Consider the following 576,716-nt stretch of genomic DNA (forward strand, 5'->3'; position numbering starts at 1 on the left):
TGCCTACATCATATAGACAATGAATACCATCACAACACGTAGAAAAACCCACAATACAAGTGTGACAATGGGGAAACAACGCAGGCCAGCATCAGACATAGACAATGAAGATGACAATTCTGAGGACCAGATAATGACTGAACAACTAATCAACCTCTCAGATAAGGACTTTAGACTAGCAATATGGAAGGTGCTCAACAGACTCCAAGAAACCATGGATCGAGTTGAACAGAACACTAATAAGAACCAAGAAAATATGAAGGCAGAAATGACAAAACTCCAAACTGAAATAACATGTCAACTAACAGGACTGAAAAAGTCAGTAAACGAAGTGAATGACAAAATGGATAAGCTCTGGGACAGGGTATCAGAAGCTGAGAATAGACTTGGTGCTGTGGAAGATGAGATACATAACAATTCCATACAGCAGGAGAGATTGGACAAAAAACTTAAAGCAAATGAGCAGACAATGGAAAAATTAGTCAAAGAATGGGAACAGACGAAAATAGAAGTCTATGATAAGATCAACAGAAACAACTTAAGAATCATTGGAGTCCCAGAGACCCAGGAAGAAAATTTCCAGGAAGAATCAATGGTCAAGAACATCATTAAAGAAAAACTTCCAGAGCTAAAGAATATATGTGATCAAATCCTGCATGCCCGAAGAGTACCAACCAAAAGAGACCCCAGAAAAACCACCCCAAGACACATCCTAGTCACAATGACAAATCCCACAGATAGAGACAGAATTCTGAAAACAGCAAGATCAAAAGGGGAAATCATGTTCAAGCAAGCTTCCCTGAGATTTACAGCAGACCTGTCACCAGAAACGCTCAATGCCAGAAAGCAGTGGTGGGATATTGTGACAAGACTGAATGAAATGAATGCTTCACCCAGAATACTATACCCAGCAAAACTCACTTTCCAGTTTGATGGAAGAATACATGGTTTCACAGACAAAAAACAGCTCAGAAACTTCACAGACACAAAACCAGTCTTAAGAGAAAAACTGAAAGACCTAATCTAAGACAAGACTACCCAAAAGACACACCAAATTTTGAAATAAAGATGGCGTTAAATCCCAGGACAATTCTTTCTCTCAACGTCAATGGACTAAATGCACCAGTTAAGAGACACAGAGTGGCTAAATGGATCAAAAAACTCAATCCAACCTTCTGCTGCCTACAAGAAACGCACCTGAATAGTCAGAACAAACATAGACTCAAAATAAAAGGCTGGAGAAAAGTTATCCAAGCAAACAACACCCATAAAAAAACTGGAGTGGCCATACTAATATCAGATAATGCAAACTTTATACTCAGGAAGGTTGTAAGGGACAAAGACGGACATTTTATATTAATCAAGGGGTACGTAGAGCAGGAAGAATTCACTCTCCTAAACATATATGCACCGAATGAGGGGCCAGCAAAATATTTAATACAACTGTTGACAAATCTGAAAAATAATATCAACAACAACACAATAATTGTGGGGGACCTTAACACGGCTTTGTCAACACTGGACAGGTCAACCAGACTGAAACCCAACAAGAATATACTAGACCTGAGGAGAGAAATGGAAGAAAGAGGCCTAGTGGATATATATAGGACACTCCATCCCCAGAAACCTGGATACACATTCTTCTCCAATGTACATGGGACATTCTCCAGGATAGACTACATGCTGGCACATAAAACATACCTCCATAAGATCAAGAGGATAGAAATTTTGCAGACTACCTTTGCTGACCACAAGGCTCTGAAATTATTTGTGAACTCCAAAGGGACTCAGAAGAAACACTTTAACACCTGGAAGTTAAACAGCCTCATGCTCAATAACCAGTGGGTCCGAGATGAAATCAAGAAAGAAATAAAAAGGTTCCTGGAAACAAATGACAATAAAGACACAAACTCTCAGAACCTATGGGACACAGCAAAAGCAGTACTGAGAGGAAAATTTATAGCTTTGGAAGCACACATCAGGAAGGAAGAAGGAGCTTACCTGAGTAGCTTAATGACACAGCTAATAGAACTAGAAAATGCTCAACAAAAGGACCCAAGAATAGGAAGACAGAAGGAAATAACAAAGCTGAGAGCAGAAATCAACGAAGTGGAAACTCAAAAAACAATCCGAAAGATCAACGAAAGCAGAAGTTGGTTCTTTGAAAAAATAAACAAGATTGATAGACCACTGGCAAACCTAACAAAGAAAGAGAGAGAGAGAAACTTGATAACTCGTATCAGGAATGAAAAAGGAGAGATCACTACTGATATGACAGAGATTCAAAGGGTAATCAGAAACTACTTTGAAAAACTCTACGCCACTAAAAATGAGAACCTGGAAGAAATGGATAAATTCTTGGACTCTTATAATCTTCCACGGTTGAAGGAAGAGGATGTAGCATATCTAAACACCCCCATCACCATTGATGAAATTAAAACAGTAATCAAATGTCTGCCGAAAAACAAAAGCCCAGGTCCAGATGGATTCACTAATGAATTCTATCAAACTTTCCAAGAGGAACTACTGCCAATCTTGGCAAGACTCTTTCATGAAATTGAACAAACAGAAACACTTCCAAATAGCTTTTATGAAGCCAACATCACCTTGATACCTAAACCAGACAGAGACGCTACCAAAAAAGAAAATTACAGACCAATATCACTGATGAATGCAGATGCAAAGATCCTCAACAAAATCCTGGCAAATAGGATTCAATGCCTCGTTAAGAAGATCATCTACTACGATCAAGTAGGTTTCATCCCAGGAATGCAAGGCTGGTTTAACATCCGTAAATCTATCAACATAATACACAACATCAATAACAAGAAAAATAAAAACCACATGATCATATCAATAGATGCAGAGAAAGCATTTGATAAGGTCCAACACCCATTCTTGATCAAAACTCTCAGCAAGATGGGAATGGAGGGAACCTTTCTCAATATAGTGAAGGCCATCTACCACAAGCCAGTGGCAAATATTATCCTCAATGGAGAAAAACTGAAAGCCTTCCCTCTAAATTCTGGCACAAGACAAGGCTGTCCTCTCTCACCACTCCTATTCAACATAGCACTGGAAGTACTTGCTATAGCAATTAGGCAAGAAAAGGATATCAAGGGAATCCAGATAGGAAAGGAAGAAGTCAAGCTCTCACTGTTTGCAGATGACATGATACTCTACTTAGAAAACCCTAAAGACTCTATCAAAAAGCTTCTAGAAACAATAGACTCATATAGCAAGGTGGCAGGCTACAAAATTAACACACAAAAATCAATGGCCTTTCTATATACCAATAGTAATAAGGATGAAATGGACATTAAGAAAACAACCCCATTCACAATAGTACCACACAAACTCAAATATCTTGGAATCAACTTGACTAAATATGTGAAGGACCTATACAAAGAAAACTATAAAACTCTGCTCCAAGAAATAAGAGAGGACACACGGAAATGGAAACACATACCCTGCTCATGGATTGGCAGGATTAACATCATCAAAATGTCAATACTCCCCAAGGCATTATACAGATTTAATGCCATCCCTCTAAATATACCCATGACATTCTTCAAAGAAGTGGATCAGACACTTTTGAAATTCATTTGGAACAATAAACACCCTCGAATAGCTAAAGCAATCATTGGGAAAAAGAATATGGGAGGAATTACTTTTCCCAACTTTAAACTGTACTACAAAGCAACAGTTATCAAAACAGCATGGTATTGGAATAAAGATAGGTCCTCAGATCAGTGGAATAGGCTTGAATACTCAGAAAATGTTCCCCAGAGATACAACCATCTAATTTTTGATAAAGGAGCAGGAAATCCTAAATGGAGCAGGGAAAGCCTCTTCAACAAGTGGTGTTGGCACAATTGGATAGCCACTTGCAAAAAATTAAACTTAGACCCCCAGCTAACATCATGTACAAAGGTAAAATCCAAATGGATTAAAGACCTCGATATCAGCCCCAAAACCATAAGATATATAGAACAGCACATAGGCAAAACACTACAGGACATTACAGGCATCTTCAAGGAGGAAACTGCACTCTCCAAGCAAGTGAAAGCAGAGATTAACAGATGGGAATATATTAAGCTGAGAAGCTTCTGCACCTCAAAGGAAATAGTGCCCAGGATACAAGAGCCACCCACTGAGTGGGAGAAACTATTCACCCAATACCCATCAGATAAGGGGCTAATCTCCAAAATATACAAGGCACTGACAGAACTTTACAAGAAAAAAACATCTAACCCCATCAAAAAATGGGGAGAAGAAATGAACAGACACTTTGACAAAGAAGAAATACGCATGGCCAAAAGACACATGAAAAAATGTTCCACATCACTAATCATCAGGGAGATGCAAATCAAAACAACGATGAGATACCACCTCACACCCCAGAGAATGGCACACATCACAAAGAATGAGAATAAACAGTGTTGGCGGGGATGTGGAGAGAAAGGAACTCTTATCCACTGCTGGTGGGAATGCTGTCTAGTTCAACCTTTATGGAAAGCGATATGGAGATTCCTCCAAAAACTGGAAATCGAGCTCCCATACGATCCAGCTATACCACTCCTAGGAATATACCCTAGGAACACAAAAATACAATACAAAAACCCCTTCCTTACACCTATATTCATTGCAGCTCTATTTACCATAGGAAGACTCTGGAAACAACCAAGATGCCCTTCAACAGACGAATGGCTAAAGAAACTGTGGTACATATACACAATGGAATATTATGCAGCTGTCAGGAGAGATGAAGTCATGAAATTTTCCTATACATGGATGTACATGGAATCTATTATGCTGAGTGAAATAAGTCAGAGAGAGAGAGAAAAACGCAGAATGGTCTCACTCATCTATGGGTTTTAAGAAAAATGAAAGACACCCTGGTAATAATAATTTTCAGACACAAAAGAGAAAAGAGCTGGAAGTTCCAGCTCACCTCAGGAAGCTCACCACAAAGAGTGATGAGTTTAGTTAGAGAAATAACTACATTTTGAACTGTCCTAATATTGAGAATGTATGAGGGAAATGTAGAGCCTGTTTAGGGTACAGGCGGGAGTTGGGTGGGGAGGAGGGAGATTTGGGACTTGGGTGATGGGAATGTTGCACTGGTGATGGGTGGTGTTCCTTTTATGACTGAAACCCAAACACAATCATGTATGTAATCAAGGTGTTTAAATAAAAAAAATTATGCATTAAAAAAAATAAACAGAATTAGTATAAAAAAAAAAATCAGGTCCCGGAACCTTCATCCAATCCCAACAAGAGGGGTTTATGCTAATTGCTATCTAAAGAGTAATAACTTTTATTCTAATATGTAGCTCAGAAGAAGTGATGCCAGCTTCAAATTAAATTCGAAAGCAAGAGTATAGTTGTTCTTCCTCCCAGCTTATTTTTCCCTTTATTATAGAGGCACAAATGAGAGGTTTGGAGTATGAGTTCGCATATTTAGAAGTGGCAAAAATCTGTTTTTGTAAACAGTTTCCAATCTTTGAGGGAACAAAGTGGCATCATTGCTAAGCAGAAACAGTGGATAAATTTTCCCCAGAGTTCCAGGTTAGCACTGGGCTAGCTCAACCTACCCACCCAAATGAATCCAGAGTTGCTAGTAATACAATATGAGCTTTAGATACTTAAGCATTTTTTATTTGTTTACCATCTCTGGTGGTAAAACTGCTTGTAAACCCTGTTATCTACTCAGCACATGCATGTTTAATTTTGGATAACAAAGTTAGATAATTGTATTTAGTGAGAAAAGTAGAATAATATGTGGGAGACATGTAGCTTCATGGCCTAAGGCTGAAAAATATTTTTGACAAACACTCTGAACAGACTCTTTAGATAGCATAACAGGAGATCTGACAAAATATAAAAGTCACTGTTGGGGCCGAAGCAGTGGCGCAGCAGTAGGATATTTGCCTTGCAAGCGCTGACCTAGGATGGACTGCAGTTCAATCCCTGAGCCTCCCATTTGGTTCCCCAAGCCAAGAGCGATTTCTGAGCACATAGCCAGGAATAACCCCTGAGGGTCAGTGGGTGTGGCCCAAACTCCCCCCCCAAAAAAAAGTCATTGTTAAGAAAAGAGTAATGTGAGAAAAATTTAATATTTATTGAACAATATTGAGATATGATGCATAAGATACAAAACTAAGCAAACTAAAATAGTTGTTATTAAAGGCTGTTATTAACTCAAATATTTGATTGGGAAAATAAAAGAACAAAAGAAAAATTATCTGGGAAATAAATATGCACTCATATACACTCTATAGACATATACACATGGATACATATAGACTTACACAAATTCTAAATAAACACATCCTACTATATACATATTTTAGCTAAATTTTTTAAAATCCATTTGTTTTGGGCTATGACCATTAGTACTCAAGGCTTATTTCTGGTTCTGTACTTAGGGATCACTCCTGGCAGGGCTCAGGGGACCACTTGGTGTGCCAGGGTTTCTGCCCTTTACTTTTAAACTTTTAGTTGGTATATTTCTTTACTTTAAGAAGAAAAATGGGCCCTTTAAGAATTTCATGTTAAAAAAAAAGAGAGAATCTCATGTTTTCTGGTTCTTCACCATATTATCAGGCCCATACTATATCTCCTGAATCTTTGCTGCTCCACCCATTCAAGTGAGATTAATCTCCCACTGACATCACCACTCAGAACAGATGGCAGCTAGGTTTCAGAACCCCCCCACAACTTACCACCACCATATGAATAGATCTGTGCCACATCTGAAGTGCTAGGTTGCATATGCAGCTGCACAATAGATTTACTCAGCAAATTTTACACTGCTCACAATTTTGCTTCCTGTGACCTGTAAAAAGAAGCAGAGAAGGAGAAGAACAACCTCCAGCCTAATATTTCAGAGTGTCCCAGAAGGTCTAACTACAACAAATCACCCTTGACGAGAACACTGGAAAACCAATGGAGAAAACCTTTAGGAGCCTACCTAGTTCAATGAGCAAAAAAGTAACATGGAAAGCACAAACAACATCAACCAGTTTTGTACATTCTCAGAAAATGACTTTAGTGATAGCATGGTGAGGATGTTTAATGAGGTCAAAGAAAAATGCCATAGTTAACATAGTTAACTAATGGCATAGTAAAAGAAACATATGAAAGCTTAAGTGAGAAAACTATAAGCATAAATGATAGAAATAAAGAGTATGGTGAGTGAACTAAAAATCTCTTTAGAAGTTCTGAGAAGCAGAATATTAGTAACTGAGGAAAAGATTGAGGACCTCCAAGCTGAGATGGAGGAACTTCCTAGAAAATAAACAGGAAGTGGAAAGAAATACAGAAAAGAACATAATTTTTTTAAAGAACTTTGAAATGTGCTCAAGAGGAACAATAAAAGAATCATTGGTATTGGGATTGTGGAGAGAAAGGAACTCTCATTCATGGCTCATGGGAATGCTGTCTAGTACAGTGTTTCCAGAAAACAATATGAGATTCTCAAAAAATTAGAAATTGAGCTCCCATTTGATACAGCAATACTATCCCTAGGGCCATACCCTAAAAACAAAAAAGCACAATACAAAAATGCCCTCTGCACTCCTATGTTCATTGCAGTTCTATTTACAATAGCCAGAATCTGGAAACAGTCCAGATGTCTGACAACAGAGGAGTGGCTAAAAATGTGGTACATCTATTCAATGGAATACTATGAAGCTGCCAGAAAAAATGAAGTCATGAAATTTTTCTAGACATGAATGAACATAGAAACTGTTATGCTGAGTAAAATGAGTCAGAGGGAGAGAGATTGACATAGAATAGTCTCACCTATCTCAGGAATTTAAGTAAAATAAAAGACAGTAATAATGGTAGTAATAGACAGATATAATAGAGATGAGGTTTGGAAGGGCCAGCCCATGATATGACGCTTACCACAAAGATACTTGTGAGTGCAGTTAGAGAAATAACTACACCAACAACTATCATGATAATGGTAGTGAGTGAGAAAATAGAATGCTTGTCTCGAAGACAGTAAGGGGGTGGTGGAGAATGGAGATGGGGACCATTGGTGGTGAAAAGTTTGCACTGGTGAAAGGGGCATACTTTTTATGACTGAAAGCCAACTACAAACATGTTTGTCACCATGTTGCCTAAATAAAGATATTAATAAATAAATAAAATTTTAAAGAGTTAATACAAGAATAATTGGTGTCTCTAAAGATCAAAAAGGTGACTATCATGTAGAACCAATAGCAAAAAATAATAGTTAACAATTTCCCAGAGCTGAGAAATATAGGCATGTAAATTTAAAAGGCCCAAAGGGTACCAGTGAAAATAGACTCAACTAGGAAAGCTCCAGGACATACTGTGCTCATTGTGACTAAAGCAAAGGACAAGAATCAGAAAAGCTATTTTCACCCCGGTCAGTATGCCTTGAGAAGAGTGTGGCTACTAGGTAGACAAAGACTGACTGTGGGCTCCTCTTTGAATCAAAAGAGCCATTTTCACCATAGGGTAGAACTTCCTCAAAGAGCATAGCCTGAGGCAGACAGAAAGATCTCCCAAAGCTTTGTACAGGTTTAATGTAATCCTTATAAGGATACCTGTGACATTTTCAAATAAATAGACCAAACAATCTTGAAATTAATATTGAATAATAAGCATCTGTGAATAGCTAAAATGCAGTCCTTGGGGGAAAGATGGGAGGAGTCACTTTCCCCAACTTCAAATTGTACTAGAAAGCAATAGTCATTTAATAAGCATGATACTGGATTAAAGACAGATCCTCAAATCACTGGAATAGACTTGAATATTGTTGGACTGACCCTCATGTGTAAGAGAAATTAATCTTTGATAAATGACAAAAAATACAAAGTGGAACAAGGAATACCTCTTCAACAAGTGGTGTTAGAAAAACCAGTCAACTACTGCAAAAAAGTGCACTCAGACCTTAATGCCATCCAAATCAATCTTTAATGTTAACCTTTAATGCCAATCCAAATCAAAATGGATTAAAGACCTTGATATTTCCTCTATTTACCTTTAAACCATAATGTTCATAGAGGAAAAGGTATGCAGGGCATTCTATATTATTGAAACTAAAGAAATCTTCAAGGATGAAATACCACTGGCCAAACAAGTGAAAGCAAGGATGAACAAATGGGACTAGATTAAATTAAGAAACATGCGCACCTCAGAGGAAACAGTAACTGGAATACAAAAACTGCCCATGGAATGGGAGAAACTATTTAACTATTTTCCATCTGATAAAATATTAATATCCAAGATATACAAGGCAATGGTAGAGCTTAGCAGGAACAAAACCAACTTCATCCAATAATGGGAAGAAGAAATGAATAGACATTTCCTCAAAGAAAGACAGATGGCCAAAAGGCACATTAAAAATAAATGCTCCCCATATCACATAATCCACATATTCATCAGGAAGATGCAAATCGAACTAAGATACTATCTTACAACACTGAAATGAGAGCACACATCATAAAGAACAAGAACAACCAGTGCTGGTGTGGTTGTGGGGAGAAACGGACTCTCATTCACTGCTGGTGATAATATCAACTGGAACAGCCATTTTTGGAAAACAGTATGGTTTTCCCTCAAGAATACTAGAAATTGAGCTTCTGAATGAATCAGCAATACCATTCCTAGGTATATATCCTAAGAGCCTCACAAAATGCAACGCAGAAAAAAAATCTCAGCATTCATTGCAGCACTATTCCCATTACTCAGAGTCTGGAAATAAGCCCAAGTGCCTAAGAACAGATGAGTGGATAAAGAAACTAATACATCTATACAATGAAAAATTATGCAATTATTAGGAAAAGTGAAGTCATGAAATCTGCAATATTGCAAACCACAGTGTCTTAGAGAGAGGGGGCATGAGGGAGGGAGAGAGGGAGAGAGAGAGTGTGTGTGAGTGAGAGAGATGTCTGCCTCAGTGGCAGAGAAGGTGAGAGGAAATTTGGATACATTGGTGGCAGGAAATATATATATATGCACTAAGAAGGGTGTTGGATATTGTATAAAACTTATGAAAACTTTGTAACTGTGGATAAAGAATTAACTGCACTATAAACAACCTGGCAAGCTTGCATCCATGGTATCTGAGTAAAGTAATTAAAAAATGAACAACAACAATAACAAAATAAATACCCACAAAAGACAGATGGAATATTAAAAGCATCAAGATATAAAAGTAACTTAAAGAAAAAGCCCACGTGCATCCCATAAAATCTATCAAATGAGACTCTATGAGTCAGTAGAAAATGGGGATATTAGTACAAAAACACAATAAAATAAACACCTTGTCAAGGATATCCTATCTAGTTAAATTTGTACAGAGCCTCTTAGACAAGCAATAGTTGCGGAATTCAGCCTTGAAACCAGGTTATAAGAAACATTAAAGGAGCTTTATTAAAGAACAGGACAAACTATCCAACATGTCGCACCAAGAATGGCACTCATCGGACCTCTACTAGATTAAGAAATGTATGTTCCGAAGGCCTCCCAAGTCTTACCACAGGCTGTGTTCTTTATAATGACTTTATACTGACTGTATAGAAAGAGGACATACAGTAAATGCATCCCATATACACCTCAACCTAGGCCCTTTGCCTAGTCTGTATTGTGAATTGGGGGACAAAAAAAAAAAAAAAAAAAAGAAAGAAAGAAATGTATGTTCCGGGCTGGAGAGATAGTACAGTGGTAGGGCATTTGCCTTGCACACAGGCAATACAGGACAGTTGGTGCTTAAAAATCCTGGCATCCCATATGGTCCCCTGTATCTGCCAAGAATTATTTCTGGACTTCTGAGTACAGAGAGCCAGGAGTAACCCCTGAGCACAGCCAGGTGTGACCCCCCCCCCCCGCCACACAAAAAAATAAATGTATGTTCACTTCTAACTTTTTAAGACATTTTATAAAATTAAAATCTCATATATTTGGATATTCTGTGCTTGATCATTTTATATCTGTGCTTGATCATTTTATATCTGAGATCTTTTTTTTTTTTTTTGGTTTTTGGGCCACACCCAGCGATGCTCAGGGGTTACTCCTGGCTATCTGCTCAGAAATAGCTTCTGGCAGGCACAGAGGACCATATGGGACGTCGGGATTTGAACTAACCACCTTAAGTCCTGGGTCAGCTGCTTGCAAGGAAAACGCCGCTGTGCTATGTCTCCGGTCACCATATCTGAGATCTTTATTATCTTTTTTAATTAATAAATACACTTAAGCAATAACTATTATATAATATATAAATAACATATAAAGCCAATATCATTTTTCTTTGTTCTTTTGTATACCTATATAGATTTGCTCCTTAGAATTCTCTTAGTTCTTTCACTCTTTTTTTTTTTTTTTTGGGTCACACCCGGCAGTGCTCAGGGTTTTTTCCTGGCTCTGTGCTCAGAAACTGCTCCTGGCAGGCACGGGGGACCATATGGGACGCCGGGATTCGAACCGATGACCTTCTGCATGAAAGGTAAACGCCTTACCTCCATGCCATCTCTCGGGCCCAGTTCTTTCACTCTTAAATCTCACATTGGTGCTACTTAACTATTTCATATAAACTCTATAGTGTAGCAGCACAGAATTATCTAGAGTAGTAATTCTTAAAATCTTTATGCCTCCAAAAATTCATTTTTAAAAGAATAATTTATAGATTTCTATTTATATATTAATTGTATATATTTATATTCTATTATATATAAATTATAAGTTATAATTTATAATTTTGTGTAATTTTAGATTAGCTCTTTTTATTTAATATGTAGGCATTATCACCTCTACCAAAAGAAAAAAAAAAGAGCTGTCTTTGATATTAGGGATAACAAAGAAACATAGTGAAAGAACTGCAAATAGTCATCAGAACCCAAGATTTTATCTAACTAAAAATTTTGTCTATTGAACTGAACTTACACACAGAGGAGGTTATTGGGATTGTTTAGAAAGTTGCCTTGGGACACTGGTGGAAAGAAGTGGGCATTCTGGTGATGTTTATGGTTTTGGAATGATATGTGCATGGAAAGCCTCATGATCAGTATTGTAAATCCCAGTGCTTCAATAAAATGGCTTTAAAAAAAAAGAATTTATATTTTTTTTATTTTTTTATACTTACATTTTTGTATAATATTTCAATCTTTATCATTTTTACTTAAAGTTTTTTGCTTAGGAGCAATGAAGTCCTCTCCATATCCTTTCCCAAATCAATTTTCACTTAATTTATAAGAAAATTTATAATATATTACCTGTTGCTTCAATAGATGTAAACATCAGGTGAAATTAAAAGATGTTTAAAAATAATTCTTTTTAGTATCCCTCCATTTTTATTGATGTACCATCATTTATAATACTGTTAATGATAATTTCATGTACACATTATGCCAACATCCCTCTTTCATCCCATCCCATTAAGCTCAATCCTGTAACCCATCTCCCCAGTTCTACTGTGTATTGATCATTTGTTGCTCCCTTACTGTGCTTTTTTTTATCTCCTACATATGAGGGATCATTTTGTATCTGTCCTCTTCATCTGAATTAAAAAAAATAATTCTTTATCAAAAGAAGTTTAGTTAAAGTCTAAAGAGTACAAAAATCTTCAAAGCAAATATCTGGTTTGTGCATCTTACAGGGGTCTTCAAACTTTTTAAAGATGGGGCCAGTTCACTGTCGTTCAGATTATTGGAGGGCCAGATTATAGTAAAAATAAAAATTATGAACAAATTTCTATGCACACTGCATATATCTTATTTAGAAGTGAAGAAACAAAATGGGAATAAATACAATATGTGGCCTGCGAGCCATAGTTTGAAGACCCCTGACAGACTATATATGTTGTGTCCGTTCTTTGTTCTTGAAATAGAAGATCCTGATTATGATTTTTATTTTAATAGATAAGGGTTTCCTTTTCTTTGTTCATTATTTACTTTTGGGTCACACAGAGGCATGTTCAAAGGTTATTCCTGGCTCTTGCTCAAGAATCATTCCTGGTGGTACTCAGGGAATATATGCTATGTCCAGTATGGAACAGAGATTGGTATTATGCAAGGCAAGCACCTCAACCCATGTATTTTTACTTTGGCCTTATTTTTTTCATTGTCTTTTGCAATTCAGTGTGCCACTGTGATGAGTTCTTTTTAGTGAAGATGAGGAAATGTCTAGCACAGATTCATCTAGAGAAAATATGACAATTGGGACTCAAGTGATCAACTTGAATCATGAAAAGAAATATCTAGGGCAGGAGATAGGTCAGCAGAGACAGCCCAGCTCCGTCATAATTGTGGAACGCTCATGACAATCCTGGATTTCTCTACATCATGCTTTTTTTTTTAAACTTTATTTAAAATAAACGCATCACATAATTGGCATAGTTGACCATAATGCATTTGTTTCCAAATAATTGAAGCAAAATTATTTTACAAAATAGAAAGAAAAAATAAAAAAGGAAAAGGAAGAGAAGTTAAAAAATAAAAATTAAATAAAAAGTACAATAGTAGCAAATTTATGAAAACTATTATATTTCCAATGAAGTCAGTCATACAATGACAGAAGGTTTATTAAACTCTTGTTAGCTATTCATTTTGTGAAATTTGAGTGATTCTATATGGATGACAGAATCAAACAAATGAAGTTATTCATAAATTCAAGGCACTATGACTTGCCACTTTCAGGGACATGTACAGAACGGCCAGGCCTCCTGGAAGAAGGAAAATATGGAGGTGGGGGGAGAGGTGCTGCATTTGCTGTTAGAAGCCCTGATGGTATCAGCTCAAAGATTGGCAAACTGGAATTTTGGTCAGATTGGTGTCCCCAAAGGGAACTGTAGGCCTATACAGTTCTGAATGGGGCAGAGCCATTGGGAAAAAATGTACCCGAAGTTTTATCAGATTGGTGTTCTCAAAAGTAACCATAGTTGAAAGATAAGGAATGGCCATTGGGAAAATGATGATTCTGGGTGATCTACAGTATACTTCTTTAGAAAAAAAGAGAAATGAGTATTTTAAAGTTATCTTTATTATGTATTTTCTCTCAATATTGAACCTTTTCCTAAGCTTTCTCTCTTCTTTTCATCCTTTTCCTCTGACTAAACTACTGAAATTTGGGGGGCAAGTTTAGGTTTCTCAGTTTTGACACTATTCACATTTTATTTTAATGTTTGTTTGCTTTTGTTTTTGGGCCACACACAGAGGTGCCCAGGGGTTATTCCTGGCTCTGCTCTCAGAAATCACTCCTGGCAGGTTCAGGGGACCAAATGGGATGCCAATGGTTGAACCTGGGTTAGCAGCGTGAAAGACAAACACCCTACCCACTGTGCTACTACTCCAACCCTATCCATATTTTAAATTGAGTTGTTCTAAATATTTTTGGACATCACCAAGTGTCCTCTAATGGGGATAAGGTAGAGAATAGACCCCAATATTTCCAGAAGACTAGTTTAAACAGAGTTGCTTTTTAACTAACTTGGGAATTATTGGGGCCGGAGCAGTGGTGCAAGAAGTAAGGCATCTGCCTTGCCCGCACTAGCCTAGGATGGACCATGGTTCGATCCCCGGCATTCCACATGGTCCCCCAAGCCAGGAGCAATTTCTGAGAGCTTAGGAGTAACCCCTGAGCATCACCGGGTGTGGCCCAAAAACCAAAAAAAAAAAAAAAAAAAAAAAAGGAAATATGGTAGAATCTGGGTCTTCAGTCCCTCATACCATCTCTGAGGAAACATTGGAATGCAACAGATACCTGAAGACAGTTTTGCTACATAAGTCACTTCCCTTGTAATTTGATTTTCTTTCATTAACATTTTTAAATCTGTATAACAGTGGGAAGGAAATTGGGGACACTGATGGTGAGAAATGTGCATTGGTGTAGAGATGAATGTTGGAACATTGTCTGACTAAAACTCAATCATGAACAACTTTGTAACTGTGTAGCTCAAGGTGAATTAATTAAAAGTAAATTATTTAAATTGATTTAAATGCATAACTTTTATTGATTAAGGGGATTTAAAAATATTGTTTTGGATAAGTAATATCAAAACCTCACAAGATTAGCCAATAAGTTTGACTCTTCCCAGAGTATGTTAATTTGGAATGACTTTCTTTCCTTGTTTCTAATTTAAGCTCCTTGAAAACAAGAGTGTTTCTTAAATACGGAGCACTAGTGCCAAGTACTAAAACATATCCTGTAAATGGTCATGGGATGAATAAAAGAGTGTCAGTCAATGAACTACCATTTCTATGATTGTATTTCATATCTTCACTATATTTTCCAGTAATCTTAAAATATTTTTGACCTTTTTCATTTCAAATTTAACCTCACACAAAGATTGATTTTGATCTCATAGAAAAACTTCATAAACAGCAAAAAGAATTATCACATAGACTATACACAGATACCTATTTTTATTATAATTGTTTCACATTTGCTTATCTCTCTACTTTACCGATTTTATTTTTATGAACCAAAGTATTTGAGAACAAATGTCATGCCCCTTTATATTTAAATACTTCAGTGTACATTTTGTACAAAGAAGATTCTAGTTCAAAAATCTAAGTAGGACACAATGTCTAGGGTAGTTGGCTTGATCCTTGGCACTATTATAGTCTCCTGAACACATAACCAGGTGTAAACTCAAAACACTGGAGTGTGATCTCCCTAAGACTTCAAAATAAGTAAGTTAAAACATCACAAACTTAAATATTGACTTGCTTTTCTTTAAAAGCAATTCATATTTCTTTATAACTTCTTATTTATTAATGCATGTATTGTTTAAGTATTAAATAAATATATACTTTTCTTGAGAAAAGATTTAAGAAATATATGAGTCACAGGTTGGGAGATAACTCAGGGTACAGTACATGACTGGTTTATACAAAACTTTGAGTTTGAACCCCAGCACCACATGGTTTCTGAGTACCACTTGGTTCAGTTCCTCTGCCTAAATACTGTCGGGTCCAAGGACCAAACCAACAGGCCTCCAGTGTTGACTTAGTCTTGACAAGGATCTCAAAACTCCCTCTATGCCAATACTACTGCCTGGAACTTTATTTTTCATAGTCAAAATTGACTATGAACTCAATTTTCAAAATTCTCTATTATTCTCAATAGTTACTACCGATTTGTTGCATTGCAGCACCGAACTCTTCAGTGGCCAAATCCTAATATGTAAGAAGTGTGTACATAAAGAAATAAAATCATTAAAAGAAAATTGTAATTAATACTTAAAATTTTAACCTTTTTTAAATAAATATATTATAAATAAATTGTTTTATTGAAACATTATGGGATACACCGTTATAAAAGTTGCTCATGATTGATTTTCAGTCATACAATGCTCAACACCCTTTACCAGTGCACATATTTTCTGCTATTAATGGCCCCAGTTTTCTTCTTGCCCTACCCTCCTGTCCTTTTCCCTCCCTGTCTCTGTGGCAGCTATTTTTCTTCTTTCTCTCTTCTTTTCTTTTTTTTTTTTCCTTTTTTTTGGTGACCCCGAAGTGATATGAACACTTTCTCTCTTCTTTTCAGTTTAGACACTGTGGTTTGCCATATTGTTCCAGAATGGGCATCATGCATATTTAAAGTGAAAACTTTTAGAATAATATCTTCTAGGACAAACTGTTATAGATTTTTAATAAACTATAAATTATGTATTCTATTTTGAGAGCCTACTCTTAAGCTATTCTTAGGTGGCCCGGGAACCTCTCCAGGTAATATTTGGTTACAGGGCCAGTTGGTTCAATGCTCAGGCCTGCACATGCAATGCTGCTCATTTTAGAGGAGCTGAGGGACCACAAGAACCACATCAAGCAGTGCTTCAGGAGCCTCCAGGGACACACAGTGTTGCTAGTGGTGGCATGTAGGCAGGTATTATTGAAATTTAGGACCTTGAGAATATAGGAGAGTGTTACAGTACTTTGAACGATCTCACCACTTTTTGTGTTCTCTTTTTTAAAATTTGATCATAAATTTTCTTTGTGTTAGGTTGAACACATGATTCATTCTTTAATCAGCTATAACATTTAGTCTCTCTCTCTCTCTCTCTCTCTCTCTCTCTCTAATTTTGATGTCTGCACTCTAGGTTGGGCTAGGCCACATCTAAATGTAAGCTAACAGTGGTATAGAACAGCATAAGTATGTTGTTTTTGAATTTTTAACTTTCTCTCTTGATCCCTATGACTTGTACTTTTCTAGAAGATGGCAAACTTTCTTTGAAAAGATATCGATCATTTTGGGTCGGTCTAATATTTTCTCATTATTTGATTTAGATTTTCCCTCTTTGTTTGACCTACACTGTTCCTCTACCAGAGGTCCTCAAAATTTTTAAACAGGGGGCCAGTTCACTGTCCCTCAGACCATTGGAGGGTCTGACTATAGTAAAAACAAAATTTATGAATGAATTCTTATGCACACACTGCATATATCTTATTTTGCAATGAAGAAACAAAACAAATACAAATACAATATGTGGCCTACGGGCCATAGTTTGAGGACCACTGCTACACTTTCTTTGGATGCAAGTGAAAATTATGGTCATTCTTTGCTATGACTACAAGATTGCTATCAGTTTTATCAAGTATATATTTATGATACTTATTCCTTTTTAAAATCAACAATCAAAGAGGATACCCCAACTTCAGCATTCCCTTAACATGTATATCTGTTCTGGGAATTCTGGAAACAGCGTTTTTTCTCCTGATGTATTTTTATCTATTTATTTTTTAAATAATATTTATTGAGACCAATGTGAATTACAAGTCTTTCACAGTTATATTTAAGGTTCATACTGACAGTGAACTAGGACCATTCTCACCATCAGTGTTGTCCTCCCTCCACCCCTGTTCCAAGCATGCATTTTTATTAGGAACTAACACATTTCTATTTTCAACTGTACCATACCAGTACTCCCACTATTGCTAATTAATAGCCTTGACTATTATTATTATTATTTGGGCTACACCCAGTAACGCTTAGGGGCTACTCCTGGATATGTGTTCAGAAATTGCTTCTGGTTCAAGGGACCATATGGGACTGCTGGGGATCGAACCCTGTCCATCTTGTGTTAGCCGTGTGCAAGGCTACTGCTGCGCCATCTCTCCAGCCCCTAGTCTTGATTATTTTGAGGCCTAAATTGTCTTAGATTTTATTCTTTTGACCTTATCTATTTAGCACCTGTGTCCTCAGAATTTTTTTTTTATTTTAGCACTTTATTTCTAGTATAAGATATTCTAAGATTTTTTTTTTGGTCACACCCAGGGTCTCATGGTTTAATGCTGGCTCTGCAGTCAGAATCACACCTGGCAGAGTCAGGGGGCCATATGGAATGCTGGGGATTGAACCTAGGATGCCCTACTCATTATATTATCTCTCCAGTCCTCTAAGATCATCTTGTATATCTTCTCTGTTCTGAAAGCACCGTTTACTATAGGATCCTGGTTTATTTGGTATTCCTTAGACTTAAAACTCCAATAATGATTATACTTAAGTGTAGATATTGTGGTAGTGTGTTGTTAATAATCTGTGCTTTGTTGTTTGCTTGATTAAAAAAATGAGCACATATGTAATTGTATTCTTAAAAATATAAAGTGATTAGGAAAGCAGCAGCAAACACTTATTCATGAATGGCTAGTTAAAATTTTTGAATATCCATGTTTTTCCTTCCCTCTTCTAATTTTCTTCCTTATTGTGCACAGGAAAAAATAATTCATATCAGGCTCCAACTAAAGAAACTCAGACAGGAGCTTTGGAGGGAGGTTGAGAGTTCACACATTGTAAACATAAACTTATGAAGTCTCAAAGTAAAATATAAAGTGAGGCTTTACCCTTTCTCAGAGTGGGAGTGGGGATTCCTATTGACATTATTATGCAGAAGCTAACTTTTCAGCAGTTAGCAAAAGAAAAAGGCAGCTTCTCACTCAAGAGCTGAGAGCCCCTTCCCCACTGAAATCCCAGGACCGAGAACAAAACTCAGTTAAAGGTCCCTCTAAGTTGGAGTAAATTAACTGCATTAAGTGGAAGTGGTGAGTGTAGGTATCTTTTTTTCCCTTGATCTTTAAAGAAAAAGTTTAATTTTTTCACTTTGAACATAATGTTAACACAAGTAGTTTTCATATATAAATTATATGTTCCTCCAAGAGTAGAATGTTATTATTTATTACTTTAGAATTCTTTTTAGGGTCTAACAACTCTAAAGCAATTTTTCATATATGTTGATATAACAGTAATTTTAGATTACCAAATAGCCCAACAAATTATATTTTTTCAACAGTGAAGGAAAATAAAGCCCTTTATTAGATGCATATATTTGGTCTATATTGTAGTATATTGAGAGTTTTTATCATAAGATACAAAATCTTATGCACATTTGGTTACATTGTGGAAAAATTAAAACATTTTTTCCTCATCAAGGAAACTAATTTTCATGTATTGAGTTATCTCCAGTATACTTAGGAATAAATACCACTAAGTCAAGTAGTGCGGTCACTTTAGTGTGCTATTCAATTTATTTTCTTAAGGATTTCAAAACTTTATATATTTAATTTTACATTTAAACTTGAATAATATTCAACATATAATTCTACTGTTTACTTTCTTGCAGTATAATTATCTGACTAACATCATAGTTTTGCCGGCCTCATATGCCAATACAAGAAATATTTCTTTGCCTTGTATTTTTGAAAAAAAAATTGGAAAGGTTTGACATTTTTTTTTCTTATTGACAAATGTGGTAGAATTACCAGTGAAGCTATCTGGTTTCAGGATTTTCTTTGATAGAATTTGACATATAATTCTCTTGACTTAAGGTGGCAATTCTTAGTTCTGGTGAAAAAGAGTCAAAGTTTTATTGAGAAGACACTTCTGAAGAGATGTAGACAGATAAATGTGTGTATCTAAAGTAACAGTTTGTTGGGGACTGTGACTTGTTTGAGGTTATTTTGCTATACTTTCTGCCTTAGTTCAGCCTTTCACCTAAAGGCTACATGCAGTCTTGCTGTAAGTTCTTGGGCCAAAGAGAAAGGAATGTGCAGCTGCAAAGTATAATTAATCTTGTAGCCCGGAGGAGAGCAACACGGCCCGGTACCATTCCCAGAAATGAGGTCTTACTCCCTCAACTACATTCCGGAGTCAACAAGGCAGTTATTATGTGTATATGTTACATTGTCTGTACAAAATTATTTCTGTAAGAACATTGCCCCCACCTTATATCTGTTAAAAGTTTAGAAATGCAGCTAGAAGGTCACAAGATGTTTCCATGGATACTGCAAGAAGTATTGCCCACTTGCCTTATTTGGAATAATGAAGTAATTTTCATGCCAAAAGAATGATTGACATTGCCTTTTGCCTGCCTCCTTCACCTTCCCTATATAAAGAGGTGCTGGACCTCAATAAACGCCTTTGAACAGAGTTTATGTCTTGGGCCATTTATTATTAACCTCTCTCAGATTTTTTACAGGTGTGGTTGTTCTTCTACTCAGCAAAATAGAAGTGCGGTTGTCTGAGAAGCCTTCCCAGCTAATTCCTGCTGGCCGGGCCCCCCTGGGGGGCTTCAGGACCCCGCAACAGTTAATTTTCAGGACCTATTTCCAGAAATTTATTTCGAATCTGAATTTCTTAGAACTTTATAGGTTTTGGGAGATTTATCAACATTGTCCCTCTTCCAATCGAGTTTATGGAAATAGGATTTTTCATATCTCAGTTTCCTGAAAAAGTTGAAAGTTAGATAATAATAATTATAGCTTCTACTATTAGAATATTTACTATGTTCCTGATATAGTTAAATTTCTCTATTTATATTGATTTCTCAATGCTCTATCAACATTTTTTAAGGAAAGTGTTCTATTTTAAATAATAGGAAACAGAGAGAGTGGATCTTATTTGCCTTGAGTTATCCAGCTTGTGACTGAGTCCGAAATTAAAGTCAGATGTTATGACTTCCAAACCTGTATGCTCTCTTGCTTCTCAGATTGCTTGGGGGACCCTATGAAAAACTACAGCTTCAGAGGAATCAGTTTGCAATGTCTGAAGAAGTTGGACTTAGATTTTTAATATTTCCTCAACTTTTGTAACTAGTCTAGAAGGCACAAATTTTCTGTACTGGAGGTGATACTTCCTGCTCAGCCTAGATGAGGCATTTGTTTCATCTAGGGGCAGGCCTGATACAAGGAGGCAAAACTTAAAAATAAAGTTAGCCCTGTTCCTTTGATCTGACAGAGTTTACTAAGACCCAGGAAAGATTCAGGATAGAAAGTTTCCTTCAGTAAAATTAAATTAGTAGGAAGAAAGATTAGGGATTATTTGTGGACAAGACCATGGAATTTAGAGCCAAAGGCCAATAGATATTTTATGCCTGATACTTTGAGGTATGAGACTTTCTTTCTTTTTTTTTTGGCATTAAATTTTTTAATGTGTGGTCTTAAGTATTTTTAATTTTAGAGGATTAAAACCATTAAAATAATTTCCACTTCTGGGCTGGAGAGATAGTACATTGGGGAGAGCTCTTGCTTTAGCTTCGATCTGTGGTATCTCACATGGTCCTCAGCACCCCACCAGAAGTCATACCTGAGTGCACAGGCAAGAGTAAACCCTAAGAACACCTGGGTGTGACTAAAATAAGGATTTCCAATTCTGAGGCATAAATTTGAATCCTAGCCATCGATGAACTGCCACAATTATTGCAGAATAGTAAATAAGCCTAATTCAGTTCTTAACATTTGCTTCTCAGTACAGTTTAATTCTTCTTTACATGTTGCAGGCATTACAAAAAAAGAGTGTGGGGCTGGAGAGATAGCATGGAGGTAAGGCATTTGCCTTTCATGCAGCAGGTCATTGGTTCAAATCCCGGCAACCCATCTGTGAGATTTTTTAATCAGCTACTTGAAATCTGAGTTTTTGTTGTTTTATTGGCAACAAGCTTTGGCAATAATTACTTGCTGTGCTAGCTATAATGATCTAATGAAGCCATATTTATAAAATAATTAAAATTGTTTTATGAATAATAGCTGTCGTCAACATCATCATCAATGATGATGAGTACTTAAGGGAAACTTAAGTGACTCTCTCTTTCCCATGTATTTGGCAGAAAGTAAATGCAGACTCAGAAGATTACCAAGGTGATCTATCTATCTATCTATCTATCTATCTATCTATCTATCTATCAATCATCTATCTATCGATCTTATTTATCATCTATCTATCTATCTATCTATCTATCTATCTATCTATCTATCTATCTATCTATCTATCTATCTATCTATCTATCTATCTATCATCTCTCTATCTCTATCTCTCTCTATCTATCATCTCTATCTATCTATCTATCATCTCTATCTATCTATCTATCTATCTATCTATCTATCTATCTATCTATCTATCTATCTATCATCTATCTATCTACCTACCTACCTACCTATCTATCTATCTATCTATCTATCTATCTATCTATCTATCTATCTATCTATCATCTCTCTATCTCTATCTCTATCTCTATCTATCATCTCTATCTATCTATCTATCTATCTATCTATCTATCTATCTATCTATCTATCTATCTATCTATCTATCTATCTATCTATCTATCTATCTATCTATCTATCTATCTATCTATCTATCCATCCATCCATCTATCTATCTATCTATCTATCTATCTATCTATCTATCTATCTATCTATCTATCTATCTATCTATCTATCTATCTATCTATCTATCTATCTATCTATCTATCTATCTATCTATCTATCTCTATCTATCATCACTCTCTATCTATCTCTCTCTATCATCTATCTATCTACCTACCTATCTATCATCTATCTATCTATCTATCTATCATCTATCTATCTATCTACCTATCTACCTATCTACCTATCTATCTATCTATCTATCTATCTATCTATCTATCTATCTATCTATCTATCTATCTATCTATCTATCTATCTATCTAAAACTATGCCTGAAAGTGTAATCACAAACTTTCATGCATACATCCCTCCTGCTCTATCTCAGGGCTCTATTGCATACAGGTATCTCTTATTTTCCCTGGGCTCTGTATGCTATATAAATTCTCCTGCCATGCCAAGATGAGGTTAATCCCAGACCAGTCTGCCACCCCTGAACCCACTTGTTTTTGTGACTAAATGATTGTTAAACCATGTATCTAACCACTGGCTCTCCAAGTACTTCTTTGGAACTGCTAAACATTATGTGCAAGCTCTCAGATTTCTAAGTATATAGCAGTACACATTTATTTGTTATTTTTATTGTTTGGGCCATATTTATCAGTGCTCAGGACTTACCAATGGCTCTGCACTTAGAGGTCACTTCTAGTGGGTATCAGATATGGTTCTGAGTATCAGTCCCTGGTGGGTTTAGTGAAACGAAAGCTCCCAAATAAGTTTTAAATTGGGAATAGTGAGTCACCTTGTCTTAGAATCCTGACTCTTTGTACTTTCTCTCGACATTTATTAATCACTTAAAATTTTATGCTAGACCTTGGAAAAAGAGAAAAAGAAAAATTTTTTAACAATGTCTTATGACATTTTTATATGTGACATTATATATGTGTCATGTATAAAAGTATAGTCATACTGAGTGGTAGGTATCATTGAAAGGGTCGAATAAGAAAGCCTAGAAATAGCAAATAATGAAAATTGCTTTCAACTGGCTCGTCACAAAACTGATTTAATAGTTGGGACACTGAGGTCAAAGGGGAGTCTTGTTTTGCAAATGGCTGCCCTCTTTTTTTATGGTGGAGTTAGTTACTGGTGCCCTGAATATCTCATCTCTGGCTCCTTCTGTATTGCTTTTATTCTTAGGTAACTCCCATCTACTGGGTTAGGAACATTTGTCAAGAGGTAAGTTCTATTACTAAAAACTAAAACTAAAAACCATTACTAAAAACAACAATGCTCCATTATTCACTGACTGAATTTGGTGTATATCATTCCTAAGTGAATCACTGTGAACCTTTCTGATACTGAGCAACTATCTCATCTATTCTTTGAAAGAAGTACCCAGTCACTTTTGATAAGGGAGAATGGGCACTAAAAAAAGACAACAGATTTATGCCTCTGGAATAGCAGAAAGCAGACACAAGAGCAATGTCCGAAGCATAAAAGGGTATTTCACTGTGAAAACTAAACAGAAAGGAAAACGCCAGCATGTAGTGGAGGGGGTAGTGGTAAGAAGATATAAATGTAAAGGTTAATAGTATAGTCAAAAAATGTTATTATTTACAGTAGAGCTGTCTTTGGATCACCTGACTGAGAGAGTCAATTTCAGTTTCTCTTCTAAAATTGTCACAAGATATTTGTTCTAGAAGATTTAAGCTCAGCTTCTATTTTTGCTAGGTTCAGAGAACTATACTCACTCTTAATGGCTTCTTTTAGTATCTTCTGATTAAAAAGAAATAACTTTTTTCAATAAGATCTCTGGTTTACTTATGTAGGCGTGTTAACTGTCCTGTAGGGGTCTTGACTGATGTAATAGTATATACACCTATGGAATAAAGTGAAGTAGAATTAACAACAACAAAAACACATGTTTCTCGAGGCAGTTCCCTACCTCCTCTTTTACTATTATATATAAAGCAGCCATCAAATGACAGAGACATGAAATTTGAAGCACACTGCTAGCTAACAAGCTAGTACAAAGTCATCAGGAGAAAGAATAGAGTTGCAGGCTATTTGTCACCAACAGGCTATCCAATCAAGCCTTTTTACTGATTTCTAATCCAAAGTAGTTCTTAACAGGAAATATTTTTTATGCTTCCTCATTCTCTCTTCCTAATGCAGTTTAGTTTGCAAAATTTTTTCTTCCTTCCTTCCTTCCTTCCTTCCTTCCTTCCTTCCTTCCTTCCTTCCTTCCTTCCTTCCTTCCTTCCTTCCTTCCTTCCTTCCTTCCTTCCTTCCTTCTTTCTTTCTTCTTTCTTTCTTTTCTTTCTTTCTTTCTTTTCTTTCTTTCTTTCTTCTTTCTTCTTTCTTTTTCTTCTTTCTTTCTTTCTTTCTTTCTCTTCTTTCTTTCTTTCTTTCTTCTTTCTTTCTTTTTCTTTCTTTCTTTCTTTCTTTCTTCTTTCTTTCTTTCTTCTTTCTTTCTTTCTTTCTTTCTTTCTTTCTTTTCTTTCTTTCTTTCTTTTCTTCTTTCTTTCTTTCTTTCTTTCTTTCTTTCTTTCTTTCTTCTTTCTTTCTTCTTTCTTTCTTTCTTTCTTTCTTTCTTTCTTCTTCTTTCTTTCTTTCTTTCTTTCTTTCTTTCTTTCTTTCTTTCTTTCTTTCTTTCTTTCTTTCTTTCTTTCTTTCTTTCTTTCTTTCTTTATTTCTTTCTTTCTTTCTTTTCTTTCTTTCTTTCTTCTCTTCCTCCCTCCCTCCTTCTCCCCCCTTTATTTTTGGCAACTGTGTGCTCCTGTTGACATTTTGTGAGAAGTGACTCCAAACTTCCTCATTTTTGTGACCCTATAAAAAGATATTTTTAAATTAATTTTTTATTTAAGCACCATGATTACATACATAATTGCAGTTGGGTTACAGTCATAAAAAGAATACCCCCATTCACAAATGCAACCTTCCCACCACCAATACCCCCACCTCTCTGCTTCCCCACCCCTTGCCTGTATTTCAGACAGGCATTTTAGTTAGTATAGTCATCTCTCTAACTAAACTCACCACTTAAAGTTTCACACAGAGAGCCAGTCCTTCCAGCCCTCATCTTTGTTGTCTCTGGGCATTATTACAATAATGTCTATGAAAAGAAAATTTGAAATCCTGTGAGAACTAAATGAGAACTGAGTCATATCCCAAGAAGTTGAATAAATGATTCTACCTCCATAAATGCTAATACGTTGTTTTCTAACAGTAATATTCTGACATCACTGATTTGTTCTATTTGTTCTTTTGTCTGTACAACCATTTAACCATATATATACACACATTGAGTGGCAAGAATAACTTGTAGGAAAAATGACATTTGATCAGTTTACAGTCTGATACTCACAAAGGGATACAGGTCTTAGTTATTGATTTTGACAACTTGCTGGAATCTTATGTAGCAGAAAGTATAAAGGATTTGAAAAAAGATGAAGTACCACTATGTCATTTTTGTTGGGAGCCACACTCATTGATATTCAGGGATTATTCCTGGCTTTGTATCTGGTGGTGCTCAGGGAACCATATGGATCAAACCTGGATCAACTGTGTGCAAAACCAATGCCCTGCCTGCTGTACTATTTACTATAGTAAAATCATATGTGATATTTAAATATATATTTCAAGTTCTTTGTAGTCCCATATGCAAAATATTATGGGAACTAGGGCCAACATTTAATAGAGCCTTGGTTTAATATTCTCCTGTCACCAATTTGAAAGTATAATTTATTGTTGAGCAATGAGTCTTGAGATTTGCTCTAGCATTGTGCCTCCAAATCCTGTAACCAGTCTTGTCTTACCCAATGTCTGGCACAGAGTAGGTACTTCATATGCCTATTAAAAGAAGGGATCAATTCTTAGCATGCAGTGTATTATCAATAAGTACAATAAAAATGGGAATATCAGGAGAAATCGCTATTCTTATATTTTCAGGTGCAAAAACAAAGAAGCTACAAAAGGTTCTTGCTTTGTGACCTTACCCTTCCTTTTGCTTACCAACCTCCAGTCTTTATATCCTCTAGGCCTCTGATAAGGTGTGGGTAGACTTATTTATTTTGAGTTGCTATTTATTTTTCTCTTTCTGTGACTTGGAAAAATCTTGGCATCAAGCAGCCTCAGGGAAACACTATTTTTATTTCCCCAGAAGAATAATTAAATTTAGGCTAAAGTGTTTTTTATCACAGTAGAGCAACTATAGGCAAAAAAAAGGGGGGGGGGGGATTTAAAGGTTCTGCAGAAGGCTAGGTTAGTTTCTAGAGAGATGAAGAAATTGATCCTGATCACATTTATTATGGACATACATGAGGGAGAGTTATCTTTTTGCAAAAAAAAAAAAAAACCCAGTCAACTAGACTTCTCTGTTAAAACAATCCTGTCTTAGAATCTTGGATCTGGATGGATTTGAAGAATATGTACACAAGAAGAATCAAATTTAATTTGAAACCAAATATTATCTACCACTGATATTGTAAGTAAGGTTTACTAAAACCCAGCTATGAATATTCATTGTTTATTGTATATTACTGCTTTCATGATACAAACAAGTTGAACTTTTGTGACCAAGATCATATGCTCTTCAACTATTTATCATTTGATAAATATTTATCATTTAATCTTTCTAGAGCACTGATATAGACAAAAGACTTTCAAAGCATGTTTTGTGGATATTGTTAGTTTTGCAAGATGCTCTTTCAAGCAAAATAAAAATTTTGTAGTCAAATATATTTGGAATATGGGGAAAACTGTCCTCCTCCTGTTTAGAGTTTTACAAACTTAGTTACCCTTTTATATCAGAGTATGTTCCTGTAGAATCATGAAGGTCTAGCTCTACTGTCCCTTAAGAGGATCAATCAAGCAAGAGTCAAGATTATGAGAAGAGAAAGAGAATTATTAACACCAAGCCAACAGGTTGATTGGTAGTTGACTCTTCATAGCTTTGAAAACCATCATGCTTGCACTGTTATAAAACACAGATTACACAGGAATAGAATAGGGGAGTTACAGTTTGGTAGTATCAGGATGGGTAATTAGTATCATTATGACACAATTCCCTAATACATGCTCTATTGTTAATTTAAGATATTTCTAATTAAAGATTATGATAACAAACGTCACTTTAAAGCAATTTAGGGGAATAAAAGATAAGGAAGGGGAACATTCTTTATATACTCCAAAGTTAATACTGTCAGAAATGTGTAATCATTCTAGATCCTATGTTTTCTTGTGCCCTTTACTCAACATGTTTTCCTTGACTGCTGTGCAAAGTTTTAGTCATATTACTGCAAATGAGTTGGGTGAGACTTCTACCATTCTTTAAATCTAATTAAGCTTTGCAGTAATTTTCGATTCACTTCCCACCTTTTCCATTGATTATAAATCCCTTATTATATTCAGTTTTGAGTTCCATATTGTTCCCTAATTGTACTTGTTTAAAGTCAAGTCTTCTTTATCTCTTTTACCAGGAGTTAAACCTATTCTAAGTTGAAAATAAATTAATCAAAAGAATTGATAGATAACTGTCTCTTGTTTCATTCCACCATTCATCTTCTACTTGCTTCTTAAATACATGGAACCATAATCATTTCTTGTTAGTATCACTCATATTAAAAAAATATCTTCATTTAAGCACTATGATTACAAATATGATTCTCTTTGGATTTCAGTCATAAAATGAACACACACCCCCTTCACCAGTGCAACATTCCCACCACCAATACCCTCATCTCATTCCTTCCCCACCCCTTGCCTGTATTTGAGACAGGCATCTGATTTCTCTCACTCACTTCCATTGTCATGATAGTTTTTAGTGTAATTATTTCCCTAATTATACTCACCACTCTTTGTGGTAAGCTTCATATTGTGGTCTGTCCTTCTAGCCCTCAAATCTTACTTTCATATATATGCAGCTTCTCGGAAGAAATAGACATTTAAGCTCTTCTTTAAGAATTTATGATTCTAAATTATGTCCCAAAGTATTATAGAAAAAAATAAATTATTACTTGTCATATTTTCCAAGACATGTATAATGCTTTTTGAGTGCTTACAACATTTAAAATACTGTTCTCAGATGTTAAGAGAGAAGTATTACCAATTTGAATTAATATGTCTATGCTCTATACTACCCCCCAGACCACTCCCCCTCCAAAACAAAAACAAAAGGCACAGCATCTAATGAAAACTTAAGCGCAGGAAGTTTATAAGAAGGAAATTCTGGGAAACTTAACTGAGGAACTTTGAAAACCAAGAAGAGGACAAATGGCAATAAAAAGTATTTTATTGCAGCAATGCTTGATCTAAGGGCAGGTTGCCCTACCCCAATGGTGAGATGAAATCAGAAGACTGCCCTAGAATCTGTACAAAAACTACTATATCTAGTTATAAAAGGCTGTCTATAACAACTGCAACTAAGCAGAACTTTTCATGGGACCACAAAGAAAAATTTTTTCCTAGTCTTCATCCTAGGACCTATACAAAAACCAAGATTTCTAACTGCAGAAGACTGACTTTGTCCATTGTGACTGAGCAGAATTTTTCTGGGACCATAAAGAGAGACATTAGGGTTGGACAACCAACATGCCAGGATCCTATAGTTGGTCTTTTGACAGTATACTTCATAGGCAAAGATACCCTGTATCTCTTAAGCCAAAACATTTCTAATTTCCCAACATTTGATGTGCCTATGAAAATAAAAAAAAAAAGAGGTCAAATCTAAATACCCAAGCCGAAGTCAATGAAGCAGAATTAAGAGACCCAAACTATAGTCAAATTATAACAAGTTAAACACAAAATTGACCTGTTACAATAGTAGTCTAGGAAGTTAGAGGTGGAAGTTTGGGATGCATACTGGGAACTATGATGGAAAGAGGTCAACACTGATGGTGAAAGTGGTTCTAATTCACTGTCACTAAACAACTGTGAAAGACTTGCAATTCACAATGGCCTCACCAAAATTTTTTTAAAAATATATATTTATAAGCAAAATTATTTGTATACATGAAAGACATTTTCTGTGAAAATCATGTTTCATTTTCTCATAATAAAAGCTAAAGTGTTTCATTCTTGCCCCCAAAAAAGTAAATTTTCTTCTAAAAAAAAAAGTATGTTATTGTATATATTACCATTCTGGACAATTGGAGTTGTCTTTTTTGGTTACCCTAAGGCATATATATAATCATTGTATAGAAGCTGGAGAATTGGCTCTAATATACATCCTCTTAATTGAAAATTGCAATTAGGGCCTTTAACATGTTTATCTTGCCTGCAACAGGGAAAGTCCTTAAAACTTTAGAGAGGAAATACATGAAGTAAAAAGCTGTTAGTATGCTAAAATAGCCATATGGCTGTTGTTGTTTTTTTTTTGGGGGGGGTCACACCCGGCAATGCTCAGGGGTTACTCCTGGCTCCATGCTCAGAAATCGCTCCTGGCAGGCACAGGGGACCATATGGAATGCCAGGATTTGAACCAATGACCTTCTGCATGAAAGGCAAATGCCTTACCTCCATGCTATCTCTCTACCCCACCATATGGCTATTTTAATATGACTCTAAGTGAACCCAGTTTGTGCTGAGAGGATATGGGCAGGTCATCATCATCATCTGCTACAAGGTGACATTAAAAATACATAGATTGAAAGGAATAAGCACTGACCAGCCAGATGCTGATGGAACATCTAGAATGGACATGCCAATGAGTACAATCAGTCCTTTGGAAGATACAAATATGAATAAGAACCAAGCTAATATTCTCCATGGGAAACTTCCAATGAGAAAGAATCCTTTGGGAACTTGCTCTTCTAGAGCTTTTGCAGTAGCTCAGAATCAGTTCAGAAGAGTAGAAATAAAGAACACAGATAATATCATAATCAAGGTGATTGTATGTGTATAGCGTCAGGGCATAGGCAAAACTCTCTCATTTCTCTCAGTCCAACCACCTATTATTAGCTTCATTCCATTCATTCCAAATGATCCAGGAGTCAAGAAATCCCAGTTCATACATGCTTGCAGATTAGAAGTCATTTTCATTCTTTACATCTTCTTTCTCCTTTCCTCACTTCAGAAAAACAGAGGTAAAGGAAGGTTTACTATGGATAAATCAGAAATGATGAGTTTGTATTGTCAAGTGAGTTAATGTCTTCACCATTCATTCACACCAGCTTTACAGGGAAAATCCAAACTCTTTTTGAAGACCAGAATGTCAGAGAAATCGAAGCTCCTTTAGAAACTTCCTCATGGTTTTCTTTTTCTCTCTTTTAATTTTATTATTGATTTTTATTAAGCCCTTCAGAGGAGAGGCCTCAATCTACAGCTTTCTTTTCCTTTCAAGAGAGAGATTTTTTTTGAGCAAGCAGCTAGTTCCAGTCCTTTACAGGCCATTAGAGATGCAGCAGCCCTACAATCTACTAAATAAGCCCTTGTGCTGATTTTCAACTCTTCTCGATCTCTGGGTGAACGGTTTAAAGATTTCCCAGGATTAACCTGCCCCTTTGTGAGCTGCAAATCTGTTTGAGGTCAAAGTATACCCTTAAGGTAAAAAAAGGACAAGAATATGGAATGAGAAGTAGATGAGGCTAGTAAAGTTACTTTGAATACAGAGAATGTCACTGGATTTTGAAGCAGCTTGATTATATAAATAAAAAATGTGTCTTGGAAAAAAAATGACAGAGCTGGTTGTGGGTCAAAAATACATAAGAAACTGAAGGAATTGGGTGAGTTCCCCTAATAATTACTGCCTGGTGAGTGGCTCTGCATTCCTCTGTTGACATGGATTGTCCACTCATAGGGACATTCTGAACAATAGGGATGCTTCATTCTCTCTCTGTGTGTGTGTGTGTGTGTGTGTGTGTTTTTATAAATTCCCATAAAAGGTTTTTTCCATTCCTTATATGCTAGTTCTAGGCTTAACTGAAGTGAAAGAAATCTTTTTTTTTTTTTTTTTTTTTTTTTTGGTTTTTGGGCCACACCCGGCGGTGCTCAGGGATCACTCCTGGCTGTCTGCTCAGAAATAGCTCCTGGCAGGCACGGGGGACCATATGGGACACCGGGATTCGAACCAACCACCTTTGGTCCTGGATCGGCTGCTTGCAAGGCAAACGCCGCTGTGCTATCTCTCCGGGCCCAAGTGAAAGAAATCTTAAACAGATTTTCACCTTCATTTCTTAAATTATGCGGTCTTAAAATCATTATTATCAACGATGCTTTATTCTATTTTATTTTTGTCACAGCTGGTTATGCCCAGGGCCTAATCTAGGCTCACAGAGCTTGAATGATGCAATAGGAAGAATAGAACCTGGGTCTTCTACATGAAAAGACATATCTTCTATTGAGCTATTTCTACCATTAACAATGTTTTAACTGGCACTCTCTGCCACCAAATTCTAATTTCTCCCTCATCTTCTACAGAAAAATTAAACAAGTGTTTTATTTTCTTGAGCATTGTAATTATTTTTATGCATATATAAATAAATATATATTTCTAATGGGGTGGTAGAAATCTCTGGAGGAATGAATCCAGGACCTAATACATGTAAAGAAATACAAGAATATGTGTGTGTGTGTGTGTGTGTGTGTGTGTGTGTGTGTGTGTATCTAGGATATATACATTTCTAGACAAAAACATTTTATCTTGTTTTTTTAACCCATTGTATTTGAGGTTGCATTTATTTTGCTTATTTGCTCATGTAATATGAATCAATGCTATATATTAGGCATTATGTATCTTATTCAAGATATAGTGCTTGTTTTAAAAAAGTTTTAACAGGCAGGAGGTGGGGGAGGAGGGAGATGGAGGGCACTGGTGCTGGGAAGGTTGCAATGGTGAAAGGGGTTGCTCTTTTGTGTAATTGAAATCCAACTACAAAGATGTTTGTAATTATGGTGCTTAAACAAAAATATTATTAAAATTTTTTACTTATAGGCCAGTATATGATCACATAAAATTTGTCTTAGATGAAACTTTCAACATACAAGAAAATTAAAAACAAAAACAAAAAAAATACAAGAAAATTATCAATGTGTTTTTAATCTAAAAATCTATGGAAAATTATCAGGTTTTCTCTTTTTGTTTGTTTTTATTTTTTGGATCACAGCCAGTGGCACTCAGGGGTTATTCCTGGCCCTGCACTCAGAAATCGTTCCTGGCAGCTCAAGGGACAATGTGGGATGCCAGGATTCAAACCATCATCTGTCCTGGATCAGCTGCATACAAAGCAAACACCCTACCACTGTGCTATCTCTCTGGCCCCATCAGGTTTTCTTCTTACTCTTTCCCTTACATTTCTCTCTCTCCCCCTATCATATTCCCTCTCAGACTTTTTGTGAGCTGGCGTTTAGCCTTCTGAGTATCAGACTTATGCCACAGACTGCTAAGATCAAAAAACAGCAAAGGTGAGTAAGAGATTCAGGTGTTTAATGACTAAAGTTGTCCATATGTTCATTGGTATCTTTTAAATTTTTTCAAAATTAATGGCTTTTACAAAGCCATTGCAAAGTAGAAAGGTGTATGAGAGGCTATCTGGTCTCAATGGTGCATTTTCACAAAAAAAGAAGGAAGCTGGAACCCAGAAAAGAAGGAGCAGAGATAAAGGCAGGAGCAGAAAACATATTTCTAACCTCAACATCAGCATTGTTGTGACTTTTTGCGTCTCTGGAAGACATTCTCCTCTTCCATCAACCTCCCTTTCCTTCTATGGCCTCCTTTCTTCTATTTGTATTTTCTTCAAAGAAAAGTAGAATTATGATACAGATATATAAATATTTTTTAAAGGAATCATTTCTAAAAGTCTTAGATGAGGAAAAAAATCTTATTACTTCTCCCACCCCACCCCTCCTTAGCTCTTCTTGATTCCTTTAGATTCTGGAAATAAAAAGAGCCATTGCTGTGGCAATTGTTTTCTCTTTGCATTTGTTTTCTCTTCTTCCTCCTTATTTTGAGCAACGATCTTCAATTACTAGGCACAATCCTTAAATAATGCCATTCTATTTGGTAGTGTTACATCATCTTGTGCTATTACAGAAATTCCACAAAGCACACTTCGGTTGTTTTAACCCTGGGTTCTTGTCTACCGATTGTGTCTATGTGACCCTTAATAAGTCACATAACGTTGCTAAATTTATTTTTTTGTCAACTAGAGAAAAATATCAACACTTTACTATTATTAAGTAAATTAAGTAAAAGACCATATGTTAATATTAAAATATAGTATCTCTTCTATTATAGGTTATTAATAAAACACTGATGGTAGCGATTTGTCTAGAATTAAACAAAGACAAAGTAGAATGGAGGTGATGAATAATTTTAGGAAAATAGGCTCCACTCACAATCACAGACTTACATTGGAGCAACATGAGAGTCCTTCAGAAAAAGCAAAGAGCTTTTCAGAGTCACATAGCTGGTTATGAACTAGAGTCTGGGTGCTCTATCAGGCTGACTTTCTTAGGGATGTGGTCTGAGTTTAAACAAGAGAGATAAAGGCCAAAAATAATTTGTGATTACTTATATCAAACTTATGAAGAAACTTCAGTATTCACTATTCATGCACTTAGAATTGGAAATATAGTGCAGAAAACTAGCAATAAAATATAATTTTTCTCTATGGAATAGAAAGCATGCTGCGATCCAGTTTTATACCTTTTCACTTTTTAAATTTTTTTCAATTTCTGAATCATGGCTTTTAAAAAGAACGAAAAGTAAAATGTACCCTATGAGAAAAGGAGACAGACAAACCATATCCTTCAGATCCGGGTCTCAGAACAGAGACATAGTGCAGTGGGTAAGAAACTTGTCTTGAATACAGCTGTCCCACATTAGATCTCCTGCAACACACATGGCCCCCTGAACACAGCCAGAAGTGATTCCCTAGACAACAGCCAGGAGCCTCACCAGGTGTGACCCAAAACCAAAGCAAAACCCAGAAATGAGCTTGCTGGTTTTGTCTCTTTTTATCTGTGGGTTTGCAGCCCTTGACAAATCAGTAGTGTGCTCTCTTCAAGAGCTTTTTATTAATTTTACCAGTACCAAGGGGCAGCTCATGAACAGGAGCCTGTTGATTTTCTTCTAGTCTTTTCCCCATTTCTTAAAGAAGGACTATTTAAAGCACATGCCCTGATCTCATACTTGGACCCAGTTTTAGACACTAAAATAAAGAAAATTAGGGGTTCTAGGACTCAGTATATTTCTGTCATGCTCAGCAAATTGCAAGGGTGCTCACAGCTCTTGAATAGGAATATCTTAACTATATTTAATCACAGAAAACCTCAGGAAAACTCAGGTTAACTCCTTTTAAAATTTTAAGGAAAATCCACCACTTTTTTTGTGTGTGTGAAATGATGACTCTTCTCAAACTTGTCTGTGCAGACACTCACATCAATGAGATCGTGGTATTGGCTGGCGCAACTTCTGTGCTTGTGGGATCTTTTTCTTCACTGTAATTTCATGTATGTGCATTCTCTGTGCCATCCTTAGGATACAAACAGGTGAAGGTCAAAGAAAAGCCTTCTCTACCTGCTTATCCCACCTCTGTTTTGTTGGATTCTTTTATGGCATTGCCATTATTATGTAAATTGTGCCTAAATAAGGAAACCCAAAAGAGCAAAAGAAATGAGATTATTTCATCTAGGTACTCGCTGAGTCCATACTTGAAGAACAAGTTTCCTTTGTCGATAATATATTCTCCAGTTTTTCCTTTCCTTCTTTGAGAATCTGTCCACATACTCGGCAAGAAGCCAGATCCTAAAGTCCCTGCTGATAGGATGTGTGATAGTATGTGTGTTTTGCCTTCCTGATTGTAGACAGAAGTAGTCTCAACTCAAAAAAAAAGACAATCAAATTCTCTCTCTTGGGGAATTGAATTTCATGTTATTCATGAATAGCATTCATGACATGCAATTGAGTGTGGAGCATTTAAAAAGAGAAGTTGGGGGCAGGAGCAATAGCACAGTGTGGGTAGTGTTTGCCTTGCATGTGACCAATGTGGATTCCATCCCTGGTATTCCATATGGTCCTCTGAGCCTGCCAAGAGTAATTTCTTAGTGCAAAGCCAGGAGTAACCCCTGAGCGCCACCAGGTGTGGCCCAAAAAATGAAAGAGAGAGAGAGAGAGAGAGAGAGAGAGAGAGAGAGAGAGAGAGAGAGAGAGAGAGGTTGAGTCAGCAGTAGTAACAATGTAGGAAGAACGTGTAAAGAGATGGAAAAAGACAAAAATTAAAAGAGAGATAGAGATGGGATAGATAAAGTAATGAGAGAGAGAAATAGAGAATCAGTGAGAAAAGAAAGTAAGAGAGGCAGAGATACATAGAGGACAAGAGGAGACAGTGAAAGAGGAGGGAGGGGGAAAGATTATCTGAAAGTGCAGAATAATGGCAACATGAGAAGTAGGGGTAAAAGATGATGGAGCCTGACGCTCTCACCCCCAAATGCACCAGCAATATAATATAGCGCCATTTATTCTTGCAAAGGCATACTCAAAGGGAAATTTTATGTATAGAAACAAGTTCTTATCTACTAGGGATAAGAACTCATACATTTTACAGTACAAGGGCATCTCCCACCTTGAACATATGTCATGTGCACCCAATTTAGACTCCAGGTGATTAGACAGCGACCGTCCAACCCTGAATTCTAGATCCCAGACATAGAACTGACACAGTTCTCCGCAACAGTTCCAGGAACCAAACTCCATCTGGGATATTCTTTTTTTTTTAATTAATCTTTATTTAAACACCTTGATTATAAATATGATTGTAGTTGGGTTTTAGTCATGTAAAGAACACGTGCCTTCACCAGTGCAACATTCGTAATACTGCTCTGACACCAACATGGGCCAGTTTTGATATGAGATCTTGACAATGAGGAAATGCCAACAACTTGATCTAAGAGCAGTTGTCTAACCTCACCACCTAACTATAAGATAAAATCAGAAGACACGTCATCCTTTGATCTGTGCAAAAACTAAGATCACTACAGAAGACTGACTGTGACAACCATGACTGGGCAGAACTTCTCCTGGGACCAATAAAAAAAGACCCTAGTCTAGGCTAGGATTTCTAATTTCTAGACTAAGATTTCTAATTCCAGAGGCCTGACTGTGAAAACTGCAACTGAGCAGATCTTCTGGAAACATAATAAAAGACTCTATCGTAAGTTTTTTTCTAGGATTGGTGCAAAAACAAGACCACCAACTATAGAAGACTGATTAAAACAACAGTGATGGGGGCCGGCGAGTGGCGCTAGAGGTAAGGTGTCTGCCTTGTAAGCGCTAGCCAAGGATCAGGACCGTGGTTCAATCCCCCGGCGTCCCATATGGTCCCCCCAAGCCAGGGGCAATTTCTGAGCGCTTAGCCAGGAGTAAGCCCTGAGCATCAAACGGGTGTGGCCCAAAAAAAACAAAAAACAAAACAAAACAAACAAACAAACAAACAAAAAAAACAACAGTGATGGAACAGAACTTCTAGAACCATAAAGAAAGACTGCATCCTAGGTTCCATCCTTTGACCTGTGCAAGAATCAAGATCTCTAGCTACAAAAGCCTGATTTTTATCATCCACGATGGATCAAAAAGTTTCCAGCTGACACAAAGGGACCTAGGGGAGAATAAGAGAACATGTACAGAACCTGTAGTTATTCCCATGACAGTATACTTCAAGGGTGGAGAAACCCTGTATCTCTTAGGCCAAGGGAATTCCCTTTCTAATCTCCTCAATATTTACTGTGCCTATGCAAAAAAAAGAAGCACAAATTAATTTTTTTGTTTTGTTAATGTTGTTTGTTTGCTTGTTTTTTTATCTTTTCTTTTTCTTTTTTTCTTTCTTTCTTTTTTCTTTTCCTTTTTTTTCCAGGACCGTGGTTATTGTATAGTTGTTTTCTTTATTACTGTGGTTTTTTTCGTTTTTTTTTTTGTATTGTTGTTATGTTTTTCTTCCTTTCCCCCCTTCTTCTCTTAAATTGATATTTATAGCCTCTAGAATTCTGCCCATTTTTTGCTTGTTTTATTTTCCCCCCATTTTATTTTTTTTCTTTCCTTCAAACAGAACCACATAACTTGAACCATCTTGTTCCACCTTGCAAATTGAGGGGGAAATAATGGAGGATACCAAGACCAAACAGTTGTATGAATATTAAATAGAAACAAAAAATGATCAGACTTAAACACCAAATCCAAAGTCAACGACAACAGAATCGAAACCCAATCTACAACCAGCTAGACACAGAAGGGACTACTTATAGTAGCAGCCCAAGGGGTAAAGGAGGAGGATATGAGATGCATGCTGGGAACAGGGGTGGAGGGAGGACAACATTGGTGGTGGGAATGCTCCTGACTCAATGTCAATATGTACCTAAAATACTACTGTGAAGGATTTGTAATTCACTTTGGTCAAAATAAAAATTATTATAAAAAAGAAAACAATTCATTTAAAAAAAAAAAACCAAAAACCTGTGACTTTACCTTCTATGTGTTACCATCACTGCATTCTCTGTACTTACCTTTCATTCGATGCTTCTTTCCCTTGGAGGTAAATACAACACTTACCCTTTTCTCTTGTGTGTTTGTGTTTATGTATGGGTTTTGAATGAACTTTATTTTTTTGTAACCAATGAATCCAAATGTATTTATTTGCTCTCATTGTCTTACCAATGATGACTAGAAATATTCTCAGGATGGTACCTTGAGGTAAGAACCAAATTTAAGGTCCTGAAAATAGAATAAGAAGTGAAGCTTTTGACATCCAGTGTTTCAGCATCATGTTCATTAATATATCTGCTAGTGATGTTTCACGTGCTTTTGCTCAGTTTTCATTCTTTGCATGAGACTAAAATAGATTCTATAATTGATACCCTCCCAGAGAAATCTGACTTTCCATCTGGGATAGATTTTAAAAAATTCTCAGTGGCAGTCCAGAGAAATGGAATGCTTCCAAGCTTCCATGGCTAGGATCTCTTTTATTTCCTTCTCTGAAAGGTGTGAATTTGACCTTCTCACTGGTCACCAAGATTGCCATATTCAGCTACTTGTGACTAAGATACAAAGGACTTGAAGGAGACCAGCCCACAGAGTTCTATTTGAGGAATGCCAAATGGTTCTCCAGGACCCAGCTGGTACTACTTTCTAGCACAGTGCCTGAAATGTGTTCATATCTATTTTTATTGAGTTATAATATTATTGCTCACAAAGAAGTCTAATATTAAAACAAAAACAATGCCCACAAAAAGGGTAGAAAACTCTTAAAAACTGCTGGTTGCGTGACAGGAAAATAAAACCCTTTGAGTTTCAGCTTTCTCAACTATAAAAAGTAATAATAATAATAATAATACCTTTTCTAGGGTTTGTTAAAAGATGATGAAGTGTTATGTGTAAAACCTCTAAAATAACCATTAATGTTACTCATATAAAAGTTTACAGTATGAAACCTGTGCTTGCCAAGAAATAATTAAAAAAGAAAATTAAAGAATGGAAACCTTTTCTTCCATTCAATTCTAAACAAAGAAAACATTTCGAAAATTGGGACAAAAATTTTTTTGCTTTATTTTAGTTAATAAACATATTTAAAAATCTTTTAAATTATTTTAAACACTATGGTTTATAATGTTGTTCATAATACAGTTGGTTTTTTTTTCACATTAAAAAGCTGTTCATCCAGGGAAGCCATCCATGAAACATCCAGGCTGGTCTATAACATCACCTGGAAACAATCCTCTACCACGGAAGACCCTACACTGCTCAGACATCGACCTGCTCAAAAGAGACTTCCCTTAACACTGAGAAGACTTAACAACAACAACGACCTGCTTACAGGACAGGGCTCCCTGCATTGCCCTTTGATTGTGAGGTGAAACGAGAGGACGCTCCACATCCTGACTTCAATGTAGGATATGCAGATTCCAGGATCTTTAATACAGAAACATGATACCAACAACAGAGACTGTGAAAAATAAAAGTGTGTTGGCACTACAGACAATGTCTTGGATTGGACGATCTAGCTTGCCTGGAGCCTAGAGTTGGTCTTGTGCCAGGAAACTTCAGGGGTCGGGTCTCTTTGTATTTAGGCCAAGGTTATTTCTTTCCATGTCCCTCATATTTTGGTGGGCCTATGCAAACAACAATTGCCACTCTAACACCATTTTTACTGTGCTCCTTTGACTCTAATCCTTAAAAAGAACCCACTTAAAATTTGAGGTTAACTTAAGCTAATATGCATGTATATGGAAATGTAAAAAAATACTATGCCTGTAATGTTTAAGGAGTTACGTAAGTTTTATGGCTTTAGATTGCCTTGTGTGCTGTTAAGAAATATTATAATGTGTTACAATCTGGGGACTTGAGGGACAAAGTAATTGTATATGGATTCTGTCTTATTTACTTATTTGGCTGAAATTTCTTTTTTTTTTTTTTTTTTTGGTTTTTGGGCCACACCCGTTTGACGCTCAGGGGTTACTCCTGGCTATGTGCTCAGAAATCGCCCCTGGCTTGGGTGGACCATATGGGATGCCGGGGGATCGAACCGAGGTCCTTCCTTGGCTAGCGCTTGCAAGGCAGACACCTTACCTCCAGCGCCACCTACCCGGCCCCCTTGAAATTTCAAAGTTAAGATATCAGCAAGGGGACTTCTGAGAATTATGTTATGGGTGATTGTCCTTCCACTATAACTTTACCTTGTCCTCTTTCTTTGCATCCTTGTTCTCATAATTAAAAAAAAAAATAAAAAAAAAAAAGCTGTTCATGATTGGGTTTCAAACATGGCCATGTACATACAACACCAAGTACAACAATATTCACCAGTGCACATTTTCAATCACCAATGTCTTCAGTTTATCTTCTGCTTTTTCCCCTGCCCTTTCCCAAGCCTATCTCTATGTAAGATATTTTCCTTCTCTTTTTTTCTCTTTTTCTTCATTATTTTTCTTTGCGACACTGTGTTGGCTTACAATATTGTTAGTGAATGCATATCATGTATATCACTTTATCTACTTTCAGCACCTAGTTCTTGTGTAGAGTCATCACTTCCAGTTATCTTTGTCATAATGGTCTTTTCTCTACCCTAAATGGCTTCCCCTGCTCTTGGTGGCAAGCATCCTAGTATAGACTGGTTCTCCTGGACTTTATCTCTATTGTCTCTGAATATTATTACCTAAATATCTTTTTTGACATGCCAAAAATGAGTGTGATCATTCTGTCTACTCCTCTCCCTCTGATTCATGTCACTCAGCATAATACTCTTCATTTTCATTCATATATAAGCATATTTCACAGCTTCATTTTCTTAACATCTTCATTTTCTTAACAGCTGCATTGTATTCAACTGTGTAAATGTAACACAGTTTCTTTATCCATTCTTCTGTTCTTAGGCACTTAGGCTGTTTCTAGATTCTGACTATTTTGGCTATTTTGAATAGTGCTGCAATGAATATAGGGATTTAGTGTGTTTTTGCATATTGTGTTTTTTTTTGCATTCTACAAATAGTTGCTTGTAAGACCACACCCAGCTATTAAACCAAAGAAAGGCATCTTTCAACTTCCTCCTTTCTTCAAACCTATTCTTTTATTATGTAAAGGCCCACCTGGATCTCACTCTACCCTCCCCTTCCTGGTGGAATTTGTACTAGGAGACTAAAGAAAGGTCAGTTTGGCTCTGTGTGCTTAGAGAAACGACAAGGGAGAAGTGACTGACTCCATGACTCAATGCTGACTGGTTTGATGTATTAATCCTTTGTGGCTAACTACATCATACCCATCTTCCTGGGGGTGGAAATATATGTGTAGGGTGATTTCACAACATGAGATTTAGTTTATAGTTCCTGGGTCATATGGAATCTTAATTTCTGATTTTTTGAGGAATATCTATATTCTCAAAAAGACTGGACTACTCTACATTCCCACAGCAATGAAAGAGAGTCACTTTCTCCCTGCATCTGCACCAGCACTGGTTGTTTTTATTCTTTGTGATGTGCTCCAGTCTTTCTGTGGTGTGAGATGATATCTCATTGTTGTTTTGATTTGCATCTTACTGATGACTAGTGATGTGGAGGAGCATTTTTTTCATGTGCTTTTGGACATCAGTATTTGGGGGGGGGGGTTTGGGTCACACCCAGCAGTGCTCAAGGTTTACTCCTAGCTCTATGCTCAGAAATTGCTGCTGGCAGGCTCTGAGGATCATATGGGATGCCCAGATTCGAACTACCATCCTTCTGCACTCAAGGCAAACGCCTTACCTCCATGCTATCTTGCCAGTTCCTGGACATCTGTATTTTTGAGAAAATGTCTGATGGGGTTAATAATTTTTTCTGTTAAGTTTTGCCAAAATAGATATTAGGTTTTAATTCCTTACTAGATGTGTATTGGGTGGATAGTTCCTTCCATTCTGTGGACAGTCTTTGTATCATAGTCACTCTTTCCTTTGAGATGTAGAAGCTTCTGAGTTTAATATAGTTCCATTTTTTAATTTTTACTTTGACTTGCTTGTTCAGTGGGATTTCATCATTGAAGATGCCTTTAGCTTTAATGTTATGGAGACTTATTCCTATTCTTTTCTCTGTGCACTTTATGGTGTTAGGTTTAATATCAAGGTCATTGATCAATTTTTATTTAACTTTTGTAAATGGTGGTAAAGAGAAGTCTGAGGGCACTGTTTTGTATGTAGTTGAACAGATTTTCCAACAACACAAAGAAGCTTTCTTTGCTCCACTTTGTATATCTTGCCCCTTTATAAAGATCAGTTTATCATATATCTGAGTCAGCCTCAGAATATTCAAGTCTGTTCCATTGATCTTGTTGCTTGTAGTATTCTATCTCTGTCTAGGTTTTTCATCATTGTGACTAAGATGTGCCTTATGGTTATTGTTATTTGGGTCTTTTTAGCTGGCAATCTTCAGATATCTAGAATGTGGGTCCTAGCACACATCTACTCTGAGAACTTTTCAACAATAATGTCTATAATTCTATATGTTCTATAATTCTATATGTTTTAATATATAATTTTAATTATATATAATATATATTTATATTATATTATATTATATAGTATATATAATTAAATATAATTAATATAATAAATATAATTTATTTATAAATTTATAAAATAGAAAAATATAATAAATATAATTAAATATAATATAATTAAATGTTTAATATATAATTCTATATGTTTTATTTTTCCTGGCTCTCTAGGATCCCAATGATTCTTATGTTGTTTCTGTTGAATTTATTTTAAAGTTCTATTATCTGTTTATTTTTAGGATTTTTCCTTTATTCTCTTCATCTAATTCAAGACTCTTTTTCATCTTCTTCTGCTGTCTGGAAGTGTAATGCAGCTCATCTTTGAGCTCTTTGATTCTGTCTTCAGAAACTGTTACTCTGCTGGTTAGTCTTTCCAGTAAGATTTTTATTTTTATTTATTTTTTTCAGTTCTGTCATTCCTATTTGAAGTTTTCTCATTTCAATTCTCATATCCTCTTGAGTCTTATTGAACATATGTTCCTTGGTTTATTTGAAGTCCTTGAACATCCTCAACATTTCCTCTCTAAAGTTCTTATTAGAGTGGCTATCTAGGTGGCTGATGCTACTTGAGTCTTTAGAGCTACCATCTTTATTCACTAACATTGATGGGGTTTTGTGCTACTTTTTCATTGTTACTTCTGTGGTGTGCTGGTATTTTTATGTGTTGTATGGGACTCATTCACTAGAGGAATTATGCAGCTGCAGAGTGAAACAGAACTGTTTTCTCTCTTCTTGAGGTGCACTAACATGGGGTGAAAATGACTCTTGTGAGTCAAAGAGACTATCAGACTAAGGCTGGAAAGCTCTCCCTTAGAAGGTATTTCTTTTTTCTTTTTTTTTTTTAATATGGAACGCTTCACTAATTTGTGTGTCATCCTTGCACAGGGGCCATGCTAATCATCTCTGTATCCTTCCAATTTTAGTATATGTGCTGCCGAAGCGAGCACAGAAGGTATTTCTTAACATATCTTTTGATGTGAGGTTTACAGTATTGGACTCAGAAAAAAAAGAGAAAAAAGCAAAGAATTTGGGAAGTTACAAAAAATTAACAGTGAATAAGCCCGTGAAAGTCCCTCAAAGGCTCAGCTATCAATATGGTTTGTGTATATATACAATCATAAAATATATAATTGCATATGTATATATATATAATTTAAATTTGGAGAAACCAGTATGACTATGTAGTATGTGAATCCTTGGGATGTGATTACCTTTATATCATATTATTAAGGAGTTTTTGATAAAATTATGCTCAGAAATTACAAAAAATGTTAGTGATGTTTGAGAATTTTAAGAAATATTTATTTATGTATAATTAGCATAAAGTATAAAATCATTTTTAGCATACAATTTTAAGTGCTTGGTAAATGCTTATAGAAATATAACTAGCGGGCCCGGCGAGGTGGTGCTAGAGGTAAGGTGTCTGCCTTGCAAGCGCTAGCCAAGGAAAGATCGCTACCTTGGTTCGATCCCCCGGCATCCCATATGGTTCCCCCAAGCCAGGGGCAATTTCTGAGTGCTTAGCCAGGAGTAACCCCTGAGCATCAAATGGGTGTGGCCAGGAAAACAGACAAACAAACAAACAAAAGAAACAACTACCAGCATAGTCAAAATATAATTTTCATCCACCTTGAAGATTTCTTCATGTGCATTTGTGAATAAATTTACTTCCTAATCACAACTCTGAGAAATACTGATCTAATTTAATTTCTTCCTTGTATATTTCTGTCTTTTATAGAAAGTCAGTGAAATATTTGTAACATTTGGACTCATGTCATTTGATAAATTGTTTTAGCATCCTTTCTCTTTATCACAATTAATTCTATTTTTATATGGCTGATAGACCTATTGCTCAGTGCCTATCTCTCGGATTAAATTTCTGTTGGCATGTCTGAAGGCAAAGATTTTTTTGGCTTGTTACTGTATGCACAGCAGTCCTCTCAACTCAATACTAAAATCCTGTTGAGAGGATTGTGGCCTCCTCAATAGTGAGTGCAAGTAAGGCACTTTTTTAGTGTCAGTGTGTTGACAAATCTGGTTCTATCTCTGGCATTACATAGAGTAACCAGTCCATGGTCAGAATGATTACGAAGCAATGCAGTGTGTGCCCCCAAAACAAAAACTAAAACTAGAAACAAAACAAACAAAACCCAGTAATATTGAATTAAAGGAATTATTGACTTATGAGCTCAAAAAGTGCTTATATCAGTGCTGATGCCATAAAGCAATTTGTATTCAGTGGTATCAAAACCATCATATTGTATAGCACAGGGAGATAATATTTTTGAGGATATACATATATGTGTAGAGTTACATTGAATCTGAATACTAGCAAATAAGACCAACCTAGTCAATTCTAGGTGCATGTTCAGTATATTTAATTGATTGAAAATAAAATGGTAAAATCTTGACTCATGTGTCACTGTTTTATTACTATTTTTTTATTATTATTTTATGCATACTACATTCAAAAACTGTTTATTTCGTAACTTTTGCACTCCATATATTTGGTAGCAAATCTGACATGACAGTGATGCTTAAGAGCAAAATCATGAAATCCTCAAAATCAAGCTTATTTTCTGTGTTCTCATCAAGTTCTGAAAGAAGGTCTTTGTAGTTTGATTTGGTTTCTTGTCCCTGTGTGAATAAAGAAGGCGATTGAAAATCCATTTCATTCTTTTACAGATAACAGGCAATAATATATAAGTTATTGTTAACAACAACTAGCATTTGAAGTCATTACCAGTGCTCTGACTGAGAACAGTGTTAAATCTTTTCTTGAGTAACTTCACTGAATTCCCACAAAGACCTTACTAAATAGGTACTGTGATTATTACAACTTATAGAATAAAAGTGGGGACTCGGTGAGAGTTTAGTAACTTTCCTCAAGCATGACAGTCACATGTGTAGAGGTGTGATTAACTTCATTCCAGAGCCCATATTAAAGCACTAAACTAGTCTGCCTCTTTACACACTCCAATTTTGTATATTTTTAGGTTTTAAAATTATGATCTCTGTTATGAAGTTATCCATTAGATATTTTGTTGAGCAATAGGTTTATTTAGAAATATGAAACAAAACAGGTTAAGAGAAAATATGTACTATGTATGGGGCAGGAGCAATAGTGCAATAGATAGGGTCCTTGCTTTTCATGCAGCTAACTCAGATTTGATCCCCATATGGTTCTCCAAACTCTACCAGGAGTGATTCCTGAGCATAGACCCAGAAAGAAGACCCTGAGCACCACCAGACCAAAAATAAATCCAGAAAAATGTTTTGCAGAAGATTGTATAATTCGATCGTAAATCATATCCAAGTTCACGGTTTTCCTAAACAGATTGAAAGAAAACATATGAAGAATACTTAAATGGAGATACATTTCTTTTTCAGCCACAGCTTCTAAGAGGCATCACAATGTTACTTGACTCACAAACTACTGGAGTGTTTTTATGTTTAATTCAACCCCTAATGGTCACATATGTGCCAGCTGAAAAAATTCCTCACAGTAATGATGAAGGCAATCAGAAGTAAAAATAAATTGTTTTACATTCTCCTTTTCATATATTCTGTAAATGCCACATCAGCCTTCCTCCAAGAGAGTGGAAAGGACAAGATTTCTGTATAGTGCAAGAATTGACTACCTCATTAGTATAAAGCTCACTGATTAAAAAGAGAGAGAGTAATACGTATCATCTCTTTTCTATTTGACAGCATATGCTAAGAACATGAAGCTGACTTAGGCCTAGCACTCTAAGAACCTGACTAAAGAGCTTGCTATTATGTGTACAAATAGGACCAGAGTGATAGTAAAGCTGTCATTTGTTTTGCACATTGCCAATCCTGGCACCTCATATGGTCCCCGCAACTCACCAGGAGAGACCCCTCAATGCATAGCCGGGAGAAAAACCTGAGCATTGCTGGGTATACGTCCCCCAAACCAAAAGAAAGTTAGGTGTACAATTTTCATGTGACTACAGAGTGCAAAGATTTCCCCAAACAGACCTATCATACCAAATAGGGATATTCTCCTGAGAACCTTGGCTGCAACCAAAATGTCAAGTTTGTTTACCACAATGCTCTCCATAGGAATATTTTGGGAGAGCCCATTTAATAATTAAGGGGCTGCTCTTTATTTCCAGTCACTCTGGAACCCATATCTTCCTTAAGGAAACACTCAAGGCCATATGGTTGGTTTAACAAAACATTCTTTCAATTCATGCTCACCCAATAAGGTTATGTAAACCAATGAAATGGAGATAACATCGGGTAAATTACCCTTTAGTTTTTGCAAAACACAATTTCTACCTTACAAAGCCTCTAATCCCCAGCAAAGAGAAGAGAGCCCTAAGGTGGCCTGGAGGTATATGCCTTGTAAGCATCTGTCTCAATTGATTTCCTAGAGTTACAGACTCCTTCTAGAGAGCTTCACAGAGAGGCACCCAATTACTTCCTAGGGGACCTGGCTGATTTCCCTGCACCACAGGACCAAGCAAAACTGATTCCTTTGACTCACATTTGAAAGTGCTTGTTTAGATGACCGATTGTATTGTATGTATTATTTTTTCCTCTTATATATCCTATGTTTATTTTGGGTTCACATCTAGAAGATTTTAATGCTTAATCTTATCTCTTAGATCAGGGTTTACTCTTGGTAGGGCTCAAGGGATTATATGGGGTGGCAGGGAGAGAGCCTCAATTGGCCACATGCAAGGAAGCCTTACTTTACTATATTTTTGACCCTTTTGCACGCTTTATAAAAATCTAATTGTTGAGCAACTGGCAAATAATATTGTAATATTTAACTTGTCAAGGGCATGATTTTATTTACATATACAGTGGGGGAGGCTTATTATGATCATGCTAATCAACCCATACAACTCCTCCCTGAATCTAAGTGTTTTTTTTTAATTTATTGTGCTAGCAACTTCGATATCCAAAGCACTATTTTGTTAATTGCTGTCAACATGATATGTTGAAAATGAAATATGAACGATAAAATTAAAATATATTAATCATGCTTCTGCTTCCGTGAATCATGCTTATTTAAAGTTTTACTAGAACCCCAAAGCCTGAACAATGGACAGAACATACCAGGACAGCTCAAGCTTACAAACCTGAGCAAAGGGCAGAGCCTAGACATCTAAGAATGTCTTACCTTTGTCATTTATTAAACTAGGCATTGTCCTTAAGACAAACATGAAAATATGTTAAAGGGACAATACGCTGAAGGACATAGAATGCAGGTGGGATAGGAGAGGATGCTTGTAGTTAAATTTTGAAAGAATTACTGTTTCAAAATTGCTGTGTGATGACTTATTGAATGCAATGTTTCAGAAACCTCATAAGGGTTGTAAGTAACTGGCACTTAGAGTCTGCAGATCAGCCTACTTCATCAGGAAACTGTTGGACCCCTGGGACAACCAAGTGTTAATAAAATCCCGATGTTACTGGCATCACTGATTGTCATCTGGATTTTGGGGCAATGGGCAATACTTTGGTTTTTCTGACTCTAACAGTTATGCATTAGTTCTTCAGAATTGATTCATGTAACTAGAAATATGTATCCTTTGACATAATCACATAACTTTTCTCTGTACCTTCTGGCAACTGATGTTCTATTTTTTATTTCTTTTTTTTTTTTTAAACTTGATTGATTGATTTGTTTTTGGGCCATCGGCATTCAGGGGCCACTCCTGGCTCTGCACTCAGCAATCGCCCCTGGCAGGCTGGGGGTCCATATGGGATGCCAGGAATTGAACCGGGTCCCTCCTGGGTTGGCAGCATGCAAGGCAAATGCCCTACTGCTATGCCATTTCTCCAGTCCTCCTCTATGTTTCTTCTATGAAATTATTTTCTTTTTGGGGTGGAGCCATACTTTGAAGAGCTCATGATTTACTCTTGAATCAATGCCCAGAGATCACTCCTGGTGATGTTCAGGGAACCATATAGTATGACAGGGATTGAACCCAGGGTGGTTGAATGTAACGCAAATGTCCTACTGGCTGTACCATTGCTCTGGCCCCAAGTTAGCTTCTCTTAGAGAAATAATATTCACATGTTCTTTATAAAAATTAATTAATTTCAAGTATACCATTTTTGAAACATTCTCAAATGATATAACCTATGAACCAGCTTCAACCTGTGGACCCTTTCTATAAGAGCACTATGCTAAAACTATGTATGAAGAATATATCTATAGTTTCTATATTTGATGGAATCATACTAATCTTTTGTATTATCTGAGAACACCATAAAGACTTGTTTTTTTTATTTTATATTCTCTGCCTAGCAATAAATATTGTTAATTTAGGCTCTGCACAAGCCACTTGTTTTTCTTTATATACACTTTCCCTAAGCCAGAATTTTCCAAAATTATGAGCATTTACTGCTGAGAGAAATGAGTGCAATTTTTGGTGAATTAAGAACAAATATTAAATAAAAATTAATAGTCACCCACTTTTTCCCATCAAATTATATTTTGTATAGTGATAAAGATTTCTTAAACAATAAATTTAATAGAGGAAAACATAAAAATATTCTATTTAAAATTATAATACAGGTCATAGCATATGAAGAAAAAGTATTGAAGTTTAGTTTTAAATTATTATTTTTTTTTGGTTTTTGGGCCAAACTCCTAGGTCTATGCTCAGAAATCACTCTGGCAGGCTTAGGGGACCATATGGGATGCTAGGATTTGAACCACTGTCCTTCGGCATACAAGGCAAACACCTTACCTCCATGCTATCTCTCCGGCCCAGTTTTAAATTGTTCAAGCTTGTTCATGTAGGTAACTTTTATCACTCCATTGGGTCAATGATTATACATTGCTACATCTTATTTCTAAGATACTGAACACTATTTTTACCCACCCCCTACACTGTGTTGATTTTTGAGTTGCTCCACTAGAATATTTCATTTTGATATATCTTAATGAAACTCATCATATCCTCAAATTCCATTGTTCCCATGGTATCTGCTGACTCTCTGGTTTTTTCTTTCTTCAGGAATGGGACCACTGTGCACAGTTAGAAACTGGACTATCATTATTTGCTCCTTTTTCAACCTTCACTGCTAAACAAAGATTAGATCCTATTCATCCCACCTTCCAAATGCTTCTCACTCATATTGACCATTCTGGTTCAAACCCTCATGTTCCTCTGGAATATTTGGAATTTGTCTATATAGTTACTCTCATTTTTTTTCTTTTTTCTCTAGTCCTTAGAGTAAAATTTTATTGAAATCCTTAGGTAGAAACAATTTACTCTGTGTTGCTTTATTTTTTTTAATTTCTATCACTTCTTTTTTAAACATTTTATTGTGGCCAAAGTGAGTTACAAAACTTTCACAGTAATATTTATGGTACACAGTGATAATAAGGGGAATTCCCACCACCAGTGTTGTCCTCCTTCCACCCCTTTTCCCAGCATGCATCCCACTTCTCCTTTCTTTACCCCACCCCCCAGGATGCTATTGTAACTGGTTCCCACTTGTAAAGCTTGTTGTAGATTGGGTATTAATTCTGTTGTCATTGACTTTGGGTTTGGTGTTCAAGTTTGATCAATTTTTATTTTCCCTAAATGGTCATATTACTGACTAGTCCTGGTACCATTCATTTTCTTAAACTTACCCACAACTCTCATTGTAAGTTTGCAACTCCACAGTAGCAGGTCTCATTTCTTTTTTTTTGTTTTGTTTTTGTTTGCTTTTTGGGCCACACCTGTTTGACGCTCAGGGGTTACTCCTGACTATGCGCTCAGAAATTGTCCCTGGCTTGGGGGGACCATCTGGGATACCAGGGGATTGAACCACGGTCTGTCCTACGCTAGTGCTTGCAAGGCAGATACCTTACCTCTAGCGCCACCTTCCTGGCCCCGCAAGTTTAATTTCTTAGTCCTAGGCTCAGAGGTTTTTTCCTAATTTTCTTTTAACTTCAGTCTAAAACATATTTTTTGATTCTCCCTACCTCCTAATCTTTATTTCTCATTGCATCCTATTTCTATATTGACAAAAACCTATTGCCCTCTTCAGCCTAGCCTAATAGGCTGGCCTTTGATGTGCTACTCTGGTTGAAATGCTATTATTATCCTTGCTTTGATAAACTTCCTTCCTTCCTTCCTTCCTTCCTTCCTTCCTTCCTTCCTTCCTTCCTTCCTTCCTTCCTTCCTTCCTTCCTTCCTTCCTTCCTTCCTTCCTTCCTTCCTTCCTTCCTTCCTTCCTTCCTTTCTTCCCTCCCTCCCTCCCTCCCTCCCTCCTTCCCTCCCTCCCTCCTTCCCTCCCTCTCTCCCTCCCTCCTTCCTTCCTTCCTTCCTTCCTTTCTTCCCTCCCTCCCTCCCTCCCTCCCTCCTTCCCTCCCTCCCTCCCTCCCTCCTTCCCTCCCTCTCTCCCTCCCTCCTTCCTTCCTTCCTTCCTTCCTTCCTTCCTTCCTTCCTTCCTTCCTTCCTTCCTTCCTTCCTTCCTTCCTTCCTTCCTTCCTTCCTTCCTTCCTTCCTTCCTTCCTTCCTTCCTTCCTTCCTTTTTTTGGTCGAGGATGGGAAAATTACAGCTGGTGATGCTCAGGGCTTATTACTGACTCCGTGCACAGGGACCATTGCTGCTATAGACTGGGAGGGGGCAGAAAAAGGAACAAGCGGTGAAGAATATCAAACTCAGATTACCCAAATACAAATCATGTGACTTACCCTCTGCATTATTTCTCCAGTGTCTGTCTTGCTTCTCATTTTTTCTCTCTTTGCTATACTTTAGATATGTAGGAAATCTATCTTTTGACAACCTGACCCCAGATAATCTCTCTGGTTTACTCTTTCATACTGCCTTGTGCATTTATAATTACTTTTCTTAAGCATAACTGTCTGCTCTGGTCACCTCACAGCATATAGGTGCTCAATAAACTTAAAAAAAAACATGACACAATATAATGATGGCATTGAGCTGATTGGTGAACTCTGGGGTCATTTAGGATGGTGTACTTTGTGTTTCTTTGTCCTTGTTAGTTCTCTTACCTCTATAAAATTCCTAAATTGGGTTTGTAGCAGATATTTGGCAGTAGCTTTTTCAAGTTTACCATCAGAATCAGATGAGTTTCTGAAAATCAGAGCTGTGGTGGCAATGGCTTTTTCCAGATCTGAGCCTTTCTTAAGAGCTGTGAAAATGTAATATATAATGTTACAGCCTATATTAGGAAAAAATCCATCCGCAGAGATTGGGCTATGTCTTCTGAGGTAACTGTGGGGACATTTTTGAAGGTGTATGTTATCATGGCTTTTTTTCCCTTTAACTGGGAGTGGTGATTAATGAGGGACTCTGACTTTCATCTTTAAACAGTGGAGAATATAAGTTCCTTGTTAGTAACAAAAATGAATAGGATAAGTATGAGATTTTTTCCATATGCTTATAAAGTGAACTTGGGAAAAATCCTACATCTTCCCAGCTCTTGGTTTTCTGTGCAATAATTGAATTCAATTATGTGCTGTATTTTCTTAATGGTGCACTTAATATTTGATAGACTCAATCCACATCATTGAGGATATATTTTTGAGATAAATAGATTATTGCTTTTGTGTAGCTAATATTTTGACTGATAAGGAAGTGGTAAATTTGAGTGAACCTGCAAATAATGACAGACATCTTGTTTACTATGTACCAGGTGCCTCTCAAATATAATTGTATTGAATTCTTAGCAAAACTCTGAATGTGGATACTATTTGTGTCTCCATTTTACATATTGAAAGTCAACAGTTGGGGAGATTAAAAATCTTATGTCACATCACTTAGAAATGACAGTGGAAAGATTTAAAAGTTTGCCTGACTTCAAAGACCAAAAAGATGTCTATATCTTTGGAACTCTAATCTTATTTTACTTTCTAGTTGTGTGTTTGTGTGCACACACATACATGCTTATTGGAATCCATATGAAGACCTTCCATGTATGTGATATATATCCTACTGCTGAGTGAGATCAGTCACCTTGGAATATCTTTCTGTAAATAAGGGCCTCCCTGTGGAAGCTGTGAAATGCAGACATTATACAACTCTCTCATGAAATTGAGAGAGGCTTGATTGGACTAACAATCTTCTCTTCTTTTGACTGTATTCTCTGAAATTCAGTATAGGCTTTCTCCAGCTCTAAAATAGCATATGCTTATGATAAGAGTAGGTTTAGAAAACTATTAAGAAGTAACAAGAGACCAGTTATCATAGCCACAAGGATGAAACTTTGCTAGATATTTTGTTTTTATGGTTGAGTTCTTCTCTTATTAAACTCAGCATGTTGCCTCTTGATTTCTGCCATGACTGCTTCACAGAGTTGTGAGTGAATATGGAAAAGCATATTGTAAAGGCTAAGTGCTGTTAAAAATGCAGAGTATTGACATTTCTCCTTCTGTGTTTTTAATGGGCTCTTTAGTGTCTGAAGTGGGAGGTGTGGAGTAGTAGTTAAATCAAGCCACTCCATGTCAACCCCTCTTGATACTTCCTACCTCATTTTTTAATAATTAAAAAAAGTACTAATCTGGAAAGACTTTTTATTCACACAAAAAACATAGTTCTGGAGATAGTATAGTGAATAATCATAAGATATCATTCCTGGACAGTTAGGTCCTCATGTATAATGGAAATGGATGATGAACAATTGTAGAACTTCTATTCTATACCAATCACTCCTCCATGCAATAAATATGATTCAACTCATTTAACTCTTACACTGGCCCACTGAAATAGGTTGCAATATCATTCTACTTTGAGATGAAGAAACTAAGGCACAGAGAGGTTAGATGGTTTGTTTAAAATCACACAGTCTAAATCTTACCCATAATACACACTGCCTTTAGATGCTATTTTTCAGCAGTATATTCTGTTGGACGTTTTTCAAAAGTTCCCAGTTTGGAATATATGCCCTTATATGCTTCTCTACTTCAATAAACATAAATGCTTCAAAACGCACTCTGAAACACGTTTATGTGTTTATATTCCTTCTGTGACTATACTAAAAATATGTGACACAAGTCACAATCAATACAATTTTATTTTAGTCGTATTTAAAAACTAAAATGAAATATTGTTTTCCTCTGGGGTAGGGGGAATTCATGCTGACTTTCATCTCACTGTGCTCAAGGTTTACTCCTGGCTCTGTATTCAGCTCTCACTGTTGGTGATACTTGTGGGGCTGTATAGGGATGGTATCAGGGATGGAACTAGAATCGTCTGGATGCAAAACAAAAGCCTTAATCCCTGTACTATCTCTCTGGATCTAAAATTATTTGTTTGTTGTCTTGGTTTTAGTATTTTTGGCCATGCCTAATGGTTCTCAGTAGTTTAACTCCTGACTTTGTTCTCAGGGACCACTCCTGCCATGGTTTGAGGGATGATGAGAAGTGCTGGGATTGAAAGCGAGTTGACTGCATACAGTGCAAATACCATACCTACTGTACTATCACTATGACCCTAAAATTATTTTTAAATTAAATATTTATTTTTAATATATAAATCTGTATTTAAGCACCATGATTACAAGCATGTTTGTAGTTGGGTTTCAGTCATGAACAGAATACCCCCCTCACCAGTGCAACATTCCCACCACCATGCCTTTTACAACAAATCAAACACACATTTCAATATATGCTTAATATAAAACATAATTGAGATGCTATAATAATGATTACAATACACCATTTGCACTTAGAGCATATTTACATTCCACTTATTCTCCAAGTATTCAATATGCATCTGTGACTAGTGCCTGTTGTAGTGAACAGAGCTGTAGAGTATGTCCTCTGGGACACACACTACATCTTATTTAATCTTTCAATTAATTACCAGACCCTGGCAGTTTGTAGATTACAGTATATTTGTGTTCCCAAATTTTTAATAGAGGACATCATGAATATTTAAAGATTTATTCACAAGTTACCTTACACATTGTAATATACTTTGATGTACTATTATTTTTAACTCATTAAATCTTACCTTTATAGAATGGAAATATATACATCCCAGAACTTACCTTCTATTGAAGCCAGCTGTTTGGATATGGAAATGCTGCCAAATAAAAGAAGCATAATGATTCTGGGAGTTTGGGTTTTGATATCTGCATATAAAGTAAAGCAATATGATCTTTAAAATTAATATGTCTAAAATAAACACTCCCTAAGCATCCAACTATCTTTCAAAATTCTTTCTCATCTCGGCTGATGCTAAAGAAGTGCTTGATCGGTCCAGAGAGATAGCAAGGAGGTAGGGCATTTGCCTTTCATGCAGAAGGACGGTGGTTCGAATCCCAGCATCTTAAATGGTCCCCCGAGCCTGCTAGGAGCGATTTCTGAGTGTAGAACCAGGAATAACTCTTTAGTGCTGCCGGGTGTGACCCAAAAACAAAAACAAACAAACAAACAAAAGAAGTGCTTGATCATCTAGATGACCAATTACCTCTCAGATCCTTATCTTTCTTGTTATTTGACCATATTGCTAAAATTCTTTCAACTGAGAAAGAGCAGAAAAAGAGTGATAACGTTCCATATAGACTATTCCATAGTCTTTCTTATTTTCAGCTAATGTAAAGAAATCATCCAGGGCTGGAGTGATAGTGCAGCACTAGGGCGTTTGCATTTCATGTGGCTGACCCAGGAGGGATCTTGCTTTGATTCCCAGCGTTCCATATAGTCCCCCAAGCCAGGAGTGATTTCTGATCGCATAGCCAAGAGTGATGACAAATAAGGCTACAGTCCTAGGGCAGAACAATAGTGCACAAAGCTTTGGAAATGTGCTAAGTTATTATTGTAAAGAATGAAAAAAGTGATGTTGTGATCAGATTATTATGCAAAAAAGCAAATAAATGTTTGCTTGGTAACTTGTTCATGAACGGCTTAGGCAATTTTTAGAAAATAAAAGCAATAGTACATGGCCATATTTCAACAGTTCTTTAAAGAGAAATTGGGATTTGAGCCTTGTTTCATTTTATTTTATGGTTTTGGGACTATATTCAGTGATACTTAGGGTTTACTCCTGGCTTTATACTCAGAGATCTTTCCCTGGGGGGCACAGGGTTCCTATGGGATCCCAGGAATAGAACTTGATTTGGCTGCATACAAGGCAAACAACTTCCCTGTTGTACTATTTCTCCAGCCTGAAAACTTTGGTCTAAGATTTGCTTTAGTGGGGAGAGGGGTTCATTTTATTTGTTAGTAAAAGAACTCTAAGAAACCTCAGACCATTTGTGATCTTCTTAATTTTCTACAAGTTCTGCATGACTGTTACCTCCTTGATAGAATAAACATAAGCAATATTTTCATTTTGCACATTCACTTCCAACATGGCTTCTGGCATTTTCCATTAATTCCATTAGTGTGAGTGAACCTTGAGAGTAAGAACTATGCAGTTATCTTAGTTTCTTCTGCTCCCAATATATTAAATATCAATTACTTGATAAATACTTTAAAAAAGTTTTTGAAATTAAGTTGGCATCTAATGGGAAATTTATGAGAAAGTATATTTTCACTTACTAAGCTAATTTTACATAGTTAAATGGTATGAAATATTTTATCTTAATCATGAATAATTTGAAAAAAATATGCTATATTGTAGAGATCATCTCCAATTTTGATTTATAATTTTTTTCTCAAGAGCAATGTAAGATGCTTGTGTACCATAATTTCAGTTTTAAATGAAAGCTGCAAGTTCTGCTTTTCTTAAATTAAGCTTTAATGAATTGTGATTGATAATAAGCACCAAACCTATATTTTGGCTATCAAGTTATTGACAGTAACTCTTTAGAAATATACACACAAGCTTAAATAAAACACAATAAAGGAGATCCAAATATCACTGACCTTTTTGGCATTTTCTTAGATGCTAAGGCGGATGACAAAGCTGCAAAATCTTTGGGCTTCCCTTCCAAGTGAAGTGCTTGGTCCTGGGCACTGTGCGCACAGCCACACATGCTCTGATCTCCTGTTGTGTGTGTCTGTCCTTCCTAAGCAACAGTTACTTGCCCACTGTTGCTGTTGTCCTTCACTCCATGACACTTATGGAATAGCAGGTTTAGAAAGACTTTTCTCTAGTGTTGTTAAATGTAGATAGAAAATCATTTATGAATTCAGCAATAAGTAAATATCTCAAAGGCGATGTGGACACATCAGTGAGTAAAATTATTCAACCATCTTTATCTCAAAGGTAAATATTTAGTTAGAGACAAATAGTAACAAAGAACCACATAAGAAGTCACACCTGAGAATAGTACCCTGTGAGAGAGATGCATAAACTGTTAGTCAAAGGTGGAGAGAAGAGCATTCCAAGAAGACGGTAGAAGTGAGGAATAGGAACTAAGTAGGTGAAAGAACATGACAGACAGAAGATCCTGAGAAACACAGTCTCCATGTCTGCATTTGGCTAGCTCCTTAGACTCACTCTGTTCTCAAAACATTAAAAAATGGAGCTGTGAAAAATTATGGGTACACAGCCATGTAGCTGAAAGCTGGCAATCATGGGAGGAGACAGTGGGCTAAGTCTCCACCATGTAGAAGCTATGTCTGTTGCACCCACAACCCACAATCACTGCTTTGTCTATGGCCTTGCTTTACCACTACTTTCTGCAGATAAAATAATATGCAGGTATTTGAACTGACAACAACACATCTCTGTTTTTGTTTTTGCTTTTATTACTGCGACTGTACTCTCAGAAATCACTCCTGGCATGCTCGGGGACGATAAGGGATGCCAGCAATTGAAGCTGGGTCTGCCACGTGCAAAGCAAATGCCCTACTCACTGTGCTATTGCTCTGGTCCCAGGACTTTTCTTAAGTGAGTGCAGGCACCTTTCTCCCAACTTCTCATACTTTAATAAGTCATGGTAGCAGCAAGTCTCAGCAATAGTGCTTGAAATTCCTGAACTGCATGACAACTCCAATTTTTTAATACTGTCATCTCTGTAGGAGCACACAAATTTACTTGCCAGTGTGTATCTGAAAACCACCTCATATTCAGAAATGAAAGAACTAACCGAATGATTAATTAGCAACACGAGCTTACTAAACCTTCTGACAATGACTTAATGACATTATTGTGAGATACAACAATTTTCACAATTTATAATTTTGCTGTACTTTTTTTCTCTCCTCATTTTTTTTTGTTTTTGGGCCACACCTGGTAGCACCCACGATTTACTCCTGGCTCTATGTTCAAAAATCACTCCTGGCAGGCACGGAGAATTATATGGGATGCTGGGATTTGCACTAACATCAGTCTGGGTCAGCCCCTTACAATGCAAACAAACACCCCACTGCTATGCTATCTCTCTGGCCCCTCTTTCCTCTTTTTCTTTCATTTTTATTCTCCTTTGTCTCTTTTCATTATTTAAATCCCACTTTCTTGAAAACAAACGTGTTATGTTAAACTATGTCAACTAGGTGAGACAGGATCTTTAAATAGAATAATTTATATTAAAAAAAAAGAGGGGCCAGAGCAGTGGCACAAGTGTTAAGGCATCTGCTTTGCCTGTGCTAGCCTAGGACTGACCACAGTTTGACCCCCAGCATCCCATATGGTACCCCAAGCCAGGAGTGATTTCTGAGCACATAGCCAGGAGTAACCCCTGAGTGTCACCGGGTATGCCCCAAAACAAAACAAAAGAAAAGAAACAAAAAAATAAAAGGAAGAAGATTTTTTTGTTAAATCCAACAGTAGAAGACAGTATGGCTATCAAAAGGGACCAGAGAAGGCTGGTGTGGCTATACAATTGGTTGACACTGGTTGATTGTCTAGTTGAATCTAGTTGATAAAGAGGAAAGTATGTCAAGAACTTGCACAGCAAATGGAATTTTCATTTTACTAAAAGCATAGAAAACTATTCATGAATTTTAAACAAGAAAGCTAAAATTTTAAAATTTCAGATGGGAGGGACCAGAGATATAGCACCGCAGCTAAGGAGCTTGCCTTGGAAGTAACTTATCTAGGTTTGATCCCCAGCACCACATCTGGGTACCCGAGCTCAATGAGGAGTGATCCCTGAGCTTAGAGTCAGGAAATGGACCAAATGCTTTTCAAAAAATTAGATGGGTAAAATTACTGTGACTTCAAATATAATGGTTTAAAGAAGTGAAGGAAGTAAATGCAAGAGACTACTGGGGGAGTCTATTTCATTTGTATTTTTTATATAAAAAAAGTTTGTAAATTCAGTCAAATAATTTTTATTCATGAAAAACATGATCAACAATTACTTAGATCAGTTGTGTCTTGCAGAGAGAGTAGACAGAGCTCAAGAGAAGCTAAGAGTAATCATGTTTCCAGGCTTCAAGCTGTCTTTAAGGATTCTGCCACCTTATAGCCACACCATTAGTCACTAATTTATCATCAGTTTGACTTTGTCACTGTCTCATTGTTTGATTTTCCTTAGGTCTTTTCTTGAGAACTTTTGGGAGGTGCTAGCAGGGGAGAGCAGATACTCATATACCCTTGACCAAAAAAATTGGGTCTTCCTCTATTTGGGTAAGACTGTCTTCCTCAACATACCATATATCTTTGGGAGAGATGCATGTGAAGTGGTGAAGGAAGAAGGGGGCATCTGCTTAGCTAGCGAGATCAGCTGAATCAACCTTGGAGATCAATAGGGTGACAGATTTTGCAGCCAGATGGCCTTCAGATCCTTTATGTGTTTTCTTTTCTCATCTCTCATGACCAATTTTCTCAGAAGTTTTCATTTAAATTGGGAAAGAACAGAAAGTTTGATTGATCTCCCTAAGCACTATTGGCCTAATGACTCAGAGTTTTTAAGTAAGTTCAATTTTAAGTCATTGTAAATCAGCCTATGCAAGGTTTAACCTCACATTGGGTGATGAGCCTGAGCAATCTCATGTTCAATTTAAAGCCTAAAATTATTTCTTCAGTAGATCTTTAGTTAGGCTTGAGCCTGCATTTAACAATGCCTCCAGATAATCATGACATGGACTCTACGAAGCTTGTTGGTAGTCTGTAAAGGGACTCTAGAGTTTCAAATTCTAACTATTACTTACAAGTTGTGTAGCTGAATCTGTAAGCAAGTTCAATTTCTCATCTGTGAAAGAATAATTTCCTCATGGAGTCATTACAAAGGTGGGTGAGTCTATATTTAGGAAGTTCTCAGTACAGAGTATGATCTATGAGGAACAATAAATAAACAAACATCAGAGGGAAGTTAATTTTAAAGATGACAGTGTCCTTAGGTCCTGACAGGACATGGAATCCGATTCAGTTCCCACCAGAGACACCCTAAAAGGGTTTCTCACTGTAATTAGGAGACTTTCCTAAGAAACTAATCATGGTACTTGAGATAATGTATGAAAATATGTCTCAAAGAGAAAAAGAAGTTGCATAATATTACTCAGTGGGAGTTGACTTCTTGAAGATAAATCCACTTGCTCAACTGAGGATGAAGGCTAGCAACTAAAGTAAAAAATTAGGCATAATGGAGAGGGAATGAGGGAGAAATAAAACATGCCCTGATCTCAAATTGTACCTTCCATTGACTAAACCCGTATGAAAGGAATATGAGAAGTTTTAAATGTAGGAATCAGTGTCCTATGACATAAAGAAGGATAAATAATGGAATAAGAAGAAGAGAAAAACAAATGGACCAGAAAATGCTATGATGTGAACGATGGATACAAGAAGCACCTGAAATAAGGTTACACTGATAATCTCATCAAAATTAAATCAAAACTAGTTAGTATTCAATGGCTAATCATCAGATGTCACGTTATCCTATATCAGAATATAATTCTATCATGGAGTATTGGTGCTCTTCAGACATAGTATTAACACTAACTAGAAACAAAATTTGTTGTTGTTGTTTCTTGGGGGATCACACTCAGTGGCGGCACTCAGGGGTTACTCCTGGCTTTGTGCTCAGAAATTGCCCCTGGCTTGGGATGCTGGGGATTGAATTTGCTTCTATACCTGGACAGCTGCATGGAAGGCAAATGCCCTACCTCTGTGCTATCACTCTAGCCTTGAAAACCATTTTTAAAAAACCTTATCGCCTGACATTTGAAAATGTGAGTGACCCTGTGAGATAGGTACATTTGGGGAAAGAAAACCTGTGAATGGCAAGAAGGTATTCTGACAAATAACTATACTTGGACTTATTGTCAAGTCAGTTTAACAGGCTGTAGGGAGAACTAGATAAGCATCTTTTTAAAAGTGGTTAAGGCATATTTGCATAAGAAAATATTTGAATAATACCATCACAGATAAAATATGTTTTTTTTTTTTCATAATCAAGTTTGCTCACAGGTTGGTTTATTGCCTAGTTTCCTGTTCTGTCAAAATTCAGTATCAAGAGACCTGCCTTTGATTCGTTTATGTTGTTTTAGTGATTAATTATTCTGAGTTTATTACTGTGGCCCTTGGATTTTCTGTAGCTCAATAAATTGAACTTTTGTAAGTTTTAGGACCAATTAAAGTATGCAACAACAATAAACAAAATTTCTGTATCTGCACATTTTGTCTTGTGCAGAAAGGGCTGCTTAATTTGTTAAGTGTCCTATAAGTATAATAAGTCATTTCTGTCGGTACATAAAATTAGGCTGGGCATAATATTACCTTTTATTTCAAAAATTCTGTTGTATCCCAAGGAAAGTAGCAAGTGTGAACATTTAGTTTTCCTTAACATGATTGTTGAAATCCATGTAATAACTGGTTTTGTGTTAGGTCTTCAACAACTTATCTTTTCTCAATTGTTTGAAATATCAATTATCACATACAAACATTGAAAGTAAAGATTGAAGGGTTAAATTACTTATCCAGAATTCTCTGGTTAATAAATGCATGAGCACAAATTTAAACCTAAGTTCTAAGGTTCCAAACTTTGTGTTCTTTTGATTACATATTGTTGCATCTTATTTCTGTATTTAATAATGAAAATTAGAGTTGTTGCTCTTGTTTTCTAAGTTGACACATATTCTATAAGATTTTTAGATGAAATCTTACCAGAATTTTCTGGTCCCAATTCACTTCTTTTTTTTTTTCCAAAGCATTCTCCACACAATGAATTTTAATTCCATTTTAACATTTTTAATAATCCTCTTGTAATTAGGTATGGTTTGCTTTTGCTCCTCACTACTGAACACATTATAATGATACCAATAATGATACTGACTAATATTACTTTAAAACTTTCTAAGTTGGAGACACTGTTTACAATTCCTATACAACCTCATATTCAGTTCTTAGAATATTCTTTAGGTAACACTGCTATGATGGATCACTTGCACTGTGCAGAATGCCAAATACAGATTAGGAAATCAGGATTTTCCCAAAGGCATACAGCTAATAAGATCTGGATTCAAACAGAGCACTTTCAGACTTCAACTATTAATCTCTTAACCAATATCTTCTCAGTGGAGACTATATTGTACTTATCTTTGTAGCTTTCTTGCAAGGTCAAGGGTTAAATACTTGAGTGTGCTGTACATATGAGGGAAAGTCGGGCATATATTTAGTATTGGGAGATAGTGTTTAATGGCACTGATTCCCACATTTACAACCTCTTTTGTTCTCAAACTGAGAACATAATGGAATCATTAAGAAGAGGGTGTATTGGGGCCAGAGAGATAGCATGGAGGTGGGGCGTTTGCCTTTCATGCAGAAGGTCATTGGTTCAAATCCCAGCATCCCATATGGTCCCCCGTGCCTGCCGGGTGCAAGCCCCCCAAAAAAGAAGAGGGTGTATTGAAAACTTAGGAAAAATAATAAAGATGAAAATTGTAATTTTTGCATTATAGACCAAAAAAGTAACTATTTCAATGCACTTTTCTCTTTGTAATAATAATTTTCCTGTTGATTGTGTTACACAGTTCTGATTCATTAAAATTAAAGCTGCTGTTAACATTTTCCTACAATGTTTTGTAAAATTTTTCTTGGGCTTATATCTGGGAGTGATATTGATAAGTTATTAGGAATAAAATTTTAATTTTCTTACACTGTAAAATATTTTTCTAAAGAAATTATTTTTATTTTATACTCACACCATGCACACCAATAATGTATGTATGTTTCCTACACCATCACTTGGTATCTTTAGTCTTTTTAAAGTCTTATTCGTTCAATACTATTGTTTTGAATTTATATTTTATGTCTGATGGTAAGCATTGTTTCATATACCTAACAGCTCTTTCTAATACGGCTCACCAAAGAAAAAGAACAAACTATAAAAATATCTAATACGGGGCTGGAGAGATAGCATGGAGGTAAGGCATTTGCCTTGCATGAAGAAAGGTCGGTGGTTCGAATCCCAGCATCCCATCTGGTCCCCTGAGCCTGCCAGGAGCGATTTCTGAGCAGAGCCAGGAGTAACCCCTGAGCGCTGTGACCCAAAACCCAAATATACATATATATAATACATTAATATATGGCAAAATATGTTGGATAAAGAATCCAGTCACACAAGAACTATGTATGATTTCCTCTCTCTTAGTGAAAAAAAATTCTTATGATGACCAAATTTAAAGTTAAATAATGATTATTTTTTATAGGACATAATTGTGTAGCAACAAAGAAGAGTTAAGTGGATAATGAAAATGTGTAGCTTTGCTGGGAGGTTTATAACATGGGTGTTTATAAACAAAATTTACTTCAGTTATATTACACTGAAAAACATCAGTATTTACTGTCAAATGGGGAAGCATCGAGCTCACACAGGGTCTAAAATGCTTGATTTGCTTAAGGACAACGTTGGTTCTATTCTTGGAATCATGTATCATTTGCCATGTACTGCCAGGAATGACCCTCAAGCATAGAGCCAGATGTAATATGTGAGCAGGTGTGGCCCCCAAACAAATAAAAATACCTCAAACAAAAATTTGGCAAACAGACTTACTTCATGACAAGCAGTAATGAAGTTGAAGATTAGATTACCTGTTTGAGGAACCTATGAAGAAAGATATTGACTATAATATACCTGATCCCCCCCCCCCACTTGCTTCAATTCCTCTTTCCCTCCCATGAACCACTATAGTCAACTAAAGAAAATACCATTCTACACACTGACTCCTCAGTGTTATGTTTTGGGACATCATCCTTTCTTCCACTAGGCAAGGAAACCCTGTAGTTTTAGAAACTTCTCCAACTAAATATGCCTTCAATTCTGTTAGTAATGATATTCTTTTTCTTTCCAATGGGAATTTGATAGGAATAATTTAGTTTGCTGAGTTCTTTAATTTTGTTGCCTCAAACTCTGCTGGATAAATTACAAAGTTGGGCTTCAGGCAGTGGGATTACTGGTATTGATTTTCTTCTTTAAGGACTGATGTAATCCTTTTATTCTATAGCCATCTCTGGTCCTTTTCTGCAGTAAAGGAGCTAGAAATATTTTATTCATTGCTGAGGCAGTAGCATATGTAAATAAGCATAAGCAATCTAACATTTATGTTAGTGTCATTGAAATCATTAGCATCAGTCTTTTACTTCTACTCCCCTTTTACATGATTGATCTTGCCAGTGTGCAAAAGAACACTTATATGATGAGAACCTCTTTTCTGAGTCATTATAAGCAAGAGATACAAGATTATTCTGGAACAATTTTCCATTCTGCCTGTACCATGTCAGTTAACTAGTGCCCACTATGTTGTTGAAAAATTATGATGAAATGCACACAACTTAAGATGACATCTTGAGCTAGAAAGATAATGAGGTGGATAGGGTGCTTGCCTTATAAATGACTGACATACGTTTGGTCATGGCTGCCAAGATTGGTCCCTGTCCAGAAAGCAAGAAATAATCTTGAGCACAGCTATATGTATTCCTAAATTAAAAAAAATTTTCTATCTTAATAAATTTTTAATATTCAGTGACATTAACTATGTTCACTTTGTTGCACATACCTTACTTTTGCTCTATAAGACACACCGGACCAAAAGATGTACATAGTTTTTAGACAAGGTAAACAAGAAAAAAATATTCTAAAGCAAATTATGTACTAAAGTAATAAATAAACATAAAACGAGATGCCATTAGGAGTTGGAGGCTGGGAACAACCAGCCTGCAAAGCCAAAGTATATTTATAACACACCGTTCACAGCTGGTTAAAAACATTTACCCAACTCTTTATTTACATCAGAAAATAAAAGCACATTTTTAAAATACTATTTTGTTAATATAAAAAAATAAAAATTGCAGCAGTGATCAAATAGTCTTAAATGAAAGCTCTATATGCTACCATGAAGGTATGTTAACCTGATTGCTCGCCCTGTGTGGTATGTCTGCACAATAAAAGGGGTGTAACACTGCGGATGTCAAGTGGATCTCCTTCCCTACACTTAGGCTTCAGCTCCAGGAGGCATTCGGGCCACAGATGTACAGACTTCTTGAGGGGGTTGGGGGGGAAGTGTGTCTTATGGTACAAAAAATATGGTACATCACCACCATCTGTGGGGGACTGATTTCCCCGGGGAATGCTGCCTGCAGTCTGCAGTTTGCACTTTTTGCTGTGTTCATGTTCATGCTGATCCTGGAATAGATGAATCAGTTACATAGGAATAGGGATATCACACAAGAAATAGATGAAGTCACAGAGAGACGATGCATAAGGACTAGGGGGTTGAACAACATCTTAGATCTTACTGATCCAGCCAAGCCAAGCTGAGCTTTCCCTGCCCCTTTTATTAGCCAGAGTTTAAGAGAACAAAGGTAAATCACTTAACTGAGTCCCTAACTAGCCTGGGTAGGTTTATATAACTCAAAAATGGTGTGAGGAGGAAAAGAAAAGCAGGGAATAATTTAAGAATCAAATACAGTTGTCTACAACCATCCATCTCAAGAACTTTATTATCCTATTTTTATTTAGGCACTATTACTTGCAGTACTATTTTAAATAGAGTTTTATGCATATAATATTCCAAAACACATCCACCACCACAGTGTCAATATCTCTCCATAAATATCTGAAGATTCTTCAAGCATCCCCCACTCTCATCCCACTTCTTGGAAGACACTACTGCTTCTTAATATTCTACATATGAGAGAGATCATTTTGTATTTGTTCCTCACTTTCTTGCTGACTTCACCTAGCATGATCACATCTAGTTCTATCTATATTTCAGTAAATTTTATGTTTTTCTTATTTTCTTGTTTCCTCTTCTTACTGCTTAGTAGTATTCCATGGATTTGTATTCCATTGTATTACTAATTGGTATTCCATTGCGAAAAATTTAATTTTTGTTTTTGTTTGGGAGCCACAACGGCAGATACTCAAGGATTACTCCTGGATCTGCTCTCAGGAATCACGCCTGGCAGTGCTTGAGATAACAAAAATGGTTCCAGGAATTGAACCCAAGTTTGCCATGTTCACAGCAAGTACCTGACCTGTTGTACTATCACCCTGGTTCCTATATATCAACTTATATTTGTATGCATGTATGTGTTCTTGGACACTTGAATTGTTTTTATATTTGGTTATTGTAACTAGTGCTATAATTTAAACACATACATGGAGAGGCAAAGGAACAGATATAGAATGATTGAACTCATAGCAAGGTTTAAAAAAAAACCTAAGTATTACTTATATCAAATACAATGGAAATGATGGGGACAAGTAGAGTTAGGACTGAGAAGGAACCACTATAATAATAATAGTTGAAAATGATTACTCTGAACAAGAATTGAGAACTAAAAGGAAGTAAATTAATTACCATGACACCCCTTCAGTAAAAGTATTGAAAATCACAATATCTGGAAGGATAAAAGGAGAAAAAAAGAGAAGAAAGTCAATTATGTGCCATAAAGGCAAGTTGGATTTGAAGGAAAAGGGATGAGAGAATAATTGGGGAGATTGGTAGCAGGTAAGAACACTGGTGAAGGAAAGGGTATTGGAACATTGTATGACTGAAACTCATCTATTGATAGCTTTTTAACTCTGTATTGTTCAATGATTTAATTAAAAATTATTTTGATTTTTTAAAAATTAAAAAAAACATATACATGCAAATATCTTTTGGGAAGATGCCTAAATGTGAAATTTCTGAGTTATATGGAAGGCCACTTTTATTTATTTATTTATTTATTTATTTATTTATTTATTTATTTATTTATTTATTTATTTTTTGGTTTTTGGGCCACACCCGGCGTTGCTCAGGGGTTACTCCTGGCTGTCTGCTCAGAAATAGCTCCTGGCAGGCATGGGGGACCATATGGGACACCGGGATTCAAACCAACCACCTTTGGTCCTGGGTCAGCTGCTTGCAAGGCAAACACCGCTGTCCTATCTCTCCGGGCCCCAATTTTAAATTTTTGAGATGTTTCCTACTTCTTTCCATAGAGGCAGAACTGATAATATTTAAACCAACTATTCGTACTTCCACACATCCACAACACTGGTTGTTTCTACTCATTTTTATGTGTGCCAAATTCACTTGTGTGAATTGATATTTCATAGTTATTTTTACTTGCATTTCTTTGATGATGAGTGTTAAAGAGCACTTTTTCATATATCTGCTGGCCATATTGTATCTGTTTTTAGGGAATGTCTGGTCAACCCTTTTCTCCGTTTTTGATGGAGTTTCTAAATAACTGCTTTATATATCTTGAACATTAACTTTTTGTCAGATATATGATGCACAAATAATTTCTCCTAATCCATTGGATGTCTTTTTATTCTAGTCATTTTTATTTTGCAGAAACATCTTAAATCATAATTTCCAGTTGTTTATTTTTGCTTCTATTTATTTGACCAGTGGCATTGGGTTATTAAAAATATCTTCAGATATCATGCTATGTAAATGAGTCAGAGGGAAATGGATAAATATAGAATGATTTTATTATTTGTGCAATATAGAAAAAACAAAGAGAGTATGATAAGAATACCAAAAGACAATTGAGATAAAGACCAGGAGGACTAGTCCATGGTAGGAAGCTTACCACAAAGAGGGGATATTGCAGTTAGGGCAGAGAAGGGACCATTATGACTATTATAGTTGGAAATCATTATTCTGAACAAGAACTGTGTACTGAAAAGAGGTAAAGTATATGTATTTATGCTTTATATATATTGCTTTATATAAATACTTTATGTATATAAACATATGAAAGAGGTGAAAAATGTCCGTTATAGAGGTAGGCAGAGAAGGAGGGACAGAAAGGATGGGGGTAGGTTGGGATGTTGGGAAAAAAAACTAAGGACATTGGTGGTGAGAAATAAACACTGGTAAGCGGATGGGTGTTGGAACATTGTATAAATGAAACTCAATCATGAAAAATGCTGTGTGTATTTTATGATAATTCAATTAAAATCTTTATTAATTAAAAATGATTCTAGAGAGGCCAGAGTGATAGCACAGTGGTAAGGCATTTACCTTGCATGTGGCTGACCCTGGATGAGCTAAGTTTCGATCCCAGGCATCCCATATGGTCCCCCAAGCTGTCAGAAGCGATTTCTGAGTACAGAGCCATACTATTTTTATATACCACAAATGAGTGTGATCATTCTATGTCGACCCTTCTCCCTCACATTTCATTCAACATAATAATGTCCATAACTACCCATATATAAGAAAATATCATAACTTCATTTATTTTTATGGACAATGCAGAGAATTCACTTGCTCAATATTTCCCTTATTATGTATTGGTTTTGGGACCATATCCGGCAAAGCTCAGTGGTTACTCCTGGCTCTGCACTTAGAAATAACTCCTGGGAGACTCAGAAAACCATATGGGATGCTGGGGATTGAACACAGGTTGGCCACATGCAAGGCAAATGCCCTCCCTGTTGTGCTATTGCTCCAACTCCTATTTCCCATATTTTTGATAGGAGATTAGCAAAGCCACTTGGAAACAATGACTTTGTCATGGACGCACCTGGTCAAGTTGTTAGCAGCCTCTAGTATGATGTAGTGGAAATTAATATTTTTTTAAATTAAAATTTTTGAAGAAAAATGCTCAAGAATGTATTGGTCTGTGCCTTAATTATTTTATGTTGGGATGGGAAAAGTTAACATTTTTAATTTTATATCAGTGGTTGTCACTATACAGACTTTTCTAATACTTATTTCAGAGAGAAAAACTGGTTCCAATGATCACTGGAACAGTATAAGGCTTCTCATGAATAAAATATGACATGTAATTGCAGTGAAGCAATGAACACACATATATGTAAAGTTAATGCTTATTATCCCACCAATTAACACAGAATATTAAACAAGACTAAAGCTATTATTGCTGTAATCCAATACTCACTAAGAGAGACTGAATTCTGTTTAATCCCTGGGTTCTTAATTTAGAATTTTATTTTACAGAGAGGAAAGAAATCAGTGGTAAAGCTCAGCAACACAAAAATACACTTGTAGATTTGAAGTGAAATATGAAGGGTTTGCTTACCTGTCAAAAATTTTAACCAGTATAAAATAAATAGCGGGGAGGGTGTGCAATGATGGTGTACTTAAACCTTAATTCTGACTCTATGCTAAGGAACAATGGGATGGTAGTGAGGTTGAACTTAGTTGACTTTAGTCAGATGCATTCAAGACAAGTGAAAGTAAATGCCATACCCCATGTATTGTCTTTCTGATTATCATCACTAAATTCTTATTAAAATTTTATTGCATGAGAGGAAAAGATTTATTTTCAAAGTCATCTGAAAGGGGTTGATTATATTCAAAATTTTAATTATTTTGAATACATATTTCACGCTTTAATCAAACTCCTTACGTAAGAGGTATAGTGAAAAAAAAGTCTCTTTTTTCTTCCCTTGGTTATAAACTCTTTAGTCTGAATTAACTGTCAAGTCTGAAACTTTTTCCTCAAGAAAAATCTTATGTAGAATTGTAACAAGCAAGGCCCTTGACTTGGGTTTGATACTTGGCATTTCATATAACTTTAAATATCTTTAGGGCTGTTTCTTGAGCACTTAATCAGTAAGCCCTTATAATAGCCAGATGTGGCACCACAACCAAACTCCCCCTAAAATTAGAAAATGGAAAATCCCATGCAAGATTGTCATTTGGAATACTTTTAGAAACAAAATAAAATGAAAACAGACATCCCTGCCTAAAAAATTATGCATCTAGGAAAGGCAAGATACAATGGTGTCTCTTTTCTTTCTCCACGCTGTGTCTCTGAGACAGCGTTCCTGTTGCTAAATTTCTAAAGAGCTACTACTCTTCAGAGAGAAGTAGAAAAGGAAATAACCAAATTGCTTAGCTGGATAATTAGGAGTGATTGTAGGCTTCACTATTATTCTGGTAGAGTTGCAGACTTTTTCTCTTTCGGCCTGAGAATTAGCCCTTTCCACACTGCTGTTTTATTTGCTTTTATCTTCTTCTGACTTTCCTGGGAACTGTGTGCTCAACCTTGACTCATACCTCTAGTTTTTTCTATATATGTTTCCAACACATAACTTTTCAAACCCAGTGGAGGTGTTTTCTATGCTGGTGCAGATTTCAAACTAATATGCTTTGAGGGAGTAAGATATAATATAAAATCCCACTGGTTCCTCTATGTTGAGAGCCATATGATTTAACCTGGAGATGTGTGAATCCCAAGAATACTAGAAATATTTACTTTTCAAAAGTACTTTTGCTTTATTCTATTTTATATCTTTCACCATAGGTGCACATGTGATTTTAGAAAAATATCATGTGGATAGAACTGTCCTTCTAGAACGCAAAATAACTGGTAATAAGTCTTCTGAGTGTCATATTTTAAATTGGACAGATACAAATAAGATTTGTAAACAGAATTATTCAATCTTGAGTCCAGCAGTAAAATTCACACACTGAATGATCTATTTTGAGGATTCTTATTTCCCTAACTAAATATATTACCTCCTGAGTTTTGACTGCAGACTAGTGGTATAAACATATTACTTTGAACTTTTGATCATCTGTCATGATGATATATTGTTACATGCCATGTCTGTTTGAGAAATTGCCAAATCCTTTGTGTATTACAGGGAGTTCAAAAATACAAAAAGACTAGCAGATGCCCTATTATCTCTATCAAGTCATTACTGATATTATTAAAAAGAATTCTATCATTTTATATAATTTGAGATTTCTTTTCAAATATCTAATTTAAAACAAATGTTACTCTTGAAAGTAACACAGAAGAACACATTTTGGAAAAAATTTAGTTGTTTCATAAATTAGAATAGATTATTGCTTTTAGTATATGTTCATTCATCTTTGTGACAATTGGACATTGAATTGAACACTTACTGGATTTCCACTGACCAGTTATCATGTCAAAGGCTTCAATTTATGATAGTATCCATAACCTTATGGTGCTTAACATTAGTAGACTGTAAAGGCAACAGACAAACATGAAAATTAAATATTTTTGACAATGTAATCTAACACATTATGGATTAGTATGGAATGAAAGATTAAGGTAGGACATAGCTTTAGGTCCGGGAGTGAAATGGTGTCTCTGAGGACACTGGAGCTGAGTTCTGTGTTCTGTGTGTTAGCCTTGTGTAGAACTGAGGAAAAGCTTTCAAAACAGAGGAAACAGAAGATGATGTTTTGAGGTGATAAAAAGAGGCTCTTGGGACTGGAACAGAGTGTTTGAGAAGCTGAAGTCTGGCCTTCTCTATCATGCTTGAATGATGAATATTTACCTTTGGACAATGGGGAATTGTAGAAAGTTTTCTAAGAATTAAGAAAGTGGAGAATGGACTACAGTGAAGAATAGATCACGGTAGTGTCAGAATTGTTGGGAAATAGATCATAATAAGATAATAGTTCATGATAAAGAGAAAAAATAGGGATATTGTTCCAGGGATGATGAGAACATAGTAGAATAAGGAAACAAATTTAATACCTTTCAGGAAAATAGTTTATGATAAGTGGCTGTCTTTACTATAAAGAAACTAAGATAACTCATAGAATGGTTACTGAACTAGCTGTGGAAATTTTAGAGATTCCCTGTTAAAGCAATTATTTTTGGAATTTCAATTATATTTGGAATATAATTTTGGTATCTTGGAACTACAAGAAAAGACAAGATCATTCAATTTGCTGCCGATGTGGATGGACCTGTAGTTTATGCTAAGTGTTTAATCATAAAAAAGGGACAGATATAAATGATCTCTCTTATATGTGGAATATAAAGAAACATAAGAAAAAAATGGCCAAAGGCAATAAAACCAAATAAATATATAGTTAATATATGATTAATAAATTATATGTTGCTTAAAATTATATTTTAGTTTATTGTTTTTGAACTAACAAGTTACAACAGGGTTGCTGTTTATACCTTTTTAGAGGCAATTCCACAGGAGTAATAGACTTGATAAGACATTGGAAAAAGAAGAATAGAGACCGAGGAAGTAGAGACAAATCTTTGGCTGGGTGAAACATTGGACTGATGATTGACAATTTAAGAACTATTGATGAAGGGGTTGTTTTGACTTCATTCTTTGCTTAATCAGTTGAGAAATCGAGATCTTATATTCAGTTAAATTCATTAAATATAGGCATGGATTACCAAATAAAAGGGACACTGGAGTCCCATAATTCACTTCCTCATATGATAAATAATTACATACTGTCTACTCAAAAGTGTTCTTTGTGAACAATTGAGAATCTGGAGCTGGAGAGATAACATAGAGGCAAGGCATTTGCCTTTCATGCAGGACAGTGGTTCGAATCCCGGAATCCCATATGGTCCCCTGAGCTTTCCAGGAGCAATTTCTGAGTGTAGAGCCAGAAGTAACCCCTGAGCAGGGCCGGGTGTGACCCAACAACCAAAAATAAACAAACAAACAAACAAACAAAAAAACCATTGAATATCTGCACAATCTCTAGGATGCCTTATTTGAGTTGCATTGTTCAATATGGGAGCTTCTAGTCTTATATGATTTTATATTTTGATTACAATGAACTGGACTCAACTAAAAGTAAAATTTCCAGTCCTTAATCATAGTGGTCAGATTTTAATTACTTAATATACACATGCGGCTGGTGGATATTTATTGAACAATGGAGATATGAATACTTATTATTGCAAAAATTTCTATCAAACAACACCACACAAGATTTTTAATTCTATATGGATGGAAAATTTGTCATATTTGCTAATTGTTGTATTTTGGGTATACGCTAAGAGCATGCAGGTGCTTAATAAACATAAATTGATTTATTGCTTAATGGGTTGAAATACTGTTCTGTAAGAGAGCATGCTCCATTAAAATATAAGGATATATATCTATGTGTAGACACAAACCAATTTGAAAAGCTATATTGGACGAGTCTTTTTAAAAGCTAATTCTATACAATCTTATTTCAATTTAATATAAGATGAAATGGTTGGAGGATTAAATAGATTCTGTATTTACTTAGCAGTCCCTACTCTGAATGATTTTATGTTCCAGAATTTCTAAATAATTGTGACTTAGGTAGTTGAGACATGCTCAGGTTAGGATGCTGTCACCCTTAAAACTTTGCAGCAATGAAAAAATATATAGTTCTTCATTCAGCAAATAAAAAATGATTAATCAACATATATATTATTATAAGGGAAATAGATTAAGTATTTAAGAAGTTTAATCAAAAAAATCTGAACCGTATGCATGCCTTCATTATTTTGAACTGATACAATACCCTCTTGAGTTTTCAACATTACACTATGGATACTATTTTCTTTCTTCTTCTTTTTTTTTTTTTTTTTTTTGCTGTGTGATTCTCCCTACCAACTTATCCTAACGTGGACTGTTGCTTGATACCAGACTGAGCCCTAAAAGGACTCCCATTGCAAGAACTTTACACAAGACCCCCCCCCCAAATCTTTTACCAATCTCAGGAAGGGCAGGGTGTGCAATGAAAAGGTGCCTGGGAACCCACATCCCACAAAAAAATCTCAAAAGGCAATGGGGAAACATATACTTCCATCATAAGTATAAGACCTGTATAACACTAGCTCTTTATTTTTTATTTCATTTTACTTACAATCATTTTTAACTATACATATGTGAGCAAATATATATTTTTTATTTCTATTTTTATGTTTTTTTTGGGTGTGTGATTTGTTTCTCTGTTCTTTTCACCCCCAAATGCACCGGCAATATAGTGAAACATCATTTCTTCCTGCAAAGGCACACTAAAAAGGGGGAAATCCCACGTATATAAACAAGCTCTTATCTACTAGGGATAAAAACTAATACTTACTTACAATACAGGGGAATCTCCCACCTTGAAAATATGTCATGTGGATCCATCTTAGACGCCAGAAGATTATACACCGACTATTCAGACTTCAATCCTGAACCCCAGACATAGAATCGACACAGTTCTTCACAACAGCTGCAGGAACCAAAGCCCACCTGGGACATCCTGAATACTACTCGATCTCCAACATGTGCCAGTTCTAATATGAGGTACTGACAACGAGGAAATTGGGAACAAATGGACATAAGAACAGGTTATCCTACCTTACCAACTAACGATAAAACAAAATTGGAAGACTTACCACACTATGGGCTGTGCAAAAGCCAAGAATGTGATCTACAGATGACTGGCTGATAGAACCATGACCGGGCAGTATGTATTCTGGGACCAACAAGAAAGCCCTAGTCTAGAGTCTGGTCTACGTCCTGCATAACAAACATGACCTCCAATGCCAGAGTCCTGACTGAGGCAATTGCAACTGAACGGGTCTTCTGGAATCATAACGAAAGACGATATCCCAGACTCCATCCGAGCTTCAGCACAGGGCCAAGACCACTAACCACAGAAGACAGGTTAAAATGACATCGAGGAAACAGAACTTCTAAAATCACAAAGAAAGTCATCATCATAAGTTCCACTCCTTGACCTGTACACAGACTGAGACCCCTAGATTTAGAGGTCTGTCTTTATCATCCAGATCGGAGCAGAAGTCTTCCATACTGCACAAAAACACCAAGGGGAGAGTAAGTGAACATGAAAGGAGTCTATACATAATCCCATGACAATATATTCCAAGGGTACGGAAACCCTGTATCTCTTAGGCCAAGGGGATTCCCATTTCAGATGACCCCAACATTTACTGTGCCTATGCAGGGGAGGGGGGAAGAGACAAAAAACACTAAATAATCCTTTTTTTTAAACTTTTTTATTTTTTATTATTTTTTATCTAGTTTTGATCGAATTCTTTGTTTTGGGGTAAATATTAAAGTAGTTGTCCACTTTTTAATTATATATTTACTTTTTCTTTCTTCTTTTCTCTTCTTCCTCCTTGCGCCTTGTCATATTTCCTATCTCAAGACCATGGCAACTATGTGGTGCATATTTTTATGGCTGCAGAGCTCACTGAATATCTTATTTGATTCCTCTTTTAGAACTGCTGTGGTGTTTCACCTTCTTCTTTTCCCCATCGTCCCTCAAACCAAGGATGAGAGCCTCTAGAATGACTCCACTCATAGTCGGGGTAGTCGATTTTTACCCCATTATATTACCTTTCTCTTCCTCAAACAAATCCACATAACTTGATCTTTCTAGTCCCGCCTCCCAACTAGAGGGGGCAATAATGGAGGCACCAAGACCAAACAGTTATAAGCCCACTAAGTAATTAACTAGACACAAAGGGGACCACACATTCTAGCAGCCCCTGGGGGGAAGAGTGGAGGATATGGGAGGCAGGATGGGAGCGGTTGTGGGAGGACAATTTGGTGGTGGGAATTCCCCTGATTCAATGTAAATATATACCTGGAATATTACTGTGAACTATAGGTAAGCCACTACAATTAAAATAAAAATTATGTTAAAAAAAGTAAATTGAAGCATACAGAAGTTGAATGACTCCCGAGCAGACATGGTTAAAAAGTGTGGTAGAACCAAGACCATCAACTACAGAAGATTGATTAAAGCAACAGTGATGGAACAGAACTTCCAGAATCGTAAAGAAAGACTCCATCCTAGGCTCTATCATTTGACCTGTGCAAATACCAAGATCTCTAGCTACAGAGGCCTGATTTAGTCATCAACAACTGAGCAAGTTTCCAGACACCACAAAAAGACCTAGGGGAGAGTAAAAGAACATGTACAGAGCCTGTAGTTATTCCCATGACAGTATACTTCAAGGGCGGAGGCCTGTATCTCTTAGGCCAAGGAACTTTACTTTCTAATCTCCCCAATATTTACTGTGTCTATGCAAAAAAAAAAATGAAGCAGCACAAATTAATTTGGGGGGGTTGTTATTGTTTGTGGTTTTTTTTTTTCGTTTTTTCTCTTTTTTGTGTGTGTGCTTTGTTTTGTTTTTCATTTCAGGACTATGATTATTGTGTGGTTGTCTTTATTGCTGTGGTGCTTTTGGGTTTTTGTTTGACTTTTTGTTTGTATTGTTATGTTTTTTTTCTTTTTCCCTTTCTTCTCTTAAATTGATATGTATAGCCTCTACAAGAACTTTGCCCATTTTTTGTTTGTTTGATTTTTTCCCCCATTTTATTTTTTTCTTTCCTTTAAACAGAACCACATAACTTGAACCATCTTGTTCTGCCTCACAAATTAAGGGGGAAATAATAGAGGGTACCAAAACAATCGTATGAACATTAAGTAGAAATCAAAAATGATCAGACTTAAACACAAAATCCAAAGCCAACAACAGAATTGAAACCCAATCTACAACAAGCTAGACACAGAGGGGACCACTTACACTAGCAGCCTGGGGTGGGGGATATGGGATGCATGCTGGGAACAGAGGTGGAGGGAAGACAACATTGGTGGTGGGAATCCCCCTGATTCAATGCCACTATGTACCTACAATATTATTGTGAAAGATTTGTAATCCACTTTGGTCAAAATAAAAATTATTAAAATATTAAAAAAAGGAAGTGTGATAGAACTGTCATTTAGCCCAAGACAGAGCTTCCGACTTCCAGGATATGACTATGATCTTTATGAATTTATGCATCTTTTTTGAGTCTGTTTTTTTAAATAAATTAAAATAACACTATCTAGCCCACATAATTGTTAAAAGGACAATCTTTTGCACAGTACATGCTAATTCCAGTTGTATTTGTTTACTTTTTCATTTTATTTGTTTAATAACGGTGCTGTTACCACTGATAGAATTCAGAGCCTGCACATGCTATGCATATAGTCTACTACCTGATCTATTGTCCTGATCCTGGATTTGTTCACACTAATAAAAGGCATTTATTATAAATATTTAAAAACCCACAAAACTATGAATCCTATCTTAAAACAAGTGGCAAGGCTATATATAGGTTTTATAATAAAACTGCTAAAAATCAAAGGGGGTTAGAAAACAAAATACTTTCCTGGTGAGAGTAAACATGAGTTAGAACTTTTAAGGAAGGGATTAGCAATATCTATATTAAAATATGCATATAGTTGGAACCAAGAAACACATCCCCAAGAATGTACATTTTAGATAATTTTGCTAATGTTCTCAAAAAAAGTGTGCTCAAAAATATTCATTGCTTACTATTTGATATACCAGAAAAATGATCTTAGGTTCAACCTAAATTCTTCAGTAGAAAAGTCACGATATTAGGGCTCAACATACTTATTTTTATTAAGAGCCAGATAATATTTATAAGTCAAAAAAGTTACAGACATGTAACTTAAAAATAGGTGCCTGGGGCCCGGAGAGATAGCCCAGCAGTGTTTGCCTTGCAAGCAGCCGATCCAGGACCAAAGGTGGTTGGTTCGAATCCCGGTGTCCCATATGGTCCCCCGTGCCTGCCAGGAGCTGTTTCTGAGCAGACAGCCAGGAGTAACCCCTGAGTACTGCCGGGTGTAACCCAGAAACCAAAAAAAAAAAAAAAAATAGGTGCCTGACAATTTGATTTGTGGGCTATCATTTGCTCACTCCTGTTCTAAATAAACTCTGGTACAGCCATACAAGACAGCAGAATGAAGTGATTAGAAAAAAAATGACAAATGTATACACCAAGCAAAAATAAAACATTTTGAGTTTAAGACCAATTAGTGGTTACTGGAAGGGAAATTCAGAAAGGAGTGAGAAAATAAGGAAAATGGGGTCAATTGTCTAGTGATGGATAGAATTGGACTTTTAGTGGTAAATTTAGCAGTGTGTATATATGAGAGAGAACAACTATTCTAAGTGATTTACTAATTAGATAATTAGTATTCATTATCTGAAGAACCACCTTCTGTTATTACCTCTATTTTACAGATGAGAAGGCCAAGCACTGGGTTACATTAAATTACTTGGTCAAATTCCTACTGTTCCTAGCTGGTGGGCCCTTGATTCCAACCATGATTTGAAACACAAGACTTTGCCCTTAGCCTACCACCAGGACAGCATGTTACCATTCATAAGTACAAAAAAGTGTGGCATCACATCAGTGTTTCTCAATCCATCTTTCACTAACATTTTCTCTAAATAAATGTTTTAGATATTTTTGTCCTACTGAAAATTTAATGCCACAGATAGAGGTTTTTGTGCTTTATTAGCTATGCATTATGCATGAAGACAAAGATTACTTTTCCCTTTTCTCACCTCTTGAAACAATTTTTAATGATACTGTCCTTACTTTGAGTGAGTGGATGATGTGGCATGTTCATGGACCTATTTTTTTTTTGGGGGGGGGTCATACCCAGCAGTGCTCAGGACTTACTCCTGGCTCTGTGTTCAGGAGTTACTCCTGGCAGTACTCAGGGGACCATGTGGAATGCTGGGACTTGAACCTGGGTAGACAGTGTGCAAGGCAAATGCCCTACCCACTGTGTTATCACTCCAGCCCTAGACTTTTCTGAAAGAATCTATGAGGAAAAAAGCACAATAATTGCTTCTTGGGGGTACTAATTGGAAGGCTCAGAAATGGTAGGCCTCTGATGTTACTTTTTATAAATAAAGAAGGTGTAGAAAATAAAGTCCTTCGAGTGATGAAAATAAATAACCAGGTTGAAAAGGATAGAGCTAATCTTCATGGAGTATCTCCTGAGTTTCCCTCATTTGTTGGCTCAGGACACTAGTGAGGCCTGAGTCTCCAGGAAGTCTTTGTTGGAGGAGGGCTGCCATTTTTCACTTCTAATGGAAGAGTTTGTTTGCATATGTTCACTGGTTCCATTATTAGCTCCTTACCTTTTCTACACAAGAGGCTTTCAAGATTTTCTGTTCCCCACAAACAACTCAACATTAGAAGAAAGATATATTTGTTAGTGACAAATAAGTAACCCCTTATGAGACTGTACCTATCACTTCTTTTTCCTGGTTCCCCGAAATCCCCTCTAAGATCATTACATTGCAATATGCTTTTTATTTAGTCTTTGTTTCCTACCCAATGAAGATGCCACTAGATCCAACAGTGCATTTGAGAAAAAAAAATAATGATAACAACAAGAATACTTAGAACCAGGATGAGATTTTCTTTACAGATTTTAACTTTTCTTTTTTTTTTTTTTTGGTTCTTGGGCCACACCCGGCATTGCTTAGGGATTATTCCTGGCTATCTGCTCAGAAATAGCTCCTGGCAGGCACGGGGGACCCTATGGGACACCGGGATTCGAACCAAACACCTTTGGTCCTGGATCGGCTGCTTGCAAGGCAAACGCCGCTGTGCTATCTCTCCAGGCCCCAGATTTTAACTTTTCTTCGTTTACTAAATAGGCTATATTGTTCATGTAGTGTCAAAATTGTGAGCATGTGATGGAGAACTGACCCCATTAGTGACACAAGCTCACACCATTCAGTATGGGAGCAGAAAATAGCATTTAAAAAAATTAAACAATGGGATGAAAAAGAATGAAAGTGAGAGAAATGGTATATCCCAAGTAGCAAAGGTAAAACTTGTTCTGTGAAATACTGAAGTTAGAGTTCAAAGTATACTGGGGAGTCTTCAAAATGCACTTGTCATCATAGTATTTTTTACCATAAATAAATGACCCTTGAACTTTGATTGGGCCATTGTGACTACCTGTAGCTTCTATATTTAACTGAGATATAACCGTTCTCTATATTTTTATAACCTTCATATATGTAATTGTCTAAACTTTGCTTATTTATTACAAATTGAGGGCAAGGATATGTGGGGGCATATTCTTTGAATACAAAGGATAATCCTTAAAATTATGTATAGATATAGATTTCAGTTGGTTTCTGTGTGGTACCAGAAAGAGTGTGCAACCAGGCTAACAAGAAGAGTACATTGAAAATGAGTCACTGAAGGTCAAGTTTACAGACCTCACATTATAGAAACCTTTTCTGTAAGTACAATGTGAACTTTTTGTACACATATTGGAAAATTTTCAAAGAAGGTTTAAAGTATCCTTTTCATGTCTAAATACGCTATATCCTCCCTTTCCTAATAGTTGCCATATTTTATAAAAATTATAATGCAATAGCCTGTAAGATGTAACACAGTGCATTTGTTCAACAAAATAGATATTAAGTATATAGTATATTCCGGGCATTGTTCCAGGTGCTACAGGTGCAGAATCCACATGCATAATCCACAAAGATTCCAATCCTTCATTAACTTCATATTCAAGTTGGAAAGATACGAAGAAGTATACAAATTAACATAGATACTACCTTCAGATCTATAGGTAATCTCTCCCATGTGAGCATAATAATATTATGGCAAGCACTTAATTTGTCATGATAATTCTCCAGTTTATGCTGAAACAATTGAATGTTACCTCAAGGATTCCATCTGTAAACAATGCATTATAATTTACTAAGAGATGTCAGTGGGACTGTGATAAATATTGGTTATTTGACTGAGTTTATTGCCTAAAATTGTGTTTCCAAATGTGATGATTGAAAAGCCATCAGTTATCACACATTAATGCTATTCTGGCAGTTTTCTAACAGAGAAGATAAAGCTGTTGATTGGAGCAACCATTAACTTCAATCATCATTATCAGATACAGAGCACTTGACTATGCAAATCTGCTAAGAAATTTACCTGCATTATATACTTTCACCCTTTGTGAGTAGGAAAGCATAGTGGTAGAATAAAATTATCTATCCTTTAAAAGATTGCCTCATTGCAACCTCCAGAATTTATGGCTATGTTCAGTTAGGTGACTAGTGGTGTTAAGGGGTAGCTAAAATTGCTGGTGATGGGAATGTTGCACTGATGATGGGTGGTGTTCTTTACATTACTGAAACCCAAACACAATCATGTATGTAATCAAGGTGTTTGAATAAAATAAAAAAAAAGAAAAGAAAATAAGATTACTAGTCAATTGACCTGAAAATCAAAATTTTATCTTGGACTTTCTGGGTTGGCCCAATGTTATCAAAGATATTCTTTTTTTTTTTTTTTTTTTTTTTTGGTTTTTGGGCCACACCCGGTAACGCTCAGGGGTTACTCCTGGCTATGCGCTCAGAAGTCGCTCCTGGCTTGGGGGACCATATGGGACGCCGGGGGATCGAACCGCGGTCCGTCTCCTAGGCTAGCGCAGGTAAGGCAGGCACCTTACCTCCAGCGCCACCGCCCGGCCCCCCAAAGATATTCTTAAAACAGAAGAAAGGCAGAAGAGGAGTTCAGAGAGATGGTAAGGAGAAAGAACCTGACCCATTGTTGTGGGTTTTGAAGAATGTGAGAGCTACCAACCATGCAATAAAGGTCACTCCAAAGAGTTAGAAGTGATAAGAAAATAGATTCTCCCCTAGAGTCACAAGATTGGACTATCTTGATTGTAGCCCAGTGTAAACTATATTGAACTGTAGGCAATACACTTATATTGTATAAGCCACTAAACTGTTTTAGCAATCAGAAAAAATTGATAGAGATAAATATGATTATTTACCATTACATAGGTAAGATAGTTGAGAGTCAGAAATGTTGAGAAACTTTTATAGTATTATGTAGTCTAGTTTTAATCATGAAAGCAAGATTTGAATCCAAGCTCATCTGGCTACAAACTACTGCTCATACTTTGCTGCTAGAAATTTATATCACCAAAGCTGTTGTCAATATCTACTAAAACCTGAAGATGTGACTTAGTTCCTAATACATAGATCTAGACCTCAGATCTCTTTGATATTTAGACTGAAAAATGCATTCCTCTTGAAGTATGTGAAGCATCATACCATTAGGTTCCATGGAAGTACATATTATTATTTATATATTAAAATCATAGAAAATCTAGAAACTACTGTAAGGGAACAAGATTAAAAAAATCTTAGAAAGAGTGATAATGTTGGGGTAACATGCTGGCTATAGAACGTAGCAAATGCTAAGTCATATGACAATGGAGATAAAGCAAAATTGACATTTCTCTCCAAAAAGACCATACTGGAAAATATCCAGGAGAAATTCCAGTTCATTGCAGCAAAGCAAGAAAACCATTGGAAATAAACAAAAACAGTTAAGCTTATATACTGCTTTCCTTGTTTTCACCAAAATGACATAAAAGCAGATAATATGCCACAAAGATTTTTTTCTAGTAGGCAGGAGATGACTTTAAATTCACATAAGCCAGTGAAACTAGTTCATAGCACAGGCTAATTAGACACACTTAAGTTACAAGAGGTCAGCCTAGCAAAATATGAATATAATAGCAGTGGTGTCAAGGCAAACTCATTCTCAGATCCCATGAACTATTAATGTTTTCAATCTCCCTCAAGTTTTATTCAATAAAGCAGGACACAGGTATTGTAGACTATCCATCTACTTAATAAAAATTCTTAACTAGACTTAGAATGTTTTTCACACCACATAACATAGTTCTGAAGATTTTTGAGTACCACCATCATCCCCCTTAGCATCACTGGGTAGCCTGGGGTTAACTAACAATTTGTGGGCTGTAGAACAAGGCATTGCTGTTCTGTACATTGAACCATCCAGTTTCTTTTTTTTTTTTTTTCTTTCTTTTTTTTTTTTTTTTGGTTTTTGGGCCACACCCGTTTGACGCTCAGGGGTTACTCCTGGCTATGTGCTCAGAAATCGCCCCTGGCTTGGGGGGACCATATGGGACGCCGGGGGATCGAACCGCGGTCCTTCCTTGGCTAGCGCTTGCAAGGCAGACACCTTACCTCCAGCGCCACCTACCCGGCCCCTGAACCATCCAGTTTCTTTGGCCAACTCATTGCCAGTTGCTCCAGAGGCTCCTGAACTTGGAATTAAGGGAGAATCTTCCCTCCCTTAACCATATCCTTCCCCTCCAGAAACACAAACTTGTTCTACTGCTCTCACCGTGGCCTTTAAATATCCAGTATACATTATTCATGGAGGTAGGTTCCAATAGAGGCTCAAGATGTCGAGTCCATTCTTGGGAGTAATTACTGCCCACAGATTTTTGAAGCTCTTTTAGTCAAGCCTTAAAATCCAGCGAAGCCTTCTGACTCTAAATCAAGCGTGTTAAGAGATCATTCTTAGTTCAATTGGATCTTTAGCAGTCTTAATGACCTCATTAACTTATTCAGTGAGTTGGGTAGGAATTTATTCAGGATGGCAAATGCTTCTGAGCAAAGTTATCTTTTCCACTGTGAGGTACTCAGCATCCCTAGAGAAGAGGCAATGAAGTGGTTGGTAGTCTGAGTGGATTGTTACTCTAGTCAGGCAGACAAAATGCATTAGTTTTAAAATACATCAGAACAGTGACATAGCACAGTTATGGTAGCAAAGTGGTTCAGGGCAAGGAATTTTTGATATGGAGAGACTCTGCCCACCCCAGCAGCAACTCTCAATTACTTGTATTGTATAAATCTGAGTTTTTTCATTTGATTAAGGGATCATAAGGAGGTACAGTAAATGAACCCCATATACACCTCAATGCAGGCCCTTTGCCTGGCCTGTATTGTGAACTGTGGGACAAAATAAAAAATAATGATTAAGGGATCTAATGCAACATTTCTTGTGAGCATTAAAGAAGTATTTCTTGTATTTCTTGTAAGCATTAAAGAAGAAAATTGATGTAAAGTGGTTACCATAGTTCTCAGTGTAGAGTAAATGCTTAAAAGATAGTAGCAATTAAGAACTATTTTATTAGTAAAGATGATCATAAGGATTATGGCATTATTTAATTTTTCTAAACCTTGTCCTCTAAACCAACATTTTAAAAACTCTTTTACATTTGCAGAATGGCTGATGGCTAAAATGAGACAAAGTCCACTATAGATAGAATTTTGTTTATTTAATTCAATGGTAAGAAATCATAACTTTTAACTATTGCAACATCTGCTGCTTAGATATTTTGTGCAGACCTTCAAGAATTCTCTGCAGACTGACTGATGAACAGGGTTCTAAATTTATAGAGGAGTAATATACTATATATCCGTGCTATTGTAGTTAAATGCCAAGTGCATAGCTCAGTAGTTGATACACTGTATGTGTTCAATGAAGTTGGTTAATACTTTACAGGTGATGTTTGAAATTGTTATGATAGGACAAGGAGTTCAAGTAAAATGGCACATTGAGATTAAAATTCAAATTTTTTGTACTGTGTTGTCAAGGAATTAATGACAAATAGTTTTCTAGAGTTAAAAGGGACTTCTATCTGGGTCTTTATCTAGGCATTAAGTTGAAATTTTTCAAGACAGCTATACCTCAATATGTCAGACACTTTTGTGAACTGCCATTTCATGATCTCATTGTGGTACACACACTAATTTAATAAATCCCAACTTCTAACACCAGCTGCATTGCCAGAACCTTCTCTGCTACAGGTTTATGGTTCATATACCAGGCAGCCTAGAAGACTTAGAGAATGATTAATATTCAACATCTACCATTCAAAAATTGACTGGATTTGGAGGATTACCAGCATAATTTTTTGTTCTTCATTGAAGGTACTTTGAGATATAGCTCAGTGTCTCAAGTTTCACCTGGGATTAGCCCCAATTTGTCACAGATATAATTTTCTCCACAATTTATACCAGATTTATTGGATCTCCTCTTTTCTTTGATTCATTTTTCTACTCCCTGCTTGAACTTATGACTGATAATAATCTCAGAGTCTACTTCTTGAAGAACCTACTTTAGAACTGGCTTTTGTATCTGGCCAATGGCACCTCTCTTTCACTAGATTGAGGATCAAATGAAATCTTAGACACTACTAAGATTAAAATCCTTAAGTGCGGACTTTTTATTCTTCCACCAGGATTGGATAATTTCCTACACAGCTATTTATGACCTAAGAACAAGCTTAAACTGGTTTTGAACACCAATGGAGTCTTCAGGCTACTCATGACATGGACTCTGGTATCTTACATTCTGTCCATTTTTTTTTCTTTTAACCTTTTCCTCTTTTTCATGTCATCCTATTTTATTTCCTCCTTTGTACATATCAGTGCTTAAATTTATGTTGTTTCTTCATCTTTATGCACATTTTTGGAACCAGTCTTGGTCCCAAACTCTGCAAGCAGGTATAATGTCTATCTTCTTCAAATCTGTAGTCCCACACCTAGAGTAGAGCTTGACTTCTCACTTATTTTAGAGAAAAATCTGTTTTATATGTTGTGCAAGAAAAGTTCTGACATGAGTCCCTGCTCTTCATTCATTATGTCCCTAGCAGTATTCTCTTTGATCCTTTGTCCAGTCTTCTAAGATGTAGGGGTACTTCCCACCATATATGTTTATGTATAGTACTGACTTCATAGCCCTAAATGGTCTACCCACACACAAATGATTCCTTCCTATTTTTTCAGCATATGCTTAGATGTCAACTCATTGGTACTTTTGCTAAAGATGTCACTTTATCTATTTCACTCTTTTCATTCTTTATCTCATTTATTTTCTACATAGTATTAATCAAAATTTATGTGATTAATAATAATTTTTAATGTATTAAAATAAACTTCATTGAATAAGTAGCATAAACTGATGGTTGTAATATGTGGTTTTGATATTCTATGTTGTTTTCTTTTGTCCATTCTCTGATTTCAGTGAAAAATGTAAGAAAAAGATCCTCTTTGTAAAAACGACAGTCACCCTTGTCCTGCCTGCACCTTGAAGTCTCCTGTTTTATTCTTCTTCCAGGTTACTGGCCCTAGATGGGGAAGGCCTAGACAATGTTAACACACTTTCAGTTCCCACCCCCATGCACTGCCAAATAGATGTCAAAACTCAATGGTGATTCTGCTGAAAATCACAGGAGTTTTCTTAGTCCACATAGAGTGCTGCCTGCAAATGTGGGGGAGAGCTACCAGCCCTATGAGCTACTCACAAACCAATGCTGACTGGAGGTGGGTGAAAACTCAGGTTTCCATTCCTTAACAAATGTTGAAGCCATTCTGACTTCTATTTAGAGATTCTGACAGGTCTGAGCTCCTTCAGTTTTTCCCAGCAAGTCCACAAATACACCGATTTATTGTTTTTCCTCCATCTTTGTGTCATTTTTTTTTTTTTTTTGCCCAAACCCTTGACCTCCATTTTGCTGTAATCATCTTTGAGGGGAACCCAAGTTGTGTGTGTCAAAAGTCATGGACAAAGAGATCCGATTCTTTTGCTTAGTCCTCACTGCACTTCCCCATGACTTTAAAAGATCACATCTCCTGCTCTTTTTCTTGAAGTTAGAAGGAATAAAACCTGCTAAGTAAAAGCCCTGTGGGATTACAGCAGCATTTTATTGTGAAGCAGCAGTAGACTACAAAAGCAAGCCTATCTCTCCTTGCTTCCCCTCTCCTCTCTTCTCTCCTTTCTCCATTTCCCTCCACTTTTTTCTCTCCTTTCTCCTCCTCTCCTCTTCCCCCATCTTCTCCCCTCTCCTCCCCTCTCTTATCTCCTCCCCTACCCTACTGTCTCCTCTTCTCCCCTCCCCCCTCCTCTAATGTCCCCCCTTCTCCTCTTCTTTTCTCTCCTCTCCTCCTCTTCCATCTTCCCCTCATTTCTTCTCTTTTCTTTCCCTCCCCTCCTCTCCCTTCTCAACTCCCCACTCCCCTCCATTCTCTCCTCTTCTCTTTCCTCCCCTCCTCTCTCCCCTCCTGTTTCTTGGTCCTCTCTTCTCTTATTTCTTCCCCTCCCTTCCCCACACTCTTTTCTCCCCTCTCCCTTCCCCTCTCCTCTCTTCTCCTCTCTCTCCTCTCCTCCCTTCCACTTTCCTCTCCCCTCCATTTCATTTCTCTCTTCTCTTTCTTTTCTTCTTTCAATATCAGAAGGTGATGTTTTTTTGTTTTTGTTTGTTTTTTAATCAGAGCCACCTTGTGCTTTGGAACTGCTTAAACCGATCAAAATAAACTACTGTGGTAAGGATTTCTCTCATTTGAAGATTTACCCGGTGGTATTGAAGTTGGAACCTCTCTCTCTTCCTGGACTCTGTTAAAGGAAGAAATCAAACCCAATTACTATAGCAGGAAACCAGAGGGCGAGTACAGAGACAAGAAACATCTCCTGGCCTGACCGGAGTGATGGTGCAATGGTAAGGCTTTTGCCTTGCACGAGGCTGATCCAGGACGGACCAGGTTGGATGCCCAAGCCAGGAGCTATTTATGAGCTCATAGCCAGGAGTAACCCCTGAGCATCACCGGATATGGCCCCAAAACAAAACAAAACAAGACAAAAAACAAAAAAAACGCCTTCTCCATTCACTCCCATTTTATTGCTAAAGAGTGTTAGGATTCCAGGCTATTTCTTAGCCCCAAGAATTCCTCTACTCTAGTCCTCCTTCAATCCACCCTGTACCCATAAACAACAAATCCTGTTGTGCCCTTCTTCATTTTAAAAAGCTTCAATGCTTCTCTTTTGTCATTTAAAATAAAGACAGAGTTCCTGACCTTGCCCTCCAAGCAAGCATCTGCCAAACACCCTCAGTAGCCTGGCCTCTCATAAAGTCTCTCACTCCAGGTTCATTACACTGCAACAAGGAAACAAATCTATCCTGCCTCAGTCAGAGCTTTGCAAAATCTGTTCCCTGCAGAAGCACTCAATCCTTGTAAAACCTTGTACCTACTTCAGGATTTAAACTCCTGGACCTCAATTTAGAACAAGTCTCTATGATTAATGTTCTTATGAAATCCTGTGCTATTGTCACACATGGTATAATTGAGGAATGGTTTATATCCTATAGTGGAATGTACACTTTAAAAGGTAGGCAGTGCTTCTGTATCTGGTAACTCGAGTATCTCCAGTGCCCTGCATGGATGGTGGCTTTGAAAAGGGAAGTCAATCCCGCCTCCACCAACCTTGGCGGATGCCCCGCCCTTAAGGAAGTCATCACTACCTCGGCCCCACCAATAACTCGTGCCCCACCAATAACTCGTTTACCTTGGCGGATGTCCCGCCCTTAAGGAAGTTCCGCCTTTACCCCTACCTCACCAATGATTTGTGTTACCGTAGCGGAAGTCCAGCCCTCAAGGACTCTCCTTCCCCTCCCACTTCCCATCTTATATAAGGAAGGACCAACGGGCCCATGAGGTCTTTGTCCCTGTCCTATTCTGGGCACACATTGGCCCTGGCCATTCCGAATGGTCAGTAATAAAGCACTTTTTAGAGCATTTGCTGGGACCTCAGCCTCTTCATTTCTCTGCGTCGGGCAGCTAGATTAGGATGCCCGGACCTTTCAGCTGCATACGTGGTTCTAGATGGCAAAATGAATAAACGATCTTTGGCTCAAGAAGCAAAGACATGGAGAGAAAGCAGAAATATGGAGAATTGACTTCTTCATTGTTAAAGCAACACGTTTCTGTTGTCATTCTACATTGTCTAAGCACGTTTTATGCAATAACTTTATTAAGATTAAAGAAACATCACAATACAGATTTATTCAATAAGATCCAGAAACTGGTTATAGACATCATCTACAACACAGATAAGTACTTTCAACATGATAGATAACATAATGAATGAGTTTATATATCAGTGACTTTTATCTGGAAATACAGAGGCTCAGATTTCTCTTCTTGTTGGGCCCTGGTGTTTCAATTGAATTAAAACAAAGCAGTGAAGATTGGCATTTTCTTAATAATGAATATATTCTGGGGAATATATCTCATAAGCACCTGCTTTGGGATACAGACTTATTCGTGTAAGTCATTTTTAATATATGGGTAACATTCCTATCAGAATTGGTAATTAGTAAGTTGAGCTGTGACTTGAGAATTTTTAATTGCTTAATCAAGGAGTGAATTGACTTTATAAGTAAATAATGTTTTAAATTTAGTTTGCAGTGTAGGTTATGTATATGTATCCCTATAAACTAATAATATAATTATTGTTTTAAGTGTCCATTACAAGTTAATAATTTAATATGATACTGTTTTGACATGGTGTCTGATATCTGTATAACTATTGTTTTTTAAAAAAAAAAAACCAAACTCTACAAATACAATTTTAAATATGTTTTTCATAGACTATAGATAGCATAAGAGCCACAAAACACCATATAAAGTTACAAGAATGTAAATTTATCTAAGTAAATAGAATAAATTTTGGGCAATTATAAGTAGAACACTGAATATCTTCTAAAGGGGAAAAAAATCCCCAAACCTCAGTTACAATGCATTCACGACTGGATAAAGCCAGAGAGACATTTTGCAAGTGTACAAAGTAGTGAATATATATATATATATTTTCAAACATTCATTTAACAAAGTCATGATGCAAACTGGAAAATTTTCATAAATAGAGTTCAAATACTCATTTTGTGAGAAAATTCTCATTCATGCACTAAATCATAAGAGCACTGATTCATTAGATTAAAAAATAATCACAGGATTATTGTGGAAATAATTACCTTGACTCATAGTCCTTTAGGACCTGCATCTAAAAACAATAAACATGCAAGTTGTGATACACCAAATTGTCTTATAGAAATCGTTTAAACATCTTTTGCATCAAAATGCATAGGAAAATCCAATGCTATTTAATTTTCACATGTTACATACTAGAGATTTTAAGCTACAAAATGCTTCCACTACTCAATACACATACAAAACAACAAAAAATTATCTATATGTAACAAAGAACCCTCCATTAGCCATTTGTGATAAATAATATCTTCTCACATCATTTCATCATTTAGTACCATTTATCATGACCCAGGCTTTTCTGCTATAATGAGAACCACAGATCTCTGATTTACATCAAACACCTCTGCTTTAATAATTGATTGAAACTCTTAAAAAATTCTTTGCCACTGAAATGGAAAGTGGTGAGACTATTGGTAGAAGAATGAAAATACTACCCAGTTAAATCTGATTAGTTAAGGAAGCAGGGCCACTGGATTGTTGCCCAAACTCATCAGTGGATGGGCCCAAACTAGCCTGTTGGCTGTACCCACCACTTGATCCATAACTCTCTTGGTTGTATCCTCCTTGATTATAGCTGCTTGCGCGCTTCTCTATTGGGTCTGAGATATATCGCTGCCCTGAAGAGTGCCAACCAGTCTCCTTGAAAACAAACCAGATGTTGCCAGCCCAGAGGATAAAGTTCAAGAATCCAAAGACCTGAAGATTTAAGACATACAGGTTGATAACCAAAACAATTCCTGTTCCCCACTGCTAAGAAATAAAAATCTCAAAAAAAAAAAAAAAAAAAAACACCTTCATAATACAAAAGTCCATTTTTGATATTAAGGTTGAAACCTCTTCCCATGTTTCATCTGGAAACATCATCTCACTTAAAATGTCTGACTTCTATTGAATATTTGCTGCGCATAAACGATAATGGGTTTTATGCATATATATATACTTAGTCTAAGAAACTGTGGCTATCATTTTATTCATACAAAAGATGTGAAAACTAAGATTTAGCATGAATTAAAATATATATCAAGGTCACTTGATTTCATAAGTGGCAGACTTAGGATTCAAATCTTGTACTGTCTGAGACCTTACATAGCTAACTCTTTACCTTCCTGAAGCAACCATTAACTCCCCAAATGAACTAATTGGAAAGGGGGCTCATTTTTTTTTTCATTTTAATAATGGTACATTAATTTAGAAGCTTGACTACTTTTAGCTATTAATATTATTTTTCTTTATTTTTTTGTATTGATAATAGAGAAAATTACATCAACTAGAGCAGTGGTGGGCAAACCTTTTTTTTTTTTTCAACTGAGCCAAATCTTGTCAAAACCACGATTGAAATTTATTTTGAGAGCAACACAGGGCCTGCACTGACACAGGCTAGGAGCAGAGTCCTGACTCCTAGAGCGGCCACCTGGCACACAGAAGAGCCACATTAAAAAGTGTAAAGAGTCTCATTGACTCTCGAGCTGACCACTGGTAGAGAGACAAAATGGCATAAGCAATGGAGATAAACAAGTGGTGTAAGTGGAATGAAGATAAGTGTATGCTTGGCAGTGAACATAGAGATTTCTATTTAAATATATGAACTTCCCATGCTTCTTTGACATTCTGAGGTGAATTTGAAATCAGACTACATATAAAGCAGATTCCATAAATATGAAATATTTTCCAAGAACTGAATGTGAGAAACTTCCTGATGGAATTTTTTTGTATTCTCTAGAAGGGCATTCTTGGTGAATCACAGGACCAAACATTTCTACCCTTGGGCCTAAGCTGTTGATGAAAGTAAAACTGGTTGCTCTCGCAAGAGATCAAACAGAATAATTGTTGTGCAGTCTTATTCAGAGTAGATTGGTTGACCTATTCATCTAACAACTCCTCCCTTGGAGATAGAAAATTAAAGTATGAGCTGAAACTGTGATGGCACCAAATAATGTTTAAAAGTAATTATATTAAGACACCAAGAAATAAAAAAGAACGTAGTGCCATAATAGCTCTGGAGTTGGACTTGCAAGTTCCTTGCAAGGCAAATTTTATCCTTTGGTTCCTGCATAGCTGAATAGTCCAATGTTCTAGGACTGGAAGAAAGCATATGTACACAAGATAATGGGCCTTGGGCCCTTAGACCTAGGGATGTTACCAAAGTTTTGCATTATTTTAGCAGGAGGTAGATCAGGGCACACAAACTACTAGCTTTGGACTCAACCCCTCTTGCTCTGAAATTAGAGTGACTGAGTTCTTGCTTTATAACCTTGCATACCTCAATTAGCTTTTGGACCACAGCTCTGCTTATTCCTCACATGGAATAAAGATAATTAATTTTTCTTTGGGGGATAGTTGTAAGGAGTAAAGACGATGCTCACGAAGCACCTAGTAGTGCTAGGTATTAGTAAATGCTCATTGACTAGCAAACTATCCCTAATCAATTTCGAAATGATTTCAACTATTCAATCAACTTTACTTCCTTTGTTCTTTCCATTCCTCCTTCCTTCCTTCCTTCCTTCCTTCCTTCCTTCCTTCCTTCCTTCCTTCCTTCCTTCCTTCCTTCCTTCCTTCCTTCCTTCCATCCTTCCTTCCTTCCTTCCTTCCCCTCCCTCCCTCCCTTCCTTCCTTCCTTCCTTCCCTTCCCTCCCTCCCTCTCTCCCTTCCTTCCTTCCTTCCTTCCTTCCTTCCTTCCTTCCTTCCTCCCTTCCTTCCTTCCTTCCTTCCTTCCTTCCTTCCTTCCTTCCTTCCTTCCTTCCTTCTTTCCTCCCTCCCTTCCTTCCTTCCTCCTTCCCTTCTTCCTTCCTCTCTCCCTCCCTCCTTCCTTCCTCTCTCCCTCCTTCCTTCCTTCCTTCCTCTCCCTTCCTTCCTTCCTTCCTTCCTTCCTTCCTTCCTTCCTTCCTTCCTTCCTTCCTTCCTTCCTCTCCCTTCCTCCCTTCCTTTCTCCCTCCCTCCCTCCCTTCCTTCCTCTCCCTCTCTCCCTTCCTTCCTCCCTCCCTTCCTTCCTTTCTTCCTTTCTCCTTCCTTCCTTCCTTCCTTCCTTCCTTCCTTCCTTCCTTCCTTCCTTCCTTCCTTCCTTCCTTCTTTCCTTCCTTCCTTCCTCCCTTCCTTCCTCTCTCCCTCCTCCCTTCCTTCCTTCTTACTTTTCTTCCTTTCCCTCCCTTCCTTCCTCCCTCTCTTACTCTCTCCCTTCTCCCTTCCTTCCTTCTTTCCTTCCTCTCCCTCCCTTTCTTCTTCCCTCTCTCCCTCCTCTCTTCCTCCCTCCCTCCCTTCCTTCCATCTTTCCTTCTTCTCTTTCTCCCTTCCTTCATTTCTTCCTCCCTCCCTCCCTCTCTCCCTCCTCCCTCCCTTTGTTCCTCCCTCCCTTCCCCTTCCTTCCTTTCTTCCTCCATTCCTTCCTTCATTTCTTTCTTCCTTCTTTCCTCCCCCTCCCCCTCCCCCTTTTTTTTTTACAGAGAGAAACTATAGTCAAGTGGCTTGAACTCTATCGAAACAGAATCATAACCAAAGTCAAGAAAACTTCCCGTTAATAGAAAATCAAAAAACTATTCTTTTATATTGATATCTAAAACACTGGCTCTGTTCTCAATTCCACCTGTTGTTGATGTTCAGGTCTCATTATTTTTATGTGCTACTCCTTAATTTTCAGATTTTTCTCCTGATGAAGTTATAAGAGTTTATACGATTTTTAACTAATATGTCTTAAACACATAGACCATGGAGCCAGAGGTAGAATGAATATGAAGATTGCTCTCTTTTAGCCAGTTTAAATTGAGTTTTATGTCACTACTAACTGAAAGAACCTTAATTAATAAAAAGCCATAATGACAATAGCATTTGAGCTGTCCTTTCACACACATTCACATCACATTAGTGTGTGTGTGTGTGTGTGTGTGTGTATGTGTGTGTGTGTGTGTGTGTGTGTATACATAGTTCTAGAGATAGAATTTAGGGCCTCATGCATGTAAGACATATATTCAGCCACTGAGCCATATTCCTGGCCCATAATGTCTGGTTTTCATTCTTTTTTCTATTTGACTTTAAGACATGTTACATTATTTCTTCTTCAAAATTTCTATCTTATAGTCTAAAATTTATTAGAGACATAGTGATAAAATTAAATAAACTCATTCCTTACTTATTATATTAAACTAAAAAACATTATTTTTTTTCAAACATATAATTTTATTTTTGCTCTCTTAGATTGTGAGTTTGGGGTTATAATGTTCATCAAGCATTGCCTATAAACAAACCAGAAAAGTAGAATAGATTTTAATATATATCTCAAATTTTTCATTTATAGATAAAGCCAGATATAAAATGAATGCGGCTAAAAGCCTAATCAGAGTTTCTTTACATGTTTATTTTCTTCCCAAGGCAAGATGCACAATCAGCTCACCAGGAGCTAGTTAACCACCTTTTCCCCTTATAAATGCCTTATCAGATTAAATTTTAGAAAGCTGTAGAAACATAAGTTAATCTCAAAGCAAATATAATTATTTTAGAAGTGGCTAAAGAATGTTTTTTCCCTCAGATTGCTTTGTGTACTGCTAAGACATGTTATAATGTACTACAATCTGGGGTCTTGAGGGACAAAGTAATTGTACATGGGTTCTGTTTTATTTTTCTTAATGTTCTTTGACTGTAAATTCAACATTAAGGTGTCAGCAGGGGGCTTTCTTCTGAAAACTCTGTTTTTGGGTGATTGTCCTTCTACTGTAACTTTATCTTGTCCTCTTTGCATCATTGTTCACATATTAAAAAAAGAATTCTGTAATTTGCACCACTAGACATTATGAATTCTGACAATAGAAAACTTGAAGGCCAAAGGATCATCTTGTACATGGAATGAAAATTCATCATTCAAGTTGATCTCGTTTTGGAGGTAGAAATTTCCAAGGTAATATCTGTAACTTTTTTTCCTTTTACGTGTTATTGTCAAAGATTGGAAGGAAAAAATATAGAGGAAAACATACCACAGAAGTGTTTAAGCTGGACATGACGGGGCTGTGGACAGCCATGCATTTGTTGGAAGGCAGTTTGCAAGCTGACATCAGTAACAATACTTCCTTGGGATCCGTTGAGACCTTGACATCAGACAGTCCTTTCGCCCAAGCTGAAGAACCCACCAACCACAAGAACGAAAAGACTACAGTAACGATGAAATCCTACAGAACAAACAAATAAAATAGTAAAAGAAATGTGAATTAAATTAGTGTATAAAGCTATTAAATCAGTGCATAAAACTATTATATTAGTGTAAGAAATTATTTGAGTTTTCAGCATTCTAAAATTCTGTAAATTCTGGACCAAATAAAATTCTGGACCAGAAAAACATGCTATTAAACAAAAGAAAGTTAACTTTATATAATAATAATAATAATAATAATAATAATAATATGTATTCAAGTATTTTTTGTACCAAGGATGATTCTAAATCCTCAAAGTTCTCATAAAAATTTTCTACAACATCTATTTTCTATTTTTATCCATGGTTACATATAGTAATATTAAGAACTAGAATACTTTTAAAAAATATCTTTATTTAAGCACCATGATTACAAACATGTTTATATGGTATTCAGTCATAAAAAGAATACCCCCAACATGCCCACCACCACTGCCCCTCATTTCCCTCCTCCCGCACCCCTACATTAGCTACATTAAGAAGTAGGCATTCAACTTCTCTCACTCATTACCATTGTCATGATGGTTAGTGTAGTTATTACTCTAACTGCACTATATGGGTCTTAAGAAAAATAAATGACATTATTAAAATAATGCCCAGATACAATAGAATGGTTTTCAATGAATAAGAAAAAATTATGAGCATCATCATAGTATCAAACCTAGTCAAACTTGCTCCTATGTACAGGATCTGAACCAATGTCTTATTATGATTTCAAACATTTAAGAGATTTTCTGATCATTAAAGGCTTCCAGATGGCAATAATTTTTCAGTCAATATTTGTTCAATAACAGAACTATGAGTTATATACACTGTATGCCCAGGAATGTGTTCAGTGGGAGACAATAATGGCTGTAATATTTTGAGTGTCTTTCACAGGAAATATTTATGTGAAATTATGTGAAAAATTTTCTAAAAATATTATATTAGACAGTATTTCTTATGCTCATTTTTTTGTCTTTTGGGCCATAACTGGCAATACACAGTGATTACTCTTGGGTCTGCACTCAGGAATCACAGGGTTGGGGGACCATATGGGATGCTGGGAATTGAACTTATATTGGCCACATAGAAGGCACATGCTTTACCCACTGTTCTATGGCTCTGTCCCCTCAAGTGCCTGTTTTAAAGATGCAGAAGAGTAAACTGGACCCAGATATTAAAAAGAAACAATTTTCTCTAAGGGTAAAAAAATTCCTTTATATATCAAAATATTATGCTATCAAGGGAATAAATATTTTCCCCTTTACTACTCTTTACTGTTGTCATCTTGATGACAAGGATGGCACACACAATTGGTTGTGTCAACATACTCAACCATGGTGCTTACCAGTTACACACATGGCTCCCACCTGGGTGAGTGCTTCAGAGACTGTACACTGTTGTGGTGCCTGAGGTTCCAAAGAGTAGAATTATGATCTCTCTAGGATCAAACTCTTGGCCTCAGGTTTTCAGGACAGGAAATCAGGCTCCCAAGTCTAAATAAAGAAACATTACCAAGCTTCTGATACTGAGAGTGCGGCTTCTCTCCCTTAAAACTCAGAGGGGCCTGAGTGATAGCACAGTGGTAGGGCATTTGCCTTGCATGTTCACGACATGGGTCAAACCTGGATTCAATCCTTGGCATCCCATACAAGTCCCCTGAGTCTGCCATGAGCGATTTCTGAGCACAGAGCCAGGAGTAACCTCTGAGCGCTGTCAGATGTGGCCCCCAAACCAATAAGGCCCCCCCAAACCCAAAAACCTAAAAAAAACAACCCAAAACCCAATCAACCAAACAAATAAAAAACCCCAAAAACTCAAAAGGATTTAGGGAGCTGGGATCACTGTCCAAGATGCAAGCCAACTTTAACTAGGGCAATTTATTTTTCATTTTTACCAATTTACTGTAATTATACATATATAAAATATTGATTTCCTAGAGTTAAAAATACATTATTGAAAAGGAAATGCATGTTAACAGAAATATACTTCTTTCTTATTTCTCACTTGGTATAAGCCAAAAGGCCAGGAAGTAACTTATTCTAAATGGTAAGTCCTTCAAATAGAGAACTTTACATGTGTCTCCTATTTAGTCATATATGATTCCATTCACCTACTTAGACTCATCTTCTCTCAGGATGTGACTGATTCATCAAGATTCCATTAGCTACATTATGAAAACTCTTACATTCTAAATATGTAAGATATTGCTTGTCTTTGCAATTGGCTGACCTTGGTTCTAACCATATTACCAAGTATGGTCCCAGGAGCACCACCTGAAGTGATTATCCTAGCAGAGCCAGGAGTGCAGCTGGATGTGGCCCAATAACAACAACATCAAAAACAACAACAGTTGTGACTGGGAAGACTCGACTGCTGTGAAGAATATTCTTGAGTGGCTAGGAGTGGCTGAATCTTCTATTAAATCGATCTTTTATGCATGTCTACTCACCAGTAGACCATTATAATATTGGGTGTTTAAAATGCAGGGTCAATTTGTAATTCATTTTTAATGACACTTTTTATGGCACAGCCACTATAGCATATATGTTTCTAACTTATATACTCATTCTCTTTTTCCTTTTCAAAATTTTTAATTCTTTCATTCTATCTTGTGGTTTTTAAAAAATTATTAGGCACTGTGATTTACAAAAGTTATTTATAGCTGAGTTTCAGGAATATAATGTTCTAACAACAATACTGCCACCATTGTCAACTTTCCTCCACCAATGACCCTGTTTTATTAATTACATCTTGAATTTTCTATATCCTTGCAAGTCACCTTGAGTCAGTTCTAAAATGAAGTGAAGATATGAGACAACAAGTTAACAAATAGACTATCTACAGCTACTTCAACATCAGCAAAAATATTGGTTCTTGTGTGAACATTAAGAATTATCATTATTCTGACTTAGTGATAACTCCTAGCAGGGTCAGGGACATCATATGGGATGCTGGAAATCAAACCTGGGTTGATTGTGAGCAAGTCAAAGGCCTTACCCACTGTACTATCTCTCTGGCTTCAGATGCCCCTCCTGTTACTTTGGGTCATTGATGTAAAATTTTTCTTCGTAATTGATGACCTTGGTAACTATGCCTAAGTTTACCTTTTACAAATTCAGCATGCCTTTTTTTTTTTTTTATCTCTGGTGCATGTAGGCTCCCATATGATATGATAATTCAGTGCAATATCATCATGAGTCTGGTGGAAGTTTGAAGGTAAATCAATTTCACCATATAGAGAATTAGGAAGTACATAGAAGCAGTGTTTCCATGCTAACTAAAACTTTATTTTAGACTGATGAGAAAGACTGAGCTGCCCACTATTCCCTCAGAACTCGTATCAGATGGTAGCTGATACAGTCCCATTTTACAGATGAGGTCAATTGTTGCAGTTCAGCTTGAGAGATGTATTTAGTATTTGAACAGAAAATATGGCTTCAGAACATGTGTTATTAAAATGTGTTCACAAAATTAAATGTGAATATCATTATTTAAGACTATCATTTGTGAAACGATCACTTACAATAGTGTACCTTATAATAATTCTTTTAAATGGCTGTCGTTGAGCCCTATGTACAGATGAGAAACTTAATGTTTAGAACTATGAATTCCATTGCTGGTGATCTCAGAGTCACCAGGTTGCTAAATTTTGGTTGTAATCAGAGTTTGCTGACCTTTAAAGTCTTTCAGTAGAAGGTGAAAGTTAACATATCTCAAACCAGCTTTAATGTGATCAGCACACATCAAACATGGTGTTAGAGAATTTTACATATTTTACCCCAATTCTTCCTCAGCACACCTACTAATTAGTGATATTATCTATTTCACAGAAGAAAAAATGACACTTTACCAAATTAAGTTGATGAGTTGGGCACTAAACTCTTATCTGTTTGACTCCAAATCCCATAGATTATTGGTTCTTTTTGTTGTTGCTTTGTGCTTGTTTTTGTTTTGGCGGGGGATCGCACCCAGCGGCGCTCAGGGGTTACTCCTGGCTCTAATTTTAGAAATCGCTCCTGGAAGGCTCGGGAGACCATAAAGAATGCCAGGATTTGAATCACAGTCCTTCTGCATGCAAAGCAAACACCCTGCCTCTGTGCTGTCTCTTTGGCCCAGATTATGGGTTCTTTCCCCCAATCTTGTGTCCAATATTATCTCCCAACAATAGGCTATAAAAGTAGCAGTTCTCAAAATGGAGTAGGGGCCATCTGATACCAGCCTCAAATCTTTTTTCAGTCACCAGGTGGTTTATATTCCTTTCTCTGCACTGTCTAGCTTCTTTTATTTACTGCTGAAAAATACACTACTGTCACACTGTCATTAATCAGGACTTTGCAAAATGAGAGATGCAGGCGATACTGACATTTTTTTGTTAAAAGACCTGGGTAAAAAAATATCTATCATTATGTTTCATCTGCGAGGATGACTCTGGAGTCAATGTAGGATTTTGTTTCTGCTCTTAAATTTGATTTTGATTGACACACTGCATTTTTTTCTTCACTTCTGTTCTAAGAGAACTTTATCCATTTATTTGTAGGTGCTAGCAGTAGATGGGAAGTTTCTTGTTTCTTATTTTTAACTTTTCCAATGAAAAGAAACCTTTAAAATGTTCTCTACATCTTTCTCTATAGCAGAGACTCCGTAGTAGAGACATAGACAATTGATTAATATTGTTAGTGCTAAGGTTTTTAATATTCTTTCTTTCTTTTTATTTAAACAATGTGGTTTACAAAGTTGTTCACAATACATTTACTTTTGGCCTTCAGTGTTTCAACACAATTCCTACCATCAAGTTTAACATTCCTTCCACCATTGTCTCCACTTTAGCCCCCTCCACCAAGACTGCCCTTATGGTTGATACAAATAATTTTGTTTGCTACAATGGATGGTAATAGAATTATTAAAAACACCTAAAAATGTGTAAAACATTTCCTTTTGGTTTTTGGGTCAGCCAGCTATGAATATATACTGTTTATTGTTATTACTACTTTCATGATAAAAAAAGAGTTTAACTTTTTTTTTTCTTTTTGGGCCACACCCTCTGACGCTCAGGGGTTACTCCTAGCTCTGTGTTCAGAAATCACTCCTGGATGGCTCTGGGGGCCAGGATTCAAAGCACTGACCATCCTGGCTTGGCTGTGTGCAAGGCAAATGCCCTATCACTGTACTACCTCTCTGGGCCTGTGTAAAACTTTTTTTTACAACATTTCCTTTTTGTTTTAAATTATATAGATAATGGTTTTGGGGCCACACCTGGCAGCACTCAGGGATTACTCCTGGCTCTGTGCTCAGAAATCACTCCTGGAAGGTTTAGGGGACCATATGAAATGATAAGGCTCAAACCCAGGCCTGTCTTGGGTTGACTGTATGCTAGGAAAATGCCCTAGTATTATGCTATCACTCTGGCCCCTAATTATATTTATTTTAAATTGCAGTTATTCACCTTAAAATATACTTGATATAATTATTTTTGTATAAGAAAACATCGTGGGTATATATTAAAAAATACAAGTCTATACTAGTTAGAATTGCGATTTATTTGGGTTATTCTGCTAGCAAAAGGAGATTTAATAAATCTATATTTATTGGGAATTTTGGTGACTCACACAACTGCTAAGGTATTAGTTCTCTGCATTTTTTTTTTCAATTGAAACCTACTCCCTCTTAGAAAACTAAGCAATTAAGTGGGTCCAAGCAGAACAGAGATCTTAGCTGGATCTATTTATATACCCAAATACTGACAGAAAAGTATTCATGCCTTTCTGGACCCTTACATGCAAGAAGTCTACAAATGTAGGAAACAACCAGTTTTAAACCAGTGTTTAGTGTTTCCAGGTAAATTGTTAGCTTATAGAGAAAATAACATTTTTTTTTACATAGTTGGTTATTGGTTTTGTTACATCCACAATTTAGGCAGGCATAGAAACCAGTAAGTTGTCAAAAATCTTGTACCCAAGAAGCAAGGCAATCAGTTTGTATATCTTAAACATAAATATGAAAATGCACACTTGTAGTTTTGTCAGTAATAAATAAGAAAATGTGGAAATAAATTTGAAAATGTTTGTTGAACATAATATCAATTATTTTCATTTATAAATATACATATATATTTTACACTTCCCACAAATTGGGAAACTAGTGAAAATGAACTAGATTAAAATCAATTAAATGAAAGTGCCAAGATTTAGGCAATTATCCATCAGCTTTTTCAACTTGACATGAAACATCTGGGTATTGTAAACATCTGGAGAATATCAGCTGTGTTAGGCAGTGTATAGATAAATCAGTAGAAAACTTGAAGTCAGAGCAGTAAGAATATAAATTCAATTCTTTGTTTGCTTGTGTATTTTTGTTTTTTTGTTTTTTTGTTTTTATTTTTTTATTTATTTATTTTTTTATTTAAACACCTTGATTACATACATGATTGTGTTTGGGTTTCAGTCATGTAAAGAACGCCACCCATCACCAGTGCAACATTCCCACCACCAATGTCCCAAGTCTCCCTCCTCCCCACCTAACCCCTGCCTGTACTCTAAACAGGCTCTCCATTTCCCTCATACATTCTCATTATTAGGAAAGTTCAGAATGTAGTTATTTCTCTAGTTAAACTCATCACTCTTTGTGGTGAGCTTCCTGTGGTGAGCTGGAACTTCCAGCTCTTTTCTCTTTTGTGTCTAAAAATTATTATTGCAAGAATGTCTTTCATTTTTCTTAAAACCCATAGATGAGTGAGACCATTCTGTGTTTTTCTCTCTCTCTCTGGCTTATTTCACTCAGCATAATAGATTCCGTGTACATCCATGTATAGGAAAATTTCATGACTTCATCTCTCCTGACAGCTGCATAATATTCCATTGTGTATATGTACCACAGTTTCTTTAGCCATTCATCTGTTGAAGGGCATCTTGGTTGTTTCCAGAGTCTTGCTATGGTAAATAGTGCTGCAATGAATATGGGTGTAAGGAAGGGGTTTTTGTACTGTATTTTTGTGTTCTTAGGGTATATTCCTAGGAGTGGTATAGCTGGATCATATGGGAGCTCGATTTCAAGTTTTTGGAGGAATCTCCATATCGCTTTCCATAAAGGTTGAACTAGACGGCATTCCCACCAGCAGTGGATAAGAGTTCCTTTCTCTCCACATCCCCGCCAACACTGTTTATTCTCATTCTTTGTGATGTGTGCCATTCTCTGTGGTGTGAGGTGGTATCTCATCGTTGTTTTGATTTGCATCTCCCTGATGATTAATGATGTGGAGCACTTTTTCATGTGTCTTTTGGCCATTTGTATTTCTTTTTTGTCAAAGTGTCTGTTCATTTCTTCTCCCCATTTTTTGATGGGATTAGATGTTTTTTTCTTGTAAAGTTCTGTCAGTGCCTTGTATATTTTGGAGATTAGCCCCTTATCTGATGGGTATTGGGTGAATAGTTTCTCCCACTCAGTGGGTGGCTCTTGTATCCTGGGCACTATTTCCTTTGAGGTGCAGAAGCTTCTCAGCTTAATATATTCCCATCTGTTAATCTCTGCTTTCACTTGCTTGGAGAGTGCAGTTTCCTCCTTGAAGATGCCTGTAATGTCCTGGAGTGTCTTGCCTATGTGCTGTTCTATATATCTTATGGTTTTGGGGCTGATATCGAGGTCTTTAATCCATTTGGATTTTACCTTCGTACATGATGATAGCTGGGGGTCTAAGTTTAATTTTTTGCAAGTGGCTATCCAATTGTGCCAACACCACTTGTTGAAGAGGCTTTCCCTGCTCCATTTAGGGTTTCCTGCTCCTTTATCAAAAATTAGTTGATTGTATGTCTGGGGAAAATTTTCTGAGTATTCAAGCCTATTCCACTGATCTGAGGGTCTGTCCTTATTCCAATACCATGCTGTTTTGATAACTATTGCTTTGTAGTACAGTTTAAAGTTGGGGAAAGTAATTCCTCCCATATTCTTTTTCCCAATGATTGCTTTGGCTATTCGAGGGTGTTTATTGTTCCAAATGAATTTCAAAAGTGTCTGATCCACTTCTTTGAAGAATGTCATGGGTATCTTTAGAGGGATAGCATTAAATCTGTATAATGCCTTGGGGAGTATTGCCATTTTGATGATGTTAATCCTGCCAATCCACGAGCAGGGTATGCATTTCCATTTCCACGTGTCCTCTTTTATTTCTTGGAGCAGAGTTTTATAGTTTTCTCTGTATAGGTCCTTCACATTTTTAGTCAAGTTGATTCCAAGATATTTGAGTTTGTGTGGCACTATTTTGAATGGGGTTGTTTTCTTAATGTCCATTTCTTCCTTATTACTGTTGGTGTATAGAAAGGCCATTGATTTTTGTGTGTTAATTTTGTAGCCTGCCACCTTGCTATATGAGTCTATTGTTTCTAGAAGCTTTTTGGTAGAGTCTTTAGGGTTTTCTAAGTAGAGTATCATGTCATCTGCAAACAGTGAGAGCTTGACTTCTTCCTTTCCTATCTGGATTCCCTTGATATCTTTTTCTTGCCTAATCGCTATAGCAAGTACTTCCAGTGCTATGTTGAATAGGAGTGGTGAGAGAGGACAGCCTTGTCTTGTACCAGAATTTAGAGGGAAGGCTTTTAGTTTTTCTCCATTGAGGATAATATTTGCCATTGGCTTGTGGTAGATGGCTTCAACTAGATTGAGAAAGGTTCCTTCCATTCCCATCTTGCTGAGAGTTTTGATCAAGAATGGGTGTTGGACCTTATCAAATGCTTTCTCTGCATCTATTGATATGATCATGTGGTTTTTATTTTTCTTGTTATTGATGTTGTGTATGATGTTGATAGATTTACGGATGTTAAACCAGCCTTGCATTCCTGGGATGAAACCTACTTGATCATAGTGGATGATCTTCTTAATGAGGCATTGAATCCTATTTGCCAGGATTTTGTTGAGGATCTTTGCATCTGCATTCATCAGCGATATTGGTCTGTAATTTTCTTTTTTTGTAGCATCTCTGTCTGGTTTAGGTATCAAGGTGATGTTGGCTTCATAAAAGCTATTTGGAAGTGTTTCCGTTTGTTCAATTTCATGAAAGAGTCTTGCCAGGATTGGTAGTAGTTCCTCTTGGAAAGTTTGAAAGAATTCATTAGTGAATCCATCTGGGCCTGGGCTTTTGTTTTTCGGCAGACCTTTGATTACCATTCTAATTTCATCTATGGTGATGGGGGTGTTTAGATGTGTATTTTTGTTTTTATAGCCCACATCTGGTGATGAATAGGGGTTAATCTCCAGCTCTGCTCTCAGGATTCTCTCTTGGCAGTTCTCCGAGGACCATATGAGATACTGAAGATTGAACCTAGGTTGGCCATGTGCATAGCAAATGCTTGCTTATTGTGCTTTTGCTCTGACCCTGTAGATTCATTTCTTAGATGGATGTGATGTGTCTATTTTGTCAACAAAATGGTTTTTGTCATATATATAAATATAAAGGGAATATAAAATAGGAGTTGTGTATGCAATATCCTTGTCTTTCTCTTGCACACACTTCAATTATTTAAGTCTTATGAATAATTATTAGCTTGTTATTAGTTAGAAGTAAAAATATTTATTAGGATATTTATTTTTAGGGGGATCACATCTCATAGTACTGGGGCAGGGGCCTGGGCAGGATTGGGCAGAGCTCGGCAGGGCTTGACACGCTTGAAAAACCCACATTTGTTCTTTCCCTCAATGGAAAGAAGTAGAGGCTTGAAAAATATCAGATAATCCAAAGCTCTCTTTTAATTCCCCTAGATATTTTAAGCTGCCCTCACAATCAAATAATATTTTAAAAATAAAAACATTTATAAGAAAAGAAAATAAGTGGATGGAACCCAAGGGCAAAGTGGTCTCAGGAGCATTAAGTTAAAAAAATAAAGGTCAAATCTAAATACCCAAATTAAAGTCAATGACAATAGACTCAAGAGACCCAAACTTTAACAAGCTATACACAAAATGGATCTGTTATACTAGCAGTCAGGGGGCTAAAGGTGGTAGTAGGGGATGCATGCTGGGAACTATGGTGGAGGGAGGTCAACATTGGTGGTGGGAGTGGTACTAATACTAATTCACTGTCACTATATGCCTGAAATACAACAATGAAGGATTTATAAGTTACTATTGTCTCAATAAAATTTTAAAAGGGCAAAATATAGAAAAATACACTTATTGTGAGGTCATCGTTCAAGTAAGATATGCTGAGAAATTATGTCTCAAAATGCTGTCAAATCTTTTCAGGTGTTGTCTTCAGACCAAGTATGCTTCACTTTGAACACATTCTGTGTTTTCTTGGCTTCACCTTTACTGAAATTTGGAGTGGGGAGGGGGAAAGGAGAGCACTTCTTCCACCTCCAGAATTATGTAATAGTAGAGTGGGAAGGAACTGCTGAGATAAAGCCAAGCTGTCAAATACTCCTTTGAAAACATAATCCTATTATTAACTTACTATTCTACACTAGTGATATCTCCTAGATAGAACATGGAAGAATTGACAGATATGGCTGGAAATAATGTAATGGAGTCAAACTGATTATGGATTTAAGATTTTTTTTCTTGCTTCATTGTGCACTACTGTAACATGCTATAGGACTGCCTACTCCTAGGTTGTTATGATTAAAACCAAATAAAAGTAGTTAGAGGAGACTGGACTAATTTTCTTTTTATACTAATAGTTGTAATACTGATAGTTGTAAAAATGATATGATCTTCCAGTGACATGCTTTGTTATGAACAAGAATATTTCACCGGGCCGGAGAGATAGCATGGAGGTAAGGCATTTGCCTTTCATGCAGGAGGTCATCGGTTCGAATCCCGGCGCCCCATATGGTCCCCCGTGCCTGCCAGGAGCAATTTCTGAGCCTGGAGCCAGGAATAACCCCTGAGCACTGCCGGGTGTGACCCAAAAACCACAAAAAAAAAAAAAAAAAGAATATTTCACCAAGAATTCAGATTGTAATTCTCCAAGATTTTGTTTCAACACACATTCTGATGTTATTTTGAGAATAGTGTCATTTTTCTGAGGTTAACTAAATGTGGCCAAAATCTTGCTTATCCAGTCTAAAACTGAGTCAGGCATGCTTTATGAGTCAGCAACAATTCTATTTTTTACAGAAGTGTGTGTGTGTGTGTGTGTGTGTGTGTGTGTGTGTGTGTGTGTGAGAGAGAGAGAGAGAGAGAGAGAGAGAGAGAGAGAGAGAGAGAGAGAGAGAGAGAGAGAGAGCATGTGTGAATGTTTCGTTTGGTTGTAATACATGATTGGAAAAGAACTAGGATAATTGTGTTGAGTTGTAAAGTCATCGAAGATGTTCTGCCAGGGTGAACAAACCACTTTTTTGATGAATGAAACCCTTGATTTCTATAGTCTCAGCATTTAATATTATTTAATTCTGTTCACATGCTGTTCTCTTTCACTGGATGGCAAGGATTTTGGAGATGATATTGCCTTAAACTCATTTGAGAAGATTTGGGGAAAATTTTTCAGTACAAGTTCCTAGTGCCCACCAAATATCTGGCGATATGATTGTGTATGTGTTCCCATAAAATGCAAGTAGAGACTTTATATTTGACAGAGTAACTTGAAGTAAAAAAAATACTTGAATTGAAAAACATTTCTATTTTCCCTAATAATTTCAAAGTCATAAAAAACTTATCACATTGTCTTATGATAAAAATAAAGCGTTTTCTTATTTTTATTTATATATGACTTCCTTCCTTGTATGTCCTTTTAAATGGCTAGATTTGAAAACCTAAGCATAATTTTAGAACAGGCATAATATGTTGGATTTGACCTTTGGCAATTGTGAGAAACTTTCTGTTTAGGGGAATCATTATGATTATACTTCACACTTTCCACCCACATTTTTTTTTTGCAAGTGAGCAAGCAGTGTTAGCAGAGTTAGGTTCATGAAAAGAGCTGCTATTTTTCAAGCATTCCTTATGCCTTTCTAGAATTGAAGACCCATTATTCTGTCATATATCAACCCATCTGTCAGCCAGCAACAGATGGTTAGGATGAAGAACTTCTGAAATACCAAGGAGGAAATTATACTGCACTTCACCATCCACCGCTGAAATTCAGTCAAACTTCAGCGATTTCTTTTTCCACTTTCCCACTCGGTGTACAAAGTAAAAATGAGGGAAAATATTGCGTTGTAGTTACAAATGAGAAGCCATTCCTCTTAAAAGATGTTGGCTTGACTCTGGTAGAGATGATAGACATGGGTTTGAGAATTAGTTAAATTGCTACTTCCCCAACTTTGGTAATTTATTTGCACTTGTTATCCTTTATCTCTTTAACTGAGATAGCAGAGAATTAATAATCTGCTTTACAGTTATAGAACAAGAATGAAAAAAAAAGAATGTGTGATCTTGTGCAATTTGATACTGATGTATATACTGATGAGATGTAATTTTGGAGGGGTTGTTTATTTGGGGATAAGGCACACTTGGCAATACTTAGGAGCTACTCCTGGCTTGGTGCTCATCTGTTGCAAATGGCAATGTTTAGGAAATTATATAGTATCAGGGATTAAAGTTAAGCCTCCTGGACATGAAGCACATGTTCCAGCCCATTTAATTTCTCTGGCTTAGTAGAATCATTATTTCACCATCAATTTTTCTATTTTTACCCCTTTCTTATCTATTCATTTATTCCAGAACAAAATACTCTGTGCCAAAGCTTGAGAGATAACTGAGCTATTAATGGGTACCTTCACTGGCACCAAGCACCCAGAACCACCAGGAGTAGCCCCAGTATCTTCAGTTCCGCTAGCACATTGTAGGTCTGTTCACTCTCTTGTGCCTGATTACCTCAGAAATGGCCTCTTGTCCCTGGAGTATATTGCTTGGGAAGTTCCCTAGCTATTAGTCTTTGCAAGATTTAGGCTGATGCTTAAGAATAGAAAGAATAGAAAGAAGCTAGACATGAAAATGCTGTGGATGAAGCCAGGTGTGTGACTGACCATCAGTAATGTCTATTGTGCAAGAGTGTAATTTACACTGTGTGGAGTGCTATGTGATGTTTGGTGTGTATGAAAAGAATGAATTGGGGGCCCGGAGAGATAGCAGAGCGGCGTTTGCCTTGCAAGCAGCCGATCCAGGACCAAGGTGGTTGGTTCGAATCCCGGTGTCCCATATGGTCCCTCGTCTGCCAGGAGCTATCTCTGAGCAGACAGCCAGGAGTAACCCCTGAGCACCGCTGGGTGGCCCAAAAACCAAAAAAACAAAAACAAAAAACAAACCCCCCCCAAAACAAAACAAAACAAACACAAAAAGAAAAGAAAAGAATGAATTGGGAGACAAAAGGGACTAAAATCATTGTTCTCTAGGGAGAGGCCTCTTTTTTCTAAGACTGGCTGGACTGAAGTCTGTTACTTGAGATCGCCAAAAGAGTGATAATATGTTTTCTGGGTTCTTCTTTTCAGTCTGAATTAGAAAATTATTTGTGATATTTTTAACAGTTCTGTCTGGACATCAATATTAATTGAGTTAGAACTTATGTTTTGTTTGCTTGAGTTTGCTGAGGCCACTTATTTTTGTTAGTTCTAACAGAATTTTGATTTACAACTGTTAGATTTTAACATTCATAGTTAATTTTTTTCTAAGAAAAAAAAAAAGAAATCTTGAGGGAGTGTAGTCTTCTCCCCAGGGGCATTGTTTAAAAGAGTTGGTATAGGAGATAATGGTGAACCTGAAAATTTTGAAAGTCACAAAGTAACTTTCCACTCTAGTTATTAATCATGAGTCATTTAATCATGGGTCGGCCAACTGGTACAGATTAGCCCACAGCTATGACAAGGTTGAAAACCCTGTTGCTAGAACTGAACATTGGCAAAACATTTCCTGCTCATCCAGTGGAAATGCAGATCCTGAAGTAGGCAATTCTGAAGTAGCTCTAAGAGTCTGAGTTTTTCATAAGCTTCCAGCAGGGTCAAGTTGACAGGGGCACATTGAGAAACAAGATCCTAGCCTAGAGAGAATTTTTTTCTATATAAATTTTCTAGTCTTCTCCAGCATCTACTTCTCTCAGGGGTTTGAGAGGGTTTACCCCTCTTAAAAAGTTTTCCCACGCACTTCTGCATATATATATTCTGTCTAACTTTCTAATAGGTAGGTCTTTGCCTACCAATTCAATTCTAAGATAATCCTCCCCCCCATTTGAAACATTGAATTATTTCTACACATTAGGTATTGTACTGAGCACTAACCGCCTTTATACTCATTGTAAAGTAGGTGCTATTAATACCATTAATTAATAGATGAAATTAAAGAGGCACAGAAAGGTGAAGTAAATTGTCCATGGCTATCCAGTTAGAAAGTGGTAAAACCAGGACACAAACATAATTTGAACTGCACCAAAGCTTTGTTGAGATTATTCCTTGATAGAATTGTGACAAATATATTTTATGGTTGCAGTGGCAAACATGCTAGTGTTTCATCTAATAGTAAAAATAGAGAGAGAGACAGACAGACAGATAGACAGAGTGTAAAAACTCTCATCAAGTAAAGAAGAAACACATAAATGCTTTTTTTCTTTCTTTTGTCCAAATTGCCTGGCTGATTAAACCTGTGACTGCATATGCAAGGATTATGACCAAAATGATTAAAACACTTAATTCAACTGAATCTTGCCAGAATCTGATTATTGCATAGTTACGCTATGTGGGCACCACTTGACCTGTGCCTATAAAATCTGTTTTAATGTAATATCATTATGTGCCATAATGTATCCTGTTGATAAGAAATGAGCTATTAAAAAAGTGAAGGCTCCTTGTAAGTTATTCTTAGTCACAGAGACCCCAATTCCATACAATGTGAAAGAAAATAGCTGAAAACGTAATAATCTTGTACTAGCTTGTAGAAATACCTCTTTTAAATGTCACTTATAAAACCAATGCTTAAAACAGTATTTCCATTATTTCACAAATAAAACCTAATTGAAAGTGTGACTTGTTAGCATTAAGAGACTTGTATCTGGAGGTTGAGAAAGCCAAATCTTATTTATTTGATTTAGGAAATTATTCCCATTTTATCTGTGATCCATAGCAAACAGTATTGAATCTGTTGGTATAAACTTGAGAAAAAAGAATTTTGGAAGTACTGCAGTGCTTTGATGAATTTTGGGAATGTAAAGGTAGCCCTATAATATCTGCTTAGGTAATCGTGTGTAGCAGAAGTTTAAAAGAAATCCACACCTGCAATAACAATAACCTTTTAAAACGTGTTGGAAACATAGAGACAATCACACACAGGGAGATCTGTTATGAAGTCTTTCTGTAATGAGAAAATTGCCAAGAGGTGAACAAATCTTCAAGAAGCCTTTCAAGTCTCTCCGAGAGAGGTATTCTTGCCTTTTATCTTCTTGTGCACACACAAAATTGTAGGCTTGTTATTTAGTGGCTGTGTAGGAAAAATTCCAGTACCTTTGAAGACTGGAATTACTTCAGTTCAGGGAGTTTCTCACTGCAAAATCACACAGGAGCTGCGAGAGCACATACTGCTGTGTTGATGCTTTTTGATAGGACAGCAGACAGACTGCCCGCAGAGTGGAAAATTTGGTTCTTGTCTCTCATTTTATTTATGTGGGTGTGTGTGTGATTTCTTAGCTTTCTGGTAAACACATATCATCAAGTGATCATATGTCAAATGCACACACAGTGTGTTCCACTATGTTGTTGGTATGCAACAGTTTGAGTTTATCTTATTTTGTTTTAGAAGCAGCCGCCTCTTCACTTATTCTGATTTTCAAATAATGTCCCCCTTCTGTCTCTTTTAACTAGGGTTCTCTTGTGTCATTTTATGAAGTATCAATTTGAAAAAAGACACTTAAGGCTCAGATAAATCCTTTATATATCTTAATACATAGCTTCTTGCCCATTCTCAGGAGAGTGGAAGAAATATATCTCTTAGAGTTCCCATCTCTTTTCCCCCCATTTTTGGTGATGGTGGTTGGGAAAGGCACAGTCAGCAGTGCAATACTTACTCCTGGCTCTGTGCTCAGGAGTTATATCTGGTAGAACTTGAGAGACCATATGGGATATTGGGGTTCGAATCTTGACCATATGCAAGGCAAAAGCCCTACCTGCAATACTATTGCTCCAATTCCTCCCTTTTATTTTTAAAGAACTTCAAACCCTCTCAGTCTCAGTTTCCTTCTCTTTAGGAAGATAATTAGGAAGATAATACTTATTTCACAAACTTTGTGAGGACTGAGTGAGATATTATTATATATATATAAAACAGTCCTTCCAGGATCAAAATCTTGTCAGCATTATTTACAGGTGTACTGGACATGGGCCAGAATTGTTTAACCAAGTGACTAATGTGTCAAAAGTAATTTTCAAAGCAAGTTTCCGAAGAGGTGAGGCCTTTCTGGAAAGTATAGATGCTGTATATCAACTCATTTTCCTAAAATGAGAACACTCCACTTGGTTTCAGGACTAGAAATGAAGTTAAACTAGTTATGACACTCTTTAATAAAAGTTGACATTTAGGTTAATGCTTTGGTTTCTTGGAAGCTAAACAACAGCTGCCTGGTCAAATTTCTTTCAGTGTGATACCTTGTACCTGGCTTTTGTTGGCATTTCTTTCTACTTTATTCTGAGAATGATACGACTATTTAAATCCCCTTGTGACTTAGTGTTTGTCTTGCTCTGAGCAAAGAATTGTCACTAGAATGTTTTTCTATAATATTTTCCATCCATTTTTATTGTTCCAGGTCATTTAATTTTGATGTATTTGGTTAAGAAATCCAATCTTTTCTACAGATACTACCATGTTTGCCAAATCACTTGCATTTCTCAATGTACACACAGTTTCTCTAGACAATCAGAACTTTCTCAAAATTGTGAATTCTAATCTGAAGACATTTTAATGAGCTTTGCTCATAAAAAGAAATTAGAGAACTTTATTTCTAATATATACTTAAAAATTTTAAGTGCAAAAATGAATGAGAACTAATTTCACCTTAGCCATTAGAGAGCTCTATTTATAAGCATGCATGGAAAGACTTTTTAAATGGAAATTCATAATGCATTTTTAATAATTAAAATTAGAAGTGTCATTACCCGACCATAGGTTTCATATTAAAAACTAAGAAATATCAGAGAGTATTCTTCCTTAACCCGATAGACCATATTTTTTTGTTTATTCCTAAATAAGTGGAACCAACCTCAGAAAGAATTTGAAATTACTTCTGTGTTTCTTCTCAGAAATGATAAATCAGTCAGATATTACAGGACAATAAAAATTGTAAAAGGAGCACAAAATCAGTAGGCACTATTCATCATTTTCTTTCTTTCTTTCTTTCTTTCTTTCTTTCTTTCTTTCTTTCTTTCTTTCTTTCTTTCTTTCTTTCTTTCTTTCTTTCTTTCTTTCTTTCTTTCTCTTTCTTTCTTTCTTTCTTTCTTTCTTTCTTTCTTTCTTTCTTTCTTTCTTTCTTTCCTTTCTTTCTTTCTTTTCTTTCTTTTTCTTTCTTTCTTTTCTTTTTTTTTTTTGGTTTTTTTTTTTTTTTTTGATTTTTGGGCCACACCCGTCTGACGCTCAGGGGTTACTCCTGGCTATGTGCTCAGAAATTGCCCCTGGCTTGGGGGGACCATATGGGACGCCGGGGGATCGAACCGTGGTCCTTCCTTGGCTAGCGCTTGCAAGGCAGACACCTTACCTCCAGCGCCACCTACCCGGCCCCTCTTTCTTTCTTTTTTTCTCATTCCATGCCATCTATTTATTAACTAAACTTCAAGACACTGGGAAAATAGTGAATGAAAGCCTCCAAAACTCTCTTGTTCCTTTAGAATAATTTTTTTGTTTAGGAGATATACAGGGAACAAGGAAAATAAGTATGAAGTGGTTTGGACAACGATACAATGGGCAAAAAATAGTGCAGAAACAAAGGGTATTAAATGACAAGATGGGAAAGTGACTGTTGAAGTGATAGTGGAGTTAAAAATGGGTGGTGAAATATGAGGTGAAGTGGCCAGGGAAATCTTATTGAGAAGAGATCACCTGTGGAAAATAAACAAGTCAGTTATGTGAATGTCTAGGTGAAGTCTTCCAGGCAGAGGAAGGGTAATTTGTGCTCTAAGATGGGAGTAATTTAGAATAACAATGTTGGTTTTTTCTGTAATAACTGAATGGCAGGTTTTACCATTTGAATTGGAGACCCTTTAAAAGGCATGTTAATTGTACATTTTCTATTTTAGGTCAACTGAATTCAGAGAAAGATAATTTTTGGATTTAGGGGCCGGAGTGGTAAGTGGTAAGGCATCTGCATTGCCCGCACTAGCCTAGGACAGACCGAAGTTTGATCCCCCAGCTTCCCATATGGTCCCCCAAGCCAGGAGATTTTTTCTGAGCACATAGATAGATAATGGAGTTCGGTAGGAAATATAGTCACACTTTCAACAACACAAGAGTCTGGTTCAGGAAAATGGATTCAAGGAATTCAAAATGGATTTCTCCTTAAAGGTTGTGCACACAATGATTTTTCAATAACGGTTGTTGAATTCAATTAGGAAGATTTCCGTTTCTAAGATAGAAAGATAAACATGCAGACAGCATTAAAGCATTGCATTTAACAAGCCACCTGCTGCTCCCTAGTTCACAGTTTACCTTACAACTGAGTGCGAGAATTCTATTTGCATAACCATCTGTTTTATAAATTGCCAACAGGCCCAGATTTGCCCAGCAATTGCATTAATACACCATACTTTTTAGTTCTTCATACTGAGCCCTTGTAATAGGATCTGTCTCTGACAGTTTAGAGCAGAGATTTAAAACAAGTTCAACCAGTTTGACAATCTGTAAAAAAAATAAAATTGCCATTTAGAAGTAGAGTCAACATAGAAATGAGCTGTCAATAGTGGTGGGTTTCTGAGTTCCACCTTTGCCCTGGTGGGTATGCTCTTAATAATTGGGAAAATGCAAATAATATGTTTCTTTTGTGTGCCGGAGATTCTGTGGTCTGGCCTGACATACTGTTAGAGTCTAACAGTTAGACAGAATGATGCCATAATTTTAAGTACATCAGGCAGTTGTCTTTGAAACATGGAAAGTCATTCCAACTGAGACTTCCTTCCTAACTTTGGGGGAGGGAAATGGCCAACAACTTTCTAAAATTAACACCAATTCCTTTATGCTTATACCAATTACCATCTGGTGTTGGTTGTACATACTCATAGAAAGCCAACTGGAATAGAGTTCATCATTTTATTCTGTGACATTTTATTCTGAAAGGTCTGCTTATTATCAAGCTCACATCCAGAGTTGTGAAATCTCTAAGTCTCTGCAGGGGTGAAGAATGCTGTTGACCTTTTGGGATGGAAGACCTGCTTAATCTATCTCGAAAAATATTGTTGGGAGATTTCTCCGTAGAAGCAGCATGTTTCATGGGACTATGGAAAAAGAAAGTTATTTCACCTAAAGTTAATGACCTAAAGTTACTCTATTATTTTTTGTTTGTTTGTTTGTTTATTTTTTGGACCAGACCTGGTGACGCTCAGGGGTTACTCCTGACTATGTGCTCAGAAAAAATCTCCTGGCTTGGGGGACCATATGGGAAGCTGGGGGATCAAACTTCGGTCTGTCCTAGGCTAGTGCGGGCAATGCAGATGCCTTACCACTTACCACTCCGGCCCCTAAATCCAAAAATTGCTTAAAATAAAACCATGATGCTTTTGATCATAAAAAATACATTTTTACTTTCACAATAACTGCACAGAAGTCTATTTTGTTTTTAACTGAAATGGAGTTATTTGAAGGAAGAAAAATGAAAAGTTAACCTGAAGCCTGAGTGACTTTTTCAATGTGTATACCTGAAGAAGTCACAAACTGTACTTTTATTATTTACTTAACATTTTATCAACTCAACTTGCTTTCAGCCTTCTGATGCTTCCAACAAAGTAAGTAATCTTGCTTTTGAAGATCATTCTACCTATTCAAAGAATAAGGAGCCTACAACTTTCACTTAATTTCCATGATTTTCTTTGAGTAACCTGCTAAAAGGTCTGAATATTATTTCTTCTGCAAAGCTTTTTCCTACTCTCCTAGGAAAGATGTATTTTATCTTTCTCTAAAATCATGACATTGTGGAAACCTCAACTATAGCTTGGAAAAACCTCAGAACTATTTTCTGAAAAAGATTTTTTTTTTCTTTTACAATTTTTAGCTGGTCCCTCAGCAGGGAGAGCCTAAAGATGTCTGAACAAGACTGACAGGCCAAGAATACAACCTGGAGAAATCAACATTTTGGTTGTAAAATCAGGGGGTAGGGGGCCTTGAATAAAGAATAATCTGGAAGGCTGAAAAAATTAATGAGAATGAGGGTTACTTAAGAAGCTAAAGAACTTCTGGGTACAGGGTACTTGGTAGAGTATGAGTATGGAGTGGGGGCATAGAACTAGGAATACTGTATTTTTCTTATTTGACATACAGTGCACATATCTTAATCTCCCCATAAATTTTTCTCTGCATTTAGTTCTGAGATCACTTATTGGATGGTGAATTCCATGAAATGTTCCTTTCTTTGCAGTGGCCACTAAGTAATGTGTGTACCATAAATATGCCCTGATATCATGGTTAAACTTATTAAAGGCTTCTCTACCTGTTGCATTATCTTCTTTATTTGTAAGTTGTTTCATTTTCAAAAGTTTCATTTGAGGGTAATGAATAAGTGGATCACACAAATAGCCCTTTTCTGTCTATACTTTGAAGACTTGGCACACTTTATCTCTAAATTGCCTATATTACTATCCCACTCGAGTAATCATAGGTTAATTGGGGCTCTTCATGAGACTAGAGAGATAGTACAGCAGGTAAGAAGCTTGCTTTGCATGCATTTTGGCTTGGTTTGATTCCCTGACATGGTATATGAACCCCTGAGTAGCACCAGCAGTGATAGTGGACCACAGAGCCAAGAGAAAATTTTGAACACAGCTGTGTATAGACCCTGCAACAAAACAAAATAAAACAACTCATCTTCTTTAATTTATTCAATAATATATATGAAATTGTGTTATGGTTGTTAAGTAATGGGAAGTAATGAAATATAAGAAATGATCACTGTGGGGCCGGTGAGGTAGTGCTAGAGGTAAGGTGTCTGCCTTGCAAGCACTAGCCAAGGAAAGGACTACGGTTCGATTCCCGGTGTCCCAAGTATCACTGGGTATAGACCCAAAGAAAAACAAAAGGGTCGTTTTCAATAATTTAGTCAACAATATACACTAAATTTTGATGTATTTATGTAATAGTTTATAATTTAATATTATAAATGATGACTATACTCAAGGATTTTTCAAGATGGTAGAGTAGGTCAATAAATACCAAATAATTAGGAGTTGGTCAAAAGGTTCCTTCCACCTTGGCATTATAGATATTTTATGTTGGATTATTCTATGTCCTGTGTATCCTATTGTTATTTTGCATCAGGCTTCATTTCTAATGCTACATATCTCTAGGACCCTGTCCAGAGGTGGTAATCTACAGTATTCCCTAATTACTTTTCCAGATTTCATTCTTCTTTTCTCTTTACCCCTACTAGTTCAATTTAAATAAGATTCAAGTTATCATGGGAGAGGCACCAGGGCAAAGCCTTATTAATTATTCATTCTTTTTTTTTTTTTTTTGGTTTGGGGGTCACACCCAGCAGTGCTCAGGGGTTACTTCTGGCTCTATGCTCAGAAATCGCTCCTGGCAGGCTCGGGGGACCATATAGGATGCCGTGATTTGAACCACCGTCCTTCTGCATGCAAGGCAAATGCCTTACCTCCATGCTATCTTGCCAGCCCCCAATTCTTCATTCTTAATTCTTAGTCAATGCTTAATAAATGCTTCATAAATAAATTAAATGGACAATATGCTATCCTTTAGCATTCTTGAAACAAAGCCTAATAAGCTAAAAGGAAGCTGAAGTTTGATGCTACATAAATAATTTGGCCAATGAATTTCCCTTTGAATCACTGGCCCCAAAATATTTTTTCAGAAACATCTTGTATAACCCGAAGAGATTTTCTCCCTAAATATCACAGCACAGATTTTTAAGCTGTTATTTTCCTGTTAATAAACACAGATTGTCAAGAACTTTGGCAAATATCAGGTGCATAAGATGCTAAACAGTCATTATAAAGCCACATAAATATTTTAGATTTCATCATCCACAGCAGGAAAGAAAAAAGCCAAGATTCTAAAGTGGAATAAAGAAAAGCTCTGACATTCACAACTAATGGCTTTATCAACTAATTGATGAGCCCACATGGTCGCTCAAAACTCTGCAAAGCTTAGAAGTAAATACTCCTGACAAAGTATAGTTATAACTGTCCCAATTCTGGCAGAAGCATCTGGTTCTTCAGTTAGCTACTGTTTTGATGTAAATGAGAACAAAGTAATTCACAAATAAGCCATATATATTCCTGTCACAAAGTCCTGACCATGCTGTCATGGAATAATGGGACAGCAGGGTTGACAGCAGGAAAGATATGCCTGATGCACTGTTGGCCTTTCTTCCTGGTCTGGTCTTGGTTATGCTGACCAACCAGGGAAGTTTCTGTGAAGAAGCAGTGTGACCTTGGACAAGTGGCTTCTCTGGGTCTCTCTTGTTAAGGGCTTCTATTCTTGGGTCCTAAAAGTCAGAGTTTAAATATGTTAATAGTTATTTAATCTCTTTTTACATCCCTCAAAGTTCATGGGATTGAGAGAAGCACAGGATTTTTATTTGGGAGGTGGAACAATAAATAATCGGCCTTTTCAACAGTGCCTGCATAATTGCTTCACAGATATGATGTATCCTCACAGAGCAGAGTCCTGAAGTAACATCTATGGAGTAAAAATGGGGTGATTATGTTCTCAGTGTGAGGTTATTTCCAGTTCTCTCCATATCTAGCTGGTCTGTGTAACATTTCACCCATTAGACACCAGACAGCATTTCCAATAGTGGACACTATTTCTCCCAAGGAGGATGGAAGCAGTCCAATGAACCAGAGCATAATTTTGGTCTTGGGTGAGATTTGGGAATTCTTTCTGTTTATTTGCTATAAAAAAGAACGTTTTCCTGTGGGGTGCAATTTAGTGATATTTTTTGAGAAAGGACAGTAAGCCAAATATGTCTGTGCACTAGAACATGATCCAATTGGTAGTCCCAGGCTACCAATACTGAGTCTTCTGTGAATTTCCAGAAACTCAATAATATTTCCAAAATAGATATTTCTATCAACTGTCCAAAACCCCCACTGATATTGCAATTAGTAACACAAGTTTCTCCTTGATGGATCATTTGTCCCCATAAGTGTCAAACCATAATTTTTTTGCTCACTCTCAGATCTGCATTTTACTTCTATATTCTTGAATCTCAGACACAAAACAAAGAGAAAAGCCAAATCTCCATTATAATGTTGCTGCTACTCTTGAAAAAGATCTCCCTCCTTCAATTCCTTCAGGAAGTGCCCCATTCTCAATACTTATTAGAAATGTATGAGCAGTCTTAGGAGGCTTTGGGAGGTCTAAGTTCAAAAAGTGAATATGCATAAAGGCAGAATAATATAAATTTTTTATAATGACACCTTTTATGCATACCATTCTTGGAGTGAAAGTTACTTTAATTTGGGCTCATTTAATATAACTTTTCTAATTTAAATATAACCTTTCATTTGTACTTAGCAGTTGTTTCATTTTAGATAGAAAAAATGGCTTTTACTGCTTACTTTCACAAACCAATAATATTCAGCGTTTCTAAACAAAAGTTTTAAGAGAACATTTAATTTCTGAATTTTCCCCCTAATTCAAGAGCTTTAGAAAAGCAAAGTATTTCTGTTATGGAGAGATAAACTCTTAAATGAGAGGGCAAGAGAAGATGGAAAGTTGCAGTCTTAAGTGACAATGCCTAGCATAATGAAAGCTTACTGAAAGTCAGCATACATCAATTTCAGTTATGAAATAATGCTTATAAAGGAGTGTAGACTTTGGATAATCTCATAGCAAAAGAGGTAGTTAAGAAGCCATACACAAAATTGCATAGTTAGAAGTGGAAAGTGATAAAACAAGAAGACCTTTAGAGCAATTCTGTTGAAGACATACTAAGAAATAAGCAAAGAGATTTTGAGTGCAATTATCTTTATTGAAAGAACTACTTGATTTGTTATCCAAGACCATAGAGTAGCAAGAAGAACTATCAAGCAGTGTATGACTGGTTTAAGTAGATGAGGAGATTGGTGTTCTAGTGAAAGAGCCATGCACATAGAAATTAGATCTTGGGGTCCAATCCTTTAATAAAAACAAACTGAACTCCTGCTCTGTGTTGGACACCATCTTATGTCTACTTACTGGTTCTTCAGATAAAACAGAGACAGTTCTACCAACATGCATTTAGGTTTTCAATGTAGAAAACTCAAATATAAACAGAAAACAAAAAAATACAGTTTTTGCCTCAGATTCTATGTCTGGGCCAAGTTACCAGGAATTCATTTTTCTTTCTTTTGTTTTAGAGAAATAGGTTAAAATAACTTCCATTCAACCCAGGTTTATTAATATAAGAAAGCATGCAACCTCTATAAAGTAGCTTTATTTTATTAGACATAATAGAAAAGAGGCTTCTTTTAATAAGCCTTTGAAAATGATCTTGATTTTGAAAATAGAGTACCACCAAATCACACTTCTCTCTAAGGAAAGTCACACAAAAGCTTTTAAGAGGAACATTTCTATTCAATAGTAATTATTAGGGCTGGGGGATGTGGCTCAGTGGCAGAGTATTTGCTTCCTAAGGATGAGGAATTGTTTGGATTTATCTATTGATGCAAAATAAACAAATACAAAATGTCCCACTTCTGAACTAAAAGAAAAATTATATTTTATATATATTTGTTATATATTTTAATTTGCTTATTACACTTTTATAAATAACTTCCCTATAGCAGAAATGATCTAATAAGCATCAGGTGTCCATTAAATTATGTGTGGAAAATGTATAAATAATAAATTGCACTGTCATGAAGCGAAATTATGTGAATGATATGAAATAAAGTCAGATTTCACATTCTTAAAAGATAAGAGCAGAGAATATGGAAATAATGAGTATACTATATTTGGATTCAGTTTGTCTTAGAAAGTTATTCATCAGAAACAAGGTATACAAAAGGTTCTTTTAAGTCCTTTTAAATCTATAGTTTGGGCAGATGTTCTGTACATTGTAGTTAACATATACAAAGAATTGAGATCTAACAGTTTTAATAACAAACTCAAGGTTATTTTTTTAGTTAAGGCAATGTCTTAAAAACAATGATGCACACTAGAATTTTCAAAATCCTGATGTCTGTGGCCAGAGTGATAGCACAGTGAGTAGGGCATATGCCTTGCACGTGACCAACCCTGTTTCAATCCCCTACATCCCAGAAGGTCCTGTAAGCCTGCTCTAAGTAATTTCTGAGCACAGAACCAGGAATAATCCTGAGCACAATATGGTGTGGTCCAAATAAGGTAAATAAAAACAAAACAATCAAAATCCTGATGCTTAAAATGTAGTTCTATAGAATTTCATCAACATTGATAGACTCAGATATAAACAACACATATTTTATACTTTTAATGTTCTTTCTATGTTTCTCTTACAATTTATTGGCTATGTGTAAATAGTCCTAATTATGGTTTCTGAAACACAATAGGAACTTAATAATTGTATATTGAATAAATGATTATAATAGACTTTATAGACCTTGAAGACTAGTCAGTGATTTTTGACTTAGGAAAACTGTGTTAGAAATACTTCCTTTTTTTTTTAATAGGGAACACTTCACAAATTTGCATCATTTTTGCACAAGGGCCATGCTAATCTTCTCTGTAAAGTTCCAATTTTATTATATGTGCTGCTGAAGCGAGCACAGAAATACTTCTAATTTTTCAGATTTTTATTTTTTATTGGTAATCAGACAAAACCACAGTTAATTAAAGTAAAAAGCTGTGAAGTTTGAAGGTTGGAAAAGGGAGATCACATATATATTTATGAATAAAGATATAGAATTTAGGGAGAGGAATGTTTCTTAAAATGGACTTTTGTAAATGTTTATTATTTCCTTTTCTTTTTTTATTTAAACAGCATGATTACAAACATGACTGTAGTTGAGTTTTGGTCACAAAAAGAACACCCCCTTCACCAGTGCAACATTCCCACCACCAAATTCACCCCATATCCCTCCACCCACACCCCCTGCCTGTATTCTACAAAGGCATCTACTTCTCTCACTCATTAACATTGTCATGGTAGTTGTTAGTGTTCTAACTGCATTCACCCCTTCTTGAGGTGAGTTTCATATTGAGAGTCAGTCCTTCTGGTCCTCATCTCTGGGCATTATTACAATAGTGTCTTTTATTTTTCTTAAAACCCATTGATAAGTGAGACTATTCTGTGTCTCTCTCCCTCTGACTTACTCACTTAGCATAATAGATTCCATGTACATTCATGTATAGGAAAATTTCATGACTTCATCTCTCCTGACAGCTGCATAATATCCCATTGTGTTTACGTAGCACAGTTTCTTTAGCCATTCATCTGTTGAAGGGCATCTTGGTTGTTTCCAGAGTCTGGCTATTGTAAATAGTGCTGCTATGAATATAGGTGTAAGAAAGGGATTTTTTGTATTGTATTTTTGTGTTCCTGGGGTATATTCCTAGGAGTGGTATAGCTGGATTATATAGGAGCTCAATTTCCAGTTTTTTTTTTTTTTAAGGAGTCTCCCTATTGTTTTCCATAAGGTCTGGACTAGGCAGTATTCCCATTAGCAGTGAATAAGAGTTCCTTTCTCCCACATCCTTGCCAGCACTTATTGTTCATGGTCTTTGTCATGTGTGCTAGTCTCCGTGGCATGAGGTGGTACCCCATAGTTGTTTTGATTTGCATTTCCCAAATAATTAGTAATGTAGAGCATTTTTTATGTGCCTTTTGGCCATTTGTAATTCTTCTTTGAGAAATTGCCTGTTCATTTCTTCTCTTTATTTTTTGATGGGGTTAGATTTTTTTCTTACTAAATTCTGGGTATCTAAGGATACCCATGACATTCTCCAAAGACTTGGATCAAACTCCTGAAATTCATCTGGAACAATAAACACCTAAGAATAGCTAGAGCAACCCTTGGGAAAAGGAATATGGAGACATCACTTTTCCCAACTTTAAATTGTATTACAAAGCAATAGTCATTAAAACAGCAGGGTATTGGAATAAAGACAGACCCTCAGATCAGTGGAATAGACGAGTATTCAGAGAATGTGTCCCAGCAATACAATCAATTAGCCTTTGATAAAGTGTCAAAAAATGCAAAATGGAGCAAGGAAAGCCTCTTTAACAAGTGGTGTTGGAGCAACTGGTCAGCCGCTTGCATAAAAGCAAACTCAGACCTCCATCTAACACCATACACAAAGGTCAAATCCAAATGGGTTAAAGACCTGGATAGCAGACCCAAAACCATAAGGTATATTGAACAACACGTAGGTAAAATACTCCATGACATTAAGACTAAAGGCATCTTCAAGGCAGAAACAGCACTCTCCATACAAGTGAAAACAGAAATAAACAGATGGGACTATATTAAGCTGAGAAGCTTCTGCACCTCAAAGGAAATAGTACTTATGATACAAAAGCCAGCCACAAATTGGGAGAAACTATTTATCCAATACCTGTCAGACAAGGGACTAATATCTAAGATACATAAATTACTGACAAAACTTAAGAAGGGCCTTTGAAGAACAGAATAATGTGTACTAAATGGAATAGTGAAATGAGGAGGCCTGGTAGCACATAGAGATTAAACAGCTAAGCAAAAATTAGAACATACTCAGTTTGCTTAGGGAAGTAAAAATTGTTCAGTCTGGCTAAAACAAAGAGTGTAGGAACTGATGGAGATGCCTCCAAAGAACTGTTGACGTCTTATTGCTTAAGAAGGCTTTAAATGCTTGAGTAAGCTTTTTATTATTTTGTCTATTAGCTAGAAAAGTCCTTTAATACAGCTTAAATACAGCTCTATTTGGAGTAATAGTTGGAAGGATAATAAGAGATAGGAACCACCTTTTTAGAGTTGCCATAAATATAATCTAATATGAACCAATTCCCTTCATTTCCATCATCTGAAAAATTCTTTGTAACTATGGCCAATCGTTAAATCATGGGTATTTCTTAAAACATATAGTGGATACCATGACAGCTGAATCTTCTAATAAGGAGCAGCAATCCCATTTAATTTGCTCTTTCTTTTCTTTTCTTTTCTTTTTAGTTATGTACAACAAGCTAAATTTTAAGTACAGAAAATCAACTAACTAAATGTTAAGTTACTAACTTAATTTGAAGTTTAAATGAAGCCACTAGGTTTATGAATAAGTTCTTTGGAGGTAATTCCAGAAGGTCAGGTGAAAAATGATATGTCCTGATCTTGTTTTCTCACCAGCTGCAGTTTTGTCACAAACAGAACTGCAGGCATCACCCAGGATGAAATTTATAAAGCACTCCATTATTTTGAAAGAGTCATGTGGAATTTTTCTTCAGTCTGTGACCAGAGAAGCAGCAACTGGTTTTAAATTTCACTCACAGAGGGCCAGTAAAAAAGAAAGTCACCAAGACAAAAGGCATGCAGAGCACAGTGCCAAGCTAAAGTCCTGTTGCCATACAGCTTATTGATCATCATGGGAATGTTTCCTTAGAAGTGAAAATCTGAGCTTCTAATATTTAAATGTAACTTGAATTTAATTTCTGAAATACACTTTCAAAGGAAATTTGAAAATACGATGAGTGAGATTTCCTTGTAACAAGTTTGTCATCAATTTATTCTTTGAAAAGAAATAAGATTATTGGGTTGGGAAAGTGTTAAGAGGTGGAAACTTATTTTGTTTGATACACGTTGGCTCTCAAATCTGAATAGATCTTGTTTTATAGAGACTGGGAAAATTCTGAGATATTATCTCTTCCACTAGTCATTCTTTCTCTTTCTAATCATTCTATTATTTGGAACTTATTTCTTTATGTTATCTTACAATCACTTCCATTCTTTTACTGAGATTTTTTTATCCTCTCACCTCATTTTTGATGTTGGCTTGATTTTGTCTTCAAGTTCTCTGATGTGGTTCTTCAAATCTTCAAATTCTGTTACTGTGACTTGCTATAATATTCTTTATTTTCTTCAATTCCATTTGTATAGTAGACCCCTTCACACCCAGAATCAATTCTCCTTTGAATTGATTTTATTCTCTTCTAATGATAGCTTTACATTGCCAGTGATTACATAATTTTCATTGCCTTTGAATGGAGTGTAGATTTGGGGTCCTCCTCAACCAGACTCAAGAAATCTATTCTTGCTAGAAGATTTCCCTGCTTAGATAGTCTTCATTTTTTGAGTCAGAGTGTGAGGGATAAATATAAAATAATCTCACTCATTACTGGGATATAAGGAAAATAAAAGACAGTGTGGGGATAATATTCAGAGACAATAGAGATGAAAATCAGGAGGACCATTCCATGGTAAGTAACTTCCCACAAAGAGTGGAGAGTGCAGTTAGAGTAGAAAAGGTCTAATATGAAAAGGACATTTATGGCACCCCTTCATTTATGATAGTACAAACCAAAATGTTACAAAAGAAGAGAGAGAATTAATGTCTTCCCCATACATTGTATGACTATAACTCAAACATGAACAACTTTATCTGTGAAAAAAAATACTGTATTCTGAACAACCTTATAACCATGGTGTTTAAATAAAAAATAAAAAAGAAAGAAACTTCATTTCTAATCATCTAGTTTAAGATACTATGATTTACAATAATACTGTTAATGGTGAGGTTTCATGTATAAAATATTCCAGCACTAAACCCTTCACAAGATCCTCTACTACTATCCCAGTGCTTCTTAAGACTAAGCTTTGGGTACCCAAGGCAATAAATAGCTCATGATCTATCCTGATGATTTTTAGACAAATCTTCATCTGGGGGGGTTTGGGCCACACCCGGTGATGCTCAGAGGTTCCTCCTGGCTATGCACTCAGAAATAACTCTAAGCTTGGGGGATCATATGAGATGCCAGGGGATCAAACCGCAGTCCATCCTAGGTTAGCACATGCAAGGCAAACACTCTACCACTTGCGCCACCGCTCTGGCCCCAAAATCTTTCTTTTTAAATAAAGCTAGGAGCCAATAGTCTTTGAGAGTACTATAAGACAAATTATTATTACAATATTGTGGATGGCTATTAGTTGAACGGGAAGATATTTTTGTCTCCTACTTGCTCTTACTTTATTCTAAATGAGTGAAAGGACAGTTTCAATGAACATGTATTAAAGCCCTGAATTTAATTTTAGGAATATTCAGATGAACTCAGATCTCATAGTCAGGAGACTGTATGAAAGCATTCAAAGTCTTCTGAGGAAATATAAGAAAACTTTGAAAAAATACCAAGAACATGGGTAAAGAATTGTAACTAGCACCATTTTCTTCTCTGGTAAATCAGCTAAATCAGAAGAAGAGGGTTTGGAGGTAACTTAGAGAGGAGTGAGGTCCCCTCATTAAAATAAATGATCACGGGCCCGGAGAGATAGCACAGCGGCGTTTGTCTTGCAAGCAGCCAATCCAGGACCAAAGGTGGTTGGTTCGAATCCCCGTGTCCCATATGGTGGTCCTCTGTGCCTGCCAGGAGCTATTTCTGAGCAGACAGCCAGGAGTAACCCCTGAGCAACGCCAGGTGTGGCCCAAAAACCAAAAAATATAAATAAATAAAAATGATCACAGTGACAAGTGAGTATAGTTCTCTGAGTGAAATAATTCAGATTAAATTGAAGGAATCTTTGAGTTGAATTCAGATAGATCTTGATTGCTTCCGGAACAAGTAATCTACAAGGCTCTTAAAAATTTTCAATCTCCGTTTCTGTATCTCATGCATAGAAATTATAAGGTACAACTCGAGAAGTTAGTTTAATATTTAAATTGAAGACAAGTGAAAAGTACTATTGACTGTTGATATCAAGGTCACTCCATCTCAGCATGCCTGACATTTTAAACTGATTATTTCTTAATTGTAAAGCTGTCCCCCAAACTGTAGGGTGCTTACACTCACTAGATACCAGCAGTATCAGAACTATTACAACCGTTGAAAAGTGCCTCCCCCATCCCACCCTGCACATATACATAGTTGAAAGCCACTTTGGGAAGTTCTGGGAAGAATATGTGCATTTCATTATTTTCTGTTGCTTTAACTACAAAGAAAATATATCATCAGGGCTTTGCCAAATTTCAACTAGGAACTGATTTTTCTAATCCTATAATGTAAAGAAATTCGATCAAAATAGGTATTTGAGTAACATTCACTGTAGCTTCTAAAAATTCTTCCTTAACAAAGACTGAGAAGAGTTCTGGGAGCCTGAAGAATTGCATGAATCCTATATGCAGTCCTCTACCTTTATTAAAGGCTACTGGGCTCATCTCTCTTTTGTTCATTAATTGAAAGATCATGCTACCACATACAGAGGGAATTAACCCTCGTTTAAATTGTAATTAAGAACCTCGAATCACAAGAGGCTGTGAAAGAGCTGAGTATATATCATCTGATTGTGTGTGTGAATGCTATATTGAGGCATTTTAAATAGATTAATTTATTTGTATTCATCTGTGCTGCTAAATCTGGAAGACATATTTGTTGATGTAAAATGTATGAATTTAGAGAAAAGTTCATTTAAGGTTAGTTCCACATATTCTTTTATAATATCAACTCTTTCTTTTGTTTTGTTTTTTGTTTTTGGACCACACCTGGGGGTGCTCAGGTATTATTCCTGGCTCTGCACTCATAAATCACTCCTAGCTTGGGAGAATATTGGGGTTGCTGGGGATCAAACCTGTGTTTGTCCTGGGTCAGCCGTATTCAAATCAAACACCTTATTGCCCTGTAACCACTCTGGCCCCATATGAAGTCAACTCTTGTCTTAAACAGTAAGGAGGTAGAAATTAGACACACACACACATATAAACACAATTCAGACCATCAGATTCTGAAAGCCAAGTCTAACACTAATAAATTACAAGATGTATAGTGGGGGGTGTTTAAATGAACTTTTACTAGCTTAATAATAAATAATAATAAAAAGTTAGGACTAAGGAGGGAGATTTGGGACATTGGTGTGCAAAGGTTGCGCTGGTCAAGGATGGTGTTCTTTACATGACTGAAATCCAACCACACTCATGTTTGTAATCAAGGTGTTTAAATAAAGATATTAATAAAAAGTTAAAATAATAATATTTACAGAAATATGCCTTATAGAAGTTTAATAAATATTTTATTATATTAATAAATGAAAAATGGGGTTGGGGGACAGAATGGTGGCACAAGCCATAAGGTGTCTGCCTTGCAGGCCCTAGCCTAGGACGTACTGCAGTTCGATCCTCTGATGTCCCATATGGTCCCCCAAGCCAAGAGCAATTTCTGAGCACATAGTCAGGAGCCCTGATCGTCACTAGGTGTGTCCCAACCCCCCCCAAAAAAGGAAAATGGGTTCTTCTTCCGGAAACTCATCATAGACCCAGCTTTCAAAGAATCAAACACTGTTTCTGATCTGTCACCCATATCTGTGCTGCTCTGTAATGCGAGATGGACGTCAAATTTTGTAATCTGAGCTGAGTTGTGGAAATGTTGAGGAAAACTTTATTTTTCTCTTGTTCTTTTTTCCCTCTTATATTTTTCCCTTCTCTCTTTCCTACTTTCTTTTCTCATGCCTTTTATTATATGGGTTTTATTTCACATCTAAGTATTCTTCATTATTTTAAGCAATAAGTATCTCCCACAAGTCAAGCAAAGTGAGTGTATATTGTGGATGAATTAAAAACATCTTTCAGGGGCTGGTGAGGTGGTGCTAGAGGTAAGGTGTCTGCCTTGCAAGCAGTAGCCAAGGAAGGACCATGGTTTGATTCCCCAGTGTCCCATATGGTCCCCCCAAGCCAGGGGCGATTTCTGCGTGCTTAGCCAGGAGTAACCCCTGAACATCAAATGGGTGTGGCCCGAAAAACCAAAAAAAAAAATCTTTCAGATAAGAAAGATAGTTTAATAATTATAACTCGCCTAAAAAAATTACCTACTAGGGGCCAGAGAGATAGCACGGAGGTAAGGTGTTTGCCTTTCATGCAGAAAGATGGTGGTTCGAATCCCGGCATCTCATATGGTCCCCTGTGCCTGCTAGGCATGATTTCTGAGCATAGAGCTAGGAGTAACCCGAGCAATGCCGGGTAAGTCCCAAAAACCAAAAAAAAAAAAAAAAGATACATTAAAAAAATTACCTACTAGAGGCATGGAAGTGGTCTTTAGAGGAAAAAATGTCACTGCCTAAAAGTCAGAAATCTCCTTTCCCGGGTGGCATTAAAGAAAAACCAAATGCATTTGGCAGAGTAGAAAAAAATGAAAAAGATATATTTTAATGAGCCTAAAGAATGATTAAAAATAATGACAAAATAGTGTTATAATTATATATCATATATTTATTACAGATTGTGTACCTTTTTTCAGGGCAAATCACTTTGTAGGCATTCACTGTACCTCTCCTTTAAGAAACTATGTGATATATTTATATTTATTAACTTTATTCTACAGAAGTATCAGGTGTCCAAGTTTTAAATATTAGGCCATACAAGGGAATAAGGTCTGGGACTTATTGGTTTAGTCACTACATTTAGTCACTACACTTAGTCACTACATTGGATTTAGAGTTTGAGTCTGAGCTACCATTAATCAATTATTTGATAACAAGGAAGAATATCTCAGGGATTATGAAAGGAACATTCATAGCACCCCTTCATTAGTGGTAGTGCAAACCACAATGTCAAAAAGAAGAGGGAGAGAAAAAGAGAGTAAAGTAAAATGTTTGTCACAGAAGCAGGTTGGAAAGGGTGGGTCAGGTGGGTTAAAGGGAAAGTGGTGACATTGTTGGTGGGAAATGTGCACTGGTGAAGGTTGTTATTATATGTTGTATGACTGTAACTCAATCATGAATAATTTTATCTGTGAAAAAGAAAAAAACTGTAGAAGGAACAACCTTTAAGCATGGTATTTAAATAAACATCTTTTAAAGAAAAGAATAAAATCAAATACATAGAGTGGAACTGATGAGAATTGCATTGAGGGATGTGGTAAAAATAAAAAATTTTGGAAAGCAATAGGCATAAAACAAATTTGTGCCCTAAAACATGTACATTCAGTGGATGGATGTATACTTAGTCCCATAAACCAATTTTGGTCAGTCTGATTTCTTTTATTGTCCTTTCACAAAAATCTCAAGGTAAGCATTGCTTCTTCTTAACATCTAGAACAGTTACGTTAAATCCAACTTCTTTGGTGGTGGGAATTACCCTGATTCAATATCAATATGTACCTAAAATATTACTCTGAAAGATGTGTAATCCACTTTGGTCAAAATAAAAATTATTATTATAAAAAATTGTTTTTGTTTTGGGGCCACACCTGGTGGTGTTCAGGAGTTACTCCTGGCTCTGCACTCAGGAGTCATTCCTGGTGCTCAGGGGACCACATGTGATATTGGGGATTGAACTGGCTGTGTGCAAGGCAAATGCCCTACCTGTTTTGTGGCCCTAAATCCCACTTCTTATAACAAATATTTATCAAAATGTGGACTGTTATTCATTGTATACTTGTTCTTAGTCTCTATGTCATCTCAATAAGTTAAATTTTAATATCTTATTTTTTAATGAAAAATGAAATCTACTGTATCAGAAAGAGGCTCAGAATATTTGCCACAAATATTAAGGCTGGAGATCTACTTTCAAATGGCACACGAAGGACTATGGCAAATGATATAACCAGATGTGACATTTCAATTCCACAATCATGCACCATTCAAATGGTCATTTCTGCTTTCTGAGAACTGAAGAACTGAACTTTCATCTATATAAGAAGGCACTTACTATAGTGATGTGAACTAGCTGGTTGATGCATTTACCTCCATTTTTTTCTCACAATTTGTGTTAATAAGCACCATGAAATAACTTCTAAAACCATTGATATCTCATTTTTACTTTAAGGTGTGCAACCTTGCCTAGCATATTCAGTCAAAAATATTAAAGTATCTATTGATAAACTTGCCTGTAGTCTGTCAAAATTATTAACAACTGCTTGCAAATGTAAAGAAATAATTATAATAAACATTTATGATAAACATTGATCCTTGGCATTTTTAAAGCTTGTTTTCTATCTTCCATAAGCAGCAGAAATCAATCGCATTAAAGACAGAACATCCAGTTGTTCTACACATGAATCAGTGATCAATTCTTAATTTCAAATGGACTTAGAAGGCAAATAAAAATGCTTTGTATGGAAGTAAAATGATCAGAAAGGTGTGAAATTTATTAGGTTGCATTTATTTCCAAGGTAAGGCAATGTAGATATTATTCTCATAGTATAATTAATTTCTTACCCAGTTGGCACTCCTCTAATTTCATATATATAGCCTATTAGAATCTTGGAAACTCTACCTTCTGATTATCAATGATGTAACCTGGTTGTCTGCAACCTGAGCTTTCCTTACCTCAACTAGAATTTTTGATGATAAAATAAATTACAATTGTTGCAGCATTAAATAAACTCTGAAAAAGTTAGAGTCCCAATCAATTTCAGTTTAGACCATTGTTATTACCAATACCATTACCAATAAATATCTATTAATTTTTACATTTATGATATTCAAATACAGGGTCTAATGCTATGTACTCTAGGTTTATAGAAATAAAAACATTATTTTTTGGGTGTATAACAGCCTTAGAAATGGGGCCGGAGCAGTGGTGCAATTAGTAAGGTGTTTGCCTTGCACGAGGCTAACCTAGGACGGACTGTGGTTCGATCCTCAGGTGTTCCATATGGTCCCCCAAGCCAGGAGTGATTCCTGAGTGCATATCCAGGAATAAGCCCTGAGTGTCACCGGGTGTGGCCCAAAAACAAAAACAATAGCAAAAAAGTAAAGAAAAATGCCTGGCTTCTTTAGAAAACTTGAATTAGTTCATGTCAGTATAATCCTAATCTTGCTAATTTTTTCAGGTTAAAAGTTGGGGAGGACGGGGCTCGGAGAGATAGCACAGCGGCGTTTGCCTTGCAAGCAGCCGATCCAGGACCAAAGGTGGTTGGTTCGAATCCCGGTGTCCATTATGGTCCTCTGTGCCTGCCAGGAGCTATTTCTGAGCAGACAGCCAGGAGTAGCCCCTGAGCACCGCCGGGTGTGACCCAAAAACAAAACAAAAAGTTGGGGAGGAGGGAGATTTGGGACATTGGTGATGGGAATGTTGCACTGTTGATGGGTGGTGTTCTTTACATGACTGAAACCCAAATACAATCATGTATGTAATAAAGTTGGTTAAATAAAAAATAAAATAATAAAAAGTTTATTTCAGTGAGAGACTCCCAAATTATGGAACAAGGCAAAGTGTTTCAGGAAAAAAAAAACAACAGAATTAGAATTAGAACAAATACTTGGTAAGAAGAACATAATCTTCCAACTAATGATGATCAGTTATAATCATTTTTTTTGCGGGGATGGTGGTTTTGGGCCTCACATGGAGATGCTCAAAGGTTACTCCTGGATCACCATTCAAGAATATTTCTGACAGTACTTGAGGGGCCATATAGGATACTGAGGACCTGGGATAAGAGTTCGTATGGCAACATAGTACCCTCTGTACTATTTCTCTAGAACCAATTATGTTTTTAAAACTAATAAAATGACTGCTTATGAACAAATACTTTTGAATACTTAAAAATACTTCTTAGGTATGAGCCATCTTCTTGAACTCTTGTTCACACTTTGGAATTTCTTGTTTTTTTTTTTTTTTTTTTTTTTTTTTTGTGGTTTTTGGGTCACACCCGGCAGTGCTCAGGGGTTATTCCTGGCTCCAGGCTCAGAAATTGCTCCTGGCAGGCACGGGGGACCATATGGGGCGCTGGGATTCGAACCGATGACCTCCTGCATGAAAGGCAAATGCCTTACCTCCATGCTATCTCTCCGGCCCCACTTTGGAATTTCTTAAAGAAACTCTTCACAGTTAAGAGGACAGTTATAAGAACTTCCCCTCCCATCTTCCTCCTCTCTCCCATCATTGACTCCTTGCGGTGCAATTTGAATTAACTAAGCTTGCTCTATCTAGCTACATGGCATTCTGCCAATCCTGTACATTCATTGTGCTTTTGTGACTCTTAGAGCTCAGGGATCATTCTAAAATTAACTTTTATCTGCTAACTAATGAGTACATCAATTTTTAATATCACAGAAGCTTCATTGAGGAGTCTTTACTTTTTTATTACTAGAATTATGCCTTCTCCCCTTCTTATTTGATACAATAAAACAAAACCTATCTAGTACAGTATGTGATAAAGGATTTTATTGTATTCTGTATGATAGGAAAGACTAATTACATAGTTAAAATATAGGTGCCCTCAATCGATTATTTCACATAAGATGAAAGTAGCTCTATAATGTGAAATAGACTTTAAGGGTAAATTAGCTGAGTCAGGCCTTTTCATGAAGCTGGTATTTTCCCTCTCAAAAATTTTTATGAAAGCATTTCTGTGCATCTAGGAAAGAATAAGTGCATGTTGGATTTTTGGAATCAATACAGTAATCCATTTTTTTTGTATCTACCTGCATTGCATAGGAGAGAAGAGTCCAAGTTAGGTGGTTGTTAAATAATTTTAAATTCATTTTGAGAAATGAAGAATATGTCTATAGGCTTAATATGTCTATAGGCTTCTTACTCTTATTTTTCCAATATACTATACAGAGATGCTGAAACCTGACTTTTAAACTAACCTTTTCAAGCTTAAATTCTAAAATAGTTCTTGTTATAAGTTACACTTCAGAATGTGTTTAAGATTCAGGTTTCTAAAATCAGATTAGGTTACAGATCTGTAAAACTTTCTTTATTCATATAAACTTTAAAGAACTTCTAAAACCTGTGCCTATTTGCATAATATTTACATATCATTTTGTTTATACTAAAAGTTTAAATCGTTTAAAAGAAAACAATTTCTGGCATAACTGTCAATATTTTAAACATACTCATATACATATTAAAATTAATCAAATGGAATATTTTGATGCCATCATCCATTATAAATTCATGTATAAATTAAAAAATTAACTTAAACTATTGAAAATTTACCTATTTTATTCATTCTATTTGAGTTTAAATATTATTTATACTTTCATCACATAAATATAATCTAATATGATTTTTTTTTATTTTTAAGCCTCCTGACAGTGCTCATGCATTACTCCTGGCTCTTTCCTCAGAAATCACACCTGGCAGACTTGTGGGACCATACGGGTTGTCAGGAATCAAACTCAAATCAGCCCCACATAAGACAAATACCTTACCCTCTGCACTATCACGCCAGCTCCAAATATGATTTTTCATACTAGAAAGTATTTTTGATCATGTTATTATATTTTGCTGTGTTAATATCAAATGTACAAATTGAGATTACTTTATCTATGACTTAAATGCTTTAAGTATCAAAGAGTTTTCTTTTGAGTTGGGTATATTACTAGTATGATTAATAAAAAACTGTCCAAAATAACATAATGGACTATAAATTTCTTTAATCATTAAATTAAAATTAAAATTGACATGTATTAAATTGTTTTGACTTTGTATGTATATTTTTGGGAATATATTATTTCTTCAATGGAACATTGATTCAGCACAAGTTCTATTCTATTTGTTGTTTTAGAGTTGTGTTAAGAAATATTGTTCCTCGTCAGGATATCATGTTAGAGCTGGTCCTTGTTGGTGGCCCCACAGTATTAAGGCTGTCCCGGCTGGGATTTGTTTCTTGTAGCTGTTGTGAGGAACTGTGCTGTTTCTATGTCTGGGGTCCAGGGTTCAAGGCTGGATGAATGGTATCTAATCACCTGAAGTCTAAGTTGATTCCACATGACATATTTTCAGGGTAGGAGATATCCCTGTATTGTAAACAACTATGAGTTCTTATCTCTAGTAGACAAGAGCTCTTTTTTTTTATGTAAGATTTCCCCTTTATTTAGTGTGCCTTTGCAGGGAGAAATGGTGCTACCTTATATTGTCGGTGTATTTGGGGGTGGACAGAGGGGATAACAGAAACAGGTCACATACCCAAAAATGATAAAAAAAAAAGGAATAAAAATGTATCAGCTCACAAATGTATATGTAGGACAGACATTTAAAAAAATAACTTAATTAATTTAAAAAAAGAAAAGAAAAGAAAAGAATGTGAATAACTTGACCTTAGAACAGATTAGCCTACCTTACCAGCCAATGACAAGACAAAACCAGAAGACTTGTCACCCTTTGGTAGGTCCAAAAGCCAAGATCGTGAGTTATAGATGACTGGCTGCTAGAACCATGACCAGACTATATATATCTTGGGACCAATAAAAAAGCCCTAGTTTAGGGTTTGAACTATGACCTGCACAATACTTATGATCCCCAGTTCCAAAGGTCTGGCAGAGACAATTGTAATGGAATGGGGCTTCGGGAAGCACAAAGAAAGACGCTATCCTAGGCGCCATCCCAGGTTCAACACAAAGACCAAGATCTCCAACCACAGAAGATGGATTAAAATGACACTGAGGGAACGGAACCTCAAGAACCACAAAGAATGACTTCATCATAAGTCCCACCTCAGGATCCGTGCAGATACAGAGACCTCTAGACACAGAGGTCTGATTGTATCACACAGGACAGGGCAGAAGTCTTCCACACACCACAAAAGCACCACCGGGAAAATAAATGATCCTGAGCAGAGTCTATAGTTGATCCCATGACAATATACTCCAAGGACGGAGAAACCCCATATTTCTTAGGCCAAGTGAATTCCTCTTTGAATGACCCCAATATTTACTGTGCCAGGGCAGGAGGGAAAAAACAAAAATACAAAAAGTACAAAACCTCGGTTATTTTTTATATATATTATTTTTTTATCTTCATTTATTATTATTATTATTATTTTTATTTACCTACCTATCTTTGGTAGATTTCTCTGTTTGGGTGTGATTATTGAAATTGTTGTCCCCAGTTATACTTATTTTTTTTCTCTTCTTTTCTTTCCTTTCTTTATGTGCTATGCCATGTTTCTTATTTCAAGACCATAGCGGTTTTCGTTTTGATTTGTTTTTGTTTGTTTCTTTTTTGTTTTTGTTTGTCTGTTTTTATTTGTTTTGGTTTTTTTTTTTTCGTTTGCTTGTTTTTTTTGTGGTGCTAATCGATATAGCTGGAATCCTCACTGGATATTTGACACTTCTTTTGGTACGGGGGGTGTTTCACCTTCTTTATCTCCTTCATCTCTCAAAGCGTTGATGAGAGCCCCTAGAAGGATTCCGCACATTTTCGGCATATTAGTCTCTTACCCCAGCTTATTTCTTTTCTCTTTTTCAAACAAAACCATCCATCTTGAACTAACTAGTCCTACCTCCAGTTAGAGGGGGAAATAAGGGAGACATCAAGACCAAACAGGTGCAAGACTACTAGGTAGTGGGTCAGATACAGAGGGGACCACATATTCTAGCCGCCCTGAGGGTGAGGGAAGAGGAAATGGGAGGGAGGACAAAAATGGAGGTATAGGTAAAGACAATCTGGTGATGGGAATCCCCCTTGCTTTTAAGTAAATATGTACCTAAAATAATATTGTCAACAATATGTAAGCCACGATGATCAAAATAAAAATCATATTAAAAAATAGTTGCAAAACAAACAAACAAAAAAAAAGAAATATTGTTCCAGGGCTGGAGCAATAGCACAGAGGTAGGGCGTTTGCCTTGCATGCAGCTGAACCAAGACCAGTGGTGGTTCAAATCCTGGCATCCCAAATGATCTTTCGTGCCTGCCAGGAGCGACTCCTGAGCACAGAGCCAGGTGCAGCCCCTGGGTGCCGCCGGGTGTGACCCAAAACAAACCAAACCAAAAAAAGTATGTTGCAATGAATAGACAAAAACAAATAAAACTTTGTTGGTTTCATTAACATCTTTGAGTTACTTCTAAATTATGTGTCTTAGATCACATAAATACATGTCAAAATAATTTAATGATATATCAGCTGATAAATAGGATTTAGATATTTTGAAAGAAAAAAATAATGCTTTGTTACTTTTCTTCTTTTTTTCTTCTTTCCCCTTTCTTCTTCCAAAGGGCTCCTGTCAGCACCTACACGGACTCCTCCCATATCCCTTTTTATATCTTTAATCGAGTCACATTACTGGAATAATCTTGATCAGCATCATAATTGGAGGGAGGAAAATAGATGGTACCAAGAACAGACAGTCATATGTCCATTTGGTGGAAATAAACAAAATTATCTGACTTGAACACAAAATCCAAAGTCAACAACAACAGAGATGATACCCAATCTACATCAAGCTGTACAAGGGGGAACAGTTGCACTAGCAACTAGTGGGATGCATGCTAGGAACAGGAGTGGAGGGAGGACAACATTGGTGATGGGTATGCCCTTCATTCATTATTACTATGTGCCTTAAATATTACTGTGAAAGATTTGTAATTCACTTTGCCCACAATAAAAAAAAAAGAATCAGGCTCTGAAGAAGTCATTACTTAGGCACTAGAATAACTCACTTTTTGCAGCACCAATACTAGTAGATTGTAAAATCGCCCCATGTGCCATATCTCCAACCCTAGGTGAATGAGTTTGAAATTAGGGTAGCACATGATATAATCCAAACCAGGCTGAAGGTGAAACACGTGTAGACTGGCAGTCTTCTACCTAGTATGGAGAGTCAGCTGCCTGCCAGAACTGTTATTTTTATTGAATGCAGAGACCACCCCCGGGTGGGGTAGTAAGTACAGAAAGCTCAGACTATCCTGAGCCAGTTCCCCCTAGGTTCATAAGTAAGACAATATCTGTTTTAGGGTAAATCCAAGTTGCAAACAAACATGCAAAGGAACCAGGAATGATCTTTGTTTTAGGTTAAATAAGGTGTAACCTAACAGTAGGTCATTCACATAGTCTAACCCGCCACTTTTTCTGTAAACACCAAAAAGAATTTTCATACTAGTTATGAACAATATGGTTATATTTAGGATTGGGGATGCTTTAATTTTTTTCTTTTTGGAATTGGGGTCACCCCAGTGATGCTCAGTGGTTATTCCTGGCTATGAGCTCAGAAATTGCTCCTGGCTTGGGGGACCATCTGGGATACCCCGGGATCGAACCACAGTCCATCCTGGGTTAGCCTGTGCAAGGGAATCACCCTACCACTGCTCCATCGCTCCAGCCCCTAAAGATGCTTTTATTTACAAAATAAAAAAGAGGCTGAGTGCTTGCAAAGCATGTTTTGTATATATAAGATCTGAATTTGATTCCTTATACCACATGGGAGCCAGTAGCAATCCCCCCCCCCTCGCCCCCCGTGCAGCACAGAGTTGGGAGTAACCCTTGAGCAGTTCTGGGTGTGATCTAAACTTTAAATAGTAATATTTATAACTATTATTTATAAATATAGTAAATATTGTTAACAAACTTTACCAATCAAAGTTTAAAAGATGCCTGTCAAATCTCATGGTTGGGTGGTGTATTATGAAAAGGGACCTGGGAAGATTGGTGAAGAGAAGTTGACTCTGGTGGTGGGATTGATATTAGAACACTGTACATTTAAAACTCAACTATGAATAACTTTGTAAATCACAATAATTTTTTGAATGTTAACAATAAAATAATGACAAAAGTTTATAAAAATAAGGTCAGATCTAGGGTCTTTCCAATAAGATTAATTTTAGGTGAATGTACACATGAGGATTGAGACATTCAAATTTTATTTCCCTAATTTTTCATAACTCCATTATCTACATGTTAATATCTATATATCTTTTATATATACATAAGAGGTTTTGTATCTAACTAGGCATGTACCTCTCAATGTGCCAACTCATCTATATTTACCCCTTCAGAATGCATTGGGAAAGGAAAATCTTGGTGGAGGGTTCAGGCATGGTGGTGTAGACACAGAAAGAAAGCTAGAAAAAGATAATCCAGATGAGGAAATCTATCCCTAAATAGTTCCATTTCAAGTCAGTCACATACAATAGAACTAGTACACTTCAAATGAATACACTTTCTAAATAATTGGTGGATGAATGGTTAGATTGACTCCATACTGCTTGCAATATAAATAAGTCCGTGGAATTTTTTTTTGATCTCCTAAATTTTTTTTATTTAAAATTATTTTAAACACCGTTGGTTTACAAGATTGTCCGTAATATTTTCCCCCACAGTTACACAATTGTTAATGATTGAGTATCAGACATATGATGTAGATGTACAACACCCTTCTTCACCAGTGCACATTTTCTGCCACCATTTTCCCCAGTTTCTCTCTCACTCTCTCCCCTGCACTTTGCCCTGCCTAGATGTACAACACCCTTCTTCACCAGTGCACATTTTTTGCCACCAATTTCCCCAGTTTCTCTCTCACTCTCCCCTGCACTTTGTCCTGCCTCCTTCGGTGGCAAACATTTTTCTTCTCTCTCTCTCTCTCTCTCTCTCTCTCTCTCTCTCTCTCTCTCTCTCTCTCTCTCTCTCTTTCTTCTCTCTCTCTCTTTCTCTCTCTCCCCCCCATCTTTTTTTTCTTTTTTGACAATGTGGATTGCAATACTGTCACTGAAGGGTATCAATAATTTATCTCCATTCAGCACCCAATTTTTGTCTAGAGTGAAAAAAATAATAATAATTAATTATTATAATTTTTAATTATTTTTAATTATATTAATTTTTAATTATTGTCATAGTAGTCTTTTTTCTGCCCTAAATCCCCTACTATTTGTGGCAAGCTTCCTACCACCATCTTATGAAATTTCTAGCCATTGATTTCTGTGGAGTTTCTAGCAATTCTTGTGATAGCTTTCTGCCACAGGAGTACAAAGAATCTCAAAATCTGTTTTTAATTTAGAAGTGAGAGTTACTCTGAAAAAAAAAAAGTAATTTCTTTTAAAAAGCTTCCTCAAGGGCAGGGGTCACTTCAAATCCCTGTAAGGATTGAAAAATAAAATCAGAGGCGCCCAAAAGAGTTATCTAAGAAAGCAAACAACTTACAATGAGTGGACCTCGGTTATTTTCCCGATACTTGTTCTGGAAGAAAATGTAAACGACAGTAGCAGCCAAAGAGTAGAGGAAGGCGAAGACAGCCACCGTGACAAAAAATTCTGCTGAAGATGAGGAGTCGCCAATTAGTGCCAGCTTCTGCCGTCCCTTTCCTTCACACGTAGGTACCTCAAAGGTCACCTGGTGCAACCTATAGAATCAGATGTAAGGAAAAAATTTTTAAAATACAATGAAACTGAAACTGGATGTCACAAAAAAAAAAAAAAAAAAAAAAAAACACCAAAAACCCAACAACTATATTTCTAAAGTGAAGTGGAGATAGAGGAGCTTTATGTTATTCTATCTTGTTCATCTTTACTGCATGGTAGTTTATTAAAGAAATTATAGGGGGGCGGGCGGAGAAATTGCATGGAGGTAAGGCGTTTGCCTTTCATGCAGAAGGTCATTGGTTCGAATCCCAGCATCCTATATATCCCCAAGCCTGCCAGGAGCGATTTCTGAGCGTGGAGCCAGGAAGAACCCTGAACGCTGCTGGGTGTGACCCAAAAGCAAACAAACAAACAAACAAACAAACAAACAAAAGAAATTATAGGGATCATAATTTGAAATATAGACACACATGATGCAGTAACATCATTTTATTTGGGTTCACAATGCCTAGTCATTCTAAAGAGAGTAGAGAAAGGGACTTTGTCCTCAAACCTAACACATTAATGTCTGCAATAAATCTTAAATGGGGTCTCTAATGTCATAGACCTGTTCTATATCTTTTATTTTACTAATTCTTCTCTTTTTAGTAAATCACCTTGTGTTCTCATTCTGCCCATGTCTGGCTTTTTGGAATTCTTGTGTAATCTCAAGTAACATCTTCTGTGAGAACATTTTCTAATCCCTGTTCTAAAGTGGCTATTCTCCTTTATATATTTCCTATTATACAACATTATTTGATGTCATTCACAGTTCATCACTACATACACTATCTTCATTATGTATTTGATTATTTGTTGTTCCCCCCCCCCCATTTTCATTGCTCTCTCTATGACAATAATTTTGCTCTGGTAAGCATAAGCCAAAATTTTCTGGGCACTCAGTGAATAATAACTGGATATATGAAAGAATAGGTATCAGAAGCAAATAATTTTATTGTTGTTTTGTTTGTTTTAGGGAGCCAACAGGGCTCACAGTGAGGCTTGAGAGCTGCTTCTGGATTGGTGCTTTAGGGGTTGTTCTCTGTAGTATTCTGGACATCATGTGTGGTGCCAAGCATGAAACATGGGCCTCCTGCATGTGAACCTTGTCCTCCAACTCTAGCTATTAAGTGTTTTTATTTTTTTAAGTAAATGTAGATTTTATTTTAAAATTCTGAAGGGGAGAAAATAGAGACAGAGAGAAATAATACTCTCAAGAGAGAACACTGGCTCCCCAAAGGTAGAGAGAGTCCCTGTACAGATCCTAGCATTAAATTATGAAAGCACACATCTAAAAAAGGGTCATGCAGGTGACATGTGCTTGGGCAGCACATGTGCAAAACAGTGACACATGGGCCCAGGAAACACACATGTCATCTGAACATACTTGATTTTGTAAAATGACATTAATTCTAATTTGACTGAACTTTCAGAGCTGTTTTTATAGAGTAAATCCTATCAGTAAAGCATCCAGATTGAATAGACAAAACAGAGACCTATTGCTCAACAAATAACACCTAAGGAAAATGCATTAGATCTAGAACAACAAATCACACTGTGAAGCAGGGGAAAGACTACATTTCAAATTTGGAGCCAATATTCTATTCCCTTACAAATGAGCCAATTATTCCACAAATATAAGGGAAGCACTCTAAAATAGACACAAAAGAGGCTTAGGGATGTCAACAATGTCCTATGAAAAATTAACAATGATGGTAAAGTCATTAAAGTAATCTTCCAACTTATGATAAGAGAAAGGTATTTCTCTTATCAAGAAAAACTATATTTTTTAAAATAGATTTATTCTCCAATATTCTCTTATAATGTATATAATATGATAATAATAAAATTATTGCTAATTAACATATTAGCAACTAACATATGGGAGTATTTCTTGCATTAATTTAATTTAATGCTCTTGGTTACTCTCTAATGTAAACTAATGTCTCCATTCCATTTAAAGATGAAAATAAAATGGTTTAGAAAGATGAAGGTACTTATCTTAAATCACACAACTAGCACTGTGAAGTCCATGGGCCATAGGTCTAGAATTACCATGGGTCTTGATTATAAAGTATATATCTTAGGGCCTTGTACAAAACCTGATTGAAATGAAAACTTTTAAGGGTATAGTCTAGTTTACAAACCAAAGTAGAAAGTTCATTTTCCTTAAGCTTCTTATTTTTCAGAAGTAATTTGTTTTTTCCCTTACAAAGTAATTTGAGAGATATTTTAGAATTCACTTCACTTTATTTGTGAAAAATGAGATGCCTTCTTGTTTTTCTTAAACAAAATATGTAACTTAATTAATGTTCAGGAAAGTAAGAGCATTCATTGTAGTTTTATTATGGTGATTCTTTCCTTTCTTGCCAGAAATACTAAAATATTTATCAGTAGCTTGATCTGTAAGGATGGTAAAAATATGTTTAACAAATTATCATACTGATTTGGCTATAGGTTATTTTCCAATAAGGTACATTGTTTTCTCATATGATAATATTTATTCAACAAAATTTTTTTTTTTTTGTGGTTTTTTTGGGTCACACCCGGCAGTGCTCAGGGGTTATTCCTGGCTCCAGGCTCAGAAATTGCTCCTGGCAGGCACGGGGGAACCATATGGGACGCCGGGATTCGAACCAATGACCTCCTGCATGAAAGGCATACACCTTACCTCCATGCTATCTCTCCGGCCCCATCAACAAAATTTTTAACAAGAAGATCTGTAATTTATACATTGGCTAGATACTGAGGACAGAATGGGGAAACATTCCACCACAGAAAAAATAGATATTGTATAAGTAGTTTAGATCCAGTCTGAGGTTGTTGAGGTCAAGGTAAGATTCCACAAGAAAGTTATTTTATATTTAGTACTTAAAAAAGAAGTAGAGATTGCCAACAGGAGAAATAAAAATATAATAATAAGACTTTACACCCACTTGAGTGGATCTAATAAAAAAGACAGTAAGATTGTAATAACAAATTTTTGTGAGACTATATTTAAATAACAAGGTAATATTAAAATAACAAGTTCTAATTAGAAAAATTAGAATTTTCATACATTGTTGAAGGAAATGTAAAATAGTGCAGCTGCTTTGGGAAATGGTCTGGAGATTTTTAAGTGATTAATTATGGAGTTATAATATGATTTAGCAATTCCACTCTGAGGCCCAAGAGAAATTATAACAATAGTCTGTCCTATATGAAAACCTCTATTGAAATGTTCAGATTTGCATTATTCATAGTATACTAAGGGGAAGCAACCCACAAGTCCATCAAATGATGAATAAAGAAATAAAATACTGCATATCCATACAAATTAATATTCCTCATCCATAGGAAAAGTACTGATATGCACTACAACATAAAGAACTACAACACAAAGAAAACTCCTTTAACATATTTTATTTTGAGGGTAGGCATTTCAGAACCAAACCTGGCATTGCTTCGGGATTATTCCTGGCTCTAACATCAGGGATTACTTTTGGCAGTGCTTAAAGAATCATTTGGTTGCTGAATATTGAACCAGGCCAGCCACATGCAAGGCAAGTGTTTTACCTACTATATTTTGTCTCCAGCCCCCCAAATTTTAAAACACTATTTATGCAAGGGAGATAGCTCCAAGTGCTAGAGTATATGATAGTGTGTTTGAAACTCTGGATTTGATCCCAAACACCATATCCTTATTCAAAAAGAAACAAGCTAGTGATCATCAACAATAGTCATGATTTGTAAACAGCCCAAGTGCCCAACAAGAAATGAATGCAATAAGAAATTGTGCAATAAGATATGTCTTAATAATGGAATATTAATTAATAATGGAATTAATTAATTAATAATGAAATATTAAGCTATAAAATAAATCTGAAAGCTGGAGAAGAGATAAAGAGATATTTCCTCAAAGAAGAAATACAGATGACCAAAAGGCACCTGAAAAAAAGCTTTACATTAATCATCAGGGAGATGCAAATCAAAACTACAGTGAGCTTCAGCCTCATAATTTGAGGGGGGAAATGGATGCTACCAGGCAGGACCAGACAGTCATATGAACATTTAGTGGAAATAAAAATGATCAGACTTGAATACCAAACCCACAACAGAATCGATACCCAATCTACAACAAGCGGTACATGTGGGGACCAGTTATGCTAGCATCCTGGGGAGTAAAGGAGGGAGAAGTGGGATGCATGCTGGGAAAAAGGGGTGGAGGGAGGACAACACTGGTGGTGGGAAATGCTTCTTATTCATTGTCACTATGTACCTTAAATATTACTGTGAAAGATTTGTAACTCAGTTTGGCCACAATAAAAATTAAAAAAAGAAACACAAAAAACTACAGTGGGCTAACACCTCACATCACAAAGACTGGCACATATCAAGAAGAACAAGAAAAACCTGTGTGGGGAAAAAGACATTCTCATTTACTGTTGCTGGGAATGAGTGGTCCAGCCATTTTGGGAAACAATAAGGATTTTCCTCAAAAATCTAAAATATAAATTCCAATATGACTCATAATACTGCTCCTGGGAATATAATCTAGGGACCCAAAATCACAAAGCAGGAAAAACATTTGCACTTCTATGTTAATTATAACACTACCACAATATCCAGAATCTGGAAACAACCCAAGTCTGAGAGCAGATGAGTGATATATTCTACACAATGTCTCAGCTGTTAGGAAAAACAAAGTCATGAAATTTACTTATAAATGGTTGGATAGAGAGAGTACTATGTTGAAAAAATGAGTCAGAGGGACAGGTATAGACACTCATTTGTGGGATATAAAAATAGTCTGATAATATCCAAAGATAAGAGAAATGAGGACAAGGAAGACTAGTCCATGGTATGAAGCTTACCACAAAGAACAAGGAGTGCAGTTAGGGCAAGAGGGGACCATAATGACAACAATAATTAGAAATGATTAATCTGGACAAGAACTGTACTGAAAGGAAAGAAAGAGATATACATTATGCTCCTTCAGTAAAAATGTTTCAAACCAGTGTTTAAAAGACAATGAGATACACACAAAACATACAGAGGAGAGAGGAGACAGGAGAAGGAGCGAAGTCCCATAGAGAGAGAGAATGATCTGAGAGAGGGTGGGAAGTAAACTGGGGACACTGTGGTGGAATGGGTGTTAGATATTGTATAAATGAAAATCATGAACAGCTTCATAACTGTGTTCCAAAGTAATTCAAAATAAAATGAAATCTTCCACTTCAATATAATTTGGATGTTAAATGGAATAAGAAGAATAACTTCACTCACATATTGAATATAAAGAAAAAATCAAAGTCAAAGACTGAGGAAAACAACAGAACTTAGTCTACTACATTAGGAGGATGAGGAGTGGTCGAGTATAGATCTATGACAGCAGTGGAGGAATACCAGCCCTCTGATGGTGCATATTATGTGATAACATTATACTTCCAAAGCTTTCACATTAATACTTTTTCCCCCAGGCCCCAATAATTTTTTAAATTAAGAGATCATTATTTTAGAAAAACCAAGCTAAGTAAAGAAAACATGTCACAGGGTACTACACATTTTATAATTGTATTTATAGAAACTGCTCAGAAAAATGAAAATTTGGAGATAAAAATAGCATGTTAGCTTTTGTACAAGACTGGATTGGCAACAGGAGACTTGAAAGTGATTGGAAGTAATAATACAGGATTTCTTTTAGGAATAAAAAAAAAATGTTCTCAAATGGACCGTGGTTATCAATCTACAAATTCAGTAACTATATTAAAGCTATTTGTTTGTAGAGTTAAAGTGAGCTATTTTCATGATATATAAGCTATGTATCAGTAAAATTATCTAAATATATGCAGGAAAAAGCATAACCAGGATCCTACATAGGCAGGAAGCATAGCGGAGAAACATAACATGATCTTGAAACTAGATGACGGCAGAAAGGGTGAGGAAAGGTCAGGATGAGAAGCCAGGATTGTAGAGTTTTGGGGGCCATCTCACAGAGTTTTGTCTTTAAGATAAATATTGAAATGATTCTCTTACAATAAGTACCAAATAAAAACAAAAATAATAGGAAGGGCCATGTCACCGAATACAATTGCATACTCACTTTGAGTAGGTTAGCCATGATTTTCACACAAAGCACTTCTTACAACAAGAACATAAAGCATCGATCTCTAGTTTGTGTGCAAAGAGCCAGAGAGAGAAAGAGAGCCAAATAATTGTTTTTTTTTCTGTGCAATTAACTAAATGTCAGCATTTTCCCTGTTGCTGACTTCTTGTGTTAATTGTGCTATCTGTAAAGGTAAATAATAATGAAAAATCCTCTGTGCTTATTAAAACCAATGATTTATGACTTGGTATTTAGACTACCAGCCACACTGGAATAAAAATCAAGAGAAAAAAAAGAAATGGAAATGGAGCTGTGACCTAGGATCTCTATTTCTTCAAACGGAGGGGATCATCTTTAAAGGAAGAACAAGTCATCTCAAAATAGTCTGAATATATTATTTTCTATCACTAGAAATATAAATGGTATATCCACATAGCATCTGAATGATGTGATTTTGAACATATACTGATGTAATGAATCTTTTAAGCAGTAAAGATACATTACTTTGAAGGGAAGTTATATAGCTAGGATGTATTTAGCAGTTAGTTGTAATAAATTAGAAAGTCAATTCCGTTTATTTAGAGCTAAACAAGAAAAAAACAGATTTCTGTATGAACATTGTATGTCAGTTGATGAAATATAGAAGCCACCAAGGCCACCTCTGATCATGTGAGGGACTAGTCAGGGAGCAATTGTTAAGTTGGTAAAGGGACCAAATCCAATTTGTGGATTTCAAAAGTATAATTCTTTTCTTGGCTGGCCAGACTCAATCAAGATGTAATTGCATTTTGTTGGGTTTTACTGCATTGTGTCTACCAACAAAGAAATCTGCATGTTAGAGTAGTTATGTGGAATAAAGATATTTTTAATGAAAGCTTAAATATAAAACTTTGAACACTTTAGTATTCATAAAACTAAAGGAATTGCTGGCATTCATATTTTTTGTTCTGTTTGGAGATCTGGAAATATAAGCAAATTAATTAAGCAAATTGGTGTTGCTTGATTAATAAAAACATAATAAATGCTGCAAATATTATCAACTTCCAGGTATCATGCTAGGTGTATTATTGACTTGCATCTCATTGATGCTCATACAACTTCTCAGGTGCTCTGACTATCAACATTGGTACAGGTGCAGAAAATGCAGTTAGAAAAATGGCTACACTAAGAACTATCATGACAATGTTGATGAGTGAGAGAAGTAGAATGTCAGTCTCAAATATAGGCAGGGCTTGAGGAAAGTGGGAGAAGAGAGGCATTGGTGGTGGGAATGTTGCACTGGTGAATGGGAGTGTTCTTTCTATGACTGAGGCCCAATTACAAACTTGTTTGTCATCATGGTGCTTAAATAAATATATAAAAAATTAAAAAAATAAAAGCTGAAACAGAAAAAAGAAAAAAAGGAAAAAATAAAGAAAATTAAATTGTGAAAGGGTAAAGAGCTTGACAGAGGCCAAATTCTTAAAGATAATAAGGATGATTTTGGAACAAAATTTGATTAGAAAGAACTTGATTAGAAAGAGCTTGCCCTTATACTTAGACAATATTTCTGTCTTTGTTTTTGAAAAGTTACTATATAATGTATAAATAACCAAACCAGCTTTCCCACACAAATCTAACAATGGTTGACTGACAGATTTATACTGAATAGAATTCTAATCAGCATATGCTACAATTATACCTTGAAGTACGTAAATTAAACATTGTACAAGAAGCTTGTGGATAAAAATTTAGACTGATAATTTAATCAACAGGTATTTTTTGAAGCTTCCTACTTTCCAAATTTTGTCCTGTATTATTCCAACATTTGTCTAAGATGCGAGTAGACAACAAATGACCTGATTGCATTATGTACTGAAATCTTAATGTTTGCAGTCTGTGTTGTTTACAGAACAGCATTGGTCAATGTACAGGTAGAACAGTACCAAGAAGACTTGAAATTATCAAAAAATTCTTTTACTAAGTATAGATGATAACAACATTAATGCTTTAAGTAATATTTCTGGGGATGATTCACTGATCAACAGTGATGGCGTGGCACAAGAGTAGTGATCCTGCCCCCAAAGTAAATATAGAAAACTTTAGTGGCAGTGAACAAAGCTTTATACCACCGAATTTCTGAGAAATAGAATTAGAGTGGTCAATAGAAGAACGGGACAACTGGAAAACTGTAGTTCTGAATATATTTCTCTCTATTTTCTAACAGTTCTTGTTTTAAAAAGAAGTCTTCTTTTAATCAGTTGATAGAGATTTCAATCCTCTTGCTCTGTTGTTTTCCTACCTACTATTTAATATCAACATTGTTTAATTTTAGATAAAATTTTCCTTTGCTGGCCCTCTCTAAGTAATAAGCTTTTTTGTGTATGTATGTACACACTTTCATACCTCTACTTGTTCAACTCATTATGATTCACAACACAATTCACTACAAAATCCCTGTGATTTCACACTTATACATACTGTATTTTACTTTATTTACCAGGCAACCTTCCCTCTAACTTTGCAGATCTTAAAGTTGGAGTTCAGCACTTTTAAAAGAATAGCCAAAAAATATTTTGTTATCTCTAGCAATCTAGGGGGCTAAAGAGAGTGGTTATAGTATAAATATGTGGGAAATCTAGATTGTTTTAATAATTCTTTATTAATGATGATTTAAGGTTGGTTTTCGACATACGAATATTAATCAGGGCAACTCTTTTGCTTATGCCACCAGCCCTTCACAATACATGTTTTATTTAATGTAAAGGTCAAAATCTCGATAGTGTGACTTCACAAGAATTTATGGTTAGAATCTACTTAGGATAGAAAAGGCACAAGATGAAATTAAAATGGAAACTAAGAGATTTTTGCTGCTGAATTCAGTTGTAAAAGACAAAAGCAACTTTGTCATTATTAGCCGAGAGAGGAATATGCCTGAGATGCAGGGCTTACTGACAAGAAGTTACAAAGATTAATATACCTCAAATGCCTCTATTAAAAAATGGTCATTATTAGCTTCTGGCAAATATAAAATATATGAAAATTTAAAACAATCTAGTTTATAAACATTGTTCGAGGATTGTATTAAGGATTCAGGAATTTCCAGAAATGTCAATGGACGCTGAGATGTCCTGAACTCCGTGTACCTAAACTTCATCTGTTAAGAGATGATCTTTACCTTTCCTTCCATTGTATCTGTGAAACTATTTGAGTAGATAGACTTATGTTTCCAAACATTTCTGTTCTAATATTGCTTAAATCATAATCAATTTTAACTCCTTAATTTTAACACCATAATTTTTGGGAATTATTTATAAATTTAATAAAAATAATTACCCGGGGTAAAATACCCTGAACAAAATTTTGAAAGGCAAATGCTGTGCTTCTGATTTTGAAAACAAATAAACCCTTTCTCCTAATACAACTTTCTATTAAATGTATTTTGTTTATATTTTGGCCCATACCTGGGACACTCAGGGGATACTCCTAGTTCTTCACTCAGAAATCACTCCTGGTAGGCTTAAGGGACCATATGTGATACTGGGAATCGAATCTGGGTCTATACGAGGTTGGCTGGGTGCAAGGCAAATGCCCTACAGCACTGTGCTATCGTTTCAGCCCCAATGTATTACATTTTATTGTTTTTATAGAAGACATTTTCAATTACTTTTTGTGTTTTCTACTTTCCCATCACATTAAAGCTAGGCCTGGGAAAAGGCAATCAAGGTTAGTTCAAGCAACTCTCTTTTCTCCAAAATTCATTGTATTTGCACACAGGAAGTGAAAGCTGGAAAAGGACTGCCCCTTCCAGCATGTATTTCAACAAGGTTATTTATCTAATTTATTCAGAGCATAGTAGGAAGAATTCTTTTCAAACTTCACCACCCCCACTCCTCCACAAGTTGCTAAATTTAAGTAGATAAAATTTCAAAGTGAAAAGGATGGTAGAGACCAGAGCATGGCCTGGAATGATGATGAGAGAAGGAAAGTCTCTGAAACCCATATAAAGGCTTGCAAAGAGGCATTTCTGTTCTCATTAAGCTATGATTTATTAATTTTAGCTTCTTCAAATAGAATTTGAGTCATGGAAACTCAGACTGCTTCTACATTGTCAAATTAAAATAGATAATAAGATCATTATCTGTATATTTCAGGGAAAATTCTTATTTCTTCTTTTGCTTGTCTTCCTAAAATAAGCGATCATTATCAAAGGATTTATGAAACACACATTCCAAGAGTTAATTATTTAAAATTTGATGTCCAAATAACTGCCTATTTGTCCACTGTATTTGGTTAGTATAGAAATGTTTCATGAGTAACAAATTGCAGGATTTGATTAAAAGATATTTGTAACACTCAACACACACATAAATATAGCATGGGAGAGCTAGCAGAAATATGTCTGGGGTGCTTTTTTAAAAAAATCATTCATAATTTATTTAATTGATTAAATATAATATGCTATTTATAAAAGTAAATCAATAACAAATGTTTAAGGGGGAAAATATCAGGTTGCTGACATTTTTATCACAACATTAACAACTGTAATAAATGAAAACTAAACAAATTTTATTCTGCTGTATATGACCTAGACAAATGTATTCTTTAATAGTCATACAAGATATTCAAAGTATACGCAAATTATCATATTGTTAGAATATGCTATAGTTACATAGTATATGCTATACAATAATGACACCTTGTTGCATATTCTACTCCTTCCTTCACTCCCTTTCTCCCTTCCTCTCTCCCTCCCTTCTTTCCTTCCTCCCTCCTTTCCTTTTTTCTTCCCTCTCTCCCCTCCTTTCCTTCCTTCCCTCCTCTCTTGCTTCCTTCCTCCTTCCATTCCTTCTTTCCTCTTTCTTTCCTTCCTTCTTTCCTCTCTTCCTCCATCCCCTCCTTTCCTTCCTTCCCTTCTCTCTTCCTTCCTCCTTCCATTCCTTCCTTCCTCCTTCCTTCCTCCTTCCTTTCTCCTTCCTTTCTTCCTTCCTCTTTCTTTCTTTCCTCCCTCCCTCCCTCTCTCCCACTCTCTCTCTCCCTCCCACTCTCCCTCTCTCCCTCTCTGCCTTCCTTCCTTCCTTCCTTCCTTCCTTCCTTCCTTCCTTCCTTCCTTCCTTCCTTCCTTCCTTCCTTCCTTCCTTCCTTCCTTCCTTCCTTCCTTCCTTCCTTCCTTCCTTCCTTCCTTCCTTCCTTCCTTCCTTCCTTCCTTCCTTCCATCCCTTCTTCCCCTCTCCCTAGAGGTACATAGTGTTTACTCCTAGCTCTGTGTGAAGGGATGACTCCTGGAATTCCTCAGAGAGCCATATCTGGTTCCATATCTGGATCAAAACAGTCAGTTGCATGCAAGGCAAGTGCCCTGCATATTGTACTCTTTATATTTATAATACAACACAGTCTTGAACATGCACCTTTTGATATTTGCATGGTAATTTTATTTTAATAAATTTCTGGCAGAACTTCTGAGAAAGGAATGTATTAGTCAGGGCTCATAAAAGAAAGAGAACTAAAAGGATATTTCTTTGAAGAACTTATTTTAAGGAATTGACTCATATGATTATGGGGGCTGGCAAGTCTGAAATGCACAAGTTGAAGATCCAGGTAATAGATAATGTTTCACCTTGAGTCCAATTCATGGATAGCCATCCACTGTTGCAATCTGAAAGGAGAATTTCTCCTTTGACAGTTTTTGCTCATAAAACTAGATTGGATGAATCGAAGCCCATCTTCCTAATGGAGGGTAAAATGTTTCTTTTAAACTTAACTGGTAGCAAATGCTAATCTTTTAATGCTAATTTTTTTAAAAGTCTTAATTTCTAATTTGGAAGATGACTAGAATCATCTAGTTTAGTGTTTGGCAACCCTTTCTCTCACCATGCCTCTTTCTGAACTTGTTTCCTTCCTGTGGCCCCTGTCCTACTGTTTGACTTCCTATTCTTGTGCTAAGACCCCCACAACCCATTTATGTTATTTTTTCTCTTACAGCATCTTTGGAATAAGCTGGGAACCTGTTGGGTGGTTTTTTTTTTTAAATCTAAGAGCTAGATTGATGCTACCCAAAGAGAGCTGAATCATTCCTGGGAGGTGCAGGGGGCTGTAGTAATCTCTAGTTCAGTTGTGGGGAGGCACAGAAAAGCTGCTCCCAACTGTATCAGGGGTAAATTTACAGATTTTATTTTTCTGCAAAAAAGTGATGAAAAAAATAAGTTTAGGAGCCTATGATATACATGAGAATTTGACCAACCTTCTATAATTTATGAGTAGACATATTAATTAACCTTCATATGAGGAATAAATCTATCATATATTAAGGTTTTCCATTAAGATTGCCAAAGCTTCCACCAATGTGCTATAGAGTTTTGTATTTGTATGAATAATAAAAGAGCATTGTTTCTTTTGTTAATTTTATATCAAATCCTTACTATAATGGCTGGAGAATAGTACAGTAATTAGAGCACATACCCATAATGTGTTCAACTTGGGTTTCATCTTCAAGTCAAACCATTGGGCAACAACAGAGTCCGCTGTATACATAGTGCCTATGTATAACTGGAGGTCCATTTAGCACTACTTGGTGTGACTCTAGTGACTCACCAATGGGTGACCTTGGTACATAGAGCCTGTACATAGCCCTTGTATTGATTAGGTGAGACTCAGTGGTGACTCCAAGATCTCCTGAGCAATGCTAAAGAGTACCTACCCCAAATAATAAAAATTGAAACTTTCACGATACAAAATTTTATATCTACACCAGTGGTCCTCAAACTATGGCCCAAGGGCCACAGTAAACTGGCCCCCCTGTTAAAAAAGTCTGAGGACCACTGATTTACACAAAGAAGAAACTTTTGTGCCAATATATTCCTTTTTTTTTTATTTTTGGGTTTTTGGGTTTTTGGGCCACACCCGGCGATGCTCAGGGGTTACTCCTGGCTGTCTGCTCAGAAATAGCTCCTGGCAGGCACAGGGGACCATATGGGACACCGGGATTTGAACCAACCACCTTTGGTCCTGGATCGGCTATTTGCAAGGCAAACGCCGCTGTGCTATCTCTCCGGGCCCGTGCCAATATATTCCAATACATCTGAACCCAAGAGCTAATAGTCACCAACTCATGGCCAATCATTTTATTTTAGTTAACATAATAATGATAGGTTTTCATGAATAAAATATTCCAACATAATATTCTCTATTATTTCATATTCCTTTACTAATTGCTTCGGCATCCCCAAACTCAATTCCATTTGCTCCTGTTAAACTCATTTCAGTAGATCTGTTCTCAGGTTTTGTTATTCCCTTATCAGGCTATTTCTTCCTTTTCTCTTAATCATTTTTTACTGAAGTACTGGAACTTACAATATGATTAACTGTACTTTTCATACAAATATCTTTCCAAATCAAACCCAACAGCAAAAATCCTGCTTCCTTCCAACAGTGTCCCAAGAGTTCCTCCCAGTTGTCTTTTTTCAATGTAAGTTCAATTCTATAGATAACATCCTCAGTTCCAATGACTTTGGCCATTTGTTCTCTTACTATCATTTTTTTTAATAAAACACATACTAGAGATCTTTAAACATGTTTATTTATTATAAAGAGGGGTGACATATACACATATATAGGATTAAAGTTAAATTGAAATTCAAAAAAATCATTAGCTAATGGCTAAAATTTTTGAAAGGCTAGGTTATCATTCTGATTTGAAGAGACAATATGGAGCTCTGTGGTCAGCCAACAGTTTAGGAAATAATAGCCTTGAAGCAGGTTTTTCAAGAAACGTTCAAGGAACTTTAAGAGATGAGACAAACTTCAGCTTTTTGAGATTCAGAATAGCATTCACTCATGGTGTTTATGGTTGTCCTTTACAAAATTAAGAAATGTCTGGCTATGCTTAGCTTCAAAGAGATTTTGTCTTTCTTAATAAAAAATTAATTTTTAATTTATATTGGATGTTCTATATATATTAGATGACTTTGTTGCATCTATATATATTTAGTCACAATCTTTTAATTATTAATATATATTCAAGCATTATCTATAATAAATATTGTCTAAAATAAAGCCTATATTTAATTTTCAGAATAAAATACATTTTATACTTTTATAATTTTTAACATTATTGATATCTTTAAATTTACATACCTACAAAAAAGATACAGTATATGAGATTTTTAAAAAAAATTCCCTTACTTAACTATTTTATTTTATCTCATGTCCCTCTGTATCTTCTACCTTTGCTCCAAAATAAATTATTTTGAAACAAATTTCACCTATCATATAATTTCACCACAAATATTCAGAAGGTATTTTTTGATTTGTAGCCCACACCCAACTGTGGGTCATTCCTAACAGTGCTTGAGGAACTATCTGATGCCAAGAATCAAATCATAGGTTTAAGTCATGCAAGAGAAAACTATAAAGTGCATTGAGGAAACATAAGTAGAACATTCAAAGACTTGGATTTCAAAGGTGTTTTCAATAATCTGATAACATTGTCAAAGGTAATAAAATAACAAACAAATGGGACTACAACAAATTAAAGAGTTTCTGCATGGCAAAATAAACAGCCTAATCCTAAAAGACAGCTGACTGAAGGGGCCAAAATATTCACATTCAACACATCATACAAAAGCTTTATATCCAGAATGTTTAAAATACTCACAAAGATCAACATAAAAAATTCAAAAGTCCTATCAAAAAATGGAGAGAGGAAACAAAAAGACACTTCTCAAAGGAAGACAAGAAGATTGCCAGCAGTTACAAAGTGCTTAGCATCACTTATCATTAGAAAAATCAAAGTCAAGAAAACAATGAGATATCATCTTACACTAGTGAGAATGGCACATATCAAAAATAGTAGGAAAACGTTGTGCTGGAAGGGATGTGGTGAAAAAGAAACTTTTGCTCATTGCTGCTGGAAATGTTGTCTAGTTCAACCCATGTAGAAAATGAATGGAGAGTCCTCACTAAACTTATAATTGAGCTGCTCTATGACCCCGCAATTCCACTTTTGGGTATCTATACCCAGGACTTAACTTTTATTCAAAAGGATATATGCACACCATTATTCATTCCTGCATTTAGTACAGTAGCTAAAGTATGGAATCAACTTAGGTATCCAATCACAGATGAATGGATTATGAAGATATGGTTTACATTCACAATGAAATACTACACAGCTACAAGGAATGATAAAACCATGTAATTTTCTGCAACCTGGATGGAACTGAAAAATATAATACTGTATGAAATAAATCAGAAGAAGAATGACAAACACAGGCTAATCTCATTTACATATGGTATATAGAAAAACTAGATGAGAAAATATAATCTAGTAAATGGGGATACCAAGATCACTAGTGACCCCAGAGCTTAGTGAGAAGAACAGAGAAGAGAAATCAAGGATAGAAGGAAAAATATGAGAAAGGGAAATAATGGGTGAATAGGGCCCAAATAAGTAATATAACCATGAATCCAAAGCATAAAGCTATATATCCAACACTGAAAGCATGAGCTCCAAGCTGCAACCATTAAACTTGTCAATGTGCTAGGCAGTAGGTGAGGTGGGGCTGAGTTGAGGGGTGGGGGATAATGGGTGGACAATAGGAACATTGGTGATGGGACTGGTGTTGAAATATTCTCTGCCTAACACTCAACTGTGAATAACTTTATGTATCACAGTTCCTTAACAAAATAAAAATTATTTAAAAAAATATAAAGTTAATTTTCTGTATGTTTGCACCACAGCTAGGTGGAAGTTGAGCAGTCCTAGAAAAGCATGACTGCAAATGTAGTCACTACCAGACTTTTACATTTCTTCCATCTGCCCAATTTTCAGTAGAAATTTGGAACCAGAGAGAACAAACTGTTCTGTAGCTTATTTATTAAAGAGAGAATATAAAACAATTATCATTATTGATAACATTTCATAAGATAGGACAAATACTAACATCTCAGAAGTAAAAGGTAAAACTTCCAGAATGAGAGCCAGTCATTTTAAATATAATAGTTCCCAGACTGTAGTCCACATATAAATCTGGGAACTAAAAGTGAGTGGACTTTAAATTTTTTTTTCTATTTTTGTGCAAAATTTTCTGCATAACATTTCTTAATGTAATGGCAGTTGGACTTGGACATGTCCTTTGGATAACCGAACTGTAATGTTAGTTGGACCTGGACATGCCCCCTGGACACATCTTTAGACATTCCACCTTCATGCCAGGTATAAAAAAAGAAAAACTGCCACTGATGAAGGGGAGCCCAGGATAATGACCAGAGCAGTGCTTGCTAGTCCTTGGGGGCTGGAGATAAAGCATTGGTGAGATGCTGCCTGCTTTGTATCTATTCCTATATCTATCTCTATTGAACCAAGGACTAGCCCTCTCCCCCCCTCCCCTACATCTGGCACCTCTGGCAGGTGAATTTCCATCTCTGCCTCTCCTGGGCTGCAGTGCATGCTCCAGGAGGAGGAATAAAAAAAGTATTCAAAGTATTCTCTCTCTCTCTCTCTCTCTCTCTCTCTCTCTCTCTCTCTCTCTCTCTCTCTCTCTCTCTCTCTCTCTCTCTCTCTCTATCTCTCTCTCTCTCTCCTTCCTTTCTTTGTGTGAGCACTTAGTCCCTCATGGCAGCTGGGTCCCCATGGGTCCCAGTGAACCTTGCAGCACTCAGCTCTGGCGAAGTAGGGCCCCTGCAGTTTATAGTCCTTCACCCTTGCAGCCGAGCATCAGCTGAGCAGCAGGCGGACTTACAGCTTATTGCAGCAACAACCAGGCAAACTTGTAGATAACCGCTGTAACCCAGGAAACTACGACAGTGATTTAACTATGACCAAAATAAATTTTTTTTTTAAATTGATAAGCAGGCACTAATAGGTTTATTTTTTTTTTAATTTTTTTTTATTTAAACACCTTGATTACATACATGATTGTGTTTGGGTTTCAGTCATAAAAGGAACACCACCCATCACCAGTGCAACATTCCCATCACCCAAGTCCCAAATCTCCCTCCTCCCCCCCCAACCCCCGCCTGTACCCTAAACAGGCTCTACATTTCCCTCATACATTCTCAATATTAGGACAGTTCAAAATGTAGTTATTTCTCTAACTAAACTCATCACTCTTTGTGGTGAGCTTCCTGAGGTGAGCTGGAACTTCCAGCTCTTTTCTCTTTTGTGTCTGAAAATTATTATTACAAGGGTGTCTTTCATTTTTCTTAAAACCCATAGATGAGTGAGACCATTCTGCGTTTTTCTCTCTCTCTGACTTATTTCACTCAGCATAATAGATTCCATGTACATCCATGTATAGGAAAATTTTATGACTTCATCTCTCCTGACAGCTGCATAATATTCCATTGTGTATATGTACCACAGTTTCTTTAGCCATTCGTCTGTTGAAGGGCATCTTGGTTGTTTCCAGAGTCTTGCTATGGTAAATAGAGCTGCAATGAATATAGGTGTAAGGAAGGGGTTTTTGTATTGTATTTTTGTGTTCCTAGGGTATATTCCTAGGAGTGGTATAGCTGGATCGTATGGGAGCTCGATTTCCAGTTTTTGGAGGAATCTCCATATCGCTTTCCATAAAGGTTGAACTAGACAGCATTCCCACCAGCAGTGGATAAGAGTTCCTTTCTCTCCACATCCCCGCCAACACTGTTGATTCTCATTCTTTGTGATGTGTGCCATTCTCTGGGGTGTGAGGTGGTATCTCATCGTTGTTTTGATTTGCATCTCCCTGATGATTAGTGATGTGGAACATTTTTTCATGTGTCTTTTGGCCATGCGTATTTCTTCTTTGTCAAAGTGTCTGTTCATTTCTTCTCCCCATTTTTTGATGGGGTTAGATGTTTTTTTCTTGTAAAGTTCTGTCAGTGCCTTGTATATTTTGGAGATTAGCCCCTTATCTGATGGGTATTGGGTGAATAGTTTCTCCCACTCAGTGGGTGGCGCTTGTATCCTGGGCACTATTTCCTTTGAGGTGCAGAAGCTTCTCAGCTTAATATATTCCCATCTGTTAATCTCTGCTTTCACTTGCTTGGAGAGTGCAGTTTCCTCCTTGAAGATGCCTGTAATGTCCTGGAGTGTTTTGCCTATGTGCTGTTCTATATATCTTATGGTTTTGGGGCTGATATCGAGGTCTTTAATCCATTTGGATTTTACCTTTGTACATGATGTTAGCTGGGGGTCTAAGTTTAATTTTTTGCAAGTGGCTATCCAATTGTGCCAACACCACTTGTTGAAGAGGCTTTCCCTGCTCCATTTAGGATTTCCTGCTCCTTTATCAAAAATTAGATGGTTGTATCTCTGGGGAACATTTTCTGAGTATTCAAGCCTATTCCACTGATCTGAGGACCTATCCTTATTCCAATACCATGCTGTTTTGATAATTGTTGCTTTGTAGTACAGTTTAAAGTTGGGAAAAGTAATTCCTCCCATATTCTTTTTCCCAATGATTGCTTTAGCTATTCGAGGGTGTTTATTGTTCCAAATGAATTCCAAAAGTGTCTGATCCACTTCTTTGAAGAATGTCATGGGTATCTTTAGAGGGATGGCATTAAATCTGTATAATGCCTTGGGGAGTATTGCCATTTTGATGATGTTAATCCTGCCAATCCATGAGCAGGGTATGTGTTTCCATTTCCGTGTGTCCTCTCTTATTTCTTGGAGCAGAGTTTTATAGTTTTCTTTGTATAGGTCCTTCACATATTTAGTCAAGTTGATTCCAAGATATTTGAGTTTGTGTGGTACTATTGTGAATGGGGTTGTTTTCTTAATGTCCATTTCATCCTTATTACTATTGGTATATAGAAAGGCCATTGATTTTTGTGTGTTAATTTTGTAGCCTGCCACCTTGCTATATGAGTCTATTGTTTCTAGAAGCTTTTTGATAGAGTCTTTAGGGTTTTCTAAGTAGAGTATCATGTCATCTGCAAACAGTGAGAGCTTGACTTCTTCCTTTCCTATCTGGATTACCTTGATATCCTTTTCTTGCCTAATCGCTATAGCAAGTACTTCCAGTGCTATGTTGAATAGGAGTGGTGAGAGAGGACAACCTTGTCTTGTGCCAGAATTTAGAGGGAAGGCTTTCAGTTTTTCTCCATTGAGGATAATATTTGCCACTGGCTTGTGGTAGATGGCCTTCACTATATTGAGAAAGGTTCCTTCCATTCCCATCTTGCTGAGAGTTTTGATCAAGAATGGGTGTTGGACCTTATCAAATGCTTTCTCTGCATCTATTGATATGATCATGTGGTTTTTATTTTTCTTGTTATTGATGTTGTGTATTATGTTGATAGATTTACGGATGTTAAACCAGCCTTGCATTCCTGGGATGAAACCTACTTGATCGTAGTGGATGATCTTCTTAACGAGGCATTGAATCCTATTTGTCAGGATTTTGTTGAGGATCTTTGCATCTGCATTCATCAGTGATATTGGTCTGTAATTTTCTTTTTTGGTAGCGTCTCTGTCTGGTTTAGGTATCAAGGTGATGTTGGCTTCATAAAAACTATTTGGAAGTGTTTCTGTTTGTTCAATTTCATGAAAGAGTCTTGCCAAGATTGGCAGTAGTTCCTCTTGGAAAGTTTGATAGAATTCATTAGTGAATCCATCTGGACCTGGGCTTTTGTTTTTCGGCAGACATTTGATTACTGTTTTAATTTCATCAATGGTGATGGGGGTGTTTAGATATGCTACATCCTCTTCCTTCAACCGTGGAAGATTATAAGAGTCCAAGAATTTATCCATTTCTTCCAGGTTCTCATTTTTAGTGGCGTAGAGTTTTTCAAAGTAGTTTCTGATTACCCTTTGAATCTCTGTCATATCAGTAGTGATCTCTCCTTTTTCATTCCTGATACGAGTTATCAAGTTTCTCTCTCTCTCTTTCTTTGTTAGGTTTGCCAGTGGTCTATCAATCTTGTTTATTTTTTCAAAGAACCAACTTCTGCTTTCGTTGATCTTTCGGATTGCTTTTTGAGTTTCCACTTCGTTGATTTCTGCTCTCAGCTTTGTTATTTCCTTCTGTCTTCCTATTCTTGGGTCCTTTTGTTGAGCATTTTCTAGTTCTATTAGCTGTGTCATTAAGCTACTCAGGTAAGCTCCTTCTTCCTTCCTGATGTGTGCTTGCAAAGCTATAAATTTTCCTCTCAGTACTGCTTTTGCTGTGTCCCATAAGTTCTGAGAGTTTGTGTCTTTATTGTCATTTGTTTCCAGGAACCTTTTTATTTCCTCCTTGATTTCATCTTGGACCCACTGGTTATTGAGCATGAGGCTGTTTAACTTCCAGGTGTTAAAGTGTTTCTTCTGAGTCCCTTTGGAGTTCACAAATAATTTCAGAGCCTTGTGGTCAGTGAAGGTAGTCTGCAAAATTTCTATCCTCTTGATCTTATGGAGGTATGTTTTATGTGCCAGCATGTAGTCTATCCTGGAGAATGTCCCATGTACATTGGAGAAGAATGTGTATCCAGGTTTCTGGGGATGGAGTGTCCTATATATATCCACTAGGCCTCTTTCTTCCATTTCTCTCCTCAGGTCTAGTATATTCTTGTTGGGTTTCAGTCTGGTTGACCTGTCCAGTGTTGACAAAGCCGTGTTAAGGTCCCCCACAATTATTGTGTTGTTGTTGATATTATTTTTCAGATTTGTCAACAGTTGTATTAAATATTTTGCTGGCCCCTCATTCGGTGCATATATGTTTAGGAGAGTGAATTCTTCCTGCTCTACGTACCGCTTGATTAATATAAAATGTCCGTCTTTGTCCCTTACAACCTTCCTGAGTATAAAGTTTGCATTATCTGATATTAGTATGGCCACTCCAGCTTTTTTATGGGTGTTGTTTGCTTGGATAACTTTTCTCCAGCCTTTTATTTTGAGTCTATGTTTGTTCTGACTATTCAGGTGCGTTTCTTGTAGGCAGCAGAAGGTTGGATTGAGTTTTTTGATCCATTTAGCCACTCTGTGTCTCTTAACTGGTGCATTTAGTCCATTGACGTTGAGAGAAAGAATTGTCCTGGGATTTAACGCCATCTTTATTTCAAAATTTGGTGTGTCTTTTGGGTAGTCTTGTCTTAGATTAGGTCTTTCAGTTTTTCTCTTAAGACTGGTTTTGTGTCTGTGAAGTTTCTGAGCTGTTTTTTGTCTGTGAAACCATGTATTCTTCCATCAAACCGGAAAGTGAGTTTTGCTGGGTATAGTATTCTGGGTGAAGCATTCATTTCATTCAGTCTTGTCACAATATCCCACCACTGCTTTCTGGCATTGAGCGTTTCTGGTGACAGGTCTGCTGTAAATCTCAGGGAAGCTTGCTTGAACATGATTTCCCCTTTTGATCTTGCTGTTTTCAGAATTCTGTCTCTATCTGTGGGATTTGTCATTGTGACTAGGATGTGTCTTGGGGTGGTTTTTCTGGGGTCTCTTTTGGTTGGTACTCTTCGGGCATGCAGGATTTGATCACATATATTCTTTAGCTCTGGAAGTTTCTCTTTAATGATGTTCTTGACCATTGATTCTTCCTGGAAATTTTCTTCCTGGGTCTCTGGGACTCCAATGATTCTTAAGTTGTTTCTGTTGATCTTATCATAGACTTCTATTTTCGTCTGTTCCCATTCTTTGACTAATTTTTCCATTGTCTGCTCATTTGCTTTAAGTTTTTTGTCCAATCTCTCCTGCTGTATGGAATTGTTATGTATCTCATCTTCCACAGCACCAAGTCTATTCTCAGCTTCTGATACCCTGTCCCAGAGCTTATCCATTTTGTCATTCACTTCGTTTACTGACTTTTTCAGTCCTGTTAGTTGACATGTTATTTCAGTTTGGAGTTTTGTCATTTCTGCCTTCATATTTTCTTGGTTCTTATTAGTGTTCTGTTCAACTCGATCCATGGTTTCTTGGAGTCTGTTGAGCACCTTCCATATTGCTAGTCTGAAGTCCTTATCTGAGAGGTTGATTAGTTGTTCAGTCATTATCTGGTCCTCAGAATTGTCATCTTCATTCTCTATGTCTGATGCTGGCCTGCGTTGTTTCCCCATTGTCACACTTGTATTGTGGGTTTTTCTACGTGTTGTAGTGGTATTCATTGTCTATATGATGTAGGCAGCACACTCCTCTGGCTCCTCCCTTTCTGGATGGGCTGACTTGCCTCTAAGGGAGGGGAGTCCTCCGTGGATGAAGCCTCACACTGGGACAAATCTTAGGCCCGAGCATGCAACAGAGAAGACAGTCCAGAGAGAAATGTTTGCTTCTGTGATATAGCGCCGTTCTTAGTGTGATTTTTCCTTCTTGTTGCAATGGAGTTCTTTCCTTAGAAAGAGTGCACGGCCGCGTAGCGAAGCGGAGCGGCCGTGCTACTCTGAGCCTCTTTTTGCCCCACTCGCAAGAGTTTCACGCAAGAGGACAGTAGACAGACATAGACAGGTCACACTCACAGTCTTTCACAGCTGAGCCCCACTGGGTCGGTGTACTTTCGCGGATTTTCCCCGCCTGGTGTCACACACAGGGAGCCGGGTTTTGCAAAGCTTAGCCGGTTTTTATGCTCTGAAGTCCCTCCCTGAAAATGGCTTCTGGGCGAGCGAGGTTTCTGGAGGCTCTTTTTGCCCCACTCGCAAGAGTTTCACGCAAGAGGACAGTAGACAGACATAGACAGGTCACACTCACAGTCTTTCACAGCTGAGCCCCACTGGGCCGGTGTACTTTCGCGGATTTTCCCCGCCTGGTGTCACACACAGGGAGCCGGGTTTTGCAAAGCTTAGCCGGTTTTTATGCTCTGAAGTCCCTCCCTGAAAATGGCGTCTGGGCGAGCGAGGTTTCTGGAGGCTCTTTTTGCCCCACTCGCAAGAGTTTCACGCAAGAGGACAGTAGACAGACATAGACAGGTCACACTCACAGTCTTTCACAGCTGAGCCCCACTGGGCCGGTGTACTTTTGCGGATTTTCCCCGCCTGGTGTCACACACAGGGAGCCAGCTTTTGCAAAGGTTAGCCGGTTTTCCTGACCAAAATAAATTTTTAGTCTGGGTCCAAGTATTCTTACAATTAACATGAGATATACCATTTGTAAGATTAAAATATAATGTAAAATATAGCATGTGTAAAATTATTTGGTTAAGTTCTTGGTACCATATGATCCCTGACACCGCTGAATGTGACACTGGTGGTCCCTTGAGTCACTAGGTTCTGCACTAAACCATGAGGTCCACATCATTAGAAGTAATCCTAAACATCCAAATATCATTTCAGAACTAATGGTTGTGACTCACTTTATAAAAATAAATAATCAAGCAAATAAAATAAAGTAAGAGACTAATGTAGATTTTTATGAGGTCCATGGATGAACTTGAAGAGTTATGAAAAAATTTGGAAAACTTCCTATTTGTTAAAAATAAATACTGGCATCTCAATAAGTTTACAAGTTCAGAAAAATAAAGATCAACTAAACTGATCATTTTGATAGCCTAGTGCTGAAAATGGAAATAAAATCAGACACTAAAGTTTTCAGTTACTCTATTTTGTGGGTCTACATTTTATCCAACAACCAATCAGTGACAAACCTTCACTCCACCCACTATTTTTCTTATCTACTTTCATAGCTGGATGCTACATGAAGAATCTTTGAATATTAGTTCAGACAATGAGATTTAACTATCAATACACCAGTCCCAGCCCAAGCTTTCTTCCTATTTTTCTCCTTTTGGGTGCAACTTAGAATTTAATTTTCATAGACTTTCTTTCTCATTTAAAAGTAAGAGAAAGTAATGCAGCAACCTTTATTTTTGTGAGCTTGGACAAGCCTTGTGCCTTTCTGGCCCTCAATTTTCTCATCTGCCAAATGGAAGCAAAAAAGCATCTATATTTTATAAAGGCTTTTGAGACTCTCAAAAGGATCATGGACTATATGGCACTTATGTAATGCTTTTAATAAGCAATTACAGTTATAATTGACAGGTAAATTATCAAGTACTTTCAATTTAAACTTCAAGATCAAAATTTAATTCTTAAGCAATTTTACAAAATCCATTCATCTATAAAAGTAGATTTAAATGACCTGGGAAACATGGCATATTCTATTACTATAATAGTGTGGGAAAAACCCACCCTGTCAAGCAGCTATTTGGTCTTTTTCTGTTGTTGTTTGCTGTCATTTCATTCTTCACATAATAACTGACTTCACTGAGTGTTCAGGTTAAGAAACCTAACAGAGTCCTTGCTGAGTGGGAAATTCAATATATCTACCAATTTGTAATGAAATAAATAGTAATCACTTATACATATAGAACAAAATGCCATCTCCTTTAAACCATTGAAAAGCAATTGTCCTGTCAAGTGACTATGGAATTGCAAATTACCAATTCTGCAGTTATTAATATCACCACAATCACAGAAATCATTTTTTAAAAATGTGTAACATACAAAGCAATTTTGTTCATTTTAGTTAACTGAAAACTCTTGAATATATTTATCAGCTTGGAATGAAAATGTAATCTTTACTGTCTACAAATATAATGTAACCCATGTTTGAATGCTTTGCCAAAAGCTGGGGAAATAATCATACCGCTTTCAAGTTGCATTTGGAATATGACATCTAAGACTTCATTTTCTACATAGCAACTGGAAATATTAAAAAATATTTATTATTAGATAATGTGAATTCCAGATCTTTCCCTATCCACTTTGGGCTATATCCAATCCATTACCATATCCCAGAGAGACAATCATTCCCTGGGTCTTGCCCACTTGCCTTGTCCACATGCTTGTGTGGCTATATGCTGACTATGCCAAGAAGTTGGGCCTATTCTCTTAGTTTAAGTTTTATTCAGCAACCTGAGGAAGGGATGAGAGACTTGCTTCAGGCCCAGAGACGAGAAAATGAAAGAACTGTTTTCTCTTAAGCAGAAACAACACTGCCACACTCATTTCTATCATAGCTAGTAGATATTGATCCTTGCCTTTTTACAGCCATCAGGCTAAGTTCCACATGCTGTATTTCCTTTATTGAAGCTCTGAGAACTATACTCATTAGTATTCTTATTTAATAAGTGATGAGATGAGGTTAAGTATATAGAAAGCCAATTGAATACAGTTTGACTGCTGAGAGACTCCTGTTGCACAGTGGGTGTTTTTGTTTATTTGCTTGTTTTCTCCCTTGTGCCTCCTCTGTGCATGTGTTATGCTTTTCTGGCAGACTTAGCTTTACCTTAGCTATTTTGGGCTCATCTAAGTTCATTCTCTGTATACCTGTAGGGGGAGAGGGAGCTATAAAAAATTTCAGAATGGTTGGTACAGAGGAAACTATTTGTTTCAAATCAATTGAAAAATGAATATCCTTTAACATTGTCATGCTAGTTGTTAGTGTAGTTATTTTCCTAACAGCTTTCACCACTCTTTGTGGTGAGCTTCATATTGTGAGCAGGCCCTGTTAAAAAATGAGAGAAGTAGAATGTCTGTCTCGAATACAGGCAGGGTTGTGCGAAGAGGGAGGCTTGCATTGGTGGTGGGAATGTTGCACAGGGGCTGTTCTGTTTATGACTGAAACCCAACTACAATCATGCTTGTAATCATGGTGCTTAAATAAAGATTAAAAAAGAAGAAAAGTCAATATCCAAATAATTAATCCAAAATCATCAAAGTATTTTTAATAGTGTTTCTTTTGCCACAGTGGCTGAGGTTGAATTTTCTCTTTAATTTTAAAGCAATATAGAAGGCAAATGCTTTACCCATTGTGTGCTATCACTCCAGCTCTCATACTGAATTTTTGGGGAGGGGGTCAAACCCAGCAGTGCTCAGGGGATACTCCTGGCTCTATGCTCAGAAATTGCTCCTGGCAGGCTCGGGGGACCATATGGGATGCTGGGATTAGAGCCACCGACCTGCATGCAAGGCAAATGCCTTGCCTCCATGCTATCTCTCTGGCCCCTCATAATGAATTTTTAATGTCGTCAAAAGCACCAACTTATTCATAGAACAGACAAGTAGCCTTGAAAAGGAAAATAATTGTATAAATATTAGAAAGACCTCCAAAATTCTTTTTCTTTCTTTCTTTCTTTCTTTCTTTCTTTCTTTCTTTCTTTCTTTCTTTCTTTCTTTCTTTCTTTCTTTCTTTCTTTCTTTCTTTCTTTCTTTCTTTCTTTCTTTCTTTCTTCTTCCTCATTCTTTCCTTCTTCCTTTCCTTTCTTTCTTTCCTTCTCCTTTCTTTCCCTTCTTCCTTTCCTTCTTCCTTACTTTCTTTCTCTTTCTTTCTTTCCTTTCTTTCTTCTTTTCTCTTTTCCTCTTTTTCTTCTTTTCCTCTTTCTTTTTCTTTCTTTCTTTCTTTTTTCTTTCTTTCTTTCTTCTTCTTTCTTTCTTTCTTTCTTTCTTTCTTTCTTTTTCTTTCTTTTTTCTTTCTTTCTTCTTTCTTTCTTTTCTTCTTTCTTTTCTTTCTTTCTTTCTTTCTTTCCTTTTCTTTCTTTCTTTCTTTCTTTTCTTTCTTTTCTTTCTTTCTTTCTTTCTTTTTCTTTCTTTCTTTCTTTCTTTCTTTCTTTCTTTCTTTTTTCTCTTTCTTTCTTTCTTCTTTCTTTTCTCTCTTTCTTTCTCTCTCTCTTTCTTCTCTCTTCTTTCTCTTCTTCTCTTCTCTCTTTCTTCTTTCTTTCTTTCTTCTTTCTTTCTTTCTTTCTTTCTTTCTTTCTTTTTCTTTCTTTCTTTCTTCTTTTCTTCTTCTTTCTTTCTTTCTTTCTTTCTTTCTTTTCTTTCTTTCTTTCTTTCTTTCTTTCTTTCTTTCTTTCTTTCTTTCTTTCTTTCTTTCTTTCTTTCTTTCTTTCTTTCTTTCTTTCTTTGTCTTCTCATTCCCTTCACCAGTCTCCCGAGTTTCCCACCCACCACCAAACCCTGTCTCCATGCAGGCACAAACATGAATATTTCATATTACCTGTACAGCACAAAGGCAACGGGAATTATCAAAACTTATATCAACACAGGCCAATTTAAAATGATTGTTATCTCTCATCATGGCGTTATTAAAGTCTATAGTTGGTGTTACTTGAGCCTTCTGTGTTACTATTTAGGCTCATCAAATTTGGTTCAAAATATTATATAATTTTCCCACAAGGTTACTTGTGATACTACTGGGCCAGAAATACTATAAGATATTGAATTCAGATGGCCATGTGTGGCTGCACAGTCCAGGATTAATCGATTAAAACCACATCTGGTGGCTTGAAACTTTTATAGGGGTAAGTAGCTAGCAGAGCTGGGACATATCTTTCAGAGATCTGGGATGGTGCTTGGCTACTGCGTAGTTGATGCAGAAAGGAGAATCTGTCTCTCTTCCAACCCCACACCCCATGTCTGAGAATGACATAGAGGTATCAGCAAACTGGTCTACCTTGGAAATATTGTTAACCATTATTTTATCTCAATGACTAATATTTTGTTGGTAATTATAGTCATTTTTGGATTACTAATGGAATGCATACTTCATACTTTGGCATTTTATACACATCTCAGGTTTGCTTTCTATTATAATAAATGTTCGTAGACACAACCCTTAGTCGGTAATTTAGGACTAAAACCTTTAGGCTAAAGTTTTAGTCCTTACTCAGTTAAATGTTAATGAAAATTAACATTTGTGAGTTACTACCCTAGTAATGTCTTTCTGTTCATTCTCACCATTTATTTATTTATTTTCATATTTGTATATTAGGAGGGACGATATTTCCAAACAGTTGCTCAAGAGACCTGGTGACCCATTCTGGAAATTTCTTTCTTTTTTTTTTTTTTTGGTTTTTGGGCCACACCCGGTGACGCTCAGGGGTTACTCCTGGCTATGCGCTCAGAAGTTGCTCCTGGCTTGGGGGACCATATGGGACACCGGGGGATCGAACCGCGGTCCGTCCTAGGCTAGCGCAGGCAAGGCAGGCACCTTACCTCTAGCGCCACCGCCCGGCCCCCCATTCTGGAAATTTCTAACAAGACTGGTGGCTCAATGTGAAGATCCAAGGATCTTCAGCTCGAACCCTGCAGCACTAGGGATTATCCAGGCTACCCTGATGATTTTGAGGGGCTCAGAAATACACAATGGGTAGCTATCAGAACCTAAAGATTAGCACCAGGCAGTGCTCAGGGACAATATGGCTGGCTACTAGCAAGTCACGAGCCTGAACTGCCATTCAAGCAATAGGCGCATACATGACAAGATTCACTATTTTATAAGGCTATCCTTTAATTCACAGATATTAACTGTACCTTTTACATGTAAATCTTCATACAAAAAAATAGCTTTGATTTATTTTGGGGGGCCACACCTGGTTGTGCTGTACACAGGGTTTCAAGGGACTAGGAATAGAAATGAGTTTGGCCAAATGCAAAGCCAGCAAGCACCTTACCTGTTGTACTAGTGTTCTGTCCCTAAAGAAATAATTTTTATTGACATAAGCTAAAACATCTATCAGTTATATGATCACTCAATATACTGAATAAAAGATGTTTGTCTCCATATTGTAGAAATTCTCTGTCCAAATGATTATTTATAACTGGTCAGAAAAACAATCAATTCTATATCTTAGGTTATGAGTTTTCCTGGTCTTTGCCATTTCACTTCTCAAGTTCTCTCAGATTAGAGATTGGAAAGAGGAATCAAACTTTTATGATCCACTGTGGTGATTATCCAGTGTAATTATCATCTCTCATCTCATCCTAAAAGGAGTCATAGACAGACATCTAGTGATGGAGATATTTGTAACAGGGAAACAAATGTTATTTATCTTATTAAATAAATAAGTAAATAAAATAAATTAAAATAAATGAATGTTATTTATTTGAATGTGATGAACTTATATTGTTTTCTTATCAGCACCTATTCTTCCTTTACTAAATAGTTTCTAATTTTTCAAGTTGAAATAAAATTTAGGCCTCCACAACTGTCTTGTTTTATTCTTGAGTCAAAAGTTCTGATAGGTATGGGTCCTGGATCTGGATGATGAAATCTCTACATTAAAACATGTGGAGAAAAATATTTTAGTTCCTTAGTATGTCCTTTGTACCTGTTACAGTGCCTCACACAAAGCAGGAACACTAAAATTATTAATTAAATTGACTGTAAGATAGCTTGTTATTAAAGCCTAAAGAAACTTAGTTTAAGACAGAGACTCCAATTTCTTTATTATGAATAAGCATCAGGGGCAAAAGTATACCACAGCAGTAGAGTGTTTGCTTTACACACAGCCAACCTGGGGCAGACCCAGTTTTGATCCTGGGCATCCCATATGGTTGGTTCCCTGAGCCTTCCAGGAGCTATTTCTGAGCTAGAGCCAAAAGTAACTCCCAGAGCTGCAGGATGTGTCCTAACCCATCCCCACCTCCAAATGAATAAACTATAAGCTGCAGAAAGACTCACTGGCACATTCAGGATTAAAACATCCATTTCCTTTCTCTTATTCTTCTATAAGTTACCAGTTCGCTAGCTTTTAAAATTTCATTCAAATTCCCTCTTGAGAAGAGATTTGTTTTTATATCAGAACATCTGAATATTGTGTGATTTAAAATATTCTTTTCTTTTTAATTTTTATTGAGACCAATGTGCATTACAAGTCTTCCACAGTTATATTTAAGGTACATAGTGAGAGTGAGTTAGAGCAATTCCCATCAGCTCCCTCCACCACTGTTCCCACCAAGCATCCCATACCTCCATCCTTAGCCCCCTGGACTGCTAGTGTAACAGGTCCCTTTTGTGTATAACTTGTTGTAGTTTGAGTCTCTTGATTCTATTGTCATTAACTTTGAGTTGGGTATTTAACTCCATCCTTTGATCTGTGCAAAAAACAAGATCAGTAAATACAGAAGACTGACTACAACAACCATGACTGAGCAGGACTTCTGGAACCATAAAGAAAGATTGTGCTAAATTTCATCCTACTATCTGTGCAAAAACCAAGATCTCCAGTTACAAAGAACTGACTTTGAAAAACACAATTGAGCAGAACATTTCCTGGCACCATAAAGAAAGACTTTGAGGTTCGACAACAAAAAGGTCCGGAGCCTGTAGTAAGGCACATGACAGTGTGCTTCAATGGTGGAGACATCCAGTATCTCTTAGGCCAAGGAAATTTCCTTTCTATTTTCACAATACTTGATGTGCCTATGAAAAACAACAACAACAACAACAACAACAAAACAAAACAAGACAATAAAAAAACCTCAGCTTACCAGACCCCTTTTTTATTCTTTCTTTTTTAAATTCGTATTACAGCTTCTAACAGGGGCTCCAGCCTGCTTTCTTTTTTTATAAAAATTAGAACCATAGAACATGAATCATCATGTTCTGCCTCATATTTCTATGTCTTCCTAAAAACTGAGGGGGAAAAAAGTGGATGGTACTAGAGCAAAGCAGTCTAATGAGTGAACATTGAGTGAAAATAAAATATTCTTTTCTAAATGTATTTAACAGGTGGCTTAGTTTTAGTTTGATTCCCAGCATCATATATGGACCCAAAGCACTATTGGGAAGAATCACTGAGCACAGTGCCAGCGGTCAAGGAATAAACCCTGGACACACTCAAGTGTAAGCTATATCATTTACTTCCCCCATAAAGAGAAAAAATGCAAAGGCAAAGGAAAACAAATACGTGGACTATGACCATGAAATTGAAGATTCTAGAAAGAGGAGAAAAGAGATTCACTAGATTATGTTGAAGAATATTGGTGTGTAGGTCATGAGTATTGTGCAATACATATTTGTAAGAGCAGGTGAAATTGTACCCCTAAATATATAGTCATATAAAACAACATGACTATAACTAGAATAAAAAAATCAAAAACCAAAAATTCATTTCTATATTTTAATCTAAAATTTTTATAGTTTTAGCTTTTACATGTTCTAAAATGCATTTGTAGTTAAGTTTTGTATGAGGTGTGAGGTAGGAACCCAATTTCATTCTTTTGAACACAGACATTCTGTTATTCTTAAACCAATTGTAATTACTCTTTCATCATTGTTGCACATGGCATACTTGCCCAAAACCAATTGATTATATAAATGGTAAGGTTTTATTTATAGACTCTCAATTCTATTCCTTAGGATTATAAGTTTGCCTTTATGCAAATACTACATTTTCTTATATACTATATTAATGCCAAAGAAAAATATTGTACAGCTGTTTTCAATAAGTTATTTGAGTCAAATGGATCCAAGATCAAAGTAATCAATTATTCTTTTCATGAATATATTCTAAAGACAACAACTTAAAACCATTTCAGAGTTGATTGATATCATTATAATGTCTATTTAAAAACCCCTTTGTACTGTTGGATACTTTGCTATCCCATAGAAATTTTCCTTGAAGTCACATTTTTTAGAGTTTCATTATAAATTACCAACTAAATTTGCTTTGTAAATATAGGTAACTTACATGTTTCACAAAATAAATTATAAAGTTATAACCAAGGTAGTAATTTTCTATATGAATACATATAAATTCATTTTCCATATCAGTATTTTTATATTATACTTTATCCTGCCAATTGTGGTGAAATTGTATAATTTCTTCCACACATACTAATAGTAAGAATACTAATATTGAGAATACCTACTTTTCTTGAAGTGAAAGAGTTTGGGCCATACTCAATGGTGTTTAGCATATCATATGGGATGCCAGAGATTAAACATGGATTGGCAGCATGCAAGGCAAATTCCCTACCTACTGTACCATTGTTCCAGTCTCTCTTATTGAATTTTTATAAATATCAATGATTAATGTAAGTAAAAGTCTTAGCAGAGTGTGTTATAGACAGAAGCACTTGAACTCTTAGACTATTGGAATTAGTAGGAAATATATAACATATCTGGCAATACAATGTCATTTTTATGTGTGACTAGTGAGGAACCGGAACTATGTAATTATTTTCTATTTTGCTAAATAAATTCAGTGTCTATTTCTCTTAGATGCAACTTCCTTATATACCACATGAAAAAGAACAGTTAACAGAATTCCAATTAACTCTGTTCATTAACTATAAATTTCAATTTGTCATTATTTAAGGACTTTCTGCATTACTTATTTTTTCATCATCTTATAATAAAGATAATCCTTTTAGAAATGTAACAAGATTTTAAAAAAATAGAACAACTCCTGAAATAGGCCAAAGAGAGAACAGGGACTAAAGTATGTGCTTTGCACATGATTCAACTTGACTTGCTCCCCAGCAACACATGGTCTCTTAAGCATCACCAAGACAGTGCTGGAGGCCAATATCCCTGCTCAATACCTTTGCTTGCTGCCTTGGAGGTTCCCAGGCTGACCCATGTAATCATCTGAACCACAGAGCAGGGCCACTCACGTCCTTACATTAAACCTTTGCCTGCATTACAATTCAAATGTGCTGTACTTAAAAATATAACCTATTTAATAAACAAAATTTGTGCCTTCTTTTCCATTAGCCATAAGAAAGCTTTATTCCCCAAAGTAGTCTTGTTATTTGTATATTCTCTAAAATAAATTGTAGTGGACATGAGGCATGTTTTGTTTGCCAAAAACTTCTTTTTATTCTTTTGTTAATAGCACCTTGATTTCCTTCTGGGAAATCACATCTCATAGATTGCACCCCAGCTCAGGAAAGGAAATTCTTGAGTTGAAAATTGAGTGCATTATGGTCTAATTTAATACACCTAGATTGTTTTCTGGTTTTTGTAACTTGAGTAGTTAAATTTAAGGACTGATAAGATGAGAGTAATGCATAGACTAAATTACAAATTGAAACTATGACTGTTTCTGTAGTATTGTACTTTGAGATACACTGCTCACTGGTTTTCTTTTTGAGTAAAGTTCCTTCACCTTTCCTTTTATTATGAAAACTTCCTCTTTTGCAGTTTTTTTCACTTGAAGCATTAGGAATTATAAGTGAAACATGCCTGCCTTTCTACCTGAGCAAGCTCAGTTTTTCAAAAGAAACAGACCTAATTAAGGTAAGTTTCCATATATTTATGTTTATGGACCTCTTTAATCTCCCTAAGAGCTCATTCATAAATTCTAAAAATTATATTCCTTTTGCATCTGGAATCTCACAACTGTCCCAAATTCTCCTTCAAAGGTTTTTATTAAAATCTCATATGATAGAAAAAAGTTGCATTTCATAATAATAAAGCAAACCATAAAATATTTCTTCCACTTTTGTCCTTTGGTTCTTTCAAAAACATATAATAAGGACATAACATATCTTGTCCTAAAAACTAGAACATTAAAAAAGTAACTAGGAAAAAGGCTTGGTGACTAGGGGAGATAAGACAGAAATAACAGTAATGCCACTGAGACTATGATAAGAGCTATAATTGAGGCACAGATCAAGAGCTATAGGAATACAAAGGAGAGGAGATTATTCAGGCTGGAAGGATTGGGAAAGATTTCAGGGGAGAAGAAATTTCAAGCCAACTAATCCTCCTGTAACTGCCCAGTGGCCAATTATCTCCAGGAAATGGAGTTTGCAAAATTAAGCCTGACCTGTACAGGAGAGTTTATTTTCTCTTAGCATGGTATATTAGTTTCCTAGGTTTATGCCTTCTTGGGCAATGTACTAAATTGCTTAAGACAGGATTGAAAAAAATAAGGATGTCTGCACCTAATATGTCTGGTGCTTAGTGTTTGCATCTTTTTAGTAGGTGGGCTAAGGAACAAATGACTGTGGCCTGGATTGGGGCCAATGTTTTTCTTAGCAGTCTTTAAATATAACTTAAAATCAACTACCATCTCCAGCTAACTACTTGGATTTATTTTCTCCAAATGAAAATGATAGCAAAGATAATCTGCAACTTGTTCTATAGTTACCTTAAAAATAGATACTCATTTCATATTCTTTTATTTTTATAATATGTCTTCTGCCCATATAGTATAGCTAACTCTTTTTTTTTATTTTAGCAAATAAAAGATGCTCTGAATTAATCTGGAAAGGACAGTCAGTTTGGCATAACCAACTTAAAATCCTTATCACTTTTCATGGCCATATTTGCAAAGGTTTTTTTATGAAATGCTCTTTTTGTGCTGGTAATATCTAAGATATTAGGAAGCAGAGTTATTGAAAATACAAAATGTTGAGCACCCAGGTGACAATAGATCTATCTAGCCAGAGAACTAGGGATTGAAAGGAGAAAGACAGCCACTTATTCTTTTTTTATTAAAACTCCAATTCCCAACCAATAGCATCATTTAATTTGATAAATTAAGTGGCCTTCCTTGACCCCTGCACATACTTAGAAATCACATTCTGGGCTATATTTACATCAGTCTTCCATTGGACAGAAACAAAAAGAAAGAATAGAAAGCCACTGTCTTTTATGAAATCTCAGGCAAAAATCATTGCAAATCTTGGGGCCGGTGAGGTGGCGCTAGAGGTAAGGTATCTGCCTTACAAGCACTGGTCCCCCCAAGACAGGGGCAATTTTTGAGCACTTAGCCAGGAATAACCCCTGAGCATCAAACGGGTGTGGCCCGAAAAAAAAATCATTGCAAATCCTTTTTTTTTTTTTGAGTCCTGCTATAATAAATACAAATGGGAAGAACAAGATGAGGGTCATATTCCCAGAAGTTCCTTGGGAATGTCATCACATTCCTACAGAAGCAGAGAGAACAAGAAGTGAAGACATCAGTGGAAATTCTAATGCTGCCCTCTATTTTCCAAATATTAGTCCTAAATTTATTTTAAATCCAGAGACTCTCAAATGATTAAAGATCCTTTGGAAATGTAGAAAAGAATCAATGTATAAAAAGCAAAGTGTGTTCAGATCAGTGGTCTTTATTTTATTTGTTTCAAGTATTAACATTGAAATGTATTTTCTAGTAGAATATATAGGAGACGACTTATTCCAAATAAGCATACATAATTATAAACTAAATTGTATTCTTCCAAAAGTAACATGTAGAATTTTCAATGCCTAGTACCATAGAACAAGACCTTATTTGGAATTAGGGTCATTGTAGATGAGTTTAGATATGATGAAATCTGACTGGAGTATGATAGTTCCTAATCCAATATCATCTGTGTTCTCATATGAAATCACCCATATCAATATAATTACACTGAGAAAATGACATGTGAAGAGATAGAGACTAGAGTTATGCTTATGTAAACCAAAGAATGCCAAAAGTTAGCCAAACAACAGCAGACATTAGGAAGAGGCAAGGAATGATTTTCCTATAGCTTTCAGAATAAAGCCCTGGTGTAATTTAATCTCAAACTTCCAAAATCTATACTCAGAATAATATATGTTTGTGTTTAAAGACTCTCAGACTATGGCACTTTGTTTCAGCCTCTTTGGGAAAATGATTACTTCTTAAATTCCACTATATTATATTGTTATTGTTATCCTTGCCCTAAAAATCCACTTTCAAAACCACCAGATACATACCACTTCTTCTTCACATTAAGCGCTATGAGATCTGGAGGACTCTGAAAAACTCAGATTATCATTTTCTACCAATATGAATATTTTTCTTTCCTAGTGTAGCCAGACCCATTCCATCAGGCCCATTCAACCTCTTATTCTTCTTTCAAAATCTGCTCAAAATGAAAACTTGCTCATAGCCTGGTGAGATAGCATAACTCTGTTCTTCAGTATGGTTCTGTGAGCCAGGATCTTGACTGTCATTTAGTTAATTGAGCACACGATTAGTTTATCTTGCTGTATTACAATCTTTAATAAAATCTGAGAAGCTATTGCTATTTCTGAGAAACTTACTTCCCCAAGAGTATCCATTAAACTAGGGAAGCTACAGAACCTCGATCTTCATCCAATACCTTGTGAACCAAAATCTGCATTGTAATGAACTCCTATGAAACTGTATGCACAGTAAAATTGGAGAAGCATCCATAATAGACATTGAAATGCCAGAAATTAATTAATGAATACAGGCTTTTGAGATTTTGCCAAATATTTTTACTTACATATTATTCTAAATTGGGCATGTTAACATTTTAAACTACTCTGCAGGGGTAATAGCAAAATATTTCATTATGTACGTGGGATAAATGGATGACTCTGAATTGGAAATTCTTGGGAAGTCTTTCTATTTCTTCCTTAGGAATACAACCCCTATTTAAAAGCTATAAGGTCATAGTGGATTTTTTTCCTGGTCACAGTAGAAAGAGGAAATTGCACATAAAAGTGGCTTTTGGGGGACAAATAAGTGCACTCATTGCAGGGATATGTGTCCTTAGCTTGTTTGACACTCAGATAATGAGCTCATGTCTCTACCTTCTAAAAGGGTTCCATGGAAACACTACCATTGGGATATGTTATGAATCAAACAGCCAATTTGAATACTAGTAGAGCAGACCTATTGAAGCTTAATTACATGACCTCTGTAACTATATCTACTTAATGTTGTTGAGATCACTTTTCCCTAAGTTTATTTGATTCTCAAAATTAGGTTTCATAATGGCCATTAATATTCATACTCTGTGAAATACATTTTGGTTTAAAATGAGATGTTAATGGCCAATGGAGTTCAGGAGGGAGATTTACTTTGTAGATTTTTTTAAAAATAAACATAAATAAAACTTATTTTGAGGCATCTAAGCAGTATTTAGAGAATTAGGGGGCCGGCGAGGTGGCACTAGAGGCAAGGTGTCTGCCTTGCAAGTGCTAGCCAAGGAAAGGACCACGGTTCGATCCCCCGGCATCCCATATGGTCCCCCCAAGCCAGGGGCAATTTCTGAGAGCTTAGCCAGGAATAACCCCTGAGCATCAAATGGGTGTGGCCCGAAAAACCAAAAAAAAAATATTAGAGAATTAGAAGCCCCTCCTGGTAAAATATAGACTATAACTAGAAGAGTCTGTGCTCAGGCTAGCAGTGTTAGAAGCTATTAGGAATACCCTAGAGGTGCAAAAGGGGGAGAAAGCAGAACCAGAGATTCAACTAAGAGCCTAGACACAGAAGGCATATGCTCTAGTCCTTCATTTGAGCTATTTGCTAAATCAAAGATTGTGTGCTGATTGAGAGAGGGAGGGACAGAGAAATATATATAGGGAAGACATAGAGATAGATAGATAGATAGATAGATAGATAGATAGATAGATAGATAGATAGATAAAGAGAGAAAGAGTTAGAGAGATAAACAGAATTGAGATTATATTAGTGGGAAGTTCTGCAAAATATTAGCATGTGGGATAAGAGAAGGACCACTGGGAACTTCTAAATCACTGGAAAGAATGGTTCATTTATCCTTGCATTGTTTAATATAATAATATTATATGTTGACTCAAACCTTTGGAAAAATCAAGCAGGTCATTAACTATGAAGCACATTAATAAAGTCACATTTAGTTATATCAACTTGAAAAATGGACTGCAATGTTGTGAAAGTAATACATGGGAAGAACTTTATTAAAAAATAGCAGGATATGGGCATGTAAAGAACATTAGTTACTAATCAGATGGTTACTGGGGACAGAGCAGAGAGGTTTATGGACATGGATATCTGTGAGTAATCTTTTATTTAGGAACACAAGTCCCTTTGAGATGTAGGATTGTACCAAGAATCTTTTGGCTTGGGTTTATTCTTGAGAACTCCGTAAATTTATTTGTATTCCCTGTGCTTAAGAAGACAAGGTTCTTAGTTTAAATCAAAATCAGGAATCATTTAAAGGTCACAATTCTTTAATAAAATGAAATGAATAAACTGCAGATAAAACAGAAAAGAGAGAATGAATCATTCAATATCACCAACTAAGAGAAGAAAAAAGTATAATAAAAATCCAGATCTCCTGACCCTAATTTGTATTGTAAAGGCCTCTATAGGCCTGAATGTCATCCTTCTAAGATACATGTCTATATCCCAATATCCACAAAATGAAAGTTAGTTTGAGAAAAATTTTAATTATTATTGTTATTATTATTATTATTAATTTTGGGGGGGGGTTTGGGCCACACCCGGTGACTCTCAGGGGTTACTCCTGCTATGAGCTCAGAAATCGCTCCTGGCTTGGGGACCATATGGGTCGCCGGGGATTGTACCAAGGTCCGTCCTGGGTCAGCTGCACACAAGGAAAACACTCTATCACTGTGCTACCCTAGTTCAGCCCCTAGTTCAAAAAAAAATTTCTTTGCAAATGTAATAAAAACTTTGGGATACTTTTAGCATCTAAAAACTTTACTATAGTAAAAGTAGTATATTTATAGTGGTGTGCAATTTATGGTCTTGGTGCAAATTATCTCCCCAACATTAAAATGCCCTGGAACTCCTTATCAGTGCTTCTATTTCACATTCTGTCTTTCTACTACCCCCAATATAGTGTTCTCTGTTGTTGTTTTGTTTTATTTTGTTTTTGTTTTTTTTTGGGCCATACCCAGTGGCTTTCAGGGCTTTTCAGGTTCTGCACTCAGAAATCACTCCTGGCAGGCTATTTGGGATGTCAGGAATTGAACCTGGGTCCATCTCGGGTCAGCTGCGAGCAAGGTAAACACCTTACTGCTGTGCTATCACTCCAAGTTCTCTGTTTTTATTCCAGTAAATATTCTTATCAATTTATGTTATCTATTCCCAAACCATCTTCTCTCCCCCCCCCCTATATACCACAAGTGAGTGTGATCACTTGGTGTTTGTCTTTTAGGTAAGTATTTTTGTGTTTTGTGGGAGATAGATGCTGGGTCATGTTAAAATTCTATTCTTTTTGTTTTGGGGCTATACCTAGCAGTGCTTAGAGCCCAATCTTTGCTTTACATTCAGGGATAATTCCTGGGTTGCCAATGCTTAAGACAAGAACTCTACTTGCTGAAAAATCTCTTCAGTGCCATAATCTTAGTTTTAGAGACTTCTCAAACCCTTTCCCTTAGAGGATGAAGCAGGCCAAGTTCCAATTAGCAGCAAATGAAAATTATTATTATTTTTTTTTACTATATTTGCCCCCACCAGCACTGACATCCCCACAGAATCTTTTTTAATGTTGTCTATTCTTACTGGTATGAGATGATTAATTTTTCTGATAAGTGACTATCAAACTTTGATATGCTTATTGACAATCCCTATGTTCTTTAAAGGTTTTAGAGGTTTTATGTACATAAAGAAAAAATGAAGATTTGAAGTTGTATATTTGGAAGCAAAGATGTTTTTCTTTTTTTTCTTTCTTTTCTTTTCTCTTTTCTTTTCTTTTCTTTTCTTTTCTTTTTTTCTTTTCTTTTCTTTTCTTTTCATGTTTTCGGCCACATCCGGCAGTGCTCAGGGGTTACTCTTGGTTCTATGCTCAGAAATCGCTACTGGCAGGCTGGGGTAACCATATAGGATGCCGGGATTTGAACCACCATCCTTCTGCATGCAAGGCAAATGCCATACCTCTGTGCTATCTCTCCTGCTTCCAAAGATGTGTTGCTGAAGCTCCCTTTTTCAAGACATTATCAAGTGACTCTGTGGAGCAAATCATCTGAGACAATTTTTGGGCAAATTTAAGTAGTAAATTCCACAAAGAAAAAAATCAGGCAAGTCTAAAGTGCTACATTAGTTTTTTTCCATTTGCATCATACAAGTTTTTTTTCCTCAAATGGTTTGTATTTTCCTGTATTTGTTGCAAATATTCTGGGTAGCAGTGTTTCCATTATCTCCTCTGTCTGGGATGGCTTAATCCTTATTTCTGCCTATTTATAGTGCTGGGAAACTTTTTCTGTTCTGAGTGAGTTACCTGTTTGCCCTTAGGTAGAAAATAATGCTCTCTATGACCAGTCTAGATTTTCCTTACAGCTTTGATCACATGGATTTCTATTGCCTGACTGTCTCACAGGTCTACGTTCTGAAAATAAGATTGGATTCTAAATCACACTTAGTCCCAGTAAATGCCAGCTAAATTGGACCTCAATATTGTTACTGGGAAAGGAAACTTTTATTATTCTGAATTTTGGATGTCTAAATGATACTTCAGGCTTGTACTTCTGTCTTTGTTTCCTAATCATTTTCTAGATCATTTTTCCCATATGTTAGTCATCTTATCACTCTCAGGAGTTATATCATTTATGAACTGCTTATATTTATACTTATATAATTTTCTTCAAATAAAATACCTTTTTAATTACAGAAACTCATGTAAGAAAACCATTTATCTTTAATTAGAAATCTAGTATCACTGGACCTTAATAGATAGTAAACATGTTTATAAATTCAATTAGGATAAAATCTTATTAAATCCATTCATTCAAAAATATTTATGAAGTGTCTGTTTGCTACCAGGTACTGGCTTTAGGTGTTGAGTTCATGCTATTGAACAACATAATGCAGGTTCTCTTTGGGCTTTATACTCAATTGGGGAGACAAAAAATAAACTGCATTCTACAAAGCAAATTAGGCAGAACAATAAGACAAAGGAATTAGGTCATTCTTTAGATAATGAGGTCAAAGAGGGACCTTCTGAGAAGGTGATATATGAGCAAAAATCAAATTGTGCAATGCCCCAAAGACAGCAGTTTACAGGCTCAAGGAACAACATACATGGTAGTGAAAATGAAAGGACTCCTAGATTTATTTCAAGATGTGTATGGTGGAAGTGTGGTTGGAGGTCACTTGAGAATAAAGAGGAAATTTTAAGAAAGAGGTTAGAAGCAAAAAAAAAAAAAAAAGAGAGAGAGAGCATATCAAACGTCATGGACTGAAACACTGACTGGATCATATTTTTAATGAGATGCAATTCTAGAAAATGCTGTTGGGTTTTGGGAAATAACTGCACTGACATAAGAAGATGCTTATTTCGTCTTAGAACATCCCTCAGCTTGATGGATACAACTTTTCAATCCTTTTGTATGAAAAGGTAATAGCATGCAGACAGCCCAAAATGATCAATTACCTGGTTCTCTCCATTCTGAGCTCATCTGGACATTGTGTAGATTTAGCGAACATGCAAAACAACCTTTCACAATATGATGAAAATATACATGGCTTTATTTCTTACATTGTGTTTCTTCATTTTGGTTCAGACTAATTCTATTCCCCATTCTCCATACAAGGAAATATCATCAGCAGTGGTGACTGTCCTGGCTTCCTCCTAAAGCATTGGTTCTCCATTGAAATTATCCACCAGAGCCATTTGAGAACTTGATAAAATACTATTTCTATTTAAGCTCAATTGCAGGGATTCACAAGATAAGGTATGAATACCTATGTATGCACAAACTCTATAGATTATTCTGATATAAACCAAACTAAAAACCACTGCTTGAAGGTAAGTCTACTTTTCCCCTTTCTAAATTTAGAGAAAAAGAAATCAAGAGTTTCAGTGTTTTAGGGGCCAGAGTAGATGCTAGCCCTGTGGTTCTATCCCCCCGCATTCCATATGGTCCCCCAAGCCAGGAGCGATTTCTGAGTGCATAGCAAGGAATAACCCCTGAGTATCACCGATGTGGCTCCCCCCCCAAAAAAAAAAATAAAGAGTTTCAGAATTTCTAAAATCACACAAAACTGTTACTTTTCACATGCTATGTCTAAATGAATGGTTATAAAATAAAAATATACCAGAGGTGAATTTAAATAAGAAAAAAGGCAAGGATGTTGAGTGATTACTGTATATGTGAGTGGCCAGGGAAGAGGTGCAGGAATTGAGCATAAATGAGTAGTGAGAGAGTATCACTGCACCAGAAAAACAAAATTTTTTCAAGAGGAGTTGGTTGAACAGAGATATAAAATACAAAATAGAATCAGCCAAGCAAAGATCTTAGAAATACCACTGACTTTGACTTTTTTTGTTTGTTTGTTTGTTTGGTTTTGGTGTCACAGCCAATTGCTTTTGACTCTGTGCCTTTGACTCAGTTTGCTTTTGACTCTGTGCACCGGAATCACTACTAATGTGCTTGTGGGGGGTGGGGGGGACTATATGGGATGCTGGGTAGTGAATAAGAGTCAACTGTGTGCATCTCTGGCACCTACTGTGAAGTCTTTGGTGTCGAAACCAATGCCTTTCAGAAAGAATTGAAAAAAGATTACCAGAAATTGGCCTTGAAGTACCATCCTGATAGGAATCCAAATGAAGGAAAGAGGTTCAAATAGATTTATGAAGATTATGAAGTGCTCTCTGATGAAAAAAAAAAGAAGGATTTGTGTGATAATTGAGAATAGGCAATTATAGAAGGTGGAGCAGGTGGTGGGTTTGGCTCCCTCACAGACATCTTTGATGTTTTTTTTGGTAGAGGAGAAAAGTATGCAGAAAGAAAGGAGAGGTAAAAATTTGAGGACCAACTTTCTTTAACCTTAGAAGATTTATAAAATGGTGTGACAGGAAATCTAAATCTGCAGAAGAATTCTATCTATGAGAAACATGAAATCTGTGAGAAATGTAAGAGAGGATCAGTAGTGTGTTATGCCAATTGCTGAGATACTAGAATTTAAATAAGAAGCCATCAGATAGGCCTTACAATATTTCAGCAAATTCAGTCTATGTACATGGAATACTCGGGGGATGAGAAACAGATCAGTCCTAGAGATGGATGTAACAGCTACAATGGAAGATAGTCTGAGAGAAGAAGATTCTAGAAATTACTATTAACCAAAGTATGGAAGATGGTCATAAGAAAACATTCCATAATGAAGGAGTACAAGAACTAGGACTAAAGCTAGGAAACATTAGCATTGTTTTAGATCAGAAGGAAGATGCTGTTGTTACTAGGAAAGGAGAATATAGATATATAGTTGGTTGAAGTATTATGTGACTCCCAAAAGCCAGTATCTACTTGACAAACGAACTATAGCAATCACCTCTCATCTAGTTCTGATTGTGAAGCATGGAGATAACAGGTGTGGCAAAAGAAGGCATGCCAACTTAGAAGAGGCCAAATGAAAATGTTGCCTAATTATTAAATTTAAGAGAAGCTTTTTTTTTCTGGTTTTGGGGTCACAACCAGAAGGGCTCAGGGGTTACTCCTAGCTCTATGCTCAGAAATAGTTCCTGATAGGCTCAGGGGACCATATGGGAACTACTGACCTTCTGCATGCAAGGCAAATGCCTTACCTCCATGCTATCTCTCCGGCCCCCAAGGCAAGCTTTTTTACAAATGGCTTTCTCTCTTCTGAAAAATTCTCTTTCTCTCAGGAAGTAGTAGAATAATGAAACAGATCAGGTAGAACATAAGTTTAGTGGACTTTCATCCAAATTATAAAAGACACACCATTACAACAAAGAAGCTTATGAAGATAATGGGCATCATCTCAGATGGAAGGGGGCCACTGCGTTATACATATTGCTCGCATTCCATGAGCAGTATGAGCAGAATGAGTGAAGGACTACCATTAATGTACTAACTACTTGCAATTTTTAAAGAATAGTCAACATTGTAATGTTTTAAAAGACCATTGAAGAATAGCATCAAATATGCAAGCTCAAAATATAATAAACCTTTTTAAAGTCTCTATGATCCTCCAAATCTATTCAAAATATCTTACCACCATACTCTAGTTCACAGAGGTAGAGTTTACTATACCTCTCAAAGCTTTAGTCATGTATCACCTAATAACAGTGGTATATTTTGAGAAATGTGTCATCAAAAAATTTTATCCTATGACTATCATGTAAGGATAAGTATCATATAGTATAATAATATGGCATGGTTTTATAGTCAACCTATATATGGTAGAACTTCTTATGTTGCAATTAATTAAAACTAAATTTATGATATAAGTATGTCATCATAGCACTTTTTTACAATAAAAATAAGAGTAAGTGCTGTATATTTTATTTCTACAGTAGGGGAGTTATTTCTTATTTTCCTTTTAGGCATTTTTGGTATTGTTTTATTTTATTTTGAGCCACACCTAGTGATGTTCAAGGCTACTCTTGCCTCTGCACTCAGGAATTACTCCTGAAAGTTCTTGGGGGAATCAAATAGGATTCTAGGAATCAAATTGGGTCAGCCACGTTCAAATTAAAAACCCTACGCAGATGTCTATTTTGGGGGGTAGGGGTTTGGGTCACACCCAGCAGTGCTCAGGAGTTACTCCTGGCTCTACGCTCAGAAACCACTCCTGGCAGACTTAGGGGACTATATAGGATGCTGGGGTTTGAAACACTGACCTTCTGCATGCAAGGCAAACACCTCACCTCCATGCTATCTCTCCGGCCCCATGTCTATCTATTTTAATATCATTCCAACCCTCCTTTATTCTTTAGGCTTTTCGTCACAGATTAATTTAATTCATTCATTATATTGTCAGCTCTTTAAAATATCTTTTCCTCCATGCCAGCTTCTAAAATTGAATATATGTTCCAAGTGATCCATACACTGAAAGTATTTTTATTTTGTTTATTAGGATTCTCCAAGTAAATATTAATATCCCCCATTTGACAAAAAACAAAGCAGATTTAAGGTAGGTTCTTTTGTAAAATTAATATCTTTATTTAAGCGTCATGATTATAAACATGTTTGTAGTTTGGTTTCAGTTATTAAAAAATAACACCCCCCCCTCAGCATTGCAAGATTATTATTTTGTTTATAATTCTATTAATTTTATATAAGTTTTATTGAGACCAATGTTAATTACAAGTCTTTCATAGTTATATTTAAGGAACATAGTGACAGTGAATTAGGGCCATTCCCACCACCAGTGTTGACCTCCCTCAGCCCCTGTTCCCAGCATGCATCCCATATATAATAAACTCTTAGCTTCCTGGACTGATAATGTAACAGTTGATTCCTTTTGTGTATAGCTTGTTGTAGTTTGGGTCTCTTGATTCTAATTCTATATTTGTATTATCTTTGCCAGAGTTCTCAGTCTATGATTATAAATTTGTGAAATTTCATTTGCAAAACTTGTCATTCTACAGATGGTATGGTCATCCTAAGTATTCTGTCAATATTCATTTAGATTGATCAATCAGAGGCCCTCATGTTATGTTCCCTTTGAATCAAAATGTTAACTTCTCTGCACAAACATGTTTAGCTTTTATAAATGGACTTTGAAGATAGGTTACGTGACAACTCGTATATAATACTATTCAAAGCCCTCATGAATATATATTACATTTTCAGGTAAAGATATAATAATACTAATATACCAGTGATTCTAATAAGATCTTGAAGTACATATAAAACAAGAAAAGGTTGTTTCTAATATATAAAAAGCAAATGCATGGAAAAAGGGTATCTACAAAATTAATAAAATTTGACATAAAATAAATAGAGTTAGGTTATATGCAGACTCATCATGACTTTTGGAATTCTGCACTAAGAAATTAAACTGCAAACTGATTTATAGAGAGAAGAAAAGGGCCACATTTTTTTTGCACTAGGACTAGGTAGACTTAAATTTAAATCTAGTTCAACTATAAAATAATATGAGACAACCTGTCAAATAAGATTGTCAAGACAATATTAGTATTGCATAAGCAAATATATTAATATTAATATAATATTAATCCATATTAATATTCTCTCTTTTTATCACTTCTATTCTAATTGAGCATAAAACCAGAATAATTGTTTCAGGTAGCAAGTTATTTACATATTTTTGTTCTGGGGCCACACTCAGGTTCTAGGCCTAGGAATCATTTTTGGTCATGCATTTTGGCAATGATCAAAGCTGTGTGCAAGGCAACTGCTTAATCAGCTGTACTCTTTCTGGCTCTGAGAAAGCTCTCTGAAGATTTTTTTAAACAACTAATTTCTTTTCTTTATATTGTAATAATTTTTATTGTGACCAAAGAGTGAATAACAAATCTTTCACAGTAGTATTTAAGGTACATAGTGACAATGAATCAGGGCCATTCCCACCACCAGGGTTGTCCTCCTCCCTCCACCCCTTTTCCCAGCATGTGTCCCATATCTCCCCTTTGTCCCCCCCACACTGGGGTGCTAGTGAAACTGTTCTCTTCTGTGAGTAGCTTGTTGTAGATAGTGTATCATTTCTGTAAACAACGAATTTCTAAGGGTTGCAGAATTGAGATAATGAGACATAAGGAGCTTGGGGGAGCTTTTTAGAATCCCTCCAAGGATCCATTCATCTATTTAGAAAATATGTCCATCAAGAAATCAGACCAATTCTGTGTTAGAGCCTAAGGAAATCAGAAGAAAGGAGACTCCCTGACCAGCTACATCCTATTGTAACCCAAACCAGAATTCATAATATGAGTTAAATTTATAAGCTGGTGTCTTTCTGAAAATAAATAAATGTTCACTTTAACAACTTTAAACCAACAAATCTAATATCAAAAATTTTAATTGAAAAAATTAATTCGTTTTTAAAAGAAACTATTTTGGCACTGTTTATACTAACTGAATTTATTGTTGATTGGAAACAAATATGTTGATCACCCAGGGGACTAGTTAAATAAATTGTTATTCATCATGTAGTAGGGGACTAAGTGGTCATTAATGATATGCCAAGCATTCAATTTAAATGTCCATTGTGTGCTATTTTTAAGATATAAATTAGAAAATATTGTTCTAGAAAATGTTATGTTCAGGTTACCATTTTATATGTATAGAATTTATTAATACAAATATAAAGTATTCATATTAATATATTTTAATTAATATAATATTTGCACATACATACAAATGCAAACTGAAGGTGAAAACACAAGTGATATTTTTAATTTGTATACTTTTCTGAATTATTCGAATTTTCACACCGAATGACGTTTTTCTGTTAATTTAAACAGAAGTGTTTTTTTCTCTTTTTTTCCAAAAATAAATCTCAAAGACCCTGGATTTACATGATACTCTTTGTCTCTTCTTAAGCTTTTTGGCTCCCTTTTCTAGACTCATGGATACACCTCAACAGTTACTAATTGATGTATTGGGGAAATGAATTCTTCTATATTTTAAGATTTTCACTCACAGTAGAACTGTTTTCATCATACTATCCGACTAGGAGAGAGAAAACCATTAGAGAGATGTTTATGATGATGTAAAACTTCAAGATAATAATTATAACAATCCTACTTAGTACTGGGAAAGCTACCAGAGTCTTAAAAGTGGTCTCAGATATTAACTAATTAAGCAAAGTGAGGACAATGACAAGAGTGGGAGATTTTAATCTAAAAAGCATGAGGGGGCCTTTAGATGCTGAGGAGATAAAACCAGCAAACACAGGGGTTAGGAAGTAGAACAGTCAAATAACGAGAAATTCAGGGCAGAATTAGAGATAGCATAAGCTAATAGGCATTTTGAAGACTGAAAGTAAAAAACATAATTTGAAAAGATAGGTGGGCAGAGTGTAGAGGGGGCCAGGAAATTGCTGAAAATAGTATAAAAGGAGGAAAGGGCAGCTTATAGAAACGTTAACAAAATCACACTGATTATAGATTTCATATTATTAACACATTTAATTATGCTTTGTAAATATTTGAAAGTGGAACAAATCCCGTGACCCTAAAATTCACATAATTTTGAATGCCATAGACAGTGTCCCTGCCAATCAGAATTACTGACAACATTTATCTCTGCAGCAGAGGGAAAGCATTAAATATACATCACAGATGTGTATTCTTGGGAAAGCCTTAGAGGACTGCCCGCTCACATCCCATGATCAAATTTACATTCACTAAGAAAACATGAACATCAGACACTAGCTGAAAAGATAGTCTTAGGCATCTGTAGAGTAGTAGCTTCTCTATCAGGAGTTCTGAGAAAAAGCTAACATTATTGTAAATGTGGATTTTGGAGCCAGCTGTTTTTGATCGATCCAGTTTTGACCGCTTTACTTCTCCACTCAATTACCAACCCAAATGGTCTCCATTTACAATGCATGTTAATCATTTTAATTTGGTAATATCTGCCTTCAAGTTGTTCTGAGGATAGAAAGAGATGGGGGTGGGGTTTTCCATGGTTTTTGAAGATAAAACATCTATTGAGTTGAGGGAAGAAAGGTCCAAGAGGGCATGGTAGGAGCCAAAGCCATTTATTGTGCCAGGAAGCTGAAATACTTGTCTCCTATCGATGAAAACGATAAAGATTTCTTTGAGTTACTCTGTTTCTATGACTTTAAGGATACGTCTTTTCCAATATGCTTAGAAGAAATATGCATCTATTCATCTGTTCTTCCCCCAACTCCCTCTTCTAAGCTTCTGAATGCACTACTCTGTAGTTGAAATACCTCTGTCAATTTCTAAGTATGTGTTTCTGAATCACTGGTGATTTGCATACCAGATAAAAATGCAAAAAACATACCAGTATATTTTGATCAAAGCTGCATGCACTTTTTCCTCTTTTACTGAGACTCATAGAAATCATATTTCTAGTGATCTGCTAGACTAATAATTATATCTCTAGTATATTTTATTGAAGCAGTGATGAATGGGAAGATGGTTAGGTGTATCGCAGTAGTGAATACTAAGAACATTATGAGCATTTTCAGTGATGTTTATGAATTAAGCAATAAGGGTTTAATTTTAGCAAGATGTTCTACAGGATATTCAAATTATTTGTTATAAGTATATTTGACTTTGTCTTTCTTCCTCCCTCTCATCCTTCCTATATTTGCTCATTTTAACTTGTTGCTATTAAGCACAATCCTTAAGGTTCTTGTTGTAGATCAGTTGGGAGAGATATTCTTCCCAGGCCTTCATTTTTCTCTGCTACTTGGTTCATATTTGGTCTGTGTCTCCTCCATACATAGCTTGTCTCTGGAGTGTAAACTAATTCTGTCAGTTGGTTAAGTAAAATAGAACTAGAAAATAAGAATTTCAGAGCTCATTCACAAGAAATGTAAATTATGTGCTGCATGGTTTTTATGACCGGACATACCAATTCTTTTCCCAGATGATTGGGAATTGGCCACAAGCCAAATGAAGTGCAGGAGAATCAGCTTTCAAAAACTGATGAATTAATTTCCAAGGTCTGCAAATCCAAATGATCGCAAACTAGTTGGCTTAAAAAGAGACAAATTTATTATGGCACAATTCTTGAAGTCACAAGTCAACTTGTCAACAGTATTGGTTCCTTCTAGACTCCAAGGAATAATCCATCCCATGATTTTTCTAGCTCCTGATAATTGTTGGTATTCTCAGCATTTCTTGGTTTATGGTACATCACTTCATTCTGTCTTAATTTTCCCTTGCCTTATTGTGTCTGTATATTAATATTGTTTATATTTTATTTTGATAATTTCCATTAAATTTAGGGTCATCTATTAAATTCAGCATAATATCATCTTAAGGTATTTAAATTAATAACATCTAAAATCTATTTGTAATTCAGTATACATCTACAAGTACTTGAATATATTTTGATAAGTCACTATTCAGTTCATTATGTCTTGTTCTATTAACAATCAATAGCCAATTCTGAGCAAAATAAACAAAAACAAAAATACCAAATAACATAGCACATGGTATATAAAGAGATATATTAAAGAATAAAATCTTTGAAGCAAAGATTTGCAACTAATATATCAATCAAAAAGAGTTACAGTTAAACAGATTTGGTTCATTTACTCTATACTAGACAGATAGTAAAAAGAACTATAGCTATTATGGATTATAAATTATAAACATATGGATTTTAAATTATAAACATTTGGGCTAGCTTCAGCAGCACATATACTAAAATACTACAGAGATAGTAAAAAGAACTATAGCTATTATGGATTATAAATTATAAACATTCGTGCTCACTTCAGCAGCACATATACTAAAATTGGAATGATACAGAGAAGATTAGCATGGCCCCTGCACAAGGATGACACACAAATTCGTAAGGTGTCCCATATTTTTCAAAAAAAAATTATACACATTTATTAAACACAAGGGTCTGGTCACCATGTCTGCACATGACCAACTCCATGGTCTTACTCTCAAAAGAGATATGAATCAAGCTGTAAAAAATCATGGACACACTAACTTCGAAGATGAAATCTGGCAATCTTGGGAGGAGAAGGAGGGCCAAGTCCTCACCCTGCTGAAGCCAATCATGCTGCACCCATCAGCCATAATTACTGCTTTTGCCTATGGCCTTGCTTCACCATTTCTCTTTGACTCTCTTCAAAGACACCAATCTGACCAAAATTCCAGGTATGCCAGTATTTAGGCCGATATCACCAGGGCAATTTTGGAGTGAGTGTAGACATCCTACCTGGCCCCCCACTTTGCCTTTTCATAATTCTGGAAGACCTGGCAGTAGAAAGCATTCCTCACAGAAGCAGTAGTATCAGCAATGGTACTTTAATTTTCTATACCATGCAACTGTGACAATTTCATTTATATTTAATACCATCATCCCTGTAGGAACACAATTTATAACTTTCTAACCCAGATAGCTTGGAAGTAGCTCCTGACAGGCTGAGAACTGAAGGGGCATCCCTAATTCCCTCCCAAAATCTGGGGTAAATCCAGATCTATAATCAGCTGTTCTTCCTAACACACAGAGATAAGCCTACCCAGGGTGAAAAATGAGGTTGGAAAATGAGTAGTGACAAGATACAGAGAAAAGAGAAAAAAGAGAAACTTACCTATTGGAATCCCTGAATTCCATTTCTGAAACTGCTATATACAGTAAATTTAAGAGAAATAGATTAATTCTATTTAAAAATTTTCTAAATGAGCTTCTCTAAGTTATAAATTAAAGACTTCTAAACCTCTAACATGTGTTGTATGTGCATATAACACATGTGTTTAATATATTTATAAAACAATAAAATACTAGCAGATAATAGGACTGAAATAGCTTGTTTGGGCTTCTATTCATTTTTATTTCTTAAATTTGTATGATCGAATGTTATAGGATGAACATGTATTACTTTTGTAATTTTTAAAATAAAAATAATGGAATGAAAGAAATAGGTTCAGAATCCATAATGTTTCTTTTCATTTGAGAATCTTAAATAGTATATGATTCCAGTCTACTCAAGAGCCCATAATTACAACATGCCCCTAGACCTCAGATAACATGTTTTATTCTTTATAAAAAGCTATTTATATGGGACCACGGATGATAAAAGGTTTAGGTTGGGACAGACAAAGAAGTTGCTGTCTCATCTTTGTAGGCATGACATGTTCCTTAGGTCACTTGGTAAATTTTAAAAGCGCCAATATGTCCTAGTTTTCTTTTTTGCCTCTTAGAGAAATTTGCACATTATAGAAATCCAAGTTAAAAAGAAAAAGAAACAACTGACTTTTGTCATTTCCCTTAGCAAAACAAAGAGACAAAAGCAGCCTTGACTGCAACTGCATTAGCAAGTTGGAACAGAACAGTTTGCTAAAATGTCACAATTAAGAGCTCTGAAGAATTTTCCTGCTGGACTCTGCACAGAGGGATGCTGAAAGCACCATCCACCCCCTTGTCTTTTCTTCAGTTCAAATTTTATAAGAGAAGCAACCAATTTTTGGGGGGTTAGCACAAACTTACTTTCTTAGTAGAGACCTCTGAGCTCTGCTACCAGTATAGTGAGGCATCAGAATTCCTTTGAGGTGCCAGGGCCAGAGGTTTTCAACACCTAATGAGCTCTTAGAAACATTAGAGAGCATCCAAAATTTCAGATTTCCGGTCCCAAGGATTTCCATCTGAACACCGGAAGACAGGTCCCCGAAAGACCTGGTCTTCAAACAGTTTGTATAATTACACAAGGCAAACAATAGAACTGTGTATTGAGCACTCCTGCGCATGACCCAAAACACACTCTCTTGTCATACCTCTTGTCTTGTAACCTGTTAAAAGTTCTGAAAAGCAGAAGTGTGGGATTGTTTATATAGTTATTGCAGTTGTCATTCTTTTATTCATATCCTAGAGTAAAAATAAATGGGATTGGAAGGCCATTTATGAGTAATTATCTTTACTCAGAGGTTTAAAAAAAACAAGCAATAAAAGAAAGCTCATATTCTATTACAAGGAGAGAAGAACAATTCATAATGCTCTAGAGAAAAGTAATCGATTTTTAAAACATGTTAAGTTTCCCTGGCTGGAAGTAATCATTCAAATTTTGAGGAAAGAGAAAAACATCAAGCCTTATTGATCAAACATTTCTGGCTACATGTCAAGTAACTGCTATAAATTAGTTGTATACTTTCAAACTGTTGTGTTTTCTGCTGAGATATCTTTTGCCTCGCTTGGTAGCTTATTCATATTGCTGCATTGATTAGTTAGAGGTCTTGTTGTTTAAATTGTTCTTTCCTTTAAAGTGGAAGATCCGTGACTGAACTAGCCTCCATGCTTCAATTCAGTAATAATTTACAGGAGAGGATTTGTGGGAGGAGGGATAAGGTGGGGGCACTCTTCTACTATTCCTTCCATTCAAAACTATGCTAAAAGGAGCCAGAAAACATCCACAGGACATCTGGGTTTGAATTTGGTTCCTGCCTTTTTCAGCTTTCCCATCCCTAGCATAAGTGAGTCATTTTCTCTCATTCTCTCCCCACAGACCTAAGGTTGTGTCAGTCACTTCCTCTTGAGAATGGGAGGTCCTAGAAATTTGAATTGACAATTCTATAGAGAACAAAGCCTGAACATGGAAACAATTCTGAGTGATAAAGGATAGATTCCTTTATGAACTAAGTTCTTAAAATATGGTTGCTGTGGGGTTATGTAACTAAATATGGAGGCTGAAATCTATTTGACAACATTTAAAGGTTTCTGAAGTGCAATAACCAAAAAATAATAAAAAATTAAAATCAGAAGTGTTTTTGGCAGCACAAACCTGTGTTGTATTTTTGGACAAAAAAAGGTGGTGGGAGTCTTTGCATCCTGGTTGCCATTTTATTTGAGGAATAAAAGTTTCTTAGTTTAATGTAGATCTTTTTGCTCATTTATTGTTTCCATTTGCTTTGTCATCCTTGATGCCTTTAGTTTCAATGTCATGGAGCATTCTGCCTATGTTTCCCTCTATATACCTTATGGTTTTCTCACTAATATCAAGGTTTTTAATCCATTTTGATTTGACTTTTGTGCAGAAAACCCAGGCTGGAGCAGTGGTGCGAGTTGTAGGGCATTTGCCTTGTATGTACTAACCTAGGATGGACATACGGTCATATGGTCCCCCAAGCCAGGAACAATTACTGTATGCATAGCCAGGTACAGTAAACCCAGAGCATCACTGGGTGTGGCCCAAAAAGAAAAGAAAGAAAGAAAAGAAAAAGAAAGCTAAATTCATGAAACTTGCTTATACACGAATAAATATGGAGAGTATTATGCTGAGCAAAATGAGAGACTACAGATAGATATAGGATGATGGCAATCATTTGTGTGATATTGAAAATGAAAGATTTTCTTGGACAACTTTGTAACTGTATCTCTTGGTGATTAATTTAAACATTTGTTTAGAAAGGGGGTTAGGGAGTGCCAACAAATTTTTAAAAGTCCGAGTCTATATCAGGAAAGAATATAATCATCATAGAAGAAGCATTAATAAGAAGCATAAAGAATGTCTTGATGGGGGTGGGGCAGACTGGTCAATATGGTGACTATTGAGAATTTGTTAAGTGGCCAGCTTGGGGTTAGATTTTGAAGAGTTAGGATGAAAAAGAACAGTATGATTATAATTTATATATTTATTTAGTGTTTTTTTTTGGGGGGGGGCTACACCTGGTGACTTTCAGGGGTTTTTCCTGCTGGGGGATTGAACCATGCAGGGCAAATGCCCTACCACTTGAGCCACCACTCAAGCCCCATATTTAGTATTTTTGATATAATAGTTTTGTTTGTTTGTTTTGGGGTCACACCTGGTGGTGCACAGGGCTTTTTTTGGGTCACACCTGGCAGCGCTCGGAAGGTGCTCCTGGCTCTATGCTCGAAGGTCGCCCCTGGCGGGCACGGGGAACCAGGTGGGATTTGAGCCAACGTCCTTCTGCAGGAAGGACAGACGCCTTGCCTCCATACTATATCTCCAGCCCCACTTTATTCCTTTAATTATGTCTTTATTTTTTTTAAAAGAAACTTTTTTCTTTAGATATGTGTGAGCATATATATTTTTATTTTTTGTCGTGTGTCTGTTTTCTTCTCTCTCCACCCCCAAATCCACCAACAATACAATGTAGCACCACTTTTTCCTGCAAAGGCATATTTAAAAAAAGGGGAAATTTTACGTGTATAGTCCATGGAAAAGACATAACCAAATAAAATATGTCACCTGTAAAACAGCATTTTCCTTTCACTTCCCTCAGAGGCAGACACACAAATGGATTGAGAAAATATATCTGAAGTAGCCCTGAAATTATTGGTATTTATTTTTATGAAATACTTCTAAAAACAATAGCTATTCCTCCTCTATTTTATTTTTTGTTTTATATATCATGTTTGTACATGTACACATCCCATTTATTTATTAATGATTTAAGTTTCCATTTCTTGTCTATGTTAAATACTGTTGCAGTGAGCATGTGGATGCAGAAGATAACTATCTCTTTGTGAGAGTATAAATATCTCTTATGTAAAGCCTTTCATGGGACTAATATTTCTCAAATATTTCAGAAAGTACTGGTCTAGCATCTACTAAATGGAAACAATTTTTTCCCTAAGAAAAGGCATTAGGGAGACTTTGTGGTATATTCATTTATATTTACTATGCTTGGATGAAGGTCACATTACTGAGAAATAATTAAAAATTGCTAAAAATATATATCTCCATTAGCCACTCCAACTCTCTATTTCTATTTCTTTAGGAGAACAATCATATTCCATTAGTTCAATAAGAACTTTTTCTCATAAACTTACTCGACAATACTGACTTTTTAAAAAAAATAATAAAATGCAGGGAAGATAAAAGAAGGGCAGGAGAAATGAATGAGGAAGGGAGGAAGGAATAGAAAGAGGGAGTAAGGGAAGGGGGAAGGGAGGGAGGTAGGGAATAACAGAAGGAAGGGAGGAATTAAGAAAGTGAGGGAGAAGGGAGAAAGGAAAGGAAGAAGAGAGAGAAAAGGAGGAAGGAATGGAGAAAATGAGGAAAAGAAGGAGGAAAAATATGAGAAAGAAAAGGATAAAGGGAGGAGGAAGAAGAGTCAGGCTTAAGTTTTTGGGCAGTAATATGTACAGAAATCTTATCTGTGCTGCTCTACTATCCATAGAGAATAACATATAAGCCATGAAAATAATACACAAATATATTAATGGTGGGCAGAGATTTCAATTCAGAAATGAAATTTCCAGGAATCAGAAAATATAAAAATCAATGAGGGTCTACAAAGAAGACCTTTCATTATAAATTTATGTCATCAATTGGACTCATGTCACTGTCATAATGTGGTTGATTGAAATATAGAGCAAGTTGAAATAGATTGATATGCATAAAGAAGTTACCTATCAATATTTGATAAACCATGTTTATTTAAGATGAGAGAAGATTAAAATGTCTATTATGTCTCTAAATTGTATTACATGATAAATATTACTAATCTATAGTAAAGGGTTTCATTACATGAATTAACTTTTAACAATAATTTATAAAATATAACATATTTAATACAGACCAACTTTAAGCAATAAACAGTAGACTTTGTACAATTCAACCTTACAGTCATACTTACCTGTCTAATATAATTTATTCCAAATTATATTTTCTATCCCCTCCAATTATTATACATCCAAGTGTGAAGCTGTAGAGAAAGAACTAGTGTTTTGGAAAGTAGCATAACTGCACCTGTACATTCATCCAAAATTCACCAGTCCTTAGGCAAGGTTTAACAACATTTAACAAGATTTAACAACATGAAACTGAAAACACTTAACTGGTTTTGTTATATAAGAACAGCAATCTCATATGATTCAATACCTAAAGTCTTTAGATTAGCTTTTATTTTGAAACACAAATCATTTTTAATTTAGAGGAAAGTACATGGGTAAAAACATTTGGAACAAAGGAGAATGGTTCTGCTGACAGAAGTGCAGAAACAATGTGGTTTCATTTGTTTGATTTCATGAATTATAAATCTTAAGCTAGAGAAAGTTGATTTTTAGTTCCTGTTATTGAAAGCTATTTTGGGAACTCAGAAATTTTATGGAATGTTTATAAAATTACAATAAAATCAATTCCTCTCTACTCCTACCTGACAAAAGTTCTTGTAGCGTTTTCAAAAACTCCAATATGCAGACTATGCACAAAACAAACATGTAGAAGCAGGAAATTTGCAGTGTATGAATACAACCTTTTGTAAACTATTTTTATTTCCACAGGAAAAATATTGTTCACATAAATAATATTGAAAGTTCATTTATAAATACATTATCCTATTATATATCTATCAGCTTCTTGATGAAGATCATGAAATGGACATTTTAGATGATGCATTTTTAGTATGTTCAACATAGTAAAGATTTACAGTGTACATATGGCTTGGCATAATAAAATTACTGAAAGTAATACTCATTTACATGAGTCAAAATATTGTTGATAACTAAATAAACTGATTATTTTTAACTCATCGCTGTTATTAGTCCATACACTACTTTAATGTTATATATATCATATGATGCAATATGTGCTTGCTATTTTTTTTTTAGAATTTTGAACATTGTCCTTTCAGTACTCTTAGTTAAAATGGAAATCTAGGCTTTTTTGTTATAAGATAATACATTTTAAATACAGTTTAATAAACAATTAAACTGAAATGAGATGGCCCACTCCTTTGAAGTTTTAGATTGTTACAAAATAATACATTTAGAAAGTGACTTCAACAAACAAAAATAGTATTGAAAACAAAAGAGACACACATAAATCAATGAAATAAAATTCAGAGTACAGAACTAAATCCTCACATACAAAGACAGTTAATAAATATAAAGGAGCCAGGACTGTAAAATGGAGTCAGGAAAGTCTTTTCAATAAATGGTGGTGGGAATAATTTATTACTATGTGAGAAGAATGAAGTTGATGAAACTGGATTGCTAATTTACCTTGTACACTATAGTCAACTGAAAATACAGAGTTGGATGTTAGATCCTAAATCATAACATAAACTAAGAAAGTATAGGAAAAAACACTCCATGATACTGGCTTTCATATGGATTCTTGAATTTTATTCCATTGGTAAGAAAAACAAAGCAAAAATAAATAGGTTGGATCACATCAAACATAAAAAAATTCTGCACAGCTAAGAAAGTGACACTAAAACAGAAATACATCCCACTGAATGGGAAAAACTATTTAGGTCTAATATCTAAGACATATAAGGAACTCATAAAGTTTAATTGAAAGCAAATATTACAAAATTGACTGACTGGAAGGCTTGACAAGAAGATATAAATGGTCAGCATGCACAAAAATGTGTTCTTTATTACTAGTTACCAGAGAAATACAAATAAAAATGAAAAAGAGGTCAAGAGTCGAAATAGTTTCTATAAAAATGTCAAGAACTATACTGTTGAAAGGGTGATGGAGATAGGAGTCCTCATATACTTTTGTTGGGAATATAAATTGGTGAAGTCTTATGGAAAGTATCCTGGACAAGTGGCAAAATATTAAAAAGATATCAATATTATGGTCTAGGACCCAAGGAATACTGAAATGCTAAGTTGAAAATTATCTGTGCACACCCATGTTTATTGCAGTAGTAGTTCCTATTGCCAAAATATGAAACAATCCAAGTACTCAATGACAGATGTGGAGATAGAGATAATGTGGCTATTGTAGTATGTATGTGTACATGTAATTATGTATACATGTATGTATTATCTATAGAACCAATATAATGCCAGTAAATTTTGGAAAAATAAAATCCTTCTATTTGAGGGGGCAGTTAGGGGCTCTTCCCACAAATGGCAGTTTAGCAACTGCCATATTTGTTTTCAGGATTCACTCTTGTGGTGCTCAAGAGTCTACATGGTGCTAGGGATATAACCCAGGTTTCCAGCATGCAAAACATGCACTTAGTCCAGAAGTATTCAGGTTACTTAATCTGGAAGAGATCATATTAGAGTGAAATAAATCAAAAGGAAAAGACAGGGACCTGAGTCATAAGCAGGATATAAAGAAGTATAGCAATGGAATTGACAGTTCAATAAAAAACAAAACAAAAACTTCACAAAAACCCCTTGCCTTAAAATCATACACATTAGTTATTGTGAATATGTAACTTGAATTACAAAACTAAGCAAAAAATATTTAAAGTTAAATAAAGACATGAGACTAAATCTTTGTAGTTCTGTGTTTATCAGAAAGGAAAATAAAGAAGAGAAGACAAAGCTTCTAGTAGATGGCATATAGGTATTTTATTGGGCAATTGTGGTTGGTGGTAGCATATACTTTAGAGATGTATAGAATATATAGTGCCCTTCAAATACAAATATATAATCCAATGCTATCTCCAAAAAATTAAAAAAAAGTTTCTCAGTTTTAATATTAAAAAGTCCATTATGATATTGCATAATTTTAGAATGATATCACACCACAATATTTTGTCAATATTTGAACTACAATATAGTTCAGTTCTTTTTCACCAACCTGAAAGTCTGTCATTGTTCCAATACCATTTAGTTTTTATTATTATAGCTTTGTTTTAAAGGTTAAAGTCTGGGAATTTTTAAATGGTTCAGATTAGCATTAGCATTAACAGGATTTTATATATATATATATATATATATATATATATATATATATATGCACTCAGTCCAGATGTATTCAGGTTATTTAATAGGGAAGAGATCATATTAAGTGAAATAAGAAAAAAAAAAAGACAGTAAATTATCTCACTCATAGCAGTTCATAAAGAAACCCAGAAAGTGAATTGACAAAGTTAAATGAAAAACAAAACCAAAACCTTACAAAAAACCCTTGCCTTAAAATATATATAATATGATAACCTTCAATCAATGTAATAATAATAAATATTATTATTATTTATTATTTAGTTAGTTTACTTTGGGTAGGCTACTATGTTAAACAATTAGTTCTCTTTTATTTGCATTTATAAAGAAAATTGCAAACTACAGATTAACAGTTCAATTAACAGATTCGGAAATAGATTTAGAATGCTTAATTAACTTCAGAAAAAACGAACTCAGTGAAACATTTGCTAATGTCATACTACATGAAATAGTATATAGTCTATTTATAATTTAACAAAGAATGCGGATTCTCTAGGGACTCTGCTATACACTTGGGGAGACAAGGCTTCCTTGGTAGAAATAATTGGAAATTACTTTGAGCTCAGTCCAATTCTGTCGTTCTTATAATAAGTAAGAGGAACTGTGAGACGTAGAAAATTTTGTAACATCTTTGAAAAGAAAAGATTCCTTTGATTTTTAAATCTCAGCATTTTCAATTGTTCAAGTGGTATTCATATTATATATACACACTATAACCCTTAATTTATAATTTCAAATAAGCATTGCCTTTTTAGGAGCACATTTTATTTTTCAAAATATTTGGCTTATTTCATCTGTTCAATTACATTATAAGGTAGTTAGTGAAGTTATATCATCATTTTTATTGAAAAAAAAAATTCTTCCATGACTACCCAGTAACTCCTGGTAAATGATTGAAGTCTACAGCTAAATCTAAAACTAAGAATTCTTGTCTTTACATCAGTGTATCCAAGAATATTTATAATAAAAATTTTAACTTTTGAATCTATTTTTATGTTTATTTTTATAGATAGTAGAATATATGGTCATAAAAACAGACTATTATTTGAAGTGTTATTATTTCTTAGACATTTTCTTGGAAATTTAATGTATTATTTAAAATGTTACTTCCCAAATTTTGATCATTTTTTTTCCGCCATCTATACACAGTAACTCAACTGGTATTTAGTGCCAGGTATCAAACTCAGGTCACTCACATGCAATGACTGCAATCCCTTTGTCAGTTTCCAAGCACTCTCTAGCCTCCATTAGTACTTATTTAAAATCAGTTTGTAACTTATGCACACACTTGAGCTTCATTCTAAGCAATAACACTTAACTTCTATCAATGAAAGTGTCTGTTTTCCTGATGGACACACATGGACCAAACCTAGAGAGTAAGAGGCAGTTTTCGTGGCACTTGTGCTTCTTTCAAGACAGACAAGCCATTTAGACAAGCATTGCAATGTTATCTCAGAATGTCAATATTTGCCTCAATTATTCTCCTTTCAATTTGCTTCAGGACCAACTTCTTATAATGTTGGTTATAATGTTGGTTATAATGTTGCTCCTTAATATTTTCTTTAATTATTAAATTGCTGTGAGATACAGTTAAAAAGTTGCTGATAGTTGGGTTTTGATCATATAATGTTCCACACTTATCCCTTCACCAGTGTCACTTCCTCTCCCCAGTTTCCCCAGTTATCCTCTAGTCATTTCACCTCCACCCTGGATTTGACTCTTCCTTGTTTGAGATCTAATATATTTTATACACTGTTTTTAATTTATTTCCTGCAAATTTCCACAGAAAGAAATCAGATGCATGTGCCATAGTTTCCTACAGTATTCCTTTTTAAATGTGTTTCACTAAAAATAAATCTATTGGATCTAATGAGCATCTGTAATCTAGAACCATTGACTAATGTCCTACCAAACTCACATACATAATCAGTAACCCAGACTGAGCTCCAAACTGAATTACTTTTGAATATACCTTTATGTATATATATATATATATATATATATATATATACACATACATATCAGAAATGTTTCCAATTTTATCATTTCTCTCTTTATTTTCCTTTGTTATTGACATAATTGTTGAGGTGTCTGGTGTTTCTTTCTTGGTTGCAGTGCTCATTCAGTATCAAGCCCTTAGGTGTGTGCCTAGAATACTATCTCTGTTGCAATACCCAGAACATAAGCGCCATATTTGGGTACTCCACTAATTGGGGTAGTCCAAATACTTATAGATGTGGAGTAATGCCAGGAAGCAAATTGATAACCTCATGTAAATAAGGCTTATTTGATCCTCTACTACAGAATTATATCCCGAACTGCAACTTTATCACATTTATTTGTTTGCATTTTGATGTATGTGTTTCTTTTCTTTATACCCCACTCTTTTTTTTTTTTTTTTGCCACCCTTATAGGGCTCAGGTCTTATTTATGGCTTTGCACTCAGGCATCACTGCTGGCAGTGCTTGGAGGAATATATCTGATGTTGGGGATTAAACCTGGGTCAGTCTCCTGTAAGGGAAACTCCCTGCCTACTGTAATTTCTTTCCAGTTCCAGCAGTATTACCTTTATAACCTTAGAATTCCATTTATTTCATCATTTATTTTTATCTAGGTTAGCTATTATAGCCTTTTACCTGAAACGATGAAAAATGTTTTCTTCTCATACAACAAAACATTCTTAAAATAAATAAATCAGATTATATTGGTTCGTTAGACCTCAAAATGATTCTGACTGTAGCTGTAATATAAGTCAAAGACCTTACAAGACCCATGAGTCTCTATCTGCTTTTGTGTACTTCCTGACCAATGGCACCCTCTCTTCTTATCTATACTCTCCTTAGGACACTTTTCAATCTATTTCTCTTCAGCACCAAGTTTCTTTTCACCTTTTCACTTGTTAATCATAAGCATAATTCTCTTCTCTATAATATTGCATGCTTCATCTTTTCATTAGTCAGACAAAATATCAACTCATAATGACTTCTTAGCTCACCCTTTTCCTTTATTTTCCATCCCATTATACTTTCTATTTCAACATTTTTTCTGTTGTTATATGATGCAATGTTAATCCTTTGCTTTTTGATGGTTCTTTCCTTTATTCCTTCCCCTTGCAATTTTTCAAAATTTAGAACAAGAAGGTTTATTGTTCTTCACTGAATCTCCGGCACCAAGAATGGTTCCTTGGATAGAGCAAGCATTAAAAATTTGTACTACAATAGCCAAGTGGGAAGAACAAATAAGTTGATAAAATAACTGTATATATAAACAATGAAATATGACTTAGCTGTAATAATAAATTGGGGCCCGAAGAGATAGCACAGTGGCATTTGCCTTGCAAGCAGCCGATCCAGGACCAAAGGTGGTTGGTTCGAATCCCGGTGTCCCATATGGTCCCCCGTGCCTGGCAGGAGCTATTTCTGAGCAGACAGCCATGAGTAACCCCTGAGCACCTTCGGATGTGGCCCAAAAGCCAAATAAATAAATAAATTAATTAATTAATATATGCAATTTGCTTATGTGGATAGGACAAGGCAGTGTCATCAGAGTAGTTAGAAGGAGAAATATAAACACTGAATTATTTTTCTTTTATGTAAAATAAAAATAAACATAATATGAGAAAAATAAATGGCTTATGATATTAGATCATGAAATCTGGTCTACAAAATAGAGTTTAACAAAAGATAAAAGGGTACCTTGAAGCATTGGTGGATGGATACTGAAACTCTGGTGGTAGGGGTGGTGCTGGAACACAGCATGACTAAAACTTTATTATTACATATTATAAATCATGGTGCCTAAAATAAAAATTTAAAAATATTGTACTAAATGAATGAATCTCTGTCAGAACAACTACTCATAGGTTGTTAATCAACAAGCTAATTGCTATATCTCCATCATTCAATTAACTAAGATAGTTGGGTTCCTAGCACCCAAATATGGATGATTGTGAGCTAAGACTGTACCAAGGACTAAGCACTCTATACTTATCTGGTTATATTTGCTGATCAGTTGAGTAAAGAGATAAGTTAAAAAGTTCAAGTTCCTGAGTTTTGGCAAAGCACATTAAGAGTCTGAAATAATATGTTTACTTTTTATACATATTGTCTGTATTTGTCTTCTAGAATACTATTTATTTGATGAGTGTCATTTGGTGGAAAATTGAAGTAATTTTTAAAAACAATAAAGTACAGTCATCTAAGCAATAGTGAGGAACCAAGGTTTAAATATTTCACATTATATTCTCATTTGGTCTTTTGCAACATAGGGCATTTACATTCATTTTCTCTGATGGTACTGTTTCAATATGCTATATTTATTTTTTATTGGCATAAAGGAAACTTGAAAGTTTGTCATTCTTTAGAGAACATCATTTTGCAAAAAGATTGATTCCATCTCTAAAGACCATGGTTATCAGAATAGTGATTTTAGGTCAGAAAATGGTAAGTCCATGCCAGTCTAAAATGCAGACTTGTGGCTCTAGAGATTAATTGAGTGGGTAAGGTGTTTACTTTGCATGCTGCTTTGATTGCCTCTACCACATATGACTCCTCAAACCCCAATAGGAGTGATCCCCAAGTACAGAGCCAGGAGTAAGCAGTAAGCACCATGTGGTATGGCCCTAAAACTAACTGGATAAAATTCTGCTTTAAACTGATTAAAAACATCATATTTCATGGTGCATTTTTCGCACTTTCTCTCTCTTTTACAGTTGCCTGTAGTGACCTGTAATAAATTCAGAAAAAAACACTTTCTTCTCATTTTGACAATCAATAAACAAAACATAAAGATGAATAACATACATTTATGAAAATAGTAGAGGACAATTTGATGAGCTTTTGTATCTGTGAAGGAGCAGGTTTGGTAAACAAGTTCTTTGCCACCACTATAAAGAGACTGTTTCAATGCTAGCACTTAGTGAGGGTTTGTTTAATTAATATATACATTCTTAAAAACTATTACATGTGTAAATACTAATTTGTTGATTTTGTTAAATGGCTATAGAACTCCTTGTCATTAACGATGATTAATGGGGTCTTAATTCTAAGTAATGCACCATAGCTGCGTGACAGTCATGCTGGGCAAACATTTTAGGAACATTAGTGAAAATTCTTGCATAATCGAAGACATGCTGTGAGGCCTAGAGAAAACACTTAATCTCTTTGTATTGAAGTTGAGTATTCTTTAAAATGGTCAAACTGTGTTAAAAAAAAAAGAAACTATTCACTTTTCATTTTAACTTTCCATCATTGTCAGGGACAGTGCCTGGTACCATAATGAATGTCTGTTGCATCAACCAGTAAATCTCATAGCAGTTTGTCGAAGAATATTTGATAAACCAATAATGGTGAGGCTAGGGATAAGATCCCTAGAAGGAAAAGGGGGCATATCATTTTTTAAAAAGTTTTACTTGGGTCTTGGGTGATAGTACAGCAGGTTGACTGCTTGTCTTGCACAAGCTGATCAGGGTTCAACCTCAAGTACACTATATCATCCCTGCACCCTGCTAAGAGTAATTCCCAAATGCAGTGAAGTGCACTACCATGTGTGGTCCAAATTTTTTTTTTTGATTTTTAAAAATAAAAAATTAAAAGTTGGACTATGGGCCGGAGAGATAGCACAATGGTAAGGCATTTGCCTTAGGCGCAGAAGGACAGTGATTCGAATCCTGGCATCCCATATGGTCCCCGAGCCTGCCAGGAGCGATTTCTCAGCATGGAGCCAGGAGTAACCCCTGAGTGCTGCCGGGTGTGACCCAAAAACCAAAATAAATAAATAAATAAATAAAAATAAATAAAAGTTGAACTATGAGCAAGAATGTTAAATTATATAAATATAATTATATAACAATATATTATGTAACAATTTATTGCTCTTTATTTTATTGATCTTTACTAATTAATATTTACTAATATTAAATCTTTACTAATATTTAAATCTGTGCATTTGTAACATTCAATGTTGAAAAGACTATGGAGAACCAGAGACCTTCATTTCCTCCTGATGGGCAAATATATTGCTTTCTAGGAAGAAATTTGGGAAAAACTATGAAGCTTAAGGCTTTTATACCTTTTTTCTAATCAGAACCTTATTTTAAAAATACTATAAGGTGGGGCTGGAGCAGTGGCGCAAGCCTAAGATAGACAGCAGTTTGATTCCTGGAGTCCCATATGGTCCCCCAAGCTAGGAGGGATTCCTGAACGCATAGCCAGGAGTAAACCCTGAACATCACTGGGTGTGGCCCAAAAATAAAAAAAAATGCCATAAACTTATGTTAATTTTGGCATGGTTCATATTAACAGAAAACTGAGACAATCTGATAGATATTTTCCATTAAAAGGAGATTGGCTTAATAAATTATGGGAGATAGTCTCATGGACTATACCAATACTTTGCATGAAAAATTCCAGGATTCAAACACAGTACCACATTGTTTTCCTACCTCTCACTTGGGATGACCCCCTAGAACAGATAAAGCCCCCACAAAAATCCAACATAATATTATGAATAGTTATGCAATATATTATGGTATAGCTTGATTGATATAAAATAGATTTAAAGATAAAGATTAATTACAAAGTAGTAGTTGCACTAGAAACAATTTCATAACAATGAATGAATGCAAAGGAAAAAATTAAATTTATCTTTGAGAAGTTGCATTGAGGAAACCTGATTCTTCATACTGAAGTATGATGAATAATCTACTTCATTCCTGTTCGCATTGAATTTTCGAAAGGAAAAGAAGTGTTCCTTTTTCCTAATCAAATCTATTTTGAAACGTGCTTTTAAACATCAGAAAGTAGTTTTTAAATTACACTATGTATGTTGATGAGTAGTATGCCTTATAGGCATAATAAAATGAAATATATATAAAGTAGTTGGTGAGCATAATTTTCAGCTAACTTCTAAGGATTGTAAGACCTAATCAAGTACACCTCAGAAAATTCCCCACCTCCATTTAGTGTTATTCTGCACTTTTCAATTCTTGGGTATCTCAGTGCAAGAAAGAAATGTTCTAACTTCAAGCTTCTTCATTGTAATCAAAGATGTGCAACTCCCCTGATTAGAATTGAGGGTCTCTGACCTTTCAACTTCCTTGTATATTCATTCACTTCCTTGTACATCTTGCCTTCTGCTGCTAGAGAAATGAAAATCTTCATACTGGTAAACCTTTTGGAAAAACTATCTTAAAAACCCTGCCATTTATATGACTCCTTAATATGTAGTCTCTATGGGACAGCTACTTTGACTTGGATTTTTCTTATGGTTTTGGAAGCTCAGTCAGCAGTGCTCAGGATTTACTCCTGACTGTACCGTTGGTAGTGCCAGAGATTAAACCTGGGTCAGATGCATGCAAGGCAAGGGCCCTACCAACTGTGCTATCTCTCCAGTCCTGATATAGAATTTTTCAAAATAAAAAGTCAAAAATCTTCAAACTATCAGCAACAGCTCATTTAATTTAAATTCTTGCCAGCTGCAAAAGGAAGAAGGGTGATTATTATAGCTCTAGCATAGATGCCTTTTTTCTTCTTTACAGTTCATTCCTGTACTTATGAAATCAACTGGAAAATAAATGCCAGTAATTTTGAGTCCCAAGGAACAATATGTCCTCATAATTCATTCTCTAAATGCCCTATTGCCTACCCAGTTTGCCTGTCAGTAGAAAGTAGACTAGCCTAGGAGAGAGGAAAGTATTTCTTAAGAGTGAAAATCTTTCTGATGAAAGATGTCGTTGCTGTCTTTATACAGCTTTGCTGAAGAATCTAGTCTTGGAGAAAAGCCAAATCCTGACACTTAAAGTCATGTGTTGCCACTTATCAGCTGTTGATACTTAAACAAGTCATTAAACCTTAAAGACCCTCAGTTTCATGTTTGTCAAATATAGTTCATTGAAATCGTCTTATAGGGCTTTTTTTTATCTCAAAGAGATAACTTATTGATGAACTTAGTGCAGTAACTCATTTATGGTAAATCATCAGTATATAATGACATTATTATCTTTATCATCAGCATCATACATTAATTCTAAAGTGGTAGTAAGGAACTTCATTGGTACCCACTGACGTTAGAAGATTTGGTAAGGTTTCAAAATTTGGTATGTACTAGCTATGTGACCTCAAATAAAGTTTGTTCCAAAAATATATACATATATAGACATATATGTGTGCTCATATATGTATATACGCATAGAAATGAAATAACATATCCATTCCACTTTCTGACTTCTATATTTATTTCTACTTATCCTAAAGGGCAGAGGAAACAAGACAAGAATGTCAAGTTTTGTTGGGAAGGCATTCTCAAATCACTATGTGTGTATGAGAATGATATAGTTCTACTTTCCTCGTTACCACTAAATTTAAACTATCACCTTCAGTTCGTCAGACTTGTTTTTCATTCTAAGTACAAGTGTACTATAAAAAGAAAAATTGGAAATAAAAGAAAACAGACATTCATTTGCGTATTCATGATACTTCCTTTTGCACATTATAATAGATAATATAAGTCAAAGTATAATTACAAGGGAAACATTACCCATTTCTTTGTCTTTGATGTTTAAAATTATTTAGGGTATTATGTAAGTAGCAAGCCAGCTACTTCTCATAGGAAGTAATGCTGTTTAAGTAGGTTGGGGTGGATCTAAGAATCTATATTTCTTTTTTCTTTCTCTTTTCTTTTCTTTTCTTTTTTTTAAATAAAAGGAGGATGGCATGCTCAGCAATAGTCAAGAACTACCAGTTCTATGTTCCATGGGTACTTAGACCAGGTCTCCTACATACAAAGCATGCACTCCATTGGGCCCTTTGAGTCATCTCATAGTCTTGGAATCTCCATTTCTCATAAACTTTCTATATAGTACATATGTATGTAGCATCCACGAATCTCACTAAGTGAGGGAGTCTGAAATCTTGATCCAGTTTCAAGTCTCCGAATTCCCACAGCAGGCTCTTTGCAGAGAAATTAGGAATGATACTGCAGTCTCATATGTGTTAGATTGAAAGAGGACTGGTCTCTACTACTCAAGTGATATTTGCTTGACATCCAAAAACACTTTTAGTGGCTCTTAGGTACCTACTTGACATTTTTAGAACATGCAAAAAAATTCCCAATACTTTTCTAGTGCCAGAAGAAAAAGAAGCAGAGATGGGAGCAGAAACATAATGTTTTCATAGGATAAGTCATACATAATAGAGATAAGTTGGATGTTTGCTTTGATAGTGGGCTGTTACTATTGCTGAATTTCTTTTTCCAATCTCAAGTAACTTAACGTCTGTGATTCTCTACTATCTCACCACATCTTAGAAAAGAAAACAGACAGAAGAGAAAAATAGGGACTTATTTTTATAACTTGAAAAAAAAAAACCATGTTTGTGTTCTTCTAGGGTTTATAGCTTCTCCTAGGTAATGAGGCTCTGCCCACCACACTCCCCCATGCGTACTCTGTAAAATCACACACAAGGAGCCCAAGAACAGACATAAAAGGCTCACTCAGCATACGCTGATTTAATCGCTGCTGCCTGTCATCTCCCTAAGAAAGCTCAACAGAAACTACAGCCTTGATTACATAACCTACAATCATTTTCAATTACTGTCCAAATCCTGGTCTTTAAAGTCTGTTAGTATTTACCTGAATAGGACAACTAACAAGCCAATCCCCAAGGCTGAAATAAAGAGATGAGGATAAAGTTATTTAGTTGGCTTCTTGCTTTTCCTTTTATGTTCTCTGAAGCAGCAGAGGGCTGAGAGCACTGCAAGGATAAGGTAGGTCAAGAGCAGCTGTGACCCTGAAAAGAAGTGATGTGTATCGATTTTTAAAGAATCTGAAGTCTACTTCTCTTTTTTTCTTTGTTTTGATTTTGGGGCCACTCCTGACCAAAGTCATGTCTGACTTCAGGCTCAATGCTAAGGACTGGCTGGGCTCAGGGAACAATATGAGGTGTACAGGATCAAACAGGCTGGCTATGTGCATAGCAAGTACCCTACCTGCTATACTTTCTCTGACCCCATTATTTATTTAATCTGTCACCATCAGGTTTTTTATTTATTAAAAATAATATCTTTATTCAAATACCATGATTACAAACATGATTGTAGTTGGGTTCAGACATAAAAAGAACACCCACCCCTTCACCAGTGCAACATTCCCACTACCAATGCCCCCCAAACAGCACTCACAATTTGTAACCTTGATAAAAACAGGTAGTGGGTTAGCTGTGCTTGAGTCAGGGGCTCTATTTAGATAAATCTTTAATTTTACAAGGAATTGTGGCTTTCTATAGGTGACCACTTTGGGATAGTTTAATTTAGTTTTCTTTAGTTTCCTTTCTGATCATCCAAGCTATGTGTTCTCAGTGTCCTACATTTACTCTTTTATAAACTTTAATAAAAATGCATCACATAGTTGACATATTTGACCATAATATATTTTTTCCAGAAAAGTGAGAACAAGGGTATTTAAAATAGAATGGAAAAAGTAAATGGAAAAGAAAAGGAAGAAAAGAAAGAAAATTTAAAAAAGAAAGAGACAAAAGTACATTTGCAATCTAATTTTTGTTTTGTCTTTCAGCCACATCAGGTGATCCTCAGGGGTTACCCTTGGCTATGTGCTCAGAAATCGTTTCTGGCTTGGAGGACCATATTGGACGCCAGAGGATTGAACCACTTGGGCTAAAACAAGCAAGGCAAATGCCTTACCACTTGTGCCACCTCACTGGCCCTTGCAATCTAACTTTTAAAAATTTTGGAATCTAAATTGATGTATTCCTATAGAGATGACAGCATCAAACAATTGAAGTTGTTTAGGAATTCAAATTATTATTACTGATACTGTGGCTTTTGTGGAGCATGTTCTCAGCTGCCTGGTCTCTCAGTTGCCAGGCAACTTCTTCCAGCAGAAGAAGAAGAATGTAGGGGGAGGGTCCCTGAACCCACTTCAAAACAAACAAACAAACAAAACCCGATGATATCAGCCAAAAAATATATGCACATAAAGTTTGATCAGAATGGTATCTCCAAAGAGAATTGTAGAGGATTTTTGATGACTATGGTTATGAAGCACGCATAGCTTGGCCCACCCTCTCCTCACAAGATTGACATCTTTCACATGCGTGGCTGGTATACTCATGATTTTTCATAGCTTGGTTTACATCTCTTTCTAGATGTAATCTTGATGAATGAATGTATAAAGATGATTTTGAGATGAATCTAAGAAGCTGGTCCACTGGATGTGGCCCCTAAAACAAAACAAACCAGGAAACCTCTAAAATAAAACAAAACAAAACAAATAAAATTGCTTAAAAAACATAAAAAGGTAACAAGAGACAGGTATGACCATTATATAGTGATAAGGTTGTTATATCATTATCAATAAATATTATCAATAAATAAAATACTTATTAAATATTCATCAAAAAAGAGGCAGGCTGGTGGGGGGTTCTGGAGAAAAACTGGGGCTACTGATGGTGGGAATTACATACTGGTGAAGGGATGGATGTTGAAATATTGAGATGAAATGTAAGTGTTAAAATGAAGAAGTGGGTACCAACCCATGTGTTAAGGTCCTGGGATAGGGAAGTTGCCTTGGGAGCATTCTCATTCTATGCTTGTCCACAATGGAGTCCTCCCAAATGTGGGGACAAGTGGAGGAGAGAGGTACTTTTTTTGGAATGTGTCAGGGAAGCCACCTGGCAGCACAGAGACAGAGGCAGACACTGAGGCTAAGGCTGGAGGTCTCAGGCAGAGTTTTGAAGTGCTGTTAATCAGAGCTGTCTGGCCCAAATATCAGTAGTACCTTTAAGAGTATGTGCCCAGACTAACTTCCTAGTAAGAAAGGATCAGTTAAGGCAATAAGGAGGAGGGAGCCAGCAGTTCAACACTGAACTGCTTAAGGTGTAGGCGTGAGCTCCAGAAGAGAACCTAGGATCAGACTTTCCCAGAAATTGCCAGCATACATTCAGAGCATTCTCTGGAATCCTTAACAGAAGTGGGCCTACAAAACAGAAGAAGTTTGGTCATTGTTTATTCTTTTTGTGATACTCTTAGTAGGTTATTGCATAATTAATTTCTTTACCTACTTTATTCAAGCACACATGGATGCATTTAAGATGCCTGTCAGTATGTGCCCATCAGCAGGGATGGGAGACAAGAAACCTCAAGGAAAGTCAAGGATTTGACTCAGGTCCATATAAAGAGAAGGGAATGTGGGGTCCTGAGTTTGGAACAAGGAGGGATGCCATTCTGTAAAGGCTACATGTCAGGCTTCACCTAGGTTCTGAACAAGGAGGTACGCCATTTTATTAGGACCATATGTTGTAGGCCACATACTAGGCATTCTCAAGCCTATTTCCATTAACAACGCCCCAAGCTACTTGGACATAACAGGTAGCCTATCTGGAAAGGACAGTAGAAAACAGCCAATCATTTTTAAGATTGTCAGAATCTAGAAAATCCCTATATCCCCTCCCTCTATAATCCGATTCATGACCTTGGGGCAGAGTTCTCCTGTGAGAAACAACCCTGACTGGTCAGTTTGAAATTGTTGGTAAAAGGATTAAAGTTTTGTTTAGCTTTACAAAAAAAAAAAAAAAGGAAGAAAAGAAAATCAATCAGAAGCAACTTTGATTCATTTACAAAATGAATAAAATCCTTGAGCTTTTTTGAATGAACCCTGACTGATATAGTCGGACGTGTTATGTAAGATCATATTTGATGAATTATGATCAGCTACACACATTCTTAGTGTTTTAAAAATATTGTGAATTTGAATCCACAAATTTGCTGCAATGAATCAGATAAGTTCCTGTTCAACTTCAATGAGCTACATTTAGGAACAGCTTATGAACAATATCGAATAGTAACTGATTATATTTCAGTTCAGTTGATTCAAACACTGATAACCATTTATTAACTTTTATTGGCTATTCTTTATTCTCCATTTACCACCTCTTTAATTACTGGTACTTCCTTCTTCCTTTCTTCTATCCTTCCAAGAAAACTGTAAATATGTGTCTCAGGGTTGTGTTTCATAGGGAACCCAAATCGAGACAGACTTGTACTCAATTTCCTATCACCAATATCACATAGGTAAAAAGTTGAACAAACGATCCATTTTTTTTTTTTGAGGGGGGTCACACCCGGTAGTGCTCAGGGGCTACTCCTGGCTTTATGCTCAGAAATCGCTCCTGGCAGGCTCGGGGAACCATATAGGATGCCGGGATTCAAACCACTGATCTTCTGCATGCAAGAAAAATGCCTTACTTCCATACTATCTCTCTGGCCCCAAATGACCCATTTTTTATAGTAATACAGATGCTTAAGAAAAAAAATGGAGTTTAGGCACAGTAGATTAAATTTTTATTTACTTAATTTATTTTGGTTTTGGTTTTTTGGGCTACACCCTGTGAAGCTCAGGGGTTACTCATGGCTATGTGCTCAGAAATTGCTTCTTGGCTTGGGGAACCATATGGGATGCCGAGGATCTAACCCAGGCCACATTCAAGGCAAACACCCTATCACTGTGCTATTGCTCTGACACCATCTATTATTTACTTACCTTTTAACTTAAAACTTTTATTTAGTTATCCAGAAGTTAGTATGCATATTTTCAGTGCTCTATACAGACATTCCCTAACATGGCAAGTTTTTTTTCTTTTTTTTCCTTTTCTCTTCTTTTTTATTTCTTTTTTTGTTTGGTTTTCCCAATAGTGAAATAAGAAAAAAAATAGACTTGATAATACTTTCAAGGCCAACTAAATAAGCATTATTATACAATTCAATTTATGGGACACAATAAAATATGTATACAACTTTTAAATGTTTGCATATTGGGAGAGAAGGGGTTAGGACAAATTCCCATTGTGGGAAAAGTAAAACATAATAAAAGGGTCTTAGTTTGGCCTTGAAGGTAATTTTTCTAATTAACTAGTAATTTTTTCCTATTTAGTTCTCTATTTTTAATTACTTTCTTGATTATGAAAGTGAGAAAAATATACTGACGAAGAATTTAGTGATTATCAGAGTTTACTTAATCACTTTGAACATCTGATTTTTTTTCTTTTATTTTTGTTTGTTTTGGGGCCATATCTGGCAATGCTCAGGGCTTACTCCTGGTTCTGTATTCAGGGATCATTCCCTGCAGGCTCAGGGGACCATAGGGTTGTTGGGAATTGAGACCATGATAGTCATGTTCAAAGCAGGTGCCCTACCTGCTGTATGATTGCTCAGACCCCAGTAAGCATTTTCTTAACATTTGTTAACATAAAAATATTGCAGATAAAAAATAGGAAAGGGACATTTGAATCCAATCAGTCTGCTTCTAGAGTTCAATCTGCACTATATTGCCTCAGTAAATTTTGCTGTGACTTTTTAATATTTACTGTAGGAATTAAAAATGTTGTAAGCATGGAAATATCTTGTTCACTCATAATCTTACTACCTGTAAAATGAAAATGTTGATCCACTAATAATGACATGATCTCTGAGTACAATTTAATTTCTGTTGTTTGGGTACCTATGATAAAATTTCTATGACTAATCATAAATGGGTTATATTATTGCCTCGAAGATAATTTTTTCTAATAACTAGAATAAATATCCTTTTTAAGCTATTTTTAATTACTTTATTTTAAATGGGGAGCCTACCCCAGTGGAGCTCAGAACTTTCTCCTTGCCCTTTGCTCAGAGGACCAGAGGTGGTGCTAGAACCAACTGGGGTTGGTTGCATGCAAGGCAAATACCTAAACCTCTGTGCTAAGTAGGATATAAGACCAGGATAAAGTTAATCAGTATAGAACAAACCAAAATTGGAATAATCACATATGTACTCTATTATTCTGCTGTCACCTAAGACAGGAAACATTTCATGAATCTTAAATGTTATTTGAGAAAAATGACTTTAAATGGTTCCCTACCATTTTATTTTATAGCATACCATTATTAATTTTACCAATTACATATTTTACCTAATAAAAGTTCCCTAATTTTGTCGCAATTTAAACAGAAGAACAATAAATACCTATGTTTACATTTTTTCCCACATCTAGTTTTCTCTATAATGAATCAAGCATTGTTGCAAATTATCTAAAATGAACACTGATTGCTAATCCCATTTTTACTAGAATGTGTGACAGTAACAGAAAACATATTTTTAACTAGATGGAATTTGTGACATAGAAACGGCGCAATAACATATTTTGTCATTATGAAGCTTCAATCATTCTATCTAATTGTTTTAAATGACAAAAGATTTATATCTACAAGAAATATAAACATTTTCTGATTACTGCTTCCTTTAAAAAAATAAGAGAAACCAAGCATTCTCCAGAAAGCTACCTTCTTTCCCCAAAAACAACAACCACAAATACCATAAGTGCATTAAAGCTACTAATGAGGCCATCTTGGATCCTTGGGTGAATTAGAAAGTATCATTCACTTTGAATAACTTTGCGAGACATTAATCTAGTACTAGCATGGACTAAGATGGCGGAGTCATTAGTTTTGTATATATTTTTTTAAGGGAGTACATACAAAATTCTATTTACCATTCTCTAAAAGTCTGACACATTTTTTTCCCTATAGAAATATCTTAGAAGCATCCATAATAACCACCGTTAGGTATTTCTAAAGGCCTTTTCTTTAGCTTTTTCTCCTTTGCCTTTTAAAAATACTAAGTAGCACCACCCAGAGTGAATAGTAGCATGCATGAAGCTTTCTTTTCCTTTGAAATCTATTTTGTCCTAGTTATGCCATTACATTTCATTTAGCGTCTTTGGTCTCCCCTGGTCACTAGGCATTCCTGCTCTTAATTTATTTAGCATAGTAATTTCCCAAGGTTTAACCCTATGAATCCGTTCTGCTAGCTATTTGACTGATCTCTCTTTTTCCAAACTACAATTTTATCCCAGGTTTCCTTTTCCAAAATTTTCTCTCATTTTACACAGAATTTACTATACATGACCTAATGAAAAACACCTCAAATTCTGCTGATCAAATTCAAATCTAGATTCTTAACTTCAAAGGGGTTTTCTTCATTATTTTTCTTTTGATCATTTTTGACTTATATGTTTTCAAATGTTTGGGAATTCAAGCTTTTCTAAAATCTTGTCTAAAACCACTTTTACTTATCCCCTTTCTTCATCAGAATTTTTATTCCTCTTAACATATTTCGATCATCTATATATCATTTTTTCATTATATATCAAATAAGTACAGTTAATTAAATATATAGCAGAGTAAATAAAATAAAAATATTTTATGTGAAAATCTAATTTCAGTAATCTAAGAATAATAATTACCTCCTTCATGAAGTTTATTTAGGATGATTATATAATACAAAATAGCTGAAGATGTCTAGTCAATATTTTACATACTATAGGATTGCAGTATTTACCTATCTAGTCATTCATTTAAAATTATCTATTCCTTGAAACCTAGTCTTTCCATAAATATTTTTAAAATCATAATCCTTCTCTTCTCCTGTTCTACTTTATCTCTCATTTGACAAGCTTTATATATTAATGTTTGGCAGTTGGCATTTCCACAAGTGGGTTTTCTTCAAATATATTAAATTCTTCAAAATAAGAAGAACACTAAGTCTATATCTCCTCAAATTTTCAAATGACTTAATAGCAAATTCACACATTATAAACAATACTACTGTTCATTTTTACCACAAATCAAAATATTAGGTAATAAAAGTTTAATTCTCAGGGCCTTGCATGTGGCTGACATGTGTTTCATCTCTAGCATCCAATATAGTCTCTTAAGCCTTTTAGGAGTAACTTTTGAGTGAAGACCAGGAGTAACCCCTGTGCTTCACAGAATATGGCTCAAAAGTAAAAAAAAAAATGTATTGTTCTCATAGTAAAATGACACATTGTTATATGTAAATTCCTTCTGCTCCAAGTAAAAATAAATAATTGTGCTATTGTAAAATACTAACACATTTCCGTATTTATTACAAGTACATAAATATTTTAGAAATTACAAATTTTAAATTGGCATCTCACTCATAGTTGATAATCTGGTAACTTTGATCTGTTGCTTACAGGATAATTGCTTTTGTTCAATTTAACTTGGCAATAGAGTTTTATTGTCTTGTGTTTATTGTCTATAAGTGGAATAGAAGCTACTGACTGCTCTTATTTTATTTCTAAGATTATCATCAAATCATTGGCACTGACTGTGACATTTTAAGAGAAATGACTTCTTAAAGATTTCCATCACCAAAATCTTGCTAACTCAACTTGTTCTGAAATAAGACTTCAAAACAATCTATAGAAATTCTAGATGTTCTCATGGAGATAATACTATAACATTTTAAAGCATTAAAATGTGCCATGGAAACTGCAGCACTAGCATAATTGAGATGGTGTCCCTTTCTCTAAAGTGCTCATGATTGTGACAAAAGTGTATTATGCAGCCATCAGGAGAGATGAAATCATGAAATTTTCCTATACATGGATGTCCATGGAATCTATTATGCTGAGTGAAATAAGTCAGAGAGAGAGAGAGAAAAAGATGCAGAATGGTCTCACTCATCAATGGGTTTTAAGAAAAGTGAAAGACATTCTTGCAATAATTTTCAGAGACAAAAGAGAGGAGGGCTGGAAGTTACAGCTCACTTTATGAAGCTCACCACAAAGAGTGATGAGTTTAGTTAGAGAAATAACTACATTAAGAACTATCCTAAAAATGAGAATGTATGAGAAAAATAGAGAGCCTGTCTAGAGTACAGGCTGGGGTGGGGTGAGGAGGAGGGAGATTTGGGACATTGGTGATGGGAATGTTGCACTGGTGATAGGGGGTGTTCTTTACATGACTGAAACCCAACCACATATTTGTAATCAAGGTGTTTAAATAAAGTATTATTTTACAAAAAGTGTAAGACATTTGGTGTGCGGATACAAACTTATCCTGATTCCTTTTTGGAAAAAAGTAAATGTTGTACTGATGTGATAAAAACAGAGTAGCAAAATCTTTCTTGCTCTGCTCTAGAATAGTGTTTTTGTTTTTTAGAATAGTGTTTTTTAAATTGTTTCTGGGAGACTCAAACTTTTTAGGAGACTATAGCAAGGGCAGGCAATATGTATAGTAGGGTGAGTGTTGAACAAAAACATCTGGTAGTTCAGACATTTTTCCCCAAGTTTCACCATTTCAGTGATTTATGTTTCCTATATGGACTTTAGGATCAAACTAACTCTTGGAAGTAAAATTCTGTTACTTAATTTTACTACAATGATCGATAACCTTTGTTTAAGAACCCAAATTAAAATCTGTAAAATGAATGTGCAACTGTATAATGGTCAATAAGCATTATTATCCAATTTCTCTAGTTGCCTTTAGTTGAATTAGTAATGTCTTCAGAAGAAAACGATGAAGCCAAATTCTGTAATTTGAGGGGCTTCTCAAATTACAGTTAGCAATGGATTATGTAAAATAAAATATTACCCAATATCTACCCAATCCATTGCTTTGTCTTCTAGTCTTGTTACTCTCTTTCAGTTTAGGAGAGAAGAATGTTTTCAATGTTTAGAAATCTGTTGCTGCTTACATCTGAAAGTCATCTACTCCTATGTCCCTTGGTCCCAGTGAGTGAAGTAGGTAAATGGAACTTACAATCTGAGAGAATGTGAGAGATCTTGTGGCTAAATATGCAAATAGGAAAAAATAATTCAATAATTGGCATCTGTATTGATATTTTCCCCATAATAGGTCACTTGCAGCATTTTCCTTGTTGGAGGAGAGTTAATCATCATTTGAAAATATTCTCTCAGGGTACAAGGTGAGGTGTTAGATGTTCATATTAGTTTCTTGGCTATTTTTTGGAGACTGACAGAATTCTTTCCATATATTTAGAACTCCATAGAAGATTCTATTTTCTTAAAAAATAATAATAAAAGAAAACCAGTAAAAGAAGTCCCTTTCTCATTGTATCAATGCCAGCTCTGTAACTATGTATTTCACAGTGATTCAGTTAAAAATTTTTATAGAATAAAACTGAGAAGTAAATAAATGCTTTCTTTAAGTTTAATAAGCACAAACTCATTTCTTACCTGAATGGGTAGGCAAACGCTACATCAATGCTGAGGTTACTTTCCGTCTTGTTGACACAATCCACACTCAGCCGCAGGGCTCCAGAATAGCCACCGCATGTTGCAAATGCAAAGATTGCAAAAAGCTGTGGAGAACAAGGACATACAAGAGCAGACGGTTAGTTAGATGCTATTGACTGCATCAGTAAGAACTTATTAGAGTTTAATATCGAAAACATGAGATCCAAACAACAACAGCCAAACTTTAAATATTCTGTCAATGTGACTGGCTGGGAAGGGTTTGGGGGAACTGGAGAGAAGTTGAGAACCTCTTTGGAAGGAAATTGACACTGGATTGGTGCAAAACATTATCTAAAACTCATCTATTAAAAAGATAAAACTCATCGATCAATAACATTTTAAAGCATAGTTCATATTTAAAATGAAAACTAAAATTGTAAAGAGCTTACTGTCTAGATAGTGAAGTTATTATTCTTCTGAAATCTGGTGTCATATTTTGGTAAAACTAGAAAATGAAAGTCAGGATGATGATGGGGACTAGGGAGAGTTTGTCTGAAAAAAAATTTAGCAGACTGGGATGGATGGGCATAAAGAAAAATTAAACCTAAGATCAAAATAACTTCGTTATGTTTGTAAAGAGCTGTCACACGTTGCAGAATAGAAACATAATCTTATTTCAAGGGAATTCAAAAGCAATGATCTAAGAGATTAACAACAGATATTTCCAGGTTGAAAAAATTTGGGGTACCTCCTTCATTTCTTCTTTTTTTTTTTTTTTTACTACTATGCTCTGCAAGAAATGTGTTTCATCTTTTAAAATAATAAACTTGTTGGTTTATTTTTGGGCTATATCCAGTGGTGTTCAAGGGTTACTCCTGGCTATGCACTCAAATATCACTCCTGGCATGTTTGATGGACCATATGTGATGGTGGGAATCAAACCCTGGTCAGTTGCATGCAAGGCAAAGATTCTACCCGCTGTGATATTGCTCGAGCCTCCAAAATAATATATATATATATATATATATATATATATATATATATATATATATATATATATTTGGTTTTAGGGTCACACCCGGCAGTGCTCAGAGGTTACTCCTGGCTGTCTGCTCAGAAATAGCTCCTGGCAGGCACAGGGGACCATATGGGACACTGGGATTTGAAACAACCACCTTTGGTCCTGGATCAGCTGCTTGCAAGGCAAACGCCACTGTGCTATCTCTCTGGGCCCAATAAAGCATATTTTTAAGATGGTGTTATATAATGTTTGTAGAGCTCAACAGTTGAAGGGTATGTTAGAAAATCTAAGAGGTACTATTTTAGAGCCCAAGAACTCAGTATTTGTCAACTTCAAACCTTTCTTTGGAGCACAAGATCTCAGAATTATTGTTAAAAATTACCTGTTTAGAAGTTAATGTCTTTTTTGTACTGTTTTTCACTTTTTGGTAATAATTCTAGTGTTATTACAAAGCACTGGTTAGCATTTTGTACATTACTCATCCTGCTATAGAATACAAATCTCTAAGACCAGGTATAGATAATTAGAAGCAGGAACTCAAAGAAATTTGTAAGGAAGAACAAATATCATGGTGGGTGTGGAAGAACAACAACGGAAAGTAAACTAATCTGAAAATTTACATCTTTGTTTTGACTAAATTCAATAGCACTTGAAATTAATTACCAAAGACAGTCAACCAAATGTGCTTACTTGTGCAGACATACTTGTTCAATTTACTTATTTTCATTTTATAACTCAATTTCTTGCAGTAGCTTAGGCTCCTTGCTACGAATACTGTTCTACTAAGCAAAGCAAGAGATGTTAGGATATGGCCTCTGAAGGTGACCATGGGAAGGAAAGTGGTTTAAAATTCTCAAGTCCTTTGTATCATTTTTCTATTTCTGAGGTGAGGTGAAGTGTCTGTATAAAGCAAACTCCTAATGGAGGTGACAACATCAGTAAGTCTAGTCAGAAAGTTTAGAAATCATTATTTTTATTATTCATAACACTTGTCATCACAACAGTGGTGGAAGAAGCCCGTCATTGATGTACTACTCATCTTTAACGAGAACAACTGATTAATGATTAAATATTTAAAAGGAATATTTTGTGAATTAGTTGTGTGCTTGTGTGTAAATTTTAAGTTATTAGCTTTAAAATAACTGTTTAAAATGTTAATAACTTTAACAAAAGATACAGCGGGTCTTTATCAAAAAATACATTTACATGTGTTAGAGAGTGTGAAACATTTAGAATATATTTTAGCACAGAATAAGTACACAATAAATGTTAGTAGTAACACAGCCCTTATGATGGGCTTGGATGATGGTGGATGGTGATGGAGGGACCTTTCTCTGCCATCCCAGGAGTCTGCAATCCCCTTCAGCAGGCGGGTATCTGGGTCCAGGAGAGCGACAAGTATAGAACTCACTCACAGGCAGGCTTCCAGAGAGATAACATCTTTATTTGCCCTGGCCAACATTGTGCCTATATCATAAACCTATTTAAGCCTTGACATTCTTAGCTTGCCCTGCCTCTTAACTCCTTTCAGCCATCTTTTCTTCTCTGACCTCTATCCAGGTAAATCTCATCTCCTTGCCCTTCTGGTCGAAGGCTTATCTAATCTTCCCAAAACCCCTTCCAGGAATGGGAGGGTCTTGCAGGTAAGATCAAGTTACACAGGAAGAATGGGGTTACAAATGTTAACAAATATTATTACTGTAAATAGATGTGAATGAGGTCCATGGTAAGATACCATAAGTCTTAATGTAGTAAATTTATATTTAATTTATAACTGAATCTTTATGATCACCAACCCCACTAAACTAACAGCTAATACAAAAAGATGATCTTTTTGATTTATTTTTATTCTAGTTTGTTTAGAACACACACAATGCCAGAATGGAAGGGAACCAAAAATGAACTATTTCGTGTAGATTTACTCATTTCTCAACAAAGTATGTTCTTTCTGTTAGCTCTCAGCAATGGTAATAATAAGATGTTAGTACTTTTCATTGCTCAATGCTTAAAAATATGAGTTTCTTTATATTATACAGGCTGTCTCAGTCCTTGTACCCTCATTGGGCATATCTTGGCAATGTCTTTAAAAATATATCTTTCAGAAGAATAGAGTGATAGCTCTGTACTGGAACTTTGCAGACCCCCTTTCCAAAACAAAGCATCCTTATTTTCAGAATAGAGATATTCTCTTTAGCTGAACAACTGAGAAAGTTTAATCATATGGAGAATGTATTTTGTACAGTGCCCTCCAAATTAAAGCAGATGTGTTTTGTATTTCACATGTGAGCTTTCCTGTGGAATCAACTCTTGGAAATATGAAGAATAGGGGCATTTCATAATGACCACTATTAGAGGCCTAACCTAGACCAGTTATTTATATTACCATATATTCTCTTGACATCATGGTATGTATGTATTTGTGTGTGCATCTGCATGTGTTATGTGTGTGAGAGTGTGTAAGAGAGGGAGGGAGAGAGAAAATTAAGTTTAATACCCCTTTAATGAAGTAGTGGTGTAATGACTTAAAATATTTTAAAAGAATCAAGTTAGATTTGAAGGACATAAAGGCCAGCATGATTATTTTATTCTTAATGTATATAATGTATCCTTGCTTTTCATTTTTATCTCATATTAAAAGAAATTTTACCATATAATAAATTTAAGATAAAAGATAATTATGTACTTAGCTAGTTCAAAATGTTAGCTGCAGGGAAGAAGATTAGATCACACAGGTTACTACTTTTTCTTTAACTTCCATTGAGTTCTGAAAACATAAGACATTGTTCTTCAGTTACATATGATTCCTATGGGTTTTCTAGTTTCATTTCTCTCTTCCCCACAGTCCCCACTGATTAAAGGAAAATCATACTGTGTGACTGACATCAAATTCACATGGGTTTGGTGAGGATTAAATAGATAATGTCTGTATTACACTAAAAGAGTAAGATCCTGCTGAGTTCATAGCTTATTATAGGAATAAATGATGCCATATATGGAGAAGTGGAATAAAATCATTCACAGCATATTATTCAGGAAATAGTCTCATATTGAGAACTGAACACTCATTGGCAAGGATTGAAATTCTCTTGGTGTTGTACAGAAGTATAAAGTGAGGTGAAAACTTAGACATATGTCCATACTTTCTTTATCAGAGGTTTAGAGAGACACTTGTAATGTGTCAATTGGTGGAGAACAGAAAAATAAAAAGCCTGAGAAAAGATGAAGGTCCCTTCCCACAATTGAGCTTAAAGTTGGAGAGAGAAAGAGTAAGAGGGTGTATAAATAAACTAACTATAAATTGAGTAATTGGTTTGTTACAGACAGTTCCATCTGAGGTTGTCACATGTAATATTAACCTTTGAGGATGAATGAAAAAATGTCACATCAAGGGGCCGGGCGGTGGCGCTAGAGGTAAGATGCCTGCCTTGCCTGCGCTAGCCTAGGATGGACCGCGGTTCGATCCCCCGGCGTCCCATATGGTCCCCCAAGCCAGGAGCGACTTCTGAGCGCATAGCCAGGAGTAACCCCTGAGCATCACCAGGTGTGGCCCAAAAAAAACAAAACAAAACAAAAAAATGTCACATCAAAAGCACTCTGCTCAAGAGCAGATCGCTCCGCATCTAATGAAACGAGAGGATGCTCCACATCATCCTGACTTCGATGAAAGAAATGCATAGAATCCAGAATCTTTAAATATAGAAACCTAATACCAACAACAGCTAAACTGTGAAAAAGTTTCACCGGGACCACGGAGAATGACTCGGGTTGAACAGACTGGTATGTCTGGAGCCCAGAGTTGGTCTTATGCCAATAAACTTCTGGGTTGAGGCCTTCTTGTAATCAGGCCAAGGATTTTTTTTCCCGTTTTCCCCATATTTTTCTGGGCCTATGCAAACAACGGCGATTGCCACTGTCACACCTTTACTAATTTTTTTTAACACTTATCCTTTAAGAAAAAAATATCAGTTTACAGATCTTAAAAACAAATCACTGTAGTAGAATGCCTGTCTCGAATACAGGCAGGGGATGGAAAGGGGGAAGAGGGGCATAGGGAGGGGGAAATGTTACACTGGTAAAGAGGGATGTTCTGTTTGTTACTGTAACCCAACTATAATCATGTTTGTAATTATGGTACTTAAATAAAATAAAAAATAAAACTACTCTGCTCAGAGATAATCAATGAAAGAAATATTTGCCAAGTTTTGAGTCAATAGAAGGCCAACATTGGATGGGAATAGAGAGTATTTGTCACAAATGATTCTGTGTACATGAGCATATGAACTAAGAACATATGTAAAGCATTAGTAAAGTCTTTGTTTTCTTCTTTCCACCTCTTCTTCCTTTACTTATTCCATCTCCAAGTCCATGTCCACTTTTTATTTCTCCCTTTCCTCCTTTATATTCTCATATTATTGCTACTAAGCTAGGGAAGGAGGAAAATTCATTTGTTCATAATAGCTAGATCATTGCTGCAACAAAAATCTCCTTTCTTGGATATTTGCAGACTTGCTATTCATTGCAGCACTCATACAATTGCAGACTTAGAATAAAACTAGATGTCCAAAACAGACAAGTGGATCATGAAGATGTGTTATATCTATACAATGAAATAGCTGTATTGAATGATGCAATCATGAAATTTGCTGCAACATACATGGAACTAGAAGATATTATATTAAATGAAGTAAACCAGAAGAAGGAGGATACATTTAGACTGATATCACTTATATGTGGTATTTAGAATAACTGTATGGAGAAATGTAATGGTTTAGATGAGAGTTTTCTGAACACTCTTAACCCCAGAGAGGAAAGAAGTATAGTGGAGGAGAAGAAACACAAATATGAAATAGTGAGGGCCAGGGGCCAAGTGGTCTCAGGTACAATGATGTTAAAAAAGAGAATTAAATATCCAAGCCAAAGTCTAGAACAATGAGATCATGAGACCCAAAGTTCAAACATTAAAACTTAAAATGAATCTGTTATGCAGGAGGTTTAGGCATGGTATACACTCTGGGAATATTGGTGGAAGGAAGTCAACACTGGTGTTCCATTGGCTCTGATACATTGCATGCCTGAAGCCCAATTATGAAGAACTTTGAAAGCAACAATGGTTTCAATAAAATATCTCAAAAAGAAAAACAATCAAATGAACAAAATAAGAAGCATTCTTAGATACAGGGAAAAGAAACTCTTTTTTATAAATTCCTCTAGTTAGTGTTCTTTTTCTCTTCTGTAGTACAATAGGATAAACTTCTTTCTGGGGGCACCACTTGGGTAAATACTGTCAACTGTCAAAGGGCCAGTCTTACTTTTCTAGGAATATGTCATGGTGAGTTAATACTCTGAACTCATTCAAGTTTATCTTGTGTGTCTCATAAACGCACTCATTGCAAGTTCATTTAACCAACCTTCCCCTCTTTCTTTTATTCCATTCCCTTTCTTCCCCTTACTTCCCCTCCCATTTTCTTCACCTTCTATATAACTGTAGCATTAATCAGATGGAAAAAATTTTAAAGGTTCTGGGAAGAAGTTGTTAAGAGTTATAATTACTCTAGCTTTACAATTTTGATCATTAATATTAGCAAAAGGAAGGGTTATATGTCTGATCAATGCTTAGCCCAGCAAGACTAATGGTGAGTCCTAGACAGACAATAAATCTCACCTTCTGGGAAATGGAAAAGATGAGGAAGCATTCTTTATGAAGCTATTATGGAATAAGAACTGATGTGGGTCCTAAAATAACCTGTAGGAAACAGTGTGTGGGGAGTGGAGAAATTAAAAAATAATTAAAAATTTCTTTATTTAGGGTGAACCCTTTATTAACTAAAAGCAACTTGATGATGAGAAATGGTATTTGTGTGTATATATTAATATTTTATTCAAACTCTGGACTCTCTTCTCCCTCAGTTATCCCTGTTTTTTTCCCCTGATAATTTCGTGTTCTTATTCATCTTCCTATATTGAAGGCAAAAGCACTAACTAAGCCCTAGTAAAACTCTGAAACATCTTTGCTTCCATTTTTTCTCAACAATCAAATTTTAATCAAATCTGACACATTATCTTTCCATCTTTCCATCATAGTCTAAGACAACCATAAGCAATATAATAGCCACTGGTTCAATTATTGTCTGCCCTTGAGTTCATAAGACCAAAGTAAAACCTACAATAAAATATCATTTTACTGCTGTCTTGTTTGATCTACAACTGTGTTTCTAGCAACAAAATATTAATTTCTAGTGAGAAAAACTAGACAGCAAATAAAAAAGATAAGAATAATTGCATTGAATTCTCGGAACAAATGAGCATTCTGAAACCATAATTGGCACTTAATGATTTCAAAGATTTTCCCCAGAAAAAGAGCAAGCAGTTTCCTTTTTAAAATTAATGAACTATACAAGGAATATCAATGATATTTTTGTATTAATCCTTCTGATTAATTTGCAAGGAATAGTTGAAATCTATGTTAATAGTATAGGAATGAAAATGAAGCTCAGATGTGTCTGACACTGAGGTCTGTCTTTCTGATTGAAGTTAGAGACATCTTCCAAAACCTGGTAAACAAGCCTATGCATGAAGGATGCCCGCAGGCCGTTTGCAGCCCTCCGTACAACATTTTGTGGCTCTTCCCTAGAGGAATCTTATTTTGTTTTGTTTTGTTTTAGTTGTTTGGGTCATTCCCCCTCCCCCCCCAATGTTCAAGGCTTACTTCTGACTTTGCACTCAAGGATCACCCTGACTTTGCCTCCTTCGGCCCCCAAATAAATTGAGTTTGAGACTCCTGCAATTTGAAATTGGAATCAAGTATTGTATTAGCGTCAATATATATGTGGTAACAAGCAGATCTACAGAAGATTTAACTTAGATTTATCATATATGCCCATTTCCGTAGTGTTCCTATTATAGTCAATTCCAAAATACCAAATAATATATCTAAAACTTGACTGGGAAAAGAGTGGCACAGTCAACTGTGCTCCAGAGTCTTTGATACCATGGGATTGTACTGAGGCAAAAATATGTTGATTTGTTCCTCTTATTTGTCTGTTGATTTGTTCCTCTTATTTTATTGTTCCTTTTATTTCATCTTACTGCTATTTGGCTTATTTTATTGACTTTTCAACTTCCAACAACTTCCATTATTGATTTTTGTCATTTGTTTAACCATTTAAAAGCTTAATTACTTAGTTATTGTAGTAGAAGCAAGTGGTATTCTGCATTATCTACCTAATTTACCCAGGAGGCCACCCACAGTTTCAAAGAGGTGCTTGCATATACCAAAGGCTTCCAACTCAAACATCTGAAATTCTTTGCTGAAAACTTTCATGGGCTGCAGATATGAGCTCTGTCTGTCTCGGAGACATCTTAAAATTTCCTGGGAACTAATTTTTCCATCTCTGCCAACAAATATGAAATGGGATTTGGTGAATAAAATTGATCAGTGTCTTTGCCCCACTGTTGGGAAATTTTGAGGTGTGCTCATATGTTACATAGAGGATGCCCCTTGAAACTGAGTCTTAAACACACCCATAGCAACACTTGATCATTAGCACATCATTGGCTAGATTTTCTTCTTTCTGAGATTTATTTCCATCATGATTCCTGGTATGGCCTCTCAAGTTACTTTTTTTTGTCAAATTAGTGTCTCATGATCTTCTGTTGAGAAATTCACTTAGGACAGTTATTTAACATTGATGATGTACCTGTTTTCAGGCTCTCTGTTCCTTTGTTTATATTCATAAAGATAATGGGGACTGAAGAAATAGTACAGTGAATGAGGCATATGCATTATACACAGCACCCCACCCCATATGGTCTCTGGACCTGCCAGTAATGATTCCTGAACACAAAGTTTGAAGTAAGCTCTGAGCGCAGACAGGTACAGCACTCAAATCAAAATAATAATACTGATGATGATTTAACACTTCATAGCCTTTAGCATTTCTCACTCATTTTTTTTTGTTTTTGGCTCACACTCCAGTGCTCAGGGGTTACTCCTGGCTCAGAAATCTCTCCTGGCAGGCTCTGGAGACCATATGGGATGCCAGGATTTGAACCACTGACCTTCTGCAAGTAAGTCAAATGCCTTACCTCCAGGCTATCTTTCCAGCCTGGCTCTTCTCAATCATTTTATCTCTCTTGCACTAGCTCTTCAAACTAAGTCCTTAAAAGTAGGAAGTAAAGACTATTTACAAGTAGTTTTCTTTGACTAGCCCATTTAACGTTGTCCTCCTGGAATCCAGAGCAATAGGAGGTGGGGCACTTGCCTTGCACATGGTTGACCCGGATTTAATTATTGGCATTCTATATGGTCCCTGAATACAACCAGCAGAAACCCCTGAGCATCGCTGGGTGTGGCCCCCAAACATAATATATAAATAAATAAAATTGGTGTCCTTGTTGTAAACCACCTCACCATTGTCCACATCATTCCTTGTTTTTCTTTTGAATAAAACAAGATATTTAAGAATCTTTATTTGTTATTCTTGATTCAATTATTTATGTTTTGTTGGACCATTTTTTTCTTATTACTCATTCTCTACCACCTGACCCAGTTCTTAACATGAAGCAGATTCTTTTAAATACTTGATGGCTCAATAAATATAGTTCCTTCTCATCTCCAGAGGATTTTCTGTTTGTAAAAACAAAACAAAACAAAACAAAAAAACAACAAGAAAATAAAATACGCACTGTGACAATGTTTTATATTGTTATAGTAGTAAATGGGACATATTAAACAAATTATTATACATACTTGCAGAGTGGAAGGAAGATAAGGAATAGCTGTTGAAAGAGAAACTTAAGTAGAACCAGAAAAGTATGGAAGTTTGATTGAGGGAAGAGCAAAAGAGTGCTCTATGAAGAGAAAATGGAAATTCAAGATATTCAATCAAGTTGTGGTGTATCAGGGCTATGCAGTTGGTAATCCTGGAGAAGATATTGTCAGGTTGGAAAATGGGAATGCCTTTTCCAAGATAAAATCAGGATATGACTTTGGTAGGCTTTAACAGGGTTTCAAAAAGTACAGTCCCTAGTCCATATTTAGAGCACACCTTTACATTTAAGCAGTACATGAGTGCATAAATGAATGCAGTGAAAGTGCAGACATGTACTGTTTTCACTGTAAGGGTTCTAACAACAGAGATAATATGGTTCACAAACCAAACATTTACCGTTTGTTCCTTATAGAAACAGTCTACAAGGGCAAGAGAGCCAATTCTGGGGTAATACAGGGCTAGTAAAGGATCTAGTACACTGACTTTCCATGTGGACAACCCTGGTTTGAACTCTGGCATTATATATGGTTCCCCAAGCAACATCAAGGGCGATCTTTGAACATGAAGCAGGAATAATCCTAAGCCCCACTTGGTATGTACCCATAATTTTTTTATTAGAAAAAGAAAGTTTAGGGGTTGGAGTGATAGCATAGCGGTAGGACATTTGCCTTTCAAGCAGCTGACCCAGAACAGACCTGGGTTCGATTCCCAGCATACCATGAGTTCCCCTGAGCCTGCCAGGATTGATTTCTGAGTGCAGACTCAGGAGTGACCCCTGAGCGATGCCGGATATGCCTCCTCACCACTACAAAAAAGAAAGAAAAAGTTTACCATTGTGAAGAGAACGTAATTTATGAAAAATTGGGGTTTCAGTAGAAGAGGTGCATGTCAAAACTGCATTTCAGAAAAGTCACACTCGTTACTGTAAGCAGTAACTATAATTAAAATGTAAGAAAGGCTGGGATTGGTGTCAAAGAGTGAACAGAATCCACTTCCCTAGTCAGCAAACCCTTTGCCAACCGACCATCTCAGTCACTTTTTTAGCTCTTATTGTATGAAAAAAAGTTATTGACAGTTCATTATTTGATCAATTCAATGAGTATATCAGTGAATAGAGAAAAAAGATGAGAGAATGAAGTTCTTGATAGAGGTTATTTTGGCACTAAGGAACAGAAAACTAAACAATACAATGATTATAAAAACAGTAATAATAAAACAACTAAAATCGGTTCATTGTGTACGTTTCTTTAGGAACTACATAATGCAATGCTCTAATAAACAAATCTCTGGAGTAGAAACATAATTCATTTATTTGCAGCTTAGAAAACATGTTAAACTGCATGACAACATCACATAGTTTTCTTCGCATGGTATATGAAGTAATTGTGGCTGATATCAGCTGTGCCTTTCTCTTCTCAACTCATCTAGAGTTGGGATAAGCTTCTTAAGGTTTTCTGTCACATCAGTGCACAGAAGGCCAGGTGACAAGCAAACGAAGCATTCATAAGAGAAAGCCCTGGTTATCCAAACATCAAATTGTGTAGTTTAGCTCAGCAACCCAATCTTTCACTGTGCAGCTTCACTAAACATCTGGGAACATTTGAAATGCTGGATTCCAATTTAACTTCTGAAGTTCACTCTCCTTATTATGAACCACTTGTAGCTTATGGATCAGAGAGAGCTCCCTCTTAACACTTACCTTTTATGATTCTCTTGTACCAAAGAGCCATTTGCTCTCAGTATCCAAGAAAGAACATTTATGGAAACACAATTGCTTGTAATTATCTTAATATTATTCCTGAAAAAGGGAGAAATACAAACTGCCAGGATATTTCCTTGTGCTGAGTATTTGATGAACTGTGGATTTCCTCATACCTTACTTGCTACTAGAGATATCCCAAAATACAGATAAATGCTTCTAAATTTTAGTGTTCTATTTCTACTTGTTATTGTCTAATTTTACTTTTCTTTATAGTGTTTCTTCTGCTGAAATTGGATTTTTCCAAGGAAATTGATCAATCACCTCCTTAAACATCAATTTATGGTTATTGCAATACTCTAATCTAGAAGGCTTTTTGGACGAACGCTTGGAAATCTCCTCTGGGACATTCTTGTGAAGATAAAATTTGTAACTGGTTCCTGGAAGACAATACAATTGTTAGAGAACAAAATCCTATTATCAAATGGCTCCTGCAACCCCAAGCTGTAAGCCTCACTATTTTTGTTGTAGATAGCTTAGCTGTGTGTGTGTGTGTGTGTGTGTGTGTATGTGTGTTTATCCAGGTTCAGTATTTCCCATGATGGCTTCTATTTGATGCTATCTTTCAAAAAATTGAATATTGTGTCCACATAGCTGCTCATCAATTTGTATGAAATTCTATGAGGCAAAAGTAATCTAAGAGAATTGATACTTCATATTATTTTCTGAAGAATTCTGGCCTATAGAAAAACTCCAAATTATACAACAAAATAAGCTTCTGTCTTCATTTTCTTAGAACTATATAATGGAAACTTGATCAATAAATAAGTAAAGTATTTGGTCACAGAAAGATTGACCTAGAATATTTTAAACAAATACAAGCTTGTTTTCCATATATAGAGAGAAGTTCAGAATAGCATGGCTGTTGGTATTGATGATGACTGGAAGAGTAGCTTTAATTATTATTAACTTTGCATCAAAGTCACTTAATAATTGCTAACTCCATGGAGACTATACAGTGGGAATATACAGTGAATATGCAGCTTTTTGGGGCTTCATAATATGTTGAGGTCCAAGACTGTGAACGGTTGCCCAGTCAGATTGTTTCCATTGCCTACCATAGAAGTTTAAGGGAAAAGGAAGAAAAAAAATCAATATCCAATTCACTTTATAAAGGTATGATAGCATAGTCAATCCAATCAGCATCTAAACATTTCCTTTTCTCTAAACAGTTCATAAAAAGTCTTGTGCATTATGTGAAATGAACTATATTTGATAACTATTCATAAATCGAAATGGACTTTTAATTTCAATTTAACTTCCTGTCTTTTAAACTAAAAACACACAGTGCAATAGAAAAAATAAAAGCAATCCTTGCCTCAATAAAATGGAAATATTTGTGCTACCTCTTAGGGCTATTTCATCACGCTGAAATGCATTATTTTAAGAAGTAGAAAATAAATGGAATATATCAATTATCTACCATGGCTCTTTAATTTAAGAGCACTGCTATTAAGTGAAAAAGACTAAAAGAAAGTTTATTTTTATAAAATTGTTTATCTAATAGTGAAGTAAAGAACTATTTTATTACCATTTTACATTTTGTGAACCTTTTCATATACATTTTATGAAACTTTTATTGATCAAATTCATATGTTGATCCCTACCCCATGTGGTTATATCTGGAAATATTTCCCATAAACAATTAATTAGGGCTAAATGGAGTCATAAGGCAAAATGGGAACTGGATTTCATAGAAGTAATGTCCCTGTAACAGAGAAACTAGGCTCTCTAGCTCTGTCTCCTTCTCCTTATGCATACTCAGCAAAGAGATACAGGTGAGCAGATAATGACTTTGTAGTTCTTATCTCCAAGAAAAGATAAGAACCACCAGAAGGTACCTTGTTGGCACTTTGGTTTTCAACTGCTCAGCCTTTGGAATTATAGAATACATTTCTCCTATTTAAGCCACTAAATTTGTTGTACATTGTTAATGTGTCTTGAGCCAAGTAAGGCACAGTCCTTAATGAATTAATAGAAGCTAATTGCTGATGACTTAAAAAAAGAGAGAAATTGGTAGGAGAGAGGGAGAGAAGCTATGTACACTAATGAAAAAAGATGTGACCAGTTTGAAATATTATTTTGTTTTGATTTTGGTTTTTGAGCACCTTGCTCTACTCCTGGCTTACTCCTGGCTTTATGTTCAGGGATCACTCTAATCACTCTTAGGGGACATATGTAGGGCTTTGGATTGTACTCGGGTTGTTAAAGTTCAAAAAAACATCTTATCTGATGTTTATAATTCAAGCCCAATTTTAAATTTTTTATTTTTTTTATTTTTGAGCCATACCCATTTGTGATCAAAACTTACTCCTGGCTCTGCACTCAGAGATCAGACCTGGTGATGCTCAGGGACCACATGGGATGCCAAGGATCAACTGGTTTGATTGTGTTCAGGCAAGCACCCTATCCACTGTACTATTGCATTGGCTCAAATTTTGCAATATTCTTGATAAAAATATATAAAACATTATACCAAAATTGGATCAGGGATCTTTGTTCCACTGTCAATTTACAAAATATCTGAAGGAAATAAGCATGTCTATGCAAAATAATGTCCCAGGGGTAAAATTAGGCACATAGAAACATCGAGAAACTTGAATTTATTCAAGAAACACAACAGATTGCTTAAATATATGGAACAAAGATAGGAAACGGGAAAGCTGAAAGATAGGAGTATATAGAATGAAATCTTATCATTAAATTATTTGTTTTGCCTTAAATTACAGTGTAAAAGTGAATCAGATTACTGAGATATTTGAAAATTTATAGATTACAGGTGCCATGAATAATTTTTCAAATTAAAATACATGTTATGAAACTGAGACTTTAAAAACATTTAAAAAATACATTCCAATTTATTCATGAGACAAATGATCCAATGCTTAGAGAAACACTGAGAATAGGAATATAAATTGAACAACAGTGAATACTGTTTGTAGTTGGAACTAAGCAATGAGAATATAGAGGTAAGTTCTTGTATTTTTCTTTATATTCATATTCTTAATTTCCTTTTTTTGGTTTTTCAGGCCACACCCGTTTGATGCTCAGAGGTTACTCCTGACTAAGCGCTCAGAGATTGCCCCTGGCTTGGGGGGACCATATGGGACGCCGAGGATTGAACCGTGGTCCTTCCTTGGCTAGCGCTTGTAAGGCAGACACCTTACTTCTAGCGCCACCTCGCCTGCCCCTAAATTTCTATTTTTAAGTTTATTTTTTAAATGCAGGGATACTCCCAAGCTGTATTCAGGGCATTCTGAGGGCCCCTTCTGGTTATTATCAGTCAACTGGACTAATGGCTCAATGTGAGCACCAAAGATGTGATGCTGCTCAAGCTCTATAATATTGGTATTTATCTGGGCCAACATAGCAGTGTTTCAGGACTTAAATGACCAGACTCAGTGTGGTACTCAAGGCACTACTTGGGGCTGAGGATCCAACTGGTTTGGTCACAGGCAAGGCACGTGCTGAAAACACATGCATTAGCTCTCTAGCCCTGTAGTTAAGTTTCTCAATACTAGCATTATATTGTAAACCAATCTGAATAAGAATATATGAATTGACACAATCAATCATTTTAATTTTAACATGCACAATTTTATGGGCATTAAGAAAAGAACTGCTTTAGTAATCATAATCAAAATGTTTGAAGGGAATGCATTTTTTATGGAGCAACATTAAATTATTATGGAAGATTTATGTATGCATTATAGAAAATGAACTTGTGTTTTGGGTAGGGAGATAGCTCAAAAGAAAGAAATTCATGTATTTCCAGTGTTAGACCCTGAGTGCCATTCCTCATGCTGCATGGCCCACCCCAAAACATGACTATAATATGGCTCTGTTAGACACTGATAAATGCCACAATGACTACAGAGGCTCCCCATTATTGCAGGAAAAGAAGCATGATATCACATGGTTTGAGCACTTAATTCATGAGATCCACACTTGTGCCTCTGTTCACTGAGCACTAACTGAGTGATCCCTTCCCACAGATGCACATAAACTATATTAGAGGAACACACAAAAACACCTTACTCAGTTGCTGCGGAACTTAAAAGAAAATACATTTCCTTTCTAGAACAAAAGTTTTCTTTCTTAATAATCTTTTATTGATTGTCCTAAGTACCCATTTAGTTCTGCCTTATTATGAGAGAGCAGTTTTATCTTATTATCTTTTAATGAGATGAAAGATCAGCCCAGCCTAAAGAATCATACATTCCATGTTAAAGACATTATTTCCTAGATAATAAGATAAAAATCACCATCATCATTCAGTAATATTTTTCTATTGATTAGATTCAAGAGGTAATAAAATATATTAAATTACCTAAAATTTAATTTATTGATTTTAGTTTCTGAAAATTTCTAAAACTCTGAACCTTAATTTTTAAGATGAATTGATACAGACCACACTGAAAACATAAATATAAATATTGTAAACTTGAGCACTTTAGAAAATTCATAATAAAGAGCCATATAGTGAATCTGTAACTAAAAGACAGAATGAACTTTTATTTAAAAAATAACTCGTCACTTCTTGTTCCTAAATTATACTTATTCCACTTATAAACACATTCAGCAAAGTTAAAATATTGTCATAGTTACCTGTTTATTAATGGGAGTCAAATGTAATTATGCAAAAGTGACATAATTCTGAAAGATGGAATTTGCATGGGCTAGAGAAAGTTTTAAAATGTGGGAAGAAAAATGTAAGAGGGAAGTAACTTGCCAACTGTAGTTGCCAATTTATTTTAAATAAATGTGAGAAATAATTATTCTTGGAAGAGACTAAAAGTAATGTTGGGGCTCTAGGACTACAAAAGAGGGAAACTGAATGGGCCTTATTCTTATCAAGTAATGAATAGAGGTGACAAAATTACAGGGAAAAGCTGGAGTATCCACTTAGAAAAATATTTTAAATGACACCATCAAGAATAACAAATATTTCTTAAAATAAAACAGTAGGGGCCAGAGCTATGGCAAAGCGGTAGGGCATTTACCTTGCCCACAGTTGACCTAGGACGGACCATGGTTTGATCCCCTGGAGTCCCATATAGTCTCCCAAGCCAGGGGTAATTTCTAAGTGCAGAGCCAGGAGTAACCCCTGAGCATCACCGGGTGTGGTCCAAAAACCAAAAACTAAAATAAAAATAAACAGTTTAGAATGTTTTTTTTTTCTTTTCTTTCGTTTTTTTTTTTTTAATTACTTTTATTTAAGAAAGAGGACAGGGTAAAGTTAAAGTGGAAGCCCAATCACCCATAAACAGGATTCTCAGTAGTCCCATCGATGATATCCCAACCTTGATCTTTCAGCCAAAGAAAATTAAGAAAAACAAAACTGAACCCATGTACAATACAATTAATTTGTCCCTCAAATCCCCAGTTGTATTACATACTATTTCTTAGCAGCACACAATATAATCCAAAGAGATTAGACTTATGTAACTCCTTAAACATTGAGGGCAAAGTACATTTATCTAGTTCCATGCACATGCTTACTAGTTTAAGTTAACCTCAAAAGTTTTAGTGGGTTGTTTTTCTTAAGGATTGGAGTCAAGGGAAAATAGTAAAAAATGGTGTTAGAGTGGCATTTGTTTGCATAGGCCCACCAAAATATAAGGGACATGGAAAGAAAAATTATGGTCTAAATACACGGAGACCCTACCCCTGAAGTTTCCTGGCACAGGACTGACTCTAGGCTCCAGGCAAACTAGTTTGTCCAATTCAAGTCATCGTCTGTAGTGGCAATACACCTCCATTCCTCACATAGTCTCTGTTGTTGGTATCATGCTTCTGTATTAAAGGTCCTGGAGTCTGCATAACCCATATTGCAGTCAGGATGGTGCAGAGCATCCTCTCGTTTCACCTCACACTTAAGGGGCACTAGAGAGAACCATGTCCTGTAGAGCAGGTCATTGCTGTTGTTTTAATGTTTTAAATAATGTTTTAAATAAAACAATCAGAGATAGTACACTGAACTATTAACAGAATAGACACTTGACTTGCATAGAGATGACATCCATTTTATCCCTGGTATGGTTACTGCTATTTGTGATCCCTGAACATAGAACCAGGAACGAACCCTGAACATTGCTGGGTGTGAAACCAAAACAAACAAAAGCAAACAAGACAAATGATGCCCCATTACCAAAAAAATAAAATAAAATAAAAAGACAAAATTCACAATTCCATTACATTAGTTTCTTTGCACAATTGGAAGTTCTTTGAGGAAAATTACTTTCCTGAGTGTCTCCACATTCCCCAACTGTGGTGATGATTTCATCATATCTTTAAATAAAATCTTCATTGAATACAAGCACACCTCTAGTCAATCAATAAAACAATCTAATCTAATCAATAGAATAATCCTCCATTACCAAAGTTACACAGGCCAAATATATGCTAAAATGCAGGAGAAACTGTCAGAAAAAGAAATAAAAAGAAGGCAAACAAATATCAACATGTCGGAATTATTATGAGGATACACCTATTGCCTAGTAGAAACCAAATATTAATTTGCTAAAAAAATAAAACTCAAATAGATCCGAATCCCACAATAGAAACTACTTTTGAGGAAGCACCTTCATTTGTTTAAGTAGGCAAAAGAATAATAAAAAGTTAAGGTAGGAGATATCAATATGAAATTTGTTTAAAACTACTAAAAAAGAAAGCATAAAATTATGATAAAATTAGATTAAAATTTAAAGTGATAGAAATGATTATATTCCAAGATGTTGGAATTTGTGTTTGGGAAAAGAAGAATTCATCTTCAGAGGCAAACTTGCCAGAGGTCATGTATGGAAGTATGATGAGATCATTTGGGAAATATATGTGGGCGAGAGGTTTTTGTTTTTGTTTTCATTTTTTTTTTTTTTGGATTTTGGACCACACCCTGTGATGCTCAGGGGTTACTCCTGACTATGTGCTCAGAAATCGCTCCTGGTTTGGAGGACCATATGGGTCATTGGGAATCAAACCAGGTCTATCCTTGGTCAGCCACGTAAAAGGAAAATGCTCTAATGCTGCGCTATTGCTCCAACCCCGAGGGGTCAGTTTTAGTTTTAGTTTTCAACTAAAACTTTGAGAAGATACCAATGGTGTATGGACTCACTACACAAAAAATTCTGATCTCCACATACATTTAAAGTTTCATAAATGAATGCAAACATATATGGTGCAATGGAATCAGAGATCAAACTCAGTGATTCAAGCATCTCAGACTAAAAATTAGTTTCCTTAAAGTGAATTAGAAGCATCCATGTTTCATTCTAAGGTCTGTCTCATTTTCATAAATAACTTTTGTAATATTTTAGTAATTCATAAATTTAGTAATTGATAAATTATTTTTTTTTTTGGTTTTTGTTTTTGAGCCACACCTTTTGAAGCTCAGTGGTTACTCCTGCCTATGCACTCAGAAATTACTCCTGGCTTGGGGGATCATATGGAACGCTGGGGAATCAAACGGCCATCAGTCTGAGGCTAACACGTGCAAGGCAGACACCCTACCTCCTTTGCCATTGCTCTGGCCCTTATAAATTACTATTTCTAAAGCATTTTCAAAATTTAACCCCACTGCCCACAACTAGCCAACTTAGATTTATGATTCCATTCTTTATAATTATCTTCAATATTCCATAACTTCATTGACATTTTTAAAAATGTCACTATTTCACGTGTATTAAAAATTCTAATAATGGGGCCAGAGCATAGCACAGCGGTAGAGCATTTGCTTTGCACACAGCTGCTTAGAATGAACCTGGGTTGGATCCCAGACATCCCATAAGTCCCCTGACCCTGGAGCAATTTCTGAGTGCATAGCCGGGAGTAACCCCTGAGCATCACTGGGTTGTGGCTCAAGAAAAGACAGGAAAGAAAGAAAGAAAAAAAAAGAAAGAAAGAAAGAAAGAAAGAAAGAAAGAAAGAAAGAAAGAAAGAAAGAAAGAAAGAAAGAAAGAAAGAAAGAAAGAAAGAAAGAAAGAAAGAAAGAAAGAAAGAAAGAAAGAAAGAAAGAAAGAAAGAAAGAAAGAAGGAAAGAAAGAAAGAAAGAAAGAAGACAGAGAGAAAGAAAGAAAGAAAGAAAGAAAGAAAGAAAGAAAGAAAGAAAGAAAGAAAGAAAGAAAGAAAGAAAGAAAGAAAGAAAGAAAGAAAGAAAGAAAGAAAGAAAGAAAGAAAGAAACTCTAATATCAAAATAAAGTTTCTGAAATTTTTGGATCTGTTTGCTTCATACAAGGGGGTTAATTTGACTAAAATCATTTCACTAGAAAAATAAATTAAAAGTTGCTTGACTGTTAAAGATAAAGTGAGTGGTGGGTGAGTGACTTTATCTTATTCTTTCAACTGTAGAAAAAAGTGGAAGAATTCTTTTGGGAAACCTAATTTTCAAAAATCCTTTTGGGAAATCACAATGAAAAACCTCAATAATTTAAGTGTGACCTTGAATCAATTTCTAACAGAAAAATCTGGTCTCTGAAATACGGATAATGGCGACCAATACTGCTGAACTTGTATGCCTCTGGAGCAAAGGAATCCTCTAGGACTAGGAGAATCCAATCTCTACACATTTCCCAGATTGTCTGGTTTGTATGCTCTCCAGTACACTTTCCTTTACTAGAAACTAAAAGGCATGCCCAAAAGGCTGCTTTGAAAGATAAAAACCTTATAGTGGTTTAAATTCCTTAGCAGAGATTGGTTGGAAATGCATATTTTAATGGATGCACTCTGAAGTATGCAAAGAACAATTTTCCTGACTAATATTTTCATCTTTCCCCAGTCATAATAGATATGAAAGAATAGTATTATATAAAAATAGATAAGTTTCAGCTCATTTATATCAAAGCACAATTTGGGAAAGGCACCTTTTCTGACCTCTGTTATCAAGGGCTTGAGGAATCTGACACCCTATATTCTGAAATAAAGTTTAACTCAGAAAGTTAATTTTAAGGTTAATGAGTTTAAGTTCAAACCATTAATTCAAAGTTTTATTATGTATATGGATCTTTCTGGAATAGTCTTATTCAGTTTAACACTATGAAAGTGTTTCCTTAATACAAAATATGAGTCTGTCCTAGATAAAAATTTTTGTAATGTGTGTATTTACAAATATATTACATACAATACTCATATATATTTAATGTAAATATAGATGATGCTCTCAAACTTAAATTGCAGTGGAAGCAAAGGCAATTAATGACTAACTAGCTATAAAGATATTTATAAAATATAAAGATAATTAGTATAATCAATATTGTAAAATCAATATTGTAGAGAAATACAGTAAGACCTTTGAAAATAGGTGAAATGGTATGGTTTCTTTGTAGGCAGAACACTAAAGCTAAGAAGACTGAAAAACATCTTGGAAAGTTAGAGAAGGATGGTCAGAGAACCCCAGAAAAGATTCTGGAAGAAACAAAAATTTTTGACATATTTGAGGTAATGAAAGGAAGTTACTGCAGGTGCAATGACCAAGAACATTATGAAATTAGCCTGAATGAAATTATATAAATGCATTATCTTGAAGCATCTTTAAAATTTGCTTGCTATATAGTCTTACAATTTTACATGTGGGAAACAAGTAATAGTACTTTAACATCATACAAAAAATAGATGATCGGTTCAGTTTATATCAAAATATTGATACCAACTTTCATTTGAATTTCATTTACATCCCCAAACATTCAAAAGTAAACAGAATACGAATTTGTATCAGAATTTGAGGGTATGTGGATTTCATTAGATCCCACTCAGCCTTACCATTTCATTTGTCAATTGCTGGAATGGTGTCCAAATTTTAAAGAAAACTGGTTGTCTGTGAGGAGAGGATTAGAGACTATGCTTTTACACAAGTCCAGAAAAAGGCCAAAACAAAGAGATAAGATGATTTCAGATTTGTTTAAGAAAAAAAGGTAGGAAATTGTTGTATTTGAGTTTTATTGTTTTCTGTGTTTATGCTGCCTGCAACAAGCTGATGGACAAATGTTAGAGGGCAGTTGAAAAATCTGGGTAATGTAGACCTTGATGCCTAGAAATCTTCTTAATGTTTGTGATTATTATAATGTTGTAATTTATTAATTTTGCAAGTCCAATAAAAAACCCATTTACCTGGGCAGGAAATTAGAAAATCAAGTTAAATGATCATCTAAAAGCTGTGTTATTTTAAGTGTGGCTCCTAGAAACCAATATCAAATTGAAAAATACCAGAGTTATCCAAAGCAGTCTGGACAAGTCTACATTCTCTGTGGTGTGAGGTGATATATCATTGTTGTTTTGATTTGTAGCTCTCTGATGATTAGTGATGGGGACCATTTTTTCATGTGCATTTCAGTCTTTTTGGAAAACAATATGGACAATTCTCAAAAAACTAGAAATTGAGCTCCTATATTATTCAAAAATATCACTCCTAGAAATATAATGTAGGAGCCCAAAACACAATGCAGAGAAGCCCTCTGTGTTCCTATGTTCATCATAGCACTATTTACAGAAAAAGAATAATTGGGAAAAAGCCCAAGTGCCCAAGAACAGATTAGTGCCTTAAGAAACTGTGGTATATCTACACAATGAAATACTATGCAACTGTAATGAAAAATGAAGTCATGAAATTTGATTATACAAGGATGGAGACGGAGATTATTATGATAGTGAAATGAATCAGAGGGAGAGGATAGATAGAATAATTTTCTCATTTGTGGTATATAAGAAAGATAAAAGATAGTATGGAAATAATATCCAGAGACAATAGAGATGAGGGCCAGAAAGACCAGTCCTTTGTAGGAAGCTTGCCAAAAAGTGGAGAGTGCAGTTAGGGTAGAGATGTGTTCACTATGACTATGAGAGTTAGAACTGATCACTTTAGACAAGAACTGAGGGATAAAGTGATTTGTGTGGTGCCCTTCACTAACAATAATGCAAACCAGAGTATCAAAAAGGAAAGACAGGACCTCCGACCAGTGGGTTAGAACAGAATTTCCAGACATAAACACCCAGATATACAGTCAACTAATATTTGACAAAAGAGCCAAGAACTTCCGGTTCCTTGATCCTGGAGGTCAGCTCTTCCCAGGTATGGGGTTAAGGGACACCCCATTCCAGAGGCCTACTCCCTAGTTTGGGGGGTGATGGGAGGCTTTGCAGGCCCCCAGACATTCTCCTATTTCTCCCCTGGACTCTAGGCCTGGCCTGAGTGCCACCTCAGGTGGCTTGCTGTGGGTTCCAGGTGGACTCTATTAGGGGTTTCCAGACTTCTCTCCTCCCTACTCTAGGGGGGGGAGGAGCAGAGGGAGGAGCCGGGAAGATAGCTGGCTTCCAGTTCCTTGATCCTGGAGGCCAGCTCTTCCCAGATATGGGATTAGGGGACACCCTATTCTGGAGGCCTACTCCAAGCTTGGGGGGTGCTGCAAGGCTTGGCAGGCCACCAGCCTTTCCCCTATTTCTCCCCTACTCCAGGCCTTCCCTGGTTGCTGGCCCAGGTGGACTCTATAGTGGTCCTCAGGCTTTCCCCCTTTCTCTCCATACACTAAGGGGGGACACATGGGGTAGATGGTGGGCCGATGCAGAACTGGTGTATGTCGGGACATTATGTCGTGACATTCACTTTTTTTCTTCTTCTCATTGGTCTCCATTTGAAAAACCATGCGTGGGGGGGGCGCTGTACCATAAATATTTAAAATAAAAATGGAAGGATGGACTCTCAAGCTGGGAAGAGACCAGTTCAGGTGGGGGTACCATATATTTTCAAAATAAAAATGAGAGGATGGACTCTCAGGCTGGAAAGAGGCCAGTATTCTTTACCTACTTGTTTACTATCAGTGGCCTCTTGGCCTCTTTCTTCTTTCATTGTGTAACTGTGGTTGCTACTATACTAGATTTCTGATTAGTTCACACAAATGGTGACAATTGAGTCCACTGTCTTAAGTTAGATTGTTTATTTTCCCCACTTTTTATTTTTTCTCCCCTTTGTGAACTGTTCAATAAGGTATTTTGGTGAAAGATTCCCTCTTTATCTTTCCTTCCCTTTGTTATTTGTTAAATAAGGAAGTTTGTAGAAGTGTCCCTCCATTTAACGTTTATATAAGAACCAAGTCAATATAGGCACCAATCTCGCCATATGATACTGTTCTTCAATTTGTCTACTTTCCCCACTTTTTATCTTTTTTTCTCTTTGTGAACTGTTCAATAAGGAATTTTGGTGAAAGAGTCCCTCAGTTTAATGCATATGTTTGAACCAGGTCACGGGGAATGTTGGACTTGTTCTTGTGGCCCCCTTATGCACTGATAATGCCACATGGCATTATTACTTGTTTGCATAGGCACATTAAAATGAAAAATACTATACATACAAATAAGTTCTTATCTAATAGAGATGGGAAACACAAATCTTGTGGTGCAATGGGACCTTACTCCCTGAACATTGACATGATGACCTGGCACAGGCCTCAGAATTTTGGGCATTCACCATTCACTCCTGAACCAGGGAAGCCATCTATAAAACATCCAAAGTTGTCTATGACATCACCTGGAAGCAATCCTCTACCAGGGAAGACCCTACTGCTGCTCTGACATCGATTTACTCAAAAGAATCTTCCCTTAACACTGAGAAGATTTAAACAACAACAATGACCTGCATACTGGACAGGGCTTTCTGCATTGCCCTTCAATTGTGAGTTGAAATTAGATGCCGCTCTGCACCATCCTGACTTCAATGTAGGAATACAAATTCCAGGATCTTCAATACAGAAATATGATACTAACAACAGAGATTGTGTGAAAAATAAAACTGTTGTCATTCTTTGTGATGTGTGCCATTCTCTGTGGTGTGAGGTGGTATCTCATTATTGTTTTGATTTGCATCTCCCTGATGATTAGTGATGTGGAGCATTTCTTCATGTGTCTTTTGGCCATTTGTATTTCTTCTTTGTCAAAGTGTCTGTTCATTTCTTCTCCCCATTTTTTGATGGGATTAGATGTTTTTTTCTTGTAAATTTCTGTCAGTGCCTTGTATATTTTAGAGATTAGCCCCTTATCTGATGGGTATTGGGTGAATAGTTTCTCCCACTCAGTGGGTGGCTCGTGTATCCTGGGCACTATTTCCTTTGAGGTGCAGAAGCTTCTCAACTTAATATATTCCCATCTGTTAATCTCTGCTTTCACTTGCTTGGAGAGTGCAGTTTCCTCCTTGAAGATGCCTGTAGTCTCAATGTCCTGGAGAGTTTTGCCTATGTGTTGTTCTATATATCTTATGGTTTGGGGTCTGATATCGAGGTCTTTAATCCATTTGGATTTTACCTTCGTACATGATGTTAGCTGGGGGTCTAAGTTTAATTTTTTGCAAGTGGCTAGCCAGTTGTGCCAACACCACTTGTTGAAGAGGCTTTCTTTGATCCATTTAGGATTTCCTGCTCCTTTATCAAAAATTAGGTGATTGTATGTCTGGGGAACATTTTTTGAGTATTCAAGCCTATTCCACTGATCTGAGGGTCTGTCCTTATTCCAATATCATGCTGTTTTGATAACTATTGCTTTGTAGTAAAGTTTAAAGTTGGAGAAAGTAATTCCTCCCATATTCTTTTTCCCAATGACTGCTTTATCTATTCTAGGGTGTTTATTGTTCCAAACAAATTTCAAAAGTGCCTGATCCACTTCTTTGAAGAATGTCATGGGTATCTTTAGAGGGATAGCGTTGAATCTGTATAATGCCTTGGGGAGTATTGCCATTTTGATGATGTTAATCTTGCCAATCCATGAGCAGGGTATGTGTTTCCATTTCCGCGTGTCCTCTCTTATTTCTTGGAGCAGAGTTTTATAGTTTTCTTTGTATAGGTCCTTCACATTTTTAGTCAAGTTGATTCAAAGATATTTGAGTTTGTGTGGCACTCTTGTGAATGGGGTTGTTTTCTTAATGTCCATTTCTTCCTTATTACTATTGGTGTATAGAAAGGCCATTGATTTTTGTGTGTTGATTTTGTAGCCTGCCACCTTGCAATATGAGTCTATTGTTTCTAGGAGCTTTTTTGGTAGAGTCTTTAGGGTTTTCTAAGTAGAGCATCATGTCATCTGCAAACAGTGAGAGCTTGACTTCTTCCTTTCCTATCTGGATTCCCTTGATATCTTTTTCTTGCCTAATCGCTATAGCAACAGTGCTGGCGGGGATGTGGAGAGAAAGGAACCCTTATCCACTGCTGGTGGGAATGCCGTCTAGTTCAACCTTTATGGAAAGCGATATGGAGATTCCTCCAAAAACTAGAAATTGAGCTCCCATACGATCCAGTTATACCACTCCTAGGAATATACCCTAAGAACACAAAAATACAATACAAAAATTCCTTCCTTACACCTATATTCATTGCAGCACTATTTACCATAGCAAGACTCTGGAAACAACCAAGATGCCCTTCAACAGACGAATGGCTAAAGAAACTGTGGTACATATACACAATGGAATATTATGCAGCTGTCAGGAGAGATGAAGTCATGAAATTTTCCTATACATGGATGTACACAGAATCTATTATGCTGAGTGAAATAAGTCAGAGAGAGAGAAAAAACGCAGAATGGTCTCACTCATCTATGGGTTTTAAGAAAAATGAAAGACATTCTTGCAATAATAAATTTCAGACACAAAAGAGAAAAGCGCTGGAAATTCCAGCTCACCTCAGGAAGCTCACCACAAAGAGTGATGAGTTTAGTTAGAGAAATAACTACATTTTGAACTGTCCTAATATTGAGAATGTATGAGGGAAATGCAGAGCCTGTTTAGAGTACAGGCAGGGATCGGGTGGGGAGGAGGGAGATTTGGGACATGGGTGATGGGAATGTTGCACTGGTGATGGGTGGTGTTCCTTTTATGACTGAAACCCAAACACAATCATGTATGTAATCAAGGTGTTTAAATAAAAAAAAAAGAAAAAAAACTGTATTGGCACTACAGACAATGACCCAGATTGGACAAACTAGTTTGCCTAGAGCCTAGAATTGGTCTTATGTCAGGAATCTTCAGGGGTAGGGTCTCCTTGTATTTAGGTCAAGGTTTTTCCTTTCCATGTGGGCCTATGCAAACAATAATTGCCACTTTAACACCATTTTTACTGTGCTCCTTTGTCTCTAAACCTTTAAAAACAAACCCACTTAAACTTTTGAGATTGACTTGAACTAATATGCAAGTGCATAGAAATGTAAAAAACTACTATGTCTTCAAGTTTAAGGAGTTACATAAATTTTTTGGCTTTAGATTGCTTTGTGTAACTCTAGGAAAATTTATAATGTACTGCAATCTGGGGTCTTGTGGGACAAAGTAATTGTACATGGGTTCAGTTTTATCGTTCTTTCATTGTAAGTTTAAAATTGAGGTATCAGCAGGGGGATTTCTTCTAATAAAATAAAAGATAAAAAATAAAATAAAAATTATTAAAATTAAAAAATAGTGTCACACCAGGTGACGCTCAGGGGTCCTGGCTAAGTGCTCCTGGCTTAGGGGACCATCTGGGATGCCAGGGATCAAACAATGGTCTGTGGTATGATAGCTTTAAACTAAAAAGAAAAGATAAAAATAATAGTTTGTGTATTTATATTATAAGCCAAAGCCTTGACAGTGCTTCATCTCTTGGAACTTTAAAACTTCAATGACAGTGAGTTCAGTCTAGACTACTAATAGGAGAGAATAGTTCATTAATCTCTGTTTTCTGACGAGTAGTGATCTCTAGAGTCACCTTTTGAAATAATTAACTGATCATAGATATCTGAATGAACCTAATCAAGATCAACTCAGTTAAAAGGCTAAACCAGAGACTCAATGAGGTACATATATGCTTTAAGTCATCACTTTTCAGGATGATTTATAATACAGTAAAAAAACAAACAGAAAGCTATCTCCAAAGATAGCTCTCCAGCAAGAAAATAAGACAGTTAATTGCATAAATTTGTTGAGCCTAAATTCATGGAACAAATAATCCTTACGTAAGTTTTATGATATGTACTAATGCAGAATTTAATCACCTTATTACGCATCAAAACCAAAGTTTCAAGACACTGTTTAGCACAAAAAGTAAATGTATAGCTTGAATCAGGAGGGGATGAAGTAAAACGGAAATCAAAATGGACAATTTAAAACAAAGACTGATTCATAATAGGCAGCTTGGAAATTTTGACATTTAGAATGAGAATGACAAGAGGAGTATATTATGGCAAATTTATCACTTTCAATGTTATCAGTGATGTCCAAACCAACACCCATCTGCACAGTGATTATGTAATCTTCTAGGTACAAGACAAGAGTCCATTCAAGTAATCGTAACTTCTCCTGGACATGTTATTTTCAGCAGTTCAGGCGCCCATCATATGAATGAGATCTGTGAACCTATATAATTCTTCAGGAGAAATTTACCCTCCTTCAAAGGTTAAAAAAATGTAAATTAGAATTTGTGCCACTGAGACTCTTTATTAAGTACAGGAGTTTAATGATTTTCTTTTCTTGCAAATTCCTTTTACTTCATCCTATTTTCTAGATAATCACATACCTTTGTTAGACGTTAAAACACTTGAAGTTTTCTTCAATCTTATTCTGACCTAATTTACTTTAGCAGATTCAAGAAACATCACCAAACAGCTCATTAAAATTTTCCTCCTATCCTTGCTGTGCTTTGACTATTGGTGAAAATGAGTTGTCCTAAGTTCCAAAGGGAAGAATTCTGTTAGAAATTGTTTTCCAGAGAGAAGAAACCTTAGATCTTATTAGGCTCTAAGAAAGAAAAATAATAATAAAAAAGCCCATCAGTTGAAATATCAATTCAATAGCAAAGACATAGTAAATAAAAAACCCTCAGTGATTGTAAGTGAGAAAGTGCCCCCCAAATTTTTCTTAAGGAGAAGCTAGAATGGTTCACCAGAAGCCTTATTTCTACCTAAGGGAGAGGGAAATTAAAGGAGATATATGGAGTGTTGAATATTGCCTCAGAAAATTCTCAAAGAGGCAAGTTTGAGAAGACTTTCCTAACTGCTAGAGTCAAAACCCCAAGTCAGAAGAGACAAGCAGAAGCCAGACAACTTTAGACAACTCTAAAGCCGGGGTCCTCAAGCTCCAGTTCTTGGGCCACATGCAGTTTGCCAACTACATTTATCTGTCTCAGCAGATGTTTTTGCAGCCAATGTTTGTTCTGCTTAGCAGCCAACTCATCCCAGTCCCACAGTGCGCATGTGTGGGATGTGCGCCATAATTTCTGACTTCCATTCTTATTTGCCTTACTTGTCTCTGGACTCCTCTCAGTTTCAGGCAGGGGTTCTCAAACTATGGCATACCAAAAGCAGGCCCATAGTACCCATTGAAATACTAGTAAGTTTGTTGATTTAGCTTGTTCTTCATTTTAAATATTACATTGGTTCCCATTTCTTTTACTTCAAAATAAAATATGTGCACTATGCATAGGGATTTATTCATAGTTTTTTTTAAACTTTAGTGCTGCCCTCCAAAGATCTGAGGGACAGTGAACTGGTCACCTATATAAAATGTTTGAGGACCCCTGTTATAAAGAATTCCTCCTCAACACAAGTGTGTATGTTTGTGTGTGTGTGTGTGTGTGTGTGTGTGTGTGTGTGTGTGTGTACAGGGTATTTCACTGTGTTTAATATCTCTTGAAGAAAATATAAGGCAGGTTTTGAAAATATTTTATTTATTTATTTTTTGTTTTTTTGGAGGGTCCACACCTGGTGATGCTCAGGGGTTACTCCTGGCTCTGTGCTCAAATATTGCTCCTGACTTGGGGGACCATATGTGACGCTGGGATTCGAACCACTGTTTGTCCTGGCTCAGGGGCATGCAAGGCAAATGCCCTACTGCTGTGCTATTGCTCCAGCCCCTTAAAATATTTTTTAAATCATTGCTCTTCAATTGAAAATAGAGACTCTAATTTCTTTCAATGATAAATCTTTTATTTAACATTTTTAAGTAAATGCTCTAGGTAAAGATATTTCAATATAAGGGGAAAAGACTAGCAGGTACAATTTTACATTTTACTGGATAATGTAATTAACAATAATTCCAAAATAAAGAAGCAAGGATGGAGGCTGACTCATAGGATGATCTTCTGGGGATAGAAATAGCCTGTTAGTTGTTGGTGCTGAACCCTCAGAACCGAGAGTGCAGGTACAGAAGGCTACAGTGGTTTCTGATTGGATAAAGTAAAGCTTATAGTTGCCTTCCTCCACTCTCACAGCTGATGTCCTTTTCACCTCTCAAATAAAATTAAAAAGGATGGGGGGATTTCATGATGAATGAGAAGGAAAGTATCCAGGACAAAAAGGGAGACCATCTTTTCCCCCCCCCCCTCCTGTGCAACCCCCCACCTACACATACACTTAAGTACACAAGAGATGATCCCAGGAAGAAAAAATTTTAGTTGGAGGAGGATAACTGAGGATGGAAAAGTGGCAAGGACTCACAAAAGAAGTCTTTCTCATGAGGAAGATCTACTCCCCAGCAAACAGTGTGGGTTATGAAAATAAGCCGAGGTCTATATTTCAGGATGACCTGAGGGTAAATGTTGGACTATTATTGCCTATTGGTGTTTAAATCCTTGAACATTTCTCAAGCCTTGAAGAACCTTATAATTTCTCCTGGGTAAGAGGAGGGCTGTTGTGAAAATTTGATATTTTAGATACATTTTGCAGTCTGCTTAGTACCAGGTCCATAGTAAGGTAACACATACATACATACACACAAACTCCCAAATTATTAATTTTTACTTTTTTCTTAATCTCAGATCCTGTGGACCAATTTTATTTACTTTTATCTGGCAAGTTAACCAGGTCTCTTAAAGGTGCTGTTACAACAGAATATTCTTTTCTGGGGGACGGGAGTGTTAGCACAGTGGGCATGGGCGATCCTTTTCGATCCTTAGCATCCCATTTGACCCCCTAAACCTGAAGGAACGATTTCTAAGTGCAAAGTCATGAGTAACCCCTGAAAGCGACCCACCGTGGCTCAAAAATCAAACCAAACAAAAACAAAACATATATTCTTTCTGGAAAAGTAACTTATACTCCATTCAATAAGCATTTCCTGCTGAGCCATGCCCTAGAAATTAAATAGTAACAATAAAAAGACAATAGGAAAATGATCTTAATATTTGAACTGTATTTCAAATAAACAAATATTGCATCACGATAAATAAAATAATTGACATTTGGTATCGCATGCAAATGAGCACACACACACACACACACACACACACACACACACACACACACACACGACGACGACAACCACCACCACCACCAAACCACCACCACTACCATGACCACATACAAAAATGACTGGGGTAGATTTTTTTTGAGGCTTAATGAATCTGCATAGATATGTGAATCAACTCATAGATATAGTTAGGTTTAGCGGTATCAGTTCAACATGCAGTGTGTTCTATAGTTTGCTTTAAAAATAAAGAATAGTGATTAATAATAATAATAATAACAATAATAATAGTGACTACAGAATAGTGATTAATCCAACAACTGCAGTGAATAGGGTTTTGAAAAAAAACTTTTGATGTTTTTAAATGATAAAATTTAAATTGTCAGGGCCTGCACTAGCCTTAAACGGACCGCGGTTCGATCCCCCGGCGTCTCATATGGTCCCCCCAAGCCAGGAGCGACTTCTGAGTACACAGCGAGGAGTAACCCCTGAGCGTCACCGGATGTGGCCCAAAAACCAAAAAAAAAAAAAATTTAAATTGTCATTAGATTTCTTTATCCTGTTCTGAAATTGTAGAAAAAATACTTAACATGAGAGCTATCTTCTTAACAGTTTTAAAATGAACAAAATATCACCCTTGACTGTAGGCACAATGTTTCTATCACTCTAAAACTATTCATTTTGCTTGACTGAAGCTTAACATTCAGGCTCTTTTATTCTTATTTCAAGCTTCAATATTCTTCACCTGGCAGATACCAATTGGAAATCTGTCTTAAACTATAACTCTCAGCTTTGAGGATCTGGAAGAAAAGCTAAAGAAAGACATTTTCAGAATGTTTCTGTTTTAGAAGTTATAATTTAGGAGAATACCTGGTTTATATTATTTATAAATTTGTATTCACTAGAATCAGATTATTCTTTAATGCTTTAGCTGCTACAGTTTTTTATTTTTTATTTATTTTTCTTTTTTTTAGCTACTACATTTCTATATAAACATTTGCTCTTTCAGAATTTGGGGGCTACATACGATTGAACAGTTTTTCCTATTGTCAGTTTTATATTCCAAATTAAGTTGGGTTGAAAAGTGCAGTTGTGTGTGTGTGTGTGTGTGTGTGTGTGTGTGTGTTATATCTGTGTATCTGCTTGGCCAATTATAGTATTAAAAATATCATTATAATTTCTATAATAAAATAATGTCAGGCAGAGTGTGAACAGAGCAATGTGAATATTAACTTCAGTATAATAAGATGAAAAAAATTAATAAAGCTATTCTAAAATCCAGGTGTGGACACAGTAGAATTGGTGTCAATTGTTCTAATTGGGCTTGGAGAATAAACACAATAATTAGGTAAAATTTCAATACTTTTATTCTCGTTAACATATTGCCTGAATATTTTATGATTAGATTATAACATTGCCGACTAGTAAGATAATGAGAAGAGTATTTAGTCCGCAATGTACATTTGGATATTTAGCTAATAGAAAATACTAAGATATAATTTCAATTTTGAGCCACTAAGAATGAAATTGTTTCTAACTTTTAATCAGAAGATATTAAAAAGAGTAAAATAATTTTTTAAAAGTTTATTCTAGGTGCTGGAGAGATAGTACAAAAAAATTAAAAGGACCTACCTTGCATATGTAAGACCCGGGTTGGATCCTGGTATCCCATATTGTGCCCGGATCACTACCTGGAGTAATTCCAGAGTGCAGAAGTGGGAATAAACCCTAAGCATTGTAGGGTGTGAATGCCTGCCTCCTCCCCAAAGTTCATTCTAAATCTTAATCTTAAGTTGAGTTTGGATTAGTCGAAAGTTTTTTAAAAAATGGATCATACCGGGGCCGGGCGGTGGCGCTAGAGGTAAGGTGCCTGCCTTGCCTGCGCTAGCCTTGGATGGACCGCGGTTTGATCCCCCGGTTTCCCATATGGTCCCCCAAGCCAGGAGCGACTTCTGAGCGCATAGCCAGGAGTAACCCCTGAGCGTCACCGGGTGTGGCCCCCCCAAAAAATGGATCATACCACATTTTTGATATATATCAAACACTTATGGAAGTTGATGTGTCATCTCTCATAAATTCTATTTTATAATATATTACTTTCTGTTTCACCGTTAACACCATCATATTTAGATAATAGTTGTAGTCTAAACCTAAAATAATTTCATCCCTCACAATATAGAACAACAACACATAGTGAAAACCACCATATTGAAACTCTAATTCTTATATAGAAATATTTAGAAATCAAGACTAAGGAGTTCTGTTGTAATGTCTGTATTGAACTCAAGGAAGGAAGAACTATGTCTTTCTGTAACTAATCTCTGGTCATTTAAAATGTCTTTTCTGAGTCATAGTTTTGGTACTTCATGATAACCTTATTGTGCAATTAATCTGTTTGTTTCTAGCTAGATGTCATTATTAGCATTATACAGAAGAGGTACCTGTCTTTGTCAACTATTAAGAAAGAGAAACTATGATTGTCAAACATTCTGTGGTAAAATAAAGATGGTAGTATTAACCATGAGAATTTGTGTCAATTAAAAGATTTCAAATAGGATTCTTCAATTTAAAATATTTTTTTCATTTTATGGGCTGGAATAATAGCACAGTGGTAGTGTGTTTGACTTGCAAGCAGCAGATCCAGGACCAACGGTGGTTCAAATTCCGGCATCTCATATGGTCTCACATGCCTGCCAGGAGTGATTTCTGAGCAGAGAGCCAGGAGTAACCCTGAACGTCACCAGGTGGCAAACAAATATTAAAATATTAAAATATTTTTTCAATTTAATGAAAAACTTAAAGAAAAAGTTTTTTTTTAATGGATGACTAAGGATGAAAACAAGGCATTTAAACTTCTAAAACATTTTGATTATCAGATTTTCCCTGATAAATTTACTAGTTAACATACTTAGGAAGTTAGGAAATATTTAGATTATAAGTCAATAAAAGTGATTTTTAAATACAAGTTTTAAAGAAGAGAGCTCAACCTTTCCTTTTGTTTCAGATTTATATTTTCCCAAAGCTCTTACCACTACCTGACATTTTCTATTATTTATTTACTCTCCTCCATCTTAATCTCTGCAAGTAAATTATAACACTAGAGCATTCTCAGTGCCTGGGTAAATTTCTGGTACTTCAAAGAGTGTTAAAGTTTGTTGAACGAATTAGCCAATGAGTGAATGAAATGAAATGATTCATTTGCTAATGAAATTAAAATCAGTTTGAAAGGATGCAAAAAGATTTCTAATTATAGCAACTAATCTCTAATTTAACATTTTTAATAATAATATAGATCAATTAATAGTTATGATTTTGCAAACATTCACTGTTAAAAATATATATATATAATGGGGCTGAAGAGATATAGTGCAGGAATAAGGCACTTATTTACCTTGCCTGAGTCTGACCTGGGTTCCCTCCCTGGAATCCCATATGTTCTCTCAGTTTTGTCAGAAGTAAGCCCTGAAAGCCCTGAGTATGGGGCCACAAATAAGCAAACAAGAGTGTGTAATAACATAAGCCATCTCCTTAGGTTAAACTATTGAGAAACTCACAACCTCTCCTCTCACAATGCAATTTTTCCCCCCATTTTGCCCTTGGAGGGTATGGATTCCAAAAAAGATCATATGACTAGTAAGGAATGGGAGACAGAACTTGAAACAAGCTTTGGATAGATCCACAGTGACATTTTCTTCCAGAAAGAGATTAATTCAATTTTTAAATTAAATGTTATTTAAGTTTGTCTGATAGTATGTTTTTGCATTCTTGGTTTTGATTGACTCCTTTGGAAGATAATCCAATTCTACTCTAAAAGTCATGTTCGGGCCCGGAGAGATAGCACAGCGGTGTTTGCCTTGCAAGCAGCCGATCCAGGACCAAAGGTGGTTGGTTCGAATCCCGGTGTCCCATATGATCCCCCGTGCCTGCCAGGAGCTATTTCTGAGCAGACAGCCAGGAGTAACCCCTGAGCACTGCCGGGTGTGACCCAAAAACAAAAAAAACAAAAAACAAACAAATAAAAGTCATGTTCATTTTAGATGCCTTTGTTTGTTTGGGGGCCATGCCCTGTGGTGTCCAGGGTTTCTCCTGGTTGGGTCAGCTTTGTGCAAGGCTGTTACCGTACCCATTTTAGTATTAATTTCTGGCTCTTATCTAAACACCATTTAAAAGAAAAATCTCTGGTTACTAAAATGTAGAGGCTTCATAGACTACATTAGAAGAAACTGACTCTGAAGTTAAAAGGTGCTTCTAAGTACTTTTTTGTCCTCAAAACTCAAGAGTTCACAGTGGCCAGAGAAAGTACCTCTGATTCTAATACATGAGGAGCTTGATTGCCACCGTCTTCAGAGCAGAACACAGAAACCAGACAAGTTCAGCCAGTTGGTCAGTTAGCATCATGGGCCTGAACTGGAGTCCAATTTGTCGACATTTTCTAGAGCTGAGCTTCTGAAGCAACATTGTGTATATGAAGTGACTTTCAGTAGAGAACTGCAGTGGAACCAAAACCTACAATTCTACTTCATTCCCAGGTGACACGGATGCTGCTAGCGTTCAAATAGAAAGCTATCAAAGTTGATTGAACACCTCTGAAATACAGTTATACATTTACAAGTTAAAAATTCAGCACAAACATACCATTTCATTTCAAGAAGCTCATTGTAGTCGTACTCACATTTATGTTAACAAATGATCTTTCTTAGGATCAGGGATGTAGCTCAGCAGTAAAGCACATGTCTTGTATAAATAAGACCTGTTTGATCCCTGGCGTTACAAGAAAAAACAATTTCTGTTTTTTAATTACTTATGCTATGAATTAACTTTTCAAAAGGCTAATGTGGTACATCACAGAATGAATGTGGGACCAAAATACCTAAGCTATAGCCTCAGAGAAATTAAATACAAATTGTGTGCTTTTCCCAACAATATATTCTGTGTATTTACCCTAAATTAAAAAGAAGGGCTCAGAAAAGTTTAAAAGCATTAAAGTCACTTGCCTTGCATGCCGCTGACTCAGGTTCCATCCCTAGCATGACATATGATTCCTTAAGGCCCACCAGACCTAATCCCTAAAGAGAGAGCCAGGAATAAACCTAGAGCACCACAAATTGTGACACCTATACCCTAATCATAATAATTGTTTGTGATAATGCAATACATTTTATCTTATTATTTATAATAGTATTGCAATATTATATATATCTATATCTATCTATCTATCTATCTATCTATCTATCTATCTATCTATCTATCTATCTATCTATCTATCTATATATACATACTTAAATTACTTTTCAGCCACACCTGGTGATACACAAAGTTTACTCCTGGCTCTGCACTCAGGAATTACTCTCAGTGGTGCTGGGGGAACATATGGGATGCTGAAAATTGATCTCAGGTTGGCCTCATGCAAAGCTTCAGCCTGTACTATCACTTCAGCCCATGTATTTTATATTTATACCACTACTCTCAAAATCCATTCACCAGAATCTCAACATCCCTCATTGTCCAATCCTTCTTTTCTCCCACTCTCCCACTATAGCCACTTCACTTTAAGTTCTATTAATAATGTTTTAAGATTTGCTTCCATGGGAGACTATAAAATTCATTTCTGTGTTTCTTTGTTTTCCACATCTGACAAGATCATTCAGTATTTGTGTTTTACATTCTGACTGACTTTACCTAGGGCTATATTCTCTAATGCCATAAAGGAATGCAACTTTTGGTAAAGTCAGCATCATGGTGTGTAGAGTGTAAGCTATGTGCCCCTATGCTTGAAATCACCAGAGACACTATATATGTATATATTAACTATATATTAAGCACTATGCCTATACATGTGTGATCCGTTGTCATCACAATAATATTATCAACAATAAAATGAAGAGTAGCAATATTTCAAAAAAGTAAATAGTGAATCTTTATTAAACATTAAAATTAGAAATTTTCTTTTAAAATTAATATAATAATAATAGTAATCCCTTACTATGTCATTGTAGAGATTCAGTTCCACTAAGGTGAGGAGTAGTGTAAGAAACAAAGTAAATGTTGCATCTTAGTTTTGTGAGTCTTCAGAATCTTGTTCTAGTCTCTGACCTTAATTCCAATGTTTCTAAACTTACCAACTGACATCATGCCCTTCATAATTTTATAATCTCCAATCCTTTCCTCTCCCAACTCCTTCAAAGAGCAGTAATAATGATTAATTAGTTCAATATGCATGAATACTTGGGGTTGGTTATGTCTATCAGATAATTAATATAAGAGGAAGCTTAGCTTTCATTTTAGCTTTTATTCAACTATAACTAAATCACCTCTGAGGAAATTTTAATTGGACTCTCACCCCCTTACTAAGACTGGAAATTATCTATCTATCTCTCTATCTATCATCTATCTATCTATCTATCTATCTATCTATCTATCTATCTATCTATCTATCTATCTATCTATCTATCATCTGTCACCTCTGTACTCCAAATCTTATTACAAAACTAGACATACAGAGTTCATTAAAGATAGAATAAATAAGTGAATAAATTCATTTCATGACTGGATGATTGAATGAAAGAATGAATAAAAAACATGGCTTTCCTGTGATATCCATTGGGGAAATGATCCTGGAGTGCAGATCCCACTGAGTGCAGTGGGAAGGTAGAAATTCTATTCAGAACTGGTTTGGATATGGAGCCCTCCTATTTTCTCAAAGGCTAAGTGTTTATAAAAAAAAAAAAACAGTGAAAAGTTCAGTTCAGGGTAAGGAATCTTTGAGAGAACCATTATCAGATTATAGTATTTCAAAATTTATGGCCTTATAAAAATAGCAATTTTAAAAACATGGCATGTGTCCTGTGCTTTGAGGTAGAATATTTATGAGAAATTATAAACCTTTGGGTTTTCTACATCACAAAACAATTAGAAACTCAAGGCAGGTGATAAGAGGATTTCCTTGAGTTTTCACTTTCAGGTAGGAAAAATTCAGAATTGGTCAATTCTCCTGAGAAGTTTTCTGAGATCATATAGTGAGAGCACTGTACTGAAGATATGGTGCTACACCTCATCTGTGAGCACTTACAATCTTGTCCAGTTCTTTGATTTTCATTCCTGTGTTCCTAGATTTACTGAAAGACCCTATGCCCCCCAGGATTTTATGGTTCAAATCTCCTTTTCTTCTTACTCTTACCAATAACTGTTATAAATATTAAGAATCCAATATGCACAAGTAGTTGGAGTTCAGGCTTAGGGTTCACGGTATTAAAACTTGTTCAGACCCAGTGAGAGGCTGTCAGTCTCCTCCCTGGCCACAAATAGATTGTAACTGAACAGATGTGCAAGAAATGGCTCCAAAGGAAGTAAAAAGAAAGATGAGAGGCATTCCTGATCTGAGAATAGGGAATTGCTTTTTTCCTATTATATTGGGTTCATTATAGTGATGTCAGTGAAGATACTTTGTTCTGCAATTTATAATATAAACATATATTTCCCTTGAGATAAAATTACCCATCAAAGCATGCCCCAAACTACTTTATATTTATCCTATAACTACAGTCATTTTTTCTTGGTACACCAGAGAAACATTTTCCCTAACCTCATGAACTTATCTTGGGCACAGAATAAAAAGTGAGAACAGAATAAACTTTGACTACAAAGGAAAGGAAAAATATTACTATTGTGTAGATATGCATGGTCTCAAAAGATTTTTCCCAAACTATTTTGGAGAGCAAATCTCTCTTTAACTTTTAGAAGGAGCCTGGTTATTTTCCTTTACATATGAAAAGAATGGAACCCAGAGAGGGCAAATGAATCATTTAAGACCATGCATATTCATAAGTGGCAGAACAAGAATTTGGTCGATTCCTTTCTTTCCAGATTGAGTTCTGAGAGTTCATGAGGATAAGAGCTTTCGTTTCTTTTCTCCTCTTCTATCTCCTCTCCTCTCACCTCTGCTCCACCTCTTCTTTCCCTTCCCCTTCCTCCCCTGTTCTCTCCAAGTCTTTTCTTAACTTTCTTTTTAATTTCCAGTACACATCCAGCTTTTCTCATTACTTCTACTTCTGCTCTTTGTAACTCCAGTGTACCTTAGGGGCTCAGGGGACCATATAAGGTGCCATACGTCAAACCCAGGCTGCCAAGTATCCTACCCATGGTACTGTCACTATGACCAATAACGGTGGTTTTTATGATCAGCAGTCAGCTAGAATAAACACTTAAAAATCTTTTATAGTGAATACTGTACTAAGGATCTTAAATTATAAGCATCACCAAACAACTCATTAAATACTTAAGAATATATACCCAGGAGCATGTGTGTTAAATGCCAGGCAAATCACTACCACTTGCCCTTAATATATATTTTATGCTCTACCATTCTTCTACCATCATCCTACAAGGAGTCACACGTCTCTGTAGTCTTTACTAAGGTTTAAATATGGTTAAACTAACACTGGAGATCATTGAGTATGCAGGATTAAAAAACAAGAGATATACATTAAACACCTTAACACCTGATAATAACTCAGAATGTGTACATTTCTGGTATATGTTATATCTAAGTTTCTCTTCAAATAACTTCTCGTTGGGCTTGAAGAATATTGACTATTACATCTCTACCAAATTCACCAATAATCATGGAGAAATTCCACTTCTTATTTGGAATTTCAATATTTTGACTTAAAATCCATTTTTAAAGGTTTTACTCTTACCAGTAAGAGATCAGGTGATGAGAATGTCACGTTTCATTCATTCCCTAAGTCCATTTGACTTTAAAACCTCCATTATTTCCACACAGCTAGGCTGATTTCCAAGGTCTCCTGTGGTTTTTGTAATGCATCACTTACAGTCCATGAACTATTGAGGGAATTCTAAGTGCAACAGTGGATGGTCCAAAACCATCCAGCTAATACATCCTGAGAAATAAACTTCTAATGCCCTGGCCTACACACAAACTGCAGTGCTGCATTTATTTCCAAAACAATCTCAAAAAAAGAAAATAGGAGTTTTAAATATTTACCTTTCTTGTCATAAAATACTATAACATGTGAGGATATGTAAACCTGGAAAACAGGTTTTATCCTGTAGTAATAGCAAGAATGTGTACAGGTGACTCAGATAAATATATAATTCACATCTGCTTAAAGGCTATAATATTTATTGGGCATATAGCTCAATTGTACAGCACATACATAACATTTTTGGGTGCTGAGTTTGATCCTGATACCGCAATAAAGACAAAGAAGCAAGCGCAATACCACTTTAATGTTACCTACATTTTTTGATGACTGGAGATAAAAATAACATGTCAAATAAGTGAAGTAGAGTGTTATAGGTAAGGATAATAACAACCAAAAAAACACTTTTAGATGCCTTTCCTTTTCTACTTAATCAAGTTTTATCTCTGATAAGAACATTTGACAAAACAAACTTTAAATATTGTGCTATTAAATATGTAGCAGAAAGATTTATATATAAATCTACATTATATGTGTATTATATATAAAATGAACCTGGAAAGGAACATCTAGAGAAATCTCAAGACTATAAATTAGACCTAATTTAGATTACTTGTAAAAGTACTCGTTCCTTTATTCTTTGTTCATTCTTATATCTTATTTTGCTTTGAGTCCAGTGATCAAAAGCAGATTTGTTTGCAAGACAATATTTTACTATTGTTTTATTCCTGGTTCCAACTTATTTTTAATGCTTCATTCAGTGATGTACCTTCCTTTTTTTTTCTTTCTTAACATAGGCAAGAATGAGATAACTTTTCAAGTATGAGAATGCCCATAAAGCAACAATGCAAGCACCACAAAATTTCTTCTAGTTCCCTCTCAAATCACCCCATTGTAGCCAATCAGAAATCAGTGGATTTTTAACATTTTAAACAGTTTATTTTTAACATCAGCAAATAAATGGAATCACTTGTGTTTCTTCACTCATTATGAATAGAAAAGGCCCAAAGGATATATTCCCTAAAAGTGTCTTACTATAATAGGTCAGTTATAATTTAAATACACACATTCTGGGACATGAAGCAGAAATTTGTTTTGGGTGAGAAAATAGATAATAAAGTGGTTTAGTCCTGAGAATGCATATATTATCTTTCATCATAGATTTCATCTGTTCACTATATATAGAGTAATGACTTGGCAATGAGTAGGCATCCTTAAATATTAGTTGAGTAAAAGGTTAACCTAATGAACTTAGTGGCTAAATACTTCCTCAAAGCATTCTCCAATAAAAGAAAATTGTGTTTTTGTCTCAATAATGGAAAGTTCAAATGAATAACTTTTGAAAACTATATATAATATCCTACTTTATGGAGTGCCAAAGCCAAGTAGAAAAGTATGGGTTAATCACTGAGAGGCTAGTGTTAATATGGTGGCTTAAAATAAGAGTCCTTCCATTTAAATTGGACATAAGCATTCCTGGAGCCACATTTTACAGAAATAAAATAAGCCTAAATTTTTTGTCATATCTTTGCCAGAAGACTAACACTGAGAAAAAGTGTGATAATTTGGGATGATTTAAAGATTCCATAAGTAAGACTAAAGAAACTGTAGTAGAACATGTTCAGAGCTCTTAATTAATTTTTTCCTTTATATGTGTATATATATATTGTCTTGTTTTTTTTTTTTTTTCTCCTCCTTAACTTCATCTGTTTTGGTTCTGTTTGGTATAAAAAATTACAAGAAAAAGTTTTGCCTGGGATAAAGGCTCAGGTCAAAACCAGGGCACAGTGGTTATGGAGCTTGACACTCTCACCCCCAAATGCACCAGCAATATAATATAGCACCATTTCTTTTTTTGCTCAGACATACTAAAAAGGGGAAAATTTTACATAAAGAAACAAGCTCTTATCCACTAGGAATAAGAACTCATACATTTTACAATACAGGGGCACCTCCCACCTTGAACATATGTCATATGGTCCCAACTTAGATTCCATGTGATTAGACACCACCATCAAACCCTGAACCCTGGATCTCAGACATAGAACTGACACAGTTCTTTGCAACAACTCCAGGAAGCAAACTCCCCTTGGGACATTCTTAATACTGCTCTGACACCAACAAGAGCAGTTTTGATATGACATCCTGACAATGATGAAATGGCAACAACTTGGTCTAAGAGCAGGTTATCTTACCTCACCACCTAATGATAAGAAGAAATCAGAAAACTTGTCATCGTTTGATCTGTGCAAAAGCCAAATCATTAACTAGAGAAATTGACTGTGACAACAATAACTGGGCAGAACCTATCCTGGGACCAATAAAAATGACCCTAGTCTAGGTTTTGGCCTACAACCTGTACAACAACCAAGATCTCTAATTCCAGAGGTCTGACTGAGACAACTGCAACTAAGCAGAACTTCTGGAAACAGAATGAAAGACTCTAGGCTTCACACTAGGATCAATGCAAAAACCAATACCATCAATTCTAGAAGACTGATTAAAACAACAGTGATGGAACAGAACTTCTAGAACCATAAACAAAGACTCCATTCTAGGCTCCATCCTATGACCTGTGAAAATACTAAGACCTCTAGTTACAGAGGCCTGATTTTATCCCCCATGACTAAGCAGAAAGTTTCCAGACATCACAAAAGGACCTAGGGGAGAGAATAAGAGGATGTACAAAGCCTGTAGTTATTCCCAAGACAGTATACTTCAAGGGTGGAGAAACCCTGTATCTCTTAGGCCAAGGGTATTACCTTTCTAATATCCCCAATATTTACTGTGCCTATGCAAAAAAAAAAAAAGCACACATTAAATTTTTTGTTATTGTTGTTGTTGCTTGTTTGTGTGTGTGTGTGTGTTTTGAATGTGTTTTTTTTTTTTTATCTTGGGACTGTGGTATTGTTTGGCTGTTGTTTTTATTGCTGTAGTGCTTATTGCTGTGGTGCTTTTCACATTTTTTGCTTGATTTTTTTTTGTATTCTTGCTATGTTTTTCTTCCTTTTTTTTCTTCTCTTAAATTGATATTTATAGCCTCTAGAAGGACTCCCCCCATTTTTTGTTTGTTTGATTTTTTTTGCCTCCCCTCTTTATTTTTTTTCCTTCTAACAGAACCACATAACTTAAACCATCTTGTTCTGCCTCACAAATTGAGGAAGAAATAATGAAGGGTACCAAAACCAAACAGTCATATGAACATCGAGTAGAAATAAAAAAATGATCAGACTTAAACAAAAAATCCAAAGCCAATGACAACAGAACCAATACCTAATCTACAACAAGCTAGACACAGAGGGGACGACTTATATTAGCATCCCAGGGGGTGGGGCAAAAGAGGGGAATATGGGATGCATGCTGGGAAAAGGAGTGCAGGGAGGACAACATTGGTGGTGGGAATGCCCTGATTCAATGTCACTTTGTACCTAAAATATTACTGTGAAAGATTTGTAATCCTCTGTATTCAAAATAAAAATTATTTTAAAAAATAATCACAATAAAAAAGAATGTATTCATAGTAGCCCAGAACAATTTTCTGTTAGACCAATGGTCTAGAATCTGTATTTTCAAGTTATCTTTAAAATGGATTAATTAAGTACATCATAGTTTATAGAGTTGAGTTACTAAGGTGTTTCCATTTTCAACTCATCCCTAATCTTACAAAATTTAAAGACACATAGAAGAGCTTTTTTCTAGAGGAAAAGTATCTTGTATTACTCATTACAAGCTCAAATTTCTCATTAATTATAATTTTCTAATAAAAAATATAGCTGGATCACCAGCTCTATTTGTGCATCAACTTAGAATTCAACTCATCCCTAATCTTACAAAATTTAAAGACACATAGAAGAGCTTTTTTTCTAGAGGAAAAGTATCTTGTATTACTCATTACTAGCTCAAATTTCTCATTAATTATAATTTTCTAATAAAAAATATAGCTGGATCACCAGCTCTATTTGTGCATCAACTTAGAATGGCTGTTGACAAATCCACCACTAATCTAACAGTTATGTTTCATTATTAGCTGCTTATTAATATTTAATAGATTATTTAAAAGTCCTTTAATAATAAGCATGTTTTAATACATATATCCATAGCCAATAGCCAAAGAAATGTCTGGAAGTATCATACAAAAGCTCCTGCTACTTATTTTAGGTATGATAACTTTACTGAAAAAAATATATTTTATTGATGGAGACCAAAATAGCTTAAACTTTACAATACTTTCATGAGGTTTAGTTTTATTTGGGGGTTGGGGGTTAGGCACTCAGTGATGCTTGAAGTCTAATCCCAGTCCTATGCTTTGGGGGTATTAGGAGGACCATGAATTGGAAGTTGAACCAGGGCTGGTTGCATTTAAGGTATGTGTTTTAATGTCCATATTATATGTCTGATTTCCTAAGTTTATTTTTAAGGGATAACCTGTATGTGATGAGCAACAGGGCAAAACAGCACATTTTATAAAGAATGAGTGCATATTTGATGGATCTCCTATTTAGAACCTTCATTAAGGCAACTGAGATAGAAAATACTAATTTAAATTTCTTTAACTTGATGAATTCCAGTACTACACCTTTTTTTTTTAAATTAAACTACTCAATTAGTTCTAAGGAAGCATTAGAAATGTAATAGTGGGCCTGGAAAGATAGCACAGTGGCGTTTGCCTTGCAAGCAGCCAATCCAGGACAAAAGGTGGTTGGTTCAAATCTCGGTGTCCCATATGGTCCCTGGTGCCTGCCAGGAGCTATTTCTGAGCAGACAGCCAGGAGTAACCCCTGAGCACTGCCGGGTGTGGACCCCCCCAAAAAAAAACAACAACAAAAAAAACAACAAAAAGAAATGTTAATAAATAAAATAAAATAAAATGTTAATAAATAAAATAAAATAGTGAATCACTATTATTAAGCTTGCTTTTTGACAGAAGGGTTTACCATTTTGGAAATATTTTATTGTGCATGGCATTCTGAACTCTTTTTGTTTCTGTTTTTGTTTATTTGTTTGTTTTGGAGCCATACCTGGCAGTGCAGTGTTTACTCTTAACTCTGCACTCAGGGGTCATTCCTAGAGGGTTTAGGAAACTATATGGAATGCCTGGGATTTAACCCAGATCAGCTGCATTCAAGGCAACCAACATTCCTACTCTACTAATGCTCTAACCTCTACTTTTAACTGAGAGCTTCGATGAAAAAAATGCCTCAAAAGTCATTGCATATTAGAAGATGACACATCATACCAAGAAGTCAATATGGTGTCAATACGTCAGAACTTGACTTCCAATGCTTCTGATTTGTGACAGGTTGCTTGTTCATTCATTTAAAAAAGTTTTTGACTTTTTTTTTTTTGCTAAACCCTTGAAAGAGCTCCTAATCTGACTTTTGCATTCACATAACTCTTAATCCCTTCTCTTTCTATCTGTGAACAAAAATCCAATATTTCAAATCATCTCATGCATAACATGCTCCTTTCTCTAGTCTAAAAATTACAAGTTCAGGAAAAATTTCAAATATATTGATCTAAGTCAGTTGCATTTTCCTTTTATTTATCTGAATTTCTTTGTCTTCAAAAGATTTCAAATGAGAACTTAGCACTCAGGTGCAAAACTAATGCATCTGGTAACTCTGAATTTCAACTTTGTCATGCTTCTGAGTATGCTTATCGGCAGCTGCGCTCATTTTTTCATTACCCAGGTGATGTAAATGCTTTGCAGTATTCTACCTCAAGTGCCATTTCAGCCCTTTCCAGCTAGCCAAAGAGTGACAGAAAATCATGCTGGATCTAAATAAAAGGTGAGACTATTACAATGTTTTCCACAAATATCAGCAATGTGACAACTACTTTTTTGCATTAGTGGTAAACCAAATAACTTGAGCTATTGATATTAACAAGTTATCATGGCATCACAATTTTGATTCCATGCTCATGGTAGATATTTTTGATTAATAAAACAAACTGTTTTAATTTTAGACTTTACTTCGATCATTCCTTAGTCAGATTCCCCTTTGACACCTCTTTATAGTTCTACAAGTTGAGTGGAATTAAAACACACTCTCCAGTTTTTAATCCCATAGTTTGGAGTCACAAAAGGAATGCCTGTGAAAAATGAGGTTAGATTGTGTCAGTGGGGAGGGGAAACAATAACAAAAATACAGTTATATTTATATTTGCCTGTGAAAAGCATTCCTAAAGAGAAGTTGGTATAGAGTCTACCAAAAAGGAGAGATGGACAACCTAATTCTAGTGTGTGATGGCCTGGTTCTGAGTTTCATGAATAACTGCTTGACATGTGTTGCCTCATATGTGATCTGTTTCTGCCTTTTCTTATCTATAAAGTGAGAGCATACTTTTATATCCCTCATAAAATAGTTTTGAATATAAAACAAAATAAGTCATGTAGAATATTGGGCAACTAGGACCAGGCACATTGGTAATAAATAGTAACAACTATTGCATTCTAAGCTATGCTGAAATAAATACATGTAGATAAAATAATTCCACTGTGAAAATTCCCTTTATTACACTTCCTAATAGTGTACAGAACAGATCACAAAATTTTGGGGGTCACATGCTGTACCTTTGAAAAGTGACACCTTTAAAGAGTGCATATTGCATGCTAACTTTAAGTCAAACACAGGGCACATTCACTTCAATATATACCTGTCCTTTGTTCCCCTTTTGTCAGTAGCTGAAACAGGCTTGGTGTTGCATCAACACTTGAACCCTTAACTATTTGGTCTGCTAGCAATCTGGAGACCAAGAAAGACACTTGCACCTGGAGAGTGCTGTCCCTGCACATCTTCACAAATTTGTGTTACTGAATCGCTTCACAAGATGATAGTCTCCATTACAACTAACGACTTTATACTTAAAGTGTCACAACAGCTGTGGAGAGAATGAGAGCAAACACTCTCCTCAAGTTGGAGGCTGGGGAATTTGGGAAGAGAAATGTGCATTTAGCAGTAATTGCAAATAACCCGAGGATAACAGTAACCCAAGGATAACAGTTTGGTTTTTTGAGCAATAGAGAACACTTGATTCTAGAGATTCATGACACCTGAGGCTGTTATTAGTATCAGCTTTATTGTGACCAGTAATAAATCAGTATAATAAATATACATAACTTTAGATTGTTTGTTTTTGAAGCTAAATAAGATTAATCTAACTGTAAAATTCAATTTATTAAAATGAATAGGTTTATTCCAGCATGCAGGGGGTCTTTACAAGGTGGGGTGACCCAATAGAAGTAGACAGGAGGGAAAGTGTATTCTCAGCCACTTATTACTATTTCCATAAGCTGTCCTCGGGCTATAAAATAAATGCTATCATGAAAAAGATTCTATACCTAGGAGATCGAGGCATATGCAACTTTCTGACTTTATTTTTAAAAATAAAAATAACTAGGCATCCTTTTGCTTTTTAGTCCACTAGGTCCTTAATTTACATGAGCAATAGATTCCCTAGTTCATTTCACCCTAAAATGATGTATGCAGATTTGTTGATTGTGTAACAAAAGATTAAAGCATCAGTTTGTTTCCATCAGAGCAATTACTTAATCATCTTATCATCACTGACTAGAATAATTATATTAATAGATTTTTCTCCCAGACTTCTGAATTAACAACAAAGAATTCAGACCCTTAATACTCTCTGAGAAAAAAAAAGATCGAGATATAGTGCTTAACAAGCATGACTGGCTGTAATGATCAGATAGTAATTTTGCACTATTTTTTTTTATTTAGTAACAGCAACTTTTTCTTCATCAACCTCAGCGATACAAGCATAAGTCTGGGCATTTAACAGATGGTGGCACAAATACATAGGACAGAGCAAGACAGAAGAGAAGCAACAGTCACTTGTGATTCCATCTTTTCAAGGAATGCTAGAGATTTACTTCAATGATCTAAATACTTGTTAATAAATTCCATTCTCTCAAAGGTATATGCACCCAGTGTTAGAGAAAGTCCTCTCATTCACTTCGTCTTAGTATCATACCTTCTAGAATAGGAACACCCCTTTTGGCACAGCATAAAATATTCAGGAACTATTTATGGAGTTTAAGAAATTCTTGCTTTGACACCGATTATGAAACTTTAATTAAAATCGTAAGCAGGCTATAGAGCACATTGAATCTATTCAGGACATTGCATACTTCTGAGTGGAGTAGAATAATATTCCATTTTACAAAGCCAAATATAAGTTTACTTTGATAGTTTTTTTTTCCACTAGATTAAAAGAAACCTGGTGCATTATGCTATTGCACAACCGTCTCTTTCGATTAAACATATAACTCCAAAAGAGCATAAAGCAATGTTACCATCAGAAATTTCTAAAATGATATTAGAAAGAAAAGCGCAGCCCAAGTCAACACGAATGAACACACACATCCGGACACACAGAGCTAGCGCAAAATCAAGATCAAGAGAAACTTACCGGAGCAAATATCACCATACACATTTACAAAAGAATTGATAATCCAACTTCCCTCTCCTGAAAGAAAATAGAGGTTGTCTCATACTAAAAATAAAGCTCTTCTGTCCACAGCACAGCCACTTGCCTCTCTTTTTATGAAGCAAAGGAGGAGAAGAAAATCAATGAGGAGGGAAAGTAAGATGTTATACCAATCAGGTAGCAGCTTCTGTCTTATTTGCAGAGAGATGGCAAAACGGTCATATTATTAGATAGTGACAACCCACAGCTCAAGTACCGCAACCTGATACTTCCCTCTGGTGAAAGGCTGCCTGCTTTGTGGGGAGGTGCTTACCACCATGGGGAGCCCCCACACTTGGCTCTGCTGCTCACAAGTGCAAGTGCACGACTGCTTTGCGCAAGCTGGCTGCATCGTAGAGACAGAGCCATCTCCCCTTTGACTCCGAGAGCCCCTCCTCCCTCCACACAATGCTTAAAAGCAAATTAGGAAAGCAAAAGGAAGCTGGAGATTTTGTGTTTGGGGGAGTGTATGGTAATTTCTATTAAAATTTTGCATAGATTTGCATAGATTAGGTAAAAGTTTGTATGTTCCTAAAAATTAATTGCTCTCTTTTTCTGGAAATGTCTGGATGAAACTCATCTTAGAATAGTGGTAGACTACCCATACATAATCATTAAGGAAATGCTGCTGAAAGACAGGTTTGGGGGGGCTCTGAGGATTGTGGAAAGAACTCATTTTAACTAGGTTGCTTATTTTTCAAAGTAGTATTACTTAAAGCTCAGTGTTACTAAAATCTTAACATTGCCAAGCTTTCAGAGATTGCAGTAGGATGTCAGTTTGTGTTTGCAACAGCCCCCACAGAAAACAGTTGAGCTTGACTCCTTCATCAGCCAAAATCAAGGCTTCCTTAAAGTAGGGTGGGGGGCACATTTGACACCAATTTCCTAGAAAGGGTGCCACCCCCTGACTGCCATCCTTACACTGGCTTCCTGACTCTTGGTGGCCTGGAAATCAGTAATTCAGACAGAACAGAGTGCTCTACTTAGAGTTTCTTCTTCAAATCTTACTCTATAGAGGAATAGCATTAGGTGGACTGAGGTCGTTATGCTATTAGTAATAACCCAACCCGAGTGAATCTTGACTGGATATATATTATGTTTTGTTGTGTGTGTTTGTCTCTTTCTTAATTCAGTATTTGTCTGCCTTTCTTTGGGTTCCATTCTCTCATACACACTCTCACACACACACATACACACACACACACATCTCCACACATATTGTTTTTTTTGTTTTTGGCCCACACCCAGTGATTCTCAGGGGTTACTCCTGGCTATGCACTCAGAAATCCTGGTTTGGGAGACCATATGGGATGCCAGGAACCTAACCATCCCAGGCTAGTGTGTGCAAGGCAGATGCCTTACCACCTGCACCACTGCTCCAGCCCCTCATCTTCACACCTTTAAGAAATCATTCCTAGAATGTCCTTTACATCTTTTTTTTCTCATATATTATTTTAACTTATGGTGGACAGACTACTGGGTGATCAAATTAGAATAAACAGATGATGGGTGTGAAATGAATCCTCCCAGGTTCTAGTCCCAAATGTCCACTTAACTAGTCATATAACTTGGATATCCTGTAAGGTCTTTAAGTCTAAGTTTGTCCTCTGTAATATGTCCATAAAACAGGATAGTGCTATTGGTGAGGGTTGGGAAGGGGGAAGGTCTGTAAAAGAAAACAAACAAACACAAAAAAGGTTTAAGCTGGGGCTAGAGGGATAGCATGAAGATAGGGTTTTTGCCTTGCATGTAGAAGGACGGTGGTTCGAATCCAGGCATCCCATATGGTCCCTGGAGCCTGACAGAAGCAATTTCTGAGCATAGAGCCAGGAGTAACCCCTGAGCGCTGCCAGGTGTGTCCCCAAAAAACAAAAACAAAACAAACAAATAAACAAAAGGTTTAGGCAGTGGTAGAACAATAACTAGTAGGGTTGAAGTACCGTCTACAAGCAGGGCCTGCAGGGCCCTTGCACTGCATTGTCCCTCATGTACTTCCAGGAGTCACGTTCAAGCACTGATCCAGGAATAGCTATTGAGGACCATGAACAAATAAACAAATGAAAAATGGACATGTCTGGGCTTTTAAATTTATACTACCTACTTGCAACAAAGGCTCAGGATACTATATTGATCCTCTATTAATCTTCTTGTTTCTTACTCTTAACCATCCTTACTATTAAACTTCAAAATTATATACATTTGTGGCCTATTTGTATTTGTTTTCTTTTGTTTGGGGCCACACCAGAGGTGCTCAAGACTTACTCCTGGCTCTGTGCTCAAGGATCACTCCTGGTCAGACTTTGGGGACTCCAGAGATTAAGCTTGGATCATATGTGTGTGAGGTAAGTGTCTTAGCTATTGTACTATCTCTCAGACCCATACCTGTATCCCTTTGAACATTTTCATAGGATCATTATTCCTCTCTACCCCTTCCACTGTTGCCCCGCACCTGCCAATGAAATCTTAACTGAAATCTAAGAAGGGAAGCTAATAAGGGTAGTAAAAAAGTTAAATCCCCCCACATTAGCACAAGCAATGTTGAAAACCACCAAGCATTTTAGTATTTGTTGATAAATGAATGAAGGATGGATCAAGGAACAATATACCTGCATTGAAAACTATGTACTCCTTATTAGGAGGCCAATAAAGAACAGTGTAAGAAGGTCCAGTCAGACAACTGCCACAGGGAAGAAACATACTTAGTAGTTTCACTATAGGATGGCAGACTATTCATCACTGGATGTGAATATTAAGGATACCATTTTAGGTAAAAAAAATTCCTTTTCTTTCATATAATAATATTACATATTATTTATGGGCATCATAGTTTAATGATATAATGTCATAATATTACATATTACGATACACAATATATCCTCATACTATTTGTTGAGTATTTGTTCTGTTCAGGTACTAATCTAAGTGTTGATGTGTAAGTGTAACTATACTACCATATGTGAACCTCAAAATGCCAAAGAATTATGCTATGGAACCAGAGCAATAATAGTACAACAGATAGGGTGCCTGCCTTGCGAGCAGCAGGTACCTGGTTTTGAACTCTGGCATTTCATATGGTCTCCTGAGTCTGCCAGGAGTTATCTCTGAAAACAGAGCCAAGGGTAATCCCTGAGCGGCTCCAGTTGTGGTCCCATAACAAACCAAACAAATAAACAGAACATTATGTCTTCTGATGCCAGTTACTGAAGATGAAATCAAAAACTAGAAATTAAATCAATTCATCTGAAAGTGCAAAGACTCTAAATGGTAAAGTTTAGCTTTGAATTTAGCCAGATGCAAGCTCTGAGCTCCAGAGATATCATAGTACTTATGCTCCCATTTAGTCAACCTACACAGTATGAATAATCCATAGATAGATACACAGACCCTGAAATTCCACAACTTATCCCCTATATTAATATCAGACACTATGAAACCCTGGTGTAGAAAAGCCTGTTGTTCTGATGAAGCCCATGTTCCAGGCATTATGACAGTCCATAAAACTTGGGCTCATTGTTAAAACAAGCTTGCAGTTAGGAGGTACAAACCTCACTCTTGGGATTGCTGGTAATCTTTTCAATGACTCCGAACGTATCTGCAATTTGATCATGTTTCAGTTTTTCTCATATTCCAATCCTAGGGTTTCTGTTGGATGTTCTTTCAAAAATTTTCTAGGTCAGTTTTTATTTGTTAAGGTTCTCAGATTTACAGCTTGATTAAAAGCTGCTGGTTGTGAATTTTTTCCCCCGTGTCAGATTTCTTCAGATAAAATTTAGCATTCTGGGACTGGAGAGATAGTACAGCTGGCATCGTCTTGTCCTCCATGTGGTTGACCAGCAATAGATTTTCAGCACCTCAGATTTTTCCAGAGCACTAATAGGAGTAATCCCTGAGCACAAAGCCAGGAGAAATTCCTGAGCACAGCTGGGGGTGGCTCCAAAACAACAGAAAACAAACAAACAAAAAAAATAATACCATTAGCTTCTGCAAAACTTGCCTGCTATCAACATTTCTTACCTGGAAATCAGCAACAGTTTTCCAGCAGTTCTTTTTATATTTATTCTCAATCTTATAAAGCCTTTGTGACCAGGTTCTTAGTTAACTTGTTGTTCCAATCTAATTCCACCCGGCAGTTGTCCTACTTTTCAACATCCTGTCCTTCTAAGTTTTGCATTTGCTATCATTTTGTCTGAAACATTTATTCCTCAGATGATTGCCAGATCTCTCTTCCTTTATTATTCAATCTTTATTTCTATTGTCTGTTCTTTAGAGGCTCCTTCTTCTTTGATAACAGACCTAAAAATAATTTTTTTCTCTCCAGGCATTCCCTTTCACATTATCTTGCAATTTATTAAATTTGTTGCTGTATGCTGGGTGTTTCTGTCTTTTCTTTCATACTTCCTATATGTTCCTGTCTATTTCTTATTTATTTAATTATTATTTCCTGTCACTAAGTGATAACCTCTATGAAAGTAAGAAGCAAGTTTGTTCTTGCAAAATACGATATCCTGTTCTTGGTACAAAGCAAATGCTTAATTGTAGCTCATGAATGAATGAAGTAGCTAACACAAAAACAACTGAGGTTTAAGACAGTCATAGAAATCTAAGTTTTGAATGTTTCTCAGTTGTGAAATATCGGGTAGTTGATCAAAGGTCACTGATTTATTCATACTTGTAAATGCATTTACACCTGTAAGAAATTCATACTTGTAAATTCATACTTATTTCAGAGAGCTCGAAATTAAGTAGATTTTAGTATCACATTGATTTAAATAATGGACATGCCAAGGACAATGGAGTCTTGCAAATTATACTGATCACTCAAGAAGTCTGAGTTTCTTCAGTTTATACTAGTTTATATACAGTCACATAATTTATAGAAGTTTAAGTTTCCTCAGTTTGCATAAGCCCAGGTTAGAGAGACAGTATAGTAGGTAAGGTAAGACGTCTGCCTTCCATGTGGCCAATCCTGGTTCAATCTCCAGGACTATATACATTTCTTGAGCACCTCATAGAGAAATCACTGAGCACAGAATCAAAAGTAAGCCCTCGAAGTTGCTGGGTGCAGACAAAAAAAATCAATCAATCAAACAAACAAATAAAACAAAAAACAGCTTACATAGGTGTATTAAGAATAGCAATCATTGGATACCTGGCTGTAGATTTGTCCTTAGAGAGCAAATATTCCTTTCAGCTTGGGCACATAGACTGTGCTTTTCCTTTTACTTTACTAGCAGTGCAGACAGTTGGCTACCACTCTCCAGTATGCCACTAAAAGTGACAAAAATAAAGCAAATATGACATTATTTGATGGGCTTTGTTTAAAAAATAATATTAGCTTTTGTTGTTACTGACTTTAAAATAACACCTGTCCATTATTGGACTTTTAAAAATAGTAGTAACAGAGCTTTCTATGTTGGGTATTTATAGAGAAGGCTAAGAAGATTGAAAATAAACTGTGAGCCTCTGAAAACCTCATTAGCAATGCTAATTTCCAATATGGTCAGATTTTCAACTCTGATCTTTCAACTGAGCACGGACTTCAGACAACTTCAAACAAATTTTGTTTTTCTTTCTTTGAACCAAAAAGCTTGTCTACCCTCTGGTGGACACACCGTCTGGTAAATTCAACAGTTCTTTTCTCAAACATCTGGATTCACATAAGGATGCCTTTTAGGCTGCTCTACTTCAAGATCGGATAGTGGAAAGCTTAGCTTTCTAAATACTTAGCAAATAGTGAGAGGAAAATTCCATCATCATAAGGATCTCTTTTTGGCTGAGGAAAAGAAAAGTGATCAACAACACACTGGCCATATTAATAAATGAGTAGACAAGAGAGAAAGCTAAGTTTTTGTTCATTTTGCCCCCTAAACAAGTGTATGTCATTCAAGCTACAGGAATGAAATCACCTACTATCATTTTGTTTTTCGAATAATCTTGAAATCTTTCGTTGAAATAAAAACAGGCATTATTTAGAGTACAGAGGGATGTAAGAAAGTGAGAATAACAGAAAAAGAAAGACAGACAGAGAGAGAGAGAGAGAGAGAGAGAGAGAGAGAGAGAGAGAGAGAGAGAGAGAGAGAGAGAGAGAGAGAGAGAGAGAGAGAGAAGAGATCATGGGTTTCTCCAGAGTGGAAAGAGTCCCAGTAAATATCTGAACATTAAAGTAGAAAAGACACTTTTCAAGAGGGGAAATGTGAGTGACATGTGCAAAGGAAGACAACAGATGCACTTGAGAGACACATGTATTCAAGCAGCATATGTGAATCAATCTTGAAATGTTTATATTAAGATTAGTCCTATAGGGGCCGGGCTGTGGTGCTAGAGGTAAGGTGCCTGCCTTGCCTGCACTAGCCTTGGACGGACCGTGGTTTGATCCCCCAGCGTCCCATATGATCCCCCAAGCCAGAAGCAACTTCTGAGCACATAGCCAGGAGTAATCCCTGAGTGTTGCTGGGTGTGGCCCAAAAACTAACTAAATAAATAAATAAATAAAAAATAAATAGATAAGTCCTATAGCTTTTTTTATTCAGTGTTAATAATTTATTTAAGCACCATGGTTACAAATACGTTGGGCTTCAGTCATAAATACACACCCTCCTTTATTAATACAACTTTCCTGCCACAAATTCCCCCATGCCTCCATTTCCTAACTCCCCTTGCTCACTGCCTGTGTTTGAGACAGGCATTGTATTTCTGTCATTGTCTTGGTAGTTGATAGTGTAGTTATTTCTCTAACTGCACTTACCACTTTTTTTGATAAGCTTGTTATCAAGGGCTGGTTCTTCCAGCACTCATCTCTTTTGTCTCTGGGTACTATTATTATACTTGTCTTACATTTTTCTTAAATCCCACATTAGAGTGAGACTATTTAGTGCTTATCTTTTCCTCTCTGACTTATTTCACTCAACTTTTTAAATATATTTTATTTAAACACCTTGATTACATACATGATTGTGTTTGGGTTTCAGTCATGTAAAGAACACCACACATCACCAGTGCAACATTCCCATCACCAATGTCCCAAAACTTCCTCCCCCCACCCAACCCCCATCTGTACTCTAGACAGGCTTTCTATAACCCTCATATGTTCTCATTATTAGGATAGTTCAAAATGTAGTTATTTCTCTAACTAAACTCATCCCTGTTTGTGGTGAGCTTCATGAGGTGAGCTGTAACTTCCAGCCCTTCTCTCTTTTGTGTCTGAAAATTATTATTGCAAGAATGTCTTTCATTTTTCTTAAAACCCATAGATGAGTGAGGCCATTCTGAGTTTTTTTCTCTCTCTCTGACTTATTTCACTCAGTATAATAGATTCCATGTACATCCATGTATAGAAAACTTTTATGACTTCATCTCTCCTGACAGCTGCATAATATTCCATTGTGTATAAGTACCACATTTTCTTTAGCCATTCGTCTTTTGAAGGGCATCTTGGTTGTTTCCATAGTCTTGCTATGGTAAATAGTGCTGCAATGATTATAGGTGTAAGGAAGGGATTTTTATATTGTATTTTTGTGTTCCTAGGGTATATTCCTAGGAGTGGTATAGCTGGATCGTATGGGAGCTCAATTTCCAGTTTTTGGAGGAATCTCCATTTGCTTTCCATAAAGGTTGAACTAAAGGCATTCCCACCAGCAGTGGATAAGAGTTCCTTTCTCTCCACATCCCCGACAACACTGTTTATTCTCATTTTTGTGATGTGTGCCAATCTCTGTGATGTGAGGTGGTACCTCATAGTTGTTTTGATTTGCATCTCCCTGATGATTAGTGATGTGGAGCATTTTTTATGTGTCTTTTGGCCACTTGTATTTCATCTTTATCAAAGTGGCTGTCCATTTCTTCTCCCCATTTCTTGATGGGATTAGAATTATTTTTCTTATAAAGTTTTGTCAGTGCCTTGTATATTTTGGAGATTAGCCCCTTATCTGATGGGTATTGGGTGAATAGTTTCTCCCACTCAGTGGGTGGCTCTTGTATCCTGGGCACTATTTCCTTTGAGGTGCAGAAGCTTCTCAGCTTAATATATTCCCATCTGTTATTCTCTGCTTTCACTTGCTTGGAGAGTGCAGTTTCCTCCTTGAACATGCCTGAAGTCTCAATATCCTAGAGTGTTTTGCCTATGTGTTGTTCTATATAACCTATGGTTTCAGGTCTGATATCGAGGTCTTTAATCCATTTGGATTTTACCTTTGTACATGATGTTAACTGGGGGTCTAAGTTCAATTTCTTGCAAGTGGCTATCCAATTGTGCCAAAACCACTTGTTGAAGAGGCTTTCTTTGCTCCATTTAGGATTTCTTGCTCCTTTATCAAAAATTAAATGATTATATGTCTGGGGAACATTCTCTGAGTATTCAAGTTTATTCCACTGATCTGAGGGACTGTCTTTATTTCAATATCATGCTGTTTTGATAACTATTGCTTTGTAATAAAGTTTAAAGTTGGGGAAAGTAAATCCTCCCATATTCTTTTTCCCAATGATTGCTTTAGCTTCTCTAGGGTGTTTATTATTCCAAATAAATTTCAGAAGTGCCTGATCCACTTTGAAGAATGTCTTGGGTACTTTTGGAGGGATCGCATTAAATCTCTACAATGCTTTGGGGAGTATTGCCATTTTGATGATGTTAATCCTGCCAATTCAGGAGCAGGGTATGTGCTTCCATTTCCACGTATCCTCTCTTATTTTTGGACCAGAGTTTTATAGTTTTCTTTGTGTAGGTCCTTCATTTTTAGTCAAGCTGATTCCAAGATATTTGAGTTTGTGTGGCACTATTGTGAATGGGGTTGTTTTCTTAATGTCCACATTCCTGTTTCTATTGATGTATAGAAAGGCCATTAATTTTGTGTGTTAATTTTGTAGCCTGCCACTTGCTACATGAATCTATTGTTTTTAGAAGCTTTTTGGTAGAGTCTTTAGGGTTTTCTAAATAGAGTATTATGTCATCTGCAAACAGTGAGAGCTTGACTTCTTCTTTTCCTATCTGGATTTCCTTGATATCTTTTTCTTGTCTAATCGCTATAGCGAGTACTTCCAGTGCTATGTTGAATAGGAGTGGTGAGAGAGGACATCCTTGTCTTATGCCAGAATTTAGAAAAAGGCTTTTAGTTTTTCTTCATTGGCTTGTGGTAGATGGCCTTAACTATATTGAAAAAGGTTCCTTTTGTTCCCATCTTGCTAAGAGTTTTGATCAAGAATGAGTGTTGGACCTTATCAAATGCTTTCTCTGCATCTATTGATATGATCATGTGATTTTTATTTTTCTTGTTGTTGATGTTGTGTATTATGTTGATATATTTATGGATGTTAAACCATCCTTGTATTCCTGGGATGAAAATTACTTGATCATAGTGGATGGTCTTCTTAATGAGGCATTGAATTCTATTTGCCAGGATTTTGTTGAGGATCAATGCATCTGCATTCATCAGCAATATTGGTCTGTAATTTTCTTTTTTCATAGCATCTCTGTCTGGTTTAAGTATCAAGGTGATATTGGCTTCATAAAAGCTATTTGGAAGTGTTCCCATTTTCACAATTTCATGAAAGAGTCTTGCCAGGATTGGTAGTAGTTCCTCTTGGAAAGTTTGAAAGAATTCATTAGTGAATCCATCTGGGCCTGGGCTCCTGTTTGGGGCAGATATTTGATAACCAATTTAATTTTATCAATAGTGATGGTGGTGTTTAGATATGCTACATCCTCTTCATTCAACCATGGGACTATAAGAATCCAATAATTTATTCATTTCTTCCTGGTTCTCAATTTTAGTGGCATAGAGTTTCTCAAAGTAGTTTCTGATTACCCTTTGAATCTCTGCCATATCAGTAGTGTTCTCTCCTTTTTCATTCCTAATACTAGTTATCAAATTACTCTCTCTTTCTTTGTTAGTTTTGCCAGTGGTCTATCAATCCTGTTTATTTTTTCGAAGAACAAACTTCTGCTTTCGTTGATCTTTTGGAGTGTTTATTGGGTTTCTACTTCATTGATTTCTGCTCTCAGCTTTGTTATTTTCTTCTGTCTGCCTATTTTTGGGTTTTTTAGTTGAGCACTTTATAATCTATGAGCTGCGTCATTAAGCTATTTAGGTAGGCCCCTTCTTCTTTCCTGTTGTGTGCTTGCAAAGCTATAAATTTTTCTCTCAGTACTGCTTTTGCTGTGTCCCATAAGTTCTGATAGTCTGTGTCTTTATTATCATATTTTTCCAGGAAAGTTTTGATTTTCTCTTTGATTTCATTTCAGACCCATTGGTTATTCATTATGAGGCTGTTTAACTTCTAGGTGTTAAAGTTTTTCTTCTGTGTCCCTTTGGAATTTACATATAATTTTAGAACCTTGTGGTCAGCTAAGGTAGCCTGCAAACTTTCTATCTTCTTGATATTATGGAGGTATGTTTTATGTGCCAGCATGTAGTCTATCCTGGAGAATGTCCCATGTACATTGGAGAAAAATGTGTATCCAGGTTTCTTGGTATGGACTGTCCTATATATAAATACTAGGCCTCTTTCTTCCATTTCTCTTCTCAGGTCTAGTATATTCTTGTTGGGTTTCAGTCTGGTTGACCTATCCAGTGTTGACAAAGACATGTTGAGGTCCCCCACAATTATTGTGTTGTTATTGATATTATTTTTCAGATTTGTCAACAATTGTATTAAATATCTTGCTGGCCCCTCATTCTGTGCTGTACATATCCCTTGATTAATACAAAATATCCATCTTTGATATCTTATAACGTTTCTGAGTATAAAGTTTGCATCATCTGATATTAGTATGGCCACCCCAGTCTTTTTATGGGTGTTGTTTGCTTGAATAATTTTCCTCTAGCCTTTTATTTTGAGTCTATGCTTGTTCTGACTATTCAGGTGCATTTCTTGTAGGCAGCAGAAGGTTGGAATGAGTTTTTTGATCCATTTAGCCACTCTGTGTCTCTTAACTGGTGCATTTAGTCCATTGATGTTGAGAGAAAGAATTGTCCTAGGATTTAATGCCATCTTTATATTGAAATTTGGTGTGTTTTTTGGTCAGTCTTGTCTTAAATTGGGTCTTTCTAGTTTTTCTCTTAAGACTGGTTTTGAGTCTGTAAAGTTTCTGAGCTATTGTTTGTCTGTGAAACCATGTATTTTTCTGTCAAACCTGAAAGTGAGTTTTGCTGGATAAAGTATTCTAGGAGAAGCATTTATTTCATTGAGTTTTGCCACTATGTCCCACCACTGCTTTCTGGCCTTGAGTGTTTCTGATGACAGGTCTGCCGTAAATCTCAAGGATGTTCCCTTGAATGTATTTTCCCTTTTTGATCTTGCTGCTTTCAGAATTCTGTCTCTATCTGTGGAATTTGTCGTTGTGACTAGGATGTGTCTTAGGGTATTTTTCTGGGGTCTCTTTTGATTGGTAATCTTCATGCATGCAGGATTTGCTCACATATATTCTTTAGCTCTGGAAGTTTCTCTTTAATGATGTTCTGGACTGTTGATTCTTCCTGGAAATTTTCTTCCTGGGTCTCTGGGACTCCAATGATTCTTAAGTTCTTTCTGTTGAGCTTATCATAGACTTCTATTTGTATCTGTTCCCATTCTTTGACTAATTTTTCCATTGTCTGTTCATTTGCTTTTAGTTTTTTTCCCCAATCTCTCCCGTTGTATGGAGTTGTTATTTATCTCATCTTCCATAGCACAAATTCTATTCTCAGCTTCTCTTAGCCTGTTGGAGAGCGTATCCATTTTGTCATTCAATTCATTTACTGATTTTTTCAGGCCTGTTATTTGTCCTGTTATTTCAATTTGGAGTTTTGTGGTTTCTGTCTTCATATTTTCTTGGTTCTTATTAGTGTTCTGTTTAACTCGATCCATGGTTTCTTTGAGTTCTTTGAGCATCTTCCATATTTCTTGTCTAAACTCCTTATCTGAAAGATTTATTAGTGCTTGGCCGTTTTTTGGTCATCAGAATTGTCATCTTCATTCTCTATGTCTGATGCTGGCCCTCTTTGTTTCCTCATTGTCACACTTGTATTGTGTGTTTTTCTATGTGTCGTGGTGGTATTCATTGGCTAAATGATGTGCGTGGCCACGCTCCTATGGCTCTGCCCTTTCTGAGTGGGTCGACTTGCCTCCAAGGAAGGGGAGCCCTCCCTGGATGAAGCCTCACACAGGATCAAATCTTAAGCATGAGCACACAGCAGAGAAGACAGTCCAGGGAGAGATGCTGGACTTCAGTGATTCAGCTCAGTTCTTAGTGTGATATTTTTTTTCTTGTGGCATTCTTTCCTTAGAAAGAGCGCAGAGCCACATAGCAAAGTGAGATAAGGGCTCTTCTGGAGCCTCTAGGAGAGTGAATTTTCTGGGCCCTTTCGGCCCACTCCCAAGAGGTTTAGGAGACAGGACAGGAGACAAACACACACAGGCAGCACTCACAGTTTCTCACAGTTGGGCCCCACTGGGTCAGCATAGATTTTCCCAGCCTGACATCACAAACAGGGGACTTGCCTTCTGTGAAGTACTGCTTATAGCTGGTTTTCACTTTAGGAAGCAGTCCCTTGGTGTTCCGGCCCCTTGAATAAGCCTCTGGGAGAGCAAATTTTATGGGCCCTTTTTGGCCCACTCCCAAGAGGTTTAGGAGACAGGACAGGAGACAAACACACACAGGCAGCACTCACAGTTTCTCACAGTCAGGCCCCACTGGGCCGGTGTCTATTTCACTCAACTTAATAGTCTTCAATTATATCCACATAAAATCAAACGTTGTGACTTTACTTTTTCTAAGAACTTCATAGTATTCCTTTGTATAGATATACCACAGTTTCTTTAGCCACTCATTTGTTGTTGGGAATCTGGGTTGTTTCCAGATTCTGGCTATTGTAAATAGTGCTGCTAGAAACATAGAGTGCAGAGGGCATTATTGTATTGTGTTTTTGGTCTAGGGTATATCCTTAGTATGGCTAGACCATATATGGGAGGTCAATGTCCATTTTTTTAAGGAATATACATATTGCTTTTCCAAAAGGCTGAACTAGACAGCATTTCTAATAGCAGTGAATATAAGTTCCATTCTCCCCACATACACACCAGCAGTGGTAGTTGTTGTTCTTTGTGATGTGTGCCAGTCTCTGTGGCATACACATTATATATCATTAGTAACAATGATTTCTCATTATTGTTTTGATTTACATCTCCCTCATGATTAGTGATGTGGAGCATTTTTCATGTGCCTTTTGTCTATCTGTATTTCTTCTTTGACAAATATCTGTTTTTACTTCTCCCCATTTCTTTTGATGGGGTAAGATGATTTTTTTTCTTGTTAGGTTCTTGTATATTTTAGTTATAGCTTTTTATCTGATGGGTGTTGTGTGAATAGTTTCTCCCATTTTGTGGGTGAGCCTTTTACCTAGTCACTATTTCCTTTGAAATGCAGAACCTTCTCAGTTTAACATAATCCCATTTGTTTATTTCCGCTTCCACTTGTTTGGCCAATGGTGTTTTCTCCTAGAAGATGTCTTTTGTTTCAATGTAATAGAGTGCTTTGCCTACATTTTCTTCTATATACCTTATAGTTTAAGGTCTGATATTAATTTTGATATGACTTCAGCCTTGAAAACTTTAATGGTGTTTTACTTCTCTGCTTAAACTCAACAACTTGTTCGAATAAAATATAATTTATTTTGATGTAAGTCTCTAGAACCAGAGAATACATTTCTATATCTCTTGGGGTTTTTTTTTATGTTTCCTGGAAGATAAAGTATTTCTCCTCATATTCAATCCTTTTTTTCTGAATACCTAAATGTCATGGTCACTTGAACTTTTATCAATAGTCATAATTTTCCTTAGAAGACTTCAAGCTAAGCAACATTGTATATAGAAAGAAGTCATGCTATATAATCAGAAGAAGAGGGATGGATACAGATGATCTTCACATGTGGAAATAAAGAAAATTAGTAGGAATTATAAAATGAACAAAGGTAACAGGATCTGAGTACTGGTTTATAAAACTGAATTTCCCACTGTGGGGGTTATTAAGGATGGAAGCAGAGGTTGGCACATTGAATGCCTGAATCCTATCTTTAACAGTACTGTAAGTCATGGTGCCTTTTAAACTCAAGTTAAATGGAAAGATAAAATATAAGAAACATAAGAAATCCAATGTAGCAATATTTGGAAATGTTAAGATATTTGGGTAGAAATAAAGCTCTGCATATGAGACAAAATAGCAATTAGGATAGCTAACATAAATTGTTCAAGACACTTTGTTTGAAGATTATGAGTCCATTACCTATAAGGATAGGATATTATCTGATAAATTTTCATATTTCATCAAAGAGGTAGAGCCTGGCATAGAGTCAAGTAAAAGCAATTTAATGTAAGAAAGATGAATAGAATCATTTGGTGGCAGAATGTGGAGGATGAAGTGCATCCTTTTTTAAGTAGGCATTATAGTCAGGTTTTTTTTCATTCCAACAGATCCCAAGTATACCAATTCTATCAATGAGCTGCCTTTTCCTAGATTTCTCAAGAAAAATCATTTAAAAAACATGCAAGAAATGGGAAAAGTTGTCAGGAAAACAAAAGTTGAGGCCTGACTTGGTTAGGTAGCTTTATCAGAGACACAGGTTCTGTAAAATTGCCTTTAACATATAGTTTTTCTGTGTAAGAAAATTGACCTCCTCCCATAAAAACTGAGGTCTGGGATGGTAATAGCTGCACTCAGAAGGACTCAGAACTCTTCCTAAGATACTATACATGCAACATTTCAATTCATTTTACTTTAGCCAGGGCTGTCCCTTTTAAATCTGGCAACTTTATCTCACCTCAATTGCTTAGTTTGAGGGGTTTGAGATTGGGGGGGTCATACAACTAGGAATGTTCATGATTTCCTTTCAATATTTCTCTGACCCTGTGTTGGTATTGCTGAACATTGCTAGATATAAAAAGTATGTGGTAAGTAGTTGGTTTGGGTTAGTGTTTTCAGCCTAGAGAGTAGGTTTGTATGGAGAAAATCCTTTATGACACTTGGTAGAGATCTGCTTATGGATGCCTGGATATCCAAGCATGATTTCTTGGACCTTGAACAATAAATCTAGAGTTAGTATGTGCTGGTTTTTCTTGTGCTTTTATTTTGAATTCTAACTCTAATTAAATATTTTAAAGCCAATGGATTGAATCACTGGAGAAACTCTCACTGTATCTTAATGACTCCGAAGAGAAAAACATGCAGGTTTGATGTGTTTCAGTAAAGCCATCTTTGTGGCTCATGTTCTTAATAAAGAACAATTTTCAAATCCCTGGGAACTATATTACCCTTATCAAGTAAAAAGACCAAGAGTCATTGTCTAAAATTAAATTTCAGGTTCCTCCTGCAATTCTCCTGGAATTGTGGGAGTTGTGTCTTCTCCTTTGGCTGATGTGAGAAGCCAAAGAATAATAGTAAGAAAGACAGTGGTTAGAGGTCTCATTCTATATAAAGGTAACTTTATGCTGACCACCCCCACTAACAACTGTTGTTTGTTGTTGTTCTTGTTTATTTTGGAGCCATAATTAATTCTGCACTCAGGCATTACTCCTGGCAGTGCTCAGGAGTAAGCATCCATATGGGATGCTTGCAATTGAACCTGGGTCATCCATGTGCAAAGCAAATAAATTCCTTACCTGCTGTACTATCTCTCCAGCCCTAACCATTAACAACAATTATATTGTTTAAACATTAACACTATTGTAACCATGTTTCCTAAATTATAAAAAGAATTAATACATTAAAAAGAATCTTAATATCTGTATTGTGAATTGGGGACAAAAAATAGAAAAAAATAAAAGAATCTTAGTAAACAGTGTCATAAAAAAGAAATCCTATTATATGGATGATATATTTAAATAACCAAATTATCTCAGTTTGCTATATAATGATATTTTTATACAACAGTTTTGAAGACGAACTCCTAGAACTCATAAAAATTATTTTGATATAAAACAGAAGTAAAATAATGACACAAGAATATCAACATGCCTTCTGTTATTCAATCATCTCTCTCTCCTTTTTTTTTTTTTTGCTATTCTTTAAGACAGACTTCTATTATATGATTGTTCTGAACAAAAGCTTGACATCTTAAAAAAGTATAAAGGACCACAGACCTAATGGAATGATGTACAATTGCCATATCCTCTAATGGAACTATCTTATTAAAATAATGATGTCAATACCCATTCTGGGTGTTATCCAAAGTACTGTTCATTCATGTTCTTATGTTATTCATGTTCTTATCTAATTATTTATCCCCAAACCCAAAATATAATAACTTCGTTTGACAGAGAAGTCAGCTATGGTTTAGTGAAGCTTGTAATTTGTCCACATCTGGACAGCTAACAAGTGTTAATTGTAAGGTTTGTCCCAGGCTTGCTAATGTGTGCAAGTTTCACACTTAGAAAGTGACATCTGGACATTGTCTTTCTTATGAATTTATATTTATTGGGAAGAAAAGTAATGATGTATTTTAATTCTATAGCTTTTGGAAATTTCAAGTACTATTTTAGTGTAAGGGGTTAAAAGCAGTCTTTTAAAAATTCTGGGTAGTGGAGTCATCCTTCTTACTTTTTTTTTCAAGGCGACTAAAACAGCTTTATACATAATAGGAATGATAAACATATTTGTTAGTAATTAAATAAAATAAAATAAATGATGCTTATTATGTCCATAATATTAATTCTAATCAGAAACACAAATACACATCTCTCTGTTTTCTTCCAATCATTAGTTCTTATAGCAGAGAGAGCTCTATTTGCAAAAGGATGTTGTACAACTTTGGCTGTTTCTGGAATATATTTCTTAAAGCCTGGTAATAGAACTAGAAGATGAATTGTTGTTGCTATGATTAAGGATTAAGACTTTATATCAGAAAGAATCCCAGAGGTCCATTTTTTCAACATGAATCTTGTTAGTACTGTAATAAGAGTGAAGAAGAAAAACATGAAGACAATTTTCAATAACCCTGCCCAGTACACTGAGAGATGAATAATAAATTAGATTATGAACATGACATTTTACTGACAATTTTTCCATGAAGCAATGTGTCATAGCCAATTATGTAAGTTATGTCTTTGTAAACTAGTTCTTCACCTGTAAAATGGGAATAATAATGATAAGTTATATAAGAAGCCTCCTGTAGTTATAATTACAAGTATGGTACAGTCTTTCTTCCTGCTAAAACTTAAGACAAGTTAGATTTAAGATTCAAGTGCTTGTAAAATGTCTTTCTGGTTTCTCTCCTTCCCAAAAAATTGAGTAAAAATCCCTCTTTTAAAACAATTCATGCTTCCAAAATCCAGACCAAATTACAGTGCTTAATAAAAAAGTTTAAGTAGAAAAAAAAAGAAAACCTGTCTCCTCCAATATTTTGCTTTCAAAGTATAGAATTTATTATTTGTATTTTTTAGATTTTTAAAAAATTACTTTATTTAAACACTTTATTTAAACACCACTAACCAAGCAAAGACAAACAAATAAAAATATATTAAATTAAGAAGCTACTGAACCTCAAGGAAAATAAGATAAAAAGACTACTCGTGGAATGGGAGAAACTACCCAAAATCCATCTGATAATATCTATGATAAGAGGTTAACATCTGTGATAATATTTATGATATAAGGCACAAGCAGAGCTTAATAAGAAAAATATTGAACCCCATCCAAAAGTGCGAAGGGATGAAGATACATTTCCTCAAAGAAGAATTTATGATTATTACATGTTTTTATGGAACTCTGAGGATGCTGATAATCACGATTTATTTATGATTTCTTGAGAACATGTTCCCTCCTAAATCTGCTTCCACCCATTTCCCCAATTTGTATATGGTTTGATATGAACTTAGTAAAAGGGATCTGGGACTTTATTTTAATTCGACTATTTAGGAAATATGTGTAAAGATCTCTTTTGTCTGAGTACCCTAGAGATGGCTCTGGATTTCTATGAAAGGCAATCCATTCGGTCAACAACATCTCTTACAGTTTTAAAAACAAAAATTAATCCCTCCTATATAAGTAATGCTTTATGAATTCTTATTTTGCAATTTCCCCAGACCCTTAGACTTAAGGCTGCAAGGAGACATCTTTCAGGCTTGGTTAGACCATAGGACAGCTGTGAAGCCAACAGGAGTCAGCTCCTGTGAAAGTACTTTCAGAAATGATATTTTCAATACTAAATAGAATCTTCTAGTGTCTGTGCTCAATTTCTTCCTCATTAAACCCGAGACACAACTCTTCTTCTGATCATTGCTTATTTATTATTGCAGGCCTGCTTGAAACAGTTGAAAATGCCATGTGCACTCACACAGAGAGAAGTCAGTTTTCTTCTTCAGCTGTGCATCTATTTTTAAAAAGAGTGCTTTACCAATGTCTTCCTTAAAATGTTAGTTCCTTCTTAGACCAAGTTGTTAAATGATACAAATTAAGAGACTGAATCTGAAGAACAGGACATACTGATATTTCCAGAATGTCACAATCTCAACTCCAAAAGCACCCCTTTTCCTCTCATCACCATGAAAGTGCAGAGACAAAAACTCCTTTTCAAAGTCTATAATATGACTTATTCAGAACATTACTTGCAGCATTAGTTTCAGGTTCTCCTCAAAAGAAAAGTTTCATGTATTGTGTTATGACATCACAGTGCTCTGTAATGTGAACCTTGGGGATTGAGGCCTGTAAGTATTGTGCTTCTTTAACCTGGCATCACATCTGAGTAATTTGGCAATGGATAAGAAAACTGAGTTATCAGTTCCAAACTCAGAATCCTGATTCATAAAACCAAAAAATATCTGATTTCCTCTTACCAAAGTGAATTTGAGACAGATTAAGGATCCCATAAAAGTATATAAATCGGTGCTTTCATTAAGTTAGAGTCAACAAGGCCACATCAGAGTGTCATAAAAGTTGAGTTCCACATTGACATGATGACCTGGCACAGGCCTCAGAGGTTTGGGCATTTTCCAGTCACCCCTGAACCAGGGAAGCCATCTACGAAACATCCAAAGTTGTCTATGAGATCATCTGGAAGCAATCCTCTACCAGGGAAGACCCTACTGTTGCTCTGACATCAAAAAGAGTCTTCCCTTAACACTGAGAAGATTTAAACAACAACGACCTGCATACTGGACAGGGCTTTCTGCATTGCCCTTTAATTGTGAGTTGAAATTAGACGCCGCTCCGCACCCTCCTAACTTCAATATAGGATATATATATATATATATATATATATATATATATATATATATATATATATATATATATATATATATATATATATATATATATTCCAGGACATTCAATACAGAAACATGATACCAACAACAAAGACTGTGAAAAATTTAACTGTATGGGCACTACAGACAATGACTGGGATTGGACAAACTAGTTAGAAATGGTCTTATGTCGGGAAACTTCAGGGGTAGGGTCTCCTTGTACTTAGGCCAAAATTTTTCCTTTCCATGACCCCCATACTTTGGTGGGCCCATGCAAACAATAATTGCCACTCTATCATTGTTTTTACAGTGCTTCTTTGACTCTAAATCTTTAAACCACTAGTAAAAATATCTGGAACTGCAAAAAAAAATGGTTTATATTAGTGTTAACATATATGCTTTTAGTTACACTAGCATTCTGGGGGATAAAGCAGGGAAATAAGGGATATATGCTTGGGAACAGGGATTAAGGGAGGACAACACTGGTGGTGGAAAGGTCCTCATTTATTGTCACTGTGTACCTTCAATATCACTGTGTAATATTTGTAATTCACTTTGGCCTCAATAAAAATTAAAAAATAAAGTTGAGTTCCATAGCCCATAGAGGCTGTCATAGAAGAGACATCTCATCTACACGAAGAAAGGTTCCCTTGAGGAATCTGTGTTTTAATGAGCCTTCATATTCACTCTCTTCTTCAATTTGTTTTATGAATTCAGAATTCCGTTTTGTTTTCAGTAAATATCTTCTCACTCACCAAGCAAGAATTGAAACAAAAATAACCATAAATTCAAGACAGGTCCCATTTGAAGGATTTTATATGAATTAACTCACTGAATTCCACTTCAGTCTTGAAACCCCATTCAATATTAAATCTTGAAAAATGAAACAGAGGAATTCCTCCTTATATCATTTCTAGAATCAGCTTGAATTTTGATCTTTGACTTCAAACCAGCCCCCACCCTTTCTAGGTCAGTATTTTAATTCTGCTATCCTAGATATCAAACATAGACCTCTGGTTACCTTGTCCAGCAAGATTAACTTTCTCCTCCTGACCCAAGAGGATAACTGCAAGTAGCTTATTTGAACAGTGATTACAGTATAGAAAAGAAGAACTGAGAAAGGAAAGCACATGTAAAGGAAGCTAATGAAGGATGAGTTAATGAGTAGGAAATAATGTTATTACATGAACAGTTGAGGAAAATAATTTTGTCTCCTAACTCCCTTTCCTCTCTGAATGCATCACATTAAATTTCCTGTGGAGATAATTAATAAGATGATATATTATATATGGTAATATATGTTCTAAAATACATCCTAATATATGTATATTATATATAACAATATATTAAATATATTATATTATTATAATATAATATTTTGGGGGGGCTACTGATGCTCAGGGGTTACTCCTGGCTATGCACTCAGAAGTTGCTCCTGGCTTGGGGACCATATGGGACCCTGGGGGATTGAATTGCGGTCCTTCTAAATCAGCTGCGTGCAAGGCAAATGTCCTACCACTGAGCCACTGAGCCACTGCTTCAGCCCCTATAATATAATTCTTGATAAGATAATAAACTTGCTTATTCCATAGCACAGTTTAGAGCCCTTGGCAAAGTAACTGTGTTGATCACAGATGCTTGAGCTGAAAATGTTGCCTTTGCAGTCACTGCTATAATGCTGACAAGAACCTGAGTCACAAGAAGGGATAGAAGGCAATTTGCTTTTTTAATCTCAAGGCTCGTGGAAAGTTTTTATTGGTTCTGTTTTTTTTATTCTGAGTTATTTCCCTTTGTATTTATTTATGTAATTAATGATCTTGGTTATATATATGATATATATATATATATATATATATATATATATATATATATATATATATATGATAGACTTGACTTTCTTTTCAGGTATTATTTAAAGCCTGTTTCTTTCCATAAACTGTTCCTCTTTGCACAGAAAAATTTCACTTTACTTTGATTAGATCTTCATAACCCTATTTGCCATTTAACTCTGTCTGGGTCATAGTTAGCCATTTTTATGTTTGTCTCCCCTTGTTACTTCATTTAATCTTGTTCTTTTTTTTTTTAGAGATGCTTGGAGATTCAGTGCCACTTAAACAATACTCAGCCTGGTGGAGGAGGCCTACTGGTGTAGTACTCTGCTCTGGCATTTATTGTGTTAAACTGGGTCCAGTTATTCTTAGGGGGCTTGGGCATGCAAGGAATATCTCCCTCACCCTTTTGAGTAATATCCTCAGCCCCATTATATTTCTGTTATTTATCTTTTCATTGTGAGGGTCGTGCCCAGTGGTGGTTAAGGACACCCACAATCAAGATCGGTGGTGTTTGAGAACTATGCCGTGCTGTTACACAATGCAAATTTCTCTAAGAAATTATATAACCAAATTCTAGACCTTCTCTTTCTTTTTGAAACAAGTCTTTTGTGAGTATGACATACTCAATAAACATTGATTGGATGGATCTAGAAATTTAAACTTTCTTTCATAGAATTTAACTTTAGACCTTGGATATAGTTCTGAAGATGAAATAACTTATTCCCCCATATATATTTCTAAAAAACTGTGAATTCATTCAATTTTACTGATTTCTAATATTTTCATGGCTATCACATATAAATACTATATTAATCATAAATAGTTTTCTTTTATTAATACAATGGTAAACATAAGTTGACAAATATATCAGATGAGTAGAATAGAAACACTGAAGGCAAAGAAATATAGAGAAACTTTGTTGGGGCTACAATTTCACAAATAATTTTTTTTAAAAAAACAGTCATAGTTAGTTGAAAGTCTCTTTCCTTTAGCTAGATATTTGTTTTTTGGTTTATGGATTCCTACTCACTTTACAAAAGCCAGTTTATTTTTACTCTGCCTGAATGGATGAGAAGAGAAAAGAAACTAAGATTTGTGGGGAACTTGCTCTCCTCTAGGTGCTATATGGGGATCTTTTAAATTTAATTTAATTTATTATCCTCTTCATATAGGAATTAATAAATTTTCAGAAAAAATAGAGCTAAGTAGAAACTTAATTAATATCAGTAAAGCCAACATTTGAATGCAATTATATCAAAAATCAAGAGAACACATAACTTTCTGGTTGTACAGATATTCCCTTGTATTCTCTGATTGATTTTTCTGGGTTATAGAGATAGTAAAGGGAATAAATCTCTTGCATTGTGTGCAGTTGACCTGGGTTCAAACTCTGGCATCCTATATGAGCCTCAAAGCTCTTCCAAAGTCAATCCTGTGCATAAAGAGAGGAGTTACCCCTGATCATCACTGGATATGGCCCCCAAACCAAAAAATAAATAAACAAAAAAAAAGAAAAGAAAAGCAAAGGAAAAGAAGATTGGTTGTCTGAAATGACATCACCTTAGAAACTAAAATGATATGGACTGTCAGAGGCAGGTCTACTTAGAGCCTATGGGAGCAATAGAAAATATAGAAACAGGAACAATAGCTTATTTGAAACTACTACATTTAGAATATTTAAAGGCAAGAAAATACTCCTTTCATCTATAAGCTCTGATAAATTTCACTGCATTAGGACAATGAACAATATTGTCAAAATACACTCAATTTTGAAATACAAGGGCATGAACCACTTCTAGATTTTCAGACAACTTTAAACAGATTACATTTGTTGAGCCCAAACACCAAGATTTTATTTGGCCAAACAAACTCCTAGTGAGATAATGGACAAAAGACAAGAAAACATGACATGTAGAGGGCAGGGGAAGACAATAGCAGGAAGCTCCATTTTCTGGAGAAAAAGGACAGAAAAGGGTCTGGTTGGCAACGATTCCACTAGGGGGATGAAGAGGCTGTAATGCTGAGGTCTGTGAGGAATTAAAGAAATATTTATAGAAAGTAGGAACTTGAAGGGATGGTGGGGCATAAGGGGTACTCAGAGATAAGGGTAGGAGAGTTGTTCAGGTTTTCGTACAGAATAGTATCAAGAAGCTGTGCTATATTAGTAGGAGAACTCAGATAAAATTAAAAAATCATCTCATAACATGGGAGAACTTTTTTGTGTATAATGCATCAGATAATGGACTAATATCCAAACTATATAAATCAGACATTTCTTTGAAGCACACATAGGAAAAGCCAGTGCATATGAAATGAAATGGGAAATGAAATAAGGAAATAAAGATTCAAGTATTGAGTTATCATTTATATCAGTCAAATGGCATTTATCAAAAAGATTGGAAACAACCAGCCTTTGCCTGGATGGAATGTAGTAAAAAAATAATAAATTATATGTGAATGTTGTCTGGTTCATCTACAATTCTACATCTTGTCTTCTAGTCCCAGAACATAAAATATCAATTTGCAAATATATAAACATATCTATGTTTACTGCAGCACTTTACAATAGCTAGGATATGGAAACAATCCAAATAACCAGCAATAGAAAAGTAGATAAAAAAAAAGTTGAGGTATATTTGCACAATGAACTCTTATGCGGCAGAAAGTAAAGATAGATCATGAAAGTTACATGAAAGTTACTACAATTTGTACAGAACTAGAGGGCATCAAGTCAGAAGGATAAAGAAAAATACCAGATGGTCTCACTCATACCTGATGTACAGAATTAAAAGACACAGTATTAGGAGCTGGCTGGAGAGGTGGCGCAAGTTGTAAGGCATCTGCCTTACGCACGCTAACCTAGGATTGACCTACCGAGGTTCGATCCCCCAGCATCCCATATAGTCCTCCAAGCCAGGAGTGATTTCTTAGGCATAGCCAGGAGTAACCCCTGACCATCACCGGGTATGGCCACAAAAGAAAAAAAAAAGAGTAGAAGATATGAAACTATGATAAACACTTGATCCTGCATTACAGAAATAAAAATGCCAAATTGTTGAATTTAATATGACTGCAGTGACTTAGCTGAGGCAATGATGCAGTGAAAGAAGTAAGGATTATTGGCCTTCTGTCTACTACAAAGGCTAACTGAACTCAAATCAACACTTTTTTTTTTACATGCACTGGTTTATTATAAAAGATATTATAAAGGGGACAAATTACCATCCTGATTTAGAAGAATACAGGGGCAAGTTTTAAATGAAGTTTTAAATGGTCTCGAGCACAGGATCATTGTCTCTGTGGATATTGGGCATTCCACTCTCCCAGCATTCTTTCACAACTCAAACTTTTTAAACCCATCATTTAAGAGTTTTTAGTGAAGGTTTCATCAGTAGCTATGAGGGTTTATTCATTTAATTTCCAGCATCTCTCCACTTACTGAAGAAAAGAAGGGGTTGAAAGTACCAAGCTTCTAATTAAAAATTGGTTTATCTAAGAACCAAGGCCTCTTCAGAAGCACTTTGGACCTACTGTAAATTGTGAGCCCTGAACCTTCTATAAGGTCTTGTAACTGAATATGGGGGTCTTTAAAGATTTGGCAACAGTAGAAGAAATCTGAATATGCAATTACCAACAATTAATTCAAAATTAAACTGTAATGAATCTGAAGTATTTTTGGTTGCATTTGTTCATGCTGCAATTTTGGTGAGAAAAAAAAAAGACTACAAGATAGAAATTTTTAAAGAGCCCTATTCTGGGAGACCATCCAGAGCAAAAGATGCATCTATCTTTCTGAAAGTTCTCAGGAACGAAGAAGCACTGTGAACAGCACTTCTACCACCCTATCCATCAGGAAAATTACAAGGTTTTAGGAACTCTGCAATCTGAAGATAAACACAAAATACTTCTGATTTCACAATAGTATAGGTTTAATAGAAATAAGCAGCAACAATAAAGCTGCAGAAGCCAGTGCTTTGAAAGCTTAGGTTTCAGTTTTCAAGGTAAATGGCAGTGAAAGAATGAGTATCTCCCAAAAGTAGAATTTTCCTGAGCTTTGGAAATCAGTAATGGATCATTCTAGTATAATAAAACATGCTGTAGGAAAATAATAAAGTGAAGACGCAAAAGAGCTAATGAACTTATATTTTATATGTAGTTTAAAAATACAGCTCAAAGGATTTTGATTTTTGATTCATTGACTTGGAGTTGGATCTACTAATCTCTGTGACTGATTTTGGTTTTATTTTGGTTTTTAGTGGGGATGCTCCCAAGTGTGGCTCAGGAGACCTGGACCCCATATCAGATATTCTTAGCTAATGGGACAGTGCAAGAGCTTGATAATGTGATATTGCTCAGGGCCTGGAATGCCTGAGATTAGCCAGGACACACGGAGGTGCTCAAGGGACCTTCTGATTGAACTGGGATTGGCTGCCTGCAAAGCATCTGCCATATTGTCTATTGTATATCTATGGATCCTGATCTGTATGTTTTAAGATTCCCAGAAATTCCTGACACGTTGGCAGTTTGAGAAACTACCACCTTACTATCCACTCAATTTCTTCTGAGTTATCAATACTAAAAAGTATTAAGTAAGGTGAAAGTTTCTCAGGGAGTGACACAATGGCTGCACTGGGACTAGAATACCACCCTTGAAATTTCTGAGTCATATGCACAGTTGGGACAGTTTTGGGTTCATCAAAGGACAGAAATCTGTTAAGACCCTTACTTGAAGTACTTTATTTTTATTTCCAAGGCCAGCTTCTACCTCATCTAGTAAATATGTACTTTCTCCTCTGAAGAAATAATTAATGTGAGAATACCTCTTTTATTATTTTTCACTGAGAATATGTCCTCTGAACTGTAACCAAAGCAACTGATTTCTAGACAAGTTGAAATATGCCAAGAAATAGTGTTTTTTATGACATCAATATATAGTTCAGTGTTTGTTTTAAAAACAGTAAATAAAATCAAAGTAACAGATTCTTTTAAATTTTATAGTCTCCTTGGAGTTTAGTAATACATTTTTAAAGATAAAGGACTGACTGTTTATATAACTCATCCTTTCAAAAAATAACATGACTGTGAGTGTGTGAGTGTGTGTGTGTGTGTTTTGTAAATTGAGGTTTGGGAGAACACTTGTCTAGTACTCAGTTTCTTTAAGATACACAGTCACCATGATAGATATACATACACAAGTAGGTTTACTTTGATAGATCTTGATAGGGGTTTTTAGTTATTTTTAAATTATTTTAAATTGATTTGGAAGTTGTAGTCAAGCTCAAATAAACTTAATTTATTTATAAAGAAAATGAAGAAAATTCTAGAGCAAGTCAAATTTCTGTAAAGTTTATTGTAACTTCTCAATAAAATTCCTGGCACATGAAGACAATTTCTCTACAATTGAGAAGTCTAATGTTTAAGTATTTCCCACTTACAGGTATGTTCCCTTAGGAAACAGAGCTTCTTTAATATTAATCTATTCATCCACATATTATGAATTATTATACTTTAAAAATAATGAATATTTATCATATGTCATGATATTTAAAACTATTTTCATACATTTATTGAATATTTATAAGAACTTTATTATGTAAATATGGTTCTTGTCTCCAATAGGCAGGTAACTGCTTAGACTGGTTAAGTAACTTATCCAGGGCACACAGATCCTAAGAAATAAAGCCTGAATTTGAACTTAAGACCTACTCCACACACTAGGTTTATACCAAGTAGACTAAAACGTCTTGATGAGATTGCGGTTTCCTAGAAAGAGCTAGGAAACATGTCCTGCTTATAGGAAGAGTCCAACACGATGGTCCTGGTAAATTTTAGTCAGAGGGGAATGGATATATATATATATATATTTATACAAGGAGCCTCTGTTAGAACTCACTGTGGCTTTCATAGCATTGTTTGTATTTAAGGATTCCTATGATATGTGACCACAAAAATAAAAATTTCTACCTGTTTCATTGGATCCATTCTCTTTTAAATAAATTTTGTGGACTATAAAATACAATAAAAACCTCTCAAGAATAAAGTGTGTTGAATTTCTGAGTCTGGATAGATAGCACAGGGCATAAGATCCTGCAAATGGCCCACTGAGGTTTGCTCTCTGGTGCCTCATAGGATTCTCTGGGCACAACCAGAAATGTTCCCTGAGCTCAAAACCAGGAAATATTCTTGAGAACTATTGCTGTGCCCTACAAACATCCCCACTGCTGCCCTAAAGCCAAGAACAAAAGTTAAAAAAAAAAAAGACTCACAAACTGTTTACTGAAACTCAGCATTTGAACTACTGTCTTTTGGTGAAGAATAAATCCTCCCAATATATTTATTAAGCAAATATTTTTTTTTTTTTTTGGTTTTTGGGCCACACCCGTTTGACGCTCAGGGGTTACTCCTGGCTATGTGCTCAGAAATCGCCCCTGGCTTGGGGGGGACCATATGGGACGCCGGGGGATCGAACCGCGGTCCTTCCTTGGCTAGCGCTTGCAAGGCAGACACCTTACCTCCAGCGCCACCTACCCGGCCCCAGCAAATATTTACTCACTTAAACCACCAACCAAAATGGAGATTAGTCTAGACATGGGTAATCTAGTATTTTCTTCTTTACATGTGATAAACTGAGGTCCCTTTTGAAAAAAATATGCATTAAATATTTTTTTCACTAATGTCCTAGACTGTTAATAAAGAAGTTTGGCATGTGATACATTTAATTCTTTTTTATAAATAAATTGTGGGCAGTTAGTCTTAATTCTTTCCTCTTATTTTCCCCATGAGGATAAATTCACTATGGCTTAGATCAGGCATATTTTTTAGTAGGAAGATTTTTGTGTTAATAATTTATAACCACGGGGTGTTACTTTCTCTTTTCTTTTTCTATTTAATTTAGCTAAGAGAGGAAAATGATCATTAGAAATGCTCTTTCCTTTATGTTCTGTTATCATTGAAAGTGGTGTAGTGAGATTTGCATTTGGACCTATCAGGAGTGGAAGAGAGAAATCTCTACCTTATAATCAGATTCATGTAGAACTAACTAATATGGCTCTCTTCCCAGAGGAAAGAAAATGCTTCTGTCTAAGCATAATGTCCAGTGTAGCTTATTAATATTTCTCTGCTCTCCAGAGTTCTTCTTATTGTCAAAGGACTGCTTACATTGTGTACATTTTTATGTTAGCAGAATGATTACACACTTGTCTTAGGATACTAATATATTAAATTTAACCCACTCAAGCTTGTCTCTTTTTTAATACAGTTTCTAGGTAATATTTATTATTTTATATAAGTGCATTCAAGATTATAATAATAGAATAATTATATAAAATGACTAGTAAGCTGTTTTTTATCTAGTCACCATGAAATTATAAAGTTACTCATCATTGGGTTTCAGACATATAATGTTTCATATTGATTCCTTCACAAATGTCCATCTTCCTATGACCATCCAGTTCCCTTACCTTCCAGCCCACCAGTCTGCTTCTATGAGAGGTGATTTGTTTTTTAGTTTTTACACTGTGGTTTGCAGTACCATTGTGAATAAAGTTTATGCACAACACTACTACCTTTCTGTTGTCCTATTCATGTTTTATCCCCAGTCCCTTCAAGTGGCATGTTTCTCATGGTCTTTGTTTCCTTTATCACTGGGTATTCATTATTCCACTATTAAGTTTACTTATAAACTTAAGAGAGAGATAAATTTGACTAACTTCACTCAGCATGATAATCTCCACGTCCCTCCATGTAGCAATAAATTGTATGACTTTAATTTTTCTTGCCACTAAGTTCCTATTCCATTGTGTATATATGTACCATAGATTCTTCATACAGCTATCTATTCCTTCCTTTCTTTTTTTTTTTTTTTTGGTTTTTGGGTCACACCCAGTAGTGCTCAGGGGTTACTCCTGCTCTACACTCAGAAATTGCTCCTGGCAGGCTCGGGGGACCATATGGGATGCCGGGATTTGAACCATCGTCCTTCTGTATGCAAGGTAAACACCTTACCTCGATGTTATCTCTCCGGCCCCTCTATTCCAGGGCATTCATAATACTGCTCTGTTGCCAACATACACCAGTTCTAAATCGATAACCTGACGACAAGGAAATGGGAACAACTAGATCTAAGAGCAAGTTATCCTTCCTCACCAGCCAATGATAAGACAAAATCAGAAGACATGTCACTCTTTGATCTGTGCAAAAACCAAGATTGCTATATACAGATGACTGGTTGTTACAACCAGGACTAGACAGTACACATCCCGGGACCACCACCACCACCAAAAACAAAAAGCTCTAACCTAATTTTTGGTCTACAATCTGTTCAACAAACAAGATCTTCAATTCCAGAGGTCTGACTGAGACAACCGCAAGTGAACGGGTCTTCCAGAAACATAACGAATGACTCTGTCCCAGGCTCCATCCTAGGAGCAACATAATAACCAAGAACACCAACTACAAAAGATGAATTAAAACAACACTGAAGAAGCAGAACTGCTTGAACCACAAAGAAAGCCTTCATCATAAGCTCCATTCCTTGAGCTGCACAGTCACCAAGAAATCTAGATACAGAGGACTGATTTTACCATCCATGAATAAGCAGAAGTCTTCCATACACCATAAAAGCACCGAGGGGAGAGGAAATAATCATGCAAGGAGTCTATAGTTAAGTTGACAGTATACTTTAGGGATGGAGAAACCCTGTATTTCCTAGGCCAACGGAATTCCCTCTACAATATCCCCAATAATTACTGTGCCTATGCAGGGGGAAAAAAGGCACAAAATAATCATTTTCCACATATATATTTATTGATTGATTGGTTGTTTTTTTGACGTCTTTATTTTGGTATATTGAAGTTGATGTCTCCTTTTTATTTTATATTATTTTATCTTATCTTTCTCTTTCTTTTTGCATTCCGGCATGATTTGAATTCAGAACCGAGACTATTCTGTGGTGCTTCTCTTTATTGCTGTATGGCTCACTGGATATTTAATTTGACATTTATTTTTGTATTGTTATGGTGTTTCAATTACCTTTTTCATGTCCTCTCTCAAACTGAGGCTGATAGCCACTAGAAGGACTCCGCCCATTTTCAGCATATTTTTATTAATTAATTAATTTTTTATTTATCTTTTTTGCTTAATCTTTACCTCATTCTATTGCCTTTCTTTCCCTCAAACAAAACTACATAACTCGATTTATCTAGGTTAGCCTCTCAAATAGAGGGAGAAACAAGGGAGGGCACCAGGACCAAACAGATGTATGATCACTGATAGTAAGCTAGACAAAGAGGGGACCTCCTACTCTAGCAGCCTGTGGGGTGATGGTGGGGGATATGGGTTGCAGAAAGGAAACGGGGAAGGGGGGAGGACAAATTTGGTGGTGGGTATTCCCCAGATTCAATGTCAATATGTACCTAAAATACTAATGTGAAAGATATGTAAGCCACTATGATCAAAATAAAAATTAAAAAAAAAGATTAAGGTAAGATTTAGATAAATGTCAAATTGCTCCATTTAAAAAAACTAAATTATTATTAACTTGTATCCCAAGATACAACCATTATTTTATTGTGATTTGTGGAGTTCTTAACTGGCTCTAGGTAATTCGATTTTAAGAGTCAGTTTAAGGTACGTGATATCTTCAAGCACGGGGGTATTTTTTTTTTTATTAAAATCAAGAATCTGTCAGGACAAAAGAGGAAAACTAAATAAAAATAAATATAAATAAAATAAAAAACTATAGAAGTTGAAAATGTGTATTTAAAAGTCTCTAAAATGCCTTTCATGTCTACCTTTTCATGTTATTTTTTCTCATTTTATTATCATTAAGTCTAAAAACTTGTAGAGTGTCAGATTGAGAAAGCTCAAATGGTAGAGCAGATGCCCACCATTTGTGAGACTTGAGTTTGATCCTCTGCAATATATACCTAACTGCTTTCCTATGTGTTTTCTCTGGTCAATATTAAAAAGAAAAAAAGTTGGAAATTGTTTCATTGCCATTGTACATTTCATTGGAATGGGGATGTTTTTTGAGAGATATAACTTATTTAAAATATTAATCAAATTTAGAAAATGGAAATAAATGCAAAAGTTAACATACATGTGATAGTAAATCAATAATGTAAATAAAAGTTATTTGTTTCCAGATTTTGGCTATTGTGAATCGAACTGCAAGGAACACAGGGGTGCAAATGCCTTTTCTCTTTTTTTTGACCATTGGATATATCCCAAAAAGTGGAGTTGTTGCTGGGTCAAATGACAGCTCAATTTATGGATTTTCTTTTATGAATGAATAACTTCCATTCAGAAGGACTAAACTTGTCACCATCCACACAGAAAGTAGTCAAGAGTCCTTTATAATTGCATCTATGCTAGCACTAGTTGTTCTTGTTCTTTGTGATGTGTATCAGTCTCTGTGATAGGAGATGATACCTCCTTGTTGTTTTGATTTGTATTTCCCTGATTAGTGATGCAAAACATTTTTTCATGTGCCATTTAGCCATTTGTTTTTATCCTTAGAAAATGTTTCTGTTCATCTCTTCTTCCCAGATTTTGATAGGGTTGGATGTGTGTGTGTGTGTGTGTGTGTGTGTGTGTGTGTATGTGTGTGTGTAGTAGTAGGAAATTCTTATTGAGGTCATACTATGTGATACATGCTCTAGACATTGTCTCATTGAATGTCTCAAAGTCTCTATAAATAAGAATTTCTCCAACATTTTCTGAAAAAGAAAATGAAAGCCTCAAGTTCTATAACTGGTCAAAGGCAATAAAGCCTGTGGGTGGTAACATAGCTGTGGCTTTACTAGAAACTTGTTTACCTTCAGAGCAACCCTTCTTTATTTTTCTCATTATCCTACAAGCTGTTTTCTGAGCACTAAAAATAATATTCAGAAACAGTAACATTTTAGAATAGCTTCATCTTAATAGAAAAACTGAAAGAATATTAAATTTCACATACCCTTATGTTTCCCAATATTGATATCACTGGGTTGTATTTATCATAATTTATAAAGAAATGCTGATATACTGTTACTACAATTCATACTACACTTAGTTTCCTTAATTTTCTATTTATTGTCCTTATTTTTTCCAAACCCCATCCATTATATTATATTGTATTGTCATTCTATTTCTTTACACTTCTTTAGATCATGGTAGTGTCTCAGATTTTTCCCCTGTGTTTTGATAAACTTGACACTTTTGATAGAAATGTTTAAATAAAGAACTGAACTCAATTTGAATTCTTATAAATTTTTTATGGTTATAGGTAGAAATTTTAAAACAAAACAAAATGAAATTTACCCAAAAGTTATTTTTCTTAATGTTGCTTTTAACATTTTTAAATAAAAATAGTGATAAAATAAGGGAACTTCTGTCCTCCTGGTTTGTTTCTTTTGTCCTAAATTAAAACATTTGCATTTTATTCATATTTTTACACTTATTATCTAAATGTACTTACCTTCAAATGCTGATACAACACAAATTTTACATGCTTTTATAATATATGATTAACTTATACCTTGCTTTTTTAAATATTAGAGTTTTGAGATCTACATTGATAGCTACAGATTGAATTCATGTTTAAAGACTACATTTATTGTGGAATATGCCATGCTAATCTTTATCTCTTATAACATGTTCTCAGTACTATGGACAATTAACATATATTTTGCTATTATAGTTATGCAGAGTATACATCTTACTATTTATTCTTGGTGGTCATGGTTGCATTTTTCTACAGTAGAAATATAGCAGTGCTGGGATTTAACGCCATCTTTATTTCGAAATTTGGTGTGTCTTTTGGGTAGTCTTGTCTTAGATTAGATCTTTCAGTTTTTCTCTTAAGACTGGTTTTGTGTCTGTGAAGTTTCTGAGCTGTTTTTTGTCTGTGAATCCATGTATTCTTCCGTCAAACCGGAAAGTGAGTTTTGCTGGGTATAGTATTCTGGGTGAAGCATTCATTTCAATCAGTCTTGTCACAATATCCCACCACTGCTTTCTGGCATTGAGTGTTTCTGGTGACAGGTCTGCTGTAAATCTCAGGGAAGCTTGCTTGAACGTGATTTCCCCTTTTGATCTTGCTGTTTTCAGAATTCTGTCTCTATCTGTGGGATTTGTCATTGTGACTAGGATGTGTCTTGGGGTGGTTTTTCTGGGGTCTCTTTTGGTTGGTACTCTTCGGGCATGCAGGATTTGATCACATATATTCTTTAGCTCTGGAAGTTTCTCTTTAATGATGTTCATGACCGTTGATTCTTCCTGGAAATGTTCTTCCTGGGTCTCTGGGACTCCAATGATTCTTAAGTTGTTTCTGTTGAGCTTATGATAGACTTCTATTTGTATCTGTTCCCATTCTTTGACTAATTTTTCCATTGTCTGCTCATTTGCTTTAAGTTTTTTGTCTAATCTCTCCTGCTGTACGGAATTGTTATGTATCTCATCTTCCACAGCACCAAGTCTATTCTCAGCTTCTGATACCTTGTCCCAGAGCTTATCCATTTTGTCATTCACTTCGTTTACTGACTTTTTCAGTCCTGTTAGTTCAGTTTGGAGTTTTGTGATTTCTGTCTTCATATTTTCTTGGTTCTTATTAGTGTTCTGTTCAACTCGATCCATGGTTTCTTGGAGTCCGTTGAGCATCTTCCATATTGCTAGTCTAAAGTCCTTATCTGAGAGGTTGATTAGTTGGTTGGTCATTATCTGGTCTTCAGAATTGTCATCTTCATTCTCTATGTCTGATGCTGGCCTGCGTTGTTTCCCCATTGTCACACTTGTATTGTGGGTTTTTCTACGTGTTGTGGTGGTATTCATTGTCTATATGATGCAGGCAGCACACTCCTCTGGCTCCTCCCTTTCTGGATGGTCTGACTTGCCTCTAAGGGAGGGGAGTCCTCCGTGGATGAAGCCTCACACTGGGTCAAATCTTAGGCCCGAGCATGCAACAGAGAAGACAGTCCGGAGAGAAATGTTTGCTTCTGTGATATAGCACCGTTCTTAGTGTAATTTTTTCTTCTTGTTGCAATGGTGTTCTTTCCTTAGAAAGAGTGCACGGCCGCATAGCGAAGCCGAGCGGCCGTGCTCCGCTGGAGCCTCTTTTTGCCCCACTCCAAGAGTTTCATGCAAGAGGACAGTAGACAGACATATACAGGTCAAACTCACAGTTTTTCACAGTTGTGCCCCACTGGGCCGGTGTACTTTTGTGGGTTTTCCCTGCCTGGTGTCACACACAGGGAGCCGGCTTTTGCAAAGTTATGCCGGTTTTCATGCTCTGTAGTCCCTCCCTGAAAATGGCGTCTGGAAACAACCAAGATGCCCTTCAACAGACGAATGGCTAAAGAAACTGTGGTACATATACACAATGGAATATTATGCAGCTGTCAGGAGAGATGAAGTCATGAAATTTTCCTATACATGGATGTACACGGAATCTCTTATGCTGAGTGAAATAAGTCAGAGAGAGAGAGAAAAACGCAGAATGGTCTCACTCATCTATGGGTTTTAAGAAAAATGAAAGACACCCTTGTAATAATAATTTTCAGACACAAAAGAGAAAAGAGCTGGAAGTTCCAGCTCACCTCAGGAAGCTCACCACAAATAGTGATGAGTTTAGTTAGGGAAATAACTACATTTTGAACTGTCCTAATAACGAGAATGTATGAGGAAAATGGAGAGCCTGTCTAGAGTACAGGCGAGGGTCGGGTGGGGAGGAGGGAGACTTGGGACATTGGTGATGGGAATGTTGCACTGGTGATGGGTGGTGTTCTTTACATGACTGAAACCCAAACACAATCATGTATGTAATTAAGGTGTTTAAATAAATTTAAAAAAAATAAAAAAAAAGAAATATAGCAGTGCATTTTCTGGGTCCTAAGATATAGCCACATTTATATTCTTTCTATGTTCGTCAATTTCTTTTATAGTTTATACTATTCCTTTATATACCTCTTGCTCCATCACTGTATGTGTGTTTCCATTATGCCATATCAATTTTTTAGACTTGTTAATTAAATATCTTTCATAACTAGCCAATCTGATAGAAGAAAACACTATGTTTCTGATGATGAAAATCTGATTTTTTTTCTTTTTCTTTTTTTCCCCTAGAGGAGAGTGCAAAAGCAGTTCCCAACTACCAAAAATTATGCAGTTGATTTTCCCATATTTCGAGAAATCACAGAATTTAACACATCTAGAGTGAAATGGATAATCCACACCCTGGTAAAACCACTTTTTGTGTTTGTTAGTTTTTGTTTTTTGTTTTTGTTTTTGGGCCACACCTGGCAGTGCTCAGGGTTTACTCCTGGCTATCTGCTCAGAAATAGCTCTGGCAGGCACAGGGGACCATATGGGACACCGGGATTTGAACCAACCACCTTAGGTCCTGGATCTTCTGCTTGCAAGGCAAACACCTCTGTGCTATCTCTCCAGCCTCGGTAAAACCACTTTTGAAATCATGGTATCTTCCTTGCCAGGCAAGTATAGATATTTCTTCTTAATTTAAAACATTGCTGTGCATTATAGATGTGCAATAAATTGCACGTATTTACAAAAGCAATTTAATGAATTTTAAATGATATTCATACCTCTGAAACCAGTCACACAGTCGAGATACTATTTCTATCACCATCCTTTACACACATAGTTTTATGGAAATCATTGCAAAGTCATTTCTCTCTCTCACTTTCTAATCCCAGATGGATACATAAAATTCCAAGATGAAATGTTCAAGTTTTCCCTACCTCAAGTACACATACTTGTGTAATTATTTGACATTTGTTTAATTGTTTATTTTGGGGCCACCACCAACAGTGCTGGGGCTAATTACTAGCTCTGAGTTGAAGGACCATTCCTGATGATACTCAGAGAAGCATATGGATTGCCAGGAAATGAACCAGATAGGCCACATATAAGGCAAGAATTTTACTCAATGCCCTATTTTTCTGGCCCCAACCTTTAACATAAATGGGACTATGAATGTATAAAATGAGATGGCATTCCAATATTTAGGCTACTTTCAGTTACACTAGTGAAATGGTTTTACTAATACAATTAAAAGTCCCTATCCAATTGCATGACAGATCGTAATCAATTTCATTAACTTAATCAGAAGGGAGCTTGAGCCCAGATGGTGTCTGATATAATTATGAAAGCACATGAATAGAGGATTTATAGATTTGATGAAGCATACGAGTTTTCATGTTGCATTATAAAAAAAAAAAGCCACAACCACATTGTATAATGGTACAGTGTAAAGACTTGATAGATTGCTGTAGATCACAGGGCCTCAATTCTACATCTCAAGGAGAACTTTGCAAGAATCAGAGGAGCTGATTTTTTTTCACCAGTAATTATGTAGGGTTCCAGAATAGAAGGAAGAGACCACGCAACTGGAATAAAGTTTTTAACACTTTAATCCCTCTGCCAACAAGACTCCCCAGCCTGGCCAGCCAAGGTGCCATCCCCTGAAGGAGATGAGCCTTACCCAAGGTCATGATGAGGATTATATAAAGGGAGGTTCCAACTTTTTGATGATCCTTAAAATAATTGGCTCTTGTCTAGAGGCATCTTCCTACTACTCCCTTGTCCTTCCCTGATAGGCTATCTGGTACAGCCAGGTAGACTGAGGCAGAGTCTATGGAAATAGGCTCACAACATGTGGCCCTTACAAAATGGTGTTTCTCCCTGCTCAGAACCTAAAGAAGCCTGCTATGTGGCTTTTACAAAATGGCGTCCCTCCTTATTCAGAATTCAGGTCCCAACAATTAGTTTGCAGATTCTAGCTTTAAAAAAATCATATCATACAGTATCAAACAATTCAACTTTACCCTATTTCTATTTACTGTCAGATGTAGCAATTCTCAAATATGCTCTAATCTACTTATATATTTTATTCTGATTCAGCAGTGTATTTGATAATTTGACAATTACCATGCTAGTTCAATTATGTCTTGTGCAATAGCCTCAAGTGCTATGGCATATCTTCCTCTCTTTTCACAATTGTCTTAGCCTTTTCTGGGTTACATTTCTTTACATCACTTTAGAAATAAATTGATATAAAATAATGTTAATGCGATTTTTTGAATTAATGTATTCATAGACTAAATGGGAACATATTTATGTTTTAATATGTTGCTTTCTCGCCCATCAGCATATAATAACTGACCCATTTTTCTGTCTTTTAGATATCTTATTAAATTCTTTTTCAACTTTTTGGCCACAACAATCATGCACTTTGTTTGGTTTGTTTCTAGTCATTTATGATTGTAAAATTATATTCAAATTACAGTTATTTCCCTAGAGAAGTTATAATGTAAGAAAATTGAACTTTTGAGGCTGGAGCGGTGGCACGGAGAGGTAAGGCGTCTGCCTTGCTGGTGCTAGCCTAGGACAGACCATGGTTCAATCCCCCAGCGTCCTATATTGTGCCCCAAGCCAGGAGCAATTCCTGAGCGCATAGCCAGGACTAACCCCTGAGCGTCATCAGCTGTGGCCTCAAAAAAACAAACAAACAACAACAAAAATAAAACAAAAAAAGAAAGTTGAACTTTTAGGGATTTCAAGATGGTAAAAAAAAAAAAAGGTAGACCTCTCTTTGTGCAGTGTCTTCAACTAAAGATGAGCAAAGTTGAAACATAGGGCCTGCAGAAGGACCAATGTCTGAAGTAGTGTCCACACATGCAGAAGTTGAGAAAGATATAACTGTAGCAAGGGTACTAATAACTTTTCTACCCTGGAAATTAAGTGACCCAGGATGCCTTCATGATGTGGTTTGTGATAGGGAGGATTTGTGATTCGAACAGTGTAAAATTCCAGGTGGAGACATTTCTGTTAGAGAGTAACAGAATACTGGGAAGTAGGAACTGGAGAGATAGCACAGTGGTAGGGCATTTGCCTTGCACACAGTGGATTCAGGACGAATGGTGGTTCGAATCCTGGTATCCCATATGATCTCCTGAGCCTGCCAGGAGCGATTTCTGAGCGCAGTCCAGGAGTAACCCCTGAGTGCCGCAGGTGTAACCCAAAAACCTAAACCTAAACCAAAATCAAAATCAAAACCAAACCAATCCAAAACAAAAACCTGGGAAGTAGAGTTTCTTTTTTTTTATGACTATATCTTTATTTAAATGCCTTGCTTACACATATGATTGTAGTTGGGTTTCAGTCATGTAAAGAACTTGTTGCACTTCACCAGTGCAACATTCCCACCACCAATGTCCCATATCTCCCTCCTCCCCCCACCCCACTTCCGCCTGTACTCTAGACAGGCTTTCTACTTACTTCATTCATTCACGTTGTTATGATAGTTCACAGTGTAGTTATTTCTCTATCTGCACTCACCACTCTTTTGTGGTGAGTTTCATGTCGCGATCTGGACCTTCCAGAACTCCTCTCATTGTCTCTGAGAATTATTGCAAAAATGTCTTTTATTTTTCTTAAAACCCATAGGTGAAGGAAACTATTCTGCGTCTGTCTCTCTCCCTCTGACTTATTTCACTCAGCATTATAGGAAGTAGAGTTTCTTGAGTGAACGATAGAGGGAAGATAAGTACTAGCAACTGCAGATGCCAGAGAGCAGATAGATAAACGGGAAGCTAAGTCTGAAAGGGGAAACAACCTACAATTCTGCTGCTGCAAATTCCTGAGACTTTGGGATACTTCTTGTGCCTGTCAGTATAGCCGTTGACTTGGCAAAGAGTGGAAAACTTTCCAAGGACTTCTAAGCGGAAGCAGTTCAAGAGCCCACTATGGAGCCTTTTCAGAATTAAATTTCATCATTCTGTGGCTTCTTCATGACAGACTCTTTACTGAATCTGGCTGCAGATTATCAAAATCACCTGTTCTATCCATGCACAGTACCATCCCTGGATTTATGTTCACATGGGCTATTTCCTTCTCTAGTCAGAGTCTTAAACTGATTGAAGCTGCTCATAACTTTGACATCCTCATGGATATGCTTGTGACTATTACTGAGCTTGTCTGTAGTCTGCCCAAAGTTCAAAGCTCCAATTCCTTAGTGGTTTTCAATTTTTATATATCTACAGGAGAATAAAGTATATATATTTTCTAATCAGAATTATAACACCTTAGTATACAATGATAAAAATTTAATAACACATAAAGAAAATTGGAGAAACCTCAAATACCTGGTAATAAAATGTTTCTCACTGAACTAATGAGCACGTTTTTTGTATTGACTCTGTCTCCAGCAATTGTGCTTAATTGATTTGTTTTTATAGTTATTTTTCTAATTTTTTATGAAATAACATGATTTACCAAGTTCACAATACAGTCATTTCAGGCATTAAATGTTCACCACCAATTATATTACCAGTATGACCAGTCCTTCACCAATATCCCCAGTCACACAGCCACCATCATAATTTATGTCTATGCTTACACAAATAATTTATATTGCTAGTTACAACACAGAGGCAACTAGAATGATCAACTCATTAATGAATCAATATTTTCTTTACTATATTATTTAAACTTAGCAAAAATAATAAGGTATAAAATTTATTTTAATATAATATTATTTAAAGAGCCTATATTATTTAAACTAGACAAATGAAAACCGAAGCACAAGTTAGCAAGATAGGATTCAGAAAAAGTAAAACTAAAAAGAAGTGACTACTGGCACAGAACTTCATAAAGAAAAAAAAATATAAATAATTTAATCTTACAGAGAAAGTAATTATAAAAACTATAAATTAAGCCAAAGTCTAGCAGAAAGAACATTATACTAAAAATCAGAGCATAAAAAATGGAAACAAAAAATAAAAAAGATGAATAAAATGGGCACATGATTTTTCAAAAAGGTAAAATCTATCAACATTTATCTAGGTTTTAAAATAAAACTAGAAGAATCAGAGGAAAAAATAACACCACAGAAATACCAAGGAGTTTTTAAGAGGTTATTATAAACAATATTTATTTGTTGGCAAATTTAGTACTTAGAAAAACATACATTTTTAGTTAAATGAATATGCCATGACTAGAGAAGAAATAGAAAACCCAAATTAACTGGCCACAAATATGAAAATTAAAATAGAAATATAAAAAACTGCCCCTAAATAAAAATCCTGCACCAGATGGTTTAACCAGTGAATGTTATCAAGCTTTTAGGAGCTTAAGCTTTTATTCTCTCATTCCTTTAAAAAAAAAAAAAGGTTACAGAAAGGAGCCAGAAAGATAAATAATTAAAAGTGCTTGAACGGGAGCATGATTACATGACTCCCTGCTAGGTATAATCCTGGAAGGTGCTGTGCACTTCTGTGGTGGCTGTGGTGGTCTCCAGAACTGCTAAGTCTGAACAGCATCACACAGAAGAACTGATCTGGCCAGGTTGTTGTCCAGTATCACTGGGAGTGGACTCAGGGGCTTATGCTGGAGATCTCTCCCCCCAAATTAAAAAAGAATAGTTTGTGAAAGACCAGAGAGATAGTAGAGGGGGTAAAGGTTCACAGCTTGCATGCAACTGTCTCTGTTCAATGCCAAGCACTGAAAACAGTCCCCTAAAGCAATGCCAACAATGACCTTAGGCACAAAGCCAGTAGTCAGCCCTGAGAATAGCCACGGTATATTTGTATTGACCTTGTCACCAGCCACTTTGCTTTATTGATTTGTTTTTATTTATAGTTATTTTTATAATTTTTATTAAATACCATGATTTACCAAGTTATTCACAGTCATTTCAGGCATTAAATGTTCAAATACCAACCATATCACCAGTATCATATCACCTTAACCAGTATCCCCAGTCACACAGCTACTATCATAACTTGTGTTCAGGCAGGCACAAGTAAATGTAATTCATATTTCTTGTTACAACACAAAGGCAACTAGATAAGCACAAAAATTTTTTTATGGACCACACCCGTTTGATGCTCAGGGTTACTCCTGGCTAAGCGCTCAGAAATTGTCCCTGGCTTGGGGGGACGATATGGGACGCCGGGGGATCAAACCACGGTCCTTTCTTGGCTAGCTCTTGCAAGGCAGACACCTTACCTCTAGCACCATCTCGCCGGCCCCAATAAGCACAAAATTTGAAAATAAAATAGGTGAACAAGCAATAGTTTCAGATATTTTATCAGGCCAACACTACTCTTAAAACAAAATCAAACTGGAATATCACAGACACACAGACACACACACACAGACACAGACACACACACACACTTAGTCTTTGAGCATTGCCAAGAAAAAAAAACTATAAAACAACATAACTGATAAAATTTGATGCAAAAAATTCTAAACAAAGTATGTAAAAACTTAGTTTGATAGTGACAGATTATACATTGTTATCAAATATGGTTTGAGAAACAGAATGTCCAATAGACATAGAGCAATCAATGTTAAATTATATAGTAATGAATAATATATTATTATAAAAATAAAATATTTTTAATATTTTAAAAAGCATCATCAATTGATGCTGGGAGTACACTTGCCAAGATGAGTAGCAACTTGTAGTATATACCATGGGCAGTTTAGTGATGGTAGAATACAGTAACTTTGCACATTAATTTTAATACTGTTGTATCCATATTACTAAATTATACTCTAAGAATTGTTAAATCTCAACAAATAAAAAATAAATATATCAGATAATAATAAAAGATCAAATTTTATATTCCCATAGCTAAGGCTATAATCAATAGTGAAAAACTAAAAGCCTTTTCTTTAAAATTAAAAAAAGGCAAGGTTGTCTACTGTCACTTCTATTTGATTATGTATTAGAGATCTTAGGCAGAACTATTAAATATAAAATTGCAAGCATCCAAATCATGAAAGGCCAATGCTATCATAATTTGTATATTTTATGATAATATTATAGAAAAACCTAAAGGTTCCATTAAAAAGCTATTAGAAATAATTAATGAGTAGAGCAAAGTAGCTAGCTCCAAAATCAATGTACCAAAATTTGTTGCATTCCCATATGAAAATAGTGAATGAGGAAAAATATTAAGAAACCAAACTTATTTGTAAATAAAATTTAAATACCTAAGAATAAGTTTAATAAAGCAGTTAAAAACTTTGTAATACAGTACTTATAAGACTCAGATACATAGAAAAAGATAGTAAGGCACTAATACTTTTCATATAGTTATCAAGAGATTAAAATATTTATATACAAAAATTATACAACCTACTGTTATTTTAATCAAAATTCAAATGACTTTTTTAAAGACTAAAGAACAAAAAGCGATGGTTTATAGAGTCATTAAAACTCAAATGGCTATCACAATCATGAAAAAGAAAGAAAGAAAGAAAGAAAGAAAGAAAGAAAGAAAGAAAGAAAGAAAGAAAGAAAGAAAGAAAGAAAGAAAGAAAAAAAGAAAGAAAGAAAGAAAGAAAGAAAAAGAAAGAAAGAAAAAGAAAAAGAAATGGAGGCAATCTGATGATAAAATTATTTCAAACTATACTATAAAGTGACCATAATTAAAACTAACAAGTACTGGAATAAATTTAGCACAGAACAAATGATAGTAACACTGGTTTAATTGATACAAAGGAAATAATTAAAAGCCAAGAAAAAACTTTATACATATTGATATTTAATATATAACAAATGACCATTAATAGAGAATAAGTTTTTTTCAACTAATGATGCTGGAAAAACTAAATTTATATTCAAATGATATATTGATACATGTTAATAAATGTACTAATATTACTACTATTAATACAATTTTAGAATATTCTAAAACCATAAACAAAAGTATTGTTGGGCACCTTAATGTAAGACCTGAAGCCAAAAGTTACATAGAAAAATACTTTTGAAAAACATTCCATGATATTACTATTATAGAAGTTTTGGGAGAATCAACACCAAGAAGGGAACAAAAGTAACAATTGAGACTAAATGAAATTAAAATACACTTATTGATATAGTGTTCATTTGTGCATAGGAAGTATTAAAATAACAAAAGTACAGTCTCAGAAATGGGAGAGGATAATTTCATAGATTATATATATCAAACAAGCAACAAATATTCAAGGGTTATAAAGAACTCATACAATATAACAGCAGAAGAAAACTAAATTGAAACAATTCAATTAGTGTGGGAAGTAGGTTTGAGTAAATACCTATCCAAAAAGTACATACACTTGCCTAATTGGCGTACTAAAATATCCCTGATCATTTATTTTTGGGTGAATGCAATCTAAACCACAATGAGATAACACTTTGAACCAATGAATGGTTTAAAAATAAAAGCAGGACTAAACAAGTGTTGGAGAGAGTGGATGGAAGGAGCTTTCGTGCACTGGTGGGAACTGGTACAATTATTTTGGAAAAGGCTATGGAGCTATCTTCAGAACTTAAATATAGAGATGTCATACATTATCTAGTAATCCCACTTTTGGAGAACTAGCAGAAGATGCAGAAACATTACCACAAATAAAATTTGTATGGACCCAATATAAATTGCAGCATTCATGATATCCAAAATAATGGCAGCAACCATCATGTCCATTAGAAGTGTTTAGATAAAAAAAGATGTGCATTTATACAATAAAATCCTACACAACTATAAAAGATATTGTGTTGCTAGGAAAGGAACAGTAGTTAGTTATGAAAAGTGAAATAGAAGGTAAAAGACATCTATAATGATGTATTCCTATGCCTGCAACATAAAGTATAAAATTAATGAATAGAGAGGATAAAATGAAAACTGCAGATTGTAGGGCTTGGTCAATGGTCACAGGTACATGTGGAAACTCAATAAATACCATGCAATATATGCTCTTAATACTGTTTGCCTGCCACTATAGAGCTAGAAAAACTGCATTTTTTAGGTCTAGCATAAACTTTTGGGTCTAGTTGACCATGTATCACCAGGAATGACCAATATTCCCTAAGCAGTGGTAAGGAGTCTAAAATAAACACATTTTTAAAAGTGAATATTGATAACAGAACTATAGTTGCCTAAGGAGCAGAGAGTGGGAGTGGGAATAAGAAAAGTTATTGGAATCTCTCCAAGTACAAAGAAAATAAACCCACTCCTAGCCTTTTTATATTCTATTATCTGTATAGGAATTGGAGCTCTTTGTGATCTCTCAAATGAGAGTTTCACATGTTGGTCCTATAACTATGTTCTATATTCTATATTCAAGAAATATATATTCTCCAACTTCTCTGGCCTTCTTAATGGGAAAATTGGCTACCACTATAGAAGGCACACAATAAGAAAATGTAAGGACCAAAACTAGAGATAGGTTTTCAAGAATTGCCAATAATTTTTCAAGGATAGCTGCCAATCCACAATTTAATATAAAATAATTTGCTTTTAAATATTAGCAAGTATTTTTAATGACAAGGAGCTAGAGACACAGTATAGTGGATAGGGCATTTGCCTTGCAAATCAAGCCAATTTGGGCTTGATCCTTGGCAAACCACTGGGTACTGGAACAATGGCAAGAGTGATGTTTGAGCACAGAGCCAAGAATAAGTCCTAATAGCTAGGTGGGGCTCCAAAACAGAAACAAAATGATTAAGCTTCATAGGACTAAATTTAAAAGGACTGAGACCTGTGTTGGCATGTTTTCAATCAGTTTTCAACCTCCAGAGCATCCTTTTACCAGAGATTTTCAGTTTTATTTCTCTTCATCCTACTCTTTAGCCAGGGATTAAGAAAGGCAGTCCAAACATACTTGGACATTCTAAGTATATGATATCACAAAATATGAACTAACTACAAGGGATATTAGGGCTTTTCTTGTCCTACTTTGCTATATAGAGTATAGCACTTTAAGGCAGGCATGGAAGAAATCAATTCAGGCTCACACTGTGCTAGAGGCACGGCCAAGCTTTGAACTCAGATAGGCTATGTCTCCATCCAGCAGGTTTACTATTGATTATACAATCTGGTTACTTGCAAAACCTCTGAGAGACAACTTTGAACCTTCCCATAACATCTCATAACACCCAATAATTAAGATTTGAGGAGACAAGTGTGATACCATTGAAATACTGTTCATTTTAAGATGCAGGTAAAAGAACACTAGAAGTGGAAAGAATGTACAGGGACAGATACGTTATTCTCTAAGATAAAATTAAAATTCAAACAAATTATTAAGGCCTCATTAAATCATGCATTTTGTTTATTGTAGCAAACCATGTAACTGGACAGTTGGTACAGGTTTTTACAGGTTAATGTATGCTAAGATTAAACAGGATGATACTATTTGTACCATAGGCATGCTTGAAATAAATTCTGTATATAGGGTTTAAATGTGGTTCTAGAGAAGCAAAAAAATAAAAAGGAAGCAATATAATATCAATCTTTCTACAAAAAAAGTCATGTGAACTAAATATAGTGTTTCATAACTCAATAACCCAAAGATTTGTTTTTAGACCATTTAATTAATCAATCAGTTGAAAAAATAGATGCACCCCATTTTCTCTCACTTTATGAGAATTACCTGTAGAACTTAGTGAATTCGGTAATTTTTTAAGAGCTTCAAAACTTCAAACCTTCATTTCACAACACCATCACCATCAGATGGTCCAAAAAGTCCTCAAGTTGGAATTTTCCCTAGTGGAACTGCAGAGTGATTCAAATTAGCTGTGTAGCAACTTGATATAGCAAAGGTTATTGGTATTTTTAAGTCCTTAAGGACATTGCCTAGATCTGAAGATTATTATTACCATTATTATTGTTGATTAGGACAGTTACAAAGATTAGACTTCATTACTCCTGTTTATAATTTACCCCAGAGGTTGGAAAACTATGAACTATGGGCTCAATCGGGCCCTCTGGTTATTTGTGTAAAACTGGAACATATCCATATCAATTTATTTACATCTTGTCTATAACACTTTTTGTGCTACAACAGCAGAGTTGAGCAGTTGGAAAAGAGATGCCATGGCCCTCAAAGCCTAATGTATTTACAACCTTTCTTCTATAGTAAGAGTTTTTCTTTTTTATCTTTTTGTTTGTTTGTTTTTGTTTTTGTTTGGGGGTCACACCTAAAACAAATTACTCTCTGTGGACTCATGGATCATATGGAGTACTGGTTTGAACTAGGGTTGACTGCATGCAAGGCAAAGTCCCTCTCCACATTACTATTACTCCAACTCTAATAAGTTTTTCACATATAGCTTGCCCATAGATTTCTCTCTTTTCTTTCTCTGTCTCTGTTTCTATCTTTGTCTCTATCTCTGCCTCTCTTTCTCTCACGTACACTCACACACGTACATACTCTTTAAGAACATGTAAGAGTGGGGCCGGAGAGATAGCATGGAGGTAAGGCATTTGCCTTGCATGCAGAAAGTCGGTGGTTCCAATCCCGGCATTCCATATGGTCCCCTGAACCTGCCAGGAGTGATTTCTGAGCATAGAGCCAAGAGGAATCCCTGAGCGCTGCCAGATGTGACCTAAAAACAAAAACAAAAACAAACAAGAGCCTGTAAGAGTGAAGTTGACAGGCATATAAGCCAACCCAGATAAAATCCCTGGCATCATATAAGGTCACTTGAGTCCCACCAGGACTGGAAATAGTAGAAACAAACAACAACCCCTCGAAACTCACACTAAAATAAAAAAATTATAATTACCTGGACAAAATTTGCCTTTCAGACTAGAGTTTGCCAATCACCAATCTAGACCATCAATAAATTAATGAATCAAATCCTCATTTGTCTCATTTACATATTCCGTGCTGTATGACATCCAGCACAACCAATTTCTAACTCTCAATGTATGCCATCAAATGTAGGAGTAGAAGATATATGTAATAGCATGATATTTTAGAATAAATTGTCTCAAAAACATAGTTAACAGAGTTAGCAGTAAAATGTAGTAAAATATTTTTAAAAAGACACATTTTAAGTGTTTAGTCTACTTTAACAAAATTAATTTGATCATAAGTGTATAATTTAATAAATTATATTTAACAACCACCTCACAAAACCCCTTGAAATTTGAACCACTGGTTTTTCTGGGAGTACAATTCAAGCTTCTCATATACCTTCCCTCAGCAGGGCTGAATTTAGAAAACTACAGTTAAGAAATTTTTCAGATTTTAGAAAATTTTAACAATTAAAATTTTAAATACCTCATTAATATATTAAGTTAGAAAGTTACAATTTCCCCCACTTCCAAAAAGTTACAAGTTTTAAATTATTTCCTAATTTTTTAAAGGAAGATGTAAGCATGAACATATTGGCTAATTATCTGTCTTGTTTAGGAAAATGGTATTTATTAAAATTAGGATCTATCTAAACTGAATAGTGCATTTTATCAAGGCACTCAACAATTAAACTCACATTCTCCATTCTTAAATATATTTTCTTTTAGATTCAAAAAACAAACAAACAAACAAACCACCAACTCCTCTCTAACAGGTGGATTTGATCCTAATGATCTTGATTACTTCAAAATATGTAGTGGATAAATTTCTCAATCTTTTCAGTAGCAGAAGATTTTGGACATTTTGTGATCAATTTGCATACTTACAATATTAATGAATGGAAACATTGAAAAGACAGAGAAGTGTTATTGCTGCTTTGCTGGCACCTCACTACCATTGCTGTCATGCTTTAGACAATTTGTTGTGTAAAGTCTCTTTTGAACATAACTTCACCAGAGTGAGGTAAAGCATTCACAGACTAAGAAAACTCCAAAAAGAAGGAAATTTATCAGATGGGTTTCTATTGTGTATGGGTTTTTAAAAAAAGATATTTAACATTTTGTGTTTCAAAGAAAAAGCCCCACAAAACTAATTACTGTCAACTGTATTTTAAGTTTTCAGCTATCTAGCCAGCAGAAAGCTATTATTAAGCCACTGTAAGCCTCCTTTGCTTTTCTTCCCACATAAGAATTATTATTTTATTTGCAATATTGATGTCATAATAGAGGTTGTCAATCAGCTACTCAAGTTACTGCCTAAAAACAGAAAAAATAACCGAGGGTCTTCATTTTTTGGAACACATACATAATATGTGATATAAATATCTCTTCTTACTCTCATTTCAATTGTTACTCAGATGATAGATGAGAAGTTCCCCTTATTTGATGATACTGCAGCTCCTAGGCTTTACAAGTTTATTTATTTTTTAATGTCCAACTCCCAATTATCCTTTGATAATATGATAAACTTTAGCATCTAAGTAGCATGAAAATAAACAATTTGTAAGGAATTGTTTATACAAAGTCTTCTTCCCTAAACAGCAATCTTCATTTTCATTGTCAGGGCTGCCAGCAACTTATATTGAGACAATGGGTAAACCCATAGCTCATAATAATTTGAATGGGGTAAGCCAAAAAGTATCTAAAATATTGTGATTTAAAATTGTAATGCTTACAGGCTCTATTTTATGGGTCTTGTGTTCACCCCCCCCATCACCTGCATTTATGATAAAAATAAAATAGGTTTAAACTAACTAGTGGAATCTCATTTTCTATCTTTCTTTAATTTTAGATCAAATAAATCCTTATACACTCTTTAGGAACTTCTTAGAATTCTCTACAATTATTTACCCATTATTTAAATTAATATTAAAAAACAACTTTTACTTCAAAATTCTCATTGGCAGTTACCCTCTGAGCAAATTGTAGCAAATAGTTAAGAATCTATTAGTTAAATACTAGTATTAGTTTAAGTCACCTCCCATCCAGGTCTCATGAATCATGAAATATAATAAAAGACTATGCTTGTAAATTATTAAGAAAATAAAAGTACATGTGTCTAACTTTAAATTTTCTTGTAATAGGAAAAATCATTACCTAAAGAGGAAGATTATTTTATGGTTTCTACCAAGTGAGCATGTGATGCTATTTTGTGATGGTTATTTAATTTTATATTGAAAGAGATGAAGTATGAAATTAATTGATTTATAGAAATTTTCAAATGCAGTGCTTCAAAGGAGATAAAAGAATGACACAGACACTTAGAAAAATAAAGATACAAATACATATTAAATGTGCCTACCAAAAAGATAGAGAGATAACATTTCTAGATATAGTACAGAGATTGAGAGACCCTCATATCGCCTTAAAGCCATCCACCATGGTTTTAGAAGAATTGTGTACAAAAACCAAATTTAATTTGGCTCTTCCATTTGTAAGAAATACTTCAGTAGCACTTAACATATCTTAGTTGTCAATTCATAATGTTCATGGAAGAGTTGATATCAGGTTTCTACCTAAAATGCTAGCCTCATTTTCTACTACTGCTGAACCTACACTTCCCTTGCTTCAGACGTATTTAAATCAGGTGATTACTTAAAATTATGTGATTTCTGCCTTTAAGCCTTTGTGGCATCATTTACTTTCCTTCCCAGAACACATCTGAGCTCTGAATTATGCTTTCAAAATCTTTTGAGAAATTCAAAGTCTATCCCTATTACTTATATTTTATTATGTTTGCACATCAACCCTTTTGTGATTTAACTGCACCGTAAGACCTTCTTTATAATGCCTTCTTTAATGTAGCTTTCTTTAATGACCCTTTCTTTTTTATATCCCTTTCTTGACTCCATAACCTGACTGCTAGGTACACATAGCATATGTGATAAAACCTCATCAAATAAAGACATGAATATATCACACTTGGGCTTTTCAGTCTGTATTTAATCAATTCCTAGCTTCAGAAGATTCTGCTTTTAAGAGCAATGGAAAGTTGTTCATAAAATTTTAAGAACCGAATTCTCCAAAGACCTTCAGTTTCTTATATCCAAATCTTTAGTATAACATTGAAGACAATGTGCTCACTTGTTCAGTGGCCACATAATGTTGTTCCAGTGGCTCTTCTTAATTTCCCAAGTCATAAAAACTGAAGTCACCACACATTCCATATCTAACTCATTATCAAGTTAACTTATTTTTCATCTCTCCTGGAAATGTTCAAGCTTTATCTAGCAACCTATACATGCCTCAACTATTGTTAAAGGCTTCTAACTTACTCTTTCTTCCGACTCCCCATTTCCAACTTCTACCCACACAATAGTCAACATAACATTTCAGAATGCAAATGTTACAGTATGGCATAGCATAACTTCAAACTATTCAGTAGGAAAAAAAAAGTTACACATTCTTCGAGAAACTTTCAGATTCTGCACGATCTTACTTGACTTCCCAGTCTCAATGCAGCCTTCTCACTTCTCTTCATCTGAATGTTAGCTGCTTTACAGCTCCACAAATGTCATATTCATTCTTTCTCCAGGGCTTATACATATTCTGCATATGTGTTCTATTCAGCAAGTTTCAGACACTACCAAAGTATTACTACATATATATTTCTTATACCATCTTTACTATCTCTTGATCATTGTGCTTTCATCTCATAAGACTAAATATTTTCTATGTTTCTATGTTTAGTATTCAGAATACTAAAACATGCATTGTGTTTCATGTTAAGCTAGGAGTCAATCATGATTGAATGAAAGGAATGATCATCAGTGTTTCTGGAAAAATCTCTGAAGGTTGTCACATAGATTCCCACAAACTGCATCCCTGTTTCAAAGATTTATCAAAAAAAATAATCATTCTTGCTAATTTTTCATACACCAATGCCTTTCCACTACATAAAATGATTGAGATTATTTCTGTTTATTTATGATTTTTATGCTTTAATACCTGTATAGAACCAGTTTTGAGGGATAGCTTTAGCAACTATTATCTGATAATTTATCAAATATCAAAAATTTTAATCAAAGATCAATTATTTATCACATATCGATTACCAATTGATATTTGTTAAAATAATGAATAAACAAATCTAAGAGAGTATAAATATGCAAAAGGAGACTTCTACACTTATTAAACTAAAACTAAACTAAAACTTTTAACTCTCTTCCTTTTTAATGTTTATCTCTGTAGTTATTAGATGCTTTAGATTTTATTTCTTCACTCAGCCCATATATACCTTACATTTTATTTTGCTATTTTACTTAATTTTGCAATAGTAACAATATAATTGTATTATACTTATAGTACTACCATTCAATGTCTATGACAAGAAGGCTAGTATCTTTCACCATTATCCCAAGGTCCCTTCCAATTAACAACCCCCCAAATTCATATCAGAGTTCTATTAATATAATTTAGGGTTATTTTCATCAGGGATTCTCTAATATTTTTGTTTCGTAATATTCCATGAATTAAAGAGATGATCTGGTGTTTTTCTTTGTCTTTCTTACTCATTTCACTTAACATGATAACCTCTAATTTCTTTTCAAATTAGAGGTAATAGCTGAATTTTATCTTTATTCATGAATGAGTAGTATCCTATTTTTTATATCTACCAAAATTTCCTTGTTGTGGGGCTGGCGAGGTGGCGCTAGAGGTAAGGTGTCTGCCTTGCAAGTGCTAGCCAAGGAAAGGACCATGGTTCGATCCCCCGGCGTCCCATATGGTCCCCCCAAGCCAGGGGTAATTTCTGAGCGCTTAGCCAGGAGTAACCCCTGAGCATCAAACAGATGTGGCCCGAAAAAAAAATTTTTTTCCTTGTTGATCTATTGTGGGCATTTTTTTTTCTATATTTCACCTATTATAAATAACTCAGAAATAACATAGATGTGGATCTGGCTTTTTAGGATTAAAGTTTTATGTTCATGGGAATGAAGGTTGCATGAAAGTTCTTTTCTTAATTTTTGAGAAGACTACATACCATCCTCCAAAGAGGTTTAACCAAGTGGCAGTCCCACCAGCAGGAAATAAAAGTTCTATTTTTTGCCACATTCCTGCCGACTCTTAATTGCTTTCCAACTTTTTTCATAGACCATTCTTTCTAGCACATAAACCTTTAGATTACACATTTGCTGTTCTCTTTTCTGGCTTGAAATCTTTGTGACTCAGCTTCCAGAGTGCCTCAGTTGGAGTTCGTACTTGTAAGATGCAAAAGCTGACTACAGCTGATTAAGCAGAAAACAAGGTCATTAACGGATAGTCGTTAGCTCACAGTATTATAGGGAGGTTTAGGGAACTGGGCTTACTGTCAAATTTCCAGGAATTATACCCCTATCATGTTGGAAAACAAGCCTGATGAAAAGAAGTTTGTTATTCCCAGTACTTTACTATTGAATGAGCTACTTTCAAAACTGCAGCCTTGTTATAGTGTTATTATACTAATGCCAGGATTTGAGCTCTGCCATTGCAGTTCTCCTTAAAGCAAAAAACTTCTATTGCCTCTTATAAGTTAAATGGACCCATAGTAAAGGGACCCTGTAGATTGCTCATTTCTACACTGAAATTTAGAAGGTGAAATCTCATAGTGTAGAGCAGTTATTTGTTATGTTATATAGTCTATAGCGAAATTGGGAAGGACATTTTCATGTTTCTACATCTGGCAGGCTGACCACTTAAAACAGAAAAAAGTCTTAAGAGAAATAAATATTTAAAAGTTAAATATCAGTGAGAAATACCACTGATGTCTATTCGATATAGCATGGCACAAATTTGGCCATTGTGCTTCTCTTCCCATTGGAAGTGAACTGCAACCAATTTACATTATCTATCACTAGTGATTCATTAGGAACTTATCCTAAAAGACCATTATTAAAAACTAGATAATTTTTAAACCAATTTTCTAGACTCTCTGGGAGATCTTTAGAGCAGTTTTCAGAGCACAAACTTTGGAAAACAAATATCTGAGCTTGAAATTTAACTTTGTCTTTTTTTTTTTTTTTGAGAGTACCCAGAATTGAATCCAGGGCCTCACATATATGAGACATTTGTTTTACCTTTGAATCACATATACCTACACACTCCAACCCATAGTTAAGTTCATGACTTTGCTGAACAACTAATCTAGAACACAGGAAAAAAATCTTAAATAATTTAATAATTATTTTAGAAGATGTATATTAGTAAGTACACTACACCATTGGGTTTCATTTCTGTTTTAATCATAATGAATAAGGTTAAAGTTTGTTAACAAACTACCTCCGAAATGTAGTAGTTTTAAGATATAAATTTCTCTTACTTGATACTTAGTAAGGAAGGATTGAGGATCCACTCCATATCATTCTTAATCTGTGAGGCCAATGGATGTAAATTCCACTGCTTGGAACATTATTGAGAGATACAGAGAGTACAATAAATTATACATTATTCCATAGAGCTTCTACCAAGAAGTAATGTCAAATCATGAATAGCCACATATTATACGCACCCTTCTTATTGAGTATGAAAGAGCTATTATTAAAGCGGAAGCTGAAAAATATGACAAATAGCAGAAATAAGGTTACGGTTAAGACTTACTGAGAAGTACACAGTAAAAAACCAATACAGATGTAAGTACTGCCCTTAAACTTGGAAAAATTCACAGTGAGTATCACAATTGTGGTACTATACACAGAAGAAACTCCTCACTTACTTTTATAGCAAGGCAGCTGAATTCAGAAACCAGTAACAACAGTGAGTCAAACAAAGATATGAGACAAATGACTGGAAATGGAATATCTAACGAATGGGCATGTTATAACCTCATATGTCATTGAAGCAATGCTCTTTTTTTTTTTTTTTTAAATATGGAACGCTTCACGAATTTGCGTGTCATCCTTGCGCAGGGGCCATGCTAATCTTCTCTGTATCGTTCCAATTTTAGTATATGTGCTGCCGAAGCGAGCACGAAGCAATGCTCTTTTAAATTTTCCTTTCTCCTATCTAATCATGGCCTTTATGACCCTTCTGCCTGTCAGTCATGAACTATGCTGCCTCAAGGAAAACTAGTTTTTATAGCAGAAATTAAAGATAACAAAATTACTTTGATTTTTTCAGAATTCTAAAACATCTTCTTGAAGTATAAATCAGAAAAAATAACTTTGACAAGTTATGTTTTTTGATATATAAGGAGCTTTGCTGAGAGGAGAAAAGGCTATTGATAATCAAAGTGGAAAACTTTGAGGAAGGAAGGAATAATATAAGGTGCAAGCATTGGCCATATGAAACAGGAGGAAAGCAAATCCAAGTTGGTTGCATTTGCAGGGAAACAAGAGAAGGTCTACCTGACTTACAGTGGAAGGTAAAAGATAGAGAGTAGAAAAGCTTAAAATCTTGGTGAAACCAGAGACTTGATTAAGAGAAGAAGTGCCAGTGAGACAGGAAAACACCTCTGTGGGCATTAAGAGAAAACTAAGTCAAAGCCAATAGGCTTTTGTTACCATTTGGGTAAGTACTAAGTGTGGCCATATTAAGAAGCCAAGTTAGTCATTTTTCTAAAGACACTGTGAATGAGTGAAGATAAAGTTTCTATTAGAAAATCTCAATATTTTCCTTGAACTACAACTTAAGTGGTTGTTCTCAGCTCCTTTGAATGGAATCAAGTGTTCTAGACTTGGAAGGAAAAAACACAACAAGCAATTGATATCAACATAAAATTGTCAAAAAGAGAATGAGAATTTATACTTAGATAAACTGGGTTACAGTATGAGTCCTTCTTCTTACTCTACCATTTGTCTTATATTCCATATCTATCCCAAAGAAAAACTGGATTAGATTGCTGGATCTACCTCTTCTAGAAATAATTTCTGCAATAATTTTTTTTGAAATGAGCATTTGGAAAGTGATTTAAAATCACAAGGTAAAGTACTTAACTTACATATAAATAATGCTGATAACTAAGTAAAAGCTAATAGTTTTTATCACTTATTCCTTTATCACTTTTTCCTGGCCCCATTAAGTACCATAAGTGACATATCTTGCAACCACAAAATCTCTATTTTATAGGTGGTGAAATTGAAGTAGAGAGTACTAAATGTTAAGGATGATGTAATTTTAGGTAATCTGTGCTTGGCATCCATAGATGTAATCAGAACTCAGCACTCTATTATTATCTAGGATTAAGTAGTTCATATCTCTTGCTGTCTTTCAATAATTCAAGTGTATTTATCAACATGAGAACTTGTTATAAATTAGGAACTGTGTTAAGCACAGGAATAAAGAAATTGATTAGACCTAGCATCACACTCTTGAACCATTTATGTCTGGTCTTTGCTGCAATGGTTCATTAGTTCTAAATTGTTCATGAGATTTGTTCATGGAAATTTGTCCAAGAGACAATGGAAATAGCTCTGTGTATCATTTGCAGCCAGATACATGTGTGAGAGTAGGTAAATAATTTTAACTTAAACTGTTTGTGTTCCGTTTCCTATTTGATGTTTTCAGTCCTTCAATCAAACAATCCTTCATCTATGACAAAAAATTTCTGTGAATCCCAGGTATTTATTCTAATTCTATTACTTTATGTTCTTTTCCAATTCAGAAGTGTGTTACTATTTCCTAGAATCTAATTTATTCAAATGTAGAACAATTTGTGATGATCCAGAGGGCAATAAATCACTTCTATCAGCATAAAAATATCTAGATTGGAATTCATACTGTCTTCTGGCACTGACTTCTAATATTTTGGACATCAGAATGAGTTTCTAAAGTTTCTAAAGGAACATGTTCCTTTATCAGGAATCATGCATAGTAAGACTATAATGACAAGAGACTTGCTATTCTAATGAATCTTGTTTGTAACATTGAGATTTTGTTGGTTGTTTCCAATTATATTATCATAACTTGAGATTATGTTGGTTAATTATTAGCTCCCAATTCTGCTTTAAATGAAACTTTCCTTCTTTTCTATGTTCTGCATGAATACTTACCTCTTGGTTACATCTCTGTGATTTTTTTGAGGGGTTGGAAAAGAATTAAAATCAGACAAGCCTCTGCCCTATCACAATGTAATGACCCTCAGAATAAACAAGGTCAGTCTCAATATTAGGTTCTAAATTCATCTATTGGAATTATAACAACTGCCTTATAGTTTTTTTGAAAACAAAAAATAATATATTGTCATGAATTCAATAAACACCAAGAATAGGTACCTGCTGTTGAAAAGGTACTGGATACCTAAATTAAATGCTGTGTTTGTGCTGTTTCTTATTCCATTTATTTGATTTCTCTTTCTTAATCTAAACTCTGATTTTTCACTACAGCAGAAAGAACACATTTCACTGCAAACTCAAGGACATTTGCTCTGACTTGTACACAAAATATTGATAATTAAAAGTTACATTCAATGAACATAATTTCAATATTTAAATAGTTTTAAAATCTCAATTTTTTTTAGAAAATTCATTTCTAGTTAGAACAAGGGCTCTTGGATTGACTGCCAGTGTACAGATACCAATTCTACCTTACTACTCACAGGGTGATGCCAGAAAAATATTCAATTTCTCTGATTCACAATTTTCTCTATGCGAGGTTAAAAAAAAGAATTAGTCTATTGAATTCATATTGTTAAGATTAAATATTGATCAAGTGCCTGTCATAGAGTGAACATCCAACATAATAATTTTATTGTTAAAACCAGCATATTGATATGTTCTCAAGCTACAGTAAACAATATTTAGTGGATTCTATTAATTACTTTATGTTCTTTTCAAATCAATTTGCTCTTTTTTTTCAGCACAGACCATTCTAACTTCTACCAGAATCAATCATGTAGTTTTCTGACTACAAGTCCTGCAGCCAGCTTTAATTTCTCCAAACCACTTTCTACATGACAGTCCTAATCATCTTTTAAAAAAATATTCAGTTTTTATTGAATAATATTGACTTCTACTGCTGAATATATTTTAGTGATATAATTGTATGCCTCTTCAAAATATATTTTTATGCCACAATCACCAGGTAAGTACTGACATAAATATTAAAAATGTATGATAAAAATTAAAAAGTATGACTATACTTTGTGGTGAATATTAGCTAAAGTTATTATGGCAATACATTGTGTATATGTGATAATTATTTAATATATGTAATGCTAATTATATCTCAGTAAGACAAGGGAAATGTCATTATTCTAAAATGCCAAAATAGACCCTAGCCCTCTCTATTATTTTAATACAAAGGTTACTTTATTTAAAGACCATATATGATATAGTTGATTACAATATATCTGTTTCTAGGTAACTGGAAGAGAAATCATTTTTAAGAAAAGAAGTGGGGCCGGAGCAATAGCACAGCACCAGGGCATTTGCCTTCCAGGAGACTGACCCAGGACGAACGTGGGTACAATCCCTGGCATCCCCTATGGTCCCCGGAGCCAGGAATAATTTCTGAGCACAGAATCAGGAGTAAACCTTGAGTGCCACTGGGTATGACCCAAAACAAACAAACAAACAATGTAAAGAAAGAAGAAAAAATATAGCAACAAGAAAATTTGTGAAAATTATTACATCTGGCAATGAGGTCATTTAGTCAATGTCAAAAGGTTTACTAAAATCTTATTGCTAGTTAATCTTTCTGTTTTTTCTTTTGCTTCTGAACATTAGGTGGCTTCAAATACACATTGGCATCTAAATTGGAATTTGCCTCTTGGGACGACAGTATTAAAGGATTTGGAATTATAGTGCCATCCTGAGATCTAGAAATTCCAAGCACTGTGGTGGATACTACGACTTTTGTGGGGCATATTTTCAGCTTCCAAGACTTCCAGAAGTATAAAACAACAGGATATGAAGGGTGGAGGGGTAAAGGAGAGTGTCCGCATCACTCTAAAAATGTTCTGATGATGTCAGCCCAAATGCCTTTTTTTTTAAATATTCACTTATTTATTATGATTTTAATTGAATTATCTTGAAATACAGTTACAAAGTTGTTCATGATTAAATTCAGCCATACATTATCTAACATCCATCCTTTCACCATTACACATTTCAAGCCATCAATGTGTCCAGTTTCCCTCTTGCCCTCTCCCTTCCTTCCCCCTTCTCTATCTGCCTATATGCTCTATGGCAGACATTTTTATGATCTCTCTTTTTCTCTCTCCGTCTCTATCTTTTAGAACTGTGGTTTGCAATTTTGCCACGGAAGAGGTATAATGCATATCACTTTAACTTTTTTTAGCAACCAATTCTTGTCCAGAGTGATCATTGCCAACTATCACCGTCACAGAGGTCCTTTTTCTGTCCTAATTGCACTCTCCAGTTATTTGCAGCAAGTCTCTTACCATGGACCAGTTCTCCTGGACCTACTCTTGAGATCCATTTAGTTCATTGAGGCTAAAGAACTAAAAATAAACGGAATAAACTGAAATTATTATTTATTTATTATTCATATGGGCCACTTTAGCATTCATAGTTTTCCCTGGAATACCTTTCAATTTTGGTCAGATTGCTGTCTCTACAAAGAGTTAAAGGTGAGGCGTGGTCTGCTGGCTAATTGACAATTGTGGGTGGTAGGTGCAGCTAGCGTGGCATTGGAGGGTGGAGTCTTAACTCACCTCTCTTCTGAAATTGCTAGATTTCAGTGGCATGATTGTGCCAAGTATAGCCACCATTTTTCATGGCTTAGTTTGCAGCCCTTTATTTTTTTGAATTACTTTATTTAAATAGTGTGATTACAAAATTGTTCACAATACAGTTGGTTGCTTTTTTCCTCTTACAATTACAACTTTGTTCTGTCCTCAAGGGCAGGTACTTTTCTTCTTCTTCTTCTTCTTCTTCTTCTTCTTCTTCTTTTCTTCTTCTTCTTTTCTTCTTCTTCCTTCTTTTCTTCTTCCTTCTTTCTTCTTCTTTTTCTTATTCTTTTCTTCTTCTTTTCTTCTTTTCTTCTTCTTCTTTTCTTGTTCTTCTTTTCTTCTTCTTCCTTCTTTTCTTCTTCCTTCTTTCTTCTTCTTTTTCTTATTCTTTTCTTCTTCTTTTCTTCTTTTCTTCTTCCTTCCTTCTTTCTTCTTCTTCTTCTTCTTCTTCTTCTCCTCCTCCTCCTCCTCCTCCTCCTCCTCCTCCTCCTCCTCCTCCTTCTTCTTCTTCTTCTTCTTCTTCTTCTTCTTCTTCTTCTTCTTCTTCTTCTTCTTCTTCTTCTTCTTCTTCTTCTTCTTCTTCTTCTTTCTCTTCTCTCTCTCTTTCATTTTATATACTATGGTTTGCAATATTGTTGCTGAAGAAATATCATGCATATAACATTAATTTTTTCAGTGCCCAGTTCTTGTCCAGAGGGTTCATTTCCAACTAACATTGCCATAGAGGTCCCTTTTCTTCTCTAATTTCACTCCCTCACTCTTTGTGGCAAGCTTCTTTCAATGGACTAGCATGGTCTTCCTGGTCCTGATCTCAATTGCTTTTAGATAGCAATTTTATACTATTAAATATAGCAATTTTATACTATTAAATATAATATATTCATTATTATATTTTGTAATTTATATCTCTTCAATGAGTGTGATTATTCTATGTCTATCCCTCTCCCTCTGATTCATTTCTCTCAGCATAACGCTGTCCATATCCATTCATGTATAAGCAAATTTTATGACTTAATTTTTCCTAAGAGTTGTGTAGTATCTTATTATATCAATGTACCACAGTTTCTTTATTTATTCATCTATTCTCAGGCACTTGGGTTGATTCCAGATTCTGGCTAGTGTGAGTAGCATCATGATGAATATAGAAGTGCACAAATCTTCTCTGAATTGTTTTGGTGCCCCTAGGATACATTCCCTAGGGAAGGTATTGCTGGATTATCTAGGAGTTCTGTTCTAGTTTTTTGAAAATGTCCATATTGTTTTTTAGAAAGGCTGGTGTAGCTGACATTCTCACTGTCCCTTTCTCCCTGCATCCATACCAACATTGGTTGTTCTGGGTTTCTTTTTTTCCCTTCCAGTTTTTGTTTTGACTTGCATCTCCCTGATAACTAATGTTATAGAACATTTTTTCATGAGCCTTTGAGCTTCTATATTTATTATTTGAGAAAATATTTGTTCATTACCTTTCCCCATTTTGTTGGATAAAAGATGCTTTTCCTTGTTAAGCTCTACAGGTATCTTGTAAGTCATAGATATTAGCCCCTTATCACATGGGTATTGGGTTAATAGTTACTCCCATTCTAGAGAAGTCTTTGTATCCAAGACACCATCTCCTCTGAGGTGCAGAAGCTTCTTGGTCTTATGTAGACCCATTTATTTATCCTTTCTTTCATTTGCTTGGCCAGTTGTCTTTCATCCTTGATTATGTTTTTAGCTTTAATGTCATGAAGTGTTCTGCCTATGTTTTTCTCTATGTACCTTATGGTATCAGATCTAATGTCAAGGTCTTTAACCCTTTTGGCTTGACTTTTGTGCATGGAATTAAAGAAAAGTTGAGTTTACTTTGTGACGTGTAGTTATTTAGTTTTCCACCACTTGTTGAAGATGTTTGCCTTGCTCCATTTGGTATTTATTGCCCCTTTATCAAAAATTAATTGCTCATGTACTTAACAGGCAATCTCAGAATATTCAAGTGTCCATAAAGAGCTAAAGTACTCCTTTGAACTCAGAAGATAGTAGGCATCACTTTCCACAACTTCAAATTGCTCTATAAAGCAGTAGTCATTAAAATAGCTTAGTTTTGTGGTAAAGACAGACACTCAGACCAATAGTAGAGCTCTTTAGAGAATAGATTTTTACATACGTATCTGGCCTGATGTGACTTGGCAATTATGTTTGGGAGGCTTGGCTTCTTAAGTTTTCTTTCTAATGTTACAAATTAGGTTTCCTCAATTCCTATTCTTTAAAACAAACAAACAAACAAACAAAAACACTTCTTGCTCAACACCTTCATCTGCTTCCCTTTTGTTTTGTTTTGTATTTCACTTTGTTTTCAAGGGGAGCAAATATGTATTTATTTCTAAAAACTTGAGGTACTAGTATTTTTTTACAAGATAACATGTAATTTAGGAATACTCTTTTACACATCTTTGAATTTGGTTTACCCAACCATGCCAATGATCCAAATATAATATCCCTTTTGTCACCATTCTTTGGACCTTTTCTACCCTTTTTTACCTTCTTCTCCTCCCCTCTTAGTAAACTCAGCTTGGCAAAGTCCAAGAGTTTATTTTTATTTGTTTTTTTTTGCTTGTTTGTTTTCCTTGATTTATTTCTTTACAGCCAATTGCTTTACTTGACTTTTAATGATCTTCAAATCCTGAGCATATATGAATTCTACTACATATTTTATAGCCTCAACACTAAGCATGGAAATTATTATTTTTTATGATCTGGTCAAAAAGCACTTTTTGTTTTCTTGAATGAACATTTCTTCAGAGCTTTGCACTTTTCATGTATTATTGCCCCATATATGCATTTGCTATATACCCTCATATAGATCAACAGAACATTTCTTCTGAGAAAGTGTTTGGAACCTGCTTATTTTCCATGTGATCTCAGGAATTTGTGTATTTGAGATTACCTATTGCTTTGTTTACTTTCTACACACTGTATTTTGAAGACCTACCATAGAAAATTATAGATATAATCTGAATATAGCTTGCTTGTCATTGTATGTCAGCCACATTTTTGAACTAAGGTGAAGATTAAAATTACCCAGGCTGTGCTAAATAAGGTTGAAAGACATTGACACTAATGTATCCTTTTCTTTAAGAATGACATCAAATAATGATTTAGTTAACTACATTAAGGTGAGAAATGTACTCATCTCTCATGAGAACCTGGCAGGTATTTGACTAATATTTATTGAATGAATGACTAAATAAATGCAACTTATATACACCACTTGCTATAATCTGTGATTATAAAGAATTATTGTAGCATCTCTCTTGTAGATTTTAAAACTGCATCTTGAAAATTATGATTGATTTTACCTTACCCTAAGATGGACATGAGTAGCAAATTTCATAACTTTGAAATGAAAGAATACATAAAGTAGATGCTCTATTTCAAACAATCGACTTTCTTTCAAGGAATGCTCTTTTTAAAGTAGGACTTCAGTACAGAAAATAAAGATCAATTTCTGCTTAAAGATTAATATTCCAAAATGTGCCTTTAATTTTAAATGAATTGATTCAATATAAATGTCTTACGAAGTAGACGATCCTACAAGTTAGTGCAGTACCAGAGTCCCCATAGTAGATAAAAAGCATGTAATTAAAATATCATTAAAGTGATAGGCTTATAAAAACTGATCTGACCTAATTCTATGAAAACTTAAACATTTCAGTGCAATTTTCAGGCAAATAAGATAATGGGTTAAAAGAATCCTGATTCAAAAATTTCTTGAATATATACTATATACTGCTTGTGTGACTATTACCATTGTTATAGCTCTTTGTGAAGAAATCTATTTTACTATAATTTTATTCACTGTAATTTCCTTAGTAACAGGCTGCTCTCCTTTTCTTCTAAAAACTATTAAAATGTCATTCACATCACAGTCTAGATGTGGATCCAGCTATTCCCAATAGCTATTCAAAAAACATAATCACCATAATTACTGTTGACATCTAATTAACATTCAGCTTCCTTTCTACAGCATCTACAGCTGGACAAACCATCTATTCCTGGAGAAAAACTAATGCTCTATTGCCTTTTTTTCAAAAAAATAAAACAAACCAGGATACTAAACACCTGGGCTGTATTTTTGAATAAAAATACCCTATAAATGGTAGTTGGAGGTAGGACAGTTACCAAAACACCTTTCAAAATATTCCAACTAGTAAATTAGATGAGGTCATAGATATCAACTCTATTCAGTTAGTTATGAGATAGCTGATGCTAGTTTCCAGTGTAAAAGTTAATTAAAGAACAACTTTCATAATGTTCTAATTCGTAGTCTTTTGATAAGGTGTCTTGTTTAGTCTTTTATCTGACTTATTTCTTCACTTGCCACTATCTTTCATCTCTACATAATATTCCTGAAGCTTTTTATAAACATCATGTCTCATTTTTGGACCTTAGCTATACTACTCCACTATTTTCTTCATTATTGTGGTTGATAGGTTTGCAGGCTCTGATACTAGACTATTCAGTTTCATATCTTAGCTCTCCATGAGTGCTCTAATGAACAAATAGTACGACCTTGAGCAAGGTAACTTAGGCAAGTACATAAAAGGCTGCTGTCCAACAAATGTACCCACTTCATAAGGTAATTGTGAAGCTAAATATTGTCACATATGATCTATGCACTAATAGATATGTTTTCTTTTAGTCTTCTAGTCTAAATATGTTTTCTTTTAGATTATGTTTTCTTTTAGTCTTCATATGAGGTATTTTGCTTTTGTTTTGAAGCCAGGCTTGATGGTACTAAGGGCTTACTCCTGGCTCGGTACTCAGGTATCACTCCTAGTGGGCTCAGGGGATCATATGCAGTGCCCAGGTATGAAAAGGAAGACAGTGCCATGCAAGAAAAGTGTCCTTGCTACAGTACTATCTCTTAAGCCCTGAGGTCATATTTTTTTTCTAGAAATTCCTCTTTTATATCATTGTATAGTTTAGGTATCCATGTTGTGTATTCCACGGTGCTCTGTACTTGAATGCTGTGTTATTATCACACTGGTAAAATCTGTGTCAAGTATACCAGGCTTCACTCCAAGGGGCCTCATACTCCACTGAGAATCTGAGAGAATAATTATAGTTAATCTTCTAGAGAAACAAATTTTGAGATTAAATATTATGGAGAAAATATGCCTCTATTATGGGATAAGGAGTCATCTGGTGGAGGGCAATATGTTCACTTACTATTTTAAAAATATTACTATTTTAAAGGAGTCCTTGTGAAAATAAAGGAATGGTCATGCAGAGATTCAAGAGAAGAGAGCTCCAGGCAAAGGGAACTAACTACTGGAGCAAAGGCAATATGGAGGGACTAATTTAAACCTAACATACTTGTTCCATTGTCCTTCACTGAATTAACTGTCCACATATTCAGTATATGTTATGTATATCCTGAATTGTTACATACATCCCTATCTTGGAATTACCATAACTTCCTCTTTATAGTCACAAACAGGATCGCCTTTTCTTCTAGTACGGTTTTTGCCTAAAACGTTTTAAGTCAGAAAAATAGGGGAAGAAAAATTAATGGAATCTTTCTGGGTTCTTTTCATTATGAACGCCGGATTATGAAATTAAACTTTATTATTGAGATGGAAGTAGAATTTTATTCTGTAATGTAAATTTTATCATATATAGTTTTCAAAATGTTTTTAAATGAGCCCCACCCCCAAATATTACTCAGAAAGTCTGACAATGTCTTGAGTCATTTGCTAAAGTCACAATTTAGCAGGGTTGGCCCTTGTATCTGAGAACAAAATGCTGCTAACTGTCTTGTAACGAACAGGATAGCCTCCCAACAAATAATAATTCAGTCCTAATGTTGATTACTAGATTCAGAAAGGAAGTTTCTTTAAGAAGCCCTGCTTCTGACTCCATCCTTTATTAGGTCAGAGGAACCCATTTCTCAGCAATAGTGCTCTTTACTTATGAGCAGAAATAGTAAGTATATGAAAATGAGAATAAATGGCAGACTCTGTGTCTCTGAAGTATGTGTCTCTGAGTCAAGACAGCAGAGAGTATTTTGTTATCTAGATGTGCCCCTGGCAAATAACAGCATTTTCATCATCTCCTACTGGTCAAGAAATTCTCAACTCTATAAAACACTGAATCTAAGTAAGGAAAATAGGCCCTTGTGACATTAAAATTCTGATACATTAAAAATAGCTGCTTGAAGCACCATTTTTATTCTGATAACATAATTAGGGCTACATCAACCCCTGTAATAAATAAGCAATGCAATAAAATAATAATGCCCATTATGAACACAAGACTAGTTCCCAGTATGTTATGTAACTTTTTTAAAAAGTATTTTAGTCTTTTATTCTGTCATCAACCTGACCCTGAACAAACAAAGAAGTTTGTTCCTGCTTTGAGATATACACATGACTTTCTAAAAGTCTCATAACTAATGATATTCAAACTTTGCACAATCTTGGGAAGCCAGTATGCAGGTAACCTTCCTTTGTTGCATTTTTTTCTCTTTCTTTTTATTATTTGTCCTCAGGCCAGTTTACCTGAAATGTAATGGCAGGTAAAAACGTTGACCATTATTGAAATAGCACTCTTAAAATCACCTTAATACAACTCTACTTCTCAATGAATGCATCAAGGATCACCATAGTTTTCTTTATTTGTCTATTTGAATATAGCAATGGAATGCTATTAACTGAATGCCTTTAACATTTGAATGCATTATTTTCAAAGTTAGGCACCATGTTTTACAAATGTGTTTATGCTAGATTTTCAGGAATACAACGCTCCAGTATGAGTCCCACCATCACTGTCAACATAGTGTCCCTGGGTTCCTTTCCTCCATCAAACCTGTTTCCTTCACAGGTCTATTTTTAAAATAGACTATAGTAGTTTGGATCCTATACTTCAGTATAAGTAGATCTGTGGTTTAGGATATACAAACACTTTCCTTTTCCTCATTGATATATTCAAGTCCCCTGACCCTTGCTCTTATTAAATCGCATTCACCTCTTCTTCCCTCCATTTTTCTCCTTTCTTGGCTTTTTCATTACTGTAATCTAGGGCCAAACTTTTCACTACTGTAATCTATGACACACTATCTTGCATTCCCTAGCCACGAAGAATATATGTTTCTATATATCTCAGATAAGAGAGATAATTCAATATTTGACCTTCTTCTGCCTTTGTCAAGTATTTATTGGGTTCCCAACTAGTCTGTTGAGTGTGCACACCTGCAGAACACTCAGCAGAAAATCCAATTATCCTCTTGGGTGCTTGCTTTGCCATTTCACTGGTAGCTCTCCTTATACATTTCCTCTTATCACCTCATTGAGGCCATGTATTCCATCTTGCTCTAATCCTTTATCTACCTTTATCATTGGTTTCAAAACAACACAAGTGTAATAAACTTATTTCTCTCATAATAGGTTCTCTTTTTCGTCAGTAATTAAGCCTTTGTGTGTATTATTAATACTTTCAGGAATCCTGTTTTGCCTTCACCATTGGCTAATTATTCCTGTGGGATCCTCCTGGACAATCTAAGCATATCTTCTATCGCATATAGAAACTACTCTGACTTGATGCAGCATTTACACATCTTTTTACATACTTGATTATGTAAAAGTATGTATGAGTAAAATTCAAAGTAAAAGTATGTATGAATACTTCTTGAATCAGACCAAGTGATATTATTTCCATTTGTCTTTTACTTAAAGTGAGCATTTCAAATAGCATTTCATACCTAATTATTTCTGGTTTGTTCTGTTCTGATTCCACTTACTCTGCCTGTAGTATTTTATTTAGGTAATTATTAATATATTTACATAAGGGTAGTTATCTTAATTTGTTTGGAGGAACTATTTTTCTACAACTTTTCAATTCACTCATTACTTAACTTAGTGTGCTTCTTGAAGTTTTCTTGAAGTTTTAAGTATGTCCATAAATTAATTAATGAATTCTTTGACATTGCTACTTTACAATGGTGGAGCATAATTCTTTTTCCTTTAAGTATGTGCTAACATTATTCTTTCCAAATCAGTGTCATTATATGATTATCTTAAAAGACACTGTAGGGGCCGGGCGGTGGCGCTAAAGGTAAGGTGCCTGTCTTGCCTGCGCTAGCCTTGGAAGGACGGCGGTTCGATCCCCCGGTGTCCCATATGGTCCCCCAAGCCAGGAGCAACTTCTGAGCACATAGCCAGGAGTAACCCCTGAGCATTACCGGGTGTGGCCCAAAAACCAAAAAAAAAAAAAAAAAGTAAGCCAGGAGCAACTGGCACATAGCCAGAAAACCTGACATTACTGTAAAAACCAAAAAAAAAAAAAAAAAGACACTGTAGCTTTCTTATTGATCCCTCTCTTAGAAAATATTTTTCCAAGAGGGAATTCTAGATGCCATATTGTGAGGACACGTATGTAACTCTAGAAAAATCCATTTGGCAAGAAAATAAGGTTTTCTGAAGCAGACAGCTTCAACTTTTCATGTGCAAGTAAGTCAGCTTGTAAATACAGACCCTAATACTGGCTGTGGTCCTCATATAAATCTCAGATCAAATGGCAGAAATCTGGGAAACTCTCAGACATTGCACCTTGTTGGTTCAGTTGTAGCATTTGGTAAAACTCTTACTATCAAAGTAGTTGCATGGTCCTCTTTTCTATTCCCCCCCAAATATTTATTGTCTGTAGTTTATTAGTCTAGATCATTAAACTATTTCTTTTTGAATAATGTTTTCATTTTCTCACTAGTTACAATCATCTGATAGAGTCCTCTGAAATATAGGAAAGTGGTCAGATTCAAGTTGAGTGTCTAATGTGTGTTCTAAGCAACAAAAAGTTATAACTCTTTGTCCTAGTAGTTATGCTTTTGCTAGTGGAGCTTAATATTTCATTTGCTTTTATCATTATAAAAATATTTTATTAAGACTCTACAGCTAAAACAGTCTCATACTCTATGATTCATCATAGAGTATATTGCTTTGTCATCTTTGCATTGCCAAGCCCTTGATTTGGAGGTTAGTGTAATTTGCAGAAGGCCATGAATAACAATGAAACTTGGGACATTACATGGTCCTTTAAACAAATTAGTCACTTGATCATTCGTGTCCCAGTTTTCTGAGAAAAATGTTACCTCTTCTCATCTTTACAACTTTTGGAACAATAAAATGCTGCTCTCTCCTAAATATATATTTAAGAATAAATGGAGATGCTGTTTTTTTTTATTATGTTGGTATATTATATACTTCAAATCCAATTTGTTTTTGAAGTTAACTGAATACCTGTCTCAATGTCACTTTTTATTTTTTAAAGATAATTACTGGATGAAGACAAGAAAAACCTAAGATATTTTGAATCCTATTTATGGTTTATTATATTTTTGAAGAAACTATCATTTACTTTATTTCTTTCAGATAAAAAGAACTTTTGTAAAGTATATGGCTTTATATCTAAAGCCAAACAATGAAATAGAAGTATACCTGATTTGAAACTTGTCTGTCTAATTTTCAGAATTATAATTCTCCTACACCAAGAGAAAACAGAAACTAGTATTGTCTCTGTTTCTGGTATCATAGAACGACAGGACTTAGTAATTCTTTTGGAACTGCCAAAAATAATTATATCATAAAGTAAAGTTCTGGGTCCAAGAACTCCACAGAGATATCTCAGAAGCTTTTGGGAAAATAATGGGAAGGAATGAGAATGGAACAAAAGAAAGAAAAGGATTGGGAATGATAAAGTAATTTTGTAGGTTGTAGGATAAATAGGTAACAATTTGTTTCTGTGATAGTGCTTATTTATTTTAATTTAATCCTATGCGACTGGGGATTCAAGTCAGGGGCTTACACAAGCATGGCATGTGATTTACGGCTGAGTCACATCCCTAAACCCAATTTCTACTTTAAATATAATTTATAGCTAATATTTTAAAGGGTTCCACTTCATTAAAACCATACATTTGAATCAATATCACATTTTCTATATCTGTACTTCTGGAGCAAGATTAGGTAGTTGAATCCAGGTCTTAGTAAGTAGTAAGAAACTCCTACAAATATGGTCACCTAATAGAGCACTTTTGATTTTATCCTATTATATTTTCTAAATTTAATATCAGGTACCATATTTTAAGTAGCGCTTTTTAAAATTTATTTGACTTACAACATTGTTAATGCTAATTTGTTAATGTTAAATTGTTAATGCTAGGGTTTCACGCCTAAAACATTCCAGTATCACACCCTATACCAGAGGGTTCACTTCCCTCCTGCTTCATTCCATATTGTCCTGCTGCCTGCCCTTATCCCTTTCTTTTTGGTAAGCTTTCTAAAAACTTTTAGATACAACATCAGTTCCTTAAGTGTTCAGGCTATTGCTCTTCTTAAAGTACTAGAGAAGTTCTGATGTCATAAGAAGTGAATTGTAGCAGAAAATATAATACTAATAAGCATATTTACATTTTTCTGTTTGTTTATGTGTTTCTTGGAGGGAGATTCCAATTGATGCTCTATATGGCATTTTTGGCCATGCTCAGTCAACTGGGCCAGCTGTTAAATTCTCGAAGTTCATTGTGAAGGCCCGAGGGTATGGGGCTATTCAATCTAAGCATGTGGTACTATTCAGGACTATCCAGGCCACTCTTAGGATGTACAAGGGCTTCTATACTCTTTTCAGCTCATACTCAATCTCATGCAAGGCAAGCACTTTAGCCTTTGTACTATCTGTCCAGTGCCTGCTTATTGTTTTGAAGTTGAATTGTGAGTATTGATGATCCCTGAACTGCAAAGAAAGGACTATTTCCACTTTCCATTCCATCTTATATCCTTTTAAACCACAGACCTGACAACCCAGAGATTTATCCAGGAATGTTCTTGATGTGCTAAGAAAAAGAAGGTTGTTAATCTGAGAACTAGAGGTTTTGTCTGAAAAAGAGGCAATAACAAAACTAATGTTATTTCTGAAAGGAACACTTATTCAAGATAGCTTGGGAAGGAGTGACTGAGAACTTATTCCTTCTTTACCTCTATAGAAATGGCATATTGACTTGCCAACAGAGTTTAATCATCCCCTCCCCTGCTTGTGGGTTCACATCTATAAAACTTGTTTTGTCAGACAGGTCTTGAAATTTAATTTAAGACTAATAGGATTTTTTGGAAGAAAGATCTTGAGAGGTTTTTGATATGATGAATCACTGAATTGAAGAGCAATTAAATACTTTTTCATAGAGATAGTATGCCAACTTCAGAATTTTTGGAGCTGAAATAATTCAAGGGACTGTCCTAATAGGCAGGTAGGATCACCCCAAAAGAAATATGCATGTCACTCTTCACAGCTAATCTTCTCTAGGCCTAAGTTCCACTATAGATGGTTTGCTATGATATTGTGATTATAAGATAGAGATTTGTGCTTTCAAAGATACAATGCAATGCTGGCACTTAAATAAGTAAAGATATAAAATAAAAACCATGTTAATCTTTACATTAACATTTTAATTCTAAGGAAAGATTTTATATACATTATGTAATTAAAAGGGGAAAGGTTGAAGTACAATATTTGATGCAAATGAGGTCATAGAGATAATTCTACATGCATATAAATTGATATAATATACCATACTATACTTGGTATGTTTGTTATCTGTTATAGCTCGTGAAAACTTTCATTACCTCACATGTAATAGAGAAAACAAAGCTCATGAGGTGAATTTAGTGAATTTAGATCACTTGCTTCTCCTCTTTAAATTTTTGAATGTCATCCTTTCCAATTGGAACTTTTGTAATCATAATACCTACCACCTGGGGTTGTTGGGAGCTTCAGAGAAGATAATATGTATGCAGTACTTAGCATGGCGCCTGGCATACCAGAACCATTTCACAAACAGAAACTGGTTTTGTTATTGTTATTTTAATTGCTGCACATATTTTGCCAGCAGCACCGAAAATGTTCCACCCTTCTGAAAAGCACTAGGAGAAAATTCACATGCTAAAAATCACACAGAGGGTTATTTTCACTTCAGGAAATTTACTGAAATAATATAATTAATGAGAGTTAAAAAGCAATATGCAAATTAGCTTTGGTAACATTACCTCAATGAATATCGTGACTTAGGTAAAGAAGGATGGCCACCCAACCACCCTCAAAATAACATGGAAACGAAAGCCAGAAACCAGCATGCAGCATGATTTGTCCCTCAAACTGTTTGCTAATCAGTGGTCAAGTTTCTGAAGCAAAATGTAATTCAGAGCTTTTAAACCTATCATTACACACCATGTGTAGATTTGAACAGAACACTGCTTTTCATACAATTGTGTAACCTCAAAGAGCCACATCTTGATGGATACAACTATTTATTTATTCTGAATAATTTAATTTGATATGTTTTGCCACACAAATATGAAAAAAATTGCAAATTTTATCTGATGACAACACTTAGAATTGCCTTAATGGTTAATATTGCTTTTGGTAAAAAACAGATACTGTTTAAAGCATGATTACTTAAGGATCTTTTTGTTTCTTTTTTTTGGGGGGGGGGCGGTCATACCTGACTACACTCAGGGGTTACTATTGACTCTGAGCTCCGAAATCGCCCCTGGCAGACACGCGGGACCATATGGGATACAGGGATTCATACCACCTTCATCTGGGTAGGCCTCCTGCAAAGCAAATACCCTACCGCTGTGTTATCTCCCATACCAGGTATTTTTGTTTCTTTGAAGATATTCTAATCTGTTAGAGTTGAAATTCTGGAAAGGTACTTTTGATCAGAATGAAACTTAGTGTTTTATTGTTTTTTTGGTTATAATCTTGGCAATGTAACCTACAACAATCTAACATACCGACTGCCCAGGGAAAACTGAGGAACATTTTCTTATTGGAAGACTGCTAAATGACTCCCTTGATCCAGACAGGTTTAGAGAGTTTTGTTTTAAATAAATGTTGCTATGTTAAGGGAAAAAAAAATGAATGCAATTGCCCAACACTTCAGAATGAAAGAAATAAAACTGCATTTGAAGCCTCCATTTGTTTCCTCAGGGACCAAACCTGCATATTTCAGTGTGTTCAGATTGCCATATTTTTCTCATCCTTTGGAGACATCTAAAATCAGATATAATTTATATCAAATTCTGAAAGAGAATAAAAATGAAAGCAATAACCCAATATCAATGTTTTAATTTTATTAGTTAAAATATTTTTATTAATCACCACGATTTACAAAGTTACTCATAGTTGGCTTTCAGGTCTAGTATAAATTCCACCAACAATGTCAACCTCTCTCCACCTGTGTTCCCAGATTCCTTTACTCCTTTCCTTTCCAGGCACATTTTTTAAGTTTAGTAGTTGTAGTTTGGATTTGTTGCTCTCAGTGTTGTCAACTCTGGTTTGGACATTAGCTATACCACTCCTCTCCATCACTGATGTTCTTGGGGCCCTTTATCTCTGTCCTTGTAACATCCCATCTGTCTCGTTTTACTTCCTTCCCAATTTCTTTCTTTCTTTCAATAGTAATATTTTTAAAAGAGTAAAAAAAATAAAATTACAAAATGTATACAGATAAAGAAACAGGCTAAAAGAGGCTCCAAAGACTTCTTCAAGGTCACACAGGAAAAAGGGGAAGATATAAAATTCAGAGATGTATATTATTTTGAACCTCATTTCGTTGTTTGAGTACTCATTTTTTATACGTTTCAAATGTTAGTGCTGTATTTTATTTTCTAAGCTTAAATACACTCCAAAGGTTAAGGAGATAATAAAGAACTTGCCTAGAAAGCCGCTGATTCAGGTTTGATCCCTGGAACTGCATATGGTTCCCCGAACCCACCTAGGAGTGATCCCTGAGCAAAAAGCCAGTGGTAAGCCCTGAGCATTGATAGAAGTAACATGAAAATTAAAAACACAAAATGCAAACCTAACCCTAGGTAGATTATACTGATATATATATCATATATATGTTCGTATATATTATTATCTAAAGAGACATAAATACAAAATTAATGTTTAGGCAAAACTTGATTAGTATTATGACAGCTACCATAAGAAATATCAAGATGCATCATGATGGGGTATACCAAAGGAAATGATCCTAATACTAAGTCTCCACAAGAATTTTTTATTAGAGTCATGAAGGATGAAAAGAAAGTATATATACCACATAGCATGTAAAATATTTATCAGACCTTTAAAATAGGAATCAAAATATAATTTCTTGGGAAATATTGGTAAAATATAAAACAAAACATAATAATAATATGTAAAGAATTATTTCCAAATAAATAATAATTTTTTAGGGAAAAATAAGACTATAAATAGAAAAAATTCTATCATCCATGAGATAAGAATAAAATACAATTTATTAATCCTTGCACTACCAGGCATGATGTTTGACCATATTTCATGACCATGTGGGAAGTCACCTTAATACTACAGAAAAATGAAGTGTAACATGTACAGTCTCTTTATGGGCCTGTGAACTACATAGTCAAAACTGAATTAGGTAATATCTATTTTTCTAAAATATTTTTGTATGTTTAAAAGAGACACAAAAGAGATCACTCCTTTTAGTTTTACATGTAAGATAGAAAAAATGTAAATACTCTATTAATTCTCCAGTTGAGTAAAAAGTAAAGCGTATCATGCTGCATTTGATCCCATTCAATATCATACTTTTCCAATGAAATATTTTAGACTTTATAAAAGCAAATATGTTTACAAACTAAATTAGCTAGTAATTATGATTTAAATAAAGTTGAAGAACAATGCATACAAAATTAGACCATTTAAGTTAAAGTCTTCCATTTAGATTTTCAGTGCTGTATTCAGATATTAAGAAGCATTAAAATATACATAAAAATCACAATATATTCACTATAGTCCTTGTCTTGGTAGGAAAGAAAGGAAGGTAGGTTGGAATAGAAATTAATCAAGAAATATTGGAGATTTATTTATAATACTCAATAGTTCTCCCCATAATTCATTTATAAATTATGTATCAGAAAAAGAATTTTCTACTTGGACTAGATATTGTGGCTGAAACATCAGGCACCTAGGATGTGGATGATTTTAATTAATTCATAAATTATGTACCAGAAAAAGAAGAGTTTCTACTCAAACTAGATATTGTGACTGAACCATCAGTCACCTAGGATGTGAATAATTTTTTTTGGGAGGGGTCACATCCGGCAGCGCTCAGGGGCTACTCCTGGCTCTACGCTCAGAAATCACCCCTGGCAGGCTCAGGGGAACAAAAGGGATGCCAGGTTTCGAACCACCATCCTTCTGCATTCAAGGCAAATGCCTTATCTCCATGTTATCTCACCGGCCCCGAATGACTTTCTTTATAATTTCTAGAATACCACTTTCCATTTGTTCAGCACTTTTCAGTTTTCCAAGCATTATTTTTTTTACCATGCATTGCTCAAATCAAACAAGCTGGAGCCAGCATATCATTAGAATTATGTAAATGAATGATGAAGCTAAAAACCAAGTCATGAAAACAACAGCTAAATGATACAAAAGGATACATCCCTAAAATTGCTTGACCATAAGATTTCTCTATATTTCTCCTTACACAATGTTATAGGTTATATTCTCATATACTGGCATTTTATTCTCATATACTCAGGCAGAATTGGCACTAAATATTCCATGAGTGATCAGCTCAGATGTCTTACTTTTAGGTTCACCAACTCATTTATCTGTAACCTTTCAGTTACCCACATCAAAAACCCATCACAGTTGAATTTCATAGCTGTTCATTCTTTCTTGAGTTTCCTGTCTTTGATGTATTTAACAGCCTCCTGTGTACAATCTGACAGATGTTTTTTTGCTACTCTGATTTACTAACTATACCCTTAAGGGAAAGGTCTGACTGGAATTCTTTCTATTTGGGCTCAGCCTTTCAAGATTTAGAATTAGACTACAAATCATATTTAATAATCAAGACTTTTTAAATTTTTTATTGAGACCAATGTGAATTACAGGTCTTTCACAGTTATATTTAAGGTACATAGTGGCAGTGAATTAGGGCCATTCCCACCACCAGTGTTGACCTCCCTCCACCATAGTTCCCAGCATGAATCTCATACCTCCACCCTTAGCCCCCTGGACTGCTAGTGTAACAGATATATTTTGTGTATAGCTTGTTATAGTTTGGGTCTCTTGATTCTATTGTCGTTGACTTTGGTTTGGGTATTTAGGTCTGACCATTTTTATTTCTACTTATTAATCAAGATTTTTAAAGAGAGAACTATTTCTTTGTTCTCAATTTGTGGAAAGGGTTTTTGAGAACAATTTTTTTGTGCCAGAACAATACCAAAATTACATGAGAAAGTGGAAAGCATCAGAAATTGGTCCAATTTAAAGGCTTTAAGAGGTTCCTAATTGAAAGAGTGATAATACTTGTAGAATGCCAAGATGGAGTCCAGAGCGTATTTGTTATTAACTACAATGATAGTTCTTATTTAGTGAGCACATCCTATGTTCCAAAGAACTTCAATGTGCATATTAACAACCATCTTCACAACAATCCTGCCAACTTAGAAATATCAGTTCTATTTTGTATGAGAACATTAGTTAAAAAAAAAAAGGATAAAAGCAATTTACCAAATAAATGTGGTGGGCAGAATCGTCACTTTTGCCTGAAAGGACAGATTATATCATAAGGTTTGCTTTATTGTTATTCTTTTCTAAATAGTATTCATTAATTTATCTTTTTTTGTTTGCTTGCTTTCAAGCAGCATTATATTTTTTCTATTCATACTCATTCTACCACATTTTCAATTCACTTAGTTCCAAAGAAGCTGATGGTCCTGAGATTCAGGGTAGGTACATAATACCCACTTGGCCAGTGAAAATACATCATCTCACCTGACCTAACCACAGTGATAAGTCTAGAGATGAACATGTAATTCAAGAGAACAAATGAGAGCCAACAAGCATAAACCTTATAAAGTCGACTGTAACCAGAAAGAAACTTTACCTATTCAGTACTTAAATTGCTATGAGGTAAGTCCCAAAATACTAATAGCCATTTTGGAGAAAGCCTATGTGAGAAGGAATCCAATGTAAAAACATCATCCTGATGACACTCGCCATGCCTAACAATATTCTTTTTCTCTTGTTTTTATGCTTAATATCAAGTTATTTGGAGTAAAATTTTTGTTTAAAATGGAGCTTAAATAAACATTTCATCCCTCTAATATGCTACTTCACAATTCACTATGTACAGAAGATTCAATATAACATATCATTGAGCTGGAGAGATATAGTGGGTAAAACACTTGCCTTGCATGATGCAGAAGCAGATTCAATCCTTGACACCATATATAGTCCATCTTTGATTCACCAGGAATAATCCCTGAGCACAGAGCCAGGAGTAAGCCCTGAGCACTGCCAAATGTGACCCCCAAACCAATAATAACAAAAATTATTGTTAGTCAATTTCTCTTATTAGCAACTATAAAAAGTTTTTCTTGCTGATCATTATTTGACAAAAATTAAAAGCATAGGAAACAGTAAAAATATCAGATATCCTCATAAAAAAGTGAGATCTGACTGAGGTTTAAGACAATATTTTATTTAAATATAATAAAAGTCAGTTAATACATTTTATATACGTCAATTAATTTTATGTAAATAGGTACAAACTAATGGCATATGGAGTATAATATTATATTTCTAGATATAAACTTAATAATTCTTGGACTTCTGTAGCTTAATATCTACACAGTGACACTTTGAAAATGAAAAAAAAATGTACTTATGGTTTAAAAAGTATCTAAACTTTACTTTAGTTTATAAAAATATTAAGCTTTTCAAATTTCACAATATGGTAGATGCTGTATTTTATCACCTAGATTATCCTTTGTAATAAAATTTTTTTACAGTGACTACCAGTGCCAAAGAAGGCTGCTTTACACCTAAATCACTACCATACTCTTTCTGTAATAGCCTCTATTCAATGAAGTATTTGAACACACAGATCCTGACCCTTAATTCCAGGAATCTCTGAAATGTTATCTAATTCCCAGAATCCCTACAAATTGGCCAATTTTTTTCTTGAGACCATACTGTTGTAGTAACTAGTCCTGCTTTTTTCTGCTTCACTGCAGGTGATCCAAACCCTCTCTGAGAGATTTCCTAAATATCTACATAGTCTTTGAGGCAGAGACAGCTCTCTGAAAACACAAATATTAATACACTCTATCATGTCCCAAAACCTTTTCCCTTTCTGGATATATATATATATATGGATATATATATAAGAAATATATAAATATATAAATACATATATATATAAATATGTATATATGTATGTAGATATATGTATGTAGTTATAAATATATATCTACATACATATATATAACTGTTTCTGACCTGCTCACATCAAGAGGTCAAACCCCTCAACAGACCTCATCATATAAAACTTTTTCTCACATTTCCCCTCTCTTCCTATTGACCCAATGTCTTAATATCCTCTTTCCACTCTCTTTAACCAGTTCTCCAAATCCTGGAACTTTCTGGAATGAGTTACTTTAATTGAATAAAACGATGAGGGTGACTTATAAGGGGACATTCAATCCAATATGACCATTGTATTCCTGAGGTTCTGCATGTATAGAATTCACCTAAGTATGCAAAGCAACCTAAGATGTGATTTATAGAACTGAGGTTACCGAGATGGGGAGTTGGTTCTGAGGGAAGTCTTAAAAAAAGGAACAGGGAAGAAAAGCAAACATTGGTGGAGGGTATGGTGTTAGATACCAGTCAGCTGAAGCATCCCACTGGAAAACTAACTATTGAGACATGAAGTCCATTGATGAGAGAAGTCCATGCATGATCCCTTCTAAACAGTGTAAAGTTCTATCATGTCTATAGTTTAACTTTTTTATGGGGGGAGGGTTGGGTTTTTGGGCCACACCTGGTGACACTCCTGATTACTCCCAGATATGTGTTCAAAAATCACTCCTGGCTTGAAGAAACATATGGGATGCTGGGGGATCAAACCGCAGTCCGTCCTAGGTTAGCATGGGCAAGGCAAATTCCCTACGGCTTGCACCACTGCTCCAGCCCCTGTACTTTAACTTTATACATCAATTAGTAATATAAAGAAAAATATGGAATCTATACTTGAATATACATAGCACAATGATGGTGAAAGTTGCAAAAATGGATGCAAACTCAGTGATATGATGCCTTCTTATGTATTGTTTATGGTGTATAGATGTTATAGGAGGAATGAAAATGAACTAATATATTTCTTTTATTGTCTGAATACTGCATGATCTTTAATAAAAAGTTTCAATGATAATAAAAAGAGACTGCACATTTCCTAAGAGAACTATCAAATATAACTTGATCCCAGAGAACTGGGGAACTTGAGGATCAGGCCATTAGTTTTTGAAAAATCTTAATTTTAGAAAAAAGTGCAAAGATGACTTGAAAGGTTCCCCATTGTGTAGTGGAGATTCTTCAGTGATTCTGGATGCATTTACAGCATGAAAACAGTCCATGGTCCCACCAGCACAGCCTGATACGTAACACTGGGCAGCACCATGCTGTGGTCTGTGGCATTAGTCAGGTCTTTCACTGGCTAACTCAGACTTGCTGCAGAATTACAGCCCTTAAGGTTGATCCCAAATCAGTCACCCAGAATGGAGTCTCATCTGAGCACAGTGAGTCACATTTAGATTTGCAAGTTAAGAGTGGGAAGGGGGGGATAAGAAGAAAGCAAGAAAGGAAGTAAATATAATCCAACTCTGCTCTTACTCTCGTGGAAGATAATTACAACCAAACAAGAAAATTAAATGTCAAAGTGCCAGACTATATTATAATTAACAAACACAAAGCAGGTTTCAGGAACATTAGGAATGCCATCTAAATGATTCAAACAAAGCTTGTTAACGAGGAAGGAAGACACCTTGTCATTACTCTAGAACTCAGCACTACCCTATGCTTTCAAAGATGGCAGGCAGCAATGGAACACGTGGACTCTAAGAAGAAAAATACATTTATTCCTTTATTTTTTTGAGGGGTAAGACAATAAAACTTGGTAACTTAAAGAAGTTATAGGAACAAATAAAACAGTTTAAGTCCCACTCAGCCACTTAATATATGCATATTTCCTATGTATAAAATGCATAATAGTTCATATCTATAATATGTGAAATAATGTAAAGCCATCAACTGTAGAGTACCCTGTTGTAGTAAGTACTCTGTATATGTTATTTTTACACTACCAAAAAAGAAGGGATCATAGATCTGATGCCTTATAGGAGCCCAGTAAGAATAAGATAAAATAAACTGAATGAACTAGTTACTTAAAATTCGCAAGACAAAACTCAGTATTTATTCAACTGACAGTATAATGTTGATAGTATTAACGTTTTTTCTCTGGTTTCTCAGTTTTGATGATCTACATATGTCTTTATTGTCCATGAATTTAAGGACCATATATTGTTTTCTCTTTAAAGTAACTAACACATAAAATGCCTTTCAAATGAATCGTTCAAGACTCCATCATTAAAAGAGTAGATGATAAAAGTACATATTTCTCTAAATTTACTATAGGCTATTTACTTATACATAGTCTCATATAAAAATTAATCACATACAGGCAATTGCAACAATACAGCAGGTAAGCCATGTGCCTTCAATGTGGCAGATCTAAATGCTAATCCCTGACATCCCATATGATCCCCTGAGCAATCCAGAAATAAATTTTGAGTGCAGAATCAGGAATAACCTCTGAGAATTGCTGGGTGTGGCACCAAACTAAAAAATGTTGACCACATAACCATTTTTATGACTTGGGTTTTATGAATAAGTCTAATACATAACTTGAAAAATATTTCTTAGATGTTTTTAAAAGTATAAAGTAGCAGCAACAAAAAGAACTAGCATTCTAATATTCCAGCCAACTTTTGAGTTAATGTTTCTTCACACCAAATATGAGTTATAATATTAGTGATGATGATTATAAAATATGTTATGTTATATTTACTGAGTGATTTTTATGTAAATTCCATTGATTTGCAGAAAAGTTCTCAGATTTTAACCCAGTGGTCCTAAAATTAAGGTACACATACTTAGAACAAGAGGTAATATAAAGTAATTTACTAAATAAAATTGAATCACACAATATAAAAATAACTAATTTAAAGTTTATTTTCAGTGTTTTTGTTTGTTTGGTTGGTTTTTGGGCTTCACCCATTTGATGCTCAGGATTTACCCATGTCTATGTGCTCAGAAAACGGCCCTGGCTTGGGGGGACCATATGGGATGCCGGGGGATAGAACCGCAGTTTGTCCTAGGCTAGCACTTGCAAGGCAGACGCCTTACCTCTAGCACCACTTCTACGGCCCCTATTTTCAGTATTTCTTATTTAAGGACAAAATGTCAGTTTAGCACTAGCATTTTTTAAGCATTTTAATTTCCTAACTACTGAGAGAGAGAGAGAGAGAGAGAGAGAGAGAGAGAGAGAGAGAGAGAGAGAGAGAGAGAGAGAGAGAGAGGAGGAAGGACAAAAGGAAAGGGATAATGATATTGGGTAGCAACACAAAATTTTCAAAATTTTCATATACAGAGCACTGTGCAGTATTAAAAATACTGTTTTATTAATTATAGTTCTTTTTAGATTCACCTAAAGAAGGATATCAAGTATATATTAAGCAAACACTAGTAAAGACATTATCAACATAATACAAAGTGTGGAAGAGTTTTTATATAATAGTTTATATAACAATTTGAGTACTAAAAACTTTTTACTCAGATTTTTATTCAGTTATAAAGATATATATATATGTAATAGTTGGGAACAATTGCTCCTTTAAAAATTAAATTTGTGCTCTTTCTACCTCTAAAATGACACTTCTATTATCAATTTATTTTAAAGATAGTTTTGAATAGACTTTGAGCTTTCCACTCTAATTAGGAAAACCTGAAACTGAACTCAACTTCTATGCTACCTCTATGTTTTCCTGGATTTGATATTTAATATCAGTCTCTATTTTTAGAAGAGATGAATAATAGCACCTAGGCACAGCTTTTCTGTTCAGTAAGACAGTTTTAAGCATTTAGTACAGTTTCAGGCATGTTATAAATATCAGCTCAAAACACTGAAGACCATACTGCCTGGCTTATATTACAAAGCTTTACTAATCAAAACAGTATGATATTGACAACAAATAAACCCAGACCAAAGAAACAGACTCAAAGCATAAAAATAACATACATTCAGACATCTACCATCCAACCTCGAACCCCAATCCCAACTTAAAACTGGCACAGTTCCCTGCAGAAGCACCAGGAATCAAACTCCCCCCGAGGGAGTTCATAATACTACTTTGGCTCCAACTTGTGCCATCCTTGCAATAAGAAAACAGCAACAACTTGATCTAAGGGCAGATAGCCCTACCTTATCACCTAATGTTGAGGTGAAATTAAAAGACACTCATTTTTTTTGTTTTTTGTTTATTTGTTTGTTTTATCTTCCACACCTGGTGACGCTCAGGGATTACTCCTGGCTATGAGCTCAGAAATTGCTCCTGGCTTGGGGAAACCATATGGGAACCTGGGGGATCGAAACACTGTCTGTCCTAGGTTAGCACAGGCAAGGCAGATGCCTTACGGCTTGCACCACCTCTCTGGCCCCAAGACACTCCATTTTTTGATATGTGCAAAAACCAAGATCACTAATTTCAGACGACTGACTACAACAACTGTAACTTCTGGAACCATAAAGAAAGACTCCTCTATCCTAGACTTCATCCTAGGATCTGTGCAAAAACCAAGACTTCCAATGACAGAGGACTGACTTTGACAACCGCAACTAAGCAGAACGCTTTCTGCCACCACAAATAAAGACCTTGAAGTTCGACAATAAAATGTCCGTAGCCTATAGTTGTTCTCATGACCGTATGCTTCAAAGGTGAAGACATCCTGTAATCTCTTAGACCAAGGAAATTTCCTTTTTAACTTCCCCAACACTTACTATGCTTATGCAAAGAAAACAAACAAAGAAACACACACACAAAATCCCTGCCTCACCAGCCCCCCATTTTACTTTTTTTCTTCTTTTAAATTTATAGCTTCTAGACAGGGGCTCACACCTGCCCACTTTCTTTCAATATTTAACAGAACATAGAACATGAATTATCTCGTTCTTTCTCATATTTCTATGTCTTCCTACAAATTGATAAAAAAAAAGTGGATGGTACCAAGGGCAAAGCGATCTCATGATCATTCCGTGGAAATAAAAAATAGCCAGACCTATATACCCAACTCAAAGTCAATGAAAATAGAATCAAGAGACCCAAACTAAAACAAGCTATACATAAATAGGACCTGTTACAATAACAGTCTAGGGGGCTAAGTTTGGAGGTATGGGATGTATGCTGGGAACAGTGGCAGAGGGAGGTCAACACTGGTGGTGGGAATGGCTCTAATTCACTGTCACTATGTACCTTAAATATAACTGTGAAAAACTTGTAATTCACATTGGTCTCAATATAAATTTTTAAAAAAGAAATAACTTGGGGCCGGAGAGATAGCATGGAGGTAAGGTGTTTGCCTCTCATGCAGAAGGTCAGTGGTTTGAATCCGGCATCCCATATGAACCCTGAGCCTGCCAGGAGCGATTTCTGAGTGTAGAGCCAGGAGTAACCCCTGAACACTGCCAGGTGTGACCCAAAAACCAAAATAAATAAATAAATAAATAACCTTATACATATATCATAAACTGTTAACACTAAAAGTATACAATAAACAGTTTTGCTATTGGTCATCATAAAAATTAATTCAAAATGGATTAGAGACAAATGTATGTATAATGAAAATAAAAAACACATTCATGAGGGAAGTAGAAAGCCTGTCTCAAATACAGGTGAAGGGGTGAGGAGGAGGGAGATTTGGGACACTGGTGATAGGAATGTTGCACTGGTGAAGGAGGATGTTCTTTATATGACTGAAATCCAACTACCATCATATTTGTAATCAAGGTGTTTAAATAAAGATATTAATAAAAAAGAAAGAAAAGAAAAATCACAGAAGAAATACATAGTGGGAGTACCATGATATTGTTCATATCACTAATATGTTTTTAGATATAATACCAAATAAAAGTCAAAATAAGTTATGGGGGCTTCATCAAAATAGAAAGCTTCTGCACTACCAAATATATAGTCAAGTAGTTTTAAAATATACTACTAAAAAAGAGAAAATATATGCAAATATATTTATCAAGGAATTAATATTCAAAACATGTAATATTGTTTAGTAGGAAAGCAAAAAAAAAGCAACAGCCAAATTTTTTTAAACCCTCAAAAATAATCTGATTTTAATTGAAAGTAGGACTCAAATAGAAAAATTTTCCAAAGAAAATATATACACAGCCAACAGGTATGTGAAAATATTCTCAATCATTAGGCATAAGGAAAATGGAAATAAAACCCACAATTAAGAATCACTTAACATCTATGGGATGATTAGATGCAAAATGATGAAATTACAAGTGTAGGTGAGAGTGTAAAGTATGTCTTATAAGATATGGTAAGTAAATTGTTATAATGACTATTGAAAATATAAAAAGACTCATTAAGGAATTAAAGCTTAAACTACTAAAGATTTAAAAATTCAATTCTGAATGTGTAAAAAAGAAAAGGCAAACCATGTCTTTAAAATATATTGATACTACTGGGGTTGTATAGTATACCCAGTAAAGTGCTTGTCTTGCATATGGCTAACTTGGGTTCTATTTCTGCCATTCCTATATTTTCCCCCTGGAGCCACCAGGAGTCGATCCTGATTGAAGAGACAGGAGTAACCCCCAAGCATCATTGAGTATGGCCCAAAAACTACTTTTAAAAAAAGGAGATATTTTCAGTAATGCTATTCACGTAAACTAAAATATGTCAAAAGAAAAACAGTATCCGTCAACAGATAAATGAAGACATAAATGTGGTCTACAAAGACATTCACCATTCAACTAAGAAATGTACCATTAAGTATATGTCAGAGTGTGTAATTACTCAAGCATAGATGTATATAGCCTACTACAAACCTAAGTTACATTATACTGCTTATTGGAACCACCATCATTGATCCAATGTCTATTAATTTATTAATTCACCATTAAGTGACACATTAAGTTATATAAAGTAGAGCATTATTTGGCCATAAAAGGGAAGGAAATTCTAACAGTTGAAACAACATGAATTTTGAAGACATTATAGAAAGAAAAATCAGTCTGACCTTTTACAAATACTTATGGTCTAATTTATGTATGAAATCTCAAAAGAGTAAAACCAAAAATCTAGAAGCATCCAGGTACCACAGGTAAGGGTACTGGGAAGAAGATATCAAAGTTTATAACTTTCAGTTACAAGATGAATAAATTCTGGGAATGGAATGCACAGCATGTTGACTAAAATGAATAATATTGTACTGTATACTTGAAAAATTCTGATAAAGTAACTGAGTAAAATAGAAAATGTGTAGTTATCTTGATTATGATAATTATTTCACAATGAATATTATTAAATTAACAAGTTTTTTTAATCACATGTACAACCAAAATATATAAATCTTTCTTTGTTCATCATATCTTAATAAACTGGAAAACATATTGGTTGATAGATTTAAATCAGACTGCCAAATACAGATAGCCAAAGACTTCATAATAAGTATTGCCAAATTCTGGAATATTCTAGAATTGTAATGAGTTTGTTTTCTTTTATTTTTTTCCTAGTCACACAAATTTGGTATGATCTCCAAGCAAGTCATGTGGCTTCTTCAGACTTGATCTCCTCTGAGAGGTGAATAAGCTGATGATCAGCAAGACAACTTTTGACTCTGCAGCGTTGTTTTAAATTACAACATTTATTTAAGCACCATGATTACAAACATGTTTGTAGTTGGATTTCAGTCATAAAATGTACAACCCCCCCCTTCACCAGGGCAACCTTCCCACCACCAATGCCCTTCTTCAACCTCTTCCCTCACACCTCTGCCTGTCTTCGAGACAGGCCTTCTATTTTTCTTTCTTAGTACTGTTATGATTATAGTTGTTGGTGTAGTTATTTCTCTAACTGCACTCACCAATATTTGTGGCAAGCTTCATATTGTGGGCTTGTTCTTCCAAACCTCATCTCTATTGTCTCTGGGTGTTATTACCACACTATTTTTTATTTTTCTTAAATCTCACATTTGAGTGAGACTATTCTGTGTCTACCTCTCTCCCTCTGACTTTTTTCACTTAACAAAACGGTTTTCATGTCCATCCATATAGAGAGATTTAATGACTTGATTTTTTCCGACAGCTGCATAGTATTCCATTATGTATGTGTTCCACAGTTTCTTTAGCTGCTCATCTGTTTTGGGGTATCCGGGTTGTTTCCAGATTCTGGTTATTGTAAATAGAGCTGCAAGGAACATAGACATGCAGAAGGCGTTCTTGTATTGTGTTTTTGTTTTCCTAGGGTATATAACTAGGCATGGTATAGCTGGATTATGAGTTTGTTTTCAACTGCACTACCAACCTAGCTTAAAACATGCTGTCCATTTCCTTTCTAATCAAGCCAAGTTATGGTAAGTGAATATTAAATACTACTGGTACCACTGGTACTACTACTACTACTACTACTACTACTACTAATAATAATAATAATAGTAATAATAATAATAATAATAATAACAACAATGAAAAGATTCTCTTGATAACTTTCTGTGTGTTACACTCTCCACAGATGGTGGGGATACAGTAATAAAAAAGAGACTTGAAACTTATTTTCACAATGATGGAATCAAATGTTTTTGGGCTGTGACCTTCAGGTCTCAAAGTCCTCTTAGTTTTAGTTTTGGGAGAAAAACACAATTAGAAAGAAGTAGGCAAGAGTTCTTTAGGTAACTGGATTTTAGATCAACTTTGATCCAAAATGATGTGATCTTTTTAAAACAGTATTCCTTTATATTTGCTTCAAGCTATAGGAATTCTACAAAGAGAATTTATGACATCATTCGCTTCATTGTTCATTCTGTTCTTGGAAAAGTGAAACAATTTTGCTTGAGAAATAGATGAAAGATAAAGAACCTTGGTCCAATTCAGTCTTTTCTCTTGTGAACTTCTGAGTCACTTTCAAGTGATTAAACACCTAGTCTTCTTGACTATACTCTCAATTTGCTTAGAAATCTATTTGGGAAAAGGTATGCAAGTTAATTAATGCCTAAGGATAATAGAATGCAAATTCCATTAAAGATAATTGATGGACAATTACATAATGGATGAATATAGCTCCAAACTTCATATACTTTTCTAAAGGCAAAGACTTATTAGATTTATTAAATACAATATTATTAAGTAAGCTTTTACTTTCCTAAGAGTAATAGGTTCAGTTGTCTAATATCTCCCATTATGAAGATAATAGGATCATTTTAAATATTTATATTTCTAAAGATTTAAATCCAAAACTAATTAACTGTTCATCGGAATATCAGCTTTTATGTAATCCAGTAAGTGGTCATTAAAATAAACCATTAGAAATATAATATGTTGGAAATTCTTTAAACCTAACTGAAAAGACCCATTCTATTTAAAAAATGGAAAATGGAAGGAAAAGAACAGAAGAAAGAAAGAAGCATTCCAGAGTGAAAATACGGTCTTCATACTTCACATTATTTCTTTTGCTAAGGACAACTATATATACTATAAGCAAGATTGAAAGGAGTGAAGAAAAGTGTAGACTAGCTACTGACCTAGGAATTGAAGACACAGCATGAAGTGAATTCTTCGAGTTTCCATCAATCTGGAAATAGCAATAGATGGAAAACAAACAACAAAAATGCTAAGTGACAAAACACACATACAAAGTAACAAACAACAAAACCTTGTTCCCTAGGCCAAGGACCAAGAAGAAAGCAGTGTCTTGTAGCATAATATGCAACCATTGGCAGAGAATGAAGGCAGACATCTTCTGTGGCCATGTGAGAGTAGAAGGTGAGTTTCCTAAGGAGAAGAAATGTTCCTGGTGTTGGGAAGATGGGAGTGTAAATGGGAAACCTGTTCCTTCTAGGATTTGATAATACCTAGATTGGAGGTATACTTCTGTCTGGTCACTACACTCTTCACTGATACCTTGGGGCTGGGGCTGGAGCCCACCATTTATCAAGAGTGTTGAAAGTCTGACTCTTAGAGACTTCAGACACAACTTTAGCATAAGAGGCACCTTAATATGTTGAAGAGAAGGAGATGAAAGTCTACACCATTTAGATGGACTTTTCTAACTGTAACATGAACCCTTCTTACTTCCCAGCAGACATGTAATTAAGGGGAGAGATAGCTGGAGGTCTGACACCTAAGTACTGATAAAGTTCTTCATCACAGGTGAATTTGGAAATCTAGATTTCCTATGTGACACTGAGGAGGGTAGAGGTAGAGGCTACCATTGTTTCTAATGGTGTTTGATTTACAGTATATATATTTAAAAGTTTTCTATCTTCAGTCTTTAGACTGAACAGGATCCCAAGGATATGTGGAACTATAACAAAAGACTAACATTCATGGCATTGCAGTCCCAGCAGGAGAGGAGTGGATAGTGCTGGAAAAAGTACTAAAAAATATGTGGCTAAAAATGTCCCAAACTTAGTAAGACAAAAAGCTGGGTGATCGGTGTTTTGTTCTGCTATGTTATTTTGGTATGTACTTGAAAATTTTAATAATAAAAATGTTCAAAGAGAAAATTCGAAAGTAAATATTTTTAATGTTATGTAATGCACACCATGACCTTGAGGCACATCAGGAACTATTTTATTAGACAACTTATAAACTTTCATCTATTTAAAAAAGAAATATTCCAATGTTTGTAGTGCATATAGAAAATGCATATAAAATTATTCTTTGTCAAAATATTCCATTATGTTGTATAATTTTTCTGTCTAAAATATTTTATTTTATACTTCTGTGGGGGTGCTTTGGACCATACCTGGCATTAGTTATGAGTTACTCCTGGCCCTGCACTCAATAAATACTCTTGGCATGCTCAGAGAACCATAAGGATGTAGGTAATCTACACCAGATTGGCCTCCTATATTGCAAGCATCCCTGCCTACATGCTATACTATCTCACCAGTCTCAAAACAAAAATTTAACTGGGTAGTTTGCTTGACTTGCTTTTGTTAATCCAGGTTAATCCCCATCGCCATGTGACAGGGATTATGGTCTCCTGTGCTCCTCTATTATAATTTTCTGTGCTCCTCCAGAATGATCTATGAGCAGAGAACCAGGAATAAGCTCTGAAATTTACCAAGCATGGCAAAAACAAAAGCAATGTCAAATAAAATGCCTCTTACTTGATTTGTTTAATCTTTGCTAGTTGATTCTTTCCAAGAAGCCATCTTTTATTTAATAGTACTCTAAAATGAAGATTTCTAACTCAAAGTACATGATCTTATTAAAAATGATAGGTTGGCATTACTTTACTGAAATGTGTTATTATTGTCCTGAAGCTGTTACCCTGTAACCTTTTAGGTTGTCACTTTTACTTAAACTCAATAATTAGAGGATAAAATGTCTTTTTCTTTTGTGCCAGTGACTTCTTACATAGTAGCAAGTTGCCTTTAAAAGACTTAAAGCTTAGAATTGTAAACTTTGTCTACTTAAGCAACAGGATACAAAAGCCACTGGATAATAAAATGCTAACTTCTACTAAATTATATGAGTATTTAGATAGAAAACTTTATTTCTTGTTATTTAAGGTAAACTGAATATATTAGTCTTACATTCACTTTGTCAAATGTTTAGCTAATTTAATATTATATATGTTTAATAATTGTATGTGATATGGCAGCAGAATATATAAACTCTGTTAATGTTATCTCAACATTATTTTAATATCTATTCTTTTAACAATATCCATTGACAATTTAAAAATGAAATAGCTATCCATTTATACATGTCTAAAACAGTTATACTTAGTAAATGTGATGTTTCATAGATAAGGGAAATAAATCTAAGGCAAACATTAATAGAAACCTATAATGAGAATATAATACTAACATGACTCCATATTTAAGTATTTATTACCGAACAAAAGCTGTTTTATGTTACTAGGACTACACTAGCAAAAAATGGTTCTTTGATTTTGCAAAACTTTATATGTTAATGAAGAAGAGAGCCAATAAACAAGTAAGAAATATTTTCAGATAGAAACAAGTGCTATAAGTCAAACAAAAAAAGTTTAATAAGAAAAAAATGTTTAAATAATTAAGGTAACAAAATCAAGAAAAGTAATTTTGATCATTTTTAACCTAAGAAAAAATCCCATATAAGAAGTTCCAAATTTGTAGAAAAGTACCAAATCATGTGATGATTTTGAGGGAAAAATATGTGACAGGAGAATTCTGTCCTGGATTGACAGTAAAGGAAAAAAAAAAGGTCTTATGTGGGAAGTTTGGCCACATAACAAAAACAGAAAGAAGTTTCAGAATGGGGAAGTATTAGTGGCTAGAGCAATGAGAGACCTAACACAAGGAAGAAAATTTGGCAAGAGGCCAAACACTGTAGGATGTTATATAGACCAATAAAAATAATTGGGATAGTATCTTAATTATAAAGAGGAAGTACTGGAGACTTCACCAGGGAGTGAATTGTTAATAATTGCTGCCATGTTATTCTTGCATATATGTGGAGAATAGATTTAAAGGGATCAAGGGAGAATGTTTGAATTCAAATATTATTACAGGAGCCCATTTAAAATCAAAATTTAAATTCATATGTCAAACTAGAATGAGGAGTGAAGATGGAGAGAAGCAAATCAATGTGAAAATGTCTAAAAAGTACTACTGACAAATGAACTGAAAAGAGAAGGGTAAGGAAAACAAAATTGATTTCTAGGTATTGTGTTTGTCTTATAAGATAATTGGGGGTGCTATTTAAGGATCAGAGAAGAATAGAAGAGGGGAGTGGCTATTCTGATTACAAAATACTTCCCTTTTGGGGATTTTTAAATTTCTATGTATTTCTGAACATCCATTTGAACATATCAATTTGGAGTTTGATAAGTCAGAATGGTATGTAAGAATTTTGAACACTCTGGGATCTAGTTAATCTTTAAAGTGGTCCTAAATAAAATCTCTAAACTGACATTAGGTATCATTTTAGAGAGTCTCTGCAGACTGTAATTCATCTATTATTCATCAAAACCGATCATCTATCTTCAAGGTTTGTAATGTACAATCAAAATATTATATAACAGCAATTGGGCACTTTATTATATAACAGTAATTGGACACTCTGAAGAACATGAAGATTAGAGATCTAGATGTACTTTAATTATACAATCAGAGCAGGCTTATTTTAAGTATAATCCAACAGTGGGACTTGAACAATTTTTCTGAGCTTCTGAATCTTCCACTCTCTGTATGACTCTAAGTCAAAATTAAAAATTTAGGTTTTAATTAATAAATTCAAATATCAAACTGATAGTGGAAGATACAAAATTTCTTTTAATTTTTTCCATTGGAACCAAAAACTATTTTTTCAAAGTCTCTGATATGACGGAGAGAAGAAGTGCTTATTTTCGAAACTTGTGATGTGCTGAACCAATACATGTGTTATTGGTTCATTTTAAATATCACAATGTAAAAGTGTCATGACTAATTTTCATTAGGTATTTTATATGAACACAAATCTTGCTTTCAGTCCTCTACAAGAGAGAAATTATTAATTCCTAATTAAAGCAAGTATCCAGTGAGTTCTTTATTAGCATGTAAGATAGTCTCTCACTCTGCTTTCTTTCCCTTTAACTCACCAATAGGATAATCATCCTAGCTAAAGACAGCATCAACTGTCTCAGAATGCTCTAATGGTTCTGGTTTTCTAAATGAGATCATGGAAGTATTTTTAAATATCAGTAATTTCACCTTTGGTTAAATTTAAGGAACACTTCTTCCATAAGGGACATGATTCAGAGGATAATGGGAAACTGGCATATTTACCTCACGTGAACATTTACAAAACTATCGCTTGTTCATAGGAGTTGAATAGAACAGGTAAGGGGCTTGCCTTGTATGTGGCCATTCTGGTGTCTAGCATCCTATATAGAAGTTTGATTCCTTAATACAGATTTAGGAATAACCCTTGAAATGGTTCCGTAATCCCGTGGGGCTGGAGAGGTAGTGCAGCTGTAGGGCTTTTGCCTTGCACGCGCTAACCCAGGACAGACCTCGGTTTGAACATCAGTGTCACATATGGTCCTCCAAGCCAGGAGTGACCCCTGAGCATCACTGGGTGTGGCCAAAAAACCAAAACCAAAACAAAACAAAAAAAAAGTGGTTCAGTAACCCTGGAAACAGGTGCAGCCAAAATAAAATACATCAGTCATTTATACATCTCTCTATTTGTACTTTCTCTATCTATCTACTATCTCCTGGTTATTTGGGTTTTTAAAAATGAAAAAGCATGAGGATTATCTTCTGGAATGGAATTACAAAAGTAGTTTTTAATTTCTAGTCTTTGATTTAGAGAGCAAAATTCAAGTAAGCTCACGTAAAGTGGTTTATCTATGACCCTCTTCAACAAATGATCATGGGATAATAAAATTACTTAGGAAATTGTATGTTTCTCCTACTTTGAAATTTCACGTAGGTGGGAAATAAAATTCTTACTAGATTTTGCTAGCTTACATCAACTACACAATTTCACTGTTGAATATGCAGAAAAGAGTTTAAGAATTTTTTAAAGTGACGAGTGATAAAATAAGGTGTGTGAAGAATACTACTATCCCAAATTGAATCCAATAAAAATGCGATGACACAGAAGACTTGGGAGCAACATCCTCTCCCCCCCCCACAAATAAATGGTCATTTATTACATTACAACAAAAAAGCAATAGGATGGACAAAGAGATTATGTTGTAGGAAGTATGAATATAGGTTCCAAATTTCAAAGATTTGAATTAGTATTTTTGGTGGAAAAAATAAGTAAGTATTTTAAAGAAATATGTCAGAAAATCACATGTTAGATTATTTGGCAATAAGAATTTATTTATTTAAAATTCTATGCTGACTTTCTGTTAATTTTGTATATCTCTCTAATCCTCTATTTGTCCTTCCTCTTTCCACATTATTCCCCACATCATCCTCCTCTAGTCTCTAGTCAGTTCTCACTACTATAATAAAATACATAGACTATAGGTTAAAATACAGACAATTGTTTTCTTAAAACTTTGGAGACTAAAAGGTCAAGATCCAAGTGAGGGCAGATTTGGTTTCTCCCAGGCTGTGTCTTTATTGTATTTAGATAACCTTCCTCTTACTGCCTTTTCAAATACTCTCCCTCTGTATGCATACATCCCTTTCTTTTTTCCCCACAAGGACTCCACATATAGTGGAGTTGGTCTACATTCCAGAATAAGATTTTCACTTATCACTTTAAAGATATCTCTAAGTATTGTTACAGTCTTAGAGAGTAATCGGGGAATGTGACATCAACAAGTAATTTTTGAAGAAACACAATTTAGCTCATAATACAGGTCACCCACTTCTGAGATAATGCATTTTTCCTCATTTTGAATATAACAGTATCATAAGCAACATCTTTTTCAAATCTAAGAAACTCTGGCTCAAGTATGGTGTGATCCATTTGGTCTTCATTTTCTCAGAACAGTCACTCCATAGAGTTTTCATAATTTGACTAGAAGCAACACAGTATAAACAAAACTATTTTTCAAAGCTCTCTGAACTTCTTGGGTCAAAGTTAAGGTCCATCTCTCCATTCTACTTTCCCTTGTTCAGAATATAGCATAGAAAATGTAGTCTTATAGGGACCATGACTTCCACTACAAAGTGGTTTCTCCCTTTATCCCATCCTGGTCTCTAATAACTTATGCTTCTATTTTATAGAACCACTCTTTTGGTCTGCTCTGTTTTCATCTTTCTTAAAGAAATCGCTTGCCTTTTAACTGATTCAATCATCATCTACAGGGGATAGTTAAACTGCAGCATATATTACAGCATAATTCAGTTATTTTACATACAATTTGTGTTTTTCATTTTCCATTTCCCTGCTCTCCCTTCAACTTAAACTTTTCATGCAAAAATCTAATTCCCTTTTTTCTCAAGCCGGTGTTCTTCATGAATTATTTTTTATTCAGTGCTAGAACTCTTGCTAGCCCAAAGCTTGGTATTTAAATGGTCACTCAAGGCTGTATTATTCATTTATAGAGTCCCTGCTCAAAGGCACATACTACATTAAGAATGCAGATAAGGTGAAAAGATTAGAGATAATCTTCAGCATCTTGGCCTAAGAAATACATTTTACAGGTTTCATAAAAATTCACTAAATGTCACAAACTTTCTTCTCAACAATGTTCAAATCCATTTCTCCATTACTTTCTCTATTTTACAATTTGTTCTAGACACAACACTATCTTTTTTTCTTATTGCATCCATTTTTATAGCCCATGACAAGATTTTTTGACTTCCAGGATTATTCCATGTCTCTAATCTCCAACTTACCTGATCCAAACAATTCATTATTTTCAGATTTTTACTGCAATACTTGTTTTAATTACCAAGGTTGTCACTGTCACCCCCATAGATATTTTTCCTGCCATAATATCAGACCTCTGAAAACAACTATTCAAACTCCAGTTCTGGGAAGTTTGGAAAGAATGTATATTTTAATTTGTACTCTGTGACTGCAGTTCTTAGGGTCTACATAAATATGAAATTTACCTGCTCTTGATCTGTTTCTCATGTGAAATGTTCCTGTTTAAATTGGTAAGTGGCTCATAAGGTTTTATGAAGGATACTGGAATATATTACTGCTATTGTCTCTATTATCTTTGTTACTATAGGACTTCCTATGCAAAGCATCATAATTATTGCTGACAGTTTAGATAATCATAATAATTCTATATACAGGCTGTGTAATCTTAAAACATGATTCTTAACTAGGCTCAGGTGTTTTATTTCCCAAAAAGGGTATTTTAAGGAATAAATGGATAATACATGCAAATTATAGCCTCAACACAGATTACTTTATCAATATAATATTATGACACCTACCTTGCATCATTCTTTGTATTCTTTAATAGACAAAATAAAACTGTGTTGTTAGTGTATTCATCTCTCTTTTCCTAAACTAAATCTATGAAGTGACAAGAAAATATTTATTTGTATCCTGTATTGCTAATAGAAGTAAACCATATATAGAAGAAACAGGAGGGACCAGAGCAATAGTGAAGAGCAATAGTACAATTGTCTTGCATGCAGCCAACCTCTGTTTTATTCCTGGCATCCCATATGGTCCCTCAAATAAGCCAGGAGTGAACTTGAGCATACAGCCAGGATGACAGCCTGGAGACAGTCCCCCATTCCAAAAAATGAGGAAGGAAGGAAGGAAGGAAGGAAGGAAGGAAGGAAGGAAGGAAGGAAGGAAGGAAGGAAGGAAGGAAGGAAGGAAGGAAGGAAGGAAGGAAGGAAGGAAGGGTGAGAGGGGAGGGGAAATTAAGGAAGGGGAGGGGAGAAGAAGAGAGGGAAAGAGAAAGGAGGAAATGGAAGGACAGGGAAGGGAGGGAGGGGAAGGAAATGAAGGGAAGGGGAGGGAAGAGAAAGAAGGGAAAGGAGGAGAAGGGAAAGGGAGGGAGGGGAAGGAAAAGGAGGAGAGGGGAAGGAAAAGGGATATTGACCTGAATGTTCATCAGGAAGAAACACTTTTGAGGTGTCAGACACTGACTTGGGCAGAGTCATTGCTCATCTCCGATCTTCTGGCTTTATACCTTGACACTGATTCCAGGAATGACATCATGGAAAGGCACCCAGCTTAGCAAGAACACACAGGCCAGGGTTGGGGGGGTGGTTCTTATTTTTCTAATCTGCAATTTTTCAATGAGTCCAAAAGCAACAAAGAAATGAAAATCTCCCACATATAAGCATGACCCTCTCCTTCCCACCATTCATCCTCTTTCACACATTTCCCCATGGACCCTTATTCTTGTTTTGCTTTGTTCCCTTTTCTCATCTGTTTTATTCTCTATTAATTTGTATTCACTCTTTATTATCCCCAGTTAATCAATAAATTGAATGTAACCAACCTAAAGCTGATGTTATTTTTAGCAACCTTTGAATCTTACAATATGGTCTAGCTTATCAAGTTCCATTGCTTTTTTTTTTATGCTGCATGATTGGAGGCATCTGATGCTATATTTTGGTCAACAGAGCTTCATTACACTACTCTCAGTTTTTAGGTACTTGGAATAGCTAATAATCAAATATGTCCAACACTACCAACAAAGAAAACCCTCTGTGAAAAATAAACACATCAAAACCTGCATGTTAACCTACTGTGTCAAAGTATGAAGCACTTGAGCTTTAGACACTAAGAAAGGCCTTGATATTTTAGGGGTGCATATAAATGATAGTTATTATTGTTGGGTAAGAATAGTTTATAACCTTAGTTTTGTAAAAATATAATTTGGTATTTTAGGATTCATCCTGATAGACTTGACCTAGAAAAATAGCTCAAAAAAGATGGAAGCCATACTATGTATTTGGACCCCAAAGTGAATATCTTGTGTTCAGTGGACATCTATGCACTATCTTTAGAGGCCCCAGAAATGGGGTACATCCACAAATGGTATTTATAGTTCAGAATTTTTTAAATTTAATTTTTAATAATATATTTATTTAAGCACCATGTTTACAAACATGTTTGTAGTTGGGTTTCAATCATAAAAAGAACACCCCCCTTCACCATTGAAACATTCCACCCCTCCACCCCTACCCTGAGAATATTATTTTTAAATGGCATTAACAGGGGGAGTACAGAGATTATGGCACTCATTTTTCACATCTATAAATACTGTTCAGTCCCCCAAATCTCATTTTCTCCTGAACAATCTCAGGAGAATTCCCCCCAGTATGATGTTGGGAGTAGCTCCCACCTCTAACCTAGATGTCCCAATTAAAATTAAAATATTGGAATAGAGATTTTTACCTAAAAGAAATAAAATGATCATTAAATGAAAAATAAATGCTTAGAGCTAAATTCAATCGTGGGGTACAAGAAACTGATCCACAATAAGATAATGTGTGAACTCATTAAATTATTTAAAAGAACACAACTAGTAAAGAGAGTACAGTGAAGATTTGGAGGTCCTGAAATATTCATATGATTTACAAAGGAAAATTACAGTACTTAAAGTTGTTGTCAAAAGCTCAACTTCTATGTATATATCCAAGAGAATGGAATACATATATTCACAGACTTGCACTCAGATACTTAGGGCTTTGTTCCTAACAGACAAAAACCAAGTGACTACTTACTGGTAAAGGATAAATAAACTGTTATGTGTCCCTATGATAGTTTAATAGAATCTACTAATCCATGCTACAAACAGACTAACCCAAGCAAAATTGCAAGAAAGCAAAAATCTTCTGTATAGTATCTGCTAGGATCTCTCTGAGAAGTCCATGAAAACACATTATAGACAAAGAAACTGATGAGTGCATATAATTGAGGATGAATTGGTAGGTGATTGATTAAAATTGGCATGAAGGATCTTTTTAGGAGAACTGAAATATGATAATTATTGAAATGTGTTGATGTTCACATGTTTTATCAAGTTACCAAAGTTGGTTAATTATATACTCAAATGGATTATATTATATATAAACTATACATTAATACAAATATTTGAAATACCTATATGCACAGAAGTTGAATATCATATTTCATTTTTGTGATGGTATTTTATGAGGTATTTCACAACCATGAAAGAAGAACTTTATGACTCTCTGTCTCACATCACCATTTTTCATTTGTTCTACTGCTGGGCCACAATTGTAGAGCTCATAGATTCTCAGAGAAGAGCCAAGAGGACTATTTGGCGTCGCAGTAATTAAATCTGTGTTATATTTGTGCAATAGAAATACAGCCATATTTGTTTTGAAACCATCGTATTCTACACCAAGATGCAAATATAAATGACAAGAACAGGCTTTTTCTTCTTTTTATATTGTTACACTTTTGGTTTGTATCACAATATTAACAAGTGTAATATCTGTCATACATACATTAATAATAATATCCTTGCATTGTTGCAATGGCATATTTGACAAGCAATTAAAGGTTGCTATGCAGTTTATAAATAAGTATAAAACTACAAAGAAAGGAAAGGAAAGGAAAGGAAAGGAAAGGAAAGGAAAGGAAAGGAAAGGAAAGGAAAGGAAAGGAAAGGAAAGGAAAGGAAAGGAAAGGAAAGGAAAGGAAAGGAAAGGAAAGGAAGGGAAGGGAAGGGAAGGGAAGGGAAGGGAAGGGAAGGGAAGGGAAGGGAAGGGAAGGGAAGGGAAGGGAAGGGAAGGGAAGGGAAGGGAAGGGAAGGGAAGGGAAGGGAAGGAAAGGGAAGGGAAGGAAGGGAAGGGAAGGAAAGGGAAGGAAGGAAAGGAAAGGAAAGGAAAGGGAAAGGAAAGGAAAGGAAAGGAAAGGAAAGGAAAGGAAAGGAAAGGAAAGGAAAGGAAAGGAAAGGAAAGGAAAGGAAAGGAAAGGAAAGGAAAGGAAAGGGAAGGGAAGGAAGGAAGGGAAGGGAAGAAAGGAAAGGAAGGGAAGGGAAGGGAAGGGAAGGGAAGGGAAGGGAAGGGAAGGGAAGGAAAGGGAAGGAAGGGAAGGAAGGAAGGGAAGGGAAGGGAAGGGAAGGGAAGGGAAGGAAAGGTAGGGAAGGGAAGGGAAGGAAAGGTAGGGAAGGGAAGGGAAGGGAAGGGAAAGGAAGGGAAGGAAAAGGGAAAGGGAAAGAAGAAAATCTTTTTTAGTGAATGACAATAAATGTAGCCAGCAGTATTCTTTCTAAAGTTTCAAATTCCTCACTTGAAGGTGTGATACAGAATGTCCAGGGAGCTAGCTGCCTTTCTTCTTTGGTTTACAACATACTTTCTCATTTGCTTTTCATAGCATGATACATTAGTCTCTTCTTTTTTTTTTAATTTTTTATTTTTAATTATGAGAACAAAGATGCAAAGAAAGAGGACAAGGTAAAGTTACAGTGGAAGGACAATCACCCCTAACATAATTCTCAGAAGAAGTCCCCTTGCTGATATCTTAATTTTGAACTTTCAGCCAAAGAACATTAAGATAAATAAAACAGAATCCACGTACAATTACTTTGTCGCTCAAGTCCCCAGATTGTAATACATTATAATATTTCTTAGCAGCAGACATGGCAATCTAAAGCCATAAAACTTATGTAACTCCTTAGACATTAGAGGCATAGTATTTTTTTACATTTCCATGTACATGCATATTAGTTTAAGTTAACCTCAAAAGTTTAAGTGGTTTTTTTTTTTTTAAAAATTAGAGTCAAAGGAGCACAGTAAAAACGGTGTTAGAGTGGCAATTGTTGTTTGCATAGGCCCACTAAAATATGAGGGGCATGGAAAGGAATAACCTTGGTCTAAATACAAAGAGACCCTACCCTTGAAGTTTCCTGGCATAAGACCAGGCATAAGACTAGACTCCAGGCAAGCTAGTTCGTCCAATCCAAGACATTGTAGTGCCAACACACTTTTATTTTTCACATAGTCTCTGTTGTTGGTATCATGTTTCTGTATTAAAGATCCTGGAATCTGCATATCCTACATTGAAGTCAGGATGTGGAGCATCCTCTAGTTTCAGCTCACAATTAAAGGGCAATGCAGAGAGCCCTGTCCTGTAAGCAGGTCATTGTTGTTGTTAAGTCTTCTCAGTGTTAAGAGAAGTCTCTTTTGAGCAGGTCGATATCTGAGCAGTGGTAGGGTCTTCCGTGGTAGAGGATTGCTTCCAGGTGATGTTATAGACAAACTTGGATCTTTCATGGATGGCTTCCCTGGTTTAGGGGTGAATGAAAAATGCCCATTCTTCTGAGGCCTGTACCAGGTTGTTATGTCAATGTTTAGGGTGTAAGGTCCCTTTGCACTACAAGATTTGTGTGTTCCAATCTCTATTAGATAAGATCTTATTTGTATGTATAGTATTTTCCCATTTTAATGTGCCTATGCAAAAAAGAAACAATGCCACGTGGCATTATTGGCATATATGGGGGCCATAAGAACAAGTCCAACAATCCCCATGACATGATTCAATCAACAGCATTAAACTGGGAGACTCTTTCACCAAAATTCCTTATTGAACAGCTCACAAAGAGAAGATAAAAAGTGGTTAGAATCGTCACTGTATAAGAGAATATTTAGTAAGACTTATCGCTGTCAAAGAAAAAAACACATAAAATATTTTAAAGAAATACGTGTCCATTTTAGTCTTTTTGAAATAGTTGCGGGGTTGTTACACACAATGCACGGCTTTGGTCTGTGATTAGGATTGTGCAGTACTGAAGTTAAAAAGAGTAATGTGGGTTAGTGATGTTTGGGGGGGGGGTGAGAGAGTTAAGGAGTAAAAATGAGCTTTGTAGGGGTGTGGGAAATGGACATTCTGGATATGCAAAACATAACATAAGAATAAGGAATACTCTTAATACATGCAGTGCGCCCCCACGCGGTTTTCCACATGTAGACTGGTCAGAAATTGACAGTGAAAAACAGTGCAACCGAAGCAAATCTCAGCACACCCTAAGATAGGACCCACCATTTCTGGCCACCTGGGCTGAAACCCCAGGGAAGGCCTGGAGCCGGGGGCAGAAGAGGGGACGGCTAGGGGCCTATCAAGGCTCCCAGCGCACCCAAGTTAGGGACGAAGGCACTCCACATGGGGTCTCCCACAACCCCCATTGCCGGCTAGAGCTAGCCTCCAGATCAAGAAAGGATCGATGGAGAGCCGGAAGCCAGGATCTGCCCTCCCTCCACCCTGTGCCCTTCCCACACTAGTGCAAAGGGAAGGGCGGGGAAAGCTTGGGACCCCATCTAGGAGGGACTCCCCCCTTGACACCCACCTTGTCTGGCCGCCTGGACTGCCACCCCAGGAAGGGCTGGAGTCCGGGGACAGAAGAGGGGATGGCTGGGGGCCTATCAAGGCTCCCAGCACACCCAAGTTAGGAAGAAGGCCTTCCACATTAGTCTCCCCAAACCCTATGCCCATTAGTCTCTTCTAATGCTATAATTGTAATTAAAAATTCTTGAATATATCTTGAAATATATTCTTTGAACTCTCCTACCAAAATAAAATTAGCACTTCATAAGATAAAGAGAACTATCAGGAGGGGGGGACCTTTAATTTAGAATAATCCAAGGAAAGTTCTGAAATGATTCAAATTCTATTTTGATTCAATACATAATAAGGAATTACATGTGGGTTAATGAGTACCAGAATTAAAGCTAATTAAGATTCTGTCTTCTTTGCAGAAATTAAAGTAGATTCAGCATAATTGGCTTCCAAATAATTTATTTATATAATTACTACATACAAATATTTATGAATTTCAAAAACAATGTTCAGTGTAATTTAAAATAGCAAAGAACTATTCTGCAACAAAGGAAATTGGGAAATACAACAATAAAGCCTTATACATATCATTTGCTCACAACTTATATAAGAAATAAACAAAATATTAGATGTCTCTTTTTTTTTTTGGGTATTTCAGGCCACACCCGTTAGATGCTCAGGGGTTACTTCTGGCTGCTCGCTCAGAAATTGCCCCTGGCTTGGGGGGACCATATGGGACGCCGGGGGATCGAACCGTGGTCCTTTCCTTGGCTAGCGCTTGCAAGGCAGAACACCTTGCCTCTAGCGCCACCTCGCCGGCCCCAGATGTCTCTTTTTTAATAGAATATTCCCTCTGAAATTATGCTAAAGGCCAGAATGCTTGCATTTATTTCTCAGGTAAATAAAAATATAATAAAATTATTTTCATTCAGTCGGTAACATTAACACAAACATACACTTGAATATTTTGATAGGTACTTTTTAAATTGTTCTAGGTAAGATTTTCCTCAAATTAACAGGGAAAAATAACACTGAATATGATTTTTCCTCTTTCAGCATATTTTTGAGAAAATAGACAGTAATGATATATTTGACAGAAAATTACAATGCTTTCCAGAATTTTTTTCACCTTTAAATCCCCATGGTAAACTTTAAGCAACCATAATTAAAATTATGTTTCCCATATGAACCATTTGTAACACCTGGAATTTAAGTCATATTATAGTAGAGCTACTGTGCTTGAACTTGTGGGGGTAGGGGTACTGAGTTCCTTCTGTGCCTCCCCAAACTCAAGTACCTACCTCTACTTAATCAGGAAGACCTCATAAAATCTTGAAGACTCATGGTATACTGTTTGAATAACGCTGTGTACATGGCCTTGTAGATTGTTCCAAGATATAAATTCTATTTTTCTATGCTATTGTGTTCACTGAGCACATTTCAAAAAGAATGTAATATGGTAGAATTTTCAAGGTGAATTATAAATTATGTTGCTGAACATTCACCTTTGTCAATATCCTGTACTTCTATACAAATTATCTGCATTGCCAATCATAACTTTCTACTAAATTTTTCTGTTAGCTCTTTATACATTTTCTGATCTTAACCAATTATTATCCATTCATGTACTTATAAAGCTTATTTTCAGAATCTTAAAAGATTATTTTATTTTCCCCTTTTTAAAGTGTTGTTTTATCAAGTTTAGATGTGGTTTCAATTATTTCAGTTCACTTGAAATAATAATTAAATCACCTAATTTTTATTTGCTCACCACAGATATAAGTTTGTAAATATTTTGCTCATATTTAAGTGCATCCCAGGCACAAAAGAGATAGTATAGTGAGTGGGAAACTTCTTATGCATAATCAACCTAGGTTTGATCTCCCTATAGATTTCCACAAGCCACCGAGAGTGATCCCAGAGCTCAGAGCCCTGAACAACACCAATTGTAGTTTTAAAACCCAATTAAATTAAAATAAATTATAAGACCATTTTTCCCAAATCAAGTCTACTGGATCATAATTTCCAAAGGCAATTCCAAGAAACTCTTTCCCCATGTGTGTCAGCTGATTTGGACATTTACAAGCACTCTTTATTTAGGCCTTAATATATGCCATTGAAAACAAATAGGTCAGAACCAAGGACAGAGATTTTTTTAACTTCTAGTAGATTTTGTGCATTAATTCTTTAAGGTTAAACTAATTTTACCGACCTCTTCACATATATCTTCTTTCTCCTTCAGTTTGTAGTGAGACACCATGACTTGTGATATGCCTAAGGGTTTATTTACATTGAGTATTACTTATTATATTGCTTTGTTTCTGTATATGCTATAAATTAGTTAGATAATCTGGTATTTGTTTTTCTCTTCTGAATTGTTTCTTATCTAGACATCCTGTTGTTCCCAACATATTGTAACAAAACACAAAATTTCATCTTGTCCTATAAATGAGTGGCATTCCTTCAAGTGTGTGTGTGTGTATATATATATATATCTTTATATATATGTATATATATAAATGTCTTCATCCATTTATATTATTTTAATAGTTTGTACAAAAGTGATATTTATTAGGATATGTGCATTCATCTAAACCTCTTCCACATCATATTCACAATTTTAGTGACTAGCAGTGATGAGTTATCTCTCAGACCACCCTGAAATGGATGAAACTGATGAAGAAAAATGTTTTACAGGTGATAGCCCAATATTGTTAGTATAATCTATTAATAATTCTCACTAATTTTATATGAATTAATTCTCTATTAATTTATTTCTCATGAAAATGATTTTTAGGGATTATAACAGAAATAATCACAAGGTCAGAGAGTTAAATTTCCTTTTAATTATTAATGATACTTCTCACATGATATCACTATAATGTACAATCTTCACAATTAGTGAGGAAAATTAAGTTATGTAATGGGCTATAATATAGTCTAGCTAAAAGCAAAATTAATTGTGTGAGCTTTATACTTTTCATTGTTGTCTGCAAGCCTGGACATTCACAGCAGCAAAGATTATCTTATTTAGATATAAATTCTAAGCATCTAGAGTGTCCCTGAAACAAATAGAATTCAAAAATATATAATACTTATTTAGTAAATAGTTACCCATCATCACAATAACTTCTTTGCCAATGGCCCTGCTTTAACACTCTATGGCTCTTTGCAGAGACACCAATTTGACCAAACTCCAGGTGTGCCAGTTTGGACTGATATCACCAGGACATTTGTGCGGAGATGATTGCAGGCAACATTTTTCACCTTCTCTAATTCCAGAAGTTTTGACAGGCAAATCATGCCCCCCACCCCCCCAAAAGCCACAGTGCCCAGCTGTAGTACTTGGAATTCCTCTACCCAACACCATTTTTGTGTAATACTGCCATCCCCATAGAACATATCAATTTTGATGCAAATGTGTATCTGAAGCCATCAAATGTTCAGAAACAAATGAAGTAACAAAATGGTCAACTAGCAACAAAACTTACTAAGACTTCTAATAATGACTTAATGATCACAATTTACGCAAATTTTCTTGTCACTTTACTCATTCTTTTTTCTTTCCTTCTTCCTTCCTTCCTTCCTTCCTTCCTTCCTTCCTTCCTTCCTTCCTTCCTTCCTTCCTTCCTTCCTTCCTTCCTTCCTTCCTTTCCATTCTTTCTCTCTTTCTCTTTATTTTTCTTTCTTTCTCTTTCTTTCTTTCTCTCATTCTTTCTCCCTCTTTCTTTTTCTTTTTCTTTCTCTCTCATTCTTTTTCCCTCTCTTGATTTCTTTCTTTCTCTTTTTCTTTCTCTCTCTTTCTTTCTCTCTCATTCTTTCTCTTTCTTTCTTCTTTTCTTCCTTCCTTCCTCCCTTCTTTTCTCTTTCTTTCTCTCTTGTTTACTTCTTTCCTCCCTTTTCTTTCTTTCTTTCTTTCTTTCTTTCTTTCTTTCTTTCTTTCTTTCTTTCTTTCTTTCTTTCTTTCTTTCTTTCTTTCCTTCTTTCTTTCTCTTCTTTCTTTCTTTGTTTGTTTCTTTCTTTCTGTCTTTCTTTTCTCCTTTTTTTTTAAAAATATAATTTTGTTTTCACTCACCTGGAAACAAATGTATCATGCTCAACTTTGTCAACACATTCTCTTTAAATAAACTAAATTAAATTAAAAAATTAGTAAATAGTTGTATAATGTAAAGCAGCTCATTTAGCTTAATCCCTTTAATAAACTCAAAAGTCGACTATCATTTATTACCTTGTAAATGAGGAAAATAACACCCAAAAAGGTTAACTTGCTAAGATAATAGGATCAGTGAAGGACTAATAGCCCAAGCCCAAGTTTTTTAACTACTAAATCATTAATATATCTCAATTCTGAACCAAGATAAAAAGATAAGTGAGCTTTTTGGCTATTAAGTCATCTACTAGCTGAAGAATTTGAAAGGTTCCAGAAACTTCCACCGTATCTTCCTTAAATATATAAGTATAATATTTCACTTACTTGTTCTTTAATATTCAAAGAAAATAATATGTATTTAAACATGAGGAATTATAACTATTATCATTAATATGAATTTTTCAAATATTTTAGAAAGAATTCCTAAATTTATTGGAATATTTTTCTAAATCATAATTAAATTATCTTAAAAGATATTTTATCTCGGAGTCAACATATTTAATCTTATTTGATTGAAGCCATTGTGATCTACAAAGTCCTTCATAGTTTAGTTTCAGATATACAGTGAATCAGGGCCATTCCCATCACTATTGTCGACCTCCCTCCACCAGTGTTCCCAGAGTTTATTCGATACCACCACCTTTGCCTCTTGGCTTGCCAGTAGAATAGTCCCATTGAAGTTTAGATAAGTTTAGGTAAAGTTTACGTCTCTTGAGTCTATTGTTGACTTTGGCTTGGTCATTTAATTCTGTCCTTATTTTTTCTTCACCAGTGCACCTGAGACTACTTGACCCCTAGCTCCCATCCTTTCTTTCTTTTTTTTTTTCTTAATTTTATAGAAAAATACAGAAATATGAGGCAAACCTAAGTTATCATGCCCCAAGATTCTATGAAAAAGGCAGAAGCCCCTATTTTAAAGATAAATATAAGATAAAAAAATAAGATAATGGGAAGGTGGCATTTTTTTTACATAGGTGCAATAAAATTGGGAAAAAAAAAACTTTTAACCTAAAAACAGGGAGAACCTACTCATAAGCATCCTGCCATAAGTCAAATCTTTTTAAGAAAACTGTTAAGTGGCTGGAGAGATAGCACAATGGTAGGACATTTGCCTTGCATGTGACCAACCTGGGACCTACCCTGGTTTGATTCTCGGCATCTCATATAGTCCCCTAATCCTGCCAGGAGCAATTTCTGAGTGAAGAGCCAGGAGAAACTCTTGAGTACCACCAGGTGTGGTCCAAAACAAACAAACAATCAAAACAAAACAAAGCAAATAAAGAAAACAGTTAAATGTGTAAATGATTAAAAAATTCACATTTTTCAATTATAACATAAATGGTATACAATGACAAAATTATGACAGAAAGAAAAGTAAGAACTATGGGAAATTATACAGCTTTTTTTTTGTCTTCTTCAGTCTCTTTTTTCTCCTATTACTTTGCTCTTGTTACTATATTTTTGCTATTATTATTTAATATCTGTAAACTTGTCAACATCACTTTTCAGACTTGAGTAATTACTCACTCAACACTCTGTTTACTCATTTCTCTTCATTTTAATTTAGGAATTAAATTATTTCATAATAAAAAAAGAACAAAAAAAAAACTTGGAAAATGTGAATTTAGTGGTTCTGAGACAATGTTTGACTTGAACTCAGCTTTCCTCCACCTAACAAGTGAGGCAGGGTTGAAATGATACAGCTTCTGCTAATTAAGTATACAAAAACATACCATATAGATGAATAAGATTTGCATATTAGAGCTGTATAAACTTTATCAAAATTCCTATCAATATGTCTACATATTATTTCAGAACTTAAATTTCAAGTATATATTTTATGTGACAACCACTTTTGATAATAATCATTTAGATGATAGTCTTGCCTCACCAAATAGTGTTATTTTGTGGGGGGTGTTTGGCCACACCCAGGAGTTACTCCTGGCTTTGTGCTCAGAAATTGCTCCTGGCTTGGGGAACGATTTTGGATGCTGGGGAATCAAACTGCAGTCCATCCTAGGCTGGTACGAGCAGTGCAAACGCATTACTGCTTGAGCCACCGCTCTGGCCCCTGACCAAATAGTTTTGCCCTATTTAATTTTTATTATGAAAGTTAAAGTAAAGAATAATTTTTAAAATCATGAAACTTTTTTCCCAAGAAACTGAGGCTTTGCTTTGTTAGGGCCCTATTTGTTACACAAGATTTCCATTTCACCCCTAGATCTGGACTCCTCAAATGGGGAATGAAAGGCTAATAGCCACCCCACCTTGGCTATGCCCAGCCCTTGTCATATTTCACAGCAAGCATATAATGACATCCTAACTCTAGTCATCTAACCACACATCAACACACAAGAAACATCTCCAGACTACAAAAGTCACAGTTGGAAAGCAATACAGAATCCCATTAGTGAAGATAGTAACCCTAAAGACTATAATTAATAGTCTTCAGTAACAACAGTTATGCAACCAGTTTGATAAGTAGTTTAGGAAAAAATATTGGGAATGTTTAATGAACTCAAGGAAATAATGGAATGAGCAGCCAGTAAAACACAAAAAGGAATGTGAGAAGAAATGAGAAAACCATGAACAAAACTGAGAGAACTGAAAAACTTGGTAGGTGAAATGAAAACTCACTGAAGGTCTTAACAGCAGAGTAAAGCTGCTGAAGAGGAAATCTGTGAGCTCTACAATAAAGTGCAGAAAACCTCCAGACAATAGCAGAAAATAGGAAAAAACTCAAAATAAATAAACAGTTAACAAGAGAATTTGGGGATGAATTCAAGAGGAACAACATAAAAATAATTGGGTAGTTAGAGGGCTAAGAAAGCCCTGATGAAAAAGCAATAGTCAAAGACGTCATTGCTGAGAAATTCTTAGAGCACCCAGATTTAGGATGCTTGAAAGGTACCAGCTAGAAGAGATCAAAATAAAAATGCCTTTTTTAATATAATTTTATTGTGACCAAGTGAATTATGACTCTTTCACAGTAATATTTAAAGTACATTGTGACAACGAGTCAAGGCCATTCCCACCATCAGTGTCCTCCATCCCTGTTCCCAGCATGCATCCCATATCTCTCCCTTTTGCCCCCTGGACTGCTAGTGTAACTGGTCCCCTCTGTGTATAGCTTTTTGTAGATTGGGTATAGATCCTGTCGTCATTGACTTTGGGTTTGCTCCAAGACATAGCCTAATCAAAAATAATAAAAACCACAGATAAAGGTTGAATACTGGAAGCTGAAAGATCAAAGAAGGAAATGATATACAAATGAGTGTCCTTAAGATTTATAGCATATTTACTAATAAAATCAGTCTGGGCACTCAGACTGGTGGACTATAGTAAAAATAATCAACAAAATGAGAGCCTCTCCTAAAATATTTTACCCAGCCAAATTCTCATTCGGATTTGAACAACACTCAACTACATAGATAAAAAGCAATGCAGGAAAATCATAGCATCAGTCCAACTTTTACAAGAATTAAAGGCACTATGTTAAGAAAAGATGAATCCCACAAATAAACTAAATTCTCAAAAAAAATCTGGCATCAAATCAAAATAACAAAAATCTCCCTGAATGTCAATAGGCTAATTGCAAAAACAGAATGGCAGGCTAGATTAGAATATTCAAACTTAACATAAATAAAATGAAATATTTGATGGCTAAGTATAAACCAGAAGTGGAACAAGACACATAACTGGGAGAAAAGAAATGATCCTATTGCAATGATTCAGTTATGACAAATGTGCTTCTTGGTCTGGGGATAATGTAGTGAGAGGTGAGAAGTGATCAGAATTAGGAGACAGATTGAAAGTACAACTTAATGAATTTTATTGACTAGGAGAGAGGTGAAAAAGGACAGCAAATATGTACACAAGATTTTAGGTTAGAGGAACAAGGCAAATGGGCTTATATTTATAAAATCAGAGATTTCCAGTGTTTGAAGATATAATTAAAATTGATTTTTTATATTCAAATAGAGATTCCTTTGAAGGTTCCAAGTTATATGTTGCAGAGCAATTAGATAAATGAATCTTGACTTCAGAGAAGGAGAAATAGCTGGAAGTTGTACCTAAGAATCTGATGAAAATAACAAATAATTCTCTAAATCCTCATTGCTGTCGAGTCTACTAGTTTATATTTTCATTGATTTTACAAGTTGTATTACAAGTTTCAAAAAAATCGTCCACCTGTAGCCCACAATAAAATGTCTTATTTTAAATCAACAATAGGCATGTGCTATTTCTTACATGTTATTATCTCCTATCTACAAATATAAGCGAATTGTGAAACTTGATTAAAATCAAAGATAGTAAGATTCCACATTGGAAAGTCTGAAAAGCAAATCATTATCTCTCTAAAATTAGAACAATTCTGTCTGCATTGTCTCATTAGCAGGAAGTTTTCAAAGGCTTAGGACCATGGGGTACTGTTCAAAGTATCTTCAGAAAGGCAAGAAGATGCAGAATAGAGGCTTTACACACCACTTCAAATAGAAAAGGGGTTATTTTTCCTAAAGAAACTTCAAATTTCTCTCTAGAATAGCAATCAATTACCAATCCAAAAAACTTCAGAAGTTTAACTCAAAGCAATGAGAACTTTGTTTTTTTTTTTTTTTTTCTTTTCTTTTTGAGTAGTACACTGCATTTACAATGAGCTTCAGTTGCAGAGGCAAACAGCTGAACTCTAACAGTACAGGTTGAAATGTAACAGTCCAGTGGTTGGGTTGACCCAGAATAAGTAGAAAAATCTCATTCTTTCCAGGTAGAGAAATTTAATTTACATTTGAATTTTTCGGGGCTTGATAACCTCTTCTGTTGGAGGAATCAGATTGGACTTATCTATACAAAGTATAAAATAAAATGGATTCCTTATATTTTTAGCTTCTTATTAGGTATTTAGCTAGAAGGAGAAAGGTACTTCTGCTCAGTTATAAGGTCCATAGACCCCAGTAAAACAACAGTGAATGTGTATATTTTAAGGAAAAAAGACGGTGGGAAATACATGAATTTCTTGAGTGAATAGAGAAAACATTTTAAAATTTTGAATTACAAAAATTAATTGGGGAATAGTAAATAGTATTCTAGGAATTTTATTTCACTTATTGGATAATGGAAAAGTCTGCAACAAAGTTTGTAATCCCACCTATGCAAGAGAATGATAACAGGACATTATTAGAGTTGCTCTCAGGTAACATGTGTCAGCCATTCAGCATTGTCTTTGATACCTAGAATGTAGCTAATGCTGTTTACTCATTGCCCAAAGTCTGCAAGAACAGCTCAGAAGTTAGCCAAATAAATCAGAGTACTTAACATAGTCTTGACATTTTATGATTCAGTGTAATTTAGTTAAACCAAGCTTTCTAACCAGACCTATGCTCGTTGTTTGAAATACAAGAAATACAAATATAGTATATTTGTAAAGTACTATAGAGAACAAAAGCTAGATGTCATATAACTATCTCACAGACTATTCATTGAAGAAATGGGCTCAAGCACAGACAATGCATAAGGAAGGGGGAACTTTAATTAACAAGGCCACTTAGGAGGCAGAAGAGCTAGTCACATTATACCTCTAACAAATACCTGAAGCACAGTCATGAGTTTTCAAGTGGCTAATAGTCATGTAATAACTCGTAGAGTTACTATATTGACAAATTCTGGTGATGTCAATGGACAGCACTAAAAATATATTCAGGTCACAGCAGCCTTCTCCAAAGAAACGAAGTGAAGTAAGTGAAAATACAAAAAAGGGAAAGAAGAAAGTATATGTATGAAGGCCATTTGAAAAGCTCCTGCGACAGATAGAGGAAATGAGCAAGGGCTGAGGATACCAGGGCACTGAGAGATGAGATGGAATAAGAGAGAATGAAGATAAGAAGAAGAGCAGAGCTTGAAATGTTGGGGGCTTAAAAGGTATATTTAAAAAAAAAGATTTCTCAAAGTGGTAATGATTTACTCAGGATTTATATGAATGAGTAGAATGTTCAAAATTGCTGTTACCCTGGTTGATGAGGGCTCAGTGAATGGCAGAGGGGGCAACGAAAATGGGGCGCAATCAGTGGAAAACCACAGCTAATGTTAACTCTCTTGGAAACCCAAATAATATGAGAGAGAAATCTATTGCCTGTAGCTGGTATTGGTCTCCTATGGCAGATTTTGAAATAAGACAAATCTGGAGTGCAACCCCAGAACCTATTTTCTGAGACTTTGGCTTAAGTTGCTCTGTACTGTCACTTCTTCACCTGCTGAAATTTAATTTGAGCACACTCCTCTACTTTGTGGTGGAGGTCAAATTAGATATAGAACATGAAAGCACTTAATAAAGATTGATAGTGTTATTTTTTCACAAACATCATGTCAGCGGTTTATAAAGCAAGTCCATACTGTCTCAAGATGCTATAATAATGCAATAATGAGTCTAAAATATTTTCTAAGTCTAAAAAGAATAATGATAAGAGCAAGTAATAGTAGTCTTTATTAGGTGACAAGTATCTTTCTAAAAACCTTACATCACTGTTTTAGTCTCATAATAACTTAATGTGTGATATCCATTACTTGCTTTTATTTTTCATTCCTTCTGATAGTCACTCCCTTTGTATGTAGGTGTGCAATTCCTATAACTAAAAAGTTAAACTTATGATTTCTAGTTTGGTCATGTGTCTTGTTTTGGTCTATAAGACTAGGCAGAAATAAAAGTATGTCAGTCTCAAAACTTTGTCCAAAATTTAATTAATAGGTTTTTTTTTATACTCCTTCCTTTCCTCTTTATGTCTTTGACAACACTATGAGTCAAACATCCTTTTCTGGTTTGCTGGTCTAAGAATGATGAGGGTTACCTAGAATAAATCTTACCTCCAGGCTAATAGCATCAAGCCAAGCTCAGATCAATTCACTGACTCTTATTTATGAAAGCTATAACAAGTGACTATTGCTTTACTATCTGAGGTTTAGAAAACCTTATTATGCATCATTTTTGTGACAATCACTAAAAAAACACTATGTAAGATGGTAATCCTTATTTACATTTATTTCAGATGAGGAAATGGAAACATGGAGAGAATCAATAACCTGACAAAGTTCTTAACACTATTAAATGCCAGAATTGAGATTGAACCCAGGAAGTCTGAATTCAGCAGAACCGGCCCGCGATATGAAGTTTACCACACAAAAAAAATGAGTGCAGTTAGAGAAATAACTACACTAACAATTGTTATGACAATGGTAGTGAGTGAGAGAAATAGAATTCATGTCTTGAATACAGATGGAGTAAGGGAAGAAAGAGTTGGGGAGCATTGGTGGTAGGAAGGTTGCACTGGTGAAGGGGGTGTACATTTTTATAACTGAAACTCAACTACAAAATGTTTGTTATTAGAGTGATTAAATAAACATATTATAAGAAAAAAATCATACTCTTAACTTTTATATTGTTATAGGATAAATTATTTCAGATTAATATTTTGGCCTATCTTTCTAAATTTAATACAAAGCTTAAAGAGAACTATATTAAAAATAGAGGTATCTTGTTTGAATTTTGTGCAATCAAATAAACAACAAAAAGTTTTTATTTAGATATGTTTATATTAATAAAATGCATTGGAATTCTTTCATATAGTTGCTCTCATTATTATTTAGTGTGCCTTCATTATCTAGCTGGAGGTTTGATGAGCTCAATGAGTAAATTTAACTTATTTTATTTTATTTTTGGTTTTTGGGCCACACCCGGATGTTCAGGAGTTACTCCTGGCTATGCACTCAAAAGTCGTTCCTGGCTAGGGGGAACATATGGGATGCCAGTAATCGAACCAGGTCAGTTCCGGATCTGCCGTGTGCAAGGCAAATGCCCTACAACTGTGCTATCACTAGGGCCATGTAAACTTAACTTTTAAAAGAAGACAAAATAGTTTGTTTAAAGTATAACTTAGATGTAGAAGGTTGGTGTCATCAGGGAATCAAACAGCAATGTGACTGCAGAGGGTCTGAATCATCCCATTGATCTGTGTATGCTGTGATCAGCTACTGGCTAATTTCTAAGTCTCTATTCCAGTGTTGCATGAACAACTTAATAGAGCACTATGACAGTCAAATGTATTTCTAATGTGCTACTAAAAACAGTAGCTTTGAGAACAGAGTGAGAGGTTTCATTTTAGTAGAAGGTTCATCCATTTTGTAATTCCAGATAGCCTCTCAAAGTCACCCTGCCTTCAAGGATATAAATAAGGATGATTCCTCTCTTTTCTTAGAAGATATCTGACTCTGATGACGTGAGATCCGTCTCATAGTTCTATAAATTTCCCTAATACTGATACCTTTCTTAACAGAATGTTTTATATGGTAATTATTTTCTGAGTTTTATCCACATTAACTTCTATTCAGCAGATAACTAGAAAATAGTTGCTTAATGAGCAAATAAATAAAGTTGGCACATAGGTTACATGGAATTTGTTTGCTTGCTTGATTGCTTTTGGTTTTGAGCCACAGACTGCTGTGTTCAAGGCTTACTTTGAGCTATGCACTCTGTAATAACTCATTGTGGTACTCAGGTTGCTGGGAATCAAACCTAGTTAGCTGCATGTAAGAAAAGTGCCCTATTCACTGTATTATTCATTTGCCTAGAGTGTCCTCAAAGTTTTTAAACTGGGAGACAGTTTTCTGTACCATAAACCATTGGAGAGACAGGTTGTAGTTTTTATGAAAAAGAAAAAAAAATCTATGAACCAATTTCTGTGTACACTGCTCATACCTTACTTTGAAGTAAAAAAATGAGAACAAATACAATATTTGAATTGAAGAATAAGTATAGTTAAATCAACAAACTTACCAGTACTTCAATGGGATCTATGGTCCTGCTTTTGATGGTCTTTGGTTTGAAGCCTCTAGCAGAGACTGAGAGGAAGAGTCCAGAAACAGAGAGAAGGGGAGTCAGAGAGTGCTGCACACATCGCACACATTTGCACTGTGAGCCCAGGATGAGTTGGCTGCTAAGCAGGACAGGCATCAGCGGCAAAAAGACCTGGCCCAGGAAGGATAAACCTTTGCCTAGCACATGGCATGGTTTTTAAAAAGGAAGTGTGAATCAAGCTGTCCTTGCTCATCACTGTACCAATAGAACCTAGACATTCTAGACAGTTGATTAATGGCTAAGAACTAAAGGACTTGCCTTAGATTATGTCTGTACTGCAGTAACTTTAAAGGTTTGCTATTGTGTCTCTGCATTTGGATACCTATAGTACCTTAAATTTATATCAGCCAACACACCCTTTGTTCCATTAATTTTGAGTTTTCTTTTCATTATTTCTCAACCAGTTAGCTGGAATAAAATTATACTGTTTGAAACTATAGAACCTGAATTGATAAGTCAATAATTTCTACAAATTTGGTTTATACTTTTTTGCATCTCTGAGCCATGCAGCTTAAAGATTCAGGTCCAAATCTTACCTGAGTCTCTGCATTCAAATTTCAGAAGTTTTGGTCAATGCTTCAAGGATTGTTTGGTTCCTTTTCATAACTTTTAGCAAATCTCACTCATCTACAGCTTTGGTAGTATTCATTCAGTAATTTTTACTAGTATGTTCAAATTTACTCCAGTCCCTCAAACTGAGGCTTCCTTCAGGTAAAATTATAGTTGACTATTTCCTTCTTTTCAGGCTAGCTCCAATTCAAAAAGCATTGTTCATAGAATCTATCCATCATCTTCTATATCCTCACCCCCTGATTGACACCTCAGCAAATAGAATGCCTAGATAAACATTGATCATTTTTTGATAGATGTTTTAGCAACATATTTAGAATATAAGTTCCATCAGTGAAGGTAGGAACTATACCTTGTCTCTGCAATGTCCCAGCTGTCTAGATCTTTATTTATAGGACAGCAAGTCCTTGGTAAATAATTCAGTATATAATTTTTAAAATCAATGGAATAATCAATTTTAGACACTTTGGGGACATTATATAAATTGTAGTATAGTATAATGTACACATCATTCAGGATTAATAAAAACAAATGTCTCATTTATCTTTAGAAAACTGTTAAACTGAGGCCAGAATGATAGTCTAACAAGTAAGATGCTTGCCTTGTATGTAACTGACTCAGGTTTGATCACTGGCTTATATTGCACCAAACCATATATTCCACTGAACCCCACTAGGAATAATTCTTGAGCTAAAAGACAGAAGCCCTGAATACAGTTAGTGTGACTCGAAAATAAAACAAAGCAAAAAGAGAAACCTGTTAGATCCTATTCCTTAATGTGTAGTTCACTGCCCTCACATTTAATTTCTCTTTTCTGAAAGCACACCAAAAAGACAACTTTACAAAACTCTTTGACTTTTCTCAGATAATGAAAACCTGGCCTAAATTTCTTTAAGGCAATACACACAACTAAATATTCCGTTTCTTCTTTTGTTTTCTTTCAGCAGCAGAGTCCTTTGATGTGATTTGGCCTCCTTAAGGCACTAGCCCGCTCCAGGCACTTGATTTGAAAAGCACATCTGCCCTCTTATGGTAGCCTCTGATATTGCGGCTTGAACTCAAAACGTCAAATACATTAGGCGTGGCATGTCCTGTTGCTCTGAAACCAGATGACATAAACAGATGAGAAGAATAAGACCTAAAACAAATAAATGAGCTATATGCTTTGTGTGTATATGTTCTTTAGGTTATATCCACAAAGGTCAATTGGATGCACCACTTCTTATTCTGACTTTGGACACATGACACATCTCTTCCCTGTTAAACCAACCATAGATCAGGAAACCTTGATCCTTGCTGTTGCTTTCACAAATAAATGTCAACTAGTCACTTTAGGGCAACCTAGGAAATTTGGATAGCAGAATAAAAATAGGCAAGATGAAAGAAAATATCTCATCCATGCACATTATGACCTAAGGTAACCCCAAGTGACTATTGGATTATTCCTAGGTGAAATGAAGGCTGAAGAAGTGCCTAAAGAGCAGCTACATTTTCTTGACAAGTGACTAAGAAATCACTCACTGATGGGAGTGATTCAATCTACAGTTGAATCTGGAGCAGATTCAATCTACAGTTGTGTTTCTAGTTAAATATTGTTGGTTGAACTACTACACTGGAGGGGCAATAGACTTTCAATTTACCTCAATCCTTCTATCTCACATATTCATATATAATCCTGAGTCTAACTTACATCATCAAGCTTAATTCCTGTTCAGCCAGTGAAGACTCTCTAATAGTCTGTGTTTTTCCTGCATTAATACCACTTGCCTGGCATTTTGCTTTATATTTTTCCCTTCTCCACTTGGCATCTCTTTCCTCTCTACTCAAGGCACATAGATGTCTTTAGCAATACAGATTTTTTTCCTTCATCATGATGTTCTCTGATAACCTCATTTGCAAAATAAAATAAGAAAAAGCCCATGAATATAAGTCAATTATCTGTTCCCAGCTCCAACTGTCATTCCCAGAAGGAATACGTTCAGTGAATATGAGAAGCCAGAATGATGCAGGTTCTTATAGGAAAAAAATCTTTCTTTTCAGAAGTTGATAATTTTCTATATGAAGGGGATTAACTTACAAAAGTTCCCTCTATTTGGAAATTCTAAATATAATGAAAATATGGATGGTATCATTGATAATTATAAAATATTTTTGAATTTTGGTAATGGAAACTAAAATTCAAAAATATAATGTTGGCTCTTTTATATTTTAATATAAAATGACTACCCAAGATCTATGTTTTGAAAATATAAAGCTAACAATCTAAGGATATTTGAAATTTAATTTATCTTAAAGTATAATTGGATATATAGTTAAACATATATATAATGCTGAAATTTGTTAAATATATGAGCACAAATTACAAATTGGAATGTCACTCTAATTTTGAATTTTTTAATTATGAGAAAGTCAAAGAAAAGTAATCAAAAGACTTTAAAATGGTACTGCTTCTGTTTTTTTTATTGCAACAACATTGTTTATAATATGTTTCAAGTGTACATTGCAATTTGAACAGCTATAGCTGAATCTTCTACATGTTTGCCATCTACTGGGCAAAAGAAATTATTGCTCACACTGATACAGAAATTTCTTCAGTTCTCCAGACAAAACTAATGGAGTAGCTTTATCAGTAATGTGAGTGGTAATGGGTGAATGCAGGAATTCATTCACTCAGAATAAATAAAACTTCGTAAATTACACATAAACTATCTTCAAAAGCAGCCAAGTCCCTGCAAAATTTAAATAAAAAAGCAAGAATTTTTTCATGGCAATCAAATGCAAAGTTATTTCAATTATGTTTCTAAATTGCTAAATCATACCAATAATCTATTACCTACTAGTTTAAATTAGAAAAAAAAATAATGGTACGTTTAAAAGATAATTCTTTACAGAAATGGATTATTTAAGGTCTTTTAGAAACCTCAAGAATCAAGGAAATCTAGTCTAATATTTACTATATTTCAACCTTGTTTTAATTACAGTATCCCAGTCAAATTTTTCTCAGTAGTTTTGTGAGATAGGTACTAACAGTACTTTTATTCACCAGATGAGGAAATTTGTAGTCTAGATAGACAGACTTATCACAGCAGATGTCAGAATAAAGTTTTCTTTTTCCCCACAAAATAATTCCTAAAATTAAATGAACAGCTTTATAAGGAAGTATTGGAAATAAGTGCTCATAGGTCTTGACATTACCAATGCCATTTTATTACCCCTCGCCTGAACCTAGGGAAAGCTATATTCTCTCCTCCTAAACTGGTTAACCTTTATTGAGCACAATCTTTTCCTTGTATCAATTTACTGGCGCCAGGATGTCTCATGTGCACTCTTCTTTTCAGACTTTGTTCCCGAAATCCATAGCTGATAACATCAGGGATCCATCTCTACACAAGTGAATCAAGTAAACCAGAACCAGTCCATAAATCAAGCTTTTATAAGGAACACCTGGACTTACTACTGCAGCCCTTTATGCCTGTTAAAAATTCCCTTGAACTTTAAATCCTGAGTTTTTTTGTTTGTTTAGGAATTCTGTTTTTGAAACGTAGGTTCTGCCATTCTTCCTGGCCGATGCCTCCAACAGTAAAATTTCCTCTATAGAAATCTCCTCATTCTTAGTAACAAGGAATCCCATGAGATGAGCAATAAACCTATTTTTGTTGTTCCTTTCTACTTTTATATGCTTAATATGATAACCATTAGAACTGCTTAAAAGAAAGGTAAAGAAATTTAGCATGTATTTCACTGTTTATTTCTCTTTTTGACACAATTCCAAGAATTATCCTTATGAATAATCTCTAAGAATTATATTTCGAAGTCAAATACTGGTCATTAAATGTTCATTAAATTATATATTTAATATATATCGATATGAATAATTAGAATTATAACATTAGGGCATATTTATGGAATATATGATCATTTTAGTAATAGGAAGATATTAAAGATTTAAAGTTTTATTATATTAAATATTTTTAAATTTCTTAGAGCTTAGACTAAAAATGGCTCTAATGAGTGGCTGGAGTGGTGGCACAAGTGATAGGGCATTTGCCTTGTGCACGCTAACCAAGGACGAACAGCGGTTCAGTCCCCCAGCATCCAATATGGTCCCCCAAGCCAGGAGCGATTTCTGAGCACATTGCCAGGATTAACCCCTGCGCATCACTGGGTATGGCCCCAAAAGAAAAAAAATAGCTGGCTCTAGTGAAGAACACAAAGTAGATACATAAAAATCGCTTAATTAAAACATTATTAGAAAATGCTCTAGTGGGGCTGGAGAGATAGCACTGTGGTAGGGCATATGCCTTCCATGTGACAGATCTGGGCTGACCAGGTTGGATTCCTGGCATCCCATATGATCCCCCAAGCTTGACAGGGATTTCTGAGCACAGAGCATCACCGGTGTGCTCCCCGCAAAATCAATTAATAAATAAATAAACTACTAAAAAAAGAAAATTCTGTAGTACTCGAAGAGGATACTGAAAATATCATATATTTTAGGAAGTATATCCTTAAAATCTTCCATCTTTTTCTCTATCATTCTCTCCATACATGTGACTTAGATGGACCAAACTAATGGCTTCACTTTGTCTCTGGTTTGGATAGTATTCAGTCAGTGGGAGACAGTAGTAGGTTCTCTACATGTGAGAAAAGCATCAGAATAAGGTTAAGATATTGATTCCTCAAGCTTGCTCCCTCCAAGGTCTCCTCTACTAGGTCAGCCTTTCCCTAAAAGCCACTATCTTCTGAAGAGCATTCCCTTCTTCCAAATTCCAGCAAGGTTTCCTTTCTGTGTCTCTTTGCACCCAAGGGTGAAAACTACTTTATTTCTGAAAGTTCTAGGTAATTAATTATCTCTGTGGTTCCCCCACCAGCTACAAAAGTTTTCCTTTTGGAAAATAAAAGCTATCTTGCTGTGTACAGTTATCTCTTCCTGCAGTCATAATACCTTAAATAAGTAACAGAATCAAATATTTATCATTTTATTATTAGAATTAAAAATTGGGGCCAGAACAGAGTATAGCAGATAGATTGCTTGCCTTGCATGCTGCCAACCTAAATTTGATCCCTAAAGTCCTATGAGTCTCTTAAACCTAACAGGAGTGATTCCTGAGAGCAGAGCCAGGAGTAAGCCCTGAACAAAATAACAAAATTAAAATAAAGAATTAAAAAGTATTCTCCATATTCTGTATACTTAAACTTATGTAGAGCAACAGAAAACTCTTTGGAGAAGGAAGTTTTACATGAAATCAACAGTTTCTAAAACTTGCATCAGTGCTTTCTCATTTTTCAGATAAAGGTCAAGTATTTATTTTTTTATTCATCATAAATGTAAGGAGACAAATATAGTTGCAGACAACTGAACAACTATGTTCTTAGAAAAACAGAATTTCATTTCTGGAGGATTATTGATAACTGAAGTATTTTCTTTAAGTATTAGGCATCGTCTGTTATAAGCACATCCTGTTGAACACAAGAGATTTTATCAAGAGGTCAGGAGGGCAGATTTTAAAGTGAGCTGGACCATATGATAGAACTCTCCTCTTTATACATTCTTTGAAAATGATTGCAAATGAATCACCTTTGAACAGCACATGAGAGAAGAGGTTGAGAACTCTTCTAATGATGTACATCTGTGAGGCTTCACTTGGGGTTTGGCTGCATTTACATCACTATAAACTCCGCAATTACAGCTCTAGTCGTTTCCGGCATAGAAAGAGAGAATACGAATTGCAGCCGTAGGTTTCCTGCCTTGGATATCTTCCAAAAGCCTGAGTCACCTCCTAGACATCTGTAACACATTAAACTGTATTCTTGTTATCTAGCAGCTCTTGGAACAATAGCTGAAATCTCTGACAAAACACATGTCCCCAATCTTTCCCCAAACCCTCTAAAGTTAGGTAACCAATCAGAAGCTTACATAAAACATCTACGGTAATTTACACTGCAGATTAAAAGTCAAAATCGAGCAGACATTATTTTTGATAGCCTGAACGTTAAATTTTATAGATTTAGGTTGTCAGTGAAATGGTCCACCAAATTTGATGGAAATTGGAGGTAGGTATCTTTTGGAGGAGATTTCGTTGTGAATGGGAGTAGAACTCTTGCAAAAAGTACTAGAGAGCCCAAGTACATTCTTCTGCCATATTAGAACACAGAAAGAAGACAGTTATCTATCCACCAAGTAGTTACCATATACCAAATCTGCCCATGCCTCGATCTTAGATTTTCCTGACTCCAGAACTGTGAGAAGCAAATTTTGGTTTATAAATTACTTGCTCTTTGTATTTTTGTCATCATAACCTAAATTAACTAAAATGAACTAAAAAGAAAAGTAAAGGGGCTGGAGAGATAGCACAGCAGCGTTTGTGTTGCAAGCAGCCGACCCAGGACCTAAGGTTGTTGGTTCGATTCCTGGAGTCCCATATGGTCCCCTGAGCCTTCCAGGAGCTATTTCTGAGCAGATAGCCAGGAGTAACCCCTGAGCACCGCTGGGTGTGACCCCAAAACCAACAACAACAACAAAAACATCAAAAATTATTCTGAATTAAATCATCAGGAACTCACCTATGCTAGGAACATGACAATCGAAGGATGTTATTATTGATTCTTAAGAGAAAGCCAGGTCAGGAGAAATAGAAATAGTATTTCCAAAATAGATCCCCATGAGGCCTCTTTCCTTACCTATCTTTGCTGCTACTACTACAAGATACATACCACTATCATTTTGCAAAGGATGCAAATGTCTTTTGCTTTTTACTGCTCATACAGTTCATTTCCATATAGCAGCAACAGTGTTTTTTTATAAATATAAATCCAAACATGAAGATATTTCCTGCTATAAACTATCCAGTGATGTATTATTTCTCCTACAATAACATCCATGCTTCTTTCAATTGCCACCACATTTGTACCCTGCCCAACAACTCTCCTTATTGCTTGTTCTATTTCAGTTCTTTGTTCTCCCTGAAATAGGCAAGCTTGTCCCTTGCCTGGGCCTTGCATTCAGTTTTTCCTCAGCTCACAAATCATCTCTACAGGAGTTTTTTTTCCTTCTCATCCATGTTTTATTTTATTCATTGAGTTTACTTTAAAAAATGAGACCAATACAAAGCATTACTTCTTCATAAATTAAACAACTTAGAATACTTCTTTCAAAACAGCAAACTACCAAAACTCAATCAATGTGAATTAAACAATCTGGATAATACTAGAACTATTAAAGAAATTGAATTCATAATTAAAAAGCTTCCAATCAAGAAATTTCTAGTCCCAGATGGTTTCAACAAAAATTCTACCAACATTTAAAAATCAATTGCACATAATCTCTTCTAGAAAATAGAAGAGGACGGAATGTCTATCAGTTCAGCTGATGAGGCTAGCACTATTCTGATATGAAAATAACAGTATCACAAGAATAAAAAAGTAACATCCAAAATGTTCCATAAATTTATCTATAAACTCTTAAATAAAACATAGCAAACTGAGTTCAACAATGTATAATATATTAAACATTGTGTTTGATCATATAGCTGGTCACTATTTGGTCATTAATCATGAGCAAATGTGTACCTGCCATTAATTTTAGGATGTAAATTGCCTCATTCTACATTCAGACAATGTAAAAAAAATCATTTATCAAGAGATAAATGATCATATCAATCATTACAAAGAAAGGGTTAAACATCTATAATTGTCACTCATAATTTAAAACTTGGAGTAAATTGAGATTCAGCTTCATAAAGAACATCTACAGTATAGTATCAAAATATAGATAATTTTACAAAGAGACAGACAGGGGAACCCAGAAATAGACCAACAGCAATACAGCCATTTAATATTTTAGTATAAGCAAAATCTACTTAGTGAAAGATATCTATGTTCTATCAAATGGTCCTGGAAGAACTAGATATAGTCAATACAAATGAATGACACACATCACCATCTTATACCATGCATACAAACTGACTCAAAATGGATCAAAGACTTGAATGTTAGGAAGATTGAAACGATAAGATTCATTAAAGAAAATATATGAAAAACATGTTAATGGCTTCAGGGTATCTGGTATTCATCATCAAGAACTACAAAGGCTTGTTGCCACCCAGGTTTGATTCTTGATACTACATAAACCCATCTGTACCAAGCAGTGTATAGACTCTGAGCACCACTGGCCATAGTCCCCCAAACCAAATAAAAATAAAAAGAAATCACAGTGAATGGGAGACAATATTTATAAATAAGTATTCATAAACTATATTCGTATACAGGAATATTCATAAATAAATATATTTTAAGATATATAAAGCACTTACAAATTCAACAACAAAGAAAAAACATAAAGAAGTACCAAATAATTGCTTATTTAGCAAAGACGATATTTGAATATTCAATAGGCATATTGAAAAAGTTTACTATTTCTTATTATCAGGAAAATGCAAGTAAGAGCAAAACAATTGTCATCTTGCACCTCAGAGAATGGTCTCTATCAGAAAAGGTCAGAGCATGCCAGAGAGATAGCATGGAGGTAATGCATTTGCCTTGCATGCAGAAGGATGGTGGTTTGAATCCAGGCATTTCATATGGTCCCTCGAGCCTGCAGGGTGATTTCTGAGTGTAGAGCCAAGAGTAACCCCTGAGTGCTGCCAGATATGACCCAAAAACCAAAAACCAAAAAGGGTCAGAGCAAGTGCTGTAGCAGGGGTCCTCAAACGTTTTAAACAAGGGGGCAGTTCACTGTCCCTAAAACTGTTTGAGGACCAAACTATAGTAAAAACAAAAATTATGAATAAATTCCTATGCACACTGCATATATCTTATTGAAGTAAGGAATAAAAATAAGAATAAATACAATATGTGGCTGTGGCCATAGTTTGAGGACCACTGCAAGGGGTGTAAGAAAATAGAAACTATCATTTATGTTGGTAGTAATGTAAGTTGGTCCAGTTTGTACAGAAATTTATCAAAAATTAAAAATCAAAAAACCTTATGTTCCAGAAACTCTTCTTTTAGATGTATATCCAATGGAAAAATAGAAAAACACCCAAAATTAATTTAAAAATCTGTATGCAAGTCTTCATTACAGCGCATGAAGATCTGTATAAATTCAAGAGTGCAACAAGAGAATGTATAAAGAATTTGTGATATAATGAACTTATATATATGGAATTCTATGCATTCATTAAAATATGATGTTGTGGGCCCGGAGAGATAGCACAGTGGTGTTTGCCTTGCAAGCAGCTGATCCAGGACCAAAGGTGGTTGGTTCGAATCCCGGATCCAAAACCAAAGGTGGTTGGTTTGAATCCCGGTGTCCCATATGGTCCCCCGTGCCTGCCAGGAGCTATTTCTGAGCAGACAGCCAGAGTAACCCCTGAGCACAGCCAGGTGTGGCCCAAAAACCAAAAAAAAATATGATGTTGTATTTTTGTGATAAACTTGGGTGAAACTGGAATCATCATGCTAAACAATAAAAGCTAGCTGGAAGAATTAGAGAGATAGTAAAGCAGGTAAATATTTTTCCTTGCATGAGGTCAATCTGGGTTCAATTTCTGGCACCCATATGGTTTCTCAAGAATTTCCAGGAATGAATCCTGAATGCAGGGCCCTGGAGTAATCTCTGAGCACCAGTGAGGGTGGCCCAAACACACACACACACACACACACACACACACACACACACACACCACAGGCAGAAGGAGAAAGATAAACTCTAGTTGATCTCATTCTTCTTGGTTCTATAAGAAGGAACAAAAGGAAAGTAAAAATGTTGGACAAAAGTTAACCCTTATGGGCTAGAGTGGTGGTGCAGCAGTTGACCTAGGACCTTGCATGCAGTTGATCTAGAACAGACCAGGTTCGATCCCCTGGTATCCCATAGAGCCAGGAGTAACCCCTGAGTGTCACAAGGTGTGGCCCAAAAACCAAAAAAAAAAAAATTAACCCTTGACTATAGATTTTGCCTAGAGATATGAGTATGTGAACTGGCAAGGTTCATTAGTCATTGGTTTGGGCACATTTGGAATAATGACACTTTGGTTATAGGAATGGCATCATAATATTTTACACCTAGATACATATACATCTACTATCTTGTAAACCAATACAATTTAAATAAAAACCCAAAAATTATGAATTAATCTATTTATTAAGAAACTAGATATCAATGTGCAGAGTAGAAAACCTAAATACAGACCTTACAACTTTGACAAAATCACTTTAAAACTAATTATATGTCTAAATATAAGATGTGAAATTTGTAATTTTGTAGACATATAATTAAATGTAAGTGACCTGGGATTTGGTGTTATTATTTTCATATGTTAAAAATGCAATTATATAAAAAGTGATGAATTAGACTTCGCAAAGAATATGAAAAAACCCTTTTGAGATGATACAGATTGCTTTCACACAGCTTACCCATGTTCTATCCCTGGCACCATATATAGTTCTGCGAGCCCACCATGAGTGATGCATTAATCACAAGCTAGGAGTCAACATCGAGCAACAATATCTGTAGGCCCAAATTCCCTTTCACTCCAAATAACGTTTTTTTCTAGGAAAGATATGATTAAAAATGCAATGAGAAGCCACAAACTTGGAGAAATATTTTTAAAACTTATATGATAAAAAAAGTCATGCCCAAATAGAAAAGGAACTTTTAAGACTCAACAATAAAAATAAAAGTTAAAGTTAAACATAAAATTGAATAGACATTTCACCAAAGAAAACACACAGATAGCAACTAAGCATATAAAAATGTCAACATCAAATGGTCATTAGGGAATTTAAAGTAGCAATAAAATACCACTATACCTATTAAAACCACTGAATGCAAAATGCTGACAATACCAAATGCTGGTGAGTGAGGATTCAGACAATAAAAATGCTCATCAAATAGTAGCAATATAAAATAGTACAGTAATTTTAACAGTTTGTCAGTTTCTTGTAAAGCAAAACTTGAATGCCTAAGGTAATATATGCCATAGTTATAATATTGGCATCCTAGATGTTTACTAAAATAGTTAATAACTTATTAAATTAAGTGAAAGAAAGCAGTCTGAACTAAATACACACCAAATGTATGATTTCACCTATATGACATTTATGGTGAAGGCCAAACTATAGGAAAAGGTCAGCAGTTGGGATTTCAGTTGGGTAGGGGAAGGATAATTAGGTAAAGCACTGAGAATTTTTAAGGCAGTAAAAATTATTTTTGTGTGATATTGCAAACAAGTGTAAACTATGGATTCTGCACCCAATGTAAACTACATATTTTATTTAGGAAGTGTGAATCAATTGGTTCATTAATGGAAGATGTAAAGAATGGTCAAGATTATACACATAAAAAAGAACAGATATATAGGCACTTTTTCTACTAAAGTCAATTTTTTCTGTAAGCCTAACATGGGTCTAAATGTAAAATTCTTTCACTTAAGATACTAGAACCCAGGTTTTCAGTATATCTCTATTCATTGAAAATGTTTTTAAACTTGAAATATTTTACAATAAAAGCTTGAAAAGAAAACAATTATGGTTGCATAAAATATATACAAAAATCATAGCATTTTCTTTCATAGCAATCTGAAAATGAAAGTCATTATCTTAATGAAAGAATTCCCAAACTGCTCTATATACACAATAGGTCAATTCTTCAGCAATATAAAAAACTTGACTATTGACAAATAAATAACCTTGATGAATCAGAAGGGAATTAATGTATACATAAAATATCTACTATTTTATCCCATTTATACAACATTCTTTAAAATCACAAAATTATATAAAAGGTGAGTGGTGTTAAAGTTGCATGTAAGATGATAATGTGATCATAAAATCTCAACATGAGGGATCTTTGATGATCTTTAAACTATTAAATATCTCAACTACTAGTAGATACATGAGTCCACTTGTGATAAAAATCACACTATAAACATGTAAGCATAAGTAAAATAGGGAAAATCTATGTTGTACTATAATTTTCTAAGATGTTGTCTCTTCAGGAAACTAGTTAAGAGCCCATGAAATTCTTCTGTATCACTTCTTCAAACTACATGCAAAACTGCAATTACTCAAAAAATTCAACTTTATAAAAAGTGTATTACAAATTTTGCTAATTTATTTTTGTCTCTTTCCAATAGAGAGCTAGCATCACAAGATGAAGAATCTCTCCCATCTCATTCATTGATCCACATCATGGTGCCTTGAACACAGGAAGTAAAAGTATGCTTAGGGGAATAGGATGTAAGTGTGTTTGAGTATGGGAAGGGGGACACACTAGAATAAAATGTAAGGAAGCTAACACTGGTGGAAAGTGTGATGTTGAGATGTTTTATGTAGAAAGTCCTGCCATTAACAATATTATAAATCATGGTGTCTAAAATAACACTTAAAAATTCCCTTAATATACAGAATGTCAGCATAGAATGACTGTGTAATGAATTATTCCTTTTGTTCATCTAGCAAATAGAAGTTTACTAAACTCTACTTAAGACCTGAGAGTATACCAGATAATTGAGAGAAACCAAAACAACTCATAGTCTTTGTGAATTTACAAAGAAAGCAAGAGACATTAAAATGAAAACAATAAGGCATTATGCCCTATTATTGTTGTTTTGGGGTCACTCTCATTGTGCTTAGGACTTACTCCTGGTTCTGTGCTCCGTGGTCATTTCTAAGAGTATTCAGAGGATTTTGATTTTGAAGATTAAAAAGCATCTGTTATCTCCATAAGGGAAAAACAGAAGATACCCAAAGCTCACTGGCCTGGTCACTACTCCATACATTGATGTGCTGCAATATAAAGTAAAAATTGAAAGAGGCAAAAGATAAAAGAAAATAAGTAGGTCTGTGGCGGAAGTGCTGGATGTTAAAACGACCTTAATGCTATGGAGTGAAGTGAAGTGTTCATGAACTGTGTTCTCAGCCTGCTATTCATCTCCCTGGAAATACAGTTTGCTCTCAGTAAGATAATGGAATCGCCAATACTACCACTGCTTGCGTACAACTCTTAAAATTTACATGACTGAAACCTAATCGCAATCATATTTGTAATCAAGATGTTTAAATAAAGAAAATAAATTTGACTTCCAGTCTTCTAATAACTTTAGACTTCAGGCTGTGACTAGTGATGAGATCAAATTTGGAGCTTCTAAAAATATTCAGGGGGCTAGATAATACAATGGGTAATGTATTTGTTCTTCAGGCAGCTGACCTAGGTTCAATTCACACCACCCCATTTGGTCTCTAGAGCCTGCCAAGAAGTAATTTTGGTATCAAGAGCCAAGAGTCGGAGAAAGCCCTGAGCACCACTGTATGTGTCCCTAAAAAAATGTATTCAGGCATCATTTTAATTCACAAGCATATATTCTGTTTAAATATTTAACTCTGTATTTTAAGATAGTTGGAAATAGAGAGAGGAGATGGAGGCAGATGGGGAGATTGGTGGAGGGAAGGTTGCACTGATGAAGGGGCTGTACTTTTGTATGACTAAAACCAAACTACCAACATGTTTGTTACCATAGTGCTTAAATAAGGATATTAATATTAATATTGCCTAGGTCTATCTGTGCAAAGCAAGTGGCTTACCCATTGTACTATGACTTCAGTCCCTTTACACTATTTTTAATTAAGCACAGGATTACAAAATTGTTCATGATTTAATTTCAGCAATACAATGTATACCAATCTTTTCCACTGCATTTTTCTGCTACCAATATCTAGTTTCCCTTCCACCCACTCCTCCAAACTTCTGGCGTGCCTCGTGGCAGACATCTTATTCCCTTTCCATTTTCTTTCTTTCTCTCCTTTTTTTCCCCTTTGACACTGTAGTTTGTACTATTATTAATGAAGGGGTATGTATCATGTATTTCACTTTATCCTCTTTTAGCAGCCCATTTTTCTCCAGAGTGATCATTTCCATGATCACTGTCATAGTGGTCCTTTGTCTACTCTAACTGCACTGCTCCACTTTTGTCCAGTCCCATTCTTTTGTACTTGAGGGACTAGATATTAACTCCCTCCCACTTATGACTCACCATCTTATGAATACTTCACAAGAAGAGACAAGTCACTAATAAATTGGCGACTATGGTCAAAAGTCAGAAGAGAGTCTTTAAAGAGTCCGTTGTAGGCAAGATCCTTTTAAAAATAGACTTACTTAAATAGCTCATAGTTTACTTTATACCGGTAGTTCATTCTGGGTAAGTTTTAAGGACTTTGCCAAGTGTATAAAAGCATGTATACATATAGTACAATATCTCATGGAATAGTCTTATCACTCCTAAAAATGCCATGTTTTCCACATTCTTATCCCTTTATTTTCAAAAAATCTTACAACCCGTTCTCTTTTTTTGGGGGGGGGGGCCACAACCCGTTTGATGCTCAGGGGTTACTCCTGGCTAAACGCTCAGAAATTGCCCCTGGCTTGAGGGGACCATATGGGACGCCGGGGGATAGAACCGAGGTCCTTCCTTGGCTAGCACTTGCAAGGCTTACCTTACCTCTAAGGCTTAGCTTACCTCTAGCACTTCGCCGGCCTCAAAACCGTATCTTAATTAAGACTTCTTTATTCTAATTATGTTTAGTAGCCAGCGTATATTGCCAATTCTTATGGACTAAGGGAAACCTTACCTCTAGTGCCACCTCACCAGCCCCACAACCAGTTCTTTTTACTGTTTCTATAGATTTGCCTTCAGAAAGTCAGACTGGCATCCTTCACTTATCAAGTTTAATATCTACTATATATCTTGAGTTTAGTAACTCATATATTTCATTGCCAAATAATTTTGGTTGTATATTTATATTAAAGCTTATATATTATAAATATTAAGTTTATATATTATGAAGTTTATATATTATGAATGAGGAACATCTTGGTTACTTCTAGTTTGTGGCAATTATTAAAAAAATCTATAAACATTTGTGAGAAATTTTTCTTCTGTGAGTTTTTGGGGTCACCTCTAAAGATGCTCATGAGCAGGCTCTGACCTTGGGGATTGCTCTTGGTAGTGCTTAGTATAGTGCTTGAGCTTGAACCTGGTTTCATGCATGTAAATCATGTATTAAATCTGTTGATCTCTCAGGTCCTTATATAGAGCAGGTGGAGCATATGTACATAAATGTACTTGCATATTTTCAACTTATTTAGGCATAAATCTATTTAGGACATACATGCTTCTGTGACATAAGGTTTAGCATGTAAAAGACTGACAAATTTTTCCAGAGTATCTATTATTTTGAATTTCCATCATTAGTATCCGAGAACTACTGTTCCTCTACCCTCTTTAGCATTTGGTGTTTTCAGTGTTTTGCCTTTTACTCATTCTAATAGGTACTTAGTTATTTCTAATTTTTATTTTATTTTTAGTTCTCTAATGATATTTTATCCTAAGAATCTTTTTCTACACTTATTTTCTGCCCTCATAGATTTTTAGATCAGGTACCTACAAAGACTTTAATTCAGTTTTTATTTAGTAATTGCACATTAAGAGACTTTTACAAAGACTCACACACACACACACACACACATATGTATGTATCTTGGATATATACCTTGCAGATATCTTCGAAACATGTCTTTATTGCATTTATTTTTATAAGTATCTTATCCTAGTCTGTGGTTTATTTACTAAATAGTATTTTAAAAGAAAAAAGTAATTTTAATTAGGTTCAACACTTCAATTTTTAATAAGTTGGTATTATGAAGTTGTAGCTAAAATTTCATACCAAAACCCTGTTAATATTCAATGAGATTTTAATTTCTATTTCCAAAATGTGGGTATGTGTATCTTGTGCACTGAAGATTCCAACAGGATTAATTTACTTTATGTCATATTTTCCTGGTATAATTTTATTACATTTAAAACAGCAATTATTACTTAAACAATTAATATTTAATATTGTGCATATATTTCATAATCTATTTTTGCTTAACCAATTATTATTATTATTTTCCAAATAATTTTGTCACTATATTTTATTCATACAATACTTAACAAAAGGGCAAAATATGTAGTTTGTTTCTAGATATTTCTATTTATTGTTAAATTGGACATAAGAAAAGAAGCTGTTACCTAAAGAGCCTTTAGAGAAGACCAAGAGACTTAATCAAAAGTTATATAGAAAATAACAGGTAAGATAGAAGCTACATAAACAGGGAGAAGAGTGACAATAAGCTAGAGTGACAATAAACTGGTTAGGACATTTGCTTTGCATGAGGCTAACTAGCATGAGGCTAATTAGCATGGGGCTAATTCAATCTCTACCACCCATGTGACCCCTGAACCCCATCAAGAGTTGATTTTTAAGCAAGAAACCAGGGTAATTATTTAGCACTTAGGGGCACCCTTTCTCAACCTCTAGAAGAAAGAGAAGAAGAAGAAGAAGAAGAAGAAGAAGAAGAAGAAGAAGAAGAAGAAGAAGAAGAAGAAGAAGAAGAAGAAGAAGAAGAAGAAGAAGAAGAAGAAGAAGACGACATACTCTGTCACTGATAACAGAAGTCGTCAGATGAACAGTTTCTAAAATAAAAAGGCATTTTCGGGGCTGGGAAGGTGGCACTAGAGATAAGGTGTCTGCCTAGCAAGCGCTAGCATAGGACGGACCTCGGTTCGATCCCCCGGTGTCCCATATGGTCCCCCCAAGCCAGGAGCGACTTCTGAGTGCACAGCCAGGAGTAACCCCTGAGCATCAAACGGGTGTGGCCCAAAAACCAAAATAATAATAATAATAAAATAAAATAAAAAGGCATTCTCTAGGACATTAAATGATTCTTAGGATCATGTTTAGAACATTAAATGACTTAAATTCACAGGAAATGTAAAACTTATATGAAAGTTTTTTTTTTTGGAGATACTCTCCTTTATTCCCAACTGCACTTTGTACTATCTCCAAAGCACCAAATCTCACACAGTTATGTCTTCCTTGGACTTTCCCCACATGGGCAGAGATGTATCTTGGTTTTACTTATTTCCCCAAATTTAGACAATGTAGAATGCATATTGGGAGGTTGGATTCTGTTCCAGAATTAAAACAACTTCCAATAACAGCTATTCCAGCTAGCTACAAAAAGTCAAAAGAAATGCTCATCAACAAGAGGCTGGATGAAGAGTAGCTTTAAGTGGTATCAATGATCAAAAAGATCAAGATTCAAAATTTGCATGGGCTTGCAAAGCAAGGCAAGCATTTTCTTTTAAGATAGTCACTTGAATTCTGAGTGCTTATTACTAGGTACATGATCTCTGATAATCACCTTCTGATCATAAACACACATGTATACATGGTTGCAGACACACAAAAATATATGCTCCTGGACATCTTGAGATAATTACCTGGAAATTTGAGACTTGACATCTGCAAAGAAGCTAACAAGAGGTAGCTATGAGGATGGCTGTTGTGTGTACCTGGTTTCTCAACTAATGGTGCTGGCAAGAAGCACTCATCTTCCATGCCACCGCTCTCTCACAGGAACCTTGTTCAAGTCATACCCCCATAGCCACATTTCATATTAATTCTGTTAATTTTCTGATTGGAATCACAGTTTTAATCTAAAAGCAAATTTCCCTTGGAGCTTTTTTAGTCTGTGGACTTGCCTCTGTTCCCTGTTCCTGACTGAATAAAAATTTTACATGGTTGGAGGAATGAATTAGCTATTTTGAATTCCACAGTCAAGCCATTGAAATTATATACTCCTGTCTTGGTCATAATAACAGATGTGAGCCAAAAATACTTTATGGTGCTTGACTAAAATAGCACAGATTATTCTTTAAAAATGTAATAACCCCATTTAAGGGGAAGAAATGTTCATATTTCACCACCAGGTGTCACCAATTTCTCTATTACTTTTATAGACCATTTCTTAATAATGTTTATTTAGAAATCTCCTAGGGAAACATTTTAACCATTTCCTTTTTCGCTGAATAAAAATAAGCATAGAGGTTGTTTCCTCATTTTAATACAATATATTAAAAGATGAATACCAAGGAATACAAATAAATTTTAAAAAGACAACATTTAGCTACAGATTAAATTCTTTAACTCTCTTTAGAATGAAACTTTTATGTAGGAGAAATGGGAAATCTGATGGGGTGGGATGGGATTCAGTTAGCATTTCTAAGTGGAAATCAGGGATGTTGCCGAACATTCCAGAGAAGACCACACAGCAATGGATTCTGTAGCTCTGAATTTTATTAAAGCAAGCATGAAGAAACTCTGCTTTGGTATAAGACAAAACTCCAAGAAGAATCTTGGTGTTAAATGAACTTTAATTCCCACTCACATCCCCCACGCCTACCATATATCAACCTAATAATTAAATAACTTGAGTAAAGATACTAAATTCTGAATGTCTTCAAAACAATCATGATAAAATTGTACCTTCAGAAAATGAAGGAATGCTAGGGCATCACAAGGGTTCAATTAATGCATTGATCTCATTTTTATATTTAGAAGTAAAGTTAAAATCTTAAGCTGCATACTTTTCTTTTGTCTACTTTCCCTCTATTTTACCTGTGAGATATACTACTGAGGACAAAATACTGACCAGCATATAACAGGAGAAAGATCAGGCAATATATCAGTTTCCATGGAGTTTACATTCCAGTGATGAGAGATAGTAATAAAATATCAGTTAGTTCATGGATATAGGCAGACAAAATATAAAAGTGGGGATGGAAGTAAAGGAAAGTGATTATCACGGGACATTTCTGAGAAAGGGATTTTGGAACAAAACGTAAAGAATGAGTCAAACTGCTGAGTAAATGCTGTGAAGAAGAAAAGCAGTTAGGGAGATATGTAGCCACAATCTCCCTTTCTAAGACTAAAAAGAATATGTGACTTAATTCCAAGTAGAAAACTCACAGTTTCTTTGCCTTCTCATAGATCTGGTTTTGAACTTTTTTTTGTTCCTAACCTATATGTGTCCAGGCATGATGCTTATATTGTCTACCAAGTAAAGAACATTTCAGGGAGGGGCTCAGGAAATAATATGGTGTCAGTGGTATCCTCAATTTCTTGCAATACATGGCCTCCTTATCAATACTGGGTGTGGCCCTAGAGGAACTCAGCACCACCAGAGAAGCCAAGGTAAGCCCTTGGACTACAGAACCTGAGCAGCATGGTATCTTTGTGCTGAACCACCAGCTAGGTTATAGTCTCCAGGCATTCTGAGCACTTCTTGAACACCCATGCTCCCTTCCAAAAATAAACAGTAACAACAACAAAACACAGAGCACTTGCATTTTATCCCATAAATGCTTCAGATTGAACTCATCAATTAAAAGCAAAACATATGAATTAGAACAGGGAATACATCTTCATCAAGTAGAGTCAGAAAATGGTTAACCATATACAAAACAACAACAACAAAACTAAACTCAACCATCTTTCTAATGCCATAAACAAAAGTCAAATCAGAATGGTTTAAAGGCCTAGATATCAAGCCTGAATTTTTGTTTCATAGAGGAAAATATAGGCAGAATTCTCCATAAATCCTTTAAGGATGTAACAATGGGGCTGGAGCAGTGGCACAAGTGGTAGAGCATTTGCCTTATGCTTGCTAGTCTAGGACAGACCATGGTTCTATCCCCTGCTGTCCCATATGGTCCTCCAAGCCAGGAGTGATTTCTAATCACATAGATAGGAGTAACCCTGGAGTGTCAACTGGGTGTGCCTTCCCAAAGAAAGGAATAACAATAGGTTATTTGTTAACAGGTTAACAAAAAAGGTCACTAACAATACTGACCAAGCAAGTAGATAAATAAATAAAACTACAGTAAACTAAGAAGTGTCTACACCTCAGAGGAAACAATGACCAGAATACAAAGAGAACTCACATAATAGAAGAAATGATTTGTCTACCACTCATGCAACATAGGGTTAAATATAAAACACTAGTAGTAATCTACACACAAAAAAATCTAATGCTTTCAATAAATGCCAAAAAAGATGAGCAGAAAAATTCCTCAACAAATACAAATATCCAAAAGCATATGAAAAAAGGTGTATATCATAATCATCAGAGAAATGCTAATCATAGCAAAGAGAGAGCACTTCGTGTCACAGAAACTCACACTCATCAAAAAGAACAATAACCAGTGTTGGCAAGAATGGGTTGAAAAAGAAACTCTCATTCAATATTGGTGAAAATGTCAACTGGTCCAGCATTTTTTTGTTTTTGTTTTGTTTTGTTTTTGTTTGGGGGCTATACCCAGTGATGCTCAGGTGTGACTCCTGTCTATGTGCTCAGAAATCACTCCTGAGTTGGGTTACCATATGGGACACTGAGGAATTGAACTGTGGTCCATCCTATGTTAGCAAGTGCAAGGCAAATGCCCTACCGCTTGTGTCACCGTTCTGGTCCTTCATCCAGCATTTTGGGAAGACAATATGGATATTCCTCAAAACACTAGGAATTGAATTTAGGTATAACAAAGCAATTCCATTCCTGAGAATACAAACCAATGGCTCAAAAGCAGAATGTGGAAAAGACTTCTCAATTCCTACCTTCATTGAAGTAAATAGCCAAAATATGTAAACAACCCCAATGCCCATAAATTGATAATTGGATAAAGAAACTATGGTAAATTTACACAATTTACACATAAGAAAAGTTAATGGCATGCAATTTGTACAATATGGATGGATGGATCTGGAGAATGAAATCAGTCAAATGGAGAAAAACAGACTCAATGTTCTCTCCATATATGAAATTAAATATTACTTTAATGTAATGTAATGTAGGTAGGGGAATACTGAATGCCTGATGGCAAAAAAAACAAAGAGCAGAGAACTTGCCACTGAAATAGAAATATATATATTAGGAAAGGTAACACAGTAGAGGGAAACAATGTATGCCAAAAACTCTATCATAAATATATTTGTAACTTTATAATTCACAATGATTCGATTAAAATATATAAAAATAGTTTATTTGCATTTGAAAATAAAAGACTATATGTTCTAAAACAACCACATAGCTCTGATTCTAGCACAGAGTCTGGACTTTGCAAGCTCAGTAGATAATTGTTAGTGGTTGTCAGAATCCTGAGGTATGGAACTCAGTTGTGTTACTTTCAGATGTGTGACTTTAAAAAACAATCACTTCTTTGTGAAGGTCATATAAAATATTATCCAAAGTCACTGAGACAGATTTATGCTTTATCAAACTTGTCTCCAAGATTACCAGGTAAAAATATTTAAATAGGTTTATATTCGAGTCTCTGTTTCCTTATATTTGAGCTCCACTTGAGAGTCCTCATGCAAATGGTTGATTCAAACACAGGTCAAGTATCCAATAAAAGGGAAGGTTTAGGTTTATGGTATATTATCTGTTTCTGTGATTGAAAAGGGGGAATAAATAGGACAAATTAAGCAATTTAGCAGGAGAAACAAGCATAGATGAAAAAATTATTAAGAGATTCTTAAGACTATTCTTGCTCATGATCTTTCTAAGTAAACTCCTGTATTGCATATTTTATCTAAAATCTTTTATATGCATTGACTGCTTCAAAAGAATTCTGTAAGTTAGGAGTATTTTTGAGATCAGTAATTCTAGTATCGAATAAAGTATAATTTTTCACATATGAACTCTGCTAGGTAAACATGAAAAAATAAAACCCTGATGTTCACACAAGTTTAAGGGTAAAATACTATGATGCTCAATAAGCAAATGTCTCCCTACAGACTGGGAATTTGTGATCTTTATTTCTGACCCTCCTATATACCAATAATGCCCTTGAAATGATGGAGAAGAATTAGAGGTCAGAGAACTGTACAAGTGGATCCAGATCTAGAATGGCATATTTAATGGGGGTGAGTGGACATATGGTCTGCATGTGGGTCTCCAGAATACTCAGAGGGCAACAGATTAAAAATCACCTAAATAGGAAACTATGGCATGAGACTAGAGGGCATCCTATAAGATAGGAGTACAGGAAGTAAACAAGGTCAGAAGGGCTAAACAGTGGGAAAAGTTTCAGAAATAAATTCTATTTTGTCTAAATAGAAAATTTTTAGGAGGAGTTACTTTCTTCTTCATTTTGGAAAATAAACTACTCAATGCCTCTGTGATAGCTATTAATTACAAGATCTCCGACTTCAAGTACATTAATTAATCCACAGTTTGGTTTATTTCTTTATAAAATGGAGACAATGCTTTGACCTTATTTTTCTTCCAAGTACTCATGGAGAAATTAATAACACAAATAATAAGTTGTGAACTAATATGTGTCAATGCTTTCACATATTAGAGTTCACCAACTCTTCTTTGGTCACTGATGTAGCTGTAACCTTTATTTGAGGACTGGTTGAAAGTGATTTCTTTTTATCAGAGCTCTTGAACATGAAATCTCAGACTAGATTTTGATTATTTTAATTGCATGTGGGGATTCTGCCTACAAATTTAGTGATGAATAGTATGAGGATAGACTCAAAAAGCATAAATATATGTCTCTCTTCGAAAGTCTAGGTCTAGGTATTCTTAGAGAAGCAATCTGAACCAATATTAGAAGTTTGCTTCTTTTGCTTAAGTTGTTTTATAAAGAATGTTTTTGGCACTCAAAAATTTTTTTAAATGACTATTTCACAGAACTTTTATTTCCCACATAAAGGTTTGTTCGAAGTCATGTGGCCCAGAAGAATTCATTGAATGACCTAGAGAAGTCTCACCAATTCAGTCAATGGGCAGAGTCTGGTGACTTAAATTGCTTTTTCATAAGACACATTTGATAGGTAGAAACTTTTATGAAACCCCTTGAAGTCCAGAGGTATCACTGAACTCCCAAACATCAGATACAGCTAAGACTACATATGGCCATTTCTGGTTGCTGTTTATCTAGTAGGCTGGAACTGATGCTAAAATATCTCAGGGATGTCCACAACGCTGGAAATAAAGCAATACATAACTCTTTGACTCCAGATGATTTTTTTCAGTGCATTTATTTCTCTGCTATACTTAGGTAGGTGAGAAAGGTGATCACTTGGCCATAAAGTTTTACCATTTGTGCATAAATCCAGAGGGGCTTGATAGTTCAAGTAAAGTGATACAGTCTTGAACCTAAGAGGCATAGGAAGATGATCTCAGTCTCATTATTGACCTAGCCTGTTCTAGAAACTCAAACTTTAGTTAAGGAAGTCTGGTCATTGTTGGCAAAGGCAGAGATATCACAAGGTCACTGTATGATTTATTATTCAGAAACACTTTAAGGAGAGAAATGAGATATGCATGAGAAATGAGAGGCATGCTCTCAGACATAGTTATAAGCTAGAATAAGCCTTAGCTTAGACGTACAGTCAATCATAGTCATCAGTAGTACTCTCTTCAAGAAATATATAGAATTTGGGGGCTGGAGAGATAGCACAGTGGTTAGGGTGTTTGACTTACACATAGCTGACTCGAGTGTGATCCTCAGCATCCCATATGGCCCCCCAAGCCTGCCAAAAGTGACTTCTGAGTACAGAGCCAGGAGTAACCCCTGAGCACCCAGGTGTGTCGCCCCCAAAAAAATACATCAATAGAATTACATTTTTGAGACTTGATCTGATTTAATAAATTAATTATATTAAGAACAATCTTACTCTGGTGACTCCAAATCATAATAAAAATTCCATGAAAAGGGAAAACATGATTATCAGAGATCAATGGTTAAAGGACTAGACTAATTTAGAGTATTAATCTATTTTAGGTCCTAGATTCAAATGTGGCTCTAGCAGTAGCCAGCTCTGTCTCTTGGAGCAAGCACCTTCTTCGTGCTTCTGTTTACTCAGCTTAAAACTAGGTAGGCCAAAAAAAAAATCAGATATTTGGTATAAAATAAACTTACAAGCAACTCTTTCATTCTATTAAGATAATATTTGATGATGGATAGAGAACTCTGGAGCTAGCTTGCTGAACAGCTGAAGACTTGTGTTTGCTTAAACAGTCAGTATATATTTCTAGGCTATTAGAACTAGTTATTATTATGCAAGATCCTATTTCCAGAAGTAGTTAGACTTAAGTAACCTTTAAGCTGTGTCCAATTTCTATTGTAATAGAATCATTCAAATATATTGTGCAGTTATCAGAGTACAGCTATTGGAGAAATACTGGAAGTGTAGTAATAAATACAGAAAAAGAGGGCCCGGGATGGTAGTACAGAGGATAGGGTGTTAGCCTTGCATGCAGCTGACCTAAGACAGATCCAGGTTTGATCTCGGGTATCCCATGTGGTCCCCTGAGCCAGGAGCAATTTCTGAGTTGCAGAGCCAGGAGTAACTTCTGAGCGCTACTGGGTGTGGCTCAAAAAAGCCACCCCCCCAAAAAAAAATACAGAAAAAGAGATCCTATGACCTCACGGACATTGCAATAAAGAAAAGGGAGAAGAAAATGAAGGCATGCAATGCTCATGTGTCCATAGAACAAATGTGCGGAACTTATTTAATCACAATGAGTTCAGACACCCACTTTAAGGCAGTTCTTCAGAGGCTATAAAAACTCTCCGGTCCAGTTATTGTTTACCACCACTGAACACAAGCTTCCTCAGCTTTCCTGCTCTGCTCTGGAGCCCGGCATTCTTCCCAGGATTGCTGGCTACTATTATTAGTTACCAGTAATTTAGTTTTTATGCTCATTCTCTTGTCCATTAAAAAAAAAAACCCAACAACACATGATTGTGATTCAAAGCCAGAGGGGACCAGCATTTTAGGGGGACTGGACTGGGAGCTAGCAACCTGGTGATTAACTCCTAGATTGTGCTGGTACATTATGAGTCCCTTTTTATAAATATAGACCCACTTCATTTTATATGAAATGTCTGACTCATGGTAGTAATACTAATCAGTTTCTCATTTTGGGGAGTCTGCAGCCAGAATTAAATATTCTAAGCAGACCCCAAACAGAGAGAGATGAGGCCTATGAGCTTCTAGAACCTGAGCTAAAAAGAAAAGTGAGAAGAAAGCTCATTGTGATTAAATCACCATTTATCTGAGGGTGAGCTGTGTTTCTTTTTTCATGATTATTACTAAGCATCTTGAAGTAATATTACTGGCTTGTGACAGATTTGAGATTTGTAGAATTTCCTTATCGTAATGTGAAAAATCTAGCGATGGGATCACTAAAATCTATTTTAGTTTCAGCATATGTGACATTTCACATTTTAATAACATTTTTGAATTTATACTCAATTAATTTCTTAACAATGTTTAGTTTGTCATGCCTTTCCCATCTGTTCTTTTCCTGGTCTCTTTGAAGCAGTCTTTTTAAATGAGAATTTCCTGCACTACATAAAAATATAAGATAACTCAATGACCTCAAAGTAAACACTTCTAGCTATTCAGTTTTTAGACCAAGAAGTTGATTCTTATCAGTATTTCAAAAGTTCCTTCCTCTCTTTCTATGTATGTTAGCTGCTGACATTATTTCTAAGATAATTTAAAAATATATTTTGTTTTATTATATGCTACATTATCTTTTGTTTCCTTGTTTAATTATTTTGTGTGCAAAATATGACTACTGTGTGTGAAAATACAGTTTATTTAATCTATAAGAATCATAATTTGTTTATCCAGTCTATAGTACATCAATACACCACAATGCATTTACATATAATAATACTGATGGAAATTTATGGCATTATAAATAATCTGTTGATAACATACTTATTTAGATCTTTGGGAAATATCAAATAATATAGCTACTTAGATATATGCATATATTTTGTACACATATATATTTAGTATACATATACTCAACATATACTTTTACAGTAAACCCCATATGAACAAACATTTATTTCTTAAACAATCAGTTAAACTAAACAGTTTTTTAAAATTATATCAATTCACACTTCCACCAGCAGCATAAGAAAACTATAATTTCTTTATATACTTGACATGAGGATAAGTTATTTTCATTTGATATTAAAAATGGTGGGGAATGCTTCCATTTATGGCACTTATATTTATCTCTACAATACATTATACATTCATCATGTCAATAACTGTTTTTTCCTCTCAACTTGCACTAACAATCATAACTTTAACTGCGCTAGGAATTAATAGTCTCTGAAAAAAGAACAAGCCAAAAATAAAGCAGTAATGGTTCATTTTATTTATATAGAGAATATAGCTTTCTAATGGATTAATATATTACTACTATTAATTTTGGCAAAAAATTTTAGGAATAAGAAAATGTAATCGATGATCATTTAAATCAAGATATTTTAGTAATACGCCTCTAAAAGCTAACTTAATGTAAACTTAATTATAAAGAAAATAGCATAGTCTTTCTATTATTTCATTATTTATTAAATTCAAGTCATACCAAGAATTATTATAGATATTTTCTGAGTAAATTAAGGTTAGTGACAATATCTCCTTTTCTCTCTGCTAAACTGAAATATGATAAAGATTTTTATTTCAAGGCATCATTGTAGGAAGGTCAAAATCTTGGATCAGGCTCCTAGTTTTAGGATATTGCCTTTATGAAAACACTATCCACTCAAGGATCTGGAATACAAAAATTAATTCCAACCAGTAAACCTCAAAAGTTTCTTTTAGTCCATAAGAATTGGCAATATATGTTGGCTACTAACATAATTAGAATAAAGAAGTCTTAATTAAGAAACGGTTTCAAGGCCGCGAAGCGCTCGAGGTAAGGTGTCTGCCATGCAAGTGCTAGCCAAGGAAGGACCCCGGTTCGATCCCCCGGCATCCCATATGGTCTCCCCAAGACAGGGGCAATTTCTGAGTGCTTAGCCAGGAGTAACCCCTGAGCATCAAACGGGTGTGGCCCGAAAAAACAAAAACAAAAACAAAAGATACGGTTCTACACAACAGTGTGAAATATTTATATTATTTCAGTACCCCAAGAGTGAATTCTAAATAAGATCCTAGAATCTGCCTCTACTGTACAGTTTGGATAAGAGTTCACACTCCAGGGGGCCAGAGAGATAATACAGTGGATATAGTGTCTGTCTTGCATTCTAGCTGACCCAGGTTTCCTAGCACCCCATATGGTCCTTTGAACTCACCAGAAGTTCCCCAAGGCACAGAGATATCTCAGAGCACAGCCAGGTATGCCAACACCTCCACAAATGAATTACACTCTGATTAGATCATGTATCAATCTCTTGCAGTTTTTAACTATGATGGGAACTCCAATATAACATTTAACTCCTTGAAAGCTTACTTAATTCCTGAAAAAAATTCTTATTATTATTATTAAGAGATACTATATTGATTAGAGATTCTCTGTGTAAGATGTAACAGAAATAAGAACTATAAACCATAATTAACTATTACCTTGTTTTAATGTTATCCCTCATTTCTACTTAGATAGGGAAATATGAATCACTATTTCCACCACTGCTGAGATTTCTCATAAATAGACCAAAAAATAAAAATGAAATTTATTAGCTTCTAATTCCACCTCTGATAGCAAGTAGAGATGAAATAAATCCCCTTTAATTATCTCTATTTTCTTAGAATTCTGGAATATTGTAGGTCCCAAGTATTTCAAAACGTCTAGGTTTTGAATGGTAAGTGAAAGGCTACTGGGAGAAGAGATGCATGTACCTATTGAAAACTATGCACCTTGCTTTTTATTGTTGGATCATAGAGCTCTCAATTATGTAGTTTCTTCTGGGATTAAGCAGAAGATAGGCCTTTGTTTCATCATGTTACTGAGTCAAAAGTCTAATAGAAACAAGTAGATTGTCTACTCTTCATTAAAACATGTGTCCAGATCTAAACAAATGAATTTATACATTTGCTAGTGTAGGAAGATAGCAGAAGACCTGGCAGGTGCAGATATAGAAATGTACAACCATTCCATATTGTCACTAGTATATCACATGAGTGAGACATCCTCTACCTAGTATTTTCTCTGCATAAAAGGAGTAGAAATTGAAGGAAGGTGCAGTGAGGCTGGACTCTGAAGATAACTGAATTCCAGTCCTGAAGTAATGACCCACTTTCAGTCCTCTCAGACATGTGAAGTTGATCTTGACAGATTATTGACTTGTTCATATTTTTTTACATAAATTATCCCAAGATTATGTTTCTTACATATTCTAAGTGGATGATCCTACTAAAAAGCCATTCCTATTATATGTGGGAAAAATTTATGGAACAAGTAAATGATCATTATTATTATCTGGAATGTCTGGTTAACATTCTGTCTCTTGTCACCAGAATTAAGTTGTAATTGCAGTGGTTGTCTGCCATACAGACATTACTATTAGTGTTGTACTTGCAGATAATTTTTTAGCTTCTAACCTATAGGGAAAACTTTTTGGTTATCAGGATAAAATGCAGAAAACATACCAGATTTATCAATACAAAAAGTGTCTGATTTCAGTAAAGTGCAATTCACCTCTTTCAATTCAAGTTTATGTAATAGACCACATGTGAAGAAAATGTCTATGAAAGTCAGAGAAGTCAGAGTTACATTATAAGTTTTCTGTGTCCACAGGAAATCATGTGTTTCTTGCTTGGGATATTTGTTGTGTTCTCTTTTCTGGTGTGTGGAGAACAGCCAGTCACCCATCACCATCTGGCCAGGCTAATTTGGGGTGGCTGCAGCTGCAACTCAGAGTCTGATAATCACAATTCCAGATTCTCTTTATACCAAATCAGTACTTCAAGTAACTGCGTGGCCAGAAGATTTTACTACGGACAACCACCCTCTCTAGTAAGAGTTCTGGATTTTACAGCAACAGAGAGTAACTTCATTCACAAACCCCATACAGCACAATTTCATTCTCCCTTCCTGGTGTTCAAAATTGAACACTTAGGACCATTGGCCCTAAAAACACATCTTGCTTAAAGAGGACTCAGAGCAGCCATCCAATAATTGGCCCCCTACTCTGACTTTTCATTCTAGAATCTATCCAATGACAATTCCATGTTAATAATGAAAAATCCAAATCAAAACATAGCACATCCAGCTCATCAGCATTTAACATAACCATGTTAGCTATAGAATAAAAACAAAATACAAACGTTGTATTCAAGGATCTTTATTTTCTGGACAACTTTCAAAAGTGATACCATGGTTTACTAAGATCATTAACTCACATATTTGACTTTCTTAATAACCTTTACTGAAGTTATTTACTCTTCAAATTTACTCTGCTTAAATGAGAAAAATTATTCTTCTACAACTGTATATAGCATCACTAGATAAATATAATAGATCTAGTACTTTTGCACTAAAATTTTTCAATAAAAGCCTGTCTAGAGCACAGGCCGGGGTGGGATGGGGAGGAAGGACACTTGGGACATTGGTGATGGGAATGTTGCACTGATAAAGGTGTTTTTTTTTAATATAAAAAAAGAAAAGAATGAAAAAATGACACTCACAGGGCACAATGTTATACTAATGTACACAAAATTTCAAATATGAGATATTTTATCTAATAAAATGCTAATGACATACCAAAAAAAAATTCACAGTAAAATGTTCTACATTTTAGGAGTCCTTTCAGCTGTAGCACTTCTATAGTAATTCTAAAGAAAAATTCTCAATGGAAGTATGTTATTTTTGGTATTATTTCTTGCATTTGGCCAATATCCTAAAATGTGTATGATCAATTATGGCAGTACAGTGTTAATAACTAAACATTTAAATATTGTTACAAAAGCCTGGGCATTACAATTAAATTGTTATTTTCTCTGTGGAATTTGAACAAGTTACTCACCTTTCTGGGCTCACTATCCTCAGTAAACTGAGAATGATGTGAGTATTAAATAAAATAAGAGTGTAAAAACAATTCTTTGAATACAGTATCTGACATAAAAATTTGAGAATTATTTCCAGACTCATATCAAACTTAGTTTTGTGTATACTTTTTATAGCCTACAGAATTAAAAACCATATCGAGTATTCAAATGTTTCCTCCTTCCGTAAGTTTTTTTCTTGATATTTCAGCAAGAGAGCACTTTTAAGAAGAAAATTTCTGGTAGTACAATGTTCCATTTAAACATAAATAAAGTGCTCTGGGTTATGTATGTTTTTTCGCAGTAACTAAATTAACAGATTCTGTCTACTTCATCTTTTTAGTCCATCCATAATAGGGAAAAATATCAAGATTGAATGAAAAGGTTTTGACATTTGGTTCTACATAGATTAAAGCTCTAAGATTGAAAAATTGTCAGTGGAGTGATTGTACCTTGAGATTTTAATTTTGTAAAGCAAGTATAGGATCGTATGGTTTATAAAATTCTTGTGTGGATTAGGTATCTAGAGATATCTATGTCAAAACCTTGATATATCATTAATTTTTTTGTTGGAGTAGTCCCAGGTGATGCTCAGAGCTAACTTCTGGCTGTTAACTCAAGGATCACTCCTAACAGGCATTCCAGGGATTGAACCCATGTCAGTCACCTACAAGGCAAGTACCCTGCCTGCTGTACTAGCATTCTAGATCCTGGTAATATTTTTTAAAGATCTTTATTGTTTGTTTGCTTGTTTGTTTGTGGGTCACACAAGGCAGTGCTAAGGGGTTACTCCTGGCTTTGTGCTCAGTAATCATTGTGCTTACATAAAGATATTATTTTAGAAGAAGAAGAAGAAGAAGAAAGAAGAAGAAGAAGAAGAAGAAGAAGAGAAGAAGAAGAAGAAGAAGAGAAGAAAGAAGAAGAAGAAGAAGAAAAAAGAAGAGAAAAAGAAGAAGAAGAAGAAAGAAAGAAGAATGAAGAAGAGGAAGAAGAAAAAGGAAGAAGAAGAAGGAAGAAGAAGAAGAAAAAGAAGAAGAAGAAGAAGAAGAAGAAAGAAGAAGAAGAAGAAGAAGAAGAAGAAGAGAAAGAAGAAGAAGAAGAGAGAAAGAAGAAGAAGAAGGAAGAAGAGGAAGAAGAAGAGAAGAAGAAGAAGAGAAGAGAAGAAGAAGAAGAAGAAGAAGAAGAAGAAGAAGAAGAAGAAGAAGAAGAAGAAGAAGAAGAAGAAGAGAAGAAGAAGAAGAGAAGAAGAAGAAGAAGAAGAAGAAGAAGAAGTTGTGTTGTTGTTGTTGTTGTTGTTGTTTCTGGCAGGCTTGAGGGACCATATGGGATGCTGGGAATCAAACTGGGTCCTGCTTGCCACAAGCAAGACAAAAGCCCTAAAGATGTGCTATCTCTCCGGGACCTCAAGATCTTTAAAGATCTTTAAAGGTACAATGATGAAGCATAGATTTAAAGGGCCAGGCAGACTTGGATTCAAACTCTGCAATTGACTTTATGCTATATGAATTCAAAAGTATGCTTAGCCCTTCTAAGCTTATGTTTTTTTTCCATTAGAGTATAAATAAAGCCACCTATCAGAAAATGTCTATATATGTACCTAGTTCTTATGTGTTACTCAACAGTCTCTACCTCTTCTAATGGCTTGAGATCATATCTCCAGTATCTACATTTAGCTTCATAAACTTCATGGCAACGATTTTCAGATAATACTCAGAAATTCTGCTAAGCATTGCATACAGAGAATCTGTGCATTTTTACAACTGTGATGTATGCATGCTAATCTTTCACTGGAAAATATCTAATAACCTTCTTGTCAAGCAGAAAGAGTGCAAGGCCAGGGCTCTTTACACCCTCTCCTGTAACAGAACTAATTGGATTAGCAGTAACAGTGGACTCCTCTAGTGATAGGAAAATTGTAAACAAAGTAAACACTACAACTTCAGAGCTGAACACTACCAATTTCCTGCCAGCCAGCCTGGTAAGGCTGCTTACTTTAGATAAACCCTTCAAGGGAAACTTCAAAGGCCTCCTGGGACCTTTTTTATTGTGGGTAACATTGAGTTTCAAACTGATTTTACTCCAGGGGAGTTTTCATGATGTTCTGTGTAAATTCCCTTGTGAAAAGATGTAAGAAAGTAAGCATATTGAATGCCCATTTAACTTGGAATTAGAAATTTGTTTCTTAGAAGACAAAAAGTGTTTTTCCTTCCCTAGGTAATGTCAAAGAATAGTATCTCCTATCTGAAATCTATGAAATAAATATTGGTACTTAGAGAAAGAATTTTTAGCAATTAGCAAATTCACAAGTGATTTAAAAACTCAATAATCAAGGGCTCAAAGTTGATTTCTTTATCAGTGTTCACATATGGCTCTTAAGGCCTTTGTAATATCAATCACATTAATCTATTCCAGAAATATAAATATATTTCTATGGATATATTTGACCTCCACAGTTTTTTTTAACAAATCAGGATTAGGCAGAAAATAAAACATACTCTTCTCTTTGAATGTTTCTATAAAACCAATTTCTTGCAATACATTATAGTTTAATACTAAAACCATAAAATAAAAGTGCTTCTGCATTTAAAGGTCAGAAATGGATTGAGTTTCTTGGATTCATGTCTGGCAAAATAAAATGCTGTAATATAATATTGATATTTTATTTTTATTTTATGAAGCAAAGGTATTTTATATAAGGAATTTGAAAGAGCAAAATAGTCGCGAGTGCCAGAAGGTAAAGGTTTGAAATAATGTACTTTCTATTTGAGATATTGGTGACTCCCAAAATATAGAGCTTCAATAAAAAGAAATTTTGCATATTCAAAGTTATAGGTACCCCTAAAATAAAATATGCCTTTTACTTTCTTATTAAAATCTTAAAAATAAAGGGCTAGGTATATTGTTCTATGTGTTTTTTTGCGTTCTGGAGACTTGGATTCAACCATAGAATTGTATAATCCCAAGAACACTACCAGAAATTACTATGATGAATAAATTTGGAGTGGCTCTTGAGCACTACCAGGTATAGTACTAAACCCAAAAAAAGTAAGAAAAGAAAAAATTTCCCCAAAGTATGTAAGATCTTTTTTATATTGAAAGATATATTGTAAAACTATAAAATTCAAAATTACAGAATAATTTCAGGCTTTGCTAAGTTAGGAATTCACTCCATCTCTATTCCAATCATTCAAGTGATGAACTATATTCACTCTGACATTTCTGAAACATAAATTCTCTAGTCCTATCAGTGTTCCTGAACTTCAAAATTAATTTACTGATTTAATTAAAGGAATGTGGTATTATATTTTAAATGGCATTCATTTCTGAAATAGTAGTCATGTATGGAATTCCAAGAACTGATCTTTTTATATAGGAGAAAATTGAAACCAACAAGCCATTATGGAAAATCGAAGTAAGACTAAATGTATATGTCTCTTATAGCTATGCTATTTCTTTATAGAAAATTAATAAACAGAGTAGAAATAACAATTCTTGCATTGTCTGGATGCTATTAGGGTCTGATATTTCATTTGCACTGTTAAATGTGAATTGATTTTATTCAATTATCCAGTCATTCACTAGACAAACCTGACTTAATCCTATGTGTAAGAGAATTATATAAATTCTGAGGTATGAACACCAAAGGAGAAGCTACATTGGTTTCTGCCTGCTAGTCCAGCAGTACACTATAAGATTTTGGAACTCAAAATTGCCTTTATTTACTTATTTTGTTTTTACAAAATGTACCTTTCTCTGACTAGCAAGTTTACCATAATTCTGACCAATTTTCTCTGCAAAAATCTACTAGAAGCAATAGAAATATTTTTCAAAGTCATGCTGGCTTTAGGAATATTCTATCCTATTTTATCCACATTCTTGGAGAATGTATTCTTAACTATGCTCAGAAGACATGGTGCCCCACCTGAGCATCCTCAGCCAATGTGACCAGAGATTCATTATCAGAGCTAGAGGATATGGTGTTCAGTCCTACAGTGCAGGGTATTGCCAAGGTCATCAACCACTCTGATAGTGCTCTGGGGACAATATGATTCCAGGAATTAAACTGGAATTGGTCTCAATTAAGGCACATACCCTTTCTTTGTACTATCTCTCCAGCCCTACCTTAAATTCTTTTAAATAAATAAGTGATGGAAGGCTTTGGACATCTTGGTGGTGGTGGAGTACAGGAACTGTATATCAATAGCAAAAGTATCAACACTATTGTAAACTATAACAAAAGTTTAAATGAATTAAAGAAAAATAAAGTAAAAATACTTAGCTTAGTTGTACTAACTTGTCATTGATCTATTTTGTACAATTAGAAATCTTCTTTTAAATGTGTCACCCCTGGGAACACTATAGCTAAAGTTAGCACAAATAAACACAACTAAAGAGTTTGACTCCTAATAAGACTCATGCAGGCATCACAGTCAAGTGTGTATTACCTCTAGTCACTACCACCACAAAAAGGGAAAGTAAAGGGGGGGTTGTAAAATACAAGGAAAATATTTTTTGGGTTAAGGGTGAGTTGGGTCCCATCCAGAGAGCTCAGGGCTTACTCCTGACTCTTCGTCAAAACCAAAGAGCATATCTGCTGAGAACCAAAACAGGGTTGGTCTTATGCAAAATTTTCAAACTTCAAATTCTTTCTAGTTTTCGACCAGAGTTATAGCACACTGCTAGCACATTTGCCTACCAGGGAGGGACCAGGTTCTGGCATCCCATATGGGCTCCCAGCTTGCTAAGGGCAATTTCTGAGTTTAGAGTCAGGATTAACCCCTGAGTGCCACCGGATGTGGCTTCAAATACAATCAATAAATCAATAAATAAAGTTTTAAAAAAATTGTCTCTAAAAATAAAATATTTGTTATCTCATTCATTAGGCATCAACAATTTGTGATTATACAATAGAAATTCCCAATTTTATACTAAAAATTAGCAGATTTTATTAAAAATATTTTGTGAATTCATTACTATACAACCTAGAGATAGAACTAAATTATATAACATATTAACATTTTTATTACAATAAAAACAAGGGCCAAGAGAAGTAGTTCACAATAGGAAGCTTGCACAGCATGGCAGGAAGAGTACTATTTGGGCAAAGAAAGGGCCACTATTACAATGAAAGATGGAGATGATCACTCTGAACAAGAATTGGGTGCTGAACAAAGGTAAAGTGATATGCATGATACTTCTTCAGTAATAAAATTGTGAGCCACAGAAAGTAAAAGGAAGAGATAGAGAAAGACACAGAGAGAAGAAAAATATCTGGAGTAGAGACAGTTTGGGGAGGCTGATGGGAGGGGAATCTGAAGACTTCGGCATGGGAAATGAACACTGATAAAGGGTTGAGTATTCAACACTGTATGAATTAAATTTAATCATGAACAACTTTGCAAATGTATATTGCATGGTGATTTAATTAAAACATGTATTAAGAAAAATAAACAAAAATAAAAATGCAATGTCCATTAATACCTTACTTTGCAAGGGACAGAGAGACATTACGTGGATTAAGACACTTTCCTGTCAAGTCAAACTCGTTTCAATCCTGGCACCACATATGGTCTTCTGAACATTGTCAGGAGTGAACCCTCAGCACTGCTGGATGTGACAAAAAATAAAATACAAAATGTATCACTTTTTAGAAGAGTTTGTATGATAAGCCTATTGATTACCAAATAATCTAGATTATAATAATAAAAATATCTAACTTGGGACCTAAAGATATCTCAACGTTTGGTGGCACATGCCATGTATGTGCAGGAGCCTGAATTTAAACAAAAGTACTACATGACCCTCTAAAAAATGCTAGATGTAGCCATTAAGAAATAGTGGTGGTCCTTAAGTTCCCCAGAATTCTGGGCCCAAGTCCAATCCCTCTCTGCTCTGATTGGCTGAGTCCAATTAGTTCTTCTAGTGATTCTTTAAAAAAAAAAAAAAGTCATCCTGACTTCGATGTAGGATATGAACATATTCCAGAATCCTTAGCTACAGAAACCTGAGACCAATAACAGTGACTGCGTGAAAAATAAAAGTGTATTGACATTACAGACAATGACTTGGGTTGGACAACCTCATATGCCTGGAGCCTAGAGTTAGTCTTATGCCAGAAAACTTCAGGGGTAAGGTCTCCTTGTATTTAGGCCAAGGCTTTTCCTTTCTATGTCCCCTATATTTTGCTGGGCCTATGCAAACAATTGCCAGTCTAAAACCTTCTTTGCTGTCCTCCTTTGACTCATCCTTAATGAAATAATGTATTATGATCAACTGTGTCAACAATACTATAGCCTTTAATGTTAAAGGAGTTACATTAATTTTGTGGCTTTAGATTGCTTCTTCGTGTAATGCTAAGGAATGCTATAATATACTACAATCTGGGGACTTGACGGACAAAGTAATTGTGCATGTGCTTTGTTTTATTTTTCTTAATTTTTTGGCTGAAAATGAGAATTCTGTTTATGGGTAATTGTCTTCCCACTGTAACTTCACCTTGTCCTCTCTTTGTATCTTTGTCTTCATAATAAAAAAATTAAAAACAATAAAAATAAAAAAGACAGACCAACAGACACAGCAAACTAAAAAAAAAATTAAGACAAATTTTATTCAACTGTTTTTCAGGTTAAGAAGTTCATTTATTAAAGTTGCTCATACATTCAATCAATAAATGATGCAGTATTTGATGATCTGTTGGGACTTCCGTAATATTTAGGAATTAAAACATGTACTGTCCCTGCAACATTTTCTTTTGGTGTTTGGGCCACACCCCGTGACTCTCAAGGGTTACTCCTGGCTATGTGCTCAGATATCACCCCTGGCTGGAGAGACCACATGGGATGCCAGGGGATCGAACTGCAGTCCGTCCTAGGTTAGTGCATGCAAGACAAATGCCTTAACACCTACGCCACCACTATGGCCAGACTCTGCAAGTTGTGAGAAACTTAAAAATAAACAAAGGAACAAACCAATAATCCCATGGTCTTTTGATTGATGCTAAGAATGAAAGAAACATTGCACTGAATCAGCTACTATAGAGGTGAACATACTACTGAGATTATTTGAGCAGGACCTGCAAAGACATGGACATCTATAACATTTTAAAACAGAATTCCAGGGAAGAAGGGATAAAATAGCATTACAGAAACATTATCAAAAGTAAGAATTCTGGGGCTGGAGTAAGTGTACAGTGCATTTGCTTGCATGCAGTCGATCCAGATTTGAGTCCCTGCACCTCATTTATATCCCAGGTTTGTGAGGAGTAATCCCTGAATATAGAACGAGGAGTAGCCCTGAAACTGTCAGGTGTAGCCCCCAAACAAAACAAACAAACAAAAAAAGAAACCTGAGACAAGAAAGAAATTGGTGTGGTCAAAAAACTGAGAAGAAAAAGTGATTCTGGAAGGGCCAAAACATTTTGGAAAAGGAGAGCTAGAGCACAGAAGAGCATTTGAATTAAAAGTAGAGCAAGAATAATACCTCACAAGTCAGTAAAAAAAAAAGAAAGAAAGAAAGAAAGAAAGAAAGAAAGAAAGAAAGAAAGAAAGAAAGAAAGAAAGAAAGAAAGAAAGACAGAAAGAAAGAAAGAAAGAAAGAAAGAAAGAAAGAAAAAAAGAAAGAAAAGAAAGACAGAGAAAGAAAGAAAGAAAAAAAAGAAAGAAAGAAAGAAAGAAAGAAAGAAAAAAAGAAAGAAAGATATAAAGAAAGTAAGATAGAAAGAAAGAAAGAAGGAAGGAAGAAAGAAAAGAAAGAAGAAAGAAAGAAAGAAAGAAAGAAAGAAAAGAAAGAAAGAAAGAAAGAAAGAAAGAAAGAAAGAAAGAAAAAGAAAGAAAGAAAGAAAGAAAGAAAGAAAGAAAGAAAGAAAGAAAGAAACAGTAAAGCACATATAGATGTGTGCACAAACAGTGTGTGTGTTCGGATGTGTCATGCAAGTAGGATGGATGCAGGAAAATCAGAAGAAATAGTTTTTTCTTTTTTTTCTCTGAAACCAGAGAATAAGTGCACCTATTGACAGGGGATAAAGAAAGTGAGATAGCTGAAGTACAAGGAGGTGTGGCACATTTTGAAAGTCTGAGGCAATCAGAGAAAGTCTGAGAGAAAAAATGAAAGAGAGATAGGCAAAGACAGAAATGGAGAACAGAAGAGAGTGCTGACAGGAAACAAAGTTTGCTAGAACAGCACCTAAGCCTAGGCTAGTAGGAGCTGTGAATTTATAGTTTTAATAACAGCAAGTTGGATATTTAACTAGTCTATTACAGAGCAGCAAATATAGAAAACCTATTAATATACCATTGTATGCTTATGATTATATATAATGGGGCATAAAAGCAAATATGATTTCTGAAGATAAATCATCAATAGGGCACCAGAGCATTAGTACAGTTGTTAGGGCTTGCTTTTGATGGTCTGACCTGGGTCATCCCAAGTATCCTATATGGTCCTGTGAGTGATATTAAACAAAAAGTTAAGAGTAAGTCTTGAGCACAGGCAAAAGCGACCCAACACAACAAAATTTCACCAATTTGCCAAACACTAACTACTTATGAGTTATTTTTTGATGCATCCTCTGTTCTTTGTCTGATTAGTTATTAGCTATAATATTAGTTTTATTATAACATTAATTTCATATTGCACAACATTGATTATTTTTTGCTAACAAAATTTAGAGAATCGTATTATTTAAAAGAAAGTACTTTTTTAATTGCCTTATCAAATATAGGTATGTCTCAGTTCTCCTAACTTCTACCCAAGGTCTCTTCTGTTTTCTAAATTAAAAAAGATATATATATTTTAAGGTGCAATTTACATGCTTATAGTACTCTTAATATTTATGGCACAAAGTTTATGCACCATTACCGACAGACAAAAATAGGTTTGAAAACTCTCCATCAATGTTTTTATGTCACTTCACCTCTTCACCCTTCCTTCACACCAACAAGATTATTGACTTAGAAATAATGCACAGGGGAAGGTAAAAAAAATAATGCATAGGAGTCTATCTTGGTTATGATAATATATATTATGGCAGTGAAAATATTTCAGGATATGCATAAGTGTATATGAATAGTTCTAAATAATTGTACATATATATAGATATGTGTGTATACAAGCACTTTGAATCCAAAGTGCATTATCCCCATTATTAATTACATTAATAATTGAGACCAAATTGAGAGCACATGTATGGAAAAGTATACAAGGTATTTTCTTCCACACCCTTTCCCTGCTGTGAGTGAGGGACATAAAACTTCACAAATTGACTACTGCAGTTCATAAAATATAGTCACATTATACTTATTTTATATTGAGATGTTAAACGAAATCCTTAAGTTGACCAGATGGGACATATATATCCACATAGAAAAATGGAAATTGGTTTTGGGGCCACACTTGACTGTGCTCGGGCTTACTCTTGGCTCTGAACTCAGGAATTACTCCTGGCAGATTCAAGGAACTATATGAGATATTAAGGATCAATGATGAGTCAGCAGCATGTAAGGGAAAACAGTACTGTCAACTGGGGTTGGAGTGATAGCAAAGCAGGTAGGGCCTTTGCCTTGCATGCAGCTGGACTGGATTCAGTCCTGGGCATCATGCATAGTTCCCTAAGCCTGTCAGGAGTAATTTCTGAGCAAGAGCCAGGAGTGATTAACTCCTGAGCACCACCAAACATCCCACCTCAAAACAACCAAAAAAAATACTACCTGTTGTAACATCACTCAGGCCCCCAATACTGGGAATGGGGCAAAATCTGGTAAATTATACAAATTAGAGTTAGAAGTCCTTCAAGTTTCCTATAATCACCTGCTCATTTTGATTTGCATAATAGTATGCAAATCAGGTGAAATGTTAGCTGAACAAGGACTGGTTAAATTCAGAATGGTTAGCAGCCAGCTGCTTTTGGTTTTTTGTTTGTTTGTTTGTTTGTTTTGCTTGTTTGTTTTTGGACCACACCCAGTGAAGCTCAGGGGTTATTCCTGGCTATGTGCTCAGAAATCGCTCCTGGTTTGGGTGACCATATGGGACGCTGGGGTTCGAACTGCGGTCAATCCTAAACTAGCACATGCAAGGCAAACACCTTACAGCCTGCGCCACCACTATGGCCCCAAACCAGCTTCTATTTTTTTTTTTTGTTTGGTTTTGGGGTCACACCCGGCAGCGCTCAGGGGTTACTTCTGGCTCTATTCTCAGAAATTGCTCCTGGCAGGCTCAGGGGACCATATGGGATGCGGGGATTCGAACCACCGTCCTTCTGCATGAAAGGCAAACGCCTTATCTTCATGCTATCTCTCCAGCCCCCATAGTCAGCTTCTATTTTTAAAAGTTCTTTTCTAGAAGTGATTGTGGCTCATCCTACCTAGAAGTGCTGGAGTTTTGAATTTCAATCGCCACCAGACTATTTTATTTGCCCATCTCAAATGACAAAGAAAGTTTTATATTTCTGCAAGAGTAAAGATTTTCTCACACAATTTTGTGAATTGTGTCTTAGACGTCCAAGTGAATTAAAGCAAAGCAAAACAAAACAACACACCTTCTTTAAATCAATTGCTTAAGATGCAGAAGAAAGTCTCAGTAAAGGAAACCAATTAATACCTTATTGGTTGCTCCTAACAAATATGTGATTATAACCACACACCCCTTTTCCTTCGGTGTAACCTTACCTGCTAATAAACCTCCCATTTCTGGGAGGGATCTTTGGAAGAGAACAAAAGGCCTTTGACCGGAAGGGCAAAGGAGGATTTGGCTGAATGCAAGATGAAGGAGGAGGCAGAAGGAGAAATGGCTGAGGGACAAGGTACAATGCAGGGCTCAATAGGAAACCAACATAAAAGGTTATGATAGGCCACACATGTGGTGGCTAGGGCATGAATAAAGCTGATATTTCCTGAAGCCTGTCTGTAAGTGGTTTTTCTCCTCGCCACCACCCCGACAGCTGAAGGGGGTTGCAGAGCCATGTGTCATGAGCTGGAGGAGAAAGGCCTCCATGACCATCCACCTCCATCCAAGCCCATCCAAAGAGCTTCATTTATTATTTAATTCAATATGTGATCTCTTATTTTTCAGTCACCATGGATTGTAGACTATTAATGGATTTCATACATTACATAATTCAGCACCAGTTCCTTCCATAGAATGTCCACTGCCCTTCTATTGCCTTCCTAAAATTTCTTAAAAACAAGACTGGAATAGACTCAATTGTTTTCAATAACTGAACTGAGTCCAGCATAAAGTTCAGTAACATTTTTAGGAATTCTAAAATTCAGCTTTATACAAGACAATATTCACAATATCAAGTATGCAATCAAAGACAAGCAAGTGCACAAAGATAATGGAAAATAAAATTTACAATGAGAAAACAAATACATTAAAACGTTCTCAGAATTGAAATAGGTGGAATAATTAACTGAAAAAGACACTATAATTGTTATAACATTACTATAGATTTATTCGAGATGTTGAGAACAGGCATGAGGAATTTTGATTTTGATTTTTATAGGTAAAGATGCTAGCCCAAAGTGCTCATACTGTGCATGTTAGAGGTCCAAGTTTGATCCCAGGCATTGCATGATCCTAGAGCAGTACTATAAATAAGAGTTATATTAAACAACCATCCAGTACACTCTCAGAACATGTTTTGTGTCTTGGAGCTTGCCTACATCTACTCTGCTTCCATTCTGAATAGCAATGAGGGAACCATCAGTTCAGTAAAGCAGCCTGTGTAAGCTTTGCTGTTGTCATTGTTGTTTGTATGCAAAGGCCCAATCCAATGTCAACATTGGCAGTTTGTTCTATAATGTTGGGGCTGGTAGACTGGCCCCAGCAGCAGGTATTGTCCCAACAGGTGGTACTTCCCCTTTCACTGCCACTACACAATTTGAGGAGAAAAAGGTGGAATCAAAGAAAGAAGAGAGTGTGATGATGACATGGATTTTAATTTTTTTTAAATCTAATTGGAACACTTTCTACATAGAAAACAGGAGGAGAAGGTGGAATAAAAAAAAGAGAAAAAAGTCAAGTTGAATTTGCAGGATGTAGTTTTTAATACCTGAAATGTAATATATATTTCATAGAATTTATGGCAGATTCCATTTGTAGAAGAAAGGTGAGTGAATTTGAAGATGTGGAAAGAAGAACCACTCTAAGTGAAACAAATATGAGTAATAATTTATTTTTAAATAGGCAAAGTGTTATTCATCTAGAGGATTACTTGCAAAGACCTAAAGTAAAAGCAACACCCTTGAAAGAGGCCAAGAAAAATATTGGAAATTAAACATTGTATCTTTCAAAATTTAATTAAAACTATAAACCCATGGATTTAAGATGCTTATGTATTTCCCAGCTTTACAAAACTGAAAGGAAGTATACAAAATCACAGCAACACCTAAATTATTTAAAACATATGATAAAGAGATAACCTTTAATTCAAGTGGGGAGAAAGATATTATGTACAAAGTAGAAATAAATATTATAGAAAAATCTCTTCTTAAAAAAAAAAGAAAGTAGGAAGATAGTGGAGCAATATTTTGAAAAATTGGAAGGCAATGTCCCTGAAAATATAGAAGCCCATGAAGAAAGATGGCATTAAGGTAATCAATTTTGGGGCCAGAGTGGTGGTGCAAAGTTTAAGGTGTTTGCTTTGCATGAGCTAGCCTAGGACCGACCAAGGTACGCGATCCCCTGGCATCCTATATGGTCCCCCATGCCAGGAACAATTTCTGATCATATAGCCAGGAGTAACTCCTGAGTGTCACTGGGTGTGGCCAAAACACAAACGAAAAAAAGACTTATTCAATTTTATAAAACTTAAAATTGATCACCATCAGATATGCCCCACATAAAAATAAAAAGGAAAGCTGCATTAAGCAAAATGATACTAGGTAGAAATATAAATCCATACACAGGAATGATTTAATTGATCTGAGTAACAACATGGCTTATAAAATGTCAATGGCACTTCAAAACAAGTTACTAAAATATATAGATGAAAAATATTTAGAAAAATATTAAATGTATGCTGTATATTTGATGTCTTATAAGTTAATACTTCCAACATTATATAACATCAAAATCAGATATGTTTCTTTGTATTAGATTATTTTTATAACCATTAAGTGATGAGAACACGATATAACTTTCTAATAATTATAACTCACACAAAATATTGTCAAAAAAAGAGGCCAAGAATCTCTTTTTCTATCAACTTAAAATATAAATTAAAAAAATAGTTCGGGTATGCCTTGTTGTATTAAGTTGAAAATTATCATCTTATTATAATATAGTTATTGGATGAAACCCTCAACAAACCTTGGAGAATAAGTAGACAGTTCCAACAAGAATTTAACATTATTTAAGTGCTCAATAAATGTTAATTTTAGTAACATCTTCTCTGCATAATGGTCGTTCAGATCCTCTTTCTTCCTCTTCCTTACTATTTTTATTATTATTAAAGTTAATATTTTATCTTTGTCCTTCAAAGCCCTTTTCTTTTCAAACTCCATTTTTATTCTTCCCTAATATGAGTAAGATTAAAAGTCATGAACTATGTCCCTTTGCAGTCTGTTATCATATATCTTTTAGTCCCTTAATACCAAATGCAATTAGAGTAATTTTTTTCTTAAAAGTGAACTTTCTAAATGGATTCCTCTCTAAAACTCTCATCACCATGGAACTTCTCACTTTATTCAATGTGTGACCTCTTTTAAAACATCTTAATATATGAAAATCAAAATTTAGAGGACTTGTGAATTGAAGACTGATTATCTGTATTACAAAAAGATTTTAGTGAATAATACTTTTAACTTAAAAAAAAAAGATGAACAGAAAGGCTGATGTGAGAAGATGAGAGGGTAAAAGTCTAAAACTTCCAGCTAAAGTTGAGGAAACTGATAATTAAAGGTCAAAGATAGAGGAAGAAAAAACATTTCTAAAATTGTAATATCAGTCAGTGTGAAAGTATATTAGTACACCTTTGTGTATACAAACATTTAAAGAATGAATTAAACTTGGAACTTCTTTAATATAGTTTCAAATAATTTCTAAAGACAATAATTTCTAAGGTGATTTATCAAGAGAATCAGTTTCAATTGAAACCTCTTTAAAAAAAAGTGCCAAAGAATATGACAAACTTTATAATAAAGTAGTTTTGAAGTAGGGATCAGAATTTAGAGGGTCTGGTTTACATCCCGGTTGATTCAAGATGTAACTTTCATTGTGACCCAACTGAATCAATCTATTTGTAAAGTGGAGACTATGACAAATATTAGATATCTAGAATAAAAAGACATGCAAGGTGGGATAAAGGTGCCCTTGTCGACTGCTAATGGGAAGATAAATCGATGCAGTCAATATGGAACCTAGTATAAAGATTCCTTAAAAACAAAATATAGCTACCATGAATTATTCTTTCCACTTCTGAGTATTTATCAAGTACTAAAATCACTAATTCAAAAAGTATTCTCTTCAGTGTTCATTGCAGTATTATTTATATTAGTGAAAATATGGAAACAACTTAAAGGCCCATTGACAGATGATTAGATAAAAAATGTGGTACATACCCATGTGCACAATAGAATACTAAGCTATTTTTAAAAAAATACCATTTTCAGCCATATAAATTTTCTTTGAGGGAATTATTTAAGTAAAATAAGTCAAGCAGATTAAAAATACTTAATGATTCATGCATTTAGGTGAGAAAGAAAAAAGCAAATAAATAAATGATCCAACATTATTTTACATAAAGTATCTAGAATATTAAGGGTGATTGCTAGAACAGAAATAGGAGGAAAAGTTGGGCAAACTAAGTTTATTTTATGGTGAAGGTTAGAAACTAAACTTTTAGTGAAGAAACGAAAACACATGCAGGCATTGAAGTATAATAATGTGCACTTGAAATATATGTTACAAAATTCAAGGAAATTTTATCTAACAATGTCATCCCTTTTTTATTACTGCTTCCCCAAGTTTGATCATGCAATATCCAATATCAATAAACATACACTTCTTTAAATTCACAATCTAGAAGGGGGCATAATGGTGTACATCATCGAAGGGAGGTCCTAGAACAGGGCATAATAAATATAAAATTCTCAATATCTATCATTACTATTGTCCAGAAACTTCCTTACCAGTGATGACCATCCCCACTAGGAGTATAAATTTAACAAATTAGTAGAATGAGCACAACAATAATGACAGTTGAAAAGAAAAATCCACACCTCCCTCAAGTCTAACCTGAGTTTATGTCAAAACTCTGATTGAAATCATCTGTCTAAAAGTAAGCTCTCCATTTATATGGAATTCATCTATTGGAGAACGAAGATGTAATCCTTTTCAACGTTAAGAGCGAGAGAGCTTTGATTTATTCCTTTGCATTTTGAAGTCATAATTAAGCACATTGAATTCCCTGCTACTTTGATCTTTATCATTATAATGAACTCCCTGGCAAATGTAACTGACTGTCTACAAATCAAATTTATATTCTGTTTCATTACAAATTACAAATAGAAACTGAGTATGCGTAAGTGAAATATTTTTGGAATCTATCAATGGACTTCCAGTAAGGAGCATCGATCAGGTGTCAGAAGTCATCTGTCAGTGCAGCATTCCATATATAATGGCAACTTATTTGATGCGTCAAGAATAGGAAAATAGGACTGTTTTCCATTCAAACATACTGAAAAAGCAAACTGAGAAGCTTCACAAAAGAAAAATATTGTTTTACTTTCACAAAGGCTTACTCCTTGGGGCCTGAGCCTTAGCACAGTGGTAAAGCCTTTGCCATGCACGCGCCCAATTTGTAACCCACTGGTATTCAATCCCAGGCATTCCATATGGTCCAGGAGAGCCTGCCAGGAGTGATTTCTGAGCACAGAGCCAGAAGTAAACCCTGAGCGCTTCTTGGTATGGCCCAACCCCACCACCAGACCCAAACCCAAACCCAAACAAAAGCAAAGGCCTACTCCTCAAGGTAACGGCACACTGGCACCTGAGCTTGAATCAAGTCTCAAATCAAAGAGTTTGACACTCAATTATGAGATGGCAGCTTCCAGAAACCTAGAAAGAAGCTATAGATATTACTAACATAAAATGTTATCATAGAAAATCTACTCTGATAATCTGAAGGTGCTCAGAGTATGAAGGATTACATGAAAGAATAGGTGTGGTATCAGAATTGAATCCTAAATGTTGTATTAAGCATTGGCAAATGGAGAGGCAAATGTTGGGAGTACATAGGGCACTCCAATCATAATGGTGGCATAGAAAGAGACTAATTCTGCAAATCATCCAGGTCTGACTAACACTTAGAAATTTTCCAATACAAGGAATTTTTTTTAATTGGCAGGGCAAGCAATAGCACTGGTGCTTATTCTTGGATCTATGTTTAGAAATCATTCATGATGGCTTTGGGGACCATATGGGATGCTGAAAATCAAACCCTAGTAAAGCAGCATAGAAAGCAAATGCCTTGTCCACTCACTGTCCTATCACTTTGGCCATAACCAGGTATTTTTAATGTTATAATTGGGAAAACTCATGGAATATATATACTATATAATAGGTAGGAGAGGCTGAAGCTGGTTCTGAGAATATTAACAGCTGATTTCCAAGGGTAGGGCACATAGGAAGATGTGGGTGTTGAAAATAAACATATCTAAAAGAATAAATAAAATGAAATTTTAAAAAGGTTTCTGAAAATGCCTTTGATTGCTAAATAAGAATTTCTGGAGACGGGTTTTATTTGTAGACATTTAAAAACTCTGGGTGATTATTAATCGGAATTTAGTTTGAAAATGGGATAAAAATACAGGATTTATATATTTAGATAAGAAAAATATATAAATCATTGACATCATGTATCCAGCATGTAATGAACAATCTTCTAATTATTCTGAATAAGCCATAAATGTTATTTCTGTCATCTCTAATATTGGTTAACAGGTGCTATGTTACAAATTAGCTGAAAATTAACCAATTAAGTAAGAAAAATGCATTGGCCCAAAAGATTTCTGAAAAACCAGTACCTGATGTAGTTCTCACAGTGAACTTATTAGAGGGCTCAGTATTATCTAACTTTGAAGTTTGTCTGTCCTTAAATTGTGCAAAATCTTAGAATCATCATGCCTTTTCCTCCCCGAATTATTGAATTAAAACTATAAAGTGTAATTACTTCAATAACAATTAAATTATATAAAATCCTATTTTTATAGAAATTAGTGTTCTCACAAATGATATACTTGTACACTTAATAATATTAATAATGTATTAAATAACATTGATCTACTATCCAAAAGATAAACTTTTCATGACAAATTCTTTTTTTTCTAATGACATACTAGAAGAAAATTGAGATTGAAAAATGAATAAAAAGAAAAAATGTTTGTTGATAGTTAAAATCCTCAGAGGAAGAAAATCTTAAGTAAATTGCATAAGCCATTTATATAATTCTCGCATCATAGACTCCCAACTGGGAGGCTCTGAAAGAAAAAGACAAAATCTTTTCATTAGAAATAAAAGGTAGTAACATGCCCTGCAATTTATATCAAATCCCCTGTAGTTTATGCCAATTTTCCTGCCTGGTTTTTACTGGAACTTAGCAATTTAATATTGGTTAAAGAGGAAAATATCTCTGGATGACTGGTAGGAATTTTTTCACAAACATATATACATATGTACATAACATACATACATAGTGCAGGAAAGTTGGTGGTGGGAAAGTTGGTGACAAGAAAGTTGCACTGGTGAAGCAAGGTGTAAATTTTATGAATGAAATCAACTATGAGGATGTTTGTAAACATGATTTTTAAATACAGATATTAGAAAAAATAATAAATATTATCAGTAACTTTGGAATGAAAAGCTATTTAAAAAGAATTCTAAAATAAGAAAAAGAATAATAAAAAGTCAAAAGAGGTTAATGGAGAGCTCACATGAGGGTCCAAGGTAGGGTTGGAGCAGTTTCATGGATTGTTATTTATTTTGTTTTGTTTTGACTGTGATTGGGTTTTGATTCATACTGTATTTAGGACTTAACACCTGGTCTGTGCTCAGGGATCACTCCTGGCAGTCCTCAATGAGGATTGAATCAATTGAGAATGGGTTATCTCAGTGCTTCTCAATTATTTTCTGTCATGCCCCCCCCTAGGAAAAAGAAAACATATTTCATGCCCCCCGAGCTGTTGTAAATAGCTTATTAATAGTTTATTAAAAAAACTTTAACCTGCAAAACAAAAATATATAAAAATAATTTGAGCTGATTTTTTAATCAGAGGTGATGTCTGGATTAATAGCTACAATGAGCACATTTTGCAATGCATAGCTTTTCCAAACGGGATTTGAAGCCGGACACAGCAACTCTCAGCTCCAGAGACATACAGAGACATAAACACGGGGCTTAGCTTGTTATGACAGTGTTTGCCGAGGTCAAATGCGCCCCCGTTTACGGAGCCTTGTGCCTCCCCTGGAGGGCGCACCCCACTATTTGAGAACCACTGGGTTATATGAACAATAAGTTATGTACCTGCTGTACTAACTCTCCCAATCCTAAGCAGGTTTTAGTTTTTATTTGTTATTTAACTATGAATCAGTTTTATAGCACTTGGCAACAATATATTTTGCTCTGAAGTATTCAGGATTACATAGTGGGAGGGTTTCATTAACTACAAGGACCTCTATGAGACATCAAGCCTGGGCCTTACCCATCATAGAAGATTATTAGTGGCGATGTTTCTGTATAATCCAGGTCACTATGGATAAAACTTGAGAGAGAGATAGAGAGAGCAAGAGTGAGTGAGAGCGAGAGCAAGGAACACTAAAGAATGAAGCTTTATTTGTTTTTGTTTTTTTGGGGGGGGTTTGGGGGGGTCACACCCGGCGGTGCTCAAGGGTTACTCCTGGCTGTCTGCTCAGAAATAGCTCCTGGCAGGCACGGGGGACCATATGGGACACCGGGATTCGAACCAACCACCTTTGGTCCTGGATCGGCTGCTTGCAAGGCAAACGCCGCTGTGCTATCTCTCCGGGCCCGAATGCAGCTTTCTTAAAATCTCACCAAGAGGGGCTGGAGCTATAGCCCAGTGGATAGGGCATGTGCCTTACACATAGCCTATGTGGGTATGATCCCTAACATCCCATACGATTCCTCGAGCACTTCCTAAAATGACCCCTGAGCACAGAATCAAGAGTAACACCCTGGAGAAGAAGTGGTAGCACAGAGGTAGGATGTTTGCTTTGCACAGAGCTAACCTAGGACAGATGTGTTCGATCCCCCCCCCCCAGCATCCCATATGATCACCTAAGCCAGGAGTGATGTCTGAGTGCAGAACCACGAGTTACTTCTAGGCGCCACCAGATGTGTTTAAAAAAAAAAAACAACACCAAACCAAACAAAATCTCACCATGAATGATTTACCAAAGATACTGTCTGTGAAATGATAAAATTTTAAGGAAAGTAGAAGTTACTAAGTTTCATTTTTTTGTGGTTGTAATAACTCCTCAGCATAGTTGTCATTTGCTGATACAAATGATACACCAGTCTTATTGCATGCATGTTAAAAGTTTATAGATACTGTATATGTATGAGGTATTTCTATCCCAGTAAGAGAGATGAGATTTCTGACCCCACTTAGGGGCTCAGAAATGGCCTTGAAGGTGTGACTCTGCTATTTCAAAGTTCAGTGCCTCCTCCTGTACCCAGACAAATTCTACCTGCGACCTAGTGTCTCTGATCTCTGGTACTAACAGTGATTTTTATTTGCATTGCAGTCACATATGTAGGAGCACTGCACCTAAAGTGTGGGACGCCCCCTCCCACAAACAAGATAACTGGAAGTTACAAGTTCCAAAAAATCAAATTACCTAAAACAGCAATAAAGGCATTGCACAAAGTGTTTGCATTGCATTATTTCCTTCTTCTACTCCCACCTTTATTTCCCTACCAATTGCTCTGTGAAGAGTGTTTCTTTTGAAAGTGGCAGGGAAACTTGGAACAGTTCTCATAAATATATCCAAATAACTTTTAAGTGCTACAGGTGAAAATATTCTGATTCTGCAATCAAAGACACTCATAATGTGTACCTTATTTTAATACCAAGTACCTCTAATGATTAATGAATTCAATGATCCTCTATTCAAAACACGGAAGTTTCTTATCTTGCTATTCAGAATATGGTCTCAAAATTAGTATCCACAGCAACTAAATGGCTGTTACCACCCACAGATTAATCTCATTTATGCCAGTTACTCAATTATGAAACTACTAACCCCACTCTCTGGAGAGTTTTTGAGTCAATATTGATAACCAATTTCCTAGTTCTCTGTTTTCTTATAAACTGCATTTTCTCATATGTGGGTAAAAATATTCTCTCCAGTGAAGTAGAAAGAGCAACTGCTTTCTCTCCTCTACTTCTTTGTGTCCCCAATGGCAAAGAGACAATACAGGGGTTAAAGTTAAAGCTTACACCCCAGTGACTCTAGTTTAGATTCCTGGCATCACACACAAGGCAGGGTTAGAGGGTCTCAAATATGTAAGACGGGCACTCTACCACTGAAGAATACATTTCCTGGGCCCTAAACTGCACTTTTTCTTTTTCTTCTTTTGATTTTGGGCTACACTGGCTATGCTCATAGGTTACTCCTGGGTCCTATCTCACAGTTACTGCTTGAGAGAATTCAGGGGAACATACGCAGTGCTAATGATCAAATCCAGGTTGGCCACAGGCAAGGCAAGCACCTCTCCTGCTATATATCTCTCTGGCCTTCCTAAACTACAGTATTTTGTTTAATTCGAGGTCACACCCAGCAGCACTCAGGGCTTACTCCCAGCTTTGCAGTCAGGGATCATCTGGCAGTGCCAGGGAATCATATAGGATACCAAAGATCAAATCTAGGTTGGTCACATGCAAGATAAGCTACCTGCTGTACTATCTCTTCAGTCACTAAACTGTACTTAACACAAGTAATTATTTAAGATTACACAGAGTGAAACATTAATTTTTTAGTGCATTAGATAGAACCCAGGGCTGTTGCTTTGCATTTTCTTTCACCCTACATTGCTAATATAAACCACTGCTTCCAATGCCATTGAAGTTTTTGTCCAAGAAATAAAAATACTCATATTTGAATATTTTCTAGTTCAGTGGTCTGTTATTTTGCTATATATATTTTTCATTAAGGCACTGAGATTGAGTTTCAGATATATAATATTTCAACATCATTCTCTTCACTAGTGTCCACTTCTCTCCACCAAAGCTCTGGTTTCATCCCACCCACCAGCTAGCCTCTATGACAGGCATTATTTTGGTTGCTTTGTGTATTTCTATTTTTGGCACTGTTGCTTACAATACTGTTTGTTAGTAAGAGAGTTTTAGGCATAACATATTAGCACCTCCCAGCACCACCTCCTCTTCTACTGAATATTTTAAAGGAGGGAAAAGAAAACCTTTGGACTCACTAATTGTATCATTTTAAAAACTGACTCCAATTAATTTCTGAACACCTATGTTCTTATTTATCCATTTAAAAGTCACTTCTTAGAGTACAGAGCCAAAGCTCTGAGAGTGCCAGGCAGTACTAGCATACTAAGGTACATAGCTGGAAAATGGGGTTCATATCCAGAATTCAACCATGGTTTGTTTATTCTGTAATCCCATGATTTTTTAAAAATGAAGCCCAGATTTCCAACATGATTAGCACCTTTGCCCTTCTTTCTGTTACTTGAGGAATGAAAATACCTGAACATAATTGGTGTATGCTTCTGTTCAGTAAAAATTGGATGGAGAAGCAGCTGCCCTTACAGGCAGGAATTCCTGTTCCAGTGCACTAACACCATCTGTCACTTATTACCTCTTATGGCAACCTTCTTCCTGATTCCACTCCCATTGTCTGTATTCCTGAGTGAGAGAACTGGTTGCATTCAAACCCTAATGTTTATCAGCAACTTGGCATTGGGTATGTTACCTATATTCTGCAAAAGCAGGCTATACAGCATGGAAAAGAAAACTGATTGTCTCCCAAGATAAATAAATAAAAACATTTACAAGCTATAGGATGTTTGTAATTTCACAGGCAAATGGAGGACAGGAGAGAAATAAGATGAAGGATGGCAGAAAATTATTGACAAAAAGATAAAACAGGGGGCATTTAATTTTACAGTTCCACATACATCATGATGTAATATTATTTATATCAAATAAAAAACTAAATACCTTTATTGTATTGTCAAGTAATCTCATAAGAAAATGACTTTTTAAAATGTATTTGCTTTTAAACTACAAAGTAATATAAAATTTTTGTTCTACCATTAAAGCTTTCATAACCAATAAAGACAAATAAGTAGGTTCAATCAAACCTATTTACTGAATGATTTACCCTAAAGATACCAGTAATCTGGTTGAGTAATTGGGTTTGTTCCCCAATATTAACAGGTCCATGGGAGAGGCTGTCTTTCTAACAGGAATCATAATTTCTGAATGTCAATGCTTATATTTAATTCAAATAAGAATTCTCAATTATTCAAATTAGAATTTTTCCTCCTTCTATATACATAGTTATCATTACATATGTATATGCATATATGACTGAGGGATTATAATTTAAGCAATAATGAAATCATTATTTCATAGTTGCCTATGTAGTATGCTTATGTAGCATTTCTACATAATGCCTCATTATTCCAGTAACTTCCCTCTCACACAAATAATATCCATTATCCTAGTCCCTTCACTTCACACACAGAATAGATTTTCTGGTTCTTTTTTTTTAGCATAAAGATCCAAGTTTAAATTTTAGCTCTTTTATTATCAAGTGTATACCTGTAAACATTATTCATTTCCATAAATCTTGAATTCTTGCCTAAAGGTGGGGGAGGGCTGGGCAATGATCCTTATACTCTATAATAGAGCTGTTAGAATTAAGTAGCATAATGTGTAGAAAGCAATTAGCAGAGGGACTGGAGCTCAGTGAGTGTACAATGAATGTTAATAACCATTATTTTAATTCAGAGGGACCAAGGTGAGGCAGAGGCAGTGTGCATCCATAATGTTATCTCTGTTAATAGCAGAGTGGCCAGAAATATGAACCAAATAAGAAGGAAAATGCCCTTGGCATTAGGCAGCTCTTGAATTGGCTTTATTTTGCTAATAGAGATTCTATAGTCAGAAGTCATATATGTCCCAAGATTTCTTGGGACATTTTATCCGTCTTGCCTTTTCCTTAAACAAATCATTAAAGATCCAAGTGCCACCAAACTTAAAGAAGGCACTGTATGAATTTATATAATCATTGCCTACCTATATGAGCCTTATATTTCAGAAAAATACTAAATATGGGCAATTTACATTATAGTTTTAAATAAAATACTTATAATACACAAGTTATTATGTAATTAAATAAAATACAAATATATTTTTTTGATTTTTTTGGGTCACACCCGGCAGCACTCAGGGGTTACTCCTGGCTCTACGCTCAGAAATCACTTCTGACAGGCTCAGGGGTCCATATGGGATGCCGGGATTTGAACCACTGTCCTTCTGCATACAATGCAAATGCTTTACCTCCATGCTATCTCTCCAGCCCCAAAGTAAAAATATTTTAAAATAAAATTATATTATTTAAAAAAAACACATAGTATTTAGGCATTTTAATATTTACATAGGTAAACTACATAATAACTGAAAGAAAGAGGATTTTAATATTTGCCTTTCTACAGTGATCACAACGATTTCCAAAGAGCCAATGTAATGCAATGACCTAGAAAGATAAAGGCAACAATTTAAAAGTTCATGTAAACAGCATCATGAATTTTGCAGGCTGAGCTCTTCAAATCCATCCTATGTATTAAAATATTTCTAAAGAAAAATAAACTTGTAGACAAGCTAATAAAAATGTAAAATCTAATTGCATAATAAAGAAGTATATTTTCAATCAAGAATTCATTTTCATCTATAAACCTGGAAAAATAATGGATAACCTTCCCTCCCTTCAAGAGAACTTGCTTAAAATATCTTTCTTTTTTACCGTTTGAAAAAATTAATATCATTTATTTAACTTCAAAAATATCTCTGCATTCTAAATAGACACACAAAATTAGCAATATGTTGTAAATCGTTTAGTCCAGAAGGTTCTGAACTCCCATTGGTATAGTCGCTCTCGACTTTGCTGACAATAAAGAGTTCCAGAGTCGGTTGTAAAAAAACGTTGATAATTACCCCCCCCCACAGGACAACAAATAACTCCCAATAGTTCTATCAGCTGCCCCCCCCCTTTTCCATAGCTAAAAATGACAGCAGAAAGCTAGGTCACTATATACACAACCCGCAGCTTCAAGGACGCCCACTCAGGGCCCAGAGTTCAGTCTCCAGCTTCATTCTCCCTGAGCAAGACCCCACAAGGCATCGTTCCACCTCCCCCATACCTCAAACAGCAAATTGGTCTCCAAGTTATTGCTGTATTTTATTTTATTTTATTTTTTTTTACAAATTATAGGTATGTACAGTTGAGAATTTAACATTTCTAGACAGGCACCATACACTTATCACCATGTAACAAATGAAAAGAAAATGTGAGAGCAGAGAGAACACTTTAAAATGCCTTGTCATATCAACAGCAAAGTGCACAGTGAGAACATATGCCTCTTCTTTTAAAAAATGTTGGGAAATATGTTCAGCTTTGATACAGTTTTGGGGTACTCCAGAGACCCATGGCCACTTCATGTAAGTCACTGACAATTCCTAAAGCACTTTTGAGACAACGGTATGACTTATGATAAAGAGTTTGAGGAGCAGATTTTCCTCCTCCTCCTCCTCCTCCTCCTCCTCCTCCTCCTCCTCCTCCTCTATTTCTTCCTCCTTCTCTACATTTTCTTCTTTCTCTTTCTCCTCCTCCTCTTCGACTTCCTCTTCTACCTTTTTCCTGACAACTTTAGCAGTAACTTTGGCACCACTTCAGTGACATCCTTCTACTTCTTCAGCTTCACCGGTGACCTTGTTGTAAGGTTGCTTTGCTATACATCCGAATGGAGATGCCAAGGGCATGAGCGATAGAACAGTGGTAGGGTGTTTGCCTTGCACGCAGCCACTGAATGGACCTTGGTTCGATTCCCGGCATCCCATATGGTTCTTCGAGCCTGCCAGGAGTAACTTCTGAGAGCAGAGTCAGGAGTAATCCCTGAGCACCATGGTGTTACGTTCCCACCCCCATCCTCACCAAAAAACAAACAAACAAACAAACAAACAAATAAACAATGGAGATGCACAGTTCATAGACTTGAACTTGGGGTGACACTCTGAATATAACAAGAAGAATCCAAATGATGGTCTTTGGAGGCACTAGAACTAGGGTCTTTCTTGCCATCCTTGGCTGGTCCATTATCTTTTATTTTGCAGTCATAGAGAACTTTGCCATCTCATCAAATATGAACTTCTTCCCAGACATGGTCTTCCACCTCTGAGAGCACTTCTTGGAGAACTCTACAACACTTACAGGTACTTCAGGGGTTTTCTTTTTATGTTCCTCTCTGCAAGTTTGCACAAGAAAGGCACAAGCCAAGGTCTTCTTTGGTTTCTTGGGATCACCTTTAGACATCTTGACTATATTGTTCACTAGTCTGGCAAGCACAGGGCACAACTCATGGCCCACTGATCCCCAGCCTTGTGCTCTCTACCTCCACTGAACTCTGCTTTAAATACCTTATTAAAAAAAAAAAGAAGATATCTTTTTGAGGGACTAGTGCGATAGCATGGCAATAAATAAACAGGGTGTTTTCCTTGAACATGGATGACCCAGGTTCAATCCCCAGCATCACACATAGTTCCTCTAGCCTTCCAGGATTAATTTCTAAGTACAGAGACAGGAGTAACCTTTGAACGTGCCAGGGGTAAAATCTAAACCAAAAATTAAATAAATAAATAAATATCTTTTTAAAATAGAATGTCTATACCTATATAAAATAATAGAAGTATAGAACAGAGAAACCAAGCTAAACAATAATAGAGGTTCAAAACTTTCATATTTTGACAATACTCTACATTTGAAGACTACTCAAAGTATCAGTTAATTGCTCAGAGAGGAATATAACCATCAAAATTATGAAGAAAGGTATTTTTATCTAGAGGACATAGAGCATATATCTATGCTCAGGATATATAAAAGAATACATCAGGTTACTGAGTAGTACCCATTATTAGAAACCCACTTTTTTATCAGATGAATTGTGCCTTCAGGATGTGACCTTCATTGGCCATAGGGCTATAGATATACTTCAGTGAATTCAACCCCAAATGATCATGATCCAAATCATAATAGAGTGTTAATTTGACACAGATTCGTAAAAAGAACACTATAAGGATACAGAGGTATAACGTGGGTTTATGTGGCAAGCTAAAGATAACCAAGAATTTTTACTCAACTTCCAGAAACCAGGAATGAGCTCTGAAACAAATTGTCTCACAATTCAGGTAAGAACTAACTCTGTCTACACCTCCATCTGGTGCCTCTGTCTTCATAATTGAGACAATAATGTTCTATAGCTTAAGCAATATAATTTTTGGTACTTGGTAATGACAACCCAACTAATCTAAGTATCATATTTTTTCAAGAAAAAAACTGGTAAGCAAAGATGCTTTGAGACAAACAAGTGAGATACATGTTCTAGAGAGAACATTGGTCTAAGAGAGACAAAAACAGATAATTGGGGTAAGTTTTAGTTATTAATTTTGCTTCCATTCTTGTAATTTTTTTGTTTTGGGGCCACACCTGATGACACTCAGGGGTTACTTCTGGCTATGCACTCAGAAATTGCTCCTGGCTTGAGGAACCAGATGGGATGCCAGGGGATCAAACCGCGATCCACTAGCCCATGCATGGCACTTATGCCATCGCTCCAGCCCCCATTCTTGTAATTTAAAATAAATGATTACTTAGTATTAACTGAATCTAAACATCAAAATATAAAACATAATATATTTCATATATTTGAATCAGAGCACTGATAGGAGTCGCAAGATATCAGAGATGGTGCAGTTTGAAATACTGCCTTTGTTACTTACTAACCAGCTCTGTTATTTTGAGCAAGAGGACCTTGTAAAATCATTTAAGACAAGAATTAAATTGTATATAGAACATAGGAATCAGTAAATAGTACAGCTTGCTATATAACAATATTAGGATCTCATTAGCTTACAGTCATTCAAGTGAACTTAGACTATTTGTTATGGTTATGACTTTTTAATACAAGGAAATATAATTTTCATAAAACAGCTTTATACATTTATAGTCAAGGATGCACGCACACAACCTGTGTCTAGAGTACTAAGCTAGTGCTTGCCAATTCAGTCTAATTACTCTTTCCTTGCTAATACATTTTCCAAAAATTACTCTTGTGCTTTAATTTAGGCAAACCTACCTGCTCTTTTTTTTTTGTTTGTTTTTGTTTTTGTTTTGTTTTTGGGTCACACGCGGCGGTGCTCAGGGGCCACTCCTGGCTGTCTGCTCAGAAATAGCTCCTGGCAGGCACAGGGGACCATATGGGACACTGGGATTCGAACCAACCACCTTTGGTCCTGGATTGGCTGCTTGCAAAGCAAACGCCACTGTACTATCTCTCCAGGCCCACCTACGTGCTCTTTTAATGCAAACACAATATATGTACATGCATAAGGTTATGGGGTGAAAAAAGAGAGAAGAATGAGAAGTAGTGGGGAGAAAGGAGAGGAGAGGGGAGGAGAAAAAAGAGGGGAAAGAAGGAAAGGAAGAGGGAAGGAGAGGAGAAGAGGAAGGGTTAAGAAGAAAAGGAAGAGGAGAAGGGAGGAGATAGGAGAAGAGGAAACAAGGAAGGAAAGAAGGGAGAGTAAGAAGGGTAGATGGGGGAGAGATTATTGAGGATTATTAAGAAAAATATTAGAAAAATATCCTAGTGAACTTCCTAATTTATTCTTTCCATACACTAGCAATAAAACAAAAATTGCAGGCAAAAGAACAAAAGAAAATACTGAAGTGAATGCTTGGTGTGCTATCACTCTGTCATGGTCTTGTTTAATGAACACATTAAGAAACCTGCAATTTATCATTATTTCTACTCTAAGGAATAAAAAAGAACTAGAAAGGTTAAGTGATGTGCCTGATGTGTTTAGCCTATAACTGGTGAAAGTGAGAGTCAAACCCAATTATTCTTTCTCTACCAAATAGAAACAGTAATAAATTCAGAAATCAAAACCAAAAATCCAGAGACCAGAGTGGTACAGTGAATTTTTGCATGTAAAAAGTCCTGACTATATTCCTGACACCACATGATCTTTGTTGCATGACTGAGTGTGGCTCCTGGTGACAGGTCCAACAACTAGTAAAGCCTGTGACACTTGGCCAAACTCTGCTGCATCACTCATCAGCACTGATGATGACCTCTAATTAAATACATAGTAAGCCAAAATAATAATCAATTAATGGCTTTAAATAATTTAAAAAAAGAAAAAATACAAGATTTACACTTTAAATTTACATCCTATGGCTAGAAAACAGAGCTTCTCAACCATTAAATAAATAATTAGCTTTAATGCAACTAGCAATTTCAAATGTTCTTTTAACTAATGGATTATATGTCCTTTAAAGTAAAATTTTAATAAATATGTGTGTGCATATATGTAGTAATGCCTCTTTTAAAATAGCTTCAAAAACTGATATTATTTTAACAACTAACATTCTTATACAAACTCTTGTAATTTATTATAAAATGTGAAAATAATCTTTCCTCAAGCGGCAGTTAATGTAATGCATAAGACGTGAAACATATAGAAAATATTTTCCTACTACCTACTAAAGTTTTTTATTTAATTTTTATTTTGACCAAAGTGGATTACAAAATCTTTTTAGGAACATAATGACATTGAATCAGGGGCATTCTCACCACCAATGCTGTCCTCCCTCCATCCCTGTTCCCAGTATGCATCCCATATCCCCCTTCTTTACCCCCTAGGTTGCTAGTATAAGTGGTCCCCTCTGTGTCTAGCATGTTGTAGATTGGGTGTCAATTCTATTGTTTAAGTCTGATCATTTTTTTATTTCTACTTAATTTTCATATGACTGTCTGGTCTTGGTACCTTCATTATTTTCCCCTCAGTTTGTGAGATGGAACAAGATGATTCAAATTATGTGGTTCTATTTGAAAGCAAGAAAAAAATAAAAGAAAATGGGGCAAAAATCAAACAAGCAAAAATGGGAGGAGTCCTTCTAGAGAATATATATATATATATAATCAATTTAAGAGAAGAAAAGAAAAAAGAAAAACATAGCAATACTAAAATAAATAAATAGATAGATAAAAACTCGAAAAGCACCACAGCAATAAAGACACCAACCACACAATAACCACGGTTCTGAAAATAAAAACAAAACAAGCACACAAAAAAAGAGAGAGAAAGAAAGAAAGAAAGAAAGAAAGAAAGAAAGAAAGAAAGAAAGAAAGAGAAGAAACAAAGAAAGAAAGAAAGAAAGAAAGAAAGAAAGAAAGAAAAAGAAAGAAAGAAAGAAAGAAAGAAAGAAAGAAGGAAGGGTGGAGGAAGGGAGGAAGGGAGGAAGTAGTAAGGAAGGAAGGAAGGAAGGAAGGAAGGAAGGAAGGAAGGAAGGAAGGAAGGAAGGAAGGAGGAAGGAAGGAAGGAAGGAGGAGGAGGAAGGAAGGAAGGAAGGAAGGAAGAAGGAAGGAAGGAAGGAAGGAAGAAGGAAGGAAGGAAGGAAGGAAGGAAGGAAGAAGGAAGGAAGGAAGGAAGGAAGGAAGGAAGGAAGGAAGAAGAAGAAGAAGAAGAAGAAAGAAGAAAGAAAGAAGGAAAAGAAAAAGAAGAAAGAAAGAAAGAAAGAAAGAAAGAAAGAAAGAAAGAAAGAAAGAAAAAAGAAAGAAAGAAAGAAAGAAGAAAGAAGAAAGAAAGAAAAGAAAGAAAAGAAGAAAGAAAGAAAGAAAGAAAGAAAGAAAAAGAAACCCCATGTGAAAAAAAAAAACAAAAACAAGCAACAAACAACAATAACAAAACCATAAAAAATAAAATAAAAGGAAAAAAAAACAGGGGCCAGAGAGACAGCGCAGAGGTAAAGTGTTTGCCTTGCATGCAGAAGGACAGTGGTTCGAATCCCAGCATCCCGTATGATCTCCTGAGCCTGCCAGGAGCAATTTCTAAGCATAAAGCCAGGAGTAGCCCCTGAGCGCTGCCAGGTTTGACCCCCCCCAAAAAAATAAAGTTAATTTGTGCTTCTCTTTTTTTTCTTGCATAGGCACAGTAAATATTGGGGAAACCTAGCTAAAGTTTTCTAGATTCAGAGAGAACAAGTATTTATTGGTTCATCTGATAAAGAATTTTAATGTCTTTATTTATTTATCCAGTTTTCTGTTATGAATGTTATACTTTATTTACCATTATAGAAGACATACGATGATACAGGAACATACGTAGTTTTGTCTAAGGTTTCTACACATTCATTTTTTTTTCATGTAAACATAACTTGATGTCATTAAAATCTCTACAAACTGGGTTGACTTGCCCATAATTTCACCCAAGGGCTATTGATGAATTTAAGGTATGTTCTCTGAAACCAGCACGATTAAAATCACCATTCAATTCCATACTAATTAATTTTTTTCTACCTTAAAATTTGCCGGGGTTTCCATTCTTCACCTGATTATTATGATCTACGTCAGGGGTGGCTCCTGGCCAAAATGAAAGCGGCTCTGTGCCTCTTATCATTATTTTGTAGACTGTGGCTCTTTGCCAAGTTTGGATTTTGTTCTGCTGCTTCCAAGGAGGGACCTCTGAGGAGAGATCTCCGAGTGCGCAGTTCGCCCCCATGCTGCGTCCTCCCGTCTCCCATCTCTCAGAAACAACTGCACAGGCCAGCGAGCAGGGGGACCCGTGTGACACATGTTGGGTCACATCTGGCCGTGAATTCTTAGTGTGGAGGACGCAGCACACCCTCACCATCACTGCAGGATTTTGGCCCTCATTCAAAGTCGCAAAATGCAATATGTATTGAATAGATTATTGTTAAAATTATATGTTCTTGTGCGTTTGTCTGTTTTGGCAGGTCACTGCGTGGTGTGGCTCTCTGACTCTCACAGTTTAAAATTTTGGCTCTTTGTGTCTAATTTGTTCGCCACCTCTGATCTACGTGGTGATTTTCCACAAGTTTTACTTGCCATCTAACTCTTTTACCTTCTCACTTCTTCTGAATTTCAAGGTCAGGAAGGACTCTGGGTGGAGGCAGGTATTGTGTGTGAGTGAAAACTAACTGTTTATGAGGTACAAACAAAGACTTTAGGTAAGTTAAGGGCATGAAAGCACAGACAGGCAGTCTCATCATACACCAGATGGATGGTGTAAGTATTTATTAAAACTACAGGGAGTATGTCTTTTCATTTGGCATAAAAATTCTTCAGAATAACAAGTCCAGGGAATTGCAGTTCACACACATGTCATATATTTCTCTTACATCCATAACTGAACGTTTTAATAAATTTAATTTGATAATGTATAAAATAGAAAAATGTATTTAAATGTTCATAATTTTGTTTGATATGTATACACTTTCAGAACTTTATGGAACTCTTTATAAGCATATCTTACATACAATAAATATGTATGTATATATCAATGCATCTATAAAAAAGATCTTGAAAAGATTTAGAAAATGCATATATAGTGAATAAAATTTTGTCATAAAATATGACTACTTAATGAGTCTGAGTTCACTCAATGATTCTCCTCAGAGAACTTCAGTAACAATACTCACCAAATCTCAAATATCTCTTAGTTCTCCTTGAAAAATTACATATGCTACCTTAGTGGAAGAAGTATGCTAAAAGGCATAATTTAACTTCCACCAGATGTGCACTCCTTTCACCCAGCCTTAAGAGACTATAAGTAATTGCCTTTCCAGTGCCTAACTAGGGATTAATAAAAGAGAGCTTATTGTAAATCTCATGATACACTCCATTCAAACAATAAAAAATAGAAATTACAGTGGGCATTTGACCTTTGCAAGCCAATGATATGGTCTGGTGATAATAACTGTCCAAAATGAAGCATTATTCAATCTCTTGGAGTGCTAGATTAAAGTCTTTGAGCAAATAAACTAAAATGGCCCTATACAAAGGCATTGGGTCTTGGGCTCTCTGGTGATAAAGTAAATTTGTTGATAAGAATTATGAAAAAACAGCACTATTGTAACCATGTTGCATAAAGTAAAATTTTTAAAAAATAAAATAAACTGGACCAGAGAGATTAGAATCCAGGGTAAAGCTCTTGCCTTGCATATAACCAATTCGGGTTGGTTTCCTGGCATCCCATATGGTCTCCTCAGAAATGATTCCCACAGAGATAGGATTTAATCAGGAGCACAGATAAGTTAAAACTACCATTGATGTGACAATATCACTCCTAGAAATCTATCCAAAGAATGCAAATATATTAATTCAAAAATTTATGCACACTTATGTTCATTGTAGTGTGTTTCATAGTAGTGATTCTCTGGAATAAGCTCTGTGCCCAATGACACATGAGTGGATAAAGAAGTGATATGTGTGTGATATATGTGTATGTACATATATATACATGTACATATGTACAGTAGAACACTAAACTATAAAAATAGATTAAATGTTGCCTTTTACTGCAATATGACTTTAATTAGACGGGATCATAGTAAATAAAATGTATGAAAGAGATACAAATCAATTGTGCAGAATATAAACAAAAAAACAACAAAGAATAGTCAATATTTAGTGGGGAAAAAAAAAACAAATTCTGACCACATAATTGAGGTGAAAAGCAGGTAAAGGTGGTGTATTGAAAGAGTCTATAGAACTGAGCTGCAGCTGGAGGTATTTGTTTGAGGTTTTTTTTTCAGCCACACCCAGTGACTATCAGGGGTTACTCTTGGCTATGCGCTCAGAAGTCTCTCCTGGCTTGGGGGACCACACGGGGCGCAGGGGATTTGAACCGCGGTCCGTCCTAAGCTAGCATGCAAGGCAGATGCCTTATGGCTTTCCTCCCGCCACTGAAGGTATGTTAGCAATTCGGTGGTTAGTAAAATTATGTAACATTGTTCTCCTTAAAGACATAAGCATATAGACTCATAAACCATCCTATTTCTATAAACACATATAGAAAGTAACTATAAAATTAAAGAAAAAGAATGAATTGATTGAAAAGCAGAAAGTGAATGCAGAATAAGAACAAGCAGGAAAAGTAATCAAGGCAGACATTGGCAATACTGTATTAAATCAGCCTGATTCATTGTCTTAAATTCAATATGGGAGACTTGGCTTTACTCACTCATCACATTTTTGATGTCATATTTGAGTTATTTCTTCCTATTTCTTTCCATTTCTTCTTTCCTAGTTCTTCCATTTCTCTAATAATTGAGTAAATTATTCTTCTACAACCAAGATAAACCAATAATGTGGACTCAAAAATATCTGTATTCATGTTCTTAGAGACTTTCTGCTAGTTTCTACTAATATTTTTCTTTCCTAAATCTAAAAGAGAGATGAATTGCCCAAATTACCAAAGTATTACTTTACATCTTCTTCTGTTTTCTCATCATTATTACTATTATCACTGTCACCTTCTATTTAATTTTTAGCACGTACATTATTGCCCTTTTATAAAATGTATTTATTTATATTCCAATTGCACAACATTTTTGTCACTATTTGAAAGGCTGGTAATTTATAGTTAAATCCACTTGCATGAAGCTTTAAAAATACATCATATCCTCAATCATAGAAATCTTCTCAAAATTTAATAAGTTGTATGTAAGAATTGCCTGTCTTGTTTATACTTAGAAATAAAAGCTGTCTGACTCATGCACAGATTTCTTTTTAAAAGTAGAAAAATGAGACGAAGTTATTAACAAATTAAGATCTTTTAAACGTGAAGCTTCGGTGATAATAGTAAAGTGGTTAGGGTGCTTGCCTTGCACACAATTAACCTGAGTTTAATTCCTGGGATCACATATGGTCCACCACTATGGCCAGGATTGTTCACTAAACACAGAGCCAGAATTAATCCTAAGCATTGCTCCATTTGTTTTCCCCAAAAATAAACATAAAAAGATATTCCATATATCTTCTAAAATTAAAGCTACTCATGTTTCATTAGACTTATTCTATCTTGTTAATAATCAACAGAAAATAAAACTGAATATAAAAATAATGGATGTATATTGAACTCATCTCATACTAAAAGCACTCCTTAACATTTCCATAAAAGGCTTTAGAGTGGTTGAGCTAAACACTTCAGAATAAGATAGAATCTACCTTTTAAAATTCCTTTGAAGTCTAAGGATAAGGTATAAAAAGTGCCTGGAACATTGAAGGAAGCAAAAAAAAAATGTATAGCATTTAAGGCAAATCAGTTTGTACTACTCAGTTTTTGGTTTTGCTATTCCCTACAATTTTGTCCTTGATGAGCTAGTTAAAATTCTTAAATTTTATGATGAAGTGTGAATGTGAGAGACATACAGATTCACTGAAATGGTACATGGAAAATACTGAAATGTTGTGCCTTGATGAACCTAGAAAACAAATGTATCAACAACTACTGTTAGCTCTCTCATCAGAGTGATAAAATGGTAAATTTTAGCATAATATAGTAGAGTACTCGTGTATAGTAACATGCTTAACTGTATTATCAATCATGTTATGAATGCTATTAATGCTATTAATATTAAGTAAGAATTAGAATGTTTGACTGGCAAAGGACAGTTCAGAATTGCATTCAGAAATTTTTTTCATGCAAAAATTAGTGTCTTTATTTAAATCAAGTAGACATATATTTCACATGTATCTTTAGATTAGCTGGCTTCATTTAAGGATAAGAGAGGCATAGAAGAAAGGTAGAATAGAGGCACAAAATCAAGTATCTATAGAAAAAATGGAATAGCAAAATTGGATGTCAAAATTTTAAAAATAAGAAAGACCAGAAAAATTGATAACAGCAGTTAATTCTATAGTCCAGAATCCAGACTTCATCAATGTTGGAGATTGTATCATCCAAGAAATATTTGGGGGAGATAAAGGCCTTCGGATACTCTTACACTTGTAAAAATATTTTTAGAAAGCAATGCGTTCATTTTGCATCTCCCCATATTCCTCTATACACAAATCCAGAAACTTGAGAAGAGTCTAAAGGAAAAGAATGTGCTATCATAATTTTTACAAAGGGAAAGGAAACAGGCCAATTTCTACTGGGAAAGTATGAAAGTTGCCAAATACTATGATCTTGTAGAAGGGTAGAGATATAGTACAGAAGATAAGGCACTGCCTTGCTCAAAGATGCAGCAGTGAAAGAGTAAATTCTCCAGCCCTACATATGGGATCAGAACTACATGACCACACTGAGTTTACTAGCAAAAATAAATGAGAGGAATATGGAAAATAATATCAGATTTTGGTAAATGACTAATAATAAACTTGAAAAAAATCTTAGAGACTTCACCATAATGCTATTGGAAACAATAATTCAATACAGTAAAGTAGCAAACTACAGAATAAATATATATTTCATAGATATCCAAAGAGGAAAAATATCATGAATACAATCTTATTTAAATTTGCATAAAAATGATTTGAATCTCTAGAGCCGGAGAGATAGAGTTCGGTGAGCTAGAAGCTTGTCTTGCATGTAACTCACCTGGGTTACAGCCCAGCATCATATATGATCACAAGGAGTTATCCTCAAGCACAGAGCTTGAGAAAGCCCTGAACACTAAGTGTGGCCCCAAAAATACGAAACAAAACGATATCAACAACAACAACAAAAATAAGTACTTATAAATTAATTTAACAAATAAGGTAAAAAGTTACTTATTAAAATCTATTATTGAGGGGCCGGTGAGGTGGCGCTAGAGGTAAGGTGTCTGCCTTGCAAGCGCTAGCCAAGGAAGGACTGTGGTTCGATCCCTTGGTGTCCCATATGGTCCCCTCAAGCCAGGGGCAATTTCTGAGCACTTAGCCAGGAGTAACCCCTGAGCATCAAACGGGTGTGGCCTGAAAAACCAAAAAAAAAAAAATCTATTATTGAAATAAATAGATGACACAGGAAACGAGAAAATATTTCATATTTGGGGCTGGAGACGTGGTGCTAGAGGTAAGGCGTCTGCCTTGCAAGCGCTATCCTAGGACAGACCACGATTCAAGCCTCCAGTGTCCCATAAGGTCCCCTTAAGCCAGGGGCGATTTCTGAGCGCATAGCCAGGAGTAACCCCTGAGCGTCAAACTGATGTGTCCCAAAAAAACAAACAAACAAAGAAAATATTTTATATTCTTAAAGAAAGAAAGTATTTTATATTCTTGAACAAAAGAATTAACATTGTTAAGTGATCATTTTATCCAAAATACAGAGTCAAAGTATTATAAGTTTATTCAAATTCCAATAGCACTTGTCAAGAAAATAAAACAAAAGATATTAAAGTATGTTTGGAACCTGAACATTCAAAAAATATTTTGTTTTGTTTTTTTTTGGGGGGGGGCACTCCTGGTGGCACTCAGAGGTTACACCTGGTTCTGTGCTCAGAAATCACTCCTGGCTCGGGGGATCATATGGGATGCCGAGGATCAAACCCTCATCTGTCCTGATTTAGGTGTATGCAAGCCAAACACCATACTGTTGTGCTAGCACTGTGGCCCCGAAGTCAAAAGAATCTTGAGTTTAATTTCCTAACTTTAAAAATTCAGATGTTCAGTCTACTGGAATCAAATGAAAGCCCAGAAACAGAACTTTGTTATATTCTTACTCAGTTTACAATATTGCTATTGTGGCCCCTTAGCAGTGGTCCAGGTGTGACCCTGAATATTGCCAGATATGCCCCCCACCACTCTCTCAATTCCCCCCATATAAAAGAAAGATCTGTGGCAGACAGGTTCAGTAATATCTGAATTTTTCAGAGTAAATCTAAGAACTGGAGAAAATTCATTGTTATTTGTTTTTAACCATTTCCAAGTGACTTTTGCTATATTTGCTAAATTTATTTTATATAAGGAAATAAATAAGATAACCCACACCACATTTAGTGCTGAGTTCTGAATTTCTGTTCTGACTAAAAAAAAATAGTGAAAAATCCTCTGACTTAGATCATTTATGCAGAGATTAAGGATTTGGGAATTTGCTTCAAAGTCTTTGAAACTGGCTAAATTTTCCCCCTGAAGGCTCAACTTTTATATGTTGTTTAGAATTTATATCTACTTTATTTATAAATCAAGCACACACACATAAATTACATATTCTCTCTAATGCCATAAATTCAAATTGGTTGTCCTTAAAGGTAGTTAAACTGTAGGTTAAATGTGAGTTGTCTTAATAATAAGTGAAGCCATGTGCATAAATGAAACAAGTAATGTGCCTGCCATATCCCTGCTTATCATAATGGTACCTTACCCTCTTTATTTTCTCCCTGCTGCGCCTCAAATCACGTTCACCAGAATAAAAAAAATAAAACAATTTATCAATCAGTAGAATTCACTTATTCTTTACTCTATGTACAAATTACATGCACATCACCCATATTTTACTTTGTTTTTAGAAAAAATTTTACTGCACTCTGTATACTACATTGAAATCTAACTGAATGTATTTGTCTGTGTGAATTAAAAAAATTAAACTTATTTTTCCTAATTGTCAATTTTATCACATATAAGAATGAACTACATTTTTCTCAATTAAATTTAATAGAACTAATTACTCATATTTAATTTCTTTTCTTGGTTTTGGATCATACATATCAACAATGCTAAAATCTTATTCCTTTCTTTGTGCTCAGAGATCACTCGTGATGTTGCTTGGTACATATGAAGTGCCTGGGATCAAATCAGGATATGCAGTATGCAAGGCAAACACCTTAACACCAGTATTTTATCTCTGCCATCTACTTTCAGATCTTGACCTTTATATCTATATATAGTAATTTATATATTCTTTATTTTATTTTGGCACTGTTATTTACATAGGTATTTACACTAAATTTTTAGGCATATAATGTTTCTATTTAGAATTTCACCACCCAGCTGTCTACTATTGGACTCATATTCCTCCTATCCCACCCCCAACAATGTGATGCCTTAAAAATTACATTTTTAAGTTTAATAGTTATAGTTTGAATACCATGCTTATTGTCATAGTGGTTTACATACATTAATGCTTTGTCTCTGCACCATAGATCCTTGCCCCTATTTACTTATTTTTATGAACAGTATATCTTATTATGCATAAATCAGACTTAGACCACGTTCCTATTTACTTGATTTTACATATTTTAAAAGTAACATTGCAAATGAATATCTTTTTATTATATATGCTTAGAAATACCTGTTTCACAGCATAAAATCCTGGGAAATATTTATGGTTTAAATACACATAAAGACTATTTTGCTCTAGCCAAAAAAAATAAAACTGGAACTTTTTAGTATTATTTCCTATTAATTTACCATTTTTGCTCTCCACTTACTACTGACTATGCACTTTGACACTAGAAGAGAGATTATAGAGTCAGACAATTTTTTTTGGTATATGATTAGTAACTTTGATTGGGATAGGTTCCTGTTCTAAGAGATAGATCACTTAGGGACTGGAGAGATAGCATAGATGTAAGGCATTTGCCTTTCATGCAGAAGGACGGTGGTTCGAATCCCAGCATCCCATATGTTCCTCTGTGCCGGTCAGGGGCGATTTCTGAGCATAGAGCCAGGAGTAACCCTTGAGCACTGCCGGATGTGACCCCCCCCCAAAATTAAAAAAATAAAAACAAAACAAAAAAGAGATAGATCACTTATAATTGCACTTAGATATGGTTATAATAAAACACAGTGGAATGTTCAACATTTATAATTGTATATGAACTGTACTATTTTATAGTAGAAAGAGAGAGACTCGAGCTAATCTCAATACAATTGAACATTTAGCCTATAAGAGAGAACTAGTGGCACTGATAACAGAAATGGATAAAAGCAGAGGAAAAAAACACTTAAAAGTTGGTACAGATGTCAAGTAACTTCCTCTTTTATAATTTTAAAATTGATAATAAATTTTATAACACCTTTATTTAAACCACAATGATTACAAACAAGACTGTAGTTGGGTTTCAGTCGCAAAAGAACACCCCCCTTCACCAGTCCAACATTTCCACCACCAATGCCCCCATCTCCTACTCCCACCCCCATACTGTATTCGAAACAGGTATTCTACTTCTCTCACTCATTAACATGGTCTTGGTAGTTGATAGCAATTTATTTTCTCCAACTGCGCTTTCCTCTCTTTGAGGTAAGCTTCATATTGTGAGCCGTCCTTCTGGCCCTCATCTCTGGGCATCATTACAATAATGTCTTTTATTTTTCTTAAAACCCATAGATAAGTGAGACTATTATGTGTGTGTCACTCTCTCTCCATCAGAGTCAGAGAATTTAAGTCCCCTTCTAGTGTGCTAAACTTTCTCAGTTACTAACCTTTTATATCTCTTGTTCTCATTTTCTACCTTAGTCATTTATAATGTAGATCAACTGACTTTTTTATTTAATCTTTTTGTCCATTAATCAGGTTCTTTTTCACCAAGGACAGACTATAACTGATTTATAAGCAAAATCTCCTCCTCTTGAAGCCCTAAAGGCCTAAGAGAGAAATTTTAGAGGATTGGCCACATAATCCCTCAGTGCTAAGGGAATTATTCCTGGCTCATATATTTAGAAATTAGAAGTGTCCTTCGAAGATGCTCAGGGGGACCATAAACAATGCTAGGGATTTAAAACAGGGGTAATCAGGATACAAGGTATGATTCTTATCCCCTTTACCATCTCTTTGGCCTTGTAAAATATTTTTAATGTAGTAATCTTTTCTCTCTGTCTTTCTCACTCTTCCTCTCATTTTTTTTCTCTCACACACACATGTTCACATGCTGAAAAAAGAAACAAATATAATGGTATATCCACATTGTAATGAATGAATTAATAGAAAACAAAGACCAGGTAGAAAATTTTTGAGAGAGCTCAAAAAATTTTATTGAGAAAAAAATTTAATATGAGCCTAAAAGACAAAAATTTAATATATTAATATACTCTTAGAGTATAATCAGAAATATTAAAAAACTAATGTAAAAGCTTTAGAGAGAATTGATAGTAATTGGGATTGTTTTACAACTTAAATGTGCAAAATGGTTTTCTAAAGATCCATCTTAAAATACAAGAATCGCAACATTTTCATTTATTCCCAGACAGCTATGTTTTTTTTATACAAATGCATTCAAAGTTTGAAATATATACCTGGAGAAAATTTTGTGATGAGTAGTAACACATAATAGTGTTACAATGAGTTTGAAGAGAATGAGAATTAATATTTCAGCTGGGCAACAAGGCGAGACAGATGAGATCATAATAAAAAAATTGTGTTAGGTTTTTGAATTTAATTTGAAAGATAATAGTTTGTGGAAGTGAAATGATTATTTTGATGGAAAAAATATACTTCCATGGGGAAATATTTTTTGAAATAGCTGAATAAATGATGTGAGTACAATATTCTGAGGAAGTCAAAGGAAAGTTTCTTGAATTTTATTTTATTCAACTATTTTTACTTGTTTAACTTGACCTTCATGACAGCAGGTTTTAAAAGAGTTATTCCAGAATCTCTAGATCTGAAGGTCCTTGAACCTCTAGCTGTGAGGTTCAGCAAATGTATGTATGTCACTTGACATTTATGCATTATATAACAGGTTAAGATTATCCTATAGATCATCCCTGTAAATATAGCCCAGAGATTTGTTTAGTCAAATGAAATGCCAGGCCTTTGTAGCTAAAATCTGGGAGGACAGAGCAGACACTTACATAATTTCCCGCCTAGTTTTGTCTAATTGCCTGTGATTAATGCTATATGATGGGGTGAACTTTTTGTTCAGATAGATTCACTGCCTTTCAAGAGCTCCTAGCATGAGAGAATGTGTGACCTGCAGACTTCACTCTCAATAACCATCAGTCCAAGCCCAAAACACACATTGCTCTGTGGCCTAGTGAGGAACTATTTCTGGGCTTCACTCATCTGTGAACAAACAAGTTGCCCTAAGATTGAATCGTCAGTTTGTTTTGTAAAAAGAACTAAGCAGAACAACAATTTCACTTCCCTAATCCCACATGCAAAGACAAAAGATGTGAAAGTGCAAAGATGTCAGAAGAATTATCAGGTTGTTTCATGAAATGGACAAAGAAGAGTCCTAAAAACTCTAGCCCAAATGCAACATGATGCAAAGAAGGCCCGAAATTGGGAAGAGTATTGGGTAGTGGAGATCCACAGAGAAATCTCAAGTAACTCACTATGGAGAGGTCAGAATTTAGAAAGTAAGGTGGAAGGAGCAGAACCCATCATTCCTGGCATCTGGGCACCTCCCAGATGCTCCCAAGAAGCGCTAAGCATCACCACCACCGTGGAGCTGTCCAAGTCCTGACCAACTTTCTGAGCTTTCTCAGTCCCGGTTCCCTCCCTCCTCTGGAGCCCGGCAGCTCCCACCACCGTCCAGGTGACAATCCACGCCTTGGTGGCTGTTCCATTCCCACCTCCCGAGGAGACGCCATTCCTTTCCACGGTCCCTGTGCATGCATGTTGGTTAGCAAAAACTGAGGTGAGATGACACCTCGTCTGCACGTCCACACTCCCACCTCCGAGCGGGGATCCCCGAATCTGGGCACTAGAGCGGGGATGCTGAAGGAGGCAAATTGCCCAGATCGGAGCAGACCCGCCTCATTTGAGTATCACGCAGCAGCTCCGGTGGGTCTCCAAGGCGCCCCGCAACTCACCAATTCCAGGGTTCTCAGGAAGGCGAGGGGCTCCTTTAACGCCTGAAAGGTGCCTGCTGAGGCCAGCTTGGGATGAAAGAAGCAAAAAGAAGAGAAAGAGAAAACCTTAGGAGAAAGCTTAAGGGTCCCGCAGCAGCACCCTGTCCCAACCAGGTTGCTTCTGGTTCTACCTGACTCACGGGATCCATCGTTCGTCCTGGTTTGCGCCTCGCACCCTTGCAAATGAAGTTCCAGGAACACTAGTGTGCTCGGTGCTCAGGGTCAGGACTCCTGCTTTCTCCAAGAGTCGGGGTGGATTGGCCTGGAAGCTGCACCGGGAAGGGGGGAACCGGAGAAAGGCAGGGTGGGCTGGCTGTGCGCACAGAAAAGCCAGCGAGCCCTGGAGGAGATCAGAAGCCGCCCAGGGGTAGCCTGCCAAGGGAAGAATTGGAGTAGGGGGAGAGGCGGGAAGGGGGAGGCAGCCCAGGCGTCCTGTGCATGCTGCAATTGGCCAGCTGCGAGCTCCAGAGGGGAGGGCGAGAGGGTGGGCAAAGTGGGAAACCGCAGGCATTGGTAGCCGCTCAGCTAGCAACTGGGCCCGCCGGCTCCTGGCAAACTTTGGTACTGTGGATTGGGGGAAGCAGACTAGTTTTTAAGCAAGCTGGTTCGCTGCCTGAGAAAGAAAGGGGTCCCAGGGTAAGAAAAAGGCATGCACAGTTTACATGGAGGCGGGGGATGTGACAGCTCTGGAGATTTGTGAACACCAAAAGAATTCTTCTATTCACTTTAAGTATGCATGGAAAGCCAACCGATCCTCTGGCTAGGCTGAAACAGATATTGCAAGGTAAACAGTCCCCTTCCCTTTTGTTTGTTTTTGGATCACACACAGCTGTGCTCGGGGGTTACTCCTGGCTTTGCGCTCAGAAATCGCTGCTGGCAGGCACAGGGGACCATATGGGATGCAGGGATACGAACCACCTTCTGTCCTGGATTTGGTTGCGTGCAAGGCAGATGCTCTACCTCTGTGCAATCTCTCAGACCTTTAAACACTCCCCTTTTATCGGTAGTGAGGAGAAAGAGTGGAGTGAAATGGGGAATGGGGGGAAATGGGGAATGAGGGTACAAATTCATCCAAATTATGAGCAATAATCCAAGCAGGCAATCTTCATGGCCACTGTGCCAGAGTGAGCAAATACCCATTGGTGGTGGGAATATTGCACTGGTGAAGTGTGTGTGTTTGTGTGATGTGTGTATTCTTTTTATGACTGAAAACCCAACTATGTTTGTAATCATAGTGCTAAAAATAAAGATATTATAAAAAATAAGATAAAAATAACAGAAAATAGATGTTGGTTGAATCTCCCCAAAATAAATCAGCTGCTGGTGGGGGATGATGACACGTGCATAACAAAGGATTTAAATTGAATTCACGCTGCTTTTATTCTTATCCTTGTCTACGATGCAACCTAAAAATCTCCATAAACAAGAGTAAATTGCCAACCACCTCCAAAACCCAGAATTGGATTTTAGTGAATGTAGTTCGCAAACTTGTCCTCCCCTTTGTTTTGCTCATCTTGGACAAAAACTAAATGTAAAAGAACAGAGATTCTCATTGGCACAGAAACTTAAGGGTTTTCTAAACATTACTTGATTTAAATATTCACAGAATACCCAGGAGTTAATAGTACTATAATCTTCATTTTAGAGATGAATTTGAGTATCATGGAAGGCAAGTGTCCTCATCAAGTTTGTATCAGCTAGCAGATAATGAGGTTAGAAATTAAATTCACGAGTCAGAAAAAAGGGGGTGGTGGGAGGTCTTTGCTACTACACCACTGGACTGATCTGTCCTTTCCTTCTCACATCCCCTTGACCAGATTCCTTTATGAAGTGGTCTCCCAGGCAACACAGATAGCCCATCTGTTTTATACTAGAAAGATTTGCCAAAAAAGTGTGTGTGGTGTGTGTGTGTGTGTGTGGTGTGTGGTGTGGTATATTTTGGGGGAGGTCATGGAGGGGAGAGGCATTAATATTAGGAGAGAGAAAGATAAAAAATTAATAGCTTAGAGTTGAGAAGGATAGCAAAAGGCCATTACTGCGTAAGAAAGTGGAGTTTCCAAAGTAGATGACACTGTGTAGAAATTTTATTGGAGGGGGTTGGGTATAAGAGAGAAATTTAGTAAGAACTCCAAAGGGCTAGTTGTACCATCTGCATCAAATTTTATTCCTACTGCTCTCCCTACATGGAAATGAGTCTAAAAACAATTACAAATGTTGCACAAATAAGCCATTATGCAACTACAAGAGAGAATAAACCATATCAAGTACTTAATATGTGTCTTTCAGTTAGTCTTTTTTATCTTACCTATGGAATTATGTCGCATTGTCAAGAATGTTGTTGCCTTTATCTGTAAAAATGGAGCAACATAGCATTAGTTGGTTGTTATGAAAACTCACTGTGGTTACAGCAGCAAAGATAAAAATTCAGAGATCATTAGATACGGTCTGTTGTTGCTATCTAATTCACTGTACTACTCCTATATATTTACATGTATCCTTCCATTTATGAACACATAAATGCCTTTTAATTTGCTTTGATCATTTGCATTATTATTTCTGGGCAGACTCTGAATGATTTTCTATTTTGACTATTTCCTTTCACCAAAAGAAAATATTACATAGCTCCTGCTCTGACAGCCAAATTTCTAGTTTAAGGTTGATGTAGAGAAGAACAGCAACTGGAACTTGATGGACAAGAAATAAATTCTAGATGAATAAAAAAATGAACCTTAAATTCACTCTGAGCAAGAAATTAATTTTAGGTTGAAAAACAACTGTGTTTTTTGTTTTTTTTTTTTTTAGTCTTTTGTTATTTTCTGTTTACAGAAAGTAACCTAAAATGATTGGTACAAAGAGTTCACAACAGAAGCCAGATATATAGTACAGAAGGTAGGGTGGTTGTTTTGTACATGGATGACCTGGATTTGATCCCTGGTATCCCATACGGTCTCCTGAGTACCTCTAGAATAATTCCTGTGTACAGGCAGGGAGTAACCTCCACCTTGTCCTAAAGCCCTTCCTCTGACATTCAAAAAGAGTGAACATAGTAGATAGCTGAACCATAATTTTACCCTTATATATGACTTTATTTTTCTTTTATCCTTTTTTTTTTTTTTTGGTTTTTGGGGTCACACCCGGCAATGCTCAGGGGTTACTCCTGGCTGTCTGCTCAGAAATAGCTCCTGGCAGGCACGGGGGACCATATGGGACACCGGGGTTCGAACCAACCACCTTTGGTCCTGGATCCGCTGCTTGCAAGGCAAACACTGCTGTGCTATCTCTCCGGGCCCTCTTTTATCCTTTCTACCTTATGCTTTCTCTACCATACTTAAAAGAAAGCTTAATAATAACAATAATGACATAATAGCTTATATTAATTAAATTTCACCTATATGCCAGACAAAATTCTACGTATGTTCCCACTTACATGGATGTAATATTCAGGCTTATAAAGGCTTAACCTGCTCAAGGTCATCTAAATATTTTATTTATTTTGATAGTTATTTAATATTGTTCACTTTCATTTAATCTGAGCTGAGAATTGGCACCTATAAAGTGTGATTTCTGAACTAATTTCCTTAAGACTCTCTTCACACCCAACATTTCTCCTGGCTTATATGGCGGGAATTTTTTCCAATCTTCCAAACACCATGTGAACGGTGCCAGAATTAAGGCAAAAGACAATATAATTGCTTAGACAACAATTGTACATTGTCAGAGTTGCATTTCATGTTCAGAATGCATATGCCTCTAAACAGCTGCAGCACCAAAATAACTCAGTTTTATATCACATTTGCAATGTTAGCTATTTTGTAGACATTTGGGTTAGAACCTCTCTACCAAACGCTGAAATAAGTTTGGGTTCCCTAAAGAAATATGCTGAGAGAGAACTAAGGGTTGAAGTAAGTACTGTCACAACACATGTTCTCATTAGTTGAGGGTGACCTTCATTTACACTGCAAAATTCTGTTTAAAAGTAATTTCTTTTATTATTAAGAATCTATTTCTGGGGGCCAGAGTGGTGGCACAAGCAATAAGTCATTTGTCTTGCCCCCACTAGCCTAGGACGAACCAAGTTTCGATACCCCGGCGTCCCATATGGTCCCCCAAGGCAGGAGCCTCATCCGGTGATGCTCAGGGATTGCTCCTGTCTATGCATTCAGAAATCACTCCTGGCTCCAGGTACCACATGAAATGACGGGAATCTAACAGATGTCTTTCCTACCTGTGTCAGCTGTGTGCAAAGCAAACACCCTACCCCTGTGCTATCGCTCTGGTGTACAAAGTAATCTTAATACTGACTTGCGGTGTGTGCTGTACAGAATGTTTAGTGTCCCAATGGCATAACCCATTTAATATCTTCACCTTACCAATGTTAACTATTCTTTTCTGTTGTACACATGAGAAAACATGGAAACAAAGAAATGAAGTATCTACTAAGCATTTATCAATAGTACATAGTAATTATGACATTACAACTAACCTTATAACTCTTGAAGAAAAAGATAATATATGTTTTTCCATTGCAAATTTGAGAATGGTGCAAATTTTAGACAAAATGCCTTTGCTTAATAAGCATACACAAAGCATCTCTAGAGAAATAAAGTTGGCACCATTGATGCACTATGAAAATCACCACTATTATTCCATGAATGTTTTAGAACACAATTAGAAAAACTTTCTTTGTATCAAGATGTCAAATCATACTAATATAGTTGCTCTTTATTATTACTTTTTTTTTTCAAGATTCTTTTGTTTTTATTTTTGAGACACATCAGTTGGGATGCTATGTTTACTTCTGTCACCACACTCAATGATTACTCTGGAATCCATGGTGCCAAGAATGCACCCAGATTAGTTGCACAAAATGCTTAGTTTTGGCATTTTGTTTGGATTTCTCTTTTTATCAATTCATGGATCTCAACAGCTTTGAGTTGAGCTTACACCATTTACTACAATTTTTGAATAAAATGAAAGAAGTCCAATTCTTCCCTGGCTGAGTCTAGCATAAAAGTTAGTGATACAAATTCTGGCATCATATTATCTGGATTCAATATGACCTTAGTTCCTTCACTTCCTAGTTTTGTGACTATGAGAAAGCCAACATTTAATTTTCTGTGAAATTGGGATAGCATATGTCTGCCACAATACTTTCTAATAAAGAGTTATAAGAGTAATATAAGTGCCCAGTGTAATGTTGGGCACCATAGTAAAATACAGAGCAATTAAAAATCAACAAATATGATCTACATTAACTAAATGAGATGACCTGTAGTATATATTAGCACTTGTACCATTTACACATGTATACTTTAAAATAAAAAGTTTCAAATATTATTTTCCCACATTTTCCTTGCTTATTGTCAAGATTCTCCTTTTGTATTTTTTCCAAATACCTTTGCTTTTATATTGATTGTTCTTTTATTCCATGCCTTCCAATTGATAAATAAATTATCCTTTTATTTAGTAAAAAGTCAAGACAAATTTAAAAGAACATTTAAGCATTCTTGTAGGAATTCAAGGTTTATATCTGCTTTCTGAAAAAATACAATTTAATATAAAATAAATTTTCTTTGATATTTATTAGGAGAACTTTGGCAAGCATTTTATTATTTTTATTAAGAAATAATTTTACATGAAAATATTTGCAATCTTTAATTTTTCAGTTTTTGTTTTATGGAAGAAATACTTATATATAAAATCTTAGACATGCTGACAATATGGAATATCAGATGGTTTCTCCCATGTCTTTATAAATGTAAGAATCCAAAATGTGGGGCCGGGTAGGTGGCGCTGGAGGTAAGGTGTCTGCCTTGCAAGCGCTAGCCAAGGAAGGACCGCGGTTCGATCCCCCGGCGTCCCATATGGTCCCCCCAAGCCAGGGGCGATTTCTGAGCACATAGCCAAGAGTAACCCCTGAGCGTCAAACGGGTGTGGCCCAAAAACCAAAAAAAAAAAAAAAAGAATCCAAAATGTATTACATTCTTTTCACTTTATTAAATTCTCCAGATGGTCTTTAGACACTGTGCATCAGTATGACAAAATGGTCCTTGCATTTTCTCTGAATGATTCAAAAGAAAACCCTTGTTCAACATTATATGAATACATTTATTTTTCCTATTTCATATTAATTAAGAAGATAAAATTGATTCAAATATGAGACATTATAAAATTGACTTATTTGATATGACATGGCTAGCTTATCTGCAGACTTCAGTTCTCAGTTCTTTCACATAGCTTGACAACTATGTAAGTACTCTGCTGGATACACTCACAGAGAGAAGCATGAATCCAACACCTAAAATTAGGTTTTTACGAAATTATATTGCACTGCAATTTTATACCTGCTTGGCAAATAATACCCAAAAGAAAGGTACAATTACATAGGTGCTTTTCCAGAAATAGAAGACATTTGGGAAAAAAATTTAAAAAAAAGAGGAGGAAGAAAAAGAGGGAAAGAAGAAAAACAGGTAGGAAGGTAGAAAGGAAAGAAAGACAGAGACAATAACAAAGAGGAAAAGAAACCTTTCACCAAACCGTGGCTAGCATATATTTAAACAGCATCATTGTGACTTTTATTTATAATTTTCTACATGTCAGGTTCAGCTAAAAAATTCTTATAATGCTATGAATAAGTTATTTTGTGTTGTTTTTGGTGATGTTTTTTTTTAATTTCTTTGTTTTGGGGGCCACACCTAGGACACTCAGGAGTTACTCCTGACTCTGGGCTCAGAAATCATTATTGGCAGGCTAGGGAGACCTCACGAAATGCCAGGGATTGAACCTAGGTCAGCTGCATGCAAGGCAAATGCCCTACCCACAGTGCTATTGCCCCAGCCCAGTTATTATTATTATCCGCATTTCACAAATAATAGAACTAGAGCATGAACAAATCAATTACTTGCCTACTTTGATACAACTAAATGAAGATTAACTTTGAAGCCAATAGTTCTTCAAAGTGTAAGCTAATTTTACATCTTGCAATATATACAACATATAGAATATTTATCCTTAAGATCATAATTTGACATTAAAATAGATTGTTTTGACATTCATTTAATCATCAACCCCACAAATAGTTAATTAAATATTAGAGAACTGTTTAGCAAAATATTTTTAAAGATATTTATTTTTAAAGATGTTTTAATGTCTCATTTTCCGATTATATTTCATTGATTCTGGTTTATCTTTATGGTGAGTCCTGAGTGAACTAAACATAATTCAAAACCCACAAATAAATTTTAAAAATAAGCAAAATTAAATAATGTTTTTCTTTATTGTTTTTTTGGGAGGACCATACTTGGTGATGTCTAGGGGATATTCCTGACACTCCACTCAGAAAATTACTCCTGGTGGTGCTCAGGGGGGACATATGGGATTGCCAGGAATTGAACCAGGATCACTTGAATAAATTGAATAATTTATTGAACCAGGGTGATTGAAGCAGGGTCAGCTGCATGTAGGGCAAATGTCTTGACTGCTGTACTCCATCATCGAGTTGAATAAATTAATAACTTAAAATATATACAGAAGTTAAAATAAAAGTTAATCCTCTCTGAATGCCACTATTTTTCCTATTTTTTCTATCTAAGGTTTAGGGAGTTTTAGACTTCTAGGAACCTAATATTTTTCTACCATTGGGAATAATCATTGTTAAAAATAAAATAAATGAAAAATATTGATGAAAATTCTTAACTATGGAATAAGCATCATATAGGTTTTGTTATAAATCGCTGGGAAGAATGTAATTGATTTTATTTATACATGGAAATTAAAGATGCTTTTTATTTGATGTGTTATTGTTTGCATATCACATATTATAAATAACTACTATAAACATCATGATTATAAAAATTATAAGCATATGCATTTCTATGTTACTATTTTTGCATTCTTCAGATAGACTCAGGAGGTGGTTTATCATATCTTCTGGAAGGTCTGTTATAGATACTTGAGAAAGCACCATACTGTTTACCAGAGCGAACATAACAATTTATGTTCTCACAGTAGTGTACAAAGATGCCTTTTTCTTCATACCTTCACTGACACTTGTTTTTTATTTCTCCTTTTGATATGTTTCTTTTATTATCACCAGTCTGAGACATTATCTCATAGTGGTATTTTCACATTTATCTATAATGAATTAGAGTGAATATATTTTCATAACTATTGAAAGTCTAGAAGTCCTTATAAAGAAGTGTTTACTAAAATCTGTCCATTTATATAACTTTTTTGGGGGGAGTCACACCAGCAGTGCTCAGGGGGGTACTCCTGGCTCTATGCTCAGAAATTGCTCCTGGCAGGCTTGGGGGGACCATATGGGATGCCGGGATTCGACCTGCATGCAAGGCAAACAACTTACCTCCGTGCTATCTCTCCGGCCCCAAATCTGTCTATTTTTAAATTGAATTTATTGTTGCTGGTAGTAAGTTACATCTGTTCTTTGTATATATTATGTCTTTTATTTATATTTTAAGTATTAGTCCCTTTACTGGTTTGATAAACCAATATCTTTTTTCATTTAGCAACCTGCACTTTATTTTTTGTATTATCTTTTGCTGAATATTTTTATTAAAATATTACCAGTTGTTTACCTATGATTTCATTTCCTTTGCAGGAAAACTGATATCACAAATACTGAAGTCATAAAATATTTCATTGGCTTTGTAGCCTATATGTAAATAGTTTGAAATATTCCATCTAGGCCTTTAATCAAGTTTACATTTATTTTTGTACATGAGCATAATTATCTTGTTCTACTCTTTTGTTAGAGTCTAGGCTCAGTTTCTTTAGTAATAATGACTTAAAGGCCTAGTTTCTATTATTCTTGCTTCTATGTAACAATTAAGAAGAACAAGATAACAAATGATTTTAAACTTTGATGAATTTTGTTTAAATACGGTGTTTCTTTATACAGCTATACTATATAAACTGTAATTATATAGTATTTTAAATAAAAGGAGCATCTCATTAATTCAATTATTATTTATTCAATGTCTACTCAACTCAAACACTATATTAGGCATTATAACCATAAATTTAACAAGAATGTGTCCATTTTACATGGCAAGTAGTAGACTGGTGATGAAATAGATCCCTTTCTTCTTAACATGCTAAGTGTGAATATTTGCTGAACATTACAAATGCAAAGTTTTAATATCGACTCCAAAATATAGTCCTCATATTTTTATGATTAAAGATGAAAGAAAATGTTTTGCAAATAAATGTGCAAATTATCATGGAAGTCATATAAATGAAAGTGTCATTATACTCTGTCTACTTGAAAATGCGTTAAAATTACTCCTTACTTAAATTGACGGGGGGGGGGGGCACACATGGTGACGCACAAGGGCTATTCCTAGCTCTGTGCTCAGAATTGCTCCTGGCTTTCAAACCGCGATTTGTCCTAGGTCAGTCATGAGCAAGACAAACACCCTACTGCTGCATCATTGTTCCAGCCCCTAAATTTATTTTTATATTTTATATGAAGGAGAAAACTGTTAAGACAATAATATAATGATATATTTTGAATGTTGATTAATTTAAAATATTTTGTATTTTCTGTAAGAAAGCAAGGGCAATTTTTAAAGAATAAACTGAAATATGGGCTAAATTATTGGGGCTAAAGTGATAGCATAGCCGGTGGGGCATTTGTCTTGCATGCAGCTGACCAGTTTTCCATCCCTGGCATCCCATATGGTTCTCCAAGCCTGCCAGGAATATTTTCTGAGCACAGTCAAAAGTAACCTCTGAGCGCTGCTGGGTGTGGCCCCAAAACAAAAATAAAATTAATTATTAAGCATTACTTATATTTCATATCACTCAAAATACTAATTCTTTTAGTCATTCAGTAGTAAAAACAAAATAAAATATACAAAATACAATTCTTGCTTTGTATCAATAAGTTGGTAATTAAAAATTACTTCTACTCTTTTCAAGACTTAGCATGTCATTACATGCTTAATTAACATATACACTTTTATCTAGAATAATTTTGTTTTTAAGTCTTACATGTCGGGGCCGGGCGGTGGCGCTGGAGGTAAAGTGCCTGCCTTGCCTGCGCTAGCCTAGGACGGACCACGGTTCGATCCCCCGGTGTCCCATATGGTCCCCCAAGAAGCCAGGAGCAACTTCTGAGCGCATAGCCAGGAGTAACCCCTGAGCGGCACAGGGTGTGGCCCAAAAACCAAAAAAAAAAAAAAAAAAAAAGTATTAAAAGTCAAGAATATCTTTTACATGTCTTGGTATGGCTAAAATTAAATTTTATATATATTGCTCATTTATCTAAGAATTTTTTCTGTATTTTTGTCACATATTACTGAATTCATTGACCTTTTCATCTACTCGCTCTTAAACAAAACTTTCCTGCATGATTTTCTAAATATTTGGAACCCTTTTCTCAAGTAGAAAATTCAGTTAAAGTTTTCATACACAAGTCAAAAGTAGAGAAAAAAGAACATACCTACTTTCATAGACAAAAAAGCCTAGCATCAGGTCTTAAGACCATGTGAAAGTTATGTGACTATAAGTTAATTACTTAAACTTTCATGGGTAAATTACTTTCTCTTGGGTAAATTTAACTTTTTCTTGGGTAAATTACTTGAGTAAAAACCTTTGTTGGGTAAAGTATTTAACCTGTTGTTTTGTTTGTATATATGTATGTATGAGTGGTATGTAGCAACAGAAACTGTACCTCATACGCATTGAAAATATAACAGTTCTGAATAAAATATAGCTATGAAATACTTTGATGCTTCTCCTATCAAGTAGATTGGTGTCCCTTTGATTTAATTTGGACTACTTTCACCAGTGTTATATTCTGTGTCAAAGGAATCCTCAGGGAATAGAAGCTTCTATTTCCTATCTCTTAGGATGCTTGTTATAAGTGATATCCATTATTCATGCTAAGAAATTTATATTTCAGAATAGTCTGCAATGGAGGCTCTTCACCCTTGACTTGACTGGAACTGCAGCTGGCAGCAACAATTTGTCAACTATGTAAGTGAGTCAACTTAGAAATGGGTCCTTTAACTCCAGTCTAATCTTCCCTCTTCCACCTCATAAAATGAACACAAGTCTTTTGTTTATTCTATTAATGGCTGACTTAGCTAAAATTTCTTAAGTTAAATATATGATCAGTTTTTAAGCCAAAAAAATCTAACAATTTGTTAGAAATTTATGTGGTGGGTTTTAGAGATAAACCTGCTTTTAAGGGCTTACTCTTGACTATTCATTCTTGGTAGTGCTTGAGAGACCATGTATGTGCTGGGAATTAAACTGGGACTTTTCACATACAAGGTAAGTATTATCTTTCAAGTACCCTGTGCTATCTTTCTAGTCAGATGCAGCAATTTTAATTGGAACAAAGATTTAGTAAGTTACTATTTGTATGGTATTCACATATAGATTCAGTAAGCAACACAAATCAATCTATTTGTGAGGTAAAAGAGTTAAAGAGGTATTCCTAAGAGTTCAATATTTTTATAGATGTTTTAGGTCAGATAATTAACTATGATTCAAGTAACTTTGGGGTATATTTGTTTAAATTTATTTGTATGTTTTTAAATTAACAGGCATAATAAAGATACCCTTTATAGTAATTAATAATTCTAGGTTGTCTCCATAAACAAATATTTTATATTTATCAATTAAGTCCTATATGGCATGAATGAACTCTATTCAAAGCTGTAAAGACTTCTCTTAATATAGTATCTAAATTGAGTAATTGCCTTATTTACTAAACTTGATTAACTCTAACCAATGGTCCTCAAACTACGACCCGCGGGCCACATATTGTATTTATTCCCATTTTGTTTCTTCACTTCTAAATAAGATATATGCAAGGTGCATAGAAATTTGTTCATAATTTTTGCTTTTACTATAATCTGGCCCTCCAACAGTCTGAAGGACAGTGAACTGGCCCCCTGTTTAAAAAGTTTGAGGACCCCTGCATCATCTAAACGGCCCTAAGAAACTGGTAACATTTAAATTCACTTCAAAAATGATCATTTTGTAATTGTTCAACAAAGAATGCCCTATAAACTATAGAAACAAATAAAAATTTAGTAAATATAAATATTAATAATAAATAATAATATTTTCTTTTGTCATAGAGTAACTAAGATGACTTTGAAAGAAATTATTTTATCTACTTACATAAGTTCTGCTGACATACTCTGTATTCCTTATTTGGGCTTCTTGTCATATTCTGGACTATATAAAAAAGTGTGTGACCTCATTCAGATCTTGAAGTCAATGTGACTGTTATGAATGATGATTTATTTTTGAAAATTTTCTTAGTTTTATGATTAGATAAGCTGAGTATTTCTTTTTACAGAAATAATGAAAAGAGGTATGCCTACAAGTACACTGCAACCATATATGTTTAAAAAAGAAATGCAAAATAATTCTCTTTGGTAATTATGTCCTGGGCTCAGAGATAACCAAGATGTATTTCTGATTTATTCTGAAGTTATCAAAATAAAAGGAATTCTAATTCAGTGTAATGGCTCACAAAAGATGGCAAAAGAACTAAAATGGATATTTTACTATATACTATAAAAGTAATACATGCTCTAGGCTTAAAATAAATCTTTAGAAAAAGATAGAAAATGAGACGCTTCTGTCTCAAAAAGAAATTATAGTTAATTGATTCTTCCATGTCCTTAGAATATTTAGAACATGTGATATTTTATGCAGATGAAAGGCACACTATTAAAATTGTTCTTCCCCTTCCATTTTCATAAAATTAATCTTACAGATACTTAAAATTGGATCATATTTATTTGCCTCATTTTTTATCAGATACATATTACTCCATTGTGCAGGTAGTGAAAGATATTCTTATTCCACTAACTCAGTAAGAAATACATTTTACTGTATTTATTGTAATTTTTTATAACTCGGTTTTTATCTCAGAATAGTATTCCACAGGTTTGTCAAAATTTAATCTCCTACAAATCAGAAATATCTTTCATGTCATTTATTTGAACATCTAGAGCCATATGTTGAAAAGAATATCATGGGGCATGAGTGTGTTCTGGGTTGTGCTATTCCTTTGCATATTGATACTTAAATGTATATTGTTCCATCTGACCCTTGTCACCAATCCATATGAATTTCTGATAACCATACTTGGATTCCCCACCAGGTGGAATCCTTCCATTTATCCCAGGGTACCTGTGTCACATCATTACTATGCCAAGATAAAATCAGTGGGAAATCGTTGCAAACTGTAGGTATCAGGGTATGGATCAATAGATTAAAGCATATGCCTTACATGTTTTAGGCCTGAATTTGATCCATGGTGTCCCAGAACTTCGAAGAGCATTTTGGTGGTCCCAGAGCACCACTGACTTGAGCTAAGAATAGCCATGTCTAGCAAACAATTTGCTCAGCACTATTAGGTGTTGTCCTTATAAAAAATTTGTTTTGCAAAGTTTTATTAGTCTAATATTTTAGTCTTATCACACAGAACATATCTTTTACTTTCTGAGTATTCTTTCATGACACTATCAAACCTCAGGGGGTCTGGTCATGTCTAATATTCAAGAATATGGTTTTCTTTTTTGATGACAAGACAATTTGTAATTTTTGCTTCATTATTTTCCTTTATTAAGCCCTAAATAGAAGGCTCTATTTTTATGTGTACAATAGTCCTTTTCTATCCCCCTCTATTTTCCCAACCCAGAAAATTTTATCTATGTGTAAATTTCTCTTATTTACTATATACATCTCTAAATATCACTTTTGAAAGGTCAAAGCCAAGTATTCTACTTACTTGACATTTACATTCTGCTATACCATTTTCAACCTGAAGCAAGGCATACAAACCAGATGAAGGAGAAAAACAAACAAAACCTATGCTGATAATATAACAAAATATCATCATCATATATGTATACGCTATTTTGTAATTGTTTTAATAATAATTTATGTTGTTTCCTTTTTTTGTTGTTGCAAGCTTCAAAAGACATCCAATCCTTATTAGTTGAAAATGTAAGAATTTATAATCTGCTGTGTATGTTTGGGGAGGTGAATTATGCAGAATTTAAGGAAATAGTTCCTAATCTATATTTCATTAACAGAGAACTAAATAACTATATGTAGGGTTAGGATAACAATAAAGAAGATAAAATTGGAGACATAAACATTAAAAATAATTCTTCAATTCTTCACAGGTATTATATTATCTTCATTCCACAAATTCAGAGCTAGTTTTCATCAAAGTGACACTTGTGCTAATAGTCACATGACAACACTCATGAAAAACTCATAAAATTCATGAATGTCCACTATACAAGTGTAATTATGCATAGATCCCAGCAACTAATTAACACATTGGGTTTTGGTCTCAGTTCAAGTGTTACAGAGCATCCATGTTACATGTCCTAATGTTGTCACTGCCTCCAATAGTTTCTATGAGAGTACATTTTCTTCCAGTAAGAATTTCCCAAATAGAAGCTATGACAAAGAGAAATTTAGGAGTTATAAATTATATGTCTGCCAAAGTTGTGATTAATTTTCTGACAGCTTAATGAGGTCAAATCTAAGATGTCCTACTCCGCATATGTAAATCTTTTTTATCCATTTTTTATATTTTTAATATCACATATATATATATATACCTTATTCAAGTTAACATACTATCTTCTACCTAGAAAGTACTTTGGAATCTAAGAAATTATTTATGTTTATCACATTTTCTCTTTGGCTATTAATTGTACCATATCCTGAAGCCATACTATGTGCCAGTCAACCTTGCTGGATAATTATTACCATATTTTTTAATAAATACATTCTGATTCACAGCTCAAAGAACTTGATAACTCACCCAATGTCAACATTCACCAAGTTTGCAGAATCGCATTAACAGTCAGTCTCTGGGAGATCTGATATATTCTTCAAGGAAAAGGATATAGATATTTTTTAATTATGTGCTGTGACATTTCTTTTCATATATTTTGTCAGTACTACTATTTAGTATCTATCAATATGGGGTCTTCATGAACATTACCCTTGGGTAGTTAATATACCCTTTAGTGTTCTGACTATCTTTGATTCCATTTTAAAATGATAAGAACAGGAAAGGCAATTTATGCTATATGACCTTGGAAAAAATTTAAGCAAGGAATAAAGTAGATTCTGATTTCCATCAATGGGTGAAATTTACTTCCAAAAACAAACCCTAGAAGCATTCCTCCTTCTTTCTTTATTTTTATTTTTGTTACTTTGGGCCACACAATGTTACACTCAGTGGTTACTCCTGGATCTATACTCACAAATTATTCCTGGATTAAGGGAACATATGGTATGCTAAGGGTCAAATCCAGCTTGGCCACAAGCAAAACAAGCACCCTACCCACTGTACTCTCTCTGGCCCAAGCACTCCTTTTTCTCTGTTGTTCATTTTTGCTTGCTGTCTCCCTTACTTCCAAATCTTCTGATCCTTCATCACATCAGACTGACTGAGAGAGAGAGGAAAACGGCTTTACCTCAAGATACAGAAAAAAAAAATGAATGGAACATCATAAGAGTTAAAAGAAACTTTACCTGGTAGGAGGGGCCAGTAGTAATTTAAGTACTATAATGATTTCTAACCAATTAAATATTTTGAATATATTTCAAGACAGGAGTGTTTGTATAAAGCAATGTTCTGTGTGTAACTATGTATTGAGTTACCTTCTGGTATAGTACCTTTGCCCATTTTTTCATTTGAACAGTTTTTTTATTTTTTTGGTTTTTGGTTTTTGGGTCGCACCCGGCAGTAGCGCTCAGGGGTGCTCAGGAGTCACTCCTGGCAGGCTCGAGGGACCATATAGGTTATCGGGATTCGAACCACAGTCCACTGTCCTGCATGCAAGGCAAACGCCCCTACCTCCATACTATTTCTCCGGCCCCCCATTTTAACAATCTTTAACTAGAGACCTCAGTTGCTGAATACTAAACTTCCTAATTCAGTCCAAAGCAAGTTTGTTAGTTGATTCATTCAACACATTTAACAAAAGTAAATGCAAAATTTCACTGAAATGGGTGGGTAAGAAAGTATAGCAGATAAAGTGCTTGTCCTTCACACAGCTCAGGTTCAATCCCCAGTACTCATATGGTTCGTCAAACACCACCAGCTCTGGTCTCAAACTGAAAACAAATATTTCAATAATATACTTTTTTATTTACTATTGGAGGTCTTGGTCACACTGGGTGATGCTCAGGAGTTATTTCTATCTCTGTACCCAGTGGTCACTTTTAGTGGTGGTTGGAGAATCATATATGTTCTTGGTATTGAACTGGAATTTGTAAGTTGCAAGGCAATCAATTAAATCTAAGAATCACCCTGGTTTTTCATTATTTTCCAAAGCAATGAGAAGCTCTCTTACTACCTGGAAACTTTAGAGTAAAAATCTTTAATTTAGTTTCTTCATGTAGACATTTGTAAAGAAAAGACCAGATAGAAAAAGTTATACTTCTTGTAGTGTTGGAATTAAACTATTATATAGAAGAAAATTTCTGCCTAAAATTTGTGATATTTTTAATATGGAAATGTTGCAGAAAATCCTTGTGACCCTGATAAACATTCTCCCCTTATCATAGGTGACATTGATTGAACTTGACATGATCAACACATTGTTTAATTCTTTGCTGGCACTTTGTCACTTAATTTTTTAGGAACTCTAAAAGAGCAGTTTAATAAATCCCCATTTTGTAGGTGAGAAACAAAGATTTTAAGATTTGAAATCACTTGTCAGTCAATAACACATAGAAACTTGTCCAAGTTTTTGACTACTGAAATTCAAGCAGGCTCTTAAATTTCACGACATGTTGAGTCCCTATTCAGTATTTGCAGTGTTCAAAGAGAAGAGAGATAGAAGAAAAATAGAAATAGAAGAGAAATAGGAGGAGGGAGATAGAGGGCATTGGTGGAAGGAATGTCATACTGGTGGAGGTGTGTGTGTGTAATTTTTTTATAACTAAAACCCAACTATTAACATGTTTGTAATCATGGTGCTAAATTATAGTAATTAAAAGAGAGAGAGAGAATCAGGGGCCGGAGAGATAGCATGGAGGTAAGGCATTTGCTTTGTGTGCAGATGGATGGTGGTTCAAATCCCAGCATCCCATATGGTCCCCCGTGCCTGCCAGGGGCGATTTCTGAGCATAGAGCCAGTAGTAACCCCTGAACACTGCCGGGTGTGACCCAAAAACCGAAAGAAAAAAAAAAAGAATCAAGGGCACAATCTCAGAGGACATACACATGCTCTTACCTTCAATTGGAATGTTTTATAATCCCAAATAATTCATATCTTTGCTCAAGTATCAATAAAAATTTCTAGACATTTTGTACAGAATATCTATTTCTTGCAAACCTCCATTAAAATCCCTTTTTCTGTCTCATATTTTTTTTTTGTTTTTGGTTTTGGGGGCCACACCTGTTTGATGCTCAGGGGTTACTCCTGGCTAAGTGCTCAGAAATTGCCCCAGGCTTGGGGGGACCATATGGGATGCCAGGAGATTGAACCACGGTCCTTCCTTGGCTAGCGCTTGCAAAGCAGACAGCTTACCTCTAGAGCCACCTCATTGGCCCCTTCTCTCTCATTTTTAACATATTTTCTTTCAATCTGATTTATCCCTATTACAAATGTATGTTTGGATTGTTTCAATCCTATTTCACTAGATAAAATCCTTAAAATGTAAAAAACTTAAATTTTCCCTATATTTTTATATATTTATTTATATATATTTATATTTATATATTTTCCCCTATATTTCACTAGATAAAATCCTTAAAATGTAAAAAACTTAAATTTTTCCCTATATTTTATATATTTATTTATATATATTTATATATATATTTATATATTTTCCCTATATCCTGTTCACAAGTCTAGGTATCTGACATATAGAATGAATGATGAATAGGAATATTAAATATTAAAGCATTGGTTAGGGAGCTGAATGTAGAAGAGCATGTAGACAGACCACTTGCCTTGCATGAGACCAATCCAGATTAAATCTCCAGCATCTTCTTACCCCAATAGGAGAGATCCCTGATCACACAGCCAGGACTGTTAAGTGTGATCTAACCACTTACACCTAAAAGGAACTGGTACAATAAGTATATCATATCTCCATCATTAACACCATACCATGTCTATTACAGGAACATCTGGGGACTACATGGACATGTAGTTTAATAAATATAAAATGTATCTGATTTTTATAAATAAAATTGGATAAATGAATTCCCATCTTGTATTCATGACTGATATTTAAGCATCTGAGGGACATATTTTTCTTTAAGCTCTAGGAACTAGGAGAATGTACAAGTTCTTTCTGTCTTATGTTCCCTTGCTCTTGCATAGCTTTGCATATTTGAATCATTGGGGACAACATACTTAGAAATGTAGAAGCAGCATTTTTTTTCCTTTTCATAAGCCAAATACTTATTCCCACTGGATACTATAAGCTTCATTTTAAACTAAAGCACTTACCAATATTTCTGAGAAATAATTAAATTTTTCAGAAGTCATGCTCTAATCAGATATAGATTTAATGAATATTCAAGTGATAAACTATTAAAAATGAGAAAAATCTGTCAAAACATTTTCTTTACAACCACAAAAGTCATCCAGAAGAGGGTGCTACTGTTCTTTATTAAATATAGCACACTGATCCATGCACACCCATGCTGAACAAAAATTTTATGTAACTGATCATGTGTTACTAATTTCAACTATATACACCTAAAAGAAATAGAAATACTGTAAACAGGAAGCTCATGGCTTACTGCTAACAAATAATTCAAAACTTGTGTCCAGGAGAGAGAGATAGAGAGAGGGGACAAGAGAGAGAGAAAGAGAGAGAGAGAGAGAGAAAGAAAGAAAGAAAGAAAGAAAGAAAGAAAGAAAGAAAGAAAGAAGAAAGAAAAGAAAGAAAGAAAGAAAGAAAGAAAGAAAGAAAGAAAGAAAGAAAGAAATAAAAGAAAGAAAGGAAGAAAGAAAGAAGAAAGAAAGAAGAGAAAAAGAAAGAAAAAGAAAGAACGAAAGAAAAAGAAAGAAAGAAAGAGTAAGAAAGAAAGAAAGAGTAAGAAAGAAAGAAAGAGTAAGAAAGAAAGAAAGATAAGAAAGAAAGAGAAAGAAAGAAAGAAAGAGAGAAAGAAAGAAAGAAAGAAGAAAGAAAGAAAGAAAGAAAGAAAGAAAGAAAGAAAGAAAGAAAGAAAGAAAGAAAGAAAGAAAGAAGAAAGAAAGAAAGAAAGAAAGAAAGAAAGAAAGAAAGAAAGAAAGAAAGAAAGAAAGAAAGAAAGAAAGAAAGAAAGAAAGAAAGAAAGAAAGAAAGAAAGAAAGAAAGAAAGAAAGAAAGAAAGAAAGAAAGAAAGAAAGAAAGAAAGAAAAGAAAGAAAGAGAGAGAATGAGAGAATGAGAGAGAGAGAGAGAATACAGCAGGTAGGATGTTTGTCTTGTATATGGCTGACCTGGGTTCAATCCTCAGCATACCATATGGCCTATCAGAACACTGCCAAGAATAATTCCTGAGTACCTAACCAAGAGTAAACTCTGAGAATTGTGGGGTGTGGCTATCTGCCCCCTCAAGAAACAGGGTCAATATATAAAATCTGTTTCAATTCTGGATATGTTAATCAACAACTCAATTTCCACCATAAAAGTTTGTTTTCTCTGATGATAACCAGAAATACATACAGGTGTTAATGTTATGTCATTTCAGTAAATACAATTTTTTTTTTCCTTTTTGGGCCACAGCTGGTGATGCTCAGGAGTTACTCCTGCTATGCACTCAGAAATCGCTTCTGGCTTGGGGAACCATATGGGACACCAAGGGATAGAACTGTGGTCTGTCCTAGGTTAGACACATACAAGGCAAATGCCCAATTGCTTGCACCACTGCTTCGGCCCCAAGTAAATACAAATTTATCAAAATGAAGACAAAAGATAAATATATGATTAAAATGTGACATTAGAAACAAATTTATATATATATATATATATATATATATATACATATTTATCTGTGTGTTCTCAGGGGTTACTAATTGCTCTCAGGATTCATTCCTGACAGATTTAGAGAATCATTTAGGATTGGGGGTTAAAACCTGGATCAGTCGCATGCAAGGCAAATGTCTTACCTTCTGTACTCTTGCTCTGGCCCCAAAGTCATATTTTAAATAACAATTAAAATTTACTTAATTAAAATTGTTTTATTTAAATGTCTGGATGATGAAAGATGATTTCCATTTATTTCTTGCTTCAGGAAAATAATATACATAGTTATAGTTTTTATCCCAAATAAGAACAGGTTTCACAATAGCATCTTTGCTTCATTTTGACCATAAATTAAATTTGGAAAGAATGAACTTCTTATGAGGTAATTCCAATTTCTTAGAGATGGGAGTTGAAGAGAACCATGGCAAAGAGTGTTTTCATTTACATGGAAAACGTGCACGAATTTTTTTTTCATTATCCTAGGTTTCTAAGATTCAGCCTTCATAGCAAAGCAATTTATATTTTGATTACTTCTTTGAAGCAAAGTGATGTGAACTGTAAATTTTCTGTGGGCAAAATAAATGCAAATAAGAACTTTCTATGTCTGCCTAAATGAGTTACTTAGAATACAAATAAGAAAAGCTATGTCGACAGCAGAAGCTATTTTTACATTCCACTATTATCTTGTAGGCAAAGCAGCTTTGTGAGGACAAATGTATTCCTACAAGCTCTATAGATGGATAGTCTTAAATGATTTTTCCTTCTTGTAGAGCTGGTAGGACAGGACTCATCAGAAAGAAGTAATTCCTTTGCATAAATATGAAAAGGCTTGTGCTGCTTCCCAGCTATTGATTAGCAACTTAAAGCGGAAAAATTCAGGCAGATGAAAGTGAATCAACAGATCAAGCTTGAATAAGCCTCTGATACTTAAATCTCTGTTCTTATGCTAAGATTCTTTGCTGTGACTTTCTAATATTCAACAGTAGCTGTGAGGTAGTTGAATCACTTGACTCACCCAGATTCTCTCTCTACCATATTGTATAAAGTAGCAAAATACAAGATTTTTTTTTCTTGTTCTAAGGGCATTTTGATAATAGAAGTTTCTAGTAGAAATTTGAACAATAAATAAGGAATAGAACCAGGATATCTCCAGTTCTCTTCCATTTGTTTTAGGTGGTATTCCAAGTAGTCCCTACCATGCCTGGTGACTTCAGTTCCAAGAGGATGTCTTCTTTCTCTATGACTTCATATTACACAAAACAAATATTACATATTTTATCATCACAAGACATGGAACTGACACATGAACTCAGCTTATGTCTAGTTGTAATTTCACACTGGCTTTTTATCTTCTGCTGAAAAAAAAAGTAGATTGCTTCACAATGCCTTTTGGTTGTTTAATTATTTTATTACCTGAATGATTCCCTGTTTTATTTTTGGGGATGAAATATTTAAATTGTTTCTTTTTCAAAATGGAAATCAAGATCTGTGTGTGTGTGTGTGTGTGTGTGTGTGTGTGTGTGTTTGGACCACCTTCCAGGATCTTACTCCAGGATCTGTGTTCAGTTCAGTCCTAGAGATACTTGAGAGAACATATGAGGTGCCAGGAAATGAACCCACATTGATCTCATTCATGCAAAGAAAAAATTTTACCGACTATACTATCTCTCTCATATTTTCATCTAGCTTTCATTGTTTAACATAACCCTTTCCAATTTCATGCAAGTTTGTAGCAAAAGGAAAGATTTCATCTTTCTAGTGGATGAGTAGAATCCCATTATATAGAGATACAGTCTTTTATTCTAGGTATAAATCTAAGTTAAATACAATTTATGTTTCATGAGTTTTAAAAGGAAAATTGGGTCTTAGTATTAATTATCAAGTGACCAGGTTATTACAAAGAATTTTAGGGTTCACATTTGATTATCATGTGTTCTGGCTTGTTTAGGAATTTTTAAACTCTTTTATCTCTTTTTGGTGGGGGGTTCACACTCGGCTGCACTCAGGGGTTACTCTTGGCTCTATGCTCAGAAATCGCTCCTGGCAGGCTCGGGGGACCATATGGAATGCCGGGATTTGAACCAATGACCTTCTGCATGAAAGGCAATCACATTACCACCTTATCTTTCTGGCCCAATTTTCTCTCTTTTTCAGGCAATATTCTTTAATATCTAACATACTATAAAGAATTACAATACTATTTCAACTTAAAATCATAAGTATCACATTAAAATAGATTAGATATAACAAATTGCTGTTACAATACTAAAAGGGTATTTAAAATTTAAAAGATAATCAAGTATCTTCTTGTTATGAAGGCCAATGAATTAATAATAACTGTTTAAAACACAGTCTCTTGGACTTCAAATTATTATAAAAGACATCAAGTTAAATATCTTTCTGAAATTTTTTAAATATTCCAGTTTGGAAGCATAAAAACATATATATACAACAGAACATTTCATGAGACCATTTTTTCTCTGCACTTACTTGGAAAGCCAAAAACTAAAACAATACTCTGATATATTTTATCCATCCTTCCCACTTCTATAAAATTTTATTTCTGAAAATGGGGTGTTCTCCTTGTTAGAAGTTGAGGTTGCATGTGTATTCATAGAAGATTTTTTTCTTATATAATGCCTTGGAAATTGATATTCTTTTTTGTTTGTTTGTTTGTTTTGGTTTGGGTTTTTAGGCCATACCAAGTGACACTTAGTACTCCTACCTATGTGCTGAGAAATCGCTCCTGGCTTGGGGGACTATATGAAATGCTGTGGATTAAACTGTGGTTCGTCCTCGGTTAGCACATACAAGGCAGATATCCTATGGCTTGTGCCACCGCTCCGGCCCCATAAATTGATATTCTAATTTGTGGTTATTCCTTCTGTTCTATTTTCACTTTGACAATATTGAAAAACAAATGCTTGATAATTACATAAAGATTTTTACCACAGGGTATAGTCTAGAAAACTTCAAAAATTCTTTAGATAGATAAATGAATACACAAATATTCCATTGAATTTCTTTTCCAATATGTATTCATTTTGTATTTTGGGGCCTAGAAGTAACAGAATATGCAACTAAAATTAGCATCCATTGTAAGAGATATACATTTTCTTAAATATATAAATATATATGAAACTAAAAATTGTACTATTTTAGAGTTGTTAACTGAAAGTCTCAATTTAGTTATTGTTCCAGTTCACATTCTTCATGGATTTCTAAGATTTCTTTTCATGGTTATGAAAATATTACATCAGGGGCCGGCGAGGTGGCGCTAGAGGTAAGGTGTCTGCGTTGCAAGCACTAGCTAAGGATCAGGTTCTATCCCCCGGCGTCCCATATGGTCCCCCAAGCCAGGGTCAATTTCTGAGCGCTTAGCCAGGAGTAACCCCTGAGCATCAAATGGGTGTGCCCCCCCCCCAAAAAAAGAAAAGAAAATACTACATCAGCTTCAGGAATATCAATCTTAATATCTATCAAAAGGTAAAAGTGAAAAATATAGACTTTATTTCTTCCTTAGGCCTCTGTAGTGGAAGCCTCAGCCCCAATCCCAGGAGGATTTGGGAATATAGACCTGGAAGCAATGCAGATACAGGAAATAATCTACACAAGATTAGGGATATAAACAAGTTCAGGAACTTCCACCATAAGCTATATGCAAGCAATCAAAAGGTACCAGCAGGCATATAGGCTAGCTGTGGGACCAAAACCTAGAAGTGTCTCTGACCTGAGGTCTTTATTAGGAAGTGTAGGACCACTCCACTGAATGGAGAATAGATAGGGGTAGGAAACCAATTCCGAAGTACTTCCCACTTTAATGGGACAAGCACATGCAAAGAATTACCCTGAATAAAGTAAAAACTAATTACTCTAATGGGCCTCTCCTTTTAATAACAAGGGAGAATTTCCAGAAATCTGGGGTGATATTTTCATATCTCAAGTGTCTAATTTCCACTTTCAAACAATCACTGGCAGTGGAAATTAAATTACTACAAATAGAAGAGATCAAGTTATACTTACACCACAATTAGAAAATAATCAATCCTTCCCTGAAGTATAAATTTCTCTTATAATCGATTAATAGGAAACTTTCTTTGGAGAATAGGAAGTGTCTGATGAGTAAGGTAGAAGTAACATGTCATTTTCACACTTAGATTATTAAAAATTATTATTAGAATGAATATAGAAATCCAAGTCCCTTTTCTTTTGTATTTACCATTCCCCTATCCACAACTTTATTTTCTGTAATTTTAACTGTATTTGAAGCATTTATTATTTTCAGTACCCTTATTGATGGAGTTTCATATTTACAATGTTTAATATGTTACCCAACATCAGAATAAACACTTCCTCACCAGTTTTTCCCAAGGCAACACATTTATTGGGATAGCCATTGCGTATATCTCTGTCCCAAAGTATAGGTAGACTGCTGGGTATATTCCCTAAACAAACAAAAAGTAAAGAGGAGCTTTAAATAAAATAACACTAGTGTTACCCTCACTCTAGACCTCATTCCTCCTCCCTGTGTAAATAAAGATGGATCTTGAAAATTGTTATAATTTTACAATCTATAAAATTCTAGGGTTTTAGCATCTTCAGAGGAAACAATCTACAAGATAAACAGGAATCATGCTTATCTTTAAGAACTTGGACTAGAGTCCTAAGAATAGGAGGCAAACAAATTGACTGGCTTTAACTCAGAAGAGCCATTTTCACCACAGGTTAATGTACCTCAAGAAGAAACAGAAGCATCGGGACAAGGGAAAGGTCATCCAGTCACTCTATCTAGGCTTCATTCAACCATACAGTGCCAATAAATAGAGATGGACTGGCAGTGAGGTCTACTTTGACACAGAAAAGCCATTTATAGCCCAAATCAGTAATCCTGAGAAGAGCATGGTGGCTCTGCTTCATTCTGTGCTTGTGCATTTTTTAAGCCAATGAGCCACCCTGCAACATATAAACAGCAACAATATATTGCAAAGATCACAATGGAGAGCAACACAGAACCCCACCACTCAGTGCATGAAAATCATAGTTCTGAATACCCAAATAGAATCAGCCATCTTTATAGCCTCTCTAATGAGGACTTTAGAGAGGAAATGTTGAATATATTCAAGGAAACTTGCCAAACAATAGAATAAACATCCAATAAGACAAGAGAATATGAGATAGAAATGAGAAAACCTCAAAAAAAATGACAGAATGAAAAACTTGCTAGGCAAAATGAAACTCACTGGAAAGCCTCATCTAAAGAGTAACAGCTGCTGAGGATAGAATTAGTGAGCTCAAAGAAACTGCATAATATCTTCAGACAATGAAGAAGATAGAAAAGAGTCTTAAAATAAATGAACATGGAAAATTATCCACAGACCACAATAGAACTTTGGAATAAGTTAAACAGAAACATTTTAAGAATTATTAGGGTCCCAGAAAGCCAGGAAACACCTCCCATGAAGAAGCAACAGTCAACTATATCATTTCTAAGAAGTTCCCAGAGCTCAATATTACTTGCATTCACATTCTAATGCTTAAGATGAGAGCCAAATAAAATAATCCCAAGGCAAATACTAGTCACAATGATGAAAACCAAAATAGAGAAAGAATATTGAAACAGCAAGATAAAAAAAGATCAAAAATATATACAAAGGAGCATCCTTAAGATTTACAGCAGATTTGAGCCCGGAGAGATAGCACAGTGGCTTTTGCCTTGCAAGCAGCCGATCCAGGACCAAAGGTGGTTGGTTTGAATCCCGGTGTCCCATATAGTCCCCCGTGCCTGCCAGGAGCTATTTCTGAGCAGACAGCCAGGAGTAACCCCTGAGCAATGCCGGGTGTGGCCCAAAAACCAAAAAAAAAAAAAAAAAAAGAAAAAAAAAAAGATTTACAGCAGATTTATCACAAGTAAGCCTTCAGATCTGGAGGCATTTGTAGAATATAGTGAAAAACTCAATGTAATGAATATTTCACCAATATTATCGCACCCAACTAGATTCTCATTTATGTCTGAAGGAAGAATATACAACTTCACTGATAAACAAAAGCTAAGAAACTTTACCCATTCAAAACTAACTTTAAAAGAATAACTGAAGGGGGTAATTTAAAGCAAGACAAATATCCCAACATGCCAAACTTCTACAAAATGATGACACAGATTTCCATGAAAATCATCTCTTTCAATGTCAATAGACAAAATGCATCAACTTAGAGACACAAAGTGTAAAAGTGAATCAGAAAATTGAATTCAATATTTTTCTGCCTACAAGAAACACACTTGAATAGACAAAGCAAAGGTTTGGAAGACAATAATTCAAGCAGTCCTTAAAAAAAGCTGGAGTGGCCATACTAATATAAGACGTTATAAACTTCAAGCTAAAAGTATGATCATAAAAGACAAAAATTGGCATTTCTTAATAATAAAGGGATATGTACATCAGCAAGGAATTACACTCATATACATATATGCAAACAGGGACCAGCAAAATACTTAGAACATTTATAATAAAATTGAAGAAAGTCATTAAAAGCAACCCAGTAGTATTTGGGTACTTCACTATTGCTTTTACCTCATGATAGATTAACCAATCTAAAACTGAACAAGGTTTAAAAGGAAGAAATTGAAGAGAGTAGCTTAGTAGATTTTTATAAGGTTTTTTTTATCTCCCAAAAGCTAAATAGAAATTCTTTTCCAGTTAGATAGACCATTGTTCAAGATAGATTACTTGTTGAGACTATAGATAGGATAGACAATGTGTCTACTATCTGCTCAGAGCATTATGCACTGAAAATAGGGTGAGTTACAAACAGACATGGAGAAATAACTTTAACAATTGAAATTCTCACTACTGAACAAGTGGGCTAGAGAGGAAATCAAAAGATTCCTGGAAACCAATGAGAATGAAGACTCAAAGTTATCAAAATTTGTGGAATACAGCAGAAGTCATATTAAGAGGAAAATTTATAGCTTTGCAAGCATTCATTAGGAAAGAAAAAAGAGCCTTTCTCTCTATATATATAGATATAGGTAGATAGATAGATAGATAGATAGATATAGATATCTATATAGAGTCATATAATATCTCTATCTATCAATCTATCAATCTATCTATCTATCTATCTATGACTTAAATGCAGTTTCGTTGAAAAAAGACCAACCAAATACACTAAAAGTGTCAGAGACCATTATGGAATTCAGCAGGACATACCAGTCTTGTGTGGCAAGAGTACATAACCTAAGGCATTGGCTAGCCCTAGAGCCGTAAGAAATATCAGTTTCCTATCAGGCATACATTCCAGGAAGCTTGTAATGTCCTTGAAACATCACTAACCCTGAGGTGTTGCTGTGTCCCTTATGTAAAGATGGCATGTAAAGATTACCTGTATGATGACCTCTGTAATGCAGGCTTTTTCTCCACCTGCTGTAAAAATTGTGTAAAAGAAGCCTGTACCTATCAATAAATGGAGCCTTGACAAGCCTTGTGTTGCTTGCCCCCCTTCTTTCTCCCCATTCTCTTTTCAGGCTGGGACCCCTCTATACCACGAAAATAACCTGTCCTGCAGGCAGGACAAGTGGTGCCCCAACGTGGATATAGAGTACGGACCCCCAGTCAGACAGAACCGGATGAACCTCGAGGGCCTGATCATAAGACGCCAGTCAAACCCCTTCAGGGTGGTGTGGACAGGTAAGAAAATCTGCACAAAACCCCAGTAGGGTGGCGTGGACTACTTTGTGCACATTTACATTTCCGTCCCATCAGAATGGGTCAACATTTGTCTAAAGAGACTGCCTTTGTAAAAAAAAAAAAAAAAAAAAAAAAAAAAAAAAAAAAAAAAACTGAAGGCATCTCTCAGGGAAAGAAGTGTTAGTGTTTAGAGAAAGGAAATTTTCTCTTTTTGTTCATAACAAGTGCCCATACTTTATCATAACTGACCCAGAAATTCATCCTTCATAATGGCAAAAAGTGGACCAAGAAATATCATTCCAATGGAGGAAGGCCAGAATGATGTTACAAATACCATTTTTACCTATTGGGCTTGATTAGAGATATTTTTGAAGGGTCTGAGAGTGACCCCAAGAAACAACAACCTTTTTCTGTAGCTGAATTCTGCTCGTACCCTTTGTTTCATACTGCCTCTCGAGCCACCTCTAGGTCAAGCTCTGAGACCTCCCTCTACTCCCTTCCCAAATGTGATCATTCCTGTCAGACAAGTCCTTCGCCTTCTATTGCAGATGATCTCCCCCCACCTAAAAGTCTTTACCTCACTCTGTCTTTTTCCCCCTGAGGAGCCCCTTGATCCAAGGGATACCCAAACCTTGCATAATGACACTGCCCATTATCATGACCCTGACCAGACGCTTCAAGCGGCTGCACCATTACAGCCTCCTCCATCTCCCCCTATTCAGGATTTTTGTGCCCCAACCTTCATTGATCCGCCCCCTCTTAAGGCTATAGAAAAAGAATTAGTTGGCCAAATTGAAGACCTTAAATGAATTTTGAGCCTTCAAGAACCCGGCTGGCCCAGGGTGGCATTACCAGAGGGAGAGGCTGATGAGGGTGAGGCCAAGTGCCATAAGGTAGAAACCGATGCGGCTGGAGTGCCCAGTGAGCAGGAGAATTACAGAATATCAGCAGCTAAGCCATAAAACCTTGCGAGATCTGCACATTGCTTTTAAAACTTATTGGCCTAATGCACCCTTTACTCAGTAAATTTTCGATGTCGTTTCAGTGGGGGGGCTGCTGCTCCCATATGAATGGATTAAATTTACTGTGCTGTCCTCACCAGAGCTCAATTTCTTACTTGGCAGGCCGACTTCCTGGAGCATTGCCAAAGCATCGCTACCAAAAACCCAGGGCCTCAGGGTACCCCCTGAACTTATGAACAGCTGAGTGGACAAGGTTGTTTCTCTTCCGAGAATAAGCAGAAGTGCGTGTCCACGGGGGTGTTAGCCCAAACCACCTCCACAGCCCTGGAGGCCTGTAGGGCAATCCCCTTTAAAGGTTTGGCTGTAATCCCCATCACCCAAATTGTGCAAAGTGCTCAAACCTTAAAGCTTTTATTTGGGAGGGATTTTTTACAATAAAATTTTTCATAAATTTAATTCTTCGTATAAAAAATAGGAGTTTACTTAGTCTTCTGGCCTTGGTTTACAGGCAGAAGACACTAGAAATTTACATTACACAAATTATTTTCGAATACCAGGGGAATGCTTACTGAATTATGTCAGACTTTAGACTTCAACGAATTTTATAATTAACAATCGTCAATTTTTCAAAAACTTTTAAACTGAACCTTAATGATTCTTCTTAAACTTCTTAGTTATTTTCTTAAACCTTGATGTTTCTCTCTCTAGCTACATGTCCATATTTTTCTGGCCTTAACTAACACATGGCAGGAAAGCTGGGTCATTGCAAAGTCCAGAAATTCTCTAGGGAAAATTTATTCCCAATGGCCATTGAGAAATCTGGGGTTTACCATCCCCTAAACCTTCTGCCATGTTCTCAGAAGGACAAAGTCAGCTTAATACATAATTTTTAACACATGATCCTTAGTTGCAGGATGTCACAGTCTGTCAGCTGCTAAGTGACCAGACTGACCAAGTTGTGAAAAAATTAATTGGAATCTCAAAAATGGATAAGGCTTTGAAAATTGTATTTTATCATGAAATGTAGAGATACCAAATAAACAAACAAAACAACACTAAACACAACATTTTACACTCATGGCCACTTTCATTCAGTACAACACATACATGAACAGACAAAAAGATTGATCCAAAACTTACGTTAGAAAAATTGACCCGAGTAAAATTGGACAAGCGCTTTTAAATATTTAGCCGGCATGTTTGTAAGAAAAAAAAATTTGTAGAAAAAATTCTTTCAGCTTTTAGAAGTACTTATTGTAGATGGACTGTAACTTTGCTAAAAATAAAAGCTTTAAGGTTGACATTTAGCATAAAACATTTTTAAGACGATCCTAATGTGAAGTTTAAAACATTAAGTAAAATGGTTAGTAAGCAGTTTAAAAATTTTAAGTAAAATGGTTAAAGAGCACTGTAGAAGGAGTCTCCACTCTGAAGTATGATATCATCTGCTGTAAATAAACAGGTTTTCTTTAAATTAGTTTCATAGTAGAACAGTAAGACAGCTGCAATAGTGTTAAAAATTCAATGATTAAACACAAGAGCATAAACTATGACTATTAAAGGTATGAAAAAACTGACTTTAAAGAACAAACAACTGTTCCTACTTTAAAGACTTCAAGTGAATAATTTGTAAAAAATATTATATACCAAATTAACAAAATGTTTAGATCATTATAAAATATAATTAAAGACTCTTAATGCATTTCCACACCTAGAGCTTAAGACCAAAATTATATTTGATACTTGTTGTCAACCTGCTTATAAAATTTAATTACTTTTATAATATTAATTAACAATATTATTTTAAAAAAGGCTAACCACAACATTTCCATATAGTTTTAAGATCAAAATAATTTTCTAATATAAATATAAAAGATTCAAGTTTTAACACTTTTGTGTTCATTTGAATTTTAAAACACCAAAAGTTTTTTATACTAGATCTCTTATTACAAGTGATAGAGTTATCTTGCTCTAAAATTCCTGAGGCATAAAGAAAGAAAGTTTAGTGCTCTTATCTCCCTGTTGCTCTTTCTCCCTAGAAAATTTTTTTAACCCTTACAGACCTGAATTTAGGAGGTTTTCTAATTTCCAATGTTTTAATAATTACTTTACACACCCAATGCACAAAGCTTAATTATATAAATGCTTTTAGAAAAGGCACACTCATGCCACATAATTTAGTTCACAAGCCAGTCTGACAATAATTCTTATTATAAATTCCACATAACTGGCTTCTGGTGCCTTGATTCTGGAGGCCAGCTCTTTCCAGGTATGGGGTTAGGGGACACCCCATGCTGGATGGCATTCTCTCTAGCTTGGGGAGGTGCTGGGAGGCTTGGCAGGCTTCCAGCCATTTTCCTATTTCCCCCTGGACTCTAGGCCTGGCCTGAGTGCCACCTCGGGTGGCCTGCTGTGGGTTCCAGGTGGACTCTATTAGGGGTCTCCAGGCTTTCCCCCCTCCCTACTCTATAATTGCCACACTAACATTGTTTTTACAGTGCTCCTTGGACTCCAAACATTTAGGAAATCACTAGTAAAAATATCTGGAACTGCAAAAAATAAAAGGTTTACATTAGTGTTAACATATATGCTTTTAGTTATACTAGCATTCTGAGGGATAAAGGACGGGGATAAGGGATATATGCTTGGTAACAGGGATGAAGGGAGGACAACTCTGCTGGTGGAAAGGCCCTCATTTATTGTCACTGTGTACCTTAAATATCACTGTGTAAGATTTGCCGTTATATATTCTAATAAATGTCTGTCATTTAAATAAAAATATCAACATATGTTCCTTCTCCAGGTGTTTCAAAGCAGACCACTTGTGCTGTTTCACATTTGTGTTTCTCCAATCTTTCTAAATTAGCACAAAGATGTTCAAATTTCAAGCTCCACAGTTCTTTGTTTTTTAAATCCAGAAATTGCATTTCAAAGTTGCCAATGTCGATATTAAAGGGAGAAAAATTTAATTCCATTACAGTGGCATTCAGAGGTTTTTTTAACAAAGGCCAATGTTGCTTTGCTGTTTCTGAAATTCTAAAACTTCTTGACATAAGCTTCCCTCATATTTAACAATGCTGTTTTAAAATAGGTAATATCAATATTAGAATTATTTTCTTGTCGATGTTTCAACAGGCTTGAAAGGTGAATCAAAGTTTCTCTGTCAAAATCTTGAGCAAAAACAGATAATTTGTTTTCAAACGAAATAACTTCCTCTTCTAACATCGAAAAAATTGTGTTTCCTTTCCCCTGTAGTTTATTATTAAGCTGATTTAGATGTGAAGTAACATACACCATGAAATACAGTTTTTGAATCCACTGATTGTCTATAAAATTAAATAAATAAATAAATTCCACATAAACCGAGTTGCTGTTTTTTTTTCTAACCCAATAAATGTCAGAGGAACCTGATTTTGAGAAAACATGGAGTTGGTGTATGGCTGGTGTCGAGGTATCAAGCGGGAGTGGCAGGGTCTGAGCTGGCTGTTCCACGAGGCCAGCAGGAAGGAGGCTGAAAGAGGGGCCCAGGGCTGGCCCCTTTGCCCATTTCCCTGAAGGGAAGGCAGAGAATTTCCAGCCGCATCCATTTTAGAACAGCAAGTATTGACGCAATGTCGGCTGTGCCTGCAGAGGGGGTAGACTGAGGCTGGCACCAGGAGCCTAGCAGTCTGCAAAGTTAGAGGGCGGTTCCTTTCCCCCAGGCATAGGCGAGCAAAATGTCCCAGTTTTTCACACTTAAAACTTTCTTTATTGGCTGCTTGATTAAAGGCAGGCCTGGTGGCCAAGTGAACCGGCTGAGAAACCTTATGGGCAAAGGGATCAGCCTCACTACACATTCAGATCATTTCATTTAAGATCTTATCCTTATTATCAATAGCCTCTTCCTTCAAGGCTCTTTCAGCTGCTTTCAGCAGGTGATTAATAAACTCACTATAATCCTCTTGAGCACTTTTCACAATTTGGATTATGGGGGTTACAGCCAACCCTTTAAAAGGGATTGCCCTCCAGCCCCCAGGGCTACAGTGGTGGTTTGAGCTAACATCCCCATGGGCACACGCTTCTGCATATTCTTAGAAGAGAAGTGACCTTGTCCCCTTATCTGTTCATAAGTCCAGGGGGTGCCCTGAGGCCCTGGGTTTTTGGTAGCGATGCTTTGGCAATGCTCCAGGAAGTCAGCCTGCCAAGCAAGAAATTGAGCTGTGGTGAGGACAGCACGGGTAACTTTAATCCATTCACATGGGAGCAACAGCCCCCCAGCTAAAAGAGCATCGAGAATGCACTGAGTAAAGGCTGCTTTAGGCCCATCAGTTTTAACAGCAATGTGCAGATCTTGCAAGGTTTTATGGCTTAGCTGCTGATATTCTGTAATTCTCCAGCTCTACTGGGCACTTGCGATTATCTGCAGGCACAGCGGTTTTTGCCTCAGGGCACTAGGCCTCACCCTCTTCAGCCTCTCCCTCTGGTAATGTGACCCTGGATCTGCGAGGTCGGGCCTCTAATGGATTCTAAAGAGGGGGGCCTGGCCCTTGGGATCAGGTGGGCATAGGACAGACAACTTTAGATTCAGGAGGGCAGGGGAAAGCCTAATGGGCAGAAACTTGTGAATTAAGGGAAGCAACCTATTCTTGAAGTCTCAAAATTTATTTAAGATCTTCAATTTGGCCAAGTAATTCCTTTTCTATAGCCTTAAGAGGGGGTGGATCAATAAAGGTCAGGGCACAAAAATCCTGAATGGGGGAGATGGAGGAGGCTGTAATGGTGCAGCCGCCTGAAGCGGCTGGTCACGGCCATGATAATGGGCAGTCTTATTCTCCAAGGTTTGGGTATCCCTTGGATCAAGGGGCTCCACAGCGGGAAAAGACAGAGTGGGGTAAAGATGTTTCGGGGGGGGGGGAGATCATCTGCAATAGAAGGCGAAGGACTAGTATGACAGGAACAATCACATTTGGGAAGGGGGTGGAGGGAGGTCTCAGAGCTTGTCCTGGAGGCGGGTCAAGAGGCAGTATGAGACAAAAGGTGTGAGCAGAATTCAGCTACAGAAAGAAGTTGTTGTTTCTTGGGGTCACTAAAGATGGTATTTGTAACATCATTCTGGCCTGCCTCCATTAGAATGATATTTCTAGGCCCACTTTTTGCCATTTTGAAGGATAAATTTCTGGGCCAGTTATGATAAAGTATGGGCACTTGTAAAAAGAAAAAAAATTGGGCCCGGAGAGATAGCACAGCGGTGTTTGCCTTGCAAGCAGCCGATCCAGAACCTAAGGTGGTTGGTTCGAATCCCGGTGTCCCATATGGTCCCCCATGCCTGCCAGGAGCTATTTCTGAGCAGATAGCCAGGAGTAACCCCTGAGCACTGCCGGGTGTGGCCAAAAAAAAAAAAAAACCAAAAAAAAAAAAAAAAAAAAGAAAAAAATTTCTTTCTCTAAACCCTAACACTTCTTTCCCTGAGAGATGCCTTCAGTTTCTTGACAAAGGCAGCCTCTTTAGACAAATGTTGACCCATTCTGATGGGATGGAAATGTAAACGTGCACAAATTAGTCCGCTCCACCCTGTTGGGGTTTTGCGCAGATTTTCCTACCTATACACACCGCCCTGATGGAGTTTGACTGGTGTCTTACGATCAGGCCCTCGAGGTTCATCCGATTCTGTCCGACTAAGGGTCTGTACTCTACATCCACATTGGGGCACCACTTGTCCTGGCCTGCAGGACAGGTTATTCGTGGATAGAGAGGGGTCCCAGCCTGGAAAGAGATTGGGGAGAAAGATCGGGGCAAAGCAACATGAGGCTTGTCACTAATATCCATGGCCTTTCTATATACAACTAATGAAAGAGAAAAGGGAGGTATCAAAATTTTGTGTATTAGAAAGTCAAGTACATTGGAATCAACATATCCAAAGATGTGAAAGAGCTATACAGAAAATACTGCTTCAAGAAATAAATAGCCAATATGATCAAAATAAAAATTAAAATATAATAATAATAAAATAAAAAAGAAATAAAATAGTACATAAGGTGTAAATAAATACTACGATCACAGATTTACTATCATTAAAATGGCAATAGTTTCCAACGATCTATACAGATTTAATGCAATATTCATAAGAAAACCTATGATATTTTAAAGAAATAGATCAAACACTCCTGAAATTCACATAGAGAAATAAATCTCCAAATATATATAAAGCAATCCTTGGGAAAGTTCGGAGGCATCACTTTCCCCAAATCAAACTATATTATAAAGCACTGGTACAGGTATAAAGAGGACCCTCACATAAATGGAATAAAATTATGAAACTGACCTTCAGGTATATGATTAATTAATCTTTGATAAAAGGACAAGAAATATGAAGTAAATTAAGGAAATCCTCTTCAAGTAGTGCTGTTGGGAAAATTGGTTAACTATATGCAAAAAGAAGAACTCCAATCTTTAAAGCCATGTACAAAGTTCAAATCAAAATAGATTAAAGACCATATTATCAGAACTATAATCATAAGCCACATAGAAGAACATATAGGTAAAAACTATTATGACATTGAAGTTTAAGGCATCTTCAAGTAAGAAATGTAGCACTATTATAATTACTGCAAATAACATATTTAAATATATGAAATACTTAGTTATATATACACTTAAATAACATATATATATGCCAAAATAATAAAATTCTAGTGAAATAAATCGAAGTTTTTAATTAAAAAAAAAGACACATGCCATACTCAGGGATAAGAAAACTGAATATATTAAAGATGTCATATTGCATTAAAGAAGTTTTCCCAAAGAAATGTATAGGCTTAATATGATTTTCATTAAAATGCTTACAAGCAGAGGCCAGAGTGATAGTATAGGGGGTAAGGCGCTTGCCTTGCACACAACAGATTAGGGTTTGATCCCGGGCATCCTATATGGTCACCTGAGCCTGCAAGGAGTAATTTCTGAGTACTGAGCCAAAAGTCACCTCTTACCACTGCTTGGTGTGGCCAAAAAACTGAAATATAACTATTACTAAATATAACAGAATCAATACTAACAGGAATTTTATGTTTGTAGACATAGACTTATTATGAAATATATATAGAAAAGCATAGATTCTAAAAATGCTAAAACAAAAATTCAATTAAGGGGGGGAATTGTTCTTCCTAACATTAAGCATTACTATTTAGTTATTAGTAATCAGAGTAGTTAAAAGTGTTTTACTGGGGAGGGGGTTAAATGCATAAACCAATCCAATAAAGAACCTAAATATAAATTAATAGGTTTATATGTAAAGATTATCTAAAAATATCCCCAGGAGAAAAAATATCTGATCCATAAGAATGTATGCACACCACGATTTATCACAGCACACAGTACAATAGCTAAGAGTTGAAATCAATCCAGATGTCCAGTAACAGAAGAGTGGATCATGAAGATGTGGCACATAGACACAATATAGCACTACATAGCTTTAAGAAATGATGCAACAGGGACCGGAGAGATAGCACAGCAGTGTTTGCCTTGCAAGCAACCGATCCAGGACCGAAGGTTGTTGGTTCGAATCCCAGCGTCCCATGTGGTCCCCCGCGCCTGAGCAGATAGCCAAGAGTAACCCTTAACACTGATGGGTGTGGCCCAAAAACCAAAGGAAAAAAAAAAGAAAAAGAAAAAGAAATGCTGCAATAATGCAATTTGTTGCAACATGAATGAAACTGGAGAATATTATGTTAAAAACTGAATGATGTCATTTATATGTGGCATTTAGAATAACTGCATGAAGAAATGCAATGTTTTAAATGGGGGTTGTTTAAAAGACTGTAGGCCCCAGAGTATAGAGAGGGGGAAAAAAGTTGAGTGGAGGAGGAGAAACATAAATATGGCAGGATGGTGGGCAGGAGTCAAGAGATTGCAGGTGCATTTGGTGCTATTAAAAAGAACAGAACTGAATATCTGAATATCCAAGCTAGAGTCAACAACCATGAAATCATGAGACCCAAACTTTAACAACCAAATTTTTTTTTCTTTTTTAAAAAATATAAATATTGGGGCCAGAGAGATAACATGGAGATAGGGTGTTTGCCTTGCATGCAAAGGGATGGTGGTTCAAATCCCGGTATCCCATATGGTCCCCGAGCCTGCCAGGAGCGATTTCTGAGCATAGAGCCAGAAGTAACCCCCTGAGCACTGCCAAGTGTGACCAGAAGACAAAAAAAGAATAAAAATATAAATCTTTATTTAAGCACCATAATCACATTGGTGGTGAATTTCCATCACCAAAGCCCCTCCTCTGTATCGCGACAGGCATTCTACTTCTCTCATTCTTTAACATTTTCATACTAGTTGTTAGCGTAGTTATTACCCTAACAGTAGATTTTGGGCCACACCTTGTGACGCTCAGGGATTATTTCTGGCCATACACTCAGAAATCGCTCCAGGCTCTGGGACCATATGGGACGCTGGGGGATAGAACCATGGTCAGCCACTAGGTCAGCCACTTGTAAGGCAAATGCACTACCCCTGCACCACCTCTCTGGCCCCAAATTTAATTTCTTTTAATATCTCTTGTTGTATATTCAGAAAAATTCAGGGGTTACTCCTAAGCTCCATTCTTTTAAGAATGGTTTAGTTGGTCTTGAGTAAAAAGTATGTTTAACCTTTTACCCTTTATTCTAATGCTCATATTTTTGTATTTATTTTGATGAGAATAATAAATTATTGTATTAAGTAAATACAATTGCTCTCGTACAAATTCTATGATCAAATTATCTCAGTGAATTTGTATGTGAAAACGAAAGGTAATTTAAATCTCCAATAAAGAGTGGGATACAAAAATTCTGAGTTTTGAACAAAACTTGTTTAAATTGTTATTAAAATAGCAGGCATTTTGAAAATTAAAAAAAGTCTCACAATTTTATTTTCTACATATTTATATTAAAATAACCAAAATCTAGACATGTTACATGTACTCTCATCAGATAATTTTATATCCATGCTTTATATGCCTGTATATATTTATATCTATATAACTATAGTTGTCTATAAATACATTGACTTAAAATTATGGGACATGTGTCTCAAGTCACATTAGTTTAAAGTTCTGTTATTACAAGATTATCATGAATAATTACCAAAAACTGCAAGAGGAATATGAAAAAATGCTGGGAGGAAATAGAGACATTTAAATTACTACCCCAATTGCTAGAGGCAATATATAGACATTCTAGTATGCGCATACTCAGTGGTATAAGAGAAAACATTGTAAAACATTGTAATGAAATGTACATGAGTACATTTTATTTTTAAAAGTTAACGGTTTCATAAGTACTAGCAGGAAAATCTAGTATTTGAGAGTAGCAATTTAAGAATAAAAAGGCACATGTGTGTTGCTGACCCATGCATAAGTTGCTTACAAGTACATATTGTCCCATCTTCCCTCTTTCTTACTTTCATGCTGGGGTATGCACTGATGCTTTCTTGGGCATGTTCTCTCTCTCTCTCTCTCTCTCTCTCTCTCTCTCTCTCTCTCTCTCTCTCTCTCTCTCTCTCTCTCTCTATTTTGCTTATCTTCTCCCTATCCTTCCTGAGAAACTCCAAATAACACCTATATTTACTAAAAAAAAATGACTAGTGATTATTTGCATAGTACTTCTTTGGACAAAAGAAACTGATAAGAAGTAAGCAGATTCAAATTTGATCTAAACAAAAGTGTTAAGCTTCTACTATTAAAATGATAAAAAAAATTTAGAAACTATAAAATAGGAAGTATCAGAGTTTTAGAGACTTAGTATAGAAGAATCAGTATATTATAATTGCTCCTGAGATCTGAAACTATTTTCTTGTTCTGAAATGGGATAGCTATATGGTCCTGGGTAAGCCTTTTCACACCTCTGATTGTTCTAGTGTATATTTGATTGCAAAATGAGGTTCAGATCAGTACAACTCTTCCAGAGATAATGGACTAAAGAAGTCCTTTAAGTTAATACATAAACAGTAAGAATTAATATATGAAATAAACAAACATGTGACTAGATTGCAAAAGCACAAAATATACACAATTACAATATTAATTACAATATATTTACAATCATATATAAGATACAGCATTTTATATACAATAGTATATAATATACAATAATATATACAATTAATAATTTTAGATATTGAATATGCTTTTATTAATTACTGTTTTTCTATTATTTTAGTTTTATTGAGACCATTGTGAATTACAAATCTTTCACAGTTGCATTTCCAGCATATAGTGACAGTGAATTAGACCATTCCCACCATCAGACCCAAACTATAACAAGCTAAACAAACAAAAAAAATGGACCTTTTTTCCTAATCTTTATTATAATACCATTATTTACAAATTTGTTTATTAAACAGTCATTTTAGGTATTAAATATTCAAACACCAACCTCACCAACAGTATGACCTTCCCTTCACCAGTGTCTCTAAATCTCCCACCCATAGTCTATCTCCATGCAGGCACAAACAAATTTAATTCCTATTGCTTATTACAATCCAAAGGCAAATGAAAACATCAAAACTTAGATCAACAAAGGCCCATTGTAAATGATTGCTATATCACTCCATGGTGTTACTAAAGTCAGTATTTAAAGATTTACTGAGCTGTGGTTGGTGCTAGTAGAGACTTCTATGTTACTGTCTAAGCTCCCTGAGTTTGGTAGATTACTATGCAATTTTCCCATCAGATTTCTTTTATATATGGACATTTACAAAAATATATAGTGTCAGACGAGCAGCATCACAAGCATATATAGTGTATATATGTATGGGAAAATTTAGATAAAAAGATAGATAGTACATAATTACATATGTATGATATCATAAGATACTATACTATAGTATAAGCATAATATAAGATATTGTGGTGTCACAGAGCCACATGTAGCCGTATAGTCCAGATTTTATAGATCTAAAACAACTTCGGCAACTTGGAAGTTTAACAAAGTTAAGTCATAGAGCTTGGCCTTGTCCATAAACGTGTGTAAAGGATGGTGTTTGGCTGCATGCATCTTTCTGAGAATGATTCGGAGCTATCAGACAGGACTGGTCTACCTGGGAAGCAAGGCAGCTATTATTTTCTTAAGGAGATTTGTAGAGGAATTAGGCTGTTTTTCTGCTGGGGGACAATTAATATTTTTTTAAGATTGGAAGACTTCCGTGCCATTTTTTCCTATTAACAGTGTCTAAATCCCCCCCCCCCAGTGGAAAATATGCAACTGTGCACATCATAGAAGGTGACCCATGGGATCGAGAATAGAAGCTAATTAGTTCCCTGGTTACATGATTGTGCTGAGGGGAAAATATACCCTCATTTGATCTTTTATTTGACCTAGAATACCAGTACACAGAAGAGCAACACTCCTTCTGAGAACTTTATAAAAACCTTCCAGACAAGTCCCCCAGAGTATATTTGTAGTTTAAGATGGAAACTATTTTAGTATAACAATGATAGAAATATAAATGGCTCCCAATTTTTAGCACAAAATGTCTGATCATTAAATCCTTTGCTCCATAGTCTATGTATTGTTAAAATGTCAAGGTCTTAGATAAATAAATCCGTAGTTTACCAAGCTTGAGGAGGCTGATGTTCTGACCAAAGCCTGCACATAAATTTAAGTTGTTTCATTAGTATTTCAACAGAAAATGCTCTGATTCCAAAATGCTAATGATTTTTACTGTGAGCTTATCTTCTGATATAAAATTAGATACTTCAAAACATACACATATGCAGATTAAAAAAGTTTCTAGTTTAATTTTAGAAGACACTTTTGAAGTTAAGATAGATTTTAGTTTATTTTAAATTTTTCAAAATTTTTGGGCTGAAGAGAGAATAATAGGCAGAGTATTTGACATATGTGGACCTGACCTGGGTTTAATCCTTGGCATCCCAGAGATCCCAAAAGCCTCACTATGAGTGATTTCTAAGCACAGAATCAGAGTAAGCCCTCAGTACCACCATCTCCTCAAATTAAATTAAAAAAATCTCTTAATTTATAAAATTTTGATGAAGCAATATAGGACACCTCAGTGGTAACAATTTTAATGAAGGATTACTGGGCTGACTTTATGCTCAAAGTACATAATTTCTTTTCATACATTTCTGTACCAGTGACTTTTGATATCAAAAGTTGTCAAAGGTTGGGGAAAGAGCTGAGAAATTATTTTAAGATACTTATTTTCTCCATTAAGACTTTGGGTTAATCGTGAAAACTACCTTGGATTTAGTATATCTGGGGATAAGAATACATCACATCAAAGAAATAGCTAAAGCATAAAATCGTAGTTTTCCAGAAAAGTTATTCTTCTGCTCTCTTCTCTGAGACAATAAGGCTCCAGAGAAGATCATAAAATATCTTGTTAACTAGTTTTCTACCAGCATGAACCAGAAGTCAAAATTCGTTTTATTTCTCTTTCCATGCAATTTCTATAGTTGTCACTTGGTGGCGCCAGAAGGTCTTTTATTACTTACTAGGAGGAAAAATTTGAAGAAATGAGTATCAACGTTAGTGTACCAGAAAATTACCTTTACTGTTTAAAATACTTTATATCTCAATTCAGTCACAGGCAATCATATACAAAATGGAAGTTGGGATGAGGCCTGGAAATATTCAGAATAAGAAAATAAAGGGGGAAAAAGGCAACTCAGGAGAAACAAACTATTAGGATGAAGGAAGGAAAGAATATGATACTCAATAAAGATGGATAACTGTCTACAAATGGGATTTAAACATTTCATTATTTGCTTTCAACATTAAAGAAATAGCAATATGATATATCTATAATTGCAATTCTTTCATTCGAAGGTGACAGTAATTGCCCTGCTCTCTGGCTTTCTATCAGGATTTCACAGAGATCAAAAGCAAAAACGAATTTAACTCTTCTTCCCAAGCTTTTCTATGGTTATCACTCATGTGCATGTATAAAAAGAAAATATTAGTTTCTAATCCACATTTGGTTAAGGAGAAAATGATCTCAAGAGAATTCTCAAGAGAATTTTTAATTTCTGTTCCTGTTCTGTAATGAAAAGACTAACAAAACTCACATTATACCTAGGTATTAGATTCCTCTCTTCCCATGTGGCATGACTCTAAGGAGAATGGGTTTATCCAGCCATGAAAGCAGTCACATATTAAAATTGGGAGTGTTTCCAAACCTCTTGTGTATCGCTTCCCCTCAACTAAAACAGTCCATCTTCCACTTTACAGACAGGTTCCCAGCATCAAACCTTCTTCCTTTTCTCTCTATAACTTTCTTGGCATTCAACTAACTACCTGAACAAAGTAAATATCCTACTTGCTTTTGTAGTTAACTCTATTCTTCCCAGTTAAGCTTCTCTTCTTTCCTTTTAATTTCCTGCTGTTCTTTTCCTTTCTCTTCCCTTCCTTTTTTCCTTTCTATCCACATACCTCCAGTCTTTTGTTCCTCTTTCTTCTCAAATGCCAATTTTCTGCTCTAGGGCCATGGATAAATCATAGAAACTACTTTGAATTTAGTATAGTTGGGGATAAGAAGACATCAAATTAAATCAAATCAAAGAGAGATCTAAAGCTGCAAACTGTATTTTATCCAGAAATAATAATTCTTCTTTTCCAAAAATGGTGGGCACTAAAGGTTTTGAGGAGCTCATGAAATAAATTTCATCCCAAAGTAAACTTTGATATGCTAATTTCCAACTCAGAACCTTCTTCCTAGGGAACCTAACTTTCAACATTTAGTTTCATGGGTGCTCTGAAAAATAGATGGAGACACCACCACCAGATGGCAATGAAAATCCTATACACTCATGAAGTAAAGAGATCCCCTTGATCAAGTCACATGTTGCAAAACCCAGAGTTTGCAAGCTTGTCAGAACAACATGGTCTGTATAAAGCATCACAGAGATGGCAGTTCTGAGTACACCCTGAAAATGATGGGTACCATCCCCCCTATAATATGGTTAGGCTAGTAAAGTTCTTATGCAAGCAATAGAAACCAATTTTAAATTATATTTTTCTAAACGGAATTTTTAAAAGTAGAGGCCAGAACCATGGCACAAGTGGTAAAGCATCTGTCTTTCATGAGCTAGCCTAGGACTGACTGCAGTTTGATGCCCCAGTGTCCCACATGTTCCCCCGCAACCAGGAGCAATTTCTGAACACATAGCCAGGAGTAACCCCTGAGCATCACCAGGTGTGGTCGAAAAACAAACAAACAAAAAACGTATATTGTGTGCCACATAAAATTGCTAGAAAAACTTAAAAAACAATGTTTGTAAATCAGAAACATATAAAGCCAGAGCCACAACCAAAATTATGACAGCAACCTACTGACTACACTGCTGTAATCACCACATGACATGAGATGACATAACAAGTTTCATTTTTATAGCTTTGCACAAGAAAATAGTAGAAGAGACCAATAAAAAAGAGTTTCAATACTGCAAAAGTAGCTTCACTAGATAAATCAATAAACGAGTGGGACAGAATGTAAAACTGTTTGAAATAACCTTGGGGGTCTCTACATAGTGAGTTCCTTTCTTATATCCCTGAGCTTCTTGATATCACATTTTATAGACAAGAACACTTACTCACAACCTGGATGTTAGGAAGGCCAATGATATCAACAAGCGGTCAATTATTCAGGAAGAGCCCAAGTCCCTTCCAGATTTAATGAATTATCATTTCTTATTCAAGCTTAAATCTTTCCCTTCTCAGGAAGTATTGAGTTCAAATGAGTTGATGAGGACAAAAGATGATGAGACATCACTTGGAGAAGAGTGACCAGAAAAATGCTCATTTGCATCAAAATTTAGGATTCTACAGTACATTTTTGTTTTTTTTGTTTCTGTTTTTGTTTTTGTTTTTGTCCACACTCAGACCATATTGGTTGCCAGGGATCAAACTTAGGTGGCCACGTGCAAAAAAAAAAAAAAAAAAAAAAAAAAAAAAAAAAAAAACTCTACTGTCATCACTCTGACCTCTGAAATATTTTTTTGATTTTGGAAACTTACTAAAGTGCAAGGATAACCCTATATAGCATTCTGAATATACAAAACAAAAAAATATTTCTGGCACCTATTTTAAAATGACTTTTGCTTATCAATTCTGACCTCTCTTAAGCTACTCAGAGAATTTCCATTATATCTTGAGTTTAAAAATCACTAAACAGAAGTCATGTAGTATGTTGTAAAGATGAGAATCATTTAAAATTTTGAAACAGAACCTTTTATGCAATCATAAGGCATAATGACAATTCTTACCTCTCTGGATCACTCTCTGAAATTTCATGATATCATTCTATTTTAAGTTCTGTCATTTATCACCTTCCTTTGGGTTGGGTTTTATAAGCCATGAATCATCTGAAAGCGTTGCTGTACACTCTTTGATGTATTGACCTCATTCATCTAAAAGCCCAAACCGTGCTAACATCTGTTCATGCTATTGTTATTATCTGAAAGGATATTTTGCTTCAAGGATCTTTCTCTAAAATGAAAGAAACTCGGTACATAACTTGACATTAAACCAAAAATTTACATTTTGCTATACTCCTCCCAGCACTTTTCTGAAAAGAAATGGACATTGTCTCCTGAAAGAAGGAATATAATATCATTTTTTCTTTGTTTTTGGGCCACACCCAGTTATATTTCAGAATTATTCCCAATTCTTCACTCAAAAATAAGTCCTGGCAGTTCTTGAGGGATCATGTGGCATGCCAGAGATAGAACCTGGGTCAGACTCATATAAGGCAAAAGCCTTACCTGCTGTACTATCTTTCCAGTCCCAAAGAAGCATATAATATATTCTTAAGCAACTACTTGATTGTTACCTCAAGTACTACAGATAACAACCACTTATTTATTGTCAACAATGACAATGATATTGGTGGTTTTCCAGTAAGCTTTCTGGAGATATTTAATCACCTGACACTTTGTGCTTCAAAGTTTTATACCTATTTCACAAACAAGGAAATTGTAGACCAGGAAATAGAATTGAGCAGCTGCATATGGAGCCAGAGCAAAAAACAGGCAGGACATTTGCCTTGTATTTGGCCAACCTGGATTAGACCCCAGGCATCTCACATGGTCCCCCAAGTCTGCCAGCACTAGGCCAGAAGTAGCCCTTGAGTGCCACCAGGTGTTGGCTAAACTACCAAAAAATAAAAATAAAATCAAGCAGCTGCACAAAATTATGCAAGAAATCATACTTGATTTTGCTGTCTTAGGATTCCAGGCATTTAGCCACTCTCCTGTTCTTGGGGAAACTGAAGACTCACAAATACATTGCCAGAATGTTCCTGCCTTCAACACATTTACATATATTCTACTGCTTGGTACTTTTCTTAGGGTAATAGAAAGTAGAATACAGGAGTCTCCTTTATTTTAGAAAATATAAAATAAAGTGGGTTTTTGTTTGTTTGTTTTTTGTTTTTTGTTTTTGAGTTTTTGGGCCACATCCGGCAGTGTTAAGGGGTTAATTCTGGCTGTCTGCTCAGAAATAGCTCCTGGCAGGCACTGGGGACCATATGGGACACTGAGATTCAAACCAACTACCTTTGGTCCTGGATCGGCTGCTTGCAAGGCAAACGCCACTGTGCTATCTCTCCGGGCCCAAAATAAAGTGTTTTAAATATTAAACAATTAATATAATAGTCTCTAATACAATAATAGTTGTTACTTCAGGGAATAAAGGGGTATTTAAAAACTAAGGAATTCAATTAAGCTTTTATTTTTTGTTCCATGTCAAATGACACTTATAAGAACTTCTTGTCCAATAAAATGGGGTCATACATACCATGAGCATGGTTTTCCAGTTCATGGGATGCTTTGAGATCCTAAGATATTCGTTAATATGGGGATAACATACATAGGCACTAAAAAAAGAACATTCCATTTGTCAGAAACACTTTCAGGAGTAATATTCATACTTACCATTCTTCATTTGCCGAAAAATAGCCAAAGAGAAATTGAGAACTATAATACTGAACTTTAGTGGGGAAAAAAAGGAAGGGGGACATTGATGGTGGGAATGTTGTACTGGTGAAGAGGGGTGTTCTGTTTATGACTAAAACCCAACTTGTAATCATGGTGCTTAAGTAAAGAAAAAAAAGAAAGAAAGAATTTGACAGCCCACAGTTTTCTGTTTTATGCAGCCAATAGTTAAGTCTTCTGGTTGACAATGAAGTCTCTTCAGCATTTCACACACTGCAGGTGATTGTTTTCCCATTCCTAGGAAGCCACCCTTTACATCTGGATTAAAAAATTTGTATACATTCAAGGAGGAATGTGTGTCAGAGACCTTGCTATTCACTAGACTGCCTTTCCCTGCTGTGTCCCTTGAATGCATAAAGAGTCATATTTTTGTCAAACGTATTAGATGCTTTCCCATAACAACTGATGATGATGCATAAATAACATAAGCATATTGGATAGTTCTTAAAAAATTAGGTCACTTTATGCTTCTCTTTCTCTTTTTATGCAAGTTCTTTTAATATTTTTAACATTTACTTCTCAAGTGCAATCCAGTTTAGTAGTTGATTTCAAGACACAAAAATTGCAAATTACAAGGTATGTTTTATATTTAGTATAAATGTATTGACTCCATCTATTTTTATTACTTAGCTATCTCAAGTGTATCCATTTCAATCATATGGATAGAAGTGACTGGAGATTGTCATGATGAGTGAAGTAAATCAAGACAGGTACATAGAGACCTAGGGAGCGCACCTCCAAAAAACTACCTTCTGAAGCTGCCCAACGAGTGAATGAGTAAAGTCTGGCTGTGGGGGTCGCCAACCAATAAGCTGAGCTCTCTGGCCTGCGGAGGCTCCGCCCTGCTGTGCCTTTGATCACTCTGAGGACTTCAAGGGAAATCTCTCCTGTGCCTGTCTGTGTTTCTTAAATACCTGAAGGTCACCTCAGAGGCCTAGGGAGCGCAACCCAAAAAAACTGTCAACTAGAGGCAACAGAAGAGCATGGCTGCTCTGCTTCGCTTTGCAGCCACGTGCTCTTTTTTTTTATCAATGTACCCAACCACAACACATAGGAAAAACCACACTACAAGCGCGACAATGGGAAACATAGCAGGCAAACACCATGAACAGAGAATGAAGACGATAGCTCCGAAAGATCAACGAAAGTAGAAGTTAATTCTTTGAAAAAATAAACAAGATTGATAGACCATGGGCAAAACTCACAAAGAAAGAGAGAGAGAAGCCTGATAACCCTTATTAGAAATGAAAAGGGGGAGATCATGACAGATATCGCAGAGATCCAATGGGTAATCAGAGACTACTTTGAGAAACTTTATGCTACTAAACATGAGAACTAAAAGAAATGGAAAAATTCTTGTACACTTATAACCTTCCACAGTTAAGTAAGGAGGTTGTAGCATATCTAAACACCCCCATCTCTATTGAGGAAATTGAAACTGTAATCAAACATCTGCCCCCCCCCCAAAAAAAAAAATCCCAGGCCCAGATGGATTTCCTAATGAATTCTTTCAAATCTTTCAAGAGGAGCTACTACCAATTCTAGCCAGGCTCTTCCATGAAAATGAAAAAAAAAAAAAAAAAAAACGGGAACACTCCCAAACAGCCTTTATGTAGCCAGCATCACCTTGATACCAAAATCAGACAGAGATGCTGCCAAAAAAGAAAATTACAGACCAATATCCCTGATGAACGCAGATGCAAATATTTTCAACAAAATCCTGGCAAATAGGATCCAATGCATCATCAAGAAGATCATACACTACGACCAAGTAGGTTTCATCCCAGGAATGCAAGGATGGTTTAAAATCCATAAATCTATCAACATCATACACAACATCAACAACAACAAAAAAATAAAAATCACATGATCATATCAATAGATGCAGAGAAAGCATTTGATAAGTTCCAACACCCATTCTTGATCAAATCTCTCAGTAAGATTGGAATGAAAGGAACCTTTCTCAATCTAGTTGAAGCCATCTACCACAAGCCAATGGCAAATATTATCCTCAATGGAGAAAAATTAAAAGCCTTTCCACTAAATTCTGGTACAAGACAAGGCTGTTCGCTCTCACCACTCCTCTTCAACATAGTACTGGAATTTCTTGCTATAGCGATCAGGCAAGAAAAAGATATCAAGGGAATACAGATAGGAAAGGAAGAAGTCAAGCTCTCATTGTTTGCAGACGACATGATACTCTACTTAGAAAACCCTAAAGACTCTATCATAAAGCTTCTAGAAACAATAGACTCATAGAGCAAGGTGGCAGGCTACAAAATTAACACACAAAAATCAATGGCCTTTTTATACACCAATAATGATAGGGAAGAGATGGATGTCAAGAAGGCAATCCCATTCACAATAGTGCCACACAAACTCAAATACCTTGGAGTGAACTTGACCAAAGACGTGAAGGACCTATACAAAGAAAACTATAAAATCCTGCTCCAAGAAATAAGAGAGAACACACGGAAATGGAAACAATACCCTGCTCATGGGTTGGCAGGATTAACATAATTAAAATGGCAATACTCCCCAAAGAATTACACAGATTTAATGTGATCCCTTAAAAATACCCACGACATTCTTCAAAGAGGTGGATCAAATACTTATGAAGTTCATCTGGAACAATAAACACCCTCAAATAGCTAAAACACTCCTAGGGAAAAGAAAAATGGAAGGCATTACCTTCCCCAACTTTAAACTGTACTACAAAGTAATAGTTATCAAAACAGCATGGTATTGGAATAAAGACAGACCCTCAGATCAGTGGAATAGGCTTCAGTTCTCAGACAATGTTCCCCAGACATACAGTCACCTAATTTTTGACAAAGGAGCAAGAAATCCTAAGTGGAGCAGGGAAAACCTCTTCAACAAGTGGTGCTGGCAGAACTGGTTAGCCACTTGCAAAAAAGAAAACATAGACCCCCAGTTAACGTCATGTACGAAGGTAAAATCCAAATGGCTTAAAGACCTTGATATCAGACTTGATATCATAAGGTATATAGAACAACACATCAGTAAAGCATTTCATGACATTGAGACTAAAGGCATCTTCAAGGAGGAAACCACTTTCAAAACAAATGGAAGCAGAGATCAACAGATGGGAATACATTAAGCTGAGAAGCTTCTGCACCTCAAAAGAAATAGTGCCCAGGATACAAGAGCCACCCACTGTGTGGGAGAAACTATTCACCCAAGATCCTTCAGATAAGGGGCTAATATCCAAAATATACAGGGCATTTACAGAACTTTACAAGAAAAAAAATCTAATCCCATCAAAAAATGGGAAGAAGAAATGAACAGACACTAAAAATGAAATACAAATGGCCAAAAGGCACATGAAAAAATGCTCCTCATTACTAATCATCATTGAGATGCAAATCAAAACAATGATGAGATACCATCTCACACCACAGAGATTGGCATACATCACAAAGAATGAGAACAATCAGTGCTTGCGGGATGTGGAGAGAAAGGAGCTCTTATCCACTGCTGGCGGGAATGCCATCTAGTCCAACCTCTATAGAAAGCTATATGGATATTCCTCCAAAATCTGGAAATTGAGCTCCTATTCGACCCAGCTATTCCACTCCTAGGGATATACCCTAAGAACACAAGAATACAATACAAAAACCCCTTCCTCACACCTATATTTATTGCAGCACTATTCACAATAGCCAGGCTCTGGAAACAACCAAGATGCCCTTCAACAGATGAATGGCTAAAGAAAGTGTGGTACTTATGCACAATGGAATATTATGCAGCTGTCAGGAGAGATGAAGTCATGAAATTTTCCTATACTTAGATGTACATGGAATCTATCATGCTGAGTGAAATAAGTCAGAGGGTGAGAGAGACACAGAATAGTCTCACTCGTTTATAGGTTTTAAGAAAAATAAAATTCATTCTTTTGCAACAATCCTCAGAGACAATGAGAGGAGAGCTGGAACTTCCAGCTCACTTCATGAAACTCACCACAAAGAGTGGTGAGTACAGTTATAGAAATAACTACACAGATAACTACCATAATCATTTGAATGAATGAGGTAACTGGAAAGCCTATCTGGAGTACAGGTGAGGGTGGTGTGGGATGGAGGGAGATTTGGAACATTGGTGGTGGAAATGTTGCACTGGTGAAGGGGGGGTTCTTTACATGACTGAAACCTAATCATAATCATATTTGTAATCAAGATGTTTAAATAAAGAAAAAAAATTAAGAAAAAGACAGGTACATAATAATCTATGTGAAATGTAAATAAATATATTAGAGGAATATCAAATTACGAAAATAAAAGAATGAGAACCGATCTACAGTACTGAGCTTACATGGCAGTGAGATGAGATGGGATTATGACCTAAAAGGACACCCCAAGGAAATGGGGGAGAGAAACAGGCATTCTGACAGGTGTACGATGTTGGTACAGTATATACATGAAATTCTGTCATTAACATTGTTAATCTTGATTACTAAAATAAGAAAATTAAAAACAGATATTCCTTCCAAAGTTATTGAATTATTGCTCATACATTTATTTAACATGGTCTTTTTTTGCTTTTCTATATGGTCATCAATCAAAATCAGAACCCTTAATTATTGATTAGGGTCCAATTGGGAGAGAGAAAGTGCATGTTATTTGAACAGGGAATTATGCACATATAAAAATGACTTGGTAAACATTTTGGAAAGAGGAAAGAGAGAGGAGAGAGAGAGAAAAAAGAGTATGAAAGAAGAAAATATCTGTAAAAGAAAATAATATTTACTAATTCTTCCCAGGTCTTTCAATATGGGCTGATACCTCTGTGACATTCTAAGAAAGGCAAAGGGGGAAATTCCCTTTTCTGCATGAATTACAGAAGCCCAACACAAACTCAAACACCCTCTGAAAGAAAGGGCACACCTATTTGACATAATCTTATTAACTTCCAAGTCACCTAAGTTTTTTAGATCTATAAATCCTGGACACCTCAATATCTTATAGAGTCACCCAGTAGTATGACAGGAATACAGATGAGAGAATTATATAGTAATCTACCAACTTCAATGAGCCTAAATAATAAATCAGAAGGTTCTTCTAGTACCAACCACAGCCCAGTAAATCCTCAGACAATAACTTTTGTAACACAAGAGAGAGGCATAATAGTCATTTCAAATTGACCTGTGTTGATCTATCTTTGATAATTCCATTTTTTTTTGTATTGTAACAAGAAATAGGAACTAAATTTGTGCCTTCAAGGAGGCAAGCTATGGTGATGTGTAGGAGATTGGAGACAATGTTGAAGAGAAAGTCATATTGGTGGTGGAATTGTTGTTTGAATATTATTTAATGACTAAAATGACTATATAATGTACAATTTTGTAAATCACATTGTTATAATAAGAATTAGAAAGATAAAAGTCTTGTCAATTGTAAAGTGATAAAGAATTATTCTTATTTGAGAAAAATTTATATTCCAAAGAAGATAGAAAAAGTCCTAACTTAAAAAATGTGTCTACCATGATGGCAGGCTAGAGAGTGGAGCAGGGGAAGAAAATAGGTGAAAAATGGTGTTGGGAAATAAAATCTGGTGAAGAAATGGGTATTGGAATATTGTATAACTGAATTTCAACCATCAATAACTTTTATTTTATCTCATGATGATTAATTTTTTATATTTTCTACTTTTTAAAAATTCAAACACCCTGGTTTAAAGATTGTTCATAATACAGGTTTTCCACCACAAATAAAGTAGCTCATGATTAAATTACAATCATACAATATATAACAACTTCATCAGTATGCATATCCTACCAATAATATCCCTCTCACCCTCCTTGATGCCCTCTTCTCTCCTACCCACACAATCTCATGCATGCCTCTGAGACAAGCATCATTTTACCTCTCTCTGTCTCTCTGTCTCTGTCTCTGTCTGTCTGTCTGTCTGTCTGTTTCTCTCTCTCTCTCTCTCTCTCTCTCTCTCTCTCTCTCTCTCTCTCTCTCTCTCTCTCTCTCTCTCTCTCTCCTGTGACATTGTGATTTGTACTACTGCAAATAAAGCAGTGCCATGAATGAATTTCTCTACGCCCAGGGAGGCCCGAGGATCCAAAAAGGGGGGGGGGGCGCATTTGACCTCTGCAAACACTGTCATAACAAGCTAAGCCCCATGTTTATGTCTCTGTAGCTGAGAGTTGTTGTATCCTGCTTCAAACCCCGCTTCGAAAAGCTATGCATTGCAAAACGTGCTCATTGTAGACATTAATTCAAACATCACCTCTGATTAAAAAATCAGCTCAAATTATTTATATATATTTTTGAAGGTTAGTTTTTTTTTAATAAAGATACTATTTACAGTAGCACGGGGGACATGAAAAATGTTTTCTTCTTCCTAGGGGGGGCATGACAGAAATAACTGAGAAGCACTGCTCTACTCTAACTTCACTCTCCACTCTTTGTGGCAAGCTACCTACCGTGGAGTTGTCCTCCTGATTTTCATCTTTATTGTTATTAGATATCATCCCCACACTGCCTTTTATTTTCCTTATATCTCAGTAATGAGTGAAACTATTCTTGTTATTTCCACACTATCTGACTCATTTACTCAGCATAAAACCCTTCATGTCAATCCATGTATAAGAAAAATTCCTGACTTCACTTTTTCTAATGGCTGCATAATATTCCATTATGTAGATATACCACTGTTTCTTGAGCCAGTCATCTCTTGTCAGGCATCTGGGTAGCTTCCAGATTATGGCTATTATAATAATAGTGAAGCACTGTTTCTTCAATTTCCTGGAAGAGCCTAAAAAGGATTGGCAGTAGGTGTTCTTGAAAGGTTTAAAAGAATTTTCTAATGAATCCATCTGGTCCTAGGTTTTTGCTTTTGGAAGATTTTTGATTACCATTTTAATTTCCTCAAGAGTGATAGGTCTGTTTAGATATGCCAGATCATCTTGGTTCAACCTTGGTGGGACATTATAGGGTCCAGGAATGTATCCATTTCTTCCAGGTACTCTTGTTTTGTGGCATAGTTTCTCAAAGTATTTCTGATTAACCTTTGAATTTTGATACTTTGTGAAGTAATCTCACCCTTTTTATATCTAATTCCGTTTATTAAGTTTCTCTTTAGTTGTTAGTCTTCATAGTGGTTTATTGATTTTGGTTTTTTTTTTCAAAGAACCAACTCTTGCTTTCAGTTTTTTTAAGGTTTTAGTTTATTAATATTTGCTTTGAACATCATGATTTACTTCTGTCTGCCTATTTTTGGTTCATTTTGTTGATTATTTCTAATTTATTAAGATGAAGTAATTTAAGTAGGCTCTTTCTTCCTTCCTGATGAATGATTGCAAGGCTATAATTTTTCCTCTTAATACCACTTTTTCTGTGTCCCAAAAATTCTGATAATTCTTGTCTTCATTCTCATTTGTTTCCAGGAATCTTTGGATTTTTTCTTTGATTTAGTCTATTACCCACTCGCTGTTCAGCAGTGAGCTGTTTAATTTCCAGCTGTTAAAGTTTCTATCTGTGTTTGTTTGTAATCCAATCCTAACTTCAGAACATGATGATATGTGAAAGTAGTAGATATAATTTGCATTCTCTTGATTTTATGGAGTATGCTTTGTGGTCCAGCATGTGGTCTATCATGAAGAATGCCCCATGCACATTAGAGAAGAATGTGTAGTCTGCTTTTTTGGATAATATATATATATATATATATATAATATATAGGGCTTATATATTATATATGATACAATATATATATATATATAATTATTTATATTACATATAAATTCCCTTATTTTTTCTTCAGAGCCAGTGTATCCTTGTTGAGTTTCAGACTGGTTGACCTATCAAGGGGTGACAAGGCAGTGTTGAAATCTCACATTATTATTGTGTTTTTATTGATAATTTTCTTCAAATTTATCAGCAATTAATCAGCAAATATTTTGCTGGGTGATTAAATATTTAGGAATGTGATTTATTCCTGTTGTATATATTCTTTGATTATTTAGAAATGTCCATGTCTATCTCATAATCCTTTTAATCTTAAAGTCTGTGTTTTATTTTATTAGTATGGCCACCCCAGCCTTATGAAGGGAGTTCTTTGCTTACATGATTCAACCTTTGACTTTGAGTAAATGCTTAACTCTGAATTCATATTCTTACAGGCAGAACAATGTTGGACTCAACACTTTGATCCATTTTTCCACTTTATGTCTCTTAATTGGTACATTTATTCCTTTGACACAGAGAGAGATGGTTGTCATTGAATTAAATATCATCTTATTGTAAGAGTTTGGTGTTTTTATTGGGTCTCCCTTGGCTTAGAGTAGACCTTGCAACTCTTCTTTTAAGGTTGGTTTTGGGTCTGTAAAATTTCTGAGCTGTTGTTTATCTGTGAGTCTGTGTATCATTGCTTTTGTGTATTCAAATCTGAATGAAAGTCTGGCTGGATAAAGCATCCTTGGAGAATCATTCATTTTATTGCGTTTTGTCACTATAACTCACCACTGCCTTAGAGCTTGAGAGCTACTTTTGATAAATCTGTTGTCAATCTTAAGGATACCTCTTTGTATGTAATTTTCCATTTTGATCATTCTGCTTTCAGTATACTATTCCTATCTGTGGTTTTTATCATTGTGATTATTCTGTGCCTTGTTGTATTTTTCTTTGGATCTCTTTTAGCTGGTACACTTCAGGTATCCAGAATATAGTTGTATGCACTCTATAGTTTTGGGAATTTCTCAGTAATAAAGTTTTTGAATGTTGATTCTTTATTGGGTTTTTATTACTGGATTTTTGAGACCCCAGTGATTCCTATATTGAGTTTATCCCAGGGTTCTAGTGTCATCTGTTTTATTTCTTTCGGGATTTCTTCTAATTTCTTCTATTGTATGGAGATATTATACAACTCATCTTCTGTGATTCTGTTCTCAGCAGCTGCTACTCTGCTAGTGAGGCTTTCCAGTGAAAATTTCATTTCAACTATCATGTTTTTTAGTCCTGATATTTCTGTTTGAAGTTTTCTCCCCTTAACTCTCCATATCCTTTTGAGTCTTTTGGGCTGTCCCATCATTTCCCTAAGTTCGTTGAACATTCAGAACATTTCCTCTCTAAGGTCCATATTAGTGATATTACAGAGGTGGCAGGTAATGGTTTGATCTCCAGAACTAGCTTCTTCAGTCATAAGGTGTGTTGGAGTTCTGCATAGTTTTCCCATTGTGAATTTTGATGTACAGTAATCTTATTAATTGTTGTGGTATGGTTCCTTGACTGAAAGAAATGCACAGTTATGGAGTGAACCAGAGTGGTTGCATTCTTGCTGGACTCTGCTGAACTCAAGCTAGGGATTTTCCCATTTTAAGTCTCACCACACTATCCTCGGCACTGCCAAACAGACTTTTCCTTCTGCCTCAGTCCTTAGCATTAGGGTTTTCTTACCTCAGGACAATGTGTTGGGTACCACCAAATAAAGTACCCCTTCTGTCTCAATCTTTGGTAGTGGTGAGATGATTCAAGTTTTAAAACAAATTCTGGATAAATGGTATACAGCACTGAATTTACCTAGGGAGTGAAGGCTGATGGGTTCTCTGGGACACTGGTGGAGGGAAGTGGTGGTAGGGATGATACTGGGACAATGTATGTATGAAACTATCATTAACGGTATTTTATGTCACAGTATCTTAATATAAATATGGGAAAATGTTTACTATCTAAGTATCTAAATATCTAAGAACATTATTTTGATGGGACAACTGAAGGGTTAGTCATCAATCATAGGTATGATGAATAAAGATGGAAGGCAAACTTCAACAAAGTTAGAAGCAGAAAGAGATGTGTCCTACAGGTGTAAATACCTCTGGGGTTTACTCCTTGATTCTGCTGTCTCTGAGGGTGAACATAACGTTGAGTGCTAGAAAACCACTAAGTGAATGTAGTTTCTGTTGTGAGAAGGAAGATTTCTGTGGGGTGAAATAGATGGAAAGCAATGTTTATGGCAGCAGGATAATCCATACTAAATGAACAGTAAGGACTACTTCTCTTTTCCTTGTTCTGTTGCTCTATCTTTCTATTGTACCCTAATAATAGAATCACAATTTTTTGGGGGGAAAAGAAATTATTTTTAAGGTTCTAGCAACAGCCTTTTACATCATTTGGCAGATAGTTGGTCCTAGACCAGGAGACAATAATCTGATTCTTGACCTGTCAATTAGTAACTACTCAATAATGGAATTGTTTGATTTCTTTACTCCACTTAATTTCAGCATCATTGCAGTCAGTAGGTTCTAATTATGCTCTCTCCAAAATTTTAGTCCTTAGTTTTATTGTTTTTTCACCTTTTACATCATAAATTTGATTCAAGACTTTATGACTTCTTATTTTGACTATAGTATTAAAGTGTCTTCCTGCTCATAATTTCACAGTTGCTTCTCTCAAAATCATACCCTCAGTCAACAAATATTTTCGGAGCACTTACCATGTGCCAGGGTCTGATCTGGGACTTAGGATACAACAGTCAACAAAACAAATGAACACATGCAAAAGTAGAACTTCTGCTTTAAATGTTGTAACATTATAAATTATAAATTAGATTTAGTATAATACAAGTATGTTATATTAACCACTAGTAAATAGGGCTATCATGAAATACAATTTTTGTAACTTTATGTAATTGACCCAATTCTCAAAATATTAGACATTGGATTGTCCTTACATTTTTAAGGTAATTATGGAATGAAAACTACTCTATAGATAATTACGAGAGAGAAATTACTAATTGGAAACTTGAGTTGTAAGAAAGGATACATAAGAATTAGAAATATTTGAGGTTTACTTGTTTAGGGTGGTGAGAGCAAGGAGATGCAGTTCCTCTTATGGAGCCTTCAACACTAAATGGTTTTCTAAAAATGTTTTTAAAAATGTTGGGAAAATCCACCATAAATTAATTGAAATTCTAATGTAACAATGTTCTTTCAAGACCACAGCATATTTTAGGGAATCTGTCCTCATAAATCCTCAACTAAAGAAAGATCCAAGCTACTTTCTAAAACCCGACTTCTCAGCAGAGTGCTTCATTAAAGACCCTGGGAGGCTTAAATAGCAGGCTAATTTTTCTTCTTCTCCCAAATTGAAAACAGCTTGAACTCTTGAAAGTGCTTGTCATCTACCAAGGCAGATGGAAACTAAAGAAGAGACCAACCTTATAACAAAATAACAGCAGGATTGACTTAGGGAGAGACAGGACTCATAGATTAACCAAATACTATTTCTGTGAAAGAATGTCACCTTGGATCGCCTTGCTTACTGCCATGACATCATTCTAAAGACTTGAGAAAGATTTGAAATGAAGAAAAGCAGCCTAGTGCATCCTAAATCATAAATATAAATTTAATTAAATTGGCAGAATAATGCAAAGATAGTATAAGTGACAGGGGAATTTATTTGGTATATAATGATTTTAAGGTTTATCAGTAAAACACATACATAAAATATGACAGGTGTGATTATTTAAAGTGATGTTCATCTACAATTGACAAAAAGTCAAATCAATGGTTTTTTAAAATGGGCTCTTTCTCCTGAGCTTTACAAATTACTGAGGGGTTATGCATAAATGAGAACGTGAAACTGTATTCCTGCAATCAGTCTAATAAATAACAATTTTTTACTTTAATTTTTTATTGAAAATGGCTGATTGCAGAGACAATTAGAGGAGAGCTGGAACACCAGCTCACTCCATGAAGCTCACCACATGAGTGGTGAGCACAGTTATAGAAATAACTACACTGAGAACTACCATAATCAAGTGAATGAATGAGGGAACTGGAAAGCCTGTCTGGAGTACAGGTGGGGGTGGGGTGGGATGGAGGGAGATTTGGGACTTTGGTGGCGGGAATGTTGCACTGGTGAAGAGGGGTGATCTTTATATGACTGAAACCTTATCACAATCATTTATGTAATCAAGATATTCAAATAAAGAGAAAAAAAAAGAAAAAAAATTTAAATATTAAAAAAAAATAAAAAAAATACTGAAAGTCACCAAAGTATTGGATTAATGAGAATCCTCCAGCTTTATGTATGAATTGATAGAACTGGAATATTTTCCAATGCAAACCAAATTATTTCTAAGTTTCAACTAAAGATAGTTATCATCTGGAATTAGGTTTATTCTTTTGTGAGGCATTTGTTAATGCCCCTGTAAGCCACTGATTTGATTATAGAAATCAGTATTAAAATATTTTATTACTAAAATTATAGTATTAATAAAAATTGTATAAGTGATTTAAGAAATTAAACAACAAAACTTTCATTAAATGTTTTAGCTAGGGGCCAGAGAGAGCATGGAGGTGAGGTGTTTGCCTTTCATGCAGAAGGTCATCAGTTCAAATCCCAGCGTCCCATATGGTCCCCTGTGCCTGCCAGGAGCAATTTCTGAGCCTGGAGCCAGGAATAACCCCTGAGCACTGCCGGGTGTGACCTAAAAACCACAAAAAAAAGTTTTAGCTAATTATTTTTCTTTGAAATTTATTTAAGTTATTAGTAAGAACACATCTTGGGAATACTGATGCTTCAGAATCTATGAAATAGTTTGTTCATGTGAGAGATAAAAGTTGAAATAATCAGTTCTACTCTACTAAGATCAAAATAAAGTAGATGAGAAAATATAGAAAGAAAGGAAAGAAACAGAAATCAGAAGAAAAAGAAGAGAAAAAAGAAAGAAGAGATGGGGGAAAGAAGGAGGAAAATAAAAATAAGACAACATATCAAGAATTAATGCAGATGTCAAAAAATAACACTAGTCGGGGCCAGAGCAATAGCGCAGCAGTAGGGTGTTTGCCTTGCACATGGCTGACCCAGGATGGATCTTGGTTTGATCCCCAGTGTCCTATATAGTCCCCCAAGCCAGGAGCTATTCTGAGTGCATAGCCAGGAGTAACCCCTGAGCATCACCAGGTGTGGCCCTAAAACCACACACACACACACACACACACCACCACCACCACCACCACCACCACCACCACCAATCTAGTGTTTTTTTTTCTTTTTTCTTTAGTTTCTTTCTTCAGTCTTTCACCTATCTATTTCTCAGTTCTCTGGACAATAAAGGTAGGAGGAGTAATGATGAAGATAACAAAAAATGGTAAGGAAAACATAAGTTTTCAGCAATCTACTTTACTTACAATGAGTGTTTTATATATATAATATATATAATATATATTATATATATAATATATATAATATATATATATCCAGAGAAACTCTGGTAATTCTGAAAAAAAAGGAAAGAAAAATATTAGAATAAAACCATGTTCTGAAGCTCTGCTTATTCTTAAATTTCATGAGATCTGTCAGCTTTAAGTTACATTACCTACTCCTGAGGAAAGAGACCTCAATAATAGACTAATGAAATTAGTCTTTTCATTATGCTCAGTGCCTAGCACCTTGTTCGACCTATCATTAGCATTATATAAAGATGCTTGATAACTAATGTCTACCAGAGATCTATAAATAAATAAAAAACCTTTTCATTAGTGAATAAGAGGAACAAGCGAAATGAATCTATTTTGATTATACAAAATTAACATTCTATTTACCTAAGTACTTAAATTATTTTCATAATTACATTTGATTGTTCTTTAAGTAAGAATAACATGCTGTTAGGGAGGGTTCTATGAAGTTTAATAATACCCATGTAATTGCAGAATCGAGACTTAAAATAAATCAACAAATATTTCTGGAGTATCTAAGCATGTGATTTTAGGCAGCAATGAACTATGACTATTCTCATCTCAGGGAGATTTTAGTCTATAGAGGACATAAATATTAATCAATAATTACATAATTAATTAATTAATTTGGTTTTGGGGCCACACCCGGCAGTGCTCAGGGGTTACTCCTGGCTGTCTGCTCAGAAATAGCTCCTGGCAGGCATGGGGGACCATATGGGACACCGGGATTCAAACCAACCACCTTTGGTCCTGGATCGGCTGCTTGCAAGGCAAACACCGCTGTGCTATCTCTCCGGGCCCATAATTAATTATTTGAGTACAGTTTTGATTCAGGCCTTAATGAAAAACTTTAGGTTGTTATGAGATTAAAGACAAATTTAAACAAACAAAAAAGTTCTGCTTTACTAACAGGGCCACAGGAATAGTACAATGAGTAAGATGTTAGATTACAAGCTGCAGACCTGGTTTTGATAGCTAGCATCCCCAATAGTCACATGAGTCCTCTGAGGAGCGCTTCCGGAGCTTAAAGACAAGAGTCATCCCTGAACACTGCCAGGTGTTGCCCAAAAGCCAAATAAACAAAAATGGTTACTTCCCAAGGAAAGGGATATATCTCCGTGGTATCTGAGGGCATGCCTTGCGTGTATTAGATTTATTTCCTGGTTCTGTAAGAAACAAAAACAATCCATCTGAAGAAATAAGTCAATGCATTTTTTTGATAAAAGAAAGTCAAATCAAAATTATATAGATAAATAATGGAAGGAAGAAGAATTTTTCAGGCAACTTGTTTGGAAACCTTAATGTGAGAAGAAACAGAACATACTGGTAACCAAGGGAGGGCAATGTGATTAAATTCCACAGTAAGTGGTAAGAAGAAGCATCAGGGAAGTTTGTGAGTAGCCCCCACAGAGAGATTTACCATTATAAGGGTTATTCATGACTGTGATTTAAATTTGAGGTTAGAATTCCAGCTCTTCCAGTACAAAGCCCAAAATTTTCCCAATAAAGTTGCCAGAAAAATAAAATAAAAATAAAATTCTTAAAACAGTGACATAACTGATACTGGGTGTGAAAATTAAATTCTTTTCCTATCATTTATTTTTCTTGATATTATTTTTTGGAAGGGGCACACCTAGTGGTGCTCAGTGGTTACCCCTGGTTCCATACTCAGTAATTATTCCTGGTGAGGTTCAGGGGACCACATAGGATGCAGGGATTAAAATTGGGTTGGACATTTTCAAGTTAAGCACACTACACAGTCTCTCTACTATCTCTCCAGCACATTTTCTGAACTTTAATGTAGAAAATGGTATTCTTTGAACAGCCCCAAGAGTGATCACTAAATATAGAGTCAGGAATTAAGTCCAGAGCACCACTGGGTATGGCCTAAGACAAACAAAACTAAAACAGAACATAATGTGTAGACTATGCCCCACAAATAAAGTCACACTCTCTGCATTTGGCCAGCTCTATAGCCACATTCTATCCTCAAAAAAGAAAAAAGATGTAAACAAAGTCATTAAAAAATGGTTACACTATCCATGCACCTCAAAAGTGTCAATCTCAGAGAAGTGAGTCAAGTCCTTGTCCAACTGAAGTCATTCCAGCTGTACCCACAACTCACAAATGTCACTACAACAATGGCCAGCTTGACTACTTAAACACTGATCTCTGCAGAGATGCCAAATTAAAATTCACCAAAACTCCAGGAAGGCTGATATTTTGGGCTAACATAGCCAGGAGATTTTTGTAGTTAATGTACTTCTGAAAGGCCTGATAGCTGAAACCAGATCTTGTAAAAGCTGCGATATCACCTGCAGAACTTTCAATTAATGGACTGCCTGACAACTCCTAATTTTTCAATTTCTTCCTAGTAAGAACACGCCAATTTAGAAGTCAGTGTGGAATCAAAGTTACCTAATTTTAAGAAGCAAAACAAAAAACAGAAAGATAAACTAGCAACAAATAGCTTAGTAAACCTCTGACAGTAATTTAATGACTTCATTGCAAGTTACAATAATTTTCACAAATTTTCTTGTTACTGAACACTTTTTAAATAATTTAATCATCAATTACCAATAAACAAGCAGACTGAAATATAAAAATAAATCAAAAAAGAAAGTTATGCATATATTTATATAAATGTATATATAAACTAACTATAAATTAAAATGTTTGTTGAAGGATTAAGTCAATAGCAGAAAATGAGTGACAGTAATGCAGCCATCATTATGCTCTATAGATGTGTTGTAATCTTCACATGGTATCTCATCAAAGTATTTTTCCTAACCTACTGTGTCATTCTTTTATGATGGATATACAGAAACTTTAAGTTTTAGAAATAGAAATAGAAGTTTTAGAAATAAACAGCCTGCTTAAAAGATACTAGGACTTGAAAAGAGTGCACTCTGTGATAAATTATCAGCAATTGCATGACTGAGAGTAGGTGATACTGTTTTCTTTTCATGGAAAAAAAGAAAAAAAATTTATCTAGATATTATTAACCCCAAAGAGTGGGAAATAGGTGCTGGCTTTGGTTATAGAGAAGTATAGGTGTATTTTAACAAAGGACCACACCTGGTTATCCTTTTTGTTGTTCCCAAATAAACAAATTTTGTGAGTAAAAGACTGTTTGGTTTTCTTACTAAATTTATACTGAGGGGATATAGAATATTTATGAAGGATATGATTTTCACCTAAGTATTTCCATTTTATACACATGTTCTATTTTGATGTTCTTGAGAGAATGAGATCTTGCACTATTTTTCAAGTCCATGAGTACAAAATACTTTTTTCAACAAAAAATACAAAGTACTTTCTCACAGTAAAAATATTTGAGAAATAAAAGGTTGGAGAACAATGAATCAAGCAATCAACTTCCTTAAAAATGCAGGAGTGATCATATTTATATCTGATGACACAGATTTTAGACTTAAAAAGCAACAAAGTACAGAGATAAATACTTCATGATAATCAAAGAATATGTGCACCAAGAAGAAATCACACACCTTAACATATATGCACCCAGCGAGGGATCAGAAAAATATTTAAAACAATTGATGACAGATCTTAAAAAAAGATATCAATAGCAACACATTAATAAAAGACTTCAACACCGCCCTTGATAGGTCAACAAGGCTCGTTCCCAAAAAGAATATACTAGCTCTGAAGGAAGAAATGAAGAAAGTCTCTTGTAAATATATAAATAGCTCTCCATCCCCAGTAAAATGGATACATATTCTTTTTCAATATACATATTCATTCTCCAAGGTAGACCACATGCTGGGTCATAAAACATACGTACATAAAATCAAGAGAATAAAAATGGTAAGAAATACCTTCTCATATCATCATGTATTGAAATTATAGGTGAATCACTTTAAAACACAGAGAAAAAAATTTAACAACTAGGAATTAAACAACAAACTACTGAATAAACCAGTAGGATAAAGAGGAAATCAAAGAGGAAATAAAAAGATTCCTTGAAACAAACAAGAGTGAAGACACAAATTATTAGAAATTATGGGACACAGCAATAGTGGTATTAAGAGAAAAATGCATAGCTTTACAAGCACTAATTATTAAAATAATTTAATGGGAAAGTTAAAATTTTGGAAAAATAACACCAGAATAAACCAAAAATAGGTAGACAGAAGGAAATAATAAAGATTAGAGCAGAAATTAATGAAGGCTATTTACCTCAAGCCCATGGCAAATATTATACTCAATGGAGAAAAACTGAAAGCCTTTTCTCTAAAATCTTGCACAAGACAAGGCTGCCCTTCTATTGCCTCTCCTATTTAACATAATATTGGAAGTACTTGCTGAAGTAATTAGGCAAGAAAAAGATTTCAAGGCCGTCCAGATAGGAAAGGAAGAAGTGAAGGTTTCACTGTTTGCAGATAACATAGTACTATATTTAGAAAAATCCCAAAGGCTCCCAAAAAGCTTCTAGAAACAATAGATGTGTATATCAAAGTGGCAGGCTACAAAATAAACATGCAAAAGCTAATGGTCTTTTTATATATAAATAATGAGAAGAAATGGAGATTTTAAAAAATCCTATTAACAATAGTATCACAGGAAGTCAAATACCTTGGAGTCAACCTAAATAAAGGGCATCTTCGTTGTTTCCAGAGTCTTGTTATGGTAAATAGTGCTGCAATGAATATATGTAAGGAAGAGATTTTTGTATTGTATTTTTGTGTTCCTAGGGTATATTCCTCAGAGTGGTATAGCTGGACCATATGGGAACTCAATTTCCAGTTAAAAATACCACTCTTACGGATATACCATGGGAACACAACAACATAAAAAAAAAAGTACAAAAATATCCTCTGCAACCTGATGTTTATTACAGCACATATTTTTACAATAGCCAGATCTGGACACAACCCACGTGCCCAATAACAGATAGATTAAAGAATCTAAAGAATCTTTGATATATTACACAATGAAATACTATGCAACTTTTGGAAAAAACAAAATCATAAATTTGCCTATAGTTGGATTAATATGGATACTATTGTACTGAGTGAAATTAGCTAGAGGGAGAGGGATGGACATAGAATAGTCTTATCATCTGTGGGACATAAGAAAAAAGTAAAAGACAGTATAGCAATAATATCCAGTAAAAATTGAGTTGAAGTCCAGGAAGAGCAGCGTATGACATAAAATTTCCCATAAAAAACAGTGAGTGCAGCTAGATGACTAACTACATGATAACTACCATAACAAAGATAGTGAGGAAGAAAGGCAAGGACTTGAGTGGAGGAGGGAAATGGAAAATGGAGAGACATTTGTAGTGGGAAGATCACACTGGTGAAGGATGTTGTACATTCTATGATGAAACTCCAGTATAAAATGTTTGTAACCATGGTGATTAAATAAAAAATAATTGTAAAAAAAAAGTAAATAAATAAAAATAACTTTAAACCTACCCCTACCTCTAAACTTATTCTAACCTTAATACTATTCCCAACATTAGCCCTATACATTAGACTATCCTAACCCTAACAGCATTAGTTTACACCAACCCCAATCTCACCCTACCTCTAAACCTAACCCTAACCCTAATACTAACACTAATCCTAGCCTAACTATAACCCAAACCAAAATAGAAAAAGAGAATCAAAAAAAAAAAAAAAAAAGGAAAATAAATAAAACATCTATCCCCCACCCCCCAAAAAAGAAAAAAAGTATTTGAGAAAGTTTGACTGTCTTGTATATAGGAAAATCAAAAATAAGCATACCAAAAAAACTTATACTAAATTATACAAAACACACTTTTAAAAATTTCAGATAAAAATTTATTTCCTTGCGGACAAGGAAATGATCATTGTAACTGAGATAGCCTGGAAGGAAGAGGGAAACTGGGAAAAATGGTAGAAGGAAGCAGACACTGGTGAGGCATTTTGTATTTCTAGATAATTCAATAAATTAAAAGTAAGAAATTAAATAAAATAAGGAATAAATACTATTAGAAGACAGAGAGAAATAATAACACATTTTCTGCATTGTATTTGATAGCAGCTTTGAAAGGTTTTCTTTTTTTTTATTTAACCAACTTTATTACATACATGATTGTTTTTGGGTTTCAGTCATATAGAGAACACCACCCATCACCAGTGCAACATTCCATCACCAATGAAGAGTTTTCTTGATAATCATTAAAAACATCTTTCTTCATCCAAACTCTAAAGTCACATTAATTAATATTTCCCAAACAATATAAATTTTATGCTTATTACCCAATGTCTATTTTAATGCAATTTTAATTTATATAGGGATTATCATGTTAGGTTTGAGACTAAATTAAAAATAATATTTAACCCTAAATTTTTGTATTTCCTCAAAATTTAAGACACCATCAGAATGTGTATGTAAATAAATAGAAACTATATTTTAGGTGTGATTATTTATTAAAATAAACACTGTATTGGCGTCAATTACCCAAGTAACCGAAGAAAATGAGCATCTGTTTGAAGTTGAGCAAAGTAAAATAACCTACTAGGTTACATATTTTAAGTTAATTCAAATTAATAATGTTTGATGATGGCATTTAAATAAACATTTTTATTTTTTATTCTGCCAAATGATGTAGATTGTTAGTAAAGATTTGTTCAAGTTAGAACTGAGAGAGATCAGAAGGTGACTCTAACTTTAACTCTAGCAACTAAAGTTTTTCTTTCTAATGAACTCTATTTTCCAGTTCTATTTCTTGTATAGCACCATGATTCATGCTACATTGAATTATGAGCATTGTTCTGTAATTTTTATTTGAAAGGATACAAAGGATGACTTATCTCAGATAAATCCATATAATGAACATGTCTGAGTACATTAAAAGGTACTCAAGAATGCTTTCTCAAATTGTTCAATCTTATTAGAGACAAATGTTTGCTATGAGTCATTTTCCTTTTGATGACAATGCCTTCAAAATAATCAATTCAAACAAAAAACTTCCTGCTCTGATTCTTGATTTTAAGTCTATTTAGAGAGAATTGATGTTTTAGATAATATAAAATGAGAAAAAAGATAAGATATGGCATAAGAGAAAATATTGACTGATAAATTTCAAAATGCATGTCACTGAGTGAACATAGTCCAATCTCCAATGTTTATTCACCATTCAGTAAATTCTGTGTTTTGGTGACAATATCCTTAGTTATTGTTGAAGACTAGAGTACAATAACTAAGACTTACTTTTAACAACAAAAAATTGCAATGTCAATAGGAGTTAGTACCTGGAGCTGGATTGCCGTATACTAAACCTCCCAATAATCTCTGAAAGCCTCAGGCTTCTCTTTATGCTAGCATGTTTGCTATTCTGTGTGCTAAAAAATGTTCTTTCTATTTCCTCCATGCAGTTAAAGCAACATAATAGTCATAACTCCAACTTCTATCACAGTCCACATCAACATAACCTTATTCCCATCTAGAAATAAATTTTAATTTTTCTAGAGATTTTTATTGGTCAGGTTCAGGTCAGTTGTCTATTGCTGGCACTGTAAGCTTTGGTAACACTCAATAATAGTCTTTATATTTTTCCAATGAGATATGCAGGCTTACATATTCATTTCATTTTTTATGATTTTTAGAATCTAAACTGACATATTCCTAATATTCTCTTAGGGTCCAACAATGCCAAGTTGGAATTATTTCTGATAAATTATACAATAACTAATGAATATTATTTTTTTCTATTTTTTTCCCTAAACTGGTTATTCAAAGAAAGTGGTTCTTAAGTTTTGGGGCACACAATAACCATGTAATTTTGTTAAAATGGAGAGTTTTCAGTCATAATTTGGAAAATCTAAGTGGGAGAAATGAAGATTTGTCAATGCTCTCTCAATGATTACATTTTATGTAAGTCATAGTACAAGAAGTTATGGTTCTACCTTTGTCAAAGAAGGAAACAGCTCATGTGATAAGGATTGAGAGAAGAAAGGTGAGAACAGAAAACAGCCACTTATAAGCTCTTGTTGTTATAAACTTTGTCATCTAGTAATACTGCTAGATTAAAATTTCTGTACCAATATTCTCACTAGAGTTTTGGAATTTATTACGCTGATAAAGTTCCTGGACAAAAATGTCAATTTATTTACATAAAGTTGTGTGTGTGACAAACCAGTTCAGATAAGAGCACTTTTCTCACTAAGGTAGGAAAGATATGACATATTCTTGCCAAGTAGGTAGCAGATTGAAGTTACTATTACTCACACAGGTTCTGAATAGGAAGAAAGCTTCACAATTAGACAGCACTCAGTTATCCTTAGAGATAAACTGAATAAAAACTATACATGTCTCCTTTCAAACACCTGTCAAGAGAGAACACAGACATTTCACAAAATAAAATGAGCTTTCACTTAAGAATAAGGCATGCGGATAATTTCATTATGTTTTGTGAAAGTGAAATTTTAAGAATGACAGTTTAATAGCAACTTCAACTTGCCACTAGTGAAAGGAATACACAAATAATCTTTTGTTTCACTCACTCTAGAAGCTAGGTCATATATCTATCAGTGTTACTTGAAAAGACAGAAGAGATTTTTTTTTACTAGAACATTGATACATAGTTTGTTACTCTTCTTGATTTATTTAGAAACTCATTTGAATATTCAAAAATATTGCAGTAAAAACAAAGAGCATAGTTTCCATTAAGTTGTGCCTGGAACTCTGTTAAGTGCTAGGGACTGAACTAAAGAAAGAATTGTTTATGGGCGGCGAGGCAGATAAAGGCAGGAGTGATAGTCACATACATAATGCAGAATTGCGAGTTAATTACTATAAAATATATTGTGTGGCATGCTAGAAAATGTTTAAAATGAGTAAATGATTTTATTACAAGTGTGAAAAGATGATGCAGAGAACTAAAATAATGAAGTGACACTCACTGGAGAATAACCAGGATAGTATACAAAGACCTCAATGTAAGTAAGAGATCTAGATAATTATAGAAATTTCTAAGTTCTCCTTACAGGGAAATGCAGGTGTTGTTTTGAAGTTAATATATAGTATCCACAAATACATGCTGAAGTTCTAGCCCCAGGTACCTTAAGATGTGACCTTATTAAAAACAGTCATTAAAGAATTATTTTATTAAGATTAATTCACACTTGAGAAGAATATTTCTTTAATCAAGCATGACTTTATAAGAGGAAACAGACAGAGAGATGAAAATATGAAGGTGTATGCAATTTCAAATAATACCTGGTCTCAAATTTCCTTCCAAATGGAAAAAAAGTTATAGGTGTCCATGCCTATCCTACAGGTTTCAGCTGGACTGGAACATTGCCAGAGACTTCAGTTTGCCTATTAGTAGCTTCTAGATATACAAAAGAACAAATTTATGTTGTTTTAAGCCACCCCATTTGTGATACTTTGTAGGGAAAAGTATATTTGTAAAGTGAGACTGGTGTTAAGCTAAGTTGGAGTGGCAAACAGGCAAAATGACACAAACCTTGAAAGTTTTGTTCTTTAAAGTTCTTTATCTGAAGAACAATAGAGAATTATATAGATGCTTCCAAGCAAAACGTGCTCAATGGTTGGGTGCTGACAGGAACAGTTTACATTTTGATCTCTTGTATTTTTTCAATAAACAAATGGAAAACTGAACTAGAGTTAACCAACATTCTAAGCCACTGATCATTAAAAATAGTTTTCTCTCCAAGCTTCCTAGAGTTGGGGTTTTTAAGCTTCTTTCTGCTCAAGTCTATTTTTGCCTAAGAAATAAAATATAAATGAGTGCCTCCAGAAATATAATAGATTGACAAAAATTGACTTTGAATTAATTTTTCATTGATTCATATTTAGAAATCATTTATTGTCATCAGATTTTTTTATGATCTCCATATTTAGTTATTTGACTCCATATGAGGATGGACTTAAATAATAAGCATCAAAGAGTTCAAAATACAAAAAACTATACACCCTGACATTCTATAATGTTGCAAAACTTATGATAAATCAATAAAAATTTAAATAAAAGTATATATAAATGTTCTGCTTTTACTAAAACATTTTTTACTAAAACTTTTCTTTTTTACTAAAACTTTTTTCAAAGTGTATTCTAAAGAATATCAATTCTAATGAATACATTCTTAAAAATGTTCCACAGTTAAAGAAGTTCTAAGTTTACTGTAAAATTTTCTTTTTGTGTGTGTGTGTGTGTGTGTGTAGATTCATAAGCAATAAGATAACAAAGTGTCTGGGAAATTCTGCAATAATGGAAATTTTGGGGGAAGGGGTGTGAGATAGTGAAAAAAAAAGTGTAGTAGAGCTCATGTCTAGTAAAATGAGATCATTTTGGATCCCTGGTACCACATGGATTGATACTCAATCTCCAAGCAAGCCAATTGGTTCCATTGATAGAGAATGCTATGCACAGAAAATAAGACTCATTGGTACAAACTGTTTGTTTTGTTCATGAGTAAATGAAGACATAGCTAGTAGGAGATTAAAACAAAGCAACAACAGCTAAGGGTTCAGCACAGGTGAAAGATCTGAGGTGTTTACTTCCAGCCTCACCTTCTCTCTAAAGTCTTCTAGGGCTTTAAAATATATACATAACTCCTTACAGCATTTGAATCTAGACATTAAAAGTTAATATACAGAGGATAGGAGCCGAAGCAGTGGTATAAGGGATAAAGTGGTTTGCCTTGCCTGCGCTAGCTAGCCTAGGACAGACTGCGGTTTGATCCCTCTGCATCCCATATGGTCCCCCAAGCCAGGAGTGATTTCTGAGTGCATAGCCAGGAGTAACCCCTGAGCATCACCAGGTGTGGCAGAAAAACCAATATACACACACACACACACACACACATAGGAGAGCCCACAGGAAATTGTAATAATTTGAGAATTTAAACTTACTTTCTTTGAGTGTGAAACTAACCAACTCTATTCTTAAAAGTTAGAAGGGAGTATGTAATTTATAAATAGTAAAATAAAATTACCCTATAAAGAAATATAAACAATTCTAAACTTTAATAACAAGCAAATATGCATATTTACATTATTTAAATATTACATGGTAATTATGTGAGTATTAATGTATTTGAATATATGTATATAATTTGAGATACTGGTGAGGTCAAAAAAGCATGCAACAAAAATATTATGAAGTTGCATAATTTATAAAATCTTAATTAAAATGCCTCTAAGTATTATATGCAAATGTTTACGGAAACTTTATAACTTCTAAGAGATTCAAACAACCCAACTAAGTTTAATCAGGTAAATGAATAAAGCAAAATGTAATAGGCCTATATAATGGGACATTTACACAGTAAATATAAATGTATATAGTACAATTATAAAATGTGATACTTATAAAGCAATAAGAACAAATAGATTGGTAAAACAGAGCAAGGACAAATCTCAAAAGCATTATTCTAAATAAAAGAAATAAGAAAAAGTTGAAAAATTCTCTAATTACATTAATATGTATTTTTGGAATTAAAAAAGGAAACCTGTGGGCCTGGAGAGATAGCACAGCAGCGTTTGCCTTGCAAGCAGCCGATGCAGGACCAAAGGTGGTTGGTTCAAATACCGGTGTCCCATATGGTCCCCCGTGCCTGCCAGGAGCTATTTCTGAGCAGACAGCCAGAAGTAACCCCTGAGCACCGCCGGGTATGACCCCAAAAACCAAAAAAAAAGGAAACCTGTATGGACAAAAATCTGATCAATGTTTGCCATGGGAAATATATGAGTAGGGATTATCCACAAATTTACAGCAAAACAATGAAACAAACACTAATCAAACAATGAAGAAGAGAGATAATTTTAAAAAGCCTGTTCACCCCTCTAAAGAAAAAGAAGAGAAATAACTGGAAATTAGCTTGTCAAAAGAAGTGAAAGAAGTCATGATTTAAATTATAATAATAAAAGTAGACCTAAGGGAATGGAAACACATCTTCTGTTCAAAAATTCAAAACAACCAAGAGTGTCTTTTTGGCAATCCTACTCAAAACATTATACAGATTAAATACAGTCACTATAAAAATTACTATGACACTATTTAGAGGCAGAAAAAATGCTATTAATAAAGTAATAAACATCCTGAAGAGACTAAGCAATTTCAAGAGAAAAGAATTATATGGTTTTCTTTCTCTGACCTTAAATTACTATCAAACTATACTAATCAAGATAGTGTGGTACTGGAATAAAGGCAGACTCTCAAATCACTAGAATAGAACTGAGACCAAGATAGAACATCAAGTACATGAACAGTAATCTATTTTTGGTTTTTCTTGATTTATTTAAAAAAATTACATTTGGGGCTGGTGAGGTGGTGCTAGAGGTAAGGTAAGGTAAGGTGTCTGCCTTGCAAGCGCTAGCCAAGGAAGGACGGTGGTTCGATCCCCCGGCGTCCCATATGGTCCTCCCAAGCTAGGGGCAATTTCTGAGCGCTTAGCCAAGAGTAATCCCTGAGCATCAAATGGGTGTGGCCCAAAAAAACAAACAAACAAAAAAAAAACAACAAAAAAATTACATTTAAAAATGTTTTTCTGTAAGAAGTGAATTTTCAACAAAGGAGCTGGAAATGAAGTGGACCAATTAAAATCTCCATTTGTTGAAACAAATGGTGTTGAGTGTCAACTAGTTGGTTACATGTGAAGAAAATGAAGTCAAGTTCCTTTATTACATGTTATGAGTCAATTTTAAACGAATTAAAGACCTCTAATACGACTAGAATCCATAAATTATAGAAACCCTATATATTTTTGGGGGGCCACACCCGGTGATGCTCAGGGGTTACTCCTGGCTGTCTGCTCAGAAATAGCTCCTGGCAGGCACGGCGGACCATATGGGACATCGGGATTCGAACCAACCACCTTTGGTCCTGGATCAGCTGCTTGCAAGGCAAACGCCGCTGCGCTATCGAAAACCCTATATTTTAAAACAACGTTTCTCAACCTGCGGCCATATGTCTCCATTATGGGTACCTAGTATTTTCCAAAGGGGCTACAGAATAAAACCACTTAAGTGAAGAGCGACATCACGAGACTAGAGGGGCAAATGGCAGGTCAGGAAGGAAACGAGGTAAGAAGTGGACCAGTACTGGAAAAATATTGAGAAATACTGCTTTAAAGCATGGATTTTATATTTAACAACCCAGAGATTTAGCTTCTCAGATATATTAAAATATAAGTATGGCCCATTCCAGAGACTCCTTATTGAAACAGCTGGGCCTTATTGAATTGTCTTATAAACTGGGTGACTAGATGGTAGATTACTACTTCCACCTGGGAATAATCAAACAATAGCTGTGATTGGCATTGTAAGCAGCAATAGTGCTCTACCCGAGATGCCAACTTTCTTTCACCTTCTATTTTGAGTCCCCACCCCTCAAGTTAGAATTTATGATTTCCATAGTATGACTACTTTTCAGTGTCATTTAGGGACTTAGTTCATATGCTGCACAAGTCTTTGGACATTTTCTTTTCTGGAACTTCTCCATCTTGCTCTAATAAAAGAGCCAGCTGAGTAAATCAATTTTCCTACAACTGGATCTCAGATCTCTTCCTGCTGGGCTTTAGATTCTGCAAATGCTTTTTGGCAGAAAATCTACTGCAAATGATCAGCTACTTTGCTGGAAAACTTTTAGAATAAATTAAGTAGAGAACAAAAACACAATCAAGGATCAGGTGAATGAGAAAGATGACTCCCCAAAGTCTCCCAAGTATGAATTTTTTCCTTAGGACTCAGTGTTTAGTAACAGGAATCAACTTGAAATAGAGTAGTACTATTACATCTCAGTGTATTAATCTGTGATTTTTTATATATTTTCTTTGCTTGCAAGAATTAAAGGTTGTTGTCTTTCTTCTCCTACTCTATATAAAAACAGTGCAATGACTGTAAAAATTTACACTGGTCCAATCCTGAGAAAGAACTACTTATAGACTTTTGTAAAAGAGGTATACTTGTGTTTAATTTTCTCATTGATATTTTTATATTTTAATAAATAAGTTATTTAATTGAATCCCCTTTAGATGCACAGTTACAAAGTTGTTCATGATTCAGTTTTAATTATACAGTGTGCAACACCATTCACCCATGCACATCTTCCACCACCAATGTCCCCACTTTTCCTCCTGCCCTTCCCCTTGCTCCCTCACCTGCCTGCTTTTGTGGCAGACATCTTTGTCTCCCTCTCTTATTTTCCTTTTAGAGATTGTGTGCGCAATATGGTTACTGAAGAGGTATCATACATATCACTTTATCTCCTTTCAGCACCCAGTTCTTGTCCAGAGTGATCATTTCCAACTATCATTGTCATAGTGGACCCATCTCTGCCTTACCTGCATCCCTCAACTATTTGTAGCAACTTTCCTACCATGAACTGGTCCTTCTGGCCCTTGATTTAACTATCATTTTTATGTACCACAAACAAGTGCAGCCCTTGCCTATCTGTCTCCCTTATCACTCAGTATAATATTTCACTCAGTACATTCCACTCACTATCATAACCTCCATATCCATCCTTGTATAATAAAATTTTATGACTTCATATTTCCTAAGAGCTGCATTGTATGCTATTGTTTAGATGTACCACAGGTTCTTTAGGCACTCTTCTGTTCTCAGGTAGTTGGGTTGTTTCTATTTTCGGGCTACTATAAATAAAATGAACAAATGAACATATAAATATGCAATGAACATAGGAATACAGAGTGCCTTTCTGCTTTGTTTTCACGTAACTAGGGTATATTCCTAGAAATGGTATTGCTGAATCATATGGAAGCTCAATATTTAATTTTTTGAGGAATGTTAATATTTTTTCCCAAAATGGTTGGACCCAGTATACATTTCCACTAGCAGTGCATGAGAGTCCCCTTCTCACTGCATTCATGTTTGTTTGAATTCTTTGTGATATCTGCTAATCTCTGTTATGTGAGGTTATATTACATTGTTGTTCTGATTTGCAATATGGTTTTAGGTTTGATATCAAATCATATAATCCATTTTGATTTGACTTTTGTGCATGGCATTAGTGAGTCACTTATTTTGCATGTTGTAGTCGTTTTTCTAATACCACTTATTGAAGATGCTTTTCATTTTCCACTTCATATTTCTTGCCCCTCCAATGTATAACTAATTAAATGCAATTTTTCATTGTCTAAGTTGGTAAGTTGTCAGTCAGACACAGTCTTCATATTTTAAAAACTTGATAGAAAACATGTATGATAACATGAATATTATACTTTATATGCCATCTCTCCAAACCTAATAGACTCAATCTACTATTAAGAGATGTAAACCATGCCATGAAAAATGACAGTTACATGAGCCATGTAGTTGAAAGCTGACAATCTTGGGAGGAGTGTGCCCAGTTGCTTCCCTGTTGAATTTATGCAAGTTGCACCTATCATCCATAATTGCTTTTTTTTTTTTTTTTTTTTTTGCCAATGGGTCTGCTTCACCACCTATCTAAAACTCTGAGTAGAGATATCATCTGACCCAAACTCCAGATATTCAAGTATTTAGATTTACATAACCAGGACTTTTTTGCAGTGAGTGTAGGCACTCTCCCACTATGCCTATCCCCTTACCCTGCTTTCTTGCACTTTCAAAAGTCCTGGCCCAAAAACAAATGGGGCCGGTGAGGTGGCGCTAGAGGTAAGCTGTCTGCCTTGCAAGCGCTAGCCAAGGAAGGACCGCGGTTTGATCCCCCGGCATCCCATATGGTCCCCCCAAGCCAGGGGCGATTTCTGAGTGCTTAGCCAGGAGTATCCCCTGAGCATCAAATGGGTGTGGGCCCCCCCCCCAAAAAAAAAAAAAAACCTCCTGGCAGAAGAAACCATGCCCCACAAAAGCCAAAGTATCAGGGCAATAGTGTTTGGAATTCCTGGACTACAAAAAAGCTGCAACTTTTTAAATATTATTGTCCTCATAGAAACACACTAATTTAGATGCAAATGTGTGCCAGAAGTCACCTAATGTTCAGAAACAAAAGTAACAGAATGATCAATGAGCAACAAGGTCTTACTAAAGCTTCTGACAATGACTTAATGACCTAATTGTGAGATACAGTAATTCTCACAAATTTTCTTGTTCCTGTACTCTTTTTCTCTCCTTTTCCTTTCCTTTTATCCTTTTTAATAACTTTGTTCAGAAACAAATGTATTATATTCAACTATGTCAACTCTGTGATGATGGTCTTTAAATAAGTAATTTATATTAAAATGATCTACTGTCACTTGCTATATATTTCTACTTGGCAATGCAGTTCTATAACCTTGGTGTAGGATCAAATGTCAGATCAATCTTCTCTAAAGTATTCTTAGGATCAAAACTACTGAAGGCTGGAGCTAGTGAGCTAGTACAATACTAAGGTGCTTGCCTTGCTACTGCAGCTAGCTTTGTTTACTCCCGGGCACAACACATAGCCCTTGAAGCCAACCAAGAGAAAGCCATGAGTTCAGAGTCAATAGTAAGCCCTGAGAATAACAGCCAGAAGTGGCCCCAAAACAAATAACTAAAATTATTGAAGGCTAAAAACAGCATTTTGTCTGACTCATAGGAGATTTAAAAATGGTCTCTATAAATTGATACAAACTATAGATTAAAGTAACTACATATTGTACAGACTGTCCCAGAGTAAGGAAATGAATAACTCAATATAGATAAATAAGTTTAGTCAGAGTAGAACTAGATTTTGACATTAAATTACCTGCCCTTATATTTTATAAAGAGAAAGTTCTTTCAAAAATTCTTATTGGGGCTGGAGCTGTGGTGCAAGCAGTAGGGTGTCTGTCTGTCTTGCACGAGCTAGCCTAAGACAGACCGTGGTTCGATTCCCTGGCATCCCATATGGTCCCTCAAGCCAGGAGCAATTTCTGACTGCATAGCAAGGAGTAACCCCTGAGCATCACTGGGTATGCCCCCCCCCAAACAAACAAACAAAGTCTTGTTGCTGATGGAGAGATTGGTCTAGTAGTAGCTCAGCAAACATAAAACAATTTTTGTATTGAAATCTATGTTACCTTAACACAACAAAATTAATCTAACAAACCAAATTCAAACCAAACCAAACAACAAACAAAAGGTTCTGTAGGCTTGTTGAAAAAAAATAAACTCTCAGAAAGTCTATTTGAATTTCTGATAATGCTTCTACAATCTTCTCTGTCTTAGAGAAGAGCATGATTGTTATTCTCTTAGGAGGTCCTGTGTTACTAAGTCTGTGGTCATCAAAGTCAAAAACATCTGTGTCTCCAACCACACTCTCACTGGTCCCACAGACCCAAGACTCTGTACAGAGCCTTTTTGACAGCTGCTTTAGAAGAATGGAAGTGGCTGGACCATCATCTTCAAAATATCTCTCTTATTGCCTATGAATATGCTTAAGTTAAAGTGTAACTCTTATCTCTTGCACAGATGGCTCAGTATCATATCATTTTTTGGGAATTGACCACAGAATAAGCTCTATATTTCTTCTCTGTCTCCAGGATCACTGTTCTTAGTTCAGGAGCAGAAACATGATTCTAAGAAAAGTGTGACTCTCAGTCTTCTGCCAATTTGAAAGGAAAATATAATATAGCTTGAAGATATTCCCAGTGGTCTTAAACATGCAGACTTAGAACCAGTAGGAAACAGAAAAAAAGAGGGCTAAAATAGAAGATATGCAGGTAGAGCTGAATACAAAAATATAGAAAATCAAACATGCATCTTGAAAATTCAGCTGTGCCAAATTCCAGTGTAACCATGGCTGTAAAAATCTTTGAGTTCTGAAATATACTTTTGCATCTTGTAATAGTTTCCCTTATTTTGCTCAAGTCAAATTTAGTTTTTAGTTGTTTACAATTTCAGAACACTGAAATTTAAATAAAATAACTAATAAAAATGAGGACTCATCTTCATGGAACAGGGCCTATTAACAGAAAATTGGGAAATATTTCTCTCAACCTCTCACCTATATAAGCCGATCATATCCTCTTTCTTCCATGAACACATAGATGTACAACTCATAGAAAAGACAAAAGTTTACTTGACTAGCAGTAATTGTTGTGATGTTCTGATAACCTCTGTACAACTAGTCCACTTCACTATTCATTAGCCAGAGTCATAACTAATGTCCACACTACTCTGCCTTCATGAATGTCTCACAGAGAATAATTACATCAGCAAATGCATCCATAAACCTAAAATAAGAGACTATTCTAACACTATGACTATCAAGAAACAGAAGAGGGCACCCTAAGAATATTTAAGTAGTGACCAAAAGTAGTTCTACCACATTTTTATTATTTTAAAAAATAATTTATTGTGGTCAAAGTGAATTATAAACCCTTCGCAGTGATATTTAAGGCACATAGTGATAATGAATAGGGGCATTCCCACCACCAGTGTTGTCCACCCTCCACCCCTTTTCCCAGCGTGCATCCCACTTCTCCCTCCTTTACCCCCCATAATGCTAGTGCAACTGTCCCCCCACCTTGTACAGCTTGTTGTAGATTAGGTATTGATTCTGTTGTCATTGACTTTGGATTTAGTATTCAAGTCTGATCATTTTTTATTTCCACCAAACGAACATACTACTGTCTCATCTTGATACCATCCATTTTCTCCCTCCGATTATGAGGCTGATCAAGGTGATTCCAGTAATGTGGCTCTATTGGAGATATAAGAAAAGATATGGGAGGAGTTTGCTAGGTGTTGTAAATATCTTTAAAGACAACAATGAACATTATACTTCTAGCACCAGAATAAATGTTTTCTTTCCATCAGAGGGAAGGAAAATATCACCAGTTTTATAACCAAAATAGTTATATGTAGCCACATAACTAAGGAATAAAGAACAAGAGGGTTTAAGTCAATTTCAAAAAAAAAGACAAGGCCTAAAATAAAATGATAATCTGTGACACATGTTAGAACTCCAATGTAAACCAATTCTAAAGTTCACTGAAGACAGGCCACTGCAAAACGTGTTACATTGGGATAATTATTTTGAGCAAAAAAGATTCAAAATACAGACGAATTTAAAAAACTGTAATTTCTCCTTTATTTAAAATAATTTAGAACAGGTTTCCTGACTCAATTTTTTTCTGGTAATAATATATATATGCATAAATGTGAGTAATATCTTATGGAAAAAATATACTCTTTTTCCAAACATCTACTCTTATTAATATCTTGTAAATTACCATAGTCCCTTTTCCAACTCCGGACTTTATCCTATTTCTTAGCTCAGGATGGCATGTTTTTTTTTTTTTTTTTTTTTTTGTTCCCCCCATTCACAATACAGACCAGGCAAAGGACCTGGTTTGAGGTGTATATGGGGAGCATTTACTGTACCACCTCTTTTATACAGTCAATGTAAAGAACACAGCCTGTAGTAAGCATTGGAAGGCCTTATATTTAACCCTTCACCAGTACAACATGTGACTGAATGAGGAAAGTAGAAAGCCTGTCTAGAGTACATGCCAGTGTGGGGTGGGGAGGAAGGACACTTGGGATATTGGTCATGGGAATGTTGCTCAGGATGGCATGTAAGCTTCAATTTCTCAACTTCCTCTGATCTCTGATTTTACCTTTGAGTTCTAGTATGCATAACATTAGATTTTTATACTTTTATTAGTATTTTATATCAATTTAAGTATTATTAGGCTGACTAAAAAAACCCTATCCTAGGAAGAAAACATTCTTTTTGTTTTGTTTTGTTTCCATTTTTATCTTTTGGGTCAAAAGTCACTCGTGGCAGGTTCAGGGGACCATATGGGATGCTGGGATTCGAACTGTGTGGGCCACCATCAAGGTAAACGCCTTACCACTGTGCTATTGCTCCGGCCCTAGAAACACATTCTAAACCTCTTACATAACACAAAATTATAATTTAAAGAAATAGTGAGCAGAAATTATTCCTATTCAATAAATATGACTTTATATTTTGAGAAGAAAATGATTAATTTAAATAGACATTTTATAAACAAATATAAATAGAACAAAAATAAACAAGACATGTTTATGGACAAAATTTTAATCTTTTTTTATATTTTGGACAAAATTTTAATATCCTATAACCATTTTAAGGGATAGGTCTTATTAAAGATAAAGAAGCAAACTGAGACAAGATCAGATTTCACAAATAACAGTTTATTTGGGAACAACAAAGAAATCACTACTTGGGAAATGCATGTTATAGCAATTGAGCAATTTATAAGTACCTCAGAAGGAATATATTTATGGGCCAGGAGTTCAGATTGAGTGAGGTCAGGGAATGTCCAAGCACCAAGTTCATTTGTTTGAGTAAGAGGAGATAAAAGGAGTCTAGTCTTGGAGAATGTTCATTGGCCAGAAGAAATATGTTATCTTTCTACAATTCAAGAATTTACAGCAAAGAATGAAATATTTGGGACCGGAGAGATAGCACAGCAGTGTTTGCCTTGCAAGCAGCCAACCCAGGACCTAAGGTGGTTTGTTCAAATCCCAGCATCCCACATGGTCCCCGTGTCTGCCAGGAGCTATTTCTGAGCAGACAGCCAAGAGTAATCTCTGAGCATAGCCAGGTGTGGCCCAAAAACCAAAAAAAAAAAAAAAAAAAAAAAAGAAAGAAAGAAAGAAAAGAATTTACAGCAAATCAGTAACAAAACATCAGTTTTTTTTTTCTGAAGATACATTTATGAGACTCTTCATTTCATATCCTCTTGATTTAGATTAAAATCCTCCCTCGTTGCTCTCTCCCTGTATACATCAAGTAACCTCCAATAAGAAAGGGCACCTCTATTCCAGTAATTTTAATTAACAGGTTGCCTTCTTTGATTGATTCATGTTATCTTATTCATAATGATAGACCTGAGATAAGTAGGTGACTAATTCAATGAATCTATAATGAAGTAAGTACTTGGGAAAGCAAAGGAAGGAGAAAGGTGAATAAAAAAGAAAGTAAGGCAAGACCAGGAGGAGCAAAGAGGGTTGGGGGGAGACTGGGGAACTAAAAAGAAATGGAGAGGCATAAAGAGGCAGATGAGGGGGCCGGTGAGGTGGCGCTAGAGGTAAGGTGTCTGCCTTGCAAGCGCTAGCCAAGAAAGGACCGCGGTTCGATCCCCCGGCGTCCCATATGGTCCCCCCAAGCCAGGGGCAATTTCTGAGTGCTTAGCCAGGAGTCACCCCTGAGCATCAAACGGGTGTGGCCCAAAAACACAAAAAACAAAAACAAAAACAAAAAAAGAGGCAGATGAGAATAACAAAGCCAAAGACAGGAAGAGGAGCTGCTTCTCTTGAGTCTCCAAAAGCTGGTGGCAAATCTGGGTTATTAATTCTTCCTCTGTTTTAATATACATAATCAGAAGTGAATGAAAATGGATATTTCTGAGGTTTCAAGGTTGTAAAATATTTGTATGTTTAAGAGGGAGCAAAATACTGCTACTGAAAATGGAAACAATAAAGGCAAGGTATTGACTTAGGCTGTGAAAGCAACCTTCAGAGAAAGGTTTCACCAGACTCCAGCTGTTCATTAGTTAATGAATATGAAATATTGACTCAAGGATGGCCCACAGGTGTTCAGGAAAAAAAATAATCATTCAAACAAGTCAATAACAAAGCCCTGAGGGTTGGTGGATGGAGTTAAAACAGAAGGCTCTATACAGTCATATCTCTTAGACACTTGACACAAAATAATCTCTCTAATACATGGGGAAACATAATGATGGAATAATGAAAGCCCAATGACAATGGAACAAAGAACAAAAGAACATGTATTCAGTATGAAACATCACATTTTAGGCAGATTGGGAATAGGACAAAAGGGGGTAACAACTATGGTAGAGAGAAAGGAGGAGGTGATGCTGAAAGATGGTTAAGCGTTATGCATGAAACCCTACCACAATACATTTTAAAATAGATTTATAAGATAAAAAAAATTTGGGGCCTGAGTGGTGAGACAGCCAAAAGGCATCTGCCCTATGATAGGTCTAATGTGCAGATCTGATTATAAAATGGAGGCCAGAGAATTAATGACTAGAATCTGAACAGCAAGGATGGAGCAGGAGTGTTGACAAAATCAGTGGATGGATGGAAGGATATTTTAACCTGGCCTTCTGGGTAGGTGAGTGGATGGAAAATTGGCTAGTTGGATATGTGACAAATTAGCGATGTCCAATTAAAGGATTCCCTTAGCCTGATTTTTTGCTTGTATAAAGATATTATTGGATTATGGGGAAATGGACTGGAAATAAGTACATCTGGATTTTAATCAGTCATATTAACAGTTGTAGGTGTAGGTTAATCCCTTTACAGGTAACCTAGAAACCTATGTTTATCAAATGTGTTGAGTGTTGGCTCTAGGGGCCAGAGTGGTGGCTCAAGTAGTAAGGCATTTGCCTTGCATGCATTATCCTAGGTCGGACCATAGTTCAATCCCCCAGTGTCCCATATGGTCCCTCAAGCTAGGAGCGATTTTTGATTGCAAACCCAAGAGTAACTCCTGAGCATCACCGGGTGTGACCCATAAAACAAAACAAAACAAAACAAAACAAGAAAGAAAAAAGTGTTGGCTCTAGATTACATTATTTCATTTCCTATGTTAGTTATTTCTTATTCTAACTCATATTCTGTTGTTTTGGGTGAGTTGTCTCTTTCTTCCTACTTTACCACTGTTGTAGAACAAGGCTAAATATAAATATTCTCTGAAAGGTTTTCATAAAGTTTGAAAATAATGTCAGCCAATAAGAAACAGTAAAATAAAAATTGACATTACTTTGTAGAAAATTTTGTCATGCTAGAATTAAATTGATGATGTTGAGTATAATAAAATGAAAAGATAATTTTATGTTTTAATCTCACTTGTCACTTTGGACTTTTAATTTTGCTAGCATTGTTATTAATCCTGTTTCCATTTTGAGATTAAAGTTTTTTCTAATCTAATCATTACTTAAAAAAGCCATTCAACTTAATCATTGCTCAAATATTTAAATTTATAAATAGCTGTATAATGAAAAATTAACATATGTACTAATTTTAAATTAAATTTTGTATCCAATCTTTAAAATAATTGACAGTCATTCTTCATTTACCCAGGCCTTTGTGTAATACTTTCCCTTTTGCTATGGTTTGGATTTAATAAGCCAGATCTTATAAAATGGAATGTGTGGTAAAGCTAAAGATATATGAGTTCTACAATTACATTAAAAGACTTTGGTTTCCATGTTGGTGTGTGTGTGTATGCGTGTGTGGTTGTGTGAGCACGCACACACACTTGTTTATAATCTACTGTTAAGATATCCAAAGTAGAGGTTCATATAACAGGAACTTAAATATATTTAACTCTGGTCAATAAGGCCTGAGGCCTGAAACCTGCTTGATGGTATAGGTTCTCTAGCACTCACCTGGAGTTAACTACAACATCGTTGGTAATGTAATCTCACAATTTTGTGAGAGATTCTAAGTCACAATTGTTTCTCATGGAAATGATAATATTTTTTGTTTGAAGCTACAAATTTGATAAGAATAGAAAATTAATGTGTGATCAAAATTAATAATTCTCATTGAATTTGGCAAATATACTGTACTCAGTCACATGAACTTTGGCAACTTAAATTTTTCTGACTTCCATATATACAGTCATATAAGAGGAATAACAAGCTCCACAAAGTCACAAAATGATTCACTTATATAACCTTTGCAATAAAACTCAATTAGAGTTTCTGTTTTGTTTTGTTTTAGCTTTTGGGCCACACCTGGCAGTGCTCAGGCTTACTCCTGGCTTTGTGCTCAGAAATCACTCCTGGTAGGCTTGGTGGACCAGATGGGGATTGAACCCGGTTTAGCCACGTGCAAGGCAAAGCGATGGCTCACACCTCTCAATTAATTTTTCTTAATCCACAAAGAAACTGTGAAAATATAAGCTGCCTAGCTACCTCATTCCTTGAAGTAATTCTACCTCATTTCTAAAGGAAGAGTCTTTGGGAAGTTGCAGAACAAAACAGAGTTCAAGTCCTTCCCAATAGTCAAGTCCTCAGGATCTTTACCCTGATGACCTTCGGTGAAGTAATCATCACATTTATTGCATGCATTTGTTTCTTTTATGCTTTTTTCTTTAGAAATAGATTTTGTAAGGCAAGGACCTTTATGCCTTCCTCACTGCAGGAGCACTGCCAACATGCAGTCACAGTTCAATACATTTCTTGCCTGCCTGACAGAAAGCAGAGGATGAATTTTCTGCCTTCATCATCTTGCCAAAAAATCTTTCAGGTAATGCACTTGATTAAAAATAAAGAACTCATCTTGAGCTTCAATGCAGGATTTTTCTGACATTCATTGAATTCAGGCTTGACTTGGGTGGAGAAGCTCTTGATAAAAGTCAGTGAAATTTACAAAAATGATTACAAATTCTCTAGTCTGGAAATTCTGTAAAGTGAGAAAGAGACCCAAAAACCTCAAGACCAGCAACACACTTTGAAGTCTCTGTGCCTAAAATGTTCTCCCTTTTCTGTCAATGTTAACATACTAGAAGGAAATAGAGGATGAGTTATTGGTTCATGAGTAGACACAGATATTCAGAGCTAAGATGAACTTTATATTTAAAAATTCTTGTTTGATGACATTAATTTTCCTCTACTGAACATTTAGTTTTTTTCACGTAATACTTCTAGCTTCTTATTGTTGTTTTTGCTGTTGTTGCTACTGTGTATTTGTGTGTGTGTGTATGTGTGTGTGTGTGTGTGTGTGTGTGTGTGTGTGTGTGTAAGAGAGAGAGACAGAGAAAAGGAGAGTGAGAAAGTCTCTCTGTGTGCATGTGTGTTTGGGGATTGGAAACTTGTGAGAGGAGAAATGAAATGAAGCAAGAATATGTTTGATTTTTTTAAGTGCCATTGTTCAAATATTTCAGTGCTACTTTCTGGAAATAAAAGCACATCACTCATTTTTACTTTGAGACTTCCCAATAACAGTTGTATGAAATAAATTATATTCTAAAGATGTTTTAAAAAATAACCTCAGCTCACTTAATCTTGAGCACTGTATGCAGACTTTCAACCCCAAAATTAGGTTAAGCCATTTTATCTATTTTACCTTTAAAGCAAACATCCTTCGATGAAAAATTAATGTCAAGTTTTAATAAATTGGGGCGAGGGGAGGATGCTGTTTTCTTTCATACTTAACCCTTCTTCCCTCAGGCATGATTCTAGAGCTGAATAAAGACAATATGTTCCAAACTGCCAATCACATTAGACTCCGTGTGGGCTGCTTAAAAGATGCAAATGGCTGTGGAAAGTGTTTCTCATCCTGCAATGATAAATGAAAGTGTGTCTCACCATCAATTTCAATGGAAGTCAAAGGAGGATAGGAAGAGTTGATAAATGAGGAGTTTTTGCCTTTTCTTGTTGACAAACATTCTGTAAGGAAACAGTGTTGAGGGATTTATTTCATCAGTCCCCTGACTAGGTATACATATTGCCTGTCTGTGGTACTCTGCTATAGCCTGCTATCATTGCTTAATAAGTCTTTTTATTCTTTTTGGTTTTCTTTGTGGTCATATACCCAGAGATATTCAGGTACCCAAAGGGTTATTACTACTACTGGCTCTGTACTCTGAAATCACACTTAGGGAGCAAGTGGGATGCTGGGGAATTGAATCCAGATTAGTCAATTGCAAGATAGTCACTATACTATCTCGCCAGCCTCTAGACAAGTTCTTTTGTGTTTGTTTGTTTGGTTTTTTGATTGGCTTTTGGGACACACCCGGTGGTGCTCAGGGGTTACTCTTGGTTCTGTACTCACATATTACTCCTGGCAGGCTGGGGGAACTATATGGGACGTCAGGGATCAGTCACGTACAAGGCAAGCATCCTATCTGCTGTGCTATCACCCTGGTCGTTTCTAGAAAAGCCTTAGACAAGCCTATAGAAAAGACATAAGTATTATGAGACTGATAATATAATATAGAAAAACTAATGGAGTTTTCATATATTTTACAAGTATGGATTATTTAATAAATAAATTATTTAATTGAATCAATGATATACAGTAACGAAGTTGTTCATGATTGAGTTTCAGACATACAATGTACAACACCCTTCATCAGTGCATATTTCTCACCACCAGTGTTTATTTTCCCTCAGGCCCTCCCACCTGCCCTCTTCCCTGCTTGCCTCTGCAGCTAACATATTTCTCTCTCTCTCTTTCTTTTTTTTTTTTTTCGGTTCTGAAATCAAATCATACTCAAGTGCAAAAAAGAAAGAGAAAGACAAAACAAAATAAAATAAAATAATATTGGAGACATCAACCGTAATCTCCACACCAAAATAAAGACGTCAAAAAAATAGATCATTTATTCTCCTCTTGCTGCTTTCGTGGTATGTGGAAGACTTCTACTTTATCTTGGATGGTAAAATCAGACCTGTTTCTAGAGATCTTGGTGGCTGTGCAGATCAGGGAATGGAGTTTATGGAGTCTTTCTTTGTGGTTCTAGCAGTTATGCTTCTTCAATGTCCTTTTTTTGTTTTTTATGTATTCTAGGTGTTTCAGAATAGTGCTACCATTCTGTGTTTTTCTTTTGTCTTCTGACTTACTTCGTTTAACATAACATGATCTAGGTCCTGAGTGCCGGCTGGGGAGGCAAGAGTGGGTTTCTCTCCTTTTGCTTGGCGTTTGAGCCTGCCACTCCCCTCAGAGACTCCTGAGTGCCGGCTGGGGAGGCGTGAGTGGGTTCTTCCTCTCCTTTTGCTTGGCGTTGTGGGCCTGCCATTCCCCTCAGAGACTCCTGAGTGCCGGCTGGGGAGGCTGGAGTGAGTTTCTGACTTTTGCTTTGGCGTTTGGGCCTGCCACTCCCCTCAGAGACCTCCTGAGTGCGGCTGGGGAGGCGTGAGTGAGGTTCTCCTCCTTTTGCTTGGCGTTTGGGCCTGCCATTCCCCTCAGAGACTCCTGAGTGCCGGCTCTCTCTCTCTCTCTCTCTCTCTCTCTCTCTCCTCTTCTCTCTCTCTCTTCTCTCTCTCTCTCTCTCTACTCTCTCTCTCTCTCTCTCTCTCTCTCTCTCTCTCTTCTCTCTCTCTCTCTCTCTCTCTCTCTCTCTCTCTCTCATCCTCTCTCTCTCTCTCTCTCTCTCTCATCTCTCTCTCTTCTCTCTCTCTCTCTCTCTCTCATCTCTCCTCTCGCTCTCTCTCTCTCTCTCTCTCTCTCTCCTCTCTCTCTCTCTCCTCTCTCTCTCTCTCCTCTCTCCTCTTCTCTCCTCTCTCTCTCCTCACTCTCTTTTTATTCTTTTTAGACAGCTTGGTTTTCAGTATTGTTACTGAAGAAGTATCATGCATATAATTTTATCTTTTTTTCAGCACCCAATTCTTGTCTAGTGATCAGTTTCAGCTATCATTGTCATAGTGCTTTATTCTCTGCCCTAACTGTACTACCCCACATTTTGTGACAAGTATGAATTATTAAAGGCCAAACGATGAACACATAAACACACATATTCAAATATCCATCTTTGATCCACTGCTTACCACAGAGCAGATTGTAATGATTATATCTGACACAATGTTAAATATTAATTAAGTCAAATTTATGACTTTTATTTCAGGAGTATATTTCTAATAAAATTTGTTTGTGCTACTTAGAAAATTTTGGTTGTTATTTTAAATGTATTACTTTAATGAGACAGATATCTTTTGATCTTTGCTCATATCCTAAAATATTCCTTGCTTTTCTATTCTTGCTTCTTTGCAAACATTCTTATGAGAATTCTCAAACCTCATCAGCCGTGTCTCAAAAGCTACTTCTTCTAATAAAAATGACTTACTTCCAAAACCAGTAGATTTTTTTTGTATCAACTATCAAAATATTATATGCGGCTTTGAAGTTTAGATGCTTTGGCACATAGGCTAAGCCAAGGGTAAATTTTGTCTAGTTACCATTCATCAACTGGATATTTGTTGAATTTTTATGCATACATTTTATTTCTGGGAACAGTGGGGGAATAATGTATTTCTATAAATCATATTTCATTAAATTTTATATATTTAAAAAGTAACTATTTGTATTACCTACCCAATATAGAAATAATAATTACCAACCTTTTTGTCACTTAGATAAAGTGGTATTTATTAATTTATTTATTTATTAATTTCCACTTTGAAATTTTGTCAAAAAAGAATAAAATGTCACCTGGGACATGACTGCAACCTCTTTATACTGATTAGTTCTTTATTTCTGTGTAACCTCTTAGACCTACTAAAGATATGTTATCTAGCCTCTGTGTGGTCAAAAATAGAACTAGTTCTTTAATGGAGAGACATCAGATGGAGTCCTATACCTGTGACTTTTCACAATTTAGTGTGTATTGGGAAATTAGCTTCTATAGAACTGGAAAACTGTTTTTCAGAGCAACATTGACCAAGAATTAGCAAGTGGTTCAGAGCTTGTGTCCAAGATCTTCCAGATAGTAGAGAAGTTTCTTGGCCGAATCTCTGTAACAATGACTGGTGTATGTCAAGCTTGGTAAAAAAAATCTAGACTTCACTTGTTTGTTCTGGGGGCCATATCCATTGGTGCTCAGGGAAATTAGTGGTCACAAATCAAATATTTTATGATTTCTCAGGCTAATCATGTGAAATGTTCCAAGTGGCCTAGGAGTAGTAGTAAGAACTATTAAATGGACATTGCAGATCCATTTTCCTCATTTTAAAAACTTATATATGGATTATATCTAGCAGTGATAGATATGAGTGGAAGGCCACTCTCAGCATAAGTCAGCCTGCTTCAGACTGACCATACTCAGGGGTCAGCACGACTATACCCAGTAGCTCTCAGGAGCCATCAGGGCAACACTTGGCCATGCTGGTGGGAAACATAATTCTTGGAATGGAACTGAAGGCCTTGTACATGCTATGCTAGTAATGTGGTTTTCCATTTGGACTCTCTCTTCAGTCCCTACCTCCCATGTATGCGTGTTTACTATCTACCTTTGTAAGGTGATTCGATGTTCTGCAAAAAACAGTGTGATTGTGAGAATGAAGAGGCCTCTAAGGTGGAAAGTCAAAGGAAACTTGACTTCCCTAAAACAAAATCAGATATGCTTAACCAGTTCTTCATCAAACAGTTTAGGGAACAGTTTCAAAATTCTAGTTCAAAGTACAATGAAGACAGAAATATAAAGAAAGAAAAACAAACAAACAAACAAACATGTGGGAGTGTGACCTAATTACTTCCCTTCCTTGTACTGGAGGAGGCAAGAGTCTTTGATGTTGGTTGCATTCTAGAATTACCCAGGGTATTAAAGATAACCATACTGAACCAAGGATCCAAATTACCACAGACTCTGATTTAATGCTCTTGATGGACCTTGGGTATCAGGATTTTGAGTTGATTTCTACGTGTAGATGAGATTGGGAAGTATTAGTCCAGACCTTTAGATAAGGTATGTGTATGATGGGAAGAAGGTTGCTCTTTAAATTCCATATCATCAGATGCCTTTTCTGCCTCACTTTCACCATATTTATTTTAACACCTATGCATTTTCTTTCAAGTTTATTTTTCTCCATCATACATAAATAAGAAAAGTACAGCCTTAGTTTGAAATATATCTAGCAAATCTGAAGCTTAAGCTAAACATTTGCCTTCATATTAGAATATGAAACATTTTTCCTCTGTCACTAAATAACATAAATGTATTGTAATAGACTGTGGGATATGAACTTATGTGTAACATGATCATTTATTACAAACAGCCCCCTACAGTTACACATTTTGCTTATTTTTTAGCTTGCGAACTTGAATATCATGTTACCTCATTTAAATATAAATATTTACCCACTTCTCTGAATTATTTCCTTAGGTAATTTTCCTAACCCTGAAAATTATTATTACAAATATAAGTAATTTTAAGAGACACTGTGTATATATATGTATGTGTGTATATATTTGGCAAGCTACCCTTCAACTATACTTACTTATAAACCCAACCCAATTAACATTATACTCCATAATTAATTCTTCCTTGTAATTGATAGATGATTTAAATTACCTGGAATAATTTAAACAGACTTTTCTTAAGGCCTATTTGATACACTGTACCTTTCAATGATGAGTATTGAATATGCTATGATATTAAAAATGTTTATTGTACATATACATATATATACATATATATATATTTTTTTACCTTCATTTATTATTGTTATTATTATTTTTATTTACCTATCTATTTTGGTCGATTTCTCTGTTTGGGTGTGATTATTGAAATCGTTGTCCCCAATTATACTTATTTTTTTCTCTTATTTAATCTTTTTTCGTTATGTGCTATGCCATGTTTCTTATTTCAAGACCATGGCGTGTTTTTGGTATGTTTGTTTGTTTTTGTTTGTCTTTTTTTGTTTTGTTTTGTTTTTTCGTCTATTTTTTGTGGTGCTTATCGATATAGCTGGAGTCCTCACTGGATAATTGACACTTTTTTTTGGTACTGGTGGAGTGTTTCACCTTCTTTTTCTCCTTCATCTCCCAAATCGATGATGAGAGCCTCTAGAAGGATTCCACCCATTTTTGGAGTATTAGACTCTTACCCCAGTTTATATATCTTCTCTTTTTCTGGCAAAACCACGCAACTTGAACTAGCTAGTCCTGCCTACAGTTAGAGGGGGAGATAAGGGAGGCATCAAGACCAAACAGGTGCAAGACTACTAAGTAATGGGTTGGATACAGAGGGGACCACATATTCTAGCCGCCCTGGGGGTGAGGGAAGAGGAAATGGGAGGTAGGACAAAAATGGAGGTGTAGGGAGGACAATTTGGTGATGGGAATCCCCCTGGTTTTATGTAAATATGTACCTAAAATGTTATTGTCAACAATATGTAAGACACTATGATCAAAATAAAAATCATAAAAAAAAAGAAAAGAGAATATGAGGATAGAAGCAGAAATGTAACAAAAGCTGAAGTTGGGAGGGATACAAGCCAAGGAATGTGGCGACCTCTGGAGCCTCTAGAAGCACAGAAAGGTGAAAAACTGAAATGGATTCAGAAGGATAGACCTTAGCAATAGCACAGCAGGTAGGGAGTTTGCCTTATATGTGCGTTTGGACCTGGGTTCATTTCTCAGCAACCCATATGGGACCCCTGAGCCTACCAGGAGTGATTTCTGAGTAATCCCTGAGCATCACTGGGTGTGCACCCCTCCCAGGAAAAAAAAAACAAAGAACACACAAAAAATGTTTATTGTACATTTCCAAAAGAATTACATTGTATTTGTCCATTTGTACGACTTTATTAATTCATTGAACTTTCCACATCAGTCTTACATATTACAGACAGAAAAAGTAAAAAGTGCAAATTGTGACATACTGTCTTATTTGACACACACACACACACACACACACACACTGATAAAAAGGAAAATGCATTTGAAGTAAGTCACACAACAAAAAGGCATAAAGAAAGAATAAAAAAAATCTCACATGATCCATGTGCAGAAATGACAGCAAGGCTTCTGCATGCCAGAGAGAAATTACTCTCTTCCTCTGTCAGATGAGATATTTTTTGCTTTCTGTGCAGTCCATCAGTTTACTCATGCTATGTGTCTTTTAAATATTTTCCTGTAAGGAATGTGATTTCCTATTATGCATCACAGAAATACAAAGTAAACATTTGCAAAATTTTGTTTGTCAAGATGTGAATGCAGCTGTTTATAGTATTTAAATCTAAAATAATTAAAAATGTCAAGCCATCTAAAGTTTTAGATTCATATAGTCTATCTCATGAGCTCATGAGTATATATAAACATACCTGCCTATACTGCTTTTTTTCCATCTGAACTACTTGGATGGATATTATTTTTTGGGGGGTGGGGACACACCCGGCGGTGCTCAGGGGTTACTCCTGGCTGTCTGCTCAGAAATAGCTCCTGGCAGGCACAGGGGACCATATGGGATGCTGGGATTCAAACCAACCACCTTAGGTCCTGGATCGGCTGCTTGCAAGGCAAATGCTGCTGTGCTATCTCTAGCCCCTTGGATGGACACTATTAATTAAAATATAGATATGTGGTAGCACAGAAATAGGATTATTTGCCTTGCATGCGGCCAAACCAGACGAACCTGGGTTTGACCCCATCACATCCCATATGGTCCTCCAAGCCTGCAGGGAGTAATTTTCAGAGTGCAGAGCCAGGAGTAACCCCTGAGTACTGTGTGGGTGTGGCCACCCAAAACAAACAAAAAAATATAAATATGTGATAAATAATTTTCCATCATATAAATAACTTGGTATTTAGCCTTGTGATAAAAATTAATTTTATTCAAATTTTTCTCTGTCAATACCTGCCAGTAAATTCCAATTAATGTACATTTTTAATTTTGTATTGTTTTTTGTTTATTTGTTTGTTTTGGGGCCACCCCTGGTGATGCTCAAGGGTTACTCCTGGCTATGCTCTCAGAAATCGCTGCTGGCTTAGGGATCATATGGAATGCTGGAGAAAGGAACACAGGTCAGTCCTGCATCATCTGCATGCAAGGCAAGCACCCTACAGCTGCGTTGTTGCTCCTTCCCCTAACCTACCCATTTTATTAATTTTTTTTAATTTCTAAAGTGAAATATCTAGATTGATCTTCATTAATTTGTGCAAAAGTATACTTGTCCGGCAGAATAGATGCCTCTCCTTCCCCAAATCTATCACAACCTAATTCCTAGAACCAATAGCTAAGGAGATTAAGTTGTAGATGGAATCAAGATTGCTAATTCAATTTATTTAAAATAGAGATATTGTTCTTCATTATTTGGTTGGACCCTGGGGAAAAAAAAACAGTGGTCCTTAAAATTAAAGTAGGGAGGCAAAAGAAGGAATATGAAGAGAGATTTGACTCCAGAAGAAAAGTCATAAAAAGGCCACAAAGAACTTCAATCTAATGACCTTTAAGATAAGAAGGGCCTATGAGTCAAGGTATCTGGGCGAGGCTATAGCTAAGGACAAGAAAATTAATCTTGTACTTGAGTATCCAGAACAGGTCATAACTACAAACATCTTAGAATTTAGCTCATTGTAATCTATGTCTATAAGTATAAATATTATAAACTGGTTTTAATTAAGCTACTCACTTTGTCATGCATCTTTTGAGGCAAATCCCACTATCAGTTCAGAATAATAAAATTGCCAAGGGCTGATTAATTTTGACACTAAGAAATCTTCTGAGGTCCCTTTGGAAAAGTGGGTGCACAAATTTTGGTTAAGGGAGACAGAGGCCAAAGAGTCAATTGAGTTCAAGTTCTGTCCTGTTTCTTCAAAGCAAAGGTGGAATACTTATACTCAATTTTTTGGCAAGACCTAATTTTCAGACAAAATAATTTACCAAATAGGCACAGGGGGCAAAGTGTTCAAGGCATATTCTCATTCAGAGCAGTTTCATTCTTGAGCTGCTTTAGCTATCTGAGTGAGGATCTTTAGCTAGAAGGTCAGTTTCCCAGAGAGTGGTATTATGTATTGTTTTGACTTTATTCCAATTCATGCATTCTAAAACTGGGGCCTTGAAATATTAACCCTGGATATGGACTGCATGTAAGCTAATAGCAAAGCTCAATATGAGAGTAGTAATTATTCCATAAGACTAAATAAAAGAAAACTGGAATCTATGCAATATATCCCTAATAAGGTGTATTTATAAATCTGAGTAATTTTTATGAGAGATTCTAAGAAATGCTAGTAATAATTATTCTGTAAGACTAAACAAAGAATATTTGAATCCATGCAAATGTTAAATCTGAGCAATCTTTAAAATGTCAGCTGAAGTTATGTCCCAATTAATATTTATGCTAACATTCCGACTTTATCCTGGATACCTCATGGTAGGCAACCAGGGTTTTTCAGGGCCCTAATGCCTGTGAATACATGTTAACTCTCCAAACTCCCTTTCTTACAGGTGCTGTTATTAAAACCTACTACTACTGGTAGCTTTAAAAAATTCCTACAAATAGTAGACAACTTTAAAAAGACCCACCCCTGGGTAGCTAGGACCTTTTCAAATTTGGTGCCTTCCTAGGTCTCAGAGTCTGTTTACATGGGGATTATGTAAGCAAAAACAGATAATTTTTTAAATTTAGTTTTAGGGTAAACATATGGCTTCAGAGGTTTCATTTGATCGATTTCTAATGATTCAAGAGGGGAGGACTGAAATACCATACAGCATTATTTGAAAGACTCACATATAACATGAACACAGCTAGTTGATAATAGTGGTCTAGACAATATTTATATTTAAAGTACAGTTTCTTTTCTCCAACCGTCCATATTTCTCCAGTCCTAGTTATAATAAACTATACTTAACTTTGCTTGAATTAGGAACCACAAACCCCCTTCTTCCTTTCCTTTCTGAACAAGAAGCTGTAAAACTAGCATGTGACATGCATGTGGTTCAGTTCTGGCCAATGAGTGAAATTCTGCCAGCAGTCCCTCCTTTCCCCTCCTTCTAATGAAATCATGCCTCCAAAATAAAACTTTAGGTAGTCAGAGAAAAAACCAAAAAAAAAAAGAGTCATAAATATTAGTCCTGACATCAGGTAGTCCTGAACAACACCAGATTTCTTATTAGTTAAGAAAAAAACAGTTTTCTCCTCATTTAAGTTATGTTAGTAATACTATCATAACCTAGAATTGGTAGAAATTTGTTCTATTCCTATTGGTACCCCACCTCTCTTCCCCTGTCAATATAGTACTACTCACTCGTCCTTAGGTTACATCAGTGCTTCTCAATCATTTTCTGTCATGCGCCCCTAGGAAGAAGAAACATTTTTCGCGCACCCCCCGTGTGACTGTAAATAGTATCTTTATTAAAAATAATAATCTGTAAAACAAAAATATATAAAATAATTTAGGCTGATTTTTTAGTCAGAAGGTGATATCTGGATTAATGGCTACAATGAGCACATTTTGCAATGCATAGCTTTTACGAAGCGGGGTTTGAAGCAGGACACAGCAACTCTCAGCTGCAGAGACATACAGAGACATAAACAAGGGGCTTAGCTTGTTATGACAGTGTTTGCCAAGGTAAAAATGCGCCACCCCTTTCGCGCTCCCCTGGGGGGGGGGCCGCGCCCCCACTATTTGAGAACCACTGGTGTTACATGCTTCATCAATTTCCTCCCTGCATTTATGGGCTCATGGAAACTCTCCTCCCTTACTATTCCCTCCAACATCATCTGACCATCAACTGGTATTTCACACTGTGCCATGTGTGTTGGTCGTTGATTCTCACTAGAGAGCAATGTCTGATTAAACACTCCGAACAAGAAGGAAAAAAAATTCTGAAGTATATGATCTAGTAGTCACTAGCCACATATACCTACCAAGCATTTGTAATGGAGTATAAATGCAACTGGAGGGAGCGTAAGATTCCTGTGGTTGTTATTATCCATAACATTATTAAATGCTGTGATTATTCAAGTGGTACTAGGGATAGTTACATAGTAAGCAAATAATGTTTGCCGTTGGCAACACTAGAACATGTCTATAAGTCCTAGAAGAAAATAATAATTAGCAAACAATATTCTATACCAAAGGGTAAATATAAGTTGCCTAATAAATAATTTCAGAATAAACTTTCACACCATGTGTCTCAAAGCTCAGAAATATGCCTGCTAGAAATAAATTTGTAAAGAAAAATAAATGAAATACCTGGAGTATATTGCAGATAATATGAACTATAGCAAAATGACTAAAGGAACTAGATTTTGAGCCAAAAGTTACTGTCATGTTGAAGGGAGTATGTTCAAATAGTTTCATGGTTTTTGTTTTGTTTGTTTTGTTTGTTTTGTTTTTGTTTTTTTTATCAAACCAGCAGTGCTCAGGGGCCATTTCTGGCTTTATGCTCAGAAATTGTTCCTGGCAGCTCGGGGACCATATGGGATGCCGGGTTTCGAACCACTGTCCTTCTGCATGCAAAGCAAATGCCCTACGTCCATGCTATCTCTCTGGCCCTAGTTTCATGTTTTGTATTGAAAATGAAGAAATTGGGGTTCTGTAGCTGAAATCATATATTTGGAGGGAGGTTTGGGGCAACACTTAGTAGTTTTTCGAGTCTACTCCCTGCTCAGTGGCCATTCTCAGTGGTGCTCAGGAGACCAACAAGTACTGGAGGTCAAATCCAGTACTTCTGCATGCGAAGTATATGCTCAGAACTCTGAACAATCATTCCAGCACAATATCGTATTTTAAAATATTAATAATTGGGGCCGGGCGGTGGTGCTAGAGGTAAGGTGCCTGCCTTGCCTGCACTAGCCTTGGACAGACCGCGGTTCAATTTCCTGGCGTCCCATATGGTCCCCCAAGCCAGGAGCAACTTCTGAGTGCATAGGCAGGAGTAACCCCTGAGTGGTACCGGTGTGTGGCCCAAAAACCAAAAATAATAATAATAATAATAATAATAATAATAATTTTAAAAATCACACTGGGTGATACTCATAAAAGAAATGTCTTCATCAAATAGTCAATGGGCCCCAAGTTTCAGATCTGTTTCATGGACTAAATTTTACATTATTCCTAATCTTGCTCCTTTAGATCTTCTAGCCTCAGTCTGCTTTCATTCTTTCCCATGTACTGTGCTGTAGTAAACTGAGGCCACTTGTAGTTTTCCCCCAAATCCTGCATGCCTATGTCTTTACGTCTTGAATTCTACTCTTCTCCTTATTTCTACAAACTCTCCCACTACATATTCGAATACCCTCTTATCTTCACATAAAAACCCTATTATTTTTCTTCAGGGCTCAGCTTAAATTTTCTTTCTTCTCAAAAGTCTCTTTTGATTCTGTACACAGTAAAAAGTGTAAAATATAACCTCGGTGTTACAGCTTATATTTTATTTATTATATGGTATTTGAATAGTTGCCTACAACCGAGATTTTTTTTACAAGTGTTGCCAAGTGTTATGTAAGTGTCACCAAGCACTATGTTAGGTGATTTATATATCATTTTGTGCTCAAGAATTTACATATTTTACTACCAGGGTATAGTAATTTTGTCTCCGTTGATAGTAATTTTGTCTCCGTTGATAATGTTCTTCTCTGTAAAGAGTGGGTAATGATAGTAGTAACCAACTCTTAGGATGGTGAAGAATAAAAGACACAATGTACATGAAATGTTCATAACTAAATGCACAGCTCAGTAAACATTGGTGATTATAACCTTTGCTTTTCTTACCTGAAACTATGTCAGCTATACTTTATCAAGCCTATTTAATCACAAGTTAATATACTTATTCCTAAAAATTATGATGATAGTAATTATGCTTATATCACATAGCTTTTTTTCCTGGTAATTTTTGAAAATTTTTTCCTGGTACTTTATTCCTTTTTGGCATCATCTAATGATACCTCTAGTTGTAGATGCATCTCATCCTATAAATTCAAATAGAGAGAAAAAATTGCTCAGAGTAACTCCTTGATAAATTCTGCATCTGTGCATATACTATATAGCCAGCTCATTATCTAGCTTAACATTGAAATGTGGTAAAATATATATATATATATATATATATATATATATATATATATATATATATATACGAACATTTTCTCTAAAGAAGCAGTTTGAACTCAGGCTCACACTAAAGGAAGAACAATGTTTTAACAAAATAAGCTAGAAGATGCATATAGAATGGGCAGTTGGGGTAGCATGACAATTATTTCTTAAGACACAGTCATTTGGTATAAAAGCCTGAAGCAGACCCAAGTATCATTCTTCATAGTACTCGGATTCTAAAGATGCTACAGAGTACAGTTGCCCTCCATGAAAGTCAAATCAAAGAGGAAAAGCTACTGACCTTTTTGAAAAAACCATTGCTCTTGGGAGTTTCTGCTTGCCTCTTTTTTATTTCATCCATTGAAAATCCTCCAATATATAGAACTATTTTAGGTTCAAAATAGCAAGCCTGTATCTCCCAAAAGAATATCTCCATTTCTTGGATGAATAACCTTCATAATGAGATGAGGTTCTTACATTTTGGGAATTCTCAAAAGTGTTAGAAACTCATAATACATTTTTTTTATTTCCTTGCGGGGAAATGAATTTCTTTTATTCTGAGTTTTGTTTTTGTGTTAAGAACACTTAGCAAAAGATCTACTTTCAACAAATCTTAAGTGCACAACACAGCACTTTTAACTACAGGCATGAAATTGTTTAAAATGTATAGAAAACTTATTCAATTTTTATGACTGGAACTTTTTCAGACCATGGCAATCACCATCCCATGCTTTATATGGGTTTAACTATTTTATGTGGAATCATATATTATATATACGTGGAATCATTAATCACTTTTCTTCCTTGACAGGGTTTCACTTTTATGTCCTCTAGGTTCATTCGTGTTATTATACATGGTAGTATTTTTAAGACTAAGTGATACTACATTTATCTATCAGACTTATATATTGTTTTGACATCTTAACCATTGTAAATAAAACTATAACAAACATGGAAGAGCTAATTTCTCTTTAAGGTCCTGATATTGATTTTTGTTTTGTTTTGTTTTGTTTTTGGGCCACACCCGGTGACATTCAGGGGTTACTCCTGTCTATGCTCTCAGAAATCGCTCCTGGCTTGGGGGACCATATGGGATACTGGGAAATCAAACAGCGCTCCATCCTAGACTAGCACAGGCAAGACAGATGCCTTATCTCTTGTGCCTCTGCTCCGACTCCTACTGATTTTTTTTGAAGTATGTCTAAAATTGGTATTTAGGGATCACACGATAAACATATTTTCATTTTATTTGGGGAAGCTTACATGGAAGTTCTTAGGAAAAGCTATGGCTCAGTGCTTGGAGAACAATACTGGTGGTACTAAAGGTAATAATGGGTCAAATATATGCCTATTGAGTGAAGAGCATATGTTCAGCCCATGAATTACCTTTTTTTTTAATATTGGGGGCTACCCACAAATATTCTTAGGGCTTGCTCCTGGTTCTTTGCTCAGGATCACTTTCGGTTGTGATCCAGAGATGATATGATATTCCAGGGATAGAATCCAGATCGACCAATTTCAATGCAAGTGCCCTGTCCACTGTTTTATTTCTCCATTCCATTTTTTCTGAGGAATTCTCTGCTTTTTTAGTCCCACATGATTTGTATTCCCACCAATTAGTGTATGAATTCCTGTTGTCATACTGTAAAATAACATTTTCCTTTTACCTTTTCCGAGTTAATTAAAAACAAGTATCCCTTGGTTAAATCAACCCCTGATCCTAGGGTTAAATTATGGCTAATAAAGGTGGCAGGGAAAACAGCAGAAATAAAGAAACTTGGCTGGCCTCGGTAAGATCTAATAGTTTGCTCAAGAACCTCTGCTGGCCTAAAGTATATTTTTCCCATAATTTTGTCTGGTTTCCTTGTGCACATCTCCCTTGTTTGTCAAACCTGTCCATTCCCAGGTCAACACGGACATGAAACAGATGATACCAGGAAACTGAAAGTGGCTGAAAGCATGCTGCAGGGTGGCAGCCGTCAACTCCCAGAAAACTAGCCAATCAGTAAGCTCCAGAATTTACCCCCACAGATACATTTTTTTTTAAACCCTTACCATCACTTGATCATATTTTAATTAACTGTACAAAAAACTGGTATTTCAATTGATTGAACTTACCTAATTACTAATAATATTACCTATGTTATGGTCATTAGTAGTTTTATTGTATTCTTAGAGAAATGTTTATTCAAGTTGCTTGCCATTTTAAAACGAGTTATTTGTTTCTATGAAAATTATACATGTTTCCTATATTTAAAAATTAACTCATTCTCAAAAAGGATTATGAAATACCTTTTCTCATTCCATAAGTTACATTTTACTAAATATTTTAGTTTTATGTACCACAATTTACTGATTTTTACTTGTGTTGTTTCAGCTAATGGTATTAAAATGAATAAAACACTGGCTAAAATATCATTATGACATTTCCTCCAAGGTTTTTTCTGGAAGTTTTAAACACTCAACACATCAAAAGGCATGGAATTCAGAAAAAAAAAACAGTGATAAGAGAGAACGTTATAGAATGATGCTTTAAAAAACATTTTCCTCAAGAAACTAAAAATATAAGTACAAACTAAATCACAGTTAAGAGAAAACATGAAATAATGAAGATAAAAATAAATAAATTTATAGACTAGAAAAACATTAGGAAGAGTGTCAATGAACTAATTCTTGATTATTTAAAAGATGAACAAATGCTTTATTACATTAACTAAGAAAAATAAGTTAAGTATAATTTAAAAGAATGTGAAAATATAACAACTGATACCATAGGGGAAAAAAAGCATGATGGACTGGGGCAGAACTTATCCTGGGACTAATAAGAAAGAACCTAGCCTAGACTTTGGCCTAGGATTTTTACAAAAACCAAGATCTCTAATTCCAAAGATTTGACCAAGATCTCTAATTCCAAAGGTTTGACGTTGACGACTGCACCTTTTACTGAGCAGAAGTTCTGGAATCATAACTCTATCCTAGGCTTTGTCCTAGGGTCTGTGCAAAAATCAACACCACTAATTACAGAAGACTAATTACAACAGTGATGGAACAGAACTTCTAGAACTGTAAATAAAAACTCTATCCTAGACTTCGTCCTATGACCTGTGCAAATTACCAAGATCTCTAGCTACAGAGGACAGATTTTATCATCCAAAATTGAGCAGAAAGTTTCCCCAGCACCATAAAAAGACCTTGGGGTGTGAAAATGAGCATGTACAGAGCCTGTGGTTGTTCCCATGATGGTATGCACCAAGGGTGAAGAAATCCTGTATCTCTTAGGCCAAGGAAATTCCCTTTCTAAGTTCCCCAATATTTACTATGCCTATGCAAAAGAATAAAAAAAAAAAGCACAAAAAAGAGAATAGGATCATCACAGAATGCTCTGGTAGAGAAAAATCATGATGGAATAATCTGTTGTCTGGCTTAATGAGTAGAGACTTTTGGTATTTATGTCATCTGTAACTTGCATATACTTATATATAATAACACATTTCTTTTATAAACCTTATAGACATTTTATAGGCATTTAATACCTCAAAATAAAATATGAGAATTCTGTTCTTAAATTCCCTGATATCAGAATTTTTAAACCAATTAACTTTTTTTTGCTTTCTATCATTTAATTATTATATTTGTCTGAATAAAAATTGAGTTCCTGTGGGGGGAAATAAAAAACTTGCCACATCACCCTCCTTCCCTTTTATTTCTTTTATAATTTATTTTTCTTTTTTTTTAGTTTTATTCTTTTTTCTCTCATTCTCATGGCTATTATTTGGTAGTAGTTTTGTTTTAGTTGCTGTTGTGCTTTTCTTGTACTTGTTGGTTTGGTTTTTGTTGTTATTGTTGTTGTTGTTGTTATAGTTGTTAATGTTTTTCTTTTTCCCCTCTCTTCTTTTAAATTGATACTTACAACCTCTAGACGGACTCCTCCCCATTTTTTTTCTTTTTTCTTTTTTTTCCCAACAGAACCATATAACTTGAATTATCTTGCTCTGCCTCATAAATTGAGGGGAAAAATAGATGGTACCAGGACCAAACAATCATATGAACATTGAGTGGAAATAGAAAATGATCAGACCTAAATACCAAACCCAAAGTCAGTGACAACAGAATTGATACCCAATCGACAATCTACAACAAGCTATACACAGAAGGGACCAGTTACACTAGCTGTTCGGGGGGCAAAAGAGGGAGATGTGGGACGCATGTAGGGAACAGGGGTGGAGGGAGAACAAACTGGGAATGGCCCTGATTCATTGTCATTATGTACCTTAAACATTACTGTAAAATATTTCTAATTCATTTTGGTTACAATAAAAATTACTTAAAAAAAGTTTGATGAAGTACTTATATTAACAATGAATTTTATATGAAGAAATAAGATAACCAAGAAGAAATGGTTAAATAACTAGAAACATGCATCTTAGTTGGCCGTAAGTAAATAGAATATCTCAATAGATCAATATTATGAGCGAGTCTATGGAATAAGTAACAAAAATATCTACTAACATATAAAAACTCAGTACCAGATCATTTCATTAGTGAATTAGTGAATCCTATCAAACAAATAAAGTGAAAAGTTGCCAATCATAAAATATTTTGAAAAGCTGAAGGAAAAGTAATACTTCTAAGCTCATTACTGACATCATTACCTTGATACTAAAGTGAGACAATAATACTCTAGAAGACTTAGAAAATTAATACAGTGGTCGAGATGCTTGCCTTACATGTATTAGACTTCAGTTCATTCCCTGAAATAACAATCCATCTATTAAGCACTACCAGGAGTGATACCTGAGCTACTAGGAATAAGTCTTTAATAAAGTAAAGGCAATTTATAAAAAAATTCAATAACCAAAATTAATTGTAATATGTTAAAATCTGTTTTTTCTTAGAAAAAAGTCAAGAATAAAAATCAATGCTTATCACTTCTATTTATAGTACTAAATACGATTCAAGTCCCAGCTAGCTCATTTAATCTTCATTAATATTTTAATGACATTTTTTAACAGAAATAGAAAAAATCTGAAGCACTTTTTCACAGCAAACAAAACAAAGTATCTTGAATAAGTAAAGCAATAGTAAGAAAAAAATAAATGGAAGCATCAGATGTCTTTATTTCGAAATATATTGCAAATTTGTAGTAATTTAAAAAGTATGGAAATGGCATAAAAATAGACCAATAAATCAATGAATTATGATAGAGTCTAGAAATAAAACCAAGTTTGTACACTTAGACTTAATCTTTCAAAAATTGCCAAGAACACACAATGAGGAAAAGTACATTCTTCAACAAATGGTCTTGGGAAAGTAAACTATTTATATACTATAGAGTGGGACTAATATATCCTAAATGAGATTAAAAATGGCTCCAGCTTTAATGTCAGTTTCCTTGTACAGATATTGTAGCATACTTATGTAAACTATCATCACTGGGAGAAAAAAGGAAGGATATGCTACAGATCTCTATATTATGTCATAACTATACATAAATCTATAATTAATTCAAACATTGAAAATTTAAAAATAATTTAATACACATATAGCAACTTTTTTAGCAATTATCTTTTCTATGCAATATACAGTAATTTTTGTACCATAAAACTCACATCCCCCCCACCCCCGAAGTACATCTTATGGAGCAAATGCCACCTGGAGCTGAAGCATGAATGCGGGGGAGAAGAGCATCTAAAAACTATGTGTGTCTATGGTTAGATACATCTTATAGAGTTAAAATATGTTATATTTTGGATTATAACTACCACAATAATTTTAACTAGATATATCTTAGGGCATATTTAGTTTCATAGTAAAATTGAGTGAGTGGAAAGCACAGCTGAAAGCTGGCAATATCAGCAGAAGAGGATGGGACAAGCCCCCATTCTACCAAAGTCCTGCAGCCTGCATCCATCACCTAAATTACCATTTTGCCTATAGCCCTGCTTCCCCACTATTCTACAACTCTCTGCAGTCTCTGTCTCTGACCAGACAACAATCTGGTCAAAACTCCACATATGCTATATTTGGGATGACATCATCAGGTCTTTGTTATGTAAGTGTGTGCACCCTACCCTTGCCTTCTTGTACTTATGGAAGACCTCACAGCTAAAAAATTTTTTGCATAAGCCACAGCATCATAACTAGTGTTTCCAATCTCTGAACCATGCAGCTGCATTTGCAGCTACATTATGACTTCATTTTTGCTTAATACTGTCGTCTGTATAAAAACACAACATTTAGATGCCGTCTACATGTCGAAGTTACTTAACATTCAGAAACAAATGTAATAACAAAATGGTCAGCTAGCAGCAAGATCTTACTAAACCTTCTGACAGTTATTTAATGACCACATTGGTACTACAATAATTTTCACAAATTTGTCACTGTTCTTCTTTATTTTTCTTTCATTTCTTTTATTATTTTTTCCTTTTAACTCTTTTAAAATAATTTTGATCAATTATCTGGAAATAAGTGTATTGTGATCAACTATAGCAACTATGTGATTTATAGTAAATTAAAAAAATTGAATGGAAAGTATAGAAATTTTCTACATTTGCTCTTCTTTTACACATGGATAGCCAATACCTGCCATCAGAATGGCACATTATTACAATTGTTTGATCTATATTTACTCATTATTATTTTGGTGTAATTCAGCAGTTTAGCTCAAATACCAAATAGGAGATCATGTGAATAAAGGAAGTGACCTGAGTGTATTACAATAGAATGAGGCAAACAACTCCAGATATAAAAGATAACATTATTCTCTTCTGGTTCAATGTTGCCATATCATGAGATAAGCTAAGTTCTCATGGAGAAAAATGTGATTCATTGAGAAAAAAAATCACACTTAAAATTTATTCACTAAATTCTTCAAAACAAGCAGATGAAAGAACTGTATAACCTAAATAAAATGTTCATGAGATAAAGCCAATTTGTGGACTAAAGTGTGACAAGGTTTTTACTGCTAGTATATGATTCATTATGTAGTTGTAAAATATATTTAAATAATATGTGAATGAAAATATAGATTTAATATTAAAAATGAAAAATTATACAGATAACAAAAATTAGTCCTCAAATATGGAAGAATTGAACATTTATTCTTCTGTTGGGATGAGGGCATTCCTAGCACCTAAAAGCACATTCTTTTCACTGGAAGAATCATTCTCTTATGGCAGGTTTTTCATTAACTCTTCTTTCCCTAATGTTTCTGGAAACACTATATTCCTGTTTTCTTAACCTTCTGTGCATCTGGGATGAGGGCACTAACTGACATGCCACCAGTTAGAAGGGCTAGACAAATTGAAAACATGATAGTAAGAATCAAAATATCTCAACTTTTTGTTAGATATTTTATTCTCACTACTTTGAGAAGTAGTGTCACTTTTAAGGGATCAAGGGGTATAGGAAAATAATCCAAAAGCTCACGCTTATAGCATCCATGACACATGTATATGCCATATGTGTCATGTGTATGACCATAGGTGGAAACTACTGTACCTACCCTTCATAGGATCAGTTCTGAGGGCTGGTTTTGAGCATCTTTCCTGAGTGATATTACCTAAATATAGTTCAATTGACAGAGATTTTCTGCACCATTGACTTGATTCAAATTAGAATTGCATTATTATTCAAAATAGGGAGCCATGACTGATATAAAGGGATGCTAGCATTAGTATTCAATAAAGGGTAAGCAAAAGAAGAAATAGGGAGTGTTATGTTGAAATGAATGATTCTTAACCTACCCATGTGTTATTCAAACACTTGCTACACTTTATTTCTGCTAGCTCCTCCATCTGCAACACCTTCCCTACTTTCCATTTATGAAAAAGCCTACCACATATTTAGTTAAACCTAAATATATTTTCAATTCTAAATTTGGAAATGCTGATCATTTCTGGAATCAATATATGCATCCTGCCATACAGTTTCCACTGAGCCTAAGGGTTGAAGTAAATGGAAAAAATTATACACTAAAAGTTCAGAATTTTCCAGCCTGTCTCCTCTTACCTGAGGGCAATTTATGCGTCTATATTGTTTATTCATAATCAAAGACTGATTAAAATGTACAAGGTATTCAATTAGTTCTTGTTGAATGAGAGAAGAAACCATTTTAAGGAGGTGTTTTGCTGACAGCATCTCTATTTCTTTTCTCTCTTTATTTTTAATACCTTTCTCCAGATTCCCTTGTGAATGTTTGTACAATCATTTCCCCATTTAAACATTTAGTTATTTCCAAGTAAAACCACTTACAGTCAATCTACTCATCACATGGTCTGCACCTTGAGTTGTCAAGCTAACAACTCCTGTAAAAGAGAGCTATTATTTATTTCTTGGTGCAGCACCTGCATGGTTAACAGCTTGGAAAGAGGCCCCAAAAATCCCTGCTCAGCAGCCCCAGTTGTGATTTAGCATACTGCCTTCAGAAATGAAAAGAGGCCCAAAATCATTGAGGGTTCAAAGTCTTTTGCTTAAAGTCTGAAAAAATCTCTCTTTTGAGAAGCAGACATCTGACAGGAGCTGCAAAGTTGGCAGATCTAATTTCAGACTACCTAGAAAATAAAAATAGGATCCCAAGTTCAGCTGTAATGGTTTTAAGAAGGCTGGCAAGCACAAGTGTTTATGAGCTGTGATTAGGCAGGCAGCTCCTTCTCAAAGCAACCCAGACCTTGGGGGCCTTCCCCCTTTTTTCTTCTTTCTCTTTTTCTCTTTCCTCCACTGGCATTCTCAGCATGACAGAATTGAACTTAACTCAGCTCATCAAGTCTAACAATCTCATTTTATAGATGAACGAGCAGCAAGAGAAACAAACTACTCTGTAAAGAAGACACAGTAAAGATAAATTGGTAAGTATGAACATCATAAGCAGTTGATTGGTTCCCTGCAAGTAAAGTAATGAGTAAAAAGAGAAGATTCCCTACTTTTGCTTTTAACCTTTGTTGATATCAGACGTTATTGGTCTCAGATCCTAAATCCTACAATATGACCTGGAAATTCAATATTTTCAAAATGGTCTGATCAACTCTGCAAGGAAAAAAATTCTACATGAGGTATCGAATTTTCTAATAAATAGATTTTATCATAATTATTTCTTTATTATAGAGGACATATGCTACAGTGCCTTTGTACTTCTTGTGGTGCTAAGTATAGACACAAACAAGGGTTTTTCTGAGGTCTAGAAATACTCCCACTTCAGCTATTTCCCTGCTTTTCAATCATACTTCCTTGATCAACAAGTATTAGATTTAAAAAAAGAACAGTAATAGAACTAGAGAAAGTTCACTAGGTAGAGAATTTTCCTTGCACAGAACTGAATAAGTGTGATTCCTCTTTTTTCCCCTTATTTTCCCTTAATCCTATTAGAACTGAACCCTGAGTGATGAGCCAGGGAGGTAAGTTCTGAGCTCTATTGGCTTTGGCCCCCAAACCAAAAAGTTCAAGAATTAAAATTATATTACTTAATTCATCAATATAAATTCAAATATTACTTGTACATAGGAGGCATCTTCTAGTTTGTATGATGAGCCTCACAGACATACCCTTTCTTTGAAAAAAATTTTGCACACTATTGGACAACCCACAATCCTACTCTCTTGGCATATTTTGTTATCATGATTAATTTCCCTACTCAGAGTGGATCACATCAGGGTCAAGACCCATTTAAAACTGGACAATAGATTCCCTTCTCTATAAATTTTGAAATCTAAGATGTAGAGCAAATGTAAGTTATCCAGAGCCTATCTCTTTCAGGGGAAGAAGAACATAATCTAGATGTGGTGAAAAGGTTTTTGCTATGAATATTGAAAAGAAGAAAGCTAGTTGAAGGATAATGAAAGAGAAAAATAATAATGGAAGTAGAGAGTTAAACAAAGGGACGAAACTGAAGAGTGGGGTAAGAAGGAACGGAGAATAAAACAAAGAAGAGAGACAAAATTAGAGAAAAGAATACACAGAGGAATAGGGCCGTAAGAAAGAGAAACAGATTAAAAGATTAAAAAACAGTCAGAAGAATTCATTTGAGAAGCCAGCTGCTTTGGGAGGTTCTATGGAAAACACACTGTTCTCTCAATAATTCCTCCCCCTTTTATAATTTGAGCTTTTGTTGTTTTCTAATTGCAACTAAGAGTTTTAACTCTAAGAAGTTTGGGCATTCATTCAAAAAATCAGTGTTAGAAAAATGAAAAAGAGAAAGAGGACAAGCCCCAATGTGACACATTATGGATTTCAACATATTTGGAAACTACTTTTGCCACTCCATATTCTTTCAAGCATTGCCTAATTACTTTACGTTGATAAAACCTCCATCAGAAGTAATTTATTTCATCTCTGCAAGTGGAAATATCAACTAAAAGTTAGTTTTCTAGAATCATATGATAGGTAGAGCAATTTAATGTAAATAAATCTGAGGGGAATTGAAAGGAGATTGCCAGAAAACTGCATAGATAACATGTTAGCTTCCTTGGCAAAAATGACTTTGAAAGAAAAAATGGAGGTGGAGGGGGGCTTATGAGATATGAAAAATTGGAAGCAGTTAAATAGAGTTAACACATTGTATAATAGCTCACTATTGAATAAGGCATCACCTGGTTATGTTATTGATTGAATTGCTCCTTGAATTCAACCTTTGCCTCATGGCTTCCTCAACACCTGATGCATTATCGAACATCCCTTCATCTATTTTTATTTTTCCTCTTGCAGCAATGCTTTTTCCTTACTCCTCCACTTATATACCCATCCTCATGGATCTCCAAATCAAATACTTAAATATTTCCTTTAGTAACTTCCACAGTGCACTATGGACAAATCTAGCCACCCCTTCTTTTGCTATCTTTATTGCCTTTGACATTATTGGCTTCTGAAGGGTTGGAACTATTTTAGCTTTTGTATTAGAGCAAAATTTGAAACCTGTATTTTACTAGTGTTTACAAGACTTATTTAAAAGACAGTTGGCACCCACCAAAAAAAAACCAAATATGTCATTTTCATAACTAATAAACACAGAAAAAAGTAATCTCTGCAATCTGTAATCTGTGCAAATTACTGTGATTGATGGGGGAAGGGAATATGGTATCATTCTAGTAATTGTCATACATTAAATCTAGCTGTCTGTCTTTTCAGCACTAATAGTCTCTGCAAAGGACCCTTTCCTGGCAAAAGCAATGCTTAATTAATGTGAAATAAAAATAGGACACATCAGGACCACACAGTCAACATTTCACACTTAACAGAATTCTTTTCTGGGGTTTACAGGCAGCAGGTGAGTTAACTAATTTCCCAGTGAATGACTGAAAATTATTTTGTTCTCAGAAAAATATAAGTATTATATTTTTCTCTGACTTCACCCAGGAATGTAATTAAGCAGAAAGCTCTCAGTACTGGTACCAAATGTCAATATTCTATTTATCAGACTCATAAATAGCTGTGTAGACTTGGCCCCATGTTCCAACTTCATTGACTTTGATTATTTAATGCCATGCTTTCCTGTCTAAAATATGCTGTTTATTATTTGAATGTCTTGCATTATTTTTCAGCCAGAAACCTAGTTAAATTATAACTTCAACCCAGTGTACTGGGGTTTGTTGTCTAAATTCCATTCCAAATACTGGATTATTTGACTAAGGGACACTTTAAAGGATTGAACTACTTGGCTTGAATAGGATACATTTTGTTAAGCAATATTATGCTTCTCATAAGACTGCATCCCATTGAACTTAGGAGATTCCAAAAATCAACTCATATTACTGTACATGCAATATACATGACTGACTTTTTCATTTTCTCCCAGACCCAATTCAGCTTTGATTACAAGCTTGAGGATAAAATTTAGAAAGTTTACAGATTACAGAGATAGTATAAATAATGAGCATTTCTTTTATGTACCCAACTCCAGTAATATTCCCAGCAAAGCCTGATCCCAGGAGTAGCTCCAAAAGACTCTGAGTATCTTCACAGTGGTATTGATTGTCTGTAGTATTATAAGGCCCAACGACTGAATCATTCAAACCTATTGTCCAAGAAATGCTGGTAGTGGTCCAGGGTCCCCCTTAGCATGATTTGTAATATGCCCCACCAAAAGGAAAATGCTCCATATTCTAAGCATAAAATAAAAGACCATCTTTCATTTGAAAGGGAACACAGGGCATAGACATTAGGAGAGTTAGAGTGGTTTGAATTTTTATCTTTTAATTTATTTTTTGTTATTTTTGGATTTAACCTGGATTGCCAGGTTAAATTCTCCAAAAATTATAGTGTCTCCTCTACAGTGTTGCTTTAACAATAAAATAGAATGTAAGACACCTAGCTAAGTATCTCATACATACTAAGCACTTACAAAATACAATTTTAATAGACATTTTAAAAAGAAGTTTATATTAGTTGGCAAATACCAATATCAATAGCATCTCTCTTTATCTCTCTGGATCAATTATCTTCATAACCGACTTTACCTGTCTACACAGAGTATGCACCTAGGACTCAAAATATCCTAGCTAGTAATGCCCTCCTTTCAGCAACACAAATCCTTATGTAAGAAGAAGGACCAGGCTCATTATGCATTCCTTCTAGTGCCAGACTGTAAAAAAGACTTGCTGATTTTATCTGCATGGTCTAACTAAAATGCCCTTACATATTTACTTTTCATTTTTGTATAAGAAACACAAAAAAGAGGAAGCACAGATTCACATGCAATTTAACTCTGGAAGAATATAAACTGAAAGCCTCATATAACCTCAAGTTTATAGTATGTCAGGTCTACAAAAAATGAAGTCTTCCAACATAGAAAACACAGATCATCTAAGATGAAACTATACTATAAGTAAACCTTACTTTAATATATGTTTTTAATAAAAAAGTATTTTAAATATTTGGGTGGGGGTGTTGAGTCACATTCAGTAGTGCTCAGAGGTTACTCCTGGCTCTGCTCTCAGAAATCCTTCCTGGCAAGCTGGGGTACCATATGGGATGCCAATGACAGAACCCAGGTCAGTCCAGGTCAGCCTCATAAAAGAAAAACGTCCTACTTACTGTGCTATCACTCTGGACCAAAAAGCATTTTAAATCTTTTGATCATTAAAAAATTTCTTTGGGATGCTGACTCAAATTATAATAAACAAATCAATTCTTATTTTATTAAATAATTTATCAATACTTATTTTATTATTGCATCATTAATTCATGCAATGGATTCAGGGACAAGTCAAATACTTCGTTACCAATTTTATCCTAAACATCTAAAAAGGCACTGTCTTTTAAAATACATGAGTATGTATTATATAGTTTGTGATAATTCATTTGTTTCCAGTGAGAGTGAAATATTTTAAAAGGAGAAAGGAAGGAAGGAAGGAAGGAAGGAAGGAAGGAAGGAAGGAAGGAAGGAAGGAAGGAAGGAAGGAAGGAAGGAAGGAAGGAAGGAAGGAAGGAAGGAAGAGGGCTGGAGAGATTGCATAGCAGTAGGGCATTTGCCTTGCAAGCAGCTGGCCAGAGATGGAATCCTGACACCATATGATTCCCAGAGCCTTTCAGAGTGATTTCTGAGTGTAGAGCTAGGAGTAACTCATGAGCCCCATTAGATGTGACCCAAAGCAAAATAAAAAAAATAAGTTAAAAAAGAGGTAGAAAATGAATGAATGAAGGGAGGGAGGGAGGGAGAGGAGGAAGAAGAAAGGAAGGAATAAAGGGAGAGAGAAAATGAGTACAATAACAAGAAAAATCATAAAAATTATTGTATCTCACAGTGAGGTCATTAATTCTTTGTCAGAAGGTTTACATAGCTCTTATTGCTAATTAAACTTCTTGTTACTTCTTTTGTTTCTGAACATTAGATAGCTTCAAATACATGTTGGTATTTAATTTGGGCTGTTCCTATGGGGATGAAAGTATTAAAATCATAAGTCCAGGAATTCTGGACACTGTGGCTGATACTATGATTCTAGTGGGAATTTTTTTTTTATTTTTATTTTTTTTTTTGCTGCTAGGACTTCTGGTAATACAAGAAAGTGAAAGTGGCAGGAGGGTGCCCATACTCACTTAAAAAAAATGGTCTGATGATGTTAGCCCAAATATTGCCAAACCTAGAGTTTTGGTCAGATTGGTGTCTCTACATAGAGCCATAAATAAGTAACACTACCTCTTTTAAAATAAACATTTTATTTTTATTTGCATCATAGAAACTTGATCTTTTATTTTCTTTACTAGGACACTGCTTTAACAATTGCTTCAATTGTAATTACAAATTCAAATTGGAAGTATAAAGAGAAGTTCCTGTTGATATGTATCTTTTAAAAAAGCCAAGTAAAGTCAGTCCTTAACCAAATAATTCAGTCTTTGTCAATATATTTTCTTAGTGATAAGCCCTATAGTCTCTATTAAATAGAAAAATAAATATATTTAGTATAAGTAAAAGCTGAGCAAACATAGGGTGAATAAACAAAATAATCATGGGTCTTCTCATTGAGACAGAATCCTAGTGAATAGCTCACAAATTCTAAAACAATTACTAGCTTAAAAGTTTGAAATAATGGTAATAAATTGACGGTATGTCAGAATAGTATGGCAGGGCTAGATATATCTACTCATTTTTGAGTCTTATATCTCTATTTGATTTAAATTCCTAGCAGAAGCTGACTAGATGTGGGTTACAAGAGTGAACTCTTCCGAGGCAAAAGCTAAGTTCCTTGACTGGCATTCACATCCGAACAGTTAACCAATGAGGTGCAGTGCCCTAAAATAAATCCAAGGAGCTTTTACTGAAGAATGGAGAATAGATACCTGGTAGGCAAAAACAACAGATGTCCAATATACACTCCCACATAGCAGTCTTGAGGCAATTCAGATCGTGCTTCAGCAACAAGAAAATATATACATACACTACAAGTTTATGGAGTTTCAAGTTGCTCATAAATAGTCAAAACCAGAAATAAATGTGGATTCCAAGAGTCTACTATATTTCATTTCAGCTAGTCCTGAGAAAGCTTTGGAAATCCTTAAAGATTAAAACAAAACTAGAGATTTGAGCTTGCTGAACAATCATGTCAGCTTCCTAAAGCTGTTTTGCCAGCCTTCCTTGTCTACCTACAGAACTGTGAGAAAAACATTAGATAAAATGGTTATAAATTCAAATGAAGTAATATGTAATATTTGATTGCCTCTAAATAAACTATGTTATAGTTCAATTCGAGCTCTTTGCTGTCTAGCATTTCTTTCTGTAGTCTACAAGTATTAAGAATTTTTTTTCTTCTGCCAAACCTATTTTTGTCCCTATGGTCACAATATAACAATGATAATCTTAGATCAACTTAATTTGTAGGACTTTAGGAAGTTGTATAATGTCTTTAAGATGCACACATTACCTCAAAGTCAGTTTATTAGTCTTCGTGTAGCTTTAATATAGGCTATGTAATATAAGTTAAACACAACCTCCTTATTTATGCCCTCGCTTGTCAGCATCACTACTATGATCTGAAAAACCTAGTATAAATAGATGGCTATTCATCTGATGTTTTTTCATCAGAACTCCTAATACCCTGAAGACAAAGGCTTAATCTAATCAGTGCTTTAGACTGCATCTAGGATAACAACTACACAAGCCTAACACTTGGTACAAAGTACCATAGAAGTTTGAATAATGGGAAAAACTGAGATAATGTGGTTATACAACTAGTTCAAGTTCACAGACCTTGCAAATACTAAAGTTAAATTCAAATGTTCTGGATTATGCAGGATTCTCCTTGGTCAAAACTTGATCATTTAACTCATTGTATCAAATGAAAGAAGGGACTAATGTTATCTAGATAAGGGAAAAAAACTAAATATGAGAAATAATAAAGTATACCAAATTTTTATTTAATTCAGCAATAAAATAAAATTAGAAAGTAATGGAGTCTTTCATAGTACCAACAATGTAGAGATAAATGCAGAAGGTTATGATTTATCACAGAGTCAACAGGTCAACTGAATGAATAAACTTTACTAATGTATCACATATTTCAGTTTTATGGGTATGTAGTCAGTAGAACTAACTCTATACCTGAACTCAATTTGCTATTATTTTTAAATAACACTACTTTTGGAGCTGAAGATCCCAAGTGATTCCCAACAGGCCTGTGGACCAATCCTAGTGAGACTCAGCCAACCAGAACAAAAGAATACAATGTTACTTGGGCCAGTTGTTCTAGGTACCACCACAGCCACCTCAACAGTGGCCCCAGAGCTACATCCAGTAATAAAGGAGAGAGTGTAATGTGGTGCCAAAAACAGAACCTGAGTCAGATGTTTACAAGGCATATACCCTAACCACTGTATTATGTCCCTGACCTCTTTACCACTTAATAACAGTAGATTTTGGTTCTGAAAAGGAAAAGGAAGGAAGGAAGGAAGGAAGGAAGGAAGGAAGGAAGGAAGGAAGGAAGGAAGGAAGGAAGGAAGGAAGGAAGGAAGGAAGGGAGGGAGGGAGGGAGGGAGGGAGGGAGGGTAGGAGGGAGGAGGAAGGGAGGAGGGAGGGAGGGAGGGAGGGAGGGAGGGAGGGAGGAAGGGAGGAAGGGAGGGAGGGAGGGAGGGAGGGAGGGAGGAAGGAAGGAAGGAAGGTAGGAATGAAGGAAGGAAGGAAGGAAGGAAGGAAGGAGGAAGGAAGAAAGGAAGGAAGGAAGGAAGGGAGAAAGGGAAGAAGGAAATGAGAAAGGGAAGAAGGAAGGAAGGAAGAGGGAAGGAAGGAAAGGAGGGAGGAAGGAAGAAAGGAGGAAGGAAGGAAGGAAGGAAGGGAGGAAGGAAGAAGGAAGAAAGGAAGGAAGGAAGGGAGGGAGGAAGGAAGGAGGAATGAAGGGAGGAATGGAGGAAGGAGGAAGGGAGGAAGGAAGGAGGAAGGAAGGAAAGAAGGAAGGAGGAAGGAAGGAAGGAGGAAGGAAGGAAAGAAGGAAGAAGGAAGGAAGGAGGAATGAAGGGAGGAGGGAGGAAGGAAGGGAGGAAGGAGGAAGGAAGGAAGAGAGGGAGGAAGGAAGGAGGAATGGAGGAAGGAAGGAAGGAGGAAGGAAGGAAAGAAGGAAGAAGGAAGGAAGGAGGAATGAAGGGAGGAGGGAGGGAGGAAGGGAGGAAGGAGGAAGGAAGGAAGGAAGGAGAAAGGAAGGAAGGAAGGAAGGAAGGAAGGAAGGAAGGAAGGAAGGAAAGAAGAAGGAAGGAAGGAAGGAAGGAAGGATGGAAGGAGGAAGGAAGGAAGGAAGGAAGAAGGAGGAAGGAAGGAAGGAAGGAAGGAAGGAAGGAGGAAGGAGGAAGGTAGGAAAGAAGGAGGAGGAAGGAAGGGAGGGAGGGAGGGAGTAAGAGAGGGAAGAAGGGAGGGAGGAAGCAAGGAAGGAGGAAGGAAGGAAGGAGGAAGGAAAAAAGGAAGGAAGGAAGGAAGGAAGGAGAAGGAAGGAAGGAAGGAAGGAGGAAGGAAGGAGGAGGAGGGAGGGAAAGGGTAGCAAAGGGGGATGGAGATTGAGGGAGGGGAGGAAGGAGGAAAGGAGAGAGGGATAGAAATTATTAATGACAGACACTGTATGACCAAGCTTGATTTCAAAGTTGTGCCATTGCTAAGTGACTTTTTACCCCATCCAAACTCAGTGGAATTAGAAATACTGCTATATATTAATGGTTTCAATACTTGTCCATATCTTATTTCTTTAGTCCAACTGACTTCTGATTACTCCATTTTAAATATCAAATTAAAAAATTACAATGATATAGTTTTACTTGGATGAAAAACTTGTTCCACCTTTCCATTTCTATAAATAGCAAAACCACGGTTACAATTCTCAAACCAAAAAGCATAGTGTCTTCTATCTCCCTTCCCAGTTATAGTTTATCAACAAATCTTATAGTTTCACTTCCAGCATGTATCTTGAGTCCATTAGTTCTGTTGCAGTCAGGTAATAAAAGCCATCATTTTCATTTTCCTGGTCCATTGACTGTAGTTTTGAAAATTTTCTCTTTCAGTTATTTTGTTTTTGCTGCTGATGATATTGTTTATATTGTTACTGGTGTCATTCCCCAAGAAGCTGGATGTCAAGCTCTACCATAAAAGGCATCTACTCTACTTCTTGAGTTGTATCCTGTCCCATTATTTTAATTCTTGACCTCAACAATCCACACAAAAGAAATCTAAGTTCCTACCACTATAATGTGTAAAAACCTCCAGTTACTTCTCAAGTTTTTTGTTGTTGTTTTAATCTTAATGCCAGCCTTTTCCTCTTGATCTTCTAGCCTCCTAGCCTTGCCTTGCTTTTAGCTGTGGACTTTATCTGTATACCCCCTAAATTCCCAAAATAAAATTTAATAATTCAATCCTAATTTCTTTTCATACACATGTGTCCTTTTCTCATCCTTTTTAGTATAAATTACACTTGTGTAATATGCATCTTAGGTCAATCCTGAAAACTCCACATATATGGGGCCTAATAATTCAGCACCCAGTGGTCCCCCAGACACTACTGGATCACCCCAACCACCCCCGCTATGCAGAGAGAATAACCTCTGAACATCATCTAATGTGACCCACATCAAATTAAAAAAAATAATAGTAAGTATATAACAAAAAACAAGTGTGAAAAAATATATGTCCTATTTAGATTTATTTGCATTGTTGGTCTTCTCAGATACAGATAAATAAGGTTTTGGTATGCATTCTGGGTAAAGCAACTCTATTAAAAATATGTCCTGAAATTTCAGGCCTGAAACTACTCTTCAGGTTTCATGAAGATTTATTATAAGTGAGGAATTATAGTTGGTAATAAACCTAGCTTCATGAGCTGCACAATGATAAAATGTAATTAAAAAGCTGTGACCATACTAGATTTTAATTAGCTTAATGGACATGTCTAAAATGCAGGTATACACATTCATTATTCTACTAGAGTTCTGATATTCCTTAAAATGTTACAGTGTAAAAAAGTGCCAAGACAAAATGGCCACCTCATGAATAGACTTTCTAAAATCATAAATATTATTTTAAATTTGTCCTGGAGCAGTAAATATATTTATAAATAGCATTTATAAATTTATAGTTTCTTCTATCCGATGTCATATTACCTCTTCTGTATTTATTAATGTTCCAGAAAAGCCCTTTTATACTGTATTTTATTGTGCCAGGTTTTGTCATCAAGCATACTTGTTTAAGTATAATTAGTAATTCTTTTTCAATCTATTTAAAAAATCTATGAAATAAATAACCCCATCCCTCATCATATTGTTTTTGATTCACAATAGGACCATCTATTCATTACAAGTAGTATATTTAGTTTAAAAATATGTGTGTCAGAGTAAAGGGGGGCAATATATAATTTGAATGCATATTTAATAAAAAACCCCACCTCTTATGCAAATAGCATCCTCATGTAATGTGCCTGTGCAGAGTGGCAAGCCTGAGCTGAAAATGAAGGTGCAGCAACTTTTCTTGACAAGACCAGAGAGCACAGATGCTAGGATCAGGAATGGTCAGCCCACATTCCAAGCCATCACAGGATGGCAGTCTTGGGTAAGGCCTTCCAAGGAGCTGTTGATCAGCTGGCCATGGACAAGGCACTTAAGTTGTGCACAGGCAGCACAGCCAGCCACTGACACATGAAGCACTTGTGCTATTTTTGGTGCTGCTGGTAGTAGATAGGATGCTTCTTGAAGGCCATAAAGCCAATAACTCCAGATGTGCTCTCTTTGTCTCTTGAAGTGCATTTGTTCCAGCACAGACCCAGACCCACAGTGCCTTAAGCAGGCCTTAACCACCAGGCCCACAATCTTCTGGGTCTAGTGCATCACGAAGCTCTGCCCTTCACCTCAATCTTGGGAAGCTTTATGCCCTCTCACACGAAGGACTATTCATAGAACATGTCAAATATAGAGCACCTGGCACTGTACTTGAGGCTTCTTCAGCAGAACTGAGAGTTATGGGTACCATTGTAGAAGACACGCAATCCATTAACTCCTGGAAGCATCTCTGATTTCCCTCAGTCAGTCTAACCCCATCTTCTTAGACATGTGGGTAAAGGTGAACATGGGCAGTATGTACAGGTACATCCTGATGTCACGTATGTTCTTTGAGTTGAAGCCACCCATGGCCCTCTTCAGTCCTAAGATCTGGATGTGAGCTGAGAAGTACTTGTTGACCTATTCCAGAATGTCTCTGATCCACTATACCTTCATGATGTGGTTTAGCTACTGGTAATGAACTATGAAATGTAAATTATCTGTAAAGAAGTACACCAATCATTTCTTCCATCCATGTATATATATACATATACATATATATATATATATATATACTATTTTCATTAAGAGATGAAACTTAACCATGTGCCCTTGAATTCAAATTGAACCTTCAAAGTAAAGTTATTGTTTGTTTGGTTTTGGTTTTGGAGCCACACTGACAGAGGTTACTTCTGCCAGACTCTGTACTCAGAAATTATTCCTGGCATCACTAGGGAGACTAGATGGGATGCTCAGCGCAAACCCTTGGTCAACTACAAGCAAGGCAAGCACCTTGCCCTCTGTACTATTGCTCTAGATTCTTAGTTTAATCATGCATATACCAAATATGTTAAGCTCATTCAGTGTGTACTTACTCTTTCTAAGTCATTTTACTCAGCATGACTCTAGCTCTATCTAGCAAAAGGTAAGTCTTCATCTTTTCTTACAGCTAAATAGCAGTGTATTGACATCTTTATTTACCCATCTGTCACTGACTACTTGGATTGTTTAAAAAATATTGACTATTGTAAGTAGTTTTGCAATGAATATGAGTGTGGACATCTTTTTTGACATACTTTTTGCGTTATTTGAGTATATGAGTGGATTTGTAAACCAAACAGATAACTATATTTTAAATTATTTGAACAATTTCTAAGTTATTTTTCATAGATGCTGAATTAATGTACATTTCCAGAAGCAGTTAATGAAGGTTGTCTTTTCACCATATCTCAAAAAAAAAAAGAAAAGAAAAAAAGACACCAATGAAACCAATATTATGAATTGTTTTACTTAACTTTTTCAATGTATTACATGGTAGATATAATGTATAGATCTGCAATCCATTTTGAGATTAATTTTTGTGCCTATGTGTCCAACCAATATCATCCTTTAACACATGGTTATCAGTTTTCTCAGTATCATTTTTAGAAGACAACTTTCTAAAGGTTAAAGGTTGTCTTTTCACCATATCTCTGTCAACACTTATTTTTTCTGGTCTTCTTTAGGTATCTCATTTGTATAGATATAACTTTATAGTTTAATGTGCTTTTGATTTGCATTGCCCTGAAAATAGTAATGATTATCTTTTTCCTCATGATCTAGTTGTTTTGCTTCTCAGTAGGGTATGAGATAAACACTTCTCCCCATTTTCTGTAGAGATTTATTATTTTATTGTTATTATTTTATTGTTGAATTTTGTTCATGTTTCAAATATCTTAGTTTTAATCATTTGCCAGATAGTGTACTAATATTTTCTTCCTTTAGTACCGTGTCTTTCTGGTTTTGTAATATTTTCTTTGGAGATTCACTTATTTTTGTTTTCCTTGTCAAATGGAATTGTATCATCAAAGACAACAATAAAGGGCCAGAGAGATAGCACAGTGGTAGGGTGTTTGCCTTGCACGTTGGCACACCTGGAACAGACCTGGGTTCTATTCCTGGTATGGTCACTGAGCCTGCCAGGAGTGATTTCTGAGTGCAGAGCAGAGAGTAACTCCTGAGCGTCTCTGGGTATAGCTTGAAAACAAAAACAAAAATAAAAACTAAGAAATAAAAGAAATAAAAGACACCAATGAAATCAATGTCATGAAGTGTTTTACTTAACTCTTTTTCAGAGCGGTACATAGTAGATATAATGTACAGATCTTCAATCCATTTTGAGATAATTTTTTTGTTTTGTTTTTGGGCCACACCCGGCAGTGTCAGGGGTTACTCCTGGCTTTCTGCTCAGAAATAGCTCCTGTCAGGCATGGGGGACTATATGGGACACCGGGATTCGAACCAACCACCTTTGGTCCTGGATTGGCTGCTTGCAAGGCAAACACCGCTGTGCTATTGAGATAAATTTTGTGCATATGTGTCAAATATCATCCTTTAACACATGGCTATCAGTTTTCTCAGTATCATTTTTAGAAGACAACTTTCTTCCCTATTTTGTGGTCTTTACTCATCAGTTGGTAATTTATTATTCACACAGAAAAATGCCTATTTCTGGGCTTTCATTCTATTTCAATGAACTGACTATCTGCTTTTTATTCCAAAACCATGCTGCTTTATTTATTTTTGATCTTTTGTTTTGAGACTATACCCATGATTTATTCTTGGCTCTGCACTCAAGGATCACTTTGATGGGGCTTGGGAAACATTATGGATTGCTAGGAACAAACTCCAGTCAACTGCATACAAGCACGTATCCTCTATACTATCTTTTCAGCTCCTCTCAGTAGATTTCTTCATTTTGATGAACACCAATAAGATAGTTGCTGTGAAGTCTTTGTAAGGGAGATTAAAAATCTCTGAAATGCTTGAATTTCCTTCCTTTGGTCAATGCAAATGGATTCCTTCTCTATTCATTGTGCCTGATGTTATATGGGGCTAGAGGCAGATCTGAGTGCTAATCAGGGATTCACAATCACAATTCCAAGGAGTGGCTATGACTGATTATTTGTGGGCTTAAGTAACTACCCAGATTTTGTGTATATGAGTATCTTGTTGTGGCAATAGCCCCAATGTTGAGCAAACCAATGCTGAGCAATAGCTGTGATCATGGGTGTCAAGTAGGCATGTGGACAACTGGAGATTTTGCATACATGAGTACCTATGAGCAGCTATGCCACTGAGCAGACTCTTGTGGAAATTGTGGAATTTACATATGTGAGCATGGGACAACTATAGTACCCAAATGAAGTAGAGCTGTGTAGCATCCGCTGGTGAGAGGATGCATATGTTTGTGTATGTATATGTATATGTATGTATATGCAAAGTTTGTGGCAACAGAGTCTGTGATATTTAAATAATTAAATATTATTCAGTTTCATAGGTGCTCAGTGACAACTGTGCACAATCTTCTAATAGACCTGGACATTAATCAGGAGTTTGAGGTTATCAGTGTTGGTGAAATGGAGACCAACTCTGTGTTAAGTTCTAACAAGCCTCAGGATCAACTTGGGTCTAAGTTTGCAGTAGGCATGAGTGGTAACTAATAGCTAAAACTTAGTCCCAAATTGAGTTGTATCTTTGTGTTAGGATTTAACAGGTTTGATGGACAACCTCATGTTCAATTTTGAGTATCTGGAAACATCTGAGTCCAGATTTCCAGGGTACCTAAGTGTTCACCAGGGAGTCAAGGTCACCACTGGCAGGAAACCTCTCATCAGGCAAGTCTGGGTGTGGCTGAAGAAATATCTTTTGGGCAGGAGGTGGGGGTAGATAACTTTATGAGGAAATTGGGATCTCAGTTACATAGCATGCCTTCCTGGGCTTTAAGAGAGCAAAGAAGCCTCGTGATCCTCAACCAATTAGACTTGCACTTTAGTGTTAGCAGTCACTGAGACCCACAGGTAGCAGAAATTACCCACTCCACCCCAGTAGTTCTTGGGAGGTTTCCATGGATAGACTCAATGGTTACTTGGGGCCTTCTGGAACTATATCTGTTGTTTCTCAGGGGTCCATGTGGTGTTTAGGATTGAATTAGGGTAGATTGCATACAAAGCACACACCTTAACCCCTAGCTAATTTCTCTGATCCTAGGAGTATATTTTATACTGTAAGAGTGCTGCTTTTTTCCCTAACAGTAAGATATGGACTGGATAGAACAGGGTCTCTGTGTCTGCTAGGTTCAAGTCAGTAACTCTCAGCTTCCAGTTAGGTCAGCTATTAGTTTGATTTGGAGGGGGTGAACCTTGGGAATTTTTTCAGATTATGTTACTATAGCAACTGAAATCTAATAGGGTATATATTCAGGAAGATTGTGCTAGGTCACCAAGATTATTCCTGCTGACCACTCTGATTTCTGTATATGTTTTATATTTTCTTGTTTCTCATCTCTATATTGTAAGTGCAGGGTTGTAGTATTGAATGTCAGGTACTCATCACATCCTATTTCCCAGTGCAAATTCCATACTTGAAGAAATCTAACTCTGATTGTAGCTTGTTGTTAGTCAATGGGATTTCTTCTTGATGAGAGTGGTGCAGAAATTGATGCAGATCACTGCAAGATGCAAATACAGCTCTCCGTATTCAGCCATCTGGGTACCACCTTTCAAAAGAGAATATTTTAAAGATAAGATGGCAGTTATGAGGCAGGTCACAGACTGGATAAAGTAGAATACTGGGACTAAGAGCAGAACCAAATTATTAGATACACTCATCAAGAGAGATACATCTATTGTATATATCTTTGCTCTACCCACTGCTAAGCAATTGTTATGTTACCCTTTAGCTCTTTATTTCTTATTAATCCCTTATATTTCTAAAATATATGCCTAATTTTTGACTTGCTAAAATTAGACATTGTTCACTCCCTTACTCTTTGAGGAAGATTACAGTTACTTTATATTACAATTCTCTTGCCTCTCCTCCATTAGGTATAATCACATCATAATTTTTATTAACTACACATCAGCAATTTTATTATTATGACTATATAAATATGTCTCACTGTTTAGTGAAGTGGGTGTATCATTATATTTCATTTCTTGCACCACTGGTTTACCTGGAGTTAAAATTTGACATGTTTTTATTGTTTAATTTTCTTTTCGTTTTTTCTTTTCTACGTTTTTGTTTTTTTTTTTTTGTATCACTCACACAGCAATAATCAGGGATTACTCCTGCAATACTTCAGCGATCACATGGAGTTCCATGGTTTAAATCCAGGTCTACTGTGTGTAAGGCAAGTGCCCTATTCACTGTACTATTCTTCTGGCCCCTTTGTAGTTAAATTATAATGTAAATCCTTTTATATTTTTAAATTGTTCCACACTGAGTTCTCTCGAACTGCATGGGAGCTACCAAAGCCAAATAGGACAAATGGACAAATTTTATTTATCCTCCCTAAATATACAGTCCAGTGGACTGGAAACTAATCCTCGACCCAAAACTCAAAAATATGATCACATAGGGAACCAACTAAGATCGGCAGTAAAATCTGCAGTAAAACAAAACGTTGCTTTACATTCTGACAAGATGCAAAGGGAATAAGCTATATTTACACTTCAGAGCCCACTTTCACATAACTTACACAAAGCCAGCCCAGTTGTTCACTGACAAAGTCCAGGAAATAGCAGGGATTTAAAGGTAGCACATCAAAGGACAACTTTTAACCCATACTTGACGAAATAGTTTTAGATAAAGTTTGCGTTACCAATTCAATATTATTTCAGTCTCTGACAGATTGGAACCTAACAAAATAACACTTCTGAATCCATTTTCAAAACATTATTCTAATGTCAAACATAGCACCCAAGTTTTGGATTAAGTCCAAAGTCCTGCTATAATCTTCTAGCACAATTTGAACCCCAGTTTTCCCTGGAACCTTTTTATCTCTTTTTTTTTTTTTTAAAAAAAAAAACATCTTTTGGTTATCCTACATGTTGCTTAGTAATTGAGAATTTATAATTTTTTTTTTGAGGGAAGCACATGGGATCATTTCCAGGAGATCTTAGGAATCATGTGTGTGCCAAGTATTTAAGTTGTATTTTTTTTTATTTAGTCAGGTTTTTTGTTTTGTTTTAGGGGGACACATCCAGTGGCACTCAGGGGTTACTCCTGGCTTTGTGCTCAGCAATCACTCTTTGCAGGCTCTGGGGACCATATGGGGTACAAGGAATCAAACCCAGTTCGTCCCGGGTCGGCCACATGCAAAGCAAGCACCTGACCACTATGCTCTCTCCAGCCCCATATTTGGGAAATATTTTGAACATGGGGTTGATCTTTTGGATTCCATTTATCTTAGTCCATTTTATGGCAATTATTTTAATTTATTATATTGTCAGTAGCTATAATAGTGCTAAAGTTTATTATATCAGTATGCAAAATTACTATATCCACCAACATCACCAAAGTGCCCATGACAGACCTTCCGCTACTGTTCCTATGTCTTCTAGGCTGGTCTTTATATCTCCTTGCTATACTTATCAAACTCTTTGGTAATTTATTTTTTATTCCAGTGTCTAGAGTTTGTCATTATGCATTACTGTCTTTTCTCTGATTTAGCTTCTTGGTTCATACTTACAATTTCTAGGCACAGAAGTAAAAGTTTTACTGAAGGTAATTGTTTTGAAACATGAGTACATGAAAAGTATTTTTCATCCTTTACCTCATATTTGAATGATAGTTTTTAATAAAAATTCAAGGTTGAAATTAATCTCCTCCTAGAAATGGAAGCTAATATTTTAACATTGTTGAGCTGTCAGTGCTGTTACAAAGAACCTGAATCCTGATTTTGTAAGTATGAAAACATCCCCATTCACTCTGGATGATTTTGTGCTATTCTCATTAATTCTGATTTTCTAAAATATTATGATAACGACTCAGCATAGGTCTTTTTGTTTCCATTGTGATGTGTGTTTACTGGAAATTAAAGAATTAATCACATTCTTGTTTTTTATTAAATAATTTATTTTAAAATCGGGACCGAAGCAATAGCACAGCCATAGGGCTTGTCTTTCAACAGAAGAATTACTAAAGAAACAGTGGTACATATACACAATGGAATATTATATACCCATCAGGAGAGATGAAGTCATGAATTCTCCAGCACCCATATTTTTTCTTGTTTTGTTTTGATTTGTTAGTTTTTGACTTTATTGTTCTCTTTTTTCTTCCACTTTTCTTTCTTTTTCACTCTTGTGGTTATTATTTCGAGATTTATTTTTATTTTTATTTGCCGGGTACATTCTTTTTCTTTTTTCTTCCATTTTTCTTTTCTTTCTTTTCTTTTCTCTCTCTTCTTTCTTTTTTTGGTAGTTGTCACCAAACTTTTTTCTCCCTTTTTTCTTATCCTTTTTATCTCCAATGACAGTGGAGTGGATGCTCAATCTACAACAAGCTGTAAAGTGGAGACCAGTTGCTCTAGCATTCTGGGTGGTAAAGGAGGGAGATATGGGATGCATACTGGGAACAGGGGAGGAGGGAGGACAGTACTGGTGGTGGGAATGCCCCTCATTCATTGTCACTATGTACCATAAATGATGCAGTGAAAGTTTTGTAATGCACTTTGGTCACAATAAAAATTTAAAAAAAAAAAGAAATTTTCCTATACATGGATTTACATGGAATCTATTATGATGAGTGAAATAAGTCAGAGGGAGAGAGATAGACTCAGAATAGTCTCACTCATCTATGGGTTTTAAGCAAAATAAAAGACATTTTTGCAATAACTCTCAGAGACAAAAGAGAGGAGGGCTGGAAGGTCCAGCTCATGACATGAAGCTCACCACAAAGAGTGGTGAGTGCAGTTAGAGAAATAACTACACTGGCAACTATCATAACAATGTGAATGAGTAAGGGAAGTAGAAAGCCTGTCTAGAGTACAGGCGGGGTTGGGTGGGGAGGAGGGAGATTTGGGACATTGGTGATGGGAATGTTGCACTGGTGAAGGGGGGTGTTCTTTACATGATTGAAACCCAACTACAATCATATTTGTAATCAAGGTATTTTAGTCTTCAAAGTGGCTAATCTGTAGAGAAAGTATTTCCCTCCTTTCTCCTCCATCATTTTTTGTTATTGCTGTTGTGATAACTGAGGGTTCTTATATACTTGGTTCTGGTACTCACCCAGTTGTTGTGTTTACGGGATTGTGCATGTTAGCTGCATAAATTTATTGTGGCACCAGGGATCACAACTTGTAATGTCATCAGAATTACCCTCAACATGTGAGCAGTGCCAGGAATCAATATTGAAGTCTCTTGCCTTCATGGCATATACTGTCCCACTGAGCTACTCATGCTCATGAAATTATTTTTAAATAGATATATATTTAGTTTCCTTAAAAATATGGATTTACCGGTCATATACACATTGCTTACACCCAACTTTATCTAAATTCTGCTTGCTTGCTTTCTCTTAATATTAAAGTCTGAATATGTTTTATAAGTCAATATATACTTTTAAATAACTTTCTAATATATGCTGGTTTCCATGTGTATATATTCTTAATTTGCCTTTATTCAGGTTCCATTCTGAAACTGTAAAATGAACAGCTAATAGAACTCTTGAGTGTAACATTTCTTTGAAAATGTCTATAAGATCTTCAAAGATAGTTAAATATCTAAATAAAATTATATTGTATTGGTATCAGGCTTAAAATGAGTGTTTTATGGGAAGATGATATGACACAAATCCAGAGCACAGAGAGAATGCCATATGATAATGGAGACAGACATTGAAGTCATGAGTCTACAAACAAAAGAATGCCTAACATATACAGAAACTATAAACAAGGAGATATGACTATAATTATTTTCCCTCAGAATCTTCAAAGGAAGAGTTTTTGTACTATAATTTTGAACTTATGGTCTAATGAACTGTGAGAAAATTAATTTATTATAATTTCTTACACACTCACTTAGAACTTTCTATTGTTACCTTCTTGCATCAGAGTTTTTGACATTTGTTTTTGCCTTGGGGGAATATTCAGTCACTATACAAACAAGTTAAATATCCTTAAAAACCACCCTCAAACAATGTAATCTACACTATTTTCTAGACTCCCTCAACTGGATTAAAGTCCTATCACTAATAGTAATTGGCTTGATAGCATACTGATTTTATTATTGTTTTTTTTTTTTGTTGTTGTTGTTATCTTCCCTTCTTTCCTTGTTTCACAGACCTATTGTTTCTATTATTTCAAGGTCAACCTTCCAAATGACTTAAGTTTAAATCCTTGTCTAAGATTGAGGAATCTCAAACCAAGATACTTTCTCACTACTAATTTCTTCAACCATCAGTTATCAATTTTAATAAATTTTCTTTTTTATATGTGCTCCTTCCTATTCCATGGGTTCACTGTCTTCTCTTACCTATTTAAGTTATTTTTTTTAATTTTCCCATAGTCCCTTTGCACTATCTCTAGCAACTTTATTTTTTTTTTATCAGTTTTTCATTTATCTTATATTAAGGTATTTGGGAATCCTTCATTGTCGATCTTTTGAGAATACTCAGAGTATAAATAGAAAGATGATGTGCCTACTTAAGACTTGTTACCAAGTGATTTTATATTTATTCTGTATGTTAAACTTTATAACTAGTTGTATATTTTCTTGTTAATCCCTGACCAGATCATCTCAGAGGAATAAAGAGGTAATCACATTTCTCCCAGAAAGGTTACCCCAGTCTTAATCCACAAAGCTGAGACTAAAATTGTTAGAATTTTGGCTTTGATAAAGGTATTGTATTAAAGATTATATTGTGGTTAATAGGCCTGCATTTGTCTCTCTTTACAATCTGAATCTCCCTCACCCTGTGCTAGAGTCCCTAGTGTGAGGTATGTTTGTCTTATTTTTCTTAGTACCATCCCTGTTACAGGCAGAGGCAATGATCTAGCAGGTACAATTGTTCATTGTACTGATTTCTAAAACATCTCCCCATTGCCAGCTGTTAGGTAATTGTCGTTATATATAAAAACTAGGCGCTTTCAATTCCTAAAGTTACATGAAAATATTCAGTGCATTTGACATCCAAGTAAATGACTGTTCTTCTTAATCTCATTTATCGCTATGTCAATCTTCTTTATGGTTTAGGAGGTAGGTATTTCACTGAATTGAATATGGATTAATCCAACATATAGTTTATAATTCTGTATGTATTGATTTTTTAGATGTTTTTCAAATAAAAGTTTATTTTATATAAATTTGACTTTATTTTAAGTCTGGAAGTCCAGAAAATAGATTTTAAGTGACAAAGATAATGATGTCTGAGCAGAGAAGTTCTACCTTAAATAGAAATATTGCTCAAAAGTAAAATAAACCATAGACTGTTGCACAGCATATAAAGTAACAATATGGGAGCACATCCTATTGAATGGAAGAAATTATTTTAAATCACATAACACATTATTACTAATATATAAAACATATAAAGAAATTTTACTACTTACTACAAATATCACATTCAACCTGAATAAAATATGGACAGAAAATTTGGGCACATTTTCCTCAAAAGATTAATCGATGGCCAATAAATACATAAAAAGATACTCAACGCTGCTAATCAAATCAGGAAAATGCAAATACAAACCACAATGAGATATGATCTCTCACCTCTTAACTATAAAAAACTAAGAAAGCAAGTAAGGAACTAAGAAAAAAAATTGACCACAGAGTTAGTCCAGCAGGTAAGGCAACTAACTGCCTTAGAAGTTGGCCCAGGAGCCAGAGTGATAACATGAAGGCAAGGTGTTTCCCTTGCATGCAGAAGGATGGTGGTTCGAATCCCAGCATCCCATATGGTCCCCCGAGCCTGCCAGGAGCAATTTCTGAGTGTAGAGCCAGCATTAACCCCTGAACACTGCCGGGTGTGATCCTTGAGCACAGAGCTAGAAGTGAGCACAGATGGGTGTGGCCCAAGAAAAGAACGTAGATGGTAATATAGAAAAAAGAACACTTGTTCACATTTTTTAGCACTATGGGAAATTGCCAGTATGACAATTACTTTTAAAAATTAAAAACAAGGGGCCAGAGTGTTGGTGCAGGGCATAAGGTGTCTGCCTTGCACGTACTAGCCTAGGACGGACTTTGGTTCACTCCCCCAGTGTCCCATATGGTTGCCCAAGCAAGGTGCGATTTCTGAGTGCATAGCCAGGTGTAACCCCTGAGTGTCTCCGGGTGTGGCCCCAAAACCAAAAATAAATAAATAAATAAATAAAAACTACCTTGTAATTTAGACATTTCAATTGTAAATATATATCTGGAAAAATGTCAACATAAATATATGTGCATTTTAATGTTAATTAAAGTATAATTATAATAACAAAGACATTGCAACAAGCTAAATGTTCATAAGGGAATAAATAAAGAACATGTCTTGCATAAACACATAAAATGGAATAGTATTGGCCTTAAAAATAACCTCTTACCATTTGCAGTAACATAGATAAAACTTAAAATCATTTTTTTAAGAAAAACAAGTCAGAAAACAAATTCACAAAATCACAGTTATATGCAAACTATAAAACCAATAAAACCATTAAAAGCCAAGGTCAGGTAAAAAGAACAGATTGGTCATTTCTGCAGATGGAGGATTTTTAGGGCTCATGGGGAAAAAATGGGTGAAAATGGTCAAAAAGTACAAATTTCTAGTCATAAAAATTGCTAAGAAGTGACTATAATAAAATATAGTATAATGACTAAAATGTAGTTTCTTTCTTTTTTTTTCTTTTCTTTTTTTTTTTTTAATTTTTGGCCACACCTGGTGATGCTCAGGGGTTACTCTTGGCGATACCCTCAGAAATCGCTCCTGGCTTGGGGGAGTAAATGGGATGCTGGGGGAATCTAACTGCAGTCTGTCCTGGGTCAGCTGCATGCAAGGCAAGCGCCTACTGCTGCATCGTTGCTCTGGCCCCTAAAATGTAAACTTTTATAAAAGGTACATGCCTTATACATGTCAAATACTGGGCTTAAACCCAGACATCACAAAATAAACCAACTAAGTAAAATAAGAAAAATAGAAGTATGTTATGTGACCAGGCTTACCATAATTATTAAAACTGCCTTTATTTGAAATTTTCTAAAAATAGATATTAAATTTTCTTGTCAAGGAGCTCAAGAAATAGGTAAATAAACTGATTACATGTCTTGCATACAGGAGACCAAAGTTTGCTACTCAATACTATATTGTCCCTGAGTACTGACTAGCAGGAGAAAACCCACAGCACAGATTTTGTCGTAGTCTTTGAGCACCACTGGGTATGGTCAAAAACCAAGTTCTTATCATAAAGACAATTG

General features: G+C 35.5%; 2 protein-coding genes, 5 non-coding genes and 2 pseudogenes across 8 annotated transcripts; 3 read left to right on the forward strand and 6 right to left on the reverse strand.

Moving 5' to 3' along the window:
• The first annotated feature begins 10,503 nt into the window (after positions 1-10,503).
• Positions 10,504-10,647, forward strand: LOC126014784 (uncharacterized; annotated as a pseudogene).
• A 32,802-nt stretch (positions 10,648-43,449) lies between these two features.
• LOC126015175 (U6 spliceosomal RNA) lies at positions 43,450-43,556 on the reverse strand. Its single transcript, XR_007498066.1, has one exon. It is a non-coding gene; the product is annotated as a U6 spliceosomal RNA (small nuclear RNA).
• A 1,472-nt stretch (positions 43,557-45,028) lies between these two features.
• SNTN (sentan, cilia apical structure protein) lies at positions 45,029-56,539 on the reverse strand. The gene is made up of 4 exons (XM_049777124.1): positions 56,430-56,539; positions 54,608-54,642; positions 51,609-51,748; positions 45,029-45,246 (listed from the first exon to the last, which is right to left on the reverse strand). Exons 1-4 carry the CDS (start codon positions 56,537-56,539, stop codon positions 45,088-45,090), a joined length of 444 nt encoding a protein of 147 aa, XP_049633081.1. The 3' UTR covers positions 45,029-45,087.
• A 31,590-nt stretch (positions 56,540-88,129) lies between these two features.
• On the reverse strand, positions 88,130-448,975 carry SYNPR (synaptoporin). 2 transcript variants are annotated; one of them, XM_049777116.1, is made up of 6 exons: positions 448,681-448,975; positions 448,511-448,576; positions 216,096-216,220; positions 138,378-138,576; positions 94,125-94,316; positions 88,130-89,862 (listed from the first exon to the last, which is right to left on the reverse strand). In XM_049777116.1, the coding sequence occupies exons 1-6, from the start codon at positions 448,696-448,698 to the stop codon at positions 89,605-89,607; spliced, it is 858 nt and encodes a 285-aa protein (XP_049633073.1). In that variant the 5' UTR covers positions 448,699-448,975; the 3' UTR covers positions 88,130-89,604. The 2 variants fall into 2 exon arrangements, with proteins under 2 accessions (XP_049633073.1, XP_049633074.1); XM_049777117.1 differs by lacking the exons at positions 448,511-448,576; positions 448,681-448,975 and adding an exon at positions 264,194-264,511.
• Positions 120,065-120,169, reverse strand: LOC126015345 (U6 spliceosomal RNA). Its single transcript, XR_007498218.1, has one exon. It is a non-coding gene; the product is annotated as a U6 spliceosomal RNA (small nuclear RNA).
• On the forward strand, positions 180,449-181,368 carry LOC126013615 (dnaJ homolog subfamily A member 1-like; annotated as a pseudogene).
• On the forward strand, positions 188,146-188,252 carry LOC126015033 (U6 spliceosomal RNA). The gene has a single exon (XR_007497939.1). It is a non-coding gene; the product is annotated as a U6 spliceosomal RNA (small nuclear RNA).
• Positions 317,753-317,859, reverse strand: LOC126015021 (U6 spliceosomal RNA). The gene has a single exon (XR_007497929.1). It is a non-coding gene; the product is annotated as a U6 spliceosomal RNA (small nuclear RNA).
• Positions 448,976-526,586: 77,611 nt separating the features above from the next.
• LOC126014795 (small nucleolar RNA SNORA51) lies at positions 526,587-526,719 on the reverse strand. The gene has a single exon (XR_007497787.1). It is a non-coding gene; the product is annotated as a small nucleolar RNA SNORA51 (small nucleolar RNA).
• Positions 526,720-576,716: the final 49,997 nt, after the last annotated feature.

This window comes from Suncus etruscus, chromosome 7 (assembly GCF_024139225.1).
Source record: "Suncus etruscus isolate mSunEtr1 chromosome 7, mSunEtr1.pri.cur, whole genome shotgun sequence".
Lineage (NCBI taxonomy): Eukaryota > Metazoa > Chordata > Mammalia > Eulipotyphla > Soricidae > Suncus > Suncus etruscus.

Coding starts and splice junctions, on each gene's coding strand:
- SNTN (XM_049777124.1), bottom strand. CDS start 56,539: ATGTGTGGCTGTGCGCACAGTGCCCAGGACCAAGCACTTCACTTGGAA. Junction 54,643..56,429: donor TCTAAGAAAATGCCAAAAAG/GTCAGTGATATT, acceptor TTTATTTGGCAG/CATTTCCATATCCAAACAGC. Junction 51,749..54,607: donor ACAGCTGGCTTCAATAGAAG/GTAAGTTCTGGG, acceptor ACATTTTCACAG/CTCTTAAGAAAGGCTCAGAT.
- SYNPR (XM_049777116.1), bottom strand. Junction 216,221..448,510: donor TCCTGAGAACCCTGGAATTG/GTGAGTTGCGGG, acceptor TGTTCTCCACAG/CTTTTTGCAATCTTTGCATT. Junction 94,317..138,377: donor ATAACCGAGGTCCACTCATT/GTAAGTTGTTTG, acceptor TTTGTTCTGTAG/GATTTCATCGTTACTGTAGT.